Source organism: Callionymus lyra, chromosome 14 (assembly GCF_982586985.1).
Source record: "Callionymus lyra chromosome 14, fCalLyr1.hap1.1, whole genome shotgun sequence".
Lineage (NCBI taxonomy): Eukaryota > Metazoa > Chordata > Actinopteri > Syngnathiformes > Callionymidae > Callionymus > Callionymus lyra.
Genome location: NC_141831.1, coordinates 14,978,575 through 15,555,290, shown reverse-complemented (window position 1 = coordinate 15,555,290; position 576,716 = coordinate 14,978,575). Strand labels below are relative to the sequence as shown.

At 37.3% G+C, this 576,716-nt stretch overlaps 31 protein-coding genes across 57 annotated transcripts; 17 read left to right on the top strand and 14 right to left on the bottom strand.

Moving 5' to 3' along the window:
- Positions 1-5,487: 5,487 nt before the first annotated feature.
- Positions 5,488-33,662, bottom strand: cxxc5a (CXXC finger protein 5a). 5 transcript variants are annotated; one of them, XM_087807770.1, is made up of 4 exons: positions 33,332-33,662; positions 20,963-21,056; positions 20,021-20,833; positions 5,488-6,435 (listed from the first exon to the last, which is right to left on the bottom strand). In XM_087807770.1, the coding sequence occupies exons 3-4, from the start codon at positions 20,813-20,815 to the stop codon at positions 6,391-6,393; spliced, it is 840 nt and encodes a 279-aa protein (XP_087663896.1). In that variant the 5' UTR covers positions 20,816-20,833; positions 20,963-21,056; positions 33,332-33,662; the 3' UTR covers positions 5,488-6,390. The 5 variants fall into 5 exon arrangements, with proteins under 5 accessions (XP_087663896.1, XP_087663895.1, XP_087663892.1 ...); XM_087807769.1 differs by having other exon boundaries at positions 20,021-21,056; positions 33,328-33,662; XM_087807766.1 differs by having other exon boundaries at positions 20,021-21,056.
- A 23,506-nt stretch (positions 33,663-57,168) lies between these two features.
- On the top strand, positions 57,169-93,626 carry ppp3ca (protein phosphatase 3, catalytic subunit, alpha isozyme). 2 transcript variants are annotated; one of them, XM_087806701.1, is made up of 14 exons: positions 57,170-57,355; positions 68,522-68,722; positions 75,588-75,712; positions 75,812-75,923; positions 76,011-76,156; positions 76,274-76,413; positions 83,946-84,023; positions 84,085-84,179; positions 85,486-85,611; positions 85,691-85,768; positions 86,517-86,601; positions 86,748-86,845; positions 88,312-88,362; positions 93,356-93,625. In XM_087806701.1, the coding sequence occupies exons 1-14, from the start codon at positions 57,307-57,309 to the stop codon at positions 93,532-93,534; spliced, it is 1,563 nt and encodes a 520-aa protein (XP_087662827.1). In that variant the 5' UTR covers positions 57,170-57,306; the 3' UTR covers positions 93,535-93,625. The 2 variants fall into 2 exon arrangements, with proteins under 2 accessions (XP_087662829.1, XP_087662827.1); XM_087806703.1 differs by lacking the exon at positions 88,312-88,362 and having other exon boundaries at positions 57,169-57,355; positions 93,356-93,626.
- Positions 93,627-96,988: 3,362 nt separating this feature from the next.
- dnajc18 (DnaJ (Hsp40) homolog, subfamily C, member 18) lies at positions 96,989-103,822 on the top strand. The gene is made up of 8 exons (XM_087806704.1): positions 96,989-97,414; positions 98,560-98,728; positions 99,628-99,773; positions 99,894-100,097; positions 101,155-101,267; positions 101,483-101,592; positions 101,658-101,830; positions 102,767-103,822. Exons 1-8 carry the CDS (start codon positions 97,288-97,290, stop codon positions 102,889-102,891), a joined length of 1,167 nt encoding a protein of 388 aa, XP_087662830.1. The 5' UTR covers positions 96,989-97,287; the 3' UTR covers positions 102,892-103,822.
- Positions 103,823-105,018: 1,196 nt separating this feature from the next.
- Positions 105,019-117,392, bottom strand: LOC148066128 (bromodomain-containing protein 8-like). 2 transcript variants are annotated; one of them, XM_087808238.1, is made up of 20 exons: positions 116,985-117,391; positions 116,599-116,695; positions 115,449-115,518; positions 115,328-115,377; positions 115,137-115,259; positions 114,993-115,073; positions 113,690-113,754; positions 113,372-113,511; positions 113,106-113,297; positions 111,920-112,013; positions 111,650-111,772; positions 111,365-111,525; positions 109,826-110,237; positions 109,728-109,765; positions 109,414-109,664; positions 107,807-107,899; positions 107,648-107,716; positions 107,293-107,575; positions 105,910-105,954; positions 105,019-105,654 (listed from the first exon to the last, which is right to left on the bottom strand). In XM_087808238.1, exons 1-20 carry the CDS (start codon positions 117,001-117,003, stop codon positions 105,595-105,597), a joined length of 2,466 nt encoding a protein of 821 aa, XP_087664364.1. In that variant the 5' UTR covers positions 117,004-117,391; the 3' UTR covers positions 105,019-105,594. The 2 variants fall into 2 exon arrangements, with proteins under 2 accessions (XP_087664364.1, XP_087664365.1); XM_087808239.1 differs by lacking the exon at positions 105,910-105,954 and having other exon boundaries at positions 116,985-117,392.
- A 4,611-nt stretch (positions 117,393-122,003) lies between these two features.
- Positions 122,004-124,417, top strand: gng8 (guanine nucleotide binding protein (G protein), gamma 8). Of its 2 annotated transcripts, XM_087808243.1 has the most exons (3): positions 122,004-122,115; positions 122,914-123,019; positions 124,285-124,417. In XM_087808243.1, exons 2-3 carry the CDS (start codon positions 122,936-122,938, stop codon positions 124,411-124,413), a joined length of 213 nt encoding a protein of 70 aa, XP_087664369.1. In that variant the 5' UTR covers positions 122,004-122,115; positions 122,914-122,935; the 3' UTR covers positions 124,414-124,417. The 2 variants fall into 2 exon arrangements, with proteins under 2 accessions (XP_087664369.1, XP_087664370.1); XM_087808244.1 differs by lacking the exon at positions 122,004-122,115 and having other exon boundaries at positions 122,909-123,019.
- A 241-nt stretch (positions 124,418-124,658) lies between these two features.
- tmem45b (transmembrane protein 45B) lies at positions 124,659-128,704 on the top strand. 2 transcript variants are annotated; one of them, XM_087808240.1, is made up of 6 exons: positions 124,659-124,797; positions 126,566-126,761; positions 126,840-127,052; positions 127,118-127,302; positions 127,372-127,514; positions 128,459-128,704. In XM_087808240.1, the coding sequence occupies exons 2-6, from the start codon at positions 126,581-126,583 to the stop codon at positions 128,562-128,564; spliced, it is 828 nt and encodes a 275-aa protein (XP_087664366.1). In that variant the 5' UTR covers positions 124,659-124,797; positions 126,566-126,580; the 3' UTR covers positions 128,565-128,704. The 2 variants fall into 2 exon arrangements, with proteins under 2 accessions (XP_087664366.1, XP_087664367.1); XM_087808241.1 differs by lacking the exon at positions 124,659-124,797 and adding an exon at positions 124,820-125,017.
- A 47-nt stretch (positions 128,705-128,751) lies between these two features.
- nfrkb (nuclear factor related to kappaB binding protein) lies at positions 128,752-137,324 on the bottom strand. The gene is made up of 26 exons (XM_087808237.1): positions 137,245-137,324; positions 136,861-136,992; positions 136,570-136,771; positions 136,353-136,480; positions 136,113-136,284; positions 135,936-136,040; positions 135,794-135,867; positions 135,307-135,388; positions 135,031-135,226; positions 134,858-134,969; positions 134,667-134,793; positions 134,522-134,599; positions 134,377-134,453; positions 134,264-134,310; positions 134,142-134,202; positions 133,901-134,075; positions 133,731-133,837; positions 133,498-133,621; positions 132,851-132,930; positions 132,592-132,785; positions 132,257-132,524; positions 132,011-132,190; positions 130,744-131,460; positions 129,273-129,379; positions 129,065-129,200; positions 128,752-128,990 (listed from the first exon to the last, which is right to left on the bottom strand). Exons 1-26 carry the CDS (start codon positions 137,245-137,247, stop codon positions 128,853-128,855), a joined length of 3,822 nt encoding a protein of 1,273 aa, XP_087664363.1. The 5' UTR covers positions 137,248-137,324; the 3' UTR covers positions 128,752-128,852.
- Positions 137,325-138,631: 1,307 nt separating this feature from the next.
- LOC148066124 (ryanodine receptor 1-like) lies at positions 138,632-199,764 on the top strand. 4 transcript variants are annotated; one of them, XM_087807554.1, is made up of 106 exons: positions 138,632-138,761; positions 143,593-143,712; positions 143,782-143,880; positions 144,020-144,040; positions 144,640-144,714; positions 145,134-145,212; positions 145,275-145,387; positions 145,457-145,556; positions 145,630-145,726; positions 146,594-146,668; positions 146,744-146,900; positions 146,967-147,131; positions 147,203-147,324; positions 147,403-147,589; positions 147,658-147,793; positions 147,868-147,963; positions 148,695-148,813; positions 148,894-149,027; positions 149,164-149,405; positions 149,468-149,660; positions 150,523-150,739; positions 150,822-150,926; positions 151,006-151,109; positions 151,831-151,914; positions 151,974-152,133; positions 152,195-152,342; positions 152,430-152,635; positions 153,372-153,546; positions 153,609-154,176; positions 154,240-154,369; positions 155,004-155,164; positions 155,232-155,394; positions 155,962-156,048; positions 156,161-156,387; positions 157,312-157,750; positions 157,816-158,355; positions 159,226-159,426; positions 160,477-160,588; positions 160,697-160,840; positions 160,921-161,194; positions 161,267-161,381; positions 162,483-162,615; positions 162,708-162,802; positions 162,867-163,002; positions 163,084-163,270; positions 163,869-163,980; positions 164,055-164,175; positions 164,238-164,407; positions 164,471-164,691; positions 164,761-164,851; positions 165,506-165,646; positions 165,721-165,884; positions 165,955-166,033; positions 167,142-167,231; positions 167,291-167,431; positions 167,496-167,573; positions 167,634-167,709; positions 167,768-167,891; positions 167,957-168,072; positions 168,170-168,237; positions 168,294-168,415; positions 168,492-168,541; positions 168,646-168,706; positions 168,782-168,908; positions 170,094-170,205; positions 170,288-170,369; positions 170,432-170,562; positions 170,629-170,949; positions 171,791-172,031; positions 172,106-172,193; positions 172,347-172,439; positions 173,939-173,953; positions 177,624-177,794; positions 177,877-177,936; positions 178,022-178,156; positions 179,425-179,537; positions 179,609-179,705; positions 179,764-179,873; positions 180,658-180,709; positions 180,780-180,869; positions 184,270-184,369; positions 184,426-184,505; positions 184,581-184,657; positions 184,727-184,800; positions 185,607-185,624; positions 187,190-187,270; positions 187,346-187,434; positions 188,473-188,601; positions 188,677-188,781; positions 191,592-191,673; positions 192,506-193,824; positions 194,487-194,569; positions 194,639-194,795; positions 194,861-194,947; positions 195,011-195,280; positions 196,386-196,516; positions 196,605-196,647; positions 197,161-197,294; positions 197,356-197,416; positions 197,490-197,636; positions 197,706-197,840; positions 198,798-198,954; positions 199,013-199,077; positions 199,150-199,250; positions 199,318-199,369; positions 199,445-199,764. In XM_087807554.1, the coding sequence occupies exons 1-106, from the start codon at positions 138,717-138,719 to the stop codon at positions 199,538-199,540; spliced, it is 15,222 nt and encodes a 5,073-aa protein (XP_087663680.1). In that variant the 5' UTR covers positions 138,632-138,716; the 3' UTR covers positions 199,541-199,764. The 4 variants fall into 4 exon arrangements, with proteins under 4 accessions (XP_087663680.1, XP_087663682.1, XP_087663681.1 ...); XM_087807556.1 differs by lacking the exon at positions 185,607-185,624 and having other exon boundaries at positions 180,780-180,851; XM_087807555.1 differs by lacking the exon at positions 185,607-185,624.
- A 991-nt stretch (positions 199,765-200,755) lies between these two features.
- On the top strand, positions 200,756-208,050 carry fam222ba (family with sequence similarity 222 member Ba). Its single transcript, XM_087806876.1, has 3 exons — positions 200,756-200,870; positions 204,636-204,763; positions 206,486-208,050. The coding sequence occupies exons 2-3, from the start codon at positions 204,682-204,684 to the stop codon at positions 208,045-208,047; spliced, it is 1,644 nt and encodes a 547-aa protein (XP_087663002.1). The 5' UTR covers positions 200,756-200,870; positions 204,636-204,681; the 3' UTR covers positions 208,048-208,050.
- A 1,767-nt stretch (positions 208,051-209,817) lies between these two features.
- On the bottom strand, positions 209,818-225,278 carry trpv1 (transient receptor potential cation channel, subfamily V, member 1). 2 transcript variants are annotated; one of them, XM_087806874.1, is made up of 17 exons: positions 225,207-225,278; positions 222,749-222,845; positions 220,247-220,441; positions 220,035-220,189; positions 219,823-219,975; positions 219,624-219,761; positions 217,782-218,074; positions 216,602-216,778; positions 216,375-216,530; positions 216,174-216,269; positions 215,450-215,520; positions 214,460-214,625; positions 214,328-214,394; positions 211,809-212,140; positions 211,610-211,731; positions 210,027-210,148; positions 209,818-209,956 (listed from the first exon to the last, which is right to left on the bottom strand). In XM_087806874.1, the coding sequence occupies exons 2-17, from the start codon at positions 222,835-222,837 to the stop codon at positions 209,868-209,870; spliced, it is 2,421 nt and encodes an 806-aa protein (XP_087663000.1). In that variant the 5' UTR covers positions 222,838-222,845; positions 225,207-225,278; the 3' UTR covers positions 209,818-209,867. The 2 variants fall into 2 exon arrangements, with proteins under 2 accessions (XP_087663000.1, XP_087663001.1); XM_087806875.1 differs by lacking the exons at positions 220,247-220,441; positions 222,749-222,845; positions 225,207-225,278 and having other exon boundaries at positions 219,823-219,970; positions 220,035-220,145.
- Positions 225,279-226,284: 1,006 nt separating this feature from the next.
- Positions 226,285-232,209, bottom strand: shpk (sedoheptulokinase). The gene is made up of 7 exons (XM_087807182.1): positions 231,980-232,209; positions 231,773-231,905; positions 230,369-230,543; positions 229,500-229,652; positions 229,224-229,399; positions 228,901-229,101; positions 226,285-227,093 (listed from the first exon to the last, which is right to left on the bottom strand). The coding sequence occupies exons 1-7, from the start codon at positions 232,118-232,120 to the stop codon at positions 226,684-226,686; spliced, it is 1,389 nt and encodes a 462-aa protein (XP_087663308.1). The 5' UTR covers positions 232,121-232,209; the 3' UTR covers positions 226,285-226,683.
- Positions 232,210-232,436: 227 nt separating this feature from the next.
- emc6 (ER membrane protein complex subunit 6) lies at positions 232,437-233,704 on the top strand. The gene is made up of 2 exons (XM_087807389.1): positions 232,437-232,588; positions 233,071-233,704. Exon 2 carries the CDS (start codon positions 233,099-233,101, stop codon positions 233,429-233,431), a length of 333 nt encoding a protein of 110 aa, XP_087663515.1. The 5' UTR covers positions 232,437-232,588; positions 233,071-233,098; the 3' UTR covers positions 233,432-233,704.
- A 666-nt stretch (positions 233,705-234,370) lies between these two features.
- Positions 234,371-243,384, bottom strand: p2rx5 (purinergic receptor P2X, ligand-gated ion channel, 5). 2 transcript variants are annotated; one of them, XM_087807582.1, is made up of 14 exons: positions 243,319-243,384; positions 241,279-241,523; positions 240,575-240,725; positions 240,392-240,463; positions 239,352-239,427; positions 238,423-238,507; positions 238,075-238,155; positions 237,434-237,575; positions 235,577-235,710; positions 235,420-235,513; positions 235,289-235,354; positions 235,122-235,210; positions 234,820-235,043; positions 234,371-234,727 (listed from the first exon to the last, which is right to left on the bottom strand). In XM_087807582.1, exons 2-14 carry the CDS (start codon positions 241,404-241,406, stop codon positions 234,681-234,683), a joined length of 1,389 nt encoding a protein of 462 aa, XP_087663708.1. In that variant the 5' UTR covers positions 241,407-241,523; positions 243,319-243,384; the 3' UTR covers positions 234,371-234,680. The 2 variants fall into 2 exon arrangements, with proteins under 2 accessions (XP_087663708.1, XP_087663709.1); XM_087807583.1 differs by lacking the exon at positions 243,319-243,384 and adding an exon at positions 241,730-241,808.
- A 258-nt stretch (positions 243,385-243,642) lies between these two features.
- On the bottom strand, positions 243,643-253,223 carry LOC148066118 (polyubiquitin-C). Of its 5 annotated transcripts, XM_087806641.1 has the most exons (4): positions 253,147-253,223; positions 252,184-252,695; positions 250,816-251,955; positions 243,643-245,086 (listed from the first exon to the last, which is right to left on the bottom strand). In XM_087806641.1, exons 2-4 carry the CDS (start codon positions 252,685-252,687, stop codon positions 243,761-243,763), a joined length of 2,970 nt encoding a protein of 989 aa, XP_087662767.1. In that variant the 5' UTR covers positions 252,688-252,695; positions 253,147-253,223; the 3' UTR covers positions 243,643-243,760. The 5 variants fall into 5 exon arrangements, with proteins under 5 accessions (XP_087662767.1, XP_087662770.1, XP_087662765.1 ...); XM_087806644.1 differs by having other exon boundaries at positions 243,643-245,141; positions 250,634-252,695; XM_087806639.1 differs by having other exon boundaries at positions 250,816-252,695.
- Positions 253,224-253,484: 261 nt separating this feature from the next.
- On the top strand, positions 253,485-258,025 carry cenpv (centromere protein V). 3 transcript variants are annotated; one of them, XM_087806647.1, is made up of 5 exons: positions 253,485-253,582; positions 255,488-255,580; positions 257,416-257,485; positions 257,559-257,673; positions 257,854-258,025. In XM_087806647.1, exons 2-5 carry the CDS (start codon positions 255,489-255,491, stop codon positions 257,982-257,984), a joined length of 408 nt encoding a protein of 135 aa, XP_087662773.1. In that variant the 5' UTR covers positions 253,485-253,582; position 255,488; the 3' UTR covers positions 257,985-258,025. The 3 variants fall into 3 exon arrangements, with proteins under 3 accessions (XP_087662773.1, XP_087662772.1, XP_087662774.1); XM_087806646.1 differs by lacking the exon at positions 253,485-253,582 and adding an exon at positions 255,146-255,349; XM_087806648.1 differs by lacking the exons at positions 253,485-253,582; positions 255,488-255,580 and adding an exon at positions 255,633-255,857.
- A 7-nt stretch (positions 258,026-258,032) lies between these two features.
- pigl (phosphatidylinositol glycan anchor biosynthesis, class L) lies at positions 258,033-264,610 on the bottom strand. Its single transcript, XM_087806645.1, has 7 exons — positions 264,360-264,610; positions 263,983-264,082; positions 261,997-262,087; positions 260,863-260,930; positions 260,082-260,113; positions 259,115-259,248; positions 258,033-258,170 (listed from the first exon to the last, which is right to left on the bottom strand). The coding sequence occupies exons 1-7, from the start codon at positions 264,598-264,600 to the stop codon at positions 258,048-258,050; spliced, it is 789 nt and encodes a 262-aa protein (XP_087662771.1). The 5' UTR covers positions 264,601-264,610; the 3' UTR covers positions 258,033-258,047.
- Positions 264,611-265,369: 759 nt separating this feature from the next.
- ncor1 (nuclear receptor corepressor 1) lies at positions 265,370-301,433 on the top strand. Of its 4 annotated transcripts, none has more exons than XM_087808314.1 (45): positions 265,370-265,535; positions 267,776-267,956; positions 269,662-269,756; positions 269,878-270,085; positions 270,153-270,335; positions 270,917-271,030; positions 272,005-272,061; positions 272,133-272,185; positions 272,608-272,674; positions 273,983-274,155; positions 274,723-274,813; positions 274,932-275,110; positions 275,178-275,232; positions 275,310-275,411; positions 280,593-280,723; positions 281,107-281,399; positions 283,337-283,402; positions 284,042-284,178; positions 284,265-284,361; positions 284,943-285,378; positions 285,454-285,577; positions 285,682-285,853; positions 286,104-286,273; positions 286,736-286,850; positions 287,152-287,237; positions 287,327-287,492; positions 287,553-287,675; positions 288,312-288,395; positions 288,472-288,722; positions 288,789-289,086; positions 289,499-289,720; positions 290,193-290,393; positions 290,721-290,870; positions 292,329-292,496; positions 293,606-293,747; positions 293,815-294,281; positions 294,351-294,458; positions 295,257-295,405; positions 296,305-296,519; positions 296,601-296,720; positions 297,393-297,538; positions 297,693-297,746; positions 297,822-297,983; positions 298,042-298,218; positions 299,378-301,433. In XM_087808314.1, the coding sequence occupies exons 2-45, from the start codon at positions 267,846-267,848 to the stop codon at positions 299,611-299,613; spliced, it is 6,954 nt and encodes a 2,317-aa protein (XP_087664440.1). In that variant the 5' UTR covers positions 265,370-265,535; positions 267,776-267,845; the 3' UTR covers positions 299,614-301,433. The 4 variants fall into 4 exon arrangements, with proteins under 4 accessions (XP_087664440.1, XP_087664441.1, XP_087664439.1 ...); XM_087808315.1 differs by having other exon boundaries at positions 285,451-285,577; positions 297,393-297,496; XM_087808313.1 differs by having other exon boundaries at positions 285,451-285,577.
- Positions 301,434-302,336: 903 nt separating this feature from the next.
- zswim7 (zinc finger, SWIM-type containing 7) lies at positions 302,337-321,735 on the top strand. The gene is made up of 6 exons (XM_087807611.1): positions 302,337-302,409; positions 303,878-303,899; positions 306,569-306,671; positions 308,666-308,770; positions 311,049-311,182; positions 320,650-321,735. The coding sequence occupies exons 1-5, from the start codon at positions 302,337-302,339 to the stop codon at positions 311,163-311,165; spliced, it is 420 nt and encodes a 139-aa protein (XP_087663737.1). The 3' UTR covers positions 311,166-311,182; positions 320,650-321,735.
- On the bottom strand, positions 312,659-323,697 carry adora2b (adenosine A2b receptor). The gene is made up of 2 exons (XM_087807610.1): positions 322,384-323,697; positions 312,659-316,089 (listed from the first exon to the last, which is right to left on the bottom strand). Exons 1-2 carry the CDS (start codon positions 323,010-323,012, stop codon positions 315,384-315,386), a joined length of 1,335 nt encoding a protein of 444 aa, XP_087663736.1. The 5' UTR covers positions 323,013-323,697; the 3' UTR covers positions 312,659-315,383.
- Positions 323,698-325,558: 1,861 nt separating this feature from the next.
- Positions 325,559-358,541, bottom strand: specc1 (sperm antigen with calponin homology and coiled-coil domains 1). 2 transcript variants are annotated; one of them, XM_087807608.1, is made up of 15 exons: positions 358,447-358,541; positions 351,644-351,827; positions 351,430-351,574; positions 343,827-345,166; positions 343,015-343,222; positions 342,356-342,429; positions 342,116-342,291; positions 339,431-339,552; positions 338,261-338,340; positions 338,105-338,180; positions 336,958-337,102; positions 335,161-335,263; positions 329,789-329,905; positions 327,384-327,443; positions 325,559-325,897 (listed from the first exon to the last, which is right to left on the bottom strand). In XM_087807608.1, the coding sequence occupies exons 2-15, from the start codon at positions 351,803-351,805 to the stop codon at positions 325,808-325,810; spliced, it is 2,898 nt and encodes a 965-aa protein (XP_087663734.1). In that variant the 5' UTR covers positions 351,806-351,827; positions 358,447-358,541; the 3' UTR covers positions 325,559-325,807. The 2 variants fall into 2 exon arrangements, with proteins under 2 accessions (XP_087663734.1, XP_087663735.1); XM_087807609.1 differs by lacking the exons at positions 351,430-351,574; positions 351,644-351,827; positions 358,447-358,541 and adding an exon at positions 347,646-347,926.
- Positions 358,542-359,463: 922 nt separating this feature from the next.
- Positions 359,464-361,559, top strand: timm22 (translocase of inner mitochondrial membrane 22 homolog (yeast)). The gene is made up of 4 exons (XM_087807409.1): positions 359,464-359,707; positions 359,792-359,988; positions 361,100-361,172; positions 361,256-361,559. The coding sequence occupies exons 1-4, from the start codon at positions 359,464-359,466 to the stop codon at positions 361,330-361,332; spliced, it is 591 nt and encodes a 196-aa protein (XP_087663535.1). The 3' UTR covers positions 361,333-361,559.
- A 1,459-nt stretch (positions 361,560-363,018) lies between these two features.
- On the bottom strand, positions 363,019-415,388 carry abr (ABR activator of RhoGEF and GTPase). 2 transcript variants are annotated; one of them, XM_087807605.1, is made up of 23 exons: positions 414,497-415,388; positions 392,517-392,698; positions 388,369-388,467; positions 386,229-386,414; positions 385,738-385,845; positions 385,516-385,576; positions 383,702-383,754; positions 383,200-383,340; positions 382,905-383,026; positions 382,607-382,775; positions 381,803-381,922; positions 381,536-381,611; positions 381,359-381,463; positions 381,050-381,124; positions 379,907-380,004; positions 379,696-379,827; positions 368,067-368,126; positions 367,875-367,984; positions 367,661-367,800; positions 367,385-367,519; positions 366,422-366,527; positions 365,754-365,907; positions 363,019-363,990 (listed from the first exon to the last, which is right to left on the bottom strand). In XM_087807605.1, the coding sequence occupies exons 1-23, from the start codon at positions 415,227-415,229 to the stop codon at positions 363,901-363,903; spliced, it is 3,255 nt and encodes a 1,084-aa protein (XP_087663731.1). In that variant the 5' UTR covers positions 415,230-415,388; the 3' UTR covers positions 363,019-363,900. The 2 variants fall into 2 exon arrangements, with proteins under 2 accessions (XP_087663731.1, XP_087663732.1); XM_087807606.1 differs by lacking the exon at positions 414,497-415,388 and adding an exon at positions 404,437-404,708.
- A 1,941-nt stretch (positions 415,389-417,329) lies between these two features.
- On the bottom strand, positions 417,330-429,199 carry aspa (aspartoacylase). The gene is made up of 6 exons (XM_087807971.1): positions 428,747-429,199; positions 424,282-424,477; positions 423,072-423,165; positions 421,575-421,682; positions 419,876-419,985; positions 417,330-418,473 (listed from the first exon to the last, which is right to left on the bottom strand). The coding sequence occupies exons 1-6, from the start codon at positions 428,983-428,985 to the stop codon at positions 418,282-418,284; spliced, it is 939 nt and encodes a 312-aa protein (XP_087664097.1). The 5' UTR covers positions 428,986-429,199; the 3' UTR covers positions 417,330-418,281.
- A 1,646-nt stretch (positions 429,200-430,845) lies between these two features.
- LOC148066108 (uncharacterized) lies at positions 430,846-436,044 on the bottom strand. Its single transcript, XM_087807722.1, has 7 exons — positions 436,000-436,044; positions 435,448-435,767; positions 435,019-435,373; positions 434,832-434,944; positions 433,611-433,644; positions 433,394-433,531; positions 430,846-433,252 (listed from the first exon to the last, which is right to left on the bottom strand). Exons 1-7 carry the CDS (start codon positions 436,039-436,041, stop codon positions 431,354-431,356), a joined length of 2,901 nt encoding a protein of 966 aa, XP_087663848.1. The 5' UTR covers positions 436,042-436,044; the 3' UTR covers positions 430,846-431,353.
- Positions 436,045-436,168: 124 nt separating this feature from the next.
- Positions 436,169-439,386, top strand: bkgd (beta-keto-L-gulonate decarboxylase). Its single transcript, XM_087807721.1, has 8 exons — positions 436,169-436,485; positions 436,599-436,697; positions 436,967-437,040; positions 437,124-437,225; positions 437,510-437,680; positions 437,866-438,015; positions 438,838-438,954; positions 439,025-439,386. Exons 1-8 carry the CDS (start codon positions 436,419-436,421, stop codon positions 439,196-439,198), a joined length of 954 nt encoding a protein of 317 aa, XP_087663847.1. The 5' UTR covers positions 436,169-436,418; the 3' UTR covers positions 439,199-439,386.
- Positions 439,387-441,421: 2,035 nt separating this feature from the next.
- akap10 (A-kinase anchoring protein 10) lies at positions 441,422-454,820 on the top strand. 2 transcript variants are annotated; one of them, XM_087807471.1, is made up of 15 exons: positions 441,422-441,614; positions 443,894-443,941; positions 444,667-444,852; positions 446,731-447,204; positions 448,112-448,210; positions 448,311-448,395; positions 449,270-449,393; positions 450,473-450,609; positions 450,690-450,834; positions 451,692-451,853; positions 451,972-452,081; positions 452,635-452,714; positions 452,804-452,856; positions 453,752-453,844; positions 453,989-454,820. In XM_087807471.1, exons 1-15 carry the CDS (start codon positions 441,593-441,595, stop codon positions 453,992-453,994), a joined length of 1,824 nt encoding a protein of 607 aa, XP_087663597.1. In that variant the 5' UTR covers positions 441,422-441,592; the 3' UTR covers positions 453,995-454,820. The 2 variants fall into 2 exon arrangements, with proteins under 2 accessions (XP_087663597.1, XP_087663596.1); XM_087807470.1 differs by having other exon boundaries at positions 452,632-452,714.
- A 1,167-nt stretch (positions 454,821-455,987) lies between these two features.
- lhfpl7 (LHFPL tetraspan subfamily member 7) lies at positions 455,988-494,452 on the top strand. Its single transcript, XM_087807475.1, has 3 exons — positions 455,988-456,555; positions 466,175-466,313; positions 492,762-494,452. The coding sequence occupies exons 1-3, from the start codon at positions 456,145-456,147 to the stop codon at positions 492,986-492,988; spliced, it is 777 nt and encodes a 258-aa protein (XP_087663601.1). The 5' UTR covers positions 455,988-456,144; the 3' UTR covers positions 492,989-494,452.
- On the bottom strand, positions 494,447-496,914 carry spata22 (spermatogenesis associated 22). Of its 2 annotated transcripts, none has more exons than XM_087807472.1 (8): positions 496,719-496,914; positions 496,538-496,582; positions 496,156-496,281; positions 495,678-495,861; positions 495,291-495,588; positions 495,104-495,224; positions 494,937-495,034; positions 494,447-494,758 (listed from the first exon to the last, which is right to left on the bottom strand). In XM_087807472.1, the coding sequence occupies exons 2-8, from the start codon at positions 496,575-496,577 to the stop codon at positions 494,567-494,569; spliced, it is 1,059 nt and encodes a 352-aa protein (XP_087663598.1). In that variant the 5' UTR covers positions 496,578-496,582; positions 496,719-496,914; the 3' UTR covers positions 494,447-494,566. The 2 variants fall into 2 exon arrangements, with proteins under 2 accessions (XP_087663598.1, XP_087663599.1); XM_087807473.1 differs by having other exon boundaries at positions 496,804-496,914.
- An 88-nt stretch (positions 496,915-497,002) lies between these two features.
- stip1 (stress-induced phosphoprotein 1) lies at positions 497,003-503,882 on the top strand. Its single transcript, XM_087808268.1, has 14 exons — positions 497,003-497,089; positions 499,336-499,545; positions 499,617-499,758; positions 499,849-499,990; positions 500,070-500,235; positions 500,307-500,433; positions 501,262-501,364; positions 501,644-501,764; positions 502,503-502,599; positions 502,682-502,806; positions 502,879-502,915; positions 502,986-503,089; positions 503,153-503,325; positions 503,405-503,882. The coding sequence occupies exons 1-14, from the start codon at positions 497,081-497,083 to the stop codon at positions 503,475-503,477; spliced, it is 1,629 nt and encodes a 542-aa protein (XP_087664394.1). The 5' UTR covers positions 497,003-497,080; the 3' UTR covers positions 503,478-503,882.
- A 415-nt stretch (positions 503,883-504,297) lies between these two features.
- rps6ka4 (ribosomal protein S6 kinase A4) lies at positions 504,298-514,661 on the top strand. The gene is made up of 18 exons (XM_087808267.1): positions 504,298-505,120; positions 506,027-506,098; positions 506,692-506,759; positions 506,825-506,975; positions 507,058-507,173; positions 507,338-507,445; positions 507,528-507,608; positions 507,691-507,794; positions 508,029-508,179; positions 508,252-508,413; positions 508,553-508,678; positions 509,358-509,491; positions 509,645-509,738; positions 509,827-509,997; positions 510,063-510,254; positions 510,335-510,494; positions 512,147-512,310; positions 512,384-514,661. The coding sequence occupies exons 1-18, from the start codon at positions 505,033-505,035 to the stop codon at positions 512,588-512,590; spliced, it is 2,349 nt and encodes a 782-aa protein (XP_087664393.1). The 5' UTR covers positions 504,298-505,032; the 3' UTR covers positions 512,591-514,661.
- A 23,904-nt stretch (positions 514,662-538,565) lies between these two features.
- Positions 538,566-576,447, top strand: flrt1a (fibronectin leucine rich transmembrane protein 1a). The gene is made up of 3 exons (XM_087807662.1): positions 538,566-538,840; positions 565,521-565,658; positions 572,499-576,447. The coding sequence occupies exon 3, from the start codon at positions 572,558-572,560 to the stop codon at positions 574,607-574,609; it is 2,052 nt and encodes a 683-aa protein (XP_087663788.1). The 5' UTR covers positions 538,566-538,840; positions 565,521-565,658; positions 572,499-572,557; the 3' UTR covers positions 574,610-576,447.
- Positions 576,448-576,716: the final 269 nt, after the last annotated feature.

The following is a 576,716-nucleotide window of genomic DNA, read 5'->3' as shown; positions in this document are numbered from 1 at the left end:
TTTGTGTTATATCAGGGTCACTTTTTTTTATTTTATTTGGATGTTAAGCTCACATTAGCTAGCAACTAAGCTTATGCCTGCGATAAAAGTTTTGTGATGTTAACTTGTATTTCTTTAGCCAGAATCTTTTTTTTTTTAGTATGATCATTCAAAATGAAACTGAAAACAGAAAGCTACCAAAATGACGGATCATCTTGACTGAGCTAATGGCTACATGCTTCTCAATCATGCTATTATCTGGATTATTTAGGTACCTTAATACAATTTAGATAGAATCCAATTTATTTCCCATAGTCAAGGATTTAATTCCAATTTTATTCCGAACAAATTGAATTCAGTAAAGCTTATAAATAAACAAAAAAAATGGCTTATTGTCTTTATTCTCTTAATCCAAACAACTCTATAATGCGCAGTGTTTTGTCACCTCTTGTTTAAAGTAAGTAACAGACATTATTTGTTGTCAATAAAACAAGCGTATCAACATCAATGTCAATCTTCATTCTAAAGCCCCTTCAGGGCTGGAATTATTGTAGTGATGGAAGGGGTTGAGCTAATGACGTCTAACAAAACATAACTACTTTTTCGATTTATACTTAACGCGCACGTCATGGGATGCTGGTTATAATTTTCCACTCTGCTTAAAACTTAATGCATCCCTGACAAGCGCAGGCACCTCCTGCTGCTCTAATGAAGTAATAGAACCTTTGCGAGCTCTTAGATGTGTCCAGAGTCTTTATTTGCGCCCGAAGCACCGTCAGCCTTATTACCAGCATTTCTCAGGAACCTTTTTTTGTCTCCAGCTTACGACGCAGATTTCGCTCGTCGATTCCTGCCATCGAGCCCGATGTCACGCACTTTTTCTCCGAAGGTTGAATCAAAGTTGGTCAACATTCGTTTGTACCTGAGGAAGGATTGAGAAGCATCTGGGAGGAGCTAGGAGTAGAAGTGTTGGGATGGCTTCAGGGAAGACCCTGGAGATGCTGGAGAGATTATATGACAGCGTTGGGAATGTCTCTGTGGATGTGGTGTCTCGTTTCTCCAGCTTTTTTTGACCTGACCTTGAATGGAATTTTGGTTGTTAGTGTTTTTTAGCCTATAAATACTCTCTCTCTCTATGTGCATAAATAAAAGCATTTTTTTATATATAATAATTGTATTATATTATCATATATTTTGTCATAGATTTCTAATAAAAGTTAAAAAAAAATTTTAAACATAAGACATTTTGACAAGGAAAAAAACAATTAAGTACCAAACTCCATTATTTGATGCATTTTTGCAGTGCATTGTGGGTGTTTATTTTGAACCAAATTTTGTAATTACTGAAATATCAACAAGTTTCTTTTATAGATATTAACACTTGTTTTCCACACACTGTCAAGTAGAGATCGATTATTACAGTTGGGGAGAATTGCTTTGCCGCCCAGTTAAACGTATTTTTATCAATGAATAACTATAATTACCTGACTCACTAGAATGACTTGTGTTACAATATTTGAGTAGCAACACTTAACCCTTGTGTTATCTCAGGGTCAAGATGACCCGAATGCCCGAAAACAAATGTGTTTGAGTTATCCCTTGTGTTGCCTCCAGGTCGAGGTGAACGATGGCCTTTGGGTCACCTTGACCCTGCGTTCACACAAGGGTTAAACAACGTATTAGTCGACGATTTTGGTTGATTTTTAAATCTATTTATTTCGGAAAAAAAATGAAAACAACTGAAGTTATAACAAGTTATTATTATAGATATCAACACTTTGTTCTCTACCCACTATCAATTAGAGATAGATTATTACAGGGGGATGCTTTGCCGCCCAGTTAAATGTTTTTTTTTTGATGATGAATAATTCCCTGCCACATTAGAATGAGCATTTATTATGAAAGTTTTTTTTTCCTTCCACAAATTTCTTATTGCAACCCCTAGCGCTCGTTTTATCTCAGGGTCAAGTTGACCCGAAGCCTCAAACATGTGTGTTTGAGGTATCCTTTGTTATATCAGGGTCAAAGTGACCCAAAGGCTTAAAAACAAATATGTTTGAGGTATCCCTTGTGTTCTATCAGGGTCAAGGTGACCCGAAGGCTCGAAAACAAATGTGTTTGAGTTATCCCTTCTGTTATATCAGGGTCAAGGTGACCCGAAGGCTCGAAAAAAAAAAGTGTTTGAGGTATCCCTTGTGTTATATCATGGTCAAGGTGACCCGAACCCTCAAAAACAAATGTGTTTGAATTATCCCTTGTGTTATATCAGGGTCAAGGTGACCCAAAGTCTCGAAAACAAATGTGTTAGAGGTATCCTTTGTGTTATATCAGGGTCAAGGTGACCGGAGGCTGGAAAACAAATGTGTTTGAAGTATCCTTTATGTTATGACAGGGTCAAGGTGACCCGAAGGCTGGAAAACAAATGTGTTTGAGGTATCCCTTGTGATATATCAGGGTCAAGGTGACCCGAAGGCTTGAAAACAAATGTGTTTGAGGTATCCCTTGTGTCATATCAGGGTCAAGGTGACCTGAAGGCTCGAAAACAAATGTGTTTGAGGTATCCCTTGTGTCATATCAGGGTCAAGGTGAATGGTGGCATTCGGGTCACCATGACCCTGAGATAACACAATGTTTAAACAGCGAATTGATTTTTAAATGTTCTTCTTCAACAACTGCTGCATCCAATGTTGAGCTCAGAGAACGTCACATGATTAAAAAAAAAAAAGGCGGCCATTTTTAAATGCTACTTTCGTGAATTTCTTTAGTTTTATCTATTAAGTCCTCTGTGCGTGAAGGATATTTACATCCTCAAGTTTGTTCTCCTGTACGTCAGGATGGTCGCCGAAGTTTCTCCACTTTCATTGCCTTGAAGTTCCTGGTGTGTCGTCAACACTCCTGTTGTTTTCCTCTTCACAAGTCCCTTTTTTTTTTTCTTCCTTTCTTCCCCCCTTTACAAGCCACATTCCTCGCCGCTCAATAATTGGACGACGTGGGTTCGTGCTATCTGAAGGTGGTGAGCGAGTTAGGGAGAGGGGCCGGCCTGCTCCAGGGCATCGGGATTGTGGTGGGGGCCCGGGTGTGGGGGGGTAGGGGGGGCATGTCTGCTGGCAACCAGGGGTGAGTAGATCAGTGTAGCTCAGTGTCTGTGAGGCACTGATAAGATTCCAGGATTTTCCCAGTGTGACAGGCCTGCTCACTGAGCCGAACACTCTTCCGCATGAAGACGACCACCTGACACCCCCCCTTTTTTTTTCTCTCCCCCCACCCAACCCCCCGACCCCATAAACCCCCCCGAGGCTGACGGGATCCACCTTCACCTGCAACCACACCCGGAATCTCGCCACTTATTTCTTTATCTTAAATCTTTTCTTCTTTTTTTTTTTTAACTCGGCAGCGAGCTCCAGCTGCAGATTGCCGTCTTCCTCTTCCTTTATCTGTGCTTCCTCAGACCCCCACCGCCGCCCCCCAGCCAGTCGCCCCCCTTCCCCGATCCCTCTCTCTTGGATGGCAGGTCAGGCAGTGAGCTGTGCGGCTCAGAGGAGGTAAGGACGCCGCGGTGCACATTAATAATGAAAGGCCTCAGCCTCCCTGAGACACACACACACACACACACACACACACACACACACACACACACACACACACACACACACACACACACACACACTGCCCCCATCGCCATGGCGATGGCACTAGCCCAGCACTGTCACCGGGGGGGTAGTGAGGTGGGAATATAGCGACTCTTTCTCTGCTCGCGAACCAGATCACGAGCTCAAACGCAACGAAAAAAAAAAAAAAAAAAAAAGCTCTGGACCCTCCGCCGCCGCCCGAAAAAAAAAAGAAAAGAGTGTCTAATTAAAAACACTCGACACAACAACGGCTGCGGCAGAAAATCGGCTTCCACCTGGATACAAGAGAATCGTTACCTGTCAGGAAATAGAAATTCATACTGGTGAGCCGAGAACCGCAGGCTTTTTCAGAGAGTCGCTAATAACTCCGGCGCCGGACGTTGTTTTGAAAGTTTTTTCGCTAAAAAATGATTGTTGAGGTCACACGAGCCAACGAAGAAACTTTTTCAAAAAATTGTTTTATCGGAACTTTTACTTCTGCCAAAGCTAATTTTCCGATCGACGTTTGAAAGTCTTAAAAACTATTTGAGAATCCGTATCCGTTTGAAAGGGTTAATCTTTGACTTGTATGGCTTCTCACTGCTGCTGCTCACACCCAGAGCTAGCAAAACAAACACTATGAATCTCTTAATAATGTGAAGTGCTGCTGAGTAGTAAAGTATCATGATACAGTGCCTTCATTTTAAAGGCCACTAGATGGCATTCTAACTTTTGAAAATGGTCCTAGTGCTAAGTCTCAAATCGCGCACTTCTCTAAGTGCACTGCTTTACAGTACACTGTATGACAGGGCTCAAATTCGGACAGGGTAGTACTGCCTCAAATCAAACTCTGTCGCTACAAACTTAGCTGAACTGCCAGCTTCTTCTTTTACTACTTTTTAACGCTGTTCGCAACCGGACGTTTTTCGCCAATCAAAACAAGTTGTGTTTCATTGTGTTATTATTGTTGTTGTTGTGTTGTTTTGTGGTAAAATCTGTGTTTTCTCGAGACATTTACGCTGGTATCTGCTCCGAAGACGCGTCGTCAGTGACGTAGCTTCGGTTTAGCAACATCTACGTCACTAAGATGGCGGCAATTGAGGGTGGAAAGTGTTCATCGATCCACACTCCATTTTCTGGCCGTTTGAGTGTGCAAATTGAGTGCTCATTGTGCACTACGTTTTCGCACTCATCGGGACGCACTTCATATCATACAGAATGAAGTCTTGATTTTTGAGGTTATTATTCAAAATAGTAAAAGTTACCATAAAGGTGTTTAATCTGGTATAATATCGGAATTATCGCTTTAGAACAGTGGTGGGCTCTTACGTTTCCTCAGGGGCCACATTTTTAAACATGTGTTCTGAGGGGCCATCAAGCACAAATGAAGGAAGTTGAAATTAAATTAATAAAATCCATATAAATATGGTAAAATTATTATTACTTTATTCCCAAATAGTATTGTAAATTAAAATATAACTAAGGGACATTAAATACTCACATAAATTACAAAAAGTCAGAAAACAAAACCCTAAAGTAATCGATAATAGAAATGAATAGAAAAGTATAATTATTAGTTTCTACACGATCCTTGGCCCTAGTTTTGTCCAAATGAATATAGTTGTTTGGATACATGTCCCACAATGCAGTGCAACAGTTCAAGTTCTTAAAATCAAATACTAAAAAAAAGTGTTGGCGAATTAGCAGTTTATACGGTCGTTAAAAATCAATTTGACTTCAGCAATAATAATAAAAAAAGTATATATTATAAAGTCTTTATGAGTGTCAGAATGAAACAAAAGTGTTTATATTTGTATTTCTTTTCATCAAGCCAGTTTTTTTTTTTTAGTTTTTTTTTTAACAAAACGTGCAAATTGACAAGTAGACAAACATCAAAATGTTACATTTTGACACAATACATGCATTTGCTTTTTATTCACAAAAAACAGTCCAATTTTTTCTAATACAAAGATCGGTTTCTCCTTAAAGGCTGTAGCTACCCAGCAACATAACCAAACAATGAAAATATAACCAATAAAAAAAAAAAAAGTGATCTTGTCTCAGTGCGTTCAGTAGAGTAGACTCGGAGCAAGTGCTGCTTCTTAGTGCTTTAGCCTGGAGCGCGTCTGCACATGCTCAGTAGGGCCACAGTAACGTAAGGCTGCAAGTTTCACTCAAGCACAAGTTTGGAAAATGCAGTAGGAGGAACACGATACCGTCGGAAGAGCAGCTGTAAAACACAACTCTCCCACTTTCTCCGCCGTCTCCACGGCTTCAAAACCTTCTCGAGGGGGCAAAAAATCAAATGGTGAATAAAAAAACGAAAAAAAAAAGGGACGTGGATCGCAGTAATTGTAGCCACTAGTTTTAAAATATAGCTTTACATTCTCTACACAAGTACTGTATCTTTCCACACATGAACAACATTAACACCAAACACAGAGATCAGTTGATTGTCCACAGTCGGTCCGTCATGTCTGTTTCTGCCAATGAACAGTTCCCAGCGACAGGAAAGAAAACAAAAAAAAAAAAAAGAAAAAGAATTGTACCAAAAATGGAAACATAGAAAAGGGAATGAAAATTGATGCATTTCTTCATTTTTGGTTCAAGGAATAAGTATGTGCATCCATTACCCGATTGTTTTTTTTTTTGTTGTTTTTTTTTCTTCTATTTTCTATCGTTTTGTTGCGTGTTTGTTTGTTAGCCAGCGTCTGTTCTGGAGACAATCCGAGAGTTGGCATTGCACTTGATGGCAGAGCTTTGGGTCGGGATTGGAGGAGGAGGAGGAGAAGGAGGAGGAATCCTATTGGAACCACCGGAACGCCGCTCCTGTAGGAAGCATCACCTTCTTGGAGAAACGGACGAGAAGAAAGGGAGGGAGTGGAGAGAGAAGAGGTTTGTTAATGAAAAGTATGTACATTTGAATCACAAGCAAAGTGAAAAAATAAAGACAAAATGTTAATTATAAAGGATTTTTTAAATGGGATTTTTTTTTTTAAAGAGCTGAGCCAGAAGGCAAAGAATTTAATTTTTCAATCTATATTTAAATCAAGGAATGAAAAAGTAATGTAGCTCGGTCAACTGTCAGAGACGTGAAGTAGATTGATGCTGGATTTGGATTATTTAGTTTTGGTTTAATTAAAAAAAACATTTTTTTACATGGATCCAAAGATATTTTCTAGTTAATAATAAGGACATTTTTATTTATTTACTACATTTATAATTTTTAACAATATTAATCCATATTTATTTAAACTTAAATGTAAACACCTCAAACTAGTTTTAGATCAACTTTTTATTATTTTTATATTTAAGTTATATTTACTTATTTGGGTTACTGGTTCTTTCAAACAAATAATATAATATAATTGTCATGTATTGTGATTTAGTTTGAAGCACTTCCTATTTGTTTTACTTGTTTTCAGAACCCTTGGCGCCTGTTGCTGCAACAGCTGCAGCTCTTTAGCAATCAATCTACATCAGCTGGAGAGTTTAAAAGCCACGCCTTTCCCAGCAGCAGGCGCCAGATTATAATCTACGCTGCACGGTATGTAGCATTTATATTCCCTTCTCGTTTGACTATTTGGTCTTTTTGTTGTTCTTAGTTTGACTAGTGCATGTACCTGCTTTTTTGTGTTTATTAATGATTGTGTTTTTCCCTGAACACCGCTCGCTTTGTTTTCCAGTCTTTCTAAATTTGCTCTCCGTCTGGTTTTTGGTGAACTTTACGTTATCTTGGACTGTGATATGAACGCTGACGATTCTGGACAATTCTTCGTTGTTCTATTGTTTATTTTGTTGCAGTTGTTCTCTTGATACACATGTGTTTAAAATCTGTTTTATAAACATAAAGTTAGCAAGTAAATGGAAGTAGTACTGGCTACTGCTACGAATGTTACTTATTATAAATATCAGGAATATGTGTTTATATATATATTTCTAATGTATTTTATGTACAACTTCTATTCAAAGTAAAAAAAAAAACATGATTTTTTTTTTAAATGTAGCCATTAGCTAACCTAAAGAACTGATCGATAACCATTAGATAATATTAATTAAACAATAAATATGTGCAAAAAGTATCGGTTTCAAAATAAAATCCATCAACAAAACCTAAGGATCTAAATAACTATAGACTTAAAATGAATTATTTTTCAACAGGAACCTGATTTACTGAGACATTGATTAAAAAAAATAATAATTTCACAAAAAATATGAAAGCAACATTTCTGATACATTTTCTATTGGCTTAAACGTTAGGTCCGTATCTTGCTCACTCATCCAGGATTTTTCAAATGCTTAAAAAAGGAAATTGATGAAATAAATGAAGTGCAACACTATTGAGTAGTCTTGGCAGAGGTCTGCGCTCTCAGTGCGTTTATCAATTACCTTCATTACACCTTGTGTTGTGCTCAAGAGTGAGAGGGGTTTTGAACCCTCCTTATCTTCCATGTGTAGTACTTAAAGCAAATTAAAGACACCAAGTACTTTCTTTGTCCTAACAGTGGAGGTGATGTCACTCCCGGTTTTTCAAGGGCAACAAAGGACACGATGAATTCTGTAAATATTTATTTTCGGGGGGTCAAATGTCACCAAAATAAACAGGAAGTTTCAAGTGCTATTTTTTTTTTTTGTTCAACTGACGAACTGTGGAAGGGTTGTTTATCTGTGCTGTGGTTTGAATCTTCTGGTGTGTGACAGCTCTCCACCTTCATCATCTGTCTCGGCGTCTCTCTCAGCATTAGCACAGGAAAAGAAGGCGCTTCGGCAACGTTTTCGCACAAAAACCCGATATACCACATTTATTATTTAAGCACCACACGCGTCGCCTACCTCCCCCCCCCCCCCCCCCGAACCCCCCTCTCTCTTGCACATCATCAATGATGATACCGCTCTGCGTCCCACACCCGTCTCCCAGCGAGGTGATTTGTGTGCGCGACCACGCCGAGGACGACACACACATCCACACACACACACACACACACACGTTTAAGCTGCGGGGCTGAGCGAAGGCCTGCCAGCCGGCAGATAGACGCTCTCCTGCTCCCTGGAGCTGCAGCCGCCTTCCTGCAAGTGCAGCTCAATTCTGCAGCACAGATTCTCTTTCCCCGGCTTCGGGGCCCCGGAGTCAGAAAACGGAGGAACATTTATGCACCCACACACTCTCACGCACACACCGAACCAATATGTATTCAAGTGCCGTCGCACACCTCCACACGACCGTGGCATGTCAACCAACACCAAAAAAAAAAATCACACCGAACCACGAGACCCGATTTCTCACTGGATCCACTTTTTTTTTTTTTTTGTTGGTGTGCGACAGAAGGTTTTGGGGACGTAGTGTGGGCAAACATGGACCGCTCCGAAAACACCTACATGATACGTCGCAGGATACAACAGATGCACCCGAAGAAGAGCCAAACACATTCTTTTATATGTTGCAAAATATGTGGTTAATGGTGTTTTTTCTAAAAAGAAAATGTGGATTTTTCTGCTCAAGAAAAGACACTAAGGGTAGGGATGGCTAAATACCAGTTTGGATTTTGTATTTATCATTTTTAATTTCAACATAAAGCAACACTATAGCTTGTTTGTTTGTTGTTTTACTTTTTTATTAAGCCTTTTTTTGTGAGTAAAATATTTAAAATAAAGTTGAATTAAATTGTATAAAAATAATCAAAAAATAGATTTAAATAATGTATATCAACATATTTTTGCATTTTTACATTTATATTTTAATTTCTATAAATAAAAACTAAATCAATAGCAATTTAGTATTTAGCTCTGTTATAAAATTTCATGTCATCGATTTTTCTTTTGCTTGACGGCCCCTAACAGTCAGTATGTATGTTTAATGTTTAATTTGAAAACTGTTCAAACAATAGTTTATAGTAGGTTAACTCAATGTGTGATGTAATTATTTTAGACCTTATTCAATATAATACAAGTCTCAAGTGGTGAAGACGAAACTAAAAAATAGGTCATTTTATTATTATAGAATTTTGGACTCTATGTTTGTAAAACGTCAGATGGTAAATAAATGACTATCATCACATCAGGTGTTATCATTTCTATAGCTTTGGTAGCTTTGAAACCACATAGAAATCTTCATTAAACATTAATGAAATATCCCTGGATATTATCATTAAAATATTTTCTAAATATAATTTTTATGTTCCATTTCCAATCATTTAAAAAAAATATTGATTCTTCATTTCCTCATATCCCTCCCCAGGAAACATGTTATTTTTAATCCACCTTCTCTGTGATGAAAGTGCGTCAGAATATTTTCTTCTTCTCTGAAACATGATCCATTATTGTTGTTATCTGTGTCACAACAGTCGTTACTGAACTTAATCAACACAATCGGTCGTTCGAATGAGACGCGATAAACACAAATATGGCAAAAAATAAAATAAGTAACCAAGATTACTTTGGTCAAAAGTAAATTCATATTTTGGAATATTTTTGTACCAAATTTAGCAAGTTTTTCTTCCTGTTTTTCTTGTTGTCTTTTTACAGCCGTCAAACTCAATATTTATTAAAAAACAGACCTACAATTGTGCTTGATTATTTATATTTTCAGTTGTATATTTTAACTTAAAAAAAAAAAAAAGAAAGGAAAACGATAAATAGAAATACATGATTTTTTTCTTTAAATTTTTCGTCAATAGCATTTTCATGCAAATTTATGGTAGATAAAAAATTGGACCTGATTCAACCAAAGCTGCACATTTATATGTGTTTAATCAAGAAATCTTTGTATTATTTTACAAAGATTAGAGGTAAGGATTCATGATTTTTTTTTTTTCTCGTCAATATTGAGTTATACATTGAATTATAGTTTGGTGATAAATGTCGAGTGACAAATATTCGTCAACATTTTTTACTTGACCTTATTTGTGGAAACTGTTCAATAGCACTATTGCTGATAAAAGCAATGATCCTGAGATCGACCCTTGAGGAACACCATTCATGAGCAAACGCAGTTAGAGATCAAAATGAAGATAAGAAATACATTTAAAACCGTGTTTTGAATCGTATTTTTTAGGTTTCCAAAAGGACGGAAAGTCTTAGAAAAAGATTGAGACGTTTTAGATTAGTGGGCGAGCGTCATCAACCGCCTGCCCTCGCGTTTATTCCTTCACAGACGGACCTAAATCTCCGGTTTGAAGTTAACAGCCCTCACCCATATTTAATCTGTATTAACCCCTCGTCCGTCTCCGGGTCTGACCTTTTCCACAGCAGCACTCAGCTGCGCCGAAGACAGACGGCTGGAGGCGCAGCAACATCTGGCGCCACAGAGGTCACCAACGTGGCGAGAGCGGGATTGACCGTGACGTCATGAGCGGGAAGGAAAAAAAAAAACACACCCCTCCCTCCGTTGCTCCGGAGTGACTTTTTTTTTTTTTTTTTTTTTACTGATTTTCTTGAGCGTCAATCAATGAGAAAATACTCCCTGATTGCACGAGAGTCGAAGAGTGTGAAGCGACAATCACTGGAATCAATGATTTCTCAATGGGTCACGTTTGTGTACGACTTAAAAATAAAAAATCTCACTTCAAATCTGTTTTTTTTTTAATAAGTCTGACTCTAAAGGGTCATGTTTGGAGACGGTTTATCTCCCACGACAAGCAGGAGAAATGCAGCGGTGCATGTGGGAAGTCTCACTTTCTGCAATTCAAGCAAAAGACAAAAACAGCGATGAATGAAAACAAGAGTGACCTCCAGCTGGCACTAACACACCCGCCGCTTGTCTCTCTGACGGAGTTAAGTCCCGAATCTTCGCTCGCTGCCAAATGTCACTAGTGTCGGAAATAAAAAAAACAAAAACACATTTAGGGTCAGCACTTACTTTTTTCATTGAAACATCTGATCGCTGTTATGTTTCACTTTCAATTATGGTAGTTCCTCTCTGATATTTTTGAAAAGATATAGCCAGCTGAAAGAATTATAACACTTTTAAAGGTCCTTTTAACCCTTGTGTTAGCAAAGGGTCAAGGTGACCCAGTGGCCTAAAAAAACTATTTGGTATCCCTTGTTTTTGCCCTTGGGTAAAGATGAACGACCTCCACCACTGCATGTGTATTTCTGGAAGCCAGGGAGGTCGTTCACCTTGACCCAGAGGCAACACAAGGGATACCACAAACATTTTCGGATCACCTTGACCCTGAGCAAACAAAAGGGTTAAACAATTGATTATTAAAGTAAAGTAAAAGTATTTAGATAAAATGACTGATCAAAGTAAATACATCATGTAAGGTAATAGTTCCACACTAGCAGAGATAAAGAGTAACTAACGTGTATAGAACGATTTTATATCCTTTTTTTGTACTCATTGATGCAACAATATTGACGTCATTGAGATTGAAATGATGAACTAAAATAATTTATTTTGAACCATAAAATGTTGACTTTTAACTGAAAGGAACTTTTTTTTTATTTTAAATGAAATTTACAAATTCTAGTCTTTTTTAAATTGCATTAAACAACATATGTATTCCTGATCTGATAAAATAAATAATAAATAGTATTTGTTTGTTTTATAATGCAACAGATTTTAAACCAACAAACTCCATCAATCTTCTCCTTTTACACTCCCTTTATTAACTTCACATACATCATAGTTGTTTTCCTTTTCACCTTTCACCTAATATCAATCCAACACGTTAGATTTGATCTATTCTCATCTGATGAGAGCTGTTATTAGAGCTAACAAAAAGAACTCACTATATTTCAGAAGAAGGTGGAATAGGTTTCATTTATGTGTTCTTGTTGTATATAAAAGTACAGGATAAAATGTACTAATGTATGTGTTTTTGTTTTTATATCTTTTTATTTAGTCTTATAAAAAAGTGTCAATGCAATAAAACAACGAACAAACAATGTTTGTACTGTCGACAGCTTTCTAGTTTAGATAGTAAATAACATTTGAATGCATACGTTAAAAGAAAATGAAGATACATGTGTTGTGTGGATGAAGTGAATGAAAGAATGAATGAATGAAGAAGAAGAAATTAGCAATGATGCGTAAACATACAAACAGTGGCCATTATTACTATTTTTTGTTTTTTTGTCTTTTATTATTATTTATATTTAGTATTGTTTAATTGTATTATTTGGTTCTTTATTATAAAATTGTCTTTGTTGTTGTTTTTTCATAGTTTTTTTTAATAATCTTTATTAAGCATTTGCCATTGTGGTAAGAATAAAGGTAAAGCTTATGGTATAACTTCTGTATAAATAAAGTATTTTTTTACTTGTTTGATTCACTTGTTGATCAATATTTCTGATATCAAACAGTAGCTACACTGAATATTCTAGATAAAAGACTGACATCTGATTTGAATCGCCACTTTTCAACAGGTTTAATTGTTTATAAAGCTTCAAAATAAGAGCTTGACTCTTGCTTTCATGGCGTTATCTTCAACACAAAGATCCGAAAAGTCACGACAGGAAAAAAAAAAAGCACATGTAAATAACTGTAATCAATAATCTCCGTGGTGCGTTCAACCATTTCTACTCCATCTCATCAGAAGAAGACGTTCCAGGAATACATCCAGACGTCTTCAGCCAGCGAGGCGTGAGGTGGCGAAGGCCTCGGCGCTCTAACTCCCCCTCACTCGCCAATTTTACGCTCCTCTTTGAGCTGCCATGAGCCGTCAACACCCTTAAAATAATCACGTTGCCGCCGCCGCCGGACGGCTCTTGTGTACCGACTCGTGTGTTTACTCCTTTTTTTTTTTCAAACGTGCACAGCGAGGAGAACCGGACGTTCCTTTTAACAATCGGAGAATGAGAGGAAAAAGATCCGGCCTCACGCTGACCGACAGGCATGTGTGCAGGGATGACCTCATCGCTCGCCGCTCCGGCGGCAGAGATGTGTCACGCCGTCTTTTGATTGGCGGGGAATTTGACACTCCGGCTCGACGAGCCGCGGCTCCGGCCGTTCGCTCTGGACTCTGTGAACCGGCGAGAGAATCCTGACGCCACCTGGAATTTACGCCTCGAAACTCGAATGCATGAGAAGTTATTGTGCGACTCGAGCGTTGCCGTTGACGACGTGGGTTCGAATGTGGTGTCGTCACTTTTTAACACGACGAATACAACGACGACGCATGTTTTCGACGGAGATAATTTAACCCTCTGCACGTTTAAAGTCATAATTATGAGTGTGAGAAATGATCAATACACCGATGTATCGCAATGTTTGTTTATCACGATGCTGTCTCAATATTCAACAGCACTGTATGGACAAAATGTTTTTGTGTGGTTTTTATTTCAATAAAAGTGTGTACAAAATAAAATAATTCGAATTTCTTTTTTAATTTACAATTAACATGCAAATATTCACTGTCTTTGTTAATTTTTGTGTCGCATTTAAACTTCTATCCACTAGATGGCCTCACTAATTACGTCCTCTGCAGCGAAGGGAACCATAAAATCCAGTGAGATGCCGTCGATGACTGAGTACAAGAGGATACAGTAGCCACTTCTAAAGCTGATGTTTCGACTTGTTTTTTTTTGTATCAAAACAAATGAAAGCGACTTCGTCAAGAGTCATGTGGTCTGAAAATTCTGCAACACCACAGTCAAGTACTCGACAATACTACACTAATATATTGTAATATATCGTATCATTATCCCTGTATCACGATATGTATCGTTGCTTTACATTTTTTGCCAATTCACACCCCTGGTCGTCATAGTTTAACCTTTTAAGATACAACAAACTTTGGAAATTAAAACCATTTAGATATTTCAGTGTTTTTTCAATTATTTGAAACGTTGAGATTATCCAAAGATTTTTTTTCAATTTTATTTAAATGTTTATCTGAACAGCTATTGCGTACGAAAGACAAACAAGCGCGCGAACACACAAACACCAAAACTAATCACGACTTTTAAACTTCCTTTATAGGATAAGATTGAGTTTATCAATCCCTCTGGAGAGATTTATTTATATTAATGTAAATGGTTATTGGTGAAATCGAGGACCACGAACGAATTGTGAAACTTTTGTCAACGACTACAAAAAGCCAACTCACAAATGACCCATCGTTACTGGTTTTTTACAGCGTCAAATGCAAAACATGTTTCTTTATCTCTCAAAGGTTAAACTTATTTCATTCATTCCTTTTGAATCACTTATCGGGGTCATGGGGGGTCGGGGGGGGGCTGCAGCCTATCCTATCAATTACCTCTGTGTGTCTCTTTGGAATGTTGGAGGAAACACGAGTCCCTGGAGTAAACCTTCGCCGGCAGGAGGAGGAACATACGAGGACACGCGTCGACTGAACCTGAACTGGGTTTAACTTTTGACAGTTGAACTTTCTGAGGAGAAGATCTGGTCGATCGCTTCACAGACCAACGTGTTAGTCTGTGCATTCAAAGATCCTTATTATTGCCTGAGTGAGCTTTTGACACAGTAACATCTTATTTTAACCTTTATGATGCAACTGTGAGAGTAATTCTAGTAAAGTATTTATAATTATGACCAGAAGAGTCCGTTAAATTTGAATCTTTGTTGACGGTTTTTAATAAACTAGGTGAGAACTTGATGTCTTCATCCCAACTAAGTATCCATAGATTAAGTGAAATATTTCATAATTAAGCTCATTATTGTTTTGCTAAAGTAGTTTAGCAAAGTAATAACTAAAGTAGTTACAAATGTCAAGTTTAATTGACAGAAAAGGTACTTGTCTAGTATTTTACGACATTCACAGCCCATAAATGGAAATACTATCATTTACTATCTAGGAATATCTTTAAAAAGGTCATGAAGTTTTTATAATAATCACCAGAAAATGCTTTTGAATTGACAGTTTTTGATATATTATATCAGAACTTGATGTCTTCACTTGACATGAGCCGAAAAGTACTGAAAATAATAAGCCTAATATTGCAAAATAAAGCTCATTTTTATGTTTGTCCAAAGTACTTCAGCACAGTAACAACTAAAGTAGCTGCAAAAGTCTAGTTAAATTGACAGAAAGGATACTTGTCTAGTACTTTAAGACATCAATAGCCTATACATGTAAATACTATCATTTACTATCCAGGAATATCTTCAAAAACGCCATGAAGTATTCCTAGTAATGACCAGAAAATGCTGTTGAATTGACAGTTTTTGATCAATAATATACCGGAACGTGATGTCTTCACCTAACACAAGCCTAAACATACTGAAAATATTAAGACTAATATTGCAAAATGAAGCTCATTATTATGTTTGTCCAAAATACTTCAGCACAGTAACAACTAAAGTAGCTGCAAAAGTCTAGTTAAATTGACAGAAAGGGTACATGTCTAGTACTTTACGACATCAATAGCCCATTCATATAAATACTACCATTAACTATCCAGGAATATCTTCAAAAACATGAAGTATTCATAGTAATGACCAGAAAACGCTGTTGAATTGACAGTTTTTGATTATTTAAATCAGAACTTGATGTCTTCACCTAACACAAGCCTAAAAGTACTGAAAATATTAAGCCTTATATTGCAAAATTAGGCTCATTATTGTGATTTTCCCAAAGTACTTTAGCACAATAATGACTTAAGTAGTTTCAAATATAATCTTAAATTGACAGAAAAAGGTACTTGTTTAGTACTTTATGACTTCAAGAGCTCATATGTATACATATAACCACAAGTTGAATTCAAGAAATATCGTTAAAAACATCAAGTCCAACCTTTACATTAAAATAACTATAACGTTAGCGTATCAACAAGCTAACTGTTAGCTGAAGACATGCTTGTCGTCGATCCTTCGCGTGTCCTCCTCAAAGGTTTTTTCCGTGTCCACGAGCCGAGCCGACATCCGCGAGAAAAACGCTAACACTGCAACATTAAATGTCACGTTACTTCCAGCGTTCAGCCGTTTTAATAATTGATCATAGATCAGCCGTCGTTTTCATCTCATCATTTTTATATTTGCCATCAATCCGAGCGGCGTACTTGTCACGCCATCCCACAATTAACTAGCAAAGCAGGAACAGGAGTTGAAAAGTCAACTATTTTTAAAACTTGCGTATGAAGAGAGGGAGAGATGGAAAGATGGGACTAGAGGAGAGACCGGAGTGAACTCATCGACCTGAAGGTGTCGCAGCAATCAAACATGGCGATGGGAACAGTTTTGTGGAGCGCCGGAGTTCTGGAAAAATGATCCCTATTAGGGAAGAATGGAATCTGTTTTGTCCGATGTGTGTTTATGATGATGTGGTCGGCCATGTTGTCGTGGGAATACTCACGACCCGCATCAGCGTTCATGAATATTCAAAATCAAATTGGACTGAGCTGAGCTACACAACTGTGTGTGAGGCTCGCTGGCACAACAGAGGAAAATTAAGAATTAAAAAGGAAACTTTTGTTGGGGTTAATTGAGACGTCGCACCACCGACATACTGTATTTAGGGGGATCATAACATGAGACGAGCGTTACATTGTCACTAGGATTCATCACATAACAAAAGTGCTATTAAGTTAAATTAAATAAGGAAAACTTTAGTTCTTTGCTCCATAAAATGAACTGGTCCCTTAAAGTTTCCCCCAAAGGAGATGTTCAAAAATGATGTCACAAGCTTCAACTTAAACTAGATAAAATATGTTTGGATTCATATTCATTTGGCAAAAATATTAAGTTATCTGAACACAAAATAATGAGTTAATATGATTTGATTTGATTTTAAAAGCAAAATAATGTGACTTAATATGAGGAATTCGATTGTATTGTAATGTTTTTTTAGGGTAAGAGTTCACAGGATAACATTTTGTGTTTTATACATGCATGAGCATTGTCAAAAACTTTTATTGACCAGGATAATAAAAAAGTTTTTTTTTATTATTATTTAAATAAAAACAAAAGGAATATAATTGTCTTCTTAAAGTTTTCCTGAACATTTGCGACATCACTTATTTAATGTATTTTTTTTATTCACATTTTTACCTCATGTTTATTGTTTAATTAAATGTAATGTATTTTATTTGTATTCATTATTTATTTATATGCTATTGGGTTTTTTTTTTTTTTTCCAATTATTGTGTTTAATTGTAATCTTTTTTTATTGTTTTATTGTATTATTTCCTTTTTATATTCTGTAATACCACCACAAATTCCTGTGTTCGATTATCTCAAGACACTTTAAATTTTTAATACGTCTATATTGGAGAAAAGAAAAAACAGAAAAAATGTGTTCGGTTTACAACAAAAGAAATTTTCTGACTCTGATTTATTTAGTTTTTTCGGTTTTTAGAAGTCATAAAGGAGGACATGGAGAGAATTGGTTGTGGTGGAGTCAGGACTGCAGACTGTTATATACTCGATATATTTTTGTTTGTTTTATTATCTTAAGTATATTATAGTATCAAACATAACTTTAAAATCTTCTGGGATTTCTCTTTTCACCTCATTGTCAGCTCCATCGTTTTATTCCAGTAAACAATGACTTAACATCGTCTTTACATCGTCCCACTTAGTGGTCGATCAATGGATTCCCGATCCTGCCAATCGTTTGATCTTCTCCGCTCACTTTTGAAGATCACATCTGAGAAAAAAACAGCTTCTCCAGTCGCTACTTCACTTTTCTCCAGCCAACCATATCGGGGTTTTTTCTTTTTACCCCAAAAAATCATTTAATGTACGCATCATCGAAGTCGTATCAAGCAGTAAAACGTCTGCACCTTTTCATTAAACGCTTCTAAAAAACTGCAGCATAATCCAAAAAAAAAAGTGCTTGATGTTTGTAAAGAAAGCGTCGAATATCGTGTTCCTTCATAGATCGTGGATTTGTCGATCTCCAACTCCGGCGAAGTCTGATTGAACAACAAGCATCGGGTTTTCAAACAAAAGGCCAAGCTGTCAACTTCAATCAACGTTGGGGGAAAGAGAAAATAAGGCCATTAGGAGTTTGAAGCACAAATCCAGTTTTAATGAGACCGACGGCCTTCTGGTCCGCGTCGACGGCGTTCACACTTCCGCGGGTTGCGTAATACCGTGGAGTGGCTCCATTATCCATTGATCGCACAACTTTATTTCCTTTTGAGACGACACATCTGCTGCAATTGATTTCTGCTGATTGATCGCTCGATCACAGCAGCTGCGAGATATTTGTGCCGCCGACGGACAGAAGTGGATGAGCCGGAGTGTCGGGACGCTGGCGGTTAAAGGGGTCAGAGGTGTGTGTGGGGGGGGGTGTGTTGTCGGGGGTTACGATCTCACCTGGTGCTTCAGATGGACACGGATACATATATATTTATGGTATAGTCTATGCTTGAGATCAACACAAATAAAGATAACAGTAGATAATTTTGACCCGAAGAAAAGGGATGAGCGAATGTTGGGCGTGGATTAGGACCCCATGGTGACCCCTCCCCGGAACGCCACCTGTCACTTTCTCCGAGATTGAATTAAGCTACACAAGTATCAGTACTGTAATGTCATCACAAAACATAATACTACTACTACTACTAACAGTAATACTAGAGGATAATTAAGGTTATTCAACACAGTCCAATAACATACAGAGGTTGATGGGAATTTTTACGTAGGTATGAGTGCGTGTGCGAATGGTTGTGTGTCTTTGTGTGCCTGGTGTCCTGTCCAGGGTGTCCCCTGCCTCTCGCCCGAAGAATCTGGGATAGGCTCCACCCCCCCGTAACCCCCATAAGTAAATACGCTGCAGAAAATGAATGGATGGTTGTCTAAATGACTATATTTAAAAATAAATAAAAACATAATACCCACTAACAACCTACCCTGAAGTCATCTTAAACTTCCTTTTAAAGTACAGCAGTCTCAACTGAATACTCTTAAGTACTGATGAAGTTTCTTGCTCAATGAACGTGGTAAAGTTAGCATCGCAGTCATCAAAGTTCGCTAGAAAAATTGTATACATCTTGAATTACACTTGGTGAGGTTTGGGCTATTTTTCTGTATATTTAACTTTCGTTGATGGATCTTGTTTCAATAGAAATGAGAAGATACTGAGTGACAAATATGTCTTAAAATACACTGTTTAATAAAATGTTTATACTATTTTTTTTTATGTTTTACTTGTGTTACGAAAGTTTTGAAATTATTAGTAGTATATCGATTGAATAATTACTAGGGATTCATTTAGTCAGAATATGAAGACGTTCCAATGGAAATGACACTCGTTTTTCTAAGGGTTGTCATGCGATAGCCTGTTGCCATGGTTACCAATTGAGAATCCTATCGAGAGCGTGATGGCGTCCAATTCGTCTGACCATCCCGGTTGGAAACTGTTAATCCCTCCGTGTTATCAGCGTGCACTACATGAACACCTAGCTGTCTCCGGCAAGATTACCGAAAATTGTGGTAGAGTCTGGGTTTAGTAGATGTAAATAGTACCGCCACTGAATTCAAGTCAGATTTTTACCGATATTTAATTTCACCGACTGATTCTTACCTCCAGAGCCGCGGAAGGCTTCTTCTTCAGTTCCTCGCATTTGCGAAACTTGCAGATTTGGTGGCCCGTCTTGCGATTTCGGCAGCTGCTGCACTGCTCGCAGTTAATCCGCCTCCGACAAGGTGGGCACATCCCGCAACGTTTCCGCTTCTTCTTCCCGGAGTTGATGGCCGAGGCCAGCTCGCTCTGCGCCGGGTACTCGCCGAGGCCCGCCATGTGTAGCGCGCTGTCCGCCAAAAACACCCCGGCCGGCGTCATGATGAAAAGCCCGGGGTTGAAGGGGAAGCCGCCCCCTACTCCATATGGGAAGTCGACGGGACCACCTACGGCGTCCGTGACAGACGTACCCTCTAAGTCGCTGGCCCCCGAGCCGGCGTCTCCGCTGCCAACTCCTACTCCCATTCCCCCAGGCAGAAGCATGTGCTCCATACCGGCTCGCTTCAACAGTGCCGCTGCCTGGGCAAAGTGCAGCAGACCATTCTGTCCCTCCAGAACCTGCTCCAGGGTCCGATCCAACTTGGCGGCCGTTATCGCGGAGACCGTGGGCTGGGGCGGCGGAGGCGGCTGCGATTTGGCCGCGTGGCTCTTGGTCTCGCTGCCGTCCTTGTGTCCATTGGTAGTGGCCGAAGACACCGCCGTGTACTGCAAGAGCGTGCGCGAGTTCTTAAGGCTCCGGTTCAGGGGCGCGCTGATGATGCCGCAGCGGTTCCTGCGCTCCGCCACGGGGGAGTCCGGTTTACAGCTGCCCCGGTCCTGGTCCTCTGTCCGTCCCCCCTCCAGCAGTCCACTAGACATGATCCAGAGCGTATGTGCCTAGGTTTTGGGGGGGGCGGGGAGGGGGTGAGGGCGGAAAAAGGGGGGGCCGGGGGTAAGCGAGGAGGGGGATGCAAGCAAAGTCCTTCTCCGGGTCCGTTCTGCACCCTGGCCAGAGGGATGCCTCACCTTGACGGACTAATCAGCCAAGACAGGCCCCCGAGCCTTCTGCCTGCTCTACAGCTCTGCCCTCATCCACCTTCTTCACTGCGCCATCTGGAAACTTCACACACGAGAGAAGAGAAAAAAAAGAGTGTAAATGACGCATCGGCTTCAAGAAGACTTTGTTAAAACACCGATACACCATTTAAAACCAGATTTACAAGTCCACCCCCCCGAACCCCAAGCTCTGCTGCGTCAACTCCAAAAAAAAAAAAAAACCTTCATCCCTGAGCTTCACTCATCCTACATGTCGTAGAAACTCTTCCCTGCATAATATCTTCCCCTAAACGACCGAGATGACAAACGCTGACTAGACTCGCTTTGTTTTTTTTCCGGGCTGCGTCTTCTTTCAAATTCTGATCAGCTTCTCTATTAGTTCCACATCTGTGGGTCCCGAAATGAAAACCGGGGTACGACTAAACGAAAAGCGTTTGTCGGCGGGAAATATATACAAGACATTAGATGTTACCATACAGGACGAGGAGAGTTTGACACGAAGACTAAATGATCCGTTTAAGGTGGACGTGAAGGTGAGGAGGAGCCAGAAATATAGTGCAATTAATAAAGGCGGCGTCACAGTGTTCAAGGGGAACTCGGTTCTGTGTGAGTTTCTTTCACGCACTCTGGTTTCCTCCCTAAAACATACATGTTAATGAGTGACTTTTAAAAGTCTTAAGGTGGGAATTGGATTTGGTGATTTAACCGTACCTCTTGCTCTAGTTCACCATGTTCCTGTTGAAGGTTTTTAGCTATTAAGTTTTAATTAAAAACAAGAAATTTAAAAAATATTAATTTAAAAGTTTAGTAAAACAGTTTAAAAAGGTAATCAGACCAAATTAATTTCTTTAGTTAAAAGTAATAAGGACTAAAACCTCATTAAGCTTATTCTAATGTCAAAGGAAGTTTGAAAAAGAAATGGTATAACATTGAAAATGTCTTTAATATGAACATAAAACCACTTCAAAGTTAAAGTGGATTTGTATTAAATGGTAATGGAAAAATAATGTTTATTTAATTCATAAAATGTGGTCAAAAAAGACCAATGTTCACGTTAGTGACCACTAAAGATGTCGGTGTTTTAAGATAAGGGACAGAGATCATGGGCGTCATCCATATAATTGAAAAACTAATGTTAAAAGAATGTTTTATAATGTAAAGTCGAAGAATTGAAAAACACAGAGATAATAAATGAAAGTTAATCAAACTTATACTTCCTGGTCGGATAAGATACTTCTTTTTGTTTGGCCGAGGACAGCTCAGAGATTTATGTCTCTTGTTTGATTAAGTTTGACAACCCCTGTGATTTATATCATAGGATGGTTGTAGCAACATTTGTTTGGAAGCAGAACCACTTCTACCAGCTGGTTCATAACTAGGACTCTACCTAGACAGCAAACACTTTTACTTAGAGTGTAGAAAATAACCAAAACACCTAAATAAAATATCAATAACAACACAAAATTACTGAAAATATTACTGCATTTAGGTTCTATTGGTGGAACCGTAGCATTTTATATTAGACAATAGTATTATACGTTTAAGATATGTGATGAAATAAAAATAATATACAGTAAGTGAAATGACGTTACTGGTGATTTACAAGAACAGATTGTACTGGTGAGGTTAGGATATATGGTGATATAGTTATTTTATAGTAAGTGTTTTGAGTAAAATAATTCTATTTACAATAACATGCAAATATTCAGAGTTTATTTTCGTTTCAAATCCTGCAAGATCCCGGAGATGGGTGAGCTGAGGATGAGAGGATACAGTCACTTAAAAGTTGATGTTTTGGAAGTATTTTGATTTGAAAACAAATTAAAAGCAGTTACGACTTCATCAAGAGTCACATGGTCTGTAAATCCTGCAACACCAGAGTCAAGTACTCGGACAATACTACAAATATAACCCTGATCCTATGACCCTACAGTACTTGAATATATTGACGTTTATCGAATCGTTTCCCGTGTATCGTGATACATATCGTCATATCGATTCATGTTTAAGTGGATGACGTGATCTGTAAAGATGCCAGTTTTAAGATAAGATAAGGGACAGAGATGATGGATGTCAACAGTAAAAGCAAAACAAACACAGAGATAATTAAGATAAATTGAGCCTCAAGGGTGAAAAGTCAATATCAACAGAGTAGTGTTCGGTAAAGTATACATTGTTAAAAGGCTAAAAAGGTGTTTGGCCCCTTTGACCCCTGATCTATGACTTTTAAGAATGATTTTTACTTGGTTTAAGTGATGAACTGACCAAAAGTTTAAAAGTATAGCATTGTTTTTCTTTAATAAACTTTTAAAAAAAATGTGATCCATATCCAGAAAAACGTTCTCATTTTTTTTAATTTTATTTTTCCACTGACATATTTCGAGTTGCCAAAGAGCCGGGGTCGGACCGAGCGAGTGTGAGACCGCAGGGAGACGGATCCATCAGCAGAGTCTTAGCGCGAGATTCCTGTGGCTGCTCATCTATGAAAAGCAAACTATGCTGGTGTTCTCCTGACCTGTCCGTGTTCACAAACAAGCGCTCGCCGCCTCCCACAGAAGAAAAGCCCAGGAAATGGCCGGGCCGATCCTTATAAGGAAAACAAAAGGAAAAGGAGGGGACGCGGATAAGGGGGGGGGGGTGGTGGTGGTGGTGGTCTGTGCAGCGTGTGGAAATTGGAAGGCCAGAATTAGTGGGAGGTAAAGCTTCAAAGGCAAGAACACAGCCCCCACATTCTCACCAGCTCAAGGGGATGTGGCGCCAGCGAACCAGAGCCAGCGCCGCGGCCGCTCAGCCTCGTAAGTTTCAGTTTCTCCCACTCGTCCGCTGACCGGGGTCCAGTTTCTCGCCGACATCTCAACACCAGCATCGCTGACTCGTGAATATCAAGCAGCCCTTCCAGTCATTTATGAGTAATTCATCGGGGGGGTTAGGTAACGCGTTTTTAAGGGTCTGGCGACTCACAATTCTGGATAAATGTATTAATGTGTTTCACAACCACCTGATTAGCAATGTTTCATTATATATAATAACTTGGAAATGTAAATTATTGTAGTGACTATTTGTTGATGTCTTTTCATGCACCGTGACAACTTTCACCTACACCATGGCTGCAATCTCTTTTTCGCCTCCTTTTTTTTTTCACTCTCCCTTCTTCTCATTCATGACAATACAGTTATTTTCTTATATCTATAGAAGTATATCAGTGTCATCAGTGTATTGGCAGAATTTAACACATTTAAAATGTTGAAACATGGTATTAAAAAATGTCTATATTGAATGGTTTCATTAGTTTTTATTGAAGAATAGAATTCAATATTTTTCGACTTAAAGGTTAAAAATGTTTTAAATTTATAATTACATTTAATCATTGTTTTATTCGAAGTTTTAAAATGTTTAATTGAATAATTCAACTTAATCATTTCTATAGTCAAAGGTTGAAATTGATTTTATTTAATAACTAAATTCAATCATTGAAACATTAAAAATGTTTTATTGAATAATAAAAATTTAATAATTTATATATTCGAAGTCTGAAAAGTTTGTTTTATTGAATAATTAAATTAAATATTAAATAAATAAATATAAATTAAATATCTTATTATTGAAAGGTTGACAAACGTTTTTTTAATAAATAATGTAATATTTTTTCTATTTACAAAGGTTTAAACTTTTGAATAACTAAATTTAGTAATTTCTACATTCAAAGGTTAAAAAGGTTTTTATTGAACAATTAAATTAAATCAAATCAATAACTTTTTATTGAATAATTGTATTCAGTTATAATAGTAACAATATAATAACAGTATAATTAATTAAATAATTGAATCTACTTCCATATATATAAATATATATATATTTATATATATATTAATCCCTTCAACGAAACTACAATACTACAATATAAGACATGTCATGTACTGTAACTACATGCACTTCTCACTTAACATTCTATGAAAAATAAATGATCATATCAGCTGAAATATTATTGACAAATGATCGTAACAAACGTAAGAAATATTCTCGTTCCTCAAAGATTCACGCCGGCTATAACCCGCAAATGTTTTCAACGCCGCAAATGTGTTTAAGGAGTTATGTATATAACTCCGGGGCCGGCATATCGTCGATAGGTTGAATGAACGATTCCGCCGTTCCTGCACCTTATCAATGGAGGCTGATGAAATCTGTTTAAAATATATCTGCAATTAACTGTAATGACTCAATCCTGCCGGGGCGCCTCTGTCGGACCGACCCGCCCGGGTCCGGCGTTGGATTTATTATCATCCATTAAACTTGTGTTGTTCATGCGCTATCGCTAAGATGACATGAGGCACTTAAACGCTCATTCAGCTGTCCTCCATATGCCTGATACGTTATTGCGGAATATTCTCCATTAAAAATGAATAAAACAAAGTATTATCTTGAGTTTTGTCTGAAAATGTTTATTTTAATTCGTGACTCAAGTGTCTAGAAGTGGATGGACGAATGAGGGACAACCTTTCCAGGGTGTCCCCTACCTCAGACCCGTAGTAGCTGGGATAAGTGTGGTATATTTCTATGAAGAATGTTTTTCTTTCTTAATAATCACTTAAATCTTCTTGTATTTTCAATGAATACTTCATCTATAAATGTATCATTTAAAATAGTTTGACCTGAACTTAAAATCTTTACATCTCAAAATATTTAACAATGTTTCAAGACTCAACTTCTCTAATTGTGATTTTTTAAAACTAGTTTAAACTTTCGTTCTGGTGGATGTTTTTGGACCGTGGGAGGAAATCGGAGTACCCAGAAGAAAACCTCAGATAACTCGCCAGAGTCGCCTGAAGCTGGGGTCAGGAAACCTTCTCGCACGACTGAACGCTTCCTTCGCCAAAAGTTCAAAAACGAAGCTCCTTATCTCTGAAAAAGTCATTTTTGTTTCAATCATCTGCCAAACTTCGTCGTTCCTCACGCTCCGTGAAGATGGTTCTATTTCCAGGAAGAAGGAGAAGAAGATAATAGTAAATTGCTTCAAGACGCGCTCAAGTCAACCGCGGTCATGATGATCCGAAGAAAAACTTGCGATACAATAATTCATAACAGATGAATTCAGTGTTTAGTTCAGTGATTTGAACACTTTAAGTCTATTGGAATTAACTACACTGTCGTGTTAGCACAATGCTAACATTCAGCGCCTGTTGCTAGTTATCATCTGTAAACTGATTACTTTAGAGCTAATTTAGTTATTAGTTTATCATTTTAAACACGTTAGCAACCAAAATATGTTAACCTACCCTCCAACCATCAGAAAGATAACCACTTTACTGCTTAACTTGTGGCTAACATGCTAAAAAAAATCATGTTAGCGACATAATCTTCTTTTTGGTTTGTCGTCATTTTATCGTTTATCTTTTTTCACAAACCTCAAAACTCAGGTTGACACACTGAAAGTGACTTTTAACATATTTTTTTTATAAACTATTAAGCTAAAGCAATGCATTATGGGATTTATTTTCGTAGAAATTGTTTGAGATCTTATTAGATGGATATTTACGAAAGACAATATGATACTTTTTGACTCAAACTCACGACCTTAAGGTAATATTTACAGAAGATACTAGTTATTCAAATTATTTATGGATTAGAGATTATTGTGTTAGCGATAAAAGGACTCCCATGATAAAAGAAAAACTTGGGCTTGAGTTGTTTTTTGAAAACAAACTTGAAATATTTATGCTAGTTTTAACCCCCAAGAACTAATAAATAATGTATATAAAATATATCAAGACTTTTCTGCCACTTTTTCTTAGTATTAATACTTTTGTTTGTTGCTCAGACTGGTTTCTTTATATTGAATATATCTTCATCTTCATTATCCTCATCTTCTACTTCATTCTGCTTCTACTTCAACTTGTACTGCTAATTATAATACTTCTTCTACTTCTACTGTAACTAATAATATTTCTAATTATTCTACTTTAACTTATAATTCTTATCGACTTCTACTTTTTCTCCTACTTCTACTTGTACTACTTATTATACTACTTCTTCTACTACTACTTCTACTATGACTTCTACTGTAACTAATACTACTTTTAATTCTTCTACTTCTTCTACTACTACTACTTCTACTTGTACTACTAATTATACTACTACTTCTACTTGTACCACTTGATCTACATATTGTTCTACTTCTACTACTACCTTTACTACGTATTCTACTGTAACTAATACTACTTCTAATTCTTCTACTTTAATTTATAATTCTTCTACGTCTACTACTTATTTTCCTACTTCTACTTGTAATATTAATTATACTACTTCTCCTACTTCTACTTGTACTACTGATTATACTACTTCTTCTACTTCTACTCTAACTACTACGTCTACTATCACTTCTACCACTACTTCTACATCTACTTCTACTACTTTTACAACTTTTACTTCTACTAATTTACTTCTTCTTCTGCTACTACTTGTTCATATTTTCCTTTTTCTCTCCTTTTTTGTTTTCTTCTTCTTCTCCTTCTTTTTCCTACTTCTTCCTTTTTTCAGTTTATTTAAGGTTTTCTACATCTGCCTTTCCCATTGCCGTCAATTCAAATGTATCACTTATTTTGAATTTCTAGATTAAACTTGCTTGTGTGAACTGAACCACATCTGTGTTAAAATCAATCCAATCTCAAATCTATATTCACAAGAGAATAAACAACAACAACAATAATCAAAACCCGGTCATAGAATCTGCTCTAAACATGCAACTTTATTTGTATCTAAACACTTTTTCTACTCTTTCTAAAGTTGTACAGTAAAAGACGGCAGCAGTTGTTGGTCCATGACGGGAATAAAAGTGCATCTACTTATTCCAACTCACACTCACACACACTCACACACACACTCTCTGCTGTGTGTCAGCGCACTGATCAATCACACACTTTTCCCTCATCATCAACTTGGAACGTCGTACGGAGTCTTTGAATAATCGTCCTCTTCCCGTGCCAGCATCGGGGCTCCTCAGATCCCGTCACCACATCGCACTCACGGGAGGTTCACGTCCTCATGTGAACTCTCTCCAGAACCTCGACCGTCTGTTTGGGGCTCCTGTGAGCGAGGATCCCACGGCACCCAAACCAAGGTAATTAGTCTTGTTTTTCCTCTTCAAGCCTATTTACTCAATTCCCTCAAACGATTTTTGGGACTTAATAATATGAGTGCTGGTAAATCTTTACACCTCACTTTGCTCGACGGCCGCTCTGTAATTAATCGTCACCTATTATACTCAATTATAGCTTTTGTAATGTAGTGGTGATTTTGAGTCAATTATCAGGATTAAAAACACATATAAATACCTTGTGTACTTCTAAGCATTGCTTTCTGCAAACATACAAGTAGATTGATTATAGTTCTTCAATAATTTTGGAAGAGATTTAATATCTCAAAGCAGCATTTAGTAAGTTTTAAATTATTAAAAAGAGTTTTATCGTTATAAGCACCACCAAACGACGAGGCAGACAAAACTTTGACAAAGTGGCATTATCTTCATCATCATCAACATCATCTTCATCATCTTCATCATCCTCATCATCCTCGTCATTATCATCTTAATCTTTATCATCATCATCATCATCTTCATCATCCTAATAATTTCTATACCTTCTATACTCATCCTCATCCTCATCTTGATCTTCCTCATCATCATCATCATCATCATTGTCCTCATCCTCGTCATCATCATCATCTTCATCATTATCATCTCCATCATCATCATCATCATCATCATTCTGTTCATCATTATCATCTTCATCATCCTCCTAATTCCCATATCCTAATCATCCTCATCATCATCATCATCATCATCTTCATCTTCCTCCTAATTCCCATATCCTAATCATCATCATCATCATTCTCTTCATCATCATCATCACTCTTCATCTTCATCTTCCTCATCATCCTTGTCATCTTCACCATCATCTTCCTCATCAATATCTTCATCTTTAGCATCCTCATCTTGTATTTTATCCTACTTTTACTACTCCTACTTGTACAACTAATTATACTACCTCTTCTACTTCTACTACTACTTCTCCTACTTCTTGTGCTTTAACTACTACAACTTCTACTTCTTCTACTTCTACTTCAACTTCTACCACTACTTTTTGAGTATTTATTGCCCCTTAAAAATATGAGTGAAGTTTATTATTTTGCCATTTAAGCTTGATTTTATTACTTGTTTCTTCTACTTTATCCTCCTTTATTGTTGCTTGACGGCCCCTAAACACAGGGACTGTATAAAATGTGGCCACTGAGGAAATTGATCTGCCCACCACTGATCAATATGAAATACTTCATCAATTTAAAATGTATTATGTGTTAGAGATTTAAAATATTACAACTTTCGATCATTTTCTTGTTTTCGTAAGAGTGACAGATTTATTTTTCTCTGCTCGTTTTACTTTTTTTGTATAAGAAATGTTACTTGAAGACACTCTGAGGCTGAATTCATGAGCAGCACCTTGTGAATTAAACCTAAAACAACCATCTTTCCATAAAGAAGTAGAAGCAGCAGGAAAATCTTTAAGACGCCAGGTGTAAAAGGGATGTTTTCAGACGTAAAAGTAGAATCCACAATCGTACCGTGAGCATTGTGAACCTGCGTGTTAACCAAGGCCTGCTCCTGACCTCACACAACGCTGACACATCATTCTGCATCATTAGTACCCGGGCAGTAAATTCCGTACGACCACGATGGTCATGAATCCCACTCAGAGGATGAAGCGCTCATTTGATCAACTATGAAAGTCCTCGCGGAGCCGAGCTGACACGAGAGCAGTCATAACACATAAAACGTCATTAGTATTGTTATTTATGAACGAGCCCACGAGACCCTCGGAGCGATAACTCCTGACCAGGAGCGCCGGGACTGAAGGAAACATAAGTGACTTTTGTGGACAGAGGAAGAACTGTTCGCGCGCCGCAGACGCCGACCAACGATCCATCTCCGATATCGGATAAATCGGACACAACGCGCTCGATCGATTTTCTGGATTTGGAGATATTTATTGATCGTCTACTCGCACAACACTCGTTCGTGTGAGTGGTGCTGGTCAATGAGGCCACTTGTGACTGTCGATAATGGCGTCGATATCATAGCCAACTTTGCATGTGTCGCGATAACAAAATGAATGTGAAATTCAAATGAAAAAGTGCAGGCAATTAACTAGTGACTTATACTGCCATTAATGTCCACTTAGCAGCAGATTAGCCAGTTATTACTTTTGATAAAGCACTTTTTCAGCGAGACTTTATTCTACCCTTGATAGTTAATAAGGATGTAATTACTCAATTACTGGTTAATATGTGGTAATAACAATTGGAAGCTGGAAAATCCAGAAAGACAAATAGTATTTCACTATATAAGGTAGTATAAGTAGAAATAAAGCATGTAAATGTAAGTTGTGGGGAATTAAGTGTACTTAGGGGCCACATTTCATACAGAGGCTCATGTGCGGGGCCAAAAATAAAGGAAAACAAAGATAAAATCAAGTAATGAAGTCAAGTTAATATGCTAAACTATTTTATTGAATTTTATTTATTTTAAAATGTCCTATAAAACCCCCTTTTTTTTCCCTAAATCATTTTTATATTCACTGAAAATCCACTTAAAAACTGTGAAAAAAAAGTACTTGAATAAAAACCCTCCCAATTTATTAAGGTACTAGTAATGAAAAATAGAAATAAACACAAAATAACATAGTTATTTTCTACATTCGGCTAAATCCGACCCGTCAGGAAATTTTACGCGGCCTACGAACGCTTTAAATACCTCTTGTTGTTTTAAAACAAGATATAAAACGAGACATAATCGAAAATTTCCATCTACCAAGAGACAAAGTCGCTCCCGTGTGTCCTGGGTGTTCCCCCCAAAGGCATCTAGGAGGACTTTAACTTACTTCTGTGACGGTCAGAGAGAAAGTAAGCTCTACTCTGAGCCTCTAACCAATAGCTAAGCTTTCTCCAAGGTGATGAGCAGGAATCAAGGGCTTTGCCTTTTGGCTCAGCTCACTCTTCACCGCTACAACACTGACAGGTGTAAGAGAAAATAAGAAAGAAAATTAAGACTTAATCTGTTCAAACACTCCCAACATTTGCTCCTTGTGAAGGAAGTGATTTTATTTGACGACACTTAAGAAACAAAATAATGTTCATTGTCCTTGAACTTTACTAGCAAAACACCAGGATTCTCTGTCCAGATAATTCAGTTTAAGTTTACCTCACAGGTCATGTGTTCAGTGACCTCCCGACCTTTGTTATAAAATACAGTCAAGATGTTTACTTTGAGGGGCAAAAGGACAAAGTACAAGATCAAGACGGTAAAGGCGCTCATGTCTATTTGTATAAATGAATTAAATAAAGGTTTTTTCCATCAATATAAATGTGTAAAAAAGCCTCATAAAATATGGGGAAAACATTATTTTCATTGGCAGTTAAATCACAAATTAACCTTAAAATAGAGTCAAATCCAAGCTTAATATCTACACAACCACTTAAGAACAACAATAATTATATTAACAGAAGAAAAGTAAATTGTGCTTTTTATTTATTTAAGTAGTCAACTTCATTCTTTGACCTCTTGTTACCTTAAATTAAGCTATAAAATAATAATATATATATAATAATATATACATTAATTAATATACTGTATAAGTGAAAGAAGTAACCATGATATTAAAACATCTATTGTACAATAGACATGCATTTTCATGTTGTGCTTCAAGACTCAAAGTGAGTTTTATGTTTTTAGACTTGTTGTGTGTTGCTAATATCAACATAAAAATAAAATTAAAATCCTTATACGTGATGAAAATCTCTGGAGAAAAGGAGTGTAGTTGAAAAATTCTCCTCAATATAATTGTCATTTGTCCAGAAAATAACTTGAATTTTTAATTAAATACATTAAATGCGAACTACTAGTGGATTCAAGCATTCTCTCTACTCGTACCTGACCTCTTTATGTACTTGTTTACCACATCTATTTCACCCGGTCGTCCTCCCTACCCGCACTATCTTCATCGCCACCCTTGATATCGGTGTATACAGACCCCAGATGCACTTCCTCACACCACAAATCGAAATTATCAGCAAACAAATACATAACATAAACATATTTATATAAATATATATTAACCACCAACTAAAGTTGAAATAAAATACAACTTTTATACATGTAACGTGTATTTTAAATGTATTTATTCCGGAGAGATTTTTACTTATTGTGAATCTTAAATGTATCTGAAAAACTTTTTCTAGTTTTCTCCTCAGGTGACACACAAAAGGTGCCAACCCGCCGTCAGTGACGTCATCGCGTGCGCAGGTGCCAGGTAATCGCTTTATCAATGGAGGTGGAGAAAATGTGGGATCTAATTTCCTGCATGGTTCCGAAGATATTCGGCCTCCTCTCCCCCCCCTATAAAAAAAAAGACTCTGGAGCAGCTGACTCTGGCTGCTGGAGGAGACGAGAGGACGAACCAGAACCAATGGATTTGTTCTGGAGATGCGCAATGCCCCTGCAGACTCGCTGTCTGCGCACTCGTCTCCGGTGAGACGCACATTCTCTATTCCTCCCACCTCCTGCCGTCTCACACACACACACACACACACACACACACACACGAGGAAGTTAAAAAAGAAGAAGGGAAGAAAAAAAAAAGCCCATGGTAACCACTATAACAGAGGGTCGTCTGAGACCTGGTGCGTCTTTTTTTATTCCAAGAATCACCGGAGAAGTTAAAAAACAAACACAAAACCCATCAAGCGATGAACTTTTAAGAGGATTTTTTTTGTGTGTGTTCAGTGTGTTGTTGTTTCGACACATCCTGCCTTGGAAAAAAAAATCACGTGAAGACATTCGTTTGTATGTTAGTGTCAATAAAACTAATCCTAGTGGAGGTTTTTATGTCAATTTCTGTTGCTTTATTTAAGAAAAACTGTGAAATTTTAATTGGAAAATGTGATTTATGAGGTCAATATTCAGAGTATTATTTGTCATCGATAAATATCTATTAGGATTTGAAAAAAATCAAGTTGTTTTTCTTGTCGTTTACGAAGTGTTTTTTTTTTTTTCTTCTTTCCTGGAGCTGGTGATCTCATCTCGAGGTCCGCAGCGCGACCACCCGTGGAAATAACTTGGTCCTAACACCCGAGAACTGACTGACATCCCATAACTTTGAGCAACAAAAAAAAAGTATGATCTCTCTCTCTCTCTCTCTCCCCTCTTTCTCTCTCTCACTTTCTCCCACCTCTCCCTCCCCTTACAATCTATCTTCATATTTGGTTGTTTTTTTTTTATTTATTCGCACCTACCGCCGGGTCGGAGGGGTGGGCTTCCACAGCCCGAGCGGTCCGTGGCTCAGATCTCACCAAGAAGGAAGGAAGGAAGAAAAAAAATAAAAAATAAAAAATAAAAGCCAAGGAGGAGAAGAAAAAAACTGTATATTCTCCGGGAACACAATCCTAGGCAGTGTCTGTCTCGTGGATGTTAGTAGAGTGCGGGGAAAAAAATGTTGAGCGTCTAGTAAAATGTAGGGGAAAAAAAGCGCACTTTCTCGCAGGCTGAACGCGTGGGTTCCCCCACAGCTCTCTCGGTCCTCGCGATCCCACCTCTACATCCCCTCGTTCGCTGAGGAACATGCAAACACATTTCATAGATTTTTGGGGCATCGTGGAAAAACCGAACTGGATTTCGCTCCGCCACTCGCCGCGAGAACCAGAGTACTTTTGAAAAGAATACAAGTACTTCAAATAAAGCGCGTATCACTTTAATAGTGTTGATGCTTTTCTTTTTTTATATATATATTCGTGGGAAAATTAAAGATAATCTTATGATCCCAATGCCGAGGGGTTTCATTCAAAAATTTCAATATTGTGATCCTTGTCAGTATATACACGTGGTGGTGTGACGTATTCAGATCAATATTGTACGATAAATGTATATTTTTTATTGATTTATAATATTTTATTATTTCCCCATTAGGGGGGATTAGAATTGTGTCAGCAGGAATTATTATATTATATATATAATATTTTATATAATATAAAGAAAGTAAAAATAAAAAATAAAAAAGTAAAAGTAAAAATAAATAGCGCAATAAAGAAAGTAAAAATACATAAATAATATTAATATGTATTGATGTGAGAATATACATTTTTTTTTAAAACAAGCAAAACTTATTCTCTCCACTACTGTATTAATGTTGTTTGTTATAATTAGAATTATTTCATTTATTGCTGTTTTTGTTATTGTTTTATATAATACGTGTACTGTTTATTCTACCTTATCATTATATATATATTATACTATATTATTATACATATAAGGTAAAATAAACAGTACACGTATTATATAAAACAATAACAAAAACAGCAATAAATGAAAAAAATCTAATAACCAACAACTTTAATACAGTAGTGGAGAGAATGAGTTTTGCTTGTGTTTTTTTAATGTATATTCTCACATCAATACATATTATTATTATTATTTATGTATTTTAACTTTCTTTATTGTGTTATGTATGTATTTTTACTTTCTTTATTGCGTTATTTATTTATTTATTTCGTTTGTTTACTTCTGTAAAATTCCTTCTTCATAAATTGTTATTATTGTTGTAACTTCTTTGTGACTAATATGTCTGTAGGTTCGAAAAATCATTATAAAAAAAAAAATCTTGGAATTATTTTTGGGAGATGTTGCAAAAACCAAACAAGGAACAGATGAAAACATTTTTTGGGGGGTTTTCCAGATTTCCATCTGAAAATATTTGATTTTTTCACAATTTCTTCTTTGCTCCTGCTCAGTGTTTGTCTGACTGAGTTCCAAATGTTAGCGCCACCTTCTGTCCCATGACGTAACTGTTATTGAAAGATATTTACAAAGTTTGCTTTACTTTTATGTTTTTATGGTGATGTCGACATTTAAATGGATTTATTTCATGATTTGACTAAACCACTTATATATGTTTTTATTTTATGTATTTATTAATTTAAACTATCAGATATAGACTGATGAAAAAAAAACATTGATATACAGTAGCTCTATAAAATCATGTGTATTACCTGCTGATGATCGAACATAAGTCAAGGTATGTGTGAAATATGTATTTTATCACATAAACATCAATCATGTTACATTTTATTATGATGGACACACCTGTTGGCTTCTCACACATAATGGTACCAAATAAATCCCATTAGGATGTTTTCATGTTTTACTTTAAATAAGATTTGATTGGTTGTCTGACTTACAGGCTGAGTGATTGATTGATTGATTGATTGATTGATTGTTTCGTATACATTAATTCTTCGTACATCAGGAAAATGTGTGTTGTTTCATCAGTTCAAAAGAAAAAGATCAAACATACGAACACATTATAACAGAACATACACTACTCATATTACAAATAATAACAAAACCAAGTAACATTTAAAAAAATTAATTAAATCAATATTAAGAAAATAATAAATATAATCACAATCAAATAAAATACATCTAATAAAAGTATGTTATCTTTGGGTTATCAAAATAGTAAATAGTTATTAAATGCATCAACAACATGATAGAAAATGTTTTATTACTTCTTTAATTTTAAGTAAGCAAATATATATACTGAATACTAGACCCGGCAAAGTGTATTTATGTGGCCCTCAGCATTCATATGAATTTGTATTTCCTCATAATGATTAAAGTGAATATAAAAATGAAAATTGAATTTTTCAGAATGAAAAATTGCTGTATTGCTGTGGCTAATTGGAAAAAAACAATTTCCCGAGGAGACCTCCTGAGGGATCAATAAAGTTCTACCTACCTACCTATAAAAATATATATATTTGGGAGAAAATGTGCTTTTATAACATTTTTTTATTGTTTTAAGTGTTTAATGTCTGTTGTTAAGTATTGCATGATGTTTTGCAAATAATATAAATTAAAAATAACTTCATGTGTAATTATCTTGAATTTTATAGATACTTAAGTTTGTCCAATAAATATGTCCAAACATCAGCTTTAAAAACTGTATCCTCTTGTCCTCAGTCATCGCTGAGATCTCACAGGATCTCACAGATACCTTAAATTGTGGAGGACGTAATGACTGCTGCCTAGAGGCCTGGAGTTTACTTGCAACACAAAAATTAACAAACGCAGTGAATATTTGCATTTTAATTGTCAATAAAAACACGTTATTCCAGTCCAGGTCATAACAGAACTATGAAAAAAAAATTGAAAGCCAAATAAAAGTTAAAATGTTTGAATCAATACTAGGCTGTTGAATATCGATAGTAAGTAAGTAATTTTTATTTGTATAGCGCTTTTCTAGACAAAAAAACATTGCAGTATATTAGTGTATATTTCCTTACAGCCATTTTCAATAGTGATAAAAAAGACCATAAATACCTGAAACCACATTCTGTCAGAAGAAGAAACTTATTTTTAAGTAGTATAGTTATAAATAGTTTTATTTATGATTCTTTTTATTAATTGTGGGATCTAAAAAAAATGTGATGTTTACATGATAAATTAAAAATAACTTCATGTGTGATTATCGTGAATTTTATAGATACTTCAGTTCGTCAAATAAATCAAACATCAGCTTTAAAAGGTGCCGGAAATAACTGTATCCTCTTGTCCTCAGTCATCACTGAGACCTTAAGTTGTGGAGGACGTAATGACTGCTGCCTAGAGGCCTGAAGTTTACTTGCAACATAAAAATGAACAAACGCAGTGAATATTTGCATCTTAGTTGTCACTAAAAATTGAATTATTTGATTTCAAACACACGTTATTTAAGTACAGACCATAAGAGAACTATGGGAAAAAAATGATTTGAAAGCCAAATAAAAGTTAAAATGTTTTAATCAATACTAGGCTGTTGAATATCAATCGCGAAAAAAACACAAAAAAAAGAATTGCAGTATATTAGTGTATATATTTCCTTACACACATTTTCAATAGTGATAAAAAAAAAAGACCATAAATACATTCTGAGACGACATTCTGGCAGAAGATTAAACTTATTTTTAAATAGTTTATTTATTTTTATTAATTGTGGTAGTCAAAAAAAACTGGATGTTTACATGATACATTAAAAATAACTTCATTTGTGATTATCGTGAATTTTATAGATACTTCAGTTTGTCCAATAAATATGTCCAAACATCACCTTTAAAAGATGCTGCAAATAACTGTATCCTCTTGTCCTCAGTCATCACTGAGATCTCACAGGTACCTTAAGTTGTGGAGGATGTAATGACTGCTAAAAAACTTTTCTACCATCACCATTCAACTGTCATGTACTACACAACAACATAACTGCTGTGTACTACACAACAACACAACCGCGAAAAATACACAAAAAAACATTGCAGCATATTAGTGTATATTTCCTTACACCCATTTTCATAAAAGACCCTAAATACCTGAGACGACATTTTGTCAGAAGATGAAACTTATTTTTAAATAGTTTATTTATGATTCTTTTTTAATAAATGTGGTATAAAAATAAAATGTGATGTTTACATGATAAATAAAAAAATACTTATTATCTTGAATTTTATAGATACTTCAGTTTGTCCAATAAATATGTCCAAACATCAGCTTTAAAAGATGCTGCAAATAACTGTATCCTCTTGTCCTCAGTCATCGCTGAGATCTCACAGGTACCTTAAGTTGTGGAGGATGTAATGACTGCTAAAAAACTTTTCTACCATCACCATTCAACTGTCATGTACTACACAACAACATAACTGCTGTGTACTACACAACAACACAACCGCGAAAAATACACAAAAAAACATTGCAGCATATTAGTGTATATTTCCTTACACCCATTTTCATAAAAGACCCTAAATACCTGAGACGACATTTTGTCAGAAGATGAAACTTATTTTTAAATAGTTTATTTATGATTCTTTTTTAATAAATGTGGTATAAAAATAAAATGTGATGTTTACATGATAAATAAAAAATTACTTATTATCTTGAATTTTATAGATACTTCAGTTTGTCCAATAAATATGTCCAAACATCAGCTTTAAAAGATGCTGCAAATAACTGTATCCTCTTGTCCTCAGTCATCGCTGAGATCTCACAGGTACCTTAAGTTGTGGAGGATGTAATGACTGCTAAAAAACTTTTCTACCATCACCATTCAACTGTCATGTACTACACAACAACATAACTGCTGTGTACTACACAACAACACAACCCTGAAAAATACACAAAAAAACATTGCAGCATATTAGTGTATATTTCCTTACACCCATTTTCATAAAAGACCCTAAATACCTGAGACGACATTTTGTCAGAAGATGAAACTTATTTTTAAATAGTTTATTTATGATTCTTTTTTAATAAATGTGGTATAAAAATAAAATGTGATGTTTACATGATAAATAAAAAAATACTTATTATCTTGAATTTTATAGATACTTCAGTTTGTCCAATAAATATGTCCAAACATCAGCTTTAAAAGATGCTGCAAATAACTGTATCCTCTTGTCCTCAGTCATCGCTGAGATCTCACAGGTACCTTAAGTTGTGGAGGATGTAATGACTGCTAAAAAACTTTTCTACCATCACCATTCAACTGTCATGTACTACACAACAACATAACTGCTGTGTACTACACAACAACACAACCGCGAAAAATACACAAAAAAACATTGCAGCATATTAGTGTATATTTCCTTACACCCATTTTCATAAAAGACCCTAAATATTTGTCAGAAGATGAAACTTATTTTTAAATAGTTTATTTATGATTCTTTTTTAATAAATGTGGTATAAAAATAAAATGTGATGTTTACATGATAAATTAAAAATAACTTATTATCTTGAATTTTATAGATACTTCAGTTTGTATTAAGTGTTCAATGGTATTCAGGTCAGAAGATTATCCGTCGACACTCCAGCCTGATCCCCGGCGGATCCACGGAAAAATAAAAACTCCAGGCCGTGTCTTGCCGCCGCCCCTGCGCGCCTGGCAGGCGTCCAGCGCAAGTGTGTGGAAATGACACCGCCAGGGCGGCAGAGATTTTCCTTCATTTCTCTCCTTCCCGATCGCAGACTGGCTGACATTGGCTAGAAAGTGGAGCAGCTCGTCAGGGACAATCAATGCGAATCGATCGAGCTTGTGCGGTGGAGGCTCCAGAGCTGGAAAAATATCGCGGCGGCTGAAGAGAGAGAGAGAGAGGGGGGGGGAGAGTGAGGTGGTGAGGGGGGTGTAGTTGAACCAACTCTGCCAGGAGCCAAACAACCTCCATGCAAACAAATAAGCTCTGACACTCATAAACATGACACTCACTTAGTCAATACTGACGCCACTGAGCCAACATATGCGTAGTTACGCATCGTTTCCTAAACGTTTTTTCTTTTAGCGACACGCAGGGGAGACGCCAAACATTAGAGGGCCCTGGGAGGATACACAAGGAGGGGCCCCTCAGTCACTTGACACTTTATATTGACACCTTTTTATTTTATTAAATACAACAAAAAAAAAACGTTAAAACATGTTATATACATTTTAAATATTAAGACTGATATTTGATTAAAAAAAAATGAACTTTCAAAATCTTGTTGACCCAACTTTTAGTCTGGAAAGTTTTTATTGAGCAGAGGAAGTTATCAGTATCAAGGCCAGGAAATGTTTTATTTAAAAAATCAAAAATCCATTCAAACTGTTTTAAACTAATATTATCGATGTCGTCAGGGGGGTTCGCGGCTTCAAATACTCGTTGATATATATGTGTATATATGTGTTTATACCTCGTATTACCCCTAAATGTTTGTGTACCAGGTGTGTACTGTACATATATGGTTGAGTTGTTTACACAATTAAAAACAAATATTTTTTGGAAAGCGAAACGTATCCGAAATAAGGACTTAGTAATCACGGGTTAAACTTCAGTATCAAGGTATAATACTATGTAAGAAACAATTCCATAAAGATATATATGATAAAATATAAAAAATGTATAATTATACTTGTTGTAAAAAAAAAAATCAAAAATTACAAATGGCAAAAACACTTTAAAATGACTTCTGTTTGTAATATATTTTATCCATTAAAAAAAAAAAAGACCAAAAGACTATATCTACCTCTTTTTAGTTTCTTGGAAGAGGAAAATCCAGGCTTCTTTGCTGCAGCTGCTGCCCTCACGATCCAACCTTGGAGAAGCAGCAGGAGATGGATGACTGGATGAAGATGTAAACCAGGAGGTACTAAATCAATCACACAAGGGGCCAAAATATTTTAGAAATATAAGTTCAGAGCCCAAAAATTAATGTATATTTATAAGTCATCATATCAACATAAAGTTGTATTTATTTTGGCGGAACACATGACAGAAACACAAGCAGGAGGAATCTTTCAGTCACAAAACTTTTGGAATAAATGATCTTCAGTTACACAATGAGGGCCCGATTAAAAACAGGTAAAAAGCCACGCATGGCCCCCAGTCCACACTTTTAACGTCTGGTGTATCTGATTGAATACTTTCTGTTACTAATGTTTTTCACGGGTTTATTTATCATGACTATTGTGGTCAAGACCATGAAATGTCTGTTAAATTTCATTTTATCAAGCTTTTTATTTGTGTCAAGATCAGTCACTGAGAGGATCCAGTGATGTGTTGAAAGGTGTTTGAATGTCTGCTCTACTCCACGTATATAATGGATGACAGAGCTGGACAGGGACTGGCTATAGTTGCCAGTTTGACTTTTATTTAAATATATGTAATTACGCATTGATGATGAAATGGTCATGTTTTTATCATTTTTCTATTTAGTATTTTTGATTTTATTTTATGATTTGTATTTTATTATTATTCTATAAGAAATATTATTGATTTTGTTTATTTTTTATTATTGTTTTAATCATATTTATTTGATTATTGTTTTACTTATTATTTTAATTATACATGTGTATGTCTTGTCTTTGCGAACTGCTGTGTCAGCTAAAATGTCCCTAATATGCAAAGAATAAACCAATCAATCGATCATCAATTAATCAATTATGTAGAAAGTTAACTTGTAGTTTTAATTCATTCGTTTAAATTGTATTTATTTAATTTTCTGATTTTATTTATTTTACTATTATTCTATTATGCTCATTATGTAGGATTTTATATATTTATTATTTATTTTAGAATTTCTTTATTAATATTTATTTATTTATTTATTTACTGTTTTGTTATTATTTTTAATTTGTGTATCACTTAATATAATGTTTTTTTTTTGTTATTTATTATTTTGAATGTATTTATTGTATGTTTTAATATAATGTGTATCTATGTTTTATTTTTATTTTATTATCTCTTTTGTCTCTATTATTCAATATTTTTTGTAATTAGTTTTATTGTTGTTTTTGTTATTATTTGTTATTTATTTTGTTATTATAATTTATCATTTTATTAATGTTTTTTTTATATTTTAAATATGTTTACTGTATGTTTTAATTTAATCTGTATGTTTGTTTAACCCTTTTCTGAACTGCTGTGACTACTCTAATAATAATTTTTCCCAATCGATCAATTATTTAGGAAATTAACTTAATTAACATAGCTTTTATGAACATGAACATGATTTTTTGTTATTATCATTCTATTATCGCTATTGTTCTTAAAAAAAAGTGTTTTCTGTACTTAGTTTTGTTGTTGTTTTTAATAATTGTGTTATTATTTTTGTTTTGTTATTATTTTGAAATATGTGTATTTGCATGTCTTAATATTATATGTATATTTAATATTTTTCTGAACTGCCTTGACTACTTAAATCTTCCCGATAAGGGAAGAATAAAAGTACATCAATCGAATATTTAGGAAATGAATTTATAGTTTTTATGAATTTGTTAAATTTCATTTAATGATTTTATATATTTTTTTGGTTATCATCGTTCTATTGTCACTATTGTTCTTATAAAAAACTATTTTCTGTTCTTAGTTTTGCTTGTTATTATTTTTTAATTATTTATAATATTATATGTATGTTAAATATTTTTTTCTGAACTGCTGAGACTAATCAAATTTTCCCAATTAATCAATTATTCAGGAATTTAACTAATAGTTTCAATGAATTTGTTAAATGTGTTTATTTTATGATTGTATTGTTTTTATTAATGAGTATTCTTGTATTTAGTTGTATAGTTGTTTTTATGACACGTCTACTACTGCAAAATATCCCAATGAGGGAAGGATGAAAGTACATCAATCGAATATTTAGTAAATTAAATGATAGTTTTTATGAATTTGTTGAATTTGATTTAATGATTTTACATGATTTTTTGTTATTATCATTCTATTGTCGCTATTTTCCTTATTATAACATATTTTCTTCTCATAGTTTTGCTTGTTATAATTGTGATTTATTTATAATATCATATGTTTGTTTAATATTTTTTCTGTACTGCTGAGACTACTCAAATTCTTCCAATTAATCAATTATTCAGGAATTTAACAAATATTTGTTGAATGGGTTTCTTTTATGATTTTCATGTTTTTATTAATGAGTATTTTTGTATTTAGTTGTAATGTTGTTTTCATTACTATTTTTATTTATTTTATTATTATTCATTCATTTTATTACTGTTTTTTTTTTTTTAATTATTTTAAACATTTCTACTACTGTAAAATATCCCAATGAGGGAAGAATAAAAGTACATCAATCGAATATCTAGTAAATTAATTGATAGTTTTTTATGATTTTTTTTTAACTTGATTTAATGATTTTATATTATTTTTTGTTATTATCATTCTATCATCGCTATTTTCCTTATTATAATGTATTTTCTGTTCTTAGTTTTCCTCGTTATTATTTTTGATTTATTTATAATATTATATATATGTTTAGTATTTTTCTGTACTGCTGAGACTACTCAAATGTTCCCAATTAATCAATTATTCAGGAATATAACTAATATTTGTTGAATGTGTTTCTTTTATGATTGTATTGTTTTTATTAATGAGTATTTTTGTATTTAGTTGTAATGTTGTTTTTATTATTATTCATTCATTTTATTACTTTTTTTTTAAATTATTTTAAACACGTCTACTACTACAAAATATCCCAATGAGGGAAGAATAAAAGTACATCAATCGAATATTTAGGAAATGAATTGATATTATTCGCTATTTTCCTTATTATAACGTATTTTCTGCTCATAGTTTTGCTTGTTATAATTTTGATTTATTTATAATATTATATATATGTTTAGTATTTTTCTGTACTGCTGAGACTACTCAAATGTTCCCAATTAATCAATTATTCAGGGATATAACTAATATTTGTTGAATGTGTTTCTTTTATGATTTTATTGTTTTTATTAATGAGTATTTTTGTATTTAGTTGTAATGTTGTTTTTATTACTATTTTTATTTTATTTTATTTTATTATTATTAGTTTGTTTTACTACTGTTTTTTTTAATATTTTAAACACGTCCACTACAAAATATCCCAATGAGGGAAGAATAAAAGTACATTATCAAATATTTAGAAGTCTTTATTAATTTGTTAAATCGTATTATCACGATGAAGAAAGTAGTTTCTTCATCAACTGCATTTGCTTTAGTTTCTAAAAGTCAACTCGTCGTTCATCACATGTTCATCTGCGAGTCCGACGCTCACCAAACGAAGTCTGTCACGGATTAGAATTGGGTTTCTTTCCGACTTTTTTCTCCTACGATTTCCCAGAACTCATTCTTTATCTGTTTGGTAATCATGCGTGTTTGTCACTGCGGGCCTCTCTATCCTCTTCCCTGAAACGAAGGGAGTGTTCCAAGCGTCGTCTGCGGCGCTTCCATGAGAAGGAAAAAAAAAAAACAGGGCCAAAAGAGGGAGAAGCATGAAAGGGAAGAGGGGTGTCACGCATGGATAGATGTGAGGAGGGAGCAGCAAGCTGTGACTCTCGGACATGTTCTGGTGGGAGCGCTGAACCCCGGAGGCTGCAGCCACACTCGACTCTTTGTTGTTCTGCGGGCTCCAAACGCAAGGGAGGCCGGTACTTTCCCTGAGCCGGGGAAGAAGGAGGAGGATCAGCGTTTGTGTGTTGCCTCCATCCCCAGCTGCACACATGACCGGCACCGCAGGAAAAGCCCCCCCGAAGAACGCCCGGAGAGAAGCTTATGAGCCGCCGAGGAGGAGGAGGAGGAGGAGGAGGAGGAGGAGGAGGAGGAGGAGGAGGAGGAAGAGACGTGATCGTCGGCTTTGGCCGGATCCGAGGAATGTTGTTAATGATCCGAGCGAACACGTCGTCGACTGACTCGAGGGATGACGTTCCGTTGTTTGGCGTTAGAGAATCTCACGGAGGAGACTTTCTCCCGAGATTCTTGCCTTGAGTCGGACCTTAACCTTTGACCTCTTCACATGTCTCAACACGTGCTGCGACATTTTGTTTTTTTTCGCCCTCCTCCACATGTTGACTGTGATCAATAATATTTCATCTTATTTGAATTTAATAATATATATATTTATATACAGGCTGTGTATTGGCAAGAATCAGGCGATAAAATACAGGCAACGATAAGATATACTGCGATACTGTAAGATCAAGAATATATGTGTAGTATCATCAATTACTTGACTCTGACCACATGACTCTTGATGAAGTCGTAACTGCTTTCATTTGTTTTCAAACCAAAATATGTACAAACATCGGCTTTAAAAGCTGCTGGAGTCAACTGTATCCTCTCGTCCTCAGTCATCGCCGAGATCTGACAGGATTTCATTGTAGCTTAAGTTGTGGAGGATGTAAAGACTGCTGCTTAGAGGCCTGATGTTTATTGGCAAAACAAAAATAAACAAACGCAGTGAATATTTGCATCTTAGTTGTCAATAAAAATTGTGTACTACACTACAACACAACTGTCATGTACTACACAACAACATTACTGCTGTATACTACACAAAAACACAACTGGCATGTACTACACAAAAACATAACTGGCAAGTACAACACAACAACACAACTGTCATGTACAACACAACCACATAACTGCTGTGTACTACACAACAACACAACTGTCATGTACTACCCAACAACACAATTGTCATGTACTACACTAAAACACAACTGTCATGTACTACACAACAACACAACTGTCATGTACTACACAACTACACAACAAAAACGGCTTGTACTACACAACGACACAGAGAACATGTACAACATAACAACACAGATGTTATATACTACACAACAACATAACTGCTGTGTACTACACAACAAAAAAATTGTTATGTACTACACAACAACATTACTGCTGTGTACTACACAAAAACACAACGGTCATGTACTACACAACAACATAACTGCTGTGTTCTACACAACAACACAACTGTCATGTACTACACAACAATACAACTGTCATTTATTACACAACAACACAACTGTCATGTACAACACAAGAATACAACTGTCATGTATTACACAGAAACACAACTGTCATGTACTACACAACAATACAACTGTCATGTATTACACAAAAACACAACTGTCATGTACTACACAACAACTTAACTGTCATGTACTACACAACAATACAACTGACATGTACTACACAACAACACAACTGTCATGTACTACACAACAACTTAACTGGCATGTATTACACAACAACACAACTGACATGTACCACACAACAACACAACCGTCATTTAAGACATTTTTATTCGTGCAGGCTTTTCCCTGATTTTCTGGAACTCCTGTGTTCTTTCTCGATGTTATCTTGACCTTTTAGGTATATATTTTATTGAGTATTGTTTTGATTGTTTAAACGCTATTTGACCCTGGTCTGGAAAAGCGCTCTATAAATATAAATTACTTACTTACCAGGCAACAACACAACTGTCAGTAGTGATGACCTCCAACCACTAGATGGCAGTGTTTGCGCTTCAGTACGTAATGAGAGGTTTTCAACTAGTCCGTCAACAATGACTCCTAATGTCCTCATAGAGATGATTTCAGTGAAGCCTGTTAAGTTAAAAATGTCTATCATGGGTGGAAAACAACAAATAAATGTTAGACTATAAATTATTATCTTCCATGACTGATCCTGGGAACTTCCGAACATGTTCGCAGCTGCTTCAAAAGTCAGTCGTTCAAATGTATTTTTCCTCTTTCTGTGTGTTTTTCCTCATTAGAGCCAGAAGTCGTCCCTTTCCAAAAACATGTGAGATGATGTGAGAACATCTCATCGAACCTCATCCTGGGCGACGTCATGATTTATTAGCTGAGCGTTCGTTCAGTATTTCCAGCTTCTCTGGAGCCAAGTACAGTAGGAATGTTCTTCTTCTTTGATGATGTCACAGCCCTGGATCGAGGTTAGCACGGTAGCATTAGCATAGCAGGGTTTGAGTCGTGAACTTTAACCCCAAGCATTGAACAGATTAAATACAAGTTTAGTTTAAGTTTAAGTTTACTTAGGATTTATAACGTTAAAACAAGTTTAATTGAACCAAATTAATTGTTTTTTAATTTGTATATGTGTCTCTTGTAAGTGACAGGGTGTCAAAAATACAGCATGACAACTGTCATGTACTACACAACAACAAAACTTACATGTATTGCACAGCATGACAACTGTCATGTACTACACAACAACATACCTGCTGTGTACAACACAACAACACACCTGTCATTACTACACAACAACACAACTATTTCATGAACTAAGACCATCATCTTCATCATCTTCATCATCATCATCATCTTCATCATCATCATCATCATCTTCATCTTCATCATCATCGTCATCGTCATCGTCATCATCATCGTCATCGTCATCGTCATCATCATCATCATCATCATTATCATCATCATCATCATCTTCATCTTCATCTTCATCATCATCATCATCATCTTCATCATCATCATCATCTTCATCTTCATCATCTTCATCTTCATCCTCATCATCATCATCATCTTCATCTTCATCTTCATCATCCTCATAAAAATCATCATCATCATCTTCATCATCTTCATCATCATCATCATCATCATCATCCTCATCAAAATCATCATCTTCATCTTCATCCTCATCCTCTTCATCTTCATCTTCATCATCTTCATCATCATCATCATCATCATCATCATCATCCTCATCAAAATCATCATCTTCATCTTCATCTTCATCCTCTTCATCTTCATCTTCATCCTCATCATTAGCATCATCATCTTCATCATCATCTTCATCTTCATCCTCATCTTCATCCTCATCATTAGCATCATCATCTTCATCTTTATCATCTTCATCATCATCATCATCATCATCATCATCATCATCATTATCTTCATCTTCATCATAATTACCTTCATCTTCATCATAATTACCTTCATCATCATCATCATCATCATCATCTTCATCGTCATCATCTTCATCATCTTCATCATCTTCATCTTCATCATCTTCATCTTCATCTTCATCTTCATCATCATCTTCATCTTCATCATCTTCATCATCATCATCATCATCATCATCATCTTCATCTTCATCATCATCATCATCATCATCATCATCTTCATCTTCATCATCATCTTCATCATCTTCATCTTCATCATCTTCATCATCATCATCTTCATCATCATCATCATCATCATCATCATCATCATCATCATCATGTTGCAGGACTTTCCTCGAGGACCTGAAACTGTTCCTCCGTCAGAGGTGGACCTGTGAGCCGCAGAGACCTTCAGTGAGATGATCCTCCAGGTCTCCTCAGATCTACTTCCTGCTGCTGATCGCACACACAAGTCAGCGGTCGTGTGTTGACACGGTGACAGTATGAGGACAAATAAAGAGCACATCCACTAACAACTGTCTAACATGCACCATTAAACAAGTAGGCGAGTGTCATGGCGTCTCCAGAGATCACGCTAATGAACGAGATCATCTCCTCAGGACTGATCGCAGACCAGCTGTTGCTGCTGCAGCTCAAAACCATAGTGCGGGCGCCATCTAGTGGCTCAAACTTCAATTGAAGACCAAAAGAAATGCATGATCTCATCTTAAATTAGATAAAATACAGCACTAGTGATTCTTTCTGGTTAATTTAGTGCTTCTTTCTAAACGTAATACAAAAAAGGGGAGATAATCGAAGATTCATATTTAAGAAATGATTAATAATTTGTGATTATAAACAGAATAATGCTAATATTCACTGACCTATAAGAACAGTTATCTTCTGAAATATGAGTAGGTTGACATAATAAAGTGTAAGTGACCCACAACAGATATGTTTATAATGTGACCCGAAAAACACAATACAACTGTCATGTACTACACGACAACACAATTTTCATGTACTACACGACAACACAACTGTCATGTACAACACGACAACACAACTGTCATGTATTACACGACAACACAACTGTCATGTACTACACGACAACACAACTGTCATGTACAACACGACAACACAACTGTCATGTATTACACGACAACACAAATGTCATGTACAACACAACAACACAACTGTCATGTACAACACGACAACACAACTGTCATGTATTACACGACAACACAAATGTCATGTACTATACGACAACACAACTGTCATGTATTACACGACAACACAACTGTCATGTACTACACGACAACACAACTGTCCTGTACAACACGACAACACAACTGTCATGTATTACACGACAACACAACTGTCATGTATTATGCGACAACACAATTTTCATGTATTACACGACAACACAACTGTCATGTATTACACAACAACACAACGGTCATGTACTACACGACAACACAACTGCAATGTACTACACAAGAAAACAACACATTAAGACAACTGTAATGTACCACACAACAAGACAACTGGAATGTACCACACAACTGTCATGTACCACATAAAAATGTACTAAACGACAACACGACTGCAATGTACTTCACAGAAACACACATGTATTACACGACAACACAACTGCCATGTACTTCACAGAAACAGAACTAGCATCTACTACACAACAACACAACTGTCATGAACTACACGACAACACAATTGGCATGTAATACACAACAACACAACACAACAAGACAACTGTAATGTACTACACAACAACACAATTGGCATGTACTACACAACAACACATTAAGACAACTGTAATGTACCACACAACAACACAACAGTCATGTACTACATAAGAAGACAACTGTCATGTACTACACAACAACACAACAAGACAACTGGCATGTATTATATAGCATCACAATATAACAACAAAGGTTTTATGTACCACACAACAAAACAACTGTCATGTACTACACAACAACACAACCTCCATGTACTACACAACAACACAACCGTCATGTATTACACGACAATATAACTGTCATGTACTACACAACAATACAACTTTCATGTACTATATAACAACACACCTGTCATTTACTACACAACAACTCAACTGTCATGTACTAAACAGCAACACACCTGTCATGTACTATACAACAACTCAACTGTCATGTACTACACCACAACTCAACTGTCATGTACTATACAACAACACAACAGTCATGTACTACACAACAACCCAACTGTCATGTACAACACAACAACTCACGTCCTCCGCCTCTTACCCTTTCTAGCTTGGACAGACCGCATCTCACAGCGGACCCGTTGTGGAAAAAGGGAAGCAGACGATTTTCACTTATATGTTATATGCAAATATTGTATGTTTTAGATTTTATATATAACATATTGTTTGCAGGTCATCTTTTATTTATTTGAGGAACACATGATTCTATTATGTTGTCTTTTCTCTTCTACTACATGTGTAAATGCGTACGTAACTGTCATGTACTATATAGCAACACAAGACAACTATCATGTAGTACACAACAACACAACTGTTATGTACTAAACAACAACACAACTGTTATGTACAAGAAAACAAGACGACTGTCATGTACTACACAACAACACAACTGTTATGTACCACACAACTGTTATGTACTACACAACAACACAACAGCCATGTACCACACAACAACACAACTGTCATGTACTACACAACAACTCAACTTTCATGTACTACACAAAAACACAACAGTCATGTACTACACAAGAATACAACAGTCATGTACTACACAACAACACAACAGTCATGTACTACACAACAACAAAACGGTCATGTACTACACAACAATTCAACCCTCATGTACTACACAACAATACAACAGTCATGTACTACACAACAGCACAACAGTCATGTGCTACACAACAACACAACAGTCATGTACTACACAACAACAAAACTGTCATGTACTACACAACAACACAACTGTCATGTACTAAACAACAATTCAACCCTCATGTACTACACAACTGTCATGTACTACACAACAACTCAACCCTCATGTACTACACAACAACACAACAGTCATGTACTACACAACAACACAACAGTCATGTACTACACAACATCACAACTGCCATGTACTACACAACAACACAACAGTCATGTACTACACAACAAAAGAACAGCCATGTACTACACAACAAAACAACAGCCATGTACTACACAACAACTAAACTTTGCATGTACTACACAACAACACAACTGTCGTTACGTTTGCATTTTATTACTATAAATCCATGTGTGTAGGTGAAAATGTGTCTTTGTTCATCTATTCTTTGATTAACTGTCCAGTGTGTCCTCCGCCTCTTACCCTTTCTAGCTTGGACAGACTGCATCTCACAGCGGACACGTTGTGGAAAAAGGGAAGCAGACGATTCTCACTTATATGTTATATGCAAATATTCTATGTTTTACATTTTAGTTTTTATATATAACAAGTGGTTTGCAGGTCATCTTGTATTTATTTGGTAAACACATGTACTACACAACAACACAACTGTCATGTACTACACAACACAACTGTCATGTACTACACAACAATACAACAACCATGAACTACACAACAACACAACAGTCATGTGCTACACAACAACACAACAGTCATGTACTACACAACAACAAAACTGTCATGTACTACACAACAACACAACTGTCATGTACTAAACAACAATTCAACCCTCATGTACTACACAACTGTCATGTACTACACAACAACTCAACCCTCATGTACTACACAACAACACAACAGTCATGTACTACACAACAACACAACAGTCATGTACTACACAACATCACAACTGCCATGTACTACACAACAACACAACAGTCATGTACTACACAACAACACAACTGTCATGTACTACACAACAACACAACTGTCATGTACTACACAACAACACAACAGTCATGTACTACACAACAACACAACTGTCATGTACTACAAAACAACTCAACTGTCATGTACAACACAACAACACAACTGTCATGTACTACACAACAACAAAACAGTCATGTACTACACAACAAAACAACAGTCATGTACTACACAACAACACAACAGTCATGTACTACACAACAACACAACTGTCATGTACTACACAACAACTCAACTGTCATGTACAACACAACAACACAACTGTTATGTACTACACAACAACACAACTGTCATGTACTACACGACAACACAACTGTTATGTACTACACAACAGTCATGTACTACACAACAAAAGAACAGCCATGTACTACACAACAAAACAACAGCCATGTACTACACAACAACTAAACTTTGCATGTACTACACAACAACACAACTGTCGTTACGTTTGCATTTTATTACTATAAATCCATGTGTGTAGGTGAAAATGTGTCTTTGTTCATCTATTCTTTGATTAACTGTCCAGTGTGTCCTCCGCCTCTTACCCTTTCTAGCTTGGACAGACTGCATCTCACAGCGGACACGTTGTGGAAAAAGGGAAGCAGACGATTCTCACTTATATGTTATATGCAAATATTCTATGTTTTACATTTTAGTTTTTATATATAACAAGTGGTTTGCAGGTCATCTTGTATTTATTTGGTAAACACATGTACTACACAACAGCACAACTGTTATGTACTACACAACAACACAACTGTCATGTACTACACAACACAACTGTCATGTACTACACAACACAACTGTCATGTACTACACAAAAACATAACACAACAACTAAACTTTCATGTACTACACAACAACACAACAGTCATGTACTACACAACAACACAACAGTCATGTACTACACAACAACACAACAGTCATGTACTACACAACACATTTTTTTAAACTATTTGTTTAAAGTTACGTTTGTATTTTATTACTATAAATCCATTTGTGTGGGTAATAATGTGTCTGTGTTCATCTATTCTTTGATTAACTGTCCAGTGTGTCCCCCGCCTCTTACCCTTTCTAGCTTGGACAGACTGCATCTCACAGCGGACCCGTTCTGGAAAAAGGGAAGCAGACGATTTTCACTTATATGTTATATGCAAATATTGTATGTTTTACATTTTAGTTTTTATATATAACAAGTGGTTTGCAGGTCATCTTGTATTTATTTGGTAAACACATGTACTACACAACAACACAACTGTCATGTACTACACAACACAACTGTCATGTACTACACAACAACTCATCTGCTGTGTACTACACAACACAACTGTCATGTACTACACAAAAACATAACACAACAACTCAACTTTCATGTACTACACAACAACTCAACTGTCATGTCCTACACAACACAACTGTCATGTACTACACAAAAGCATAACACAACAACACAACAGTCATGTACTACACAACACATTTTTTTAAACTATTTGTTTAAAGTTATGTTCGCATTTTATTACTATAAATCCATTTGTGTGGGTAATAATGTGTCTTTGTTAATCTATTCTTTGATTTACTGTCCAGTGTGTCCTCCGCCTCTTACCCTTTCTAGCTTGGACAGACTGCATCTCACAGCGGACCCGTTGCGACGATTTTAACTTACAGTAATATGCAAATATTGTATGTTTTAATTGTACTAATAGTATTAATATTTTATTTTATATCTTTTATTTTTTATATATAACATATTGTTTGAAGCTTGTTTGTATTTCTTTAGTAAACACATGATTTTCTTCTTCTTCTACTACATGTGTAAAAACGTACGTAAACCCGCTTCAAGAATACGGGAACATGGCGTGGACGTGTGCGTGTGCGTGGGGGTGTCAGGGGCAACCCCTTCCACATCCTCCATCTGATGGCAGCATCTGCACAACAACACAACTGTCATGTACTACACAACGACACAACAGTCATGTACTACACAACAACAAAACAGTCATGTACTACACAACAAAACAACAGTCATGTACTACACAACAAAACAACAGTCATGTACTACACAACAACACAACAGTCTTGTACTACACAACAACACAACAGCCATGTACTACACAACAACACAACAGCCATGTACTACACAACAAAACAACAGTCATGTACTACACAACAACACAACAATCATGTACTACACAACAACACAACAATCATCTACTACACAACAACACAACAGTCATGTACTACACAACAACCCAACTGTCATGTACTACACAACAACATAACACAACATTTCAACTGTCATGTACTCCACAACACAACTCTCATGTACTACAAAAAAACATAACACAACAATTCAACTGTCATGTACTACACAACACAACTGTCATGTACTACACAAAAACATAACACAACAGCTAAACTGTCATGTACTACACGACACAATTGTCATGTACTACACAACACAACTGTCATGTACTACACAAAAACATAACACAACAACACAACAGTCATGTACTACACAACACATTTTTTTTAACTACTTCTTTAAAATTACGTTTTTTATTTTATTACTATAAATCCATTTGTGTGGGTAATAATGTGTCTTTGTTCATCCATTCTTTGATTTACTGTCCAGTGTGTCCTCCGCCTCTTACCCTGTGTAGCTTGGACAGACTGCATCTCACAGCGGACCCGTTGCGGAAAAGGGGAAGCAGACGATTTTGACTTATATTTGATATGCAAATATTGTATGTTTTAATTGTATTAATCATTTTAGTTTGTATATATAACATATTGTTTGCAGGTCATCTTGTATTTCTTCAGTAAACACATGATTTTCTTCTTCTTCTACTACATGTGTAAAAACGTACGTAAACCCGCTTCAAGAATACGGGAACATGGCGTGGACGTGTGCGTGTGCGTGGGGGTGTCAGGGGCAACCCCTTCCACATCCTCCATCTGATGGCAGCATCTGCACAACAACACAACTGTCATGTACTACACAACAACACAACAGTCATGTACTACACAACAACACAACAGTCATGTACTACACAACAACACAACAGTCATGTACTTCACAACAACACAACAGTCATGTACTACACAACAACAAAACAGTCATGTACTACACAACAAAACAACAGTCATGTACTACACAACAACACAACTATCATGTACTACACAACAGTCATGTACTACACAACAACAAAACTGTCATGTACTACACAACAACACAACAGTCATGTACTACACAACAACACAACAGTCATGTACCACACAACAACAAAACTGTCATGTACTACACAACAACACAACAGTCATGTACTACACAACAACACAACAGTCATGTACTACACAACAACAAAACAGTCATGTACTACACAACAAAACAACAGTCATGTACTACACAACTACACAACAAAACAACAGTCATGTACTACACAACAACACAACAGTCTTGTACTACACAACAACACAACAGCCACGTACTACACAACAACACAACAGCCATGTACTACTTAACAAAACAACAGTCATGTACTACACAACAACACAACAATCATGTACTACACAACAACACAACAGTCATGTACTACACAACAACCCAACTGTCATTTACTACACAGCAACACAACTGTCATGTACTACACAACAACATAACACAACAATTCAACTGTCATGTACTACACAACACAACTGTCATGTACTACAAAAAACATAACACAACAATTCAACTGTCATGTACTACACAAAAACATAACACAACAGCTAAACTGTCATGTACTACACGACACAATTGTCATGTACTACACAACACAACTGTCATGTACTACACAAAAACATAACACAACACAACAGTCATGTACTACACAACACATTTAACTACTTCTTTAAAATTACGTTTTTTATTTTATTACTATAAATCCATTTGTGTGGGTAATAATGTGTCTTTGTTCATCTATTCTTTGATTGACTGTCCAGTGTGTCCTCCGCCTCTTACCCTGTGTAGCTTGGACAGACTGCATCTCACAGCGGACCCGTTGCGGAAAAGGGGAAGCAGACGATTTTGACTTATATTTGATATGCAAATATTGTATGTTTTAATTGTATTAATCATTTTAGTTTGTATATATAACATATTGTTTGCAGGTCATCTTGTATTTCTTCAGTAAACACATGATTTTCTTCTTCTTCTACTACATGTGTAAAAACGTACGTAAACCCGCTTCAAGAATACGGGAACATGGCGTGGACGTGTGCGTGTGCGTGGGGGTGTCAGGGGCAACCCCTTCCACATCCTCCATCTGATGGCAGCATCAGCACAACAACACAACTGTCATGTACTACACAACAACAGAACTGTCATGTACTACACAAAAACACAACAGTCATAAACCACACAACAACAAAACTGTCATGAACTACACAACAACACAACAGTCATGTACTACACAACAACAAAACAGTCATGTACTACACAACAAAACAACAGTCATGTACTACACAACAACACAACTATCATGTACTACACAACAGTCATGTACTACACAACAACACAACAGTCATGTTCCACACAACAACAAAACTGTCATGTACTACACAACAACACAACAGTCATGTACTACACAACAACACAACAGTCATGTACCACACAACAACAAAACTGTCATGTACTACACAACAACACAACAGTCATGTACTACACAACAACACAACAGTCATGTACTACACAACAACAGAACAGTCATGTACTACACAACAACACAACAGTCTTGTACTACACAACAACACAACAGCCATGTACTACACAACAACACAACAGCCATGTACTACACAACAAAACAACAGTCATGTACTACACAACAACACAACAATCATGTACTACACAACAACACAACAGTCATGTACTACACAACAACCCAACTGTCATGTACTACACAGCAACACAACTGTCATGTACTACACAACAACATAACACAACAATTCAACTGTCATGTACTACACAAAACAACTGTCATGTACTACAAAAAAACATAACACAACAATTCAACTGTCATGTACTACACAACACAACTGTCATGTACTACACAAAAACATAACACAACAGCTAAACTGTCATGTACTACACGACACAATTGTCATGTACTACACAACACAACTGTCATGTACTACACAAAAACATAACACAACAACACAACTGTCATGTACTACACAAAAACATAACACAACAGTCATGTACTACACAACACATTTTTTTAACTACTTCTTTAAAATTACGTTTTTTATTTTATTACTATAAATCCATTTGTGTTGGTAATAATGTGTCTTTGTTCATCCATTCTTTGATTTACTGTCCAGTGTGTCCTCCGCCTCTTACCCTGTGTAGCTTGGACAGACTGCATCTCACAGCGGACCCGTTGCGGAAAAGGGGAAGCAGACGATTTTGACTTATATTTGATATGCAAATATTGTATGTTTTAATTGTATTAATCATTTTAGTTTGTATATATAACATATTGTTTGCAGGTCATCTTGTATTTCTTGAGTAAACACATGATTTTCTTCTTCTTCTACTACATGTGTAAAAACGTACGTAAACCCGCTTCAAGAATACGGGAACATGGCGTGGACGTGTGCGTGTGCGTGGGGGTGTCAGGGGCAACCCCTTCCACATCCTCCATCTGATGGCAGCATCAGGCAGTCCCGGGAAGAAGAGATTGCGTGGGAGTTCCCTTCACCTTCTCTCTCTCTCTCTCTCTCTCTCTCTCTCTCTCCCTCTCTCTCTCTCTCTCTCTCTCTCTCTCTCTCTCCCTCTCTCTCTCTCTCTCTCTCTCTCTCTCTCTCTCTCTCTCTCTCTCCTCCCCCACAGCAGCAGCAGCAGCTTAAGCAGCGGCAGCAGCGGCTTCATCCTCCCCGCCTGGGAAGCATCGTTTCCCCGGCGCTCGTCCGAGTGATGCCCGCGCGCTCGTCTCGTCTCCAGCACTGAAAGTTGATCTTTTCGAAAAAAAAAAAACGACAGAATCTTCTTTTTTTTTTTGCGACTGTCCGTGAAGATGTCGAACGCGGACGTCGTCCAGAGCGCCACCGACCGGATGGTGAAATGTAAGTCAACCGACATTTTTTTTATTATTATTATGATTATTATTATATTATTATTATTACATAACAAGTGCTTTCATTTTCTCTCCTCCCTGTCGAGCATTAATGGTGAATATGCGGCCATGTGTTGACAAACAACCCATGGTTTCTCAGATGCTGCGTTCACGTTCATTTTTTTTTTCTCCCTCTCTCTCTCCCTCTAAACCCTACATTTTATATCTTTGGCTTGACGGCAGCAGAGAAGTGCTGAGCTCGTGGTAGAAGCAGTGATGCAGCAGGATTTTTTGAAACTGACATTTAATGGGGAGTATTTCCAAACCACACTGACTCATGCCTTTTAACGTGATTAGAAAAGATCCCCCCCCCACCCCCCAAAAAAAAGAGAGGCTGTTGTTGCTGTGATGGAGGCGGCGAGAGACACAATAATAAAGTAATAATAATAATATTTAGTCGTTATCATCTGAGAGCATCAGCAACTTTGTCTTCCAGCAGCAGAGAAGCTGCATTTAAACGTTTAAAAACTATTATACAGTCATAGATTCACAGCTAAGAACGACCTGATCTTTACTGACATCGCTCTACAGTCTCCACTACGATTTATATTTTAAGTATATGTCGTTCTAAGCATGTAAAACTGATCATTGAAGTGTCATAAAAGAAGCATATTCTTTTACAGATTTGTCCCATAATAGTATGATTTGTTTAACCAGATTACTATTCATTTTAATCTTGAAAAGTGGGGCCCAGGGGCCGCATAGGGCCCTGCCGGTTGTGTTATTGTGGCCCCCGTGAGGTGAAAAGATCATGATGAAGCTAACAAATTAATTTTCTATTCATTTCCAATATAGATAGATGGATCAACTTTATTGATCCCTCTGGGGGTCTCCTTTCGGGAAATTGTTTATTTAATTATTAATTTACTAGTCCCTCAATATGACTATAGGGTTCTTGTTTTAGGGCTTTTCTCATTTTTGTGAGTATGAATATAAAATAAAAAGTGAATATAAAAAAAGATTTGGGTGCTAATATGTGAGATTTGGTTAAATAAAATACTATTAAAAAAACATTTATTTAGCTTGATTTCATTTATGATTTTACAATTTTTTCGCTCCTTTAATATTTGCTTGATGGCCCCTACTTTAAAGATGACTCTTAATTCTTAACCTTACATTTTTGTTTGTTTTAAAAAAAAAAGAAGGTAACATTTATTTTATGAATACCAGGACCTACTACTCTCTTACAGTTGTATCTACCAACCTGTGCTGCTTATCCTGGCTATTACAAAGACGCTGTTTCTTTGAGTGACATCACAACAATTCTTGCTCATTTTTTCTTGTAAGCAGGACATTTTAAACTGAATGACGACCCCTAGGAAAGTCATTTTTATCTTTGTATATATTGAAGATTAGTGTGAATATTTGATTTAGTATAAAATAATTAATACTTATGACAAAATATTGATTTTAATGACAGGAACACATTCGATACTGTATAATAATATAATAATATTTTAGTTTCCCCCACTACATAAAACATGCCCGAGTTTTTTTCGATTTCTGTATCTCCTATTAATTCCTCCATTGATCTTCTTGCTTCAGTTTGTCTTTCTTTTCTTTCTTTTTATTGTGTCGCTCCATCACAGTCTGTCCTCTATAACCATCAGAACCATTTAAACTTTCTCTCCAAACTTCTCCACGAGTAAAGTCGTGTCTGTTTCTTTAACAAGTGATTTTAAGGTCATTTCGTCTACTTTTTCTGAGAAATCTCTACCTCTTTTCTTCCGTAATCAATTTTATTCTTTTCTTCTCTGGAGTAGAATTCAGATGAAGATATTTCTGTTGGCAAATATTCTGTCCTTCTGTTCCGCGCGAGACCAACGACGACGAAAAGAGGATTCTTGTCTTGTTCCTCAAATCTCTTTCTTAAAAACCTTGAGTCTTTGTTTACTTTTGACTTTTCCGAACAGGACGGTACTTTAACGAGCTGCATTTTTAATGGCGTCCTTGTTCACATTTGTCTGTCGTAAATGACCGTTTTAATATTTAATAACACGGGTCTGAATGAAATTGGAAGCTAGTTTATTCTAGCTTTGACCTGCAAATGAAATTAAAAAAAAATCAGCGTTTATCTATTTAACTAACAAGTTGATTGTTGTTATCATTTAATTCCCAGTTGCCTTCATGGAGGGAATAGTTAAAATATCTGAGGTGCTTTTCACACGTTTTTTTTGTCTTTGATGCTCTTACTACACAGTACTCTTTACTACAACCTTATTGTTTTTGTTTGTCGCTGTTTTAATAGTGGATTTATTCACGTTAAATTCTACATTTTCTTGTTGTTACTATCACGGCTGATATGGCGCGACAGTCTTTACACAGATACTGTCTTTTAAACTGACAGCTTAGATACTCAAAGTTATTTTTTTGCAAACACATCTCAGGGCTGCAGATTTCTCTGCAGGTTGCTTTTTTTTTTCTTCTTTTTTTTGTTTGTTTCAACCTGACAGAACACATAGTAATAGCTGCGTTGTGCATCTTTAGTAGGGAAGACATTGTCACCCCCCTTTAGGGAGGAAAACCACGAAGAGAAGAATGGTAGATTTGTAGTCAGCGTTTTTGAAGACGAATTCATCACAGTAGCTCATTTATCTACATTTTTAAATAGATTTTTTTTGTAGTTGGACTTCAAATAAAGCAAACCTGATGCAAGCAGAACATGATTTATAGTTGCTCTCTCGTGCATTATAAGCTAAAATCTTCAAAATGGTTTCAAAATATATCGCTTTCCCCTTCATGTTAATTGGATCTCTTGATCAATGCACACCATCCTGTTCGTCCAATCAGGTGTAGCCGTCTTTTGTCTCCTGATTTTAACCAAGTGGCGTTCATTAGCAACGCAAATCTTCCACAATTCGGACGGTAAAAGTGGTTCAGTTGAAAAAAAAACAACCCAAAAAACACAAGGCTCTAGCCGAGGCTCTTCACCGTGATCTAAGAAATCTGACATCTCTACTGTGGGAGCGTTTATGTGAACCCGAGATGCAAAATGCAGTTTTCTGTGGCAGCACAGTCTGTACTCCAGCAGTCAGCTGCTGCTGCTGCTGCTGCTGCTGTTGCCCGGCAACATACAGTATTTCATAGTTTAACTCTGCTCGGGTGCTGAGCAGAAGTCAGCTCTCATTTCCCCGCCATACATCCATCGTATCGACGCAGTGTTTGTCTTGTTTACCGTGGACTCTTCAGGATTTATTGTTATTGTCAGGCCCTAATGAAATTTATATTGCAATATAACGTAATGCTGTAGTAACAAGGATGTATTTGTAGTATTGTGGAGTACTTGACTCTGGTGTTGCAGAATTTACAGACCACATGACTCTTGACGAAGTCGTAACTGGTTGTATTTGTTTTGAAACCAAAATATGTCCAAACATCAACTTTAAATGCTGCTGGAGTCGACTGCATCCTCTCATCCTCAGGCATCGCCCGGGTCTCTCGGGATTTCATAGTTCCTTTAGCTGTCGATTAATGACTGCTGCCATCTGATGGTTGAAAGTTTAATTGTAACACAAAAATGACCAAATGACTTGTATATTCGCTAATGAAAAAAATAAAAATAAAAAATACTAATATTTCAAACACACTTTATTGAAACGAAACCTTGAAATAACTATGATAAAAAATAAAGTATGATTTGAAAGCCAAACAAAAAATGGCCAAAGTGCTGTTAAATAGCGATGCAGTATTGTGAAAGAAAATATCGCAATATATTTTTGTATCGATATTATCTCACACCCCTAATTAAAATCATTTCTCTGGCAGTTCGACTCTTAAATATACATATTTTACAAATGTATACATGGTTAGACAACTTCTACCAGCTACACAATTCCATGTAGGCCCTAATGAAATGAATTTTCCCTTTATTTTCAAATATAAAGGTTTAATAGATAGATTCTTATAATACATCTAAATGTGAGACTTTTTATATTTCACTTACACAGTTTTATTTTATTTATTAATAAAAAAATCAGTTAAAAATGTTTACGTGGACTAAAATACACAGATATTAAAACATGTTTTACCTTCGATTTATATTCATTCATAAGTGGGAAAAAGGTATGAATCATAACATCAGTAAAACATAAACCAAAAAGAATATTTACGTTTTCTAGAAAATGTGATTTAATGGGAGACTTTAATTATAAAAAGGTTGTATAAAAAATATATAAAATAAACAGTATTTAAAGTAGTAGTAAAAGTAAATTGAATAAATACATTGAAAAGAAAATGCCTTACATCATATTTTGTATATTCTATTTTAAATTTAAACATGTTTTTATCTTATTTAGAGTTGCTATTAAATGTATTTATTTATTATGTTTTGTTCCTTCTTGAATTTCTAAATGAGATAACTCATTACGTAGATTATATAATGTGGCCTCTGAGGAAATTAAATTCCCCACATCTGACCTTAAAGATTGAAAAACAAAGATATCTATTATAGCATTCGGCAGTTGCTTGAAGAAACAAAATGATGTTATTCAAAGCTAGTTGCACAACATGCACCTTCGTACGAGGCTTAATATAGTGTGTGTGTGCAGAAGAAAAGTTTCAAACAATGTCACGCAGTTCATCGAAAAGAGGGCATCTGGGTTTGTCCTGGTTTTTGCCAGGACAGTTAATAATAGCCTTCCAGGACAATAACTTGAAGAGTTCTCACATGTACCAGCACCGTGTGATACAGACAGCTAGCCTGCTAGTTAGCTTAATAGGAAACCATAAAAATACCAAAGTTGGAGGACAAAGGGCCATAAAAGTGTAAGAATTGTCTTTTGATTTCATTAAAAGTGGTGTGACATTTTTTTAATTTATATTTGAAATGTGTAGAAGCGTCAACATATGTTACTTTAATGCTAGCTCGCTATCCATAGCATATCTAGGCTAATGTTTATTTTCTTCACATATGTGATACACGTTTAATTTATATAAGTTAATGTTATTAGATAGTTATGTTGGTGAAATTTGAAATGTATAATCAATAATTCTACATTTTAATTTATATTGGGAACCTTTTTAAGTGTCAACATATATGTGTTTATTTAATGCTAGCTCGCTAGCCATAGCATATGCAGGCTAATTCCTCTTTCTTCACATACATGATACACGTTTATTTTATAAAAGTTAATGTTGTTAGAAACTTATGTTGGTGAAATGTAAAATGTATAATCAAGAATTCTACGTTTTCATTTATATTGGGAACCTGTTGAAACATCCACATATATTTGTTTAATGCTAGCTCGCTAGCCATAGCATATTTAAGCTAATGTTTTTTTCTTCACAATGATATATGTTAAATTAATAAGTAATGCTATTAGATATATTAGATTGTGTTACTGAAATTTGAAGTGTATAATTAGTAAATCTACATTTCTATTTCTATTGAAAACATGTTAAAGTGTCAAAAATATATAAGGTAAGGTAAGGTAAGGTAAGACTTTATTGTTTTTTTCCAATAGCCAATACATACAGCAATTTTTTATGAAAAATAAAAAATAAATCAATCAATCAATATTCATTTTTTAAATGCTAGCTCGCTAGCCATAGCATATTTAAGCAGTGTTTTTCTCTTCACAATGATATATTTGAAATTAATAAGTAAATAAGTAAGTAAGTAAGTAAGTAATATTTATTTATATAGCGCTTTTCGAGACCCGGGTCACAAAGCGCTTAAACAATCAAAACAATACCCAAAAAAGTACATACTTTAAAGATCAAGATAACACTGAGAACAACACAGGAGTTCGAGAAATTCAAGGAAAAGCCTGAACAAATAGAAACGTCTTAAGATGTTTCTTAAAGGAGTCAGTAGATCCATCAAGCGCAAAGAGAGAGGAAGATCGTTCCAAAGCTTAGGAGCAACAGCCTGAAAAGATTTCTCTCCTCTGGTCCTGAACCGTGTGCGTGGAACCATAAGTAGATTTTGATCCACAGACCTCAGAGCCCGAGCTGGGGTGTAAGGCTGGATCAGATCAGTGATGTAAGGAGGAGCCTGACCATGAATAGCTCTGAAAGTAAGAACCAGAATTTTAAAGTTGATCCTGAAAGAAACTGGAAGCCAGTGAAGAGTTTTAAGGACCGGAGAGATGTGAGTTCTTCTACTTGAGCGGGTCAGAATTCTCGCTGCAGAGTTCTGAATCAACTGCAGACGAGACAGATCCTTCTTGTTAAGACATGAAAACAAACTGTTGCAATAGTCCAGACGAGAAGAAACAAACGCATGGATTACAAGCTCCAGATCATGTTCCGACAACATTTTCCTAAGTTTAGAGATTTTTCTCAGTTGAAGAAAACAGTTTCTGGTCAGTTTTCTGCAATGTCGAACTAGAGACATGTCTCTATCAAATACAACACCCAGGTTTCTCAGGCTCAGTTTGACAGACTGACCTAAGTCACCCAAGTACTGACTCAACCCTGGAATCTTATCATCAGGAGCAATCACCAGTGTTTCAGTTTTGTTCACATTTAGCTGTAGAGTGTTTTCACTCAGCCATTGTTTGATTTCTAGCAAACAATTGACCGAGCTGTTCAGCCTCTGGGGCTCAGTTGGATCAAAAGAGCAGTAGAGCTGGATGTCATCAGCAAAAATGTGATAAGAAACATCTGGAAATCTCTGAATGATTTTACCGAGGGGAATCAAGTACAGCAAAAACAATAAAGGACCCAGAACAGAACCTTGAGGGACTCCACACAACAGATCTGCCGATTCAGACCTCATTTGATTGGCAGATACACTAAAACTGCGCCCAGAAAGGTAAGATGAGAACCATTCTAACACAGACCCAGACAGTCCCACTTCATCCCTCAGTCTTCTCAGCAGGATCTGGTGATCAACTGTGTCAAAGGCTGAGGACAGATCCAAGAGAACCAGAACAGTGAATTTACCAGAGTCAGCCGACATCATGATGTCACTGGACACTTTCAATAAAGCTGTCTCCGTAGAGTGATGTTTACGGAAGCCAGACTGAAACTTCTCATGGATGTCGCTCTCATCCAGGAACAAAGACAGCTGCTCAGACACCACCTTCTCCAAGATCTTGGACAAGAAAGGGAGCTTAGAAATAGGCCTGAAATTACTGAGGTCAGTTGGGTCTAAGCCTGGTTTTTTGAGCAGAGGCTCCACAATGGCATGTTTAAATGCATTGGGAAAAACCCCTGTGGAAAGGGAGAGGTTCACCATATTGGTAACCCAGGGGCCAATTACATCAAATACTTTGATAAAAAGCCTACATGGAAGGACGTCATCTGAGCAAGAGGAGGGTTTCATCTTGTTCACTAGTGCCGAAATATCACCCAAAGATACAGCAGTGAAGGAGGACCAAGAGGAGGAGAGGGGCTCAGAGACAGTAGGGGTTCCAAACCAAGGGGGAGAGATTTTCTCTTTGATCAATTTAATTTTGTCAATGAAAAATCTCAACAATGCATTGCTGTCAGCTTCACAGAAGACAGGCGTGATTTGAGGAGCAGGAGACACAAGAGAATGAATCGTGTCAAACAAAACTTTGGGGTTTTTCCTATTTGCTGCTACCAGTTTTCTGATGTAATCAGATCTAGCAGTTTCTACCATCTCATTGTAAGAAGTCATCAGATCCCTGAGGTGAAGTCTATGCACCTCAAGTTTAGTGGACTTCCAGAGACAAAGTCAAAGTCTCTTCAGACTCAGGAGATCTTCATTTGTCCAAGGGCACCGTTTTTTCTGAATTTTCAAGTTCGATTTAACAGGTGCCACTTGATCCAGTATTTCAACACAATGATCAGTGAAACAGTGAATCAAACTGTCCACGTCTGGGCAGTCATCAAAGGAAAGACGGTCAAACATAGCAGAAAAACTGTCAGCAGTATCGGCTGAGATGACACGCCTCTGAGACCTAACTTTCAAAGGTTTAGGTTCAGGGATGAAGTCCAGGTTAAACAATACAAGAGAATGATCACTCAGATGGACATCATGTACAGATACATTAGAAATGTCCAGGCCAAGAGTAAAAACTAAGTCTAAAATGTGGCCTTTTTGATGAGTGGGTTCAGAAACATGTTGCTCAAAATTAAAGGCTTCTGTTAAAGTTAAAAGTTCTTTAGCAGAACAAGATGTGACGTCATCAACATGAAGATTAAAGTCTCCAAGAATAAGGACAGATTCCATTTGAATAATGGGAGATAAGAAGTCACTAAAGTCTTTCAAGAACATCGCCGCAGGACCAGGTAAAAAAAAAAGTAATGCTATTAGATGTATTAGATTGTGTTACTGAAAGTGTATATTTAATAATTCTACATTTTTATTTTCATTGAGAACATGTTAAAGTGTCAAAATATATTGGGTTTTTTTTTTAATACTAGCTTGCTAGCCATAGCATATTTTGTCTTAAAGAAAATTAGACATGTTTAACTTACAATAAAATGTCATTATACAGTAATGTCACTGAAACTTGAATCATTAATTATACATTTGTATTCATATTAGGCACATGTTGGAGTGTCAACATACATTATTTATTGCAAATTTACGCATATTGATTTTCTCTTCAGGTAACAAATACTTGTTCATTTATATGAGTTAATATAAATACTTGTGTCACAACATTTTGAAACAACTAGATGTTTTACTTTTCTATTTATGAATACATTTACAATATATTTAGTCTTATAAATCGATATAATGTTTTGGGTTGAGCCACATTTTGTATAATTTTCTGCCTTTGCACCGATTATATTTAGTTTGCCCTATAAAACGTTCTAATAAAACGATGGAGCCAAACCTCGCGTGTGCGGTGACTGTGCAGTTAGTCGGAGCCACTAACGTGTGAAAAGCAACAATCGCAGATACACACTGAGAAATATTCTAGTCCAATTAAAAGCACTGGTCGGGGCCGCGGCTCATTATCTCAGGAGAAGCAACTTTGAGATTTTTTTTCTCCAGTCAAGCATTTATTATTAAACAGCATGTTGATTATGTTGAGTTTAAGCCGCAGCCCTTCTTCTTTCTGACTTATTTTTCTTTCTTGGCTCAGTGTTTGCTATTCAGCGCACAACGCCCCGTCCTCACTACTGATTCCACAGCTGACAGCTTGTATAATGCAGAATATATATGTGTCACTCCACTCTTTCTGAGGGTTTTTTTTTTGTTGCAAGATGGGTTCATCATCGACTTATTTTTTTCCTTTTAATCTGTATTATTTACAGCCCTGACGTGTAGCAAGAGTTTTCCCAGCTAAGCCAGATGATCTATAGATTAACGTCAGCATGTGGACCCTGAAAGCTCGCAGTCACAGCACAGAGATCAAGTCCAGATCTAATAAATAACCTTTGCTGCCACAGAGATAATGATCCGCTCTTGGATTTCACAGTTTCACAGTCAGTCTGCTGGGTAGGTGACTGGCGCATTTTAATGGCCAAGGGCTTCAGAAATCCTCAGAGCCTGCCAGATGAAGCGAGTACTTTAGATGTTCCCTGAGTTTTTATCCAGCACTCGGATATTTCATGGCAAACAGACACACACAAGTACTAAGAACTGGGTTAGCAGACTTGCTCTCGGTGTTAATAACACTTTGATATGTCGATGCCTTCTCTCTCACAAATGATAGTATTAATATAAATTTCTTTTTTCTCTATCCATCCCTGATTCACAGATATAAAAAACCAATATTATGTAAATAAATAAACTTTGAAAAATAAATTAATATAATCAATATTCCTAGATGTTCCCAAAAAAGAGTGTATGGATCACTATTAACATTAAATGTTGCCTGGTCACATGTTTCCCAAGATCTTACATAATAGTATTTCCTGGAGATTAAAGATTTATTTTTCTTGTTTTAGAATGTATTTTTTATCTAACCCTTTAAAACATAATGTACTCACAAAGGTTGTGTCAAAATATTGATATGATATCTTCCCATATTTCTTTTAACAATACTGTATCAATATTTAGCAGCAGTTAACGCATTCAAATATATATATATATTTATATAAATAGTTGTTTTTTTTGTTTATATTTCAATAAGGTATGCATAAAATAAAATAATAATAAAAAAATGTTTAATTTTCATAACAATGCAAATTTTCAAAGAGTTAAATTTTTTGTCGCAACTAACCATCCGTAGGCTAGATGGCAGCAGTCATTTATGCCTTTGCATCAAAAGGAAAAATTAAATCCTGGCGATGACTGAGGATGAGAGGATACAGTCGACAGCAGCAGCTTTTAAAGCTAAAGTTTGGATATATTTTGTTTTTTAAAACAAAGGAAAGCAGTAAGAGCTCGTCAAAAGTCATTTGGTCTCCAAATTCTGCAACACCAGAGTCAAGTACTCGACAATACTACAAATATATCCTTGTTCGTACAGTATGGCGATACATTGCAATAAACGGGTCGTTGCCCCTGTTTTGTTACGTGTATCTTATTAACAGATTTTTGCCAAAACAAACCAATACTGTCCTTACATTACAAATAAAAAAGTTTAAAAAAAAAATGACACATCAGTATTTATTATATTCCTACAGATAAATTAGGTTGTTTTCAAGTACCAACCCGTAGAACTTAATCAAATGAATTAATGGATATAAAATAATTATTATATCATCTGAAAGCCCACATGCACATATGCCTACTTATATTATTATACTATTATATTATTGCTAAGCAATCTATCTCCTAGTTTTCTAGTTTAGGGCTGAGTACCAATCTAAAATCTACGATACTAGTACCAATACCGATACCTTCACTTTGATACCGGTTCCTGAGCGATACTTTTTTCTATACCAATTTTATAAGATCAATTCTTAATATCGATATCATCAAAATGGAAAAAAATATTTCTTGTTATCTATGTAATTTAAGCTTAATTGCAATTCAGGTCAAAGTTGGTCGTTTATTTAAATGTAATTTTATTAAATACTAAAGAATGTGTGTATTTTCCTGCATTAGGGAAATCATTAAAAAACCAGCCAATCACTGGCAAGTCTTCATTTAATTTCAACCATCTCATTTGATTTGAGGTCATTTCTCAGATTTTTCCTGGAATGCAAGGATGTTGGATTTTTACGCTCGCATGAACACTGATACAAAGATGTATTTAGCTGTGATTTCGCTCTTCCTAATTGGTCTGTCTTCTGCCTCCAGCTGTCCCCTTTCCCCTGAGCCACCGGCTCACGTTGAAGGAAGTCTTCGACTGTGAAGGAAAACCTCGTGTGGATCTTCTGAAGGCCCATCTCACCAAGGAGGGCAGAGTAGAGGAGGCTGTGGCTCTTCGAATTATCAGCGAGGGAGCCAGCATTCTGAGACAGGAGAAAACTATCCTGGACATTGATGCACCTGTGACAGGTATTTATATATATAAATATATATATATATATTCATTTTTGAAAATATTTATAAACACTTATTTAAAGTAAAAACTCAGACTGCTGCTCCTAAATAAACGTTATCACCAGTTTAATACAAATAAACTAATATAAGTTTTTTATTTTTATGCATTTTAAGATCATTTTATTATGTGACCTTAATCCCAAAATCTGAATCTGAATTTTTATATAAAGTCTTTGTGTATATTGAAGATTAGTGTGAATATCAAATATAGATAATATATGTAATAAATGTTAAAATGAATAATTTAAAATAATTACTTTTACATTAATGAACTGACCTGTTCCTTATTCAAACTGCAGAACGGTTCAATGCTTAACAAATTCAAGAGGTTAATCATTTGAAAAGCTTGAGCAAAATTGAAAATAACTTCATGCTCGGAAAATGTTAAATAGTTTATTAATAATTAATATGAACGTTGTATAGATTAACCTTTGGAAACTTTTTTAATTTCCCACATGAGGATGCTATTTAATGTATTTTAAATTGTTTGTTTGACAAAATTGCATGAATATAGATAATAAGCAGAAAGAGGTGCTTGCAATGGAAACTCGGGCAAAGGTGATGCATCAAATAAAACTGTGTAAACACAACTCTTTATTTACTGTTGAAACTCAAAGTCATTTTTGTACACAAGCTCAGAACCTTACGATTTCTGTCACTACAGGAAAAACCACTTCTGAGACCAACAGTTATGAATAAGAAACTACACCAGAAAAAAAACAACTAAAGTAACTAAATGTACTTGGAATTTAAGTTACAGAGCCCTGCAGAAGTGTAAAACTCAAACAAATTTTGTCAAATCAGAGGTTTATTCCAATGATATGATGTCAAGTTTAGAGATCAGATGATGGTTTATAATCCAGGATGTTGTTGCAAAAATGATGTAACAACTTCATTTCAGACGGCAACATGCGTTACAGTAAATGAGGCGGGCGGGGCGGGTGGTGGGGGGGTAGATCTCTTACCTGCCAGTCTTTCTCTCTGATCATTCTAGCGTGTCCTACTTCTGTTCCAAACTGCCTAAACCAGACACAGATCATTTCCATCCTGTGTATTCAACCATCAAGAGACACGTTTCCTCAAGCTGACATTGCTGCATCTTCAAAGCCTGACCAAAAATATATTTAGCCACTCGCTGTATTAATAAACCGGTAAAAAAAAAAATCAAACTAAAAGGTGCTACGAGCTCATCTTGAGGGACTGACAAAAATACATTGCCGGCATTAAAGGAAGACAGACTTTGACACATTTTCCACTACTTGCCACACTTGTCTTGAGCCCTAATGAAATATCCCTGACATACTTTAGTGAAAAGGCCAAAGTGGATGAGGGACTACATCATTATGCTCAATCATGTCTATATAAAAGTCTTCTGAGGCGTCTTATGAGACTGAAGCGTTTCATAATGAGGAGAAGTGTTCCATACTTGTCTTTGTTAATGTCTATGTCCACCGACTCATTGCCTTGTGATGAAATTAGCATTTGATATGATGCTAGGTACAACGACCGCAGTCTTGGTGAATTTTTTTCAATAGTTGTGGTGTTAATTGGCAAGAATTTGGGGATACGATACATACATTATGTGATACTGTAAGAACAAGGATATATTCTTGTAGTTTTGTCCAAGTACTTGTCTTGACTTGGTGTTGCAGAATTTACAGACCACATGACTCCTGACAAAGTCGTAACTGCTTCTATTTGTTTTGAAACCAAAATATGTCTAATCATCAACTTTAAAAGCTGCTGGAGTGAACTGTATCCTCTTGTCCTCAGTCATCACCGGGATCTTGCAGGATTTTATTGTTCCTTTAGGGGCGGAGCACATAATTACTGCTGGCATTTAGTGGCCGTAAGTTTAATTGTAACACAAAAATGAACACTGTGTATATTTTCATTTTAATTGTTAATAAAAAACAATTAATTGTATATATAAACCATAAAAGAAATATGATAAAATATAAAAGCCAAATTTGAAAGCCAAACATATATATATTTTTAATCTTACTGATACAGTATCATGAAATAATATTGTAATATATCATTGTTTAAATATTTTCTCACACGCATATTCAGTATTGTTATCTTTGAGCTATTTCATTGCAACAGATTATTTCCTTGTGTAAAGAAAACGACTGTAACAAGCAATTTTACCAAGAGTCTTGGGTTTATTACTCATTCCATTAACACTAAGAAAGTGTCCTGTTAGCTCACAGTTTGTTAGTTTGGTTAAGTGACTTTGTCTTTGGCTGAAAATCAACTTTAAAATGAGAGTAAATTTCACTCTATTACACTTCTGAGCAAACAAACTTTGATACCGATGAGCGTATTTCATTGACTCTGGAAATGTTAATAATAGGACAAGCAAGATTATTCAATCTTGGTTTTATTTCCAATCATCGTTCGGATTCATCTTGCCTCCTGCTACTGGTTTTCTTGTAATTTTATGTAAAAATCCAAGAGTTTTAAAAACGTACATGTCAAACTCATGGATGGCTGGATGGTTGGCTACAAGTTGATATTTTTGACCTTTTCAGATGTCATAGATTAGGATAAGATAAGATAAGATACATTAGGGATTTGTTTAGTGAAGCAAGACAAACGCGGAGATAATTAAGATAAAATAATGGACAATATTAAAATCATACTTCCTATAAGGTGGTATGAAATATACATTAGTTTGGTCAGAAACTTAGACTGCTAAAGGATTTTGACCCCTTGTGAGATTGAATTGATTAAGAATTTGTAACAATATATATATAGAAACATTTAAAGGCAATAATATTTGTTACAAAAAACACAAAATAGGTGTAAATGGGGAGCTTGGTTGAAGGATGCGCTCTCTGATTGTTTTTTGTCGTTTAAAAATGTTGGGGTACTTCATATGTGAACACATTTATTGGCTAGCATCCTAGAGATGAAGAAGTGACTCTCTCAGTCACCTAAGAAAGGCTGTTGACATTAATCATAGTGGGGTGTATTGGAAAAGATTATGGTGTTTCGATACGTATCAGGATACATAGGCAACAATACGACATATTGTGATACTGTAGGAACAAGAAAATATTTGTTTATCACCTGAGTAGTTGACTTTGGTGTTGCAGAATTTAAAGACCACATTACTTTTTTTGTAACTGCTTTCATTTGTTTTGAAACCAAAATATGTCCAAACATCAGCTTTCAAATCAGCTGGAGTCGACTTTATCCTCTCGTCCTCAGTCATTGCTGGGATCATGTAGAATTTCAATCATTCCTTTAGCTAGGTGTACAAGATGTAATGAATGCTGCCATCTAGCGGCCGGAATAACAATTGCAACACAAAAATGAACACTAAAGAATACTTGCATGTTAATTTAAATAATTAATATTGAGCTACATACATTTAGAAGACTTCATTTAAAAATAACCATGAATACACTATGATGAAAATAAAACATGTTTTTGAAATATTAAAAAAAAAATGCTATTGCTATTCAGTGCTATTGTAAATCAACATTGGATTCAGTTCAATTCAATTTTATTTAAAGTGTCTTATCATAACAAAGTTATCTCAAGACACTTTACAGTTTAAGTAAGCTGTATGGGGGGGTAGACAGATGGATGGAGAGAAGCTTGTAGGAAAAGAGGACAGTATAGAGTAGGGCAGAAGAATCCATGGAGGGTGGTGGAGAGAAATTTGGTTCCCTTGAAGTAGTGGAGATCCTGGATCCAGGAGCAGCTCTGGAAGTGGAGCCCTGGAGCTCCAGGAGAGAAGAAAAGTGTTGGTTTATACTGCACAGGTGATAAATATAATGCAGAAAAAGAAGGATATACAGAGACAGAGCTCGGTGTCTAAAACTTAAATATAACCTAAGCCTATAGCAGCTTAGAAAAAACAAAAAGGGTTAGTCAATCCTAACTATAGGCTTTATTGAAAAGTAAAGTTTTAAGATTACTCTTTAACAAAGAGAGGGTGTCTGCCCTCGGGACTGAAGCCATAGTTGGTTCCATAGCAGAGGGGCTTAAAAACTGAAGGCCCTGGCTCCAAATCTACATTTAGAGATTTGTGGTATAACTAATAGATCATAGTTTAGGGATCGTATCGTCCTAGAAGGTTGATAAGTTTGGATTAGATCTGTGATGTATGTTGGTGCTAGACCATGTAAAGCTTTGTGGGTTAAAAGAAAGGATTTTAAATTGCATTCTAAATTCTACTGGAAGCCAATGTAAAGAAGACAGCACTGGGGAAATGTGATCGCGCCTCTTAGTCTTAGTCAGGACAAGAGCTTCAGAGTTCTGAGAGACTTTTTTTGAGCTTCCTGATAGAAGAAAGTTATAGTAGTCCAGCCTGGAGGTAAAAAAAAAAGCATGTATGAACTTCTCAGCAGCGTCCAAAGGACAGACGAAAATGCCTGATTTTTTAAATGTTACGAAGACGAAAGAAGGCAGTCTGTGTGATTTGTTTTATGTGTGAGTTAAATGATTAGTCCTTGTCAAAGCAAGCGCCAAGATTCTTTACAGTGGAAGCAAGTCCATTTTGGAAAGCTAGATCATGAGTTAGGGAATGTCTGATACATTGAGGACCAACTGGTAGTAGAACCTCAATTTTGTCTGAGTTCAGTAAAAGGAAGTTTTGGATCATACCGGACTTGATATCTGTAATACAGGACAGTAGTTGTGTTAGCTTTCATCTGGCTTCATTGACGAATACAGTCGAGCATAACAGTGAAAGTTTATAGAGTGTCTTTTAATAAAGTTGCCTAGTGGAAGCACATAGATGAAGTCAATAGGATTAAACCAATTTTACAGACTTACTTGAAAGACAATTAAAAGAAAAGATTCCAAAAATGTTAGTCCCAGAAGTGGATCGGTAGTCGAGAGGAACCACCAGCATCTCACATGGGGGACACGTTAAATGCCATTGCTTTGGCAATTTGTTTACTCTTGCCGTCTTACTTAAGCATGTAATTAGCAGCCATTAGCTTAATTGTTTCAGCTAAAAAGCGAGAATAAACATGAACACAGTGGCACTCAAAGTTCTGACTTTGTTGATGTGTTAAAGCATGGAGAAGAAGAAAGAAAATGGACCCATGAACTTGAGTGTTGCTGTCTGAGTGTATATTAGGGGGCAGTTGTGTTCTGGCATATCCATGGATGTGCGTGGTCGTGTGTGCATGGTCGTGTCATGTGTGTGTGTGTGTGTGTGTGTGTTTGATTGCTTTAGTCACACAAGCAAGTCTCCCACTCACATTGCTCTAAGCTTGGAGTGGGCGAAGGCCACTGTGGAGCTGATAGTGGAGACAGAAGAGAGAGGAGATGGAGGATGAGTAGGAGAGCAGGAGACAGGGAGAAAGAAGATAATGAAAAATTGAAGGCAGTTGGAAAATGAGATGTAGGTTTGTTGCTCCGGAGTCGTACTCGCTTCAACATGAAAGGAGTATATTTGTTCCTGCGGGGGTCTTTTTTGGTTTTCCACAACAAGAAAATGTTCTTCTTTGAATCTTGACCTGTCAGGAGGCACCTTCTATTTTCATGTCTTCTAATATTAAACAAGACGTTCGTTCAAGCCGTTTGTGAGACTGTGTGCACAAAACACATGGTTAAAGATTTGAATTTTAAAACATCTGATAGTGGAGAAAATGAGTGATGAGTGTGAAGCAGGGGTGGGCAATTAAATTTCCCAAGGTGGCCACAAGTTATACAGTAGATGTTGTAAGGGGCCATCAATAAATGAACAAAAGGTAGAAAATCAAGAAATAAAATCAAGCTAAATGTGCTAAAATATTATTAAATTGTATTGTTTGTGTAAATTGTGTTTTAATATTAAATCAATTAATCCCTTTTTTTTATTACTCACATCCATTTCAGGGATAATAAATATTCTGGTCAAAAATAACCCTATAGTCATATTCAGTAACAAATGATACAAATAAAAACGAAATAAAACTGCTATTCTCTGCGTGATCTTCGACCTTGTCAATCAAGCAAAAGTAAATGAATGAAAAGTAGAAAATCAAGAAATAAATCAAGCTAAATATGCTAAAATTAAGATTTATATCTTTTTTTGTATACAACATTTTTAGAATCAGATATAAATTATTTATTTATTTAATTATTATTATTATTTGAATATTTATATTCAACCTTTTGAGGGTCAATACATACTAACAAAAATTCCCAAAGTCCTAAAACAAAAAACTATCTAGTAATAAATGGTCAAAAAAGTGTTTAATAACTAAATACAAATTGTTTAAATGATCTCAAAAATGACAAAAGTCCTAAAACAAATACCTATCTAGAAATAAATGGTCAAAAAGTGTTTAATAACTAAATTAAAATTGTTTAAATGATCTTTGACTTTATGAATCAAGCAAAAGTATACAGACAAAGTATAAAATCAAGCAATTAAATCAAGCAAAATATGCTAAAATTAGGATTTTATTGTATTTTATATAACTTGTTTATATGATTTTTTTTCGAATTAACATTCACTCACACCCTAGAGTCATATTTAAAGACATATTTATTTGTACATGGTCTTCGACCTCATAAGGGCCAAATGAAAACAGTCAAAGGGCTTCATGTGCCAGGTCTGGTCCAAAATTATAGTGAAGAAATTTGCCAACAAAAGTGATTTATTCTATAAAATATAAGCAGTTATTCTCTTTAACTGTGATTATAGTCGAATAAAAGGCCTTCAAAACAAATACTTGGAAATATTTCTTTGACGAAATGCTGTGTCAGGGTCGTTTTACTGAATTTAATACAGCAGGAATCTGTTTTTTTTTCTACCTTTGACGGTCTCCACGTGTACTAAATATATCTTGTTGTATCCATTCCTCAGTGTGCGGCGACATTCACGGCCAGTTCTTTGACCTTATGAAGTTGTTTGAGGTGGGAGGATCGCCAGCCACAACACGATACCTGTTCCTCGGGGACTACGTGGACCGTGGCTACTTCAGTATCGAGGTGAGAGGAAACGCCAAATATTCAAGCGAAGAAGGCTTCAGTCTTAAACACACTCTTGACGATTCCTTTTTTTTTTAAATCTTTCTCTTCTTTCAACAGTGTGTTTTATATCTGTGGTCGCTGAAAATCCTCTATCCAAAGACTCTATTTTTACTTCGTGGAAATCATGAATGTAGACATTTGACAGAATATTTCACTTTCAAACAAGAATGTGAGTATTTCGTTCCTGTTGAATGCATACATCGTGTTGAGTGAACATATTTGTACTGAACATCCTGGTTTTTTATGTATTCTTCAGGTAAAATCAAGTACTCAGAGCAAGTTTACGACTCGTGTATGGATTCGTTCGACTGCCTTCCTCTGGCTGCACTCATGAACCAACAGTTTTTGTGTGTCCACGGAGGACTCTCACCTGAAATACACACCTTAGACGATATTAAAAAGGTACAAAAAAAACAACAACATTTCTTTTTAAAAGCCCTGCAGCGTCACCGACAATATATGCATCCGTGTGCGGAGGTGTGTGTTTTTTTTTTTCTAAACGTGCCTCTTTATGTTAAGTTGGATCGATTCAAGGAGCCGCCGGCTTTCGGCCCGATGTGTGACCTCTTGTGGTCGGATCCTCTGGAGGACTTCGGCAACGAGAAAACCCAGGAATATTTCAGCCACAACTCGGTTCGAGGGTGCTCCTACTTCTACAGGTGAGTGGTTCACCGCGGCAGCGAGAGGTTTGTTTCTGGATGAGCTCTTTAAAATTCAGTTGGAAACTCTTGAGGAGGTTACTAGAGTTCAGGCTTCTGTTGTTGGGATCTCTCAGTGTCTGTTGCGCTTGTGTCGATACTGCACTATTATGTAACGCATTTCTTTTCTTCTTGCAAAAAGTACATTTTACTTTGTACTGTCAATATTGTGTTATAGTTATGTATGTTCATCTCTAGCATTTCAGCATTTTGTTTCATAGGTTTTCTTAGCATTCCACTAAAATTGCTTTTGTCTGACATCAGCCATTTTTTTTTCAAATGGAGGCAGCATCTTAAGACCTCCTCTGATATGTTCTTCACGTCTTTACTGGTTATACTTTAAGCGTCTCCTCAGGGTGTGTTCCACCACTTAGCGGTGACGACTAATCGCGGTCGTTTTTTTTACTAGCGATCCTGTTTATTTTTCTTCTCTTTCACTGACATTTATGCATCGGTTGAGGTTCTTGTGCCGCAGTATCTGTCATTAGTTCCGTGGATGCGGGAACGTTTAGAAGATGTCAGTGGAGTTATTGATTTAGCAGAGCAGCAGTGTTGACATCTTAGAAAACATCCCTGTGAGAGCGGTGTAAACATTTGAGGAAGCTGTGAGTAAGAGCCATAAGAGACAATGTTAGCGTTGATTTTTTTTTGTTGCTTTATTTACATTTTTTCACACCTAAAATGAAATAAAAATAGTTGGAGTATTATGTACTGTTTTGAGAAATAAGTAAGTCTTCATTCATTTTGCCAGAACGGAGCCTAAAATGTGGAAGAAAGAAAATTGGGGCAACAAAATGACAGTTAAGACAGTTCAAAATGCTGAATCAGAGGGAGTAACAAGATTATATAATGTGTGTTTCACTTATTTTTGGCTACTTTACAGCCTCCTTTTTTGGAGTAAATGTGACCAAAAGAAGCATCATGACATGTGCAGCTTGAGTCACAGGCTAATGTTACTTTGGGAAAAATCTGATTTTTTTTTCAAAATAAAACTCAGACAGAAATAATCACAATAGAAATAAATTCATTTGTATTTTTGTGTGGCTAGTAATGAATGCCTCACGGCCGGGTGGTCTATATACCTTTGAGTCTATATCAGTAGCTGACAATTCAATTTCTTAACTTTTGTGCTTATCTCTGTGTCAAGACGACCCAAAGGCCCCAAAACAAATGTGTTTATAGTATCCCTTTTGTTGTCTCTAGGTCAAGATTAACTTGAGCTTCTATAAATACATATGCAGTAGTGGAAGTCGTTCACCTTGACCTGGAGACAACACAAAGGATACCACAAACACATTTGTTTTTTTTCTGGACAACACAAGAGTTAAGGAGTCAGCTCATAAACAATGATTGTCTGAACAAAAATGTTTAAAACTTGTTGATCCTAACACTTAATTTATTAAATAGACTTTTCATATTAAAGGAATACAGGGTTGTTGTTTGGTGGATTAAAGGTTAAGATTTTCTTTTTCTTTGTGTTGAGTGACTCGACATACAATGATTTCTTTTTAAACTAACATAACTTTATTTACATATAATTGAGAAACCTTTTTTTAAAATCACTCTTTAAACAAGTTATTTTCACACTTTATATTAGGATTTTTTAATATAAAAAATCTAAAACTATAAATACAAATATAATATAAATACCGAAACAATTCTAGAGCATCAGAGTTATAGTTTCACCTTGAATTCTTGAGGGCCACATTATAACTAGCAAAGGGCCCTGGGCATCTCTTTCCCCACCTCTGTCTCCACTGTATATAGAAAAATAGAATGATTTAGTTTGAGTTGTTCAAGTCCAAAAACAATGATTTGTAATTAAAAACCAATGAGCGAAAACATTCTCCATGTCATTATTTTGCATAAAATAGAGATTAAACACAGAAAGCTAATGGAGCTAAACGCCCCGTTTCATTGTTTTTAGATGTTCAACAATAACAAAGCGTCCCCTCGCAGCAAGAGCATCTCAGTGTGGATTATTCTGTGTAGTGTGGAGGATGCTGCTATAATAATCATTTATCTCCCAATGGCTTTTTCCTGCCTGCTCTCTCAAACTCTCCTCTCCATCATCATGACTCACAGCAGCAGTATGTACACAGCACCAGGCTGCTACATTCTCCATAATCTTCTTCTGAAATAGAAACCTAAATCAATTCTGCTGCTCTGTCCCGATTTCAATTAAGATACACTCTCTGGCAATTGTTGTGCTACACGTACACAACACGCCGTTCGTCCTGCCACATATTTACACAAAGATCTTTGTGCCGTTTTTCATACTCACACTTTCATATAGAGGCTGAAGAGACTCTTCCTGGTGCAGCACCTGCTGGAAATACCTTCAGCTCTCAATGAGAGAATCAATATACTGTATATAATCCTTACAAGGTGAAACAATGAAATGCTTTTTACTCAAGCATTTCAAAACTTGTCAAAGTCAGTGTCTGATTGTTTAAAGCTTCTCAAATGCATGTTGGTATCATGATTCCTTACAAGCTTCGTCATTTCAAGAGAGCACATCATCTTTTAGTAAAACTTAAAATGGGAATATCGGACAAAAACAATAGTATCTTGTGTACTTTGTGTATTTTTAAACGACTAAAAGTCACTTCCTTCGCCATTGGTTTGAGTTTAAAAAATGACGTGACAGGTGTGTGTCCCGACACTAAATAAACCTTGAAAAAAAAGCATTTTATTTGCTATATTTATTTTATTATTTTTCAAAATAAGTAAGTAAGTAAGTAATTTTTATTTGTATAGCGCTTTTCCAGACCAGGGTCACAAAGCGCTTAAACAATCAAAACAATATTCAATAAAGTATATACTTTAAAGTTAAAAAATAAGTCATTATAGGAAAAGTTACTTTGTGGTCCCATGTATTGTTGAAACATGTGTACTGATAATTTAAGTATTATTAATACTTTCTTGTGTAATATAGGTCATAAGAGACAAGAAATATATTATTCATTGCCATGAATGCTTATTTATTATATATACTATGCATTTATATGGATATTGTTTTAGAAATTTGCTACAAACTGAGGTATAAATAATTAAATTTGGGTAGGAAATTTAAAATAGTATTTTTAATTTGTATTTATTTTTCTTTGGCTTTAATTTTATTTATCTATCTGTACATATAATTAAATTTATAAATTTATAAATTTGAAATCATTCATACTTTCTCCACCTTGTTTTTGTTTCTATTATAATAACACATTTCCTTAAAAAGTCAGTTTTGCTAACAAATTCATGGACAAAGAAAAGAAGAAAATAATCCCAGCATTTATTTTGTATTTCCCTCTAAAATCCGTCTTATAAATGAGTGAATCTTACACACACAGAATGAAGCAAACATGATATAATGGCGAAACATAATACTTCAAATAAATGAATATTTTCATGTCAGTGCAGCATCACAAATCTCGTCTAATTGAGAAATGATTTAAACACTGTCATTCAATTTTGGTTTAAAGGGAAACATTGTTAAACGCTGTCACTTCACCCAGAGAATCTTGTCACATTTTGCAAGTGAGCACATCCAGATCTGGCAGCGCCGATCTTCTGCGCTTGTCACATTTCGCACTCCCTCCCTCACTCACACATACGAGATGTTTTGGGGGCGAGGAAAATGTGAGCTCCACTTATTTGGACGAGTTTCACGTGGTAATCAATCAAAAATACCTCTGGAGAGAAAAGTCATTAGTTGGTAATAACTTCTTTTTTTTTAACAGGCACTGAAGTTGCAGCTGTGAAAATGTGATGCAAACGGTTCCCAATTTTTTTTTTTCTTCTAAGTTGTACAAGTGTTTGGAACAGAAGCGTTATATAACACACTGGTTGTGTCGGAGAGTCAAAGTAGAGTGTTTTTTTTTTCCTTTTGAAGTACAACGCATCATATCAGGTGATATATTTATATAGACTGGTCACCGTGGAGATGTTTCCACGTGTGACCCAGATGTATGAGAACGGCACAGTTACACCAGGTGATCGGGGCACAAAGCCTTCTTGTTTCTCCTTCCGGCGAAAACCTTTGAGTTTTAAATATTTTAAGTCTTCTGAAAGTTTGATGTCTCCGTTGATGGCAGTGGGGTTGGGGTGGGGGGGGGAACAATGTGCTTCTGCGTGTTGCACCAGACCTGCAGAGAGTAACGTCACTACTGCTTAAAACATCTCACATTTAGCTGATCAACCACTGAATATTCCATGTGTTTGGATTGTGCCTTACATTTGAATAAACACCTATTCAGGAGACAATATCACCACCTTTAAAGAACAACTATAGAGTATATATATATAAGGTCATACTAGACTACGCATTCTCGTTTTAGGTGTTTATTTTATTGTTAATTGGTTATTTTAATTGTTTATTTATTTACCCTTGAAAAGTATCATATTCAAATGCGACTTTATTTAAAAAACACAAAATCAATGTGTTTATAATGAAGAAATAATGTCCTATTCATATGCATTTCTTGATATTTTATTGATTATTTTGCAATATTTTGCTACTTGCTAATAACAATATATAATGTATAACATATGATCAACACTGGAGCAGCATCTTCCATCAAAAAATCTTAAGCTGAATTTTAAAGCTCAAACCATTTTTAAAAAATCTTAAAACCAACCTTTTAAAAATACATGAATTGACTTTACTTTGTGGAAAAAAAGCCTCTGAATGATATATATATATATATATATATATATATATATATATATATATATAAACACATATATACATATATACTTCTTTTTTTATATATAAGAAAAACGTTTATTTCTGTCTTTCAAAATGAATGCATTAAGCCTACTCCCATCAGTATGTGTGAATGGCTGTCAAAGCGCTTTGTGACCCTGGTCTAGAAAGGCGCTATATAAATAGAGATTATTATTATTATTATTATTATTAATAATTTGTATTTTGTTTTATATATTGACTTATTATTTTAAATATTTAAAACGTGAAATATATCGCATATTTTGTCTTTATCGCCAGTTAAATAATAATATTATTGGGATGATTATCATCAGCTGTAAAAGCTGTCAACTTTATCCTCTCGTCATTTTAGCTTTAGCTGCGGATGACGCAAGGACTTCTGCCATCTAGCTGCCGGATGTGTAATTGCAACACAATAATTAACAAACCCTGTGAATATTTGCATGGTAATTGTAAATATAACATTTAAATATTTGATTTTATACACCCTTTATTGAACTTTAAACAATGAAATAACTTACTTTAATTGTGTAAGTGTCTTTATCGCCAGTTAAACAATAATACTAGTGGGACGATTATTCGTCATATTTAATATTCTATTTCAAATAAATTACAGTATAATTTCTTTGGGATTTATAGTTTTATTTTGTGTCAAAAATAGTGATTATTTAAGTTACCACGTGGGTAAATACAGTAAATAAAACTAGTTAAAAAATACATTTTGTTTTACTAAAGATTTTGCAAATCATGAAATAACATTTACTTTTTCCTTTTCATAAACATTTTTATATAAATATGATGGATTGACGCAGTTATTTTTTGGAAGTGGAATTTACAGTTTTATTTGTGTTTTAGTGTTTTATTCATTTATTTTTAAATATAGAGTATATCATGTGTCACAATATGAAATTTAAATGAGTTCTTGATAGAGTGTTATTTATAATAAATTAAATAAAAACTGGTAGAATCTATTTTTTTAATAAACAAGATAAAAAATAAAATAAAAATAAATACAATTACATTTTACATTTGTTGTATTCAATATTTTCCAGCATTAACATATGTCTGCAAGGGCATTTCTTACAAGTGTTATTTTTACATATTTTAAAGCTTTAATGTATAAATATGATGTCATTTGTGGAGGTTTTTTTTGCTTACATTAAAAAGTTAAGCTTATTCAAAGGCTATATTCAGACTTGATGGAAATAAATCTAAAGCGTACATTTTATGGAATCACTATTGAGGTTTTTGTTGTTTAATTGATGAATAAAAAGGAAATTAATTGATATTTAAAATTGTATTTTTAGCTACATTTGTGTCACAATTAAAGCATTGTTAAAAAAACAGCTTTATACAAAGCTCCACTTTCAATTTATTATTAATAACATTTTTATCAAGATATTGATAAGGCAACCAGGCATTTTGAATATGTTCAGTTATATTTTCTCCTTTATTTATTGACGTTGCATCAAAAGTGCAAAAATAAAAGAGAGGGAACAAGCCTTTTCATGTTTCATGAAAGGGAATCAAACCCTGATATATAATGTATTTTCCAGCCCTGGAGACCGAGTTTGAAGGAACGACGCGGCTCCAGAATGACATAACACTTCCTTCTAGGTATTACATAACTACTGTGGTGCGAGTTGTTAAACAGTAACTGCAGCTGGAAGCGTCCCAATTCTCAATATCCACCCCCGACCACATCCACACCCCCCACCCCCACCACCGACCATCCTTAAGACCACCTCTGATGTGTTCGTCCCTTCATCTGACAAGAGGTTGTTAAATCCATATCTTAGTTAATCGGCAAGAGTTATTGGAAATAAATTAAATGAATGACATTGACCTTACTTAGTTCGCAAAATTGGACGGCAAGGATGGTCGGCATGGTTTTGTTTGTATGTTCTCCCTCCGGGGAACTCTGGTTTCCTCCCACGGTGCAAATACATACACTTTACGTTGTCTGTTTTCTTTTTTATTCCTTGTCCCTTTAATTGTGTCATGTGTTGGACTTACTTACCCATGATGCTTGAGAAGCTGGGAAAGGCTTTGATCTTAAAAATAAAAAAAAGATTATTGGTAAGTAAGTAAGTAAGTAATTTTTATTTATATAGCGCTTTTCCAGACCAGGGTCACAAAGCGCTTAAACAATCAAAACAATAATCAATAAAATATATACTTTAAAGGTCAATATAAAACTGATAATACAACAGGAGTTCCAGAAAATCAAGGAAAAGCCTGAACAAATAAAAACGTCTTAAGATGTTTCTTAAAGGAGTCAGTAGACTCCATTGAGTGCAAAGGTATAAAGAAATATAGCTGAACTTACCTGGTCATCCGATGGTAAAAATATATTTGTATATAGAAAAAAAAAGTCTCAGTTCGGTGACAAAATTAAAACAATATTTCTAAACGCTTTTATACGTGTTTTATGTGACGATATCTGTGATAAATGGCGAGAATATTTAGAGCAGCTGGAGGTGTTTTGACACTTCAGAGTCTCGGTTGGTGCCCGAGGGGCAGAAAAGCTCTGCCTGTTGTTCACCATCCTGGTTTCTTTTGTTTCACCACAGGAAGGATTTTTTTGTTTTTCCACCTAGTTGCATCAACCTCACTGTGGGGTTCATTCATGTATTCATGAGCGACGCATCTTCTGCCTTTTTTCCTGGGGATCCTGTTTCATTTAAAATTTGTGTTTTGTTTTTTATCATCATCAACATGTCGTAGAATCGGCTTTCATAGTGATCTATTGTTCCATCTGTTCCTCTTCCAGTTATCCAGCCGTGTGTGAGTTCCTACAGAGCAATAATCTATTATCAATCATCCGAGCGCACGAGGCCCAGGACGCAGGGTAGGTCCACGTTTATTCTCGCTTTGAAACACTTGACGACGACAAACTCTTCTCGCTGAAGGTATCGGATGTATCGTAAGAGTCAGACAACTGGATTCCCGTCGCTCATCACCATCTTCTCAGCACCGAACTACCTGGATGTGTACAACAATAAAGGTAAGATTGTTTGAATAGGTGTAATCTGTGGCTCTTTATAACATGATTGTTAGGGTATTTTTCTCGTTTTGAGAGAAACACATGTTCCTACAAGAATATTTCACAGTGTGTGCATCAAAGTATGCACTAGGTATCGATATCATATATTGTGATACTGTAGTAACAAGGATATATTTCTAGTATTGTCGAGTACTTGACTCTGGTGTTTCAGAATCTACAGACCACAGGACTTGTGAAAACGTCGTCGCTGTTTTTACTTGTTTCCAAACTAAAATATGTCCAAACGTCAGCTTTAAAAGCTGTAGTCAACTGTATCCTCTCATCCTCAGTCATCGCTGGGGTTTAATTCTAGCTTTAGCTGCGGATGACGCAATGGCTGCTGCCATCTAGCTGCTGGAAGTTAAATTGCAACACAAAAAATCAAGAAACGCTGTAAATATTTGCATGGCAATTGTAAATATAACATTTAATTGTTTGATTTTATACGCACTTTATTGAAATTTAAACCATAAAGTAACTTAATTTAATTGTGTTTTTTTTTTATTAATCGATACAGTGCTCGTGATATTGATGAAGTACCAATAAGTGTATCAATATCTTCTTACACCTCTGTATGGAGCAGTTGTTTAGCTTAACTATAACTTTTTTGCTTTGATGTCTTTTTGACTCTTTTATTGCTACTTTTTGAGCTGCTTTCCCACACCTCGGCAACATTTATTAATGGTTGTTAGCAAAATTCACTGAAAATGGATGAACTGATATTTTAATTCGTCTCAAATTCTTGATAATGGAAAAAATGGATGATTACAGTAGCATTCTAAGCAAAAGTTTAGCTAGCATGCTCGAGCTAGCGTGCTAATATCTGGGTCAAACACTCATTTTAGGTTTCATTATTATTTTTCAATGGTATTTCAAAAACTACAAAAAAGTATTAAATGACAATCCGTGGCCGGAGTTAGATCATGTGTTCATCTGTTTTTACCAGGTACTGACCACTGCAGATCAGAAACATTAGCTTCACTATCAGTGGCAAAAGAGAAACCCACGTGATTTCCTCCTGTTATCTTGGATCATTTGACTCAAACTCTGAATTGGTTTCAAGGAGCCTTTTCTTCTGCTATTGCTATTATTTGTATCGATCTTCTGCCTCAGCGCGATCATCTAGTGTCAGTCGTTACTTGAAAATACCTTCAAGTGGTCAATTGAGAACGATCTAATAGACGACGTTACAAAGACGGTTCTTCAAGACACCTTCAGGAAGCACCGAAGAGGACATAATCACTCAGCAATGGATCTCTGTCTGCAGCTGCCGTGCTGAAATATGAAAACAACGTGATGAACATCCGACAGTTCAACTGCTCCCCTCACCCGTACTGGCTCCCCAACTTCATGGACGTCTTCACTTGGTCGCTGCCGTTCGTCGGGGAGAAAGGTAAGAGGTTAAACCAAGTTAACCTAGTTTTTAAACATCAGTTCTTACAGTCATTTATGGGTTTTTTTTTTGTTCCCAGTCACGGAAATGTTGGTGAACGTGTTGAGCATCTGCTCCGATGATGAGCTCATGAACGATGAAGATGAGATATTTGACGGTGAGTTTGTTTAACCCTTTGTGTTGTCTCTGGGTCAAGGTGACCCGGAGGAGGCACGAAAACAAATGTGTCTGTGGTCCACCTTGACTCGGAAGAAACACAAGGGATACCACAAACACCTTTTTCTTTCAGTCACACATTTTTTGGAAATTTTAAAAGATATTAAAGACTTAATAAGACTTAATAATTACAGATTAATTTAATTTTTCTATTAATTAATTGGTAAAAGTATGTAATATTTTTTTGTAATTACCTATTTGTTTGGTTTTATTTCAAAGCCTTATTTTAAAATATAAAATTAAAAATTAAATTGTGATTTTTTTTTTTTCTGCATTTTGTCCCTCATATTTATTAAATTTAAATATATACTGAATATATATATTTAAGCAATACATTGACATTGTGTCAAACTATTTGATAATTTTAAAACCATTTTTCCTTGGATTATTGTATTTACAATATTAATAATAAATTGTATTTTTCCTAAATTAATATTTCATTAATTTAGAACATCTTGAAACTGAATATTGAAATCATTTATTTAACTGTATTTTATTTTAATAGCAATAGAAAACGAAACTCCTCGAGTCGAAGCCTTTTTACTTGATTCATTGCCAACGGCTTCACAGTGACAGGATGGCGGCGCTATTTCAAGAATGCACTTAGCGGAACAAAATATTCTAAAGGTTTAACACGAGTCCATCTATTACTTCAATTCACTCTTCTCTGTATCTTATCGCTTTCGCAGCCAACGCCGCCGCCGCCCGCAAGGAGGTGATCAAGAACAAGATCCGCGCCATCGGGAAAATGGCCAAAATGTTCTCGGTCCTCAGGTATATCTGTTTACATGAATCTGTGATCCGCTGAGAGGAAATGAGGCTAAACTGCTGCCAGCGTGAGATGTCGCTGCTTTTTTTTTTTCGCCCCGATCCGGGTTCAGGTGAGTCGTCTGACCCGTTTGCCACTGTGATTCCTGCAGAGAGGAGAGCGAAAATGTGTTGACGCTGAAGGGCCTGACGCCCACTGGCATGCTGCCGAGCGGGGTTCTCTCTGGAGGGAAACAGACACTGCAGAGTGGTATGTAGCAGGCTCGCTGCAACAACTCCTCTCTCTGTCCTCTTCCCTTCCTCTGGTTTGATGCATCATCATCATCATTGTCATCATCATCATCATCCCTTCTTTCCTCTCCTTTTCTTCAGACTCGCAATGTAGAGCAGCGAGGAAACACTTCTTATATAAGGTCATACTAGACTACGCATTCACGCTTTAAGTGTTTATTTTAGTGTTAATCTTTGTTTTAATTGTTTATTCCTTTACCCTTCATATTGAAATGCAATTTTATTTAAAAAAAACACAAAATCAATGTGTTTATAATGAAGAAATAATGTCCTATTCATATGCATTTCTTGATATTTTATTGATTATTTTGTAATATTTTGCTACTTGCTAATAACAATAGGAAACATTATTGGATATATAACATATGATCAACACTGGAGCAGAATCTTCCATCATAAAAAATGAAGCTGGATTTTAAAGATCAAACCATTTTTTAAAAAATCTTAAAACCAACCTTTTAAAAATAAATTAATTGACTTTACTTTGTGGGAAAAAAAGCCTCTGAATGATATATATATAAATATATATATATATATCTATACATATATTCATTTTATATATATATACAGTTTATATATATATATATATATATATATATATATATATATATACAGTATATATATATATAGTTATCTCTTAAATGTAATTATTAAGAACATTGAAATGATTCATCATATACTTTATTATTATACTTTAATGAACTTTTACTGTTTATTTGATTCATATTTAGATACTATTAATACTAAGTGCATTAATTAAAAGAAAATCTATCAAAAACATTTCAGATCAAAAATATGTGACATATAAGTTGACATAAAGTACATTATCGATGAATATTAATTATACCAGTAATTATAAATAATAATACCAGTGATTTTTCTATATATTCTATTTTCTAAATCGTGCACACGTCATGTAATATACTATTAAAGTAGTAAATTCATAACTTCATTCACAAACATTTTAAGTGTTTATCGATTTATCTGTTCAGTCTGTTTACATGTGATAAATATTACAAACTTTAATGTTAGTTTCCACTTGTGTATGTTTAGATTCCCCCCCCAAAAAAAACATTTTGATTTGCTTCAATAATGAAGCTGTTTAAGAAAAAAGGAGGTTCAACAGACGCATTCATTTGAATAACATATTCCAGTCATCTCAGTCCTGGCTGTCTCGACCTCTTTCCGTCTTCATCTCCTGCCCTCGCTGTCTCCTATTATCATTTCAATATGAATTCTTTTAACCTCTGATTGCCACTAATTCTCTCGGTGTGGATGCATGGCACTGCTCCAAGTTTGGCTCCACCGGCACCGAACGTATCTGGTTTCATCCGGCCTAACATGCCTCTTTATTCCGCGGCTGCACTTTGCATTTGCATGGCTTGATCAGGAGTAACCTGCTCCTCCTCCTCCTCCTCCCTCCAGCTACCATTGAAGCCATTGAAGCCATCGAGACGCATGATGAGGACGGAGAAGGTAACGCTGTGCCCCCCCCACCACCCTTCTCCTCATGCATATCACAGATGTTCTCTCCAGACCTGGCTCTCTTCAAAACTACTTGCTTGGTTTGGTGTTGAGTACCAGACGTAGAACATCTTCATACGGGTTTAGTTAATACAGGTTTTTGTACAGCAGTATTATTTGTAAAAAATAGCGATAAAAAAATGATAAAGGATAAAAAAAATGATACTATGGAAATTATTATTCTCAAGCATATTATGCCCATTTTTAGTTTTTTTTTTTTGTGTTATTTAATAACAAAAGAGACTAGTAAAGCAACATAATTTGAAATGATTACCCGGTAACACGACGGTAAGAAGCTTCGGTTACACGTGTCAATTCTTCTTTATATCTACCTAGATAATCACACAGGTAAGAATGATATTAATTATATATTTTAAAATAGAAAAAGGAGTCAAATAATTATCAAATAATCACATATTTTACATTTATACATTTGCTACAATGGGATTAAGTATGAAGGGTTTTTTTTAATTGAGACCTGACCCTCTAGTGGTTATATAGCGCAACTGCGATATAATTATATCGGAGATCAAAAATCTGGTTACCAGTTACACAACGGTAAGAAGCTTCGGTTACATATGTCAAAAATAGTTGGACTTGTTGACAGACATGCTGTATATCTAGCAGCATCATTTGAAAACAGGCAGTGAAAATGTATTTTCTAATCTTGAGTTTAATCTTGATTAGAAACTATGAAAACATTATCATTAATTTAAAAAAAATCAATAAATATAATGGATAAAACCATTACTGACCTCTAACAACGAAGAGGAATCAGCCAGAAGAGACACACTTGTGTTCAGTCATCTTGTGAAGAAAACACAGAAGTGTGTCCCTTTAATAGCGGCCTCAAACGGCGACGACGGTGCCAAAGGTTCCACCTGCTGCACTCGATACCTTTGAAGGTCACCTTAAGTATTAGTTTATATTACCGAAAAATGTTATGAATATCTTGTTTAAATGTTACTGAATAAAATCAAAGCGATTAACATTCGTGGTGAGGTACAAATATGTGGGTGTTTAAGATACTATAAAGATCAGCAATAAGAGTAAAACCGTGATGTAAATGTTGGTGGAAAATTGATTTGTTTTCTGAAAGACTACAAACACAGAGATAATAAGGATAAATTGAGACTCAAAAATAGAAAATAACAAACTCCTACTTCCTGTTTGGATGAATAGACATTTAGTTTTTCCCGTTACTTACACTTATTAAATATATTAGCCCCTCGTTTAATTTGATAACACATTTTAACACCCCTGGGATAAACTTTTTACAAATAAAGCATTTAAAATGTACACGGATTTGCTATTAGAAAAATAAAAAGTTATGTGTTTAAGCTTAAAAGAATAAATATCACAACATAATTATGTATATAAGACGTACGTTGAAATTAAAAAAAACTACGTAAAATGAATTTATTAGAAATCAATTAAACTATAATTTCCACATTATCTGTTTTATAGTTTGACTCTAACCCCCATGAGGGCCTAATTAGGATGAACAAAGGACCAAATGAGGCCCACGGGCCACAATACACCAAGAGTCTTTTCCAAGGATATATGAATTAACATCTGTTATTAAATCATGCAGACGCTGCAGAATGTTAAAAGTCGAGCAGCTGAGTTGACAAATAATTTCTATTTTCAGTCCCACGTCTAAACAACTGGTTGGTTGATTAAACTATTCATACACAACATTTAAGTGATTAATTTAAATAAATAAATCTTCTGCATTATAAACCAGTTTAATTCAATGGTTTCTCCAAATTAATTATTAATAAATAAATAAATTATAATAATATTAGATTTTAATAAATTAAAGATATATTTTGATGTTATATTTTGAAAGTTTTTGTAGAAATATATATTTTTTTAGTAGAGTTTTAAAATATATATATATAAATCATAATATTTTCATTTAGCAAAAGTAGATATTGTCTCTGATTTATTTATTTATTTTATTTATTAGGTTTGTGTTTTTTAAATTGATAATTGTTTAAGTGAAGTAGATATAGAAGTGAACCATCAAATAGAAAGATATGATGTCATTAAGGCAACAAGAAGGTATAATATTACATTATTCTGAACCACACACACAAGAATAATCTGACGCTGTCATAAACCCGTGACCCTCTAACCCTCCTAAAACCTTCAGAACCAAATGTTCTACAACACCATAATGTTTTTTTTTATTATTCTCTTGTCTCCAATTACGGTCGACCCTGTTATATTTGTACGGCCGCGAGAGAAAGCAATATTTATTTTCAGGTCATCTCCGACGAGTTCATTATAAATTTAAACTTCAAGCACAGCGCAGGACGCATGACTAGTACCTTCGACTCCGTCGGACCCGGCTTTTATAAATGCTCCCCATCTGGATCTGAAAATGTTGCATGCATAAGAACAAGAAGGAAATGCGAGCAGCGACATAAAATATGCATCTGGAAGCCGCGGATCCTCGTGATCTGTCGGAGATAATCATCGCTCACCAGCACAGAAGCTCTCAGATGGAAACGAACAACTCTGTGTTTTCATCTGCATCTTATTGCATGAAAATACATTTTTATAAACGTAGATGTGGATGTTTTAAACATAAATACATGAAAAGCCTCTTTTTTAAGAAGCTGGTTGATAAAAGGAACAACTTATCTTAACTTTTCTTACGATCAAATGGTTAACGAAGCTAAAAAATAGTATTGAATAAGAGAATAATTTAAAAAAACACTCAGGGAGTGAAGACCTCCGCTGATCTTCCCTGCTGATGTTCTTTAACTTGCTGCTGCTCCTTCTGCGCTACAGAGAGTAAGGAATCTTCAAATTATTCATGAGCCCAGATGGTTATTCCAAACACTACCATTAAAAAAAAAAAACTTTTCTAATTATTAGCACATCCTGAGAGTATAATTTCAATCTGTTCTTCCGTTTTTGAGTTATTGTATGAACCGACAGATATCTAAACACCAGGGTTGTGAACGTCTACACAAGTAAACGGTTACACAAATCATAACCGTTTAGAAAAATCAATAACACTTTCTTTTTTTTTTTCTTCTCCTGCTGTTGACCAATGAGGCGTGTGTGTTTCGATCATGTGATATAGGACCCCAGACTGGACACTGTAGTTCCCATAATGTTCTGACACTTTGAAAATTTGTGCATATTCTGAAAAATACGGTAAATGAAGATCTGTGATTCATGTTATGTTGGCTATAATTTAGCAGATTCTTTTTGGAAGGGTTTTGCTGTAATGGGATTAAGGTTTTTTCAATTGAGACGGAACCCTATAGTGGTTATAAAGTGCAATAACTATAGAATGATGGGATATCTGGGATGACACATCTGTAACACGACGGTAAGAAGCTTCGGTTATACGTGACAAAAACTTTCTTCTTTATATCTACCTAGATAATCACACAGGTAAGAATGATATTAATTATTTATTGTAAAATAGAAAGAATAGTCTAGGAAGAATTCTCAGATAATTACATATTTTACATTTATGAATTTACTACAATGGGATTAGGTGTGAAGGTTTTTTTAATTGAGACCAGACCCTCTAGTGGTTATATTGTGCAACTGTGATTTAATGATATAGAAGATCAACAATCTGGTTACCAGTTACACGACGGTAAGAAGCTTCGGTTACACGTGTCAAAAATAATTGTACACATTGACACACCTACTGTATATCTAGCAAGATAATCACATGACCTCCTTGGCAGTGGTAAGAATGATATTAATGATATATCGTAAAATAAAAGAAAATTAGTCTTAGGAAATTATCAGATAATTACAGATTTTGCATTCATGCATTTGCTGCAATGGAATTAGGAAAGTAAGTAGGTAGTATTTATTTCTAAAGTGCCTTTCCAGACCAGGGTCACAAAGCACACAAACGTTTTTTTAGTTGAGACCGAAGGCTCTAGTGGTTATAATATATAATGATATCGAATATCAACAATCTGGTTACCAGTTACACGATGGTAAGAAGCTTCGGTTACACGTGTCAAAAATAATTGTACCCATTGACACACCTACTGTATATCTAGCAAGATAATCACATGACCTCCTTGTTAGTGGTAAGAATGATATTAATAATATATTGTAAAATGGAAAAATTAGTCTTAGGAAATTATCAGATAATTACAGATTTTGCATTTATGCATTTGCTGCAATGGAATTAGGAAAGTAAGTAGGTAGTAGTTATTTCTAAAGCGCCTTTCCAGACCAGGGTCACAAAGCGCACAAACTTTTTTTAAATTGAGACCGAAGGCTCTAGTGGTTATATTGTGCAACTGCGATATAATGATATCGAATATCAACAATCTGGTTACCAGTTACACGACGGTAAGAAGCATCGGTTACACGTGTCAAAAATAATTGTACATGTTGACACACCTACTGTATATCTAGCAACATAATTTGAACCAGTGAAAATGTATATTCTAATCTTGAGTTTAATCTTGTTTAGAAACTATGAAAACAATATCATGTAAATGGAAAAATATTTATTTATTTGTACACGTTGACACACCTACTGTATATCTAGCAAGATAATCACATGACCTCCTTGTTAGTGGTAAGAATGATATTAATGATAGATTGTAAAAAAAATGCAAAAAGGAGTCATAGTGAAAATATTGAGATAATCACATTTATAATATGCTTTTCTCCAAAGTGTCTTACAACATTTTTACTAATTCACACAGTGATGGGAGTAGGCTGCAACCCAGCCAGCTCACCATTAGTTAAACAGATGTGGTCTTTATTAGAGGATGATTATTATCACGTTATTATGTGTAATTATAGGGAAAATGGATATTATTTGATCCACAAATTCAATTTACAACCATCTGGTAATGTATTTCAGAATAAAATAAAAACCAAATCTTAACTCCTGAACCATTACAAGTGCACTGAAGTGGTCTCTCCTCTCCCCCTCCAGCGATCCGCGGCTTCTCCCCGCAGCACAAGATCACCAGCTTCGCGGAGGCGAAGGGTCTGGACCGCATCAACGAGCGCATGCCGCCCCGCAAGGACGGGGTGAACCACGTGGGTCACTCCATGGGGAAGATGAACATGTCAGAGGCCAACGGCACGGACGACAACAGCAATCTCCAGTGATGCCTGCGCGAGCCTCCCCAATACACGCCGGTGTTGCGCTGTGCAGCCAGACATTGCCAAAATCTGACAGAGGATCTGCCACGAATCTTACGACGAGCAGGAACGCGGTCATTTATTTTATGACAACATGTCATCGCACCGTCGGGGGGGGGGGGGGATAGAGGGGGTGGGAAGGGGGTTGACATCACCAGGGCGGCAGATCGAAGGTGGGGAAAGCGCGATTTGGGGAAAATGCCTGTTGTTTCCCTTTTTCCGCTGCGATTTCCACGGCAGTCGTGTTGTTGTGGGTGCTGACTCATGTCTGCTGCGTCGTGACATAACCACAGCATCTTCGCTACACAGAGAACTTTACTGTTTTATAAAGTGTTTATTATCACTCACGGACTCACCACCTTTGTTTTTTCAAAAAGTATTTTCACGTCACAGCACTTTGTGAGGGAGAAAGAAAGAAAGAAAGAAAGGAACAAGAAAGAATTATCAGTTTCACATTCGAGGTACTTTTTTTTTTTTTTGCCATAGAGCCGGGAATTCTGGGAGAAGATTAAAAGGGGGCGTCGAAGATGAAACGTCCCTAAAAATGAAGGCACCGTGAAATTTTCCGAGTGTTTAAAAATGGGTTTAATTAATTTAACGCCGCGGTAATCGATCGTCACCCGTCAACCTCTGAGAAACACTCAGCATTTTGTTGAGAAAATGTTTGAGAAGTTCGTGAGAAACAAGTTGATCTAATCAGACACTTAAATGGAATCAAGCCTAATCAGATTCATAAGCTGCCAACTAATGGATTTAGTTGCCACTAAACGGTTTGATATAGTGACGTATGAAGATGCCAGAGTTTAAGATAAGATAAGGAAAATATACCATAGATTAAAAAAAAAAATTCAAATTAAAGTTAATAATGAATTAAGATAGATTTAACCTCCAAGAAAGAAATGACGGTATCACACTAGTACTTCAGGTTATAGACGGTTTTGTTCGGCCCCTGACGAAGATTTTGGCCCCTTGTACGATTGAGTTTGACCCCCTGGGGCCCCTTAGCACATGCTTACTATAAAAAGAAACTTTTAATTAAAAAATAATAATAGTCAAGTCACAAGATAAGAATGCTAAGATAAGCTACAACTCCCTTCATTTTTTTTTTCAAGTGATTGATTTTTAGTTTGTAGTTCTTGATTTTTAGAGACTGTTAAGTCATTGATTCTCTTCTGCCCACAATTGAGATTAGTTTCAATTTTTTTGAACCATTTTTCGATTTTTTTTTTTCCCTTTGTCCATTCAGCGTTTGCTTCTGTCCAATACTGTGAAATTGTTTACAAATTAATTATGGTGGTTCACCACTTTTCTATACTAATCTTGCCATTTTATTTTTTAAATTAATGTTTAATTAATCTTCAGAATCGAGCCCTGCAGCCAGATTGTGCCGTAGACTCCCGTTCTTATGCGTTTTGTAACACGTTTTTAAAGTGAAAATAATTCAAAAGATGATATATTTAATTAAGAATATTGGTTAAAAAAAACACCAAAATCCTTAAGTCAACCCTTAACTTTAATATTTTTCTTTTTTTTTCTTCTTCCATCTTTCTATTCCACAGCGAAGGTTGGACAGGAAGTGATTTTTTAACACAGCATCTATGGTACGGAACGCATCAATGCATGCAAATAAGTTCCTAATTGTTACGTGAGATTATAATTGTGATACTGTAGTTGTGTTTTAAATAGTAAATCTTGGATGGATTTATTTTTGGAGTACGTTTGTAGTTTCATTTTGTCTTGTTTTATACATTTTATAAATAGGCTTCCTCTGTTTGGTCACTTCTTTTTTCTTTTCTTTTTTCATTCTGTTATTTATTACCACTGCTTTTAATTTTCTACTTATTTATTGTATGCAGACCTTCTAAGGTGTGGAGCCTTGTGTTTATTTTCCGTTGTACTGATGTACAGAGTGTGAATGAATATAATCTCGGTACAAAAAAAGCTACTTTTAGGCTGCCAAAAGCATGATAGCATGGTCTTCAGATGTAAAGGAAATGGGACACACAGAGAATCATGTGTCACACTTGCGTTTTACAGGAAACATTATACTCTGGTTATTGCAGATGTTATTGTTACAAATATGGTTATTTCCCTTCCTCTCTTTCTGGGTCTTGTATGGTCTACTGTACATGCATAAATCAACAAACGAATATAATGGACTTGATCTTGCAACGTTTCTCTTTTTTCTTTTTTTTTAAATTATCTCTTGAGTTACGTTTCTGGCATTCCTCAATGATACACATATTGTAAGCATGCCCTATGGGACAAATCACATTTTTTACTCTTGAATAAAATATGCATGATCAAAAAAAAAGTGTGTTGCATTATTGAAAACTCCTTTTAAAAAGTCAAAATAAAGTAAAATATCATTTATATTTTATGTTATAATACTCAACAGCATTTATGTGAAGATTCTTGAGCTGATTTTTTTGTCAGCGTAACGAAGACCAGGACTGGAAGCTAAACAAATCCACATAAACAAAAGTGCCGTGATAGTCTGGATAGAGATTTATTTATTAATCTATTTGAAAAAGGTTGCTCAGACAAAAATGTTGCTCCAATCACAGAAAAACAACTTTAAAACAATTTTAACTTTAAAATACGAAAGAAAATACGACTTCAAAACTCTGCAGAATGCAGAATTTGTTTTTTAATAACATGACGCAAACCCAGAATTACTTCAATTAATGAAAACAGTTTTAAGTGTTTAAACTTTTTAAAGAAACTTTTTTAAATTAAAATTATTTATTTTATTGAAGTTGTTTTTATACATATTTTATTGAATGACTCAAACTTTTTTTTTTTTTTTTTAATTTTTAATTTTTTTTTTTACTTTTTTTAATTTATTTATTTATTTTATTTTATTAAAATAAATGTATTTTTTAATCATTCTTTTATTTTTTATTAAATCTATTTTTACTTTAATTTTTTTTTTTTTGATTTAAGCAAATCTTTTTTTTTTCATTTTATTTGAAGATAAAAATTGATCTCCATACAAATATACCACTTATGATAATATGGCCCAAACTTAAAAAAAAAAAAAAACTTTAATCAGATTAAACAGTTTACATAATTTTTAATTTAATTGAATTTTATTATTATTTATTTTATTTATTTATTTTATTTTTAAAGCCACTTTTTCTTTTTTTTAATGAAGCTACGTTTTTGTTTAGATTTTTATTTTTTATTTTTTTATTTGATTTGCATTTTATTGAGGCAACTTTTCTTCGAATTGAATGATGAATGAACAATTCTACCTTCATACTATAGCGATTGATTTAATTTATATATTTATATATACATGTATATGTATATGAAAAAACGCAATTTTGACTGGGCAGCTCGTCAGGCCCTCCTCCAACCCTGTAGGTGGCGGTAATGCGCCATTAAGCCTTTACGCGTCACCTCCCCGACATACAGAGAAGAAGTGGTAGCAGCTGTGCGTCCAGCAGGATCGCCACTACGATAATATTAAAAAGATAAACGGCAAATATTCGCTTCTTTTTTAAAAAAAACAATGGCCCGGTTCGGGGTCTTCTTGCTTCCTGACAGCCTCTTCCGTCGCATTCCGGTCGCAGAGTGACCGGAGCTAGCATGCTAGCTGGCTGTAGCTCGACCTGCCATATGATATTGACGCACCTTGCTCTGGACTAACAGCTCCGTGCTCTGATTTATTTCTATTTATATCCTCGCAACAACCGGTGAACACTTTTTTTAAAAATGGAGAAAGAAGACGCGGACCGGCTTATAGAAAAGGCCAAGCTGTGTTTACGATGTGGACAGAACAGTCGAGCCTTGCAACTGCTGTATGAAGCGCAGAACATCTACCCGAGCACCAGGGCCAGAGGTAAATATAGACCTTCTCAGTCCAGTAACACCCCAGAGATCCTGGTGTCAGCAGGTTTGTGTAGAACACAGTTGTGTAGAACACAGTTGTGTGCATGACAACGCATTAATACCACTTTAAAGTGCAATATCCTGTTGCTCACTTATCAATTATTAATATTCTAGTGGAGGAAATGCAGTTTATATTAGTTGCATTAAAAGTTTGTTTTGTTTTACAGAAAGTTTTTACTGTTATTCTATTATTACATGTTTAAAGATCTGTAGAGGCTTTAAGTTGTCAGTAGGTGTGAGTCTGTTTACATGTCAAACATTGACGTCTTTAATTCATTGGTAAGAATCTGTCTATAAGATACGTATTAAGATTATGGATACACCAATAATGTACAGTATATATCGTTATTTTTTCTCTTAATTGCTGTTTATATACTCAATAGCATGGCATTTATGTATTTTTATTATAGTTTTATGTTTTATATGTGAATAAAGTGTGGAGAGTGTGATCCTGGTGATGACTGAGGACAAGAGGATACAGCTCGCTCAAGCTGCTTTTAGTGATGTCTACTTATAACCAAAATTCAGTGTCCCCTGAAATCTTTTTTGAAGTGAAACGTATATAATCGTATTGTGAGCGGAATATATCGTGTCGATTGCGATACTTTAGGAACAAGGATATATTTGTAGGGTTGCTCGAGTACTTGACTCTGGTGTTGCAGAATTTACAGACCACAAGACTCTTGACAGCTTTTTCTTATTTTTTTCAAAGCAAATATGTCCACAAACATTATCTTTAAAAGCTGCTATAGTCGTTTGTATCTTCTCGTCCTCAGTCATCGCCAGTATATTGTGGGACTTTATAGTTTCTTTAGTGGCGTAGGACGTCATGACTGCTGCCATCTAGTGGCCGGAAGTTTAATTGCAACACAAAAAGAACAAATGCTGTGAATATTTCCATGTTAATTCTAAATTTACATTTATTTTTAACACACTTTATTGAAACTTAAACCATAAGAGATCTATTATAAAAATAAAACTTGCATTAAAGCCAATACAAAAGTAAATCATAAAGTGCTGTTGAATGTTGATACAGTATTCAGGAAAAAACATATATATACTAAAAACAATATTTTTTGTATTTTTTTTTCTTAGTGCTCATCGACGCCATAGTCCGCGATGCAGGTGCAGCTCCTCCAGAAGCGGATCACGTCCCTCCACCAGCAGGCTGGAGAGACGAGGACATGCCGAATAATGAGTCGAGTCATATGAATGGACACGAAAACAAAAGCTACACAGAAGACCAACGCCAGGGTGTTCTCAGGTAAACGATTGATTCTGATTCTGGCAGCTCCTGAATATATAATGTGTAAAAAAAAAAAGTTTTTCTAGTGACGACTGCGATTCCAATTTTTACATTTAAGAAATGGCATTCATCAATAATTCATACAATTTTATGAAGGCTGCCTGTCGGATCCTTTTTAGTAGATACAAATATCTATTCAGTCCTGTTTAATCCCAAATTAATATTGTAAAATAATTGTTAAAAATTCTCTAGTCTGTTGTTGTCATTATAATATTGCTGTATTTAAAGCAACACCTGGTTTATTCTGCAAATGGTAAGGTTTTTATTTTTTTTATTTTTTTTTTAAACTATTAAACAGCCTTTTATGGCCAATTAGTCTTTTAAAAAATGTTCCTAACAACTGTGATGTTGTTTTCTTATTTGAGTGGATCGTCTGTTTTTAATTTTTGTTTTGGGGCTTCTTCCAAACATCATTGGCTCATGGACTGCAGACGTTTAAAGTCATGCAAGTCAATGATGAGTCTGTAAAAACCTTTGTGTATTTAGAAAGTCAGCATAATGAAAAACTTAATTTTTTCATTTTTTATTTAATATTTATACAATTTTAATATTGAAATAAAGAGTCATTAATATATGTTTTACTTTCATTTAGCATCAAAATCGCTTGTTTTTCATTCTTAAATCACTTTTAAACCCTTGTGTTATCTCAGAATCAAGTTGAGCCTTCGGGTCATCTTGACCCTGAGATAACAAAAGGGTTAATCACAGTGTGTTCACTTTGTTTAGTACCAAATGAAGCCTGGCTCATGGGCTGCAGCAGCTAGAAGCCATGCAAGATAACACGTGTTAAAACTCTTTATGTGTCGAGAAAGTCTGTGGAGTTGATTTGAGTTTATTGATCTGTGGTTTTCTTGCAGAATAAAGAAATGCAAGGACTTCTACGAGATCCTGGGAGTTACTAAAAACGCCGGCGAGGAGGATTTGAAGAAGTCTTATAGAAAGTTGGCGCTGAAGTTCCACCCTGACAAGAACTTTGCTCCTGGAGCCACGGATGCATTTAAAGGTCAGACCAGTTTTATCACATCCCGGTATTAGTTCAAGTAGTTACGAGAAGACGGTGTCCATATACTAGAGACATTATTTATAGCTGTAACCTTTACATTGTCTCGCTCTGATCTCACAGCAATTGGCAACGCGTACGCCGTGCTGAGCAATCCAGAGAAGAGGCAGCAGTACGATCAATACGGGGATCAGGCGGCCACCAACGCCTCTCAACCCTCGGCCCACAGTCGCCACGGACACTACCGGACCTTCCACAGAGACTTCGAGGCGGACATTTCCCCGGAGGAGCTTTTTAACATCTTCTTTGGAGGGCGCTTTCCTACAGGTGAGACTTCAATCTTCCGTCCCTTTTTTCCTCCACTGTTTAAAAGTTCATCCGATAATAATGTGGAGGAGCAGAAGCTCTGCTTTGAGTCGCTCCTGGACGACCAAGCTTCTCACCATATATATAGAAGCCACATGCTTTTTAAGGCCTGGTAAGACCATAGTTCTCAGTCGAAAAAGGGACTTTTTTACCCACGATTGTTTCCTCTGAAACTCAACTTTGAATTTCTGAAGCTACGATTTATGTTGTTGTTAGTTGTGGGAATAATGATTCCGACGTAGACGAATGTAAACGGACCAAAAAGCAAAGTATAATTCTTTGATTTGATTCATTTTACATGTGGTTTAATTTTTTGCACTGATTTGATATATTTAAAATCAAGACTTTTGTTAATAAAGATTAAAGAATTGTTGAATAAAGAGATATTTAAATAATCATTTAGAAATCTTTTTTTTTAGCAAAAAAAAAGCATGTGTTTTTCCTTTTTTTTTACCCCCCAGTTAGGCCCTTAAATCCATATATGTTAAAACCTAAATGATACCCATGCCTAATACAACATACGACTTCGACTTCATTATGAGGTCAGAGTGAAAATATTATTGGTAGAAATATATTTCTCATACCCAACAGAAAGTTTTATTTTGGACTTTTTTGGTATTTAAGTCTCAATATAATTATAAAAATATATTTTGTTCTTTAATTTAGCACATACCTTTTTAATTCCCTTAATTATTTCTTGTACCAACACATCAATAAAAATTAAATTTGCACTTTATGCATATATAAACCATGTCCATAGTTTAGCTTTACAGTACATTATTTTATTTTTATTTTGAAGTAATCATTTTAATGTTAATAATGTTATAGCTACTTATATTTTATATACATACGTGTGTGTATATATTTTATATTTGTGCTCACAGCATTTGAAAAAATATATATTTCTCATTATGCGTTTAAAGTTTTCAAAAAAATGTAACGGTGTACATAGCATTCATCATTCAAAATTGAAAAATAGAATCTTCAGCTGACGTAATGGAACTCTTTCCCTGCGCAGGAAACATCCACGTGTACACCAACCAGGGCGCCTCCTACTCCCAGTTCTACCAGCCTCGTCGCCGACGTCCTTTTGAGAGACGTGAGGAGGTGGTGGAGGAGAACCAGAGTCAAGTCAGTGACTCACAGAACTTCAATTAACGTTCTTTAAAGAATCCACAGCTTTAATGTTGGATCATCCGTATGAAAGCGTTCAGTGAAGCCAGTGATGAATATTTATCACTGGAGTTGTTTTGTCTGCTTTATAAACTTGATTCTTCGCCGGCGTTTTTCTGACAAGAGCTCGTCATCTCAGCCTACGTCTCCAATGTTCTCCACTCTGCCCACAGAACACCTTCACAGCTCTGCTGCAGCTTCTCCCCGTGCTGGTGCTCATCCTCATCTCAGTGTTCACCCAGATGATGGCCACCAACCCCTCCTACAGCCTCTTCTACAAGCCGTGAGTGACCCCGGGTTCTCGCCCCCCCACCTCGACACCCATGAACACGTGTGTTTGGTCTTCAGGGCCATGGGGCTGGTGGTGTCCAGGGAGACGCAGCACATGGGGGTGCCGTACTACGTGGACAAAGGTTTCGAGAAGGAGTACCAGGGAGCGGCGCTGGACGAGCTGGAGAAGACGATCGAGAGCGACTACATCGAGCACTTGCAGAGCAGCTGCTGGAAGGAGAAGCAGCAAAGTAAGAACACGTTAGACACATCTGCCGCATCAGCGATTCCAACGTCTCAAAAGTTTCACAGTCGCAGGTGATGCATTCAGTGGCACTGCAAGTGTGAGGGAAGTTTGGACTCTTCCGTCAGCCTCCACCCCCTGTAGGAACAAGGATATATTTGCAGTATTGTCGAGTACTTGACTCTGGTGAATTTACAGACCACTCTTGACGAAGTCGTAACTGCTTTCATTTGTTTTTAAACCTATAAATGTCCAAACATCAGCTTGACAAGCTGCTGGAGTCGACTGTATCCTCTCGTCCTCAGTTATTGCCAGGATCTCGCTTGATTTTATTGCACCTTTAGCTGCAACTTAAGTTCCTGTAATGAATGCTGCCATCTAGCGGTCAGGAGCTTAATTGCAACACGAAAACCAACAATTAACATGAACATTTTATAACCAACTTATTGAAAAATGAACCTTAAATAACCTTTAAATAATTAAAAAAGTTTTTTTTCCATACTGTGCTGTTTAATATACTATTTTTAAGTTTTTAAGTGTATTGATATTTAACTATTGATAAGTTCACGTTATTTAGCAGAGATGGCAGCGAGAAACGGCAACAGTCTGTTGGACATTTTCTTCTAAAGACTGTAGGTTAGAGACGTGTATTCAATTTATTTCCTTTTGTAAAATTAAGTTTTCTAAACATTTGGATCCTCTTGTTTTATCCCCAAGTTTCAGCAGGTCTTTGTGCCAACATCCTCGATCAACTGAAAGTTGTTGTCGAGATGTTCACTTTAAAATAAAAAAAGATGGAGGTGGAAACAGGTCTTGCTCGATGTAAAGAAATATATTTCAGAAATATGTCAGTTTTAACTCTTTCGTTGTATCGTAGGTTTTTTATTTGACATATCAAAGAGTGACGTTGTTTCGATTCTTCTTCCTCTTCGTGTCTCTCCAGAGTCAGATTTGGCAAATCTGGGTCAGCTGTACCGAGACGAACGCTTGAAGCAGAAGGCCGAGTCCATGAGGCTGGACAACTGTGACAAACTGCAGCGACTTGTCGCGCGTCAGAGAGGGAACTGAGAGGTGGATTCTTTTTTTCTTTTATAGACTGCTCCTGAACCACACATTCAAACTCACGGTGGGATTTTTTCAAAAAAAAGGTAAAAAGTTCCAGGTTCTGGAAAACGATGTGCCTTTTTTTTCTCCTCTCCCGTCAGTAGAAGCCCGAGCTGCTCTAAACCGGACACGAAGCGCGAACGTCCCCGTATTTAAACTTTCTTATAGAAATGACGAATCAAAAATGCGACTCTGGATCCAGGGGTCCGTCATGTTCAAGCTGTTTAATATTGAGTTTTGTGTTTCGATTCTAGACGTTTTTATTTATTATTATTAGACTGAATGTTCAGTTTTATTCTTCATCTCAAAACCATTATTTAACTGAGAGAATAAACTTATTTAATTTAATATGTTTAACTTATTTTTTAGTTTCTGTGCTCGGAGGTGGAAGAAAGTTTCTGCTGTTGAAACAGGAACACTTGGTTTGCACTTGTAACCCTTTTGTATCTTTTAAAATATTCAATTTCTTAACATTTTCTTTCTAAAAGTGAAAAATTTCACAACACAAACAAACTAGACATTGACTTCCACTTGTAATATTAATAAGAGTCATGTTTTAACTCCAGTTTTACGACTTTTTGTCAGTATTATTCAAACTCTAATTCGATCCGGAGGTTCAAATTGTTTGTTTTTTTCTTGTAACAGTTGAATTTAGTAAACATGTGTTGTCTCTGCGATGCGTTCAGGGTCATCATGAGCACTTTTTTTTATGTTGTGATCCAAACATTTGGTTTGTCATGTTGTCATTGTTGCATGCGCCCCCGACGACCCACTGAGTTAGTTTTCCACTCGACATGAAGAAGCGATGGACGACAGAACCATGGTTTTGGGAAAAATAAGTCACATGACCTGCTGTTTCAAGCCAAAAATGAGCGAATAAAAGATGTAACCAGAATGATGCTGGTGTCGGACTCTTTTTATTTTGTTGTCATGGGAACCAGAAACCGGGTTCCATTTCTATTTGAATGAAATTTAAATTAATTTCAAAATCTACCAAGAAAAAAGTTGTGCTTCTCTTTTGCAGTCACCTGCCTTATCTGATACTGAGGATGTTCCCGAGCCAGAGTGAAGATATAATCTCTTCATCCCGGGTCATCAATCCATTTCCTTCCTGTAACTTGGAGAGGGTTTTTTTTACAGGAATGATTTGTCGTCGGATGCTTGAATCACGTCGTCTCTATATGAAGCACCAAAGATAACAAGAGTTCAGGTCAGTTGAAGAAGTGAAGCTCCAGCTCGACTCTTTTGCTTAGTTTGCCTTTTTTATATACCCGTACTTTTGATCTTTTCTTTTGCTCAAAGAACATTAAATAATAAGTGGGTTATTAATCAAAAAACCTTTTGATTTAAAAATACATTACCCAAAGTAAAAATATTGATCAAAATATATTAAGTGGATGTTGAAGGAAATTAACCAAAGTTGTGGCTGGAGAAAAATAATTATATTTACTTTCTTTAACAGGAAATACAAGCGTGATTTATTGTGATTTTCATTCTCCGAAACGATTCTAACTGGAATTATCGCTATAGTTGTTGACAAGGATCATATGTGTTCTTCATCTTAAACAAAAGCATCTTTATTGTTCACAATATTAATATGAACGTGAATCTACTTTTGATTTTATTCAACTATTTCACTGGCCACATACAATCACTTTGTTTTTTTTGTTTGTATTTGCAAAAAGAAATGTGTGCATTGAATCTACCATCAGTAGATTCTGATCCACAGACCTCAGAGCCCGAGCTGGGGTGTAAGGCTGGATCAGATCACTGATGTAAGGAGGAGTCTGACCATGAATAGATCTGAAAGTAAGAACCAGAATTTTAAAATTGATCCTGAAAGAAACTGGTAGCCAGTGAAGAGTTTTAAGGATCAGAGAAATGTGAGTTCTTCTACTAGAGCGGGTCAGAATTCTTGCTGCAGTTTTGTATTTACTGTAGGCGAGACAACTCCTTCTCGTTTAGACACTAAAATAAGATGTTACAATAGTCCAACCAAGAAGACACAAACGCATGGATTATAAACTCCAGATCGTGTTGTGACATCATTTTCCTAAGAGGTGTTTAAAAGTGAAGTCACCTGACGACACGTACGTTTATAAAGGTTTATTGTTATAACACTTAAAAGATCACAAAACAAATCGTCGATTGTTTTTACCACAAAGAACACAACATTCACATACTGCAAGAAGTACTGTTTCACTGAAAATGCAGCGCAACCATAAAAAAAAACAAAAACAAAAAAAACAATACTGTTAGGAGTCGTTAAAGTAACATTAAAAAAAACAAACACTGAAATGAGCGTCACTCATTGATTGTTAATGGAGTCAGTATGCGATCAATAATCAAACTCTTTGGCCTGTACATGTTCGTGTCGCACTAACCTGAAGTTCCACCTGTGAAGTTAATTTCAGCCTGAATGTCTCTTCAACTAGAGAATCTGTGCGGGCGAAGAGTAATCTACAGCCAAGGAAGCTCCCACCTCGTCCGTCCTGAATGTCTTTCTTTTTGATTTTTTTTTTTTTTTTTTTTTTTTAGGGATTACTTGTAATCCGGTTCTGCTTCTTTAGTAACAGAAGTGCAAATAAAGAACAACACTGCACGAGTGTAGAGTGCAACTGACAGGAAATACGTTTCACAGCATACAGTCGTGATGCTGACCACCGGTCACTTCTTCATCTTCTGGTCGGCCTCTATGGCACAACGGCGCCCCCTGGTGCCTCCGTCCTGGAAACGACAACAAATACTCACTTAATATGTTTTTTATTTATAAAGACCAACAATCAAATTAAATCGCTGGAGAAATATAATTGGAATGTGTGTGTTCATCACAAGGTTAATTCAATTTATTTTAGGGCCCATGAAATCTGTGTCTTCTCTGTGAAATATATTGATTTTTAATTCAGATTTTCGTCTGTTTTCTTTTTTTTTTTAAAGGAAAACACGAGACAAAGATGGCGGTGCGGTCAGAAAGGTACTTACAAAGAGAGAGAGGAGAAAGGCAGGAGAGGACATGGAGACAGAGTCCTGTGAGAGGAAGTAATAACCGTCATAACCAGGTTTTAAAAGAAAAGCCTCTGACGACAAGACAGAATAAGATTTATCGCCTCACGTTAAAACTAAGAATCTCCAGGTTTACACGCCGAATAGTCTCTGAACAATCATGTGATCATGTTAGTTATTAGCATGTTTAGCTTGAGGGTGAAATCACGTTATGAAATGTGTATTCTGTGTTTTTATATATATATTTTGTTTGACCCAGAAAAGAAAAGAAAAGCAAAACAAATATATTTCTATATTACAATAATCCAAACCTTAAGATTTTATGACATATTTGTTATTTAGTATTTTAGGTAAAAACCAAGTGATGATGGTTAATCGTTAGCATGTTTAGCTAGCTAGAAAGTTAAATAAAATAATGTATTCTATGTTTTTATATTCAATTTTCACACAGTTAAAATAAGCAAAATCAATCTGTTTCTGTATTAAAAAAAAAAACAATTGTACTTTAAATTGTAATGAAATATTTGTTTAGCATTTTAGCTAAACAAGTAATAATGAGTTACTGTTAGTATGTTTAGCTAGCTAGAGAGTTTAATTAAATAATGTGTATTCTATGATTTTATATTCCATTTTCACATGGTTAAAATAAGCAAAATGAATCTATTTCTGTAAAAACAAAAAAAATCAAACGAATTTTAATATATTATGGTATAATTGTTATATTTAGTATTTTATCTTAACAAGTAATAATGAGTAACTATTAGCATGTGTAGCTAGAGCGTGAAATTACTTAATATGAATTATATGTTTTTATATATGAATTTTATAGAAAACATTAGGCAAATAAAAAAATATAATCAGTCCAACATTAATATGATATGACATTTTGTTAATTTTAGCATAACTATCAAACAACAATGTGTGACTGTTAGCATGTTTGGCTAGCTAGAGAGTTAAATGACATAATTTGTATTCTGTGTTTTTAGTTTAATTCACACAGAAAAGAGAACAAAAACAAATATGTTACTGTATAAAAATCACACATCAAACTTTAAGATATTATGAAACATTTGTTATGTAGTTTTTTATCTTTACAGTTGACCGTTAATGAGTAACCATTAGCACCGTAGCATGTTAAGCTAGCTAGAGTGAAATACATAATGAAATAATGTGTATTCTGTGTTTTTATCATTTATTTTAGCACAGAAAGTAAAGAAGCAAATCAAATCTGTATATAAATAATAATCCCAACTTTAAGATTTTATGAAATTTTTATTATTTAGCATTTTAGCGTTTATTTCTTTTAGCGTAATTTCCACTACATTGACTCGTATGAACATCTGTCAGGACCCAAAACAGCACCTTGTCCGTGGAGTCCTGCCTCCGCACGCCGTCGCGACCCCTCAGGCTCTTGGCGCTGATGCCGGACTCCGACGTCTCCATGATGAGCTGCGTGGCCAGGAACTGCTGGATCTGCTCCATGACGTCGCGCTGCATCTCCAGCGCCATCAGGTACACGTCGTGGTCCAGACTGTTGTACATGACGGCGTTCTGGAACATCAGCATGATGTCTCTCTGGAACTCCGCCGTGGTCCGGATCAGACCGTTCTCGATGTTCTTCTTGATAGTGGCTAAATCCATGGGCCTGTCGGGGCGAGAGATCTGGTCAAGATATAGTCTTCGTGGGGAAAAAACAAACGTGATCTACTGATGGTACCGGTGCACGATGCTGTGGTAACCGGGGGCGATGTCGTCCGTCACCGGCTGCAGGAAGACGTTTGCATATCTGCGACGGCATCACAGCGATTGGGATCAAGGAACAAAAAAAGGAACAAAAAAACCTCAAAGCGTCTCTTTTCAAGTTGGAGTTCCTGACCTGTGGTTGGCTGCGGCACGCCACACCAGCATGATGGCTTTCTTCCAGATCTTCTGCGCCTGCAGAGCCTCCAGGTCCTCGCTGCACATGGAGCTGCGAAACACACACCAGGGAAATCACTTGAAACACGAGGAAGGAATGTTGTGGGGAAAAAAAAAAAAACTGTCGAAATCCAGCTGAACTTGTTAAACTCTTGCTCGTGTTGCTGCAGGACATAAAAGATGTTGGACCGGTTTCCACAACTAAATAATGATCTTGACCGATCCTTGTTGTCATGGCAACACACGAGGGGGTAGTAGAGGTCGTGAAGAAGAGAATGAAGTCAGGGTGGAACAGGACCTGCATCAATGCATGTTTGAGTGATGGTGGCAGGAAGTGGCAGAGATGACGTAGGAAGTGTAGGATGAGTAACTTCAGAGAGGGAGATATAGCAGGAAGAAGCAGGAGAGGAAGTCGACCAATCAGCTTCATGGATCAGGTCAATGAGGAAGTGTGGAAGAATATCAGAGCCTTCAGAATATTTCTTACTTTTAATTTGTTTATTGAAATGTTTTTTTAGCATTGCAATATATGTATGGGAATATTTGTGTTAAATATATATATATATATAAATTAAATAGATTTTTTTAAATATATTTTTAATCAATAAAAATAAATTGCACAGAGTTTGATATTTTAATTCCAATACTTTAAGAAATAAATGTTCTAAATTCAACAATTTTATTCTCTAGCCTTTTAAATTCAATAAAAAAATGCTTGTGTAACAGTGCCAATTGAAAAGGCCAAGAATTTAAAAATAATTATAACATTTATATATATATATATATATATATATATATATATATATAAAAATAAACATTTTTTATATATTTTTAATTAATAAAAATAAATTGCACAGAGTTTGATATTTTAATTCCAATACTTTAAGAAATAAATGTTCTAAATTCAACAATTTTAATCTGTAGCCTTTTAAATTAAATAAAAAATTATGGTGTAACTAATTGAAAAGGCTAAGAATTTAAAATAATTATATTTAGAAGAAGTATTCTATAATAATTATAATATATATATATAAATATATATATATATATATTTATATTTATATATATGTAAAACTATTGAAATAGGAAAATATTCATATTTTTTATTTGATTACTAGGAGAAAAACTAATCCAACATTTTAGTATCGAAATTATTCAATTCAGTTATTTGATAAAAACGAGTTCAATAATAATTAAGAAATGAAGGAATTGAATTTAAAAAATACATATATTTTTCAAATGTTTTCTAAAGTCAATATTATACATTTGTAGCTTTTTTGTTTTGAATATAAAAATGTTGGTCTAATAGTGCCAATTTTTTTTATATAAAAACTCGAATATCAAACTATATGTGCAAATTAAAAGTTTTACCTTTCATTATACAAATGATTAAATTCAATTGTCTAAAAAAAAATAATTAAATGCTTGACAAAGACGAAATCTCAATAATAAAAAATAAAAAAAACTTTTGAAATGTTAAACCGTTGAATGTTCTGATGTCACTGATGTATTTCCATAGATCTGTGGACGAACAAACAGTCAAAACCCTCCCGAGCAGAGACTCACAACTGTGAGGATGCAGGGCTGCTGGGGATGGAGTCGGCGGTCGTGTGCAGCTGCAGGGACGAGGACGCCGTGTGGAGACTGTATCCGTCCTCGCTCTCGCTCGCCGCCGGCTCCATCTCCGGCTCGGACGAGGAGTCGTCGGCGGCGTCTCCGTCGTCGTCTCCTCCGCACGCGTCCGGACCGTTGGCCTCGCCGTCGGCTTGAAGCCCGGAACCTTCTCCGGCCAGACTCCTGACCTCATCCTTCGCTTCCTGGGTGAGAGATCGAGAGATTGAACGTCTTCTTTCACAAACAGATATTGAAGGAATATTTACCACGACGTCCAGTTTTTCCAAGGGGCTGTGTTTAAGTGCTGATGAGGAGAAATAAAAATAAGTTATGAATCCAGACATGTCTCAACTCCCACAGATACCTTCATCCCGAGGCGTCCATTTCTCACTGGGACACTCGAAGGGAAGTTTCCCCAGAGCTCCGGAGACGCTCTCGGGCTGCAGAGTTCCTCCGTTGTGGCATCGATCTAAGCTCCGGGAACCGGCAAGACTCCGGAATCCCGTCGCCGTCAGCGATGTCAGACCGTTATCTTGACCGCCGTACGGCGGGTCGGAAGTCCCGTTCCGGACTTCGGATCCGTCCGTCTTCATGGCGAGGCCGCCGGGGAAAGGCTGCTGGGCCGTCGGGGGGGCAGCGACGACTGGGGGGTGAGAGCCGTGAGGCTGGAAGGAGTCGGCCTCCCAGGTGGACGGCAGGGCGTGACCGTTCTCCTCGCACAACGACAGAGCGGCTTCCACCGCGGCGGCGTCCAGAGCTTCAGCGCTTTCATCCACCTGTTCAGGTAAAAATACATCTTAGAATAATATTGCTGACTCGGACCTCCGGATGAACCATATTCAAGTCCAACTTTAACACTTAAACACTTTAACAACTTTAAAACACATTGTGTAAACATCAGAAAAACATTAAAAAACTACTAAAATGCAATACCACAAAAGTTATGTAATTAAAAATAATGGAAAAAGTTATATAGGAAATAAAGATAATAAAAAAAACATTAATAACAAGCCAAAAAAGTACTGTATACACAAATTCAAATATTCTGTATATACATATATTCAATATTAATACCTCTATGAACTCCAATCCCATTCCTCCTGTATCGACTAAATACACACTCGAATAATCCTGTATTTATTTGTTTATTCATTTTTTATTTCCTGTTTCACTCAAGTAAGACTTTTAAGTATGACATAAAAAGCTGCTGTTTAAGAAACGAGTCTCTGTAAAACCCTTCAATTTGTAATTTTCTATAAATATTTTCTATTTTTTTATATATATAAAATATAGTTCAATCATTATTTTTAGCATGAATGATAGCATCGAGTGAACAGGGTTGACTGTTGGCTAACTAGTTAAGTTTAACACGTATTTGTTTTATTGTGTGTCGTAAAATGAAACTGTAAAATGTATTAGTTTCTATTTTAAGTAAATAAAAATACAGTGGTACCTCTTTTATTGCTGGGGTTACTTTCTGAGCCCCCCTCCCCTCCCCCCCACGCATTAAACAAACCTGACTTTTGACTTGACATTTATTTGAACTTGTCGGTGACCTGAATGCTTTGCCGCCCAGCCAACCAGTGACAGCTGTCGAACTCTTTTGACATCGCAACAGACGTGACGTTTAAATACAGCATTGGATCGACCAATCAGCCGTCGCTAACTAGAGCAGTGTGTAGAAATGCATCATGGGAGTTCACTGGCACCATAAGTAAGGTTGGTGCGATACTTAAGTTACAGTTAAAGTAAATCCCCTGTTTAAATAAGTTGAACAAGGAGTTTTGCTATTCCTGACTGCAGTACTTTGTGCCAAAAAACTATAGTTTATCAAATCAACTGTTTGATGGTGATTTAATAAAATACTCAAACCGTTCAAGACTGTCAACACGATAGGTTTCACCTTGTCCTCGATGATGGCGATGATGTCTCCCACCGTCTTCAGGTCCAGCTCGTCTCCCATGTAGGACACGGAGACGTCGTCCTCGCTGAGCTCCGACACCTTCAAGCCCCCCGAGGCGGCCTGACATCCACGAGGAACCGCAGGAATCATCAGGTCCACGTCTGCTCGGGGAAAACAGGTCGTTGTTACGAACTCATCTTCTCGACACTTTGTTCTTTAAAGTTCTGAAGCTGTGAATAAAACTTGATCAGGTTTGAGTTTCGTGTGTTTTTGTTTTGGACGGACCGGACATGGCCGTGTTGACGGGAGTCGAGGCGGAGGTGGAGGAGTTTGAGACCGGCTCGGTGCCGACCATGAACCCTAACTGGGAGGGACGAGCCTCCAGGAGGCGAGACAGCATCGGGGCACCTGCACAGGTAAAAAGAATTTTACATTTTTTATAAATTGTTGTTATGTCTAGATATGTAGATGATTTGATTGGCAGTGAAACATCCCTGAATCAGATCATTAAATGTGGATGAGAAACTGTAAGAGAAACCAAACACTCGTCTTCACCTGTTGCCTGAGAAAGAGGTTGACACGGCGAAACCAGCTGCAGATCGTGGACGCCTGTCATGTTACCAGCAGTCAGCAAGTCACCGTCACCGAGCTAGAGACGAAAACAAGGATAAGATTTGATAAAAAATAAGACTTATTGTTCTCTCTTCTAACTTAATCATCTCTAAGCTGCTGAAGTCCTACACAACTATAATGTGTGGGTCTTGTGTTGTACATCACTGGACACCAAAGAATAATTGATATCATATTCATTTTTACTGTCTAAAAAACGTTTTATTTTTTTTGAAGTAACATTAGTCTGTGACACTAATAGACTCAGGGATCCTTCCTCGTGCTATTAGACTTTATAATTCTCAATTTGGGTGCTTTTAATCTTTGTAGCGTTTTCTTTGTGTTATTTAATTTCATCGATGTTCTTTTAAGCGTTTTTATTTGTTCAGGCTTTTCCTTGATTTTCTGGAACTCAGCATTATCTTGACCTTTAAAGTATATACTTAATTGAATATTTTTTTGATTGTTTAAGCGCTTTGTGACCCTGGTCTGGAAAAGCACTTTATAAATACAAAATACTTACTTACTTACTTTATATTTGCACTTTGACATCCCTTGCACTTTGTTCTTTTATTTGCACTTTGTTCTTGTTCTTGTTCTTATGAAACTATCGTCTGCTGTGTACTGGACTTTTTTTTTTTCAGTCAAGTTTTCTCAAATAAGAAACTTGTAAACTAGTGAAAATTGGTAAAACACAAGCTCTTTATGATCATCTATATATATTATATATATATATATATTATAATAATAATATTTTTTATTGCTCTGAAGGTCAATGAAAAAATGTTGGTATATAACTGATAAGATGAAATTTTAATGTTCAACCAATCTGGAAAAAAAAAACGTATATCTCCCTTGTTATGACACATACAAGTATGCAAAATACTTTAAAATAATTATTATCAACAGATGAATGAATATTAAATATTTGATGAATTATTTGTTTATTTTTATGTAATCTCCGCTATTTTATTTATTTTAAATCGATTTTTTTTCTGCACTGTCTTCACCACAAAAGTTGCGATAAACATGATCTTATTCTGCTTCTATATATTAGTGTTAAATGTTTAAATGAAGCATTAAACACAAACTAATCCCATAATAACACGATCATTATGGGCTAACGCCTCACCAGCCTGGCGTTGGAGGCGAGAAGATTCCCTTTCTTCAGCAGCTCGGACAGCAGCGGCGACGGCGGCGGCGTTCCCTTCTGGACCAGGAGCTTCTTCTGGGTCGACTCGTCCATCAGCGACACGTGAGTCACGTCCTCGCCGACGGATCCGGCCGAGTCGGCGAATAACATCAGCCTGGTGGAACCTTGAGTCTGCGGACGGAAGGAAGCTAAATATATTTTCAACTTTTCATTACTTCTAACTTGATTTTTGTTTCACAACTCACGTTTCTGGAGGACGCGAAATCCATCGCCATGGTTTCCAGCGGGTCGTCGTGCGAGAACTCCTGGCCGGGAGAGTTAGCGGCGGGCGAATGTAGCGTGACGCCGGCCACTCGCTTCGGCGCCATCTTTGCTACCTGTCTGGCTGAAGGAGGAGAAATGTCGCCTATAAATTCTGATCGAGTTAAAAGAAAACCTCTCTTTCTTTAAACGATAACAAACAAAACAGATGAAATTATTACAATAAATAATTTTCTTTAATTATACAAATGTTTTCATGATCGCAAACACTTCTTTTCTTGGATGAAGACGGACAGAAATACCCCGAAATGCGGCGTCTGTGGTCTTTCTTTTGATTTCCACGTCTTCCTCTTCCTGTTTCTTCTTCCTAAGAGACACGAGGGATCTTTGATTAAACGTCTGCTGACAAGCTTCTTATTGGTCCCTCTGGGAGGACATGAGGCGCAAGATGAAGAAAGATCAGAAGTTTGAAAATGATGACATTATATGATCCTACGTGAAGCTCAATGGAGCTTCAGAATACTTGTGTTTTCACAATATAATATTTATATTAAATTAAGACAACAAACTAGATTAAACTGGTTTTATAAGAACCTATCAATACACTTGAATATAATAATTTAAAAAAAAAGAATGTCCACAGTTTTCGACAGCACAATCCATATTTTGGAGGTTCTTTCAATATATTTTAATTAAATTTACGTATAATACAATTTTGAGAGATTTCTTTTAATTTACTTTTAACATGCAAATGTTCACTCCAGCCACTAGATGGCAGCAGTCATTATGTCTCCTGGCCGCTAAATAATAATAATATCCCTTGCGTTATCTCAGGTTCAGGGTGACCCAAAGGCCCAAAAACAAATGTGTTTGTGGTATCCTAAGTGTTATCTCAGGGTCAAGGTGACCCGAAGACCAAAAAACAAATGTGTTCTTGGTATCCCTTGTGTTATTTCAGGTTCAAGGTGACCGGAGGCCCAAAAACAAATGTGTTTGTCGTATCCCTTGTGTTATCTCAGGTTCAAGGTGACCCAAAGACATCAAAAACTAAAGTGTTTGTGGTATCCCTTGTGTTATCTCATGGTCAAGGTGACCCTTGGCCTAAAAACAAATGTGTTTGTGGTATCCCTCGTGTTATCTCAGGGTCAAGGTGACCCAAGGCCTAAATCAAATGTGTTTGTGGTATCCCTTGTGTTATATCAGGGTCAAGGTGACCCGAAGACCCAAAAACAAATGTGTTTGTGGTATCCCTTGTGTTATCTCAGGTTTAACGTTGAGCCACAAAAACAATATTTGTGGTATCCCTTGTGTTATCTCAGGGTCAAGGTGACCCGAAGGCCCAAAAACAAATGTGTTTGTGGTATCCCTTGTGCCATCTCAGGGTCAAGGTGACCCGAAGAACCAAAAACAAATGTGTTTGTGCTATCCCTTGTGTTATCTCAGGGTCACGGTGAATGACCTCCCTGGCGTCCGTAAATACATACGCAGAGGTGGAGGTCGTACACCTTGATAACCCAAGGGTTAAAGCTGATTTATGGACATTTTTTGGTTTCAAAACAAATAGTAGCAGTTACGACTTCGTAAGTTAGCTTTTGAGTAACTCACTGTAAGATCTCCTGCCATAACTCCTCCAGCTTGGAGTCCAGATGACCTGCTTGAATGAGCTCCGACTCTCTCTTCAGGGCCCTGCACAGGCAGATGCACCAGCGTCACTTCACGGTGGTCACACCTGGAGGTGCCGGGGTCTACCTGTGTCTCTCCTGAGTCTCCTTGATCAACTTCTTCAGCTCGTCGATCCTCTCGGCGGTGAGTCTTCGCACGATCACGTCCTCCACCGTCTCCACCACTTCACCTTTCTCTCCTCGCTTTCTCCTGCGGGTCACAACGTTTCTATTTACTGCCTTCAGAGGAGGATGGTTGAGTCGAGAGCTGCTTCTCACTTTGGGGCGTCTGTGTTTTCCAGCAGCTCTGAGTATTTTGAGGCACAGTGCTGGAGGGAAGGAAACGAGAAGTGAAAGATGAATCCGAGTGGGATTTAAAATCTTCAGGTTGTTTGTTTACCTTTTGGGAGAACCAGTCAGGTGGTCGACCCGGTTCTGCGAACGGTTTGATTGCTCGACTCACAGAAACCCTGATTCAAAAGGAGGAAATAAAATATAAAACACGGGTTCTTTACTTTAGGGTAACAATAATCCATTTACAAATGTATGTATCAGTTGCAGGGTTATCTTGCCCTTTGAAGTATATACTTTATTGAATATTGTTTTGATTGTTTAAGCGCTTTGTGACCCTGGTCTGGAAAAGCGCTATACATGTATAAATCACTTAATTACTTACGTTAAAGAGTTTCAAAATAAAAGCACACATTTTATTTCAACAAAACAATAAATAAACCTTCAAAATTATTTTAAAACTTATTCAGCAACTTGTTTTTTAGCTTGAGTAGCTCTATGTTCAGAATACAAATATTAATATAATGTATTACTGCATGAGTAGATAAAGAATTGAAATCATTTATTTCGAATTGATTAGTGAAAAGTGGTTTACTTTTTATTTATTTATTTGATATTCTCCAAAGTAACATTGGTTAGATGAGTTAGTGCGGTTTTAGAAAGCATTCTTTTCCACTGGAATTTATTTGCTATTTATTTTTTTCTGTAATCAAACGGCTCAAAGTGGAAATTTACGGAAGCAGAAAATGTAAACTCAAGATATGTACGTGTGTGTGATGTCATTTAACATTACCTTGTATTTTTCTTTCACCAATGTTTATGTTTAGGTTATATTTTTGCTCTTTTTTTCTAAAGTTTGTGATAATAATAACCACATTTAACCGACCCTTGATGCAAAAAAAAACTTAGAAGACAGTAAGATAAGAGTGGGATTATGTGACTAAGATATAACATCTATTTATTACCTAAACCAAACTTTATCAACGTTTATTAAAATGATATTGTTTCTTAAAGCTGGTCTTCTTAAAGAAGTCGGGCTAACTTTCCGTAAATTACGTAAGTATATCGTTCTAATGGAAGGCAGAGACACATACAGCAGTGATTAAAATTCCTCTAGAGGTGCGAGTGGTTGTTCGTGTCCCTGCAAAAACCCCCTGGCGACCTGTCCAGGGTGTCCCTCGCCTCTTTGCCCCTATGTAGGATCTAGCACTCAAAGGATATTAAAAGAAAAAAACAGATGTTTTAAAGATGATAAATACCAGTTCTGGTCGCCACTCTTCATGACAGATGTGGCCAAACACAGCTTCTCCCGCACCGACCATGGTTCCGGTGGTCCAAAGACCAGCAGCTTGTGTTCTGGTAATGACATGATAATAACCTGGTTGTTACATCACAAATAATAATAATAATAATATTAATAATCATAAGGAAAGAAGCAGGAACCACCAGCAGGCCTGGCATTGTTACTTCAGTCTAGACTTTGATTTATTTATTTTTATATATAAATCTAGTCAGTGGGTCTCTGCAGCTGAAAAAAAGGACGATGAAAGTAGCAGGCGTGTGTTGACAGTTAGCATGATAGCATCAACACACGCCTGCTAACGACTAGCATGTCCTGACGTTCCTCATGCGGACGGTTACTCACTTCCAACCCCGTTTGCCATCTTCCTGTCATCCCGACATCCCACACATCCCTGTCGGCGGCGGCTGTCGAAGGAACGCCGGGCATAAAAAAAAAACAAAACCCCCCAAAAAACGATCCACCTCAGCGACACTTAAAAAAAATAAGAATAAGAATAGATAGTGACGTTAGCTTGGATTCCACCTTATTGTCTTTTTTTTTTTAAGCTAGCCTTTAAATTCTAAGTTGAATAACTCCCTTTGTCCGGAGCTGTCTTGATCGTCTCGGGTGGGCTCGGCTCTGACTCGGGGGGTCGCTCGTCTACTCGAGTCCAGAGACAGAGAAAGAATATTTTCGCCTTTTTTTTTTACTCAAGTCACCACCATTTATCGTTGGAGCCCCAGCTAAGCTAGTGCACGCCCACCACTGTAAAGATGGCTCTCAGTGGTGGCACTGTTCTGTCTTGGCATCCACACCCCCCCCCAACCCCAACCCCCCCCCCAAAAAAATAAAAACGTGGTCGGTTAATGTCACTTCTGGGGATGTTTCTCTGACGAGTCGGTGTTTGGTGCAAAACGTCAAGAAAGTATCGGTTAAAAATGGGAAAAATGTCACGTAAATGCCTTTAAATACCACCTGTATGGCGGGTGATTTATGCCACGTTCGTAATTACGCTTTGCTTAACAGTTGTTCATGTGCAACAAAGAATTAAGATCATTTAAATTGACTATTATAAAAAAAATGAATGAAAAACTAAAATAGTTCATGACAAGAAGGTTATTTAAATCCAGGTTTAATCAAATCTGGGGTTGGATCTGGAGTCTACTGACTCCTTTAAAAAACATCTTAAGACGTTTCTATTTGTTCAGGCTTTTCCTTGATTTTCTGGAACTCCTGTTGTATTATCAGTTTTATCTTGATCTTTAAAATATATACTTTATTGAATATTGTTTTGATTGTTTAAGCGCTTTGTGACCCTGGTCTGGAAAAACGCTATATAAATAAAAATTACTTACTTACTTACTGTATTTACGCGGCCCCCCCATGAAGTAAAATGAAATCAACACAGGATTTATTTTTTAATGGTGATGACGGTAAAATAAAAAGAATGTTATAAATATAGATAAATAATCTGGCGTCCTTTCCAGGGTGTCCCCTGCCCCTCGCCCTGTGATACTGGGATAGGCTCCAGTCTCCCCGCGACCCCCGGTAAAGGGATAAAGTGGTAGAAAATGAATGAATGAATATATAAAATGTAAAATATAATTCATAAAATACAGTCATAGAATATAAATTAGAGGCATTACATTAAAGGGGAATATTAAATTAAATAATTAGTAATTAAAATGCATTAAATAAATAAAATAAAGTAGAATTCATTATCTGGAAAAAAAAAAGATTAACCAGTCCGCCTGGATCATGTAGAAATTCCTGTGATGGCTAACAATTTTTTTTATTATTATTATTTATTTCGACATATATGACATATATGACCATAACATGTTTTAATTCCTTTTTCCTCTTCTGTCATTTTTTATTTGTCCACTTTGTAAGTATTTCTTTACCCGCAAAATAATTGAGAAGTCAATTGAAGAAATGTTTTGAAAAAAAAAACCATGCATATTTTGTTTTACTTTTATTGTAGCATATTCAGCTTTGTTATAATACAACAGTCACACTGTATAAAACGTGGTTCCTCATGGTACTCCAGGTTCCTCCATCTTCCTTATAAACATGAAGACATTTAATGATTTGAATCCTTAAAATTGAACAGCGACAAATCAAATGTACCTTCAGAATGTTTCATGTCACTGATTCTCTTGATGGGAGTCTGTCCCAGCTACTCTGGGAAAAGAGGCGGGGGAAACTCTGAACAGGAACAGAAACAGACAACCATTCATACACAAACTCACACCTACTGGCAATTTTAAAGAGTTCAATCAACCCATGTATGCAGGAGTACCCGGAGTGAAACCCACACCATAAAAAATCATTAAAATAATTAGTTTTTAATAAGAAACTCACATTTCTGGAGCTTGTAATCCATGCGTTTGTTTCTTCTCGTCTGGACTACTGCAACAGTTTGTTTTCATGTCTAAACAAGAAGGATCTGTCTCGCCTGCAGTTAATACAAAACTCTGCAGCGAGAATTCTGACCTGCTCTAGTAGAAGAACTCACATTTCTCCGATCCTTAAAACTCTTCACTGGCTTCCAATTTCTTTCAGGATCAATTTTAAAATTCTGGTTCTTACTTTCAGATCTATTCATTGTCAGGCTCCTCCTTACATCAGTGATCTGATCCAGCCTTACACCCCAGCTCGGGCTCTGAGGTCTGTGGATCAGAATCTACTGATGGTTCCACGCACACGGTTCAGGACCAGAGGAGAGAAATCTTTTCAGGCTGTTGCTCCTAAGCTTTGAAACGATCTTCCTCTCTCTTTGCGCTTGATGGAGTCTACTGACTCCTTTAAGAAACATCTTAAGACGTTTCTATTTGTTCAGGCTTTTCCTTGATTTTCTGGAACTCCTGTGTTGTTCTCAGTATTATCTTGATTTTTAAAGTGTATACTTTTTTGACTATTGTTTTGATTGTTTAAGCGCTTTGTGACCCTGGTCTCGAAAAGCGCTATATAAATAAATATTACTTACTTACTTACTTAAATTTGTATTTATATAAATATATCATAATTAGATCTTTATTCTACTTTAATCTAATCACAAACATGTATTTTGTTTTTGACGACCTTTTTTTTTTACACGTCAGCACATTTTTGTCTTCGAAACATTTCAACAGTTACTCGTGCACACCTGGAGAATTCATGACATTTTGAAAAAAATGCTGGAACAAAAGCTGCAGAACCGGTTTGTGATCGACTGAGTCTGAAGCTGATGTGATTTATTAACACGCGTGTTTGCTTCAGATTTTTAAAAATTACAACAAGAGATCATTTCACTCACTAACATGTTTATGTTGGACCTTCAAATGAAGGAAGAGAAAACCGGAGGGTTTTGCCGCACCTGCCCAGGTCCACAGAGAGAGACCAATTACTTGAGGGAAACAAATGTTAATGAGGATCCTGACATTTAACTACATAACAGAACCTCTTTGCCTCCTGCTGCTCGGCAGAGAAGATCGTTGCTGTTATTCTGTCGCTTCTGACAGTGTAAATAAAAGTCTTTTACTCGCGGCTTCATCAGCCGGATTATTATTCCTGTGAGAATCAATGAATCGTCGTTGAAACAAGATGATTTCATCTGTATTTTAAAAAATGTTAGGGATTAAAAATATTTCATTTCATGGCTTTAAAAGACAAACATTGAAGCAGAAACCTTCAGAGAACCAGACTGAGAACAGAACTGTAAGACAGTTGTAAATACTAATATGTATCTATTACGACTAATTTAGAACCATTTACTTTAATGGTTTAAACATATTTTTTATGTTGTAAAAACGTATTTTTTATACGGATTCATAAAATTATATATATAAACTAAATAATATCAGATGAATACAATAATGAAAAAAATAGGAGACATTTTACTTAATAATAGTTTAAAACTGATAAAATAATAGTGATTAAAATATTTTATTTTATGGCTTTAAAAGACAAACATTGAAGCAGAAACCTTCAGAGAACCAGACTGAGAACAGGATTGTGAGACAGTTGTGTGGAAATACTACTATGTAGCTATTATTTACTTGCTCGACTTATTTAGAACCTTTTTACTTTTATGGTTTAAACATATTTCTTATGTTGTTAAAATCGTCCTTTTTTATATGGATTCTTAAAATTATGTAAATAAACTAAATAAATTAGATGAATATAATACAATAATGAAAAAAAATAGGAGACATTTTATTTAATAAAAGAGTTAAAACTGATCAAAATAATAGTGATTAAAATATTTTATTTTATGGCTTTAAAAGACAAACATTGAAGCAGAAACCTTTAGATAACCAGACTAGGAACAGGGTTGTAAGACAGTTGTGTGGAAATACAAATATTTATCTATTATTTACTTGTTCGACTAATTTAAAACCCTTTACTTTTATGGTTTAAACATATTTTTTATGTTGTAAAATCATCTTTTTTATACGGATTCTTAAAATTATATATATAAACTAAATAAAATCAGATGAATAAATAGATAAATAAAATAAAGGGAAAGAACAAGATGATACAATCTAAGTCTAAAGATAAATAACATAGATCAAAGAAAAATAACAAAGACAAATGATACAAAAATTAACATAGAATAGAATGTCAAGATACTTCCGCTCTACTCCTGCCCCCAAACTCAGAATTGTACAGAATTGTAATCTAATAGCCCAAGGAATGAATGAGTACCTGAGTCTCTTAGTGTTGCATCATGGGAGGAGCATCTATCACTTACTCGTTCAACATGTGTGAATCTAATTTAGAATCATTTACTTTTATAGTTTAAACATATTTTTCATGTGATAAAATCGTCTTTTTTATATGGATTCTTCAAATAATAAATATAAACAAAATAAAATACGATTAATATATTACAAAAATAAAATAAATATATCAAAATAATACATTAAAACAGATAAAATAAAATACATTAAATTAACTCTTAACACATTTATTTTGTACTTATTTTTATTAAATATTTCAACATGTAATGTTTTAACATGTTTGAGTGTTTAGGCTTTTTCTCTTTATATAATTAAATATATATATATATATATATATATATATATATATATATATATATATATGTAGTAAGGACGTATAGATGATATAATTTCAGATGTTTTCGACTCAATGATTTCATTGTTTTAAAGCCAATATATCAGACGATAAAGCAGGAAAATACTAAAACCAGAAACGGATCTCGTGTCCATCCTCATCCAGATACAGTATTGTCTACTGTCATCTACTCACCATCTTCCCCGGGTAGCCTGAAGGTCACACCACATGTTGTCGTCTCTCAGCCCTGTAGGGGGGGCCGAGGAGGAGGAGGAGGAGGAGGAGGATGGCGGGGGGACCACGGCTAATTATTTGAAGGAGGATCCGATCCGTTCTCCATCACCGTCTTCGGTCTCAATATCTCCTCTTTCATTCGCGGTTTGGAAGTTGGAGGAGAAGTCCCTGTTGAGGACATTTTTCTGCTGCTCAGCCTGTGGTGAGTGAATTTATTTTGTATCGTCTGAATTTTACTTGGAATGTTTAATAATGTCTCACATTATTAAACATGTTCTTGTTCTTATTTTATTTTGATTTGATTTTTTATTTTTCATGAAAAATTGCTGTATTTTCTGTGGCTATTGGAAAAAAACAATTTCCCGAAGGAGACCTCCTGAGGGATCAATAAAGTTTTTACCTTACCTTACCTTACCTTACCTTACATGCATGACCCCTAACAGTGGTCCCCAATACCTGCTACAGGCATTTGTTACGGGGCCAAACAAAAAGAAAAAAAGATTTATATAATTTTAGTGATTTATTTTGGGGAAAAAAAAAGTCATTTTCGAATTAGCCTTTGAGTTTTAAGACGTCAAGATGCGCTTTTTCAGTGAAGTTAACTCAAGTAAGAAACTGTACACTTGTCGAAAACCAGCTGTATATGATTTATTTGTAGTGTTTCTAACTGAAGGTCCTTGAATATATGGCGACGATCAAAGGGTCGAGAACCCTGAGTTAAAACCAGTAACTATAGTTTATTTACACCGGCAGCCTGTGGAGGTGTGATGCCTTCAGGGACGCCGCTCCGCCTCGTCCGTGGAGACCCTCCTGGGCACCACCTGCAGCTGAGACCCAGGGCGAGGGACTTAACTAGCAAAATTGAAACGTGTAACAAAAAAACTGACGCAAGAGCGTTTTGGGACTTTTGGGCCTCAGAACGTCTTGGTTTGAACGGCAGAAACGGAGCAACAGGTCTTCGTGTCGAATGACTTTAAAAAAACAGGTGATGTTTTTGCAGCAGGTGGAGGTGAAAGGTCAGGATGTCCAACAACATGGCGAAGATCGCAGACGCACGAAAGACCGTGGAACAGTTGAAGCTGGAGGTCAACATAGAGAGGATGATGGTGAGTTCGGGACCAGGTGTCAATCATTTACACTTTTATTTGACATATTATTGTTTATTATGTGGCCATTTTTAATTAATTAATTTTTCTTTCTTAATCTACTAGCTGTCTTTAATTCATCCTTTTAAATGTATATTTCTAAACAAAAATTCTGTTTATTACGTAAACGACAACGAAAACCAAAAGAACGAAAAGAAAATATATCACTCTGACGAAAAAAAAGGGTATTTTTTTTTTTTATTGTTGCTGGTAGTATCATAGTTTTAAGAAGATAAAATGTAGATATTCTGTTTTAAAATACATCACAATCCTTTTTTTTAAATAGATGGTAAACAAGATGCTAATAATGTTGACATAGAATATGTTTTTTTTTTTGTTTCTTTCCATGCAAATATACAGAAAAGGTGAAGGAACATAGATGAGCACTGAGACACCACATATCTCTGCCAAGGAGCTCACTTGCCAGGACAAACGGACTACGATCAAATAAAATAAAATAAACAACTTTCTTAGGAGAATTCACAAGAGATTAGGTTAGTTTACCAAAATATTTTTTTTCAAAGTCAAACCATCACAACCGGCATACCTTAAAATATGTTTTCAAATTTCCGACATTATTTCGTTACTACACTCACATGACATTAGAACTTTGTTTGTTTGCATTTTCTGACGCGCCAGCAGCAGCAGTTATGAGCCATACAAGTCAATAACAATATCCTTCAAAACCTTCCTGAATCCAGATGGAACTCTCCATCTTTAATCAGCAATTTCTGATAGTTTTAGTCGAACTAATTTAGTTTTTTTATTTTTTATTAATTCATTTTCTATTCCATTCATTCTCTGTCAGTTCCATGAGGATGTTCCTTAGCCAGATTGTGGTGAATTATTTGCAAACTAATCTCTTTTTTTTGTTATGTTTGGTTTTAAACGGTTTTTGTTTCTTAAACATTGTGTTATCTCGGGGTCAACGTGACCTGGAGGCCCAAAAACAAAATGTGTTTAAAGTATCCCTTGTGTTGTCTCAGGCTCAAGGTCAACCTCCACCACTGCATAAATACTGTATATTTTTAGAAGCCAGGAAGGTCGTTCACCTTGACCCAGATACTACACAAGGGATACCACAAAACATTTGTTTTTGGGCCTCCGGGTCACCTTGACCCTGAGATAACACGTTAAGGAACACTAACCAAAAGTCGTCGTCATGACGATCAACAGTTTAACAGTCCATTTCCTTACGTTTCCTCCTTCGCCGTCTGGACCCACAGGTATCTAAAGCAGCCGCCGACCTCATGACCTACTGTGAATCTCACGCCAAAGACGACCCCCTGGTGGCGCCGGTGCCCTCCTCAGAGAACCCCTTCAGGGAGAAAAAGATTTTCTGCGTCGTCCTGTGAACATCACGACGTCTCTGTGCGACGATGTACGCGTTATAGGAGAATAAATGTGTGTCCATCGTAAAGATAGCAATAAAGTTTTTATCAAAGAAAGAGCAAAGGTCGTTGGAATCGGCACATCCTGCTCATCATAATAATCCAGAGCCTTAAAAGAAAAGTTGTCGATCAGGCAGTGGGTTTTTTTTTTTTTTTACTCAGAGGACTCGCCATGGTAACCGATACCATGCAAATACTGGGCGGGGCTTTGATGGTTCATACCTGAGCAGGTAGGTAAGCACCAGCAGGTGTGTAGTTTCCACAGCCTGCCGTCCTCTCGCAAGGGATCCAGATGAGCAGATCCTAGGAAAGAGAAAAGGTCGCTGTGGAGTGAAATCGGCGGATCAGGTTTGTGGTTTTTTTACCTTTGTTGTTGTTGCGTAAACGACAAGTCGAACAGGGCAGGACGAGAAAAACCGAACCAACGAGCCTCCGGGGAGCGAAAGATGTTTAGTGTCATAGCAGCGAGTGGCGTGGAGACACCTGTTTGGAATTAGATTTTTTTTTTTTTACCTGAAACTATTGTGCAGCTGGATTAAAAAAGAAGGTTGATCTCAACAGAAGTCGGGTAAGAGAAAATAAGGAAGTATTTCTGAGCTACTTTCATTTAAGGAAATAAATGGAGGCTGCGGCTTTTGTTTTGTTTTAGCTTCTGCAAACTTGTGTGACAACTTTTTATTCCGAACACACTTTAAGTCTTCAGTCACTGTAAGCAAATGAAGTTTTTATTTTAATTTTTTATTAAAAAAAATGGCATGAACGATCAATATTTTTGCTTTATTTCTGACTTTAAAATTATTATACTCATTTTAAAAGTTGTATACAGCCGTCTGTGTGTATTTAAACTGGATTAAATTAAATTAAAGTGCATTTGAATACAGTTCAATTTAAACATAAGACTTGTGTGTTAAACACGCATTTCTTTAAATTTTGAGACGATATGAAAATAAGTCTTAACTGGCATGTTTGGGACAGGTTCCGTCAGTATTTATGAATACAAATTATAACAACAGTGAGTCACGCAATTACCTTTCTCAGCGGAATAAGTATCATAAAAGGAGCATTGATTCCCTGCAGCCATACCCCATGATTCCACAATACACAGTGACAGTTGCAACCTTTGAAAGACTTTACAGGCAATAATTTTTTTTTTTTTAAACAATTGCGTCATGTAAGAAATCTTCACCCGTCGATACCGATGACGTTTCATGAAACAATGTCTCCGTTTTCAAAGGCCACCAGATGGCAGTGTCTGCTCTATAGTGTTCGGATCATTTTTTAACTGATCGCACCAGAGAGTTGAACTTAAGTTGTCTTTAGAGTTTAAAGTGCATATTTTTCTATTTGTTAACAATTGAAACCAAAATGAAACAGAAAGTTTCTTTGTTTTTGTCTGTTTGTTTTTTTGCGGGATCTAGCTTAGCATGAATCAAAATAGTATCGTGGATAGGCCCCGCCCACTTCTGGTAGTTTCACTTCATTTGATATTCTTTTGTAATTCGCTTTTCGGCCATTAATCATTTTGAAAGGGCCACATTTGGCCCCAAGCTAAACTTTTGTTTCAAAAGTTATTTTAGTAAAGACATTTTTTTTAAGTATCTTCCTCCAAAACAAGAAACTGTTAATTTCAGTGTAGAAACCTGTTACGGGAGTCAGCCCTGGCTTGTTGGTTTCACTCTGCTAAGGTTAGGGACTGTCAACAAGGTCAAGATAATAAAAGTTAAACTTTAACCACTCGTCAGACAAACGAGGGAAAGATAACTTATTGAGTCACACCTTTTTGTGTTGCCGTAAGGTGGGTTAAAGTTAAGACTACACACTTGTTTTTGTTAGTTAAAGCAAAAAAATAAATAAAAAATCGATCTTGAGGGAGAAAAAAAACGCAGACTCAGCTGAAACGTCAGATAAGGGACTGTTTACAAATTACTTGCACAGAAAAAAACGAAACGTAATCGTGTTTAACAAATTGATTTTTATATATATATAAAAGTCTAAATTCAATTAAGTATAAATACTTAACCTGTTAATGAGCAAACATATCTTTTAAAGCAGATGTCAAATGCAAGTTATTTTTAACAGATAAGAATATGTATAACTCTTTTCTTTACTGGTTCAGATTTAAAGCAGGAACATGGCCAACTTCGGAGGACATGCCATCCCAGGCTCCTTCTTCCTCCTGTTTGGTGTGTGGCTGACGGTCAAACATGTCCTCCGTCAACACTGGAGGACCAAAGAACGACAGATGACGCCTTCTCTCAAGAGGAAGATGGACTTCTGCGAAGGAGGGATCCAAGTGTTTGCTTCTTTCGTCGGTCAGTGTTCTCACCAGTGAATTAGAAAAGAAAAAGATTATAAAGGGGAACAGAATCAACATTTTAATTTGATTCCAGGTATAATGGTGGAGCAGTTCGTGGTGGACGGACCTCACGCTCGTCTGTACAACAGCGAGTCCAACGCTTGGGTGAAGCTGATGAACTGGCAACACAGCACCATGTACTTGTTTTACGGAATAGCGGGCGTGGCTGTGCTCGTCAGCACCGCCACTAAGCTGCTGCCGGTCGGGGTGGACCGCCTGGGTCTGTCCTTGGCCCTTTTTGTTGAAGGTAAGATCTTATTTTTTTCTCCTTGACGAACGAAAGTTTTGATTCGTGGTTGATGATCCCACCAGGGTTTCTGTTCTACTACCACATCCACAACCGACCGCCGCTCGACGCCCACATCCACTCGATGCTGCTGGTGGCCGTGTTCGCCGGATGCGCCAGCAAGATGTTGGAAGTCTTCGTGAGATCCAACATCCTCCTGGAGCTCCTCGGCGCCGGCTTGTTCATCCTACAAGGCTCGTGGTTCTACCAGGTGACGTCGAAAAAAAAAGGGAAAATGTCTCGAGAGTTGAGTTTGACGCGTCTCTCGCTTGGCTTTCAGATCGGGTTCGTACTTTACCCGCTGAGTGGACCCCAGTGGGATTTAACGTTGCACAACAACATCATGTTCGTCACCATGTGCTTCTGCTGGCATCTGGCCGTGGCGATCCTCCTCGTCGCGGGCATCTCAGCAGTGGTTTGGTGGTGAGTGTTTAATTCATAAAACGGTTAAGAATAGAAAAGCACAAAGAGAGCGCAGACCCCTGACAAGCAGCTCAGAAATGTTTGTAACTTTTGGTTAGCATTCTGTGACATTTATGTCAAAATCTCAATGAGAAACTCGCTTGCACAACACACAATAGAAGCAACAGAACCCAAAAAAAAAGCTTTTTTTTGGGGTAGCAGATAACGACACATTCTTGAAATGATTATTGGATCCGGATGGTAATCTAGAAAACGACCAATCACTTGTACTTCCCTCCCCCATTATCAAGCATTTTATTTGAATTTATTTGGCTAAAATTCATCCAAACATAATCTCCTTATGGGGAGTAATAAGAGCGGTTGAAACTACCTTTCGTGAATTTCTCTGTGAGATGAATAAAGTATCTATCTATCTATCTATCTATCTATCTATCTATCTATCTATCTATCTATCTATCTTAATCTGATTAAAGTATTCAAGGTAAATATTTAAAGAAGTCATTTGTTTCTCCTTCAATTAATTAAATCAATTTGTTTTCGATTAATTACTCATGACAAATGAACATGATCGCCCCCCCCCCCGTCACCTTCTATAATATATTATTATTTATGTAATTTTTTGATGGAAAATTTGACAAAAAAAAAGTGGAATTTGACTTTCAATCAAAGCATTTTTGCTCTCTTGAGGCCAAAAAAGAATTATTGAATCCAAATCAAACAGCAGTATAAATTAGGTATAAAAAAGTGAGGTGATATTTTTTATTATGTGAGAAATAAATAATACAGAATTGCTTTATAGAATATTGACTGAGATCCTGGTGTTTTAAAATTCTTAATCGCCACATTTAAAAAGTCATCCCAGAGTAAACACAGAGCTGTTTACATTCAACACGTCTGTGGACGTCAGACTTGATGAGTCATCAGTTTTATTTCCTTCTCACCAGCACTGCCAAGAACTACTCGCCACGAGGAAGAGACATCGAGATCGGAATGAGAAAAACTTCCTCGGAGTCAAGGAAGGCTCTGCTGGACGCCTCTGAAGAAGAGTGAAGGTTCTTGCTGCGACATTTTCATCCCTTTGTATTTATTGTGTTTTAGAAAAAAAATGTTGAAGTTCTACTGAGATGTTTTCAGTTCTCATGTCAAAATTTCTCTTGTACATTTTAAAATAAAACCAGTTTCTTAAAGTTCTCAATAGAATGTGTTGAGCGCAGAAAAAGAAGCTTCCAGTCGAGATCAGCAGTTTAATCTTGCCATGAATGAGATTTGTACACTTTAAATCGTATTAAGATCGACAAGAACGGTTTTTAATTTAATCCTCAACTCTCTGGACATCGCTCATTGTTGGGGTGCCGGCGGCGGGGGGTCTGGCGGCGGGCACTTCGGGGACGTGACCACGACCGTGGAGACGGACTTGGGGGATCCCGTGGCTATGTGCTGCTGGATCTGCTGAGCGGGGACGGTCTGGATGCGAACCTGAGAAAGCAAACAAAACAAAACTCTTTGTAAATTCACTTTAAAAAAACATCCTCGAGATTATTTGCACAAACCTGTGTGGCCTGTCCCTGCTGCTGCAGCTGCTGGAACTGTTGAGCTGTGACAAAACTAACCGGTTTGTTGCCTGCAATTAACTTGGTGCCTGCAGGCATGGTGGTCAGGATGATGTTCCTCCCCAGGCTGCTGATGCTGATCCACGACACAAAATCGTTTTTTTTTAAAAACGATCCATTTCCTCGAAATCAAAAGCAAGGAACTCACTTGGTGTTGAGACTTCCTTTGACGATGGGCGACGTCACAACGCTTTTGTTCTTCAGCGGCTGGTTGAGGACTGACAGAGGAACAGTAATGCGAGCAGGTAACTTTCCCTGCAACGACAACGAGGAGGAGGAAGTCAGCTAAAATAGGAACTTGTCAAAAATTCAGCCGACTAAACAACATATTTTCTTGCACACAGACGTGAGATAAATGACACTAGGTTCATGCAGCCCCTTGACTGTATTAATGAGGTCAAAGATCATGTAAAACTAATAATTATTTATTTCTATTATTCATAACTCGTTTCTATAAACTATACATTGTGTATTTATTAGCCCCTCAAAAGATTTCTTTTAAACAAAGTTCTTAAACTACAATCAAATACTTTTCACCTCTTTATTTTTGCTTAATCCCCTTATGACAGTCTCTGTCTAAAATGTGGCGCCGGAGGAATTTTAATTTCCCACCTCTGATCTAGATGAAAGTTTTTCTCCAAACCTCTCAATTTGATCTAATCTTTTGATAGAAAACTATAGTGACGCACTCGTGGGGTTTCATGAAACAATGTTCTTATTTCCAGAGGCCACTAGGTGGCACCTTTTTCTCCAACCTTTCCGTTTCCACCAATTCATTTTTTACGCAGCTTAATCCCTTATCCCCTTGTCTCACTGAAGTTGTACATACATTCAAAATCCCACAATAAGCTCGGAAATTTAACATGTTTGTTTTTAGCACCCCCTACTGTAAACACGGAGTAATTGCAACACACTTAAAGTGCCGCTTACAGTCGCACAATACAAGTATCAAAATACTAGAAAAAAGGTTATTTTTAGACTAATATCTTTAACTCACCTCTGCTTTCTATAGCTATTATGGAAATAAATTAAACTACCATCACTGGCTCACTGTTGTATAGGAGTTTGGTGGATAGTAAAGAGCCCAGTAAAAATAACAACTTGAGAATTTTAATTGTTAAGAATGAAACAGATTTTCACAGAAAATATTTAAAAAAATAAAATAAAATAATGGAAAAAAAACAACAAAAGTTGTTCATATTCATTTCAGAGGTTCTTGAGCAGGCGGTTAAATTTCCTCGGGGACCACATTTTATACTGAGGCAGTATTTAGGGCCCATAAAGCAAAACTATAAGGAGCGAAAAGTGTACAATCAAGCTAATTATGCTCAAATTATTATTTTAGTGTATTTATATATATATTTTTAAACTCGTCTTTTATCCATCTAATCACATACATTTTCTCAAGGGCCAATAAATACAAAAGTCCTAAAACAAAAACCTTACAGTCAAAGTTAGAGACCAGTAATAAATAATAAACACAAAATAATTGTTCGTTTTTACATGATCTTTGACTGTATTATTTTCGCCCATGTGAAGTCAAAGGGCCGCATGTGGCCCCTGGTCTTCACTTTCTCCATGTCTGATCTTGACTGAAGTAACAAACTCCATGTACTCACCGCTTGTGTGGTGACGGAGGCGGGCATCTGCCTCACGGTGGCGGTGGCGGTCCCTAGCGTCAGTGGAGAGCCTGAAGCTCCGGACGCCACGGTGATCGCTTTGGCCGCCGCCACGACGTTGGCAGCCATGGTCATCACGTTGGCGCACGTGGTCACGTTGGTGGGTTTCCCCGGACTCATCGTGATGGTCTGGCCCTGCTTCTGCGGGATGACGCCGAGTCCCGGCATGATCCGGATGGTGGCGCCGCTCTTGTCGGACGCGGTCGAGAAAGTCCTGGACTTCTGGTCCGCCATGGAGACGGCCAGCGTGGGCATCAGTCGTATGGCGGTGTCTCCGGTGGTTTTCAGCAGAGTGGAGCCGATGGTCGCCGGCTTGGAGGTGGCGAGCTCGGCCTGGCAGGTGGTCACGGTGGCTATGGAGGACGTGGAAGGATGCGACGGCGTCACATGGAGGGTGGCGGATATGCTCTTGCTCCCGCCGGCCGCCGCCGTTCCCAGGAAGTCCGGGGTGAGTTTGACGGTCGCCACCGGGGACTTGGTGAGCGTGGCCATCATGTCTGGGGTGATCCGCAGCACCGTCTGGCCTTTGGCGTCCGTGGTGATGGACGACGGTGGCAGACGAAGGATGTCTTTGCCCTGGATGCGAAGGTTTGTGGCGGTTATCGGGATCCCAGCTGCTCCGGGGGTCTTCATTCCCAGTTGACCGGTGATGGAAACCTTCATGGTAAAAAAATCTTTTGTAATATCGTCTTGTTTTTTTTAACCCACCATACGATATATTGCCAAACTGTAGTAACTCAATAAAGTGTTACCTTACCTTACCTTACCGTAACAAGGATATATTTGTAGTATTGTCAAGTACTCTTGTGTTGCAGAATTTACAGACCACATGATTCTTGATGAAGTCGTAACTACTTTTATTCGATTTGAAACCAAAATATGTCCAAATATCAACTTTAAAAGCTGCTGTATCCTCTCATCCTCAGTCAACGCTGCACAGTATTTTATTGTGTATTTAGCTGTGGAGGATGTAATGAATGCTGTCATCTAGCGGCCGGAAGTTAAATTGCAACGTAAAAATAAACAAACGCCGTAAATATTTGTATCCTATACGTCTTTAATATCTTTTAAATTGAATATATAATTTATTGAAATAGGAACCATGAATAAACTGTGATATGATCAATCAATTTAAGTCAATATTTCCTTACACACCAACAACCTCTTTATTTGAATCCAAGGTTACAGGGAAGAAACCGCAGCTCACCTGTTTAATGCTTTGGTTGGCCACGCCCTGCAGAACCGCCTGAGCTGCTGAGCTCGCAGCCAAGTTACCCGGTGACCCAGTTTGAGCTTTAGCCACCGGAATCGCCGACACCGACAGGGTGGTGGCGACCTGTACGGGGGAGCCACCGGACTGGGTCCTCAATGGTACCGACATCACCGCCTAGGAAGTACATTAAAAAAAAGTACATTTATTGAGGAAATATTCCAGCGAATATTTACAGTTTACCTGTGAGATTCCTTTGGTCGACACCGATACCGGCATTCGGATCTGGTGAGGGCTCTGGTGCACCAGAGTGGCCTGTGGACCCGCCGACGAAACCAGACCCGTTTGTGCGGAGACGACTCGCACCTGGGGGAGCGAGCTCGCCGCCAGGTGGCTGACCAGCCGGGCCGTGTGCTGCGACGTGACCGCCTGTGAAGCCGGTGCGGCAGCTTGACTTGTGGGTAATATGGTGCCCAGCTGAGGTAAGGACGGAGGTGAAACAAGAAGGACCCTGGAATAGACAGAAACCTCATAATGAAAACCTATGAACCCCTTTATTCATGTTTAATAATACAAACCCTGGACTGGATTTGATGGAATCTGGAATTGCAGACTTTGTCGGTGTTGTGGTCCCAATGGTCAAAGGTGACTTTGGTGTTCCTGGTGTGTTGTGGGTCGGTGTCGAAGGTGTCGGAGACATGGGATTGGAGCAGATATCTCCCAGTTCCTGGCCTCCAGATGTTTTGTTGCCGCCCTCTTTGCTGCCAGACTTCTAAATACAAAAATATATTTTTATAGGAAATAACAGCATTGAAGGAAAGTAGTTTGAGATCTTACAGGCTTGGATGCTGGTTTTGGCTTCTGCTGAAGAGCCTTCCTTGCTTTGGCTGCAGCAGCTTGAGCCTGATGGATCCTCTCTGATAGAAAGATGGTTCAACACATCAATATTCATTGCAATTCAAATTAGGATTAGGATTAAATACCGACCAATTTTTTTTTTCTTAATATACTGTATCGATTCCATTTTTGGATTTCAAATCATCATCATCATTTCAATTTTCTCATAGTTATTTTATGTTTTTTATTTCAATAAAGTGTTTGTAAAATACAATAATTTGTTTTTTTTATTATTATTATTATTCTTCACAGTTAACAGCAAATATTCAGTTGATTTTTGTGTTGCAATTAAACCTCTAGCCGCTAGATGGCAGCAGTCAACATCGTTTTGTTTGACCTTCTTCAGCAAACACTATGAAATGTCTTTCCTTTCATGTCAGTTTTACTTTTAATTTTTGTTATTTTAATCATTGAGCTCCATATCTCTGTTCAATATCTTATCATTAACATTGGCATATCTAATATATATATATATATATGAACATTGATTTAGAGCCAAACATCAGGTGGCCCGCATAAAATAACACACTTGTTTAAACAATATTATTTAAAGTTTTCTGGGAATTATTTGAACATCTGACACCTACCGAACTCCTCTTGACTGCGACTGCGATGCAGGTAAATCCAAAGTTTGCGTCCAATATCGTACTTCACACAAGGGTCTTTCTCGTAGTGCAGTCGGTCCAGAGCTCCGCTGACAACCGTGTTCACCTAAAGGTTGTAAAAAAAAAAATGTCAAGACTTTTATTCTTTCGTATTTCTGCCGGGGAAAGAGAGTTAAATTCAACAACAGATGACTGACAACATTCAAATACTTCACCTGTGCACTCGTGACGTCTGGAGCCAGAAACTGTGAATCTTTTAGAAGCTCGCATATTTCTGCTCTGGTGCCTTCGCCGTTGGGTAATCTGGCAGCTGCGTCGCGCACTGATCGGTCAAAAACACACCGTCAATCATTGCACTGTAGTCCTGAAGGCTTTGTCATCTTACCCAGAGACAGGATGGTCACGTATGGAGGCCGGTCTGATCGGAGCAGGGTGTGTTCTCTGGCTTTGTTTAGCGACATCTCTTTGTCAAACACGCCTTTGACGGGTCCCACCACCGACTCGAAGCCGTGCATTCTGAAGGTGAACGCTTTATGTGGCTGATTGTATCGTTGCTGCTCCTGATGAGGAAGTTTAAGTTTCAGCTTTGTTGATCAAATAAAATGGTAAAACTGTTCAAAACAAACCTGTATTTGAAAGACTTGTCTTTCATCACCAGTGCTCGGCCGCACCACATAATCAGTGGACCTGTTGAACGTTTACTTTTAATACTTTATCTTTTAAGAATCTTTTGAATCATAACTCTTACACTCTCGGCGTGGGCGGCGTCATCTCAGAGGGTTCTTCACTTTCAGTCTATGAGGAAAAGTTTCATCCGTTATTCAAACACACCAGCAGTAAGTTATACTTTTTTTTTACTACCTTGACAACTAAATCTTTTGAGTCCAGCCACAGCTGACAAAGGGCGCTGAGATCTTTTTCTGTGTCGTGAGTGGGACCTGAAATGAAAAGCGTGATCTTTTAAATGGACAATCATGCAACTGGAAAAAACTAAAATCTCATTTACCAATCCATCTCCACTGCTTAGAATCATCACAAAATTCCACAAATGGAGTGAAGCCACTTGGTAAAGCCATCATGCCATCTGTCAAGAAATAAATGTTTTTTTAAAAATAAAGCCAGACTTTTTTTTAAATCTTATATTTTCCAACCTTTTGTCTCTCCAGCAAGAAACTGAAGAGCTTGAAGTACCAACTCCGACCAACAGGGGGAAGACGAAAACCACACATTGAGGGAACTGGCAGGACAGGACTGCCATATTTGAACTTTCTCCTCCAACTGTGAGAGCACAAATGGTTACAAGGAAGTCTATATTTATCCATTTTCCACACTTGTTGAATACCTGTGTAGTGCTGGAGAGGTTTTCAGCTCTCAGGATCATCTCCAGCAGGTTGAAGAAACTAACTGAGAATTCTTCTACCATCATGGGACTGGTTTCTGGCTCGTCTACCACTCTGCAAAAAAAATAAAATGAATAAAAGGTTTTACAGGAACCTAAAAAACAAGCCAACGTACTCTTCCTTTATGTTGTGTAGTGGAGCAGTGGATGTGTCAGGCAATGAGTTGATAATATTTGCAGGCAAAGCTGATGCAGTGTCTGATGATACAAGAGCTTCCCCAGGTTCTTCTGCCTCCATTTTAATCAGCCTCATCTTCTTTTTTCTTCTCTCCTCTTTGATTTTCTTCTTAGGCAAGGACAGATCGAAAAGGGCTGTCAAGGGAAAAAGAAGGAAGAGTCAGGAAGGCCATGCTTTTTATTTTTTATACTCACTTTAACGTTAAATTACTCACGCAAAGTTCCTTTTCTGCCGATATTGGCTCTTGAAAGTACGTCTCCAAGTTGAATATCTGATGTCACCAAATCTGGATGATCCTTTAGAGACAAGACTTGATAAATATACTTTTAAGAACTTGTTGTTTCTCAGTCAAGAGCAGTGGTCAGCAATTACATTTTATCAGGGAACAGTGAAAAATAAAGAAGTGAAAAGCCAAAACATAATGGAAAAAATAAAATAATAATTACTTTGAAATTTAATAAAATCAAGGTAAATTTGCTCAAATGTTTGTTTTTTTATTGTACAATTTATTTATTTTAAAAATATTGCTTTTTATTTGCTTAAATCTATTTGAGAGGAAAACAAACGGAGAACAAAGATCATAAAACTAGTTTTGAATAATAAAAAACACAAAATTATATTGTTAGTTTCTATGTGATCTTAACCTCATGAGGGCCACATGTGGGCCCTACATTTCCAGGTCTGGTCAGGACTCTACTTACTGGTTGATGTTTTCTCTTCTCACAATGGTTTTGCAACATGATTTTCAAGTCCTGCTCTCCAAGTTCCATTTTCTCTGTAGTAGAATCATCACAAAACTTTAGTTTGTTAAATATTGATTGATTTGGCTCAACAACGACTTACCCGTAGTCTTCATGTCCTGAGTAGTCAGGGTGGGGAGAACTTTCCGTGAGACGGTGGGTGATGGAGAAGAGGGGGATTGTGGTCTTGAAGTCCACAGCGATAAGTCTAAAAGTAAGAGTTTTTTTGCAACACATTAGAAAATAGTTCTATTAAGTCATTGCATCAAGCGACACTGACCTTCATCGTCTGACGAGGGGCTACTGTCTCCACACTCTGCTTTAACTTCCCTCAAAATGCGGCTCACTCGTCTCCTGGCTCTCGGTTCAAGCTTTTCAGCTCGACTTTTAGTTGGCGATTTACGTTTGGGGGGGGAATCCAAACCATTGTGAGCAGCAAACTTCAGCAAATCCTGAGAAGTTAAAAAAAAACATCAGACCACAGGAAAAAAAGATTTGAATGCAAGTTTTCCTCAAGTACCTTTCGAGAGACGAGGATTTGTTTTAACAGTCTGTGGTAATACTGCTGAAGAGAATATAACTGTCTCCTCCGCTGGGATTTAGCACAGAGCTGTCTGTATTTGACCACCTCTGGATTGAAAAACCCATCTGGATTGGAATGAAGTAAACAATTATCAACAAATGAGAAAATAAAGAAACATATAGCAGTCCTGGTACAGGTAGTAAAGAGTGCTCACCCCGGAATAGTCTTTGGGCAAGATGAAGCGGGTTTCCAAAGTTAAAATTCACATTGTTGAACAGATCCTTGATGGTGTGGTCCTGCTCTGCAACATTGTTATCAGGGAATTGAGGCAAAAATTGTCTCAGATGCTGTCGCTGGGACTCTGTGAGGACTTCGGTCCAGGTGCTTTGACTCATCACAGAGAAGAAGATCTCAGGCTGTGGAAGAAAAATAAACAGTTCGATGTTTGTCAATTTGCAAATGAATACTTCTGCACTTACTCCAACAGTTAATAAGAGAAACTTACATCTTCCAGAAGGTCCTCAGACAGGCTGACCCTGCAGTTTCCCAACATGCACTCTTCAGTGATATGATCATCTTCTTCTTTAATATCCAACTGGCTCGTAAGCAAACGTGGGACAGTGTTCATTTTCCTATTCTATTAAACAAAATACATTACGGTTAAGTTCCATTGAAAGACTTTTACAAGTTCGTGACGAAGCAAATGTTTTGTTGACATCAACATTATCACAACACCAGACAGATGATCGGCTAATAGCTACTTCCAGCTAAGTTAGCTTGACGACATTAACTTTGTAATGTTTCTCTTTTTTTTTTCTAAAACAAATTATTAAAAACTGACTGTGTAATAACATGATGTATAAATAGAAAGCACGATGATTTATATTACCATTTACGCAAAAGCGTCCATAGCTCTAGAAACGAAGAGGGGACACTTTATCCGGTGCACACAGCCCTTCTTCTTCGTCGGTTGAATTAGAATGCGTTTGTGACTTTTGGTGCCCCCTACTGGCAGAGAACGGAAATTGGTAGAAAACGGGTAAAAAATGAATTTTCAGCGATTCTTGCTTAAATGTTTACTAAACTATTTTTTAAGTAAAGGTAAGAAACTTTAACATTTAAAGAAGTCTGATGCTATGCTAAAGCAACTCAAGCATTTTAATTTAAGGCATTTATTATTTACGTATGAGCTACAAAAGAATCATTTCCTCACCTTGGTAATGAAAAAGTTTAAATACCGTCATTTTGCACTTATTTTAGGATAATAAACAATGCAATTGTATACTTAACTTTTATAACAATTTCCTTAACTTGATATGAGACAGTGCATGTCTGTTATTTATATAACAGAATTTCGATTATAGTCTTTAAAACATGTAAACTCCCTGTTAGTTAGCTAACCTAGCAAGTATAGCATTCACTTTAAAAATCCATCTTATTTTACTGTTGAAAAATAAAACTTCAACTGTTTCCTTTATTAATAAATGTAAAACAAAAATAATAATAATTAATAAACATTAAACAAAAAAAAACTTATAACCCAAAACAGCAAATAAATAATAACTTTAGGAACTTGGCTTGAAGGCTTGAGTACACTTAAAGGAAACAGAGTCTTTGTAATCGCCAGAACTTTTAAATATCACAGGTTTGACCAAAACTGGTAGATTGAAATAAATCATGATATAAAAAATAAATTACATATATATGTATAGTTATAGTATTTTTATATATGTTTTGTTTTTTTAATTGATTTAGTGTCAAAGCCATCATTTCAATAATTCCATTATTGAAGATTTGGTTTAAGCAAGAACTTTAAGTAAATTATTTGGTGCTAGAATGTTCTCGATCTGTCTATGTTCTTATTTAAAAATGACAAATAAAAAGTAGATTTATGTCTACAAGGACATTTAGTCTTAATGTATGTATTTTAGAATAATTAATTGAAAATTTTCATCACATTTAGAGAGCTCTTGAAATGGTCCAAATCAAAGTAGCATAACAAATATAGAATACAAATACAGATATCTGGAATAATGTAAGTATGTATATAATACATAAAAAGTATTATACGTGTTGTCTGGGTTTAGTAAACACTTAAAACACACCACAAATAGATAGTTAGTTACGGAGGATTTATTGTAAGCTTTGCTCCTCCTCTTTATGATGCTGTTACGAGCTGGAATGGACAGTCAATCCTCAGCCAGAGGGAGTGAGAAAGAGAGAGAGAGGGAGAAAGAGAGAGAGAGAGGACGCCTTGCCCTTCAAACACCTTGGCATTGGTTTTCTGTTTGTGGCACACAGCAACCCAAGGCTCCCTTTCTGAGACCTTAAGCAAGTTTGGGCTTTTAATGGTGACGGACGATGGCGGAAGGGGCAGATGAGGAAGAGATTCAGTTCTTGCGAACTGTAAGTGATGCTCCGACTAACATGATGAACTTTTCTGAAAGTTCTGAGATGCGTTTTTTGAAGCCTTTTCACTAACACACAACAGAGAGACATTTAACAGAGAGGCTGAAATTGACAACAACAGTTGGCAAGTTGTGTTGGCATTGTCGTCTATTTATACCCTGAGGGCTATTTAGTTTATTAGTGTTGGTCACTGAGACAAAATATCTGGTTCCTGGTGATACAGATCCCTGAACAGTTGTTACTACATAGTAAAAGCATCACATTTGCATACTTGGTTGACTTTCATTTCATTTAAACCTTTAAATAATTCGATACATTTATTTTTCACTGCATTACTTTGCGATAACTGGTAGTAAATATCACAATTTTTGTTTCAATGTTGTAATAGTAAAATGTTTTCTGATATGTGGGGCAATATAATTGCTGCGATGTATAGGCCATAATATTGTTTAGTCTACAAATAATATAATATATACTTGTATAATTACGTGTAAGTGTTCATGTATAATTAGGCAATTTCTGTTTTTTTTCATAATTTGCTAAAATCTCCTATAATGTGTCTTTATCTCAGTATTGTTGACGATCTTAGTCTCTTAATTTTTAAAAATTACATCTTTATATTGCTAAATAAAATGACTACTGTTCTCTGAAAATAACTATACGAAATTATTTTGAATTTGTCTTTTGACTATATATATGTGTATATATATATATATATATATATATATATATATATATATATATATATATATATATATATATATATATATATATATATATATTCGGACATGGGTTTTGTATGTACTTACTATACTTTTAATTTATTAAACTGATTATTAATAATGAAAATCTTGTAAGTAAAGTCTGTCTATTTATTTATTACATTAAAATTTTTATTTAAAATCTTTAAATTCTCTAATCAGATGAAAACAACAAGCACAACAAACTCCAAAAAAAACAAATCTATTGTATTTAATACAATATTTCTTTGTGCCATTTAAGGAACTTTTATAGTACTAAAATATATATTTTTTTCATGTGAAATTTGAATTATCACATGATTGTCCCTTTGATTCCAAAAAAGCATTTACTAAAATAATTTCGCTTTAGTTTCTTTAAAGCGAAAGATGGATATTACATGTTACATGACCTTTAAACTGTATTATTTTTAAGCTCTTTGTTTATGTTGAATCAAAACATCTTTGAATCTGTTATCCTTGTAAGAAGATGATGGCTATAACCAGACCTGCAAGTCAGATGGTTTTATCTTCAAAACATGTTATTTATACTTGTCAACTTGTTGATTAAATGAGGAAAAGTATTTATTATTTTCCTGTGCCAGTTGCCGTCTAAATGAGCTGAATCTGTCATTTGCTTCCTCATCCCGCCGAACTAGCAGAAAAGTTACAGACGGACGTCTTTCTGTCATGTCGTAAAACACAATGAGGTTCTGTGTGTCAACAGTCTTTTTCGCTGTTGGCCCTGAACCCGCCGAGGTCTATATTTACTGTGTGAGGATTAACAGGTTCAAAGCGCCGCCCAATTCGGCAGCTGTTTCCTTCAGTCCATGTGAGAACTGTGTTCTACTACCACCAGTGTCTGATATGAGATGATGCTTTTAATAACAATGGAGGAATTTTTTGGGGGAAAACAATGTTTAAGGTGTAAGCGTTTAGTTTAAAACTCAAGTAAAAATCATCCTAAATTATGGTCATAGCTTTCTAAGCTTGGTGTTGTAATTATTAAATGATTTTGGCGAGTCTAAGATGAATATCTTTGGCCCCATTGGGTTGACGTATATCTGTCTTTGCCAAGTATAAATTGCACTCTTCTACTGCAAGACACAGGTAATCAATATATTAAAGTATAAAAGGAATCCAAAAATAAATAGCTTTTTGTTTCATAACACAAGGGAGTCAAACTCAACCACACAAGGGGCCAAATTAATTTAGAAATCAAAGTTATTGCCGAACAAAATGTTAGAAAATTAGATTAAACATGTCAAATTATTTACAATATTTCCTTTTTCTAGTTTCTACTTCACCTTAAACTCCTGAGGGCCAAATGAATGCAGTCAAAGGGCCACATGTACCTGGGAGTTTGACATACGTACCACATCAGACCTTCGTCCCTTCAAGCCATTTTTCTCCTCAAATTAACTATTTTTACAAAGTAGAAACTCAGTTATTTTTTAATTTAATGCACATTTGTTTACATCAATGTACCTGTATTGTGGATGAGCGTTCCAATAATGTTGTTCCTTCACATGATGAAATCAAATATATGTTTTCAGTGGCCGGGGCCTCAACAACGGGCCAAGCTGTATTAATAGATCCAACCTGATAACATCACAAGCTATTTGATATTAAAAGAAACACTGCGTTGTTTTAGTTTATTCAGCCGAGATGACCGTCCATCAAATTTAGTTTAGATGTATTTCAAAATCCTGGTCAAAACACCGAACGACCGACTGCAACACTATCCGCACCCCTGAGGTCTATGTTGGGGTCGGTGCTGGCAGCGTGTCTTTGTGTTCTCGGGGGACTCTGGGTGAAACATGGGATGTTGTCGCTGCCCTGAAACCTGACTAATTGCATTATTTAAGCAATGTGGGCCAATCTATCCTGGCAGCCAAATACTAAATATCTGGTGCTCTCCATGTGGGGATGTGTGAACAGCAGGTGCAGTGGCCTGAAATAGAGAGCAGCCGAGGGGAGAGGCCGCTTTTATGGAGCCAGTGAGGCCTGGAGATTAGTGCCTGGTCGGGGACGGACGTGTCAGTGGACGTGTGGTAACGGGGAACTCCAAGGTTATGAGGAACAGGCGTTTTTTTTTGCATAGTCTTCACAAATATACCTTCAATTTTTACTCAAACCAGTGGTTGACATAAGAATAATTCTTTACATTCATCCTTCATTAACTGTTCCATAATTCATTTCACGTTTGATCAGTTTGACTGAGTCATGAAAAGCTGACGTAATATGCTGAGTCATGAAATGAGTCGTGGATTTTTCTTTGGTGATTGAAAAACGAGAAGAGAGGGTTGTGAGAAAATTCCAATACATGGATATATTGCTCTGTTTTCTTTCGGAACGTTATAGAAGGTCCTTCATCCCAACTGGTGTCAGGATATTTAACTCTCTACTTTAAATATCCTGATGCTAATCCATAGTGTGTTTTCTTCTCGTGTGTTTTATTTTATTTTTTGTTTTTATTTTATTCTATTTTATTTTGTTAATAGTGTTAAATGTCTAATATTGTAAATAATCTGTATATTTTTAAGATCGTTTTATTTTTATTTTTTTTATTATTTATTTTTTCCTTGCACTTTATTTTTCAACTGTGCTGTTGTAAAAGTGTGTTTCCCCTCTGGGGATGAATAAACATTTTCTATTCTATTCTATTCTATTCACGATACTGTAGCGACATTTAAAATTACTTTTAATCAAAACTATTTTTTGAAACTTAAATTCATAATAAATTAATACATTTCATTTTTATGATAGTACTAATGCCCTCCGCAGCTAAAGAAAATAAAGGGTTGAGTCAGTACTTGGGTGACTTAGGCCAGTCCGTCAAACTGAGCCTGAGAAACCTGGGTGTTGTATTCGTCTCTAGTTCAACACTGACCGGAAACTGTTTCTTTCAACTGAGAAAAAAGTTTCCTAATAAACTTAGAAAAATGATGTCACGATCTGGAGCTTGTAATCCATTCGTTTGTGTCTTCTTGTTGAGACTATTTTAACATTTTATTCTTGTGTCTAAACAAGAAGGAGCTGTCTCTCCTGCTGTTAATACGAAACTCTAGTTTAGTCTAGTAGAAGAACTCACATTTCTCCCTGATCCTTAAAACTCTTCACTGGCTGCCAGTTTTTCAGGATCAACTTTAAAATTCTGGCTCTTACTTTCAAAAGCTATTCATGGTCAATCTTCACCTTACATCAGTGATCTGATCCAGTCTTACACCCCAGCTTGGGCTCTGAGGTCTGTGGATCAGAATCTACTGATGGTTCCTGAACACGGTTCAGGACCAGAGGAGAGAAATCCTTCCAAGCTGTTGCTCCTAAGCTTTGGAACGATCTTCCTCTCCCTCTGTGTTTGATGATCTACTGACTCCTTCGAGAAACGTTTTAAGACATTTTTATTTGTGATTTTTCCCTCATTTTCTTGTTCTCCTGTGTTTGTCTTATGTGTCTTTAAAGTATATATTTTAACTGTATGTTGTTTTTGATTGTTAAAGCGCTTTGTGACCCTGGTCTAGAAAGGCTTACTTACTTACTTACTAAAGTAACAAGGAAATTCAGCGAAATCCCAACAATTACTGAGGACGAGAGGATACAGTCAACTGTTTTTGTTGTTGTTTGAACATATTTTGGTTTCAAAACAAGAGTTATGAGGTCTGTAATTTCTGCATCACCAGAATCAAGTACTCAGACAAATCCAGCCCACCAGGTCATTTTATGTGGCCCTCTGGTTGGCTCAGATCAGAGTAGAATAATTTTCTTGATGATTATAAAGGAGAAACAGAGTTAATTACGATAATAGAATAGAAAGCCAGTTTCAGAATTTCTGACAATAGACTAATATATTTTGGACTTTGACAGCCCTGATTAACAGTACATGTATCCTGTCAACAATATGTGTATTATGTTTTTTTATTAATTGATGTTTCAAATAATTGTAAAATCTGCTGTTTTTTGTTATTGTGACTTCTGTTAGGTAAGTAGTTCCAAAGGAGAAAGATGTAAAATAACACTCAAGTGAATTAAAAAAAAAATTAAAAATTTTGAGTTTTATTCTAAATAATCAAACGCAACTTTTTTTCCAGGACGACCAAGTGGTTCTTCAGTGCACTGCCTCCATTTTGAAAGAGCAGATCAAACTCTGTCTGTCCTGCGAGGGATTCGGGAACCGTCTCTGTTTCCTAGAGACCACCTCGAACGCTCAGGTGACTTAAACAACATTTAGATTTGAACCTCTGTAGTTACCGACATCCCTGGAACTCTCTATATTTCAGAATGTTCCTCCTGACTTGGCAATCTGCTGCTTCATCTTGGAGCAGTCGCTGTCCGTGCGAGCCCTTCAAGAGATGCTGTCCAACACCTCCGTGGATGAAGTAAGAGGAACATTCACACAAAAGTGTTGAAAGGTTAACATGTAAAATGTAAAATGTTTTGTCATTGCACAATGACGAAACATTTTACAACAAAAGTGGGTCTCGTACAGTTTTATTACAAACTTCCTGTCAATTACAGGCAGTTGATTTGGACAAATGGGTAAGTTGGGATCGGCCTTCTGCATCTCCCACCGTCTTGGGACAAGTTTCTGTAACAATTAGTGCTAGACAGCATCCTATAATCAGATTTATACCGTGTTCAAGATGTTCTATGAACCCTTTAGCATGAAATGTTTGTGAATTTATCCGGTACAAATAAACTAACAATAAACTATATTATGATTGAAAAAAGATCACTACAAGGAATTTACTTTGTTGATGATGATTTTATGAATTTGATATATTGACATTTTAACTGGGATGTCTTTGTCGAAAACATAAACTAAAACCGTTACATAATTATCTTTTAATAATAAATATTGAATGCCTTATTCATTTGTTTAAATGTTGTCTTTAAAATATGTCAAAGCCGTCCCAAACAATGTCAATAATAAACGTGGTTATGACATGAGTGACAACATGTCATGACGGCTCCCTCCAACTAAGCCGTTTTGTACCATATTTGTTGTTTGATTTACTTACTCAATAACAGCGGATTTAAAATTTTAAATTGTTTTTATTCATGAAATCTTCAAGTGTGCCTTTGAAGCATTGGAGTTTCTTGCTTTTTTGGTTTATTGATTTTTCCACTATTACAAGTCGTCACAAGGGGGCGGTCACCGCACACTGCTCTACGGACATGCCATCCTCCTGAAACACACTCATTCTAGCATGGTAAGTAAACTTACTTCTAAATCTCACCTCAGTTTTATATTCATTCTCCTCTTATCAAATAAGGTCTTAATTAGCAGTCTGTTGTGCGGAGTTCCTCAAGGTTCTGTTTTGGGTTCTTTATTATTTTTGCTGTACTTGATTCCTTTGGGTAAAATCATTCTGGGATTTCCTGATGTTTCTTATCACACTTTTGCTAATGACATTGAATAGTTTTCTCTAGTACAACATTGCAAAAATCTTGAGCTTATAACTATGCTTTTATGTCTTTTTTAGTCTCATTTAGACTATTGTAACAGTTTATTTTGTTGCCTAAACAAGAAGGAACTGTTTCTCCTGCAGTTAATACAAAACTCTGCAGCGAGAATTCTGACCCGCTCTAGTAGGAGAACTCACATTTCTTACTTACTCTTATGTTTCAGTACTTGTGCTGTTTGACGACGTCACGCTCGCTAACCGACAAATTAGCCTTTGATGTAGGTTTGCAGGAGGATTCCACGGGTAAGAACCTTTTTTTTTGAGAGACAGAAATGCCAAATTTAGACGATACAACTGCCTCACAGGTGAGGCCTGCTGGTGGACCATCCATCCTGCATCCAAGCAGAGATCTGAAGGAGAGAAAGTGAGGGTCGGAGACGATCTTATTCTAGTCAGCGTGTCGTCAGAGCGATACCTGGTAAGAACAGCATCTTGTTCTAACGTGCGATGTCTTGATGCCGTCACTCATATGCGATCTCTCTTCAAGCATCTCTCGTATGCCAGCGGTGACCTGATGGTGGACGCGTCCTTCATGCAAACTCTGTGGACCATGACGCCCGTCATGTCCGGGTGTGAGCTCGCTGAAGGTAGGAAAATGTTTCGTGATTTACTAGGACAAATTATTTTGGACGAACAAACAGATGCCCTTCTCTCATTCAGGCTTTCTGACTGGCGGTTATGTGCTCCGACTGTTCCACGGTCATATGGACGAGTGTTTGGCGATACCAGGTGCTGACCAAGGAGATGACCAGCGCAGGTATGTTGGACAACTCTAATCTAATTTTCTTTATCATTGATTGCAGAGTCACCAGGTCGCAGCACAACTCATTTACCCTTTTTTTGTTAATTTTATTATATTATTCAGTGTTATTATTGCCCTACATGTATTTAAGGTATATATTAAAAGCTTTATAAAAAGTCTTAATATTTAGTAGTTAAATTGGAGAGCAGGTGGTTTTCCAGGAACTAGATTGGAAAATAATCTAATTTGTATGATCTTTTTTCTTTTTAATTTGATTTAAACACAACACCATTTTACTTTAAGTTATAATTTGTAAATATTTTCATTCTAAATTGTATAATGTAAAGAAATTGAAGAGGGTAGTGGTGTGAGAAAATATCAATACACAGATATATAGGTATATTTTAATACTTTATCAATGTTCAATAGCACTATATTGCGTTTTTTTTTTTTTAATAACAGTTTATTTCTGCTTTATATTATTATATATTATAAAATCATAGTTCTTGGGGTTTCTATTTCAATAATAATTTTATAAAATAAAATGACTATCTTTTTTAAATGTATAATTTCAACAAAAATGTTCACACCGTTTGTTTAATTTTGTGTTGCAATTAAACTTCCGGTAGCCTTTACATAGTGTAAGAAACAATTAAATACCGTGAGATCTGACTGAGGACGAGAGGATACAGAGTAATCCAGCAGCTTTTAAAGCTGGTGTTTGGACATATTTTGGTTTCAAAACAAATGAAATCAGTTAGAACTCAACAGTCATGTTAAGGTCTCTAAATTGTAATACAGAATCACTTAACCTGCTTGGCAGAAGTAATTATAAATAATCTATATGTCTGATCAAAATGTATTTGAAATATCTGTTGTCAGGGTTGCTCATTATGAAGGGGGAGCTGTGTGCAGTCATGCCAGATCCTTGTGGAGACTTGAACCTCTGCGCATCGGGTAATTATTTTGGAAGTGAGGATTTAAAAAAAGATTTAATAACCTGGATTCACAGCTCAAATACCTTTGTTTTAGGTGGAGCGGGGGTCACATCAAATGGGGCCAATCGTTTAGAATACGCCACATAACGACCGGCAGATATCTGTACCTGGATGAAGAAAAAGGACTTCTGCTGGTCGATGCCGAGAAAGCCAATTCAAAAATGTCTGCGTTTTGCTTCAGGATTTCTAAGGTTATTAATATTCACTCAGTTTAACGATTACAGACTTTTATTAAAACGGTGTAACTATCATCTCAGGAAAAAATTGAAGTCACCCAGAAGCGCGATGTGGAAGGAATGGGAATCCCCGAGATCAAGTACGGAGAGTCCATGTGCTTCGTTCAGCACGTCTGCACTGGTCTGTGGCTCACGTACGCAGCTGTTGATGCCAAATCTGCACGCCTCGGGCCTTTGAAGAGAAAGGTGAGGTTTGACTTTACACCTTCGTTTCAAAAAAAAAAGTTGGATAAAGGTGTTTTTCTTTTTTTAAACAGGCAATTCTTCACAAAGAAGGTCACATGGATGATGCGTTGACGGTCGCACGTTCTCAAACTGAAGAGTCTCAAGCTGGAAGAATGATCTACAGCACGACTGGACTCTTCAACCAGTTCATCAAGTAGAGGATTTCTCTCCAACCTTTTGCTCTTCTTTATATTTTGGTGGTTTAACTTTTTTTCTGTGTGTGTGTATCCAGAGGTCTAGATGCCTTGAGTGGGAAAAACAAATCAGCAAATCCTCCATCCTTACCCATGGACACAGTCGTGCTCTCGCTGCAGGATCTTATTTTCTACTTCAGACCACCAGAGGAGGAGCTCGAGCACGAAGACAAACAGTTTAAGCTGCGTTCACTGAAGAACAGACAGAACCTTTTTCAGGAAGAGGTCAGTTTGTCTTTATAGTTTTCAAGATTTGCGCTGAATTTTAACATATATTTCATGTTCCTCCACAGGGGATGATCACTTTGGTCTTGGACTGTGTTGATAGGCTGAATGTCTATAATACCGCCGCTCACTTCTCAGAGTATGCGGGAGAAGAAGCAGCCGAGTCATGGAAGGAAATAGTGAATCTGCTCTATGAACTTCTGGGTATTTGAAACCTATTCATCCTAACTCAATATTATCTGATCAGAATAAATACTTAACTCCTTTTTGTCTTAAAGCATCGTTAATAAGAGGCAATCGAGCCAACTGTGCCTTGTTCTGTGACAACCTGGACTGGCTGGTCAGTAAGCTGGACCGGTTGGAAGCATCCTCTGGTATGTTCAACCATTTGCGATGAATTAATCTACATAAAAAAAAGCCAATGTTTAAGATAAGGTAAGGTACAGAGATCATGGATGTCAACAATTATACAGAGACCTCAAATAAAAGTAATGTTGAGGTGGACAGAAATGTTATATCCCAGTTTAAAACAATGTGGTAAACAAACAAATTTTAGGCTTGCAACCAAGAGTGCTAATCTTCACACTTCAATTTACTAAGGGGTCACATTATTTCAGTGAATGTTGAACAGGACAACCAAAATAAAGCTGGGATAAAGTAAAGAAGATCAATTTGATTGAGAAAAATTGTTTTATAAAATGAAAAAATACAACAATGTGAAAAATAAAAAGATAAAATGTCTTGAGTAAGTGTTATTATGACATTACATCATAAACAAAGATTATATCTTTCATTAACATGTACATTTTATCCTAATTAAATTAAATATCAGTGGATGAGAAAATAAAGTATAAGAAAAGATAACTTAGTTTAAAAACATTTTAAAAAGGACAAAGAGACTCACAAAAAAGTCTGATAAACAGATAAAAACGTAATAAAAACCAGGAGAACTTTGCTTAGAATAAGCAATTTTCAAAATTGTTAGAAAAATGTATACGATCATCATTTTTATAGTTTTACTCTGACCTCACTGGTGTCACATTAGTATGGTAAAAGGTTCCCACAGTGTCGAGGTCTGATCTTGCAAAAAATATTCTCCTTGCAGGAATCTTAGAGGTGCTGTACTGCGTTCTGATCGAGAGTCCAGAGGTGCTGAATATCATCAAGGAAAATCACATTAAATCAATAATATCACTTCTCGACAAGCACGGCCGCAATCACAAGGTCAGGAGCTTCAATCGCTGCACTCAAGACTCAAGCGTTTATCTAGACCTGTGAAGCTAAAACAGTTTTTCTTCCACCAGGTCTTGGACGTTCTCTGTTCCCTATGTGTGTGTAATGGAGTCGCCGTGAGGTCCAATCAGAACCTCATCACAGAAAACTTGCTGCCGGGTCGAGATCTCCTACTTCAAACGAACATAATAAACTATGTAACCAGGTGAGGCTGAAAAGTCTGCGACCATTTCTGATTACTTTTTGGGGGATTTTCTAAAAATGATAAACCTTTAAGAAGTCACAGCATCAATTTCCACAGCACAGGATATTTCTGAAGTTTCTGTATTTCTCTCTTTCAGCATGAGGCCCAACATTTTCCTCGGGACGTGTGAAGGCTCCACCCAGTATAAGAAGTGGTATTTCGAGGTGATGGTGGACAGCGTGGAGCCCTTCCTCTCAGCCCAGCCATATCACCTGCGAGTGGGTTGGGCCCTGACAGAAGGCTACAGCCCATATCCCGGTGGAGGAGAGGGATGGGGGGGCAACGGTGTCGGGGACGACCTCTACTCTTACGGTTTTGACGGGCTCCACCTGTGGTCAGGTACATTAAGGTCATTTTAAGAAACGGCTGAACATATTTGACATGAATCTTTTGTGGGGCAGGTCGTGTACCGCGCCATGTCGCCACACCCAACCAGCACGTCCTGGCAGCGGAAGATGTGGTCAGCTGCTGCTTGGATCTGAACGTGCCCAGTATCTCCTTCAGGATCAACGGACATCCTGTGCAGGGCATGTTTGAGAACTTCAATCTGGATGGATTGTTCTTCCCAGTGGTCAGCTTCTCCGCTGGTGTCAAGTAGGTTCCAGGCTCTGAAGAAGAGACTCAAGAAAATGAATGAAATCCAATTTCAATCAATTTAAACCATATGTATTAAATTCTTTGTAGGGGATATTTGCTTAATTTAGGCCTGTATTCTCACATATTTAATACAAACTTACACTCTCTTTAGAGTTTAGGTTGAGTGTTTATCAAATAACTGTTCATTTATATATTTGTCTTTTTATTCTATTTTGAATTTCTATTTTTTTCACTTTAATTAAGGGTGTCAAACTTGGCTATTTGAGACGTGATATTCTGCTGCCATTCATTTACTATCTTGGTTTTCATGAGTGCAAAGCAAGCAAAAGGATCTATTTTGTGTTAACGTCATTTAAGGATTAACAATCATCACATTTTGTCATTTACACAGCTTTGATTAAATTGTCATGATGGATAAGATTTATAAAATGTGACGTTCTCCTTAATAGTCCAAATACACAGTTAAACCACACAAATTAAGCCATGAAACATCAAACAAAAAATATTAATCCAATTGGCAAAGAAGTTTAGAAAATAATTATTAAAATACCCAGCCTGAGGCCCAGTCTTCTCACGAGTAGACCTCTGGTTGCCCCCCAGGACAGTTGAGTTTGAGACCTCTGATTTTGACCCTTAAAAAAGCAAACCTATGTTCCCTTCAGCTAGTTCCTTATACAAACACTTTTTCCCCCAAGTTATAATCCCTTCTGTGTGTATTTCGAGAGACAAAAGTGCGAGTCCTCGACACAAAGTGACCTCATGAAGGCAGCATGAACATAGTCAGAGGGCCACATGTAACCTTGAGCCTTCGCCCTAATCCTGGACGAGGCATACAACTTGTTTCTATTTTCATTTAAAGGTTGCGGTTTCTTCTGGGGGGACGCCACGGGGACTTCAAGTTCCTGCCTCCCCCGGGCTACGCGCCATGCTACGAAGCAGTGCTACCACGAGACCGCTTGCGTATCGAACCCATCAAGGAGTACAAACACGACTTTGACGGCGTTCGTAACTTGCTCGGTCCGACCCACTCGCTCTCCCACACCTCCTTCACGCCATGCCCTGTAGACACTATACAGGTAGATCCTCCTTCTAAACCTTTTGATTTAAAATAAACGTTCACGCTCATTGTGTTGTTCTATTAAATGTGTCATCTGTCAGATTGTACTTCCTCCCCACTTGGAGCGAATTCGTGAGAAGCTGGCGGAGAACAGCCACGAGTTATGGGCAGTAACGCGCATCGAACAAGGGTGGACTTTCGGAGCTGTACGTTTTTAATCACGTGGTGGATAAATGGTTACTCATCTGTGGGGTGGAAAATTACATCTTTCTTTTTATAATCAAGTTTCGTGATGACAACAAGAAGCTGCACCCCTGCCTGGTGGATTTTCAGAGTTTGCCTGAACCGGAGAAAAACTACAATCTAGCGATGTCAGGAGAAACCCTGAAGTAAGAGGTTCCTTCTTTTGCTTTTTGTCATCATTCAAATTTACTTATACTATGTACTTGAGTGTATGGCTTTCTATATACAGTATATTATATTCTTGCACATACTGTATATATTACATATTACCTGGTCCTTTGCCCTATCGTGGCTCACCTTGCATAGTTTATATGTTTCACAGATTTTTTTTTACAGTACTGCATCTTTAAATATATTGTAAAAAGTCGCAGTCAGGAATGGCAACTCTCCTTGTTGTTAAACAAACTGTTACAAACAGGCAATGTAGTTGAACAGCAGAGTAGCTTGAACTTAACCACATAACTTAATGGCAGGCACTAATTTGTTTAAAAACAAACGGTAAACTCCCATGATGCCTTTTTTCAATACACTGCTCTGATAAGTGATGGCTGATAAGTCTCTAAATTCTACATATGATGCTCTGTCAAAAATGGCCGGCTGGGCGGAAAAGCATTACAGTAGCTGTTTAAGTCACCGTTACAGAGAAGGTTGTTGAAAGCGATGGCATCTCATATGCAATGTTGTGTTTGCAAGTTCAAATAGATGTTGTTAAATTCAACAAGTTTCAAATCAAATGGTCACTACTTTTCAGTTTGTGGATTCTTTTCCATTTCATTTTTTCATTTTTTTCAAGAGACACCAACATTGTATATTGTTGATATACTTGGCGAATAAAGCTGTTTCTGATTCCGATGTTGTAATATTCAGGACTCTGCTTGCACTGGGATGTCATGTTGGAATGGGAGATGAAAAAGCCGAGGAGAATTTAAAACGGAACAAGCTCCCCAAAACGTAAGTAATTAAACAAATCTATCTCGCGCATCTGTAAACTAACCGTGTCCAACAATTAGATTCATGCAGAGCAGCGGTTATAAACCAGCTCCGCTCGACCTCAACTACGTCAAACTTACCCCGAATCAAAACACTCTGGTCGAGCGACTCGCAGAAAACGGACACAACGTGTGGGCGAGAGATCGTGTTCGTCAGGGTTGGACTTACAGCATCGTTCAGGTAGAGTTTTTATTGACATTTATTGAAGTAATTTAGCGACAAATACATTTTTCTTTGATAGGATATCGTGAACAAACGCAACCCTCGACTAGTTCCTTACAACTTACTGGACGAAAAGACCAAGAAGACGAACAGAGACACAGTGTGCGCAGCCGTCCGCACTCTGCTCGGCTACGGTTACAACATCGAGCCCCCCGACCAGGAGAGCAGTACGTTGAATTCATCCTCATTGTGTGTGTGTGTGTGTGTGTGTGTGTGTGTGTGATCTCGTCTGTAACATCTCTTCGCTCCCGCAGGCGGGCATGGTTCCGGAGGTTCCCGCGGAGATAAGATCAGAGTGTTCAGAGCAGAGAAATCGTACGGGGTGACGCAGGGGAAGTGGTACTTCGAGTTTGAGGCGGTGACCGTGGGGGAGATGAGGGTGGGATGGGCCAGGCCCAGTGTAAGGGCGGACACTGAACTCGGCGCGGATGAGTTGGCCTACGTCTTCAACGGGTTTAAGGTCAGTTCAAGTTCTTTTGTTTACCTTTTAAATAGTATTTGACAACATGTGAAAACAATAACTTTACTCCATTTTCTGTATCTGAAAACTCTGTATACTTTTGGTGGTCTAAGGTTTTCAGCATACAAAGACTCATACACATATATTTAGTAGGGGTGTTAGAAAATATCATTTTATCAAGAGTTTTCTTTTACTATATCATAATTATATTTGACAACAATGCATTCATTCAAATAAAAAACGTTTTTCGTTTGGGCTTTATTTTTTTATGGTAGTTATTTTGTGATTTGTAATTAAATTAATTGTGAACAAAATAAAATTATTCAATTTATTTATTTACAATTAACATGCAAATATTCACCACTTTTAAAATTCTGGCCACTAGTTGGTCATTGTAACTGTGTCAGTAACAATTAAATCCTGCGAGGTCTAGGCGGGGACTGAGAACGAGAGGATACAGTTGATTCCAGCAGCTTTTTAAGCTGACGTTTGAATGAATTAAAGGTATCATGCGGTCTGTAAATTCTGCAACACCAGAGTCAAGTACTCGACAGTGGTACAAATATATTCTTGTTCGTCCAGTATCGCAATATATTGCTACGTATGCTATTGTTACCTGTATTGTATCTCCAGATTCTTGCCAACACACCACGTATTTTTAAAGGATTTAACCTGCTTTTTTTTTAAATGCTTGTGGAAACTTCTAGCACTGAGGTTCTTATATCTTTTATCTCAGGCCCAACGTTGGCATGTTGGCAACGAGTCGTTCGGGCGTCAGTGGCAGTCCGGTGATGTGGTCGGCTGCATGATCGACCTCACCGAGTCGAACATCATGTTCACGCTGAACGGAGAAATGTTGATCAGCGACTCTGGCTCTGAGATGGCCTTCAAGGACATTGAAATAGGCGAAGGTAAGTTTAAATATATTTTGTTTGTTTTTCCATTTTGTTATAGCATGTTTTACTCTGTCCAGGCTTCATACCCGTCTGCAGTCTCGGATTGTCCCAAGTGGGCCGGATTAATTTAGGTCAGAACGTCAGCAGTCTTCGCTATTTCACCATCTGCGGCCTGCAGGAGGGATTTGAACCATTCGCCATCAACATGAAGAGAGATATCACCATGTGGTTCAGCAAGAGTCTTCCACAATACATCAACGCACCGACCGACCACCCTCACGTCGAGATCTCTCGCGTCGACGGGACGGTGGAGTCGGCCCCTTGTCTCAAAGTCCACCACAAGACGTTCGGATCCCAGAACGCCAACACGGACCTCCTGTTTTTCAGACTGAGCATGCCGGTGGAGTTTCACGAGACTTTCAAAGTTCCAGCAGGGACCACCCTCTTGACCCGGACCCTGACTATTCCTGAGGACGAGGTAGTCGAGGTAGACCCCGACTCCGACTTTGAAATCCTCAAGAAGTCCGCCACACGCAAAGAGCAGGAGGAGGATAAGAAAGAACCGTCGGTGGCGAAAGAGTTGCCGCTGAACAAAAATGGAGAAAACGAGAAAGATGCCGCTACGGAGAAGAGCAAGAAAAAAGGGTATTGCTTTTCTGATGTGTGTTTTTTCAGGACAAGGTTTTGATCCAATTGTCTTTTTTTCAGGTTTCTTTTCAAAGCCAAAAAAGCTGCCCTGATAACTCCACCTCCTGTTGTTCCCACAATGCCCCGCTTAGTCGAGGATGTGGTGCCGGACGACAGGGACGACGTGGACATCATCCTCAACACCACAACGGTATTTCCAAAATAAAATACGATAAAAGCTCTGTTATATTATTTTTGAGCAGTTATTATACATTGAAGGTTTCTTTAAGCTTCCCTTTCTTTTACTTTTATGTACTATTGAAGTAAATAATATTTTCAGAAAAAGTAAAAAATTATAATTAAATAAATAAAAATCTAGCTTCAATCAAAACATGTTTTCAATAAAAAAAGGAGCTTTAATAGAGAAAAAGTAAAAGTTATTTTAATCCAATTCAATTCAATTCAATTTTTAAAAAATTGCCTCATTAAAAAAAAAAGTCAAACAAAATCATATTTATATTTAAACAAAAGTTGCTTCAATCAAAATAACCGTTGTCAATCAAAAGAAAATTGCTCCAATCCCCCAAAATACCACGACAACAAAAAGAAAATTCAATTAAATGAAAATATTTTTCAGGAATATTCTGGTATTTCGGGTAAGATATTCTGGTTAAAAAGTTGCTTCAATCAAAACAAATATGTCCTGTGTTTGATCACATTTTCTTTATTTAAAATTGTTTTTTGAAGTATTATGGGTAGGATGTTTGTGTTTTGTATGAGCCATTTCTTTTTTTTATTAATTATAATTTTTTATTGAATAATAATACAAATGTTTCTCCATACAGTACTACTACTCGGTGCGGGTGTTTGCGGGCCAAGAGCCAGGTGGCATTTGGGTGGGCTGGATCACGCCCGACTATCACCAGTACGACCCTCATTTCGACCTGAGCAAAGTGCGAAACGTGACGGTCACTGTTGGTGACGATAAAGGAAACATTCATGACAGGTACAAAGATATTCTTCTGAAGCACTGAACATCAAATGTCCTCTAAGCACGACTTCTACCTCCACAGCATCAAGCGTAGTAACTGCTACATGGTGTGGGGAGGCGAGTTCAGCAGCTCACAGCAAACCCGAGTGAGTCAGGAGGATTTTATTATTGGTTGTCTCATCGACCTGGACACTGGACTGATGACCTTTACCGCAAATGGAAACGAGATAAACACATTTTACCAGGTCAGTGAATAAAATGTCAATCTTTTATTTGTTATTGCATTTAATGTAATTTAATGTCTTTTAATGTAAAAAAAAAGAAGATTTAATTGTTAATATTTATATGAAATTTCAATGTAATGTATTTTCTGCTCCTCCTTTTTATTCTTTAATGTCTTTGTCACACAAAAAACGAATTTGTTGTGTTTGACTTCATTTAGATTAAGAGTAAACTAGTTAGAATATATATTCCCAATAATAAACGCTGGAATCAGATTATTTAAATAATTGGAGTAATAAATGTAATAATAATGAATGAAATAACTGTTATTTACTTGTATACAAGTGAGAAAGTAGAACAGAGTTTACATGTCTGTCTTAATTATTTCTGAAGCACAGAGCTGTTAGTTTGCTTTTTAAATCTATTTTTCAATTTAACAAGCTGTTAATTCGAATAATATCAAACATAGTAAGAGAATATCCATATATGCAATTAGGTCAATTTGATAAACATATATAGCTCAGGACTTTCTTATCAAAAAGTTTTGCTTTTGTGATTTGCTTTCAGTAAATGTATTTTTCTGCGTATAGGTGGAGCCCAACACAAAATTATTTCCCGCCGCCTTCGCTCTGCCTTCTAGTCAGAATATGTTCCAGTTCGAGCTCGGAAAGCTCAAGGTCAGCATTCATCTGTTTTTTTTACTTCCTTTGCTCAACACCATGATGTTCTTTGTATGTTCTAACCTAAACATGATAATAAATAGTTTCATTAAATCGTCTGTCATTGTAGAACATCATGCCGATCTCAGCCGCCATGTTCCGGAGCGAACGTAAGAACCCGGTCCCTCAATGTCCCCCGAGATTAGATATCCAGATGCTAACGCCCGTCATCTGGAGTCGGATGCCGAACCACTTCCTGGCACCAGAGACGGGTCGTGTTAGTGAGAGACTGGGTTGGATGGTTGAGTGCCAGGAACCACTAACCATGATGGCGCTTCACATCCCAGAGGAGAACAGGTTTGACCCGCGTTACTCAACAGGTCATATGATTATGGAAGTATATCAGTGCCATCAGAATATTGAATAGTTTGATTTAACATTTTAAATGTTGAAACGTTTTTTTATTGAAATGTTTAAATGTATTTTCTATATTGAAGGTTTTATTTGTTTCGATTGAATAATTGAATTCAATATTTAAATCTTTATTTAATTAAAAAAATAAATGAATAAAAAAAAAGTTATATATATATATATATATATATATTTATTTTTTTCAGAGTAAATGAATGTTGGTATAATTGTGCCATAATAAGTGCCATGTGAATTAAATGTGGTTTTACTCATAAAGTATGTTACTCATGATGTTCTAATTCCTATTATTTAAAAATATATTTTCCAAATACATTTTTTTATTTGTAGCCTTTTTAAATGAATTTTTTTTACGCATAGTTTTATAATTTAATTCCTTTAAAAATATATATTTTAACTCAATTTAATATTTTTTATTGTTAACCTTTTAATTTTCAATATAAATTGGTACCATAATGCCTCCAATCTATTCTATTGTATTTAAAAAGCCTTAAAATGCAAAAAATGATGAATTTTGAAAATCTTATTTACATTTTTTGCAATTAGAAAACCAAACTTTTTTTTTTTAAACATTCATTTTGAGAAGGTTCAACAGATTTATTTGGTTATTAAAAACAAACTAAAGCTTTCAATTTGTGTGTTTCAATAAGAACAAATTCATATATCAATACCTTTTAATAAAGAAATTATTTTATTTTATTTTATAATTTAAATGTTTAAGGATCAAATTACTTTTGGAAAAAAAATGAAAGTTTCAACATTTGAAATGTTAAATTCAACTATTCAATATAATGATAGCACCGATGTACTGACGTGATCTGGTCATTGACCCTCTCTCTCTCTAACTCCCAGGTGCATCGACATCCTGGAGTTGTCTGAACGAATGGATTTGTTGAAGTTCCACTATCACACGCTGAAGCTGTACGGCTCGGTGTGCGCTCTGGGAAACAACCGTGTGGCTCACGCCCTGTGCAGCCACGTGGACGAGTCCCAACTCTTCTACGCCATCAAGAACACGTACCTGCCCGGCCCGATGAGGAGCGGCTTCTACGACCTGCTGATCAGCATGCACCTGGAGTCCGCCAAGAGGAACCGACTCGGCACCAACAAGGAGTTCATAGTCCCGATGACGGACGAAACGAGGAGCATCACTTTGTACTCGGACAAGTCGCACGCTCTCCCCGGGGTCGGCCTCACCACCTGTCTGCGCCCCAAATTGCACTTCTCATCTGTCGGTTTCGTTGGAACCGATCCTGATATTTACACCCTGAGCCCCTTCATCCCCCTAGTGGTGAGACTGAAGATACATTTTTGTGATCTTGAACCACTCTTATGTTTATGTTTATGTTATTCCAGGTGCTTAAGACGAGAGCTCTGAACATGTTGATCGAGGCTGTGCAAGATGGCGGTCAAGCCATGAGAGATCCAGTCGGAGGAAGCGTTGAGTTTCATTTCGTTCCCATCCTGAAGCTCATCAGCACTCTCCTCATCATGGGCGTGTTCGACGACGAGGACGTCACACACATCCTGGAAATGATCGAACCCACCGTTTTCAGTGGGAAGAAAGTGGAGGAAGCTGCAGAGGAGGTTTTGAATGCGAAGGACGAGAACGAACAGCAGCTGAAAGCGAAGGACGCAGAGCAGGAATCTCTGTATGAAGAGGATGAAGAAGAGTACGAGGATGACGGCCTCGGTGAAGAAGAGGAAATGGAAGAAGAAGAGACAGAAGCTATTTTGCATAAGGAGGAAGTTGTGGATGAAACAGGGCCTGTCAATGGTGAGAAAGGAGCAGAAGAAACGGAGAAAGAAGCGAAACCTGGAGATACTACTGGAGAGAAAGAACACTTTGAGCAAGGACTGTTCCAGATGAAGCTACCAGAGTCTGTTAAACTTCAGGTATAGTTTCATTTGATTTTCATTATTTATTGTCTTTTGGAAGAAAACAAACAAGCATAAAACAAAGGGTAACACAAAAAACTTTTTATTTCTTAATTTCAATATCTTGACACTCATTCACATTCAAAATATTTATTTATAAACTGAATTTAACCTGTTATGTGAAATTCAATATAAACATGCCAGTCATATATGTTTTATATTCAACGTTTTTTAATTCGTAGCCTTTTTAACCCCTTATTTTATCTCAGGGTCAAGGTGAACAACCCCCCTGGCTTCCAGATATACATATGTAGTGATGAAGGGTGTTATATTAAAATTAAAAATATAATCAGAAAATGTATTTTTGAATTATTGGATTTAAAATATCAAACTATGTATAAAAAAGTAATTAATTTTGCAAATGTTCAATAAAAAAAACCTTTCAAGAGGGAAAAAAAAAAGTATAATGCTTTGAAAAGAAAAGAAAAAAGTATGTTTTATTTATTTTTCTTGTGTGTGTTTTTACAGTTAAATTTTTTTAAATATAAAAACCCCTTCTATTCTATGGTTAGAAAAAACTGACATAATTAAGGGGAAAAAATAGTAAGAAGAGAAAACAGTGCGCTTGTTTAACAGCCAGAGAGTAAAAGTCTGTTTCAAGATTTGTTTTAAAAAATGAACAATAAAGAAACTTGTCTAATATGTAGAACAATGACGTTCCTCAAACATGGGCAACAAACCGAGAAGTCCCTGTCCTCTCTTATCCTTCTTTTGGTCGTAGGGACCTCTGGTCAGCTGACCTGTTGTCTTCCAATAAAAAAAAAAGAGTTACCTTTGATTTCAAGGCTCCATCATATCATGTGGATTAGCTTTTCTGTCTTTTTTCAGATGTGTACTTTACTGCAATACTTCTGCGACTGCGAGCTGCGACACCGAGTGGAGGCCATCACCGCCTTCTCCGACAATTTCGTCAGCCACATCCAGTCGAACCAGAGGCAGCGGTACAACGAGCTGATGCTGGCCTTCACCATGAGTGCTGCTGAAACAGCCCGCAAGACCCGCGAGTTCCGGTCACCGCCTCAAGAGCAGGTACGAGATTTTTTTCCGAAGGTTTGTTTGGCAAACTTTTCTTTTTATTAGTGGTGTCTTCATGTGTGGACTGTTACACAGAGAGGAAAACTGTTCAATAACCTCCTGCTTCGCATTCATTTCTGTCTATTATATACATGCCTGCAAGTGACGATGAGCTGCTGTTGACCAATGAAGGATATGTGTTTGGGTCATGTGACATGGGGCTAAGAAGGGAGACTATGGTGTCAATAAAATTTTGAGACAGCATTGATTCAAAAGCTTTTATGAAAGATTGTTAGGGGATACGACAATGTTTAACAATTGTATTCATACATAAGAATTGTTGTGCTTGATGGAGTCTACTGACTCCTTTAAGAAACATCTTAAGACGTTTCTATTTGTTCAGGCTTTTCCTTGATTTTCTGGAACTCCTGTGTTGTTCTCAGTATTATCTTGATCTTTAAAGTATATACTTCTTTGAGTATTGTTTTGATTGTTAAAGCGCTTTGTGACCCTGGTCTGGAAAAGCGCTATATAAATAAATATTACTTACTTACTTACTTACTAAGGCAGGGTTTAAAATGTTGCAGCTTTGTAGTTAACTAATTTTTGACAGATCTTCAAGCACCATGTACTATATAAAAGTTGGAGTTCGGGGTCAGAAAGTAAAACATAAATTAAAAGATAAGCCTTATAAGGCGCACTGTTGATTTCTTAATTTTTCAAGAATTTTAAGTTCCCCTTATAGTCTGAAAATTACAATAAATAAGGCAATCCACTATATTGGCCATCATTTAGTATTATAATTATAGAGCACTTTTCCAGACCTATTAGCAGCATTTCATTCTGATAGCTACTGGGAGGGCTTTGCTGTAATGGGATTGGGAGGTGTTTGAATGGAGACACACAGTGGTTATTTAGCACAACTGCACATATCCGGTTACAAGCCTCGTCTACACGCGTAGAAAAAAAATTGTAAACGTTTACACCAATACTTTGTGCAGTATTATGACCTGTTTGTTATTCTATCGTTACTAAAATCTGGTTGTTTTCCTTGGTGTATCCTAGGTCAACATGTTGATGAATTTCAAGAACTGTTCCGAGGATGAAGACTGTCCTATTCCAGATGAAGTCCGGGATTCTTTGCAGCTTTTCCACAATGTTCTTCTTTCCCACTGTGGTCAGATTTTACTTTTTTTTTTCTCCGTATAATTTATCTATTGAGGCCATTTTAACAATTAGCATTTAGCAGTCTGTCTATTTAAAATGCATTTATGATTTTGAGCAGGTGTGCACATTGAAGAAGAGGAGCAGGAGGAGGCGGTCGATAACTCCCTCCGTGGTCGGCTTGTCCGTCTGGTGGATAGAGTGAAGAAGTTCCGCCACAAGAAAGTAGAAGTCGAACCTGAGCCGCAGGAAGATACTAAGCCAAGTAAATTCCGCTCGGTTCCTTTAAAGTAACTCAAGTTTCTTGATCTCAAAACTAACATTTCTCGGTGTTCCCTCATCAAGGCACGTTGCAGGAACTGATTTCCCACACCATGATCCACTGGGCCCAGGAGTCTTTTATCCAAAATCCAGAGCTAGTTCGCATGATGTTCAGCCTCCTGCACAGGCAGTATGATGGTCTGGGTGAACTGATGCGAGCCCTGCCAAAGGTCTACACCATCAGCGCCGTCTCCATCCAGGACACCATGGACCTCCTGGAGTGCTTGGGTCAAATCCGCTCACTGTTGATTGTCCAGATGGGTCCAGAAGAAGAAAGACTCATGATTCAGAGCATCGGGTACTAACGATTATTCATGATATGTTCATATTGTTTTTTCTTATGATCTTATGTTCATTCTATTCTATTCAGGAACATCATGAGTAACAAAGTTTTCTACCAGCATCCAAACCTGATGAGAGCCCTGGGCATGCATGAAACTGTCATGGAGGTCATGGTTAATGTCCTGGGGGGAGGAGACTCAAAGGTACAATCAAGTCAATTCCTACAGGGTTTAGTAGAGCTTTATTAGATGGATGGATGGATGGATGGATGGATGGATGGATGGATAGAAATTGTTTTTCCAACTCACATCAACACATACAATAATTATTTAAATAAAATATAAATATTTTATCATATGTGCTGACGAACAAAAAAAAGTTATTCTAAAATTGATTTATGTAAATGTGAAACGCATCTTAAGTGTAAAATAACGTGAAAGTATATCGGTGCCATCAGAATATTGCATACATTTCAAATATTGAGACCTTTTTGTTCACCAGTTAAAAAAAAAAAAAAATAAATTCAATCATTTCTATATTCAAATGTTGATTTTATTTTTTTTAAAGAATAATTTAATTTATAAATTCGAATAATTTTAAAGGAAATGTTACACAGTTTGATAATGTAGTCCAAATCAATTTTCTTAATTCTATATTTTTAATTTTTAGCCATTAAAATTCAATTTTAAAATATTATACCAAATATAATAATTCCATTTTACCAGACTAATCCAATTGCATACTGAACTATTCACTTTAACTATTATATTCACAACAAGCTGTACAACTAATATACTGCATGTACTGGCACCACAAAAAAAGTCCTATGTTGTGTTTACAAAACTGGTAATAAAAGATTCTCATTCTGAAATAACTGAAATCTTACCGTTTATTTGGAATCAGCAATGAAAATAAATGCACCAGTGCTTCTATGTCGTCAAAGATTCACCCGTGTGTCGCATTATTGGATGGAAGTTCATATCAAGTAGCTCATTATTCTTTTGGTATCGTCTGGTGTCACTATTGTACCAACGTTTTTATTTGAATTAAAAGGCTAATAATTGAAAAATATAGAATTCAAAACATTTATTATTGAATTATTGTAATTAGAATATCAAACGTTATGTGTAAAAATGCATTCATTGGGAAAAAAATGGTATATTCTTTTTCAAAATGCTTAGAAATAACATTCCAATAAAGTTTAATGTTTAACAAAGTTAAAGACACTGATAATCTTCAATAAAATAAGTTTCTATTTTAATTCACTAACTTTTTATTTGTTCTTTTTCTGTTTCGTGTTGAAGGAAATCCGATTTCCCCGCGTGGTCACCAACTGTTGTCGTTTCCTCTGCTACTTCTGTCGCATCAGTCGACAGAACCAGCGATCCATGTTCGATCATCTCAGCTATCTGCTGCAGAACAGCGGGATTGGCCTCGGTGATTGATTTAAGTTATTCTATCCTCCATAAACATGAAACAAAAAACAAGAATAAAAGTGTTAATTGAATCAAATGTTCCGTCCCTGACAGGAATGCGTGGCTCCACCCCACTGGACGTAGCAGCCGCGTCCTGCATCGACAACAATGAGCTCGCATTAGCGCTGCAGGAGCAAGATTTGGAGATGGTAAATATTTTAGAAATTTGTTTATATTTTTCTGATTAACCAACTTATCATCTTCATGTTGTAGGTGGTGAAGTATTTAGCAGGATGTGGACTTCAAAGCTGCCCAATGCTGCTGTCCAAAGGATACCCCGACATCGGCTGGAACCCCTGCGGTGGCGAGAAATACCTCGACTTTCTAAGATTTGCCGTTTTCGTCAACGGTCAGGCTTTTTTTTTTTTAATTTGGCTTGTGTTCTTTCTTAGAACCAGGGTTATTTATTTTCTCTCTCTTCTCAACCCAGGAGAGAGCGTGGAAGAGAACGCCAACGTCGTGGTACGACTCCTCATCCGCAGGCCCGAGTGCTTCGGTCCGGCCCTCAGAGGAGAGGGCGGCAACGGTCTGCTCGCCGCGATTGAGGAAGCCATTAAAATATCAGAAGACCCGGCGAGGGATGGTCCGAGTGTCAAGAAAGACAGAAGATTCCCAATGTAAGCTCTTTAGACAAACAAAATACATTCACCAGAGTTTCACTTAAACGGCTCCTCAGCAGAAAGAAATATATTCAAGTGTACTATGAGTATACTTATTAAAATTTAATTAAAATTATATTCAAATTGAAGCAGAAAAATCCAAGTTTATTTTCATACATGTAGACTGATAAACATAGATATATACTTGTACACTAGTGTATTTTATAAAATGTACTTCAAATTTAGTCTTCTTTATTAGGGGAACTGTATTATTGTTTAAATATAATATTTTACATAGTATTATTGCATATATATATTTATTGTTATTATTGGTGGTGAAGACAGATCGTAAAAATCGTTTTGTGACAAAAATAATGTAACGATAGTCAAAACGCTGGAATTCACAGTTGAAATTCCGTGGCTTAATGGTCAAATATATAATAATGATTGTAATAATTAATTTCCTTCATTAAAATATTGGGAATACGTGGCAAAACATGAAGAGTGAAGAAGCTGTAACCTTATGCAATTATATTCTTTTTATGTATTTCATCATAATTATGAATTGTAATCATTTGAGTTCTGGACTTCATGACGTCATTATTCTCACGCTCAGGTTTGGTGGGGAAGAGCAGCACGAAGAGAACAGAGTTCATCTGGGAAACGCCATCATGTCGTTTTATTCCGCGCTCATCGACCTGCTGGGACGCTGCGCCCCCGAGATGCACGTACGTATCAACCTTGAGTTTCTTTTCTTCAAATATAACCTAAGAAGTCAAACTTAAAAAAACTCTTCTCATAGTTGATCCAAGCCGGAAAAGGAGAAGCTCTAAGAATCCGAGCGATTCTTCGGTCCCTCGTCCCACTGGAGGATTTAGTTGGCGTCATAAGTCTGCCTGTGCAGATTCCCTCATTCGGAAAAGGTCAACTAAAGACGTTTAATCATTTGTACGATATCTATTTTAAATGTTAATTTGTTTTGTAGACAATAGCATCATAGAGCCAAAGATGTCTGCCAGTTTTGTACCGGACCACAAGGCGCCGATGGTTCTGTTTCTGGACAGAGTGTATGGTATCGACAATCAGGATTTCTTGCTCCACGTGCTGGAGGTGGGATTCCTGCCTGACATGAGGGCGGCTGCGTCTCTCGATACGGTGAGGATTTGATCATAAAACAAACTTTAAAATCATGAGTGAAAACATTTTTTCCTCCACCAGGCGGCCTTCGGCACCACAGAGATGGCCCTGGCTCTGAACCGCTACCTGTGTTCCGCTGTGCTGCCACTCATCACCAAATGTGCGCCTCTCTTCGCCGGCAGCGACCACAGAGCCATTATGATCGACTCCATGCTGCACACCATTTACAGGCTGTCTCGTGGACGCGCCTTCACAAAGGCCCAAAGAGACATCATTGAAGAATGTCTGATGGCCCTGTGCAAGTCGGTGAAACATCCTCCGAAAATGTAATAAAATCAGTTTTGTAGTTAAAAGTCAAAACTGTTTTTCAGGCACCTTCGTCCCTCAATGCTTCAGCACCTGCTCAGACGACTGGTGTTTGATGTTCCTATTCTGAATGAATATGCCAAGATGCCACTGAAGGTAGAAGAATATAAAAGTATAGAATAGTTTAGAATATTGAATGGTGGAAACAGTTGGATTTATTTTTACATTTTATTGTTTGTTAAGCAGTGAATCTTTTTTTTTTCCAATAATCAAATTTAAAAATGTCTCTATTCAAAGATTGAATTTGTTTATTATTAAATATTGAATTTAATCGTGTGTATATGGAAATGTTGAATATTTCAAGATTCAAATATTTTTTAAATGAATACAAAGAAATGTACTTGTGTTTGATATTAATTAATTCCAACGTTTTATGGCCTTTAAATTCAATAAAAAAATTACTTTCAGCCAATTATGCGACACACGTGCGATCATGTGACTCAAACTCTATGTGTAATATGAAAATGAATTTAATTTGAAATTATTACAATTATTTTATTCAACTATTTAAAAAAATCAACCTTTCAATAAACAAATGATTGGATACAGTTATTAAAAACACATAATAATGAAATGCTTAAAAACAACATTTCAATAAAAAATATTTAAAATACAAAATTCAACCATTAAATATTCTGATGTCATTCATATACTTCAATATAAGAACATGTTAAACTTGACTAGATTTTTTTGCAATAATCATAATAACACATTTTTCTTTAAGATGTAATCATCCCTCTCCTCCCGCAGCTTTTAACCAATCACTACGAGCGTTGTTGGAAATACTACTGCCTCCCGAACGGATGGGCCAACTTTGGAGTATCCTCAGAAGAAGAGCTGCATTTGACCCGCAAACTTTTCTGGGGCATTTTTGAGTCTCTTGCACACAAGGTAGTGCTGCTGAAGACGTGTATCATAACCCAAAGATTTGTCTCTGTTAAAAATGTTGTTGTTTTTTTAAATAGAAATTCGACGCAGAGATTTTTAAGATCTCTATGCCCTGCATCTGCGCCATTGCTGGAGCCATCCCCCCCGACTACGTTGACGCCAGCTACTCCTCCAAAACGGAGAAAAAGGCGTCAGTAGATGCTGAAGGAAACTTTGACCCAAAACCGGTTGAGACAACAAAGTAAGATTAGCTCCATTGATGCTAAAACTTGTTGGTACTCAAATTATTAACATGTGTTTCTTCAATGCAGCACCATCATCCCTGAAAGACTGGATCCCTTCATCAACAGATATGCTGAATACACACATGATAGATGGGCTTTTGAAAAGGTAGATCTGCCTTGATGGAGTGAAATACTAATTGCTAAATACATTAACTTGACTTGAAAATCAAAAAAAAAACTTTTTTGGGTGGTACAAGTTCTTGTTATTGAAATGTTTTGTTTTGTTCTTTCCAAAATAGAAGGAATAAGGTTGATAATAATACTCTTAATAATGATATTTAATCTTTTTTGTTAGTGACATGATCATTTGTATTTTAAATAAATTGTTTAAAGTAACAGTACAAATGTTCTGTGGTCTTGCTTTAGCAGCAACACTAATAATGGAGGCTAGTTCTGTAAGATAGGCTTATAAATTGGGGAGTGTATTGGCAAGAATGTTGCGACACAATACTTCATATCGCGTTACAGGTTCAACGATTTTCCGATGCTGTAGAAACGGGGATATATTTGTAGTACGACAAAGTTGTAACTGCTTTCACTTGTTTTGAAACCAAAATATGTCCAAACATCAGCTTTAAATGCTGCTGGAGTCGACTGTATCCTCTTGTCCTCAGTCACCGCTGGTATCTTGTCAGATTTCATTGTTCTTTTGGCTGCCGAGGAAGTGATGAGATTCAATTACAACACAATAAGATTTAATTACAAAACAAAAGGCATTGAATATTTGATATTTTTGTAAATGAAAAAAAAAAAAAAAAGTTTTATTTTATACACACTTGAAAAAATAAATATGAACCATAAAAGAGCGTTAATAATGTGATTTGAAAGCCCAAAAAAAGACTTAAAATAAAAAAAAAATGTAAATGGTACTGTTGAATATTGATAACATAAGTGTAAGTAAGAAAAGTAAGTGTACTGATATTTTCTTACACCCTTATTTATAAACACACAAAAATCATTACATAATAATGTAGAATGAAGATAATAGCAATGTTTTCAAATAGATTTCATTGTGAAACGTAGCATAATGTTTTCACCCATTCAATTAAGTTGATCAGTAGCTAATAATAAGGAATCACTGAGGTTGATAAAACTTATCCAAGCTGCTTCAAGTATGATTCTACAAACTTAACCTGAAACTTTTTTTTTATGTTGTGACATTACCTTAATTCATCTTCAAGTCTTTCACTTATTTGTCATTATTCCTTTTCCAGATCCAGAACAACTGGTCGTACGGGGAGGTGCTCGACGAAAACGCAAAAACACATCCTATGCTGAGGCCGTACAAAACCTTCTCTGAAAAAGTAAGATTTTGTGTCCGTTTTTAAAGTGCATGGCCTCTGATCACACTTTTGTCCGGCAGGATAAAGAGATCTACCGCTGGCCCATCAAGGAGTCAATAAAGGCCATGTTGGCCTGGGAGTGGACGATGGATAAAGCCAGAGAGGAGGAGGAGTCTGAGAAAAAGAAGGTGACATCAAGGAAAATCTCTCAGACTGCTCAGGTAAACTCTTCAACATTTCTCCTGAGTCGAAAGTGGATTTAAACTTTGTTGTTATCGGACTCAGGCAACATACGATCCGAGTCAAGGCTACAGTCCTCAGCCCATGGACATAACTCACATGGCTTTATCCAGAGATCTGCAGGTAAGTTCTTGTGTTTTTTATTGTTGAAAATATACGTACTTATACAAAAATGAATGGCAGTCAATGGCAGAGCAACTGGCTGAGAATTACCACAACACATGGGGACGGAAAAAGAAGATGGAGCTGCAGTCTAAAGGTCACATTGTTGATGAATTGTTAAATGTTTTAGTTAACACAAAACATACCTTGTGCAGGTGGCGGAACACACCCTCTACTTGTGCCCTACGACACACTCACCGCCAAGGAGAAGGCAAGGGATCGAGAAAAAGCTTACGAGCTGCTGAAATTCCTGCAGCTGAATGGATATGCAGTCACAAGGTGAGGATTTTTTAAACCTTTTTTTTCAGAATAGCACAAATAATAATGAATGTTTGGATGTTTAGGGGTCTGAAAGACATGGAGTCTGATATTTCCTCCATCGAGAAGAGATTTGCTTACGGTTTCCTGCAGAAGCTGTTGAAGTGGATGGAAATCGCACAGGAGTTCATCGCTCATCTTGGTACTGTGGACAAATATTTCCGTCACATCAAAATTTGTAAACTATTGGGACGAACCCTCACAAGAATGATGGACTTGACTTGCTTTTCATCTCACAGAGGCCGTGGTGAGCAGCGGAAGGGTTGAAAAATCTCCTCACGAGCAGGAAATCAAATTTTTCGCAAAGGTATTTAACTTGATTTACATTTGAAAATACATGTATTAATGTGATAATCTCTTTAGATCCTGATGCCACTGATCAACCAGTACTTCAAAAACCACTGCCTCTACTTCCTGTCAACGCCTGCCAAGGTTCTGGGCAGCGGAGGACATTCGTCCAACAAGGAGAAAGAGATGATCGCGAGGTGAGATCTCAAAGATTTAGTCAGCCAAATATGTTTTTCATGCTTTCCCCTTTTCCAACTTTCTGTTCCATCATAGTATCTTCTGTAAAATGTCTGCTCTGGTGAGACACAGAGTCTCTCTCTTTGGTAAGCCTCTTCTCCGCCTTCTCTTCTTCTTTTTCATCACCTGTTTAGTTTTAATGAATGTCCAAGTTATTCACTTTTCAACTTAAACTTGTTTTTTTCTCCAGGAACTGATGCTTCAGCCATCGTTAACTGTCTTCACATTCTGGCCAGATCATTGGATGCAAGGTTGAGTCTTGAAATGGAAAAACTAAGATGATATATGATATGAAATGTTTGCGTAATCCTTCCTCCTGTCTTTAGGACGGTGATGAAGTCCGGACCAGAGATAGTTAAAGCTGGACTGCGCTCCTTCTTCGAGAGCGCAGCAGATGACATTGAGAAAATGGTAGAAAATCTTAAATTGGGAAAAGTATCAAAAGGAAATCAGGTAATAAACAATCGAATACATTTTTCTAAATATGAATAAATCAAAGTAAAGTGTGTTGGAAAATATATAAAAAAGCTATCATATGTTTTATTAGGTTTGTTTTGATTGTTAGGCGCTTTGTGACCCTGGTCTAGAAAAGCGCTATATAAATTCAAATTATTTACTTACTTACTTTGACTCATCATGTAACAAATCATCTGGACATTTCTATACCGACTAGCTGGTGCACATGTGTCAAACTCAAAAGATTGTTTAAGATAAGGTAAGGGACAGAGATGATGGATTTTAACAATTAAACTGTTGATGTCAAAGGAAAGAAATAAGTTTGATAAACAAACAAAAACCTAATTAAGATAAATTCAGCCAAAAGACAATATCAAAGATCACTGTCCTACAAGTTTGGCCCCTGACTTTAAATGCTAACGGACTTTTGGCCCCTTGTATTACTGAGTTTAGTACAGTGGTGGGCAAGATTTCCACAAGCCACAGTATAAACTCAATCAGAAAGAATAAAAGTATATAAAAGTAGTTTCAATAAGATGGGTAAACTAAAAATAAGAATTAAAAAAAGGACATTTTAAAATAAGATTAAGATGTAATTTTATTGCAGATTATAACATTTTACATTCAGTTTATTGAATAATAATCAGGAGAAAGAACAACATTTTATATTTTATATATTTTATTACAAAAATCTAAATTCTAATTCAAAATATGAGATAAATAAGCTGAGGTTATTAGTTTTGATTTTTGAAATATTTCATTTTTAATACATTTCATTTAGAAATATCCTATAAAAGCATACATTTAAAATATATTCCCAAAAAACATAAAAAACCTTTATCATTTATAATTTAATCTTTGAATAATACAATTTTTAGCCATCAGAAAATATAATAAATCATCTTTGACCTCACAAGGGCCACGTAAATACAGTCCAATGGCCCTCGTCGATGTCTGTTTTAGACACAGATTAGAGTCACTTAAGGTAACTCCTCAAATATTTGCAGCCTTGAGACCGACAAGTTGCCCTTTAAAAACCTGATCAAGAATAGCTTCTGGGAATATGCGTCTGTCTCTATTTAGTCTGCTGCCCCCTTAATAAAATGTCTAGGATGCCGTTACTGTTGAGATCTTAAGTGTCATATTTGTGCGACTCAATTCTCTATATTCTTCCTCTCATAGCAAGTGAAAGGTGTGTCCCAGAACATCAACTACACAACCATCGCGTTGCTGCCGGTTCTGACGTCCCTGTTCGATCACATCGCTCAGCACCAGTTCGGAGATGACGTCATCTGTGAGTTTTCTCTCCCGTCATCTTCGTCCTAAAACGATTGTTTTATCCTCCCTGATGTTCTGATCGTATCGCACACATTCAGTGGACGATCTCCAGATGTCCTGCTATCGCATCATGTGCAGCATCTACTCTTTAGGGACCGTCAAGAACCCACATGTTGAGAGGTATCCCTTGATCTTCAGGAGTATGAAGATTGTTTTTTTTAAAACTTTTAACTTGTTTACAGGCAAAGACCAGCACTGGGAGAGTGTTTAGCTCATCTCGCCGCCGCGATGCCGGTCGCCTACTTAGAGCCTCATCTCAATGAATATAATGCCTTTTCTGTCTACACAACGAAGACGCCTAGAGAGAGAGCCAGTGAGTTTCTCTGTCTGCGTTGATCCCTCCAGGTTTAAATAACGACCGTCGTCTTTCCCTCTTAAGTCCTGGGTCTCCCCAATGAGGTCCAGGAGCTTTGTCCGGATATTCCAGAGCTAGACGTTCTGCTGAAGGAGATCGGGGATTTGGCGGAGTCGGGAGCTCGCTACACAGAAATGCCTCATGTTATAGAAATCACTTTACCCATGCTGTGCAACTACCTGCCGCGCTGGTGGGAGTCCGGGTCCGAGAATTTCCCCGATTTGGAAGGTCAGATCTGCACGGAAGTGACATCGGAACACCTGAACCAGCTTCTGGGAAGCATCATGAAAATTGTAGTGAACAACCTGGGCATCGATGAGGCGTCGTGGATGAAGAGGTTGGCTGGTGAGTCGGATCGATCAATTTTATTTATTTAATTTATTCTCATTTTTTTAATATAGTCTTAATATTCTTTGAGGCTCAATTTATCGAAATGATCTCCGTGTTTGTTCTCCTGCTCCAACAAATCTGAATTTTACTCATATTGTTGACATGTAATAATTTCTTTATCTTATCTTAAACACTGATAACTTTATATGTCATCAACATAAACATACAATAAATTAATTAATTTAAGATTAAGTTTTAATTAATTATGTGTTCGTGCAAAATAAATAAATAAAAATAAAGCCAAATAAAACATTACAAAACGCTGTAGTTTGAGGAGTTGGGACAAGTTAAGTTAAAATGTTCTACCTCTTTTTACTTATTCTTAAGTTTGTAGCCAATAACCACATATTTCTACACAGATAGCCATAAAAAATACACAATATATAACTACTCATAGAAATATATTAAATATATCTCGTCCATACTTTCTTATGATATACTATAATAAATATGCATATACTAACAGATCCATATAAATATAAATATATACACATATATAGTACATTATTAATAATTTAACCATCAAAACTATTCTTTATCTAGATTTATCCTCATCCTTCGTTATTAGTTGTTTTCTTTAACCTTTTTTTAAACAAATTTATTTGAACATGAGTTTGAATTATCAATAACAATCTAACATTTTTCTGCTGAGGTCAATTTTAATCAAGCAAACACTTCATTCATACTTAATTTTGTTTTGAATACACGCAGAGTCGCATCATTTTCTACTGCAATAAAAGTGTTTAGTTGAAAATATGCTTAAGAACTCATGAGTAAAAAAAAAAATGTTCTGCAGTTTTCTCGCAGCCAATTGTCAGCAGAGCAAAGCCTGAAATGCTGAAATCTCACTTCATCCCGACGATGGAGAAGCTCAAGAAACGAACCTCCAAGGTGGTGGCTGAGGAGGATCATCTACGTATGGAGGGAAAATCTGAGGGCGACGAGGAGGACGGAACCATACGTGACGAGTTTGCTGTGCTGTGTCGAGATCTCTACGCCCTCTACCCTCTTCTGATCCGATACGTGGACAATAACAGGTCGGAATACAAGAACAAGAACCATGGAATATTTGCTCAATAAAGGCTTTATTAATATATGTATTCACTAACAGAGCAAGATGGCTGACATGTCCAGACCCAGATGCTGAGGAACTTTTTAGAATGGTTGGAGAAGTGTTTATTTTTTGGTCAAAATCCCATGTGAGTATTGAAATATGTCTAAATAACATTATTATGTTCATTTCAAACTTACCATTATCTGAGATATTTGACAATTAACATTATTAAATTACTTTTTTTTTGCAGCTGTATTTTGCTAAATAAAATTGTGTGTCGTCTCTTCTCTTGACGCAGAACTTCAAACGGGAAGAACAGAACTTTGTGGTGATCAACGAGATCAACAACATGTCGTTCCTCACAGCCGACAGCAAGAGCAAGATGAGCAAGGTGAGAGGAGCGCGACTACGGCGGCACTTCTCAACTGAAATAGCAAAAACTTTGCTAACCGAAAAACTTCTCTACTACAATAAGATGGATTTAACACAACATTTGACCAGTCATATTAAAAAAAATAGACATATTCAGGCTACACAAGTAAGATTGATAATTCAATAACTGAAGGTTTAAACGTAGTACCTGGACTTTGGTTGAACCTTTTTTCTGTATGATAACATTTAAGAGATTCTTTCCTTCTTTTTTTAAGGGCAACTAATGTGTTGATTTAAGAGTCTCTTGTATAGATCTTGGACTCTATTTTATCATCAGTATGTCTGTTTGTACAAAACTCTCTTTTCATGGAAATATTTACAGTAGCCCACTGAAAACACTTTTTCTGGAGCTGAAATGGTGTTTACCATAACCACGCCCACTCTGCTGTGATTGGTCAAACATCAAGGTTTGTCACCTGAAAAGTTAACTTATGAGTTTACTTTGGCTACAACCAGGTCCAGTACTTTGTTTAAACATTTACTTTATTACTTCTTAAATGATTTAATGCTGTCATGTTTGCTTCATGTGCACCTTGAATTATTGTTAATATTTGTTTTACTTTAATAATTTAATTAAATGTCAATGTAACGCCTGTTAGAGGGTCAAGATAGAAGAAACGTTTAATGTATTTATTTTTTAAACATGTATTTATTTGAAAATAATCGGATCAATTGATTCATAAGGATTCAAAGATATTTTTTTATTCTGAATGAAATATCCTTGAATCTTTTTAAATCATGTACCAAACTCGAGGATCGGCCCGATTTTTTTCTCATGTTCATGTTGACATTATGACTGATAAAGATGAAAATGTTTACCATAAGATAAATAAATGAGCTTATCACAATATTTTTATAGAGACTTCCAATAAAAATAAGAAAAGTTATACTGAAAGAAAGGAATTTGATGTGTTTGTTGTTGGACAAACATTTTGAAAATTAGGAAAAAGCTTCCAGAAATATATATATATATATCGTAATCGGACTCATACTTCATGGTCAATTTACATTTTGTTCGCCCCATAATGTTTTCGGCTAAAGGCCCCTTATTGCATTCAGTTGAACTCCCCTTATGCCCTAGTATTGCTATTTAAATACAATTAATATAAGTTACTTAAAACCTGTTAAATTAAAAATGTTTCATTTAATTTTAATTCAATTAGGTTGTTATGAGGATATAAGCAGAATATAATGATATATAATTTAACAAAATCAAAACTAGTCAACCAGATTATCTTCAGTGTTCAAAAAGCTCATGAACACACGTTTATATGTGTATCCTTCTAAGAGAATATGCCAGTACTTGAACGCAGACTTGTGTTTATTTTTTAATACCCTGTTTATCAGGCTTAGGCGAGCGGCGATGAGCCTGACCTGCTTTGATTCGCCAGCAGAGCCAGTTGTCTTAACAATATTCTTTCTTTGGCTCTTCTTTTGGGTTGCTGCTGGGTTTTCCAGGGCGGGGACTCAGAGGTTAGACCTTGTTTCTGCACGACCGCTGTGCTGATCGCATGGCACCTCACTCTAAAGGGGAGCTTTTCATCAACCTCTCCAGCACACTGGCACATCTGAGCTCTGACAGTGACGCGTTTATATCTCCTGACGTTTGCAAACAGCTGTAGCCAAGCATCCATAAAAGCTTAAGAGTGTACGGACGGCGCTATAAATACAAAGATATTCACATGAATAACGCACGACAATCCTCGTCAGGCTGTTAAAAAAAGGTGGAGTTTGTGTCGTATTTCACCGTCATCCAGCCTGGTGACGCGTTTTTTTATAAGCGTATTAGATCATAATTACACTTCCGGACAACCGGGTCAAGCTGGTCCAAGTCCTGCCAGTGTGTTAGGGGGGAGTCTGGAGGCGCTTGATGAAAGTACTCGGCTGTAGACTTGGGCTCATGACACTGGACTTTACACCAAGCCGAAGGCGACCGTGAGAGCACAGTGCCATCATCCTGTTTTTTTTTTCTTTCTTTTGATGGTAGTTGAGTTGAGTCCAGTATGACTTTTGTGTCTTCTTCTACACAACTTGTGCGCTATTGCAATGCAGCTTTTTTTTATGTTTTAGTGCTAGGGGATGGGGATGAGTCTTCTCTGTGCTCTTTCTTCTCTCCTCCCTGGATGTGCTGTTACATGTACATCATGGTTTCCATCACACCTCATGGTCACCAAACCCACTAACAAATGACCTTGTGCTTTAACATCATGAGGCAGATTTTTTGCAGATCCTATGCAAAGCTTGACCATTGATTTAACAGCAACATGAATTCACAATTTAAATCCCCAAATCTATCATCTATCAAAACACTATATATTTTTTCTAAACACAGTTACAGTTAACATTGGCGTCAACAAATCGATGTGAAAATCAAGTGGATAAAGCAAAAGGAAACAAAAGGAGGAATTCATAATAATAATAAAAATAATTGAGTGATTTATTATTGAAAATTCCTTTGATTCATCTGATTAAAAAGAGGTGACAGTAATAAAATGGAATGAAAAAGCTTAAAAAATAAATACAACAATTAAAATAATATATTGTTTTTATGGTTTAGGGTTAACATTGAGGTTAGGTTTAGGAAATGATTAAGAATAATATTTAATAAATTAAATGATTATTTAAAATGTAGAGAAGATATTAAAATGAAAACAATATTGAAAAAATGTAGAGACAACAAATCATTTAATTTGTTGTGGTTTGGAAAATGACATTTAGAAATAAAATAAATAATGAATAAATGAAATAAATTATACAAATGTAAAGAAAAGACTAACATTTAAAAAGAAAATATGCAAAGGTTTAAAGAGATTTTTTTAAAGGAATAAACTGGTAATGGTTTAGTTTTGGTTACTTATCTTAAATTGTGAAGATTCAAGTACAACTACACAAGAAAAACGCATTTCCCTCAACAACAAAAAAACGAATTTATTTTATAGACAAACATTTTTATGTCACAAGACAAATAAGAAAAGACAAGTTTCTTTGAGATAATTTGTTATGATTTGACACTTAAATAAGGTTTAATTGAATTAAGAAAAAAAGGCTTAAACATTGTTAAATGTTATCATCAATTAAGGCATCAAGATAGTTCATCACAAATATCACAAACAAATAGTTTGACGTACCAAGAGAACAATCAACAAAACTATTCTGTCAATGCCACTAAATTAAGAATTTCTTCTTATTGAATCTTTTATTTGATGACAAAGATGTTGTCGCTTTAATATTGTGAGTCAATAACTGTATGTGGAACATACGTGTGCACATCTGGGGAGACCCGGAAAGAGCAGAAGGACTAGAGTTGAGCGCTAGAGTTAAGAACAGGGACTAACCTAATGACCTCGACACAGAATTTGCATCTAACAGTTTTTCACTAACACCTTTAACTCCAACTTCAATCCCCTGTAGCTCCATCTGAGACCTCAGTCTTTCATCTAGTGGCCGCTTTCTAGCTGTAATGTTTATGACTGAGGATTAATTTTTTTTATTCATGGAATGCTAAATGCACCATTTGATCGATATTTTTAAATTTTACTTTTATGTGCATGATTTATCGAAGCAGTTCCACAGTTTATGTTTTCACAAAGACCCCTTCCTTTCAGCTTTCCAGTGTTTCCCCCACATTTTCACGACACCCTCCACTCACCTGTCCGAGCAAGTTAGTCACAAGTCAAGTCACAAAGATTTTGGGGGAATAAAGCTCAGTTTAAAGTAGGATAGGAATCAGGAAAGTATTTGATGGCGGCTTAATCATTATTTCTTTCTACTGGTTTAAGTCAAGGTCATGGAAGGTCGATGACATACTTTCACATGCTCATCCCCACAGCTGACAATTCCCACAATGCACTGCAGAAGAGACAAAGATTTTGATCAAAGGCCATTGGAGGGAAAACAAGTGAATTGCATAACACATAATATTTTCAAATGTACAATTAGTGTATTTTTATCCACTTTAGGTTAGGTTAGCTTAGGTTAGGTTAGGTTAGCTTAGGTTAGGTAGAACTTTATTGAAATTTTTTTTTTTTAATTAGCCACAGCAAATACAGCAATTTTTCATAAAAAAAAAAAAATATTATATATATATATATATATATATATATATATATATATATATATATATATATAAGATTTTGTATAAGATTATACTTACTATATATACTAAGTAAGTTTATAGTAAGTAAGTAAAGTATAAGTAAGTATAAGTAAGTATAGTATATATACTTGATATAAGATTTACATTACAAATAAATTCATTTTTTACAATAAATGTTGTAAAAGATCAATTAATAAGCTTAAAATGTAATGCAAAAATAGTTTTCCTTTATTTTAAAAAATAAAAATAAGTATTTATAACGTTTTTCACTTCATTTTTTAAACTTTTTTACCCTTGAGGCAACACAAAGGATACTACAAACACATCTTTTTTAGGGCTTCTGGGTCATCTTGACCCCAGGGTTGATGATGCAACTTTTTTGGCTGGAAGCTAAACAGACAGATCTACTTCCCACATTTTATGTTAAAACATTGAAAATACATTTTAATTTTTAACCGAGCAGATCTTTTTGGTTAGCTGCAAAATCCACAGTTTCACTCTGTGCCGCAGACATTAAGGGAAAGGGATGGATCTTTTATAATCACATGACGGATTGCACTAGTTTGTCAGATTAAGTATTTTTTGGCGACCTCTGACTCAGGTGTTGATGATCATCACATTGTCACATCTTCCGAGTATTTGATTTAAAGGTTATTTATTTGTTTTTTTTCTGCATATATGCTGCAGTCAGTTGAATTAATGCTCCATTTATTAAGTCTTTACATGTTTGGAGAAAAACGTATAGGATTTTTTGGGATTAAGAAGATGAATGTCTACCTTCATCTAGAGTAGTGCTTGTGTTATTACCCTATTATTCAACTAATGGTTGGATAATAGTACTTGAATTCTTATTAAATTGATGTTGTATGAAGACACACAATAATCTATTTGAATTATTGGTACATTAGCATGTTGATAGTGTAGAATTCATTCAATTCTGCTCTTTGTTTTTCAGTCATTTGCTGGCCAATGACTCAAGTGGTCATTTGTCATTTGTCGAGCAGTATTGTGAGATACTGCGAATACTTTTGGTTCCCTCTCTCATAGGGCGGAGGCTCAGATACGGAGCGCACAAAGAAGAAGAAACGTGGCGATCGATACTCGGTTCAAACGTCCCTCATCGTGGCCGCCTTGAAAAAAATGCTGCCCATCGGACTGAACATGTGCTCTCCTGCTGACCAGGAGCTCATCAACGTGGCCAAGATGAGATACTCTTTGGTAGTTTTCTCACAGATAATAGTCATGTGTATTGGGCTTCTGACGTGTGATAGGTCGGTTAAATAATGTTTCAAACTCACAGAGAGACACCGATGAAGAAGTGAGAGAGTTTCTGCAGAACAATCTTCATCTTCAAGGAAAGGTATCTTTCGACCTTCACACTGAAAAGATCTAGACCAGAACGTAATGCTGTTGTAAAACCATATTTATCATGTGTTTGTGTGAAGGTGGACAATCCCTCCATGCGCTGGCAGATGGCGCTCTACAAAGAAATGGCGGGGAATGCTGACGATGCAGATGCACCGATTAGAGTTGTCAAAAGAGTGCAGGAGGTTTCTGCAGTCCTCTATCACCTGGAGGTGGTGAGTCAACTTAGCTAGTCGACAAAGTTCACGACTCGAGTGTGATTTACTCCGTTTTTTGGCATTTAAAATAGTTAAAATCACTACAAAAGCCTCGTCTTAACTAACACAGACGGCGATGTCAGCTGTTCGGGGGCTTAAATAGAAGAACAGTTTGGTCTCCACTCCAGCCAGTTGTTGTTTAAGGTTAAAAAGGGTCACAGACGACACCTGACAGCAGAATGAATGGTCCCTGTCAAGGCTGGTGTCACTTTAAATATCAAGGATGTCTCTTGACAACCAAGCCAAACGTTTAAGAAGGTTTTCAAAAAACTTTATTTACATTTTTATTTATCAATGGACGGTTCAGCCAGTTTGAAAGGAAATTCCTCTCGAGAAAAAAAACTATATATTTAAACATTTAAAAATGTAAATATAATGTAGAATGAGGTGTTGGAATGAGCTCTATGTATTGATGGGCATGTGAGGTTTTATCTATAATATGTTTGGCTGCAGACGACTTATTTAGTTAAATTGATTACTGATCATTCTTCCGATTAATCCTTTTTTTTTTTTTAAGAAATTCATATATAAATAAAAATATTTCCAAAATACAAATAATTCAATTTATTAATAATTGAATTTGTTTTGCTTTAGGGTTGGCGTTGAGATCAGGGCTAGTGTTTGGTTTAGAAAATTATTTAAACATTTAGAAAAATTAAAATAATGGATACAATTAAAAAAAGATGTAAAGAAAATAAAAATAAGAATAATTTAATTTCCATCTGGGTTAGGATTAGGTTTAGAAAATAAATATAACAATAAAAGAAAACTTTAACGGGTTAAAGAAATTAAAAACACAAGTTAGGGTTTTTGGAAATATTGAGTTGTGAAGACATGCGACTACGCAAAAGAAAATACACATAAAAATTAAACAGATTTACTTTTACAAACTTTATTTTACAGAAACATGAAATACAAATAAACAAAAAACTTTGAAGTATCTACATACATAGAGCATTAGTTAAGCCAGTCACAGCAGGAGGCCGTTCCCACCGTGTCTGGTTCTGTTCGAGGTTTTAGCCCAATAGTTTATACTCTGACCTGTTTCTCTCTTCTATGATTCAATGTTTCGTGAAGCCTCATCAACCCATAACTACTTTAATGCATTTCAAGATTCACAAGTTTAGATATTTGTAGCCCTCTTAGACCCAAAAGGCTCCTGAGACACTTAGATGTTCTTCTTTGACAATTTAACCTCCATGATCTCTCACTGTATGGATTTCCAGACGGAACACCCGTTCAAATCCAAGAAGATGGTTTGGCACAAACTGTTGTCCAAGCAGAGACGCAGGGCAGTGGTGGCTTGTTTCAGGATGACGCCGCTGTACAACATTCCGAGGTAAGGAGCGACATCAGAAGTTATTCTTCTAAAAAAAAAAAGTGTGTTCACATGTGACATGTTCCTCACAGACACAGGGCTTCAAACATGTTCCTGGAGGGATACAAACGCAACTGGCTGATTTCCGAGGGATATTCGTTTGAGGACAGAATGATCGATGACTTGTCTGTGAGTCTCGTCTCCGTCTGTTCGCCTGTGAGGTTTCGTAACTTTTGTTGTCGTACAGAAAGCAATGGAGCAGGAGGAACTAGAAGAAGAGGAGGAGAAAGAGACCAAACCAGATCCCCTTCATCAGCTTATTCTGCATTTCAGTCGCACCGCACTCACTGAGAAAAGGTCATTATTCACATATGATTATGTTTAGGGCTGTATATTGGTAATAAGATGGCGATACGATATGTATCACCATGTGACGTTATATTGTTTCTTTTAAAGAAACAACTGATTTTTTTCTGGCTTTTACAACAAAAAAATTAGCAAATACTTTCTCTTATCTAATGTGAAAGTGCTTGTAGTAAAGTGCCTTTCAAAATATTATATATATATATATATATATATATATATATACAGTATATATATATAAAATATAAACTTTTATTAAAAGTGCACAATAAAGTGCAAGGAGGAAAAGACGAATGTTGCCAACTAGTGGCCCGCGATTTAATTGCACCACACCAATGAATAAACACCGCGAATATTAGAGTGTTAATTGTAAAATAAACATCTAATTATTGTCTGTTTAACACACACTATTGAAATGTAAACCATAAAATAACTTTGAATTAAAACACAAAAAAAACAGTATCAGGAATAGAAATATAATTATATCGATGTTTTCTTACGCCACTAATTATATTTGTTCATTTTTTTTAAACTTATTTATCATCCTCAACTTTAATTTAATTAATTTTTCACTCTCAAACTTATTTTTTAATTATATTATTTATCCTGTTTTTCCCCTTAATTTTTCCCATGTTAACAGTGTACTCTTTAAAAAATAAAACAACATTTGTTTTTGTTGACATTAAACCATTATTTTCTCACCCCAAGGGTATAAAATAAATAATGCTTAGCAGCAAAAATGCAATAATATTTCTCTCTTCTTGTTCATTTTCAGCAGCAATCTAGATACAGATCATCTATATATGGCATATGCAGATATTATGGCAAAGGTAAGTAAATGCAGATATTCTTGGATCAGTGGCTTCAGATGTTGATTTTCTCATCTCCCGCTCTCGGCAGAGTTGTCATATTGGTGAGGAGGACGAAGAGGGAGAGGATTTGGAAGATGCTGAGGATGAGATGTCCTTTGAGGTGCGACAGTCAGAACTGGTAATGGGCAGCCGGGGGCTAGGGACGAGGAACACACGGAGCGGTAGCTCTCAACGCATCGAGTGGCCTCATCATCAGAACATTTCGTCACATCCATATTTCTCTCATCGTCGTCACACACACCTCCTTCTGTCTCCTCTGTTTGTTTGTGCTGAACATTGTTGTTGTTTTGTTGTTTTTATCCCAAATTGAAAACAATAGTCCAATCCAGATTTGTATTAACCTTTCCAATTCTTTTTCATTCCTGACCGTCATTTTCTATCTGGATTGGGTCTATTGTTGTTAGTTTAATTCAAATGATTTAACAGCCGTAATCCAACTACTTTTCATCCTAATTATTTCACAGTAAATTGATCTCATAGATTACAATTCATGGCATTGTTTTCAAAGAACCAAAATTGCAGCATAGAATAACAAAATGTGACTTTAAAAATATCCCTTTCAATTTTAAATTAGTCAACATAACTGTTTCCAGAAGAGATCTGTCAGTCAATAACAATTAGGGGTGTGTACTGGAAAGAATCTGGTGATACGATATGTATCACAATGCAGACGTAACAATACAATTCATTGTGAAACTAGTTTAAATTTGAGTACTTGACTCTGGTGTTGCAGAATTTACAGACGAGTCAACATGACTCTCGACGAAGTCGTAACTTCTTTTATTTGGTTTGAAACTAAAATATGTCCGAACCTCAGCTTTAAAAGCTGCTGGATGTCGACTGTATCCTCTCGTCCACAGTCATCGCCAGGATCTCAATGAACTTAATTGTTCCTTTAGCTGCGGAGGACTGCTGCCATGTAGTGGCGGGAGGTTTAATTGCAACACAAAAATAAACAAACACTCCATATTATTTAAATGTTAATTGTACATTTAAAACTATTTTGTTTTACACAGACTTATTGAAATATAGATCATAAAAAACTATGGTGTAAATATAATATTATTTTAAAGCAACAAAAAAAAGGACATCGCTGTTGTTTGTTGATACAACAGAAATATGTGTAAATTAATATATGTCAGTTTATAGCCTGGCTGACATGTCAGTGATGAGACCGACCTGAGTTCCACTATTGACACTCCTTGATAAATGTCTTCAATTATTATTGTTTTTTTTATTTTGAGATTATATTTGAACTTCTAAATAATTTGAAAAGTTACTAAAGTTCCAGAACTCTTTATTACCTCATGTGTTTCTGTTGCATTTATTATAATGTATTCGCTATTTTATTATTAATATCAATCATTGACTTGCTAAATTGTTATTTGTTTATTTAGCCATAACAGTTAAACATCTTTAGAAAATCAACATTTGAAAAACAATGGAATTGATACCCACGGTGAAGCAAAAATGATATTAAAATAAAATATATATCTTTGTAAGCCTAAAGCTAAGGTTCTTAAAGAATTTTTAGTAATACAATTTATTTTTAGGTTTTAACAAACACTTGTTCTGTCCCTCCTCGATGTCAATGTCAGTGTTCCATTTGTCTTTCTCTATGTCTCTTTCCCCATATCGTACCACGTAATCCTTCTCACCATCGCTTTTATTAAGTGAATGCTACTGATCAGTGTCCCCCCTCCTCACTCACATAGACCACTGACAGACTACAGAGAAAGCCGGTGCAGAGCAGGAAGCGTTAAACGTGTTCCGACACATAAAAGACACACTAGAAAAATAGAGACATACATTTCAGCCTTTTTAATTCGAGGTTCTACTTCATGACACATAAGGACGGAGGTGTTGATAGGCATACGTGGGAGGGTTAGGGGGAGGGTCGCATGGGTGGGGGGGTCGATGTTTTCAACAGTTGATTTTGTTTGTCTGAGCAGATAATTGCTACTTTCGTTGCATAAAGTGAGCTACTGTAACCCTCAGGCACCAGCTACACGTTCTCCTCTGAGTCATCAACACAAAAATGTTCACTTCCAAAAAAAGAACTCTATAAATAGTGATTTGATTTTATTTTAAAATGTGTTTTGTACTTTTAAAATTTGATAAGTTAGCAAGAATGTTGCAAATATGCAACAATATGAAACATTTAACTCTAATAAGTGTCAAGTTTACCCCCATTTGACTCAAGATGGTGAGTGAAGACCTTCAACTTCACGTCACGACTCTGAGAAGCTGTTTATAGTTTCAATTTCCGCAATTGTTCCACGATCTAACGTGAAATGATCTCTGAACATATTAATTCAAAGTTATCGTTTCGTTATTTAAATGAAGCCCTTGATACCAAACCTTGTGTTTTTCTTTAGATAAAAATCTATTTGTTATATAAAAATGAAACTTTATTTATTTCCATCCTGCAGTTTTACATACAACACCATTACAATTACATTATATTAGGAAGACTCTGTTTCTTTAAGAAGCATCAACGACAGATCACATCACTCAAACATTTGCAGGAGCCGAGGTCTAATGCAGACACTTTCAAAGAAACTGTTCAAAAGAAGATTTTCTAACTGTACCAAACATCACTTTCCTAAATATATATTTATAATTTTAATTCTAGTCTAGGATTGTATTATAAAGTTAAAATACTTGTGTAATTACATTTTAATTAAAAAAAATAGTTTCTTTCTGATCTATTTGAGTAGAAAATAGCGATAAATGCAAAATCTTTTTTTTCTAAGTGGACATTTTTGAAGCCAATGACGACAGAGGGAGGTGCATTTATTTCAGTTCTGCTTGTCAGCCTGAAAAAAATAAACTGAAGTGAGAAAGTCTAGAGGTAGACTTTGCTACCAAGAGGACAAAATACGTCCAGCTGAAGAGAGAAAACTGAACAAAATGGACATCAACCTCCATTGTGATGCATGAGGGTTTGAAAAAAAAAATTCCTATTTTATGAATCAGTTTTCCATTTTGTCTAAAGACAAACTCATGATCGGCTCTGACTGTGAGCCATCTGGGCTTCGTTCTGTAGTCTAACGCTTGCTTCAGCCAGCAAACGTAGAGTCCAACCTCCACGACTAATCAACTGGTGTGAAAGAGCGAGTGTTTATACACGCTTAACCAAATGTAATAATGTATTATGTATGTATTTACACGTGGAAAGGGGTGAATTTTAAGGTAAGTGGGTGAGTGAGTGAGGTTTGTTCGGAACATACAGTAAATGGATGGAATGGACATGATTATTGAATAAATTAAGTTGTAAAGAATCTATGAAACAATCTGTTGAATCTATTGGTGTAAATAAAAGATAAAGATTAGTCAAATAAATGGATAAAAATCGCACCAAAAACAATTTCATAAAATCTCACAAGAGATCAGCACTTTTTAATAATCAATTTAAAAAAACATTTATCAACTTTAATGTCCAATCTCTCCATTTCAATTCTATTTCAGGTTATTTTTTTATAGTCCTATACTCATACTATGTGTGTGGATGGCAGGAAAAAGAGATGGAGAAACAGAGGCTGCTGTACCAACAGTCTCGACTACACAACCGCGGCGCTGCAGAGATGGTGCTGCAGATGATCAGCGCCTGCAAAGGTACTTTTGATAAAAGACTCCATGAGTTCAGCGGTTCATCTCGTGTCTGTGTGCAGGCGAAACTGGACCCATGGTGTCCACGACGCTCAAGTTGGGTATTTCCATCCTCAACGGCGGCAACACGGAAGTTCAACGGGTATATTTACTGAATTATTTTCAAAATAAAAGTTTATGTTTACAACATTTAAAAAAAACTTTCTGACCGCCAAAGAAAATGCTGGAGTATCTGAAGGACAAGAAGGACGTCGGCTTCTTTTTGAGTATTCAAGCTCTGATGCAAACCTGCAGGTCAGTTCTGCGAACAATCAAGTGGATCATCATCAGAGTTCTTAATGGAAACGTTTATTTTCTCCACAGTGTGTTGGATCTCAACGCTTTCGAGAGGCAGAACAAGGCAGAGGGACTGGGCATGGTGTCGGAGGAGGGCACCAGTAAGTACTTGCCTTTTATTTATACGCTTAAAAAAGCATGGACGTAAAACCACATCGACCTCCTTTCATGTTCTACTTACTGTATGTTCCATCAAATAAAGTCTGTTCAATGACATTATTACATTACAGGAGTTTTTTTCGAATAATAGCAAAGTTAATATCAACAGTCATGTTATAATTTAGACAAAAATCAACCTTTATTTTCTTTTTTTTGTATAATCTTTTTGTTGTTATTTCATTTTTTTATAACAAAAATATATATTTGCATTATTGTTGTCAATATTTGTTTCTCTTTTTTTTATGTTTACTTTTTATTTTGTCATGGGAAAATTTATATATTTTCCTTCTAATGTTTACTTAGCAGCAGGTTTATTTCTGGCTCTAAATCTAGAGTTTTCCCCCTCAAGAGTCCCATGTTCCCAAGAAAAAAACCCTGATCTCTCTTTGCTCCACTTGTGTTTGTCCTTAATCTCTTGACACTTGTACGGGTTTAATATTTTAACATCTACTGACAAGTGTCCAACAGTGACCGCTTTGTTTATCTCAAAATAATGTTTTATTTACCCATCAAAGTCTCACTTCTGTTCTTACAGTTCAACTGTGTGAGTGGTTGATTGATTTCCCCCCTAATTTGGTCCTCGAGAGTTCACCGAGAGAAAAGTCCCGCCAGGATGATTTGCTATGGAATGTTGTTAATCTCCCCCTCCTCATCTCTTAGTCCTCTACTGTTGTCCACACACTGATCCTCTCTCCCTTCCCCACCATCACTGCCTCCTCTCCCTTCTCCCTCCTTTCATGGTCCTCAGAGTTGAACCTAGATCGGGGTAAATCATGGTGTCTGTCTCATCTGGCTCTCTGTCCGCTTAAGTCTTTCTTCTTCTTCCCCCTCTGTCTCTCTTCGCTCCCGCGGCACTAACTTCGATTCACCACCAGGAGGAGTCGAAGCCCCTGCTTGTTATCTAATAACTTGGGTCCGTGAACACGGCGGCCGTACGACTTTTATTTTGAAAACAGTTAAGTTTAGCAAAAAAAAAGCATAGACAGTGTATTTGTGCAATAACGTATTTATACAACATGTAAACTACTGTTGTTTTTTTTAAGATGTAGTGCCTAAAATACTGTGTTTCAGAAACTTTCATTCTACACCAACAACTCTCATGTTAGACTTTTTAATTTTTCACTTGTTTATTTTATCTAAAATATTAACCAACATTTATTACAAATAGAAACTCAAAAATTGCACATTAATGGTTCATTCCTGTGATTGAAACTGTGAGCTCAACAGCTCCCGTAATGCTTTGCCGCCCAGCCAACCAATCACAACTGCCGATCACAGACATAGAGCTTAAATACATTGTTGTAGCGACCAATCAGCTGTCACTAAATAGAGCAGTGTGTCATGGGAGTTCATGGTTTTGTTGGTACCATAAGTAAGGTGGCTGCAGTAATAAGTCCCTGCCAATAGGTTATGTGGTTGGCTATCCTCTGTAAAAATAAATAACACGTTTGCAACTATGTGAACAATAACAAAGAGCTTCGTGTTACGACAACATCTTGCTAGAATATTTGAATATTGAAATACTTTTTAAAAATGAAGGATTCATTTAAGAATTTAGGGAATATCCGTTTGTGGTCATTTTATATGAGCTTATACGTTTATTGTAAGTCAGTAATAAGTAATGATTATTTGTAGTTTAACCCCCCCCCCCCCCCCCAAAAAAAGACAAAAGAAAACAAGTTTTTTAAGAGGATTTCAAAATAAAAGTTGTTTAGCCGACGTGTACACGTGTCAATTTGCATCCCTCTTTGCCTTCAGTAACTGGAATGCTCATTGCAGTCACTCAGTGGTGCCTGGTTTCATTGTGTCGCCCATATAACTGTATGTCAGCGACATTATCTTTATATTATCTTCATCACTAAACACAAGAAGGCACCACTGGGTCGGACACGTTCTGCTTCATATTGACTTTCATCATCGAACCGTCTTCCATCTGTAACCATTTCACTGAAACACATCTCATGTCCGAGTCTGTATGTTCTATATATGTGTGTATGTTCCTTTTGTGAACAGGTGTCATCAAGTTTTTGAGGAATAAATGTTTAATGAGAGATTACAACAGTCACAAAAGTCATTAATTAGGTTGAAAATAGTCTCTTTGCTTCTGAAATGAACATACGTTTCATCTGTTTCCATCCCATGTTTGTGCGCATGTATTTTTTTTTTTGTGTGTATGTTGCACAAAGGCAATGAACAAACTGCTTCATGTTGAGGCTAAAGTGTAGCTTTGAGAGGGTGAGTAGTAAAAGAGTGTTAAAAGCTCCATTGATGGGTTTTTTAATCGCCTCCGACAAGTGTCGCCGACTTAACGTTCCTTCCTCTTGTGTTCAGACGAGAAGGTCATGGCGGACGATGAGTTCACTTGCGACCTGTTTCGATTCTTGCAGCTGCTCTGCGAGGGCCACAACAACGGTGAGTTTCCGAGGATATTCGGTTTGAAGTGATCGGACCTTCGGGCCTGTGACGGAAAATTTTGTTTTGGTGTAGATTTCCAGAACTATTTGAGGACTCAGACGGGAAGCACCACAACTATAAACATCATCATCTGCACGGTGGATTATCTGCTGCGCCTGCAGGTACGAAACTCACTGGTGAACACAAGACGCTTCGTTTGTCGTGTAGTTTTATCGCCTTTGACTTCCACTAAATACATGGATTATTTTATCGTGCAAATAAAAAAACTGTAGAGAGAGAATGAAACCAACTTGGACGGAATAAATACAAAATAAACTTCTTTTTTTTTCAGGATTAAACCAGTTAATTGAAGGGAAATTACCTTTTCTTATAAAACTATAAAACTGACACCTAGAAGTTTTTTGTACTTGCTTATTTATTTATAAACCTTTCTTATAGAATGTTCTTACATATTTATAAGTGTATCCAACATTAAGACGAAAACAGCCACATCAAAAAATAAATTAAAAAAATTTACAAAAATTACAAAATAAAAGGAAATGTTAAAAGCGAAGATAAACATAAAATAATAATGACAATACAATCATACACTTGTGATAATAATAAAAACAATAAGTCTATGGTCAAACTCATTTGGCTCTTTGTCTCATTACCCCATGAAAGAGAAGGTACATTTTTTTATTTTGTAAAATATAATTTTCTTCAGATATTTCGAGAAGAGTCTCTGTATTTTATTTATTTTCTTCTAAATTTTCAGGGTTTGTATTTCAGCATGTACTGTATATGATTTTGTTCCGTTAGTAAAAGTTCTGTCAGTTTATACTTACTTTAATAAATATTACTGGTTCCTTTAGAACTGGTTCCTTTGAACAAATTGAACTACAACATCTTTAAAATGGAAATTTTAAAACATGATGGAATTACTAAACATATAAATTCTCCTTACTTACAATAGTTATTTGAATGACTCTTATTAAAACTATTTTTCTTCATCCTTAGTTTCTTTTAACCCTTGTTGCCCAAAAACAAATGTGTTTGTGGCATCCCTTGTGTTATCTCTGGTTCAAGGTTTCACGGGATACCACAAACACGTTTGTTTTCGGGCCTTCGGGTCACCTTGACCCTCTGATAACACAATAGTTAAAAGGTCACAACCATCACCAAAGTTAACCTAATTTCCAACAATGTTTTCTCTCCAGGAGTCGATCAGCGACTTCTACTGGTATTACTCCGGCAAGGACGTGATCGACGAGCCGGGGAAGAAGAACTTTTCCAAAGCCATGACGGTCGCGAAACAGATTTTCAACAGCTTGACCGAGTATATTCAGGTCAGACGTGAACATTTCACAGTATTCTTTTTTCGCGTGACCTGAACACCTGGTGGTGTGTGTGTGTGTGTGCAGGGCCCGTGCACGGGGAACCAGCAGTCGCTCGCTCACAGCAGGCTGTGGGACGCCATCGTCGGTTTCCTTCACGTCTTCGCTCACATGATGATGAAGCTGGCTCAGGTACACCAAATTAAAACAACAATAATAGCATTTTAAGTATTTAATCATGATTTTATGTGTCTGTACAGATCAGTAAATATACTTTTAAGTTAATCTCGTTCTTTTACTCCTGAATTTATTCAAATAATTCTACTTTTACTTCTTTATTTGAGTCTTTTCCACCATCATGACATATCACCGAGGGAAAAGCACATGTGTTCATAAGACATCAAAATAACTGCTTGAGTTCCAGAATGCCGCTGTCACGCATGTCGCCTCATTCTCATGCTTCCATGGATATCATTGATCACTGGAATAGAATGAAGTCATTTGTATTTCGATCCGCCCGTCACCAAGAATTGGCTCTTTCGTTTCAACGTATTTTTAAAGCAAACTCAAACTAAAGTTTGTCCAAAAGAAGCCAGGCTCACATGACTTTCTCGATCTATTCAGTGCTGTATTCCTTTTGAATGACGCTGGCGAATGGCAGGTCTTTTCAGCGCATATTTTGCATGGGTAACCATTGATCGAACATCCTCCAGATAAGACACAGTCGTAAATCAGATTTTAAAATATATATTTTTATGTTAGATTAACTCACATTTTCCAACCTTTTATCCCCACAAATACTTATGCGATCTACAGTAGCTTGTTAAATACTTTACAATTGTGTGTGTATGTGAGTTGTTTACCTTGTCAAACTTAGTGTTTTAAAAAAATGTTTATTTTTTTATTGATTGAACTCTTTAATGATTATCCAAACTGTCTTCCACATGGTCAATGCAGGGTAAAGTATGTATCCACTTTATTCATCTATTGATGTGACATTGTCTTTTAATAGTTTGTTTATTTATTTTCCATGTTGTTTTCCCCTGATCAGGTTGTTTTGTGCTCACCTGCTTTTCTAAACACAACACAAAAAATATTACTGGATTTTGAAAAGATCTTTAAAGTCTACATTTTGTATTAATGTTGCATTAAAATCAGTGGTGGCTGAAAACCTATGTTGATTTTTGATTATTAAAAATTATAAATAACTTAAAAATATATTATTTAATACATTTTATAATACAATATATTACAAATATAAGACCAGTTTTAATATAAAATGCATATTTTAGTTTGGAATTAAAAATCTTATATTATAAACAATATTTTTCAAAATTATGTTTCTCAAAAAGCAGTTGGTTGCAAAACCTCCTGAGGGACTATTTGACCTTTAACCTCCACTGTTGGAGTAAACATTTCAATATTATTCATAATATTATTTTGTGTTGGAAATTTTTTTATTTCCTCCCCTTTTTCTTTCCCCCACCTTTACTTCATTGTTCACACATTTGACAGTGTTTGTGATCTGGTTGCCATTTTCATGGACTAACTCTTTAACCTGCTGCTGTTTCTCTTGTGGTGTGTTTTCTGCTGCTTTGGCTCTAACTCTTCAGGAGAATATTTTCTAATAGGTGAGGGACGTTTGAACAGGTTCTTCCTGTTCAACTCGATTTAATCAACGCTTATTGTGTTGCTTTTTTAAGGATAGATTTACTAAAAAATTGGATGTTGCAGGATCAGGTAGGAAATTAAAAACTGGCAACCTTTACACCTGGCATTAAATGTGATGCAACGATTATAATTATTATAATAATCAAGTTTAAAAGGATTTTAAAAAGTTGATTTAAGTAAGTAAGTAAGTCATTTTTATTTATATAGCGCTTTTCCAGACCAGGGTCACAAAGCGCTTAAACAATCAAAACAATATTCAATAAAGTATATACTTTAAAGGTCAAGAGAGTGTTGATTATGCAAATTTAATATTGATATAAATATAAAACTATAAAAACTATTATTATCGAGAACAAGGACAATTTTCCCATCTGGATAGTCCCACAAAAGTTAGGGACCAAAAATACTCCTTCTAAATAAATTATTTAACAATAATATTATATAACATAATTACAATTACGCCTTGTATATTAATATTTAATGTATTTATCTTTAATAGCAATCATTTATAGTATAAATAAATACTATCATTTGTGATAAAGTGGTTAGTATGACCTAGCAAGAAAGAAACCCTGCAGACTTATAGAGTTTGTGTTTTATCCACGTTCAGGTGTGGGTTTACTCCGGGTACTCCAGTTCCCTCCCACAGTCCATAAACATACGGAGATGAATTGGAAAAACTCAGAATTGTCAGTAGATGTGCGTACAAGTGGTTGTGCGTCTATATTTGCCCGACGACTGACTGGCAAACTTTTCAGAGTCTACCCCGCCTCTCACCCTAAATAGCTGGGACAGGCTTCAGCCCCTTGTGAACTTGATAAGGGATAGATAAGTGATAGAAAATAAATTGAATAATATTTATTTTCAGGTCCAATAATTCTACAGACCAGCCAGTAATTGTTTAAGTGGCATTTGCAGGATACCGAGGTCTCAAGCAGGTGCAAACTTGCTATTATTTATTAGAAGGTTAGGATAATGTCAGGTGTGAAGGTGGTCGTGCATGATCCGATGAGCATCAGATCTCCAAAAACTCATCACATTAAGTAGATATTAACATTAAGTAAGATTCAGTCGAGTCTTATACACAAAAAATGTGATCAAATTAATGAAGAACAAGAGGATATGGGTTTAGTTGCTATAGTTTTCTGAGCATGCTGGGTAATTAACGTCTTTCTTCTCACCTTTTTTTTTGTCGTGGACTATTTGAATGGACATGTATTTCTGAGTGATATTTGTCAACGTTTTATTAAAAGAGGCTTTAATCATTAAATTTTAAAAGTTCTAGATCATGTGTGTCTTTGAGGGGTTTGTCTATCTTCGTGTCCTCGCAGGATTCAAGTCAGATCGGTCTGTTGAAGGAGCTCCTGGACCTGCAGAAGGACATGGTTGTGATGCTGCTCTCGTTACTGGAGGGTAAAAGGAAAAATCATGAAGTTGTGTTTTTGTATCTTTTTTTTATGGAAGTATATCAGTGACATCAGAATATTGACTGAATTTAACATTTAAAACGTTGAAGCTTGAATTAATTATTGAAATGTTGTGATTTCTTGAATAATTAAATTCAATATTTAGTATATTGAAAGGTTAAATATGCTTTTTTCATATATAATATGACATGTTTCAATGAAATACTTTTTACACATAGAGTTCAATATACCGATTCCAATAAATGTAATATTCCTTCATTCATAGCCTTTTAAATTCAATTTAAAACATGTTCTATGTCAATTTTTGAGAGTTTGATTAAGTATCTCTGGTCACACTATTATACCAACATTTTTTCATGAATTTAAAGGCTACAAATGTTGATATATTCAATTTAGATTTCTTTTTTAATAATTGGAATTTGAATATAGGTAAGGTAAGGTAGAACTGTATTGATCCCTCAGGAGGTCTCCTTCGGGAAATTGTTTTTTTCCAATAGCCACAGCAAATACAGCAATTTTTCATAAAAAATAAATCCAAAATAAAATAAGAACAAGAACAAAGAGAAATATCAATATATGCGTGAAAACAATTGCAAATTTTTAAATATTCAGATTATTTATTCAATTATTTAACAAAAAAAGAAGAAAAAAAGATTCAACATTTTACTATACAAATTATGAATTCAATTATTCAAAAAAGGAATAAAAAGAAAGAAAAGTTTCAACATTTGAAAAGTTAAATTCGACCCTTCATTAATCTGATAAAACTGACAGACTTCCATATTCATCTCTTTCACGACGACTCCTTGTCATTGCAGGCAACATCGTGAACGGCACGATCGCTCGTCAGATGGTGGACATGTTGGTGGAGTCCTCCAGCAACGTGGAGATGATCCTCAAGTTCTTCGACATGTTCCTGAAGCTCAAAGACATCGTGGCGTCCGACGCGTTCCAGGATTACATCAGCGACCCGCGCGGGCTGATCTCCAAGAAGGACTTCCAGAAAGCCATGGACAGCCAGAAGCAGTACACTCCCTCGGAAATCCAGTTCCTGCTGTCTTGCTCGGAGGCGGACGAGAACGACATGATCAACTACGAAGAGTTCGCCAATCGGTTCCAAGAACCCGCCAAGGACATCGGGTTCAACATCGCCGTGTTGCTCACCAACCTGTCCGAGCACGTGCCACACGACACTCGCCTCAAGAACTTTTTAGAGCAGGCCGAGAGCGTGTTGAATTATTTCCGGCCCTTCCTGGGTCGCATCGAGATAATGGGGGCGAGCAGGAAGATCGAGCGCATCTACTTCGAGATCAGCGAGGTCAACAGGCGACAGTGGGAGATGCCGCAGGTCCGGGAGTCCAAGCGACAGTTCATCTTCGACGTGGTCAACGAGGGCGGCGAGTCGGAGAAGATGGAGATGTTCGTCAACTTCTGCGAGGACACCATCTTTGAGATGAACATCGCCTCGCAGATCTCCGAGCAGGAGGAGGAGGAGAAGGGCGAGGAGGACGACGAAGTCGAGGAAGCTGGTGCCGAGGGAGCCCAAGGAGCGGGCGGAGGCGCAGGTGACGACGAAGGTAACGGAGAGGAGGCGCCGCCAGAATCTAGCTCGGCGTTCGCGGACTTCATAAACAGCGTGTTCAGCTTCTTCAGCATCTTCACCTTCAGGAACCTTCGCCGTCAGTATCGCAGGGTGAGGAAGATGACGGTGAAGGAGATCATAGTAGCGCTTTGGACCTTCTTCTGGACCATTTTCATCAGCATTCTGCACTTTATCTACAACATATGCAAAGGGGTCTTCATGATCATCTGGCAAACTCTGTTTGGAGGGGGTCTGGTGGAGGGAGCTAAGAACATCACGGTGACCGAGATCCTCGCCAGCATGCCAGACCCAACACAAGACGACGTCCACGAAGGTGGACCCGGAGAGCCTCGAGCCGGAGAAGAACAAGACACTGGGGGGGTCATGGACACGGGGGAGACCGGCAGTGGCGAGGAAGAAGAGGAGGACACACAGGAGAAAGAGGGAGGGAGGGTTCCAGGTATGGATGCGCCTGGAGGACTTGGAGACATGGGAATCGAGGCGACGGTTGAACCTCCAACACCTGAAGGAACACCCATCACCAAGAGGAAAACGGTGAGTTATCCTCGCTTGGATTTGAGATGAAACTACGACACAAGCTACAAGTTTGATGTTTGGATTTGAGGCGTCATCTATGGAAGTATATCAGAGCCATCAGAATATTGAATTGTTGATTTAACATTTTAAATGTTGAAACTTTTTAGGTATGACATTTATTCTATAAAGTAATTTAATAATGTGTATATTTTAAGGTTTTGTTTTTCTTAAATAATTGCATTTTAAAAGTTAAATATTTTGGAAATTAATTTAAAAATGTTTTAGACATAGAATTTGGTATTTTAATCCTAATAAAAATTCATTTCTAAGGTAAATATATATTTAATTCGTCTTTTAAATTCATATAAAATGTTCGTAAAATAGTGCCACCAGAAAATACCAGTACCCAGATACTTTATCAAACTTCGAGCCAATCAACTATTATACCAGCATTTATATATATATTATATTGAATAAAACAGTATAACATTTGTTTTTTTAATATGTGAAATGGGAATGTCAAACTCCATGTGTGTAGAAGAAACATTCATTTTTAAAATATCCATTTTTTGTTTTAATATTTAAAAAATACTAATAATTGAAATTATCAATTGCACATATTACTGGGAAGCGAATGAACTGCTTTATACTGATTTGCTTCCATATCCATCTTTCTTCAGCAACCAGAAGAGGCTGATGCGAGCCAGAAACCTCCAGAACCAGTTCCTGTAGTGGAACCTCCTACTGAGCCGGAAAAGGCTGAGTATGAATCAGAATGTTTTTTATACAAAATCAGCACTATTTTCACTGGTGTATGTTTCTTTTTTCTCAGCGTTGAAAGCGGTGAGAAAGCAGAGAAAGAGCAGGAGCCTGAGGAGAAAACCAGGGAAGAGCAACCGAAAAAATCGGCGGCAAAGAAAGAGAAGAAGCACAGAAGTGGAGGATTTCAGATTTGGACAGAACTGGAGACACAGAGAAATAAATTCATGGTGACCCCTTAAATACTTGATAAAATCAGATTTCCTGTTGTTAACCTGTATCTCTGGTTGTGCAGAACTACCTCTCCAGAAACTTCTACAACCTGCGTTTTCTGGCTCTGTTCCTGGCGTTTGCCCTCAACTTCATCCTCCTCTTTTACCGGGTAAACAAAAACGGATGATGAGAAATGTCGAATCAAGCCGACTCACTTCTTCGCCACATGCAGGTCTCCGACTCCCCGCCTGACGCAGAGGACATGGAAGGATCGGGGATGGAAGACGGAAGCGGATGGTTCGAAGGTTCCGGTTTGTTCGAAGGATCCGGAGAAGAAGAGGACGGGTCCGGGATGAGCGAGGGCGACGAGGATGAGGAAGATGTTCCGCTGTATTTCTATCTGGAGGAGAGCACCGGGTACATGCAGCCCACGCTGTCCTTCCTCGCCATCCTGCACACGGTCATCTCCTTCATCTGCATCATCGGCTACAACTGCCTCAAGGTTTGGCACAAGCAGAGACTGATTCATTATTGTCGTCGAACCAGTACGGATTCTGTCTGACGTCATGCCAGGATTTTCATTCCTAAGAGATTAACAAGGAGACCCAGGAGTCGTAGACAATAAACAAAACATGGTTAAAGATACTAAAATACAATTTAATTTATAGAAAAGTCCAAAAGATATACATCAAGCTATATAAAAAATGTCCACAAGATGGCGGCTGAGGCCTTTAACAGTGTCAGAGACCTATGCTGTGTCTCAAATCGCATACTTCTCTTAGTATACTAGTAGTTAGTATGCATCAGGATAGTGTACATACTAACTATACATGTGTACATACTCCATAGATAGTATGTCTCAAATCAAACACTGTCACTACGCAATAACCTGAAATGACGCGACAGCTTCTTCTTCTACTACTATTTAACGATGGTTGCAATCAGCTGTTTGAACGCTATCGACACCTGCTGGCAGCACGTTTTGAAAGTTTGGAAAAAAAATAAAGAAAAAATATGAGAATCGAAATATTCTCAAGATATTTAAGCTGGTATCAGCACCGAAGACATGTCACCCTCCTACTGCTGCTGAAAATGCACCTGTAAGTATATGAATATATGTGCATATATATACAGTATATATGACGTTACTTCCATTTACAACGTCACTAAGATGGCAGTTGTTTAGGGTAGATGGTGTACATCAAACCATACTCAGTTTTGTGGGCTTTTTAGTACTTTTAGAGAATTGAGATGCACTTACGCACTAAAAATACAAAATTTGAGTACGCAAGTATGCGATTTGAGATACAGCGCTAATTTCTAACTCCAAATAATAACAAAAATGAGGAAGTGCAAAGACACACGATTAACTAATGAACAAAATAAATCCAATTATCCAATAGACGCAAGGACTTTTATGTAAGACGAGCCGACGCCGGTCTGTGGAAAGTCTGGCGTGTATGAAGGGCAGGAAGTTTGCAGGTCAGCGGGCAGCCGTGCGTCGTTAGAATGTCCAGCCAACACCGACTCGCAACTCAAGAGACAGAACAGGAAGAGTCGATTCAGAATAAGATGTAACTAATTCTGAGTTGTTTATTTCATTTTAGATTCCATTGGTCATCTTCAAGCGAGAGAAGGAACTCGCCAGAAAGTTGGAGTTCGACGGTCTGTACATCACCGAGCAGCCGGAGGATGACGACATCAAAGGCCAGTGGGATCGACTCGTTCTGAATACGCCGTACGTACATTATAAAACTGTATAAGCAAATAAAACACTTATATTAAAAAATATATATGAATGACTTTTATATCCTTTTTTTCTGCAGATCTTTTCCAAATAACTACTGGGATAAATTTGTGAAACGAAAGGTGAGTTTTATTTTCCTTCTAGAAAAGTTGTGGTCATTTCCTCAAGGGCCATATTTTATAAACATTTTGTTAGGGGCCATATAGCAAAAAAAAATACAGAGAAAAGTATTAAAAAAAACAAGCTAAATAGAAAATCATAATTTTAGAATGATAGTTTTATTTTATACAACCTTTATTTTAAAAAGACTGACGTAAAAAATATATATATATATTCGCTTAAATCTGTTTGAGGGGCAATAAATAGTCCTAAAACAAACACCCAATTGTCACAGTTATAGACTAGTAAAACATAATAGAAGTAAATACCAAATAAAATGGTTAGTTTCTACATGATCTTTGACCTCTTGAGAGCCACATAAATACAGTCAAGGACCCGCATGAGGCCCCCGGGGCCACACTTTTCCTATTTTTTTGTTCTAGAATAAACTCAATCACAAACTTAAGTGGGACAGATTTCTTTGACGCGTGTTTTTGATGCTTTTCTATCTTAAAAAATCTCTTTGTTCCCTCAAGGTTTTGGACAAGTACGGAGATATTTACGGCAGAGAGAGAATCGCCGAGTTGTTGGGCGTGGACTTGGCCTCGCTGGACGTGAGTCAGCAGCACGAGAAGAAACAGGAGGAACCAGACAACTCCATGTTCTCCTGGTAGGTCCTACTCTAAAACCCGTAAATGATGAGTCAGCGAAAATATTATCGCTTCTCTCAGGGCGACGACCATCGACATGAAGTACCAGGTCTGGAAGTTCGGTGTCGTGTTCACCGACGGTGTAAGTTTCTTATTTTACCATTTGACTGAAAGTGAAAATCCAGAAGATCTTAATTTCATAACCTCTGGTCCAGACCTTCCTGTACCTGTGCTGGTACACCATCATGTCCCTGCTCGGCCACTACAACAACTTCTTCTACGCCTGCCACCTGCTCGACATCGCCATGGGAGTGAAGACCCTGCGCACCATCCTGTCGTCGGTCACGCACAACGGCAAACAGGCAAGAACCAAACCGCGAGTGTGAGTCGAGAACATGACGATGATGAAGATGCTGCTCCTGCTGCCGCAGCTGATGATGACGGTGGGGCTGCTGGCCGTGGTGGTCTATCTCTACACCGTGGTGGCCTTCAACTTCTTCCGCAAGTTCTACAACAAGAGCGAAGACGAGGACGAGCCGGACATGAAGTGTGACGACATGATGACGGTGAGTTTCTCTTTCTCGGTTTTATTACCAAAAAATGAATAAACAATTGAATTTAACAAGTATTAAGAGGCTAAATACTTGAGCGCCAAAGTACAAGAATAGAGGATAAGTCGAGTATAAATACTCCCTTAGTTACAAAAGTAATCTAGTAAAACATGCGTAAGTAAAAAAAAAAAGGTCATCATATAGAAAAGAGTAAAACTTTCTAGTACAAAAACGTACTCAGATTCAATACGAATAAAGTGAAAATACTGTAGTACAAAAGTAAACCAATGTAGACCAATGAAAATGCTCAAATGCAAAAAGTACTTGGATTCAAAAGTAATTTACTAAAAATACTGGCGTTCAAAACTACTCCATTATGAAAATCACAGAATAAAAGTACTTTAGTACACAAAGTAATCAGATAATAGAAGTATAGTGTCAAATATTTTATTACAAAGACATACTTACAATTAATACAAAAAGTATTCAGATAAAAAGTAAAGATATTGTAATACAAAAAGTACTCAGACACCATGTAGTGGCGTCAAAAAAATCAAGTTGAAAAAGTACTTGGATTCAAAAGTACTCGTTTTATGTAATCAAGTAATAAAGTAATCAAGTATATTATATTTACTGGAGTATAAAAAAGTACTTAGACATCAATGTGGCCAAATAAATACTTAAGTACAAAAAGTACTCATTCATAACTAATCCAGTATAAATACAAGATAAAGTACTAGGTTACAAAAGTAATCAAGTAAAAATAATGTATTGCAAAAAAGGTGTGGATACAAAAACATAATATAATGAGCTACGAAAGTTCACGGGTATAAAATAGTATAAATAGTACAAAAGCGACTTGGATGCAAAAGTAATCAAGTAAAAATCCTCAAATATAAAAAGTATTCATATATAATTAAATCAAAAAACGAAATAAAACTTCTCATCCAAAGTGATCCTATGTTCCTCCAGTGTTACTTGTTCCACATGTATGTGGGAGTTCGCGCTGGAGGAGGCATCGGAGACGAGATCGAAGATCCTGCCGGAGACGAATACGAGTTGTATCGCGTCGTGTTCGACATCACCTTCTTCTTCTTCGTCATCGTCATCCTGCTGGCCATCATTCAAGGTACAGAAGAACACGTGTGTGAAGGAAAATCATAAATATTCTGTTTTCTCGGCTGCAGGTTTGATCATCGACGCCTTCGGAGAACTCAGAGATCAGCAGGAGCAGGTCAAAGAAGACATGGAGGTAAAACTAACACTCGATGAGGATAAAAACTTTTAATTCTCTCCGTGTTGATTCTTCTGCTTCGTTCTTCAGACCAAATGCTTCATATGTGGCATCGGGAGCGACTACTTCGACACGACTCCGCACGGATTCGAGACTCACACACTGGACGAACACAATCTTGCCAATTACATGTGAGTGTGTTGCTTCTTTGTCGCTCTCTCTGTGTGTTTTTACTTCATGTTGACTCGTGTCCCGCAGGTTTTTCTTAATGTACTTAATCAACAAGGATGAGACGGAACACACCGGACAGGTCAGAGTTGTTTTTTTTATTCAAGCGTGAACGACTTTCATCTCCATCTTTCTCTGACTGTGTTCTCGACCGCAGGAGTCGTACGTGTGGAAGATGTACCAGGAACGCTGCTGGGACTTCTTCCCTGCCGGAGACTGTTTTAGGAAGCAGTACGAAGACCTGCTTTCTTAACACATCTTCATTTAAGTCTCATTTATCTTCATGTCGAGTATCAGTTTAAGAAGCTCGTACTTTAATTTCTTCTACTCAGTTTTATTATTTCTTTTAACTACAACTTTATTCTTCTACACCTTGACCTGTGAAGTTGACGATATATGTGACGAGGAGTTTGAAACCATGTTAATAATCTAATTATCATTTACCCGGTTACACCAATAAACTGCTGGTTTATTGAAGTTGTTGGGTGTTTATTTTGTATGTTTTTTTTGGGAAGTACTGCAATATAAAATAAATAAATTATATCATAATGAATAAATAATGTGAAGAAAATAATTATATATATATACATATATGAATATTATAACAAACAATAGTATAAAAAAGAATACAATTGAAAATGTTTACATTTAAAAACATACATGAAAACAAAATAATGTATTTAATTGTGTTTCATGTGTTCTTTCATTTTTTTTATACTATTGTTATTTATTTTAATATTGTTTTTATTTCTTCGTGTATTTAAAAAAATATATTTTCATACTAGTATAATACTAGTACAAGTATGATTACTATTTTCTACGCTATTATTATTTGTTTTAATTTATTTTTTTTACATTTCTTAACTGCATTTTTTTCAAGTTTTAGTATTTATTATTACTGTACTACTTTGTTTGTACTGTTGATTTATGTTATTTGTATGAATGTAAATATATTATATTTATTCACAAAACTTTTTATTTAGATTTATTGTTATTAACCTGCTTTTATTCTCAAATATGTTTACTTGTTTTATATTTTTACACTATTATCATTTGCTTAAAAAAGAAAAATCTTCTCTTTATTTTATATTGAATTATTTGTATTCATCTTTTTTTTAGATTCACCTATTTTTACTTCAGTATTATCTTTCGAATTCATTAATTTAGTCACTTATTTTTAATATTATTACTCTTTTGTTTAATGTTAAATTCAATTCAAATTCGGCAAATCTTCTACTTGCCCTCATGTCGACTAAGGGTTGGGATTATTTTCACAGTAATCTGTTCTTTTGCTCAACCCCTGAGTGGATTTGATGGAAAACCAAATAAATAATAATCATAATAATAATAAACTTCATCCTCAATTGGTTCCAACATCTTCGGCGGAAATCCGGGATGTGTCTTTAAGGAAGTGGGCGGGGCCAGCGACGCTTCTGACAGGCGCTTACCTTTCCATCGCGCATGCGCCGGAAGTTGCTGCCGCAGACAGCGGCATTAGTGACAAGACAGCGCCGGGAGAAAATGTCTGTTTCTGTCGCGATGGCCTCCGCCTGAACGATGCCTCGCACGGAGGAACACGGAGGGTGAGTGTCCGCGTCCTTCCGCCTCCTCGCCGGGGTGAATCCGAGCGTGTTTTCCGCTCATACGGAGGCAACAATGGCAAGTGTGTTTTATGCGTGCGTGCGCGGGCACGTTCGCTTCCGCGTCCGTGCGCGTGAGACAACAAAATTGAGATGGAGAGAGAGAAAAACAAATGAAGATGGAGAGAGAGAGAAAAACAAATTGAGATGAAGAGAGGAAGAGAGAGACGGAGACAGGCGCCTGGGCAGCTAAAACTGGAACACTTGTCTGCTAAGAGTCGCAGGTTCGATTTCTAGTCTCACAAACACAGCATCTGTGTCAAATATGAGGTTAAAAAAAATGATGCTAAACGTGTTATTAATGTCAGGAAGATTTCAAATGATCACCAAAAAATACGATAAATAATAAAACTGCGTTAATAAATCATTATTATGAGGTTTTGTTGTTGTGTCAATAAAGGTTGGTGTCAATAAAGGTTGGTGTCTAAAGTTTTTACAATCATCTGTCTGCCATTCCCTAGCTAGTTAGCTTTAGCTAACGTTAACTTACCTTCCATCAAACTTGCTCGTTAGACACGTATGATAATAATACATTTTCAATTCTAGAACCTTTACCGAGAGGTTAGTCACCATTTTATCGAGCTAGCGAGGGGGGAAAAGATGAGTATTTGCAGCTACACTTAGGTGATAAAAGGTGATAACAAAAGGTTGACGTCACTAGCTTCACCCGGGCTGATCCTGCACCTTCTGCGACCACAGTTGGTTGTTTATGTCCAGAAGGATCTGTTCAAGATGTCTGCTCTCTTGAGGGTAGGACTCTTTTTTCTAAGTTACACCATCATGAGTCGTGTGACCTGAGATTTGTGTAATAATATTTGACCTTTATTAAGGGTTTGACACGTTTAAAAATATATATATTACTGTGGTGTTTCAGTATTTTATTTATTTAACAGGCCATATCTCTGGACTAGAGGTGTGAGGAAAATATTGATACGTGAATATATAACGATATTGTTTTTACGATACTGTATCAATATTCAACAGTACTGTCTTTTTTTTAGTTTTCCCATCCATTTAAAGCGCTGCAGAATGGCAGCCTTGGTTCTGTTTTTCTATCGCTTGTTTTGTGTGTTTTCTTATTTCATTCTTTTATTATTTACTGTACCACACAAACAAATCCTATGTTGTGTTTACAACAATGGCAATAAAAGTTTTTGATTATGAGATTTATATATATATATATATATATAGATGTATTCTTTTTTTAAACAATCCTGCAAATGTTCCAGTGTTTGTTACTTTTTCACAATCAGAAACTTTTATTGAAAGTGTTTCATCTCCAGCTAAAGGAACAATAACATCCTGACTGAGGACGAGAGGATACAGTCGACTCCCGCCGCTTTTAAAGCTGATGTTTGGACATATTTTGGTTTCAAAACAAATGAAAGCAGTTATGACCTCATCAAGAGTCATGTGGTCTGTAAATTCTACAAAACAAGAGTCTAGTACTAGACAATACTACAAATATATCTTTGTACATGTAGTATCACAATATATGGTATCGTTGCTCCTGTATCTTGATGTGTATTGTATCACCAGGTTCTTGCATCTTCTCTGGACTCGAGGTTGGATTATTTTAGCATTTTTTTAGTTGTGCAACTTCATTATTGCAACCATTTTTTAGGACAGTGTTGTTCATCTTGATATTAGAGGCACATCTGTGTGGCAAGAGTGGGAGTGGCTGGATGTCTGGTGTGTTTTATCTCCTGGTGTAAAGCTGAGTGTCAGCCGGATCATTATCATGGACTGACCTTTGCTGCTGTGCTGCCTACTGCAACTTTCTGACATTCAGGGGCGCTGTGGGGGAGACAAAATGGGGTGAGGGCTGATGGCCTGTTGTGTGTGGTTTTTCTTTTTCTCCAGGTTTGTTGGTCTGTCTACCTTATTTTCAATCGTCAATCATGAATTTTCGTTTGTGCCTTCAGCAGATGGTTTGCTCAAAGTAGATGCATTTGAATGTTGTGACCTATGAGGATGTTGTTTAACTCATGATGAGGAACGGAGATTAGTGACTACAATGAGGGTTTGTTTTGCCATGAATACACATCACGATACCGGGGGCAACGATACCAAATATCGCAATCTATTCCCATACTGTAGGAACAAGGATATATTCGTAGTATTGTCGAGAACTTGACTCTGGTGTTGCAGGATTTACAGACCACATGACTCTTGACAAAGTCGTAACTGCTTTAAATTTTTTTGAAACCGAAATATGTCCAAACATACCAAACGGTTGTAGTCGACTGTATCCTCTCGTCCTCAGTCATTGCCAGGATAGGAACAAGAGGAAACAAAGGTTTTGTGGGAGGAGAGAAGAAGACAGAAGTTAGAAATGGAATAAGTGACTTGTATACACGGGGTTGAAAGTATTTATATGAGACGGCAGATTAAAAAAAAGACAGAAAAGATGACTCAGCCTTTAGCCTTTTTAATACTCTTGATAAAAAGTTTACACGATGATTGTCCTGTGATTGATCGGTCCATTACACAAGCTCAACCTTTGCTTTAGAGCACACTTGCATTATGAGAACCAGATAATCTTTATATATAGATCATGTACTACCTGAAAAAGCTTCAAAGTATCTTTTTATATCAGTTGTCTTCAACACCATTCCGTGAGGAATTAGGTATTTTAAGCGGCACAAAAAGAAAAGATGATTTATAAAAGCTTTTGTTGTAATGAATATTATTAGTGGTGAGAGAAAATATTGATGCACTTAAATATCGCAATTTATTTCTTAACAATACCATAGTGATATTCAACAGCACTCTATATTTTTATTTTTTATTAAAAATGCTTTCAAATCATATTTTAATTGTGTCATGGTTATTTTATGGTTTATATTTCCATAAAGTGTCTATAAAATAAATAAAGAAAAGATTTAAAACTAACATGCAAATATTCACACTGTTTGTTTATTTTTGTGTGTTGCAATTACATTTCCGGCCACTAGCAGTCATTATGTCTGCAGCAGTTAAAGGAACAATGAAATCCTGCGAAATTCCAGTGATGACTGAGGACGAGAGGATACATTGGACTCCATATTTGGACATATTTTGGTTTCAAAACAAATGGAAGCAGTTACCACTTCGTCAAGAGTCATGTGGTCTGTGAATTCTACATCTCCAGAGTCAAGTACTCGACAATACTGCATGTTAATATTTGCAATATTGTAAACAAAAATGCTATTATTTTATTAAATACATATTTTGTTGGAGAAGAAACCCATAAAAGAACATATAATAAAATTAACTTTGATGTGATCAATACAATGCTGTTGAATATCGATACAGTATTTATCCATATTTCTTCACATACCAGATTTTTGTATCAGCGCAACCGGAACATTTAGATCTTGAAACGCCAAAGTGGATGTTTTTTAACATCTGGCTGATCCAACTCTCTCAGCATCTCTCAACAAAAGGGTCTTCGAGCCGATCCAGATCATCTAAGGCTACAGGCACCTCAGGCAGCATCGCTCCATTTTACTTAAGCTCCTTCTGATGTTTAACGGAAGCTATTACCGTCGCCTTCCGTATGCTGCAGGTGGAAATTAGGTCCAAATGAAAAGGTCAGCTTCCCTGAGCTGACACCGACGAGACTCCCATTAGTCAAGACCCGGCTCCTCCTCGGCATAATGTGTCGTCCAGATGACCAACGCCCTCCTTTTCTTTTCTTTTTTCCCTCCTGCTTTTCATCCGCAGTGTGAGGAGGAACGAGTGTTCCATGTTGCATTGATGGAGTTGTGAAATGCTGGCCTGTCTGCCAAGGCCAGGTGACCTCCCCCTCCAGCTTCTCCCCCACACGCAGATGAACGCTGGACCTCAGAAATGTAAGTCAAGTCTTCATACACACACACACACACACACACACACATGCGCACTCACACATAAATCAAGATCCGGATCCAGACTTGACATCACGACAGAAGTACATCATCAGTGCATCAGAATATTTAATGGTTGAATTTCAATCTTGAAACCTTTTCATTTCGTTTATTGTAATAATATATTATATGTTTGAGTGTATTATTTAATTTGAGTTTTGTTTTAATTTGATCATTTTTAAAATTAATATACATAATTTTATTTTGCACGTATAGTTTAATAATCCACTTTTTTTTTTTATTCTAGGCCTTTAAAATTCCATATAAAAATATTGGCACTATTATACCAAAATTAATTATTGAATTTAAATCTCTACGGTTTGAAAATATTGAATTAGAAATTATAATCAGGTTTACTTAAGTATTGTAATTAGAATAATAAACTCTATGTGTAAAAAAACAACAACTATCGATTTAAAATGTATATTTAAAAAAAAAGGAAAAAGTAATCTACCTTTTTTATGTGCAAATTATTCAATTCTATTATAAAAAAAATAAAAAAAATTCACCTTTTGATGTATAAATTATTGAATAAAATTATTATTTTAAAAATGTGGCTAAAAAAAACTACATTTCAATTATAATTCAAAAATCAATTTTCTGAATTCAATACGTGTTATTTAATATGTAATATGTAATATAATTTGTATCATTTAAAATTAAATATAAATATATTGGTATTATGGTGCCAAAATGTTCTGTTTAATTATTTGAAATGTAATTGTTATATTTAATAGTCTGTTATATGTATTCTAAATTCAATATTATGTAAAAAAAAAAATTAAAAAAAAAAAACCTTTCAAAAGTCATGTAAAAATGTCAACCTTTCAATATAAAAATTAAAAGTTAGATTTAGACAAACAACATTTCAATTAAAACAATGTAAAGCATGTAACATTTTAAATGTTAAAGTTAACCGTTCAATACTGTTTGACTTCCACACGTGTTGCAGTTGAATCATATGTTCTTGTATCTGATGATGTAATAACAGCCAAAAGACGCCTGAGTCACTTCAGCTGTTTTACCATCATCAAGCTCTTGTTTTTATATTTCCTTCGGTGCCAGCAGAATAAACAGAGCTTGACCTATTTTTCTCTACGTTTTTTTAAAACCCCAGCTCATCAAAATTTTCATTTTTAGATTCACAGTTCTCAGCAAGACCCCCAAGCCAAGACGTTAGCTTGTCTTTTCTAAGGCACCGATTACCGCGCCCACTTTCCTTAAGATGGCAACAAACTCCCATGATGCCTTTCTACGCACTGTTTCATGTAGTGACGCCTGATTTGAATACTATGTCAAATTCGACAGTTGTGATCTGTCAGCTGGGCGGCAAAGCATTATGTGTGCTGTTCAGGTCACCGTTACTGAGAGGGTTGTTGACAGGGATGTAAGCATATATGCAATGTTGAGTTGAGTTTAAATAAATGTTGTGAATTGAACCCTTGTGTTACCGCACGAAAACAAACGTGTTTGTGGTATCCCTTGTGTGGTCTCTGGATCAAGGTGAACGACCTCCAGCGCTGCATATGTATTTCTGGTTCACCTTGTTTTCCAGGGCGACTGGGTCACCTTGACCCCGAGATAACACAAGGGTTACACAGGATTTCTAACGTGACATCTTGCAATAACAACTTTAACGCCATCCATCGACTACTTCTGTCCTTCCAGGGGACACTACACAGAGGATGAGTTCTTCTCCATTCCCAACACCAGCAGAATTGGATGCTTACGCTCACAAAGTGGCCAACAATCCCCTCACCATTAAAATATTTCCCAACAGCATCAAGGTTCCCCAACGGAACCATGTGCGACGCACCGTGAACGGGCTGGACACGTCGGGCCCTCGCTACAGCCCGTATCCCCCAAACCCACTCGGTGCCAAAACCGGCCTCCTCGCCGTCGTCAAGGCGCCGGCGGCGAAGAGCATCGTCAAAGATTTCGCCGGAGGCCGGACTTGTTTGCACCCTGAAGTCATGAGCACCGTCACCGGAGCTTACCAAGTGGCTTCGACAAGCACTTTAAACCATCGCCCGACTTTGCCAAACCTTCCCCGAGCGCAGCAGAGCTCCCGGCGAGAGCCTCCTCAGACTTTGCTGATGCCTCTCCATCCACATACGAAGAACCTCAGACACCCGTCTTTAGTCGCTCCGCACCCCCAAGGCCCGACCGGACCCAAGACTGTTTCTCATCAACCCGCCCATAGCCACCGAGAGGGTCCCTCCACTGTTACGCAGCAACACCTCCAGCCACGCCCGCCGCCTGGACTCCAGGTCCACGGGAAGCTGCCAGATAATGTATCCGTGTCTACCTCAACTTTTCCACGCTCCATGTTCACCGGCCTTCTCCAGAACCACCAGGCAGACCTAAGCATCATCGTCCACCAGATCAACCAGTTGTGCCAAGTACAGGCCCACGGTGGGGAAACCACCTCCACCTGTGCGGGCCAGATCGCCAATCAGGTTCCTACAGGTCACAACTTGCTGCTTGCCACCTGCCCACGATGGTCCGCCCACAACGACCCCGCCTCCCCCGGGTTCCCCCTAAACAAATATGTCGTAGGTCCGACAGACGCCGCCCCTTCACGTGTGAACCGCTTGCCTTCGAACCATAGTGATGTCAAACCACAGCAGTGTCGCCAGAATCAACCGCCGCCGCTCACTGAACAGCACGTGCGCTCCTGGAATCAGAACCATTTGGTCCATTTACCCAACCTTCAGAATAACGGGGTGTATCCCTGCAAGCAGCCCTCTCTGGACTCCGCCTTCCAGTTCAAAAGCTCGGCCTACCCCGCGGACGTGTGCGTGGGCCACCCTTTCGCCCTCAAGCCTCCAGTCGAGAGACCCACCCCGTCTCCCCCCGTCAACGCCGGCTTCCCCGCCCACATGACCCACTACCCAGTCAACGGTCAGTACTTCCAGTCCCAGATTTGGAACAGCGGCATCCTTCCCACGCCCAACAGCGACAGCTCCGGCTCCCAGGACATAGCCATGCCCTACCACGGCCTGGGCGGCTGCACAAGCCTGGACTGCGGCGCCCCCGGGGCTCCCCATTACAGGCTCGGCTCCGGCTCCTCGTCCGCCCAGAGTCACCCGATGCAAACGTCAGATTACATGGGTGGGGATTTCCAGACGCCCTACTTCCGCGATCAGAATCTCGGGTTAATGGGGAATAAACACAGGCCTCCTCTGAGCCGGGTCGGTCCAGAGGTCGGGCAGCCAGGGTATAGATAAGCTACAGCTTTGACTGCGACACCCGTTTTAACCAGGGTTTCAGTTCATATATCCAATGACGAAAAGTAGCTTTTTTTGTTTCTACTAAATCTTGCAAGTGATCTATTTGGTTTTCTTTTTTATCTAATAAGTGATTTCGAAGGATTTTTTTTTGGGGGGGGGGTTGTTGAATAGTCAGGGTACGACTAGCGTCACTTATCTTGTATGTTTTTATCCAATAACGGTGCCAACCGGTACTTTTGCAACGGTGCCGGTGCTCAAGCGGTACTTAAAGAATCAACGCGAAAGTTGTGGAAAAGTCATTTTTTTCCAAAAATTTTCCAGTTTTATTTTGAGGTGAAATGAGGTCAATTGTAACAGACTTCTTGTGTTCTGTCAGTATAATTTGGAGGCTAAGTCGTGTGCATCAGAGGGGCTTTGCCAGGCGACTTCTGATGCAACGCCATCATTATACTTTTAAATTCATCAATCAAAACAGGAAAAAGTCACCGAAATCTGCGTATATTTTCGGTTGGAACGATAACATTTTCTAAAAAAAAGAAGAAAAACTATAAAGGGATCACTTGCAAGATGGATCAGCACGTTTTATTACATTGTACACTGGATTAACAACTACTGTGTAATCTTCAACGGTTGTGTGTCGATGTTGCACTGGATTGTGTAGAGTTTAATGGTGTTTTCAAAGACGCCCTCTTTGATCGACCCCTGCTGCTCCTGAGAAGCCTTAAATGTTCTTTCCTTGAGCATGATCGAATGAAGAACCCAAATACAGCGACGAGTGGAGTCGAAAGTTTGAATCGTATAAATCGTGTTTTTATTTGAATCCCATATTTTAACTTTAATTCCATTTTTTTTTAAATTCTCTATTCATTTTTTGTTTCATCAATTCAACGTTTTAATTAAAGTTTGTTATTATTTTCAATAGAAAACCTTTTTGTTTGTTAGTTTTCTAGTTGTCACTCTGGCAGAAAGAAGTGGGGAAAAGTTTGTGCTACTCTTTTTGTAATATTGTAATAATAAAATAAACTAATTTATGCTTTAAATTGATTCGGACACATTTTTTGATCATTCGCTCGCACCTCGTGAAAAATATGCACCAACTTTTTTATTTATTTATTTTACTTTAAATGAATGATTGAGACTTTTTCTTTCCATTAAATAAAAACACCCACACGTTTTAAAGTGGCACTATGTAAGATTTATTGGATTTGTTTCTGGCTCCCCCCAGTGGTGAAGAAAGTGTAACTGCAATGAATTTTTTTTTTTTTTCTGAATAATTGCTCAGATTAGATGCTAAATGCTAAGACGTAGGATATGGACACTTATGACTTGAACTCTTAGTGTCGTAACACACAAAACTACCGACATTATAACAACCCATTAGCTTTATTTCCACCTGCTACGATCACTCGCTCACGTTTCCTCTCAAGGTCCCTCGTTTAATCTCGGTTCTGGTACTGAAGAGTTCTGTGTACAGCTGCTTTAGTGAAAGTAAAAATAGACATTCAGTGTATAATGCACTAATAGAGGTAGACAAAATGTGCAATTCACTTATCTGCAGCTGTGTGCTGAGCCCCCTCCTCTTCACCCAGCCCAGTTTTGATTATACTTTTGTTGAATTTGATTATATAACTTATTTATTTTTGATTATGTCATGACATATCCTTCACTCATCATGGCACTAAAGAGTCGATAACCATGGGATAGTGAACTTATTATTAGGTTTTTGTAAAGTATTTTGTACAAGAGGAAAAAAAAAACTCTGAAATAGTCAACGTTTCAATCCAATGATGGAGAATAAAACAGTCGGTTCAGCGTCTTCAGACGTCGAGTAGATTCATCTCCGTGGAGTCCAGTTGTTTCCTCGGTTCCCTGCGACTCCTGCTGAAGACGCTTCTCCGGCTCCTCCCTGTGGACACGTGAGAAAGCGTTGACTCGTTTGTCGAAGTGAAGCTCGAGAGACTCATCGAAGTAAGAACCTCGGTTTCCTGAGATCAGCAGGTTCTCTGCAGACAGTTGTCGGGCGGCGTCCCAGTAGCCCGGCTCGTCGTCGATCTTCCCCAGACCGGTGTTCCACTTGTCCCAGTTGGTCTCCTCGACTCTGAGAGGACGGATGCTCGAGTGAATGTGTGCGAGGAAATCAATTCTAGTGTAATGAGTAAATTAAACATTCAAAACACAACCTGTTGCGCCGTAACCTGTTTCGCTCAATTTCTAGAGACTTCTAGGGGATTTTGGCAAATCTTTGAGACTTCAGAAAATAACAATTTTTGAAATTTCTGTGAGATTAATTTATGTTTTCATGATCCACAGGAACATGAACTTTGGTTTTGCAGCATTTTTTTTTTTTTTTTCATTTTTAAAGATCTACACTTTTGTCTGTTTTTTTCAACTTTTTCAATTGAAAGATGTTTTTTGGGGGGAGATATTTTTAATATCTTTGAGAACTAATACTTCTACTACTACTTCTACCTTTACTACTAATTCTCCTACTACTTTTACGTTTCTACTACTTCTAATTATACTACTAATTCTACTTCTTCTTTTACGTTTCTTCTACTTCTAAATTTACTACTAATTCCACGTCTTCTACTTTAAATACTAATTTCACTAATACGTCCACTAGTACCTCTTCTACTGGTACTACTACTACTTCTACTTTTACTACTAATTCTACTACTATTACTTTTCTACTACTTCTAATTTTACCACTAATTCCATTTTTACCTTGACTATTAATTCCACTTATACTTCCACTAATGCTGCTACTACTAATACTACTTCCACTACTACTTCTACTACTACTACTTCTACTTTTACTGCTAATTCTGCTACTACTTTTAAGTTTCTACTACTTCTAATTTTACTACTATTTCCACTTCTTCTACTAATTCCACTAATACTTCCACTACTACTTCTACTACTAATACTACTACTACTTCTACTTTTACTACTAATTCTGCTACTACTTTTAAGTTTCTGCTACTTCTAATTTTACTACTATTTCCACTTCTTCTACTAATTCCACTAATACTTCCACTACTACTTCTACTACTAATACTAGTACTACTTCTACTTTTACTACTTATTCTACTACTACTTTTACATTTCTACTAATTCTAATTTTACTACTAATTCCACTTCTTCTACTAATTCCACTAATACTTCCACTACTTCTAATACTACTAATACTACTACTACTTCTACTTTTACTACCAATTCTGCTACTACTTTTAAGTTTCTGCTACTTCTAATTTTACTACTAGTTCCACTTCTTCTACTAATTCCACTAATACTTCCACTACTTATACTACTACTAATACTACTACTAATTCTACAACTACTTTTACTTTTCTACTACTTCTACTTTACTACTAATTCCACTCGTTCTACTTGTAATACTGATTCCACTAATACTTCAACAGCCCAGCATTCACACTCCATTTTCTTCTGGAAATGACGTCTTTCTAGTGGCCTAACCTTGTCCCTCGTGTCCACACACGAGTATAAACGGCGTTAAACGTCTTCTAAAGACATAAAGACATGGTTGTGTGAGTCGAACCTGAAGCAGCGCCGCACGTCTGGTCTGGACACGGAGCCCAGATCCTTGTCCACGCCGCTGTGGAACCTCCTGAGCAGACACGAGGGGATCTTCCTCTCGATGTCCAGGATAGTGATGGCCCTCTGTGGAGGACCAGAGTTAGACCCAGAAACACAGAAGTAACCGCGGATGTTCCTCAAGGAGGTGCAGGAGAACCGACCTGGAGCTTCCAGATGCAGGCGCTGTCCTCGGTGATCTTCTCCACCGTGCGGTTCATGAGCGCGATGAGCATGTTGAGCAGCAGGATGTAGGTGAGGATGATGTAGCAGATGAGGAGGACGTAGAAGATCTCCTTGTACTGGTAGCCCTCCGTGAACTCCATGTCACCCATGCCGATGGTGAACTTGAAGAGCTGCAGCGTGGTGTAGGAGATGTTCCTGAAGGTGGGCTTCACGCACTCGTAGTCCGGCGTCTGGGGGCCGAACATCCGAGTCTTCCCCACGGCTTTGGTGACGTTCCTCACCGGAGGTTCGATGAGCAGCGTGACCACGGCTGGAGAAGATCATCCATTTATTGACATTGATCAGAGCAAAGAAGACAAACCGGCTCAAGATGGGAGAACAAGAACAAAGTACTTAAAAGAAATATTGTGTTGTTGTTTTTTATTGAAATGTAGCTTTTCTAAGCATTTCATTATTTATTCGGATAATTTATTTTAATAATTTGTTTTGTAAGGTTGAATTTATTTTATTGAATTTAATTATTTATATATATACAGTATATATATATATATATATATATATATATATATATATATATATATATATATTTTAACATAGAATTAAGATATTTTTACTTTAATTATTAAATCGTAAATTGTCTTAATTCATTTGTAGCCTTTGAAATAATATTAAATGACTACAAATGTAAAAACATTGAATTTAGTTCATTTTTGAGTTTTTGGAATAAGAATATCAAATTCTATGTGAAAATAAATTTGATTCAAAAATGCACATTTTTCAATGATTCAAATGAAATAAATAAAAGATTAAATAAGTCATTATATATTTATTGAAATCAGTTATTAAAAAAAATAATTAAATGCTTTAAAAAAAAACATTTCAATGAGAAAATGTTCTTTTATTTTGACCTACGTTCTTTTATTTTGATCTATATTCTTTTTTTTTTGACCTACGTTCTTTTATTTTGATCGATGTTCTTTTATTGTGATCTATATTCTTTTATTTTGACCTACGTTCTTTTATTTTGATCTATATTCTTTTATTTTGACCTACGTTCTTTTATTTTGATCTATATTCTTTTATTTTGACCTACGTTCTTTTATTTTGATCTATATTCTTTTATTTTGACCTACGTTCTTTTATTTTGATCTATATTCTTTTATTTTGACCTACGTTCTTTTATTTTGAACTACGTTCTTTTATTTTGATCTATATTCTTTTATTTTAATCTGTATTCTTTTATTTTGATCTACGTTCTTCTATTTTGAGCTAGGTTCTTTTTATTTTTACCTATATTCTTTTATTTTTATCTATATTCTTTTATTTTGACCTACGTTCTTTTATTTTGATCTATATTCTTTTATTTTGACCTATGTTCTTTTATTTTGATCTATATTCTTTTATTTGAATCTGTATTCTTTTATTTTGACCTATATTCTTTTATTTTTATCTACATTCTTTTATTTTAAACCTACGTTCTTTTATTTTGCCCTACGTTCTTTTATTTTGATCTATATTCTTTTATTTTGCCCTACGTTCTTTTATTTTGGTCTATATTCTTTTATTTTGACCTACGTTCTTTTATTTTGATCTATATTCTTTTATTTTGACCTACGTTCTTTTATTTTGATCTATATTCTTTTATTTTAATCTGTATTCTTTTATTTTGATCTACGTTCTTCTATTTTGAGCTATGTTCTTTTTATTTTGACCTATATTCTTTTATTTTTATCTACATTCTTTTATTTTGACCTACGTTCTTTTATTTTTATCTATATTCTTTTATTTTTGATCTATGTTCTTTTATTTTGACCTACGTTCTTTTATTTTGATCTATATTCTTTTATTTTGACCTACGTTCTTTTATTTTGATCTATGTTCTTTTATTTTGATCTATATTCTTTTTTTTTTACCTACATTCTTTTATTTTGATCTATGTTCTTTTATTTTGATCTATGTTCTTTTATTTTGACCTACATTCTTTTATTTTGATCTATGTTCTTTTATTATGACCTACCTTCTTTTATTGTGATCTATATTCTTTTATTTTTACCTACGTTCTTTTATTTTGATCTATGTTCTTTTATTTTGATCTATATTCTTTTATTTTTGATCTATGTTCTTTTATTTTGACCTACCTTCTTTTATTGTGATCTATATTCTTTAATTTTGACCTACGTTCTTTTATTTTGATCTATGTTCTTTTATTTTGATCTATATTCTTTTATTTTGACCTACGTTCTTTTATTTTGATCTATATTCTTTTATTTTGACCTACGTTATTTTATTTTGATCTATATTCTTTTATTTTGACCTACGTTTTTTTAAATTTCACCTATGTTCTTTTATTTTGAGCTATATTCTTATATTTCCACCTCTGTTCTTTTCTTTTGATCTACGTTCTTCTATTTTGACCTACTATGTTCTACTGTGAACTGGAACCCGATTTCCCGAGAGAAGATCTCCAGATGTGATGAACAAAGTCAATCCAAAATACCTGCTGAAAACCCGAACAGGAAGACGACATAGACGAACAGGAAGCGCAGGATGTCACCGAGGATCATCTACAAATGAAAGCAAAAACGTCATCAATCTATAGACGTTCTTCGGACCGAACTCTTGAGAGAACCTTCTGGATCATGATGCTGTAGATGCCCATGTGTTTGTCTCCTCGGGAGTAATAGAGCAGGTTGACCCAGCTGAGGGCCAGACACAGCACCTGGAAGCCCAGGTACTCCTGCCGACCCGACAGGTACAGACCGGCTGAGACCAGGAAGAGCACGGACTGGAAGCAACTGTCAACACAAACAAGTTATCGACAACTTTAAGAGCATTTGTAGAACTTTTGGTGAGTTAAACTAATGTTATACTTGTGGCCCCTCACTGTAACCACAGTATATATTGTGGCCCTCACTGTAACAACAGTATATATTGTGGCCCCTCACTGTAACCACAGTTTATTTTGTGCCCCCCCACTATAAACACAGTATATATTGTGGCCCCTCACTGTAACGACAGAATATATTGTGGCCCCTCACTGTAACCACAGAATATATTGTGGCCCCTCACTGTAACCACAGTATATATGGTGGCTATTCACTGTAACCACAGTATATATAGTGCCCCCTCACTGTAACCACAGTATTTATTGTGGCCCCTCACAGTAACCACAATTGATATTGTGGCCCCTTACTGTAAACACAGTATATATTGTGGCCCCTCACTGTAACCACAGTATATATGGTGGCCCTTCACAGTAACCACAGTATATATAGTGGCCCCTCACTGAAACCACAGTATTTATTGTGGCCCCTCACAGTAACCACAATTTATATTGTGGCCCCTTACTGTAAACACAGTATATATTGTGGCCCCTCACTGTAACCACAGTATATATGCTGTCCCCTCACAATAACTATAATGTATATTGGGGCCCCTGAGGACATTTGATTTCACACCTATAGTGTCTCCAACACTGATATCTTTAAAGGTCAAACTATCAACATGAACAAGATGCTCTGAAGCCATTATAGTGTAAAAACTACAATCAAATGTACAAAATTCTCACAAAGGCGTAAAAGCAGTTATTTTTCCCAATGATGTAACGATCTTTACTCACAAGAGTATTTCATAATATCCGTCGATCAGCAGAGTCATCAGTTTCGGCCGCTTCCTCTTCATGTCTATGAGCTTACAGGAAAAAAATATGTTATCATTGAGCGTTTAATAAAGTTTACAAACCAATATAAAGGTCTTAAATTTAACAATTCAAATGTTGAAACTTTGCATTTTTTTTACTCAATTTAATTTATTTAACAATTTAATTCAATAATTTCCATATATATAGTATTAATTTGTTTTTTTTTATTGATGATTTAAATGTAATAATTTAACGTATTACTTAAAATTATTGAATAAAAGTTGAATATTTTCTTGAAAACTAAAATGTTCTAAATAAATAAAATAATAAATAAAAAAATGTTTTATTCTTAGCTACTTGATCGACATTTTTGAATTGAATTCGAAATGCTACAAATTGAAAAGCAATAAATTTAGAAAATCTATTTCTCAACTATTGGAATTAAAATATCAAACTCTATGTATAAAATAATTGTTTTAATTTTTTTTAATATTGAATATTTTTAAAATTAAAATAAAATAAAAACGTATTATACGAACAAATGAGTGATTTTTACTTAATAAAAATAAAGTCAACATTTTCATATTAAAATGATTCCATTATTCAATAAAAACGAATCCAATGCTTAAAAAAAATAATTTCAACAAATAGAATTAAAGTTTAAAAATGTTAAAAATGTCCCTGAAGTACTTCACATACTCACCCCACTAACGAAGAAGTAACAGTTCGCTAGCGTCACAAATATCTGTCCGGAGAGGAAAAGATGGCCGTGATAGTCGTTCTCCAGAGCGAACGGTACCTGCCGCCAAAAAAAACAAAATCTTAAACTGTTGTTTTGTACCTTATTTACTTAAAAACAGACTTATATTTTAACAGTTTCCCGGAGAAAGCGACGTCCTCTCACCTCGCCGTCCATCTTGTTGTAGGACACGATGGTGAAGACGCTCAGGTACACCATGTAGACCAGGAAGTTGAAAAAGAACATTTTGCTCGCGAAGCTTTTCCACTTGTGATCCAGCAGTCGACTCAGCGGCTCCGTCTGGAGCATCTCGTGCCGGTTCTGGAGGGAAACATGGAGAACCGTCGAGACATGGTCTGAGGTTTTTTGACTGAACCGTGCCGAGGACCTACTGGGATGTCGCTGCCGTAGACCAGTATCTCCAGGACCGAGTTCTTCTCGTAGGACTCTAAAGAGGCCAAGTCGTACAGGGAGCACTGGACCGGCCCGTAGACCCACTCGGTGAATTTACGAGACAGATGTTTGGAGTCCGGATCGTGGAACTCTCGCTGTAAAATGTGCGAGAAAATCTGTGGAAGATTCCAGGACAAGGTTGAAATAGAAATAAAGTTGGTCCTGGTAGCAGTTACAATAATATAGTTAGTAATAATAATATATACACATCAGAGTGAAGAACATTCAAAAGGTACAGTGAGTGTGCTTGGGTTAGGGTTAGAGTTGGAGTTAGGGTTATAGTTAGGGTTTGAGTTTTAGTTGGGTTTGGGTTACGTTAGGGTTGGAGTTAGGGTTATAGTTAGGGTTTGAGTTTTAGTTGGGTTTGGGTTAGGTTAGGGTTGGAGTTAGGTTAAGGGTTAGAGTTATAGTTAGGGTTATAGTAACTAACACTAACCCTAGGGTTAGAGGGTTAGGGTTATAGTAAGGTTTAGTTTAGGGTTAGAGTTAGAGTTAGGGGTTACAGTAAGGGTTGGGTTAGGGTTAGAGTTCTAGTTAGTGTTAGAGTTATAGGTAGGATTATAGTATGGGTTGGGTTAGGGTTATAATTAGTGTTAGGGTTAGAGTTATAGTTAGTGTTAGGTTTAGAGTTATAGTTACTGTTATAGTAAGGGTTAGGTTTAGAGTTGAAATTAGGGTTAGTTTAGGGTTGGCTCAGGGTTAAGCATAGAGTTATAGTGAGGGTTACAGTTATAGTTAGGGTTGGGGTTAGGGTTAGGGTTAGGGTTAGAGTTATAGTTATAGTTTGGGTTAGGGTAAGAGTTAGAGTTAGGGTAATGTTAGGGTTGGGGTTAGGTTAGGGTTGTTTAGGGTAAGGATTAGAGTCATAGTTAAGGTTATTGTCAAACTAATTCTATATTTACCAAACTGTCTTTAACAGGAAGTATTAAACACCCACTGACCTCAGTTTAACTGTTATTAGAATTTTCTTGATTACCATCAAATTAGTTTATTATCTTAACTTAAACACTTCCTAGGCCACCATATCAACATCAACATTAATCTCATTTTCTGTTAGACAACAACAATAAATTAAGGGGCCATGAGTTTGAGGAACATGATCTAGGCGACTAATCTCACCCCGTCCTTCCCCGTCTTGGTCGCCAGCTTGAGGGGAGTCAGACCCTTGGAGTTCTCCATGTCTTCCACCTTTTGGTCCGGGTCCAGCTCGGAGACAATCTTCAGGATGTGGTCGTACATATGGCTGACGAACTTGGTGTTCTTCTTGTTGGACACCATCACCAGGGCGTGGAACACCGTGTTCCCGTGCGAGTCCGTGGTGTGAGCGGCGGCGCGCTGGTGTCGGTTGGTCAACAGGAAGTCAACGATGTCCTGCTGGTTGGTGCAGGCGGCCAGAGACAGAGGCAGCTCACCTGGGCAGGTGCAGCAAATCAAAGGTTTTTATTATAAATTAAATATATTTATGTATTTACTAGTGAAGGTTTCATGGTAGAGTTTCAATTATTTATATTTCAATAAAGTGTCTGTAAATATCAAATTCTTTTTTTTTAAATGTACTATTAACATGCAGCAAGTCAGTCACGTTGTTTGTTCATTTTTGTCTAAAAAATGAAACTTTCAGCTGCAGCAGTTGTTACAATGAAATCCTGCCAGATCACTGAGGATGAGAGGATACGGTTGACTTCAGCAGCTTTAAATGCTGATGTTTTCACATATTTTAAAACTTAAAACAAATAAAAGCAGTTACGACTTCGTCAAGAGTCATGTGGTCTGTCAATTCTGCAACACCAGAGTCAAGTACTTGAACAATACTACAAATATATGCTTGTTATTACAGTATCAAATATACTGATATGTATCGTATTGTATTCTGACGCCTCTGGTATTTATACTTTGACCCAATTTTAAAAATACTGTTTGTTGAAATCAATTTGAACTAAAGACAACAAGTAATGCGATTCCTACCTGGTTTCTTTTATTTTGTTATTGTGTTTCCGGTTTCCGGTCGCCTTCTCTTGACTCATGCTGTTTGTGGAATTATTTCACTGGACATTTGTCGCCATCTCTTGGACGATTATTGTACTACACGTTTTGTTTTTTGGGAACATTAAATTATTATTGAAATGATTATATTAAATTGACTTTGGCATACCTTGATCTTATTATCTACCTTGAACTCACGACCTTAACAACTTTTTACGACAGTGACAAGACTATATTCATTCTACTGCTAATCTTGGCTCTGAATTTTCCTGAATAAAAAGTTATTTGAATTAACTCATAAAAGGACAATTGAACCTATGGAAGAATCCCTTTAAACCTGAAAAATTATAACAATTAAGTTTATATTTCCAGGTGTACTATGGTATTAAAAAAAAAACAAATTTACTGAAATTGAAAAAAACTGTCCAATGAAGAGACTCACGTTTCTTCCCATTATTGAAGTTTTTCAAGTGTCAGCTAAAGGCTTTTGCCTCTTTGCGAGGATTTTTGATCGATATATGGATCGAAAGATAAAGTTTTTATTGTTTTTGTACGAAGATATACGACGAAACTGAAGCAGCTAAAAAAGTTGTGTATTTGAAACACGTTTTAAAAGTGCAAAAGTACATGTATAACAGTAAATAATAATAGTAAATGACTTCTTAAATGTTTTTTCAAAGGTTAAAAAATTGTATTATGAAGTTTTATTTTATTTTATTCTATTTATTATTTTAGTATATTAGTCCTGAGAGAGCACAACAATTAGTTCAGCATATTTTTACTCATCTATACCTTTAGTAAAATAATTAAATGCAGAGTGTGGCTTGTTTTTTTTAATGTTTAAACTTTTCTTTTAAGTTGTTTTCATTTTTCTTTTGTGTTTATTGACTTTTCTTCTTGATACACATGAGATAATAAGAAGATTTAAATGCACATTGTCGTCCAACGGCGGCGTAACGCGGCCTGTCGTCTTCTCACCGAAGTAGAAGTGCGGTCCATCGTGGGGCTTGAAGAACTTTCCACTGGCTTTAGCGTGAACATCTGCACCTTCGCTGACCAGCAGCTGGACGTAGTGGAGGCTCCTCCTCTCGACTGCGATGTGGAGAGCGGTCTGACCTGATCATCGGAGACAAACGGGTTCAATAAATGCCACATCTTGGATGGTTTTAACGCAAACCTCTGTAGTAGCTGTTGGTATACGCCGTGTTCACAAACTCTTTGGTGTCTCCCATGTTCTTGGAGATCTTCATCAGCGACTCCACCGTCTCGTTGCGGCCGTCGCGGAGGTGCAGCAGGGCCTTCATCAGGGAGGTCTTCCCGAAGGACTGATCTGGAACGTCAGGGTGAAGATCTTCTTCTTCTTTCTGCTCTGTTGTCGTAGATACTCACAGGTTGGGCTCGTGAGCTTCTTGGACTGCGACAGCAGATACTCCTCCAGCCCGTCCAGCTGCTTGACGTCCCCGCTGGCTACAGCCTGGAACAATCTCTCGATGGTGAAACACTTGCTGTCCCTCTTGGGGTCCGGATCCTCTCCTCGGATCAGCCTGTCAGAGAGAAGATGAATTCAAGTCGAGAAGAACTGATCCAAACTTCTTACTCACTTGTCGAAGTTCGAGTTGAATCTGAGTTGAGGTCGAGGAGCTTCCATTCTCTCCTGGAAGTCGGTGTCCATGGTGGTTTCCTGAGCACCCGAGCCCGGGCGTTTTTGACTCTCCTCGCTGCCGTGAGCTCCGTCGTCCTTCTCCATGTGGATGCCGAACATCTCCTTCTTATCCCTGTCATTCTGTTCTTGTGTTCTGCACGATGAACACAGTTTTAGGTGCAGAACGTGAGCTGGAGAGTATTTCTCACATCGGGCCGGTACCGGCTTGTGAGGTATTTGATACCGGGTCGCATAGACAGAAAGATATCCGTATTTTTCAGACCATAACGTTCCCCGGATACCAAAGCTATATTTGTTCTTCTCCAAAACTGTAAACTTGAGTTCCTGCTTCTTACAGTACAGTACCCGTTAGTACTCTGTAGTACTACTGCAACACTCTGGATCATGGTAATATCGCAGAGTAATCGTAAAAAAGCCTCTCGGAGTAATACTATGGAGCATTGTGGAGTAATACTACGAAACCTTGTGGACTAATACTAAGATGTCTTGCAAAGTAATACTAATAAGGCTTGCAGAGTAATACTACAGAACCGTGCAAAGTAATACTACAAAGCCTTGCGGAGTAATACTACTGAGCCTTGCAGAGTAATACTACGAAGCCTTGCAGAGTAATACTACAAAGCCTTGCAGATTAATACTACAAAGCCTTGCGGAGTAATACTACGAAGCCTTGCGGAGTAATACTACAAAGCCTTGCAGAGTAATACTACGAAGCCTTGCAGATTAATACTACAAAGCCTTGCGGAGTAATACTACGAAGCCTTGCAGAATTACACTACAAAGCCTTGCGGAGTAATACTACGGAGCCTTGCAGAGTAATACTACGAAGCCTTGCAGAGTAATACTACAAAGCCTTGCAGAGTAATACTTCAAAGCCTTGCGGAGTAATACTACGAAGCCTTGCGGAGTAATACTACAAAGCCTTGCAGAGTAATACTATGAAGCCTTGCAGAGTATTACTACGAAGCCTTGCAGAGTAAAACTACGAAGCCTTGCAGAGTTACAATACGAAGCCTTGCGGATGAATACTAAGAAGCCTTGCAGAGTAATACTACAAAGCCTTGCAGAGTAATACTACAAAACCTTGCAGGGTAATACTACGAAGCCTTGCAGAGTAATACTACGAAGCCTTGCAGAGTAATACTACAAAGCCTTACAGAGTAATACTACAAAGCCTAGCAGAGTAATACTACGAAGCCTTGCAGAGTAATACTACAAAGCCTTGCAGAGTTACTACTTAGCCCTGCAGAGAAATACTACGAAGCCTTGCAGAGAAATACTACGAAGCCTTGCAGAGTAATACTACAAAACCTTGCAGAGTAATACTACTAAGCCCTAAAGAGAAATACTACTGAGCCTTGCAGACTAATACTACAAAGCCTTGCGGAGTATTCCTGCTAAGCTTCGTGGAGTAATACTACGAAACCTTGTGGAGTTATACTACGAAACCTTGTCGACTAATACTTGGAAGTCTTGCAAAGTAATACTACTAAGGCTTGCAGAGTAATACTACGAAGCCCTGCAGAGTAATACTATGTAGCCTTGCAGAGTAATACTACTAAGCCCTAAAGAAAAATACCACTGAGCCTTGCAGATTAATACTACAAAGCCTTGCAGAGTATTCCTGCTAAGCTTTGTGGAGTAATACTACGAAACCTTGTGGAGTTATTCTACGAAACCTTGTGGACTAATACTTGGAAGTCTTGCAAGGAATACTACTAAGGCTTGCAGCGTAATACTACAGAACCTTGCAGAGTAATACTACAAAGCCTTGCAGAGTAATACTTAACTTGAGATGATTCATTTTTATCATGCATTTGTTTTGTATCTTCTGGTATCAGCTGGCTTCAGTAACGTGTGTATATATATATACATACATTTATGTTTATACATATATTAAAGCCATTTCTGAATGTCTTTTAATCTCTTCTGTTACAAATCTGTCACTGATGTGCGTTAATACATATGAACTCTGACCATAGGAAAGAGGAACTGGAATAACAAGTTCTTCTTTCGTTTTCCTAATTCTATTCTACAGACGTTTTCAGGCCGACAGATGCTTTTTTTTCTGATACACTGAGTTCGGTGGCTTCACTTTGACAACTTCAAAATCATGATATTATATTAAATGTGAGTCTAAATATTTCCCTCTTTTTTTTTTCTCTTTTTTTTTAATCAAGGAGGTCCACAGTGTATATATTTAACTTTAAGACGAACAAAGCAGCAGCAAGCCCATTCAATTAAAACTGCCCTTGAATGTTGTTTTTTTCTGATTTTTAATATGATTTCTGACATTAACGGTAAATTACAGGCAGTGAGTAAATAAGTAAATAATCAAAACACAACCATTTCATCGCTTGCTTGGATGTTTATGAAAGAAAAATTTAATTTTTTTTAAAAACATTCACGTAGAACAACCTGAACGATATCTCAGACTCACCTTCTAAGAAAATCAATCTTTGTTTCCCCTCGATACGTTTCCCTGGCCTCCTTAGACCCTCCATCCTGGGCCCGTCCTCGGTTCTCCATTCTTCTCTCTGGATAAACAAGACAACAAGACATTTAAGAGGCACCGCAGTTATAGATCTGATCAATGAAGACGTAATGGATCAAGAAAAGGTTTGTGTTTACTTAGTAATATATAATTTATTATTCATACGTTCATTGTCTGGCACTAGAAATGATGGTTGGTTCATGAAGTGATTCTTCATCCTGGTCTTCTCTAACGAGGAGTTTAGTTACTATTCAGTAATATTTATTTATTTGTCTCACAGCTACTCATCTAGCTCATCCCCTCTGGGGATGAATAAACATTTTCTATTCTATTCTATTCTATCTCTTCATTAACAGTCTGCAGGGAGAGTTCAACAAGAGCATCAATTGATGCACTTGAAACCAGTGGTAACTTTACGATCCAGAGTTGTGATTATTTCTTGCTTTTCTATCCATCACCAAAACTAAATTACTACTAAACAAAAGTATGAAGGAGATGCATTCAGTAAAAAAATGGATAAATAGATTTCTGTCTTTATTATTCTTTTGTTTTTTTTAACTTAAAAGTTTAAATGATAATATTAAAATTAAAAAAAAAAGGTTTCTTCAAGTAAAATATATATAATTTTCATTTTTTTTAAAAGGGTTTGAATACAAATAATATAGTTGAGATAAAGGAATTAAACATTTAATATTTGAAGCAATTGAAATTAAAATTAAAATTTGAGGTCTAACCTATAATTGACCCCAAACCAATATGAGATTTTAACGGAAATAAAAGAAACTAATTTAAAGAAGAGAAGAGGGTTCAATTGCAGTTTTTCATTTTTATTTCATTACATTGTTTACATTCTTTTTACATTCTTTTTGTTTTTAATTGTTCTTTTTTATTAAAGCAACTGTTTTTTTAAAGCAACTTTTATTTTTATTATTAGATAATAAAGAAAACTAATCTCAACTGCTTTAAAAGCAAAATAACATAATCAATCATACGTTTATTATCCATATATTTTTGTAGTAGTATAAGCAGTAGCAGCAGGTATTGACTTTACAATACTATCTATTGGAATTGAAGAGGTTTACAAGAAACTAACGGCTGAATTTAAGTGTGACTCCTGTGACAAAAGGATGACAAGGATGAAGAATGTGGTAAAAAACATTGGATGGTCAGCTGTGGATCCACAGGCAGCGTTGAGTGATCACATGTTCAGCATAATGTTGCCGTGACAAAGAACAATGTGACCATCTCATCTAAACATGTGAGTCACAGGTGTTAGGGTAGCACACATTTTACAGCTTTTTAAAACATTCCTCGTCCAATGAAGGCCTTTTATTTTAGGCATTTAATCGATAGTAGTATAATAAACTAAAAAAAATACAAACTACAAAAAGTGCATTTTCCCTTCATAATAAATAATTTCCTTTGACAGATAAACAGTTTAAGTTGAATAACTTTACTATATTTATGAGCAGAAATAACAAATTAATAATAAAAAAAGAAACTTAACTGTTTTGTTTTTATTTAGAATAGAATAGAATAGAATAGAAAGGCTTTATTCATCCCCAGAGGGGAAACACACTTTCACAACAGCGCAGTTGGAAGAAAATAAAGTGCAAGGAGAAAGAAATAGTACAAATTTCATAGCATTTTAACGAATTTATGAAGAGAATTATATAAAAGTGTATCTACGGTTCCTTACATTGACAACAGTAATTTAAAGTAATTTAATGATCACGTAAATGTTGTTTTATGTAATTGACTATTTGTATAATTTGAGTTTTTCTTTTCAATCAATCGGAGAAACTCTTGGTATTAAGATTCAAACGATAGAAATTATATTTGTTAGACACTAATATCTTATCCTTCATGTAAACAATGTTGTTTTAATGGAGGTTGTTTTTGTTTCCAGTCAGAAAAAGTCATATTTCTCCAGATTGTTCATAAGTAAAGCCTTGTTGATCACGATGTTCAATGTATTTTTTAGTTAAATCTGAATAAAGAAAAGAGGAAGTGAGGCTTCTCTCCAAAATCAGAAGATGTTCATTTTTTAAATCTCCACTATCAGTTTTCTATCATCCTTTCAGCTGCTTTTAAGACATTTATGCAGACATGTGATGTTGTTTCCCTGCAGGGTCTGACAATAGAGGTTATTTATAAGAGGGATTCCATTACAGCCGCGCTCACAAACACACATTTATCCTGCTCCCTTCGGCGCTTGCAATCCAAATGTTGACACTTTTTAAAACCAAAACGTAATTGAAAGGCTGTTGAGATTTTTCCCCCTTAAATCACCAGAATTATCATTTACTCTTTAAAGTTACATTAGTTTTAAAATGATCATTGAGACACACAATATAAAGGGAAATACATTCAATGGTGAAATTTAAAATAATAATTTACTCACCAGGATTAAAGCTGATTTCTGTTTAAGAAGAGAGCATAGCAGGACATCTGGGTGTGTCTTTGTATGACGACAGATGCTTTAGCTGGAGAGAAGGAGGGAGGAGGGAAGGGAGGAGGGAAGGGTGGGAGGCCTGAGTGCTAAAGAGGTTGGTGTATTGATCATCTACACCATTGGCCAAGACAGGAAATCTAACCACCATCTTTAATTCACATTCCGAGACTAGCATGGTTGAGGCTTTATCAGCATTTTCACGTCATTTATCTTTAAAAAAAAAAAAAGGCGTTTACATTTGTTCATTTAATAGTTTTTTTTACATATAAAATTGAGAAAAAAAACAACCTTATCAGGTGTGTCATCTTCCTTAAGTCTAGTTTCACTTCATCAAAGTGGCGTCTAAAGTGTTTTTTCTACCCACAGTTTCTGTTCCTCATGGAATTGTGGCCAGTATTTGTGAAGGTTGAATGTTCTCCCCCCAGTGAAGGCACTCCGATTTCCTCCCAGTCCAAAAACATACGCAGGTTAATTCAATGTCCATATGTGTGTGTTAATGGTGAGTTAATTTGTTTATATGTGGGGTTTATGAATATATTTATTGAGCAGAAGTCAGTCAGGTTTTCTAACTGCAGGACAGGATGTGTCCTGCAGGGTGGCGCTGCAGGGCAGTACACATGCCTGGACTGGATCACCAGAGTCTCTAATATAATCCATTTTCATTAAGCTTAAGGGTTCATCAGTCACTCGACCTGACTGCCCCCCCTAGCGGTGCAGTCAGGTTCTGCAGCCTCCTTCAGGACAACAAGGAGACATTATATGAGGATATGATGTCCTATTTAACGTCAGTTTATTTCAAATCATTTTAAATAGTGGATTAAAATTCTGCTTTAGAGAGGTTTGTGTTTACCTTTGAATGTTGTTTTATGCTATGTACTTTTTAACTTAAAATCTGCACGTTTATTTACACTAAATAAAGTACTTTATTTATTATGGATTAAAGAAAATATCTGTTTTTTACAACAATACCATATTAAAATTCAACAGCTTTTTAGTTTTTTCCAAATCATATTTTATTTTTCTCATACTTTATATTCCAATGAAGTTTCTATATAATAACATGCATCAGTAATTACGTCCTCCGTGGCTGAAAGAACAATGAGATCCCATGAGAACCAGGCGATCACTGAGGACGAGAGGATACAGTCGACATCAGCAGCTTTTAATGCCGATGCTTTGGACTAAATCAGTTACGATCTTATATCTGTAAATCCTCCAACACCAGAGTCAAATACTCGGACACTACTGCAAATTTATCCTTGTTACTACAGTATCGCAACGTATCATTTTCACAGCATCGTGATACGTATCGTGTCGCCAAAGTCTTGCCAATACACACTCAGTATTTATGAATAAAAACAAGTGCTCTCATCTACAAAAAGCTGCTTTAAAACTGTGTTATTTCCATTCGTATTTCAACACATTGTTAAAGCAGTCGGTCACAGAGGACCATGGCCACGCCCACGGCGGCGTCCGAGTCACGCCCGTACACCACCGGCAGCGAGCAAGCCTTCTCCACTTCCTGCCTCAGCACCGGGTTGCGAGTGACTGCACTCCCGCTGCACACGATCATGCGGACCCCCGCCCGCCTCAGTCGCCCCGCGGGCATCATGCAGACCAGGTTGTCGGCGACCCCGCGGCACAACGCCCTGAACACGTGTCCCAGAGACAGGTTGGAGGCGGAGATGTTGGTGACCCGGCCCAGGCTCAGAGGGTCGTGTCTCTCCCCGAGGAGGGTCGGGGTCACCCTGAGGTCGCCGTCGCCGTCCTCGTCGTCCTGGTTCATGGCACATAAGTTCAGCTGCTCGTACACGGAGTGATCGTGTAGATCCAGCCCTGCATCAGAAGAACCATCAGACATTTAAAAAACAAACACTCGTTTTACTTTTTAAATCATTCCACTGCAGTAGAAGATGCAACAAAACCTTTCAAATGGCTCTTTCTTTATTATTCTTTCATTTAAATTGACTTGATTCCTAAAAAAACTCCCTTAAATTACAACTTAAACACTCATTTTTGGGTTCACCTGGGCAATTTATTAATCCCCACACAAGTAAGCTTGACAAAAAAAATGGTTAATTCATATTATTTTATAATTAGAAATTACAAAAGACTCATTCAAGCAAACTTTCTGTAAGCCGGTGGTGATCCTTACACATTATTTATTACTAGTATTTTTTATTTTATTGTGAACCTCCTTTAGGAGGCAATACATCCTATTTAATATGTATTAAATATAGCATACATTTTGCCAAAATTGGACTCATATTAATTTTCATGGGAACTTCTGTCCTGCTACACCTTGACGTGATAGAGATAACCTTCTTCAAAAACAACCAATGAGAGGCCCGTAGTCTGCAATTTACAAGCCATTTTTGTCTGCAATAAAATTGTATGTATTTTAACTTCTGGCCCCCTTTCGCCTCCTTCTAATTAAAGGACAAACTTTCCTGACTCACTCACATGTTTCAAATGTTGAAGTCTTCTTCTCGTAGATGCAGTAAGTCCCTCATCATGACCATGTTCTGAACTTATTACTTTATGAAGGTCTCCCCCGTTTGAAATATCAGCGAACGAGAGGTTACGAGAGCGGAGTCCATTATGACGTTATAATGGCTTCACTCCTCCTTCAACCAGCTGTAATCACGCCCGCTTTGTTTATACGACGAGTCCCTGATGGCGCAAGGTGAGAAAAGCACCGTACAAATAAAACTTTTTTTAAAAATCGATGTTTGACCAATCACAGCAGAGTGGGTGTGGTTATGGTAAACGTGATTGAAAAGAAAGTGTTTTCAGTGGGCGGGGCTTAAGTGCATTTGCAATATTAACATGTAAATATTTCAATGAAGAGAGAGTTTTGTACAAACTTGTCAAACAGTTTTTCGGTCTATTTAAAAAATTAAGATAATGTGGTCACAGACGCACACTTATATTAATCATAACTATTGTTTTTTCCTTTACGTATAGAGGGAAGGAATATATATATATATATATATATATATATATATATAAATATATAATATAAATGTTTTTATATTCTCTTAAGTAATGAATACTTGCAAAAACATAATACTAGCGTAAGACAAAGGTACTTAAAAAAAACAATATTCATATTAAGAGACTAGTAATGAATAAAATAATACAAATAATTGTATTATTATAAATAATAATCTCACATAAATACAGTCAATGGACCAAACTCTGCTCAAGAGGAGCATCTAGAGCAGACCTGGGCAAAGGTACGATCTTGTATAACAATTCTAATGCATTACAAAATGTATTTTGTATTTATTATTCATTTAGATTTCAACTTAACACTTATTTACTTTTTGTTTGTTATTTTTCGAGTATATATTATTCCCTCAAGACATTTTTTATAAGTTAGTTGAAGAAATGTTTTGAAAAAAAACTCATCTATACAAGAATAAAATTGCTGCTTATTTAGCTTAATAACAGTCACAGCCTAATGACAAATGTCCTTTTTTTTTTTTAAGGGTTTTTTTCGTCTTTCTGTTTGCTTGACGGCCCCTAACCACATTCAAAGAATTTAATTCGGCCCTTGAAGAATTATAATTGCTCACCCCTGACCTAGTAAAGCAAAGTAAGTGGAAGATACTTGAGACACGAATCCATCAGATCCTACCCAAGTCTTTAATCCAGGAGGAGAGCATCCCCGTGAAGGTGGCCAGAACGTTCCCGCCATTCAGCGACGCGGCGACTGCCAGGTAGGACGAGTTAAAGTAGGGAAAGTAGGAGACGGGAGAGTCCGGCTCGGGGGACTCCGGGGGACTGAAGTCGGCGGGCATGGAGAACGAGAGCTGAGCCGAGGTGCTTATGTTGAGAACTGAAGGGAGAACAAAAACTCAAAATGACTCTCTTATATTTAACTGAAGAGAGTCGGACATTATTAATCCATGCAGCAAATTGTGAAAAAATTAATTTTAGTTAAATGTCGCTGTGGTTAACCTGCATCGGTCTGCGAGCGCAGGCAAGAATAGACGGCGCACTGCAGGTCACCCATCGCCGCGGCCACCGGCGTGCCCGGGGGGACGCCATGCCAGTTAAAGCGAGTCTCTCCCGCAAGACCACCGGACGGCAGGCACCGGGGAAGCAGGTGCAAAGGGAAGCCGGCCGCAATCAGACTACAACGTGCGCACACACACACACACACACACACACACACACACACACACGTGTTAGCTCAGGCGACAACATGGAGTTAACATCAGCTTCAACACGCACATGTCAGTGTTCCACTGGTTGGAGGACGTGTTGAAGAAGCCCCAGCTGGCAGCGTTCTGAGGAGTCATGCGACAGTCGTCGAGGCCACATAACATGGACACCACGTAGTCCTGGATGGTGCCTGCGACTTTGAAGTCCTTCAGGGACTCTGGTCTGTAAAGTAAACACATGTTTATCAGTCATTAAGAGACAGTAGCATTAGAATGTTGAAACTTTAAAAACATTTTTAAATATTGTGAATGGGGGAATGCATGACTGTCAAAGCGCTTTGTGACCCTGGTCTAGACATGCGCTATACAAATAGACATTATTATTATTATTAGCTTTTTTTTTAATTCAATATTTTCTCTATTAAGCGAGACACTTGGTGGAGCGCAGTCATGTGATCATTTGCGCCTCGCATGATTGGCTGAAAGTTCCATAAAGTAGCTCGGCCGTCTTTTGATATTGTCTGGACCATTATACCAACTTTTTTATATTGAATTTAAACGTCTAGGAATTTAAAAAATATTGAATTTAGAACATTGTTTTAATTATTGGAATTAGAATCTCAAATTCTATATCTAGATGAAATATTTGTTAACATTATTTTTTTTTTTTAATGTTTTACTAAAATGAACCTTTATATATACACACACAAGTAATTGAATTGAATTATTTAAATACAAACAAATTAAAACTTTCAATTTCGAAATTATTTAATTCAAATTGAAAAAAAAACACCATTTTAATAAGTAAATTAATAATTAAATTTGAAACTTAAAATGCAAGCATTCACTATTCCGTCGGCACTGATACTAATACTAATACTAATACTGGTACTTTAATAGTGAAAAGCAAATACAGTTAAGCGACAGGTATTTCCTTACCTGTGTTGTTTTAACCAGAAGAGCGTCGCACAACCGAAGCCCGTGGCCACGCTCAGGTGCGAGTCTGGTTTGGGGAGAGAAGACAGGAAGCTGCTGCTGCAGCGGCCATCTTGCCAAGTCACCAGTGGACTACAGTCTTTGGTGTTAAAATAATCTTCAGAAGATTGGTCACGACCTGTCGGGCAGAAAATGGTTAATATGAGCAACATGGTGAATGTAAACAACATGAAACATGAGTAAATCTATTTTTTTGAGTGTGAAATTATATCTCCTGCTATACGTAGCGTACGCCAGTAGATAGACGTACAAGATGGACTTTCTACTGATGGTTCCTCGCACACGGTTCAGGACCAGAGGAGAGAAATCCTTCCAGGCTGTTGCTCATAAGCTTTGGAACAATCTTCCTCTCTCTTTGTGTTTGATGATCTACTGACTCCTTCAAGAAACATCTTAAGACGTTTTTATTTGTTCAGGCTTTTCCTTGATTTTCTGGAACTCCTGTTGTGTTATCAGTTTTATCTTGATCTTTAAAGTATATACTTTATTGATTATTGTTTTGATTGTTTAAGCGCTTTGTGACCCTGGTCTGGATGAGCGCTATACAAATAAAAATGACTTACTTACTTACTTTATTAATGTTATGCTCTTGTTCTGTCTCCTCTTCCTTTTCAAAATAAAAGCATAGTATACAGTATAGGAGTATAATAAATAAATGAACACAGTGCTAGCACAGTGGTTATACATTTAAGGTAAAAAAAAACAACTTGATTTCAGTTGTTTTGTTGTAATAAATAAAATGTATTATTTATGCCAACTGAAAAGTTAAAGTTAAAGTGGACTTGGGTGGGAAATACATGGCTGGAAAGAAATATTGGATGTGACTTTATTGTATTAACTTTGACAACCACACACTAATTGAATATTGTTTTGATTGTTTAAGGGCTTTGTGACCCTGGTCTGGAAAAGCGCTATACAAATAAAAATTACTTACTTACTTACTTACTAATTGATACATACATTAAAATGAAAATAAATATATTTATTGATGAGTTTTTCCATTTCAACCGATATTTTAAATTTCAATTCCACTATTCTTTTTTCAGTTAGTATAGCTTTATATTAAATATGACATTTGTAACATAGTTTACAACAAACCTTTGAGCCTAATTAAGGTTTATTAATAATTAGGATGTGTGTTTTGTAGCATTATTTACGTGAAAAAGGATTTGTTAACATTCGGTCAAACTCCACATGCTGTTACTGTTACTGTTAGTGTCCAGAAGCTCGATATTAAAATACTAAATATTAGGATTTATACTGCATGTCATGTTATGCATTCTCTTAAAATTAGTTCGTTATAAAAAATAAAAAATACATTTAATTTAATACTCATTTAGAGAGTACCTTTCCAGAGTAGAACTCCATGCATCTGGCCACACACACCGACGCCGCTCACACGCTGCAGTTTCTCCACAGACAAGAGACTCATGCATCGCTTCAGCGCGTCCATGATCCGAACCGGATCTTGTTCTCTCACCTGCGAAGGTGCCACAGAACATTCAAGAACTCGCTCACCCGGTGACACCGAGCTGCTGCTGTGTTTGGACTCACATTGTCCGACCCGGTGTTGTCGATGACGTCAGCTTCAGTGGGTAGAACTTGACTCTCAACTATGACTCTGGAACTTTTTTCTAGCAGAACCACTTTGACGGAGGTGGTCCCGACATCGACCCCGAGGATGAACGAACACATGAGGGACGGAACGAGAAGCTTCGACTTCGGACAACAGCATGGCAGGTCAAAGTCTTGTTATGATGACGAGCTCCGGGTGAGACCAGCTGGTCGCTACTACTCGGAAGGAACAATCGCTACCGCGCATGTGCGGAAGCGTCAAAAACTTGATAAACGCCGCTGAATTTATTTTTTATTTTTATTTTGTCAAACTTGCTGACACAATCATAATGTCGCGTTGAGAGCTGGATTAAAAGTAAATAAAAAATAACTAAATCGAAAAGACTACGCCGTCTTCGCCCCCATTAGTTTCCCACAATGCACTTCGACAAGCGGTGGTTTCACGGTAGTGCGAACCAGAAATAAATCTCCCGTTGAATCGAGGATTTGTGTGGTTTTGTTGTAACACTGACTCAAATCTATTCATCTTAAAAACAACTTTCATGTTTTGTATTCGCGCAGTGGACAAGTGACGAGCCTTTCTTTCTGGTGAGACATGGCGTCAATGGCAGTGAAAGGGGGGGGTTTTCGGGAAGCTACTTGTGTTAGCATGCTAGCATTCGAACGTAAATTGTAGGAAATATTTAACTTTTTTGGAAATACGGAGTTGTATCTGCACGTTTTTTAGGTCATTGTCTGTATATTATCTGCGATGGAATGACTGAAGCTGGATGGTAATGTTCATTTTGAGTAAAATATGGAGGATAAAGGGTTTAGTAATATTTTGTTCATTCATTGTTGTTCTGTTGTATTTAAAGTAGGATTTGTTACATAAAAAGTGGAGCATCATAAGAAAAACTAGCAATATTATCGTCAATTTGAAGTAATATTGAAATATTCTTTGGGTTTAATCATCTTTTGACATTGTCAATATCTATACAACAATTATTTAAAACAGTATTTTTGAGATTACATAGAAATTGTAAACATTTGATATATCATTTTATAATAATTTCCTTTTTTCGCTGCAGCACCTTCCCGTGAAGACAAGTCACCATCATGGCAGCGATCGTGGCCAAGCATGAGGGACCGCAGTTTATCAGCGAGATCTCCGTGAGGGGAAACGCCGCCGTGCTGGACTACTGCCGCACATCCGTCTCGGCGCTGTCCGGAGCCACGGCTGGAATACTGGGCCTGTCTGGACTGTACGGCTTCGTTTTCTACTTCTTGGCCTCATTTCTCCTGTCTGTGTTGCTCATCCTGAAAGCTGGGCGGCGATGGAACAAGTGTTTTAAATCCAGACGACTGCTCTTCACAGGAGGCCTGGTCGGCGGTCTCTTCACCTACGTTCTCTTCTGGACTTTCCTTTACGGCATGGTGCACGTGTACTGAGGCCCTGCAAATGTAACAACCCTGCTAGAGTTATTCATCAACCTGTTGTACGTCCTGCTGTTTGTAGATAACATTAGTAAAATATTACTTTTAAGGTCATTTGGGGCGATATGTCTTCTCTTGTAATTCCTTAATTTAAAATTAATAATGATCATTAACTTGTTGGACCTGTCACTCATGAGAGTTTCTTGTCAGATGTTTTATAAGAAATCTGTTGGCCGGTTCATGTATTGAGAAGTTTTAATAACGATAATTAAATCACAAGACAAAGTGTTGTTGTTGTTAATCCTTGAAATAAATTCAACAGCATCTTGAATAATTTGACCTTCTTTCCTCATCAGACAAAAAAAAAAAGAGGTTGACTCGTGAGAACGGGGCAGCAAAAGTAACTCCTTTGATTTTATTTTGAAAAAGTCCAGCACACTGTACATGCAGATTTCACGCTGCCCTTGCTCTCTGTTACAAAATATTTAATGTAACTGTAAAAATAAAACAAAGGCTAAATCTCATGAGGCAAATTAACTTTTTTTTTTCTCAAATTTGTGTTGAACTGCTCAGGTTAGGTAGAACTTTATTGATCCCTCAAGAGGTCTCCTTCGAAAAATTGTTTTGCATATTATTGGTTACATATATTTGAGCTTTTATTTTTCTTCTGAGTGTATTAACTCTGGGAATGAAGTCACTTCACACATATGAGCCCCGCTCATCTTCACGACAACCGTGTCCCTCCTTGAAAAACGTTTGGACGTCCCTGGACGAGAGAATACATTATATTTTAATTACCGTTTTAAACACAATTAAAAGCTTTTTGATGTATATTTGTAGCATAATTGAAGCTAAAGCATTTTTTCTAAATTTAAAACAACAGTTTTTCCTACTGACAATATAAACAAATTTTAAGAGAGCATCAGCTGTGAGTCAACATGTATAATTATCCTCATGGCAAACGGAGTCTTCAAACATGAAAAAATGTTTTATTTCGAAATGCAGGAACAAAGCTGTCTTTTAAAAAAAAAAACGATTGTGAGAAATGAGTGTTTCGTGGCCATCTTGAAGCATTAGAATCAGTCGTTTTGATCATGTTATCAGTGATTTGAAGTTGAGAAGATTATCAACAGCTGTAGAAATCACATGTTTAATTTCCAAGTGAGAATCATTTCGTCATTCCGTGTACTTGCACCAGCTTCCAGGCTCAGTGAAGGAATAGATGTCGAGTTCTCTCCCTCGGTCAAGAGTGGTGCACCGGTATTTATGCCAGTAGGTGAGACGTGGACGTTATCCGAGTTCTGGTTTCACCTGAAAAAATAACCGAGACCACTGATGGTTCCGCTCTGGTTTCACACCTTAACGGTGAGGGGCGAAAGAGATGTGATTTTTCTGTGTTGCACCTTGTGGAGGGAGTGAAGAGTATCGCTGTCCGGCGTTTCTGGGGATCGTTGGCCCTCGTTTGTCCACGGGTTTGCTCTCCGGGCTGGAAGATAATTCCCCGGTGCCTTCGGAGTCCTCCGGCTGCTTGTTGGAAGTAATGGCTTCCCTGTCTTCGGCTGAACGCTTATGTCTTCTTTCTCTGGTCCTGACCTTCCCCCCTTCCTTATTTTTGACTTTATCTTTACTGTTAAAGATCACAAGTAAAATAATTAGTCTCATGATGATCAATTTTCAAAAGCTTCCCTTGAAGATTGAGTCCTACTTGAAGTCGATGATTTCAAACTTCCTCTCGCGATAATAGGAGCTGGTGTTCATCATGTACAGTAGAATCATGTCACAAACAAACGCTCCCTGATGGAAATCATGATAGAAATAAATCAAATCTACATCTTTAAGCAAGAACTAAAGCGAAAATAAAAAAAGACTCACGAGTCCCAGCAGGGCAACACCTGAACCAATGGCAATGACTGTGGGAACAATATTAAACTGCCCCGCCTACGAGCAACAACAACAGTGTTATTAAAATATTCCTACTTCAAACACTGTGATTACTGACGTACCTGTCCATTGACAATGATGTCGAAGCGAATCCCGTACACCTTATAAAGTGTACGGTATGTTTCACCATAAGCATCCTTAAAATACCGGGCATACCTGGAAAATACAGAAGTCGGCATGAGTACGGAGACGTCTCCAAACACGGGAGTCGAGAGGTACCTGAAGTTGTATCCTGATGTGATGGAGTTGTTCTCGTTCGTGTCCAAACTGTTGAAAGTGTATTGTGGATTACAGTGAGAAGAGTCTTTATCCAGATCACAGATCCATTCAATAAGAATACCAACAGATCCTCCCTGTAGAACAAAATACATGTTTGTGGCAGAAATTGTTTTTTTTAAAAACTTTATTTACGACAAGCGTGTGTTAGCAACAAACATGATAGAAATCACAATACAGATATATAGAGATACTGTATAGACAAGGATATATTTGTAGTATTGCCAGAGTGCTTGAATAACTGCTTTCATTTGTTTAAAGGTAAAGGTAAGGTAAGGTAAGGTAAAACTTTATTGATCCCTCAGGAGGTCTCCTTCGGGAAATTGTTTTTTACCAATAGCCAGCAATTTTTCATAAACAATAAAAAATAATACATAAAAAATAAAATAAGAAGAAGAACATAAAGAGGAAGAACAAGATGACACAATCTAAGTCTAAAGATAAAGACAAAGAACATAGGTCAAGAAAAAAACAACAAAGACAAAGGATACAAAGACTAACATAGAACAGAACATCCAGATACTCTCACTCCACTCCTGCCCCCGAACTCAGAATTGTACAATTTAATAGCCCGAGGAATGAATGAGTCCCTGAGTCTATTTGTTTTGCACCTGGGTAGGAGCATTCATGCACTCATTCTGCTTCTCTGCTCACTGATGACAGTGTTCAGAGGATGACTGTCATCATCCATAGTTTGTTCAATGATCTCCTCTCAGCAACTCTCACCAGTGAGTCCAGCTTCATTCCAACCACAGAGCCAGCCCTCCTGATCAACCTGTCCAACCTGTTGACACTCCTCTTGGACACATTTCCACCCCAACACACCACAGCATAGAACATGACACTGGCCACCACAGACTGGTAGAACATGTAGAGGATCTTCTTGCAGATGTTAAATGATCGAAGCCTCCTCAGAAAGTACAGTCTAATCTGAACCTTCTTATATACATGGTCTGTATTGCAGGACCAGTCCAGTTTACTGTCCATCCACACACCGAGGTATTTTGAAACCAAAATATGTCCAAAGATAATTTTTTTAAAAGCTGCTGGAGTCGACTGTATCCTCTCGTCCTCAGTCATCGCCAGGATGTTACTGGATTTTATTGTTTCCTTAAGCTGCTGCGGAGGTAATAACTGCTGCCATCTAGCGGCTCGAAGTTTAATTGAAACACAAAAATGAACAAACGTTCAGTGAATTTATTATTTTTTATATATATATATATATATATATATATATATATATATATATATATTACTTTTTTACATTGTATACGCTGTTTATCTAAATGTAAACCCTAAAATAATTATGATAAAAAGAAAATGTGATTTGAAAAAACACATGTTTTTTTGTTTTTTTATTGATACAGTACTGTTGAATGTTAATACAGTATAGAAGAAAAAAATTGTAAAAATGTATGTGAATCAATATTTTCTTGCAACCCTAGCCTTAATAAGCAGAGGACGTAATGACTGATGCCATCTAGTGGCTAGAAGTTTAATCACAGCACAAAAATTAACAAACCCAGTGAATTTTGCACGTTAATTGTAAATTTAAAAAAAACAACCTTAAAAATAACTTCTGAGAAAATCTGAGTAAAAGAAAAAACATTTCCTTTTGAATCGAAAAAAGTGCTGTTGTTGTTATTACCGTATCATAGAAACAAATATAGTGTATTGATATTTTCTTACACCCATAGTCCTTACTGAACTACGACTCCGAATCCAGCATTAAAACTCAACATTGTTAGGCTTTAACCAGAGCGAAAAACATAATAGACGTTACACAAATGTATCATTTACCTTTCCCGCTAATTCCTGGAAGTCCTTCCCTGCCCAGCTGACCACGTCTCCGAGGCGGAAAATGGGACAGTATGGGTGGTTGTCTTTCTCGTAAGTACATCCTTTGAGGTAGCTGTCGTTGCTTGTGCCCAGAACATTGGACCTAAAAGTATCAAAATAGTCGCTGGATCAAAACTTACTCCTATCCATCTTCCAGGAAATCTATTTATTTACGTGTCTTAAGGACAATATCTCTTGCTAGGGTTTTATCACCTGCTACAGGGGGGTAAAGGTCGTGTTCTGCGGGGAATCAAAGGAACCAACCTGGCAACATGGTTCTGAAATGAGGGAACTTGTCCTTAAATTTTGGTGTAAGCTAAATGATATTCTTTTAAGGGGAGAGAATCCGTTTTTTATGTCCGTGTCAACGTGGCTCTTCTGGACTGACACCTGTCCAAAATCGAGTCCTGCCGTCAAGGACGTCTCAGATGACTGTGTTGGTGTCTATCTGGGTTGCACATGCCGTTATAAATAGTGGACTCTTTTCACCCCCCCACAGCTATTTAAAGCAGGGCCGCAGGACTCGTATGACGGCCCGGCTCATGCACCGTGTCATGATGGCTTGAAACTCTACTCTCGCCGCCAATCAGTGTTTCACTCACTTGAAGAATTCAAACTTGGGGAACCTGATGAAGTTCTTGATGTAAAGGGTGAAGTTGGCGGCTTCGCTCAGCAGCGGTTCCCTGAGGAGACAAAGAGAGGAGCCACGAGCGTTCATTATAGATAGACGTGTCAAGAGCAGAAAGCAGGTCCGGGTCTAGACGGGCATGTATGAGGGGGCAGCCACAAATCTTGAGGGGGCATTGTGCTGTTACTTACTTACTTACATGTAAGTTTGAGGGGGCACAACATTTATTTGAGGGGGCCAGGCCCCCTCTTGCCCCTGCCTAGACCCGGCCCTGACAGAAAGAATGACTCGCTTCGCCCCCGGACCTTCTACAAATACTCACGTCGGCCTCTTGCTGTGCTCGACGGGACACCAGGCGTGGATCTCGCAGGTCCCGGTGCTGTTCACACACACACCCGTTTTGATTCCTGATGGAGAGAGCAAAGAGTCTTGGCTGGATGCTAAAAGAGAGTTCATTTAAACATCAGATTGATTGTTCCGATCGTACAATTCTATCCTGAATTTACCAATGATTTGAACGGCATAAATTGGATAGAGTATGCAATGCATTGTGGATGACCACCTCACTTAGTGAAGCCTCATTTTCTGTTTTAATATTCCCGTTTTCAGGTCTAAGCCAACTTTTATATTCGTTTATTTCAAGTTGCATTATTTAATTTGGCAACATACTTTCTAATCTTAGTGATTCTGCCTTGTTTTGCAAATATTTTCTGTTCCGTTCCAAGTGTAATATTTGAAGAATGAAAGGTTTTCTTCAGGTGCACATTTTGTTTGGCCCCCCGAGGGTTTCAAGCTAATACAGACAAAGTCAAGGCTCACACGACAGTTTAAACAGAAGCTCCGACAAAGACAAGAAGCAGAGTTAGAAGAGTCAGAGTTGAAGGAGCTCAGGTTCTCACTGGGGCGTGAGCTTAGAGAGAGGAAAGAGAATATCAGACGGCGACTCGGAACGACTGGACACGTGACGAGGAGAGACGGGGAAATGTAGGGAAATTAATGCAAAAAACATGGACTTGTAGAAGATCAGAGGGAGACGAGAGATGTTTAAAAATGTGTTAAAAGAGAACATTAACGAGTAAGTGGAAAGAAGAACGAGAGAGGCGTCAATAGGAAATGTTTAGAGACGAGATAAAGGTCGAGAACTTATATAATCCCCTTGTATAAAGACTTTTAACTCCATTTTAATTATTAACCAAACATTTTTATAACAACACACGGACAAACTTCCTCACAGCAGAAGCACAAACTCACCGTTTCCTGCTATCACCGGATTTCCCTCCTTGCAGTCAGCGTCGCTCTGACAAAGTCCATCTGGAATTTTAGGACTCTGTGAGGAAATTAGGACGTCAGGGTATGTTTCATGAAGCGAACTTGAGTCATCTCGGTTTCACTTCTTACGGTTGTTACAAGGTTCCTACAGAGCTCTTCTTGGACAGAAAATGGCCGCCATGAACTTCTCTGTTTCTGGACTAAACATGATCCTTCGTTTTTTGGCCTTATTTGTCCACAAAGGCCATAAAAGGCTGAAACAGGTTGTGTGCTAACGACTACCTTTTAGTATTGTATTTTATTTTTCTCATTCCAAAGAAGATTTTAAACTAAATTAGCAAAAAAAAAGAAAGCAACTTTTGCCATGTTTTTTTGGCTTCTTTTAGACGTTTTTCTTGACATTTTTCGAGATCCGAAAAATATATTGACCCTTTTTAAGTCCATGCAAACAAGTTAAAGGGACACTAAAATTTGCCAAATGGAATGATTTTCTCTTTGCAATTTTTCATTTGAAATCATGTTTTGAAGTTTAGCATTTTATGAAAATATCCGGGAAATGGCAGGTACTTCAGCTAGTATCTTATGTTTCTCTTTATGTTTTTAGACGGAAAAAGCTGATAATTAACATTAATACACTCTCTTTAATTTAATTTAGTTTTATCTTGCCCTTTAAAGTATATACTTTATTGAATATTGTTTTGATTGTTTAAGCGCTTTGTGACCCTGGTCTAGAAAAGCGCTATACAAATAAAAATGACTTACTTACTTACTTAATAATATATAGTTTCTATCAAATAACAGAAGTTGATTGGAGGCCAACAGGAAAGGTTCAGACTGAAGTGCAACTGTGTGATTGGTCGATTGCCTTCTCTCTTCTATTGGATTGGTCGGCACAATAATGCACTGTGTGTATCAATAAAACAGCACATATGGTTTGCGCGGACACACAGAATTAGCACATGCATGATTCTACTGTGTCTAAATTTTCTATTGAAAAGTGTCAAATCCTTCCGTAGCCTCACCTCGGGACAGAAGCTCAGCGTTTGATTGGGCGTCTCTATAAAGTTGGTGACGATGAAGAACACCTGCTCGCCCTGCAAAACACAATTAAGACAGGGATCTCTTTTGATCGCAAGCAAAGCAGGACGTGTCCAATACTCGACCCCACCATGCGCAACCAATCACCTCTCTATTAGCATATATACATTTGGGGGGATGACGTAGTCCTCCGGACTCCACAGGTGAAGACCCGTTTCTGACGAGTTGGTCAGTGTCACTCCTTTCAGTTTGGTGATGACCGACGACTGAATGGCCTCTTCTCGCTCCTGGTAGCCCTTCTTCACCACGAACACCCACCTAGAAAAAATGTAATCGTTGTCTTTTTTAATCTTTATCTAATACAGTGGAATCATTCAATCGGTCGAGGAAAAGTTTGAGAATTCTACAAACTAAACCTCACATTAAATGAACATTAGATATGAAGCTCAAACCTGCTAATACTGTTATTATATTGAAAATAATTCACAAAAAGAACAAATAAAACAGGCAACACTACACTATAAAGTATGTATATTTTACTACTGCATTACTGGTCGCTTGATATTTGTTTTCCACATACCATACAGAGGATTATTTTTATTTAATCTCAATTGTCAATATTGTGCATTTGTCTATGGAAACTTAACAAGCCTGTTCTCATAACTTCAATAAGTTTAATGATGTATTTTTTGAAAAAAATGGAAATCGAATCCTATGAATAACACATTTATCTTTTAAGCTCTTATAATATGTGATCTGTCATTCAATTTATTTTACGCATCGTAACACAAGCCTCTCACAAACTCCGAAAGTAGGGAGAGCTATTTTTAACTTTCTGAATCACTTTGTAAAGGATATGAGTGTCTCTCACCCTATTATGTATCCCAGGACGGCCAGTTGATAGAGTCTGAAGAGTATTCCAATTTTTCGGTTTTCAGCGATGACATACTTTTCCGTCTTGTAATTGAGAAGGGAGAGAAAGAAGCCACCGCTGGCCATGGTGCCCCTGCAGAGTGAGCCGGAGTGAGACAGGAGCTTCTAGCTTTAGGGTCCACAGCTGGTCCACTTGGCATGTGAAGGGCTGTACTGACAGAAGGGGCTGGACGGACAGAGGACCTACAATGACAGTGGATTTACAAGAGTCACACTTTACTAGAAGGAGATACAAAGTAAGTTAAACAATAATAAATTAGCTGAATTCAGTTTATATTTATTTATTATTATCATGCATCCCCAACATTTTTTTCTAAAGGACTAGAAATTGAAATATAAACAAAGTTTCTTCTACACAATATGACTTTGAAAATATTACCCTATCTTACCCAAAATGATTCTTATTTTGTGCGGTTCCGATCCCTCCAAGAACCCAAATTCCAAGGATACCCTACGTCACATATCCCGATCGAACAACCTTAGAGAAGTTCACTTTTTATTTTCCGCTTGTGCAAATAAACTAAAAAAAAACGAGCTCAACGAGTCTGACCTTTGATACTTTCGAAGCATGTGATTCAAACGGTTGGCGTTCAACAACACTTTCCCTAAAATGTAAAATAATAATATTCTTAAGATATTCCACAAACACCAAAAAAAATAAATGTGCATGTTGAGTGTAAATATTTACAAGTATTCTCAGCAAAGTGGAGAAGTCAGTAAGCCATTAACGTGTTTAAATAAAAATAATAAAAAGTAAGTTGGTCAATTTTAACTTTCTATCCAATCACAAGTGCACGTTATTCGGTTTCGAACTTCAGTAAAAGTTGGCCCAATATTGTCAGATTCGATCTTTGCGGGTTAGTAACTCGGGAACCCTAAGGTGTTGAATAACAAATCGTACTTCTTTCTCGTCAGAGTTACCTGCTGTATTGACTATAAGCGCGTTTGAACCATAATATTCCGTCGTATAGTCCTGACAAAACACACGGATCTTTATGCAGGTGGAAAGTGACGCGACGGTTAAGGGACCGTCCGCCAATAGGTGAACACTGGAAAAGCGTTGACTTCTTTTGATACGTGTAAACTTTATTAACTACCAAAAAGATTTTAGAGGAACATTTTTAAACCGAATGAGTGTAGTAACATAATATGAAACTACTCCATACGTGACAAGAATTTGGTGACCATCAGAGTTGTAATAAGGAAGTCATTTCATAATATTTGAGAAATTGCATCTAAATATTGGTATGAAAGAATTAAGGGCATTTAAAAAAAAGGAATTCGTTTAGTAACATGACATGAAACTACTCCGTACGTGACATGAATTTGGTGACCATTAGAGTTGTAATAAGGAAGTTATTACACAATAAATATTGATATGAAACCATTTGGGGTGGATTTTTTAAAAGGAATGAGTTTAGTGACATGATATGAATGATTGTTATAAGTGACATGTGTTGCCCATCAAAGTTGTCACTAGTAAAAGTTATTACAAAATGGGTAATGAATATTGCTTGAAAGTACTTATCACTAAAACAGACTAAAATGTTAAAACAAAATAACTTCAGACTTGAAGTGATTTGAGTGACAATATATGAAGTTTAGTTATTTGTGAAAGAAAAAAGTTTACATTCTAGTTAAAATCAGTCAATATTACATTTTTTTCATTAGAAGTAATTTATTCGAATCTGTCAATACCGAGCCAACTTAACGTGAGTTTGGTTAAATACGTGGAGATGAAAGACAAGTTCTGAATAACGTTTTTTAAATGAAAATAAGTCAAGTAGCCGAGTGAAAAACGAAACCAAAATCTATCCCATTGTTCATCCTGTCACCACTGACCGTCTGCCGTTATTTGCGCAAAAGAAAGTAAGTTGTACAAAGACACGGATACGTGTAACGCGTATAAAATACACACTTTTCCAAGACACCCTTTAAATATAAAAGTGTAAAGGTTAGTGTAAAACTTGAGTCTTACCGGTGAACAGATGTTTGCGACTCACGCATAAGGAATGACGGGCAGAGAATTCCACTTCCTTGTTTATACTTTTGGAATATTTAGTGGCGTTTCATGTGTCGGGCGTTCAGTTGTTGTTGCACAATGAGACACAAGGGGTCGCTGTTAGCCAAGTAACCTGAATCGAGTCAAGGTTCAGTGGAGCTCTCGCGGTATTTTGTTGTGGGATTCAAGATGGTTGACTAAACAGTAAAGGGCAGTATATTTACAATTGACTAAAAATAAAAAGTAATTACAGCCCACTTGAATTCATGGAATACAAAAAAGGGAAGTACACATGTTAGATAGTCTGTAAATGTAACTTTATTGACCCTCAAAATACATTTAACGTTGAGCGTGAAGCCTTAAGAATTTGCTTAAAATGTGGTCATGCAAACAAATATTAATGCGGTGAACTTTGTTCTTACATCCCACCCCGGAGACGGAGGACAAGATGGAGGGTGGACTCTTTCTGGATGTTGTAGTCGGACAGGGTGCGACCATCTTCCAGCTGTTTGCCGGCGAAGATCAACCTCTGCTGATCTGGGGGAATGCCTTCCTTGTCCTGGATCTTGGCCTTGACATTTTCAATGGTGTCACTGGGCTCAACCTCGAGGGTGATGGTTTTGCCAGTGAGGGTCTTGACGAAGATCTGCATCCCGCCCCTGAGACGGAGGACAAGATGGAGGGTGGACTCTTTCTGGATGTTGTAGTCGGACAGGGTGCGACCATCTTCCAGTTGTTTGCCGGCGAAGATCAACCTCTGCTGATCTGGGGGAATGCCTTCCTTGTCCTGGATCTTGGCCTTGACATTTTCAATGGTGTCACTGGGCTCAACCTCAAGGGTGATGGTCTTTCCAGTGAGGGTCTTGACGAAGATCTGCATACCACCCCTGAGACGGAGGACGAGATGGAGGGTGGATTCTTTCTGGATGTTGTAGTCGGACAGGGTGCGACCATCTTCCAGCTGTTTGCCGGCGAAGATCAACCTCTGCTGATCTGGGGGAATGCCTTCCTTGTCCTGGATCTTGGCCTTGACATTTTCAATGGTATCACTTGGCTCCACCTCCAGGGTGATGGTCTTTCCTGTAAGGGTCTTGACGAAGATCTGCATACCACCCCTGAGACGGAGGACGAGATGGAGGGTGGACTCTTTCTGGATGTTGTAGTCGGACAGGGTGCGACCATCTTCCAGCTGCTTGCCGGCGAAGATCAACCTCTGTTGATCTGGGGGAATGCCTTCCTTGTCCTGGATCTTGGCCTTGACATTTTCAATGGTGTCACTGGGCTCAACCTCGAGGGTGATGGTTTTGCCGGTGAGGGTCTTGACGAAGATCTGCATCCCACCCCTGAGACGGAGGACAAGATGGAGGGTGGACTCTTTCTGGATGTTGTAGTCGGACAGGGTGCGACCATCTTCCAGCTGTTTGCCGGCGAAGATCAACCTCTGCTGATCTGGGGGAATGCCTTCCTTGTCCTGGATCTTGGCCTTGACATTTTCAATGGTGTCACTTGGCTCAACCTCAAGGGTGATGGTCTTTCCAGTGAGGGTCTTGACGAAGATCTGCATACCACCCCTGAGACGGAGGACGAGATGGAGGGTGGATTCTTTCTGGATGTTGTAGTCGGACAGGGTGCGACCATCTTCCAGCTGTTTGCCGGCGAAGATCAACCTCTGCTGATCTGGGGGAATGCCTTCCTTGTCCTGGATCTTGGCCTTCACATTTTCAATGGTGTCACTGGGCTCAACCTCGAGGGTGATGGTCTTTCCAGTGAGGGTTTTGACGAAAATCTGCATTTTGAGACTGAAACGGAAACACAAATTTACCTACAGATATACCATGTTCCAAGGTGAGGCACTTAAATTGTCATCCTTCTCTTGATAAAATGTTAGACTGGAATGTTATCATAAACACATGAACAAACACAACGTTTGTGGTTTAAACAACCGGCTGCTTCAAGCAACACCGCCATTTTACAACAGCGTATGTTCCGACTGTTTTTAGATGGGCGAACCTTAACAGCTTGTCAATGTCACGACGTAACTATTGCCTCGTTATTTACTAGTAAAAGAAAAAAACACTTAACAGCTGTAAAACAAAAATACTATATAGTGAAAGTACCCAAAAGCTAAGGAACGATTCATGTCCGGCCGGTTAAGCAGTACATTATCTGTCAAATGGCGGACATTAACAGCTAAAAAGCGACATGGAATCATGAATTAAAGATATACAGATTGCTGTAAAATTGCTCTATAAAAGATAAAAACGTGAATATTTTGTACTCTTCCTAAAAGAGAATTATACTTACAATTCAACGTATCCTTGAGGATTCAACACAGCAGTAAACAACAGCTTCCGCAATTGACTCGTCGCAGTGTGATGAGGTGATTTATACCAAACGAACGCAGTTGAATGGAATACATCCGCCGCAGAAAACAGTTCCCTTTCTCTGTTCATGTAAACACGGGTGCGTGTCCCAGCAAAACTTAATATACCTGTTTAATAAATGTAATTTATTAATATAGATTCCTGTCATATTTACCAAATGTGGGACCAATTAATATGTATTTTTAACAACTGATTATATCTTATTTTAATTAATTACATTTGATAAACATACTGTAACGCATGCATTACTTATGTTTTATTCAATTTAATTCATTTTATTTTACAATGTGGCCTCACCACAAAAAAAACAATCAGAGTTTACAATACTGGCTATAAATGTTTTGTGATAACATGACCTTCCTGTAATTTGACACTTGTTGGGATATTATCATTGACAGTTTCAGATACAACTTTTGGTTGCACATTGATACATGCACCCTTTGACAAGAGGTACATTTAATATTAATATTATGCTTCCTAGCTACAATTTTATGATTTAATTATCAATTTCTCTAAATTCTACATTCAAATGATATAATATTTTGTGGAATAGTCCACATCTTCAAGAAGAGATCAATGTCAGTCCATGATTGTTACCCATGGAAAGTATTTATTTATCATCTTAAATTGTTCATTTAAATGATCTAAAACAGGGGTGCCCACACTTTTTCGGTTTGCGAGCTACTTTTATAATGATCAAGTTCAAAAGATCTACCTTCATCAAACTTGCTCAACGTAAGTAAGTACATACTTGAGATCATACTTGCCTGTGAGAAGATCCACACAATGACAGCTTGACTTCAGAATCAACATCCTGACGCGTTTATCATCATCTCTGGAGACTTTAATCATGCCAACCTGGACTCTACTCTGCCTACTTTCCATCAGGCTGTGGATTGTCCCACCAGGAATAACAGGACAATTGACCTTCTTTATTCCAACTTGAAGGACGCCTACAGAGCCAAACCTCTTCCTCCACCTGGAAGGTCCGATCATAACCTGGTCCACCTTAAGTCACAGCACATTCCTCTGGTGCAGAGACAGACTGTGACCACTAAGACAATCAGAAAGTGGACACCAGCTGTGGAGGACGCCATCAGAGACTGCTTTGAAACAACAGACTGGGATGTGCTGCTGAGGTCTCATGGTGAGGACATCAAGGGTCAGACACATTGTCTAACAGATTATTTAAATTTCTGCTTGGACGTTGTCGCCCCTACTAAGACTGTCCGCTGTTACCCTAATAATAAACCGTGGGTAACAAAGGAGGTCAAGGATGTCCTTAACAGGAAGAAAGTGGCATTCATGAGCAGAGACAGGGACGCCATGAGATCAGCTCAGCAGGAGGTGAAGCGATGCTTGAGGGAGGCAAAGGACACGTACAGGAGGAGGTTGGAGGAGAAGCTGAGCCGAGAAGAAATAAGAGAGGTCTGGGATGGTGTTAAAACCATCACTGGACACAAGACCAAGGCCTCTCTGACTGCAGTGGACACGGTGGAGGAGGCAAATGGACTGAACAACTTTTTCAACAGGTTTGAGCAGGTCACCTCACCCTCACTGCTGCCCGCCTCAGGACCTGCCCCACCTTCTTGTGCCCCCCCCAGCTCCACACAACCACTTCCCAGCTTCACCTCACTCCAGGTACAGGATGTACTTCGGAGGATTCGTCCAGGGAAGGCTGCTGGTCCTGATAAGGTGTCTGCTCGACTGCTAAAGACCTGCGCTGCTGAACTAGCTGAGCCGCTCCAGCATGTCTTCAACCTCCAGTCCACGGCTGGGGAAAGTACCAACTCTGTGGAAGACTTCCTGTATCGTTCTAGTCCCTAAAAATATCAGACCGAGCGAGCTGAACGATTACAGACCGGTGGCACTGACTTCGCAGCTGATGAAGACACTGGAGCGGCTGGTCCTCAAACATCTCAGGCCACAAGTCCAGCACGCACAAGACCCCCTGCAGTTTGCCTACCAGCCAGCAGTTGGTGTGGAAGATGCCATCCTTCACCTCCTGCATCGGACCTACCTATCCACCTGGATAAAGGAAGCGGTTCAGTGAGAATCCTGTTCCTGGACTTTTCTAGTGCCTTCAACACTATCCAACCCACTCTGCTGCAGGACAAACTGACTAAGATGCATGTGGACCCTGGTCTGGTCTCCTGGATTACGGACTATCTTACTGATCGACCACAGTATGTCAGGCTGAAGGACATCAAGTCTGACACTGTGGTGTGCAGTACAGGAGCACCTCAGGGGACAGTACTGGCCCCTCTCCTCTTCACCATCTACACTTCAGACTTCTGCTACAACTCAGAGCTGAGTCTCGTCCAGAAGTATGCTGACGACACCGCCATTGTTGGATGCATCAGGGACAACAGCGAAGACGAGTATAGGAGTCTGATACATGACTTTGCGGACTGGAGTGAGAGGAACCACTTGCAGCTGAACACCTCAAAGACCAAGGAGCTGGTCTTGGACTTCGGGAGGTCCAGGACAAAGCCAAGTCCAGTGTCCATCAGAGCCGACGAGGTGGAGATAGTTGACAACTATAAGTACCTCGGTGTGTGGATGGACAGTAAACTGGACTGGTCCTGCAATACAGACCATGTATATAAGAAGGTTCAGATTAGACTGTACTTTCTGAGGAGGCTTCGATCATTTAACATCTGCAAGAAGCTCCCCTGCATGTTCTACCAGTCTGTGGTGGCCAGTGTCATGTTCTATGCTGTGGTGTGTTGGGGTGGAAATGTGTCCAAGGGGAGTGTCAACAGGTTGGACAGGTTGATCAGGAGGGCTGGCTCTGTGGTTGGAATGAAGCTGGACTCACTGGTGAGAGTTGCTGAGAGGAGATCATTGAACAAACTACTGTCCATCATGGATGATGACAGTCATCCTCTGAACACTGTCATCAGTGAGCAGAGAAGCAGAATGAGTGCACGAATGCTCCTACCCAGGTGCAAAACAAATAGACTCAGGGACTCATTCATCCCTCGGGCTATTAAATTGTATAATTCTGAGTTCGAGGGCAGGAGTGGAGTGAGAGTATCTGGATGTTCTGTTCTATGTTAGTCTTTGTATCCTTTGTCTTTGTTGTTTTTCTTTGACCTATGTTCTTTGTCTTTATCTTTAGACTTAGATTGTGTCATCTTGTTCTTTCTCTTTATGTTCTTCTTATTTTATTTTTTATTTATTATTTTTTATTGTTTATGAAAAATTGCTTGCTATTGGTAAAAAACAATTTCCCGAAGGAGACCTCCTGAGGGATCAATAAAGTTTTACCTTACCTTACCTTTACCTTACTTCACTCAGATGACTTGCACTGAATGAAATGAATGGACTGATAATCAGTCATGATGGAAGGATGTGTGGATTTAATCATCTTCATATAAATGCTGACTTACATAAATAACTAGATTCAAATAGTTCAGTCCGTGAGGAGCATATTTCCTCATAAGAAGATACTTTTCCTCTGAGAGTAACTTCCAAAAATGTACATGAGACCTGGTGTTAAGCTCAGTGTCAGCCTGTGTTGAATCTCATCCTCCACTGCAGACAAGTTCAGACTCATATGTACTAAGAACTGCATTGATTTTAAAAATGGTCATTCATTTGAACCCAAATGGTGCACAAAAAAATATTCATGTGTAAGAATCTGTGCTTGATACGAATTCGAGCCTTTTTCCTTTGTTCATCAAAATCAACAAAGAATTCAGACGGGTTCATCCCTTTCCATGCCTCCATTTCAATATGTCGATCCTATTTAAATGAAGCACAAGACTTAAATCTCTCCATGTCTGTGATCATCATAAAACATATGAAAACATGAATTCAAACTAACAGTTTATATTTGTTAATTTTGAACATGTCTGACATGAATCACACTATTATGAATGAGTTCAGATGTGCTCCAGTGTAAATGTTTATATTTTACATACACGGTTATTAACAAGAATACTGCATTAACAGAGGCAACCAGTGGATAATTTAAATTTTAATAAAACGTGCATTATTTTGTTCGATACATTATTAAAAAAACAAAGCTTATAATTCTATATCGTTTTTCTGAACTGCGTAAAATGACTGTCGAGAAGTCTGCATGTTTTGCTCTTTTTATTCTCGATTTATATTAACTTTGCCCTGCGTTCACTGGAAGAGGCGGGAGCTCAGATTGGCTGCTGTTCATGTCAATCAAATTAACAACCAATCGGAGCAAACTGTATCGTATCATGGGCTGGACACCTGTCACTCACTGAGGTGCGCAGCAGATGTTCTTGTGCGCTGAGTATGTTCGAGCGGTGCGCCATTGCGCAGGCGCGCCGCTTAGAGGGACCATTGGTCGGCAGTTCCATTTCCTATTTAGCTGAGCTTCAAAAGTATTTCCAACTTTGTCAGTGGACAAGATTAAACAAACCCAATATCAATTCCAATGATGCCTAATTTTTTTAGTTTATGGTAACATTTCATCTTATCTCCTGTACTAAAGCCAGACGACTTTTCCAACTATATTTCTGTCATGTTTATTGCCGGTGTAGTAAAGAAGGTTATGTTAAATATTTTTAGACCAATGTGTCCAGTTCTGACTCATTGAGCCTTATATGGATTAACAATAACTATTGTTATAGTATAGCCTGATGTGACAAGTTACCATCAAGTCAATATGGTCACAATAAAAAAACAACAAAAAATTCTTCATTCCAACCTTTATTAATAATGCTTTAAATAAGGAAAGTACACAGGTTAGATAGACGGGTAGTTTTACTTTATTGATCCACCCATGACAATGAACTTTTCAAATGTTTATGTATGGAAAAATAAAAAACAATAGAGGTAACCCTTAATAGTTTGCTTTAAATTTGGTCATGCAAACAAGTTGTGATGGAGTTATGTCAATCTTTTAAAATGATGGTTCTCACATCCCACCCCTGAGACGGAGGACAAGATGGAGCGTGGATTCTTTCTGGATGTTGTAGTCGGACAGGGTGCGACCGTCTTCCAGCTGCTTGCCGGCGAAGATCAACCTCTGCTGATCTGGGGGAATGCCTTCCTTGTCTTGGATCTTGGCCTTGACATTTTCAATTGTGTCACTGGGCTCCACCTCCAGGGTGATTGTTTTGCCGGTGAGGGTCTTGACGAAGATCTGCATACCACCCCTGAGACGGAGGACGAGATGGAGCGTGGATTCTTTCTGGATGTTGTAGTCGGACAGGGTGCGACCATCTTCAAGCTGCTTGCCTGCGAAGATCAACCTCTGCTGATCTGGGGGAATGCCTTCCTTGTCCTGGATCTTGGCCTTGACATTTTCAATTGTGTCACTTGGCTCCACCTCCAGGGTGATGGTCTTTCCTGTAAGGGTCTTGACGAAGATCTGCATACCACCCCTGAGACGGAGGACGAGATGGAGCGTGGATTCTTTCTGGATGTTGTAGTCTGACAGGGTGCGTCCATCTTCCAGCTGCTTGCCGGCGAAGATCAACCTCTGCTGATCTGGGGGAATGCCTTCCTTGTCCTGGATCTTGGCCTTGACATTTTCAATGGTGTCACTTGGCTCCACCTCCAGGGTGATGGTCTTTCCTGTAAGGGTCTTGACGAAGATCTGCATACCACCCCTGAGACGGAGGACGAGATGGAGCGTGGATTCTTTCTGGATGTTGTAGTCGGACAGGGTGCGTCCATCTTCCAGCTGCTTGCCGGCGAAGATCAACCTCTGCTGATCTGGGGGAATGCCTTCCTTGTCCTGGATCTTGGCCTTGACATTTTCAATTGTGTCACTGGGCTCAACCTCGAGGGTGATGGTTTTGCCTGTGAGGGTCTTGACGAAGATCTGCATACCACCCCTGAGACGGAGGACGAGATGGAGGGTGGACTCTTTCTGGATGTTGTAGTCGGACAGGGTGCGACCATCTTCCAGCTGTTTGCCGGCGAAGATCAACCTCTGCTGATCTGGGGGAATGCCTTCCTTGTCCTGGATCTTGGCCTTGACATTTTCAATGGTGTCACTGGGCTCAACCTCAAGGGTGATGGTCTTTCCAGTGAGGGTCTTGACGAAGATCTGCATACCACCCCTGAGACGGAGGACGAGATGGAGGGTGGATTCTTTCTGGATGTTGTAGTCGGACAGGGTGCGACCATCTTCCAGCTGTTTGCCGGCGAAGATCAACCTCTGCTGATCTGGGGGAATGCCTTCCTTGTCCTGGATCTTGGCCTTGACATTTTCAATGGTGTCACTGGGCTCAACCTCGAGGGTGATGGTTTTGCCTGTGAGGGTCTTGACGAAGATCTGCATACCACCCCTGAGACGGAGGACGAGATGGAGGGTGGACTCTTTCTGGATGTTGTAGTCGGACAGGGTGCGACCGTCTTCCAGCTGCTTGCCTGCGAAGATCAACCTCTGCTGATCTGGGGGAATGCCTTCCTTGTCCTGGATCTTGGCCTTGACATTTTCAATTGTGTCACTTGGCTCCACCTCCAGGGTGATGGTCTTTCCTGTAAGGGTCTTGACGAAGATCTGCATACCACCCCTGAGACGGAGGACGAGATGGAGCGTGGATTCTTTCTGGATGTTGTAGTCGGACAGGGTGCGTCCATCTTCCAGCTGCTTGCCGGCGAAGATCAACCTCTGCTGATCTGGGGGAATGCCTTCCTTGTCCTGGATCTTGGCCTTGACATTTTCAATTGTGTCACTGGGCTCAACCTCGAGGGTGATGGTTTTGCCTGTGAGGGTCTTGACGAAGATCTGCATACCACCCCTGAGACGGAGGACAAGATGGAGGGTGGACTCTTTCTGGATGTTGTAGTCGGACAGGGTGCGACCATCTTCCAGCTGCTTGCCAGCGAAGATCAACCTCTGCTGATCTGGGGGAATGCCTTCCTTGTCCTGGATCTTTGCCTTGACATTTTCAATGGTGTCACTGGGCTCAACCTCGAGAGTGATGGTCTTTCCAGTGAGGGTTTTGACGAAAATCTGCATGGTGAAACCTAAGGGAAAATATTAGAACCGATTAAATAAATGGTCTCAAAACGGCTGTTATTGAAATTAAATCTCTTGAAATACAGTATTAATTATACGGAAGTCGTTCATATTGAACCGTTTTAGTCGTCTTTGAGCGCCATTTTGAGTTCATTCTTCACTGCCCTTTGTTCGGTCGCGTCTAATGGAGGACTCAGGAAACGTCGAGTCATCGCTACAGACGCCATTAGACTCATAACTAAAGCTCACAAAACCTGAAAAAACTTTAAAAGAACCTAAATTTTACATGTACATTTTAGAAACGCTATTAGACAAATTAAAACATTTTTTTTTAAATCAATTACACAATGGTCGCCTTGACAACCGTGTCAAAAACGTCAGTCGTGTGACATCAAGTTTTAGTTAAAATTAGTTTCTTTACGCATCACATCAGATTGAAAGAAAATAGAAGAAACTTACAATTCTAAGACGCTTCAACGACAAATACGACTTCCGGACTCTTCTGTGTCTTCGTGTGAGCGAACTGCCTGTTGTCCGCCAGCGCAGTACTATATAGAGGAGTCTGCCTACGTCATTCCTGACGATCCTCCTCCGCGCCCAAATATAGTCCCAGGTGGTTACCGTGCTTTATTCACTCATTGTTCGCTATATTATTATTTGTCTTTGTTCGCCAGTCATTTTTAAATAATAAAATACCCGTATGGATATTAAAGAAGCGTTATTCCCGCTTTTTTACGTGATAGTCAACATTTCCGCGGAATAATATTTCCAGGGGTGTGCTCTGCCGCAGAATCTTCTGGAACCGCAGCACCAGAACCTTCCCGAAACGATGGGATTGGTTCGTGAGCTTGTTTGTTTGACTTGTGATTGGCTGAGCGCCTTCTGTTTGTTCACAGTAAGTAAACTCGCTTGAAGTCTCTTAGCAACATGACCTGTTTTTTATTCTTATACAACTGGAAATTAGGCACAACGTTTACCGTGTTCACGTTTCCCACTGGAGGAGTGGCCGTAAAAAATAGGAATAGTTATTCAATAACTAGGTCGAATGTAACGTGTTCCTTAATTTCCTTTAAATGAATCAGAAGTGACAAGAAAGGTCGTCAGAACATGCATCAACATGTTCTGACGACTCATCACTGATCACAAAGTGTTTCCTTGTATCATTTTTTTAACTTTAAGGAATAGTCGTGCAACGTTTAATTTCACTTATTTGGAATCGAACAAAAACGTATCTCATATATTATGTCCCAAATAAATCCGATTAAATATATCCAAATAAATATATTAAATATATATATATTTCTGGTGATCATCTCAAATCGACGTTCTCCACCAATTCTTGGGGGACAACCTATTTTTCATTGATATTATTAGGACGTTAGTTCGCCATCAATGAATTTAAAGATTACATTTTATATATTTATATATAACATTTTATATGTTTAGTTATGAAACCACCACAAACGTTTTCAACTTTTCTTTTTATTTGAACAAGAATGATTGTTACATTAACTTTTTTTCATTGTCTTTGGATATTCTTTCTTTATACAGCAACTTTTTTTTAATTAAGCTTTTGTACAACTTATTTACCTCGACATAAAATGTTTTAATCAATTCCTTCAAATATAATAATATAAATAATATAATAGTATTTCACCTACAAACAAAGGAAGCATTTATTTTTTACTTATTTAGAATCGAATGAAAACGTATATTATTTATAATGTCCAAAATAAATCAGATTAAATATATAATTTCTGGTGATCATCTCAAATCATTCTTTGGGGACAACCTATTTTAATTGATATTATTAGGATGTTTGTTCGCCATCAACGAATTTAACGATTACATTTATATATATATATATATATATATAACAAACAAAGGTAGCATTTATTTTTTTACAGCGAAGTATATATCTGTATACAAATACTGAAGTGCTGAAAATAAACACGTGTTTTAGTTAAACATAGAGAGGGAGATAATACAGTGGATTTTTTATATTAAATATCTACCACAGTTTTATTTAGAAATATTATTTGATGAAATTCCCAAGTTAAACAATACCATGGTTATGGTCTACTAGTTCTTATACACTTAATATAAACCTTTTAAACTCTTTTAACCATGATTTTTTCTTTTAATATCTGTTCCAAAATGTGGTGATGCGTTGACTACCTAACTGATACGAGATCTACTTTTTTCTGCTAAATTAGATCCAGGTCGTGACCTCAATTATCTTTTTGTAGGTCGACAAGTGTAAAAGTTCTGACCTAAATCCACCGGCATATGTTTTATTAATGTACTATTCGGGGGTCTTTGATATGACTCTGCTGGGCTGCCTTCCCTATGTTTTAATATATGTATTTGGGTCACACGCCTCCCTCAGCCCTTGTCATATGACACCGAACTCGTGATCTGATGCATCACGGTCTTCATTTCCCAACTCTCGTGTATACGGCTGAACTCTGTTGACCCGGAAGAAATTGTTTGTGCAAGTCATGGTTCTTTGCCCTGCCCACCTGGTTTAATCATCGGGTTGAATGAGAAACAATGCAAGCAGGAACCAGCCTCGATTCTGACCACGAGACGTCTTGAGTGATCGGGTCAGAAGCTCTGAGTGGAGCAAACAAGGCAAAAATCTAAGATAATCAAAGGCAAGGTAGGTTTTTTCGAGGTGGGGTTGGAATTCCTCACGGAAAAGGTTTTTCAATAAACACGTCAAACCCGTTTCTCAAGATTCACCCAAGACTTGAATCAGCATCTGAATGAACTACAGATGTTTTCTTTGTGTTTCTAGGATGGAGCTGGTCAAACACTCGGGCGGGTGTCACTGTGGGGCGGTGAGGTTCGAAGTGTGTGCGTCGGCCGACCTCCACGTCTTCCACTGCAAGTATGACTTCGAATAAAAGTTATTCTCGAATAACATCGAGTCATTCGTCGACTAGGGAAGGAGCCTTGAAACTTTTCCTCAATAGTAAAATAAAAATTTCCTGATAATAATCATAAAGTTTTATCTAGTTAAAGTGACGTTATAGTCATTACTTTTTATTTTTTAAACCCGCCACGTCATATCAGATGTGTTGTTTTTTCAAAATGGTTTCCTCCTTCCGTGAAGCAGATGACTCGAGACACTCCCAGGGCAAAGTGTAGATGTACCAGTTCAACCGGTTAGTACCTCAGCAGAAAGTCCCTAAAGCCTGTATCTGACTCCTTCCCGTACAGAGATATGATCGTCAATGATTCCCCGAAATGACTTACACGATGTTACTATAATTCTTTATGATACGTTTCCTCATTTTTTTTGCCTTAAGTGTCAGATACGGAATATAGTTTTGCCAACTAATAAACATACTTACATCTCATTCAGTTTGCGGCCATTTTGGATCGCATTTTGCATTGAAGTTACTGATATGGTTTGATGTGATCATCTGACATTATTCATTACCTTCATCGGACCGTACAAATGTAGTCTAATAGCACAATTACAGATACTGGAATTCAAAATGTGTGTTAAATCCAGCTAATATAGGGCTGTTGTCCAGTTTTAATGGCAATATCAGGACCAGAGGAGAGAAATCTTTTCAGGCTGTTGCTCCTAAGCTTTGGAACGATCTTCCTCTCTCTTTGCGTTTGATGATCTACTGACTCCTTTAAGAAACATCTTAAGACGTTTTTATTTGTTCAGGCTTTTCCTTGATTTTCTGGAACTCCTGTTGTGTTATCAGTTCTATCTTGATCTTTAAAGTATGTACTTTTTTGAGTATTGTTTTGATTGTTTAAGCGCTTTGTGACTATATTTGCGCTATATAAATAAATATTACTTACTTACTTACTTACTTACAATATTTTCTAATACATCTCACCATAATGCTGAGTCAGCAGTAGCTGTTCTATCACCCCAAGGGTGACATGCTAATATGACTTTAAAGAAAATATTTTTCGGCCAAATAAATACTTTTTAGGACAGTAATAATCAATGCAAAAGTAAGTAATTTATATTTATAGAGCCTTTTTCCAGACCAGGGTCATAAAGCGCTTAAACAATCAATACAATACCCAATAAAAGATATGCTTAAAAGGTCAGGACAACACAGAGACAAACACAGGCGTCCCAGATAATACTTTTTTCTCTTTTTGTGTGGGGCTTGGTATTCATTTTCATGTGGACCAGTACCATTCCCTGGCCCGATGGTTGGGGAGGACTGAGTGTTTCTTTTTCAGGGGTTGACTACACATATGGAAAGTAAACCAGTAACATCATAATATTAAATATGAATTTTTCAACAATAGAATTCAATAATTTCTATATTTAAAGGTTACATTTAAATTAAAAAACAAAACATTTTGGGCAATATTATACCAGCATTTTTATATTTAATTTAAAAGGCCACCATTAAAAAAATATTAAATTTACAAAATGTATGAAATATTGGAAATAGAATGTCAATCATGTGTCAACAAAATAATTCATATGAACACATTTTTTTTTCATTTAAATTATAAAGATTAAAAAAACAATTCAATCTTTCAATATAGTTATTAATATGAAGATGTAAATGTTTTAATTGTATGACAAAAAAAAGGTTGAAAAATATAAACCACATTTCAATTAAATTCAATTGAAATGTTCAATTCAATATTCTGATGGCGTCAGTATAGTTCCATATCAGTAAGAAAGAAGGAAGATATTTTAAAATATCTCTAATAACCTTCTTGTTTCTCTAGTTGCAGTATTTGTACCAAGAAGCAAAACCATCATTTCATAGTTCCCAAAAAGAACTTCACTCTCCTTCAGGTAAAAAAAACATCAAAATAGGGAACTGCAGGACATTTTTAAAATCCCACTTTGTTTCCTCTTTCTCTCCCAGGGCTCAGAACATCTGACCACGTACACGTTCAACACTCGCGCTGCCAAACACACCTTCTGTAGTATCTGTGGCGTCCAGAGTTTCTACACGCCTCGGTCCAACCCGGACGGCTTCGGTACGTCTGTCGACACTCGACACTTGACACCAGTGTTGTGTAAACATATTTCACATCAGGTTGTCAAGCTCTTTTCTTTAGTGTATGTTGTAATAACAACGAGAACGTGTGAAATAGGTTGATTGGAAAATGACTTTATTCTGTATTTTCAAGCCATGATTGACACAAGATTATCTCCAGGTGTCGCCCCTCACTGTCTGGACCCCGGAACTGTTCGCAGTGTCACGGTGGAGAACTTTGGTGGGGACAAGTGGAAAGAGAGCATGGATGCACACAAGACCATCAGAGACATGTCTAAACCAGCAAATTAGAGTTTAGAAAATAAATACAAAAATATATATTTTAATTCACATTCTTTGTTTAATTGTTGGAATTCATTTCAGTTTTCTTGGGTCTCGACTGATGATGTGGAACGTGTTGATGAACATGTATCGTGAGAAGGTGATGTATAAATAACGAAACCACAGGAGTTGACTCTGATGACACAACATGGCCTCCTGCAGAAGAAGACACAAGAAGAATCATGGGATTAGCAGGAGTTCGAAATAGATTGTTTTGATCATCTAACAAAACATGCTACACGCCAGTTATCATGTTCTAGGGATATATGACTAAGACTGAAACTCTAGAACTGGTTTGGGTGCAACCGAGTGCAAACAATGTACAAGTTAGACACCGTGAATTAAAGATTGAATAAAAAGAACACACACAAAATTCACAATTAATTTAATTGTTTTCTCATCCTAGTCTTTAAAAACCATCAAATTCAGATTAAAATACCTCTTTAACTATATGATATCGTAGATAAATTTCCAACAAAAATAGCAAACCTTTTTTTAAATTAAATTAAATTAAAATTAAACAATTTTATTTAGATTCCAAAATCATAACACAATTATATCAAAAGCTTTAAAGTTTCAAAAACACTATAAACCAGAGAATTAACAGCTACACTATTCTTCGTATGAGGTGAATATGAATGATATATAGTTTAAAAAATAGTTTTCCAGTCAAATATCATAAAAAAACCCTCTAAAAACATGAAATAATATCCCGAATTCCTTGTGTATCATCTGTTGAGTGCTCATAAAAAGGTTGCTGCCGCTGCTTGGCAGGGGTCTGCGCTCTCCATGTGCTTTTCTAGTCTGAAATATCGAGTATCATTAAAGGACTAATTCGCTCCACATAGCACGATATCATTTCAAATTCTGGGAAGTCAGCAGGAGAGAAGAGAAGCCTCTCAGGCCATCCAAGAGAACATTCTTTTTTTTTTTTTAAAGCTCCTCTTTGGTAAACATGTGTTGCAATGTCCAGACGGTTAAGGTTAGTGGGGGGAAGTATGACCAGACACAGCAAAGGTCCAATACAAACAGTAATGTCAGAGAGTAGTTCGTGGGCTATTCTAGGACGGAGAATTCAAGGAATGAGAAGCAGGTCTTACTCTGGCCTGTCTGTAGCCGTCGGAGTCCATGACGCAGCAGAGGGAAGAGGGCAGGATCCAGCTGAAGGGAAGGTCCAGCAGGGAGATGTACTTCCTAAGGAGCCCGACAGTTGTCAAGGACAGCAGGCAGCAGTCTGAGAGAGGACAGGCACCAGGAGGCAACTGACATATTAGCAGCACACTTTGATTTAATGTTTTCTTTAGGAGGATCCCCCGACAGGGAAATCCACCAATAAAATAAATCGAAATGTATTATTTTTACGATACTATAATAATACAACTTTTTTTATTTGTATTCAATTTTGGTTTCAGATAATATTTCTAATGTTTCATAGTTATTTTACAGTTTAAATCTCAATAAAGTGGGTATAAAATAAAATAATCAATTGAATATACAATTAACCTGCAACTAATTATGGTGTTTGTACATTTTTGTGTCGCACATAAACATCCATTTGCTAGATGGCAGCAGTCACTCAGTCCTTCCGCAGCCAAAGGAACCATTTAATCCGGCTAGAAGTCGACTGAGGACGAGAGGATACAGTCGACTCAAGCAGCTTTTAAAGCTGACGTTTGGAAATACTTTGGTCTCAGACCAAATGAAAGCAGTTACGACTTTGTCAAGAGTCACGTGGGATGTATATTCTTCAACACCAGAGTCAAGTACTCGACATTACTACAAATATATCTTTGTTCCTACAGTATCACAATATATATCGTACCGTTGCCCCTGTAATGCGACAGCATCATGTAGCCAGATTCTTGCAAATACACATTATTAAACAGGAGACGTTTATTTGCAAAATAACATTTTTATAACCTTTTAACCAGAATAACGGAATAAATAGTTAATTTAACCTTAGAGAAATTAAATACACAACCCACCTATCACACCCAATCAAACTTGTCACAATGTATGTATGTATGTAAAGATGAAAGATGAATGAAAAGTTCAACAAAAAATTACCGTTGGGTACTTGTCCAGTAGATGCTAGATGTCTGTGGAAGACAAAAAAATGCTACCTTATCAATATGTTTGCTTTATTTTACGATACCAGTTTAATATTATAAAGATTTATAAAGTACATACAAATGATTCCTGTCTTCAGCAAATCCATATTTCTTATGTTTTTAACATTTTCTTGGACCGTACAAGTCAAGGGTGTCAAACTCAATAACACAAGGTGCTAAAATCTTTTAACAGCAGAACGAAATGTACATTTTTCATAACTGTAACAGGAAGTATGAGTCGGAATATTTGCTTTTCGTTTGTCCTAATTAATCAAACATCAAAAAATCCTTTTCCTCAAGATTACCTTCTACTGCTTTTGGAAATCTCTGAGTCATTGAAATCCATAATCTCTGTGACTCTTATTTGACATATTTATGGGTCAACACATCAACATGAATCTTTCTTTCTTTCTCTCTACTTTAACCATTTGATGAGCTACATAGAACGACATGGCACAAGATTTTAAAGTTCAAATGTGATAAATAAATGATGATTGGTTCAAAGGGCTTAAAGGATTCTGAGCCGTGCACGGGGCGGAGAGTAATCTCCTCTTTAGACGAGAGCTCACATGTGTTGACAGGAATGACTGAGGCTCTCCCCGTCTCTAATGACCGTCTCATGATGACCGTCTCGTGATGACCCCTCTGCTATGTGGCACACTAACACCGAAAACCCAGTGCAGAAATGCTCTGGTAAAAACATCGCCATCACACAAGTATTTCATCAAGACAGTTACCTGACGGCTTTAAAAATAGCCGTGTGATTAGCGTGTCCGCTCACTCCTCTGCCATCGAAGGTCAGCACCTGGAGCGACAGAACGTCTCACTGTAAACTTGTGAGGCAGCGTGAGAGGAGAGAATATTGCTGTGTCAGACACTTGGCAGACAAGTGTGTCTCATGCAGGCGCAGAAGGAAGTGGAGTTTAAAAAGGAGGTCACTTGGAAAAACAAAGAATTCCTACAAAAGCCTGAAGAATTGCTCATAATGCCAGGTTTCAAAAAGTCCCTTTTGTCACATAGAATAGCATCAATTCATTCATTTTTAATAAGTTAAACCTTGCAAAATGGTTAGGTTACATTCTTTGTAAAGAGATTAGGGTAGTTTAATAACTTTTTTTTTATTTAAATGAGGTTTGTCTTATCTAGAACCTTGTGATTTGTAGTTCAGATTTAAAATTCAATACAAATAAAAGACATTATACCTTTTGGGATTGAATATTAGATAATTTAATTCAATGATTCTTTTTATATTGAAAGTTTGAATGTGTTTTTTTGAATAACACTTTCAATATTTTCAAAATCAATTATTCAATGTTTTTACATGTAGAGTTGGATCTTTGAATTCCAACAATTCAATAATAAATGTTTTAAATCCAAAATATAATAGTTCCACCAGGCAATACCAAAAGAGTACCAAGCTACTAGATCAAACTTTTACCCAAAAATACGATGCACATACAATCATGTGACATCTTGGAGTCACACAAACGTGTAGATCAGTCCTCTTTTGGTCTTGACTGGAGCTAACATTTTTTTATAGAAATAAAAAGCATACAAAATAAAAAATATTGCATTTAGAAAATGTATTTAAATATATAAATGATTGAATTCAAATATATAAAAAAATCCCCCCAAAAAATCACTATACTATTCAATATTCTGGTCAATTAAATACGTTCATACTTGAGAACTGTATGTTTCCCAAGCATAGCAAAACATGTTTTGTCATCACTAAGGTGATTTATTAATTTCAAAAGTCCAATTCTTTGGGTATAAAAACAATCTCCAAAATCAAGCTAAGGGCAGTTTCCTGATCAGACAGGAAATGATGCGAACAAAGCGACAAAAATGCAGCAGTGAGTGGAGCGTACCATGTTTATGGAGTGTGCTTTGATGTGCTCCACAATTATAGAGGAAACGAGGGAAACGTTCCATTCTGCTCTGGGGTCGTCTGGCAGGGACCTGGACGGCAGAACAAAACAGTCCTTCGATGTGAATCAGATTCTCTTTTCACAGTTTAAACATGAAGCAGTGACCAAATATCTTAAGAAACAAACGTAATGGAAGCAGATTACTTCGAAAGCACTTCTTACTGGATAAAACCGGATCTAAATCATAAATGTGTCTTTGTTCATTTGTTTAAAGCTTCTACATTTGTTTACATTTCATTTAGAAATTAGTTTTCTTACATATTTTTTGAGAGATGTTTTTAAGAAGAAATTAAATAACTTTCTTAAAGAATTTAAACAGCCAAATGTATGGTTTTTCCACTGTAACTGGGTTGAAAAGTGCCCTAAAATAACCTTCACATCCCCTTCCTAGCTGTGCACGTGGACTCCTAATTGCTTCCAGGCAACTGTATACAGTGGTTGAACTTTGGCCTACAAGCGGTGTGTGCCAGAGTATGCGTGTCTCACTGCACGCTTGTTTAGTCTCGTCACATAGGAGGACCGCGGCCCCCCTTTACACGTGGCTTTAAATCAAGGCAGCAAAATCTGAACCACCAGAGTAGAGGAAGATTCAAGCCTCATTTTTGTCTTATGCTTTTGAATAGTTATTTGATTAAACAACATGTGAAAAGATGCCTGAAGCCACACTAAAAACTTTAAATATCCCATTAAAAAAAAAAATTAACCCCAACCCTACATTAAAGCTCAATATTCCAGGTATTCTCAGAGTCAAAGTGACCCGAAGGCCGAAACAAATACATTTCTTTTATCCCTTGTGTTAGCTCAGGGTCAAGGTGTACAACCTCCACCACTGCATATGTATTTCTGAAAGCCAGGAACGTCGTCCACCTTGACCCAGAGACAACACAAGGAATACAAAAAACACATTTGTTCTCGGGCCTCTGGGTCACCTTGACCATGAGATAACACAAGGGTTAAAAAGAGTTCCCACTTTTTTTCCTTTTTTTTTTTACATCGCAAAGTCCTGTTGATAAACCTGGTTTTAATCTAACACAATCAGAACCAGAAATATATATAAATATAAATACTATTAAATTAAATTTGAGAAATAAAACACCATAAAATAAAATAAAATGAGATTAACAAAATAAAATACCAAGTGTCCGATAAACTAAAATGAGCTAAAGTGAAACGTTGAGGTGCTAATTTGTCAATATTTTGCATTGAACACTGAATAACAATGAATTGGTCTTGCTATATTTGGTTAATTAAAAAGGTTCAAGGTGCAAATGAATGACATATCAAGAGAACACTGACTGACCTAAATTCAGACATCTGTGTGGGCCAGAGAGAAAACACAGCACATGTCCAGACAGATCAAAGGGCAAAGTTCTTAGTAAATCGGTTTAAAAAAAAAGTTGTTGGAACTGAAATTTTTTGTGTGTGCGTCACATGAGCACATACTGATAATATTAAAGTGAGGCAACATCTCCACTCACTTTGGCATTTTTGTAGCCTGGAGATTTTAAGAAGACAAAAACATTTCCAGAGAACCTCAAAGGTGGTTTCACACACACACACACAAACATATATATATATATATTTTTTCATATCCTTTTGCTCCTTAACAAGACTTGTTGCCGATAGTCCAGCTGCATCCCAATATCATAGGGTATTGACGACAAAAAGCTTGTGTGTTTTAACATCAATATACTGCATGTGACTGCATCTATCTATCTATCTATGATGTTAAAAAAACAACATTCAACAGGTGTAAAAAGAATGTTCAATGCAAATTGTTTTCCGTCTATGCATGTCCTGTGATCGTTTTTCTTCTTCTTTATTGCTTGGAAAGAATTAATATTTGCTGAATGGAGGTATTAATTGTGTTAAAACAAAAGGAGGATCATAGATTATAGACCTTATGTGGGTAGAAGTGTTGCTTACTTGTCATTTAAAACGGTGACTCTTGAGGCAGGTATCCCCAAAACAGCACAGCTGTTGAAAAGTTCTTGTCTTCTCTGGGTCCCCTGATCATAGAAGTTTCCTATGTTGTTGACATTGAAAAAAAAAATATATATATATAACACAAAGACTTCATAGTGATATTAATACAATGCAGACATTGCACAAAATGGATTTATAGCTAAAATTAAATGTACTTTAAAATAAATGTATTATAAAGTGGTCTTTTGAGAGAAACAAATGTATATTTGTTCATTTGCTGAAATCATGTTAAAGTACACGATGGTAGCAATTTTACTAGCATGACTTGTTAATGACAAGTATTTCGGTTTTTTTATGTAAGAAAAGTTGACATTTACCCTCAGATAAGCAGAGCAAGTGGACACAATGTTGAGCTCGTCGTAGCTCAATGATCGCTGGCGCAAAGAACATACATTCATCGTCAGGATGTGCAGTTATTATCATGGCGCGGACTTTAATTTCACCGCTTGATAAAAGTTGTTGTAACGTGCCAACAAAACTTTGTCGACCTCGATGATAAATCCATCTTAAAATTACAAAACAAAAAAATGTAAAAAGAGCAACCAGGAAAAGCCACATTATTGTTGTCCTGTTCTCTAAATCCTCCGTGTCACAGTCATATTGGTTCCACATTCCAAGGATGCCGCCTGGAGGACGCACTGCATTTAAACACCCAATAAAATTAATATTTAATGCATAATATTTAATCGCACGGTTGGTTCGTCTATTTTATGTTCGTAAATGTTGTCACGAAGACCAAGTGGTGATTAAACTCTTATTTTACTAATAATAATGATAATAAAAATCTAAAGGGCAGAAATTGTTAAAGTTTAAAAAGCCAAAGGCTCAGATAATATAAAAAGCATCTGCGTGGAGGGACTTTGTGGAGCCACAAAAAAGTTTATATATACATCTATAAGTAAAAAGAGGTAAGATCCTTATTAAACAAAAAAAGGTATTACGATTCTCATTTTAAATGTTTTTTTAAATTTGACTTGTTTTTTTTTTTATTTCTTGTGTCAGTGCAAGTCATTTCATATTTCAAACATGTTCAAAAAATAAAATCCATTCAAGAGAACATAATGAAAAAAAATGTAATACCAAAGTATTTGCATTAAAAATAATACAAAACGTAAAAAAAACAACATTGTCGAGTCTTAAGGGGAAGACTTTACTGTTACACGTTAGTGTCCTTGCAGGTATATAAAAGTCGCCACGCAGATAACCCTCTGTTTTAGATAAACTGTTATGGAAGTGTATTTTAATACATTAAATAGATAATATGAGGTATATAAATTATTGAATGAGGTCAAATTCCGTCTAATATCATATATAGTTCTAATTTTATTTTTTACCCTGCCATGACATCGAGCGACAAATGCGGCGCAGCCATCAGTGTGTGCATAGTCGTCCACAGCCCGTTACCCGCGGATTTCTACTCAACAATTGCCCGATTTTTCCCCCGGCTTGGGATACTATTCTCCCCTCCTTTATCCCTGTGTTCTGCTCATGCGGTAAGAACCATTCGCTCATACGCAGTATCTCACGCTATGAGGAATTATACGCAGTTTAAAGCACTGGGTCTACGCTTTAAATCTGTCTGCCTTGCAAGATGGCGACGTGGTTGAGAAGGTGAAATGCAGGCTAAGTTAGCCTGTTAGCTACAACAACATCCACAACAGTTTAGACAAGTTTTGAACAGCGTCGTGTCGTCGTGGCTGCTTTTTTCGAGTCAAGTTCATTAGTTCGAGTCGTTCTGACAGCATTTCCGGAGTGGCTGTGTGTCGTGGAAGTGGACCCATCCCCCCAAGATATGATACAAATCCTGCAGTCTTGTGTTATTGGACAACAATAACAACAAAAAAACAGCAGCGTGATGCTAACCTACTGTTTCCAGTTATGCTGTGAGAGCTTTAACTGTAAATGACTTCATGAATCTTCTAACCATTAGATGGAGGATTTTCAAGAATGTTTTGTTAGATTTCAACTTGAACGTAGAAGTGATGAAAGCCAAGTACAGCATTGTTTGCAGCGCAATACGACATCCTGTTACAGAATAGTTGGTTTGATAGAGAAAACCAAACCTTGTTTATGTATTTAATCTCATGCTTTTTTACAAAGAGGTTGCTTCTGCAGTGGGACCATGTTATTATATAACTATTGCATTTCGCCATCGCCCAAACATATTGGTTTCCATTAAATATTTAGTTTTTTTTAGTTTTACCTTTATTGTATATTATATTACACACTTAAACCAACCTTACTGTTACTGCCTGTGTATGTATGACTACCTTCTTTGTTGTAAGTAAGTAATTTTTATTTATATAGCGCTTTTCCAGACCAGGGTCACAAAGCGCTTAAACAATATTCAATAAAGTATATACTTTAAAGGTCAAGATAGAACTGAGAACACAACAGGAGTTCCAGAAAATCAAGGAAAAGCCTGAACAAATAAAAACGTCTTAAGATGTTTCTTGTACAATCTAACTTGACTGCTTCTTTTTTTTTTTTAAGTAAAAGGAAGAGAGTCCAGCACTCGTATGTTATACTGTATATTTCTATTTTTTAGGAACACTGAATCATAACAGCAATGATTCAACACGGTCAACTCCTGTAACTGGTTGATTTTATAGTTTAATATCAAGTGACATAAAATTAAAATTATGTTGACCCTCATGTTGACTAAGGGTTGGGATTCTTTTCAGAGAACTCAATTACTTTTGGACGTTATTGGCTAGAATGTATGCCTTATTTTAATGCAGCGTCTGCCGCTCAGTTGTCGTCGTCTTCATTGTCGTCCAAAGAAACACTTTAAAACATCAAATTACCTCCATTCTGCTCGTCTGTAACATCCCTTTTGACAAGAGGAATCAAAAGAAGAAAAAAATGGAACACGTCTAGCACAGGCTTAAAGGCTAACATACTACACAGATGCAATACACTCCAGGTAAATATTGTGAGAGCCCCCAGTGTAGACAGTAGACGGGAAGCTCTCGCAATATGTACCTGGAGTGAAACAAGAATTTAAAAATTTCACTTTAATTTCTGGAACATTCTATTAACGCAAAAAAATAAGTCCATTTTACCTTTTGCAGTTCATTCATCAACATTCAAGCACATATCAAACACTTGGATTGGATATATCCGCTGCTTTATTAACGCTGAAGGTTGTCCTTGGTGAAAGAACTTGATCTTTCAGGACGTTTGTGTACAGCAGGGGTGTCGAACTCCTATATGATCCAAGGGCTGGAATCTTTTAGAAGACTTGGTAGCGGGTCTAACAATGTATATTTACCAAAAGAAAGTATGAGCCTTATTGTCATATTAGAGGCTGAATCTATCCTTATTTTCTCTGTGTTTCTCCTACATATAACATATTAAAATCCTTTCTTTGAACATCAGTTTTACATTATAATTCTCTGAATAGGTATTGGCATTGATAATATCTGTTTCTCAGTATGTTTGGCCAGATTTGACGCCAAGGTCTTGCGTTTCACAAAGTGATGTAGAGGATCATTCGTAGGCCTAAATGGATTTCTGAAAAAGTTGAGGAAGAAGTGTAGTAGCATGTGGGCTAAATGCTTCAGTACTATTGCATGGTCGGTAGTAAACAGAAGTTCTGGCGCCACCAGAAGTTTCCTATTTGAGATTCATGAAAACAACTGACCAGGTGCTAGATAAAATGGTTTCTGAAAAGCTAAATACAAGATCCAATTTTTGCATGGATAACAATTGCATGTTTTTTTTCCAACAGGGGGTTGTGAGACCAAACATGGTGTAGCAGTTACTTTCTCTGGTCCTTGAAAAGCTTGGACTCAGCCAGGATGTCGAGTAGCTCTGGCTACCCCCCCAGTCAGGGGAGCTTTAGTAGCGAACAGAGCCGATTCCCATCCCATTCTGTCCAGTACTCCTTCGGCAACGCACGCCATCAGCAGGTACAGTCTTTTATCACTTTTAATAGTTACGTTTTCTACCTTTTGAATATCATAAACCCCAGATAGGGTTTGAGATAGTTTTTCTTGCTGGTTGTTTAACTTCCTGATAATAGCATCGGAAAAATGTCAAACATGCACCCTTGAATGGATTTGACTGAAATGTCCCCCCAAAAAAGGTTTATTTTTATGACTGATATATTTGGGTTATTTTCCTCATGTCTCCTATGTAGACATTTTACTTTTATACAAGAAGGTTTACTATTAAAGATGCAATATTATTAATTTGAGTAGAAGAACAGAAATTTGCAAATAATTTCAGCGGCGTTTGAATTTTTAGGGTCTTTGTGGAGAATTATACTTTGTTTCTTTTAATACAATGTTTTAATAGAATGTAATGTAATTATTCCATTACACTTTATGTGAGAATACACTTCATTAAACGGTTTATAGAAATGTTTGTGTTAGTGTTGTGTTTATCCTATTATTGTGGTTGATTTATTGATAAAGCTTTAGCTTCTCATTGAAACCAAAAAGATGGAACGTTGCCAGTGACCATTGGGTTTGGCATAACTTCAATCCTAAGACTCTAATTCGGCTCAATCAATTTCATCGCTTCACTCTATGAGTTGAATAGTTTGTAGTCAAACATTACCCACAACATGGTTTTTAATTGTGTTCTTATTCAAACAAACTCTCAAGGGCACCCTCTTTTATTGTTTCTCACCCGCTTCCCTGAAAAAACGATTCTTCGAATTGTAGTTGCACAGAAAATTGTCCACAGGGCATCTGGTTTCTTTGCTTACGTCAGGAGCAAAAATGTTTCCTGTAACTCCATGTGCCTGCCTGGGTTCATTGGAGGGGCAATCTTTGCTGATAAACCTTATTTACTAAATGATAAAGCACCTATAAATGTATTAAATCCCCGAAAAAGTGTTAATCAGCAATCCTGGAAACGATCTTTGTCTGTGTATCTCGGATACTATGAAGACATGTAGATAATTGGATTGTATTCAGCCTCTTTGCTTCTGCCATAAAATGTTCGTCACTTGAAAGTCACTCATTTTCCTTGGATTTATTTATTTATCTTGGAAAGAAAATGGATGCAAATTTCCAAAATGTGAAACCATTGACAAATGTCTGCTCACACAGTAGCTTCTCTATCTCGTCTATACAAAAAAGGTATTGCACAAAAACATCCTGTGGTTAAAAATTAAACCTTGAATGCATGTAGCAAATAACAAGGATCTGGCAAATACATTTCCTCCTGAAGCCAAATTATATACTGTGTGTGTTAAAATGTGTTGTCAAGCCAACAGAATGAAGGAACAAAAACTTAAAAACAAAAAGTACAAAAAAGGAACATTGCTATCGTTATTGTAAAAGAAAATTCATAAAATTTTAAGGTTTTATTATGCCATATAATAATTGAATCTAAATTATATATTACATTTTTTACTTGCCCATTAAAAGGCTAAATAAAAGGTAGAAAAGAGGATAAATTAACAAGTTAAATGTGGACTTAAGCTAGTAATAAAACTGCTGGATAACCATCGGAATCATTTCTACATGTTCGGTTTCATAGTATTATATTGACCTCATGTGGGCCAGCTGGAGTCGAGCGTTTGGCCCCTGAGCCGCACTTTGCCCAGGTCTGAAAGAACCAAATCTCGCATCATGTTTTTTTTTATGCCTTTTTTTTCTGTAGGATTTCTCAGTCCCAGACTACAGGAATCACATGCAGGATCCACAGGGCAGGAGAAGACCATCCTTACTGTCCGAGTTTCACCCTGGAACAGAAAGGTAGAAACATGACCTAAATTGAAGGATGACATATTTTATAGACTGAAGTGGAGCTTAAACACAACATTGTATTTGGTTTGAAAATCGCTTCTTGTATTGTTGATGTTTACGTCTCTTTAAGGCCACCGGAGAGACGCCATGGCTACGATCAGCAGTTTCACTCGGTCACATCGTTGGCAGAACATGAGGCCATGGAAGCCAAACGTCCACGAATAGAGACCATTGCCGAGTCTCACATCAGCCGGACACCAGCGACAGGCGGAGGAATCATTATGCCCATACCCCATTCAGTACAGGACAGCCTCAGAGCTTCTGTAGAGGGGAAGAAGGTAGGGTTACAGGTTGTGAATTAGGAGCGAAGGGCCATCATTGTTATTGTCTTTGTCTTTGTTCCAGGAGTCTCAATACACGGTGAAAGTGGAATGCACGTCTCCAGGAGGGCATGCTCTCCATTTGATGGATGATCAGGATAATTCACCTTCTAAGTTATCGAAAGAAGAGCTGATCCAGAGCATGGACCGGGTGGACCGGGAGATCGCTAAAGTGGAGCAACAGATATTTAAGCTAAAGAAAAAACAGGTCCGAACTTTCCCTCCTTCTTTATCTGGACTTAACAAGATAATATATTACTTACTATATAAAAAAAATTGTCCGAGGGGGGGAAAAAAGAAAAGATAAAAATGTCAACGTCTCAGCAAATGGATTAAAAATGTTTTGAATTTGGTTTTTGATGAGATCTGCCAATTCATGTTGAACTAACTTTGTTTTAGTTTGGGGAATTTAAATTTAATTTGTTGCTCCATTACATTGTTGGAATTCATTCAAAAGGTGAAGCTGGGATTTACTCCAAGCATTTCAGGAACTCCTTATCTCGTCCACACAAAGTGATGGTGTACATAACCCTTTGTCTTGCAAATATTTACAAACCAAACGGTTGCGGGTTCAACGCTGCTGAGTCGTCAGCACCAGAATGGCATAGGGTGGCAAATACCTCTCCCTGCGTTCAGCAGAGCGCGTAGAAAATAATTGGATCAAGTGCCTTCCTAAAGTTTAAAAACGTTTGGTGGTTGAGTTTCACACTGATAAAAGAAGAATGCGTTTGCTTTGGAAACATGTCAATTGTGTCATTGGCCGTAACCATCTGTCATGGTGTTTCTTAGCAACAACTTGAGGTAGAGGCAGCGAAGCCAGTGGAGCCAGAAAAGCCTGTGACGCCTCCCCCAGTGGAACACAAGCACCGCAGCATAGTCCAAATCATCTATGACGAGAACCGGGTGAGTCTTCTGCTGCAAGCATCGAGACGCGTCCTCTTGCATTCGAGCGATTCCCTTTCTCAGCTCGACTTGAGCGAGTTAGCTTGTTATCATTCGGCCAAACTCTGACACGGCATCAGATGGAGCCATATTCACAGAACCCTCACTCTGTCATCAACAAATACCAACTGCTCTTTTGTATTTCAAAGCTTCAATGCAGCATTTTTAAAACACATTATTAACAGATTCTGAAGATTGTTTTTCTTATCCAATCTTTCATTTTATTGGGTAAATGGCGTCCTCTTAATATCGTATTGTCTCGACGTTCATGTAACGTGACACGGAGACGCCAGACTCATTTGTTTGTTGTAGGAGTAGAACAAAAGGGGAGTGTCTGTGTGTATGCATTCATGGAGGCAACTAGAGGTCAGCTCTGTCAGACTATATTATGGCTGCAGGGAAATGAATTCCCTCTCTCTTCACAGAACATGGACAAATTATCCAAATTGAGATTTTGCCTTTTGCCTTCTCCAGGATATTATTTTCAGAAATACATTTTTAATCCATATTTTTTTGTTGTTTTAACCTATACTTAAGAAAATTAACCACCAACTCTGTGAAGCATTAGTCTCTTTGAGAAAATCAGATGTGTTTGCTCAAGTTAAATATATTCTGTTGAATAACTAAACTTCTTACATGATCAAATTAAAGGCGATATTAATTTTAATTTTTTTTGATTATCATTTCAAATTTGATTTTAGCCTTCTGATCGTGTTATATGTCCTTAATCCAAATGCAATTACAGAACATTATTAACATGAAATCAGTTCCAAGTGAGGCATTTCTAACTAATCCTCCGAATTGTATCACAACTTTTTACATTTTTTGTGTACAAACTTTTTATCTCATGACTTCTGACAATTGTACATTAATACTATTGTTTGGCTGTAAAAACCTTATGGGGTGATGATCTTTTTGTTGTCTCATTTAAACAGAAAAAAGCGGAAGAAGCGCATAAAGTCCTGGAAGGTCTCGGTCCAAGAGTAGAGCTGGTATGTTTTCTTTTTTCTTTTTGTTCTTGTGTCAATTAAATATTAATTTGTTCTTCTTACTTCACCCGTAGCCTCTGTATAATCAACCGTCAGACACCAAGGTGTACCATGACAACATTAAAACGTGAGTATTTGGTGCAAGATATTTTGGCTTGGAATAGTTGAGCTCAAGTTGATCAGGCCCTGTTGATGGTTCCGTTTATTGGATTCCTTTTATTCTGGTACAAAAAGTAACTTAGACTCTGGTTTTGTCTTTATCAATATAGTCAATGAGGGAGGGTTTCTATGAACGTTTGGTCTAAAAATAGTCTTTTGTTACTGCTTTGTGTTGACGTAAAGTTCCTTGTGCCAGCTGCCGGCTGTCGCGGTTCCACTTCCAAAGAGAAAGAGATGGATATTCTCTTACACACAGTTTTCATATACATATATTGTTGGTGGTAAATCTGTTAAATAATGAGGCCGTTAGAAATTGAACAACTATTTCAAATACGCCAATAAAAGGATTATGGACATGATAATATCTCACACTGTATTCTCTTCTTTCAGTAACCAAGTAATGAGGAAGAAGTTAATTTTGTTTTTCAAGAGGAGGAACCATGCACGCAAACAAAGAGTAAGTTTTATCTATTTTTTAACAACAACTTTGTGATACGCCATGTAGAACATTTTGCATCTGAGCAGTGTTTTGAATACGTTTGAGTCCACTAATGGTTATGTGTATAAATTGTACCAATCGTTTGACCTCTTTAAGTGTCTTTGACATCTGCATTAACCCAAAGCCAGAGGGTTGAAGTTGGCTTCACCAGTTTTATTGGCAGAGAGTTTAGCCCCTGTGATGTCAATGCTAATTGTGCTTGGTTTACTCTCTTATTTGTACTCCTCTAATGTTGCTTTGAGTTTCTCCAGCAAGTGCATTTGGATGTTACAGGCATCCTGTCCATCCATCAACTACCAGAAATATATTCAGTTGGAATGAATCCTATCACCATTACTCAGCTTTGGAATCTGAAAAAACAATGTTTATTTAGAAATAATTTGATTTGAAAAATAAGCCTATATAAAGCCCCTCATTTTTACGAATCTGCTATTAACCTATTGATTGTTAACAGTACCAGGGGTGTTAATGTAAAAAGTACTGGATCAATTCCAAACCACCCTGGATAGTTTGCTGTAGCTCCAGCCACTGGTATTGAAGTATTTTGAAGAATGAATTCCACGTTAAATTTCTCCAATCTTTTGACCTATAAAGGTATATATATTAATCAATTTTCTTCTTATAAATGTTATGTTGAAAAATTAAAGTGGTTGTGGTTGTCATTTCTTGTCACATCTTTAATATGACTTAATATCTTTTAAGATGACAGTCATCCTCTGAACACTGTCATCAGTGAGCAGAGAAGCAGAATGAGTGCACGAATGCTCCTACCCAGGTGCAAAACAAATAGACTCAGGGACTCATTCATCCCTCGGGCTATTAAATTGTACAATTCTGAGTTCGGGGGCAGGAGTGGAGTGAGAGTATCTGGATGTTCTGTTCTATGTTAGTCTTTGTATCCTTTGTCTTTGTTGTTTTTCTTTGACCTATGTTCTTTGTCTTTACCTTTAGACTTAGATTGTTTCATCTTGTTCTTCCTCTTTGTGTTCTTCTTCTTATTTTATTTTTTATGTATTTTTTTTTTTATTGTTTATGAAAAATTGCTTGCTATTGGTAAAAAACAATTTCCCAAAGGAGACCTCCTGAGGGATCAATAAAGTTTTACCTTACCTTACCTTAAGAGGAAATACACAATTGGCATGAACAAGCTGCTGTTGTCATATTGTTCAACAACAACTCAAGGAAGACTTGAAATGTTAATATAAATCTTGTGTCATACATGTATATTGTTTTATTTCGAGAGTTGTAACCATACTGTTGACACAGGAACAGAAGATTTGCCAGCGCTATGACCAACTGATGGAAGCTTGGGAGAAGAAGGTCGAGCGCCTGGAGAACAACCCCAAGCGTAAAGCCAAAGAGACCAGAACAAGGGAGTACTATGAAAGGCAATTCCCTGAAATCCGCAAACAGAGGGAACAACAGGAACGCTTTCAGAGGTAGACGGTCTTCCATAAAGTATCACTGAGCAAACCTGTTTTCTTGCAAAGGCTTTGTTGGTGCTGGTTTAAAAAAAAGAAATTTCAGTTAAAGCTGTGATTTATTTGAGACAAAAATAATTATCTCACAGATGTATGTAAGAACTTTACTCAAATTTATCGGAAGATTATTAAAAGCTTTGTCAGTTTATACACAAGTCCAATAACCAGTAGTAACCTGTGGGGAAAAAACTTTTTATGGGGATTTGTCACAGATGCACAAGAAAGTCTTGTGAAGCACTGCAACCCTTCAATTACAGTAAACTAAATGCATGTATAAACTATTAGTAAAAAAAAAAGTTGTTGTTTTTAAGAGAGGTTGGCCTTTCATTATTGGTCCCGAACATGAACATCATGTGAGTGTGGTCCAAAAGGTCAGATCTGGTCTCAGCGAATTAGAATCCAGGATATTACATTAGGCTTTATCCAAGACATCTTTTTGTAGCTTTGCATCGCCTGCTAACATTAATTACCTGAACTAACAGTACAATCTTTTAACATCCATAACATGTTATGTCTGTGTCTTAGGGTCGGACAGAGAGGAACTGGTCTCTCTGCAACTATTGCAAGGAGCGAGCATGAGATTTCTGAAATCATCGATGGCCTGTCTGAGCAGGAGGTTGGTGTCCAATATGTCCTCCTACCTTTAATATCATTCAGATTTACTAAAAAATCCATGTATGTTACCTTTTTGCTTGCATTAACTCTCTCTTTTTTTTCTTTTTTTAAATGCACAGAACAACGAGAAGCAAATGCGACAGCTGTCCGTCATCCCTCCAATGATGTACGACTCCGAGCAAAGGAGAGTGAAGTTCATCAACATGAACGGCTTGATGGACGATTCAATGAAGGTGTACAAGTCCCGGCAGTTCATGAACGTCTGGACTGAACACGAAAAGGAAATCTTTAAAGAAAAGTAAGTGTGTTCTGCATCAAAAAGTCATCTCCCGAACAAATTCAATAACCTGGACATGTGCTTCCAGGTTTGTCCAACACCCCAAAAACTTTGGCCTGATTGCCTCTTACCTGGAGCGAAAGGTAATGAGCTTTTCTCTATTTTCTAACTTCATGAAGACATGATTATTGATGTGGACTACTCCATCGTCCTGTTTCAGTGTGTTTCCGACTGTGTCTTGTACTACTACTTGACCAAAAAGAACCACAACTACAAGACACTAGTCAGGAGGAACTATGGAAGACGAAGAGGAAGAAACCAGGTAACTTTAACACTCAAGTATAATCCAGCTGGACTTGATCAGACCATGTTTGTTCTGTCTTCACAAACCAATGGATACATCTTTGATGTTCAGATCCAAGTCTACGGTTATAGACTTCTCAGGAGGCCTGTCCACATTTAGGATTTTAGGATGATTCTCATATTTGCACAATGTGATTCTTGTTGTTGCTCTCATCTGGTCAAAACAATCTATGATATGGAATTCTATATGTGAAGTTCAGCTTAGTGCTACATAAACCCTGAGTAAAGTGCAGACGGAGGAGTTGTGGGCTGTGACCGGGTCATTATTCTGTGAAATGGAGTGTGAGATTGATGTTACATCCGTGTGAAAGAACTTGACCTTTTTTTGAACTTTAATCTGCACTACTTACATGTTTTACTATTTATTTATTTGTATTAATTCGATCAACACGATTCGATACATTTTTCTTTTTTATTTGAAATATTTTTGCTAGCAATTAACTCAAAACTACAGTAGATGGCAGATGAATTTCACTCTATTTACAAATTTGATTGATGCACTAATAATTTTGTTGTGGCATTTCACCTTTTTAGCAGATATTTATGTTTGTTGGTTTTCCAAACCAGTGTGTTATTATTGTTAGGGGTGTGTGTAAGCAAGGATCTGGCAATACGATTACAGTCCGGCTCAATGATGCCATTTTTTTTAATTTTTCAAATTAAATCATTAATTTATTTCTTATGATACTGTAGGAATAAGGATATATTTGTATTGTTGCCTGAGTACTTGACTCTGGCGTTGCAGTATGATTTTTTTTTTAACCAAAATGTGCCCAATCATAATATTAAAGCTGCTTGAGTCGACTGTATCCTCTTGTCCTCAGTCATCGCCTGGTCCTTTAGCAGGGGACGTGATCATTGCTGCCATCTAGTGGCTGTTTATTACAACCTAAAAATGTTGATTGTAAATAGATAAATAAATGTATACACAATTTTTTTTAAAATGTAAAACCGTAAAAGAAATATGATAACAAAAAAATTAAAAATGATCTGAAGCCAAACAAAAAGAATGATACTTAAGTAAATTGATTGTTTGTTTTTTTCCCTTACACTCCTAATTGTGCTAAACACAGGAGGGATCCACCATCAGTGATATTCACTTTAATCTAAGTAAACAGGGGTTTTTACTGAGGAACATGTTTGCTCTGAAGTCGAACAGATTTGTGGAAGAAGATTCTAAGACTGATGCTGTGACATGACAAGCGTAGTCAGAGGATGACTAGGCAACAGTAAAAGCAGTGGAATGTAAGGCAGGACCAAAACATTCCTCATTTAACATCCGCTGAGTAACTCTCTTTATGAAATTCCCGGTTTATTTTATTTTAGGGAAAAAAAGCCCCCCCCCCCTCTCTTTTGAATCAGCTGAGTTGGTTCAGTCCACTCATCGGACGAAGCCAAAAAACTCCCTGTGCTGCTGTGAGTGCCAATCAAAGAGGAGTGCTCGACAGGGATTACCTTGTGTGACCCTGCATAGATTAGTGCGTGCATGTGAGATGGACAATTCTTTGGGCAGCTTAAGCAGCCCGATGACACGCTTTCCCGGAATATGTACAGCAGTACGGTGGGCCGGCAGCCCTTCTAAGGAGCTCTGCAATGGTGCTTTCCTGCCCCCGTCCTACTATCACTGCCCCAGCTATGGAGGCGCCGGAGAGTACGCTCGGCTTTGCACTATCAGTTAGCTGTGACTTGTAGTGGAAAAATGTTTGTTTGACCAGCAAATGAGCTTGCAGGTTAGTTTTTTTTAACTTCTTATTCTTTTATATTTCAGTAAATGTGTAGGATCTGTGAGGTTTGTTGTTGCTGGTAAAGGGCAATGTTTCTTCACTGTGTTGCAACACCTGTTTTTTGCATTCATAAATATCCCATAAATAAAAGACAGAAGGTGGTTGATCAATTCTATATTGGTATTGGATGTAAAATGGTGCTGTGAGAGCAAAGACGAATAGCTCTGTTTGCCTTCTTCAATTTGTGAGTTACTATGTTCGTTGGCTGACTAGGACTCTGAAAAGACAACACAGGGGTTTTCCTCTGCAGGTTACTAGACGCTGACGCTTAAAATGCTTGTTGACAAAAGTAAACAACAATACCATAGGAATAAGATGATTCCTGTTCAACTTGCAACTTTGAACTGAAATATTTATTGATTATAGGCGGTTGTCATGCAAGACAAATTGCTTGGATTTGCTCCTTTTATTGCAAATTATTTTGTGGCACACTTCATGTTGTGTATGATGTCTTGCCAACATGTGGACTACATGGCTAATTTGGTCCGCTAGCTCTCTTCAATAGCCTGCACAGAACAAAAACAAATAGCAACATACCCAGCAGCCATCTTTGTTTTTTTGACTGTTTCCAAGGAAATGTTCAATCAATTAATCACCCTGGTGCTTAATATCCGGATTAAATGTGAAATCAAGTAATGTGACAATTTCAATCACATTTGATCTTTAATATTATTTTGTCCCCTCCTTTGCATTTGTATGACTAACATTTAAGCTGAATTGTCTTCATAGCATCTTTGTTACAAACTTTAGAAACTTCCAATAATCTTTCCAGACACTGAGATGATGAAAAAGGGACGTTATGAAAGTTGAAGTGAATAATAATTGGAAGTTCCCTTTATTTAACAACAAACGATACTGTATGTCCCGTCAAATGCTTATTTTCTGTAAATGTACACAATATTTTAATTGGTTAAATACTGAAAAAGCAGGATCGCAGTAGAGAATCTGTGATGAATCAAAATGAATGCTTTCTTCTTAATTTTCTGGAAGATACTCCATTGACTGCATCAAAAGCATCTTTGACTTGTTGTTGACAAATGCAGGCACTGGCAAGTAAGAGAATCTGCAGGGTCTTTGCTGATTCAACACGGTTTTATTTGTCTATATGAGAATTCAACCCCTAGTTTGTCTAAAAATGTGCACTTACAAGGTTCAAATCAAATAATAATATAATACACAGCTTTAGATAGTAAATTAAACATGCATGTAGCTGCTAAATAAAGAAAAAAAAATGTGATTATGCATTTTTGTAGTTGGTTAAACTAAGGTTTTTTTCCAAGGCTTTTGAGGGATTTTGGCTGGCTCCTCTTTTCATCAAGGTCTTCTAATCAGGCGTTCCAAACTCTGGCCTGATATCAGAGTTTCCAAATGGTGATGTGTGGGTGGGTGGGGGGGTGCATGCAGCCCTGTCCCCCAGTACAGCGTCAGCTGGCCATGGATCTAGAGTTGTGACCTTTTGCAAATGAGTCGAGTCCTCTGAGTGAAGGGTGAAAACCGATTCACAGTTCTGTGCCAATTGTCTGAGCTGCTTTCTCACGTTGAACTATTGACATGTCTGCCTTTCATTTGTCCACTACGCAGCTAGACAAGGCATCTATCAATAAGTGACTCCTGGCTGGACTCATTACATGCATTTCTGCTGTGTCCGCAAAAAAGGGTGAAGAAATATTGAGGCTGAAAAAAACAATATGAACCGATCACTTCCTTACAGAGGCTAACATTGCAGATTGGTGGTGATTGGCATGTTTTAGCAAAACTTTTGACTACTCTAGAGTTGTCTTTCAAGTCTATTTACATTGTTCTGATTTGATAGAAGGAGCTGTTGTATTTAATGTAGTGTAGCAGGCAGACAGGAGAGTTATTCTGCATTCACGTTTTTAAAGACATGACATTTTTTTGATCTATGAAGTAGTCTTTGGTTGAAAATGTTGTTGTTTTGAATCTGTATCTTGGTTAGTTTCAATGCCTTTAGGTGAAGGACATTTTTAAATGATCGCTGACCAGATAAACATGGGAATCTGGCACCACCTAATGGAATGTTTATAAAGACACAAGCTGAATGAACATCTCTAAATTCATGATTTTATTTGTGAAGATTTATCGTTGTACTCACACACATGCAAATTTAAATAATACAAACACAAAAAGTTATCTTATGAAGCGGGACCTTTGACTGAAGGTGCAAGAACACTATCGTCATATTGTAGTATCTGTACTAGTTGTTTGTACTTTGTTTCATTTGTATTCACTTTATTTGTTCGATAAACAAACATGCTTAAAGTATGTTACGTAAAAAAAAAGAACAAAATGGTTGATGTTATTGTTTACGTGATCAAAAGGCAAAAGCCATTAAAAAAAAAACTTTGGTCCTGCCTAAATCTTGAACCATTGAGTGAGGAACATTCCTCGGCCCCATCTGGTACCAGCATGGGATGTTTGACTTGGCATAGGCAGACTTGTTCCAGCACAGTGCTTTCATGGAACAGGCTGGAGGAAGCTGTGTTCCTGCCAGCCTTCTAGAAAGAATGTTTCTCTGTCTCAGCAGTGTCAGGCTTTTTTAAATGAAATTCCACATTTGAATTGCGTATTCACGCTTAATTTTCTCTGCAATGTGACATTGAATGTTGCCTCATGTTGAGTGCTCATTATTGAAAAACTAGTGTCATTATTACAAATAGTTCTCTTTACTTACTTACTTACTTACATGTTTGTGTGTGTTTACATAATGTTTTCTTTACTAAATCTTCGGATTTTACAACAGTCAGCAGAAAATTATTATATAATGGTACAATTTCAGTGGCTTATTTTGTTAGTTCTGAGGGCTTAACCAGGGATTGCTGACTTTGAAACGCTCTTGAGTCTAGGCCATATGTGTCAAAGTCAAGGCCTGTTGGCCAAATCCCACCGGCCAAGTCATTTCAAACGGCCTGTTAGCGCATTTAATAATGGTTGAGAGCAAACAATAAACTAGACGACCTCCAATAAATATTGAAATATTGACCTAAAAAGACTGCAGCATTGGAGATTCCAGTGGTAAATTGTTTGACTTGCAAAAACTGATCTAGATAGAACAGAATTCAATGAAAGAGGAGAAAACCAAAGTACTCAAACTATAAACACTGAGGCTGTGATTCAGTTTTTGTGTGTTTTCACCACAAACATTGGGATAATTGATACTAAAATGACCCTTTAGCTGGCTGATAATGTACACTGTTTTAGACTTGTATGGCCTTTCAAGCAAGTGATGGTAATTAAAATTATTTGCATTAATTCCATACAACTCCCTTTTGGTCTCTGTCTGGGGTAAACATCCCAGTCCACCACTTAACAACTTTTTTTTTCATGTTTGTCTGAAGCAAATAACACGTCCATCACAAGAAGAAAAGTCGGAGGAAAAAAACGAAGAGGAAAAGTCTGAGAAGTCAGAGAAAAAAGAGGACGAGGAAAAGAAAGACGAGGAGGAAAAAGATGAAAAAGAGGATCCTAGGTAATGCATTTGAAGTTATTGTCATTGTCCTATAGAAGATACTTGAATTGCTTCTCATTTTCTGTGGGTCATGTATACATTAGAAGTTAAAAATGTTTTATTTTTTATTTTCATCAACTGCTTAATAATATGAAACATGTGCATCAGTTCGGTAGAAATTCTCTTTGAAAGACATATTTACTACTATGTTGATTAAATGATAATGAGGTGTTAAAGTACCATTTATTGAAGACATTTTTTTAATATAAGATAAAATAATGTGAGCTTCATATCGATGTTAGCTACATATCAACACGACATAATGTTAAAAATGATTTTACTGAGTCATTACGCACCAGAGATTAAACTCACACCTTACGCCTCATGGTTTGATGTACTCACAGGGACATCGGCAAGGACAAAGACAAATGTGAAGGTGGCGAGGACGAGGACGGAAAGGAGCAAAACGCGCCTCGTGGCAGAAAGACCGCTAACAGCCAGGGCCACAGGAAAGGAAGGATCACCACACGCTCCATGGCCAACGAGGCTGCATCTGTGGTGGCCGAGGACCCACCAAACTCTGTCCCAGAAGCTGTTCCAGAGCCTCCTCAGGCGCAAAAATCGGACATTGTACAGAAATCTGTGAAGGAGCCTGCCAAACCACAGACACCTGTGTCTTCTATAGATGCTTCTAAAGGTACACTTCTGGATAATATTTACTATAAACATGTACAAGCACCTATTTCTCACTCCAGCATTTGAGAAATAATTATTTTCTTTCGGACGATGCCATTTAACGTCAATGCTTGATCATCAGTTTGTTGTTAATGTGCCGAAAAGTGAAATTATACTTAAAGACGTTGCAGTTCTTGTACTAAAAGAGTAAGGAAAAGGGAAATGGTATGATCGGAATGATCTAACTTAGAGGGAGTGTTTTGGTTCTGAAAGCAGAAACTATTTTTTTCAAACTCATGATTTGCTTCTTGCTCTAGTCTCTTGAAAATGAGACATATTCCCAAACTAATTATGAGCCTTATATCCTAGACTAGTGCTGCTGAATAAGTGGGTATAAGGGTCCAAAATTGGGATCTGGGAATGTAGTTGGTGAGTTGAAATGAAATGGAAATTGTTCAATTTGGACCTGGGCATGACTTTGTCCACCAACAGTTAACCCGTTTGGGTTTCTAATCCCTGGAATGACACTTTTTCTTAAGTCTCTGAAAGCCTTGCCCTCTGACAATAAACGTACAGCTTGCAGCATATATCGCGTTATTTCCGGTTTAAACCGCTTTAATATGTTTCGTATTTCTCGGTTTGGAACGAAGCTTGTCATAAGGAGCGATGACGGGTCCTAAAGACAGACTAGTTGTGCACTACTGTGTAAGACCCAAAGACCTTAATATTGATTCCAGAGCAGGAAACTTTAACCTCATTCTGTGACTACATTTCGTTCTTTTTTCTGTGTCTGTTTACTTGCTGTGACCTGCTAGTCTCCACTGATTCTGAGAATTAAATGGGTGGAGGTGTTGCCGGGGTTACTCTCTGTCAGGCTTGGCTTATTGCAATAAGGTCGTTCAAGGTAAAGGATGGCAGGAAGTGTGGTGGGCACCACCGGGTAAATTTTTATCGGTGGGTGTGTGTATCGACAAGAATGATACCTGAACAACTTTAGTACTTGACTCTAGCATTGCAAAATCTACCATGTGACTTTTGACGAAGTCGTAACTGCTGTAATTTGGTTTGAAACCAAAATATGTCCAAACATCAGCTTTAAAATTGGCTAGAGTAGACTGTATCCTCTCATCCTCAGTCATTGCTGGGATCTTACTGGTCCATTGGCATAACACAAAAATAGTTTGTTGTGAATTATTGATTGTAAATAAATAATCGATACAGTATTGTGGAGAAACGTATATGAGATGTATGTGATATAATATATTTAAGTTTATTGATATTGTATTACAATCCTACATTTTCATGGCTTGTACATTAATTACGTCCAGTACAGAGTCGTAGAAGAAAAGTGTATAGAAGAGCCAGTAGATGTTTTTGGAGACATGTTCAATGGAGAATAGAGTCTCAATGGCTTGTTATTTGCATTTATATACGAATGCTTGCACTTCTATAGGCAGAAAATCTATTTTTCTTGGCACTCGTCACACTGACCATTGGCTACTGTATATGTGTGTGTGAGGAGGTGAAGGGGTTAATGGCAACATGCACTGTACAGTAGCCCGGGGTGGGAGTGTATGGGTCTTGGGTTTGACCATGCAATCGCTCTGTGTGTTTGTCTCCATCCAAGGCCGTTTGCCAAAAAGGGAGGCCCACTGTCTGGCCCTACATCAGCAGACTGTGGCCCTCCCCTGCTAGACGGACTAGTAGGAGGGCTTGCTCCGATGGTAGAGGAGAGAGAGGGGGAGTGAGGGAGCAAGAGTCTGAGTGAGGTTGCAGGTCTTGGAGTGTAAACAGATTATTAGATTAGTTGCCATGAGAAGTAGACGAGGAACAAAAAGACAGTCTGTCTGTATCACGCCCTCTTTCATTCTTTTCTCTCTCAGGCTCTAAATCAACCCCTAGTTTATCTCTTTTTTTTCGGTCTCATTTGACCTTCTCTCTCTTTTCCTTGTGATTTAGCTGGTGCTAGCGAAACTGGAGAAACTTCCCGCTGGACCGAGGAAGAGATGGAGGTTGCCAAAAAAGGTATTTTGGGATTATTCTTTCTTACCTTTCATTTATACAACCAACGTGTCTGTTTTTTTATTGTGTCCACGAATGTGTTATTCTTTGTGCCAATGAGTTCCCCATGACCGTGATACAGAGTGTTCCCAACTGTGCCATGTTCTGGAGTTCAACTGCATTGCTCCGCGGGATTCTGAGAAATGATCTTTTGCTGCCATGTATGAAGCAACACGGCTCGTGCTGCAGTTTCCCTCAAACATCCACTTGTTACTCTGACTTAATTTCTACTTCCAAATCCACAGTCGGGTTTATCATTTGCTATCCTAGTATTTTTTAGCCTCAGTTTAGCTAAACGGAGATTTGGAAATAATTGAGGAAAAGAAACCAGCAGGCTAGTCTTTAACAAAACTAATGCTAATCATTCTGTGCATGGTTTGTGGAAAATATCATTGAATGGATGAAACAAATTTACTTTCTATGGAACCATTCTTTGGAAAATCATTACAATTTTATTTGATTCTACATAGTTTTTCTGAGATTTTAATGAGCTATTTTGTGAACTGAGCTAAGAAAGACAACCAGTTCTGGTTGTTGTAAATGTAGAATACCTGTACCACAACACAGAGATACTCTTTAATGCTTGTGCGTTATCTTAAACAGGTTTGGTTGCACATGGGCGAAACTGGACCGCCATCGCCAAAATGGTGGGGACGAAGAGCGAGGCTCAGTGCAAGAACTTTTATTTCAATTATAAAAGACGACACAATCTCGACAACCTACTCCAGCAACACAAACAGGTAAAGTACATCCTCTACTGTCGTGTTTAAACCTGCAAGTAATTCAGGGAAAAAGGTTGACTTTATCCTCTCAACGTGTTCCTCAGGACACACGGCGGGCTCGTGCTGATAGATCTCAGGGTGAAGGACCTGCCACAGCATCCCCTGATGATGACGATGAAGACAATGTAGATGACAGCGATGGTAAGATGCTGGATTCGTGCTGTCGTGTAATCTTTTTGGGTTGTTATAGGTCGAACAGGCTTGTTTTTTGGGTCAATAATTCCCTGTTGAAAAGAGTGTGGTCATCACTGGCTCTAAAATCTTATGACCTCACTGACAAATTGGATTGTACCTGAACAACTATTTGTTTATAGATTTTAAATTCAAATGCTATGTGGTGTGTTTGTAATTCCACGTCATTGTAGTTACACTGATGTGCCACGTGTGGGAGCCAAAAATTACAAAAAATGCTGCTTTCATATAGTCCAGAATATTTGTACTTGATAAAAGAAAACATTGGCTTGGATCCGATATAGATCTACGTTTACTTTATTGATCTCACAAAGGAAATTCACATTTCTAACAGCATTCCTTTTCAAATAGAAATGGTAAGTTTAAAGATATGTTCTTGATAGAATGCAAACATATAACCTTGTGCAATTTAGTAATACAATTTGATTGTAAAAAAAAAAAAAGAAAATGGGGAAACATTTGCCTTGTTTTATTTGCATATTTAAGTTGAAAGTTCTGGTTTATGTATTTCCTGGTTTTATATTGCTCAGGTGGTGAGAACAGCTCTGACACGGAGAGCGCACCCTCGCCCTCTCAAGCCGACTCGTTGAAGTCTGGCGTCCTAAAACGACCAGACGGCGCTGCAGGAGAAGCTCACAGACCAGACTCGGAAAAGGGTCAAGTCAGCAGTGGAAAAGGTCCCGAAGCATCGTACGGGGAACTCCGTGTGAAAGAGGAGAAAAGCCCGGAGAGCGTGACCGGATCTCAGGAAGAAAAGTCCCGGCCGGCTCCATTCACGGATCAAGTTCATCCAAAGACTGAACCTCAGGATTTGGACATGAGGTCCGGGGAAGTTCAAGTCAAGACCGAGCCAGAGGTCAAGGAAAAAGGAGGTCTGGGGGAGAAGCACAGAGAAGCTCATTCAGATGACTCCAGCGCCACCTGCAGTGCTGATGAAGATGTGGAGGCAGACCCTGAGAGACAGAGGTGCTTCACTAACCTTTTTTTTCACAGGAGAAATTGTTCAACTCTACTAAAATGTTTTTTCTTTGTTACTAGTAGAATGTTCTCCATGGACAAGCCTTCGCTGCTCAATCCTCCAGGAACGGTGCTGGTGTCGTCTCCAAAACAATCCCAGTTGAGCATTCAGCAGCTTCACCAGAGAGCTGCGTCAATCCCACCAATGGCAAGTCCAAGTTTGAGGCTCCTTGATGATGTTTTTTCTAGCGAACCAATGACTGTTGCCTTCAGTTTACTATCCAGATTAATGAGATTTATTATCCATCCTAGATTCCCTTTGGACCTGGTGGCGTGCCCATCAGCGGCTACGCCATGTTGCAGCACCAGATCAAAGCCGCACATGCATCTGCACACCTGGAGGAGAAGCAAAGGCAAGATCAGGGAGAGCCAGATCACAGAATGGCCTACAGAACCCGAAGCCCAAATATTATGGACCGAGAGGGTAAGATGGATCAAGATGGCTGAAACTTTTGATTTAAGAATTAAGCTCACTCTTAAAATATAAAAAAAATATTAATTTACTCAAATCTTTCTTAATGGACCTTTTTTAAAAGCGAAATAGTTGCTAAAAATTATTTCTATAACCAAGGACACATGTAAAGTCACATTGGATGCAGTGTGACGCAGTCGGAAACAATGTTTCTTCTTGAAGTGAATATTCATTCATCTGCTTTATTGTGTCTTGCCTTCAGCTGTTCTTCACCACGCTTCCAGCCAACTGGGCCAGAGTATGCAAGATGGAGTCAGAGTGACATTCAGTAGATCCAATCGACCTCCGAACATTCCATCTCCTCCTCCCCTCATTCCAACAAGCAAGCCCAGTGATAAGCCCTCCTTCATTCATGGTGGCTCCATATCCCAGGTAAGGCCCTTCTGTTGCTGCTGGTTGTGTTGGATATTTGAGATTAAAAAAAAGTATATACGAGTTGTCGTGTCATCACAACCCTCGGGTATCGTCTAATGTCAATATCCAGGGAAATATTTAATGTCGGATTATACCATATAAAACATTAAGAAAACTTAACTGAAAGCATTAGAGTTACATTGTTTTGTCGTCATGTAATAATATTGTTTAAAATTAGTTCAAATGACAAAATTCAATATGTCAAGTGACTGTTATGGGTGAATCAAAAACAATTCTTTGCAACCACAACAAAAATAATATTTTTAATAAAAATGTATATCAAATAAAACTAAATGTATTTTGTTATTTAAATGTAAACTTATTTCAAAACTCCCAAGTGAAACAGTATCATGATCTTGGATAAATGTCTGGTGTTGTCGTTTATTTTCCCATTTTAACTTTTATTTGATTTCTTTAAAGGGAACTCCTGGAACATACTTGCCTTCTCACGCTTTATATGGGCCAGAAGGGACTAAGAGCTCAGTGGGCTCCATCTCTCTAGGACTTCCCCGGCAGCAGGATCCTAATAAGCCGGGTAGGGAAGCAGAAAAACTTTATTTTAGTCTCAGTACCTGTCAATCATCAGCCAATCATGAATTTCTCCCACCATAAATTACTCTTAGGGGTTTAGTCATACCATCCAAGAAGCTGATTCAACCAGTGTCTTCTCATTTGAAGAAAATCCCATTTTCTTCTGCCCAATGAAGACTTGCTTTAGCTAAAACTCATCATTTAAGTGTAATGTGTTGCACATAAATCTGGTGTTAACTTTGGAAGTTGATGAACGTCTTAACATACTCAAAATACTTGCCATTTTAACTCTGATTTCCTCCTAGGAGCATCCATGTCATCCATGCAAGATGCTAGAGGAAGTTTATCAAAGGTGGGTGAAGGTCTAGCTTTCCGAGGATCAATCACTCAGGTAATTATTAACGTCTTTAAGCCCGGATGTTCTATACGTTTGTCTTTAAGGCCTTATTTCTTACTGTTCTACACGATTTTCTTGCACAGGGAACCCCGGCACTTACTCAGTCAAGCATCGCAGCAGATCTCCTGAAGGGCACAATCACCAAGCTGGCCACAGAGGAACTGTCGAACTCGGACAAGGCCAGAGAACAGATGGCTAAAGGTCACGTGATCTATGAGGGCAAGAGCGGACACATCCTCTCATATGATGGTAACTAGACAACGTCTATTTAAAAATGAGGATAAATTCTAAGTCCATTGTGCTCATTAGCCATCAAGAACACGAGGGAAAACACCCGCAGCCCCAGAACTGGCCATGAGATGAAACGCAATTACGACATGATAGAAGGACCCATGAGGGGTCACCTCAGCAGAGAAGGAGCACCGTTCGAGGGTAAAAAATATCCCCATGTGTCGAAGAATAATAATGCCATCAGAATATTGAATTGTTGAAATTAACGTTTTAGAAGTTGAAACATTGAATTTCTTTAATTGAAATATATTTAATAATAATTTGATTTGTTTTTTAAAATCATTTAATAAAATAAATTAAATTAAATATAAAAATGTTTGTAAAAAAAGTCGCTTAGGCTATCAATTTCAAAATAGTGAATTTAGAACGGATTTAGAATTTAGTTTCTTTTGGAATTGGAATATTAAAATGTATGATGTATATCTTAAGTAAAATATATTTAAAAGCAATTATTTTATTAAAAGCAAATTCAACCAATAAAAAAAGGACATTTCAACCTTTCACAGGAATTATTAGATTATTTAAAAAAGAAAACAATGACTAAAAAACAACAATATCTCAATAAAGAAATTCAAAGTGTCAACATTTAAAATGTTCTATTCAACTATTCAATATTCTGATGGCACTGATGTACTTTAATATAAATGTCTTCTTTTTTTAGAACCACCACCTGAAACTATTGAACTTGTTTTATTTATTAAAAAAAAGCTTTATCGACTCAATTTTTATGGCGCAAATGATTAAAAGGATTTTTATTTATTTTTGTATTTCTTTCAGGACTTATTAGCAGAGCTTTACCCAGAGAAGGTATGCATGGTGAGTCTAAGGAAAGGCCTTTAATCTCTGGATCTATCATGCAAGGTAAAGGAGTCAATTCTAGTAGCACTATAAACTGCAAGAAAATAAAAATATAACTTTATCTTTTTTCCTCCCTCAGGGACTCCTAGAACTGCAGCAGAGACCTATGAGGATGCTATGAAGTATGGAAAGCAGATAAAGAGAGAGAGCCCCCCTATCCGTTCCTTTGAAGGGGGCATTGGGAAGGGAAAACCCTACGAGGGAGTGAATACAATCAAGGAAACCGGTCGCTCCATTCATGAAATCCCACGACAGGAGCAGCCGGGACAAGACAGCTGCAAAACTCCAGACCTGTCAGACAGGAAGAGTGTAGAGGGACCCATGTCCCAGGTGAGGCGACGGAAAAGCGGTTATGTATTTATTTCTAAAAGTAAATGAATGATCTTTATTTACTAGATGCACTCCTTGAACCAGCCTGCTCTCAAGCACAACGTCAAGTCCCTGATCACCAGTCCCAGTAAACTCCAACATGGCCTCCAGCAGCTCGAGGCCATGGAACGGGCCAAATACGAGGAAATCAAAGCGGTTCGCCATACGGTGGTCAACTCCACCTCTGTGCTCCGCTCCACGCATCAGGAGGCGAACAAGTCCCAGCTCAGCCCAAGCATGTATGAAGACCCCAACGCCCGCAGGACCCCCGTCAATTACAGCACCAACCCTGCATCCAGAGGCTCGCCCATGCTCCGCGGAGAAGGTGTGTTGCTCAAGTGTTGATTATCTTTGAGATTAATATTTTATTAGAGTTGGCATAAACCAGGACATGTGCAGGTGCCTGGTTGTCAAACTTGATCACACAAGGGGCCACATTATTTGGCTGAACAAAATGCTGTTTACTGTTAGAAGTCTCTGTATATTTGTTGACGTCTCTGTTTCTTATGTTTTCTTAAACACTGTATGAATCACAATATCTTTATAAGAATTAATCTACTTTGATTTAATACCATCCATTTAGCAGGCCACATAAATTGATGTGGTGAGCTTGATTTGGCCCCCCAAGCGGCAAGTTTGACAGACATGAATTAGACTATCATGTCATTTTTAACTGCAACAGTAACCGCTGCTCAATGGTTGGCTTTGACATAACATGGCTTCTATTTTTCCTAAAGGTGGAATGAACTCGTCCAAGTCTGCAGCCCATGAAAGAAAGAACGCCATGACCCCGAATCAGAGGGAAAGCATCACATCCAAGTCCCCCGTGACAGACCCCGTTACGTCTCACAGCCCTTTCGACCCCCATCATCAGCAACTTATTCACGGGGACATGTACAGAGCCCACCTGCCTCCACGCCTTGACCCCACACTTGCCTTCCACAGAGTGATGGACCCTGGTACTTTATTTCATATTTATTCAACTTGGAATTGTATTTTATTCTTCTAGATGAGGGGTCTCAACCTCCATTACATAAGGGGTCCAAACCTTTTTAATCAGCGAACAAACAAAATAATTTACCTTTTAAGGCTCAAATGCTTTTAATTATATCTGTGTATTACCTTCTTCACCAAACAAATTAATTTAACTTTATTTTTACTTGTACTTTTAACATCTATCATCTCTGCCCATTATTTTATCTTGAAGACTAACATTCATAGAAATGTTTCGGGGTTTAACACATGAGTCATGGACCCATAAAAGCTATAAAATGTTTGGCTATAAATATATATTTAAATCATTTTGATGTCTGAAAAGGTTTTGTGTTACAGCTTAATTTGCTTTAAAAAAAAAAAAAAGCACTTAGTTTTAAAATGTAAATAGTTCACTTTATGTCTATTTTAAGTTTTTTCTTTCGTCCTCTCTTTCAGCGTTCATGTTCCCCAGGCAGCCGTCCCCGACCGGTTACCCCAACACCTACCAGCTGTACACCATGGAGAACACACGGCAGACCATCCTCAACGATTACATCACTTCACAGCAGATGCAAGTCATCCCTCGCCCAGACTTGGTACGGGGTCTGTCACCGAGGGAACAACAAGTCCAACTTCCTTACGTGCCCGGTGCCCGAGGTGAGCTTCAACCTGGTGCTGGTGGGTTACCTGCTGCGCGGCTGTGGTCAGCAGAGTGTTTGTTTATGATGTAGTGGCTACCTTTTTCCAGACGCCCAGAAGCAAATGACCTTGACAAATTTTCAACAATTTCTTCTCCGGCTGTAATTTAATTGGGCACTTTTCAATTTTATAGTCGGTAATGGTGTTTTATCTTCCATTTGCTAAGTGGTTGCCTCTTTGAAGTTGACCACTAATCCAGCTAAGTGTATATGATGTTCACACGTTGAGAAATTCTTGGATCACTTTTGTTGTTTACCATCGGCCCTTTGCTTCTGTCTGTAAAAGGGATTATAGATCTAGCCCAGATGCCTCCAACTATCCTGTTGCCTCACCCTGGGGGTCCAGGTACCCCCACTTTGGAGCGCATCGCCTACCTCCCTGGAGCTCAGCCCCCTTTTCATACTAGGGCTTTCAACCCAACCTCCATATCACCAGGTGAGGCCCCCCCCCCCCTCCCACATCCTTTCCTGTTCCCTTATCCTGTCGGCCCGATCTCCAGCGCCCCCTGGGTACCAGTATCACACAGCTGTGTGTAATAGGGATGTGTATTGTGGCAAAATGTGGTGATACAATACATATCACGATATATATTGTGATACTGCTTTTAACAAGGATATATTTGTAGTATTGTCGAGTACTTTGGTGTTGCAGACCACATGACTCTTGACGAAGTCGTTTGAAACCAAAATGCATCAAAACATTTTCTTTAAAATCTACTGGAGTCGACTGTATCCTCTTGTCCTCAGACATTGCTGCCATTTATTTGTTCCTTATTGCTGCAGAGGACGAGAGAATGTAATGACAGCAGGAAGTTTAATTGCAAAACAAAAATTAACAAACACTAAGTATTTGAAAGTTAACTGTGAATAAAATAAAAATGGGGAAAACATATTTTATGCAAACTTTATTGCAATGTAAACCATAAAACATCTATTATAAGATAAAATATGATTTGAAAGCAAAAATAAATAAATGAAATCGGAACTGTGCTGTAGAATAATAATACAATGTAGTGTGTATCGATTTGACCTCTAAGTCATCAAAGGCTCATCCTGTCACGTGATGAGACGCATTTTATTCTATCATTAACTCTGTTCTTTTTTCACCTAAAAAATGGTTATTTAATTAATGAAAGGCCGACAACATTTGCAAAGTATCTATCAACTATGTATAAAGTTCCAACCAGACATCGGAAAGGAAATTAAAGTGACTTTTATATTGCATTGTTGTCGGTACTTGGGTCAAGTGTTGACAGAATTTAATCATGTACTAGGATTTCCTTGTGAAACCCTCTCTGGTGATGGGGAAGAAATGTTTTGTTTAATGTCAAAGGTGAAAAGCAGAACTGATCCGATAAAAGAAAGGCGACAATACAATCTCTTTAATATGTCAAACCCTGAAGCAGCAGATGATCACACCTGACTGAGTTTCAAGAGAAAGAATTTGGGGCTAGTGACATGATTTCATGAATATAACCGTCTACGTTTCAAGGTTTCAGGCCAGCTGTGTAATGCAGGGTTCTCTCTTGAAAACATTCTTTGTAGTAATAAACAGAGGGCCATTGTTAACGGTCTACTTGAGTGGCCTCAACAGTCAGCAGATCCAATAAATAAACTTTCAGATGTGGTGGAACATTGGATTTGTATCATGGATGTTGACAAATGTGCATCTAAAATCATAACTATCTTTGTCGTGTCAAGATGGACCAAAACCTCAATGGTATCACAAAGTTGAGAAAGTTCGACAAAACAGGGTTTAACATGGTCCTAACAACGTGTATCTCATCTTAATTTTGAAACATGAATAAAATAAAATGTTTTATTTAATGAAATAACTTGTAAAGCACTTGTATTTCCAACACTGTTGTGTAACGGTCATGGACGGTGTTCTCAGGTCATCAGGCTCACCTCGCCGCGGCTGCTGCTGCCAGTGCGGAGCGCGAGCGCGACAGAGAGAAGCAGGAGAAAGAGAGGGAGAAGGAGATGCGAGATAGAGAGCGGGAGCGAGACCGAGAAATGAGGGAAAGAGACCGAGAGCGAACCAACGAATACATCCGTGCTGGTGAGTTTTTTCCTGTAACGTATGATTCAAAATCTAGTGTCACCTCAACTCGATTTCAATTCCCAAATATATCATTAAGCACTAAGATGGAATAAAAAACTTTAACATCAATGTTTCATTATGCTCTTAACTGTGTAAATGTAATTAAGAAACATTAATACATAGGTTCTAAAATTTTGACACTTAATAGAAGAAGGTGTCCTCAATACAATTCAGTTAATTCAATGCAGAGAAGCAGAATGAGTGCACGAATGCTCCTACCCAGGTGCAAAACAAATAGACTCAGGGACTCATTCATTCCTCGGGCTATTAAATTGCACAATTCTGAGTTCGGGGGCAGGAGTGGAGTGAGAGTATCTGGATGTTCTGTTCTATGTTAGTCTTTATATCCTTTGTCTTTGTTGTTTTCTTTGACCTATGTTCTTTGTCTTTATCTTTAGACTTAGATTGTGTCATCTTGTTCTTTCTCTTTATGTTCTTCTTCTTATTTTATTTTTTATTGTTTATGAAAAATTGCTGGCTATTGGAAAAAAACAATTTCCCGAAGGAGACCTCCTGAGGGATCAATAAAGTTTTACCTTACCTTATCTTAATACAATGATGCATTCTCTAAATTTCAGAAGAAAAAAATGACATGCACGGGCCATACTTGTCTTTAAACCACAGATGGATAGATGTAGTGAAATAGAAATTTGATGATCCCTTGGGAGAATTTCTTTTGGGAACTTAGGGTTCCAGTCACTACATATCAGCGGATAGAAGATCAACGTGCACACAGTTTAATAAATACAATAAAAAAGAAATCAAATAATATAATAAAAAAGTGTCCGTGAAGTAACGTATATAAACATCAAGCCTTTTTTTTTTTAAAGTTTCCCCTGCATGTTTAAGCCACTAAATTAGCCTTTTCTAATCGGTTGAAAAAGCCTATGAAGTACTTTGAGCGACAAAAAAATAGAAACCAAGAAACTGTGTCCTTGAGTCACATGACCGTGTGGAAAAGTAGAAAAGGTAATGACCCTTCAGAGAGCCCTGAACATGGCTTAATTGTTCATGAATCTTCTTTTGGCATAAACAAACATTGCTTTCTTTGTTTCCGTGTGAACCAGGTGCTGCAGAGCAACAGGGTCGACCAGGTAGTCAAGGTTACATGCATTCTCCGTCTCCTTCCCATCGGACGCAGGAAGTGGTGACCCAGCAGCAGCAGCGACCGAGCATCTTTCAGGGCAAAAGTGTCATCACGTCTCTAATGTAGGTCAAGCTTAGTCATTTACAGAAAGTTTATTGGTGCTTATAACTTTTTTTCTTCTTTCTTCAGCCCTCATACTGCGGCAACCACAGCCGCATCCCAGAGCAACTCTCGCTACAACACGGCCGCAGACGCTCTGGCGGCTCTCGTAGATGCTGCAGCCTCCGCCCCGCAGATGGATGTGACCAAGGTCAAAGAAAACAAACACGATGACGATGTACCCGTCCAGCGGCGGGCAGCCAGTCACTCTGAGGCGCAGCAGCAGCAGCAGGAGGTGGACAGGCAGTCCATGCACTTACCCTACAGTGCCATATCGCTGCCGGGGGGCAAATCTCATCAAGGGTACGCCGAGGGCATGGGCGGCAAAGACAAGGGACCTCAAACCTCCAAGTCTCGTATCGAAGAAGAGCTGCGAACTCGCGGGAAGACGACAATCACGGCCGCCAACTTCATCGACGTCATCATCACGCGGCAGATCGCACCCGAGAAGGACTCGCGAGAACGAGGTTCTCAGGGCTCAGACTCCTCCAGCAACAGTGAGTGTGTTTGCGTAAACACATTTTTGGAGGTTACATTGTGACTCACTTTTTATAAATGTCTTCCAGTACCATCCAATCGATATGAGAGTGCTGGTGGGGAAGCAATTGAAGTCATAAGTCCTGCCAGTTCTCCTGTCCAACAACAAGACAAACCAGACGACAATCAACAACAAGGTTTTTATTTAATCCCATCATGTCGAGTTTTGCGCTACTATGTTTTTTTTTTTTACTATTATTAGCATAACATCCCAAAGTTGTTTTTTAATCGAATACACATTTAATTTTTCTGTTTTTGTTCGACACAATCCCTTTCCTCAAAATGGAAAAAAAAACAGAAGTAGAAGGAAAAAACACTGAACCATAAAATATCTTTTAGTCACAGACTCTTGCAATAATCCATTCCTGAGCAATAATTCTGTAGCATAATGCACTTTTTCCCTGTAACTTCATACCACTTAAATTATCGTATTGTTGGTCAGTGTGTCGGTGATGCATGTAGTTGATGGTATTCTTACTTTCACTCTTCTCCCATGTCTCTTTTACTGGGTACTGGCTCCGTTTCTGTCCCCATTAAATGTTTTTTCTACTGCACAAGTGAATTTCCCCCACTGTGGGATCAATAAAGTCTAATCTAATCTAATACAATACTGGGATTTGGAAAAACAATTAATTCAAATTAAAAATAATTAAATCATAAAGAATGAAACGATAGATACGATAGTAACTTGACACACAGTAATGACATAAGCAGTTATAACAATATTCATATTGATATAGAAGATATCGTTGCTAGTTTTCTCCAAAAATAATAATCTTGGCTTCCATATCATATAAAAAAGTGCTTGTGTCAGGGTTAGGGTTCTCTTGTGGCATTATTGAGTTTTCTCTAAATAGATTTCTGATTTCCTATCTTATTAACAAATCAACGATTGGGATCGTAAATGATGATTATTGTGTTGTTTCTGTGTCCAGCTGGTGTGCGAGCCTACGACATGAGTCGTTACCGGTCAGCAGTAGAGACGCCACACACCACCTCCCAGCCGACACCCACGTCCCAAGCCGACGCTTACGCCCCGCCACCCAAGACACACAGGGTCATGACCTTGGCAGACCATATATCGGTAAGAAATATTCAAATCGGGTTTTAAGAACTGTTGAAAGTTTATTAGTATCGAAGAGTATCAGTGACATCTGTTTATTTAATGGTTGAATTGATCATTTTAAATGATGAAAGTGAATCATTTTATTTAATCATTTCTATATTAAACGGTTGATAATTCAATTATTTGTATGTCTTCCAGGTTTGTTTTATTTTTTAAATAATTTAATAAAAAATGTAATATTAACAAGTCTAATGGATTTTTGTTACACTTGGTTAAATAAGGTAAGGTAAGGTAAAACTTTTATTGTTTAAAAAATTAAATTTAAATTAAATTTAAATTTAAATTAAAAATTAAAAATATTGTTTGAAATATTCTAATTCCAAGAATTCTAAATATTTCTTAATTCATAGCCTTCCAAATTCAATTTAAACATTTTGGTAAAACGGTTCCATTAAAAAATACAGAACAAGTACAGAGCTACTTGGTTGGACTTTTAGCCAATCATGGGACACACAGTAGATCATGTGACGAAGTCGACGGACACAGTCAAGTTGCTCCGTACTCTTGGTATCATCCGAGGGCACTGAGCATATATTGGTATAATGTGAGCCACATTATACCAATATTTTATAATGAATTTAAAAGACTACAAATAAAAACATATTTTATTTAGTTTTTTTTGTAATTAGTATATCAAACTATTAACATCAAATAAATAATAATCATTCTTTGTAAAATATTCCAACTATTAAATTCAATTATTCAGAAAAATAATTAAATGGCAAAAAAATAATTAAAATTTCTACATTTGGAATTTTAAATTCAACCCTTCAACATTCTGATGGCACTGATATATGTCCAAACTCGTGTCTCGCTCTGTGATACGTGACTTAAAAACCTCTTCTTTGACTCCTCAGCAAATCATAACGCAAGACTTCGCCCGCAATCAAGACCCTCCTCCGGTCTCTTCGGCTTCCTCCATATTCCAAAGCGTGGCACCCTCGGTGTCGTCTTCAGGTCGACCCAAGATGTCCAACCGCTACAGTCCGGAGAACCAGGTCCACCCTCCGCATCAGCACAGACCATCCAGCAGAGTTTCACCGGAAAATGCCCCCGACAAACCCAGATCCAGGTGAGCGCGTCAGCCGCTTGAAGGTGTTTAAAAGTCTCTACAATTCTATATTAATGTTCCCTTTTTCACAAAACCGTTCAGACCCGGGAAGTCTCCAGAGCGGCGGCCGATGGAGAACTACGAACCCATCTCTCCTCCACAGAGCTACCAAGGCATGGAGAAGCAAGACGGCGGACCTTCAACACAAAACTCTGAAATGAGGTGATTTCTTGTTCATTCTTCATTGAATAAGTGATGCACGACCCGGTGTTATATTAAAGGGAATGGATCCTCAAAAGGAATTATATTCAAGAATCTCAAAACGAGGCCTTAATTGGAATTAAAATGTCTGATCCCTTGTGTTGTCATTGGGTCAAGGTTGCCTGAGAAGAAATGTGTTTGTGGTATCCCTCGTGTTACCACTGGGTCACCTTGACCCTGAGATAACATAAGGGTCAAACACATTTTCGAAAGTCTTAAGATGAGAACAAAAAAGTAAGATTGTATGTTTGTTTCATACCTCAAAATATCTGGTAACATTTATTTATTTTTATTAATTAAGTGGTTGCAATGGGTATGAAATACTATCAACTTTTTTTAAAATCAGCTTGACAGGAGTCCAAAGGTTTGGACTAAAAACTCATATTCATTCAATGTTAAAATAAACATTTGGGTTGTAATCTCTCTAAAACTCTCTTTTTTTTTGTTGATGATGGAGTTGGTCTTGAATTTAATTTGAAATTCAATTTAAAAAATCTTTTAAAACGTGTTGAATTCAACTTGCCTTAAGCTGTTGGATCAGGTGGATTAAAACATGTTTATTCATAGACGGAAGCACTTTAAGTAAATTAAGGAAATGTTTCTGAACGAGTGTTTTTGATTGGTCCTCTCCAGGGTGGACTCTCGGTCGCCCGGAAGTGTCGCTTACCTGCCCGCCTTCTTCACTAAACTGGAGAGCACTTCTCCTATGGTGAAATCCAAGAAGCAGGAGATCTTTCGTAAGTTGAAAACCACTTCTGGTGTCGGGGATTCTGATGTTGGTAAGTGGGTCCTTTCGGTCTTTCCTCTCAAACTGTTGATTTCTTTTTTTTTACGTAACTTGTTTTCTTCCTGCCGTCTGTGTGTGTTGTGTTAACGAGTCGTTCAGGTGATTAAAACTATCATATTTGTAATTTGCAACAATCATTTTTGCAGGTAATGCACAACCAGGGACAGAAATTTTCAATCTACCAGCTGTGACCACCTCGAGTAAGTGAAGGACATACAGGTCGTAGCAAAGAACACATTTTCTAATTGAATGTTTTGTGATTTTTTTATTTTTAGGTAGCATCAATCCTAGAAATCACTCCTTCGGTGACCCAGCTAGTAACCTGGGCTTGGAGGACATCATCCGCAAGGCCCTGATGGGCAACCTGGAGGAGAGGCAGGAGGAGCATCAAGGGGGCAGCGACGGTCGCCACGAGTCCAACCGATCGCCAGGCATCGGTAAAACATTTAGACTCGTCTCAGCGTTTACAGCTCATTCACTCTGTTCTTTCTACAGCCAAGCAGAAGCAGAGCAAAGCCAGCAGTCGCAAGACCAAGTCTCCCAACGTGGCTCAGGCGTACGCCTCAGCAGACCGGCCGTCGTCGGTGTCGTCCGTCCACTCGGACGGAGACTATCACAGACAAGCGCAGGCTCAGGCGCAGTGGAGCTGGGACGAACGACCGTCGTCAGCAGGTGATTGTTGTCGTCGTCTGCTGCTGCTTAGAAGTGTGTTCACAACAAACACAACTTTGTTTTGGGTTCGTCAGTATTTTCCGGACTATAAGTCGCTCTGGAGTACAAGTAGCACCAGCCATAAAATGCGTAATAAAGAAGGAAAAAACATATAAAAGTCGCACTGGAGTATAAGTCGCATTTTGGGGGGAAATTTATTTGATAAAATCCAACACCAAGAACAGACATGTCATCTTGAAAGACAATTTAAAATAAAAATAGAATAGAGACAACAACAGGCTGAATAATTGTACGGTATGTTACGTTACACGACACAACTGAGAACGTGCCTGGTATGTTAACGTAACATATTAAGAGTTATTCAGATAACTACAGCATAAATAACATGCTAAGAAGTTTACCAAACCATCCGTGTAAATCCAAATAACTAAAATCCAATGAAATCTTCATCCTCGGCGTCACTTCTAAACAACTAACTAACTCCGGAGGTAGAAGATGCGGCGCTTCCTCTTCTACGTCGAAACTATCAACACAGGCCTAGAGCGCCCTCTTGCGGTTTAGTGTGAAAATAACATGTGAAATGATATACTGGTAATAATGTGTTAATAATTTCACACATAAGTCGCTCCAGAGTATAAGGCCAAACTTTTAAAAAAAAAACTGCGACTTATAGTCCGGAAAATACGGTACGTCCTGTCCGTGTCTGGTGGCGGCAACGGAGAGTAAAAATTGAGGATTGGTGAAATATGATCGTTTACAGAAGTTTGACTTTTTTTGAAATACAACCAAATACCTTCTTTTTTTTTTTTTTGCACATTCTCTCTCGCTGGTGGTGCGTTGGAGGCGACTGTATCCTCTCGCCCTCAGTAATCGGCAGGATCTCACCGGATTTCATTGTTCCTTTGCAAAGGACGTATTGGATTGGATTGCAACTCGAAAATTAACAAACGCTGTGGATATTTGCACGTTAATTGAAAATGAATTTTTTTTTTTAATCACACTTTCTTCACATATAAACCATAAAAGAACTATAAATGATTCGACGATGCTGTTATATATGGATACAAAATCATTCAAGTATTGCGATATATTGATGCTTCATTCTCTCACACCGCTAACCAGAATTAATGTTTCATGTCCTTTTTATTCTTCCCATCAGGCTCCATGCAGTTTCCCTACAACCCTCTGACCATGCGAATATTAAGCGGCACACCTCCCACCTCCATGGCGTCACCCTCCATACAGCAGCAGCAGCAGCAGCAGCAGCAGCAGCAGCAGCTGCAGCAGCAACAGCAACAGGGGCCCCAACAGGCAGCCGGAGCCCCTGGACAGCAGCGCGTGTGGCAGTCGCTGCTGTCAGAGCAGTACGAGACACTGTCGGACAGCGACGACTGAAGATCCGTAACCAGGAAGAAGAAGTCGAAGCCTGCAGCTGGATCACCGTCTCCCCCCCAAGAAGAGTCTTTGCTCAGGGGCCAGTTGATCAAGGAAATGGGTGGTGTTTTATTTTTTTAATGGTGCTATGGGCACCCCCTGACTTGTCACACGAGCGTCAGTCTGAGGCCGGGCTGTCCGACGAGTGTTGGAAACTGAAGCAGAAAACTAAGAGCCTGTGAAAAGGGGAGAACGTGTGGAAAAAAAATGTAATAAAGTTACAGAAGTGTAAAAAGATGACAAATTTTTTAGAAATTTGTTGGGTTTTTGTGTAAAGATTATACCGTGTCTTTAAGAAAATCATTTTATGTAAATAGGGTAACCTTTTGCAGTGTTTTCTTAACTTGATTATTTCTTATTTTATTGACGCTTTTTAAAACGATCCACTTTAAGCAGGAAGAGATTGTGTGTGTGTGTGTGACCTTTGAACTTCTTCCAGCCTTCTGCGTGCGCCACCCTTACTTGACATCAACGCTGCCTCTGTCCTCCACCTGTCACTCACCACAACATCATCGCACAGTCGACAATAACCACATTATTTCAGCATTAAAAAGAAAAAAAAAAGCAAAAATTCCACCACTATGGACCAGGGCTGGTCTCGCAGGGTAGTGGGTGAAAAATCACTTATTGACAGAAAACACTGTTGTGATGTCGTGAAGGTTGAAAGGTCAGAACCGATGACTACTCCTGGACCGACTTACCAGTTTCAGAAAGTGAGCCATTTTTTTTTTTTTTTTTTTTACCACACAGGCTGACACGCCTCGTCACATGTAGCCATCTCTGTCGTTCGTGTCCAACCAGATTAATGTGCGCTGCAATGTTGTCATGGTGACGAAGAAGAAAAAAAGAAAATCAGCACGTCAGGAAAAATGTTTTGTGATGTTTTTCTTTTTTTTTTAGCCATGCCTTGTGACTCGCGTGAAAAGGCAGCTTTAACTCATTTTCTCAGAGATATACTTTTGGTGTTTGATGTGCGTATTTGTTTCCCATCTTTTTTTTTTTTTTAATTTAATTTTCTTTTATACTTCCCTGAATATTAAATAAATTCCCTGTGACATCCTGGACGACCTCACCAAACAAAGAATGGTCTGCACCATTTTTGCACTTTTTTTTTTTTTTTTTTTTTTGCTTTGTGACTCGTAACGTGTGATCAGAAGCATACTACCTGCTGTGTAACTTATTTAGGAGTATTCAGTGATGTGCTTCAACATTTCTCACCAACAACAGAAGTGATGGTACCGTTCAATATTTAGGGGATTTTTCTTTTCTATTCTCAACCGTATAATCTTTGCTTTCAATATACCGATAAACAGGCAAGTCGCTCTCTAAACATTTTTTAAGAACTTTTTCCAAATCATTAAAGGAAGTTAAGTTCTTTTTAGACATGTTTCTTTTTTTTTCTTTCTTGTATATTTTTTTCTTTGCTCTTCATTTGTCGTCATCCATCTTTAAATAATCTCTTGTCATTTTTCTAACATGTCATTTTCCCTGTGCCCCAAATTATGAAAGGGGGAGGTTGATTTGTTTACAAAGGCAATGACAACAAACGTTTACAAACTCAAACCCCTGACATGAAGCTGATAAGAAATTGGAAAATCTTTTTGGACCTTTTTTTTTTCTTTATTGTTTTTTTTTTGTTGTCCTCCTTTGGAACTGAGACTTGAAAACGCTTGTATACTATGATATTGACTTGCCATGTATGTATCGCACAATGTCTCTTGGTTAGGATATTACAGGAGTTCAGACCAATCAAATAAAGTGGATCGGTTTTAAACCACTGACACGAGTTCATGTTTTTTCTTTTTAAATATCTGCTTTCATGATTGTTTTGATTTAGTTTTTTCGTAGACCTTTAGTCGGATAGTTTACCGCACGATCAGGACCATCAGTGGCTCAGACAGGATCAAAGCATAAGTAAATAAGAACAATTTGTCACCATAACACTGACACGAAAGCACCAGATACTCCACTTTTATTTCCATCTGGTCTACAATTTACTAATGTCACTTAATAAGACTTACTTTTCCTCATTTATTGCAATAAAAAAAAAGAATTTATCACCGAAAAAATGAAGATGATAATAAAAAATAAAAAAAACATGATGTGAATGCGAATATTAACATTTAAAAGACCTATATAGTTTATGTAGTTTATTGTTGTTGCAGTTTGTGGTATCCAAAACTAGAAGGTCACATGAAAAAAGATAATAGTCTACATTTATTTTCAAATGAATCGTCTTAAGTCGTTTATTGTTCTCCGATTTAGGAAAATTTAAAGTTCAGAAAAATGTAAAATATACAGTACATCTTAAAAATAAAAGATAATTAATAAAACACTGATGAATATAAATACAACCTATGGAAATCTCATTTTAGATAATTAGAACAAAATGTATTTTATCCATTATACACATAATCTGAGAATTTCTTTGGCTTTATTCGTATAACTTATAATTATTATTAGATTGAGGGATACCCAGTATTTTTTTGATCTTAAGTTTTAACAAAACAATTGGAATATTCTTGTAGTGATACTAGTTTCCTAATGTGCTTGTTGCTACTCATTCAATTATGTGAATCGCATTTCTTTATTTTTGTCACTCTCGATTTGCCATACAAACATGGCGAGCCGATGCTGCAGGCTATTGCGCATGCGTGCTACAGTAGTACGCGGGAACATGAAAGATGTCAGTCCTCCCCGCCATAGCAGAACAACTCTTCACTGACATTCACAAAACATTCCAGGAAACCTCTCAAAGTAAGAACTATTTAGAAAAGACTCCATTTAACTTCTCGAAGAGTTGCTTTAAGCAGAACTTAAGCCTCTTTTCTGAGGTTCTTCTAAGAAAGTGTCGATAAATCCCCAAGAATATATAAATATGATATAAATTCTGCTTCTCTATGATGCCAGAGGTTTTATACACCCTCCAAAATTACAACTATATTTTCTAGTACCTCTGTTCTGGCATGGAGGAGTAGTATTGTTTTAATTTAATTATTATTATTGCTAATATATATATTTTTTAAAGAAATACTAACATAAAAGAAGATGCACTTGAATTCCCTACAGGAAAAATAAAAAATCCACAGAAAATAAAGTAATATGTTATATACATATATATAAATTACACATTTCTTTAGGTAAACAATGTATTATTTGCTTTTTTACTTTGAATTTATTTAATACTTTCCTTTCGCAAAGGAAAACAATTTATATTTGAAATGCATTTCTTAATTTAGATTTGTGAGTGTATTTGCTGAGGATGATGGTTTATAACAGAAGCAGGAAATTACATTTCCTCAGGGGCCACTTTATATATACTGTGACGAAAGGAACAACGCTTGTCATTATGCCACGACCTTTGAATAAGTTAAATTAGCTACAATTGATATTTTCATTTATATATAATTATTTGACTTTCTTTTATTGTCATGGCACAGAAAACACAGCAGTGAAACTGGCAACAAAATTTCCTTGCTTGGCAAGCGTTAAAAACACAGCAGAGTGAATGTTTATTTAAAAAGTATAAATATAAATATTAATAAGTTAAAAATAGTGCAATATAATATAAACAGAATTAATAAATAACGTTTTAAATATTGCATATAATAATTAATGTATATAAAAGTATGAATAAGTTACAAATAGTGCAATATATTTAAATAGAATAAATACATAATATTTTAAATAGTGCTAGCTAGCTAAGGCAGGTTTTTATATGAATTAAAAATAAATAAATATATTTAATTTACTTTGAAATTATTGTGACATTTTATAGTTTTTAATGTTTAGATAAATAATAATAACAATAAATGTTATTTAGCTATCTATGCTCATTATTTTTATCGTTGTGTTGATTGTACAGGATATGTCTTTTAATTTGAAATGTACAGGTCAATGAATTATTCCTATTAATAAAAACTTGTAAATCTAATACATTTTGGATTATTTTATCTTCAACAAATCGAAATATATAGATATAAGTTGGATAAATGTTTTGATATATTTAATTCCATTTTGTTCAAAATAATAAATGTATTTGTATTCGGTTTTTTCCTTCTATTTATATATTTCATAGTAAGCATAAGTGGAGGTCTCACAGGAGTATAATATTCTTTTTCTTCCTCTGATGTTAAACTTGTTTTTTTTCCAATATATAGCCACAATTGGAGTGAATGTATTGTGTTAATGTACAACTTTCTAATTATAATAATTTCTCTTTCAGTCCCCGATGAGCTCCTGATCGCGTAAGTTCTGCTCGACGATCATCGATTCTATCCTCATGTTTCTCTGTGTTGTTCCTGAACTTCTCCTGACCCCCGACACTCGCTCGCACAATAGCATGAGGTTGATACGATTACGAGACGACACCCTGCTTTCTATTTTTACCGTCCCAAGTTATTGCATCACGGCCCTGAATTATTATGGTCTTGGCACCGCATCCTGCCTGCCCCGAGGTCGGGAACTTTATCTAACATGTCTAATGCTAATGGGGGAGCGGGCGATACTTGGACAGAATAAATATATGTTCTTTCAAACTGTCAATCATGCCTGTGCTTTGGGAACCGGCAGGCAAACCAAAGGGGAATAATATATATCATGGGAACGGAATCATGGCTGCACAATAATATACGAACGAATGATGGACATTTCTAGATAATACCAATGTTTCAGACGGGAGAGAGATTATTAATCCACATGGAGTCTACTGACTCCTTCAAGAAACATCTTAAGACATTTTTATTTGTTCAGGCTTTTTCATTGATTTTCTGGAACTCCTGTTGTGTTATCAGTTTTATCTTTACCTTTAAAGTATATATTTTATTGAGTATTGTTTTGATTGTTTAAGCGCTTTGTGACCCTGGTCTGGAAAAGCGCTATATAAATAAAAATTACTTACTTACTTACTTACATTAAGGCAAATTTAAATGTAAACTGATTGAACTGGACACTTGGTTGTAACTTTATATCCCACAATGAACTTTAATATTGTTGTTCTCTATAATCCACCTTCTCATAATGTGTCCTTTTATGATAAATGGAGTCAGACAGTCAAACAGTTTGAGGTTTATAAAGAGACTCTATGGTATGATTACTTCAATATCGACTGGTCGGAAAAAGTATGAAGACAAAAATTACAACAATAATTTAACAGTCAATTAAACTATGAACAAAATATTAAAGGATCTACTAGGATCACCAGGCAGAGACAAAGACCTGAGCACATTACAAGGACTTACAATCTCGTCACAGGACTCTCTGACCACCACGGTTAGAAAACTGACTAAAAAGAGATTAAAATATTGTGGATGATGACATTAAAAAATTGGTTATTCACAGATCCCAAACTTTCCAGTTTGAAAAAGAGATAAAGAACGTAAATTGGGAACACATCACAGCCATACAGGATGTAGATGAATTCTGTAATTCACCGACAGCAGTGATTACAGGGTTAATAGAACAATTTATGAAGCAAATAAAATGCAAACAAAATGAAAATATTCTTCCACGGCTAAATAATGACTTAAAAAAACGAATCAAGATGCGAGACAAGAAATCATTAAAGTTAAAAATAACCGCTGACTTCTTAACTCATAAAAGTTTAATAAATAAAGTGGTACAAGAAAAGCAAAAACATCCTATTATACACAACTTATTGGAAATGCAAGAGGCAACAATAATTCCCTTTGGGAAAATATTTAGATCATTTGACGAATAAAAAAACTAAACACAAACGTATTGTAGATAAAAACTACTGACAGCACCACTATGGCAAACAAGTTCAATTCGTATTTTGTACTCTTGGTAGAAGAATTGACAAAGGATTTTGTGATAAGCCTAATTTATCCAGTAATTCCAGCCTCTGCTGATGCTTTCCGTATCAAAACAGTTGATGAAACAGAAGTGGGACGAATCATTGCAAAATGATCTAATTAAAAATCAAATGACATGTATAACATTAATAGTTATTTTCTTTAAAACTATAGTAGTTTGCTGGTTAAACCACTAACACATGTTGTCAATCTGTCCATAAGAACAAGTACATTTCCCTCTGATTGGAAAAAGAGGCCAATATTTAAAGCAGGACCAAAGGATTCCATGTGTAATTATTGGCACATATCAGTTCTGGCTCTACTATCAAAAGTGATCGACAAGGCTACACATCTGGTTGAACATCTGGAAGCTAATCAGCTTCTCCACGCGCAGTAATTTTGGTTTTCTATCCGGGTACTCGACGGAAATGGCAAACCGCCGCTTCCTTGAGAACACGAAAAAAGGCCCTGGATCGGGGTCAGGTGGTTGAAGCGGTATTTTTAGATCTAAAAATTCGATACAGAAAGTCACAGCCTGCTTTTATCAAAATGACCATCTTTCAACATCTCCACTGAGGCCTTGGGCTGGTTTGCTTCATATCTTCATCACAGAGAACAGTGAGTTAGAATTTCACAAGTCAAATCCCCTTAAGAACTTAAGACTGTATCTGAGTTTAAAATGTTTACCTCAGGGTTAAAGGCCTGGTTGAAAACAAATCAAATATGTACCCAGTTGTAGCACTGTGTATGTAAATAATTTTTGATTGTGCTGTAAATATTTTACAATAGTTTTGTACTATAGACTTTTATTGTGTATTTGTAAATATTGTAAAAAGTTCCAACCAGGGGCAGGAGTTGAAAATGACCACAAGCTATAAATTCTTTATGCATCGAATCAACTGCAAACTTGTATTATAACTATGTCGACTGCATCGTCCCTGATGAATAAATGAATGATTAAATAAATAAACGTTGTGATGAAGTTCCTACAGTGTCGTCAAAAGATACATGTTGTAAAAGCGATGAACCGTAGCTACATTATAGTTCTGTCGTAGCTGCCACTGAACTTTAAATGTCTTACATTCTCCTTCATGTGTTCCAAGGCTCAAGTTTATTTTCGGTCCTTGTGCCCTCCAAGCTCTGGACCTGGTGGACCACAGCTCGGTCACATGTCTGTCGTCACCGAGTGGACGTAGAGCTTTTCAGGTTCGTTTTCTCTCCATTCTCAACCCTTTTTTATTTTTTATTTTTTTTACACTGCAGACTGGTTTAATGCGAGCCTTACTTTCCTGGACATCTCCTACTAATAAAAACAAACAAAAATACTTGCAAAAACAAGAACTGTAATAATGAAGTTTAATGCTGAATCAGCAGGATTCTTGGGCTTGTGTCTCTGCAACAAGATGATCCAATATATCAATAACACTCTTCTCTACTTTACTTGTGTTTGGATTAAACTTGAATCATTTGTTTATTTCAAACATTAAATAAAATTCAAAAATAATTATATAGAAGTAAAACGTATGTGATCACTTTCTTATTTGTCTACTAATAAGTATATCATTTGAATTGTATTTACAATTAGTATTATCAAGTATTTGGTTATTATGTATAATTATTAGTGACACAATAGATACTATGATAATCAACACTTTAAACAAGAAAAATCATTCCTTTCAACGCAACGTAATAACTTGACGGAAATAACGTGTGAAGAGTCGCATGATAACATTAATTTGGAGAAATTTGTGTCTTAAAAAAAAGTTTTAATCAATAGAACAGAAAGTTAAATCATGTATTTTCTCTTTCTGTACCACAAACCATATTTCCACAGAAATGTTGATACATAAAGAGACAATTTAACTTTTTAATCATTCATCATGTGTTGGTTGAAAAGGTTTCTGTCGGGTCTGCTTGACGTTGATCAGGAAATTCTGCTGATTTATTGGATGTATCACTTATTGGTGTAACCTTTCCAGCTGTGTGTGTGTGTGTGTGTGTGTGTGTGTGTGTGTGTGTGTGATCCTGCCTTTCAAAGTCATGTGACTTCTGATGTTGCCACATGCCGTGTTCACAAGAGTTGCACCATGAGCTGTGGTCATAATGTACATTCCATGGACGCTAGTACAGGAAAAAACACTATTCTTCTTCTTTCTCTGTCAACTTCTCTCTGCCTCATCCCCGATGGTTTCTCCATGAAGACAGAGTTCCTTTGTCTCGTAGATTATTGATCACATTAACACATTAGATGTCTTCCCTTCTGTAGGTCACTGGTCTGGATGTTCATTTTTTAAAGCTGCTAATGGAACTTGTTCTGCTCTTCAGGAGTCATTAGTTCAGGTGTCAGAGACTTCCTGGGCTAATGTTCTAGTGTGTGGCAAACTAAGTTCTGCTCGGACAAATCATTCACAGTCACCGCGTTTCTTTTCTTTCGCCGAGCCTGGTGGGTTCTATCAACGGGAGTAATGATGGATAATAACTCACTCAGATGGAGTCTATATAAAATGATCCGGCTTGCAAATTTATATTTGTTTATTTCAATCTGGTCTTTTTCATCAGTTTTCAGTTTATCTGCAATTAATATATATTTGCAACATACACAGTTCATTGTTTGTATACATCTTGCACTTGGAATTGTATTATTTTCGTGTTTAATCAAACAAGATTTGTGTAGATAATTGAAAGAAGAAGAAGAACAACAATCCCCCTTTCTCCCCCTTTTTTTTATAGAATGTAATTAAATTCTATTTAAAGCGTCAAATCATAACAAAGTTATCTCAAGACACTTAACAATTGAAATACCATTATATATGACAAAAGAAAAGCAGGTCCTAGTGAATTACAATGATTGACAGGAGAGGAAAAAATGGCAGAAACCTCAAGCAGAACCAGACTCGGTGTGAATGAAATTTCGCTGAACAGAATATTTACTTCCCAATTTATTTAAGATATATATATATATATTTTTAATAATGCTACTCAATACTGACTTTGTTTGTGTCATGTGATCATGGTTGTGTCATGTGATCAATAACAGTGGTTGTGTTGTGTTGTGTTGTGCTGTAATGTGTGTGTATATAAAACTAGAAATCAAGCAAATGTGATTTCCGGTGGGACTTCCATCCCGTGTGCGAGCGGTCATGATGATGTTTGCCTTTTAACAACCCGTTTTGTATCTAAACAAACATCACCTTCCACAGGTAACTGGAGCGTCTGGACATCTGTACACCTGCTTCGTCTCCTGCCACTATTGTCCGTGTCCAGCCTTCGCTTACACTGTGCTGCGCAGGAATCAGAATCTTTTGGTGAGTCTGGAATACATGGAATCTTCTTAAGAAAAACTTAAGGAGAAGATTCCCTTTTTAGTTGAATGTTTCAGTTTTTGAATCTAAGAATTCATTTTATTTTTATGGTTTTTTAAGCATTTTAAGCATTTTACAATTATTTTCACTGCTTTATATTTCACTCATAACATTTTTATAGTTGCCTTAGAAAGTTAGAAGCAGCTCTGGAGACATATTTCTTATTTAACTTTTTTCAATTAATCAATTTAATTTTTTTATTCCAAGTTTCACTTTTCGTATTGCGTATTGTATAGTATTTTAATTTAATTTGTTTAAAAAAAAACTGTTTGAAAAGAACTTCCCCAAAGTTTAGACAATTTCCAGCCCATTTGTTTGTCCTTTTTAATATATATAACCAATATGTACCTTCTTTTAGCCTTAAGTAAAGTCTTACTAGCTCGAGGGAAGTTGGAGTATCTCAAATCATGATTTCTTGTGTTTGGTCATTTCCAAATCTTAATTATTTCATGTCCAAAGAGTAGTTTCCCTAAAACTACACTTGTTTATAGATACATTTAAAAGTCTGCTAGTTAAGTTTTTATCTTTACACACGTTGGCTCATGTTTCTTGTTCACCTTCTAACAAGGAGGACATTTGATATCTGCAGTGTACAGATGCCCTGTAGGGGGAGCCACTTTGCTTTCGCCCCTACTCTAAATTCCTGGAGTTACCCTTGTCGTGTGACCTCATTTCCTCTGCCTATCAATACAACCAAAATTCTCATCAAGCTTCCTTCCGACAAATCCTCGAGATAAAACTTCAACCACAGAGACGATAATGTCGTCTACACTTCCTGCAACAACTGATCATGCAAAACCCCAAAAACGAGCATCAGCTTAAGAAAGCACTATTGAAAAATATAATCTAGATTTGTGACAGAACCAGATACTTACCTTATTCCTCCAGGAAACCCAAAGCTAACTTAAAAATAGGTCCTAACCAAAAATCCCAAACTAAAAAAAATCTATGTAAGAAATAAGAAAAAATCTTTTTCAACTGATTCCTGAAGTAAGGTATAGTGGGATCGCAGGTTGCCTGGAGAACAATCAGCTCAGACTTTGTCTCGGAATCAAATAGACCTTCAAACCACCAGTCCACGCCAAGGACTATTAACAACTGTTAGGGTCTTTGTTCTGATGAACCGACCCCCCCCCAGATCGATACCATGCGGTGGTAGAGAAGGACACAGACACATGAGTTTAAGGGAAAATGCCTGTTTAGTGAAATATGCAAAAGTCAGAGAAACGACTCACATGATCACGGATGCTTAGCAAGACAAAATCTATCGCAGAGATGTCTTCGAGTGCCAAGTGCAAAGTTTTTACGAAATGGCGGGTCTTTTTTAGTATGAATATTCAGGTAAAGGCCTCTAGTCATTTGTATTATTGGTCAGATACTCTAAACACTTGTCTTCTAAGATTTTTTTTGAGTTAAATAATGTAAGAATTATGGTTTATTAACAAGAATCCAACGATACGCATCACGATACAGGGGCAAAAAAACGATAAATTGTGATACTGTAGGAAAAAGAATGTATTTCTAGAATTGTCCGAGACTCCAAACTCCCTTCGTTTCGAAGCCAAAATCAATTCTAAAGGCTGCTGGAGTCGACTGTATCCTCTCGTCCTCAGTCATTCATCTGCTGTGGACGTAATCACCGCTGCCATCTAGCAGAAGTTTAACACTTTAAATATTTTCATGTTGATTGTAAATTGGAATTATTTGATTTGAAATACACTTAATCGAAATAAAAATCATTAAAATGATGAAAAAATAAAACGTGTTTTGAAACAGCCAGAAATAAAGTGCTATTGAATAAGCAATACATGATCTTCTCTGTTGTCTCTGACGGGGTTTTTATCTATTGCTGTTTGTTTGTTTTTGGAAGATTAATTCGAAGCTCTTGGGAGGAAGTTCTTTTTCATCAAAGACATGCAATCGTCTTGTGTCAAGCATCATGGGTCAGGTGATATTTGTGACCCGGCCTTGTGTTTTTACTCAAGCTCATGTTCAGCACTCTGGCCTCTTGCCTGGTCAGATAGTCTCTCCCTGGAGGATGATGCTAAATCGGTGTGAGAAACAGATCTGCAACAGACCGTGGAGACAGGAGATAGATGCGTCTCCACCAGAGAAAACAAACAACAAAAAACCTTGTTCAATCCCTGAAACCTGATAACATTTCTGCATTTAAAATATCTGGATTATCGTCACTCTTAAACCAGAGTCTGGTCTGTTGCAGTGCAAACACATCCTGGCGGTCTACCTGTGTCAGGCCATGGGAACGTGTCAGCAGGACAGCGTGTCAGACCAGCAGATGTCGGAGCTGCTCAGTCGTACCACGTGTGGACCTCCGTGACTACACGCCTCCAGGAGGTAAGTGAATATTTATATGTCTCCTCTCCTAGTAGAGATTGGAATTCGCTTGTAGAATTTGCAATCCTCCACTATCTGTACTAGTAAGATCTGGAATTCCAATCTGTACTAGTATGATCTTGTATTCCAATCTGTACTAGTAGGATCTGGAATTCCAATCTATACTAGTAGGATCTTGTATTCCAATCTGTACAAGTAGGATCTGGAATTCCAATCTATACTAGTAGGATCTTGTATTCCAATCTGTACTTGTAGGATCTGTAATTCCAATCTGTACTAGTAGGATCTGGAATTCCAATCTATACTAGTAGGATCTTGTATTCCAATCTGTACTAGTAGGATCTGGAATTCCAATCTGTACTTGTAGGATCTGGAATTCCAATCTGTACTAATAGGATCTGGAATTCCAATCTGTACTAGTAGGATCTGGAATTCCAATCTGTACTTGTAGGATCTGGAATTCCAATCTGTACTAGTAGGATCTGGAATTCCAATCTGTACTAGTAGGATCTGGAATTCCAATCTGTACTAGTAGGATCTGGAATTCCAATCTGTACTAGAAGGTTCTGGAATTCCAATCTGTTCTTGTAGGATCTGGAATTCCAATCTGTACTAGTAGGATGTGGAATTCCAATCTGTACTAGTAGGATCTGGAATTCCAATCTGTACTAGTAGGATCTGGAATTCCAATCTGTACTAATAGGATCTGGAATTCCAATCTGTACTAGTATGATCTGGAATTCCAATCTGTACTAGTAGGATCTGGAATTCCAATCTGTACTAGTAGGATCTGGAATTCCAATCTGTACTAGAAGGTTCTGGAATTCCAATCTGTACTTGTAGGATCTGGAATTCCAATCTGTACTAGTAGGATGTGGAATTCCAATCTGTACTAGTAGGATCTGGAATTCCAATCTGTACTAGTAGGATCTGGAATTCCAATCTGTACTAGTAGGATCTGGAATTCCAATCTGTACTAGAAGGTTCTGGAATTCCAATCTGTACTTGTAGGATCTGGAATTCCAATCTGTACTAGTAGGATGTGGAATTCCAATCTGTACTAGTAGGATCTGGAATTCCAATCTGTACTAGTAGGATCTGGAATTCCAATCTGTACTAATAGGATCTGGAATTCCAATCTGTACTAGTAGGATCTGGAATTCCAATCTGTACTAGTAGGATCTGGAATTCCAATCTGTACTAGTAGGATCTGGAATTCCAATCTGTACTAGAAGGTTCTGGAATTCCAATCTGTACTTGTAGGATCTGGAATTCCAATCTGTACTAGTAGGATGTGGAATTCCAATCTGTACTAGTAGGATCTGGAATCCTACTATTGGATCTGGAGTTCCAATCTGTACTAGTAGGATCTGGAATTACAATTTGTACTAGTAGGATTCCAGATCTTTCCATGACGTGATTCATGTGTGTCTGCTGCAGTCGCATCTTTAAACACATCCACAAAGACCGTTAATGTTGATGGAAACTTTTTTTTTTTATTGACAAAAACATTTCAGTCAAAATACACATTTTATCGATTTAAATAACAGTTAGTTTGTAGTCTGTGTTTACAGGCGAAAAAAAAAAAAGCAACTTGAGGAAGTTGGATTGATTAGTAGTGGCAGGAAAAGCACACAGGTGGACACCAGAGTACTTTAAAAATTGTAATACTTTGTTGGTTAACTCAACTTTATTCAAGAATATTTTACTTTTGATATTCTACCTGTCTGCAGTCTCAGACTCTTCAGTTATTGAATTATTTTAAACTTTTTTTTAAATGTAATTGTTATACTGCAATTTTGATGTCCTGGTAACTTATTTAATTTTAATATATTTATTGTATTTTATTTAATGATTTACATTTTATAATGTATCTACTCCACAAACACAAAGAACGCCTTTGTTGTTTTTACAATACTTCCAATTGATTTCATGTGGCCAAGAGCTTTCAACAACTAGTAAATTGTAGCTTTACTTAACCTTAACCACCAGTTATTCCTCAATCAAGCTGTTTTGTCTCGAGTCAGTGTCGACACATTTACTTTTCCTTCCTTTTTTCAGCCTCAGATGCAAAGATACTGACGTTTGGACCTGAAGTTTTTATGTCAAAACTAAACCATTGATTGTTACAACAGAGACTGACGTGGACATTCTTTCGAAACCATTTGAACTTTATGCAACAAAACACTTTTTTTCACGAGCTATGACATCAAGGCTAACACTCGTGTTGACACAAAACCAAGATGTAACCACTAACAAGGTTGGGAGCGACATCGAGATTTATCGATGGTACGTTTGTGTCTCGTGATCAACCTGAGATATCTTGGGAGGCTGAGATCCACCAGTTCGGGCTCCACAGATGCATCTTTGTGGATGATTTAAAAACGCCAACAATACATATCGTTTCTCTTTTTCGTTTCTACGTCTTAAAAAACGCCAAAACTTGATTGTTAACAACAGTATTTTAAACTATAACCGCCAGACAGACCGCTATATAGCATTTTTTTTGAAAAGACAAATATATTAGTATTTGACATGACGGTAACATTCTAGTGTACTACAATACTGACACAGTCATAGTAGTAGCAGCCCTTGAGGTGAGGCAAGTAGAACTAGGCACGTGAAAGAGGAAAAGACCCTTGAGTACGAAACAAAGATTTTCAAAGAGTAACATCAGTGCAACATACATGTTGACACCAGCACACGGCTAATACATGTACTCATAATAAATCGTTGTACTTATAAAGCAGGTTTATGACGATCGGTAATCACAAGGTGCTTTATATGACAATCAGAAATTAAACGTTTGTCCACATTTAAAGTTCTTTATCCAAAGCACGAGACTAAAGTGATAAACAACCAGAGAGAGATTTTCTTCACTTGTTTCACGCTCGATTGCAGAAGGAATGTTGATGATGTGTGACTCAGAAGTGTCTTTCTTACAGAAGATTGAAGATGTTATTACATTTTTAACTCGATTCAAATGACACACGATACAAAAACATAATCTTTTCAGACAAACACAAGCACAGGACTCATGATGTGTTGCTATTAGGGCTGCACGATAATATGTGCGATATTCGATATTGGTGTTTTTCCACCTAAAAATGTGGCAGCTGTGCGCAAGGTCGAGTACTGGAGGGAAGGTCCGGGGGTGTAGATAAGGAAAACAAGGCGATATTTCCCTTCTATGCCAATGATCGGAGAAAAATATCACTTATAACGCTCAGTTTCGCGGGACTTGCATCGGTTTCCCGCGAAACCGAGCGACATCAGAGAGGAGCCGCCGGCGCATCGCGATATCACCAAATCAATAATAAATCCATCTCTTTGTACACGCACACATAACAGTTTATAAATGACCTGATGCTAACAACTTAGCTCATTAGCATACGGCGAAGACGGACAGGTTTACACTTGTTTGGAAGTTCCACGATCTTATAAAAAGGCTGAAAACAACTGAAACGAGGTGAAAAGTTCTTACAAGATGTTGCTTTAACAAAGGGGGTTGAAACGGATGCGTGACTGGATCACTCGTGTTTGAGTAGTAAGTTACTAAGTTAATAAGTTAGCCTTACTTCCGTGTATATACTGAGCCACGCTAAGTCAGCGCGCCGGCAAGGCGCGTCGCCATAGCAACCGAGGTCTTGCAAGCTGCGCCGCACAGCTCACAGACAGACAAAACGTAAACAACAACAAGACATAGAAGTATAAATTGACAACTTTACAGAACGTGACACTGATTGGTCAAAGTGCACATTTAAGAAATGCTTCATTTATACAATAAAATATGATAAATTATCGCACACGTTTTCGATATGGATACGCACGTGCCAATATTATATATATATATATCTACATTTTTCCGATATATCGTGCAGCCCTAGTTGTTAGTATTCTTGGAGGGAGGATGCTTTACTCAAGTGTCCGATTAGGCTTTTTTTTTCTGTTTGTTTAGTTTTTTTGCATCAAACGCAGCTGAAAAAAAAAAACGCGAGTAACTTTTCCTCCTGCTGTTGAGTTTCAAAATAAATGTTTTGACTTGAAGCAGGATTAAACAAACCCTCGGTTCTCGACTCCAAATCCTTCCAGATCCAAAGAGAGACTCTCGCTGCTCACTGTCAATAAATAAAGATCTGGCGAAAAAGGTTTCTCATAAATACTCGGTAAACATCAGTGAATCCAGACGCGAGCTCCGGCTCTACAGCAGCGGGTCGACGGTCGTGTGAATGCTGTCCTTCTTCCGCTGGCTGCCGCCGGAGCTCAGGTACCACTCGTCCCGGCGGCACGTGAAGTTCTGGGCCAGGATCTTGCGGAAGGTGTTCCTGAAGTCCTGGATGCGGTAGGCGTAGATGACGGGGTTGACGGCGGAGTTGGCGTGCGACAGCAGGATGGCCACATACATGACCACGTCCGGCGTGCACAGCTGGTAGAAGAGCGTCAGGCAGTTGATGATGTGGACGGGGAGCCAGCACACGGCGAAGAGGCCCACGATGATGGAGAGCGACTTGGCGGCGCGGATCTCTCGCTGCAGGGTGCCGTGGTGGCTGTCGGAGCCGTGGCCCCCGCACTTGAGCTCGATCTGCCGCAGCTGCTTCCGGGCCACGGTGAAGATCTTCAGGTAGATGCCCAGCATGATGAGCAGCGGCAGCAGCACGCACACGAAGAAGTTAAAGTAGACCATGTAGTGCATGTCCACCACCTTCTCGAAGAAGCAGCCAAGCACGCAGCTGGGCGCCGGGGCGGTGTCGGTGCCGTTGTTGTCGTCCGCCTCGGAGCGGTTGCCCCGGCACGCCTCGTACTTCCTGTTCCAGCCGAAGAAGGGGATGAGCCCGATGACGAAAGATAAGATCCATAACGCGGCGATGATCTCTCGGGCCGTTTTCTCCCGCATCAGCTCTTTGTACCTGCAGAGAGCAAACCGGAATAATCAGGATGAGTCGGCAGGTGTTTGGACGTCTTCAAAATATAAAAAATTGATTGATTTGATTGATTTAAGCATTGAATTCCATTTAAATAATTGAATTCATTTTTTTTTTATATATATATATTGAAAGGTTCAATAATTGAATTGTTAAACAATTTAATATTTTCTAAATTCATCTTGTTTGATATTCTTATTTCAATGATTCAAACTTTTATTTTCTAAATTCAATACATTTCCCACGGATTCTTAAAATGTTAAAAAGTTAAAGGCTTTGAAATTATGAATCTAAAAATATGGCTTTTGACTGGTATTGAAAAATATAAAAATAGTTTCATGCCATTTCTTAAAAAAATGTTTTTAAAGATTGTCTTAATGACTTAAACTCTGGAAAGTGTTTTTCTCTGAACCAAAAAGTCATGTTTGACTTTATGTAATGAATGCAAAAAGTCTTGATTTTAACTGAACTATTTAAATTCCATATAAAATGTACAATAGAGTCACCAGACGGTACTGAACGAGTACGGAGTTGAGTCACGTGATCGTCTGAACTACAATACATTACTTGATTAAAAGACATTGAGTTAAGAATGTATTTTTGAGTTATTGGAATATCAAAAATGTTAAAATTGTTATTGGAAAATATAGATTTATTTCAATGATTCAATAAAAACAAATTCAAACTTTTAACATAGAAAATGATTAAATTCAATCATTCAATAATAAAATAAAAATGCTTAATGCACTGATGTTACTTTCCTCACTGCTGAGAACAAAGCTACACGAGCACAGACACAGGAAACATCTTCAACAGACGTGTGAAGAGCTTCAGACGCTCGTGTCGACCAACGATCACAATAATGTCGTCTGTCGCGTGACGAGAGCCTCGGGCGGAATCACACTTTTGACTTTGACACTTGATTCACACACGCTGACTACACACACACACTGACTACACACACATACTGACTACACACACACGCTGACTACACACACACACTGACTACACACACACACTGACTACACACACACACTGACTACACACACACGCTGACTACACACACACGCTGACTACACACACACACTGACTACACACACACGCTGACTACACACACACACTGACTACACACACACACTGACTACACACACACACTGACTACACACACACACTGACTACACACCCATGCTGACTACACACACACACTGACTACACACACACACTGACTACACACACACGCTGACTACACACACACACTGACTACACACACACACTGACTACACACACACACTGACTACACACACACACTGACTACACACCCATGCTGACTACACACACACACTGACTACACACACACTGACTACACACACACACTGACTACACACACACACTGACTACACACACACACTGACTACACACACACACTGACTACACACACACGCTGACTACACACACACTGACTACACACACACACTGACTACACACACACACTGACTACACACACACACTGACTACACACCCATGCTGACTACACACACACACTGACTACACACACACTGACTACACACACACACTGACTACACACACACACTGACTACACACACACGCTGACTACACACACACACTGACTACACACACACACTGACTACACACACACGCTGACTACACACACACTGACTACACACACACACTGACTACACACACACACTGACTACACACACACACTGACTACACACCCATACTGACTACACACACACTGACTACACACACACTGACTACACACACACACTGACTACACACCCAGTGACTACACACACACACACACTGACTACACACCCACACTGACTACACACCCACACTGACTACACACATACACTGACTACACACCCACACTGACTACACACATACACTGACTACACACACACACTCAAACACAGATGAAGGTGACAGACAGCTTTCATCTCTGCTCCTCACTTAATATATTATATTACATTATTTGTTCCTGTCACAGCTTTTCACACGAACAATCAGTAGAACCAGAACCAGAACCACGAAATGTTCTTATAACTCGACATGTCTTTTTTAAGAAAAAGTGAATCATTTTTTTTATTGTGACCTTGATCACGATGCAGATTCAGGTTCTTCCAAAAACTCACTTTTAAACGCACCCGGCAGTGATTCTCGACGGACGGTCATGACTTTTACTTTGGCAAGGAAATAATCTGCTTTTATTTTGAAGGTACAGCACTTAATGTAAATAGAAGGGTGTGCAGACTATTTTCACTCAGTAGGTGGAGATGATGCTCATTTTACCAGTTAGTTTGTGGATCTATTGTCGAGTTTGAATGATGAAAATGTACTAAATAAAATCCGAATTAAAAACAAGAATTAGAAAAAAATAAGGCACCTTTATTTTTTTCCTTGAATATAATGTAATATTCTAAATGTGTTATTTATCTTGGTTGTCAACACAAAAAACAAACCAAGGACGTCTAAGTTATTTTTTCAGATGAAAGTAAAGGTTTATTTTTTTCGTCTCTAGCGCTAGAGAAAAATGGTCGTGTAACTATAAACAAAAAAGGGAACTAGGTGATGGTTCATATTTACCTAGTTATATTTCAACATGTGAGCAAATATGTTCATCTTTTTAATATAGTGAGTTGTGTTTGCTTAACGTTACACACTCTCTCAACACACTCTCCATGCTGCTTGATATCGTTCACGCTAGTTTGTCAACAATGTGAGATGTTTTGATAATATCACCGAAAAACATCAAGTGGATTTTCCTCTTTAAAATGAAACTGCATTGTTCATGACATTTAAAAAATTCTCCTGATAAATATGTTAAAATCTTGACGTTTTTTTAAAATTTATATTAGCTAAAAAAAAGAGCTAGCCTAGAGCTAGCAAAACATCAACGACAGATAAGAATTGAGTTTATGAATAGTCTACGAACAAAGAGAACGGCTTAAAAAGCTGATATTTCAGCGTCAAAGCGTAAGAAAATAATGCAAATTGTGTTTGTCTTTGTTCTTGACACTTACGTTGTCATTGTTAGAGGAGAGACAGCAATGCTAACGATGCTAAGCTAACGACAACAGCAACGTATCAAGTTTTTCTTTCATTAAATGTATTTAATATTGTATTTGTTTTCTACTAGAGACAGACTTCAGTTCTACTATTCAGTTTGCTGTTGCTCTCACTGTGCGTCCTCGCACAATAAACACTGATCCGTTATTGTGTTGTTTAATTGATTATCGTAACACAAAACCCTCGATTCCTCGCTAATCTAATCGCAGATGCCTCACAGGAAGTGTTTGCCCGTGGGTTCGCTCATGAAGCCCGTGAGCGTCCGTGAGTGAGTCCAGGTCTGCGCCGCAATAATGACAATAATCCAAACAGTCGTGTGTCCTTGATCACCGTCCACTGCCGCACGCCAAATATTTCACGTGGGTCGCGCCACACACGCAGGCGAGCTGCCTCGTGGATTAGGAGTGACATGAGTACATTGTCCTGGCATCCATCTTTGTTTTCCTTTTCTTTTTTTTTCCACCCCATCCATCCGTTCTTTTTCTCTCTGTGTGCGGGTGCACAACTCAACCATAACACACACAAACACACAAAGCGCTGACGGCAGCCTCTCAAATGTCCGACACCGTCACAGCGGCTCCGCTTTAACGGACGGACAAACTGAGGGTGTCGGTACGATTCCGCTTCTGACTTAGATTATATACACAATTTATCGTTACAAAACTTTAATAAACTTGGCAACTGAGGGTTTGTATCGATACGTTTGTATCATGATACAGAACCAAATATACAATATATTTTGATTCTGTAGTAACAAGGTACACAACATGTATAGTATTGTCGACTACTTGACTCTGGTATTGTAGTATTTACAGACCACACGATTCCTGACGAAGTCGTAACTGCTTTCATTTGGTTTGAAACCAAAATATGTCCAAACATCAGCTTTAAAAGCTGCTGGAGTCAAGTGTATCCTCTCGTCCTCAGTCATCCCCTTATTGACTGCTGCTATCTAGTGGCCGGAAGTTTAATTGCAACACAAAAAAAATGATAAACGCTGTGAATATTTGCACGTACATTGTGTTTTTTTTCTTAAAAGATTATTAATTTAAATTTTATACAAAAAAAATATTGCGAAATCGAAGTGGATCAACACTTTCTTACACTTTAATGGCAACACAAAGAACAAACCTCTATCGTGCCCACACATACTACACAACTGTTCAAGTGTGTAACAGTTGTTTTAAACCCCGGGCAGCGGCGGCAGAGCGGGGGGTTGAGTTACGGGGTGAAAACACAAACATGGTGGCGAGCGTTGCCTCTTCCTCTCGGGGGAATTTCAAACATCTGCCTGTGGTCTTTCACTTTTAACTGAAACCATCTGGGGAAACACTTTTATCACAAATACTATATGTGTGGGTGTCATTTACAGAAAGACAGGTATGTGTGTGTGTATGTGTGTGTGTGTGTGTGTGTGTGCCTCCTCTCACTCTCGCTTTATCTCCACTTTCACAGATCCATCAGTTGTGGTTGCGTCTCTGCTGACGTACGATGACGACAACCCTGCCTGACGCTCACCGCCGCGACCTTTTCGTCTAATGGACACACAGCCGGTATCGATCGGAGGCTTCGTGGTTCTTTCATGACCTGTTGCTGGAGATTCTCAAGTGCCTCGTGATTAACGTTCTTCAAGGAACTTAGAAAGTCCCTTGATATACCGCGGTGGACTTTCCGTGGTCTTGTAGTTTTTATTTCATTCTAGTACCACATAAAATATAAATATATATATATATATATATATATATATATATATATATATATAGTTCACTTAGTTACAAACAGTTAATTAAAACAGTAAATAAATTCATTATTATTTCATTATAATAATGGGAGGCACTAGTAACCACAGCCACTTTACTTATGGTGCCACCAAAACGATGAACTCCCATGATGCACATTTCTACAAACTACTCTATTTAGTGATGGCTGATGACAATACTGATTTTTTTCTATGTATGTGTTGCTATGTCAAGTTGTGATTGGTCTGCTGGGCGGCAAAGCATTACAAGAGCTGTTCAAGTCACCATGACTGAGAGGGATAGTGCACTGTTGAGTTTGCAATTTAAAATAAATGCTGTAAATTAAAAAATCTGACTTGAATTATTCATAATTTCATTATAATTATGTAGGTTATTAAGAGTGTGTTTATGGTGTGTGAAAGTGGAAAATGTGACAATTTGGGGAAGGTTTATAAAGAGCGCACGGAAGGAATTATAAGGCATTAAATTTAATTGTGGGAAAGAAAACGCGATGAACGAGGGACCGTATACCTCTGCCAAGGACGTCATGTATCTGTCATTAAAATAAAAAATGACGTTCTCAGGTGAAGGAACAAAGGGTGAAAGTTTCAAAACTCACTTGTATGGCCTCTACGCTGTTCTATGCTGTGGTGTGTTGGGGTGGGAATGTGTCCAAGAGGAGTGTCAACAGGTTGGACAGAAGCTCTGTGGTTGGCATGAAGCTGGACTCACTGGTGACAGTTGCTGAGAGGAGATCACTGGACAAACTACTGTCCATCATGGATGATGACAGTCATCCTCTCAGCACTGTCATCAGTGAGCAGAGAAGCAGATGGAGAACGAATGCTCCTCCCATGATGCAACACTAATAGACTAATGGACTCATTCATTCCTCGGGCTATTGAATTGTACGAGTTTGGGGGCAGGAGTGGAGTAAAAGTATCATGATGTTCTGTTCTATGTTAATCTTTGTATCCTTTGTCTTTGTTATTTTTCTTTGATCTACGTTCTTTATTTTTAGACTAAGATTGTATCATCTTGTTCTTTATCTTTGTTCTTGTTCTTATTTTTATTTATTTTTTTATGAAAAATTGCTGTATTGCCGTGGCTAATTGGAAAAAAACAAACTATTTCCCGAAAGAAGACCTCCTGAGGGATGAATAAAGTTCTACCTAACCTACGCGCTGCTGGTAAGAAACTCTGAAGTGCAATAAAAGTGGAAGATTTTTAAAACAACGCGTCATGAAATGTAACGACTAAAATAAAACTGTGGTGACTCCGGTGTGTTGTGGTTGCTGGTTCCACTCTGGAATGCGGGAACAACTTCTGCTGGTGCAGATGTTTAGACCAGTAGGTCACAAGTTCACTTTCCTTGTGAAAGGAACCTCATGCAGAAGAACAGGAAGGGTCTGGTCTCAAGTTACCAAGACTGAGGAGGTTCAGGTCTTACCTCAGGGGGATCTTGATGGCCAAGTATCTGTCGATGGCGATGGCCAGCAGGCTGAAGATGGAGCTCTGGGTGAGGACCAGGACGAAGCAGCAGAGGAAGAGACACCCATAGAAGTCCAGCTCGATGCCCACGCTGATGGTGATGGCGAAGGGGATGGCGAGACACCCCACCAGGACGTCCGCCACGGCCAGGGACACCAGGAAGTAGTTGGTGGCGTTCTTCAGGGTGCTGTTGATGGCCACGGACCAGCAGACCAGGACGTTCCCGGAGATGGAGAGGACCGCGATCACCACCTCGACCACGATGTAGGCGGTCTGCAGCTCCGTGTAGCGGGACGCGGACCCCCGAGGGTCGACCCCCGCCGCCGCGGCGGACAGACTCTCCAGTCGAGACCTGTCCCCGCACGTGTTCATCTGGAGGGGGTTCAGTAGACCAGCCCGTCTACGCTGGAGGTGAAGATCCAACTTCCACTCATGGCTGAGGTTCGGCTGCGGAGCGTCAGCTTCAGACCCACATGTTGGGGGGGAAAGAAAAAAAACGTCTTTCACGCCGAGACCACGCCCCGAACACACACACACACTCGCGCGCACACACTTTTTTTTTTCCCACGCCCGGACACTCGCACACATTTGTCCGATCGATCACGAGTCCAAAGTGGTCGAACTCGCACGAGTTTTTCCTGAGCGCGCCGCGCGTAAATACGCGTCACAGAGACACGCGCGCCTCCATCTTTCCAAACTTTTTGACCAACTGTGAATGTTTTTCAAATGTGTTTATTTAACATTTAAATATGTAGATGTTCTTGTTAATAAATAAATAAACACATCATTACCCCTCGAACAACTTTTCTTTTTTTAAGCCATTTTCTCGGACATTTTACATCTTACTTACGTTATAAACATTTAAAAATGTGCCTCAAATGATCTAAAACGCGTTTTATTTCTGTTAAGAAACATGTTTTATTTGATCCACAGATTCAAAGACGAATTTCTTTCTTTTTAATGCTTGAATTTCTTCCTATTCAACCCCGTACGCGGGCCATCTGCGGACCCTTTTCTGTATTTATGTGGCCCTCATAAGGTCAAAGATCATGTAGAAACTAACAATTGTATCTAGTTATTTGTTTCCTGTTATTCTTTACTAGTCTTTTAATATAATTATTAGGTTTTTTGTTTGAGGACTTTAGTCATTTTTGTCACTAAATATTGCCCAATAAATATAAAATATCAAACCATAAATATATTTGAATATCAAACCATGTAGGTAAGGTAAGGTAGAACTTAACTGATCTCTCAGGAGGTCTCCTTCGGGAAATTGTTTTTTTTTCCAATTAGCCACAGCAATACAGCAATTTTTCATAAAAAAATTAATCAAAAATAAAATAAGAACAAGAACAAAGAGTAATAAAGAGAAAGAACAAGATGATGAAATCTAAGTCTAAAAATAAAGAACGTTGATCAAAGAAAAACAACAAAGACAAAGGATAAAGAAGATTAACATAGAACAGAACATCCAGATACTTTCACTGCACTCCTGCCCCCGAACTCAGAATTATACAAACTTATAGCCCGAGGCATGAATGAGTCCCTGAGTCTATTAGTGTTGCATCATGGGAGGAGCATTCGTGCTCCATCTGCTTCTCTGTTCACTGATGACAGTGTTGAGACACACTGTCATCAGTGAGTCCAGCTTCATGCCAAGCCTTTCTGATCAGTCTGTTCAACCTGTTGACACTCCTCTTGGACACATTCCCACCCCAACACACCACAGCATAGAACAGGACACTGGCCACCACAGACTGGTAGAACATGCAGAGGAGTTTCCTGTCTACTCTGAACTTTCTTATATACATGGTCTGTGTTGCAGGACCAGTTTACTGTCCATCCACACACCGAGGTACTTATAGTTGTCAACTATCTCCACCTCGTCGGCTCTGATGGACACTGGATGTGGCTTTGTCCTGGACCTCCTGAAGTCCAAGACCAGCTCCTTGGTCTTTGAGGTGTTCAGCTGCAAGTGGTTCCTCTCACTCCAGTCCACAAAGTCACGTATCAGACTCCTATACTCGTCTTCGCTGTTGTCCCTGATGCATCCAACAATAGCAGTGTCGTCAGCAGAACTTCTGGACGAGACTCAGCTCTGAGTTGTAGCAGAAGTCTGAAGTGTAGATGGTGAAGAGGAGAGGGGCCAGTACTGTCAGCCTGACATACTGTGGTCGATCAGTGAGATAATCCGTAAACCAGGAGACCAGACCAGGGTCCACATGCATCTTAGTCAGTTTGTCCTGCAGCAGAGTGGGCTGGATAGTGTTGAAGGCACTAGAAAAGTCCAGGAACAGGATCCTCACTGAACCGCTTACTTTATCCAGGTGGATAGGTAGGTCCGATGCACTGCTGGCTGGTAGGCAAACTGCAGGGGGTCTTGCGCGTGCTGGACTTGTGGCCTGAGATGTTTGAGGACCAGCCGCTCCAGTGTCTTCATCAGCTGCGAAGTCAGTGCCACCGGTCTGTCATCGTTCAGCTCGCTCGGTCGGATCTTTTTCGGGACTGGAACGATACAGGAAGTCTTCCACGGGGTTGGTACTTTCCCCAGCCGTGGACTGGAGGTTGAAGACATGCTGGAGCGGCTTTGTATTTATATTTATATGTATTTATTTATGTATTTAGAAAGGGAGAAAAGGGGGCTTTTATTGAAACAAATAGAAAACGAATAAAAGTTTTAACCTGACGGCCCCTCACATCAGACACTGAATGAACTGTGGCCCCTGATGAAAATGTCATTGTTGTCCAAACTTGTACATTTTAAACAGTTATATTGATTAAAAAATGAGACTATATCATTAATGTCATATATCACATATACAACATATCACAAGTATGTATTTTTACAGTACATTTTCAAGATTTGTTTCAAGAAAATTCTGTATCAATAAAGTTTTTTCTAAATGTTCTATGAGGAAATCTGAAACTTCCAGTTCTGTTCTGGCATCTGTTTCCTTCGTGCTGCGACATGTTTCTCCGGCAGAGGAAGCAACATCATCATCAACCGTGGAAAAATGAACCCAAACTTTTTTTCTTTTTTTTCAAAAGCTTTATTTAGAAAACAGTTATGACAAGAGACGACACTTCAAAACATCATCAAAAAGATTTTTTGGTCCAGTGCTACCAGAGTTTGTTGGCACTTGTTGCCGATAGCAACCGTTTTCGTTTGTGTGTCTATGAATAAAGTTTGACTTCTCGTTGCCATCTGTACAGATGTAAACAAACATAGACATGTGTGTATTTTTGTAGGAAGATGCTGAGGAGTGTGTTTTGGCGCAGACACAGTTATTTACAGAGTCTCTCACGTCGAAACCAGGGCTCGGTCCAGGTCATCTCCAGAGCCGTGGGTCAATATTTGTCTATCCGGGTTCCTCGGAATCTCCTCAGGTCTCGAAGTATCTGTAGATCTGTGACACGTAGAGCATCACGCTCTGCCAGTCCGGTCGGTCCGTCCTCGTCAGCTCCTCCATGTTCTGCGGAAGAGGAAGACACAACCATCGTCATCTTCAGCGATGAGTCACGCTCGACGGCCGGCGGCCGCGACGCGGCTCCAGTCGGATGAGTTAGAGGAGGGAGGCGGCACCAGACCGAGGGGGTCCGGCTCATGTTGCCTCCATCTGACGCCCCCCTGACAGATTTACACGTTGAACTACTTTGTTCGTTTATTGACCAAATATTCCATCGTGGGAGAAGACGAGAGTCATTTTTGGGAAACTGTGCTTCAGTGAAACTTAATCTGTTGATGATCACCTCATAAGAATGTTAGTAATAACATGTATTACTCAAAATATGAGGTTAAAACATCAAGAACTACGTGAGTCACTGTGACAGATTCTTTCCAAGCCCTTGTTTTAAGAGGTTTATTTTGCAATCTTAATGATTCACAAATACACTTAAAAACCAATAATAATATTTCACAAGTTCGTCGTGTCACAGGGTAGATGAGGCGATGATTTTGACCTATTTAGTGTCTACGTTTTCGGGAAACGAAACCAACTTAGTAGCTGATCCTGTTACTTTTGCTAGCGCCAAACATGCTAACACGTTGCTAATTAAACCTGCATATAACTTTCAACAATACAAATAAAACAAACAATTATTCATTCATTCACAAGGGGGCTGGGAGCAGTGTCATTGGGAGAGAGGCGGGGGACACCCTGGACAGGAAGCCAGTCTGTCACAGGGCACACAAAGTCACACAACCATTCGCACACACACTCATACCTATGGAAAATTTCCCCTAAGTTTCCAATCAACCTCTGTATGTTTTTGGAGTGTGGGAAACCGGAGTGCCCGGAGTAAACCCACGTAACACGGGGAGAACAATTAATAAAATAAAAAAAAGTTTAGAGAAATTCTTCACCTACAAAAGCATATTTATACAATCAAAGGTGTGTACGCGTTTCTTAACGAAACACATCCTTCTTCTCCCAAATTTAAAGTCATTAAAGTGGTCACAGTGCCACCTAGTGTCAGGGAGGAGACATGACTCAGTGATTATTACAGAATAATTAGAAGATGTGGGATGGATCACAACATTTTGGTTTTTCTGTTATTTTATATACATCTCAGCCATGATACAAAGGTTGTTGGTTCAAAACCCAGCTCCAGATGTTGTAAATGTCTGAATTTAAGTAAAAAATATATATTATTGAGTATGTTTTTCATAAAAAAGTAGACGCTTTCAAGTGAATTGAAGAAAATCTCTGGTTGTAAATGAAGAAGAAAACCTCTCACATGTATTAGTCACAGCGAGAACAGCGAGGAGGCAGGAGAGAGAAAAGTCTAATTACTGTGATTAATTCTCTGCACCGTCTTTAACTTTGACGTCCTATTATTCACCGTCGGGAAAAAAAACAGCTCAACAGGCTCCGGCCGTAAATATTCCGAGGTGAAGCTTCTCGCTGCAGATGAACTTACGAGACGCGAAGATCGGTTTCACGTGTGTTTGGATCTTACCAGGGAAGCTTTGATGCCGACGCTCTCGGCCGCCTGGAAAGCCAGGGTTAGATTCCGGACCTGAGGTGGATAAGAAAATAAAAGGAACATTTTTCAATCAAAAAGAAAAATGTTTTATCACAGAATTCTTCTTCTTGAGCGTAAATTACATTTTTTTTTAACACTAACATGACATTAAAAATGTGGGGAATGTCAGCAAAAGACTTCTACAGCAGCTGCCAAATAAAAAGGTAGCGTTGGCCAAACTATTTATTGTGAGTTCAACTATTCTTTTTTGCTCATAGTTTTCCTCTTCCTTTGTATTCTTGTCTCTAAATGTAAATAAAATTGAAAAATATGTTTTAAAAATTCATTTTTAAATGTCCAATATGTACCAGATTCATATTTGAACAAATATATAAATAAAAATGTGTTGATTTGACTTCATTTAAAAATAGTTTTCTCGTCATAAGAATGACTTTTTCTTCTACTTCTATGTCCTACTTTTGTCGTGATGGTCCCTCAGACCTGTCCCTTATGTGGCCCCTTGATCTAGATCAGACCCTTTGACTGTATTTATGCCAGCCCTCATGTAAATTCAATTTATTTTGTATTTATTTTTTGTAACAACAGCATAAAATTTATTTTTCGTTTCAGAACATTTAGAAAAAAATCTTTTTTTATCATTTTTTTTGTCCTTTTTGTGATTATTTTCTTAAATTCATTAAATATTTAGAGTTTACATGCCTTTTATCATATTTTATATTTTTTAGCTTTTTAATAAAGGGTCATGGTATGATCACATCTTTTTTTTTCAGGTTTTGCACTTCTCTCTCTGGGGTTGACGGCCCCTAACTCAAGTATCTACTGTGGCCCCTGTGGAAGATTTTAAAGCTCATTTCACTAACTCTTCCTGAAAACGGGTTCAATTTCTTCATCAAAAGAAAAAAAAAGGAAAAGTGATGCTGACGGGAAAAAGGTCGGCGGGTGACGGTAATGGGATTACAGGGGGGGGAGGACGAGGGTCTGTTTGGGCCTCGGGGGGGGAGTCACTCAGCGAGAGTTATTAAAGACAACATGGACTCTATTGAATTATTCACAGGGTGTCGGTGACGCCGGCTTCATGCTACGAGCGAAGACACACGTCCACGCGTGACGCTTTCTGTCGGTCCGTGTTTACACGAGCGCGGCGTCACGTGTTATTGTTTCCCCGAAGACGTAGAACCCACAACTCAACCGTGGTTTACGTCCGCAGTCGTGATTAACATTATTCTTCGCGACCTTTTGTTTATCAGGTGAACGCTCGCAGTTTCCATCAACAACTGTCTCTCTTTACTGCCTTTACTGGAACTAAACTAGAGACAAATATTAACACTTGAATTCATAAATAAAAACAATCATTTAATTTATTATTGACGCAGATTAAAATGGATACAAAACAAGTGTTTTCATAATGTTTTTGTAACTGTTTGTAAAAGAAAAAGACTGTATTTCAGTGTACTTAGTTTCCACCAGCAGGGGCGCTATTTTTCTGAATAAATAAATAAATGAAAAACAAAAAAAACATTTGGCCTATGTAAAGTTCTGTAAATTAACAAGTATTATAAGATTAACCAGACAAATCAATGTCAACTTCAGAGAGGGACGGACTTTTGTTTTCACACCAACAACTCAAGAACAAGATGAACCCCCTTCCCCCAATAAAAAACAAACAAACAAAAAAATGTATTAAATAAGGAAGGGTTATAGATTAAAAATTAGATTATCTTGATAAAAAATGAATAAATCCCTACTTTTGACTATAATTAATTAAGCGTGATTAATCGCATAATTTAAAACCCCTAATAAAACGTGTAGAAAAAAGTTTTAATGGTGATTTTTGTCCCTTTTTATTTAATGGTTGCTGTGATGTTTTTGTCACAAAATAAACGAGAAGCAACAGTATGAATTATTTGTTGAGTAAAGAGATTCATTTTTCATTTTTTTTATAATAATAATTGTGAAAACACAATCAATACAATATTTATGACGGAATAAAGACAAGTTATTAATAAAAGATTACATTGAAAATAAGAATTAAAGAACAATAATAATATTAAAACAACAATAATAATAATAAAAAGGGAATTTGGGAACAAAAAAAACATGAAAAAAAAAAGATTTGAAATGAAACATTTTAAGAATAAATGTGGAATAAAAAGGGGAATAAAAATACAAGCATAGATTCAGATAAAAAAATGTATCCAAAGTTGGCAAAAAGCCCCACAAATCCTGCATTTAAAGCGTTGCACCGTGAGCGTATATTTTCTCTCTCTAAAACGTTTACACACATAATCCTTCATATAGAGACGCCACAATCTACACATGAATAAGTGACTGTGGTGCAGAGATAAAAGTGTGTCTTGAAGCGTGTGTGTGAGTCCAACCTTATCTTGAGCGATGAGCTCCTGATAGGGGATGTGTGCGGGCAGATACGTGTGCAGGAGGGCGCACAGGGCCAGGCCGTCGCTCCAGCTGCTGCTGAAGTTAGTCACGTCAATATTCTGCAGAGATCACAAACACACACGGTCAGAACTTCATGTCCGTCAACAGCTTCTCATATCCTGCCTTCGAGCAGAAGCAGGTGCTCGGGGCGAGTGTGTGGATGAAGAGAAAATGAGATTTTCTACACACAAGATGTTGAAGTTTAACTGCGAGATCTTCAAGTGTCACGAAAAGTCATCGTTACACACCAACCATCTTCAAGTGTGTAACTGCTGCTCACGTCAAAGTGTAATTGACTTAAACATCCTTTCCTTCCGTGATTCCCTGGACGGTGACCTGCTGATGCTGCGACACAAACGTGCACCGCAGCACGTCCACACAACACAAACGCACAAACAAGAGGAAGCAACAAGCAGGTGGAGGAGGTCGAGAGGATCGAGGCCGAAGAAGGATCTGCTCTCGTCTGATCTCAACTCAGGGTGAAGAATGTGAGACAGTGTGTGTTGGTGTGTGTATATGTGTGTGTGTCTGATATTGTTGCCCAGAGAAAACACAACATCTGGAATATATAGCGTCAGGATGTACAGCTACACACTTGAGTGTAGACATCATGAAAGTCATCATCATTATTGGTTTGAAATTAAAAAAACTCCTTAAAACTGAAACTTTTTCAGCTGTTGTGAGGTTTGTATATTAAAATAATGTCAAATTAAATAAATATTATCTTGTATTAATAAATGCATTTGCCCCAAAAGTACATTTCTTCTTACGTTTTCATTATTTGATTTCACAAATTGTTGATCCGTCATGATACCTGATAATAATGTTAATAAAAATGTTTTTTCTTGCGTCACAAAATACTTATAAATCTTGTACACCGGAGTCAAAAATGGCAACATTGTCGTGATAAAACTGTCATGTTTTTTAAGTAGTATTAGAGCACGTGTAAGGTTCAATAATATGTTATAATGTTAACAAATTATATTAGTTCTATAAGTGGTTCTCACTTTACTTAACCACTTTTAGAGACATTATATATATTGTTCATTTTTTGGTTCTATAAATTTGAAAATGTGAATGTCAAATCAAAAAGGTGGCACGAGGGCAAATTTTATTGAAATCTAAACAATATTTGATAAATATTAAATAAGGATGATTTCATTCATTTCAGCTCCTTTCGACTGAACTTGGGTTCTTTGGTTTTCAATTTTTTTATTTTATTTATTCCCTTCTTTTTATCATTTCGACTACTCTTAATGTATGTATGTAATGTTGACAATATTAAAATCAGTTACAATTTATACTTTTTTGTTATTAAGTGTGAATTTATTTGGTTGAAGAAAGTTAATGATTTTCTTTCTTAGTATTTATTTTTAATTGTCCTAAAAAGAGACTTATTATTTCGTCAGGGTCAAAAAACACGTGCACTTTCTTTTGTAAACAGTGAAGTTATACTAATATTAGGGTTTATTGAAGATTTCAATGAAACTTACATCATATTTAATACGTGTTGAATACGGAGGATTCCCATCATTTCAGATACTTTCGGCATTTGTTTTTCCTATTATTGTCTTTTAGAGTTTTATTTGCTTTTTAAAATGTATTTCTATCATTCATTTTGTCATTTTTATTGAAGTAATTTCCATTTTCTTCAGACACTTACTTAAGCAAACATACCTGAGTTGCTCGACCAACACTTTGCATTTCAACTATGACTTTGTAAACTTGGTAAAAGTTTTCATTCGTGACAATAAACCATCATAACATCATATATAACTTGATAAATGCATCATAAAGTCTCTGACTGAGCTCCTGCAGCATGTTCACCTTCATCAAATATTTAATATAAAAGCTTTCCTGCAGAGAAAACACAGGCATGTTGTCGTAAATGAAGATTTAAATTAACTTTTAACCATATCTAAAGCTTCTCTCTGAGCCGTTTAGTTTCCTCTGAAGCATTTAAAATCTGTGTGTGTGTGTGTGTGTGTGTGTGTGTCTGCTGCGACCCGAGGGCAGACCTGTGTCATCATGTCGACTCACATTCCTCAACCTCTCGCCCATCGTCCCTCGACTTGTATCTTTGTGCTTCACGTAACACTAAGCACTCAGAGGTCAATCAAAGGTCAACTGAACTTAGTTATAAACGATGACTAAAAGAAGGGAGTGAATGAGTCGGTAAAGAGTGGATCCCCGGTGATGAAACAGTGTGTGTGTGTGTGTGTGTGTGTGTGTGTGTGTGAGTGTGAGTGTGTGTGTGTGTGTGGTGGGGTTCAGGAGGGAGGAGAGAGACATGAATGCTAAACCAGGAGCGACAACAACAGCTCTCTGGGAGCCGCTTCAGAAAAGCAAACACAGCACACAGCGACAGGATGTGTCTCACTCCACACAAAAGCCAGATCCCTCGCTTTTTAGGGATTCAGGGAAGTGCACAAAAGAGAGAGAGGAAAAAAAAAAAGTTATGCAGATCTACGTTGGTATGAAAAGATCAAAGTCATCTCAAGTTTTAAGCATTAAAATCAAGTATTGAGAAGTAAAATTAGATCCAGTAGATCATTCACAAGATCATGTGACTTAAAGAAAAAGAAAAAAAATCTGTGTTTTCATGAACTTTCTCCGGCTTCACTCCAGACTTCAAAGTCTCTGAACCAGACCAGCTTCCCTGCACCGTCAACACAAACAAACAAGGCTTATCTTGGTCTGGATTCAACTGAAGCCAGGTCTGCTCAGTGTCTCCAAGAAACCCTTTTTTTTTTCTTTATCCCCAAAAATACTCACTTTGAAAGCCGGGACAGGAAGTTGACACGTGAGTCTGAAAATGACGGGTCAGAAAAGAAATGAACAAATACCAAAAAGTGACTAATAAGGTGAATAAACCCTTGATTTATAAACATTCACTGTATCAAAAGAAAGTGCTTCAGCTTCTTATGCTTATTGTCATTTTGATTTCAGCACTTATTTGTCTTTTTATTCTTTCTATTCAAAGAGTATTTGTTCTCACTCAATATAAATTCAATCAAAGTACATTTAATTTAACTACTTTTATATCATATTTACATGTTTTTATCATCATTTTTTATTTTATTAAAAAGCTTTATTTAAATTGCAATTAAAATACTATTAAACTAAAAAGTGAAACAAGTCAGTATTTAAACAGTCAAATGTGTTTTTAAAGAAGATATTTGGATTATTTAGACAGTAGACTTGTAGACTCCTGACCTCTCTGTGACCTCTGAGGGTTAAGGGAGCAGGGACGGCGACGGGCATGAATAACGAAAATTCACAATTTAGATTAAATTCAAACTTTATCAAACATATATTAAATAAGAACTGTTTCCATAAAGCCCATAATCCAGCCTAATCAATTAAAAAAATATATATTATTAATGTGTCATTTTTATTTAAGTGATTTCGATCTATTTTTACACTTAACAAACGCAACTGACTAAATAATAATAAATAAAAAAATATATATATTTGTATGATAATTGGATTATTAATATTTTTCTTTTTCTTTCTATTTGGTCTTTTTTAAAACATCTCATATACGCCTGGAGCAAGTGACAGGTTTGTTTAATAATAAACTCCTTTTTAATCATAATTATCGTTAACAACAATATAAATTGTTCTTCAAACTCGATGTTTGCTTCAGTCTGAAGGTCACAGCCACCGACCTCTACCTGCTCCTGAAACAATGCACCGACCGTGACTGAGGTCGAGAGGAAGCCGACAGGACAGAGATTTACAGGATCCTCCCAAAAACAACTGTCGCTATTTTTGCACACAAACGTCAACGTCTGGTTTATTTATGGTTTCTGGTTCCTTATCTGGCGTTGAACCTCCGAGCAAAACGTGTCAAAACTTCTAGTTTTTTCCCCAAATTCCTGACATTCTGCTCGTCATTGGCTCGACCGTGAATCCTGAGCATCACTGACAGGATGATGAGCAGACGACAGATCTTTAAACGACATTTTGAATGAATAAAAAACGTTCTTTGTCTTCCAAACATCAACAAAGCAATTAGCTTTTCGCCAAATTAAAATTCCAAATCCTTTCTCAACGCTTCCTTTTCTACTTCCCAAACTCACTCAAACTGAGCCCAAGTTTCCTGCTACTATGGCGGAGGAATGTCACGGGAACGACCTCCGTAAATAGAAAGTAATCTATATTCAGGTCAGGTGTGGAGAAAACGCAGGAACACGACGGGAGGTGATTATTAACAAACTCACTCGCTAATCTTCTTACAGCATTCTTTAAACACACTTGACCCTCGACGGAGAGAGAGAGAGAGAGAGAGAGAGAGAGGATCATGGGTAAACCAGCTCAAATGAAAAAACACGTGTCACAAATCGAAGGTCTGAAAACAAATGTCTTTGTGGTATCCCTTGTGTAGACTCTGGGTCAAGGTGAACAGCCTCCCTGGCTTCCAGAAAAAAAAAATATACAGTGAAGGAGGTCGTTCATCTTCATCCAGAGTCAACACAAGGGATACCATAAACACATTTTTTTGGGGGTCATCTGGGTCACCTTGACCCTGAGATAACAAAAAGATTAAATCTCATTATAATTAAAAAAGATGGTGAGAAGATTCTTAAAGCAAAACAATTGTAGTTATATTTAAAAGACTAGGTATAAAATAGAAATTAATTCAAAATAAATATTGAAAAAATGTGTTAGTTTCTTGACCTTTGACCTCACGAGGGCCACATTTTTCTTATGGTTATTATAACTCTTAACGGAGTGACAGTTACCGGTGGTTAACGTTTATGTTAGTTCAGTTATAAAGGAACTAACCAGTGTTTGCAGCAGGCGCGTCAATCGTTTAAACATTTACCTTTGCGGCTGTAAGATTATATTCTGCAGCCTTTTGTTCCCCGTCCAAGATTTTGAGTGCGGGGCCAAACTAGGGACCCAATCTTTGATCATTTATATAGCTGTGATTAAATGGAAACGAAAAAAACAACAAAAATCAACTTAAATTTAAACAAGTAAATAAGAATGAAATAGCCAGAAAAAAAAGGATTACAAGTATTGTAAAAGTATTGTTCTGGGGGTCCTTGTAGTTTCTGTGTTGAGCAATCGGCATGTTGGCTCACAAACATGATTACACGAGAAAATCTCTAATCCCGCAGCTCAACTCAAATATATTAACCGGGATTTGTGTAGCAAGCGGAGCAGGTGCTTGTGTGCGCTGGACTCCGTGGACGACAACATTAGAACAAGGTTGAGTTAATCCGTCACTTAGAGTCGACGTGTCGATGATGTGACGACGACAAGCGAAACATGGACGTAAGAGCGAAGAGTGTCTTCGTCTCACCGGGTAACCTTCTGTCTTCTTCTGGCACCACTTGAGGAGAGCGTTTCGTTTGGATCCTCCGTACTCTTGGGCGAGAGCAGCCAACGGGTCTTTCCTTTCCACACTGTGAGCAGAAACACACGAGCCGCAGAATCAACGACTGTTCTTTGGTGATAATAACCTAAACAAAGTGGCCCTTGGATTGTAGTGAAGTGGGTTTAAAACACTGGCGATACAAGTTTCTGATTCTGATTTAATGAGGTCAGACTAAAACTACAAAACTGATATTTATTTTGATTTACATTTACTTTATTTTTGTCTTTTGTGTGCCTTTTTGTAGTAAAAAGAAAGTTTAAACAATACATATATTCATTTATTTTAAAAGATAAAATAAATTACATTTACATACTGTAAAATAAAATGAATAGTGGATATTTCTGTTGCCATTGTATTAGATTATTACGAGTGTAAACTTTATTAAATTTGTTCAATCGTGTTCAATTTTTCCCTTTTTTTTAAGTTGATTTTAAAAGTCACTGAGACAATATAACAAAATACTAGCCTTGGATCGTTTCACATACAGTACACTTTAATAAGAAGTCCTATCTTCCAACTCATGTTTAAACTATTTTTTTGTATTTTGTTAAATCACTTTGCGCTTCTCGTTTCTACTATTGTAATTTTCGTGTCTAAACAAGAAGGATCTGTCTCGCCTGCAGTTAATACAAAACTCTGCAGCGAGAATTCTGACCTGCTCTAGTAGAAGAACTCACATTTCCACGATCCTTAAAACTCTTCACTGGCTGCCAGTTACTTTCAGGATCAACTTCAAAATTTTGGTTCTTACTTTCAGATCTATTCATGGTCAGGCTCCTCCTTACATCAGTGATCTGATCCAGCCTTATACCCCAGCTCGGGCTCTGAGGTCTGTGGATCAGAATCTACTGATGGTTCCTGAACACGCTTCAGGACCAGAGAAGAGAAATCCCTCCAGACTGTTGCTCCTAATCTTTGGAACGATCTTCTTCTCCCTCTGTGTTTGATGATCTACTGACTCCTTAAGAAACATCTTAAGACGTTTCTATTTGTGCTTTCCCTTGATTTTCTGGGACTCCTGTGTTTGTCTTATGTGTCTTGACCTTATGATGTATATTTTAACTGCGTTGTTTTTTATTGTTTAAGCGCTTTGTGACCCTGGTCTAGAAAGATCTTTACAAATGACCTTTACTTACTTACTTAAGATTGTATAGGTCAATAGAGCACATGACAAGAGTTTGACCCTTAAAGTGCTTGAGTTTAAAACCCCAAATATTGACTCGAAGTACTTTTCCAGAGTGACGTCACATTCTTTAATCATCCCTTATCTTAACTCTACAAACAAAACATCGTCAGCGACTATGAAAAAACGTGTCGTCAGCGACTGTGAAAAAACGTGTCGTCCGAGTCTGTGGCCCCTGTTCCGAGGGTCTTCTCCCCGGAGCTTTCGTCAATGTCCGGGGCCATGGGAAGACCATGAGACACGGCCGTGTGTCTGCGGACCATAAACTTTTCACACGTCACAGCAACACATCTGCCACGATCATCAGGGTTTTCAAAGCTCTTCTGGGCCACTGGGAGGAAAAAATGTCCCGCAAAACAAACCCTTACGGTTCTGGTAGGTCCGTCGTGTTTTCTTAAGAGGGGGCCCCCGAGAACAAAGCATCGACTCCATTTATTTACGGAGGGTAAAAGGAGGAAGTAGGAGCTTTTGTGTTGATTTTGTGGGGAAATGACTTTAACATAATGATCAGTGAATGATGTTATTCACGTCACGTTAACCTGAGTCTGCTGCTGGTTCTGCTGTACTTCAGCGACGCCGGACGAGTGCCGAGGGAGAACGGAGCTTTGATCACGGACTCCAGGGACGGACTCTTCCTCATCAGGCCCGAGATCTTCACGTCGTCCCCACAGCCGGAGAGTTTCCCTGAAGGATCAGGAGAATTTGACCGTTGAGGTGATGTTTAGATAACAGATCTCAACCAACCGTGCAGTATAAGCATGAACTCAGTGTTTGTGTACATATTATGAGCTCGTATGATGGACGGAAACACATAACATTGTAAAATCATGTTTAAAAATATATATGTAATTTTTTTGATTAGTCATTTTCTCCCAATTTCTGTACCTCTGTATTACACATTATAGTACTATTAGTACTCTACTACTAATGTTTTATTTATTATTCTGACTGTATTTATTTTTATTTATTTCTATGTATTATTATTTAACGTTATTGTTGTTGTTTTATTTATTATTATCATGATAAATTGATTGATTATGATCAAAATTATTTTAGTTTTTTATATTATTATCTTTATTTATTATTGTTTTTAAATCCGTTTTGAATCAAGGTATATCAATCAATCAAACAGCATCTAGCTACACTTTTCACTTTCAACGTGTTTTGTAAGACATTCTACTCTGGTTCCAAATTCATCGCTATTTAAAGTGTTTTATTGTTGTATAAAGCAAGTAATTTATCCCCAGAAAGGATAATAGTTCAAATATTTAACTTAAGGCTTCATGTATTGAACATAATGTATAATAAAAACCATTATTTTTAACATTATTACAAATATATGTGTGTATTAGGATGTTTCCCTTTAATGGTGCATATAAAATAATTGTTTTTCTACTTCATTTCATGATGAGTATTTTAGAAGTATATATGTTGTATTTCAAATACATACTACATACATTAAGAATTATAATTTAAAAGAGACTTCTAAAGTTCAGACGCTGCATTAGTTGTTATAAATGTTGTTTTACTGATAGAATGAATCTGAATATAGAACAAAAGATTACTGCCCTACAGATCCTTCAAAAGTTGGTGGATCCAGATGGTACTCCAGAACATTCCATTTTTAAGATGAACATTCTAACAAACAGAAAGATGAACCGTGACGATCTCCGAGTGGTTTCCCACCATGATGGTTCAGGACGTTGCTCAGTCTCATCGGTCTTTCTAGTGACCTCGGCACTGATCCCGCCTGCGTCAGCCTCTGAAAGTTGTAAAGAAATAAAGCTTTTAAAGGTGATTTTTATTGACATTAAGTGGGTGACAAAAGTTTCGTGTGTTGACCTGCATCGGAGCGACGGCAGCAGCAGGTGACGATCGGACGGGAATCCCACTCAGAGGAATTCTGGGAGAAGAAATTCCATCTGGAAGACAAACATGTTTTTATTTTAACATTGAACATATTGAAAACAGACATCAATGCTACCTTAAGTGTTAAACACAGAGCTGAGTTTGGAGTCAAATGAGAAACCAAAAGTGGAATTTCCATGTAAATTTGTGTTTGCACATTTCAAAGGGTTTATGCAAAACACATTTGAACTATTACGTCTGATTCTTCCGTTGGCAAAAGAGATTGTACTGAATAATATTGTTCCTTTCGTTTAAGAAGGCCGTTTGAAGTATATCAAATATTCCTGTTTTGGTTTGTCTATCGTGACTTCCTGTTTTACTTTGAAATCCCCGCACTTGGACAATACACGCGTCCACCAGCAGGGGGTCCGTTAAGTTTGAGCCACTAGATCAGGCTTCATTGGATGTATGTCAGCGCATTATATTGACATCTAAAATGTTTTATTTATTTTTAAGCATTTACTTATTTTATTTTTTGAATTATTGAATTACATTTATGTTTTATAGGTCATAAAAAAAATGTAATAATTAAATGTAATATTCTGTTTTGAAAGGTGGAATTTATTTTTGAATTAATTAAAGAAAAATGAACATTTTCCAAATAAATTGTTTTAGTGACAAATATTATTTAATTTTTGGTATATTATTACTTATTACTTATTATAGTAATTAAACAATACATTTTCTATATGCAATATTTTGATCGGTATTCTTTTAAATTCATAATCATTCAGCCAATCAGCATCGTTTTATTTTGATTTCAAAGGAAATAAATAACAAAGTATATACACATATCTCTTTTTTTTAATATATTATTTAATTTTAACCATATTTAATTATTCAAATTAGAATATCGAAATCAATACGTTTTTCAGATTTAATTATATATACAGTATATAAAATAATAATTCAACCTTGAATTAAAACATTTAACATAAAACAAAGTCAACCTTTTAATTTCAAAGGGATTGAAATCAATTAAATACTTCAAATTGAAATAAAACAAATTCACAGGTTAATCATAAGGTTATAAATGATAAGGTGTTTTTTCTAACATTCTTTTCTAGCCTCCTCCTTCGTAATAATGGCCGCTCAAACCCTCACCTGTGTCAAAGGACTTAATGATGGATTTGACTCCAGGTTGCAGGTCAGCGTCCGGGCCGGAGGTCTGGGTCGTGGTCCTGCTACAGCAGCGATGGTTCCCGTCCTGGTTCTGAGCCTCAGACCTGCTGGACACAGTGAACAGGGTTGCAGTGCAGAGAATCAACATGTATTCCACACTGGAGTCAGTTTTTTTAACACACAAAACTCAGCTTTTAGTGATTTATTTCAATTAATTCCATTGACAGACACATTTATTTTCCTACGTTTAAACTTGACACAACTTTATAACCGAGGAAATCTTTCCCTGGAACAACAACAAGGCTTTTGGTGCAAATGGAGAAATACCAACATACCTGGTTAATACCTGAGATCCTATTATAGTCTGTGAAGTAAAACATGTGTCAGCCATTTATGAATGAATTTAAAATCTTCTTTTTGAGTGTTGAAATATTACTATCGTGTTTGGATTGAAAACCATGTTGTATTTATTTCACCTGAGATTGAAAAATAAATAAAGCAAACATCGTCACAATTGAAATATTGCACAGTCCGCAGAATAACGTCGAGCACACGAGCGGATTCAGTCCAACAGCGCCGCCATGTGGCACTATTTGAGATTGTTCTGCTGTATTTTCTTTTTTGTTTGTTTAAAGGACGTGTATTGATTTAATTTAAGTTATATTTTTTAATTATGTTCAGCAGTTTAAATGCAAAAGTTAGTATTGGTTGTTGTAATCACTTGATTAAAATGGACGTAGTAAAAAAATAAAAAATAATTTTGATCACTAAAAATGTGTGGTAGTGTGAGCACAGTTTCATGGAGTTGGTGTTTATTTTTCTTCAGACTTTACTTCCTTCAAGGTAAACATCGTCAAAGGCACAAACAAACTTTGAACATTCTTTCATTTGGAGTCTTTCATTCTTTCTTTCTCTCTCTCTCGTGGATACGTCACATGTACAAATACACATAAAAATGACAGAACAACGATTCAGCCGCAGGTACACAGTGTCGTCGGTTGCCACGACAACGTCCGACGTGGCGCTGGGATGGATCTAGTGTCCTTCCACGGCGGTCTTGGTGTCGAAGGTGGCGCTGTTGATTCTGGAGAGAGAAAATGAACGTGTAAATGTTTCTGACTTGTATATTCCGGATGATTATTTTATTTGAACAACGATCATCGTGCATTAAAATACAAAAGTCTATACATAGGTTACTCATGTCTGTTTTAGTGGTTAACATACATTTGAACAGCAGGGGGCAGCAAACACACAAAAAGCAAAGCCAATCGTAAAGTAAAGCAGTTTCAGGCTCAGCCAATGAGACAGTTTCAAAGTGAAGCCAGACAGAAGCAGTCGCACACAGAGACAGGCTGGCGGGGCAGGGAACTCACCTGGACAACACACAGGGAGACTGGACAGTGGGACATCTTTGACAGGGTCCTATGAGAGGAGGCTGGACGGCCAGTCCTTAAATCCTAAATATTCCGGTAATGAACGTTGAATGTGTCGATGTTGTACGAGAGGAGGAACTGCTGTGTGATGGCTGCACGGTGAGAATAGAAGAAACTCAAGCGTTTGGTTTGTGAGTTTTATTTTCTATAGTTGTTTGACCGTTGATAGTTAAACCCTCAACTCTAAGTCATAATATCTCATTTATGAAGTCAGGAAACAGTCAAATTAACATGTTTGTGAATAAACGTGAGCGTGTTTGCAGTTATATTGTAGTTTCTTTAAATTTACAACAAAATTAGATACTAAAAATCCCAAATATATAAAATACTATAAATCAAATGAATAGCAATTTTGTTACAGAAATAGTTCAGACAGACATCAAGAATCGAGCAAAGATATAAATCAACTCGATTAATATTCATACTTAAACATAACTTTAAAAGTGCTTAAATCTTTCTGAATACACATTTCTTGCCTGATGTTTGCTTGTTTTTTTATATTATTATTTTACTTCTGTATTTTCTTATGTATGTTAATCAGCATATCTTGGCTCGATACATAATGTCTGTGCGCCTTAAATATTTTTGAGAATTATTTCTCAAGTCTGAGCGGCGTCAGGCTTCCAACAATCTATTTCTTTTTTTGTTTTTATGTATTTAATCTCTTGTTTTGTCGATGACAAATCTATAAAACCCACAACATGAAAAAAATGTTTTTATTATTATTTTGGCTACACTGTTGACACTTTATTTTCTTCTGGACTTTTGGTCAGTTGTCCTCGTCAGGTACCTCCCACGATTAAAGTTGCGACGAACATTATTTAATATATTAAGAAAGACAAGACAAGATCTACGACAAGAAGTAAATAAAAACATCCTCAATTGTGTGCAACATTTTTTTCCATGTGTGTTGTCAGTTTACTGTATATTTATTTTTAAAGATTTCTTATTAAAGTCAGTTCAAACACAGACAGGTGAGCAGCATCAAAGCTTGAGTAGAACCAGAAGCACCACACCACTCAAAGCACAAACAGATTTAGGGGAATCAGGACTTGATTTAGAGGGCGGGGCTTATATATGGGCGGGGCTTATATATAGGGGAGGTCAATAGTAAGAAAACTAGGCTACTGCGATGGTACAGACGGACTCGTACAGGTGTTTACAGGAGGGAGTGAAGGAGTCTGGGGCACAGTGGGGGGAGAAAAGGGAGTTAAGAAATAAATAGAGCTCGTACCTGACTCCCTGCAGAGCCTCGAGGTCCGACGAAAGCTTGGCGTTATGATCCTGCTCCTCCTGGAGTTGCCTCCTGAGAGTCCGCAGCTCGTGCTGAGCTTCTACCTTGATGTCGTTGGCGACGACGACGGCGGTCTGGAGATCGGCCTGAAACCTTCGCCACTCGTCTTTCTCTTCCTGAAAAGTGTCTTCGTTGAAGAAACTGACGTAGAAATGAACGAGTGTGTTGTTGATGTCGTACCTTTATTTGACGAGTGAAAAGCTTCAGTTGTTGTTCGGATTCAGCTTTATGTTCCTCCAGCCTTTTCACCAGATCTGCAGTGAATAAATTTATATTTTTTTAAATGTTTTTTTAAACTAAAATATTTGCAAAGATTTCATTGTTTGTTGAATGTTTGATTTAAATTTTTATACTCCATTTTTTAATTATAAATTAATAATTAAATACTTTCTAATGTAGGTCATTAAAACACTGTGTTTAATCACTTTTTATTTTATAATTTTTTAAAGCCTTTTAAATTTAATATAAAAATGTTGCGTTAACAGATTAAACATAAAGGATTTTTTTTACACATAAAATCAATCGTCAAATTTAAAATTTGATTATATACAAGCGCTATACAAATAAAAATGACTTACTTACTTACTTTAAATATAGAAACTATTGAACTAAATTATTTCCAAAAATAATTCAGTGCTTAAAAAAACAGCAACATGTGAAGAAAAAAAAAAAATCCAAATTTTCAGCATTTGAAATGTTAAATCCAACCACTCAATATTCTGACTGTTATGTCATGATTCTGTTCAGTTCCTGTTTCACTCTTTAGTTCCCTTCATGCTCAGCTCCTCACACACCGACTAAGATTAAAACAAACTGAACACTAAAATAAAACGACTCACTCTCCAAGTCGATGACGTTTTGGTTGGTGTGGAGGTTGACGGCTCTTTGCTGCTCCACCTGATCCTCCAGTTCAAAGATGGTTTCCTTCATGTCCTTCACCTGCTGGTCGGTCTGCAGGTGGGTCTGCTCCAGGGAGGTCAGTCTGCAGAAGAGCTCCACCTCCCTCCTCTCGGCCTCTCCCTGGATCTGTCGGCACTTAGCCTCCACCTGGAGACGTTTCAACAGTATGTATTAGAAGTGTGAATCTGGCGATACGTATCACGATACAGGGGCAACGATACGATATATTGCAATACTGTAGAAACAAGGATATATTTGTAGTATTGTCGAGTATTTCACTCTAGTGTTGCAGAATTTACAGACCACTTGACTCTTGATGAAGTTGTATTCATTTGTTTTAAAAACCAAAATATGTCCAAACATGAGCTTTAAAAGTGTCTGTTTGTCAACTGTATCTTCTTGTCCTCAGCCGGGATATAATCGTTGCTTTAGGTGCAGAGGACGTAAGGACTGCCCGAAGTTTAATTGCGGCACATATATGAACAAACGTTGAAAATTAGTTCATGTTAAATAAAAAAAAAAAAGTATTTATATTTTATTCTACACACACTTTATAGAAATATTAACCTTAAAATAATTATGATAAAATATAAAACATGATTTGAAAGTGTTGAATATCGACAGTATCATGTTAAATTATCACAATATTTATATTATAAAATATAAGCGTATCAATATACCTCTGTAATATATTCATGTATAAAGCAACATCAAACCAATGCTAGCATGTGAGGTCGTTCTAGCCTCTGACCTTTGACATCGCAGCCTGAACCTGCTGGTCCTCGACCTGGAGGAGACCCTCCCTGAGCTCGCTCAGTTCCGCCTCCAGGCTGCCTCTCTCCGTGTGGGCGGTCTTCAGCAGAAGTTCTGCTCCGTCACCGGAACTCTGCACGGACAGTAACTCCAGCACCTTCTGCCTCTCGGCGTCCACCTCGGCTCTCAAGCGGCTGTTTTCCACCCTGAGCGAATCGGAGGATTCTCGCTCCTGCAGCTTCTCCTTCTCCTCCTGGAGGACCAGGACTCTGCTCTGGGCCTCCTGATGCTCCTTCTCCAGCACCCGGAGGCTCCCGGTCAACTGTTGCTGGATGTCCACCAGCTTCTCGCGTTCAAAGAGCGAGTTCTCCACCAGTTCTGCGTACTTCTGCTCCAGCTCTTGCAACCTCCTGGACTCCTCCTGCTCCTCCTTCCCCGCCTGCTCCTGGATCCTGCCGGTCAAGGCCTCGTTCTTCTGCGCCAGCACCTCCACGCGCTCCCTGTGCTGCTGGAGCGACGTCTGCAGGAGGCGCTTCTCCTCCGCCAGGCGTTCGTTCTCGGAGGTCAGCTCCTGCAGCACCTGCTGCTGGTCGGACAGCTCCTGCAGGGTGGCCTGGAGCTCCTCGGAGGTGCTGTGGTGGCTCTCCTCCATCTTGTGGATCTGCTCCTCGAGTTTCTTCACCGACTCCCCACCGCTGCTGAGGGACTCCGAGCAGGAGGGGATCTTCTCGAACTCCGAAGAGTCCGGCGACGGCGATCCTTTGGTGATGTCCGAGCTGTAGGACACGGAGGTCTGGACCGGGCTGGACGGATCGTTGGACTCTAGGGTGAGTCCACTCTGTGGCGACTCCTCCAGGTTGATGAGCTTCTCCTTGAGGCCCTGGTTCTCCTCCCTCAGGGCAGCCAGTTCTCTTTGAAACTTTGCGTTCTTTTCCCTCAACTCGCCGACCAGAATAAACGCCTCCTCCACCTCCTCCTCCTCCTCCTGGTCCTCGACAGCATGAGGAGAAGAGGAGGCGAGCGAGGCAACCTTCTCCCTGCAGCGATCCAACTCCTCCTTGAGATTTCCGATCTCCACGTCCTTCAGCTTCGCCTCGGCCAGCAGCTCTTTCATCTGGACCTCCAGAAGACTCTTTTCCTGGCTGTCCTGGCGTTGAGACTTGGCGGTGCCTCGCGTCGGCTTCGTCGCCGTCGAGAGACCGGACGCACTCACGGAAGAAACCAGCCTCTTGGTGGAGGAGGTCTTCAGCTGCTCCCGGAGAGAGAGACGATCCCTGGTTGTAGTTGAGGGGCCGTCTCTTGGAGAGGGAATCCCGGACTTCCTGAGTCCCGGAACACCTGAAACACAGTGAGAAAAAGACAGTTTAGAATTTAAAAATGTAGAGTTTAAAGGTCCGAACTGTAGGATGTAGTGTTTCTGTATGGAGTAGATCAGTGCCACACAGTGGTGTACACTGAAGTTTGAACCTGTACCCCATGATTTTAAGTGTCTGCTGATGTGATTCTGTCGAGATATATTTACCATCAACACAATAGTCTGTGAAGGTCAAACGCTTCAGGACTTTTAAAAATAGTTTTCTTCACACAAGTCGTTTTTTTCCACGTAAGACGTAAGACGCCCCAAAACATTCTGGTAGTTTCCGCTGCCAGTGGTGCCACCAGAATATTAAATATTTGAATCAACAGTTGACATTTTTAAAGCATTGAATTCTTAATTTATGGAATAATTAAATATTGAAACATTTTCAAAAATCATTAAATTAAACAAAGAATATTTAAAAATGAATTATTGTTTTTATTCCACGTAGATTTTTATTATCTAACTTTGACAATTGAAAATGTATTTTCTAAATTCCATAATTTTTAATTCTTAGGATTGTAAATTCAATATAAAATGTCGGTATAAAAGTGCCACCAGACAATACCAAAGGAGTACTGAGCTACTTGATCGCGAGCTTCTACGTCGTCACATGATCGTCTGTGAGTCGCACGATTGGCTTAAAGTTCTATCAAGTAGCTCGTTACTCTTCATTTGTTTAGAAAATACTCAATTTTCTACATTTATTTATTATTTTTCAATATTTTGAGTACACAAGTGCATTCATGCTTAAGCAGTGTGCGAAACTGTAATGCGCACTAAATTGTCACACTCAAACGGACAAAAAATCAAGTGTGGATCGATGGACACTTTCCACCCTCAAAGGCCGCCATCTTAGTGAAGTAGATGATGCTAATCGGACGCTACGTCACTGACGACGCATCTTTGGAGCAGATACCGGCGTAAATGTCTCGAGAAACACCAATTTTACCACAAAACAACAGTTATAACACAATGAATCACAACTTAATAAAAAAGAACAACTAGCAAATGTAACTATCTATATACAAATTATTGAATTAAATACAAACGATTCAACCTTACAATATAGAAATGATAAATTCAATAGTTTTATTTAAAAAAACAACAACATTTAAGTACCCAAAACATTACAAAAGGTTCCAAAAATAATCCAAAATGTCAACATTGGAGATTAAATTAAATTAAACCTTTCAATTTTCTGCTGGCACTGATTTACTTTCATGTTTCGAACTCACGGCAATGTCGTAGAATTCTCTCTTCCCTCGTTTCCACATTTTTGTGTAAATAATCTGAACAAAACAAGATTGTTTGATGTTAAGAGTGAATAAATTGTATGTCAGTATTCTGGATCCGCGATAAAAACATCTTTAATTAAGTGTAATTACATTAACACTAATGAAAACTTCTTTAGCACAAATGTGACAATAATCCTGTTTTGTTGTTTTTTAAATGATATACAAGAGAAACGTTGATCAACTCCAGCAAACATCACTATCATCTGCTGGGAGAGAACAGTATCTCCAGAAACACTTGCTGCTGCAGTCGAGCAGCTCAACACCCACCACAGTTGAAGACTCACTGCTGCCCGTATTACTGGAGGGTATTTAAAAACCAGAACACACTCAACAAGAACATGTTTATTCTAGTCCGAGTGTAATAAAAATGACAAATTTTAAAACATTTTAGGGCCTTAAAATTATATACAGTATGTTTTAGTTACTTACAGAACAATAGGCTGTGACTGAGACTTACTGAGACTAAAATAAATGATCTTCTAACAATGATACTGGCAACTTTATTTATTTCACCTCATCTGGTGTGTACTATGTTAAACACACACAAGCACATAAATAAATTAAATTGTAGCTTTAAGTTCTAATATAAAGAAAATTGCTATTTATTTTTACAAAATGTATGTAATTCTTTTATTAGAGATTAGATTAGAGTTTGTTTTCCTCGTGACAATAATGTTAAATTGGTTGTAAACACAATTGTGTGTTTTCATGATTAAAAAATACAAACTAAGAACTCAAAAGATTGTCATGGTCAAGGTGGCGTGAAAAACTCTTGACACTTAGAACATATGAATTATTATGGTGTTCCAGGTCCATTATACTAAGATAAACAAAACATAAGCTGAATAAAAATAAAGTTACAATATTCATTAACCTGCTGAAATGAAGTTATAAAACAATAAATCATAATTTAAATAGAAAATGTGTTTACAGAGCAGAGAAAAAAGAAAGACTTTACTAAAATTACAGAATAAAAGTTTCTCTTAAACAAAAATCCAACTCAATATTAAAGATTTGATTGACATGTCGTGTTGAGCTGAACAACTCCAGACACGATGAATCAACTGTCATCAGTGGATTTACTTGTTTGCTCAGAAGTCGGACAAAAGACGCATCGACTCGATCACATCACGTCACACGTGAGGCAGAAACAGACGCACACCTGACTGAGTTTCCTCCTCGCGACCCGCCTGGTTCCCCATGTCGGCTCCTGCACACTTAAATCCCTCTCCGGTGGGAACCCTGGTCCTCCTTCCTCTTCAGCGCCCGGCGAGGAGTGAGCGTGAAAGCATGTTGATGGTGGAGTGAGTCGTGTGCGTTATCATCGCGATGCTGGCGAGCAGGTCGGGGGGAGGAGGAGGAGGAGGAGGAGGAGGAGGAGGAGGAGGAGGAGGAGGAGGAAGAGGAGGAGGAGGAGGAGGAGGAGGAGGAGGAGGAGGAGGAGGAGGAGGTGACTGTGTTGGCAACACACTCAGCAACACCTCCTCCCACTGATGCTGGTCAACACCGGTTGAGAAATTTGTGATTGTAGCGAATGTGTGGACGCAACAAAGACGGCAAATTCTTCTGGCTGAGAGTGAGACTATGAGGAATTCTAATCAAGAGGGGGTTTGGGGGGTTGGATGGTGTGGGGGGCATGAGGGGCCGCTGCAGGAATTCCAGGCGGGAAACAATAGCTTGAGCACACATTTGTACAAAAGGGTCATGGGACAAGAACGTGTCGCAACTTTTCCAGTTTTTTTTTATCATAAATCTCTGTTCATGTAAATCACATTTAGATGTTTTATCTATTTATATTGTTCTGATACAACTACCCCCCCCCCCCACACACACACACACAAAAAAAATCCAGTCGATTATTTACAAGCTTGATGAATAATTGTTGCGTTTCTAGGAGCAGCAGCTTTTTATTTATTTATGTTTGTTCCAAGTTTTCAATTATTGTCAAGTTCACGTCAAAAAATACACTTGGTTGTCAAATACATCATAAATTATGAAACGTGATGTCATATTATTTGGTGTATTTGTACCAGCGATTTAATTTATTTAGTTTGTTTTTTTATTACCATCTCGAAAAAAAAGTTTATCAAATACAAATGACATTTTTTTTACTTAAACAAAAACTCCCTTCCCTAAGAAACAAAAAACCCCACTGCCCCACAAAATACAATTACATATACAATACTATACATTCTGTGACTTAGAAAATAATTAAATAAAGTCAAGGTGAATTTTTTTTTAAATAAATCAGTTATTGTGTGTGATGTCATATATCATTTGATGTATTTGTAACAGCTTTTAAATTATGTATTATTGTTCCAATATATTTATAAAATAAACACAAACATTTTTTTTAATCAAATATAAACAAATTATATATATATATATATATATATATATATATATATATATATGTATATATTATTATTATCAAGAAGCGTAATGTCATGTATTATTTCATGTATTTGTATCTTTACCAGCTTTACCAACAATATAAAATAAAATCAATAAAAACATTTCACCAAAAAATGTAATTTTGTGATTTGAAAAATGATTAAATGAAGCTAAAGAGATTTTTAAATGTATTTCCGTGCATACTCTTTATTCTGGATAGTTTCATTTATTCATGATCTACTGCTTGAACATATTCCTCTGTTTATCTTTTAACTTTTAGAGATTATTGTTTTCATGTAAGATTTTCTTCATTCCTCATCAGTTGACGAAGAAAGAATATTTTGACTATCTAGTTGTGTAAATGAATTACGATGATTCATGAACACCCTTCAAGGGTCACACATTTCTGCACAATTAAAGTCACCAGTTGAAGTTTTATTCTTCAAGTGCTGATATTTATAGCCTCATCCACTGGTGTTGCATAAGCTCAGTACTGCGCGTGAACACGATAACAAAAGGTTTAAAAATAGATGCTAAACAAGTGGATGTTGCAGCCCAAAAAAATTCCACCTACATCAGACCATACATGTGACACTTTAATCTGCACAGACATTGAAATAAAAGTGATGTGAAGATCATCAGAACAAACTCATGGACCTCTGGTCCGGCTCGACTCAATAATGGATGAGCGACTTAAATAAGTGATCGAGACAAGGGCGGGTCCGCTCGCCGTCTGACACGTTGACAGGAGCTAGACTCCATTAGCAAAATCAACATTTTATTTCCACTTCAGCCGACACGCATGTGCTCGCTCTGGTGCCGGTGTCATGACAAAGAAACGTCAAAGGGTTTTTAAATAAAAGGAACCTCTCGGCAAGAGGCGAGCGTCCTCAACTGTGTTCGTGCCAACGTGATGAACAGGAGGAGCTAATTTGAGCGGATAATTATAAAGTATAATATAATGTTAAGATAAAATACCTAGGGCGACGTTTCAATAAAATTGATAAAATTCACTTAAAAAAAAAGAGATGACTAAGAAATGTTCATATTAAATAATACATAAGTAAGTAAGTAAGTAATTTTTATTTGTATAGCGCTTTTCTAGACCAGGGTCACAAAGCGCTTCAACAATCAAAACAATATTCAATAAAGTATATACTTTAAAGGTCAAGATAAAACTGATAACACAACAGGAGTTCCAGAATATCAAGGAAAATGATAAAAATAATTGAGGAAAAACTCCCAAAACACACCAGAAAATTGCATTTTATCAATTTTTAAATGTTATTTCCTTTTTATAAAATTGATGGGGGGGTTGACTCCGACTTGTCAAGTACTATTCTCTGCCATATGCTGAGATGTGAAGAGATGGTACAAATTAACAACAATATTAATTATGCTTTTGTGGCATTGATAAAGCTATAGAAGCAATAAAAAAACATAATTAATTTTTTTCAAAGATTTATACTGGGGTACTTCTTTCTAAATGTCACATTTTTACGTGAACGTAACTACAAATTCTATTTTTGAAAATAATAAAACAACTTGCGCTTCATGTCCAAGAGGGAAATTGGTATACATTTAAGTTTTTTCATTTAAGAAATTATTGTCACTCATTTGTATACACCGTTTACTTAAAACTTCCGAAGAAAATAAGAAATTGAGATTTTATTTTTCGCCAGGCTTTAAACGAATAATTACAATAAGGTTTAATAAGATAATACTGTAGTATCAATCCCCCTGTTCTCCAGCATGTATTCCAGGTCCTTTGGAACCTTCCCTTGTGTGTCACTGGGACGCATATGTGACATTTTAAACTCTTTTTCAATTTAATCTAATAGAAGTAAATCTGACTCCCCCTCAATCTACAAACCACACCTGCTGACCCACGAGATAAATGGAAGACACAGTCTTAGCTCATCCCAGTGTTGATGCTTCTCTAGCCTCATGATTTAGTCTGGTGCGCTGGAGGAAAATTGGCGAGCAGAAGTAGGCCACGCGAGTGTGAGGAGACTGGTAAATTTATCATGAAGCCAGCAGCACAAAGCAGGAATCTGTTCTTCTCCCCGGGTGTGAAATCTTCGGAGCAAATGTCGGTTAATGAGCATGGCTTCGGCAAAATAAACAGGATGAAAGAGAAGCTCCGCTCTCACAAACTCCTTTACATATGTTGAAAAGATCGTCGTTTCTCTTGATGTTTAAAAACACTTTCTGCCGACTCAACATGTTTTATATCAACATGAAGAAATCACTATAGTGAAGCAGACAAAACGCAAACAAAGAAGAATGACTCAGATGTCTATTGCATGATGTCTATTGCAGGGTTGTTTGGCATGATTTGATTTATGACTTGAAATTGCGGGGTTTACCTTCTTAAAATGGTAGTTTTGCTGCAGATTATCCATCTGGAAAAATGTGACCGAGTGACAAATATAAAGAAGACTACAGCTGAAAGCTCTCAAGACACACTGCCTCCCTCTAGTGGCCAGATCGCGCAACTGCCTAATGAACTTTTCTGACAACATTGTAACATCACAGGTGTTTTCACCTACCACTGAGACTGCGAGGGCGGTTCTCGGCGAGGTCAGAAATCGCTCCTATCGTTACAGTTTTCTTCATCCTGGAGCCTGCAGCAGCAGCAGCGGCAACTCCGGGCCCCGGCTTTGTCAGAGCGTCGTCGCTGTTGGACCTCTTGAGCTGAAGATAAAAGCGAAAGATTCATTATTCGCGACACACAAACATAATATCGCTCACTCCACCTCACACCTTGCTCTGTCGCTGGTCCGATGACAGCGTGTGCGAAGATCTGGAGGTCCTCATGGTGGTGGAAGTGTTCGGAGAAGAACCCGGGCTCAGTGGAGACTGCTTCGACCGTTCTTGATGTCCTGGTTTGGGCAGACCGGCCTTCGTGGATCCTGTTTTGATCATGATGCTGCTTCAGCACACACACCTGGGGTCGACAAACACAAGTGTTCTTACACTTTTGTCCGCTTGTAAATGTGTTTGTGTGCGTGTGTGTGCATATAGGTGTGTGTGTGTACATGTCTGTGTGTGTTTGTACATGGTTGTGTTTGCATGTATTTATTTGTATTTGTCCATGTATTTGTGTGTATGTGTGTACGTGTGTGTGCTTGTATTTGTGTGTGAATTTATTTGTTCGTGTGAGTGCATGTATTTATTTGTAATTGTGCATGTATTTTTTGTGTGTGTACGTGTGTGTGCTTGTGTTTGTGCACATTTGTGCATGTATTTGTGTTTGTACGTGTATTTTTGTGTGTATGCATCTTTTTATGTGTGTGCGTGTGTGTCTGCGTGCATGTATTTGTGTGTGTACGTGTGTGTGCATGTTTTTGTGCGCATGTGTGCATGTATTTATTTGTGCATGTATTTTTGTGTCTGTATTTGTTTGTGTGTGTGTACGTGTCTATATGCATGTATTTGTGTGTGTGTACGTGTGTGTGCATGTATTTATTTGTGTTTGTGCATGTATTTTTGTGTGTGTATGCATCTTTTTATGTGTGTGCGTGCGTGTCATGCAGGTATTTGTTTGTTTGTGTGTACGTGTGTGTGCATGTATATGTGTGCATGATTGCATGTATTTATTTGTGTTTGTGCATGAATTTTTGTGTGTGCGTAGGGGTCATGTGTCTGTATGCATGTATTTGTTTGTGTGTGTATGTATTTGTGTGTATGCATGTATATGTGTGTTCATGTATTTATGTGTATGCATGTATATGTCTGTGTATGTATTTGTGTGTGTGTATGTATTTGTGTGTGTGTGTATGTATTTGTGTGTGTTCATGTAACATCCTGTAAACCTGCACAACACAGCACTTCTCCACCTCAACAGTTGCCACTTCCTCTCGTTCAGTCGACCACAAAAAGCTCTGGTTACCAAAAAAGAAAAAACACATTTCCCGACATGTTTCTAGCAAAAGGAAGCGAAAAGGGAAATGAAAATGTTTTCTGAGTTCAAGAAAATGAATGAGATGAGTTAGTTCTATAGCTACACACTTCAGTCGCCGACTTCTTCGTTCATTTGTTTTTAAAGGTGAGTCTGAAAGTTATTTTTATTTTGAAACATTCTTCTCAGAGGCAACAACGGCAGTGAAGCTGCCAACACTAACATCACAGAGGATGAGGAAGAAGCACATGCTGCGCTTCATATAGTGAAGGAGGAAGTCCTGCTCTATCATCATCCTATTACGCATTATTTTTAAATAATATTAATAACAATCCTTGTAATTCATCGTGATACTATGAAGGACATGAACAATTGAATAATAAACACAATAAAACTACACTCAAGTTGCACAAAAGCTGCTTGTGTTCGTAGCAGAATGCGAGGGCGAGTCACTCCCGCGAGCCACGATATGTGGCGCACCAGGGCTGTAGAATATGTGGGCAGAGGAAGTCGACCCAGCATGCATCAGGCTTTTGATGGAGGCCAGCGGCAATCTGCTCTGTGGCCACACCCATGCTCGACCGCAAACTCAGCAGCCGCAGGACGACTCGACTGGAGGAATAACTGCTGCTGCTGCTGCTGACACATTGTTTCTTCATTTTATGGACATAATCACGAGGTTAAAATTACAACTTGAAGCTCCACTTTTAGGTAGAAATGAGGTCAACTCAGGTCATGTAAATATATATATTTTAAGCTCTGTATATTGGTGGTATTTTCATCAAAACATCTGAGTAAAAAAGTAATTTAAAGTATTATAGATTAGTAAAAAAAAAAACATTTTTCTTTGTCAATAAAGTTACTTCTAAATGCTTCCGTAGACGTGAGTCGAAGAGGATCCCTGACGACAGGAAACGGCTCCATTTAATAATAACAACGGAAACGAGTGACATCGGGTTTCAAGGAGGATGAATAGTTAATGGTGGAACATGTGTTTGGGTGAGAGGAGGCTCCTCGGGGACACGAGGGCCCGAGCGGAGCCACAGAGACACCGACCGGAAAGGGAACACACTGGGGAGCGAAGGGGTCTCCTTTCTCCTTTGAGAACCTCATAAAAGATGCTTTTAAAACAAACGTAAATAGTGTATGAGAACAACTGTTTTTTTAATGTATAAAAACGAGTCAATTGTTAAAGTTCTACTTGTCAAAAGGTGTTATTACTGTTTTAAATATTGTTTTAGGGTTGCTACATTAGCTTGGGACTTCCAATAATTCTGCATTTCTTGATCAGTAAAGTCATATTATTGATTTCCAGCTCCATTATATAAAAATCAATATAAACAATTAGCTCCTTGGCTGAGTTATGTTTCATTTGAGTGCTTTTCTAGTGATGTAGTGTGTAATGTATGATTTAATGTAAGAGTAAATTGTGCTTAGAAAGCGTCTCACTTCAAATGCGTCGATCAAACATTTTCGAAACCGGTACTGATACCTTTGATACCGGTTCCTACTTCTTCTTTTTTTTTTTCTTATACCATTTTCATAAAACTACAATTAGAATTACAAGTAGTCCAAATTTTTGAGTTACATTTTTTCAAATAAATGAAAAATAGTTTTCAGTGCAAAAAAAAAACTTGCTAACAAGTGACAAAATCCATGTGTTTGTGTCTTATCGTTTAAACTATTGTAATAGTGTCTCGCCTGCACTTAATACAAAACTCTGCAAACAAGAATTCTGACCCGCTCTAGTAGAAGAACTCACATTTCCCCGATCTTTAAAACTCTTCACTGGCTGCCAGTTTCTTCAGGATCAATTTTAGAATTCTGGTTTTTAATTTCAGAGTTCATGGTCAGACTCCTCCTTACATCTGAGGTCTGTGGATCAGAATCTACTGATGGTTCCTTCTGGACCAGAGGAGAGAAATCCTTCCAGGCTGTTGCTCCTAAGCTTTGGAATGATCTTCCTCTCCCTCTGTGTTTGATGGATCTACTGACTCCTTCGAGAAACATCTTAAGACATTCTTATTTAATCAGGCTTTCCCATGACTTTCTGGGACTCCTGTGTTTGTCTTATGTGTCTTGATCTTTTAAAGTATATATTTTATTGAGTATTGTTTGTGATTGTTAAAGCGCTTTGTGACCCTGGTCTAGACAAGGGACTTTAACAATAACCTTTACTTTACTTAATTAACAAATCTTTCTGACATTCACTACCTTTGTTACTAAGCAGTTTTTGCTACAGAAAAATACACACATTATCCAGTTTTTATCAGGCGTTGGTTATGAAAATCGGCACCAAAAAAAAAACAAGCATTTTTCGATACACGGTTCTACGAAAGCATTTCAGTCGTTGCCACAAAAACTAAGGTATCCCAGGTAGTACATGACATTTAAACAACAAAATATATATATTTTTTTTAATGTCCAATCTTGGATTTAAGTTATTCTTTCAGTAAAAAACTTAGTATTCGTAACCCCTGAGAAAAAAACAACAATTTGTTGTCGAACCTGCCCCGAGTTTGCATCGGTACACAAATGTTTGGCATGAGAAGTATTTGCTGTTCACCGAGGGTGTGTTCACTTGTATAAGCAGAGACCAAAGGGAGACTTCAGAAGGCCTGACTGGGTTCAGCTACTGAGCAAATATGCTAACCACACAGCTCTACTCTTGACAACGTCACACTTTTCAAACCCACTTGTCCTGTTCACCTGGATTTCATTCCCTGACGACACAGAATCACCTGTCGTGATCTGAGGCCTCGACCGGAGATATATCGCTCTTTTAAGCGAGACGCACATTCCGACGGGCAGCTGACTTGAGATGCGAGTCGAGCATGTGTTGGTTTCCGAGACTTCCGGAGATTTAAATGAAAACAGATGAAGATTAAAGTCGTGATTTCTAAAGCTGATGATCCACAAACCGTCTCGTGGACGATAGCTTTCAAAGTAAAGGGATCTTGTCTTCATATGGAGTCAAAACTTCAATACTAAAAACACCTTAAATAAACGTACAATGACAATCTATACTGGAATGCTATTTATTATTTAGTAACAACTCCTTTACTCTGAGAACAACCAGTTTGAACCAATCAGAAAGCAGCTCATCTACAAATGAAACCTGTCAGTCTTGTGTTGTCACAATGCAAAAGTCTTACATTGAAAGTGTCTATTTTTAAGAATCTTTACATCCTTTAAGGTGCACCTGAGTTCTTCTGATGGATAAACCTTATCATAAAAGGTATTTATTGTATTACATAGGTAAGGGCAAAAATATTTGATATTTATTGACATTATCTATGTTGTCATTTATAAAAGTGTCTGATTAAAATTAACCCCTCACAGCTCAAGAGTATTTATTCTCCAAACAAGAAGAAGCTGTCTCGCCTGCAGTTAATACTCTGCAGGGAGAATTCTATCCTGCTCTAGTAGAAGAACTCACATTTCCCCTGATCCTTAAAACTCATTGCACCGGCTGCCTGTTTCTTTTAGGATCCATTTTAAAATTCTGGTTCTTACTTTCAAAAGCTATTCATGGTCAAGCTTCACCTTACATCACTGATCTGATCCAGCCTTACACCCCAGCTTGGGCTCTTAGGTCTGTGGATCAGAATCCTGGCTGTTGCTCCTAAGCTTTGGAACGATCTATCTCTCCCTCTGTGTTTGATGATCTACTGACTCCTTCAAGAAACATCTAAGACCTTTTTTTTATTTGTGCAGCTATTTTCCTCATTTCTGGAACAAAACTGTGTTTGTCTTATGTGTTCTGAGTTTTTTTTTAAATGCGTATGTATTTTTAACTATGGACCCTGGTCTAGAAAGGTACTTTACAAATAACCATGACTTACTTACTTCTCCATCTGTATATTGACAGTCAGAATATTGAATTTATATATTTGTTTAGATTTGTCGGATCATTTCCTGGTTCCTGTTAATCTCCTTCGCCAACTCCTTGTCGCTACGAGCAACGGGAAGCATGTTTTTCAGGAGCAGACATTCATGCTCCTGCTGAGTCACTGTTCATCCTGTAGGATATGACGTCTTATTCAAAGACTTACATTAAAAATATTACGTTTTTCTTCAATAAATTTGTCAAAACAAAACAAAACAGTGTCATACCAAGAAGAGATGTATAACATGTATAACTGGGTAGTCACAATATGATTCATCGTAGCAAAACATTTCTGACAATAATGGAGGCAAGAATTAAACAAAGACGTTTAATTAGAATGAAACTTAAATGAGTCATTTATTATGCAGCAGATCAACCATTTTCAAAAGCCTTTAGTCTGTTCATTGTAATAGAAAAAGGATGAATGAGAGGCAGAAATAATAGGAAGGCTTCTCCTCTCGACTCCTTTTCAATCTCTAAAAAATATCTTGTCTGATCAGAACTGTTTAATTACGGTTGTATCTGCGTGAACACAGAGGGAAGAATGTTGTATTTATATTTATAAACCGGATAAATACAGGTAAAAAGGTTTCATCGTAGTCGAAAACTCAATTATATGGAATTCCAGGAGCGCCACGATTGAGTAATGAAAAAAAAAACGATTGTAATTATAGAAATCGACAGGAAAAGAAGGAACAATAAATAGAAATATGTTTAAATGGAATTATTTGATTAGTCTATGGGGAAATTAATACAACTAAACTACTGTATTAGATTTAGAGGTAACAAGTTACACAGCGGTTTCTGGCATTTGGCGAAAAGATTGTGCTTTTTCCCTTTATTCCTTTATTATTGATGTAAATTTATTACAATATTTATTAATTCCTCACGTTATCTTGTGATTTTGTTGATTAAACTCCAATATTATTACTATTATTATAAGGTGGAGGCTTCAGATAAGACTTTTTCTACACTGTTTCAATATCTATTGTGTTTATAGTTGTATTCTTTTCAATTGTGCAAAAATATAAAAAGGTTAAATACACACATAAATGGATATCCAACTGATTTTCAGCAAGTATTATACGCGTCAAGAGGAGATATTGTTTTCATCAGGTGACACAATGTAACATCATATGATCTCGATCTCTAAATAAAACTATCAAAGAACTCTTCTAAGATCTCGCCTTCAGGGATAAAGTGTAACCTGTGAGTCAACATGTGATTTTCTTTTTTTACATAAGAATTCAGAAGAAGAATAACATATCTTCAAAGAAAGCTGGTTAACAACAATGTTGTTATGACACAAAATACAGAAAAATATACTTTATAATTATTGCCAATGATAAATGCAAAGTATTCATTCATTATTGTGTTATATGTGTATAATATCTGACTGTTAAAGACGAGATATAAGTGGATTTATATTCGATGACAGGTGATGAAGTCACACGTGGCACCGCGTAAACACGTAAACACACATTTGCAAAACACAACCGGAAGCTGCAGAATATTGTACAAATACACATATTTGTCAACAACAAACAACCTTAAACTGGAAACCGCGAATTGTTCCTGTATCTACCGTCGAGTTGTCAACACATATTTGCATTGATAGCGACGGTCAGTGGAGAAAAGGCTGGTCCAGCGCCACCGACCAATGACCGACAAGGCGCGTTTTAACATGACGTTAAAATGAAAAACATCAAAAATGACCTTTAAAAAAAAAATGATAGTCTAGATATAACAACGTTTGAAAGTGTGTTCGTCGCTCACCTCAGGTCTCGCGCTGGTTTCTGTGGCTGTTGGTTTTTTGGAGGAGGATGATGCGCCGACTCACGCACGAGACTCATATGTCACCGTCCTGCGCGCGAGCCAGTAGGTGGAGCACGTGGTGCGTGTTTGGCGCAGTACGCGAACGGCACTGTGGGTAGTGTAGTTTTCTTTAAACGCGAAGGTTGAATCATTCACTTTAAAAAACTGAAATATTGTATTTATTTCAACAATGGTATCATGTGTTATTATTATTATTTTTTATTATTATTAGTAAGTAAGTAAGTCATTTTTATTTGTATAGCGCTTTTCCAGACAAGGGTCACAAAACGCTTAAACAATCAAAACAATATTCAATAAAGTATATACATTAAAGATCAAGATAAAAACTGATAACACAACAGGAGTTCCAGAAAATCAAGGAAAAGCCTGAACAAATAAAAACGTCTTTAGATGTTTCTTAAAGGAGTCAGTAGACTACATCAAGCGCAAAGAGAGAGGAAGATTATTATTATTATTATTGTTGTTATTATTTATTTCTAGTTTTTTAATAGGGTGTACAATGTTTGTAAGTACGTTGTATTCTTGAAATGTAATGAAATTTATGGATTAAGTGTAATGGCGATTATCAGAAATTCTGAATAAATAAATAAAGAAATTATGTTTCTTTTTTAAAATGGTAAAATGTTGCGATATTTTTTTAATATTCTTTGTAGTTTTTTCGAGAATTATCTTAATAGTGTTTGAATTTTAACGATTATGTCTGTTTGTATTGTTGTTAAATGCGTGACGAAAGTGCCGCCACAAAAAGAGGTAAAAACGGCAGCCTCAATAGTTAGGGCCAATTCAATTGTATGGAAGGTCCAACTGAAATGTTACATATATAAATGCACTTTAAATATGATAATGATTTGCGGGACAATCAGTAAAAAAACTGTGATAAATAATAAAAAATAACGAATCGAATCTGCGAAACCCTACACTAGACTGAATTTACTCGACGCGCTGTCATTGAGAAAAATGGCCGCTTCCTCGGGAGACGCAAGCATGTCCGTCTCACCGCCTGAAGAGACGAATATGGACAACCAACCGCTTCAGTACAGCATGATTCTGGATCATCTGATCGGGGACAAGAGAACCGTGAAGGATCTGAACCCCACCGTGATGGGGGGGCTCCCTGTTCCGTTCAAAAGTGAGGAGCAGAAGATGATCGAGAGAGGGATGGAGAGCTGCACCTTCAAGACGGTCCTGGCCTGTGTTGGAGGTTAGAAATACTCGTGCATTTCAGAGATAATACATGATATTACATGGTATTACATGTCAATAAAGTCCTCTTGTTCTCCCACAGGGTTCGTGCTGGGGGGAGCGTTCGGTGTTTTCACGGCAGGTATCGACACTAATGTGGGCTTCGACCCCAAAGACCCCATGAAGACCCCCTCAGCTCGAGAGGTCCTCAAAGACATGGGCCAGAGAGGGATGTCTTACGCCAAGAACTTCGCCGTGATCGGTGCCATGTTCTCCTGCACAGAGTGTATCATCGAGTCGGTGAGTTTGACCCGTTGATCCTCACTAAACAAACACTAGTTACTTAAGAATAAAATACATCAAAACTATTGAAAAATGATCTGTAAATATGTCAAGATCATAGTTTGAGGACTAGAATACTTTTGGTGGAGTGATGTTGTGTATATTTCTAAATAAAATGTATATAGAGTGAAATATAACACGGTTGCCTTGGTGCTCTGTTGTGTTTTTCTATTGCTTTTTTTGTGTGTTTACTTATTTCATTCCTTTTTTCTGTACTGACACCACAAACAAGTTTTTACAACACTTGCAAAAAAGTTTCTGATTCTGAAAAATAGTTTTACAGATTAAATCTGTCATGACTACAGTACATTTCATCTTTTGCATTCTTTTTTTTGTAGCTGTTAAAAAAAATTGAATATATAATGCGTAAATATAGAATATTTATTTACAAAAATATATATTTTGGATGTAATCAAATGACAGCTTGAGCTTCTTTTATAATGTCCTTTTTATTTTATTTCCCCATCATATTAAAGCATCTTTTATTCGCCAATTCTTTATTTTGTCCGCAACAATTTCGGTATATATTGAGGATATTTAATTTCCCTACACTTTTTTAGATAATGAATAAAAAACAAACAAACGAGCTTCTGCAAAAAGTTGTGCTCTACCGCCCTCTGGTGATTGGTTTTAAAATAACAAATCTCTTTAATACTTAATCGATTCTTCTTTTAAACATCTCTTTATTCATTTATATGTTACATGATTCAATTAAATAAAGTTATGCTTGCATGATGTAGATTAAAAAACAATTCAAAACACACACGCAAGTTCAAATTAACAAACACAAATAAAGCAACCAAAATACTATATATTAAAAAAAGGTTAAGAGGAAACAATAATAAATAACAAACTAAAGAAAAGCAAACCTCTGTATTGAACCTATTTATAAAATCATATTCTCCATTTTAACATGTTCCAGAAAGTCGTCAAACATTGTCAATTTCTTTGTCTTGTTCCCTTTTAATACAAAAGATCAATTTCTCCAAGGATTCATTTAAGCCATTGAGAGATTCTTCAATAAACCAAATAATTAATTCATGATATTATCATTTATTTTCATCCACAGCACAGAGGCAAGTCTGACTGGAAGAACGCCGTATACAGTGGATGTGTTACAGGAGGAGCCATCGGACTTCGTGGTACGTTCACGTCGCAGCCGATCAATTTAAAACGTGTGAAACTATTTATTTCCTCTCATCGACTCTCACCGTTTCTTCTGCAGCTGGTCTGAAGGCTGGAGTTCTAGGATGCGGAGGCTTCGCCGCGTTTTCTGCTGCTATAGAATATTATCTTCGGTGACGAGACTGGAGTTTGGACCGGAATACATGAGAGACATTTGTGTCGCTTCAATCATGAACTCTTGCTACGATGCTGAGGCGAACCATGTGACCAAGTGGACTTAAAAAAGAAAAGTTTTTATTTCACCAACTATTGTTTATCTTACTGTTGGGTTTCTGTAAATATGTAAGCTATATTGTGTTGACATGAACTTGTCCTACATCAGGCAATAAATATTTCTATTCAAGTGATCGGATGTTCATTGACGGATGTTGAAAACATGGAAACTATTGTGGTGATGACTTACTTACTTACTATATACAGAATAAAATTACAGGCTAATTACGGTACAAAAACAAAGTTAAAGTTATGTTATTTACAAAGCCGTATCTTATTTCATTATCCACAATTTGATTCATTACCTCATCGGTATCCAGCCTTCATTCAGCCAATGGAAGTCTGGAAACAGAATATTCTTCCAACATGGCAACTATTGTGACGTTTAGCGAGTGCAGTACCACTTTATTCCACTGGCGGTCACTCGTCTAAAAATCGCATAGAGCTGCTTTAAATTTACCTTTACAAATCGAATCCTTTAATAATACATTAAATACATTAAATATTAATGATCTGACTGAAGCAAATATAGATGACAACTGTAAAAAAGTTTAGGTTATTTTATTTAATCCTGAAATGTGTTAGATTAACTAAAGTGTAAAATCTGAGCCTGTGGATTATAGAAGATCAACCGCGACATATTGAGATTTTACTTAGTTTTTTTCTTAACTATAACTTTTGAACTCACAATGAAGAAGAAAATATGGTGCGGTTTTATTGTTTTTTTGTGATTTTATATTTTTCATTGGTATTTGTAGAGCGACCTTGAGGAGATTATAAATACAACGATTATTATTAGTATTTAAATGAGTGGATATATTGCATTATTTTCAGATACAACAAAAACATTTTCTGCTTATTTCAGGAGAGTTTTTTTACAACGACCCAAATCTGTCAGCGTTCAAGCTCCTTCTATTTTTAGTCTTGAATCACGAGACAATTGCTGCCTGTGTAGCTTCAGTATATTTTTAATAAATAATTACATTAATTCACAATGACATTAAGAAATGGAAATATATCAGTAACTTTAACATTTAAAATGTAGAAACTTGACCTTTAAATTTGCTTATTTTAAAGCATAGGATATATATATTTTATATTATATATATATATATATTATAACTAAATAATGAGTATATTGAAAGGTTGAATTTGTTTCTATTGAATCATTCAATTCATTTATTTTTCAACTATTAACTTAACATTTGTATTGAATTTATTTTACACATAGTTTTATATTATAATTCCAATATTTAAAACAATGAATTTTCTAAATACTATAGTCTGAAATTTGTATCAATATAAATTCAATATAAAATGAAAAGAAAAAAGGAAAAGAAAGTACCAAGAGAGGACTGAGCGACTTCCAACTTTTAACCAATCACGTGACGCGCAGACGATCACATGACGACATCAACAAGTAGCTCTTTCAATAATAATAATAATAATAATAATAATAATAATCTCTATTTATATAGCGCCTTTCTAGACCAGGGTCACAAATGTCACTGAAACACTTCCATACAGTCCTGAACGACTCGTCTTCTATTACAAATAACGGTGCAAAAAAAGGCGAAGCGACAAATGAAAGAAAGTGTTTTAGAAACTTTTATTTTACTTTAAAAAAAGAGAAAGTTCACATTAACATTGAGCCTCATTATAACAGCATTCTGGAATGAAGCGAATACAACATCTGCGTTTTTTAGTTGTTTTTTTTTCCATCATATATTAAAAATATCAAATGGTTCTGGTCTAGCAGTGATTACAGTATCTGGAAGGATGTCGTGTGTGTGTGTGTGTGTGTGTGTGTGTGTGTGTGTGTGTGACACTGGCCTGCTCTGAAGCTGAACATGCAATGAGGGCAACTACACGAGAGTAAATCGGTGGAACTTGCAACGAGAAGAAGAAGAAAAACAAAAGTTAAACGTTCCATTTAACGGTGTGTTTCCTCGTCAAGTGCCTTCTGATCTACGGAGTGATTCTCTGCTCAGTCTGGCCTCGAACTGAGCAGAAACAGACTAAAAACAACTACCTGACGACAGCATCTCTACTGGCAAACAACTGTACAGGCACGACTGATACAAACTTTTAAATAAATAGGGGCTTGATTTTGGCCGAGACTGCTGGAGGAGGAAGAGTTTTCTCCTGGTAGAAAAAAAAAAAAATCACCTGCTCAGTATCAAGACGATCGAACCCTCGACACAAATCTGTCGTGAACATGTCGATGTCTCTCACTCTGGTCCAGATAAAAAGACTCTCGGAGACATCGACTCGTCACGAATCCTGAGCTCTCATTGGTCGCGCGCCCTCCGAGCACGTGACCCCTTAAACACTGTGGGGGGGTGTGATGGTGGTGGTGGTGGTGTGGGGTGGAGGGGGGGGCTGTACATGTCGAAACGAGGTAGGAGGTTTCAGGGCGACCGGGGAGACGAAGACACGTTGACCCCCTTCTGGCCCCGGAAGGTTTTGGTCTCAGACGTCCGTGGAGATGTAGAGCGTGTTGCGTTTGAGTTCAGCGAAGGAGATGGGAGGATGCTGCAGGTAGTAGAGCAACACCTGCACCTGAGGAGCACGTGAGGGAGACAGAACCAGGGTTTTACTGCGTGAACTTTCACTGTTAGGATTTTAAAACGATGTCTTCGAGACAAAAACCAAAGAAACATCAAATCGAAGACATAAACTACACAACTATGGAAGTTTATCAGCGTCTCGGAATATTGAAAGGTTGAATTTAACATTTTTAATTTAAAATGAAGCTGTTGTTTTACTTCAAATTTTTTTTTTTTTTTACATTTAATAACCTAATCAATTGTATATTGAAAGTTTTAGTATTTTTTCTAAATAATTAAATAGATAATTAAAGTAAATAAACATTTTAACGTTGAATTTTAAATTTAAAAAGTGAACATTTTGTCGAGAAATTGTATTTTTTTTATCATTAATATCATATAAAAAAATAAATAATTCATTTTGAAAATATTGTTAGCCTTTTAAATTCAATATAAAAATGGTGCCACTATTATACCAACATTTTCTATTTTGAATTAAAATGACTAAAAAAGACTGAATAAATAGTGAAAAACTTTTTTGAAATATTTAATTGGAATTTTAACTTTTTGTATATATAAGAAATAATCGTATAAAAATATGCAGAAATTTACAATTCAATTATTTAATAAAAAAATAAAACTTTTTATTATTAAACTATTGAATTACATTTTTACAAATATCGTTAAGTACATCAACATCTCAATCAAAAATAATCTAAATTTTATCATTTGAAATTTAACACTATAATATACTGATGATCTAAATAAACCCTCAAAAAGCAACAATGAAACAGAATCTGAGGTGTTAGTCTTGAATATAAATAATTGTATGGTGTATAAAATCAGAATACTTGGCAAGTATATGACTAAAAACTAAAGTAATGCCAGTAAATTCATTCAAAGTCATTTTAGGAAAAGAAAAACGTGTCCTTATTATGGCGAATATAACTTAAAGGCATAAATAAAATGAAACGGGTCATTTATAATAATATTTTAAAACGGGTATTATTTAAATAATAGCATCGTTGACTGTTTAAATCAACATTAACTCTGTCATACAGGGACGTGGAAAAGATGTTGATGCTGGACTCGCTCCAACACAAACACAGCTGGGACGACGACTGGACTTGTTGGTGGTTGAAGTAGGCGAGACATTTTTATGTGACGTCCACGACTAGTGTCATGTCAGCCCTTGTGTAACTTCTCAGAGTTACTGCTCTGTACGCATTATGAATTTAGAAAATGACCTTTAACATAAATAAAAACTAATATACTCTGTATACTGTGATATAAATACAAGAAAATACGTGTTTTTTTGATGGATCTACTGACTCCTTCAAGAAACAGTTTTTATTTGTTCAGGCATTTCCTTGATTTTCTGGAACTCCTGTTGTGTTATCAGTTTTATCTTTATCTTTAAAGTATATACTTTATAGAATATTGTTTTGATTGTTTAAGCGCTTTGTGGTCTGGAAAACCGCTATATAAATAAAAATGACTTACTTACTTACTCTTAGGTGACCAAGAGGGGGCGCCAACGCACCTCGATTACAAATTATTTTGTGTCGTTTATAATTAATTAATTAATTATAGTTAAAACAGTAGCTTTTGTCAGCTTAAGTATTAATATTACATTCTACATAAATATTATTTAAAGCCATATGTTTTCATAGGCAACTTTTAAATAGCTCATCAATCTACAGATGCAAATAACCCAAATCTTAATAAAACTAGTAACAATGATAACATTAGTCAAGATAAAAAAGACGAGCTCACCTGTGCCATGACGTCATGTGACCAGATGTCGGAGGCGGACGTGATGTGCTGACTCTTGCTGGTCTCGGTCTCAGAGGGTCTGAGCAGAGTGGGGCCGAAGACGGTGGCCAGGTTGTGAAGGGACATCTTGTTGATGGGCTCCTTCTCCGCGACCCTGCAACACAAACTCAGTATTGTACTCTGAAGGAGTAGAATGGTGGAGGAGGAGGAGGAGGAGGAGGAGGAGGAGGAGGAGGAGGAGAAGGAGGAGGAGGAGGAGGAGGAGGAGGACGAGGAGGAGGTGGAGAAGGAGGAGGATGAGGAGGAGGATGAAGAGGAGGAGGATGGAAGAGGAGGAGGAGGAGGAGGAGGAGGAGGAGGAGGAGGAGGAGGAGGAGGAGGAGGAGGAGGAGGTGGAGGAGGACGAGGAGGAGGTGGAGAAGGAGGAGGATGAGGAGGAGGATGAAGAGGAGGAGGATGGAGGAGGATGGTGGACGAAGGAGGAAGATGAGGGGGAGGAGGATGAAGGAGGAGGAGGTGGAGGAGGAGGATGAAGGAGGAGGAGGACGACGAGGATGAAGGAGGCGGAGGAGGACGACAAGGACAAGGAGGAGGAGGAGGACGACAAGGAGGAGGTGGAGAAGGAGGAGGAGGAGGTGGAGAAGGAGGAGGAGGAGGAGGAGTCGAACCGTTTGAGGTGCTCCAGCAGAGTGAGGAAGGTCATGAGGTTGGGGTCCGGCAGAGAGCGCAGCAGGTGCATCATGCAGTTCTCTTTAGCTGCCGGGTCTGAGAGAGCTGTGGACAGATGGAGAGTCTCAGAGTCCAGATAATTAGGGATTACATTGAATATACAAATATAACAAGACAATATGGAAAAATGTAGAACAGCTAAAAGATAATAAAGTGTATTTCTAAGAAAATATGGACTTAAATGGTTTATCAATAACAAAATAATGTAATAATAAATTCATATATTTTTAAAATGTACAATTGACATGTTTGTTCCTTTTGCTAATCATTTTCCATTTGCTAATATTGTGATACTATAGTAACAAGGATATATTTGTAGTATTGTCCACGTACTTGACTCTTGTTTTTCATAATTTACAGACCACATAACTCTCGACGAAGACGTAACTGATCTTTTTTTTTTTTTTTTAAACCAAAATATGTCCAAACATCAACTTTAAAATCTGCTGAAGGCGAATGTATTTTCTCGTCCTCAGTCATCGCCGGAATCTTGCGGGATTTCAATGTTCATTAAGTAACGACGGCCAGAAGTATAATTGCAAAAAAACAAAAACAAACGGTGTATATATTTACATATGAATTGTACAAAAATATTTTATTGTACACACAAATTATGTAACTATAAACCCAAACTATGAGGACACAAATATGATTTGCAAGAAGAACATTTTAAATATAAAATGTTTAATAAATAAAATGAAAAATAATAAGCGGTATCAATACAGCATCGTGGAAAAGAAAATTAAATTAAATTAAAGCAGTTACGACAGTTAAGAGTCGTGTGCTCTGTAAATTCTGCGAAACCAGAGTCAAGTACTCGGGTATTGTGATCGCGTCGCCAGATTATTGCCAACAACCCCCGAGCCCTAATATCTCCGACAAGACGGCGTGAATCGCGTCACCTATTCCCTCCATGAAGGCGGGGTAGAGGCGGTCGGTGAGCAGCGGCTCAGGCAGCTCCCTGAAGTAGAGCTTGAGTGTCCCAGCGATAGCATTGATGTCCATGTCACTCAACATCACCAGGATGTCTTTGGTATCTGAAAGAAAAAGAAGTTGATCAGTATCATGCGATTAACGACCACATTGTCATGCTAGCAAAAAAAATGGCCGTGGTAATTGTCTTAACCAGAAAGAAGAGATTTTAGAGGCGAAAAGGAAGAATAAGAAGTTGGTCTTACTGGTGTCGAAAGCTAATTTCAGAGCTTGAATATCTGTGGCGACCCCTGAGATCCGGTAGATTCCCACCTCGTCTATCCCCCTCTTCTCCACCTCCTCAATGCACTGGCGGACGATGTAAGGCACTTTGGAGCGTTCTCGCCTGCGGGGGTTGAATCACAAGTAAATAATAATAATAATAATAATAATTAAACGCTCCTGACGATCAACACTGACTTTGTCACCACGTTGATTTTGACCCCGAACACGCCCGTCTGTTTTTTGGAGGGCGTCCTCTTCAAGCTCAGATCCCTGCTTGTAAACTTCATGGAGAATTCCACTTTGATCTAAGGACAGCAACAAGAAATATATAAATTAAAAATATATAAATAATAACAGTAAAAATATATATTTATATATGACGCTCACCCCGTTCATCTCTATCACGTCCATGTGCCAGTTTTTGGACTGAACCGTCTGAGGATCCAACTGAAAGAGAGAAAAACAGTTAAAGATTAATTGATTAAAATAATCATTAATAAAAAACCCTTTTAAATCTGAGGCACAATTTGACAATATTTGGTGACTTGCCAAAACTGGCAAACCATTTTTAATGGTCCAGAACCCATTTAAAAAAAAAGGATTTATTCCTTTGTAGCCAACAAATTAAACAGAAGCATAATAATAATAATAATGCTTTTTTTTTTTTTTTTTAACTATATAGAGCTTAATGTGCTTGTATAGAAACATACTGGCAAATACGTTTTGCTGATTTTAGAGGTCGCCAAGAATAGATCGTCATGGAGAATTTTTTTTATCTATATGTGGAATTGGTGTCAAATATCAAGGGGTCTAACCTAAAAATAAGAGCTTTAAAAATAGGTCAGTTTGGGGCTTATTTATGATTTGCACTTACTAAAAAAAAGTGCAAACTGGTTTGCACAGAACATACAAAGACAGCACACGACTAGAATGTGCGTCTTTTAAAAGGATAAAATGGTGTTTTTCACTGTAGAATTGTGAGCCTTTACATGCTATGCTACATAGCACCTGCTATCCAAGCTAACACACGTTAGCACGTACAAGCTACAACCACAAGTAAGTAAGTAAGTAATTTTTATTTGTATAGCGCTTTTCTAGACCAGGGTCACAAAGCGCTTAAACAATCAAAACAATATTCAATAAAGTATATACTTTAAAGGGCAAGATAAAACTGATGCTCGTGATTAACTAGACCTGCAGCTTCCACACCGGACAAAATGGCCGCTCCGATTCTGTCAAGATAGATACTGACGTGGATGGAGGTCTCAGTGGGGGGCCCACGAATACTACTACAGTGTTTTTAACAACCTTCTCTCCACGCTCGTGTCATTAGCACTTAGCTGCGACACACACAGGCGTGTGAGGCTAACGTGTGCATTAGACTTGAAATTCATCTGGTCGTAAAAACTCCATTTACCGTTCAAGTCTATTATCGTTAAATCCAAGTTTTCCCGGCAGAGTTTGGTTTTGGGGTACGACTGATCACAGGAGCCACAGAATTTATCTGTTGAAAGGTTGAATTTTTTTTTGGATAATTTAATTAAAAAATTAAAATGAATGATTTCTGGGTTGTTGTTTTTTTTAAACACATAGTTTGATATTTTACTTGCAAAAACTCCCCCCAAAAAAGTCCAAATTATTATTTTATTTCATTTCGTAGCACTTTAAATTCAATATAAATATGTTGCCACCAGAAAATACGATTGCCACGATGGATTGATGCGCCACGATCTTTTTTTTTATGCTTTTACGACGTTGTGTTAAAAAGTTATATAAAGACTCTTTTGGTAGCGTTTGGTGGCAACAAATTTATATTGAATTTAAAAGGCTACCTTTAAAAAAAATCATGTTATTGAGAATATTTATTTTGGAATGATTGAAATTAGACAAGTGGGGAAAATAGATAATTCATTTTGACAAATATTGCATATTATATTCAAAAATACAATACAACCCTTCAATATCTTAATTATTGTATTAAATTATGCAATAAAAACAAATTCATCCTTTTAATATAGAGAGTTTTGAATACAATTATTTCAAAATATTTCAAAATATCCAAGGATATTTTATTTTATTTCAACATTAAAAAGCATTTAAGTTCTTCTGTAATAAACGACCTGCCTTCACCAACAGCTCCTTTATGAGCCACACTGGCTGATGGGAGATGTTAGCAAACTGGTAATGACCTCTCGTGAGGCAAGATGGAAAACGAATGCGACCCCTATAAGGGCACCAGGCCTGACATTTGGGTCCAGAGGACAGCATGTTAATACAGTATCTCATCTGCACTAATGTGAGAACAAAAGGTAAACGGAGGTCGGACAGAAATAGTCGCTCTGCCGTCATCAGCTGCTTGTTCTGCATTAATCTGTCTGAAAGTGCACCAAGATAGAACACAGACTGGAAGCAGTGACGCGGGTCAAACAGCATTTTCGACTTCATTTCCTGTCCTGAGAACATTTGTTCCATCCGACCAGTTTCTCTTCTCCATTATCAATCCACCGTCTACAGCTTATCAGGGTCGTGGAGGCAGCGGCCACAGTAAAGAGGTCCAAAACTTCCGAGAAACCTCTTCTTAGACAGTGAGCTTTCATTTGTTTTCAAAGCAAAATATGTCGAAACGTCAACTTCAAAAGCTGCTAGAGTCGACTGTATCCTCTCGTCCTCAGTCATCGCCGGGTTCTCGCAGGGTTTCCTTGTTCCTTTAGCAGTGGAGGACGTAATGTCCGCTGCCATCTAGCGGCCGGGAAGTTAATTGCAACACAAAAATGAACAAACGCTCTAAAGATTTGCAAGTTTATCGTAAAAAAAAAAAAAAATTAATTGAATTATATTATGTAACGAATTGTATTAAAATATAAACCGTAAAATGGCATTAATAAAATATTATCTGAAAGCAAAAAAACAACAAAAAAAAACAACAACAATCGATACTGTGCAGTTAAATATCAATTATATAGTAAAAATCACAGTTTATTTTCTTACATCCCTGATATCATGGATTGTATCATAGGTTTTCATTAGTTTCTAGCTCAACATGAAGTCATGATCAATAGTTGTTGAAAGCACTTGCGGGTCAGTTAAAGTGACTTTTCGGGCCAGATTTGATTCATACTGTTTACTTTAACAAAATGTAGCTTTAGATTTGGCACCAGAAGCAGAGAGACGCCGAACAGCCGGGAAGAAAAAGAAGAATTGTGTTCTGAACTAATGGGGTCACGAGACAAACACATCAACGGAAGTCATAGAAACATGACAGTGAAGCCTGCAGTGGATGCATGAGACTCACAGGCAGACATTTGGGTTTGAGGGGAGGTTGGAGTTGATGGGATGGTTGAATTTACCAACTTATATCTTAACATTTAAATTACGTTTTCTAAAAATAATGTATTTATCAAAAGGTCGAATTTTTTTTAATAAACATTTTAAATCAATACCTTTTCTATTGAATGGTTACATATATTTTTTTAATAATTATATTTTAAATATGGAATATTTTCCAATTCTATTAACTAAAGAAATAAATGTTCTAAATGCAATTTTTTTTATATATTTTATTCTTTTAAAATAAAAATGTTGGTATAAACGTGGTATCTGAACATCAATCTAACTAATACTTAATAATAAATGTAATCATTCAACAAAATCATTAAATGCTAAAAGAAACATTAGAAATGTAAAATTCAACCATTAAATATTAATATACTCATTTAATATTTATTAAATATACATTAAATAATGGCACTTCTATAGAATACTAACCGTATTTTAATCTTACCATAGGAATATATTTAAACATAGTTCATTCCTGATTTAAATGTGCTGAACGATTTTTTTGTATACATTTTCTATATATATATTTAACATATTTTTAGTTCATTAATAACGTGTTAAATCCTCCATTCAGTGAATTGAAGTGCAAATATTAGTCCAAGAAGGAGTTAAAATACCAGCGTGTTCCCACATCTTGAACGACCAGAACCGTCAGAAGAGGTTAAGCAGACGGAGACGACAATGACAAGCAAAGCTAAGAAAAACATGTGTCAATCAAAGACCTTCTGTCGGAGCAGCTTGCTGCGGACGCGTCCCCAGAGTTTGGCCCCGGTGTTGCTGTGCCTCTTGAGCAAAGGGCTCTGGCGAGTCTGGTTCTGGTCTATGCAGCAGTGCTCCTCCAGACACTCCACCACAGAGTTCAAGTTCACATCTAGAATCTCCGTCATGTCGACTCTGAACCTTCTTCAGGCGGAGGAAGTAAGACTTTTTGAGCAGGTGAGGAAAAACCTCTCAGAGAAAATAGAATCCAAAGATAATCTGGTCGCGTTAGATAATCTCAAGATCAGAAAAAGCCGTCATGATCGTCCTGGTTATTATTCCGTTACGCTTCTTCTTCTTCTTCCCAGCGAGCTCCACTCAGATGCCAACATCTCCTGCTTCCTGCACGCTCTGACTTCCTCGCCACATACACCCGGAGAGAGTGAGGGAGAGAGAGAGATGGAGAGAGAGAAAGAAGGAGGAGGGAAAGTGAAGAGCTGCAGCCACTGAAAGATCTTGACCGTCCAGATGTTGTTTTGCCTCCAGAAGAAGGATTAAAAACTAAACAAAAATGCCGTTCACAAACAAAAACGTCTCAACGTTTCATGTTTTGTCCTCTGATGAGGTCCATTAGAAAAAAAACACAAAAAAAAACAGGTTTAAATGCAAAGTTTTTGACTTTTATACAACCTTGAGAAGTTACTCCTCATTTATTGGGACAATCATCCATTTAACTTTTGTTATTTGTTTAAAAAAAATGTTTTATCGTTACAAACAGAAATACATTCAAATTAAATGTTATCCAATTGTCAGAAACAAGTCGATACACTTAAATACAATTTTATTTTTATTATACTATAATGGATATTCAACAGCTAAAATATTTGTTGTGTTTTTTTCCTTTCAAAATAATATATTATTCATCATTGTTTTTAATGGTTTCTATTTCAATTAAATCTATCAAATAAAATATATATATATTTTTTTTCATTCACAATTGACTAAATATTAACTGTGTTTGTTTATTTTTGTTTTGCCATTACACTTCTGGCCGCTAGAAGGCAGCAGCTAAAGCAACAATGAAATCCTGTGAGATCTCGGCGACGACTGAGGACGAGAGGATACAGTCCAGCAGCTTTTATACCTGATGTTTGGACATATTTTGGTTTCAAAACAAATGAAAGCAGTTAGGACTTCGTCAAGAGTCATGTGGTCTGTAAATTCAGCAACACCAGAGTCAAGTACTCGACAATACTACAAATATATATTTGTTTCTTCAGTATCATATCTCCCCAGTACCATGATAGGTATAGTATCGCAACAATCTTGCCAATACACTCCCCTTGTTAGTGGTTAAATGTGTGACGATGCTACATGTCAACTTCATGTTCATCACATTATTCTAACTAGTTTCCATTGACATGTGATAAAATAGTTTTTTCAATACAATTTGCCCAATCATTTTAGCTTAAAATTGTGTAAATGAATTAAATATTGTTGTCATGTTATCAGTTAAACTTTCACTTAAACAAGCAGAATGTTAAAACAGCTGCTTGGTCAAAAGGACGGCCTGCACCACAACTACTACTCCCAGTTCATGCGTCACTTTGGGAAAGAATGTCTGAGAAACTTGTTTTGGCAAATGAAGGAAAAAAAAAAAAACCCTCAAGGGAGATATTTTGGGAGACGAAACTAAATCCATGACGCGTCAGTGATGAACGTAGTAATCTTCTTGTCAAATTGTAAAAGAAAGCTTTGCAGATTAAAACTAGAGCTTTGACAACATCAGCATTTCTGAAGGATATTTTAAAACATTCATTGAGTATCTTCGAGGAACCTTCGTGCAACATTTTTTTCTCCGTCTATAGGTCATACAGAGTGTAACCTACATTCAACGTCTACATACTGTACGTGCTCTACTTCCACTGGTACTCACTTGTGTCTTATTCATGAGCGGACACACACTCGGGCTTCACACCCAGACGCACACACATCCCTCAGTTGGTGCGTTTAACATCATGTGAAGCTGCTTTTTTTTTTAGGCAAAACAGCTATTATTAGGCCAAAATGTGTACACGAATAAAGCAAAAAACATTTATGAGAAGTGACTTCTTGACAAATACTGCTAGGATACATCATTAAATAACATAAAATGGTTGAATTTAACATTTAAAATGTTAAAACTTGGATATTTTAATTAAAATGGGAGAATTATTCCAAGTATTAGATTATTTTTGGAATTATTAAAAGTAATAATGTGTACCTATAAAGGTTTAATTTGTTTTTATTGAGTAATACAATTCAATAATTCCTACATTGAAAGGTTTTGTTTTAGTGCCAGCACCAAGCTACTCCATCAAACTTTTCAGCCAATCATGCGCCTCGCAGATGATCACGTGACGGATGAAATCTAAGCTTCGTTTATATTGAATCTAAAGATTATTTTTGAATTATTGAAATTACAATATCAAGTAAAATATAATTTTGGATTTTTCATGAATTAAATTATAAATTAAGGTCTAAATTCAAACATATCAATATGCAAATGATTTAATTTGATTATAAAAAAAATCCCATTTAACATTCCAATAAAATAATCCATGTATTAACATTTTAAACGTTAAATTCCACCATATTCCATCCCATATTCCTGTGGCACTAACATACTTCCATGTAACATGGCGTCAACGACTCGCTCGCCTCCTGACTAGGTTTTTTAACTCGCTGAACTTCAAAGACGAGGGAAAAAAACATGAAAATGTGAAGCAGCAGATGGTTGGGCCGGGAGTGCTGATTCTTTGACATCAGAGCGGGTCGTGGTCTTAATTATAGATGGGTTGGCACGACCCTTCACAAAGCCCTTTTTTTTTTTTTGCCTATGAGCAAGTGGGAGGGGGAGGGCAGACTAAAACAAGTGCTTCACAATCTTTCTGTACATTCTGACATCCTTATCCATGTGGCTTATCTTATCTTAAACTACGACATCTTCATAGGTCACCATAGCAACATCAATCTACTTTGATTTTAAAGGATGGATCTACTAACCCGTGCCGCGTCCGAGTACAGTCGTCTTACAACAACAAACAAGTCCATCTTAATAATCCAGAAGTCGACATGACCCTGAAAAAAACGGACCAAACAGGAAACGGACGGCAGCCTCCCCTGCCCTGAGACAGGAAGTCATAAAGACGGATCAAACGCTTGCTATTGCCTGCAGTGCTGACGTAAGAAGATCTTACGAAGTTTATATACGGTGAAAAATCGATAAGGTAATGACATTTTCCTACCCTCACAGTAGTCGTGGAGGAAAGAATAGGCGTCTCTGGGTATATATAAGAATTATAGGACAAACTTTTTATTTAATTTGGTGTACATCTTATTGAAAGATACTTCATATTTACGTGTATTTATGGATAACCCACGTATTTCTAACATCACTCCATATTAATTCTGATTATGTCACCATCAGTCAGTGGTTCTCAAAGCCGTTTATAACTAAGGGCAACCCATTTTAAAAGTGTCTCCACGACCCACTTCTGGGTCCCGGCCCACCAGTTCACAGCCACACGGCAGCTGAGAACCAATATGTTGATTCTTCTGGGCTTAAAGCAATAACAGAAGCCGACCAATAAAAGACGCAGCTACAGATGATTAACATCTGTTCCAGTGGATGCATCAGTGTGTAGTTTTTCCTCGGCTAGCATCGTAGAACGTTGTTTTAATCTGAGCTGAACATTTTGTTTGTGCATTTTCTCTCCTTCGATTTTAAACTGAAGATATTACGAAAGAGAAAAGGAAAGTGTTCAGTACAGTTAAGTACATGTAACTGTGGGGGAAACAATGGTCCAAACATGGATACACTTAAGGCTGGAATAGAAAACTGTCGGTTGTGTGAAGTAACAAACCGCATCTCGTAGGCAGTTGAATTCCGAGAAGAAACCGATCCTATGTACGGCCCCATGGAGATCAATCATGACGTAATGAGGTGCAGAACCGCGGTGGGCAAATTCTTGTTGGACCTCGGAGCCTGAGCAGGAACCTCAATGGTTTCCACATGACTGGAATCAATCACTTTGTCTAAACAAAACAATGACGATGTACGGATTCAAACCACACTGGCATTTTCAAGAAAACAACAAAAACGTGTTCATGCTAAGCTAACTCTCCTTTGACCTGCATTAAGGCAGGATTTTTAAGTGCAAAAACAAAAGTGCAAAGTGGAAAAACAAACCTTTAGCAATAGTTAACTGATGCCATTTAATGATTTATGTCAATCAAATTTTCCTCATGGGCCAAACTTATACAGTAGCTATTGTGGTAGGCCATTGAAAAAAAAAATAAAGGAACGAAAAGTATAGAATCAAGTTATAAAGTACTTAGAAGGGCAATAAATATGTACAAATATTTACAATAAATATAGATAAAAGGTGTAGCACAAAAGTCCTAAATGAAAAAAACGAAACTATAGTCATTTTAGAGACTAGAAATGAATAAAATAAATAAATACAAAATGAAATGTTAGTTTTTACATGTTATTTTTTTAACCTAAATACAGACAAAGGGACACACTTTTCCCAGGTCTAGCCTTTTAACTGAAGACAGATGGCGTGCTAATGGGTACAGAAAAAAAAATGCAGATTTTCCCCAACTAATGTTTTGTGATGTTTTACCTCAAAATATTACATGAAACAAAAACACTTGCTGCTTCAAGCGGCTTCTGCTCTGGTCCATCAGGATTATTTTATGATCCATTTTGTCCGAACACCTCCCAGCACTAGAACAATACGACAGGTCAGAGCTTCGGGGCAACACTCTCCGGGAGGCAGCTCGGCTATTAGTCCAAATATGTGATCATACACCAATAAAACCATCATGTCGAAAGATCGCTAACATTCCACACAGGAGAAGATTTGGGCTCTTAAGTGGCGGCGAGAGTGCAGCGAGAGACGCTCTTCTCAAACTTTACAACCCTCTTGTAGCAACTGTTTTATGATAATGCAGGGCTAATGCCTGGACATCTTCTCGGGATCCTCCACCACAGAGAGAAGACATAAAAGCTGCCAGGAAACATGTTGTTACTCCTTTTCTCTTTATGTGCCCAACCTGTGTGCCAGTGTGTATCTACACAAGGGGTGAGCAAACTTTTTTACGAGGATGAATATTTGATAAAGCGGAAAAAAAAAGCAGAAGCCAAACGTGAACTGTGACTTCATACAAAGAGTTCTCTTGTGCAGGATTTCTCATTAAAAAACGACTTTAGCTTTAATCGGTTCCACAAAAAAATGGACAAATTGTTAGATGTTTTCGGTTTGTAGAAATAAGTAGTGACAATTAGAAATTTCTTTTTGTGGCCTTTTTTGTTTGAATTATTAAAACTTGCCATTAAAAGGTTATAGATATAATATTATAATATGGATATAAATATTTATACACTGATTTATCGTGTTGTTGTTTTCTCACAATACCGTATCAATATTTAACAGAACTGAATCTATTAAATTTACAAGGTTTCTTTACTTTAAATAATATTCAATATTTTTCATATTACAATTTTGAGTGTGCGTAAAATAAAACAATAAAATTTAAAATGTACGATTAAAATGAAAACATTTACAGTGTTTGTTAATTTACATATTGAAATGAAACATCCAGCCATTAGATGGCAGCAGTCATCAACAGCTAAAGAAAAAAGAATGAAATCCCACAAAATTCCAGCGATGACTGAGGACGAGAGGATACACTTGACATGACAGCAGCTTTTAAAGCTGACGTTTGGACATATTTTGGTTTCAAAACAAATGTCGAAAGTCATGTGGTCTGTAAATTCTGCAACACCAGAGTCAAGTACTTAAGTACTACAAATGTATCCTTATTCCTACAGTATCGCAATATAGTAAGTAAGTAAGTAAGTCATTTTTATTTGTATAGCGCTTTTCCAGACCAGGGTCACAAAGCGCTTAAACAATCAAAACAATATTCAATAAAGTTTATACTTTAAAGATCAAGATAAAACTGATAACATAACAGGAGTTCCAGAAAATCAAGGAAAAGCCTGTATTGTATCGTTGACCCTGTGTCTGATACATACTGTATCACAAGATTCTCGCCAATACACACCCCAGTGTATATCGGAAACTGTGGGCCGCATGAAATTTGCTTGAGGGCCACACTTTGGACCTGCCTGAGCTACAACAACATTTCCAGAAATCACAGCAGCGAAAGTCGACATGAAAAACCACTAAAGGTCTGCCATCAGTGACCACAACAAGCCACATTTATTCACCCTGATCTCTTCAGAGAGAATAATGATAGAAATCTATACGAACGATGGAGAAAGTTACATTACAAAGAGTGAACTTCTGTGAAGTCTAAAGCTCCCGGGGAAACTGGTATGAAGGACATGAAGAGATTAAAGGACTGTGTGGTGAGTCTCAGTTTCACGGAGCACTGTGACCTAAACAGTTACGCAACTGGTCCTCGGAGGCACAATGGTGGAGCAGGAAGGCGAAGCAGAGCAGGCTGGAGGCTCGTCCACACATACTTGAGTCACACAGAGATGTTGTGAAGGCTTTAGATCACGATGGAAATCTCTCGTGTGGATCCGAGCACTGAACTACGACAACAATTTTAATGATATCGCTACAGTTGCTAACCCTCTAGAAACTACAATAGCAACAAAATATAGTTGTTTTAATCAAGGCCGTGTGTAAAAAACATCTCTTCACGACAGAAACTTCTCGCCAGGGAAGTCTAAAGAACCTACTTGTGGAGGAAGTGAAGAAAACAATACTTCCAGCCCAACATGCCCATGTACGGTCACTCTCTATCCCACCAGCTTGTTAAATAAATCAGGGTCTCCGGAGGGGAAAGAAAAACACTGACGGCTCCCGCTAAACTCTGACTGAAGGTTGAACAGATAAAGTTCATGAAAATCAGGATTTGATGAACAAAAATAGCTCTGTGTTATGTTTAGATGTTTACCGGAGCAGGCTCCACATCAACAGTAATCGGTTTTTTTTTCTCTCTGACCTCAGGACAGAGACACAGATGTGGTTCCCACCGACTCCGGCCAGTAACAGAACATTCTTTCCTCTCTCGCTCTCTCCCAGCAAAACCAGCAATGGGCGGCACTATTTTAGTCCCTTTTTTTTTTTGTTTCTTACTGGCTGGAAAGGGATATTCCCAGAAGAGCCAGTCTCTCTAGGGGGCGCCGCACAGGACAGGGTGGACTTTTCCTTTTCACGTTGAATGGTTATCAAACAAAAAAGGTTAGATAAGTACATTATTAAGACACAAAATTGCCGTTATTGTTGGACAAATGGTCTGTTTGATGCTATTTTCTCTTCTCGAGACGAACCGATGCCTTTTTTATTGTAAAATAAACAGGATCAGGTGTTTTATTTTCACCTCATCAACTCACTGGATGAGCTTTTTGACTTTTTCTGCATCCATAACAAAGAATACTACTGTAGGAATGGTGATGAAAAAACATCAACTTCAAGCATAATTGCCTCGACTTACAAATCAACGTAGATCAAACTCTTTCCTTTACAACGTTATTCATCCGCCTGTCAAGAGACGAGTCTTGTCTTTCATAGCATGGCTTGAAACATGAACTACTTCTGCAGCAGCAACAATTGCATCACAGTGATCTATGCTCAGCTGACAGATGCTTGATGACTTGACCTGATTCTTGAGTTCCATCAAAAATAAAAGAAGATGGAGAAGAGAAACCAAATTAGGAATCGGAAAGACTTGAAAACAATGTCAGGGAGAATGACAGGAGTCAAGCTTCACTTGACCCGGAATATATTCAAAAGAGTTTCTGGGGAAAACGGAAACTCCAAATTAAATAGCAGAGTCTAAACACTAGTGCGAGAAAAACAACATCTCGCCTCATTAGATTCTGGACCAGCGTTTTTCCTTTACTTTTCGTCAGATTTCTAAAACTTTATTCTCCACAGGAACACGCAGCTCTTACCTGCACCTGCCCCTTCCCCATGATCTTGTCCACGATCTCATTGTTGTCCTTGTTGAGCATGCTTTTGTCGTAACAGTTCTCATAACACAAGATTCTGAGGAACTGAGATCCCTCCAGCTCAATCTCGAACTCCTGGAAGAGACGGAAGCGGATCAAGAAATGAACCGTGATGATGATGATATAAGAGTTTTTTTTTTTTTAATTTACTAACCTCGTTCCACTGTGGCTCTGTAGTGTCTCTGAAGACTCGGGTCTTGGCTTTACTGACAAAGTATCCAAATGAGTCCACTTCCAGAGTGCAGTAAAGATCTAGAGGAACAAAACAATTTTTTTTAAAGTTGTCCTGAGTTTAGTCTGAGCTACCTTTTCTGGTCCGGGGACCAGTACCAGTCAGGAATTTATTACAGGGCAGCACAGAAAAAACATTTCTGTTCTAAAGACTTGCCAAGGCCCCACAAATACCATTAGCCTATCGTCAGGGACCGTCTTTTCAAAATATATGAAGAAACGTAGATTTTTTTAACTGCATTTCATTACTTTTATTCACTTTTCAATATTTATTGTTTGTCAAACATAGGAAATTAGTTTGTTGGACTTTATATTCCCAATGAAAACAAATTTAACAAAGCCATGTTGACATTTTCACAGGTGGTGTGTTTAGGTACAATAAGAAAATTGAGAATCTGAAGAACAAGGTAGTTTGTGCGTGTGTTCTGGGCAAACAGCTAAAACAAATATATATATTTTATATTATGTTAAATTATATTCTTCCATTTTCTCCAATTTTCTGAGGCCCCTCTAGACGGCCCCCACATTGAAATCCATTGCTATAGATTATTAATTTCTTTAAAATATCCTATTTATGAGCCTGTGAATCTTGACAAATCACTTTTTAATCCAAAGTTCTAAAAAAAAGAAACCTGTAAAGTAATGAAAATAAGATAAAAAAAAGAAAAAAAAGATGATTTTTTTTAAACTAGTTTGTTTATCTGAAGGTCAGTCCGTGAATATGATGTCGGCATTGTCCGCAGTGCAAAATAGGTAAGAGACCCATGCTTTATGTCAGTCAATCACGTGGTTATAATGTTATTATACTTTTATATCTTAGGACGAGCCTCAGTGTAACACATTGTCTACAGCAGAGGCAGACACGTCAACAACGCACACCATTAGCCAACATTTTATAGGAAGAAATTATTCTTTCAGCTCCAGCTTCAAATTTGCACAGTTGTCATGGCAACAGAGCAACTCATATTTTGGTATTTAAACGGATGGTTATGTAAGAGATGCAACAGCTGTGCAAACCTACTGACACACAACCTCTGCGGAAGGAAGACGACGCAATATGACTCACTGGCTGACTCCGTGAATCCTTTGGCAGAATGGACCATAACGTGCAGGAAACCGTACAAGCCGGGAGTCTCTTCATCTACGAGGCAAGCGTAGAGTCATTATTTAATTATTACAAACATGCATCATAATGTCCCAGAGTTCAGTAAAAAAAAAAGTGCCGATGGTCGTGCGTGCCACCGAGTGTAGGAAGCAGGATGAGGAGTTCTCGCTGTAATTATGCAGCTGTTGTGTATTCTCAATATGATTCAAAGCAGATTTAAACGGGGTTGATGTGAACTCACAAGAAGAGAAAGAGCCATTGTTTACTTACCGTCCTTGTTACTGGTGACTGGAATGTTGTGGACGGTTCGGAGTTTGAAACAGGAGCTGGTTAAGACTTGAAGCTCCACGGAGCTTAATAAACACGTGTGAGGGTCTAAAATGACATGATTCGAAGAGAGATTATGAGAAATTGCAGTTAAAAGAAAGATTATCAGTGCAAATGTACCTTTCTTTTGTAGTTTCTGGATGCTTTCTCTCCACTCTGATCGCTCATAATCAGACGAGATTAGAAACAGGTAGCTCTAGGTAGTCAGAAAAAAAGAATAAAAATCAGATTTGATCCCTTTCTGTAAAACCATTGTTTTGTTCAAATAATTTAGACTCTTCATAAATGCATGCATAAGTACAGCCCGGTCACTTCTATGGTGGGATTCCTCCCTCTAGTGGTAAAAGTTTAAAAATGCATTTATAATTAAAAAGAAAAAGCCACTACCTTGCCGTGTTTGTTGTGAATGCGGAAAGGAATTGTGGGAGAATGCAGGAGCAGCCAGGACTCCTGTTCATTCATCTTCTTCCTCAGACGCTCCACACGACTCTGACCCTTCGGTGCTTTCTGAAAAACATTAAAAAAAAATCTTACGATTAAAACATGATTAAACAACCTTTACTGCAGAGAAAAACTGAAAATAAGTGCTAATCCTGACAATATAGTTTATAAAATTACACAATCATGTTTAAATGTTTAGAGTAAGGTTGCTTTTTTCTCTTTTTAACAACCAACTGAATAAAACTAAAATACAAGTTATAAGTTATAAAACTACATATTGATAGTAAAAATAACAATTATAGGGATACATAATAATAATAAAATTAAAAAAACAAACAACAAGCAAACCCCGGAGTAAAGAAAGTAATGAAATGATTAGTAAAAGTATATTTAAAGTCAAATATTTATATTCTCAAACACCATTTTTAAATTTTGTTTATAGTTTTACAAAGCTTTCTATTTTTATACTTGCAATGTTAAGGTGTTAAAAAAACCCAAATTCTGTTATAGTAGCATTTCAAACTATTTGACTCACAATAATTGTAAAGAGAATCTTTAAGAATCAAAGTCAATAATTAGAAGAGAAGATGAACAGTAAACCAAAAATATTAAAAGGCTTCTAGAATATATATTTGCATCTATAAATTCTACTAAAAATACATGCTACAAATGCTAACAGTTGCTTATCAATACAATACAAACTAAACGTACCAGCTAACGAAAAATGTCCGTCTCTTAGGTCATGTTTACCTTTTCTTTTTGGATCTCGTTCTTCAAGATCGATATTTTAATCTTCATCTCTTCAATCTCGTACTCGGGGAGGACTTGGATGGTGGGACAGGAGTCGGACTCATCCAGGGTCTGAAAGGTCAGGTCTGCCAGAGGGATGTACCACTTGCACTCGTACTGCTGGTGACGGCTGCAGAAACGGATCAGAACGCAACATTGGTTTCCTTTTTCATGCATTTATTTTCTTCTGCTCATGCAAGATCACAAATATCAGGTTTGATTTTTCTTCCCACAGGGTTTATAAGCGCGGCAGACTCACCCCGCTGACGTCTTCTTCATTTTGGCACAGAGCAGCAGGTCAGTGAAGAGGAAGACATGCCGCAGCTTCCTGGAACTTTCTGACACTTCCACCAAGAAACCGTCTTTCACCAGCTGACGAGCCTAAACCAGAAACCTACAGTCAGACTATGAGAACTCTGAGATGCGTTTTACATTAAATCAAGTAATAAATAGATATCACAAATATTAAACAACCCTCCAAAGAAGAACCTCTTAAACTCTGACTCTTCTAACTCGGCTTATTTTCTTAAAAAACTGTCGATCCTCACACCCACCTCTCCCTTGGGTGTCGTGACCGCCGTCCTCCGAGGGTCGATCTCCTCGTTGATGGAGGAGAGGAAGTTCTGAGATATTCTCAGAGCGTCCTGCAGGAGAGGGAAGTCCTGGTGGTCCTTAGAAGTGTGCTTCAGCAAGTCCTGCAACGAGAATGTGACACCGTGTTTACGTTTGATTTCACTTCCTGAAGAAAACACATCATTATTAAAAAAAAGGATGGATATAAACTAGGCCTATATTTGGCACTTTTTAGACATTCAGATTCACAAAATTCCTTACATAAACACAAGAATACCTTCCTCTACTTACACATCCATGATCTACTTCTCTTTCTACAAAGTATTTCCATCTATTACAGTTTACAACAATGTGATTTACTTCCTGTTCCTGACAGTTTCTACCTCAGACTTTCATGGTCCAGGTCTCACTTGTGTTTTGAAGCCGATGTTCATGTTCTATAATATAATCTTGCTTTAAGTGACATGAAAGAGGAACACTCACGTGGAGGACAAGAGTGCTTCTGGTGACTCTGTCGATGGGTTTATAGAGGAGAGCTGAGAGGAGAACGAATGTCATGATTATAAAGAATTTTAAAAAAGGTCACACGTGTCATAAATGTGCCGTGAAATAACTATGTAATGACAGAATTACAGAAGGAATGATACAAGTTCAAAGCTTATTTCTACCATATGACTGAAATATACATGTGTACGACTAAACATACAACTTTTGAGAGAGAAACAAACTGACAGGGAAGCAGAAAGAGTGAGACAGAGAGAGAGAGACAGGACAGAAAAAGTGAGATGGACAGAGGCAGAAATGGAGAAACACAGATACATATGAACAGATAGAAAGAGAATCAGAGGAAGTAAGCGACAGACGGAGACAGGAGAGAAAGACAAACACATGGAGAGAAAGACAAACATGTAAAGAAAAATACAGACACATATAAAGCGAGATAGAGAGAGACAGTCAAACAAACAGATGGACAGAGACAGGGAGGGAAAGATACAGAAACAAAATAGGGAGAGAAAGACAGAAAGTGAGAGAGAGGGGAGAGACATAGACAGAAACAAAATAGGGCGAGAAAGACAGAAAGTGCAAGAGAGGGGAGACAGACAGAAAGTGAGAGAGAGGGGAGAGACACCCACATAGAAAGAGGGAGAGAAAGACAGAAAGAAAATAGGGAGAGAAAGACAGAAAGTATGAGAGAGAGAGAGAGACAGACACAGACACACAGACAGAGGGAGAGAAAGACAGAAAGTGAGAGAGAGGGGAGAGACATAGACAAAAACAAAATAGGGAGAGAAAGACAGAAAGTAGGAGAGGGGAGAGACAGCAACAGAGACAGAGGGAGGGAAAGACAGAAAGTGAGAGAGAGGGGGGAGACATAGAGAGAAACAAAATAGGGAGAGAAAGACAGAAAGTAGGAGAGGGGAGAGACAGCAACAGAGGGAGAGGGAGAGAAAGACAGAAAGTGAGAGAGAGGGGAGAGACAGAGACAGAAAGACAGAACGTGAGAGAGGGGGAGAGACATAGACAGAAACAAAATAGGGAAAGAAAGACAGAAAGTGAGAGAGAGGGGAGAGACATAGACAGAAACAAAATAGGGAGAGAAAGACAGAAAGTGAGAGAGAGGGGAGAGACAGACACGCAGACAGGGGGAGAGAAAGACAGAAAGTGAGAGAGAGGGGAGAGACATAGACAGAAACAAAATAGGGAGAGAAAGACAGAAAGTGAGAGAGAGGGGAGAGACATAGACAGAAACAAAATAGGGAGAGAAAGACAGAAAGTGAGAGAGAGGGGAGAGACATAGACAGAAACAAAATAGGGAGAGAAAGACAGAAAGTGAGAGAGAGGGGAGAGACAGACACGCAGACAGGGGGAGAGAAAGATAGAAAGTGAGAGAGAGGGGAGAGACAGACACACAGACAGAGGGAGAGAAAGACAGAAAGTGAGAGAGAGAAGAGAGGGAGACAGACAGACACACAGACAGAAAGCAACATAGAGAGGGGAGAGACAGACACACAGACGGAGGGAGAGAAAGACAGAAAGTGAGAGAGAGAGGGACAGACACAGGCACACAGACAGAAAGAGGGGAGAGACAGAGACAGACGGGGAGAGACTGCATCATGGAGACTACCACTGCTGCATAACAAGCAGAAGAGGAAGTGAGCGTTTGATATATTCAACATATCCGTCATTAAAAACTATTAGTTCTTTTTTAGTTCCGAGGATAAAGAGGATATGAAACGATAACAACAAGCAAAACACACACATACACTTCGGAAAAGCTATTTTAAAAACAGTCTTACCTTCCATTGACACTGTTGACGTACAATCTTTTGAATCTTTTGGACCTTTTACTTTCAGATTCTACGTTAGAAAAACAGAACTTTACTTAATAAACATGAATCTAGACATCATTGTAATCATCGAATTAATGTTTTATTTAATACATTTTATTTTTATTAAAACATGTTTGTATGCAGGAAGTCCTGTCTGCGCCATGAGTCAACATCTCCACGCCAACAAACCTCGGAGATCTTCTGGAACTGGATGTTGGCCTGGCTGCACTTCTCCGCCGTCTCCAGAGCGACTTTGTAGTTGTCCACGAAGGCCTTGTAAACACCCAGCTGACTGGCCTGAGGGCAGAAGACAGACAATGCTTCGGTGACCCTGAACTCATCGCTCATGCTGTGAGCAGGATAAAAAAAAACAAAACTGTTCTTTCAACTCTTGTGGTGCTCCTCGTCATAAAAGTCTCACTTGCACCATGTTGCATCAGACGCGTGAACCGCGGCCGACCACACGAGTTTGATGTTAATGTTAGGACAGAAGCTCAAGCTGTGGCAACAGAAGGACTCCACAGAGTTCATTTTAAAGGCTCCATTCATGTCATTTTTAAAGTAGCTAAACCTCAAATAAACACGGTGACGACGGTGAACCCACGGAGCAGACAGCGAGTGGGCGGACGTGACTCACCGGGCTTCGTAAAGAAAAAGAGGAATGTTGACATTTTACTCACCAGTTTCTGGAAGAGATGACCGACCGTGACCTTCTCGTCCCAGTGTTGGATGTTGGGTAAAAGCGCGTCGTAGAACTCCTTGTGGATCTCGAAAATGTCCTGGATTTTGTAAAATATGGTTTCTATCTGTTTGAGGCTGAGGACGGGCTGCGAGGTGGTGGCGGTGGCCTTTAAAGGACGCATGGGCTGGAAGAACATCGTGGAGTAAACATCAGACGCGTTCGTAAACAACATGTCAAAAGTAATTATATACTGCAACCACTGAAATCAAAGGGTTTATGTTATATTTTAGGGACACATTTTCTTATTTTTAGTGGGTTTTTAGGGGTGTGTATTGGCAAGAATCTGGCGATACGATACGTATCACGACACAGGGATCGATACATTGCGATATTGTAGAAACAAGGATTGATTTTTAGTATTGCCCAAGTACCAGAACGTCTTTTTGAGAATTTTTAAACTCGTTTTATTCATAAATATTGGTGTATTGGAAAGAATCTGGCGATACGATACGTATCACGATACAGGGATCGATACATTGCGATACTGTAGAAACAAGGATTGATTTTTAGTATTGCCCAAGTACCAGAATGTCTTTTTGAGAATTTTTAAACTCGTTTTATTCATAAATATTGGTGTATTGGAAAGAATCTGGTGATACGATGGGTATCACGATACAGGGATCGATACAATACAATACTGTAGAAACAAGGATGATTTTTAGTATTGCCCAAGTACCAGAATGTCTTTTTGAGAATTTTTAAACTCGTTTTATTCATAAATATTGGTGTATAGGCAAGAATCTGCTGATACGGTAGATATGACAAACAGGCAACAACTGCAATACAGTATATTGTGATACTGTAGTAACAAGGATATATTTGTAGTATTGTCTAGTACTTTACTCTGGTGTTACGGAATTTACAGACCACATGTCTCTTGCCAGAGTTGTCAGTGTTTTAATTTGTTTTTTAACCAAAATATGTCCAAACATTAACTTTAAAAGCTACAGGAGTCAACTTTATCCTCTCATCCTCGGTCAACGCAGGGATCTCGCATCTAACTATTTTATTTTATACACACTTCATTGAAATATAAACCATCAATGAACTGTTATTTATAAACAAAAATAACACCTACATATCTTGTGAACGGGCTAAAAACAAGAAAAAAGTATTAAGAAACTAAACTAAAATGTTTTTCTTACCCTTTTGTTGTATTGGAAAATGTTTACAAGCAATACAAGTCAGATTTTTGTCCTAAAAATAGCTTATAATATCTCAAAATAAGACATTTATTGTCTTGTCAGGTATATTTCACCTGAACCAAGTCTAATCAGACCATCTTTACTTCAAACAAGACTTCAATACCTGCTTAGATTTAATTTTTCTCTGTGTATTTTTAATAATTTTTTAATTAATCTTAACGACACTATTTGCTCGTTACCGAGAGCTTGTTGTTGTCGAGGCCCTTGAGCAACGCACTCCTTAAATCTCAAAGATTAATTTAGAAACAACATTGAATAATTTATGTCTTTTATGGCGTGTTAATTACACACTTGGACTACAGTGGTGTCTTTCATCTCTAATTGACCTACATTACAAACGCTCCTGCTAAGGACTGGTTGCGAGTGAAGCTCCCTCCTGCATCAGCGCCGCTCGTCCAGAAATATGAGATGAGCGAGAGACAACAGATGATGTCAACATTGATCGAGGGCTGGCGAGTCCAGCAGAGTAAATGTTGGTGGCCGCTTCAGGCCCCAATAGAAATCTGAAACCAGTTTCTGGATATATTTCACAAAACCATGTTTCCATGGAGAGCTTGGACTCTTGTATTTATATATTTTTTAAAGCCCCCTTGCAGTAGCTCGCTGCTTCCAAAATGTCGGTGACCCCTGATGTTCAGTTTATTGTACATAGAGTTGTTATAATGGTTAAAAACTCTTGCAAGATATCTTTCGGGTCATCCTTTTTCTGTACTATAAAGTCCCTGCGGCCGTTTTCAGACACATCGGTTGAGTTTTATAGATGATTTTAAGAAAATAAACCGATGACTAAAGTGCTCTTCTTGAGTGAATAAGCATCAATTGAAAGTGTAAATCTAACACATGGCTGAGAGGAAGTGTCCACGCATGTCTCACCAGTAGTAAAGCCTCCAGCTGGTTTATGTAAATCTCCTCACTGGCCAGGAAGCCTGAAAGGACCAGTTTCTTCATTTCCAGTCCTTTTTCGACATCTCCCTGCAGAATGAAAAGAAAAACAAAACGTTAGAAAATCAGATCATCCGTTTCAAAGCGCGCACAAGTTCTGCTCAAAATGTTAAGAGTCATTGCACACGATACACTTAAACCCAACTCATCTAAAGACATTCATATTCAGTATAAGTTGAGAAACAAGTTAATTTTTCTAAACTAAAATTCATGGAAATATAGTAATTATACACCCACGCTGCAAGAAGGTGAGATTCCGCTGCTCTTTCCTTCTCACTGCAGCTATTTAATAAAAGTATATAATGTTAAATTAAATTAAACACATACTAATGATTATTGATGTTGATATATTTATCATTTCTTGTGTTTATTTCATTTGATTTTCATTTAATTATTATTCTTAAATCATTACTATTTATTGGTTATTTTTAATATGTTTACTGGATGTTTTAATATAATTGTGTATCTATGTTTTGTTGAGTCTTGCACTGTTCTTACAAACTGTCTGAAAACCTCACAGCACAAGTTACACATCATTACAATAGACTCAGCAACAGGTAAACAACAGAGGTGTAAATAAATGAAAAGTTCATTACAAATCAGAGTTGATCTCAGGATTATGACGTCATCACAATCGACCAATAAAATTCACAATAATACCCCAATAAAATCTGCTGTTTATTTATAAATTGTGGGTAAAACTGTTACTCCTTTAAATGACAAACGGCCAAAAAGTTATGAGCATTTATCTGAAAAAATATATCTTTATTTAATATATAAACATTTTATATAGCGCCATTTGTTGTGATTTAATATATTTGTTAAATCTAAAAACTTTTATATCCCGTTTGGGTTTTGATTATAATAATGAACAAGTAAATATCCAAGCAAAACAAGGAAGAGAGATGAGGCAGGCGGTATAAAAATCCCCAAAAATACTCAAAAAACTCAAACATTTTAGGGAGTAGTGGATCTAAAGTTCATTTTGCTGCAATAATTCCTGCTGATGAAGTCAGAAAAATGATGTGAATTCTCTTTTATAGCCATCAATATACCTATATTGTCAGAATTTCTTCATACATACTTTTTTTTACATGCATATGCAAACATCAAGTGTTCAATGACCATTAAAAGCAGAGATTGAAGATCATTCTCAGGAAAGAAATAGTTCTGCTGAATCCTGCAGCCAATCTTGTAGCACATTCACAGTGTTTTAAACAATTTTCCCATGAATATTCCAATAAAAAACAAAAAAAAACATCATAAACAGAGCAGGGAAAACATTACAACCTGGATTGTACTATATTATGTACTATAAATGTACTTATTGTATGCTCTGTAATAATATCATTTAACATCTGAAAAATAAATCCTTGACACTCTTAAGTTGAGTATGTAAGGTCAAAGGTCAGTCAAGTAAATGAAAGGTTAAAAATTAACACAGACAGATGGTGACAGTGATAGGACTGTCATCTACACGACACAGTGAGAGACACCATGAGACGCCTGACACGTCTTCTAACCTGAAGCAGATGTGAAAATGGGGGGGATAAAAAAAATGTGCGAATCAGCAAAATGACGCGTTCATCTACGAAGAACCTACAAGTCATCAAGTCCTCCAGACGGACGCTTGCATGTCAGATTAAAGTGTATTCATGCGTCACTTGTCAAAGGGGGAAAGAGGAAAATCCGGCAAAACTTTTTTTTTTTCCCCCCTCAGTGGCATTTTCCCTTCAGGGAGACAAAGACCTTCTGTGTGAGGAGCAGGACGGACTTTTCCACTTTCTTCACGCAATGTTGTCGCCGGCGAAAGTTGTGTAGTTGTGCGATAAGGAAGCGGTCATTAAAAAGCCCGAGCAGGAACAACGGAAGCTGTCGTTGCGTCAAACACACTCAGAAGTTTTGTTGTTGAAACAAGTGTTAAAACGCAGGAGCTGTAGCTGCAGCTTCACTTCTGATGACTCATAAGAACCAGTCATGAAACGTGTACAGTTCTGATCCCACCAACGGGTCCAGGTTTGTGTTTTCTCTCCCGGCGTCTACACATCTAAAGCTGCTGTCTCACCTTGAACCGCCTGATGGGATCCTGCTCCCCATCTTCATATCCAAACACCTCCTCCTCCTCCTCCAGCACCCTGTCCAAGTAGCACAGAGCCTCCTCTTCTTCCTCCTCCATTGTTACTCCTTTATAACCTTGTTTCCACCTGCTTTGGCTCCCCCCTCCTTCACTCCTCTCTTTCAACCATCATCCCCTGTTTTCAAGGCTAGTCTCGGCACACAGTTTTATTTCAGAGATTCGTCAGCACGCTGTGAGAAAAAAAAAATGACTGAGGACCCTCCTACATAACCCCACCCCCTTCCTGTTCCAGGCTTCCTGGTGTGTGTGTGTGTGTGTGTGTGTGTGTAGTCTTTGTGTGTGTGTGGGTGTTGCTGCCGTTACACCGCGGTCGATGAGGACCGCCCACATTCACCCCAACCCCTCCCCGCATCACAAACCCTCTTTTACTGGTGGCCGTCTGACACACTTCTCAACATTATTTGCTTTATTTAGCGCCACCGTCTCCTCAAGCAAGAGCCACTTCCTTATTTTCATACCAAGTTCTCACACACTCACCACATGCAAACACACACACCCGGGGGACAAGAAAATAAATCTTTCTTTATCTTTTTTTTCCGTGAATTTACAAGACTTTTGTTGAACCCCAATGGATGAGGGGTGTGAAATTAAATTTCCTCAGGGGCCACTGTGAGTGTTGTGAGGAGCAGTCAAGCCAAAAGAAAGAGGGGATGAATTAAAGAAGGGAATATAAAGGGAACACTAAAATAATTAATTAAAAAAGGAAATAATACAATTAGTTTGAGGTGTAATTTAATTGCACTGTCTATTTTTTTTTTAATTTAAAAATAAAACCTTTTTATTTTTAATATTTTATAACAACAAATATATTGAAGTCTAGTAATGCCATGACAACATGAAAAACTAAATATGTTTTTATTTTACTGGGGAATATTTCATTTTAAACACATTTATCGTAGAATAATAAAAAAATTACTTGAACCTAAAAAATATTCCCCCAAAAAAGGACAAATATAAACATAAAATATTTGTTTTTAATCCTCAAACAACTCTTTAATTAGTTGAATAATACAATTTTTAGCCTTCCGAAATATTTATGATCTGTGACCTCATGAGGGCAGCATCAGTACAGGGCAGTCTGCCCTAGGAACAGGTACCAAAAAAATCTAAGCAAATATTGTTCTCAAGTCAATAAAATTGGTTTTTCACTGTTTGTACAATTAATTATATGTAATAATGGACACAGTTAATCCTAATAATCATAATTTTTATTGTTATTGTTATTGTTATTATTATTATTATTAGTGTTCTTGTGATTATTAGTCCCAGTCATCCAGTTTGTCGTGTAAACTCTATACATTTAAATGATACATCTGGATTTTAAACTTCTTTTAATGAGACCGACTATGAACTCTTTTTATATATATATATATATATATATATATATATATATATATATATATATATATATATATATATATATGTAGTGTTTATTTGTCATCTCTTTTTTTTAAGCAAAACCTTGACCGTTGGGAAGCAGACACATTTACATTATCATTCAAATCTTTGCTAGCTGTACTACTTTGAAAGTCCACTAGATGGAAACATTTCTCAAAGATCAAGAGAACGTATGAAATGAAATGTATTCTTGTCCGCCATGCTTCAGCTACATGTTTACAGACATGGGGTAAATAAAAATGATCATAGGCTCAACAAAAGAAGCATATGTTTCTAATGTTACTATTATAAATGAATATATATATATATATATATATATATATATATATATATATATATATATTTCAGGATGTTTTTAGAAAATTGCATTATTTCAATGGTTTAAATGGTTTGCTGACCCTTTAACTCATCAACTTAAAACAACATTAAAAGACGTTTAACGCTGCGCATTACTCGACAGCGCCATTTGTCGCAACATTGTTGTGTCATAAAAGTGTGTAAGTGGAGGACACACTAGAGTGGATTTCCATATGTGCACTCTCACCCCAGGCAGCAGGCCCTCCGGTGGAGTCGGGGACACCATATCTCCCCCGGGCCCCTGAGGCAGACACAGCTGGGGCGACATCGTGGGGGATTCGTCTATATAGGGCAGGGTCTCCGAGCCGTCCTGAGACTTGCCTTCCTCCGCTCCGTCTCCCTCGAAGCCATCTGTGTTGTAATTGAAATCTGGGAAGAGAAAAAACAAGAATAAATCATCAAAAGGAAAACAGAAGATCAATCCATCACATGATTTTACTTATTGTTTGGTCTTGGCATATTTTATTAAGTAAGTAAGTAAATTATTTATATTTGTAGAGCGCTTTACCAGACCAGGGTCACAAAGCACTTAAACAATCAAAACAATACCCAATAAAATATATACTTAAAAGGTCAAGATAACACAGAGAACAACACAGGACTCTCAGAGAATCAAGGAAATCCTGCAAGAATAAAAATGTCTTAAGTAGATTTACATTAATATTATCATAAAAAATGAATTGATTATGGTTTAACGGAATTACTAACACATTTATTAGAGATAAATCATCAATTAGGATTGCACGATTGATGTTTTCACATCTGACACCACTGAGTTGTCTTTTGTTCTTTTGAGGAACCCAGATAAATACAGATTATTTCTTGTACTTGAATATACAAAGTAAATTTACTGTACATATTATTATTATTGATAAAGAAGTCATTAGGTTATATTGAATAAATATTAAGATTGTATTTAAATGATAAAGAAAGAAAAGAAAAACGAATAATAAATGCACAAGGACAGGAACCAGGAAAAAAGCTAAATTATTTTTTTAATTGAACAAAAGATGTGAAAGAAGCTCAAATATAATATAATTATAATAAAAGGAAGGAGAGAAGTTTTTTGTTGTGAGAGTGTACGACCGAGTTTGGTTCTGCTCGAGGTTTCTTCCTTCTAAAAGGAAGTTTACTCTTGCCAAGCTAGCCTCCTTTTAATATAATATATACTTTATTGTGTAGTTTGTATTCAAGGCTCTCTTCATGCTTTGTGTATTTTGTTTCCTCCACAGATTTCACCTTGAAGGTTTTTGTGAATTTTTATCAAGTAATTTTGTAAAAATTAATCACAAATTGACTGATTTGTCGATTTTACATTTTCAGGTTTCATTTCTAAAGAAAAGTCTATCACCGTTTCTTTTGTTGCAAATGTGGAATAAACAGTACAAGAATGATATGAAACAAAGAAAAAAAACCTGCATTGTTTTGAGATGTTGTCATGATATCAATGCATTCCTAGTATCAAGCAGCAATAGTTCAATGTGCTTGCATTACAACACACGATCCCAGATGAGCTCAAATAGCAAAAAATAATTCCCGGCGTCATCCCCACCGGGCACAAAAACACGCGCCATTAAGCTCTGTTTTTCTACCATCTGTCCTCACGGGCAGCCCACCTGTCAATCAACAGCGTTAAAATACTTCCTCCATCTGTTTGTTGTGTGTTAGAATCCCTTCAACCACCACGTGCTCACATGAAGATCTGACACATGCTGCATGTTAACTGATGCTTAACACGGATGAGAAGAGGGATGAAGTGACAGATCCAACAAGAGTGATGGATTCAGCGTCTTATCTTTAATCCACACTGAGAGGTGTCTTTTTTTTGATGCTACGAAAAACAGTGCTGTGTAAAAAAACATCCACTCATTTAATATGTCATGGTTCAGGTAAACGTTGACAGGAATATAGTAATCGAGCTAAAGTGTATTTTCCTTTCAGCAACAACAACATACAAGTCAAACTCAAGGCCTGGGGGCCAAATCTGGGCCTTCAAGTCATTGTATGCGGCCCGGGGAATAGTTGTCTTACATTGTTCATGTTGATATCTTGCCCTATAAAGATGCTAGTGTTTAAAATACGACTAGGAAAGGAGATTATCTATGTCAACAATCATACGGAGATTTCCAATAAAAGTCATGATAAGGATATAATATTCATTATATAATGTTAAGAGTGATTATGAAGGAATTTTAGGAGATTGTTTCGTGAAAAAGGAATGCTGTAATCAGACATTCTGTTAAATATAAAATTTTGTTAAACCCATGACCTTGACTGCTCGAACATTTTGGCCCTTTTCAAAAGGTCACGATAATAATAATATATAATAATAAAGGTGTAAATGATCAGCCATAACTTAAAGGGGAGTAAGAAAATAGTGATACAATTGAATTGATCGGTTATTTTAAAGACTCTATATTGATATTCAAAAGCACTATATCTTTAATTTACTCTTGTTTTCTTGGCTTTCAAATCATATTTAATTTTTTACATAGTTTATATAAATATATATAAATATATATATATATATATATATATATTTTTCTTAAGAATTACCATCAAATATTCACACGGTTTGTTCACTTTGGGCCCTCATTGCGCCCTCAGGAGCTAAAGGAACAATGAAATCCTTTGAGATCCTGGAGATGACTGAGGACGAGAGGATACAGTTGACTCCAGCACCTGATGTTTGGACATATTTTGGTTTCAAAACAAAAATTAAATCTGTTACAACTTCATTAAGAGTCATGTGGTCTGTAAAATTCTGCAAACGTCAGGTACTCGACAATACTACAAATATATCCTTGTTTATACAGTATCACAATATATCTGAATATATCATAGCCCCCCTGTTTCAAGTTAGACATTATATTGCCAGATTCTTACAAAACCCAAGCCAGCGAAGAAAAACAAATCATTATTCCTTTGGATTAATTTTAAACAAGGTTACTGGACTCTGATCTTAAGGGTTAACTTCAGAAGATTAACAATTAAATCCAAATACATTTTTAAACCTACTATTAAAAAAATCACAGAGCGCTGCGAGAGAAAACACTGCCCAGTGGGCTTCTCAAAAGTGACAGAAGCATTCATCACGCCAGATCGAACGCTGCAGCAAACATGGAGGCCAGAAACAAACAAACACGTCTGAAAGAAATGACTCATAACACGCCTCAGAGGAGAAGCAATAAAAGCTTCTATTATGGTCTGCAGAGTGGTACTACAGAAGCTCCGCTCGGCATAGTTACACACAGTTTTTTTTAGGGGTCAAGCACTGATTCTACTCGGTGTCTTCATCGTTGCTCTTCAATCAATGTTACTCTTATCACTGCTGTTAATGTTATTGATGATATTGCCAATGTTCACTATTATTGATCTGATCATTACAGCAAATTCAATTACACCCCTTCATCTCAATAAAAATGGCTGCTAGTTTGTTTTCTCAGTTTTTTAATTTTTATTATTATTATAAATATTTATTAACCACTTAGGGGCCAGCAGCCAAAGTCCAGACTTCCCTTTCCCCTGAAGCCTGACCCAGCTCTTCTGGGAGGTCTTGCTAGGTCAAGTGGGATACATGGACTCTACAACAGTTCCTGGGTCCGCCCCGAGGTCTCCTCCCAACGGGACATGCCTGGAGAATGAACTGACAAGGGGGCTGAATCTTTTCGCAGTGAAGGCCACGGGTCAAAAAAAACATTTGTCTTCAGAAGTTCTTAATCTTAAAATTACTTTCTTTTAACATCAGCTTCACTTTGATTTTTGATATGTACAATAAAGATTCTCTGTTCATTATCCAAGATTAAAACGCAAATAATGTGAAACATCAACTCTCCTGACTCATCACATGTTTCAAAAGTTGTAGTTTTCCTCTCCAAGATACACTAAGTCCCTCATCATGACCATGTTTTGAAGTTATTACTTTATAAATATCAAACGAGAGGTTATGACAGCTGTAATCACGCCCGCTTTGTTTGTACAACGAGACTTTTGGGATTAATGACTAGGGGTGACAAACCTCTGTGTTTGACCAATCACAGCAGAGTTGGTGTGGTAAAGAAGATAAATAAACAAGATTAAATCCATAGAAAAACGAAGAGTTTTCAGTGAGTGGGGCTTAAGTACATTTTCTAATGTATACTTTTCAATTAGTTTTTAAAAAACGGGGCCCACTGTATATTCATGTGCTGCCTATTCTATCTATAAGTAGTTTATTTTAAGGATATTAATAGTGATATTCAGCTAAAACGTATTAGACTATTATTACAATTATTGATATTAAAGTATTATTACCCATACTAGTGTCATTTTCTATCAAATTAAATAAGTTGACGTATAGAAGTCATTGAATAATTGATTCATAAAGTGCAAACTAAGAACGTATAGTGAATGTTGGAGTGGGAGGGGTAAAATATTCTGCTGCAGTGGCAGCAAATGTTCATTCAGAGAGAAGCTCTGGCTTGCTCAGCAGGATTACATCACCTCCCTGCAGCTGAAAGTTTGTGTTTTGAATATTTTTTTGCCGTCAAATCCAGCCGAAGGAAAAGGTCCAGAAAAATCGTGGCCCCCTGAAATGATTGTCGTTTTCCAAAGCTCCATATCGGCGTGAGTCACCTGCTTAAAGGCATCGAAAAGATAAGAGAAATGCATTTGAGTCGATGCATGATTCAACTTCTCATCCCTCAGATCCCTGAACGCCTCAACGAGGCAGCGTTACCGTGGCAACCGGCCACTATGCATTATAATTATCTAAATCTCCAGGCTGAACTGTTTGATACTGCTTCCATTTACCACTTCTTTTTTTCCACACATGTTAGTTCAAGTGTGTGGCTCTCCACTCTGGAACACTCGGGTACAGCCACTTTTTTTTTTTTAAGTATCTTTAAACTTTTATTCTCCGGCTTTTGTTCAGGAAACTGCTGATCCTAGTTATTTCACAGTTTTTGGGCTTTTTAACTGAGCTCTCAATCCTGTTTTTTTCATGTCAAACTCAATGTCGGTCCAAAATCTTTGGTGCGTTTTAGTTGAAGGCTGAACAATTTGTATATTTACTGTAACTGTGACAGGAAGTGTAAATCTGATAACAATGTCGTCAATCTGAGAGAGTTAATCTTAAATATTTGAGTTTTCTTTTAGTTTCTGTTGACAGTCAGTTGACTTCTCTGGATAATCTCTGGAATATTTATTGGTCAGCATATCAAGATTAGTATTAAAAGTACTTTCAATTGAGCCAACCATCCAGACGGCCATATTAAATAACTTTAAAATGTTCAGTGCTTTGTTTTCAGTGTATATTTCCATTAGTTTATCAATAAAGTTGGTATGTACATTTGTTTATTTTGTGAATATTATTCTATTTTATAATCTTTGTGAATAAAATACAAATTCACTAACAGCCGAAGACAAATTCCATGTATTTTTTCAATATATATTGTGACTGACAGACACAAGTATGGGACATTAATGAAGATCTTTATAATCACAGTACAAACGCCCACCAAACACTCATCGAGAAGTGATTCTCTGCCCACTCACGCCCACCTCCATTAAAAAATTAAAATCCCACAGAAACGTATGTCCTTACAGGAACTGAATTAAAGATCAAATTAATACAATTCTTGAAGAATCTTTTTAAATCCCATCCATATCAGCTCAAACTCCAAAACCACTTAAATCTTAAGCACTATTTTTTGTTCCCTCTTGGATTCAATAAATTCTTTGTGAGTTTATGAACCAATATTCCTAGAGATCCATTTAAAATCCCTCATTTCGCGATAAAACACCAGCACGAGACCTCCTCGGTCGTCAACTCTCTGAACTCATAATGGCCTCATCCCTCTCTCCACCTATCACTTCCCCTCATCTCTCTTCTGCTTCAGAGACCTGCATGTGTAATAAGGGTCCTGCCTTCAGGGGAGGACGTAAACACGCCAGCAGTGCCATTGGACGGCCGCGTCGAGATGCCGCCCGCCGATTGGCTGACGGCAGCGGGACAAGGTTAGCGTCGTGAGACGGGGTTGGTGGTTACCAGACGTAACCCCCCGAAGACGACTGCCAACCCTAGTAACACACACGGACCCCGAGGGCACGGTGAAGGTCCCCGCAGACTCGCTTAACACAAACACACCAGGACACATGACACACCCCCTCACGTCAAGAGCAACAAAGCATTCTCATGGTTTAAGATTAACATCTGATTTACGCTTGTAATGATATTATATATTATTTATATTGTATCCGTTTTTTTTTGTCGTTATATGTTTTCGTCATAACCATACATATTCATTTATTACTTTTTAATATTGGGCATTTATTGTCATGACACCGTTTTAGCAGATAGTTTTGTGGCAAAATATGTAAAAAAAAGTATTTGAATTTTACATTTCAAATGTTGAAACTTTAAATTAGTTTTGGGATAATTTAATTTAATAATTAATATTAGAAGGTTGAAATTGTTTTTATTAATTTATGGAATTTAATTTTTTTTTTGTTGAGAAGTTGTATTGGTTTGTTTATTATCCCCCGTGTTGCCTGTGGGTCAAGGTGACCCGGAGGCCAAAGACAAATGTGTTTGGGGTCGACATGCGCCACTGCATATGTATTTCACCTTGACACAAGGGATACCACAAATACATTTGTTTTCGTGCCAGTGGGTCACATTGACCCAGAGGCTGCAAGGGTTAGTAATTGGATTAAAATTGGATTTAACATTGATCTTCTTACTTCAATAATAACTGAATACATTTTCCAAATTATTATTTTATTTTTTAGCCTTTTAAATTCAATATAAAAACGTTGCTATAAAATAACCACTAATACTGAATTTGTAACACACAGAAAGAAAAAAATAATATTTATACAACTTCCGTTTTATTGCTTTAGTCCAGTTTACTAGTAGTTTTTATTGTTCTCATCTAAAAGTCGGCACATATTTGCAAAACACTGCAAAATAAATGACCAAAAACTTTAGAGAAAAATCTCTACATTTATGAAAATGGTGTCACAAAACAATCTGGAGTTTATAATCCATGCATTTGTTTCTTCTCGTTTGGACTATTGTTACAATTTATTTTCCTGTCTAAACAAGAAGGATCTGTCTCGCCTGCAGTTAATACAAAACTCTGCAGCGAGAATTCTGACCCGCTCTAGTAGAAGAACTCACATTTCCACGATCCTTAAAACTCTTCACTGGCTGCCAGTTTCTTTCAGGATCAACTTTAAAATTCTGGTTCTTACTTTCAGAACTATTCATGGTCAGGCTCCTCCTTACATCACTGATCTGATCCAGCCTTACACCCCAGCTCGGGCTCTGAGGTCTGTGGATCAGAATCTACTGATGGTTCCTGAACACGCTTCAGGACCAGAGGAGAGAAATCCTTCCAGGCTGTTGCTCCTAAGCTTTGGAACTACCCTCTGTGTTTGATGAATCTACTGACTCCTTCAAGTAACATCTTAAGACATTTTTATTTGTGCAGGCTTTAACCTGACTTTCTGGGACTCCCTCTGGGACCACTGACTAAACTGGTGAGCAAATGTTCGAAACAAACAATCACATTCCATCTCTCTGTCTCTCACCTGCTTCATGGCGATCGAGGAGATCATGAAGCCGGTTACATAAATCTCTTACCAGGCAGAAGATGCTTCAACACAAGCAGAGAATGCACGACACTGAGGAGGCAGCAGACAAGAGCCCATTGCATAACATCAGTGTTTGGCCAATACCAGAGCTCCTTCAGATTTGACTGTCTATTTTTAAAGCTACAAAGTCAAATGTAGAAAAGCAGAAACATGTAAGGATCTGGTTAACGGAAGAGAATGTAAAGCCAACTACGATATTTGCTAGTTGCTAGGCAACCTGATAAAAAAAGGTTTTTTTTTTTTTTTTTTTAGTTCTCCACAAGCATAATGGACATTTTCGTGATATTAAAAAAGTATAATTACAATTTACCACTTTTTAACTATATATTTTAAACCACGTTTTGTTCATCATGTATATCAGTTTTAAATGCTTTGATTTAAAGTTGGGTTCTTAGAGTAAATTGTGAAGTAATACAAAAATATATATATATATATATATATATATATATATATATATATATATATATATATATATATATATGTTCTGTTACAGAGAATGCGAAGGTCAGACAGGATGTTGACGTTGTTTCGTTGATAAAGTCACAATGAATGTAGTCAGAGCCGACATGTTGCGCAATCTCCAGACGGAGAGAGTATCACAAATATGTTTTTTTAAATTTAAGTTTAAGATTGGATTTTTCATGTTTAATGTTCCAACACTGTATCAAAGCACATCCATAGATCCAGGATCCCTTCACTGACAATGGCCAATAAAAAGAATACAGATTCTGATTCTGAACAAAGAACACATACAGCTGCCGGGAACACATACTTCCAAGGAAGGGGAGTTAAACCCTGGACTCGTCATGGTCCAAAGATCTACCAGACAAAAACGAGGGAAAAAACGAGAGAGAGATGGTGGGTGAAAAGAGGAAGAGTGGCCCAGATAACTCCCCGGTCGAGGTGTGCAAGAGTTTTGTCAAGCGAGCAGTGGACTTTTGACACAATCTTTAGGAATCAGTGGAGATCTGAAGATCTATTCTGGCACCTTTTTTTTTTAGGAAATAACTATAGTGGACACAGAATGTCAGACCGTGACAATTCAGGAAAGAGGTCAAAAACTGAAAAAAGAATGTCTTACAAATATAACAAGTGCTTGAGCACTTGTACGTTTTCTTTGTGTGTGTTTTTTTGTAGAATTGCAAAAAAATATATAGAGGGATTAGTGAGGTAACATTAAGAGACGGAGACAATTAGATCCAGAATCTCATGGGAAACACAGAAAGAACCTTTAAAGTAAGTTTGCCAGGATCAGTTCTGATTATAATCCGACGCGACTGTGAGCTTCTAAAAATTCTGCTCGCAGGATTTACAAAGTCATTCTGATTCTTTATATATCTAAAAGGTTTTGATTAATTTACACCAAATATCATACTTTTAGAGATGGTTTGGGTTTTTATAATCCTCTCATCGTCAGCTTTTCTCACATCTATTCAACAGAGATTATTCCTCTCGTGAAATACAACCAAAATATTAAACTCAAGGTAAGGGAAAGGGAAAAGTTAAGTCTATAAATCAAGTAAAACAGGAAGAATAGGAGATAACTGAAGATTTACAAGAAGTGAAAGTGACTTTCTTTTAATACCAGGTGTTGTGTGTTGCAGAAAGACGTCTTAATCTAAATATTTTTGGATGTTCTCCTAATAAATGTACTTAAAAAAAAGAGGAATTTCCCTTAGGGAGTGTAAACCAAGGCCACATACAGCATAAAGAAATATGGTTTCGAGAAAAACAACCCTGACATTTTTACGGGAGGATATGAAGGAACACATACCAGCTTCTAATCAATCATTAAATGTCTCATCATTTGCTGGTTTACCCATAAGCACCAGCTGCGTTCATGCAGGATCATTAGAGATGTGCATGAGTAATGAATTCCCTCGCACACCGCCGGCAGGATTACAGACATCGGTCGTACACATGCGTCTCTCTCTGCCTCTCGACTGTGACATCCCGAATTCCAACGCCTATAAAACGGCTTTGCTTTTGTGTCAAGAATTGTGGACGTGTGCGACACAAACGTTGTACACTCGAGTGGTTACTTGGCAACAAATTCAGAGAAGAAGTCGTGTTTCTATAACTCGCATCAAGGCCCGGGGGCGAAATCTGGCCTGCCAAGTCATTTAATTTGGCCCACAAATGTTTATGTTGATACAAAGACCGTACGAAGATGCTAGTGATTAAAAATAAACAAACAAACAGAGATCGCTGATGAATTATAACGTACCTTGCAGCATTTAAAATGCAATTAAAATGTTGCAATGTTACTTATATTTACCAAAAATAAAGCAGGTTATAGATGGAAAACCTTGGGAAAGATTTTGAAAATACTACAACTGCGTATACTTTTTTTCAAGTCACATAAAAAGACAATTTAAAATTCAGCCATAGATACAACAATGTGACGACACACATAAACCCAGGATACCAGGATGAATATTTGGGATATAAGGAAGAAAATAGGAAAGTAATTCATATAAAGGGAGGAAGATGGCAGAAAAAAAGGTGAAATTGTGCAGAAGAAAAGGTGAAGAAATGTTAATATTGTACTTCAAACAAACCTCTGTTGTCATAGGATTACAAGATTACAAGGAATCTTTAAAGATGGACAGACATTGTGGGCGATAGTGTTTGAAACTGGAGAGAAGATGAAGTTCCATTTTTACCATGTCATAAAGAATATATCATATTTAAACACAGTAAAAGAAAATAAAGTGAAATAAATTGGCCTTATTACGCTGTTTGGCCATATTGACCAACCTCATTAACATCATCTATTTCCTGCAATACATCTGTGTGTGTGTGTGTGTGTGTGTGTGTGTGTGTGTGTGTGTGTGTGTGTGTCAGCAACTTCTCCCGTCAGAGGCTGCTCTCTAATCCGATGCACTTCAGTCCTGAACACTTTCTTCAGACTCACGGCTGGAGAAAGTTTGTTTCTCAAGTACGACTGGACGAGACGTGCAGCGACAGCGAGTCACAACAGTGGCTTGAGTCATCGACCAGAAGCTCCTTCGTGTGATAAAGTGTGTGGATGTTCAAGGTCTTTCAGCACCACATCAACTTTAACAGTGGGATACGAACTCAGGGTGCCTGACACTACCCTCTTGCAGCTTTTGAAAAACCTTTAAAATAAATGTAATGAAATATTCAGGAATATGGAGGAGGAGGTAATTACTACTGTGATCAACTAAACACTAAGTGATTTGGGAAATGTGGCCAAAGATTGCACTGAACACAACAAACATTCCGGCACTTTTTTCTCCCAGAGGCGATACGATGTACATCAAGATACATGTACAGAAATACGGTACAAGAATACATTTGTAATATTGTCTGAGTACTTGACTCTGGTGTTGCAGAATTTAAAGACGATCCGACTCTTGACGAAGTCGTAACTGCTTTCATTTGTTTTTAAAACCAAAATGGGTCCAAATATCAGCTTTAAAAGCTGCTTGAAATCAAATGTATCCTCTTGTCCTCAGTCTTCACCAGGATTTAGCGGCAATGACTGCTGCCATCTAGCTGTTGTAAGTTGAAGTGCAACACAAAAATTAACAAACCAGGTTTATACAAGTAAATAAGTAAGTAAGTAATTTTTATTTATATAGCGCTTTTCCAGACCAGGGTCACAAAGCGCTTAAACAATCAAAACAATACCCAATAAAGTATATACTTTAAAGGGCAAGATAACACTGATAACTCAACCGGAGTTCCAGAAAATCTATGCATGTTAATTGCAAATTTAAAAAATGTTTAAAAGAAATCAAATAATTGTTCTTTTAATACATTGAATTTTAATTTAAGCACGTTTTTTTTAAATACATACTACTAAAGAACTATGATAAAAATTAAATATGATTTAAAATCCGAAAATATTTTTTTTAAGAATCGGGAAAAAAAATAAGAAATATTGATGTAGTGCTGCTGCATTACAATATGATGTCTTGATATTTAGGTGTATCGATAATTTTTGGCAACATTTTCGTGCAAAGTGATAAACAAAAAATTCCAAATGATAACGGCAACCCATATGAAGGCCAATCTGACATTTTCTCTTTCAGATTATCTTCGAGATTTCACTGTCTTTACCTTCACAGTTGTTTAACTTCATTAACAGTCTTATTTCTTATATATGTATTATTTTTCAGGGAATCAATTTTAACATTTCAACGGGGTCGGGAATTATGTAAAGCCAACAAACGTGATCAGATGTCAGGCAACACAGCATGAAGCGGATTAAAAATTTAACATCACGCGACTTGTGTCCTGGATATGATGGAGAGAATCTCTCGTCCATGTGTACATTCAAGACTCTGCCTTTTCTAAACATGCACAACAACAGTAGAAAAGAGTCCAGGCGAGGAAGTACGTACCGATGGACACACCAATGCACATTAAGAGCACGTCGAACAAGTCACACGAGATGAAAACGAAAGTAAACACAGAAAGAGACGTAGAAAGAGACGTACTGCTGTAGAGGGTGTCAATCCAGGACAGTCGAGGCAACCCGTGAGCACTGAGGGGCTCCATCCTGCCGTCCTCTCCCTCACTTTATCCTCCCGGAATATTTTTTTCTTCTTCTTCTGCTTCTTCTTGTGGCTGTGATTTGAGTTACCTTTTCATCCTCATAAAGACGCCTCCATCTCCACGGAGGGAGGAGGAATCTCGGGCCGTAGATCCGAGAGAAAAAAAGGACCGTGCGAGCGAGAGGGAGATCAGACCCAAAACAAGAGGCTGGAGAACCACAGCCGATGGTTGCTAGGGGAAGGTGAAGCACTCCGCCTGTCAGAGCTCGCTTGGATACACCCCTCTCTCTCTCTCTCTCTCTTCATCCCTCCCTCCCCCCTCACTCTGTTTTGAATCTGCGGCTCATCATCCTCTTTTTATTTTTGGATGGATAATCTCTTAAATGATAGACGATCTTATCGGTATTTTTAATCTACAGTCATAATATCACAATTTTTTTCCTGGTCATGAAATAATTTAACTATTTAATATTAAATAAATAATAATTATAAAGCATCTTTACAAACCTATGAAGCCAATGAACGCCAATAAACAAGGCCCTGAAGTTATTATTTTTTTTTTTTTGTTTTTATCCATTTGAAATATACTTCAGAAAATCACAATTTCAAAGTCTACTTATATTTCTTTGTGTTTACATGATTCACAAGGGGACGGAATAATGGTTTTGGGGGCATTTTTGTCACTTTTTATACATTTTAGAAAACATGTATTTAAAAGATTTGGTTGTTTTTTCCTTATTTTTACTAAGAAACATTTGTTTTTCAAACATTTCAACCCATTTCATCTTGTTCACATGGTCCACTGGAACCTTTGCTTTAGTGCCATTTAAATATATATATTTTTATTTTAATGATTTAATGAAAGAGTGGCACACAATAAAAATGATCTAAAACAGATTTGTAAAATTTAAGGGGCCGAATACAGCCCACCAAGTTTTTTTATGTGGCCCGCCAAGTGCTTGGTCCAAAATAAAATTAACATTAACCTACTTTGCGACCTAAAGATGATAAAGGAATAGAGATGACCGATGTCGTCCGGATACGTATAGAACATAAACACAAGTTCGTAAGCATCCGTCAACAATTTCAGCTTCAATTGTGTGTCGGGGGGGAAATGTGTGACGACCACAGAGATGCACAACTTCCTTCCACTGCTTATGAACGCTAATGTGCTTCATCGGATTAGGATTGATTTGCAGCAGACGCAGCACACGATAAAGAAAAATAAAAATTTTTAATTCGTTATTTTTTAGTTCTGTCAAACTGGAATTTCCTTGAACTTAAATATGTTTAAATGTAAAATAAATTAATTTTCTGAATACTGAGGTCATTTTTTTTGGGAAATAATGATGCATTAATGAACCAAACCTCTTTAATCTTTCCACTTTAATGACGAGAGATGAACATTTGCAGACCGGCCCAGACCACCAGCACCCCCCTCCTCCTCTCATCCCTCAACCTCCTCTCCTCCCCCCTCCATCCTATCAGGCATGTTGGGGGGGTGCAAAACTTCAATTAGGACACAAAGGCTGACAGCAGACCCCCCCTTTTTTCCCCAGAAAATAGACTCACTGTGCCCTGAGAGCATCACTCTTTTGTCTGGGCACGACAGAGGTTTTTGGTACCAGCTAAAGGTGAGGAACCGTCTTCACCAGGACAACATTTACTTGCTAAAAATGGACTAACAAGGCTGCCGTACAAAAATCACTCAATAAAATGAAAACAAACGCTTTGTAATTTATCATTTCCTTCTCGTATTTTATCCACCAGAGGATAAAAACAAACATTAACAGTGGCCTTGCGCTCATTGTGTGGCGTGATCCCGCAGCTTCACTAACCTACTTCCATCAAATATTAATAGGCTGTCAATCTGTGTAGTACGAGTCCCTCACTAGCACCGGCGCACAGGAGCAGAAAAACAGGATTTGGTTCAGTGGGAAAAAAAAAGAAAAAGGAGTGTATCAGTCTGGAGGGAGGAACAAGGAGCCTCAGCAACAGTCCTGAAGAAGGTCATCAACAAAGTGTGTGTGTGTGTGTGTGTGTGTGTGTTGACATGAATGATGGAAAGACTGGAGCTGGTCTCTGGATCATTTCTGAAGAGTCTCCGGAGTAAAAACTATTTCTCGATTATAAACGCGAGAGAGAAAAACAAGCTTTTTCCGGGCAGGTTTTTTTTTTATTCATGCGTGTGCGACTCCAGGCGCAGTATTTGAACAAAGGGGATCCGCTGAACTGCGACTGCTCAGAGGCATCATTAGAAAACTCACAACATGACTTTTCTAGGTCATATTTCCATGATTTCTGCATCACCTTGTGCCACAGACAACCAGGTTACCAAGTGTGTGTTGAAGGGGAACATGGATGCTCAAGACTAGAGGAATGACTTGTGTCAAATCTAACCAAAGAAAATCCATTATTTAGATTTTATTTATATTATTATTATAGCTCGCAGTCATAGATGATTAATTCAACATTATTAGAGAGAAGTGAGAAGTATAATTTCCTCTTTGTTTTCACTTGGTCTATGATTTTGAGGATTTTCTTTTGTTTCAAAAAAGATTTTAGAATGTATTTGATTCTTCTTTTGGTTGATTTATCCAGATTTTTTTTAAGGTTTAATAAAATACAATCTCTTTGTTTTGACATGTTCCACAGCGGATTGAACTTTTGAATTTGTATTATTTATTTGAAACTTTACAATATTTATTTTAATTATTTTGCCCCCCCCCACAGATTTCTGAGATTTATTTAAATCCAATTTCTGTCTTCATATGGTCGACCAGGGAATGAAATTTGGTTTTGTGACATTTAAATCCATTTTTAATCATTTGTAAAAAATAAAAAAAACAGATTTTTTAAGATTTCGGAGAAGAAAAATAATAATAAAAAAATAATAATAAAATCACATTTTCAATATTTCGCTTGTTTTAATGTAATCAAAAGGTCGACTGGAACACAAACTTTAAACAACAATATCTGTATAATGAGATACTACTGATTGTTTGAATGAAATAATGAAAATATCCAGCGTTCTATCCAAAAGATTAAACACATGTCTACGAACTTTTTATATTTTTCAATCACTACCGACTCCCTGCCTGCAGGACTACAGAGAACCTCTCTCTACACACACAGTCGATTGAATAAAAAAACAAAAACAAGTAAAGGCCTGATTTGACCTCTATTATTCCAATAAGCCCTACATATATTCAGTAAACACTGCACTAGCAAAATTAAGCAGGATTACCAAAACAAAAAACATCAGCTTCAGAGACAAAAAACAATAATCATTCTAAACCAATAGGAGCTTGAGAGGAGACTGAACCTGGTATCATCGTATCAACAACATAATCGGATAATAAAAAAGAACGTATGTCAGTTCCTACGACATATTTGGATGAAAGATCTTGTGATGGACTCATTTCTTCTTTAGATGATCTGCAGGGTTATAATCTCAGAAGGTGAGACAAAAGGTAGCTCACTTGATAAACCTTTTTTTTGGGGGGGGGGGGGGGGGGGGGGGGGGGTAGAAGACGGTGAGAATGAGCAATGACTATGCATTATTGAAAAGAGGGGAGTGCACCACAGATGAACGTCTGCTTGTTAAAAGGAAATTCTTGAAATCATCTTGAATTGATTTTTTAAAAGTAAAGTGGCCTCATCCTGGCTTTTTTTTTATTAAGAAAATAGAATTTCTTTCCTGTGGATGTGATGATCATCACTTCACAGTTGGCCCCCTGGAGATGCAACTGTCAAGGACAAAGAATTCTTCAGTACTGCCAACCTTCAATTTCTCCACCCAGGAATATGTTGACACGGGCCCAGGACCCATTAAGAAAACAAGTGGATGAAAAGGGATAAGTATCTAAACTTAAAGAAAAATTTAGCAATTATTCTAAACCATTTCTGTTTGCTCTTTGTTGCTTCCTTAGCTTCCAAATACCAACTTGACCTTTAGTTCCCAGTTAATGGAATGACAGTAAATCGTTGAATAGGTCAGACGAACCTAGTCTGAATGTACTATTGCCCTCTGGCGGTAGTTCAGAGATACTACCTTTTAAAGATTTTTTTTCGACATAGAAAGTGTATTTAAATATTACATGATATAGTATTAAAATAGTTGAGTTAACAAATTAGAAAAATAAGACTCTTGTATTTTTTTCAAGTTCCAAAATTGTATTCATCACAACATAACTAATATTTCAGGGATTATCCAGAGAAAGGCGAAGAAATTACTATTAAGGGGGAAATGTACACAAAAAATATAACAGCAAATTAAGTTGAACGAATGATTGACCAAAGATTTTGAAAATATAAATAAGAATAAATAAATAAAAACAATTTATAAATATAAACCAAATACATTCTGTAAAAATAAATACGAAAGTGAAAATATTAAACGAAGATTTAGTTCAATAATAAAAACTGTAATTAAAAAAAGGCATTTGACTAGAATCTTAATAAATAAAGGTATATATATATATATATATATATATATATATACTGAGAGTATTAATGAATTACTGGTGTATGCGTGAAGATAATGATTATTTCAGGTGGAAAAAAAACAATTAAAACAAGGAAATAGATGTGATAAAAGACTGCTTCAAAGGCAAATTGTAAGAGCCAAATGTTTTTCCAAAGCATGTATTTAACGCAAGTTGTTTTGTTATTTTTTGTTTTAAAAAAGACGCAAGAAACATTTAAATCACGGTTTTTCTTTAAAAAATATAAAATAAACTGCACCTATTGCCCACGCGGAGGCGCTGTTTCATCGTTCTCAACTCTCTGGCTGACTACAGCCTATAAACTTTTCAGGGTTGAAGCCTCCACACACTCACACACAGAAGGGCAAATAGAAACACTGTGACAATATGGAGAGAATATTATCAAATGTCATTTTTCTGTGACAAGAAGCAAGCGTGGCTCTTCCCATCACAACACCCGATACCCCAGAGAGTCTCTCCCGTTACCCGAAACTTTCACAACTACTCTCCCTGTATCAACTGTGTCAACACGCTTCCTCCAGACCGAGAAACTCAATACTGTTCACGTGTAAGTGATGGGTTTTGTTGGTGTTTTGTTCACGAACAAGACGACAGGAGACGCTTGCCTGGGTCACTTTCAAGTGAAGGAACATCTACCACACCCTTCAGAGCCAGAGCTGCTGAACCGTGACGTGACTTCCTACCATCCGGTTTCAATGGCTTATTAACCAACTTCTTAGTCACACAGATACGGACAGGATATGAAACCAAGATGACACAAAAAATAATCAAGAGCGACTTCCTTGTGTATGTGAGCCTAGGTGGGCTATACATACATTTAAAAACGACATTGTTTGTAAAAGAAATTCACCCATATTCCGAATAAAATTGGATTTCAACAGAACTAAATGAGTGGCTGCTTACTTTCTCAAGAGGTGTCAAGTCAAGACATGTGGTTAGGCGACAGGAAATAGGGCGAGAAATTGAAACTTTAACAGGAAACGCGATGCCATAGGATTTATACTAGTAAAATCTTGATTCTAATATGGAATTGATTCTTCTTCCCCATTGTTAAGTACAGCATAGTCAATAGTAAGGGTGTGTTTTTGCAAGAATATGGTGTTATGATACGTATCATGATACAGGGGCAATGATACTTATATATTACTACAAGGATATGTTTATAGTAGTAGTATTATCTCGGGTTTCCTCACGACTTTGTCATGACTCTTGACAAAGTCGTAACTGTTTTCATTTGTTTTGAAACCAAAATATGTCCAAACATCAGCTTTAAAAGATGCTGGAGTCATTGTATCCTTTTATCCTCAGTTGTCACCAGGATCTTTCGGGATAGCATTGATCCTTAGGCTATTACCACAAGTTAAGTTGCAACATATAATGAACAAACGCCGTGAATTTGAATGTTATTGTACTATCATTTAAAATATTTATTATTATCGTTTTACTCAAACTAAAATATAAAATGAAATGTGATTTTAATGCAACAAATAAATAATGATTTGTTTGAAGGAAGAAAACAGTTACAGTGCCGTCGAATATTGATACAGTATCACAAAAAAAAAATCCCCGTTTATTCTCGTAGCGATATTTTCTCACACCCGTAGTCAATATGGCTAGAAAATGTACTCTCGGTTAGGTTCTTCATTACCCATTTTTAAGAGCTGCCGGAATGACAAGGCTCAACTTTTGGGCTGTACTTCATTGACCTGACGCTCCTAACTCTAAATAAAATGTAACATCAGTAAATTAACTAGTTTAAAAGTGAAGTTCAGGTCAGAGAAACCCAGCTAGCATATCAACTAGCTAGCATAAACCATTTTTTCCGTCCATTTTAATGGGAGAAAACTTTACTCATAAACCTTTAAATAAAATGTCATCTTCTTCTGCTGGTGTTTGAGTCGAATGTTGGGATAAATCAACTTAATCCTTGTATACTGTTTGCCTTTAAGTTTGGTGGTTTGCAGCTGCAAGACGGTTCTTCTGTGGTATTTCACACTTTTTTATTCAAATTTTATTCACCTGCACACGTCGCAAAGAGGAACCGATTCTAGAAAACTAAATAAAAAACCTACACCATGACATCCTGTCTCCTTCCCAGTATAACCACAACATGTTTAACACCTTGGTAACGCTATTATTTGTATTTTTATTACTCGTTTAAAATCAACGAAAACTCATTTTATCTTTAAACATCAATACAATTGTACTGGATATAACCTTTGAATAATAGTCTGAGACAAGACAACATCAGAGTTTCAGCGTCAAGTTTGGGTAAGTGTTACTCTTAAGCTGAAATGTTTGTCGCTGGTAAACGCTGATTAAACACAGGTGAGAATCAAGCAAACACATCAAGGTGTAACCGACTAAGTCCCACAAGAGAAGGGTTTACAATGAGATCAACGGACTAACCAAACAGCACCCTAGCACCACAATAACATGGTCATTTTTGTGCTACATTCTGCTAAATGACAGATGTGGGTTCCTTGCTGGAGATAGTGTTTTTTGGGCAGGCCTGGACAGGCTTGGAGTGTCTCGTTGAGAATGAAGTGGCCCAGTGCTGCGAGGTATGCAAGTCAAACACAAGATCTCAAAGGTTAAGAACAGGTTTGTCCTCTTGTGTCAACACAACACTTTTTTTTTCAAAATTAAAAAGTTAAAGCAGGATGTAACAGTTTGAAGAAGCGGTAGTAATATGTAATGTGCAGGAAATACTAAAACCCTAAACACCAAGAGAAAAAGATGAAAAGATTTACTAAAAAAAAAGTCTACCTGGAGTCTGAAAGATATAAATATGTTCATCTTGAAATAGATGAAAGTGTGATAAATATAGCCAGAGACGCTCCATCACATTTCTTTTTTTTTACTGTTATTTGAACTGAATTAAAATCAAGAACATTTTGAAACAAATTATGAATAGAAAGTTATAGAAGCATCTGATCTTCCATCGTTAAACTTCTTAATGATGTTTAACATTTAAATGATTGGTTGATGTTATTTTTATTACATTTATTTCAGAATTAACTCTGGTATTACTTTTTATTTTTATTTAGGATTCTCAATTTATTCGTTTTTTATTAGCGTCCCGCTAACAGGTGCTAACAGCCTGGAAGGATTTCTCTCATCTGGTCCTGAACCGTGTGCGAGGAACCATTAGTAGATTCTGATCCACAGACCTAAGAGCCCGAGCTGGGGTGTAAGGCTGGATCAGATCACTGATGAAAGGAGGAGTCTGACCATGAATAGATCTGAAAGTAAGAACCAGAATTTTAAAATTGATCCTGAAAGAAACTGTTAGCCAGTGAAGAGTTTTAAGGGATCGGGGAAATGTGAGTTCTTCTACTTGAGCGGGTCAGAGTTCTTACTGCAGAGTTTTCTACTAACAGCAGGCGAGACAGATCCTTCTTCTTTAGACATGAAAATAAACTTACAATAGTCCAAACGTGAAGACACAAAGGCAAGGGTTACAAGCTCCAGATCGTGTTGTGACATCATCTTCCTGAGTATTGAGATTTTTCTCAGTTGAAGGAAACAGTTTCTGGTCAGTTTTCTGCAGTTTTGTAATAGAGACATGTCTTTGTCAAATACAACACCCAGGTTTCTCAGGCTCAGTTTAACAGACTGGCCTAAGTCACCCAAGTACTTAAGTGTTTTCACTCAGCCATTGTTTGATAAAACAAAAGTTATATAATTATTATGTATACAATTATACAGAGTCTTTCAACGACAATAAAACTGAGGTTGATAAGAATTTGACACTCCCTGTTAAAGACAGTTTGCGCTTAAATATGTTTTCCCCCATGTGTGACTAAGTTTAACGCCCCCATCTTAAATAAATAATCCTGGTTCTATTTACAAATCCATGACATTTAGTCATCAACATACCACAGGAATTATTTGTTTTTGCAGCTCAAATCGAGTTCTATTTTAAAGTCTTCCTCAATTTCTGATCACGCTGAAGTCCGACATCCTAGACAAGACTATTGCAAAACTTTCTGAAGGAAGTATTTCACTTCTGCATCAGTATTTGTTCAACCCATGCTTCCCGGATAATATAACCACACGACTTGAAAATCTGTGTGATTTAGAAAATGAAGAACTATGACTTTTTAATGGTCAAATATTGGTCATTCTAATCCCAATGTCATTGAAGAGATTGATAGATTGGTATAGAATGCACTGGATTTCAAGTAAACTAAAAGTTTGAACGTAGTAGAGAATGGATGTAAAGGAAAATTTGAGACATTTTCAATAATAAATATAGAACAAACCAAGAGGGGTGTAAAATAGAAAAGCTCACAAACTGCACCAAATATCTACTGTGATAACAATTTGATCAGATCAAATCAGTTGAATTCCTGGTAGCGAAATAAAAATAAAAATATACCATAGCTATAATAGGGATGTGAAAATATATCCATATATATATAAATATTGTTTTTTTTTTCTTCTTTATTGTACCAAGTAAAATTCAATAGCACTGTTTCGTTGTTTTTTGGCTTTCAAATCACAAGTGATTTTTATTTCAATAACGTGCGTATTAAATAAACTAATTAGTTTTACCATTTAAAAAAAAAAAGTACAATCAACATTCAAGTATTCATGGTGTTTGTTCACATACGTGTTGCAATTGAAGAACTGAACCTTCTAGATGGCAGCGATCATTCCACTCCTCTGTAGCTAAAGAACTAATGAAATCCTGAGAGATCCCAGTGGCGACTGAGGACAAGAGGATACAGTCGACTTCGGCGGCTTCTAAATCCGATGTTTTGGACGCATTTTGGTTGGGAAACAAACGGAAGCAGTTACGACTTTGTCAACAGTCATTGGGTCAAGTACGACAGTACCTAGTATTTTATTCGTGTTCCTATACAGTAACGCAATAAATGGTATCGCAACACTAGATTATTGGTAATACACACCCATATAATACATTATAAATTTGGACATATTTTGGTTGCGAAACAAATGGAAGCAGTTACGACTTTGTCAACAGTCATTGGTTCAAGTACGACTGAGGACGAGAGGATACAGTCGACTTCAGCGGCTTCTAAACCTGATGTTTTGGACATATTTTGGTTGCCAGATTATTGGTAATACACACCCATATAATACATTATAAGTTAATAAATTATACCATTACATTATATGATATAAGTATCATGATGTTCTGTTCTATGTTAATCTTTGTCTTTGTTATTTTTCTCTGATCTACTGTATGTTCTTTATCTTTATCTTTAGACTTAGATTGTATCATCTTGTTCTTTCTCTTTATTTCTCTTTGTTCTTGTTCTTATTTTATTTTTGATTAATTGTTATGAAAAATTGCTGTGTTTGCTGTAGCTAATTGGAAAAAAACAATTTCCCGAAGGAGACCTCCTTAGGGATCAATAAAGTTCTACCTAACCTAACCTAAAATTATATTGTTTTTGTTTTCAAGATGTCTTCCTTTGAGGGTCATTCTAAAAAAAAATAATCGGATATTGTGTCGACCATACCTGTGGAAGAGGAGTCATCATGGTCGGAGCTGAGGTACCCATCACTCCTCCTGTCCGGGGTGCTGCACCCGGAGCTGCGGGAAAGCCTGCGAGGAATCTGCGGGAAGGACGGAGACAACCGGCCGTCGTCCCCGGAGTCAAAGTCCCTGCTGTGGCGAAAGGGACGCCGGGGGTGGACGCCGCCGTGGGGCTTCTGGTTCTCCCTGGTCGGTGCCAACAAGTTATTCCTGACAAAATTCTGATTCAGCTCCACGTCCTCGTACTCCTTGTCGCTGTCGTTGTCGTTGGTGGTCCGGGAGCTGGCGGGCGTCAGGTCCCCCCTCTGGAAGCTCGGGATCCGCGGGGGGACGCGCACAGGCTTCCCGCTGAACCTGCCTCGTTCGCGGCAAAAGGAGGCGCTGAACTCCGCGGGGTTACCTGTCGCCTTGACGGCCTCGGTCCTCCCTTCCCCGTCGTTGACGTCCTGGTGGGGCTTCTTGACGGCGTCGGGGAAGGCGTTGAAGTTGACGTCTTTGGTCCCGAGGTCCGCGCCCCTCTGGCGGGTCATGGTGGTCTGCAGGTAGATCACCTTGAATTTCTCCTCGGCCAGCGCCTTCTGGAGCTTCTTCAGGTTGGCTTTACACGCCGCCAGCTCGGCCTGGATGTCTCGCGCGGAGTTGAGGTTCATGAGCGGGACGTCGCCATCCGGGAACTCATTCCTCCAGTGTTTGGCGAATTCTTCTTGTTCCCACATTATGGACGTCCTTGTTTGTAGTTCACTGTCCTCGGTCTCTCTGTCACATAAATGTCAGGGGAAGAAAAAAAACAAACACAAAAAAAACTTGTATCTACGCAGAAGTTGATGTTGAAACTCGTCGCTGTCTTGTCATCCTCGCCCACGGACGCGAAGCTCGTGCGTGACAAGTTACGTCAAAAAAAAAAAAAAAAAAAAAAAAACTTTCACGACTTCCTCAGTGGACCCCGTGATACCTTCAGGTGCAAATGGGAAAGCAGCAGGTTCACCGCGTCTACTGAGACTGACTAAGGTAAATAGTAAAGAGGAAATATACAAATAGAAAGTAAATATGCGTTACGATATTTGTATTTGAGATTAAAGTTAAAGTATTTCCGCATCGGTGAATAAATTAACAGTGAAATGAATATATATATATATTTTAAAACGTCTCAGATCGCAAATTAATAAAAAAAAAAAATACATTTAAATTACCCTTTAGAAAACCTAGAAAAAAACAGCGTAACTTAAAAATATATATATTTTAAAAAATAATGGATTTTTACATACTTTATTTTCCTGAGCCAAAAGAGTTTAATTTTTCCTATAGTACTTAAACGCATCATTTCTCTTTAAGCACTATACAGGTAAAATCTTCTTCCGGTTTGAGAGTAAACAAATCGACAAATCCAAAGTGTATATTTAAGCTATAATTTATATATTTCTATTAAAAAACAATACGATAAAGAGAGTGTCAAGTTCATAAAAAATAGTATATCAGTAAAAATAGGTTGAAAAAAAATAAAGAAACACATTTTTTTCAAATAGCAAAAACACAACGCAATGACTGCACAGACGTACTTATATTTTAGGGTAAATGTTTTGAATTAAGAAGTGATTAAATAAATACTATTACCTCATATAACATAACTAGTTCAAGAGACAAACCTTTATAGACATTTATAATAAAATATCCACTGCTCTAACAAACCATAAAGAAAAGACAAACACACATTTTAGTGGACAAGGACGACATTGATGGTAAACTGCAGACTAATAAAACCTAGATGCGATGAGGCAAAGTCATCCCTGCAGAGAGGCGGGAGAGGATGTGTGGGCAGTGTTGGGTGCTGCTATAATTTCCACTGCCTGCTTTGGAATCCATCCCAGAACTGAAAGATTGCCCTGCTAAAAGCTTTCTGTTGCCAGGGAAAAAGAATTGATCGAGCCTCGTCACCATCATGGGAGCTATGTATAGGTCTGTGCAGTGAGTCGTGGACGTTGCCCATATAATGACAATAAATGAGAGGAATAAAATGTAAGAATATTTAAAGATTCCTTCTCCAGACTATCCTAGTCTTTTGAGTCACCCAGAACTAGACAATCACTAGTTTTAAATTGATGCAGACATTAACTTGATATAGATATAAAATCCCTTTTAAATACATTAATGAATGAATGAATAAATCGAATAAATATTAGTTGAAATAATTGGAAGCAGAGGCCTTTGAAAAGAGAGCTATTGTATCGCGCCCTCTATTGGTCAGTCACCGCAAGCAAAGGCATTTTGAACTTACATTTTTGAATAAAAACAACCCAGAATTTACAAGATGTAGAAACACAGTTCCAGGGAAATTAATTTCTTATTGTTTATATAATTTTTTCACCCTCACTACATCAAAAACTCAATGATTTCGAGTGTTAATTTCACCAAAAGGGGGCGCCAGACCCAGCCTTTTTGAAAGCATAAAAACAGTCTATTCCAATCCACAAGGTGGCGTCTCGCAGCCCCTTTTGCCCAGAAAAAGAAATTAAAATGATTCAGAGTGTAGAGTAAATAGATTAATTTATGAGCTCAACAAATATAAATGGTGACATACTTTCCCAACGTCGTCAACTGCTTCATTTATCAATATATACCATTGTTTTTATCAATAATTATAAGACTAGACCTCAAATTCTTACTGTGTTTATAATGTAAACAATATCACTAAATAACTCAAAATGCATTTTCCTCTCTGCTGTTGTGTTAGATTTAACATACCACCAAACAAGCAGTTTATTTTCTCCACTTAAGGATCTGTAAAATGCAGAATTTCACATGAAAGTCAAACACATAAATAGAGCCATTTTGTGTTTATTTCTTGGATCCCACATAACTGCAAACACAGTGAATTTTCCTAATTTGATCAATGGTTCTACTCGAAAAATAGATTATTATTAGCTTTTATGACAGTCAAGACAAAGATACACAGAATACATAAGACATGACAAAGACTTCGAATGGCAGAAGGTACAGAGGTTATTGTTTTTTTTTAACTTGACACTTTGTACACGTCACTTCAAACCAAACACACAGTACGAGTATATCAAAATCAACACACACAAAAATATAGATTACTATAAAAACATTTGTTTTTTTCTTTTACGAAGGAACGGAAGAGACGCTATATATCTTATCAAAATAAAATTGTGTTATCGTACACAAAAAATCTACATCTTCAAGTTTGTTGTGCAATTTTTCACTTGAATCTTTCTTTTAAGGCAACGGTAGGACAGCACCACGGATGCAACCACTGGAGTTACAGGCAGGTTGAATGGAAGGCCACGGACTTGTCCCGAGGAGTGCACACATATATTCTTCAAGAAGGACAGTTTGGGGTCAAAGGTTGCAGGGTCATCGATATATATATTTCCTGAGCAATTAAATCAAAAATGTACCGACAGTGGTATAGAAATTCAAAACATGACATAGTTAAGCCTAAAATGATAAAATAGATTTAATGATCTTTTTAAATAACAGCAGTGTCATAAATATATACCACAACAACGTACCAGTCTGTAAATCAAAGACTTTTCACAGTGACTTTGTTTTGCAAAAACTGCTTGTGTCCTTTGCATAGTTGATCGTCTAAAAATTAAACACGTATAGACTGAATCAAGAGTGGAAAATATGGGTTCGCTATGTGAGGTCACATATGTCATATGCTGAAAAATGTGCGTCGTCTGTACAGCGGGGGTTCTATACCTAACAGATATTGTTGATCACAGCTAGACCCCAGAGGACATGTGGTTATGCTTTTCTGATGGCGCTGGCCATCAACGCTTCCCGTCTGGTGGTGACGAACGCCTGTTGTTTCTCATAATAGGCCGCCTCGTTGATGAACGTGGGGTAGACGGTGCCAGAGCCCTGGTAGTGGATCGTCTTTCCGTCGAAGGTTTGGAACATGGGGTCTCCGGGGTTCAGTGGTTCCCAGTCGCAGTCCTGAAACAAAAGAAAAAAACACCAAGTTGGGCAACTTAATCTCCTTCTCTCGATCAATTAAAGTAAGATTTACTTAATGTGCAGAGATGAACTAGGGACTTGGTAATAAGTGCAACAGTGGAGTAGGGACAATGAAAGGTGTGCATTTATTACCAAAGAAATCAACAATACTCAGTTTTCGAATGAATAGAAAGTCTTGTAAGATCACCAAGTTTTAAAAGTAGGGGTGTGAAAAAATGTCGATACACCAATATGTCTCAATAACATTTTTAACGATACTGTATTGATATTCAACATCACTGTATCTATTTTTTTTTTGCTTTCAAATCACGTTTTAATTTCATTTATTGTTCTTTTATGGTTTATATTTCAATAAAGTGTGAGTGAAATAATTAATTTAAATCTTTTTGGTTTCTAATAATCATGCAAATATATTCACTTTTTGTGTTGCAATTAAACTTCCAGCCGCAGCTGAAGGAACAATAAATTCCTTCAAGATTCCGGTGATGACTGAGGACGAGAGGATACAGTCGACTCCAGCAGCTTTTAAAGCTGACGTTTGGAGATATTTTGGTTTCAAAACAGATGAAAGCAGTTACGACTTCGCCAAGAGTCATGTGGTCTGTAAATTCTGAAACACCAGAGTCAAGTACTCGGACAATACTACAAATATATCCTTGTTCCTGTAGTATCGAAATATATCGCAATATAACGTATTGTTGCCCCTGTGTCGTGATATGTATCCCCAGATTCTTGACAATACACACCTCTGGTTAGAAGGCCAACAATCTTGCCAGAACCAACAATACATTGTTAGGAACTCATGGAGTTATGCAGCAGTATCTCCATGAAGAGAGATGGCTTCTCTCACAAGGTCAGTGGTTTCATTGCTCATAGGCACAGAAGTAAACGCTTTTATTGAAGCTATCTGTCACAAGGAAAGACGAGTTTCATCCTCGTCAAACAGGATGACCCACCAAGAATCTGCCTGAAGCATTACGATATGTCAAGTTTATTTATGCATGTGGTGAAGTTATAAAAATGATTTAAACATGGGGGTCAATGTTGGAAAACACTGACACAAAACTAGGATTGAGGTTTTGGAGCTTGAACACAAATGTGTCAAATACAGGTCTGAGACATGGTTTCTTTATATCTCTAAAAATAGCCTACTCAGGTGACTCTTGATTTGAGTGTGTTCTTTAAATAGAGATCATCCGAGAACAAATTGTACAAGTGATCTAGTGAAGCATTTCTTCTGAATGAGGCAACCTCCAATCAGAGGTGAAGCATGACGGTATGAAGTCACATGCTGGTGATTTTTTTCTTACCCTGTAACACTTTAATCATACTAAAGAACCAAATTAGTTTCTCATTTCTGGAAAACAAAAGTGTTTGTTACCTGCAGGTTGGGGTGCACCATAGCAATGATGTTCCCATTAGCATCCCTGGGGTAGTCGACCCGTTCCAGCACCCTGTAGACTTCAACTGTACAGGAAGGAAACTCCATACCTACAGAAACAGAGGTGGCGTCATCACCATTAAAATCAATCATTTAATTGATTCACTTTGGTACTTTGATACCCAGTTTCTTAAGATATACTTAAAGAAGCTCCACACATTAATGATAACTGTATTGACTACCATATTTAGGTACAGTATGTCTATGAGATCCTCACATACCTGCCGCAGTTCTTTGATCCAGCAGCAGGTGTTGGAAATTCTAGATCTACTGTACAGTACAACCTGTGTACATTCATTTTACATTATATATTTTATACAGGTGGAACAATACGAGTTATTGCGATACGCTTAGAACAACGAAACAATGGTAGTGTATTGGCTGAAAACTTTCCTCTGGTGTCTCAGTATGTACAGACAACATAACTCTCTAACTGTATCCTCTCGTCCTCAGTCATTGCTGGGATCTAGGATTTCATCGTTCCTTTTATTCTTTCCTAATTTTTTTTTTACCGAATTCTGTATCATAACCAGTTGTTTAATATTTCCCTAATTAATGCATTACCTTTTCTTTCACAAAATATAGTTCAAATTATGACCCCCCCCCCCCCCCACACTTCCTTCCCCTTACTTCAGCTATGACAGCCTGAGCCATCATAGGACAAAGATCAGTAGGAAAAAGATGAAAGAATACACAGGTATCTCTTGAAAGATCTGATTTGTCAGTATTAAAAATATTTGCAATAACATTCATTCATTGTCTACCACTTTATCGCGGGTTCGGGTCTACTGCTTTATCCCGAGGTTGGGGTCGCAGGGAGACTGGAGCCTATCCCAATATCATAGGGCGAGAGGCAGGGGACACCCTGGACAGGATGCCAGTCTGTCGCAGGGCACACAAAGATAGACAACCATTCACACACGCTCTCATACCTATCGACAATTTCCCAAAGTTCTCAATCAACCTCTGTATGTTTTTGGACTGTGGGAGGAAACCGGAGTGCCCGGAGTAAACCCATGCAACACAGGGAGAACATACAAACTCAACCCAGAAAGGTTGTCTCAACCGGGACTCGAACCAGCAACCTTCTTACTGTGCCACCGTGCGCCCCCTTAACATGCAAGTTAAAATTTTGATTTGTGTTTCAACTCTCAAATCAGATTTTCTAAACGTGTTTGGACTAAAAACTACACATAACTGAAGCTTCACAACACAATGATCGTCAGTGTAATCCAGTCCGACCTCAAACGCGTCCTCTGAGAGTCACAACAAGCGTTCATTGCCATGCAAAACCATCCTCTGAGTGCGGTTCGGTCCGACCACAGTCCTGGCACCAGAACGACGTGGAGGCCGACCAACTCGTAACAAGCAGGTCCATTCAAATGCATACGCTTCAGAGGAGCAGCGACAGCCTGAAACCTTGGCACCGGCTCTTGTTCACATTAAAAAGGAGGGAACGTGCGACTCGTGCTAATAGCCACGAGTGAACCGGAGATGTAGCTTTCATTTCTCAACTGGCTTTCAGGCGAGAGAGAGGACATCACACGCATCAGAGGGTTTGTTGTTGCGTAACACACCATGAATCAACCATAGAACGTCAGAATATAATGTTTTAAAAAACAGTTTTCATATTTCTCACCTGCATTAAACAGATCAATGAAGTCCAGCGCATGTTTCAGGATCACTCTCATTGCTTCAAAGATGTTGCTCCTCAACACACCCTGTGGTTGGGGTCCCACTTCCAGACCTGTGCAAAGAACATGAATTAAACCTTCAACACACACACACACACACACACAACAAGATTGTTGCGTTCACATAATTGTACACGAATAATAGCACCAAATGTTTCCAAACTTCTAAACCAAGCCCCAGTGCCTGAACAATCCCTGTGTTAGACTTAGCAGGTCTGAAATGTACCAACATTGAATGTGTATTTGTGAACACATGGCTGCAGTGATTGGTTCAGGATACTGGTTGTGGAGGATGTGTCGCCGCTCTTAACATATTTATTACTTTAATATGTTATGTATATGTTTGTAACGTTACTCTATATTGATGTTTATTAGCGGTGTGTCCATACGTGTCACGATACAGGGGAAACAAAGCGATGTATTGTGATACTGTAGGAACAAGTAGTGTTGAATATTGTCGAGTACTTGACTCTGGTGTTGCACTATTTTCAGGCCACATGACTCTTGACGAAGTTGAAACTACTTTCATTTTTTTTTTTTTTAAATCAGTCCAAACAAATTTCCAAACGTCAGTTTTAAAGCTGACGGAGTCGACTGCATCCTCTCGTCCTCAGTCATCGCTGGGATCTCGCAGAATTTTATTGTTCCTTTTGTGGCAAAGGAGGTAATGGTCGGAAGTTTGTTTGTAACACAAAAATGAACATAATGCCATGAATATTTGAATGTTGATAGTATTTTTTTTTTATGAATCATCTTATTTATTGCTCACTTTATTGAAATATAAAACACAAAATAACTAAGTAAAAAAAAAAGGATTTAAAAGTCAAGGAAAAGAATAATATATAAATAATATAAAATATATAAATATATATAATACCATTGATGTCAAATATTGTATATATATTGATATGTCGTGAATAACAATTATAGTTGTATATAAGTGTATTAAAACGTTTTTAGACCCCTAATGTTTATATATTTCATATTTATGCTAATCTATTTCAAGTTTTCTGTGGTGGTAAAACATTTAACCACATATTTGTACGTTAAGAAAAAAGTTTCAATGAATAATCTTCTTGTCACTCAATAAATGTTGTCCTTGTTACCCCCGAAAACGTTTGTTCAGAAGCCGAGAAGGAACAGTGGCTGAATGTTCTTCTCACAGTGAGAGACTCTGGCAGAACATCCAGTCAAACCAGGAACTTCCCACTAAACTGTTGTTGCCATTGAAGAAGAAGGAAGTCTGCGATCGACCACACACACTGCTGGTCAACAACTCTCCACGAGAAGAACTCACAGCAGGATCACACTCACACATCTCACTCCACTTGAATTCTTCCACAGTCTTGAATCACAAAAGAATGTCTGGAGACAGATCTCTGAAGGACGACCATGTTCTCCAGCAGGATTCTCACCAGACTGACCGAGGACGAGTGACTCACCGACAGGATGCTTGGCTATGGAGCGTGAGGTGGAATATTTCAGAAGAGGATGCTCGTTGAGCAGAACGATGCAGCTGGCCGGAGCAATGGCTTTCTGCAACACAAACAGGCGATGACTCACATTTTTGTGCACATCGCTCGACATTAAGAAAGACTGGCAGGTTGAAGCGTCACTCGAACATTAGGCCAGTTAAAGGTAAAAGGGATTAAATATTAAGAAAAGCCGATTATCTGCATAAATGCATATTCATTTTTTAAGTAGCAGCTCCTTTTAAACGACGAGTAGTTCCACAGTGTATTCCTGGTTGTAAATAAATGTGAGAAATTCACGTTATTTATCAACACATACCATAGTCCCGCTAATCCTGAAGCATGAGGATCAGAGAGTATTGTTCGTTTTTTACGTTTTGATTTTTGACTTAGATGAATTACAAAAAAAATTAAATTAAATCTGTGTTTAAATAACTTTTTTAACTTGATTGAGAATTTTTGGTTTATAATTTCTATAATGAAAGGTTGAATTAATTCAAAATTGAAACGATGGGATTTTTAAGCTTGTTTATAATACAATAATAATAATAAATGTTCTACATTTTTCTTTATTCATAGCCTTTTAAATTCAATGGAAAATGTTGGTTTAATTGTATCTACATGTTTCTATAGGATTTTAGAGGCTAAAAATATTTGCTAAATTAATGCAATTTTTTTTAAACATAGTGTTCGATATTCTTATTCCAATCATTAAAAAACAAACGTTCTAAATTCCATCATTTTTCATTCGGAGCCTTTAAAATTCAATGGAAAATGCTGGTTTAATAGTGACAACATTTATTATATAGAATTAAAGAGGCTAAGAATATTTATTAAATAAAATGTTTTATTTTTTTCTTATAGAGTTTGATTTTCTAATTAATTATTAAAAAATAACTGTTCCAATTAAACTTTTTTATTTGAATTCCTAGTCTTATAATTACAATATCAAAATATTGGTAACATTTTTATAATGAATTTAAAACGCCATGCATTTTTTTGAAGGATGATTTTTTTTCAAATATAGATTTTAATAGTCAAATTCTAATAATTCAACATTTTCAAGTCAATATTGATTAAGTAGTAGCTTTTCTAAATGAAAATACAAATGTCGTCCTAGTATAAACAATTGTATTTGTTGTTTAAATGCTTTAAACACAGACTGGACTCTCGTCGTCACCTTGACGTAGTTCATCATCTGCAGGTTGAAGTGGTCTTTGGAGCTCTCCAGGATCAGAGTGGAGCCCATGTTGGACGTGGTGTTGTGGAGGTCGAATATCACGTCGTACGCCTCCGGACTCCCTTTGGGTCCGAATAAGCGGTTGATCTCTTGAGCCCTCTGCACCTCGTAGGGCAGGTCGTCGCCGCCAGGGGCGCTGCAGGGCAGCAAGACATCATTAACAACATGAGTTAATGTGTTCAGCTAAATACCACAAACATTCACAGACCATATACTCATCCAGGAGGCCTGGTTAAAACTGGTTTACTAACATATTACCTTAGTACTAGATTATGTTTGGAGCAACAAGTTCCTTTTACTGGGTTTTTTTTTTTATTTTGCCAAAGAAGAAAATATAATATTTGAATATTTCAGCTTGAGGCAACCTGTAGACAATTATTATTTATATAAATAAAACTTAGTTCAATTATCCAATCTGATATTTGGGATACTATATTTAAATACATGACAAAAAAAAGTTAAAGAGCCTGTTTCTTAATACTCTTGTTCCTTGTGTCTTTTTTTTTTAATTTGTCCCCGAATTCCCCTAAAGTTAATTTTAAAGTTAATTTTAAAAAACATACAGTATACAAGTATACACGGAGAATAATGTTGATCGTATATATATAATGAATATATATTAAATATATTGTGAGTGTTATAAGGGGCCGCAAGGAGAAAAAATACTGGATAAACGCTTGAAAAAGTAATAAATAAAAGGACATTCTTAAATAAAATGAAGTCTTATTATTTCAAGTATTTTTATTTAAATATTAATATTATTTTATTTAAATATTATGAAGAAATGAATAAGCATGTATCATATATTAAAAAAATGGAATATAAAATAAAATGAGAAAAAGTGTAATTATGCCATAAAATAAGTTGTGTTATATTTCATTTCATTTTAATTACATTTGTGATACAAAAGCACTTTAATTTAAAAAACATATATATATAAAAAAAGAAAAAAATGAAATGAAGAAAATATGAGAAAAGGGTCAATAAACAAATTATATGTGGAGTTGAACTAGTGTTAAAATAACAGACGGCCATGAGACAAACATCTTTTCTTCTCATGGGGGCCGTATGGATAGATTCAAAAGGGCCACATGTCGTGCTGTCAAACGATTTACATTCGTAATCACATCTTAATCTGTATTTATTTTTGATCAATCGTGATTTAATGTCATTCACTTTAAATCGTGTTTCATTCTGTACAGATAAACAGATTCAAGACAGAACAGTTCCCAAAAATAGATGTCTAAAAACATTTTAAGCACATGTGTGGTTTTTTTTAACAGTCACTCACTCGTGAATGACGCCTCATGCGTTTTACTTGACTTTCTCAAGAGCCTCCTCCCAGGATCCTACTGTATAAAACCGTTACTAACAACAGCAGCTCAACCGCCTCGTCTCGTCACCACTTTCCAACAGACCCTTGAACACTAAAACCACGCAGCATTTCTCTGTGTATTTCATTAGTGTTTGTTTTCGAGACTCCAGTTAAGCTCCTTATGTTACACCGCAGACTTTTACAGGCTTAAGTCATCGAGCAGGTGACGAGATTATTGAAATGCAAGAACGTGAGTCACATTTACACTTTAGGAAAACGTACAAGGTCTCAGAAAGAAAACGCTTTCTCCTATGAAAGGTAAATGGATTCCGGGGCGAAGACTAAAAGCAACATTAATCTGGTTCATCCATTACTGCTGAAAAAAAACGAGCCCGATATGGTAGACGTCGAACCGTGGACGATGGTTCAAGGGGTCGATCATTTACGATCTGAGGCGGTAGAAAGTGAACCCGATGAAGGACAATTAGATAAGATAAGGAGATATTTTATACGAGCCAACGAGAAACTGTCGAAGGCGACCATTTTTTGGTGTGTGTAAAAAAAATAGTTTTAACAAGTACTACTCCTCCAAGCAACTCCTTAATGTTGCAGGCCTCTACTTTTTGTGTGTAGCAGTAAACTAAACTAATAATATTGTATACTTTTACCTGTAGAAAAAAAAATATTTTGAGTGTTACCAGACACGACTATAGGCGTACGAGATTTGAGGTCATCTTGAAGGTTCTCTCTATGTCATTAGTGGAGTATTATAGTGATATATCAACCAACATTTTCACCCATTTTCTACTCATTTTCATGTCGACTAAGGGTTGGAATTATTTTCAGAGTAATCTGTTCCTTTTTAGACATATAGACAAAGATGTTTGTTCATTTTAATGTAGCGACTGGAGCTCAGTCGTCTTTATCTTTGTCCAAAAAAGACACATAAAAACATCCAAACACCTCCATACTGCTCGTCTGTGACGTCCATCTTGTATTGAAGCCTCGACTCAAGTATTTTTCAGGTGTACTTACCATTTCCTACGTGATGACGTCGAGCGCCACCGAGGCTCTTTTTAAAAGCTTTTTTCGGCGTGAACGAAACTTCAATTGAGAGATTAAACGACGCTTCGGAACATTTGACTGAGGACATTCAAGTGACCAACAGGGATCACCAAATAAAAAGATGTAATAATTTTAAAACGAAAAACATTAAAATGTATTGATTACTCTTAGGTTAGAATTTGTGACGCGTGAGGTCATCATGTAGGAAGTTCCTAGACTGAACTAGTAGGCCAGACAGAAAAAAATAAGTCTATATTTTAAGCATGTTTGTAGTTTTTAGTGGGGTTTTTTTGCGAAATAATTCCTCTTTTCGAGGCTTCAATACAAGATGGACGTCACAGACGAGCAGTATGGAGGTATTTGGATGTTTTTAATGTGTATTCTTTAGACGAAGATGAAGCTGACCTCGAAGCTAGCCTAGTAGCTAACATAGCAGCGTCTGCTAAAAACAACCTTAAAATATAGACTTGTTTAATGTTTTTTTTTCGGAACAATTCCTCTTGTCGAGGCTTCAATACAAGATGGACGTCACAGACGAGCAGTATGGAGGTATTTGGATGTTTTTAATGTGTATTTTTTAGACGAAGATGAAGCTGACCTCGAAGCTAGCCTAGTAGCTAACATAGCAGCGTCTGCTAAAAACAACCTTAAAATATAGACTTGTTTAATGTGTTTTTTTCAGAACAATTCCACTTGTCGAGGCTTCAATACAAGATGGACGTCACAGACGAGCAGTATGGAGGTATTTGGACGTTTTTAATGTGTATTTTTAGGATGAAGATGACCTCGCAGCTAGCCTAGTAGCTAACCTAGCAGCATCTGCTAAAAACAACCTTAAATATAGACTTTTTTAATGGTTCTTTTTGGAACAATTCCTCTTGTCAAGACTTTAATACAAGATGGACGTCACAGACGAGCAGTATGGAGGTATTTGGATGTTTTAAAGTGTCTTTTTTGGACGAAGACAACTGAGCTCCAGTCGCTACATTAAAATGAACAAACTTTTTTGTCAATATCTCTAAAAAGGAACAGATTACAGTTCGGAAAAAAATAAATAATCCCAACCATTAGACGACACAATGGTGAGTAGAAAATGGGTGAAATTTGGGATGAACTATCACTTTAAATTTGCTCAGGGGCCACATTTTGTACAGCGGCTTTTTGGGGGAGTCATCAAGCAAAAATAAATAAATAGGAAGGAAAAAAAGTTTAAAATCAAGTATTAAAATCAAGCTAAATATCAGAATATTTTATTTCCAGTATTGTCAACATATTACAGGATTTTCTGTGGTGTCAGTACAGAATCCTATTTTTTTCCAATTTATTTAAAAAAACAACAACAATTTTTTTTACTTCATATAACTTTTCTAAATGTTAAATCTATTTAAAAATATTTTTTTTAACCAAATATATTTTTTATATTAACCTAAATAATAAATATTACACAAGTAATCATATAATTAATCATATTTATAGATAATAAATACAGATTAAAAAAAAAAGAAAAACGAGGTTTAGTTCCTACATGAACTTTGACCTCACGAGGACCCCTGTGAACCCAGGGCCAAAACTCCGAGGTCTGGTCCATAGATAGTCTTGACAGGATTTAAAACTGGGAATCATTACGTAAACAAGAACCTCTTTGACATTTTGTTATTATGGGATATGATTGACACTGACGAGGGGGAGGAGCCTCGTGATCCAACCACACGACACGAATATTTCTGCGTGTTTTTTAGCGACACTTTCCGCTTAAAGAAGGGGGGATGATGATGATGAGGAGGAGGAGGAGGAGGAGGAGGAGGAGGAAGGGGAGGCGACCCGACAGATGATAAACACACCAGCACCACCATCAAAACAGCGTGCTGGAAAAATGACACGTGACTGTTGTAGTCCGGATTCTTTCTAGTCCCTGTTGTCTGCTGACATTGACATAATCGTGACACAAATCCACCCCAAAATATGTATATTTCCACGTGGATCCATTTTTAACAGCGGGGGACGTGTTTGTTTGTTTTCGTGTACCTGAGGTTCTCTGAGGTGAAGGCTCGGTTCAGGTCCGTGTCCACGTATCTGGCGCACTTCTCCACGGCTCGCGGGTTGGTGATGAAGGCTCTGGTCTGGACCCCCTTCCTCTGGATCTCGGCGCCGTTCTTCATCCACAGGTTGACCAGCGTCACGCCGGACATCTCGTTCCCGTGGGTGCCGCCGAAAATCGCGACCCTCCTGGCCTCGCTGAAGCACAGGCTGCCGGAGTAAGACATGGTTCCGGAGGGGCTCGCGGGGTGGAAACAACAACAGTCTTCACGGTGGAAGTTTCCAGCGTGAGCTTCACTGTCTCACTGTTTAAAGAGCGAGGCTCGCTGTGCGCTTGCGTAACGTGTCCGCCATGAAGCAGCAGCAGCAGCAGCCACTGGGAGAGAGAGAGAGAGGAGCAGCTGCACCTGCTGGCGGTCAGCGAGGAGGGACCAGAGGGGAGGAAGGAAAAATACAAAAAGATTAACAAATGATCACGTGACGAGAATAAAATGATTAATAATTAACAAAATTCTGTATATATTTTTTAAAAATTGTTTTTCAATCTAATATATTATTTTTTAAACTTGTATATATATATGAATTTTATATTTCATTTAAAAGGTTACGAATTAAAAAGAATATTGGACATTTTAGAAGATTTATTTCTGAATTATAGGGATAAGAATGTCATAATAATAGTGTCATCTTGTTCTTTCTCTTTATGTTCTTGTTCTTATTTTATTTTTATTTATTTTTTATGAAAAAATGCTGTATTTTCTGTGGCTTTTGGAAAAAAACAATTTATAAAGTTTTACTTTACCTTATAAGAATGTCAAAGTCTATCTGTGGAAAATAATTTATTATCAAAATATTCGATTTTCAAATTTGGTTCTCTCAAATTGAATCTTACGAAATTGAAATTATTGAATTCAATTATTTAAGAAATGTATTTATTTAATGGTTAAACAACCAACAACATATCGAATGTGTTTATTTTTAACGTTCGATTTGTTTTTAAATTCAAGGTCAACCTTATGAAAGTGAAATGATTGAATTCAATTATTTAAAAAATGTATTTATTTAATGGTTAAACAACCAACAACATATTGAATGTGTTTATTTTTAACGTTCTATTTGTTTTTAAATTCAAGGTCAACCTTATGAAACTGAAATGATTTAATTCAATTATTCAGAAAGTTATATTAAAAAAAGAACCCCAAAAAATTCAAATATTTGAAAAAACATAGAAAACAAAATTCGATTATTTAAATCTGAAAATATTATGGTGTATATATTTTAAAATAATTTCTTAAAAGATATATTAACATTTCAATACAAAAACTATTCAAACAAATGATTAAACATTAATCAAAATCAACGCTTAAGAAACCCTCCAACAACAATTAAATTTGAAAAAATAATTAAAAATTCAACCATTAAATATTCTGATAGAACTTATATACCTTAATAATTATTTGTCTTGCGTAAACATAACATTGTCTTATGCAACATGATACAAAAAATATATAATGTACAGAGCAACGCACTTTAAATTTATCAACAAGTTCTATATTATCTGCAAGTATATTTATATCAATATCAATAGCAAACGCCGTTTTTCTCTCCCTAAGTTTTTTTAAACAAAGATTTTGAAGTAATATTATACTTTTATAAATGCATATGCAAAGGATAGAAATTCAGAATTTAGTGAATCGAGGTCCTTGTTGTCTCAAATATGGCTGAGCATTAACTAAGAGTTGCGAGGGTCTTAGAAAAACATTAATATTGGAAACGCAAAGACAAACCTATGACTAATGATGCACTAGGGTTAAAGACAACATGTCACTCAGAAACTACCAAGTCAACAAACCTTAACCAAGTTAATGTTTATCTACCTGAAGTTTAGTCCGGAGATAAGTTGGTTACATAATACTATATGTTTTTCAAGGCAAATTTCAAAAGACCAATTTATCCTTTTAAATTAATGAAAAATGAGTAAACACATGACTGAATGATTCTATTGGGTTGGTTAGCGCCACCAAGCGGTAGATCTGCAACATAAAAAATGTTAAAGAACACAATTATTCCTTTTTTTTTTTGCATCTTTTATTATCAGTTTTATCCTCAAGTTCAACTCGATCCTCGCTTGTGTGTGAAAAGTAAAATATTGACTTGTGTCTCAGGAGAAATTCATAGTAATTAAGTGAGATCAATGGATGTTTAGTAAATTGTGGTAATCTGTTCACAAAACATCCACAACTTTGTCATATTGAGGAACAAACATGAATGTCCAGAACGATAAACACCATTTTTCTTTTTCCAAGTGACACAAAAGAGCCATTTTTTTTTTAGAAAAAGAGATCAATCGTAAAAATGATAAATAACATTTCAGTTTCATCATTTATCATGAGTATAGTAAAAATAAATCTAATAGGGATCGTCTTTGTTCAGTATGAAGCTGCAGTTTACAATAGTAAAGAAAATACACTTCAAGATTAAAAACCGTATAAAGAAAATTACAAATAATAAAATAAAACACTTTTTTTCAAGTAATAAGTCCGTTTCTTTACAAAAATCGCTGCATGTTGATGCTTAAGAACAAAAACCACAGCCCTAGTCCTGACTTTCACAAGTCGATTTTTTTCTCTTCTTCCGTTTCTTCATCAGCGACTGATCACCAGTTTCATCAAAGGCTTCGAGTTGCTTTTCTTGCTCTTTTTCACAATTTTTTCTCTCCGTGGCATCTTTTGGTTCTGCAAACTCATTCGTACTGAACTCTTCCTCTCTCTCTTCTGCAGACGCTTTCTTTTTCTTAGACTTCTTCTTAACGCCGCTGTTGGTTAATTCTGCCGACTCGGCAAATGTCCTAGTTTTCGGAGCGACAGGCGACTGGCTCGGTTGAGTCTCACCTGCGACCGCATCAGACGAACTGACGGATTTCTTCCTCTTTTTCTTAGACGTGCTTCCTGTAGCAACAGCTATGTTGTCATCAACCTTCTCTTCCTTTCTTTTCCTCTTCTTCTTTTGGTGCGTCTCTGCAGAATCATCAGGCACTGACTCAGCTGTTCCCTCCTTTATCTTTCTCTTCTTTTTGACACTGCTGCACATCTCCATGTTAGAATCCTCTACTCTTTCATTTTCTTCTCCAACTTTCATCTTCTTTTTCTTCCTCACAGAGGTTTCCTTCTCAGGAACTTCTTCCTGGTTCAAACTCCCAGAATCCTCTTCCCTGACATCCCTTTCTACAACTTCTTCTCCATCTCGCCTCTTTTTCTTCTTCTTCTTTTTCAAAGATGTTTCATCCGTAAGAATGTCTTCCTGGCTTAATCCGTCCAAAACCTCTTCTGTGACGTCACTTCCGACAACTTCTTCTAAATATTTCTTTGTTTTCTTCTTCTTCTTCTTCTTTTTCTTCACAGAGGTTTCATCTTCAGGAACTTCTTCCTGGTTCAATTGGCCTGAATCCTCTTCTATGACATCACTTCCTACAACATCTTCTAGACCTCTATTCTTTGCCTTCTTCTTTTTCTTCTTCACCGGGGTTTCCTCTGTAAGAACTTCTTGCTGGTTTAATCTGTCCAAACCATCATCTATGACATCACTTCCTACAACTTCTTCCAGATCTCTATTCTTTTTCTTATTCTTTTTCTTCCTCACAGAGGTTCCATTCTCATCAACCGTTTCCTGGTTACAAATCCCAGAACTCTCTTCTCCCTTTCCAATCTTTTCTTTTCTAAAAGAGGTTTCATCTTCGGGAACTTCTTCCTGTTTCCCCTCGCCTAAATCCTCTTCTCTGACATCACTTCCTACATCTTCTTCTAGATCTCTATTCTTTGATTTCTTCTTTTTCTTCTTCACAGACGTTTCATCCTCAGGAACTTCTGTGACATCACTTCCTACAACTTCTTCCCCGACTCCACTCTTTTTCTTCTTCTTTTTGTTCTTTACAAAGCTTTCATCTTCAAGAACTTTTTCCTGGTTCAACCCGCCGAGATCCTCTTTGATGACATCACTTCCTACAACTAGATCCATTTTCTTTGATTTCCTCTTTTTCTTCTTCACAGATGTTTCATTCGCATGGACCTTATCCTGGTTTAAACTCCCAGAACCCTCTACCTCATCCTCTCCTACAGCTTCTTCTCCGTCTCCATCCTTTTCTGCCCTCACAGAGGTTTCATCTTTAAGAACTTCTTCCTGGTTCAACCCGCCTGAAACCTCTTTGATGACATCACTTCCTACAACTAGATCCATTTTCTTTGATTTCCGCTTTTTTTTCCCCACAAAGATTTCATCTTCAGGAACTTCTTCCTGGTTACGAGGGCCTGAACTCTGTTCTCTGACATCACTTCCTACAGCTTCTCTCCTACCACTACTCCTTTTTTTCTTTGCAAAGTCCTCAGTTCCAGCCATGATTAAAGAGTCTTTTGTCAGTTCTGTTCCGACGACTGAACCAGCAACCTCATCCTCTGTGGGTTCACTGGGTTCCCCCTTCGCTGACGAGCCATTATTCTCCTGCAGGATTAAAAACAAGCACCAACAAGATCATCTACTTTCACTAAACATTCAGATTTGAGACATTTATTAACATGAATCTGTCGACTCTTTAGTGAACTTGGAACCTTAGAAAGGAAACGTTTCGTCGTCATTACTGACCATGATTTGCTCAGTCGAACGTGGTCGCGCAGGAAGAAGTTCGAGGTGTTGATCCGTCTTCCCGTTCACAGATTCGGCTGCTTTCTCTGAAGCGTTTGTGGCTTTCGCCTTCGTGAACACCGTCAAGCAACTTTTCCTCTGCGGGAAGAGACATGTACCTCAGGAGAATTCATACATGGCCCTAAATGATGCGTCGTATCAGAGATGATCTGCTCACCACCACTTGTATCTCTTCGTCACCTTCTGAATTTCTGAAAAAGACAAAACATCACTTTAAAGACCAAAACATTGACACACAACAGACATAAAATTGCTACAATCAAGTGACCCAAGGATAAAACACTGAATTTATAAAAAATGTTGGAAAACCTTTTAAAATTTCTAAACATGGCAGACATCACATTCAATCAGAAGTAAAAAATACCGTATCGACATTGAACAGCTTATTTAATTTTTTAATCATGGTTCTTTTTAAGGATGACATTTCGGTAAAGTGTGTTTAATACATGTTATTTTTATTCACATTTACAACAAAAATGTGTTGCTTAAGACCATAAACATATGAACTAGTTTTGTGCGTTTACAAGATAAATACTGTGGCTCTCAAGGTTGTTATATATAATGAATACTTTGGATAAAATTGGATAGAGTTTCATAAACACCGCTGATGACATCCATCCATCTATATAGGATTTTGCAAAGAAGTAGCCCTGAAGGTTTGGCTCCTCCCACAAGAACTTAATTATCTTGTTCAACACAATGAAAATATAAAAAATACTTTCCAAATTTAGTTAAAGTGATAGTTCAGCCAAATTTACTAATTTTCTACTCACCATTATGTCGACTAAGGGTTGGGATTATTTTCAGAATAATCTGGTGTCTTTTTAGAGTTATAGACAAAAATGTTCGTTTATTTTAATGTAGTGACTGGAGCTCAGTTGTCTTCAACCTTGTTTAAAAAGACACTTCAAAACATCCAAATACCTCCATACTGCTCGTCTGTAACGTCCATCTTGTACTGAAGCCTCGACAAGAGGAATTGTTCAGGGAAAAAACTTAAATAATTCTACATATTTTAAGTTTGTAGCAGAAGTTATCAGTCTCTCAGCTCCTGCCTTATTTCTTTCCTCATTAAACTACATTGCAAGCTTCAGTGTGCAAGATTAAGGAATCTGCGAAAACCAAGATTAAAATAAAGAATAATTTAAGTTTCCTAGAACTGTCGAGGCTTCAAATCAAGATGGACATCACAGACGAGCAGTATAAAGGTATTTTGATGTTTTTAAGTGTGTCTTTTTTTGTGTTAAACAATGTTGTTCATGTGAGAAAATAGGATGCTGAACTACCGACTAAGATTTACAGGTTGTATTAAAGATTATGTTTTCTGTAAACCAAAAAAAACAAACTAAAAGAGGGAAAAAACAATCTTTAAACTTACTCCCCAAGTGGCGTCACATCCCCTTCCAAATATGACAACTTTTGTTTCTCCCCTCCCAAGTTCTTGACAACCAACGATCGCAAAGAGTTGAAAAACCCTTCCATCAAAGAACTCTGTAAACGACAGACCATCAGGCTTGTGTAGAACAACATTTTATCGACAACCAGCATTTGACGTTCATACTTACATTGAGGCTGACGTACTGAGAAGATGAAAACTGGAGGTTTTGTGCATTATTTCCTTTTTTTAGGAAAGGGAAGTTGAACTTGTGTGTTTTGATGGTAAATTTCTTTTTTTCCCCTTTTTTACTCTTTACTGTGGATTTAGATGATGATTTTTTGTTTGTTTCTTTCGAAGTTTGAGATACAGATTTCTGGGTGATAAACAGTGAATCATCATCATCATCGTCATCATTATAATCTGTAAAATCCGAGGCGCTCAAAGGGCGACAGTGTTCACTGACTCGTCTACCATAGTTTCGGAGGTTATTGGTGGTAAATGAGATACTGTCACTAGTTTCATCCTCCCAGGCGAACGAGGGACTGCAGGGACACAAAAGAATTTGAAATGTTAATCATCTCATTAATTTCCTGAAATGAAAAACAACAATGTTTACCTCTGAGACGTTTTGTCCGAAGACAAGCCGGACCCAGGTTTTAACCTTCTTCGTGGTTTGGAAACGGTCTTCTGTGCAGATGGAAGATCATCTTCTGATGAAGAGGACGTTTTTTGCGTTAATCTAAGGGAAGTTCTTGTCTTCTGACGCGTTTCCTTTGACTTCACATGGCCAGGTTCCGACTGGGCCGTCACAGGATTTAAGGTCTTTGAGTTACTGTTTCTTGTCTTCCGAACTGGACTTCCAAACTTCTCCACATCCTCCAAGATGTTCCCACGTAGATTGGGTTTTGTCCTCAGTGACATGTTCCAAGTTGATAACTGCGGGTACAAACAAGTAGATATGTTGCTATAAATACGGATAATTAATATCATATATATATATATATATATATATACATTAAGTCTTCGTTACAGTAAGTTTTGCCTTTAAGGACATTTGATTTAGAAAGAAAAATACCCTCAAAGTACAAAAGATTATCTACTAGATGCATACTGGGAACAAATCTTGATACATAGCAACACCGGAATGTTTACAACGATTTTAACTTACAGTCACATGTATTCTCAGGTAAACACGGTTCCCTCCGTACATGCGTCTTAATCGCGACGGAAGTACTTCTACGTCATCACCACGCGCTTCAAAAACAACAAGATTGCTCCCTTTTTGTTGTTTCCGGTTTCGCCCCGCTTATAATTTTCAGACTTACCGATAACATTAATGGTTATTTAATAACGTTTGGACATATTTGTTTTTCAATAATGGTTTTATATGTATCCTTGTTGAAATATTTTGTTTTTCGCTTAATTTCTGTCGGTCTTCACTGCTCAGAGATAAAATAAACTTGACATCTGAACCAGTTTTTGTTTTTTATCATCTTTGTTTGAACTTTCAACTGTACTTTTTTTTTGCTGTCGCTTGTTTTATTTTCAGCTGATGTCCAGATTGTTTTACTCTCTTTCTTCATCATAATGGCCAACACTTGCATGACAGAGAAGACTCAACTGCATACTCCAGAATTGGACGAACTAAGTTCTGGTAAGAAGCTAAAAACAACGACCAAAAACAAAACACCCTCTAGTTTAGTATGTTATGATCATTTTTTTTAAGGCTAAAAGAAAATGTTCTCACTCATGTGTTTCTGATCGTAGTTTTACAAGCTGGACTTCAAAAGAACTTTGCTGAGGTAAAAGTTAGTGTTATCGAGTGTCCAGATCTGACCACTGAGCCCTTCAACTTTCCTGTCAGAGGTAAGAGAACTTTATCAGTTCGACCATTATTTAAAAGAATTACATTTGAGGCATTATATTGAGAAATAAAAGGATGATCGGAGCAACAATCCCATTTTAAATTAATCATGTACAAATAAAACATTACACATGTTTTATTTGCTTTCTTTTTGCTAAAACCATTGAATGCGTAATTACTAACCTATATGTAACAACATGTACATACAGTTTACTTACTGACAGAATATATAATAATTGTTGAGACTGAAGTCTTGTGATTTTCATCATAGGTTTATGTGGAAATCCACGCATCACTGATGTCGGCGGCGTTCCCTACCTCGTCCCTGTGGTTCAGCAGCACAAGGTGCATTTTTCACAAGACCTTACACTAAAAACGGTGCAGCTTCATCGATTCCAGAATAACTCCAGGTTGATGTGATTATCCAGGAATACGACATGAATATGATTTCAAAGGAGCTCGAGCTGCCAGGAGCGTTCATGATCGGTGCAGCCGCTGTGTCTTCTAGAGTGGTGGGCATGAATGCAGAGGTATGTGACGAAGCAGACGTTCTCATGACAGAGATGATCTATTATTGGGAATAAAACTGCAAATAACTAATATATAACAACATTATTCCACGTGCAAAGAAACCGAACACTTTTAAAAATGTTTAATAAAAGTTAATGTTCAGTTTTTTCCCAGTGTTCTCCATGAATGTCTTTCCATAAAATGAAATCTATTCTGTTTTTTCAAAATGGTTGTTTAAATAATGGGATCTTGATCTTGACCTTGAGATGAAGCTAACATTTGCTGCACTGATCTGTCGCCACAGCTGATGCCACAGGTTCTCACAGAATGTAAAGGAGAACCTGCTGTCAACAGCAGCTACTTTGCCTCCATCAACCCGACCGATGGCCAGTGTCTGCTGGAAAAATACAAATTCTCTGACTGCAACTTTGGACTGTTGGGTAATCTGTACGCCTGCGAGGGGAGACCAGGGAAGGTAAATATCATGTTGTTTTTCACAGATATTTAAAAGATTTTACTCTTGATATAATTGCTAATATGTTGTTGAACCAAAGTAACTCTTCAATTGTGTACAATGTTGAGACATTTTCACTCTAAACATTAACAAAGTGGCTTTAAATGCTGATTGGACGTTTTCCGCTTGGCCACTGAACCATGAAGGTCATTGAGGTCCGAGCCAAGAAGAGAACCGGACAGGACAGCCTCGTGACGGCACTGCGGAAGACACTCGACGGCCATTACCCCGAACACTGCCTGGCTCTGGGCGGCGTTTTCGTCATCCAGAAAGGAAAAGCAAAAATCCACATTATGGTATGCTGTCATCCTCATCTATTTAGTTTAAAAAAAAATCACATTCAACTAGATTATCACTCTAGAGTGGAGACCTAAACCAATCAGCTTATTTAGTGGGTTTTTTTTTTAACAACTTCCTTTTTGCTTATATAAATAACAATTACTTACTTACTTACTTACTTATATATAGTCATAGCAATGATCTCAACGGGCCGGCAGGTGGCAGTAGTGAGGCTGTTATCCATTCTTGTGACTGGAGACTAGAAAAGGTTGTTGTGATTATGTGTTACGCAGAAATGAACTAGATAGTTAAAAAGAAATACATTCTAACGATATTGTTTTTTATTTTAGTCTTGAGTAAATAAAAAACATGGGCATTAAAACATTAATCCAAAGTAAACAACCTACTTTCTAAAAAGCGATAAGATTTATACGTTTTTAAAATAGTATTGATGGAAATTGGCTCAATGGTACAGAAGGTGTCAGTAGTGTTTTTGAACTCACTTGTACCACTTCCAGTAGGTGAGGAAAAGTTGTTTGAGCTCTATTGACCGAGTGACAAAGCCTTCCTTTATCTTCTTGAAACTCAACAATTCCTTGTTTTTCCATTATCTAAATTAAACTCCAATTTGTATTCAAATCTGCTCATCAATTGTTTTGTTGTCAGACAGAAAAAAAACCATAACCTCCTTGGCAGAAGTAATACAATACATGGACGATAGTGAAAATAAAAGAATAGATGATTTTTGTTACTTCAATAATACACAACACAATCATTGAGTTGTTTCTTGAGTCATGTTTATTCATGCCCCCCTCTTTTTATTTTCTGCCCCTTTGAAGCCAAGAGAGTTCTCCGCCTGTCCTCTCGACACAGATGATGATGTCAACAATTGGTTGAAACACTTTGAGGTCAGCGCTCCACTTGTCTGCCAGTCAGTTCTGGTGTCCAGGGACCCCGTAAGTGTCGTCTTATGTCACTAACGCTTAAATGTCCGTGCAAATTGTGATCATATTTTCTTCATTTTAGGGTCTGGACCTGAGAGTTGAGCACACCCACTGCTACAGCCACCACGGAGAAGGGGGTCACTACTACATCGACACCACGCCGGACACCGTGGAGTATCTTGGCTACTTCCTGCCGGCTGAGTTTGTTTATCGCATTGACAGGCCAAAGGAAACACACAGAGTAGGCAGAGAGTGACTAGCAGGAAATGATGTCATCGATGATGTTACTTGTAAACAATATAGATCAAGATAAATGTTCATGAAATCAGGAAACAGCAGTGAGTGCAACTATGTTATTAACATTGTCTTTTACTATGTCATATTGCACAAATTAATCAACTCATCTTTATGCTTGTAATGACTAATAAATTGTAAATAATACAATGTTGATTGATGGATTTTTGCATAATTTCCATGAATTAAATGATGTTTAAATTATATTTTTTCATTTGATATTTCTCTCAGAAATAGTGTTTTATCAAGACAAATCAAAACAATATTGAAGAAAAAATATATATTGCCACATTTTATTCAAGCTAAAATATAGTGAAGGACTGTTTAAATATTTAACAAAGTTACTCTTTAGTACTATGGAGAATTGCCACTAAATTTTTATCATACGGTTTAAGTAATTTTTATATATTTATATGAAAATCACTGAAAAATAAGCAGATTTGAATAAAATTTATATTCCATTTAATGGTAACGTCTCTTACTTTATTTTAATTAATTGCATTTTATCAATCTCTTTTTAGTTAATTCATATTATTTCATTCTTATTATTATATTATTTATTATTTCATTTCTCTCTAATGGTCCAACATCACAGTTTAAGAACTGGTTCTAATCGTCTGCTGTCTGGTCATGATTGTTTTTTAATTCAATTGAATTTATGCCATTTTTTATTATTATTATTATTATTCAAAATTAAGTAAGTAATTTGTAATTATATACCGCTTTTCCAGACCAAGGTCACAAAGCGCTTAAACAATCAAAACAATACTCAATACAATATAAACTTCAAGGTCAAGAAAAACACCGAGACAAAACAAAGGAGTCTCCGAAAATCAAGGATAAGCCTGTACAAATTAAAATAAAATAAAATAAATAATTTATATGGCATTTGTAATTTCTCATATTTCATTTGATTGTAGTTTATTAACCTCATTTTATTTTATTCAACATTATATATTACATAAATTACAAAATTCAAGTCATTTATTTTACATTAATTGCAAAATTAAAGTGACATATAGTGCATTTACTACAAGATTAATTCCGGAAAAGAAATTGGTAAATGAAATCTAAAAAATGAATAAAACAAACAAACGTATAAAAGAGAACTTACTGTACTCATAAATAATGAGTACAGAAAACAATGCAACACAATTGGCTGTGTGGACAAAATGTGCCAAATCAGCTAAATGTGAACAAAACTGAAACACTGTTGATTGCTCCTGATGATAAGATTCCAGGGTTGAGTCAGTACTTGGGTGACTTAGGTCAGTCTGTCAAACTGAGCCTGAGAAACCTGGGTGTTGTATTTGATAAAGACATGTCTCTTGTTCAACACTGCAGAAAACTGACCAGAAACTGTTTCCTTCAACTGAGAAAAATCTCTAAATTTAGGAAAATGTTGTCACAACACGATCTGGAGTTTATAATCCATGCGTTTGTGTCTTCTCGCCTGGACTATTGCAACAGTTTATTTTCATGTCTAAACAAGAAGGAGTTGTCTCGCCTGCAGTTAATACAAAACTCTGCAGCGAGAATTCTGAGCTGCTCTAGTAGAAGAACTCACATCTCTCCGATCCTTAAAACTCTTCACTGGCTGCCAGTTTCTTTCAGGATCAATTTTAATATTCTGGTTCTTACTTTCAGATCTATTCATGTTCAGGCTCCTCCTTACGTCACTGATCTGATCCAGCCTTACACCCCAGCTCGGGCTCTGAGGTCTGTGGATCAGAATCTACTGATGGTTCCTGAACACGGTTTAGGACCAGAGGAGAGAAATCCTTCCAGGCTGTTGCTACTAAGCTTTCGAACAATTTTCCTCTCTCCATGCGCTTGATGGAGTCTACTGACTCCTTCAAGAAACATCTTAAGACGTTTTTATTTGTTCAGGCTTTTCCTTGATTTTCTGGAACTCCTCTTGTGTTATCAGTTTTATCTTGACCTTTAAAGTATATACTTTATTGAGTATGTTTTTGATTGTTTAAGCGCTTTGTGACCCTGGTCAGGAAAATCGCGATACAAATAACCATTTCTTACTTACTAACTTACTGTACTCATTAAAAAAACGCAAAACAATATCCGTTACATAATTAGATCTGGCGAAACAGCGCCCTCTTCCGGCCGCCTCCCGCAACGTCATTTCCCACAATGCTGCTGCCGCATGAGCCAGGAAGTGAGACGTTTATTGACAACATGGCCGCTTTTCATCCGGAGACGTTTTGAATCTGATTCAAGTCGCCGGGTCAGCAACTCGCTGCTCGCTGCTCGCAACAGATGCTGTTTGGATGAAGGCAGCCGTGGAGCCGGGGGATGGTGACAGCGAGCCGACGGAACGTCCACAGAGTCCAGCCCCGTCATGTCGTTCTTCAAGAGGAAAGGTGAGGAGGCTCTGGAGCCTTCACCGTCCGCGGGGGGTCCAGGGTGACAGGGGCGAGGAGACCAGGGTCCAGGATGTCTGGGGGACACCATTGGAAGATGTCATAGGTCGTTAGCTTAGCTTGTGGCTACTGTGCTCCCTGCTCTGACCTGCACTGGCCTGCTGAGCTACAGCAGCTAACAGATGCTACTGTCATGGATGAGCCTTCGATAATGTCATTTAAATGCTATTTAAACCACCTTAAAAATGAGATTAATCTCTTCCAGACAACAGTTAGCGCCTCAACGTGTCGTTTAGTTAGTTAGTCATTCAAAGTGGATTAAAATACAAGTTGTTATTGGTCGATTTTGTTCGGTGTTATCCAAAAATATACAAGATTTATGGGGGAAATATGTAAAATTCCACTCATGGCAACACTATTTTATGGGTAGCAGTTCACTAGAGTATTAAAAAACATAACGATAACTATTCCTGGCCTAAATGCCAAGTTTCAATTTGTCTCTCGTTTCTTTCAAATTAAAAAACCCAATATAACCTTTTTTTAAATTCAATAAAATGTTATTTAAAAGGCAACTAATGTGAACTCCAACTCTCTTGACTCACTCACATGTTTCAAATGTTGAGTCTTCCTCTCCAAGATGCAGTAAGTCTCTCATCATGACCATGTTATTACTTTATAAAGTTCTTCCCCTTTAGAAATCTCCGCGAACGAGAGGTTACGAGAGCGGAGTCCATATTATGACGTAACAACGGCTTCACTCCTCTTCCAGTCAGCTGTAATCGAGCCCCGCTTTGTTTATACAACGAGTTCCTTTGAGGTGGAGACTTCCTGGATTTATGACATGCAGTGACGGACCTTGATGCTCGACCAATCACAGTATATTTTAACCGATCGTTTTTAAAGTGTTTTCAGTGGACATTATACATGGTAATAAAACAAGAGGCATTACAATAAAATTACATCTAAATACATTATGAATAATTCATAAAAATGCATTTAATTAAACAATATTCATGTTCTGGGGCAGCAGACATGCTTTTAACCCTGATGTTCTGGTCCGTATCCATCTGAGTCTCCCAATATTTCAAATATTTATAATAAAAATAACAGTTGATAACAAAAAATGTCAGGTCTGAGCTCATGCAAAATTCTAATAAATGAAATAAACAAGAACAATTCGGACCATATTTTGAGGTTCCATCTTGTGCACATCTAAATTATTGAGGGTAGTATTGCTACAGATACAACATTTAAGTATCAATACTTTCATTTCAGTTTCAATACTTAACCCTATGAGCAACAGTGGTGAGTAAATGTGTCCTTTTATCAGGCAGAAACCTGTAGCAGAACCAGACCCACTTTTAAGAATCAGCCGTTTAAACCAGGCTCGGCTCAAGTGTGTCAAAGTGCATTTTGCTGGATTTTTTTTTTGCTGACCAGTGTGTTTATGTGAATCTTGAATGAAAGTTTTTATGTGAAGCCAGATATTTACCAATAAAATCAACAGATGAGTCCTTAGGTGTGGAGGTTTGAATCACCATCTAGGAAAACTGCAATCATAATCATCCCTTTTGTTTGTGTTTTTTATAAATAAAGATCTGGAAAATCTTGCTGGTTCTCAGTGAGGAAAGTGCAGTATGTTGAGATCATTTTAAAAACTTTAGTTTTAAATATAACAGACTTAATCACTTTCTGTTCTTCTACTCAGGGGAAAAAATGAAGCTGTAGGTTAAAACTGTGTAAAATGATGTTTAAAAGTTTTATTAGTATATTTTAGAAGTGGAAATGTACACAGCTACTAAAAATTGTGAGTGAATGTTCTCATGGAATTTCCTCAGAAGTCGGATTAGTCTTTGACGGGATTTTTCTTTTCCACTTTTATATTCATTGTTCTGGTTTCAAACTCAACGGTTTCAAAAGGAACACTTTTCAAGGAGTTGGCTGGGTTGTGAAATAGTCGTGTGTGTGTGTGTGCATGCGTGTGTGTGTGTGTGTAAGACAGGAAGATGACTGTGGTCTGTTCATGTCATGGAGGAGACGGGTTACGTTTGTGCTGAACAAGCAGATTTGCAAGATCAGAACATTTCAAAATGGAACCTTTCAAAATCGATTGCCCTTTTTTTTTTTTTTTAATCCACTGTTTCTAAAGGTTCTTGAATTACATCAGAAGTTCACTTCAGCATGAATGGGGGAAAAGATGGATTAAGAGATTATCGGTCAGACTTTGTTGTTATTATTATAACTATAAACTCATATTTCTTCATTGATCTGCTTCTCAGCCAAAAGCAAAGAACCAGAGAGGTTAACAGAGGTCAAGGTCAATAAAGGTGAGTTCAATCATTCATAAAACGTTCAAGTTTGGTTTATAAATAGATTTGTAAAACATTTTTTCACTTATATTGTGATTTTACTAAAGTGAATCCTTTTTTAATCATATATTAATCCGTTGATAATTATTATTATTGTTAATTATAACCTGAAATATGAAAGGTTTCCTCTGAAATAAATAATTAAAACAACGGCTGATTTATTTATTTTATTTTTATTATTTATTTTCATTAGATTTGTATTTAATAAACATCTTTTTTTAGTAGCACTGTGACACATGATCACTTTTTTGCATCACATCACTACTGCTAAATAATAACTATCTAAAATGAATAAAATAACATGTTTTTTTTATTAGTAAAACCTCTTATGTTTCACGATAACATTTAAAATAATATAATGATTGTCTTAGTTTTCTTGTACTGGCGTGTTTAACCCTCGTGTTAGCTCAGGGTCAAGGTGGCCCGAATACAAATGTGTTTGAGGTATCCCTTGTGTGGCCTCTTGAGTCAAGGTGAACGACCTCCCTGGCTTCCATAAATACATATGCAGTGGTGGAGGTCGCTCATCTTGACCCAGAGACCACACAAGGGATACCAAAAAACACATTATCATTTTTCAGGCCACGCAAGGGATACCACAAACACATTTGTTTGTTGTTTAAAAATATATATTTTAGCTCAAACCTTGTTGTTGACGATCATCCTCCACATCCTTCTCTCAGCTCCGGCCAGTCCTCCCTCGCCAGCCGTGGCCCTGCGGAACCATCACGCCATCCAGGAGGCGTCGGGTCCGAGTCATGTGGCAATCAACGCCATCTCCGCCAACATGGACTCGTTCGCGCGCGGACGCACCGCCATCCTCAAGAAGCAGCCAAGTCACATGGAGGCGGCGCACTTCGGCGATCTCGGTAAATTCCACAATTTCTTCTGATCAAACCCTCCGGTCAACCTCACACAAGTGATGTTTTCATGGTCCTCCATTGTTGCATATGTTACATTCCACTGTATAATGTTATTTAATGGTCATTTATTCATTAAAAAACACTTACTTTTGTGTGTATTTTTAGTTGCCATAGAAACAATCTTTACAAATTTGTATTGTCCTGTTTTAGTCTATAAAAAATGGATGATACTTTTTAGGTTTAGTTTTTGGAAGGTTTGAAATCTTTCATCTTTTATCTGTGTTAGTCCCTCTAGTTTTGAATTAAGTGTGTGTTGTTGTCAATAATTGTGCGATTGGTAGAACATCTCTCGAACAAAACAGTTTATTGTCTCACCTGAAGCTGCTCCTCCCTCCATTCTGAGGTCACAGACGAGTGTGTGACTGTTGGGCGGTAAATATAAACTTCAGGACTGGACCGACCGGATCGGCCGAAGCGGTGACTCACCTGGAGCAGGAAGAACCAGGGCCGCGAGTCCTCCTGACACACAATGAGGGGGATCAGACTGTATATGACAGAAGGGAGAACATCGTTACTGATCGTTGTGTCATGTCTAGAATTCCACACTTTAATTGAGTTGCAGTCCATGTACTAGTTTGACACGTGATCTAGAATCTCCTTTAATCCTTCACTCGTTTACTAATGATTTTTAAAGTCAAATCTGCCTTAACCTCCAGAATGTTTTCATGTGTTTTATTCATTATCATGTTATTATCTTTTTTCTTATTTTTTTATTATCGTGTTATTATTACGTGTTTTATTTATTATCATGTTATTATCATGTGTTTTATTTATTCTCACGTTATTATCATGCGTTTTATTTATTATCATTTTATTATTGTGTGTTTATTTATTATTATGTCTTTTATTTATTGTCGCGTTATTATGTGGTTTATTTATTATGCGTTTTATTTATTATAATTCTATTATCGTGTGTTTATTTATTATCATGTCTTTTAATTATTATCATTTATTATTGTGTGTTTATTTACTATCATGCGTTTTATTTATTATCATGTTATTATAATGTGTTTTATCTATTATCGTGTTATTATCATGTGTTGTTTGTGTTATCGTGTTATTATCATTTGTTTTATTTATTGTTGCGTTTCTCTCATGTTTTATTGTTATTTTATTATCGTGTGTTTATTAATTATCATGTGTTTTATTTATTATCGCGTTATTATCATGTGTTTTAGGTGAGGTAGAACTTTATTGTTTATTATTGTGTGTTTATTTATTATGTGTTTTATTTATTATAATTTTTTTTATCGTGTGTTTATTTATTATCATGTGTTTTATTTATTATCATTTTATTATAGTGTGTTTATTTATCATAATTTTATTATCGTGTGTTTTATTTATTATAATGCGTTTTATTTATTATCATGTTATTGTCTTATGTTTTGTTAATTATCGTCTTTTTATCATGTGTTTTATGTATTATAATTTTGTTGTGTGTTTATTTATTATCATGTTATTATCATGTGTTTTATTTATTATCATGGGTTTATTTATTATGTGTTTTATTTATTATCATTTTATTATCGTGTGTTTTTTTAATTATTGTCATGTTGTTATCATGTGTTTTATTTATATTAATGTGTTTTATTTATTATGTTGTCATGTTTTTTATTTATTATCATGTGTTTTATTTATTATCATTTTATTATCGTGTGTTTATTTATTATCATGTTTTACTTATCATCATTTTATTATCGTGTGTTTATTTATTATCATGTTTTATTTATCATCATTTTATTATCGTGTGTTTTTTTATTATCATGTTTTATTTGTTATCTTATCTTGTGCTTTAATTATGTGTTTTTTGTTTGTTTGTTGCAGGTCACTCTTGTGTGAACTATCAGCCGCAGCAGACTCGCTGTCGTCTTTCTAAGTCGGTGGAGCAAGTTCTGCGGGACAACGTGGCCATCCCGCACTACATGCATTTCATGGAACTGCACGGCGCCGAGCACCTGGTCCGGTTCTGGCTGGAGGCGGAGAGTTTCCGCTCCACCAGCTGGTCGAGGGTCCGAGCCCACAGCCTCAACTCGGTCAAACACAGCTCTCTGGCCGAGCCCGTCCCGGCCGGTGCAGAAGGGCAGGACACGACGGAACTCGCCACAGACGCGCCAAACTCCAGCAGAGAGCGCCCTCTAGCGGAGCTGCGGGACTCTTCGCTCGCGGAATCAAACCCCAGACCCAGCTCCTCGCCTCGAGCGGAGACTCCCACCAGACAAACGCCGTCCAGGACCGGGACCCCGATCAAGATGCAGCCGAACAACACCCTTGGAGAACTGTCCGACAAACTCATGAAAAGTGAGTCAAACAAACGATCAGTCACACACAGCTCTGGAGAATCAGGGGGTTAGAAGTTCAACCTCTGTGTTTGTGGAACCCTTTGAAACCAGGCTGGACTATTGGATTACTGTATTGTTATGAGGGGACATTTAAGCCAAAAGAAAAAGGGACAATAGGAAAATCTAAAGTAAAAATTATGAAAAATACTAACAGACACAGTAATTTTTCATAGATTTTATTGAAATATATATATATATATATATATATATATATATAATATAATGCAAAAGATGAAGTGAAGTGACATCATTTTATAATAAACAATTTTAAATAAAATATATTCCCCTCTAAAAACACAGCAATAAAACAAAGACAAATTAACAAAAATCCTCAAACAAAGCTCTTTATTGAGGTAAATAATACAATTGTTTACCATCAGAGACATTTATACATAATCTGCAACATAGATTAAATGACACAGAAAGAAACTTGAGGACACTCTGAGTTGACCAGATAAGAATACTTTGTTTTCGTTCCGGCTTAAACACTGTTTTCTTATTTGTTTGTTTATTAGGTACATTTTAATTTTACGTGAATTCTATATGTCAAACATTGAACGCACCATAACAGTTCCTTTGTTATTGAACGCATCACGCCTGCCTGTTTAAATCTGATGCAATGAAAGCATATTCAAATGTTTAAAAAGTAAAAAATAAATTATCTTTTTTAAAACAACGTAAATATATTAGATCTTTTTAGATGATTTTTATGAAATACTTTTAGTCTCGTTTTGATTAATCTCCATCTTTAGCTTTATATCTGCTTTTTCCAACATGATAATGAATCGGAATATTTTGTTATCAGTTCAAACACCTCAACAAATGTATTGACCAGAAAGTTTGAATTCCATATTTCTTGTTTCCAGGTATAGAGAAAGACGCCGTCACCATTTTCACCAAGTATATCTCTCCAGACGCCTTAAATCCCATCCCCATCACTGAGCAGTATAGGACCGACATAGTTGGTGAGTTGCACGGACAAAACAGTGGCTGCATGTTTTAAAAAACTCTCTGTGAAGATCATGAGTGCTAATAATACAGGAAACTCTTTTTATTTCCTCAAAGCGAAAATATGTGGCGAGGACGGGATGGTCGACCCGAACTGCTTTGTCGTCGCACAGGCCGTCGTCTCCAGCATCCTGGAAGAACAGTGAGTTGATGGTTATGACGTCACTTTTAAGAATGTTAAAAATGTTGCTCCGCAAGGCCTGCATGTCCGACACGCTGTTTTAAAGACTATTTCGTTCACAAAAGCAATCGTTTAGTTAGTAATGCTATATATTTTGAGTACATTTTTGTTGGCTTTCAGAGAAAATTCAACTTAAAAATAGGAATAAATTATAATTAAAAAATTTAAATTTACCAAAGACTGACTGAAATAATATTAAATTAAATGTCTTATTCACTGTAAATGACTACTTAGATCAGGGGGGTCAAACTCAATCACTACAGGGGCCATAAATCTCTAGCACTCTCGGTCGGGGTTCAAACTAATTTAATATTTACCAAACTGTTTTTAATAATATCTAATTACCATCTTATTCCTTTTTCTTTTTCTGAAAGTAATTACGAGAATTTTAAAATGTATCATGAAAGAAACTGGAAGCCAGTGAAGAGTTTTAAGGATCGGGGACAATGTGAGTTCTTCTACTAGAGCGGGTCAGAATTCTTGCTCGAGTGTACAGTAGGTGATGCCACTCTGTAGTGATCGTTGTGTAACCAGCGTTGTGGTTCTTTTTGGGTGCATTACTCTTTTGTGTCAAATATATTTCAGCTAAAAAAACGAACCTCTACTTTGCATCATGTTGCATCACTCTCCACTCTCTGAATATAGGAAAAAATGAAGTTGTGTCCGACCAAGTGCTCTTTCTTCTCCTCTAACAAGCTTCTTTCTGCTTGATATTCCCTGCTGAGCCTCAAGATGGTGTTAATTTAACATGTAAAACAGGAATGAAAGGAGAAGACGTGCAAGTGTGTGTGTGTGGAGTTGTCGTCATCCACCATCTGCTCTCTTGTGTCTCCAGGCACTTTAGTGAGTTCCTGCGGAGCCATCATTTCTGTAAATACCAGATCGAAGTGTTGACGAGTGGCTCGGTGTTCCTGGCGGACATCCTGTTCTGCGAGTCGGCGCTCTTCTACTTCTCGGAGGTGAGTGAGGACGAGCTCGCTCGGACGTTTGACCCTCAACTGTGGTGTTGTTAGGAACCGTATCTGGACACGCCTTCACTCGAGACTGCCGGGCTCTTTCGAAATGTGTTTGATTAAAATGGAATTTGACACCTGCAGATGAAATGATAAAGTTATTTTTGACTTCCTCTTACCAACCCCGCACTTTACTTATCATTCCTCAATGTCTTTTATCTGCTGCATTCCTTTTTTAAATATTAATTTAATGACATAACTTCATCAGTGACCGAGAGCATGTGTCGGACGATTTGCTTAAATAAAAGTAAATTAAGTTGATATCATTACCTTATAAAGATGCCAATGTTTAAGATTAGAAAATAAACATTGGTTATTGATGTCACAAATACACAGACTTTTATTAACAGTAAAAAATGATGTCGAAGGAAAGAAAGGAGTGTTTGATAGAAGACGTCAAATATAGTTTTGATTAAGATATATTAGGCCTTTAAGTATAATTATCATTTCCCCGGGTGTTTTTTGCATTGATTTTTCACATTCTGATAAAAAATATTTACATTAACAGTAGACAAACAATAACATTAATTTATTGAAAATAAATTGCTGATAAAATAATAGCAAATAAAAAGACATATTCCACATTAAACAACTCTTCATTTGTATTATTTTTAACTGGCAGCTCTGCACCCCATTGTTTAACACATTTTAATAAAGGTTTCCTCTTTTATTCAAACTTCTCCTTCTAATATCACTGATTTAATTTAGTTAATCTTCCAGTTCTTTCTCTTCACAAGCAGTGCAGATCTAGTGCCCCATATAGAGCGAGTTATGTGCCAAGGAAAAACTGCTTCTAGCCAGGCAGAAACCTCAAAAGAACCAGGCCCGACAGTCCTTTCTAACGTATTAGGACAACTGCAAATGTTAAGAATATACTTTGAGGAAGTTAAAAGAAGGAAAGGGAAGGTTGAGTTTGTTCATCACATGTTAAATACTAATACACATTGAATAAATGAGATATTTATTGGCTCGTTTTGAATAAAAACAGCTTTATTAATTATTTATGTTTCAATGCGTGTTTCCAGTACATGGAGAAGGAGGAGGCCATGAATGTGCTGCAGTTCTGGCTGGCGGCCGATAATTTCCAGAACCAGCTGGCTGCTAAGAAGGGCCAGTACGATGGTCAGGAGGCCCAGAACGATGCCATGATTCTCTATGACAAGTGAGTCTTCGTCGTTGAAGTCGTCGACTCTCCTGAAGGTTTATCTTGAGTCTGACTGTTTTCTTTTTTTTTTTTTTCAGGTATTTTTCTCTCCAGGCCACAAACCCTCTTGGATTCGGCGACTCGGTCCGGATGGAGATCGAGTCCAACATTTGCAGAGAAGGTGGTCCTCTCCCGGACTGCTTCACCACTCCACTCAGACAGGCCTGGACCACCATGGAGAAGGTCAGAGTCACGTGTTACTCACAAAGACTAATAGAAACCTTCGCTGTGGGTGAAAATAAAAACACATTATAGTTTAAAAACATATTGAGGATCCAGTATTTGCTTTAGGAATGTTGGTAGAGAAACACAGAGAAGGTCAGAGGGAGCTGCATCGGGTCTTTGTAGATCTGGAAAAAGCCTATGACAGTTACAGAGAGAAGAACTATGGTACTGTATGAGGAAGTCTTGAGTGACAGAGAAGTTGGAGGTGGAGGTGGGACTACATCAGGGACGATGATGTTTGCAGATGACATTGTGATCTGTGGTGAGAGCAGAGCAGAGATATCATCCATTAACTGTTGCTGATTAAATAGACCTTTTTATATTGTTATAAGTAGTTTTGACCTGAGAAGTTGAAGCATATTTCTACATTTAGATAATTAAAAAAACAAAGTTTTTGCGTATTGAGCCAGGCAGGGTACAAGTACAGGGTACAAGGGTACATTAGTTACTAACAGGAATTTGATGTAGTACACATGCCAGGCCTGTAGTGGGCGTGTGCACATGACTCGCACTGTTGACCACCAGATAATTTTGTTTGACAATTAAAATGATGAGATTTCTGATTGATCTATGTTTGTCCACATCATAACAACAGTTGATAGTTGTTGATTTCTGTGTGCCTCCTCTAGTACTCAGTCACTTGACCAATTATGTTTATTTTGACGCTCAAAACAATCTTGAGCTTTATTCAGACTTAATATGTCAACAGAGCAGAGTTGTGCGTCTCTGTAATCAAGTGGAATAAACTATGTTTTCATGTGTGTAGTTCTGTCCACCAACAGAAGCCGTTGTATTAATATGAAGTATTTTTCCAGGTGTACATGCCGGGCTTCTTGTCCAGTAACCTTTACTACAAATACCTAAGTGACCTCATCAACTCTGTACGGGCGGACGAGTTCGTGAACGTCAACTCCGCCGGAGGACCTGCGGACGGCGACCGCTCCAACTCAAATGTCAGCGACGGCCCTCAGACGCAGGTGACCTCTGACCCCTGCGCCTCGTGACATTTCGAAGGGCATTTGTCGTATCAAATGGTCGTCACGCTCCCCGGTGCACGGTGCAGAGTTTTTAAAAAAAAAACATTTTCTCTTCAAGGCCGGAGCCAGAAAGACGCTCATAAAGATATTGAAGAACTTTGATGAGGCGATAACGGTGGACGCCACCAGTCTGGACCCGGAATCTTTGTACCAGCGGCCGTATGCTGGGTGAGTGACGGGTCACATGACCACACCACACATGCAATCGGAGAATTTGATTGGTTCTTACAAACGACAGTTCCCATTTTTTAATTGACAGCTGTTTTAAGGGAAATAAAGGTTATTATTTGGATTTTTTAATTGTATAAAAGTTCCTCGACTGACTCGGGTCTAATCACAACATTCGAGACTTTCCTTTAATCTAGAAAATTGGGACAAAGGTCGACCTTTATGGTCTTATATCGGGTTATTCATTACATAAATGAGTGCACTTGGAAGTACACATCGTCCCAGACAGTTTTTAACTTTTAAAATTTTAGCCTTTTTCCATGTTTTCCATTTGAAAAAGCTGCTGTTCTTCTCATCAACACTTGAATTATTTAGATATTTTCTTGTTTTGGGAAATAATTGATGGTTAAATCTTTAAAAATATATTAACTTTTGGGTGTGTTTTCTAGTCAGCATGTCGGATTGATTTATTGACAAACTAAAGTGACATAAATCCAGGCTCTGACTCGTCAACTCGTATCTTCTTCTCTCTCCTGCACTCTCTGCTCAGAAGGATGACTTTTGGAAGAGTCAACGAGCTCGGCCAGTTTATCAGGGAAGCAGAGCCAGAACCGGACGTGAAGAAGTCCAAAGGTACGACTCCCTCCCTTTTTTATTTATCTATTCATTTTCCTACCTCAGAGAGGTTTGATCTTCTGGTCTGTCTTTTTACAATTTGTTAGGCTCCATGTTTTCTCAAGCCATGAAGAAATGGGTTCAAGGCAACTCTAATGAGGTGAGTCTGATCCATGAACTGGGCTCAGATGTTGGTCCTTTTGTACGATTCATTCACCAACCGTTTAACTGATGGTTTAAGGAATATTGAATTGGTTATTGCATTAATAATTTTATTAAAACCAAACTTTAAGTTGTTTTATTATTTTCTGAATTAATGATGTTGTTACTTTATGGAGTATTTTATTACTTTTGGTATTAATTATATTGGTAAAAAATGATTTAGTATTTTATTGGATTTGGCATGAATAACATTTTTACAAAAGCAGCAGTAGCAATAAAATAACTTGAAAACAGCATTTTATTATTTTTAACATTAATAGTAATAATGTTTAAAATATCAACTTTATAGAGTTTTGTTTTTTTTCCGAATGAATGATATAAAAAAAATAAATTAAAAAAAAACTTTATGTAGTATTTTAATATTTTCGGCATGAATGATGTGTGTGTGCATATATATATATATATATATATATATAAAATAAAAAAAACTTTACAGAGTATTTTTTATTTTCAGAATGAATTATATAAAAAAAACGCCATGAAGTATTTAGTTCGTTTTTGCATAAATTAGATTGTAAAAATTTTTTTTTTTATATATCTTTAGCATGAATTATAATTTTCACTTTATGGAGTATTTTATTATTTTTGACATGAATTGTTTTCCATGAATGATAACAATAATAATAATAAACTTTATTGGGTAGTTTTTATATTTTTGTCATGAATAATCTCTAAAATAATGTAGTATTTAATTAGTTTTGCTAAAAATAATATTGTAGTAAAACATGCTCCAAACAACGTGAACATTTACACTTTTCTTCAGTTTAAAAAAGAGTAACTCACGGTCAAAAGGCCACTTTTGTGAGATTTTAAACGTGACTTTGGTCCACCAGGCCCAGGAGGAAATGGCCTGGCAGATCGCAAAGATGATCGTCAACGACGTGGTTCACCAGTCCAGCCACGACAGCCCCGTCAAATCCACCAAGGTAGGAAAACCATCACGCGTGTGCGTCTCCTCCTCCTCCTCCTCGTCCTCCTCCTCCTCCTCCTCCTCCTCCTCCTCCTCCTCCTCCTCCTCCTCCTCCTCCTCCTCCTCCTCCTCCTCCTCACTCCCGGTCTCTATGTTGCAGTTGTGACGATGAGATTCACTCCACGAAGGTTACAGGACCAAACGCGCTGAAAGGTTTTCGCAGCAACACGGCACCGACTCCACCGAACCACGGCGACTGTTTTGGATCTGTGATGCATTTGAACACTCGAAGGTTACCATGGTTACATTATTTTCTCTCCATCAAGTTCTTACTTTGCGAAGGTACATCTATGGCTGCCTGACTAAAGAAAACACTCCCGAAGAACAAAACCCGCTGCTGAAGTGTCGTATCTGGAAGTAGCAAAAAAAAAACAACCTCTCGTCGTGGCAGCATCCGCTTGATCAAGCATTCCTAGTTTTAGAAGAAAGAAGTGATTCTTCCTTTAGCTCGGCTGGACTTCTCTGTCGCTGGTTCATTTACTGTAGAATAGGGTGTGAATGTTCCGGATCCAGCAGAACTCCTGGCAAGAACCTTTTTTTTTTTTTTTTTGTCACCTTTACTCAAATTGAAAACCATTAAAAACTCCTTTGTTTATATGAACTGATCCAGCTGTGTTGGAGAAGATGTTTTAAATGTTTAAATATATAAATATATATATATAAATATGGCTCCTTGTTTACCCCACATGATTTTTTTTTTTTATTATTATTATTGTCGGCCATAGCTTTTACAGTTTATAAGAATCAGGAGGGTCTGGAGAACTCGACGAATTAAAACCTTTTTAATATAAATTTCTGTTCATCCTTCTGTCGGTGTGGATAAGAACCAGGAAAGACTCTTGGTACCATGTACCACTAATGTTTTCTGACATGTACGTGTAATCTACAGTATATTTAAATTGTGTTTGAATAAAATGCATAAATTGTAAAAACATCTTTTGGTTCTTCCAATGTTTTCATGAGATACGCTGAACCTATCTGTGTTATATTTATCCACCGAGAGGGGGCAGTGTTGTACAACTGGATATATACTCGACATGAAATCATACATAAACCATAAATTAACGTTTTATTTCAAGAGTTATTTTATCGACTTTGGCAAACAAAACTAATCGAAAATTGGAAATTTTATAAATAACGTAAGTTAAGGTCAGTGGTCGTAATATTTATCAGCGGCTAGTAATACTATTTATGCGCAGTTTTATTTAGATTTATTTAACTTATTAATAATTTAATAATATTATTATTAGTACTTATTTATGGCATCCTCGTAGTTGACGTCACGTCCGCTAGAAAAGTGTTCACTTCCCTTTTCATCCACGTGTGAATACTTACCGAATACAATTTATACAATATATAAATTGAATAATAATAAATAAAATACGTGTGTATTTTCAAATAAAAAATAAGAAAATACAGTTTTAAATACTCATAACTGAAACAATCAAAACAAATCAAAACATATATTAATATTACTCTAAATTGTTTAATCCAAAGAACTGGTGTTGTATTATCAACATCAAGATAAAAAATAATGTAATAATCTTATAAATATTTTCATTACGCTCGACTAATATATTTGAGTATATACACTCAACCTACATTTCAAAATAAAGAACGATTTTAATTGGCGTATTGAAAGTATTAAATTCAAAGGTTAATAAAAGCAAGTTATTTATTCGGTGAATTCGTGTTCATCTGTTCAATTGCTGCGTATTTTAACAGTTGTTTTATTATAAATATTTGATGTGATTTGATTTGATGACCTTTGTCACGTGATTCAAACTTTATTATTTATTTATTTTAATTAAACAAGGGCGAACAGAAACACAGGTTCCTTCTTTTTGAAGCTACTTTAGTTTAATGCATTTTCATTATTTAAAAAAAAAAGTTATTTTTGTAAAAATACAAACTTTAGTGCATTATTTTGAAACGACTTGCCGGAAGTTTGCAGCTTGTTGCTGCCTGTCAGCAGCACAAAGTGCAGTTGGAGATGAAGAGAGAGAGAGAGAGAGAGAGAGAGAGAGAGAGAGAGAGAGAGAGAAAGAGGGAGGAAGAGAGAGAGAGAAAGCGCACACGTGAGAGGAGTGACTCTCCCGGCTTCTGTGGACTCTCTCTCAGATCCACGCGCGCACGGGCGGCCACACACCGAGCACGCAGGTGAGTGTCTACGTCATCCCTGCTCATCCCTCACCTGCTCACGCGCCTCCGCGTCCCCTCGCGCGGACACACCTGGAGCCGCTGCTGAGGCTCCAGATGCCGTCGCTGCTGGGACGCCAGAGAAAAGCGAAAAAAGAGGAGGAAGAGGAAGAGGAGGAAGAGTTCGGGGTGGTCGTGGGTGTGGAAGTGGGCTCTCTGCCCCACGACACCATGTTCAGCTGCGTGGGCTGCTTCTGGGTGCTGCTGTCCACGGCGCTCGTGGCCGTGTGTGGCTTCAGCTTCATGTCTCCTGCCTGGATCGTGGCGGAGCAGCTGAGGACCAGCAGCCACCATCATCATCATCATCTTCATCATCTTCATCCTCAGCATCATCTTCATCATCACAGCAGAGACTCGGTCAGCTTCGGCTTGTTGTGGCACTGCTCAGAGTCCACGGACCTCATGTACCGCTGCTACACCTTTGGAGGACTCAAGACCTTCACCGACATCCCGTCCAGCTCCTGGCAGGTACACACACACACACACACACACACACACACACACACACACACACACACACACACACACACACACACACACACACACACACACACACCCACACACACTAGTGTGTCACGTCAAGTGCACTTTAATATTTGTGTTCTTTGAAAGTGGTTTAAAAATACTTGTTATGTTTAATATATACTTGAGGTTCTACTCTGAGTGTCTCCTGGATGAAGGAGCTCCTCAAATAATCTCTTAGTCCAGAGAAATGGAACTTTTTTTTTAGATGATCTTGTTATTTGAGCTTCATCTTTTGGCTCAGCTCTTTTCTCCACCACTGACGCTACAGAGAGACATCGTCCAGTTAAACAATCGTGTTGTCATCACTGCTGTTGAATTCATTTTGTGTGTCTGTGTTTGTCTTGATCCGTTGTCAGTGTGTGGGTCTGCACTTGTATTGTAGGTGTGTGTCAATGTGTTTTTGTCTGTTGATGTGTATCTGTTTGTGTGTGTCTCTCTGTGTGTGTTGTGAGGCGTGTTGTATTTGCGTTTGTGTGTGTGTGTTGTATTGTCTGTATGCATGTGTTGTGTATGTTTCTGTGTGTTTGTCTTTTTGTGTGGCTGTATGTGTCTGTGTTTTGTATATTTTTGTGTTTGTGTGTGTGTCTGTGTGTATGTGTTGTGGATGTCTCTGTGTGTTTGCCTTTTGTGTGACTTTGTGTGTCTGTGTTTTGTATATTTTGATGTTTGTGTGTGTATGTGGGTGTTTTGTGTGTGTTTTGTACATCTGTGTGTGTTGGTCTGTTGTATATGTGTGTTTTATGGGTTAGTGTGTGTCTGTCTGTGTCTTTGTTGGCATTCGTGTTGTGTGTGTGTTGTGTACATCTGTGTATTGTGTGTGTGTGTGTGTCATGTATGTCTTTGTGCATGTGTATTTTCGGCTGTCTGTTTGTGTTGGTGTGTAGTTTATGTGTGTTTTATGGGTTGGTGTGTGTCTGTCTGAATGAGTTTCTGTATCTGTGATCTTGTGATTTGAGCTTCATCTTTTGGCTCAGCTCTTTCTCCAGACACACACCTCATTATAAACAGTTGTGTTTTGTTTATTAAATTAACAATTAAAAAATATATAATAATTGTTATATAGTTGCTCAAGTGCGCCCCCCTGTGTCCACGTAACGAAACTGCATTTATATCCCAAACATCTTCACTATTAAATCAACAATACTGTCGCTCCATCAATTATATATTAGGGCCACATAAGAGACCTGGAGTGGCCAGATTTGGCCCACAGACCTGGATTTAGCTATTAAAACCAACCAAGTTGTGAGACTGTGTGCAGCTCCAACGTGTGTGTGTGTGACTCGACAGAGGTTGTGTGTTGTTGTGAGACGATGACATTAGTATCTGCTGTGAGAAGATGTTTGATTCCAGGAGTTTGTTTTTCCATCTGTTTGTTCAATGATGCTGTTGAGATGAAAGAGTTTCTAGAATCCAAACATAACACACTGTGTGTGTGTGTGTGTGTGTTGATTTTTGTGTGTGTATGTTGTGTGTCTGTGTGTGTATGTCTGTATGCCTCTGTGCATGTTTGTGCGTCTCTGTGTGTGGCTGGTTGTGCGTCTGTACGTGCATGCATGTGTGTGTGTGTTTCTGTTAGTGTATGTATATGTATGTCTGTGTGTGTTTGTGCATGAGTGTGTCTGTGTGTGTTGTGTATGTCTGTGTGTTGGAGTGTATGCACATGTGTGTGTTTGTGCATACGTGTGTATTGGGAATGTTTGGGAATTTGTGTGTGTGTGTGTTAGTTTGTCTGTTGTGTGCGTGTGTTCGTCTATTAGTGTGACTGTGTATCTTTGTGTTTGTCTATTCGGTGTGTTGTGTTTGTATGTGAGTACATGTCTGCATGTGTGTCTGTGTATGCATGTTTGTGTATTTCTGTTGTGTGTGTACCTTTTTGTTGTATGCATGTTTCTCTGTGCGTGTGAGTGTCAGTGTGCGTTTTTGTGTTAAGAGTGTTCACATTTGTGTGTATGTGTTAGTGCGTGTATGTGTGTTCATGCTTGTGTGCATAAATAAATGGGTTTGTGTGTGTGTGTGTACATGTGTGTGTCCCTCTATAATGTACACAAAACATCCTTCAACTGCGCGTCTAAAGGCAAATGAACGACGTTCGCGCTGAAGTTCACTCTCACATTAATTGCCGACACGGACGAACAAATGACGCATAAACTCATCAAGAAATGTCATTTCACCAGTCAGTGAAGCCAGAAATACTTTCAAGTCATTCAACGAGAAGTCGTTTATCAAATTCTGTGTCTGGCTGCACTTTTGTCCTCGCTCGCTCCCGTTAATTAGTCCATTCATTAAAGTTTCCTCTCGTCAAACTTAACTGGATGAACGTCTCATTTACGGTTAACGTGTCGGGACATGATTTTCTACAAGAACCATGACTTTGTTTTCATCCTATGTTGACAAATGAAATCAATACAATTAAATGATCATTTGTTTTATGACCTGATAAGATGCTTGGCAGGGGTCTGCTCCGTCACAGTGCTTTGTTGCATATAATTCTATCTATTTATATGTTCTAACTGTGTTATTGGGTCTGTGTGTGTTTGTGTGTGTTGTGTATGTCTGTTTGTGTCTGTTGTTTATGTCTGTCTGTGTCTGTGTGTTTTGTGTGTCTGTTGTGTATGTCTATGAATGTCTGTGTATCTTGTTTATGTCTGCGTATGTCTTTGTTTGTCCGTGTGTTGTGTATGTCTGTGTGTGTTAGTGGGTCCGTTGTGCCTGGGTGTGTCCATGTGTGATATGGGTGTCGTATGTTGTGTACGTCTGTGTGTGTTGAGTGTGTTTGTGCATGGGCGTGTGTCTGTCTATGTGTGTGTAATACGTGTGCTTGGTGGTTTGTTTTCATGTTTGTGTATGTGTGTGTTGTTTGTGTCTGTGTGGGCGTGTGTCTGTGCATGTGTTTATGTGTGTGCGTTTATGCACATGTGTTTGTCTGTGTGGGTTGTGTAGGTCTGTGTGTGTTAAGTGTGTTTGTGCATGGGCGTGTGTGTTGTATGTGTGTGTGTGTATATGTGTTCCTGGTTGTTTTTTTGCATATGTGTGTGTGCGTGAGTGTATGCACGTGTATGTGTTGTGTGTGTCTGTTTGTGTTCGTGACTGTGTCTTTGTGTGTGCATGTGTATGTGCACACACACACACACACACACACACACACACACACACACTCTTGCACAAATGTATCACATTCTTTTGTCTCGGGTCAATAAAGTGTTTCCATTAAAAGCTTTTTTTCATTATAACCTTGAATTTTAATTGAGTTGAACTTGTCGACTTATAAACTCATTATTTCAATTCATTATTTTCTAATTCTATTGGGAATTAAATGATTTTTTTTTTTTTACACCATTTCCACTTTTGCAATTACTCGGTTCGAACAGTGGGGGGAGCCAGAAACAAATCTGTTCAATATCCAATAGTAAAAAGTGCCACTTTAATGAAGTACCTTCACCATGAAAAGAAAACACGTGTTAGTATTTTCAGGAAGTAGAAAGTACGAGGAAAACAACGCGATGAAATGATGACCGACGGATAAATGCTGCGTCGTCAGTGTTGTGTCTGACGGGAGGTCGTGGAGGTCGTCGTACTGTGTTTAACACGCGTCTGACTCGCTGATGGAATGAAGCAGATACGGAGCAGCAGCAGCTACGCTACAGTGTGATGAATTATGGAAGCTGCTCTCTGGAGCGACGCCATCATACATTAATGCAGGAGCAGGTTGTGAGCGAGAAGACGGAGCCACAGGGTTCGTACTTTGATACCGTAAAGAGTTTTCACTTTCATGTCCACACTTCAGGTGCAGGAGATCATGTTAAGATGATTTGTTAAACTTCTTTATGACGGAGTGATGAAGATGATGATGAAGATGAAGATGAAGATGAAGATGAAGATGAAGATGAAGATGAAGATGAAGATGAAGATGATGATGGTGAAGATGATGATGATGATGAAGATGAAGATGAAGATGATGATGAAGATGAAGATGATCATGATGATGATGGTGAAGATGAAGATGATGAAGATGATGTTGATGATGATGAAGATAAGGATGAAGATGATGATGATGATGATGATCATGATGAAGATGTAGATGATTAAAATGAAGATGAAGATGGTGAAGATGAAGATGAAGATGAAGATAATGATGAAGAGGAAGATGATGATGATGATGAAGATAATGATGATGAAGATGAAGATGAAGATGAAGATGAAGATGAAGATGAAGAAGAAGAAGAAGAAGAAGAAGATAATGATGATGATGATTAAGATAATGATGATGAAGATGAAGATAATGATGCTGATGAAGATGATGAAGATAATGATGAAGATAATGAAGATAATGATGAAGATGATGATGAAGATGATCGTGATGATTATAAAAAATGTAATCAAATTATAAAACAAATAAAATATACACTACATACAGTGATGTTTAATATCTATATTGACAATTTAGCCATTGTAGTTATGTTGTTTTTGTTAGCTTAGCATCGCTAGCATTGTAACTTGCCTAGCTGCGGAGGACGTAATGACTGCTGACTGACTACTGTTGTTATTTCACTTACAAGTTGTCGCTTCACTTACAAGTTGTCGCTTAACTTACAAGTTGTTGCTTAACTTACAAGTTGTCGCTTCACTTACAAGTTGTCGCTTCACTTACAAATTGTCGCTTCACTTACAAATTGTCGCTTCACTTAAGAGTTGTCGCTTCACTTAAGAGTTGTCGCTTCACTCACAAGTTGTCGCTTCACTTACAAGTTGTTGATTCACTTACAAGTTGTCTCTTCACTTACAAGTTGTCGCTTCACTTACAAGTTGTCGCTTCACTTACAAGTTGTTGCTTCACTTACAAGTTGTCGCTTCTCTTACAAGTTGTCGCTTCACTTGCAAGTTGTCGCTTTACTTGCAAGTTGTAACTTCACTTACAAGTTGTCACTTCACTTACAAGTTGTCACTTCACTTACAAGTTGTCGCTTCACCTACAAGTTGTCGCTTCACTTACAAGTTGTCGCTTCACTTTCAAGTTGTCGCTTCACTTACAAGTTGTCACCTCACTTTCAAGTTGTCGCTTCACTTACAAGTTGTCACCTCACTTGCAAGTTGTCGCTTCACTTGCAAGTTGTCGCTTTACCTGCAAGTTGTCGCTTCACTTACAAGTTATCGCTTCACTTACAACTTGTCGCTTCACTTAAAAGTTGTCGCTTCACTTACAACTTGTCGCTTCACTTACAACTTGTTGCTTCACTTACAAGTTGTCACCTCACTTTCAAGTTGTCGCTTCACTTACAAGTTGTCGCTTCACTTGCAAGTTGTCGCTTTACTTGCAAGTTGTAACTTCACTTACAAGTTGTCACTTCACTTACAAGTTGTCACTTCACTTACAAGTTGTCGCTTCACCTACAAGTTGTCGCTTCACTTACAAGTTGTCGCTTCACTTTCAAGTTGTCGCTTCACTTACAAGTTGTCACCTCACTTTCAAGTTGTCGCTTCACTTACAAGTTGTCACCTCACTTGCAAGTTGTCGCTTCACTTGCAAGTTGTCGCTTTACCTGCAAGTTGTCGCTTCACTTACAAGTTGTCGCTTCACTTACAACTTGTCGCTTCACTTAAAAGTTGTCGCTTCACTTACAACTTGTCGCTTCACTTACAACTTGTTGCTTCACTTACAAGTTGTCACCTCACTTTCAAGTTGTCGCTTCACTTACAAGTTGTCGCTTCACTTACAAGTTGTCGCTTCACTTACAAGTTGTCACCTCACTTACAAGTTGTCGCTTCACGTACAAGTTGTCACCTCACTTACAAGTTGTCGCTTCACTTACAAGTTTTCACCTCACTTACAAGTTGTCGCTTCACTTACAAGTTGTCACCTCACTTACAAGTTGTCGCTTCACTTACAAGTTGTCACCTCACTTACAAGTTGTCGCTTCACTTACAAGTTGTCACCTCACTTACAAGTTGTCGCTTCACTTACAAGTTGTCACCTCACTTACAAGTTGTCGCTTCACTTACAAGTTGTCACCTCACTTACAAGTTGTCGCTTCACTTACAAGTTGTCACCTCACTTACAAGTTGTCGCTTCACTTACAAGTTGTCACCTCACTTACAAGTTGTCGCTTCACTTACAAGTTGTGGCAAGTTGTGTAAAGAGGGAGGAGTTTAGGAGTGATTGACAGATCCAATCATCTTAAGCGAACCAATATTTAGATGTGTTGTCTTGATTCATGCGTTGGTGACGGTCGGAGGTGGTTGTTGATAAATCCCGGAGCAGCAGCAGCAGCAGCAGCAGGAAGTCGCAGGAGATTCATCTCTCGTTGGCCTGAATACGTCGTGCAATTATCCAATAACAGCCTCTCGCCTCTCACTGTTCCTGGGTGGAAACACAAGAAGAGATTGTTTCTTAACAGAGGTTTTTTTTTTTTTTAGAAAAATCAGCTTGTTTACTTTGTGTTCACCTGCTGACAGACCAAGCGCCGGATAACAAACGACACCAACTTCTTTTTGGCTTAAAGGCTTTTTTTCAGCTCATTATTTCCAACACAAGGAACGACATCTGCTCACCTCAACCCGCTCCGTCTCCTCACTGATGCAAAACGATCGATTTATCTTCTACTTCTGCGTTTGTTTTCTCTGCCAAACTACCCTTTATTCTAGCTTTCAGTCTCTCCAGCGCTCTTGTTGGTCCGCCCTGAATTTCAATTGAGTTCTTTTTGTTTTTGTGTGTTCAAAGCCCCAAAAACAAGACAAATTCCACTCCTGCTTTTCTTGTGAAAGAATAATAGAAGATGGAGGAGGAGGGGGGGAAGATGGCGAGACTGAAAAGTATCAGTTGCTCTATAATTCAATCACTTTGTGAGGAGGAGAGAAAGCAGAAACTTCGCCGGCGGCTTCCATCGCCTCGACCACAGCCTATTATGAGGGATGAATAATCGGACCAGGATCTCACGCGGAGGTCTTCAGGACCATCCGTCTGATCTTCTCGTCTCAGGGAAGATCTGTTGATCTCACTGAACGAGAGGAAAGAATTTCAAATGCATATTCATTCGTGGATGACGACGTTGTTCGTGATCTTCAGCTTCATCATCGGGGAATTATTATTTTCTCAGCGGCTGCTCCTCGCATGAGACTCTTCGTAATGGAGATATTTTCTCGCAGAACAAAGTTACAAAAATAGACTTTTTTTTTTCCTTCCTCCTGAGTCAGTCTCTGTCTTCACCTGAGGCTTCAACGCTCACCTGGGATAACACTGGTGTCGTCTTCCTGCAGCTGTGGATCGTCTTTCATTTAGCAGGTGTTTGAGACACTTCTGTTCTTCACCTGAATATTGTTGTTAGTACATACACTTATACATATGCATATGCATATACATTTTATATATATAAATATGTTTATGTATATGTCACAGCAGAGACTGGAATCCAGTAGAGTCCATAACTCTACTGGATTCCAGTCTCTACTGTGACATATACATAAACATAAACGAAATTTAATATATTATAATATATATATATATGTAAATACATATGTATATTTAAATATATATATAAATATATATATATATATACGCTATTACGAAATGTAATAATTGCTATACTGAAACGTTACATTTGGGGTTTTTATATACAAATTTATACAGCACAAATTTTCATCAGATATTTTATTTTAAATAGTAATTGTCGCTTTACTTTAATAGTAAAAAAATATTGGTACGATAATGACGACATTTCTATATTGAATATATATTAATATATATATACAAAGAGTTTGATATTCTAATTCCCTTAAAAAAATAAAAAAGTTTTTTGTGGAAAATTTCTATATAAAATTTTAAAGGCTACAAGTATTTTACAAATTAATAACCTTTTTTATACCAACAGTTTACTTTTCTTATTTCAATAATAAAAAAATTATTAAAATGGCAAAATTAAATGTTCTTTTTTTCTTAAATAAGTAGCCATTTTTAATTCAATATAACGCTACTATTTTACCCACATTTTTTTTCTTTACAGAATATATACGTGTATACATATATATAAGTCTCTTCAAAATGAATGATTATTTTACACATAGAGTTCGATAGAATAATTCCAATAATTCAAAAATAAATTTCCAAAACCAAATATTTCTTAATTTGTTGCCTTTTAAATTAAATCTAAAATATTTTTATAATAGAGCCAAAAAAATGTTATAGTGAATTAAAAAAACTATGAATATTTTCAAAATAAATGTTATTATTTACACATAGAGTTTGATATTCTAATCCCATTTATTTTAAAATATATTTATCTCAAAAGTTCCACTCTTTAACTCGGGTGTTCAAGGTCAACCAGGTCCTAAACCAGACGTGTCTCCACCTCGTAGCTGCAATATAAGAGACAATTAAACTTGGTGGGTCTGCTGAGCATCATCTCCTCCTGCTTAATGTGATCGGAAGTAATGGCGACTGCGGCCGACGCTCCCTTTATCACTCGCAGCAGCTGCAGGGTTTCTGAGCGACTGGATTTCCAGACATGTATCATCCCTTATAATGCCGTTAATTTAATGAAAATAATCATTTCATATGGACCAGTAGCTCCTACTGTACCACCTAGTCGGTATTCTTCAAGTTAAATACCGAGACCAAGAGTACACGATAAGTACATACAAATACATCTCGTCATAACAATGATTAAACCCCGGGCTGGTTTTTCTGCAACACGATGGATACATGTGGAGTTTGTGTTTTACTCTTTTTATGTTTTTTACTTATATTTTTAGTAAACTAGTAAAACTAGTCATGCATCACTAGGAGTGTAAGATAATATTTATACTCTTTAATATCGCAGTACCTCTTTTTCAAGATACTGTATCGCAATCTTTTTTTAATTCATAATATATATCTATAAATATATCTATATCTATATATAAGTAAAATTAACATGTAAATTAAAGCTAAAGCTAAAGTATTATTGAAATCCGGTGAGATCCTGGCGATGACTGAGGATGAGAGGATACAGTCGACTCCAGCAACTTTTTAAAGCTGATAGTTTGGTTTCGAAACAAATAAAAGCAGTTACGACTTCGTCGAGAGTCTTTGGTAATTATACTGTAATTAAATTTAACAATACATAATCAAATATGTTCTGAAATAAAGTAATTCAATGTAAGAAATATAAACATACGTTCCTGCTCACGGAATTAATATTGATATATAAATATCTTTATTTTCTGATGGTGTGATTCCAAATGTTATTAGTAAATACATTGTAATTACTTGTAATATATACATTATTGGAATCAATTGAAATAAAGTAATTAAATGTAAGAAATGTATACGTACTTCCTGCTCATGGAATAAAAAATGATGTTAAAAAAATCTTTATTTTCTGATGGTGTGTTTCCAAATGTAATTAGTAATTACATTATAATTACATGTAATGTAATTTACAATTTTGAAATTGTGGTTGAATAATCCCCAACGAGAGCGTCCATCTTTTTACTTTTATCATGTAATGCCAGCATGTTGAAGTTGAATTTATGACAATATTTATTTGGTCTCTCCGATGCCTGATCACATTTATGTTTGTGTTCCTCTCAGGCCAGTGCCGTGCTCTGCTCAGGAGGCTGTGCTCTGCTGGCCGTCAGCTCAGTGTTGGCCATTATCACCATCTTCCTGCCCAGTGGAGGATGTGAGCGCAGGATCTGCACCTTGGCTGGTTACATGCAGATGGCTTCAGGTAGGGAGAAAAACACTGACTGCACAACCGTTAGCATTAGCTGGTGACTAATGAACACAATCAATCATTAACATTAGCTAGTGGCTAATGAACACAGTCAATTGTTAGCATTAGCTGTTGGATGATAAACACAGTCAATGTTTAGCATTACCTGGTGGCTAATGGACACCGCCATCGTTAGCATTAGCTGTTGGCTAATAAACACAGTCAATCGTTAACATTAGCTGTTGACTAATGAACACAGTCAATGGTTAGCATTACCTGGTGGCTAATGGACACAGCCATCGTTAGCATTAGCTGGTGGCTAATGAACACAGTCAATGGGTAGCATTACCTGGTGGCTAATGAACACAGTCAATCATTAGCATTAGCTGGTGGCTAAAGAACACAGTCAATGGTTACCATTAGCTGGTGGCTAATGAACACAGTCAATATTATCATTAACTGGTGGCTAATGAACGCAGTCAATTGTTAGCATTAACTGGTGGCTAATAAACACAGTCAATGGTTAGCATTAGCTGGTGGCTAATGAACACAGTCAATGGTAAGCATTAGCTGGTGGCTAATGAACAGAGTCAATGGTAAGCATTAGCTGGTGGCTAATGAACAGAGTTCATTGTTAGCATTAGCTGGTGGCTAATGAACACAGTCAATGGTTAGCATTGCCTGGTGGCTAATGAACACAGTCAATCATTAGCATTAGCTGGTGGCTAAAGAACACAGTCAATGTTTAGCATTACCTGGTGGCTTATGAACACAGTCAATGGTTAGCATTACCTGGTGGCTAATGAACACAGTCAATCGTTAACATTAGCTGGTGACTAATGAACACAGTCAATCGTTAATATTAGCTGGTGACTAATGAACACAGTCAATGGTTAGCATTACCTGGTGGCTAATGGACACAGCCATCGTTAGCATTAGCTGGTGGCTAATGAACACAGTCAATGGTTAGCATTACCTGGTGGCTAATGAACACAGTCAATCATTAGCATTAGCTGGTGGCTAAAGAACACAGTCAATGGTTACCATTAGCTGGTGGCTAACGAACACAGTCAATATTATCATTAACTGGTGGCTAATGAACGCAGTCAATTGTTAGCATTAACTGGTGGCTAATAAACACAATCAATGGTTAGCATTAGCTGGTGGCTAATGAACACAGTCAATGGTAAGCATTAGCTGGTGGCTAATGAACAGAGTCAATGGTAAGCATTAGCTGGTGGCTAATGAACAGAGTTCATTGTTAGCATTAGCTGGTGGCTAATGAACGCAGTCAATGGTTAGCATTAGCTGGTGACTAATGAACAAAGTAAATGGTTAGCATTAGCTAATGAGTAATGAACACATCAATGGTTAGCATTAGCTGGTGGCTAATGAACTCAGTCAATCGTTAGCATTAGCTGTTGGCTAATAAACACAGTCAATCTTTATCATTAGCTGGTGGCTAATTAACACAGTCAATGTTTAGCATTACCTGGTGGCTTATGAACGCAGTCAATGGTTAGCATTACCTGGTGGCTAATGAACACAGTCAATTGTTAGCATTAACTGGTGGCTAATAAACACAGTCAATTGTTAGCATTAGCTGGTGGCTAATGAACACAGACTGTGAATCCCTCTGGATGTAGGAAAACATCTATGGTGAAGAGACGAGTGTTCACCTGAGAGTCGGGTCGAACCCGTAGAAGAGTAAAAACAAGGTCTTCTGGGTAAAGTCCGGAATTAGACATGAAGTTGCTGGAGTAGTTTCACTCGGAGCTGCTGCCTTCATCAATGATTTAAATCCAAAGAGAGCGAGAGAGAGTTTGTAGAAGCTGAAGTGAGGAGCTTTCTTTTTTCTTCTCATTAATGTTTCATCGACTTGTTCTTCTTCCTGGACGGACCTGTGATTAGAGACGAGTTTGAGTCACTGTTGTGAGTCGACTACACAACACATGGTAATATTGTGCAGGAAATGTGTTTTTCATGCCTTTCCATGTCATACATATTTAATTCATTATGGGATTTAAATGGTATAATTGCATTAATTACTAGATTAAATTGTATGTATTACGTTTATTACAAGATTAAAGTCATACATATTAATTTAATTATTGGATTAAAGACGTATATATTGCGTTAATAACTAGATCAAAGTCGTATATATAACGTTCATTATGATATTAAAATATCATTTGCCAGATTAATGTCGTATGCGTTACATTTATTACAGGATTAAAGTTTTATATCTATTAATAGATTATAATGGTATAGATTACATTTATTAACAAATTAAAGTCTTATATTTCGCAGTGATAACCAGATTAAAGTCGTATATTTTGCATTGATTACAAGATTAAAGTTGTATGAACCGCATTTATTACGATATCAAAGTGGTATATTTCGCATTGATTACCAGATTGAAGTTGTATTAATCTAATTTATTACAAGATTAAAGTAGCATATTTTGCATTTATTACGAGATTTTTGTTGTACATTTCGCATTTATTACAAGATTAAAGTTGTATAAATCGCATTTATTACAAGATTAAAGTCGTAAAAATCGCATTTATTACGAGATTTTTGTAGTACATTTCTCATTGATTACAAGATTAAAGTCGTAAAAATCGCATTTATTGCGAGATTAAAGTCGTAAAAATCGCATTTATTATTAGATTAAAGTCGTAAAAATCGCATTTATTATTAGATTAAAGTCTTATAAAATGCATTATTACGAGATTTACGTTGTATATTTTGCATTTATTACGAGATTAAAGTCATATATTTCGCATTTATTAAAGGTTAAAGTTGTATAAATCGCATTATTAGGAGATTAAAGTCGTATATTTCGCATTTATTACAAGATTAAAGTCGTATAAATCGCATTTATTACGAGATAAAAGTCGTATAAATTGCATTATTATGAGAATCAAGCTGTATATTTTGCATTTATTACGAGATTAATGTTGTATATTTTGCATTTATTACATGATTAAAGTCGTATATTTTGCTTTTATTACAAGATTAAAGTTGTATATTTTGCATTTATTACAAGATTAAAGTCGTATATTTCGCATTTATTATAAGATTAAAGTCGTATAAATCGCATTATTACGAGATTAAAGTCATATATGACACATTTTTAAACATTTATCACAAGATTAAAGTAGCATTGCATGTATCACGAGATTAAACTTGTGTAAATGATTTATATCAAAAGTAGCCACTAGTTCATCAGTTGTTCCAGAAGCCACGCCTTAAAAGCTTCGAGGACAGCGACTGATGCTAACATCACACTGTTATCACAAGTTAAAAACAATGCATTCATATGAACTTTTCCAGCGTCTGCAACAAGTCTTTGTCTGAATCCGATTCCTTTGACGTTGTCTGTGACTTCATCTTTGGTTTGAGTGACACCTGTGCTGCCGAGCGAACACCTGACGACGTGTTTCATCATCACTCGCTCACTGGTTCCACGTTACAACATTTTCTCATTTGCAGCTCGACTACATCCAACTCCAGTCGAACCCCTTGAATATTTCTTCTTGAAGATTCTTCTGGAGCTGCTGCTGCATCTCTGTGGAAGTGGGGAAGGAGTGTGTACTTTGTGTGTACTTGGTGTGTGTGTACTTGGTGTGTGTGTCCCACCAACACGTGTGTTTCTTTGTGCTGATGCTGAGGAAGCCCAGCCCTGCAGCGTCAGCGTTCCCTTGAGCAATGCAAATGTCCTCCGAAGCACGGTGATGAAAATAAGCGCTTGCTTTTCATGGAAGCACCTGCTGTGTTCCTTCAGAACCGGTGCTGCTCGGGTCCAGATGGTACCAGTGCCAGCTGCCAATCATTTCCCTGATATGGAGGATTAAGATGTTCTTTATGAAAACAGAGGAGGCTGTTAGATAAACCGTCACTCATGTCGCGTTTGAACTGTTCAGGTAACTATGGAGGCGTTTTTGTAACACTTTAAAACATAAAAACACTTTCATTTATGTAAAATTCTTGCTTCCATTGTACACTTGTGAATCAAATAAATACTTTTTTTTAATATTCACTCTAGTAAGTTTTGAGGTTATTTAGACTTCAACTTAGATAACGATAAATAATACAAATAAAGTAAAACATTTCTGATTAGATTTTTGATAGATGATGGATGGATGGATGGATGGATGGATGGATGGATGGATGGATGGATAGATAGATAAACATCATACAGAAACACAGACGATATATATTTCTGTCATTTGTCTTTTTGTTCTTTTACTGCACTTTGTTCTTGTTTTATGAATCTAAGTATAAAGAACACATAGACAAATAAAATAAAACAAAGAAAAGGATACAAAGATTAACATAGAATAGAATCATCTTTTCACTCTGCTTCTGCCCCCAAAACTCAAAATTATACAATCTAATAACACGAGGAATGAATTAGTCCCTGAGTCTATTGGTGTTTCATCTGGGGAGGAGCTTATAAGTATAAGCAGATGGAGTATAATATAAGAAGTATAATATAAGTGTTCATTTTAATATTTCTTCCTTAACAATTTCAATTTGTCCACTTGTGAATCAAATTAATACACCAAAATTATTTTAGGTGCAAGAAAAAAGTCCAGAAGACAAAGGGCTTCAGGCATATATTTGACTTCAATTTTTTATAAAAAAAAACAAAAAAAAAACTTATAGGGACCCATGAATACAGTCAAAAGTCCACCCCTGGCCCACGGGCTGCACTTTGCCCAGGCATGAAAATGCTATATTCGATGATTCTGGTATTAATTTTTTTACTTTAACCAAATTAAAGATTTTTGAGTGGGTTGGGGATATTTTTTTGTTTACATCAAAATATTTACATTTATAACTTCATATTTTTTTTTGTACTTGCAAATAAAAACATATATATTTTCAATGTTCACTAAAATAATTTTGAGGAGCAAGGACATTTCACAAAACAGGAAAAATAACAATAATAAATAAATCAATAAAAATCCAGTAAGTCTAACAATTAATTACACTTCAACTTGTAATATTTAATACAAACTAAATTAAAACATTTCTACATGATCAGTTTGTTTTATGGGTAAAATTTTACAAAAAAAATAGAACAAATTAAACTTAAACGAGATATATTTAAACTACAACTTGTGGTAATGCAAATAAAATGTGTTTACATGATCAGTCAGATCAGTTTTACTCCGGGCTCTCGGGGGTCCCATTAATCTGCAAAGGGGCCACAGAGGTGCAAGAAAAACTCTCAAAAAGAACAGAAATTGCGAGGAAAAATGAAAAATAATAAATTTAGCAACTTCTACAACAAATAAAACACAATATTTCTACACGTTCAACGTTATTAGTTTTTCACTTTATTTAATGTTCTGAAGGAATTTAGTTTCTTTTTATGAAATGAAAGACCAGAGTTTTTTTTATTTTGTCATGAAGGTTCCTTTAAATATTAACTTCCTTTACAACCTGCTCTCACACAATGCTAGCACACACACACACACACACACAAACACACACACACACACACACACACACACACACACACACACACACACATATGCCCCATTTCCAGCATCAGAGCGACTAATGAAGGGTGTTGTGAGAGTCATTCCACCAAAAGAGCTTGTGAACGTTCCCGCACGAGCACGAGTGGTCATGCATTTTACATGAGTCCTCCTTCCTATCCCGTTTTTTTTTCACTTCGATCATACGAGCGGACGTGACCAGAGTCCTGCACTTCGGGGCTGACTCTTAGAGAAAAGCTGTTGTTTTATGAGATATCTGAGATAAAAGCTGTTCCAGGTCTGGGGCTGTTTTTCCGTCAGGATTCAGAAAAAGGGTTGTTATGGTTCACATGTGTCAGCTACAGGAGAATCAACTGGTCTGGGTGAAAACAATCAGGAAGTTTCTATTTAAAAGGGATTTACAAGTTAATTTATATCATAAGTGCTGTTTGTATTTTCAAGAATCTGATGATACGGTACGTATCACGATACAGGGGCAACAATACGATACATTGTGATACTGTAGTAACAAATATATTTGTAGTATTGTCGAGTACTTGACTCTAGTGTTGCATAATTTTAAAGACCACATGACTCTTGACGAAGTTGTAACTGCTTTCTCTTTAAAAAGCTTTAAAAGCTGCCTTTAGTCGACTGTATCCTCTCGTCCTCAGTCATTGCTGGGATCGCAGAGGATTTCATTGTTCCTATTGCTGCCACCTAGCATTAATTTGCAACACAAAAATTAACAAATGTTGTGAATAATGTTACTGGTAAATAAAAAAAATCAATAAAAAAAATCATTTTTTAAATTTTTTATAAACACTTTATTGAAATATAAACTAAAAGAACTATGACAAAAAAATAAAGCATTATTTAAAACCCCCGTCCCCCAATCGGTACAGTTTTGTGTGAAAAAATATTGCGATGTTTAAGTGTATTAATACACTTTCCTCAAAGTTCTGTCAGTATTTTCCCAGTATTGGTAGTTTTCAAGACTCTATGTTGATTTCTGTCAGTATAGTTTTGTGGCAAAATTTTCAGTTGAAGCAGACTTTGTGTCGCGTTCTGCCAGTATTATTTTTGGTGCTACATACTGCTTTTGGTCAGTTGCAACAGACTTTAAGCGTATCGATATTTTCTCAAACGGCTATCACCAACATTCATTTGTACTTTTTTTTTTAGGTGTCTTTGAACGCAGCACAGTTTTCTTTCTCAGTCTGAGTGAGAAACACAAAATTCCTACTTTGTTGATTCTATATTTTGTTGCTGTCTCTGAATTTATAAAAACACACAGAGGATTTAAGTCTATTAATAGATAATAAATCCATAAAATATATTGATTATTAATCAAAATAACACGTTTCCAATTATAAAAAACAGTGTTTACATCGAATTATTGACTGTAGTAACATTTAAGCGACAGCCACATTGAAACAAAGATTTAAGCCAAAAAGTCAAAGACGTCAGTTTCTCTTCTCCTCGCTGGAGTTTGCGGTTCAATTCCCGCAGTCCTGCGAAGCATCAAAATTCTGGGTATGTTCCGTTATCTGGTTTTGGTTCGGCTAGAATTGCTTTTAAGTCTGTAAATGTTTTATATCAGCCTTTATAAATTCTTGATCAGATGGAGAGACCAAAGCCAGCTTCGGATCCAGATGTACCAACAAAGAAGTTCTGCCGTACCTGGATACTTTTCTTCTTTTTTTATGATACTTCCCTGCCGGTTTTTATGAACTTTGTTTCCAACTGTGGAGCCTCTAGGCAAGAGTTTCAAACCACAGATTAAGATTTATAACCAGCTGAGGAGTTGAATATTTAATCTGGGAAAGAAACAGGAATATTTGATGGAATAATTCTGAGGCGTTCCTCAGACTCTCCAGAGTGACTTGTCCAGAAAGAACGCTACACAGAAATTTTGTTTTAAATTAAAAAATAAATAGTTGGATTAAATATGAGTCAGATTCATGTGAAAATTGGTTATTTTCAAGATATTAAAAGACACAAAATTACAACTGAAGGAGCAAAAAACCCAAATCATACTTGTTTAGTTTCTTGTATTTACACATAACTCTTGAAACATTAAAAAAAAAAAAGTTTCTTAAGCCAATTTTCTTTTCTAAATATCTTAAAATAACACCATTTTCTTAACTTGGTGAATCTAGATCTTTATTCTATCAAATAAGTAAGTAAGTAAGTAAGTAATTTGTATTTATATAGCGCTTTTCCAGACCAGGGTCACAAAGCGCTTAAACAAACAAAACAAAATTCAATAAAGTATATACTTTAAAGGTCAAGATAAAATGATAAAAGATATAATAAAAAATAACAATGTTCTATACTAAGGTTTAAGTAACAGTGAAGATGCTTCATGAAGCACTGTCATATTGTTAAGATGTCAGTAGGTGGCGCCATCAGTTTAAAAATGATGTAATGTTTCATTATGACAAAGGAAAATATTGCCTAGACGCCATCTAGTGGACTCCTAAAATAATGACACTGCTTCATGAAGCTTCATCAGACCATCACTATAAAATACGACTCAAACACTACAACTTTCGCAGTATATTGAGTAGTAGTTTCTTAGAAGTGCCGGAGCAGAAGTTCTACTTCGAGTATCTCCCGTATGCCTGAGCTGAAGGAGAGCGTATGTATTTTAATTGGTATACAATGTATCTGAGTTTACTAATAAAAAGGTGGTTGTTTGCTTTATAAATAGAGAACAGGATTAGTTTCCTTGTTGATGTTTGTCTCTATAACTTAATGTTAAACTATAGATTTGTATCAAGTGTAAGAATTTCATTTGCAACATGGCGAGACTGTAGAGGACGGACAGGAAATCCGTCTTTCCTCCCGACCAGCTGGCTGACGCCGAGAGAAAAAAAAGACAGATGAGGTCAGGAAGACAGACTGCGACTGATTCATGGAGCAGCTTTATCATCTGTGGCCGTCGTCTTGAGAAGAGGGTCTCATGAATATGTCACTTCCTGTGGTGTAAGAGGCAGACAGGAAGTTATGTAGATGTATGTTAATCAGATTAATCACATGGTTACTGTCGTTTAGGTTTTATATATACATATATATAATACACAGTATTGTGTTAAGAAATGTTGCGATATATTGAAGATTTTATATATTCATTTTACATTATTCAAGTAAATAATACTTTCAAGTATATATATATATACACAGTATTTACACAATACACAGTATTGTGTTAAGAAATGTTGCGATATATTGAAGATTTTTTATATATTTATTTTACATTATTCAAGTAAATAATACTTTCAAGTATATATTTATATACAGTATTTACACAATACACAATATTGTGTAATGAAATGTTGTGATATATTGAAGATTTTATATATTCATTTTACATTATTCAAGTAAATAATACTTTCAAGTATATATATATATATATATATATATTTAAACAATAAACAGTATTGTGTTAAGAAATGTTGTGATATATTGAAGATTTTTATATATTCATTTTACATTATTCAAGTTAATAATACTTTCAAGTATATATATACAGTATACTGTATATATACAGTATATATACACAATACACAGTATTGTGTAATGAAATTTTGTGATATATTGAAGATTTTATATATTCATTTTATATTATTCAGTATATACAGTATTGTGTTAAGAAATGTTCATTCATTTTACATTATTTAAGTAAATAATACTTTCAAGTATATATATATATATATATATATATATATATATATATATACAATACACAGTTTTGTGTTAATAAATGTTGCGATATGTTGCCATATTAACATTTTCTAACATTCCTTAAGTTCTATGACTACGTTGCTATGTTAAGAGTGATTGGTTTGCTGGGCGGCAAAGCAGTATTGGAATTGTTCAGGTCACCCTTTTTTAAGGGGGTTGTCGAGTGGGATGGCATCTCAGGAGGAATGTTGAGATTTTGCGAGTTGAAATAAATGTCATTGAATAAAAGTGAATAAGTCGAACATCCCCAGAAGACGAGGTTCCATGTCTGTAGTCCCCGACTGTGTGTTTGTTTGTTGTGGAGGTAAACTCCCATGGTCCTCTTCTCCAGCCCGAGCCTGTCAGATTGTGTGTATTTTTGGCAACGTTTGAGAAACTTTCGGTCTCTTGTCAACAGAAGGGATTCAACAAAAGCTCCACCGCGGAGTCTCTTGAAAGTTCAATCATGTCAGGAACACAAAGACTCTTCACTCTTCTGCAGCGTGGAACTGCTGGTTGTTGCTCCAGTGTGTCATCAGCAGATGAAGATATTAACTTACTTGACCTTGATATATATCCTTTTTTTAAAAACTCATCTCCGTGGAATCTTCAACAGACGCTGGTTGAAACGGATTATTCGATGAATGAGGGACATTAATAAGGAATCCAACCAAGATGAAAAGTAGTCAAATTCCAGGGCAGCTCTGCTGAGAAAGAAACTTTAGCATAATTGATTTTTACGTTCGAGCTTTTATTTCAGTGCGTAGATGAGAGTTAACCACGAAATATGAATGGATTTTGATGTATTTTTCAATCATCTAAATGAACTATGAGCCTGTTTTCGTATTAACATACTTTTGTCCGAGTCAAGTTTTGTCAGTATTTCTTTGAAGTGCTTTGAGTTGTAAAAGATTCGGTGTTATGTTCTGTCAGTATACATTTGGGTTAAATGTCGCTAGTTTTAAAGACTCTATGTTGATTTCTGTTAGTATAATTTTGCGGCTAAATTCTGTCAGTTGTAACCGACTCTACGTAAGGCTTTCTCAGTATTTTTGGGCAACATTTTTGTCAGTTGTCTTTGTTGATTTCTGTATTATTCAGTATATATAGATTCAGTATTATTTTGGGGCTACATTTTGTTAAATTAATATACTTTGTGTTGCGTTCAGTCAGTAATACTTTGGGACAAAACTTGTTTACCAGTTGCAACCATGTGTTGCACTCTGTCAGTATTATTTTGGGGCCAAATTTTGTCAGTTTTAACAGACTCAGTGTTGCGTTCTCTCATTATAATTTTGGGGCTACGTTTGGTCAGTTGAAGCAGACTTTGTGTTGCGTTCTGGCAGTATTATTTTGGTGCTACATTTTGTCACGTACGATACACACTCTGTGTCGTGTTCTGTCAGTATTATTTTGGGCCTACATTTTGTTAGTTTAGAAGAATGTGTTGCATTCTATCAGTATTATAATGTGGTTCCTTTTTTTCAGATTATGTGTTGCTTTCAGTCAGTTTATATTTTGGGGCCACTTTTTGTCAGTTGTAACAGACTGAGTTGCGTTCTTTCAGTATTCATTTGGGGCTACATTTTGTCAGTTGTAACAGATTCTGAGTATATTCTTTCCGAAAAATGTTTTGGCTACATTTTGTTAGATTTAACTGACTGTGTTGTCTTCTGTCAGTATATTTTGGGGTCAAAAACGAGTTGTAAGTGACTCTGTGTTGTGTTCTGCCAGTATTATTTTCGGGCTACATTTTCTCAGTCGTAACAGACTCATGTTCTGTCGGTATAGTTTGGGGGTTATGTTTAATAGACTCTGTGCTGCCTTCTGACAGTTTTATTTGGTGGTAAATTATGTCAGTGGTAACAGACTATATGTTTAATCTTTGTATTTAGCCGAAACATTTCTCTGGAAATTGTCACCAGAAATAAGGCACTGAAACAACGTTGCTTTTTTCTCTGGTTCCTACTGTTTATTTCAGAACGGGTGCCATTATGGTACCACCAGGTATCGTACCCATCCCTCTCAAGTTCTATTCGCTCTTCTTTTCTTTTTTTTGCACATTTCCAAATGTTCACTCCAGGAAAACGTTTCCAAGGCGTAACTCCGTGTGCAGTTTATTAATGTCTGTTGTCTCATATGCAGATACACACATAAATAACGACAACGACAATAAAGCTCTGACAGCAGAAGATTGCGTCTCCCTGGCATCTCATTGTTGCAACAGACTTTGATTAACCGCCGACCGCGACTCTCACCCCAGAGTTTAACCATATTAAGAAACACACACACACACACCTACACACACACACACACACGAGTCATAATCGTGCTCCAGATCGTCTGAGAACAGACGAGGCTGCTCGCTGAGATACACAGCTGTACAATCAACAACCAGTAAAGAAGTATCACAACAATAAACACCTGGAGGCGACAGTGTGTTCGTCTGTTTGTGTCTGTGTGTGTCTGTTCGTACGAGAACTGTGTGATATCTTCTCCGTTGACATCCATTATAACCACACGAGCGCAGATATAATTTCTTCATTTGCACAATTAAATTCACAACAAGAAACATGTGAGTATAAATGAGGTCGTTGAGGTGAGTTCACTAATACGGCTGTAGCTCATAAACGAGAGGATGTTACTGACGTAGAAACCCTCTATATTCTATATGTCACACTTCATTTAAGCAAGTATTTTAACTCCTGTTTATTGTGATACTTAAATTGTGATTATACTTTATGTAAAGTGTCTTTTTTTAGGTTTTTAAAAACAAAAATGAAACTTGAATTCCTTGTAAACAATAACAAAAACAAAGATGGGGCGAGTAAAAAACAATTGATTAGTTTTTAGTTTAAAAAAAGCTTGTTTTTGGATATATTTTTTTGTCAATTCAATCTACAGAACATGTTATTTTGTAGGTATGTTTTTTATTTAGGTTTTGTAGGCGTATTTTTTGAATTAATATCTAATAATTATCAACTTTTCTACACTTATCTGAATTTAGTTAGTTGCTGACACATTTATTTCACTAAATTAAGACATAATCTCTTGCTTGGATTTCAGTTTTTATAGTTTATGCATTTAATTATTCAACCAGAGATTGTAAAATACATTTACAAGTTTAAGTTTAAAAATCACAGAACCTTTTTAAATGTAAGGATATAAGAAAAAAAAACACAACGGTGAATATTTTTTTACTGTGTGTTCATTAAGATATTAAGAAGCTTTTATTTCTAGATGAGATTATATTATAAATATAATATAAAGTATAATAAATAAAGAATATTGAATGCTGAACTTTTTTTGGAATTGTTTTTCTAATTCCAATATGTATTAATTGTAAATTTGTAGCCTTTTAAATCAAATATAAAAATGTTGGTATTGTATTACCAGTAGACAGTATCAAACTACTTGATCATGTGCTTCTACATCATCGTGTGATTGGCTGAAAGTAGCCAAGATTCTTATATTGAATTGAGAAGGATACAAAAATAAATATTGAATTCTTAAAATTAATTTTCTAATAGTTGGAATTAGAATTTCAAACGTAATGTGTAAATTAAATTTCATCCACTTTAAATATATATGTTTTTAATACAAGAAAAGAGAATTTAACCGTTTAATTAATAGTGATTCGCTTCAATTAATAAAAAGGCAACACTTGAATATATATTTCAACATTTTAATTGTTAAATTAAATCTAATGGGGCTGATTTGCTTCCATATTCTGGGATTAAGAAAATAACAAAACCCTTTTGAGTTAATCAAAGTTCAAACACTGTTTCCGAGTGTCTGACGCTCTTTGTCTCGGTACGATGGGCCCGCCATAAATGTTCTGACAGTCGAGAGCTATGAATTGTGGGTAGCGGCGGGGAACTGAAGAAGTTGACTCCGTCAGCGGCGTCTTCGTCAGCGGCTGATCCGCTCCGATGTGTGTGTGTGTGTGAGAAGTCTTCTCTGATCCGAGCCTCCGATGGCAGATTCATTTTTCTAATGACGGGGCCACAGATCTCCAGAGCTCACACCAGGACAACAACAAAAACATGGAGCGTTGGAAAAGGGTTTTTTCGCGGGAGCAGATGTTCACGTCTGATTGAAGCGTATGAAAGTGTGTGTCGTGGGGACGGACAAAGAGGCAAACATCTGGACGCCGCACACACACACACACACAATAATAATCCAACCTGCTGTCGGTGTCATTGACTGTGAGGTTCGGTAACACATCACGAGTCGGTCCTGGCTCCACACCTAGTCATCTGGGGAGGGTCCGGTGGTGCATGGAGGTGGAGAAGTGGCAGGATAAATCAATACGCTGAGTCGGGTTGATGGCCGCGGTCAATATCGGAGCCATTGGTGGTTATAAGAGAAGCCGACATGATGTGTTGTTGAACCCTTTTAGGCCCCTCAGAGAATACCACTATCAGCTTCTGTTACACACTCAACCGTCTGACTTTCACAGTGCAAGTGCTCTTTTTATTCTGCTCGCCTGAAAGTTTATCTTTATTTCTGATATTTTATCCTTTGTTCGTGTTTTATTTGTGTGTTTGTGTGGCCGTCCCACCCTTTTCTCTCTTAGCCACGCATGCTAGCGTCAGATGCTAACTCAACTTCTTCTGATCTCTACTCTAAAAGCAAAAAAATTAATACAAATGTTAAGAATTTTCTTCCATTTTAAGCAAACTTGTTTTAATCTGACTGTTCATCATTGTTTTTTGTTTAACCAGCTAATGTTAGCTTGTACTTGCTAGCAACAATATAAGCATCTGCTTAGCGAGCGCGACCTAACATCAACAGATATGCTTTTGTTTTTTTATGTATGAAGTTCAAAGTTCATGCTGACCCGACCAGGGTGACAAGCGCTCTACAAATATTACCTACTTACTATCTTACTTACTTTCCTATATATGTTGCGATTTTAAATAAAAGAGTAAAAGAACATTAATAATTTGCTGCATCTGAAAATTACAACTTTCATGTATATTTGCTAGTATAACAATGTATAATATAAATGTAAAATATTTAATTAAGCCCTTTTTTAATAGTAAAATTAACAGTATTAAAACCTTTTTACTGTAAATTATGAAAATAATACTTTAGCCCAAATTAACGACAACAGTTGCCGGTAATTTAAATATTAAAAAAACACTTTATTTTCCAGTCTGTCATTAATCTTCAACGTCTTTGAAACAGAAACATTAGCTGAGAGTCATTTGTCTAAACTAAGAAACACGAGCATCTTCATTTTGTAATTTTCCCTCCACTCCACAAAAATTCCATTTGTCAATGTGATGAATTTCTGTGTGAATTGTTTGGCTCAGCAGAAAATCCCAGCATTAGATGTAGTTTTTTCCGGTAGAAACCTGGATTTAATGTTCATGGGAAAGTGTGACGTTCAGCATTTATTCCCTTTTCATATCTCTGAAAAAAAATCCTCTACTTTTTCCTGTTAACAAGACGGTCGTGTAGCTCCAGATAGGATTTCTGTCGGGACAATTTGCATTAAACTGAACTTTAAATTGGATTTTCAAACTCAACATTGTATGATCATATGAGGTGCCATCACTCTCAACAACCTTCCTAGTAACGATGACCTTAACAGCTCCTGCAATGCTTTGCCGCCCAGCCAACCAAGATGAGAGATGGTTATCCCTTATAACATAGCAAGAATTTTTGATTATTTATTATTTAATATACAAATTATATATATATAAATAGGTTTAGTTTATGGTTCAAACTTTCGGACGTCAAATGGCAGTTATTACGCAGCTAAATGAACATTGAAATCTTGCGCGATGACTGAGGATGAGAGGATACAGTCGACTCCAGCGGCTTTTAAAGCTGTCGTTTGGACATATTTCGGTTTCAAAACATATGAAAGCAGTTACGACTTCGTCAAGAGTCATGTGGTCTGTAAATTCTGCAACACCAGAGTCAATACTACAAATATATCCTTGTTCCTACAGTATCGCAAAATATCGTATTGTTGACCCTGTATCATGATTGCACAGCTTAAGCAGAAAGGCATCATGGGAGTTCCCTGTTTTAAATATATTTAACCTAGCAGTAGTGCTTGGATCTAAGAACTACTTTAAAATTAATATTAGCAGGACCTGACCTTCTAATGAACTCCTCATTAGTGACATCATCGATGACAACCTCACGTGGTCGGAGTCGTACCTCGGGGACCCGGGTCTAGATCACCTTAAATCACCACCGAACGGCCCCCGAGACCCGCACTCCTAATGGATATTAATGTGCGCGATTCACTTCCTTCTCCCATCCCCGGCTCGTCCCTTCACACCGAGTTGACCCGGCTCAGGCTGCGATTACGTGTCAAGCGAGCGGCCATTTATTTCAGATGAATTTATTCATCCTGAAGCTCCGGCCAGCGGGGATGGATGCGGCGATACATCCGCAAGAGGGGAGGAGAGCTTGTCTCGGGGAGGTGTCAACACTTGTACCCTCAGCAGGAAAGTGAGGGAAGGATCGGGAGTCTTCATGATGAATATTTATACAGCATTTCATCATAAAACCCTTTAATGAGACGAGAGCAATCGTGTTACCAAACCCCCAATAAAAAGATGAATGAAAGATAATCGAGGCGGTCATGATGAGATCTTAATGTGAGCACCGAAAAAAATACATTTCAACTGCAGGTTTAATGGCTTTTCAAAGTCAGAACAAGCTTCCCTCCGTGTCCTCCTAGACGTGCCGCATTAATTCCACAGCTGCCGTCGCCATTAATGTTCGTCGTCATGCTCGCACACACACTCATCTTCTGTCACCACTTCAGTGTGTGTTCTGGTGGACTGGGCAGCAGATGTTAGATCTCCACTCGTGACCAAATGTAGGGCGACAGAGGTGTGGAACGCTGGGTGTCATCAACAGTTCCCATTGAAATGCTGAAGATGATTAAATATTCCAGATCCACTGAGGTGACTATTTGTCTCTGTTATCGGCTTGTAGTGGTGGCAACAACAAGTGGAACTGGTTTCAACATTAACGCTTCAAAATAAATGTTATGGTCGCCAACATGTAGCATTGACTGGACCCACAAAGGTGACATTTGTATATTTTGTTACTTTGCCTTTTCGCCCTTTTTGTTTGTCCATTTATTTATTTTATTAATCTAACAGGTAATTACAGGTTGAAAGGCTTAGTTAAGTAATATTCTTTTAAAAAATTTAATTTTTCTACATGGAAGTAATAAAAAATTGGATTAAATTAAATTTATTATTTATTAATTAATGTAATACAATGGATTAAGATATAATTTGCATTTTTGGATTATTAATAATTATTTTACACTCAACTATCCTAATACAAACCTTTTGGAGAATATTAATTCATCAAAATGTCATTACTAAAAAATGACACCCACACAAAACTAAAGACTAAAGACCAGCCTGTTTTTGACTGTTTCAATGCGGCCTTCGTGAGGTAAGACGACTGATCATGTAGAAATGATTTACACGTCCAATTTGTGCTTTATGATTCAATCATTTCAAATATAACTTGTTAAAGATCTTCTTTAATGACTCTATTAAGTATTTTCCCGACTTTAATTCTTACCTTTAGATCATTTATTTAATCCCTTAAAAATAAAAAGCTTTAATAGCATTTTTTTTTATCAACATTTTATATAATCTTTGTAATACACTTGATATTTTGCACTATTTAGTCCTCAGCTATTCAGTATATTTTGGTGCCACAGATATAGTTGCCTCTGTGATTGACTTTTTTCCTACTTCACCACAATAAAAGTAATACTGGCAATAAAATATGATTCTATATTCCTTTGTGTCTTTTCTCTTTTAACTCACAACAGTCACTCTATATTTCACGGCCCCTTAGGAATATTAATTGCCCACCTTTGCTATAGACCAAAGATTCACTGAAAATAATTGTATAAATTATCTTTATATTTTTAATTAAAAGGACTTTAGTAAACATACAGTTCAGACGAATGAATAAGGTCAACTCGTATCTGCTCATTCCTTGTTTGTGACAGGATCTCAGCTCTGGGGAATAAATGCTTTGCTCGAGGGGGGGGGGGGGGGGATCCCCATGTATGATCGCGAACTGGCGCAAAAGCAATTGAGTGTTTTTCACACACACAAGCACAGCCGTCACAGCAGCGAACCATCAGACAGAGGTTGAATGTTGAACTCGGGGACTAAGAAGCTTTGGTCGGACCTGTCGGCGCCAGATAAAAGTATTACTGCAAATTGAACACAAAGGTTTTCCATCGCAATTTAAGATTCGCAGGAAAATGTTGGCTCGGTCTGAGCGACTGGCGTAAGGTGAAGGTTCAGGAGACGGACACGGAGAGACGGGGGAGAAGATGCTTGACTTTAAAGGTGAGACGTCGATGTTCAATGAACACTATGTCATTAGCGAAGAACCTAAATCAAAATAAAGTACAATCTTAAGGCAACAGATTGACAGTCAAAGTCAAATAAATGATACTTTTCAGAGAAACTGCTCTGATGTTAAATATGTTTTCAGCAATTTTATTTTATATTTTTATTCAAACTACATGTTACTTTTCGTCTAAATGATTTGCCGGAATATCAAAACTATATATTTGATTAATAAAAACGTTGATTCATATTATAATTTTTGAATTGAGTACAAAAAAAAGACATTTATTCTTTTTTCTATTGTTCTGCTTGTTACTCTGTCATTTTTGTTTTCCTTTTATATTAAGGCTATTTTGCTTAATCCCTTCTTTCTTTTGGCTAAGGGGCCCCACACAACATAACATGGCCCCTGAATGAATTGAATTGCACAGCCCTGGCATACATGCTTTTTCGTGCTTTTAAAAATATGCAATTCTTTGTATGCTCTTGAGATAGATAGATGGATAGATAGATAGATAGATAGATAAATAGATAGATAGATAGATAGATAGATAGATAGATAGATAGATAGATAGATAGATAGATAGATAGATAGATAGATAGATAGATAGATAGATAGATAGATAGATAGATAGATAGATAGATAGATAGATAGATAGATAGATAGATAGATAGATAGATAGATAGATAGATAGATAGATAGATAGATAGATAGATAGATAGATAGATAGATAGATAGATAGATAGATAGATAGATAGATAGATAGATAGATAGATAGATAGATAGATAGATATAGATAGATAGATAGAAATCAGTTTTCCAGCACACAGCAACACAGACGATAGATTCATAAAACAAGAACAAAGTGCAATAAACTCGGAATTAAACAGCCTAATAGCACGAGGAATGAATGAGTCCCTGAGTCTGTTAGTGTTGGATCTGCTGCATGACTTTTTTTTGTTGTTTCTGCTAAGAATAAACTTCATTCTTGTTCATTGTTGTTTAAGGGTTAAGCTCTTGATGCACCACGTTGTGGATTCGTATTAAAAGAAGAAGTGATCTTGGGTGAAAACAGTTTAAAAAATATTTCCATGACTTTATTTAAGTGGAATTCCGTGACCTCTTACAATTGAATGTGTGCAGACAGGTTTTGTAGCTAAACCACCAGATTTTTTTGACGGATCATAATTCATCATTGAATAAAAATAAAAAATAAATCCGAAAAACCGGGGTGGGACTAGTCCTTGAGATTTTGACAGCAGGCTGCACAGACAAAGAAAAAACAATTGATATAATTTGTTTTTTATTGATTTTTACTCCCTGGGAGATGTTTTAATTAAAAAACCTGACACATTAGGACACTTGTTTACTCAAATAATGAGTCTGTTAACCAGCGTCAGTGGTGCAAATAAAGGTTGGGGACCCTTGCTTTAGAATATACTTCTTGGAGCCTCTTCCTTTTTCTTTTTATGACTTTGTGGCCAAAATCGTTCATCTCACAGTTTACAAATGAGTCCTTCCCACTGCTCCTTCAGTCGACCACAATAACAAAATATTCCTCCCGACACTCAGGCTAAATGACTTGATGACGCAAACTAAAGATGTGTTTGCTAACAACCTTGTTTCCTCGTTGACAGCCAAATTGCACGCATAAGTGGCCGAGCAACAAAGGAAGGGTCTCCTTTTCAGTCTGGAGAAGAAGCTGCTTTGCATGGCAATGGCTTGATGAAGTCATGGAGCCGGCCGACCGTCAATCGTGAATGCAGGAGTGGGTTTGCCCGTCGCTGCACGATCAATTGTGTCGCCCAGAGAAAGCCTGGACTGGTCTGTTCTCACCCATTGAGTTTTAACTCCTTTCAGAAGGAGGTAGAATAATCTCAGTTGGTGAATGGACGACACCGAGTGAACCCCGGAACGAGGAAGGATGTAGGAATGTGATTATTGGTTCTGTTGTCAAATAGTGGCGCCGCTTCTGAGGAACTGATACTTTTTTGGGGAAAAGTTGGGGACACTCTAGACCATTTGTTTCAAAAACTTAACCATACCCAGGCACCCCAAACACCATTAGACAATGGCCGTAGACCCCCTTCGTGAAACACAGAAAAAACTCCAAAAAAAAAAACAAGCATTAACTTTTAGGGTGTAAGTCCTTACTTTTATTCATGTTTTATATGTATTATTTGTTAAGTATTTTGAGGAAATTAACCATAACCCTATTTTAAATGTTCTTGAGTTCTTAGCTTTTTGGTAACAGAATCTTCAACGGCAGGATGCTTTGGTATTTTACCAGTCAGAAACCTATTAATTTTCTGCTTACTAGCTAGCAACAAGCTACTTGGTAACGGGTCCAAATCAGGTATAAAAAGAATGGGACATCATCATGGGTGATTATTGGTGATGGTTAAGTTAAATCGAAAATTGAGAATCTGAAGATCAAGGATGTTTGTGTGTTGTATGTTATTATTATTTTTTTTAATATATATAGCATATCATTGAATTACGTTCTTCCCTTCCATCCAATTTTCTGAGACACCCTAGCGCTCCCTGGCGGCCCCTCCTGGCATTAAAAACTACTGCATCAGACAATAATTTATGCATACATACTGATGGACAGTTAAACTAGCTAAATTAATCTCTCCATGATTTTGCACTGTGGAGTGTAGTGCGAGCTAGTTATCACATACAAACACCTAAGATTGTGTCGGACTAACAGCTACTCCACTGAGATTCTATTGACAATACAACTGTAAAAAATGAATTTGTTGCTTCTTGTTTTCAGCTTCATATTAGGAAGTATTGTCTTAAAAATGTAGCTGGGGAAAAAAAAATAGGCCGGTGAGGCACCACAGTGACTTGCCTCACCTCTCTCTATCTATCCATCGATCCTTTTAAAAAAACCCTATTCAGGACGAAGTTGTGTAGCTGTGGGTAACGTTGTGAAGAAAAGGCTGTTGAAATTTGAATCATTTAAGAGGCGATCCAACTTGTGACAGCGAGATCCAATACAAACTGGGTCAGGTAAAGTCTGTCCGTTGCCAACATGAACTTTAAAGATTTATTTGTTATACGGCGTGACTGACTACAACCTGTTTAATGTCCTTAAATGCTTCCTGTGAAGACAAATCAGCCGGTGATCTTGAGCAACCTACATTTTCGAGAAGGTCTACCTACAGTACTGTACGTTTCATTTAAATTGTTGTTTAATCGTTTGGTTACAATCAGAGCTTGTAAGTGGAACATTTCCACTTCATCCATCACTGTCGGCCCTGCTAACCAGCTCAGAAGACAGAATCTGATTGTAGTGATTGAGAAGAAAACAGCTTCGGTCTCAGCGTGAGAAGCCTGTAACCAGGTTTAGAGGGAAGCAATACATTTATCAAGTGTCGCTCCACTGATATGGACATGGGCTCCTCTCCTGCCGCTGGAATCCATCAAAAGGTTGGGGGAGGTGTCTGATTTCATGGATGTCGACTTCATCTTAAGTCAAAAATAATCGTACATATAGATTGGCTGCAGTCAAGGAAGCCGGCAGATGCTACTGCAACAGTTCAAGAGTCGTTACGTGTCTCTCTGAAGGAACTGATGGCTTTAGGTGGACCGACATATGGACACGGCGTCCTAATAAACCTCTGGCTCGTCGATCACGGAAATGTGCGGCGGGTTTTCATTTCGAAAGGTGTTTGCTCTAGAAATGAAAAATAAGTATCCGACAGCAGGCAATGTCTCATTATGACCGTTCTCCGAAGACGGAAAGATATGAAGTAAAAAAAACATGGTTATTCCCGGGAAACAGATGATGAGAAATAGTCTTTATATTCGCACGAGTCAGGATGATATGAGTAATTAAAGTGCAGGTCCTGAAGCAAGATGCTGTTTGAAGGTTTGTGTTCGTGTCTGAGGAGTGATCAGCAATCACTCAGAAGTATGGAAAAACATGGCGCCTCATCAATCATATGGTGTTCTTGAAAGGTTACGTTGTCACATTTGACTGAATACGTTGGGTCTCTCCGAGAGGGATAAATAAAAAAAAAAACACACCCAGAAGTAATTATCCTTTATCGTCAGCCAGAGGAGACTTGACATTATAAGTTAGGTTGAACTTGATCCAGACCTTCCTGTCCTTGGCGGAGAGAAGATGTGAGGATTTATCGCTAAACACCAGGCCACAAATGATCTGTGTGCGTCAATGTCAAATCCATGTTTCAACTCAATCAATCAGCTTTAAAGATTCATTTAAAGTCTACACGTGTGCAATGCATTTCTGTGTACAGTGAAATGAGTGTAGGAATAGTAAGATGGTGCTTTATTCTTCCCACAGTGGGAACATTTAAGACACAGCGGGGGACTTTCTTTTTTAATCATAGTCGCAATAAAGTCTTAATAAATCAAAATAACAGCAAAAAATATGATTGCTTGGATCTAAAAATACAAAGTAATTTATTGCAATTGAGACTCATAATTACAGCGTCATTATCATTAATACATTCTATGCGGGCGACACCTGGGCAAAGGTGTTTTCTCCTCGCCGACTTCAAAGCTCCAAACGCCACTGTTTCAGGGCTTCACGCTGCGGCATGTGGTGAGAGCGAAATGAGTAGTGGAATGATAGAGGGGTTGGAAATGAAGGCAGGAGGTTGAAGGACTGCGAGAGTGAAAATCCATATACATGATTTATACCAGTGCGACTGTGTGCAGCAGGCAGGATTTATCTTTTATTTATGAGGGCATCATCAGCAAAGCTTCCAGATGTTAAGCTGTGTGGGGATCTCAGGGTTGGGAGTTTCTCTGTAGGTTTGTTTGTAGTTTGAAGGAAATTTTGTAGGAGAAAAAGGTTGTTTTTTTATCGATTGTATAGACACAGGGTCACGAGTGGATCAGCATCAATCCAACGTTTCATTACTTCCATGGAACTGATAAATTGAAATGACTCATTCTCTTGAATGAGTCATACTCTTACTCTCTAGCTGCCAACACACCACCATTATTTTGTTCATACCTATTCACGCAATGTAAAGTAGGTGAGGTTGCTTAAGGACAATATGCTGCTAACAAGCTAGCTGATTGCATCTGCAGAGACAACTTTATTAGTTTGAAGGTGAGTATCTCATTTTGTTGAACAGAAAATGACATTAGACAATGATATCAAGCTGACTATGGTGGAAAGACGTGTATGTACGTGTTGCTCATCCAACTAGCGCTTGATGCATCCATTGAGCACTAGTCCCAAAAACAGTCCACAGACCATGGTACAACATTTCTTACAGACATACTACTGAGATTGTTGGATTGAAATTATTATATACGTACACGCCATACTTAAATGAATGCTAATAGATAATCAAAATATAAAGTATAAATTACTCGCTATATCTAAGAGCGGGAACGTTTGACTACACATTCACAATCAACATTCCACTCCAGACTGATTCAGTTTTAAGACAAGCTTGGAACAGAATTAGAGCTATGACACCGGAATATTAAAAAATCTGTTTATCTGCACACCTTAAATTGTATATCAAAGAATGAAGAAAGACACACCCGAGAAAGGGTGTGCGAAAGACGGAAGAGAAGATGACCCCGCCGGAGAACATTTGAATGATTAGATTACAGGAAGACAAATTAGGATGTCTATCAGCGGATGATCGGTGACGCAGGGAACTTGAAAGAACAATTTGGCCGAAAAGAGACGACCTCCCGGACAGGAAATTTCGGCTACCGATCTGTAAAGTCGCCGGAAGGGTTGGGTCCGGTCCGATCGTTATTGAAAGCTTGTATTTTCTTTGGCTTGAAGCGGCGAATAAACGACCCGTTACACACTGGATTGTTCATCTTTCTCCACGAAGCGAAGTATAAGACTTGGGACGGAATTGACGTCGTGTTTGAGCGACGGAAGCAAGTGTTTTGATCCTTTAGATTCTTCTTAAAGTGTTTTTCAAGATAGCAGGTTTGTTGTTTGTGTAGTTCTGAGCCCCTCCTGAGTGATGTCACTCTTTGGACCAATCAGTGGCCAGCAGTCAATCAACATCACATTTTAGGATTATTTCCGCTGGCTTAGAACAACAGCAAAGCAGGTACTAACACATTTCATGTTTCGAAGGTGCCCTGCTAGTAGAAAAAACATTTTAACCGGGTAGAGTTTGAGGCGAGTTAAGCTAAAGTGGGCTAGCGGAGAAGGGCCTAATGTCAGCAATGGGAAGAAGCAGAATCTGAACCACCAACCCTCCTGATTATTGGATACCCCCCTTAACAACCTAATTGTTTAATGATGCCCACTCATGCCTGGTTTATCTTCAGGGTTGTTTCCTTTAGAAACATTTCACGACAACAAAGCAGGTCAGCTAATGCCCATTACTTTCGTCCTAAAACCCTGACCTACATTTAAAATTTTAATTCTATTACTTGATTTGTTATTCCCAAAGGTTTCTCCTCTTATTCTTGTCATTTCACTGCCATTTCTAAGATAGATTATTGTTAAATAACATTAGATTCAGCCTTTCTGTCTCACTGTCAACTTTTCAACCAGGACATTGTCCATATTTAAAGGGATGGTTCACAATTCCAACTTCACTCATTTTCTACTCACTCTAATGTCGATCATTTGAACTATAGACCTATAAAGGGTGTGGTATTATTATTATGAACTGTTACTGTGGTTAGATAGAACTTTATTGATTTGAAATTGTTTTTTTTTCCAATTAGACACAGCAATACAACAATTATTCATAAAAACAAAAATAAAAATGAGAACAAGAACAAAGAGAAATAAAGAGAAAGAACAAGATGATACAATCTAAGTCTAAAGATAAACATAAAGAAAATAGATCAAAAAAAAATAACAAAGACAAAGGATACAAAGACCAACATAGAACAGAACATCATGATACTTTTACTCCACTCCTGCCCCAAAACTCGGAATTGTACAATTTAATAGCCCGAGGAATGAATGAGTCCTTGATTCTATTAGTCTTGCACCTGGGTAGGAGCATTCATGCACTCATTCTGCTTTTCTGCTCACTGATGACATTGTTCAGGTTGTAGTACTAATATCGCTATGTGATTATTATTACTAATAAGTTGTCTGAACCATGTTCAGGAACCATCAGTAGATTCTGATCCACAGACCTCAGAGCCCGAGCTGGGGCGTAAGGCTGGATCAGATCACTGAAAAATCAATCCTGACAGAAACTGGCAGCCAGTGAAGAGTTTTAAGGATCGGAGAAATGTGAGTTCTTCTACTAGAGCGGCTCAGAATTCTCACTGCAGAGTTTGGTATTTACTGCAGACAAGACAGCTCCTTCTTGTTTAGACACGAAAATAAACTGTTACAATAGTCTAAACAAGAAGACACAAACGCATGGCCAGAAAATAGCTGTGTCTGTTGGTGGAAGGCTCTCCCACAAATACTGCATTCAGAATGTTTTTTTAATAACACACCTGGGCAAACACATTAATGCACACTTTTAAAAATCAATCAATTCGCCTGTATTAAAGGTTTTAGAGGAGAAAATATCTTCATGTTTGTCTCCGTGGTGGCATTAAGGTATGCAAGGACCTCTGTTAGAAGCAGAGGTGCAATCCAGATCAAGCCACCTGTCACCGAACCTGCTTTGTGGTTAATGAACGTGCCAGCACACTTTATGGAGGAAGAAAGGTGCTGGCAAAGGGATCACACACGAACGCGTTTGCAGATGTGAATATTTGAATGGTTGCCCGCTGCTAAAGAACCCCATCGATCAGTTAGAGTGTGTGGCATTTTGACTTAAACCGTGCATGGATAATGGTCTTGGCAGGCGCAGGACATATAGCAGCGATCCAAGGAGCGGACAGGGGGGGCTCATTAATCCGGCGGTCTGCTGAAGTGCTGTGACATGGCCAACACACAGCAGCTGAACCTCCGAGCATCTGAATCACTGTACTGGACCTGTGCATGGTTAGGGTACTGAAATGTTTATTGCCAAGGCAGATGGTACGTCGGGCGGACAAACACTGGATGACGATCGGTCTTGTGTGACGGAGGTTCAGGGGGGTTGGATTGGTCTTCATATGCTCATATCATATTTACATACTGAGTGAGTGTAAAGTGATTGGTTGCTGGAAACAATTAACAAAATTCCTTATCTGCCACTAACTCACATCAACAAGGTTGCTGGTTTGCTTCCATCCTAAAGGCAATCCTTCTGACTTTCTGTTTGGAGATGGAACGTTCTCCCCGTGCTCCAAGTGTTTCCATTTACTCATGCACACACACTGATGGGAGTAGGCAGCGCCGCAGCGCTCCAGCTCACCATCAGTAGCAATTATGGTTAAGTCGACAAAATCTGGGATCGAACCAGCAACTTTTTAGGCCACGAGCCAACCACTCCACCATCTTGGCTACGGTACCTCCCAGTGCTCCTTTATTTCTACAACAATCCCAAAACATGCAGAGGTTCATTTTAAAACTGATTTAAGTTTAAAAAAAACACTTTGGCAATGAGAAAGGAATTCAACTTTCTTTAAATCATACCAAGATAATCCTGTTAATAGCTTCACTAAGTAAGTAAGTAAGTAAGTAAGTAAGTAATTTTTATTTGTATAGCGCTTTTCTAGACCAGGGTCACAAAGCACTTAAACAATCAAAACAAAATTCAATAAAGTATATACTTTAAAGATCAAGATAAAACTGGTAACACAACAGGAGTTCCAGAAAATCAAGGAAAATCATGAACAAATACAAACGTCATAACATGTTTCTTAAAGGAGTCAGAAGACTCCATCAAGCGCAAAGAGAGAGGAAGATTGTTCTAAGAATGAATTATCGAAGGACTTCAACATTAATATACAGTATGTGAAACATGTATCTCACGGTTCCTATGTTCTGTCTTCTCTACAGTGTTCATCATGGCTGCCGGACTGCTGGTCTACCCCTTCGGGCTCAACTCACCGGTGGTCAAGTCTTTTTGCGGAGACTCCGACATCTACTATGGTGGAGAGTGTCAGATCGGCTGGGGATACATGCTCGCCATTGTTGGGGTCATGCTCACCATCTTTTTGCCCTTTTTCGCCAAATATGCACCCAAGGAGCACCTGTCCCCCACCCCTTTACCCACTTTGTTATAGGAGCTCTATCCTCTCTTGGACTTCATGGATTAACTTTTTTAAGGAAGCTCAAGCTTCAAGTCTTCCGTCCGTCATATGATGGATCCATGTTCCTCTGAATTTTTGATTTTATTTTTATACCTTTTTGTTTCCGTTGTCGGTTTGTAATTCAAGAATGAGTTTGTTTAAGTTGAATTCTGACGCATAAGTGACTCAAGGACACTAAATATATTGTAATAGGAAGACACTTTTGAATCAGAGTGAATCATATATAAATGTAGATAAAATCATGCTTAAAGCTTTGGAAGTGCATTGTCACTGCTAACAGAATTCTGCAGATGTAAAAGCTTTGTTTTAAAAATAGTCACATTTCCTTTGGCTCATCAAAGGCAGAAAGAAAAAATAATACATTGTTTTTTTCACATTTAGTTTGAATAAATCATCTTAAATCATGTTGTTAGGAGGACAATCAGGCCCACTTAAGTGAGTGAAAACAAAACAAAACAATATGCAATATGATATAACCTTGTTTTGTTTTTCATCACTAAGTGGATTTTTCTTCCTTCAAAGAATATTTCAATTTTCAAACTTTACTCAATCGACCCCCGTTAAATAGACTCCAAAAACGAGTCACTTTTTTTGTCAACAACGAACCTATGAAACTAAATTCAGGGCTAAAAAATGGTTGATGAAAAACAAAAAACGGCAAGAAAAGGTGGACTGTTTATGGATGAAGAAAAAATGTGACATGACCAGCTTGTGCCTTTCAATTTGAATAATACAAATGTTAAATGTGATTTTCAGGTTCTCATCCTTTTCATCTGAAATGATGTGGATTATGTTGTGTGATGTGTTTTGATTGAGGTAAAAATCCCTTAAAAGGAAAATGTGATTTTATAGAGGGAATTGAGAGAAGGCTATACATGTTTTGTTTATAATAACTTAGGTATTTTGATTTTGCCTCAATGTAAAATGTATTATTATTATTTTAATGGATATATAAAATAAAAATAAGTAGTCTGTACGAGCTGCCATCTTTCAAATCTGTACAATGTGACTAAACTTAATTTGTCTAAGTACGTTTTTTGCTTAATTCAGTTAAGGTTACCTTCGTACGTAATCCCATGCTTTGTTAATGAACACTGCCAACTTCTCCAAACATTTTTGTGAACGTTTGATGTTTACGTGATGAATAAGAGAGTTACTATTGAATTTCAAAGTCCCATTCGTTCAAGTGTGAAGTTGTCATTTGAAAAAAGGTCCAGGAGATAAAAAAGTTGCAGAAGAGGTGAACGTATATCAGTAGAGTAGACAGGTTTTTTTTTTCATAGTGAAGTTTGACTGTAAATAAACAACTTGTACTTGATATTGAACATTTCTGAACTGCCTGTTTTTCAAAGAAACATTTTGATATTACCTCATTGTGTCTGTTCTATCTGATTTAACCATCAACTCTGTTTGCTGTTTTGTGAACTTTATTCTTAATAAAATATTTCATGGAACATAGAGCGTTTTTTTTCTTCTATAAGATAACGTGGTTTTTAACAAAAAATGGCGAACAGCTTTTTAGAACTTTAGAACGACAATACCTGGAGCTGCCTACTCTTCTCTGAAAGACTTCACTAGTTTCCTCATCTCGCCATCGCAGGCTTTGACGGCATCATGGAAGTTCTTCTGCTTGGTTTGTTCGGCCGGTCTGACAGACACGCACGTCAGGATATCTCTGCTGTGGTCGTAGTTACCGACACAGCGGTGAACTTGGCCGCGGATGAGGCGTGGAAGCTCCTTCTCCTGTAGTACAATAATTCAAAATAGTAATAAAAAACAACAATTTAAAGTAAGATTAGATAGTTTGAACACATGCAAGCTGTTTGGACTGAGAATGTTGTAAATTAGGTTTTTGTTCAATTTGATAAAGTATAACAAACATTTTATAAGAAGTAGAGAAAATGTATTATTTGTAACTTACATTTTCATAGTAGACACATTGCACTACATCTTTTCCGGTCCTAATCATGAAGTTCTTTGCTCCATGACGGTTGACAGTCACAGCAGAGTCCAGAGTAGCTAAGGAGAGAAAAATTGTATTACATTGCGAAGAAATGAATGTGTAAAAGTGACTTTAAACCCACTGACCGAAGATCTCAAATAATAATGAAAATCTATCTTTAAATTGGCTCCAGTGTCTCATGCCGTCGATAACAGAAGTCAAGATCCTGAGAGAAATGTCAGCTCCTGGTTTCTTTGGAGATTCAGCCTTTAATAAAATTTAAAAGATGGTAAAACACAGAACGTATAATGATTTTTTAAACAACTCTACGACCTTATTTTCATTTGGTCGTGGAGTCTGGGATTTTTGGGGGCTTTTTCTTTTCTCAAAAAAGCTGCTCTGTGAGCAAAAACTGTTTCTGGGCTGTGTAGACGGAGGCGCTGAAATAGACTTCTGAGGATACTTGACAGGGGGATGTTGCGGGTACGGCAACCGCTGGCCCAGGGGGTGGAAAACCCTTTCAGGTACAGGCTTGTGCTGATCCCTCATGTTTCTGTAGGTGTGTTGTGAGTTTGTGTCGGCCTTGTTGGGTTGCGTTGGGCGTTGTTGTCTAGGCTGTCCCATCGTTGAACTAGATGTGGATGATATAAAAACAAAACAAAGAGTTAATATCAAAGAATGAGTCGATTTTATTTATGAGTTGTTACAGATGGAACCAACCTTGTGGTCCCTGCTTTGTAGGGATGTGGAATGGGTGCGTGAGGTCTCCACGTAGATAAAGGCTTAAAGCTGCTATATTGTCGACCCTGTGGTGCCAACGCGGGCCCGCTTGATCTATCACATGGGTAATTTTGAGGGGCAGCAGAAGATGGACCGTCATTTGGGTAGTAATCTCCGAATGTATCTGGAGAAATAGAGAAGCATGTTGACACTAGACAACCCTATTTTTTTTAAATGGCGCTTATATTTATATACTGTGATGGTTCACAAGTGGAAAATAATAATAATGTAATTATAATGTAAATTTCGTATCCCAGGTTAAATATAATAGAAGTCTCATTGTGCATAGTCTTGTTGAAAAGTTGTAATGTGTGGCCATCTTGTGGCTGTGTTTATAGTCGACCATGGCTTTTTTTTTTGAATGACCTCACTCATTAAATGTTTACTTGTCAAGATATCAACTGATCGAATACTGTACTTGTAGGGATGTAAGGTGAGCCTTCACTGTATCCACTGTTCGAAAACAAGTCGATCTCAGATGGAGCTGAAGTCAAAGGTAGTCTGTTTCTTTTCCTCGGGTTGAACAGTGGCACAGACACATTGCCTGGTTGAGAAGGAGGAGAAAATAAATAAATAAATAAAACAGATTCAAGAAAATATTATTTACGTAAATCATTAGCAGATAGTAAATAATTTTAAATGTATAAACTAACATTTTGTCACAAACTTATTATTAGTAGAAATGTGTTACTTTCGAGACAGCTAGCTAGCTAGCTTTTATCGTATTGAACTAGTACTGAAATGCACCTTTGAAAAAAATGTATTATTATTATTATTAATGTAGTCTGTCTTTTACAAACCTAATGGTGGTCTTGTCGGTGCGTTTTCGTTTCTTCTCATTGCTGCTGCGGAGAAAAGATATAAATAAATAAAATAATATTTGATATTATATTATGTTGTACCACAAAAATAATTCATATACAGACACTTCACTTTAGCTAGGCGTGTATGAGGATATTGTTAAGATAAATAAGCGTTTACCTCCGACGTATTTCTCCAAAAATGTGATTAAAACAACAGGTTTATACGTATATTTACACGGAAATAAGAAGTCAAAGTTCAGCACCTTGGAAAGCAGCCCGCGCAAACTATGATGACTTCAGGTGCAGTAAAAAAAGCTCGAAATTTATGAACTCGCAAAAATCTTTATATCATTCTAACAAATATACACATATATATTTTTAAAATCTTGTATATGGAGTTGTTGATGTGTACAAACTTTACTTCTAGATCTTTCTGACGTCTCACTGGGCGGGTCTTGTCAATTGCAAGTGTAAAGCCAGGCGCTAGGGGGCGCTCCTTTTTTCCGCAGTAGTTTCTGGAAGCTACCTCATGCTTGCACCATGGAGAAAGTGAGTGTCCTGCTCGTCTCTTCTTCCAACTTGAATTCCCGACATTTTATTCTTATATTATCGACTTTATTTCTCGAGATGGCTTTAGTTACGAATGTTTTCCGGTAGTTTATCTCAAACACGGGCGTCGAGGGATGTACAGTTAAAATGTGCCACCTAGCTAGCATGTTAGCATACACCCTGGTAGTATTGTGCTGTAACCCTTTAGCCGATTTGTTTATAGGGATTAAAAATAATCGCCGATTAATTGTTTTTATATCGGATATTTGTAAGATATGTATCGGTTTTTAAATATTAAGTTTAGGTTTGTGTGTTTTACGCAACGGCGTCTTCGTTGCTTGTTCACGACAAGGTTAGCGCTGTTGAGAAAATACTTTTAATTCTGTTGCTACCATGAAAGTAATGTGAATTATATCAGATATAACATTGTTGTATATCTTAGACGAATAAATAAATAGTGGCTACTTCCGTCTCTTGCCGGTAAATCACTTCTAAGTCATTCCGGAGTTTAACAAATAAGCCATTCTAGTCAGAATACTTGGAATAAAGTACAAGGTCAAATGCTATATTTCTAAATATTTATGACAGTGGTGGTTGGTGTTTGGTTGTTTGTAAATACGACGACAACATGGTAAGGTTAGCAAGTGTCGCTCGCACATGCTGGAGAGTTATTTTTGGTTCCGGAAGATCTTTCTAGATGCACAAAGCGCTGCTGTCATGGCTACAACTGCTTGACGGCAACTCGGGACCCTGAACGCCTCATCAAAAATAAACACGGAACCAATGTAGTTTAAATGTATATTTATATATAAAGGGATGGAAAGGAAACGAAGCACATGTGTAAATCTGTTAAAAATATATACAGAATAATGTTTATAAATTAGTATACGGAAGAGGAAGTGTGACAACTAAGTATGTGGAGGGATACATTTATATAAAAAGAACAGCGTTGATGGCTTTATTGAATTGAATCTGATCTACAGGGATGATAATAATGTATGTGTATGAATACCAGAATCAGAACTTTTAATAGCAGTGTGGTAAACACAATAAAGGATCTTTTTTGTTGTTGTTGTTAAACAGAAAGTGAAACAAGATAACACAAAAAATGAGCAAAAGAAAACAAAACCAAGCATCAATATGATGTAATTAAATGGATATCTGCTTAGTATTAACATATGTATCCTGTATATATTGATTAATATGGATAGTGAGATGAGATATATGTTATGTATTGCTAAGAGGGATTATATAACGTTTTTTTATGGATATTTGTATCAATTTGCTACAAGATTAAGATTTTCATTTTACAATGTTTTGTTGTCTTTATTTGGCTTTAGTTTGTTCTTTTTGTATGTACAAATAAATACTCGTTTTATAAAGGTTTCAAAATTACATAAAATTGATTCATTCATATGTACATTTTAGGAAAAAATGATAAGTAGTAGCAGAAATAGTAGTAGCAAATTGTTTCACCATTTCTTCACAATTTTTGACAAGAGTACTTAACATTTCAATAACTCAAATCATGTCACTTTGAAACACTGTTTAAGTTTAGATAAAAAATATTATTTTAAAAACAAGATTTTTTATTTATGCCTGCAGTCATAAGAGAATTTTCACATCTATAAATAAAAATCTAATTTCTGTTTTTTTGGGGGCAATCCAATGCAAAAAAGGGTGTTTAAATCAATACATATTGCTTTTGGTTTTGTGAATGAATAGACTTTGACATTTCTGTTAACGTAGCAATGTTTTCATAGAGATACAGACTTAATTTAACATATACAGATGATCTTTGGATTGTATAGCTGTTATGGAATGATTATAAAGCTTGTGTTGTTAGGACATAGAACTTTCTGTGTGTTACAAATCGACCTGTATTAATATTCTTATATGTAGCTCTGTAAAATACCTGTCATCGAAGTAAAGGTAAACATTTAATACATATTCAGGGCACGCGCAATAGTAGCATTCCCATTTGTTCATTATCTGTAAATAAAGTTGATGTTACCAAGGGTTAACCTACTATTGGACACTGTCAGCTATGTGAAGGTCAGAGTGATCACAAGAGCTTGTTGAGTGTTGACTGTAAAAGTTTAAAAGCATCCATTTTAAATACAAGTTTAAATGCTCACTTCATCACAAAACCTTTTTTCATTGACATTGTTTAGCCCATATTATGTTAACGGAAGAAAAGTGGCTTTTTTTTTTATTATTTACAAATGTCTCTTTGTGGCCTGCAGGTCTCAGCTTTGAAAGATCAAGGCAACAAAGCTTTGAGCGCTGGAAATATTGAAGAGGCTGTGCGCTGCTACACTGAAGCACTGGCACTCGACCCTTCAAACCATGTCCTTTACAGTAACCGCTCAGCTGCCTATGCCAAGAAAGGCAATTATGAAAATGCTCTGGAGGATGCCTGCCAGACCATCAAGATAAAGCCGGACTGGGGCAAGGTAAGAAAGGCTTTTTGTTTTTATTATGTCAAAAAGTCGTGTTGTTTAATATTCAGGGATCTTTTTATCAGGGTTATTCCCGTAAAGCCGCTGCATTGGAATTCCTTGGCCGTCTAGAGGATGCTAAATCTACATACCATGAGGGCATTCGACAAGAGCCGACCAATCAGCAACTAAAGGAGGGTTTACAGAACATAGAGGCCCGACTTGCAGGTATAGTTTGGCTAATAATTGTCTTTTTGTGCTGTCACACCCAAATGAATGTTTAGTTTTATATCATTCTTGTATTTTTTTTCCTTCCAGAGAAGTCCATGATGAACCCCTTTGCTGTGCCCAATCTGCTTCAAAAGCTAGAAGGTGATTCTCGAACTCGCAAGTACTTGTCCGATCCAAGCTACTTGGAACTGCTGGAACAGCTCAAAAACAGACCCTCGGAGCTGGGCATGTAGGTTCTAATCCATCTGTACTTTATCTCGTTGGTTTGTTAATGCGATTGATCATTAAAAATGGTGTTTATATGGCAGGAGGTTGCAGGATCCCAGAGTAAAGGACACTCTCTCTGTGGTGCTGGGACTGAACTTTTCTGACATGGAGGACGATGATGAGCCGACACCCCCTCCACCTCCTAAACCTAAAGAAACTCAGCCCCCACCGCCGAAAGAGGAAGATCTACCAGAGAACAAGAGAAAGGTTACCTTTCTAAATAAGTCCACGAAAATATATTTTTGATCTTGAGTGCTGATTTTATTTCATTTTTAAAGGCCCTGAAGGAAAAGGAACTCGGCAATGCCGCATATAAGAATAAGGACTTCGAGGTGGCGCTAAAACATTATGAAGAGGCACTTAAACATGAGCCTACCAACATGACCTACATTTCTAATCAAGCAGGTATGTATTCATGCATTGTTTGGCCAAATTATGGCAATAATACTTTTAAAGGGGAACATTTCTGAGTGCAATTATGGGCCAAAGGGCAGCACAGAGCACTCGCCTTTCTTGTAAATCCTTGGTGGATCCCTGCTGAGGATTCCATTGGGGAACTTTAATGCACATGTGGGCAATGATTGAGACATTTGGTGATTGTTATGGTTTAACCATAACAAACTCAATGATGCTTATAAGTACATGTGGTACCAGATCAGCCCAGGTCGAAGGTCACTTACTGATTTTGGTCTTGTATCATCTTACCTGAGGCCGTATGTTCACAAGTTGAAGAGCAGGGTCGAACTGAATAGTGATCACCATCTGGTGGTGAATTGGTTCCAATGACACGAGATCCCCCTGGATCTCGGGGAAACCAACACGTATTGAACTGGGCTCATCTCTGGGGGATCCCACTTACACCTCCCGTGGGGCTTTTTCTTGCCCCGCTTTGCAAGTGTGGGACATTGGACCAGAATAGTGGATGATCAAAGAACAAGGTTGTTGTCTGGAGGTCAACAGTGTCTCTAGAGGCCGCAACTCATGCCCACCCTTGACCACAGATCATAGAACAGGGTTCCTGTAGATCTTTTAAATACAAGTATAATATTATGTCTAAATTGGCATTTTCAAAAGTCAAAAATGTGTAAAATGCATGAAAAGTAGAACTGACTCAACTATACAGCGGTTCATGCAACAACAGAAAGGAACGTTTTCTTTGGGAAACATGAGGAAGGTGTAAATTCAACAGAAAATGCACTGTTTAATGAACAATTAAAATGTGTGTCTATACAGCTGTCTACTTTGAGAAGGCAGAGTTTGACAAGTGCCGAGAACTCTGCGAGAAGGCGATCGTAGTTGGCAGAGAGAACCGTGAAGACTACAGACAAATTGCAAAGTAAGTCTATCAATGTTGTATGCAGTATTGAGGCTTTCCTGTGAATACTTGATCTATTTCATTGAATTGAGTCTATAATAAATGACAACCCTAAATAAAATGGATATAAAATAAAAGTAATATATTTTATGTACAAATGTGTACTGCAGTTTTTTTGTTTTATGTTTCAACCTTTATATATATAAATTATTACTAACTAAAAAAAAATTAATCAGTACAGTAAGCACTGTTAGATAAAAGATCATGTTTTTTCTCAACAAAGTCGTGCTCCTTCTCCAGGGCTTTAGCTAGGATCGGTAACGCCTACTTCAAAGAGGGAAAAAACAAAGAGGCAGTCCAGTATTTCAACAAGAGTTTGACCGAGCATCGCACACCAGATGTCCTGAAGAAGTGTCAGCAGGTATGTGTGCATCTTCTATGTTCCGTGCATTGTTCTGGTCTGCAACTACAACATCTGCAAGAAGCTCCTCTGCATGTTCTACCAGTCTGTGGTGGCCAGTGTCCTGTTTTATGCTGTGGAAATGTGTCCAAGAGGAGTGTCAACGGGTTGGACAGGTTGATCAGAAAGGCTGGCTGTGTGGTTGGAATGAAGCTGGACTCACTGGTGACAGTTGCTGAGAGGAGATCACTGAACAAACTACTGTCCATCATGGATGATGACAGTCATCCTCTGAACACTGTCATCAGTGAGCAGAGAAGCAGATGGAGCATAAATGCTCCTCCCATGATGCAACACTAATAGACTCAGGGACTCATTCATTCCTCGTGCTATTAGATTGTATAATTCTAAGTTTGGGGGCAGGAGTGGAGTGAAAGTATCATGATGTTTTATGTTAATCTTTGTATCCTTTGTCTTTGTTATTTTTCTTTGATCTATGTTCTTTATCTTTAGACTTGGATTGTATCATCTTGTTCTTTCTCTTTATTTCTCTTAGTTCTTGTTATTATTTTATTTTTATTTTGTTTATGAATAATTGCTGTATTGTTGTAGCAAATTGGAAAAAATAAAGTTCTACCTACCTATACAAACATTTTTAATGCATCAGCAGAAATGTGTAGAAAAAAAGGACACTTGAAATGTACAAGTTTCCCATAAGTCTCGTATAATGATTTTAATGACAACTGTTCTCTCCTTCAGGCGGAGAAGATTCTGAAAGAGCAAGAGAAAATTGCCTATATCAACCCGGACTTGGCTCTGGAGGAGAAGAGCAAAGGCAACGATTCTTTCCAAATGGGTAGATGTTCAGTTTATTTCATTCAGAATTTGATTTCAAAACTTGTAAATGTAATATTAACTGAGTTTTTCGCTCCATGCAGGAGACTACCCGTCAGCCATGAGACATTACAGTGAAGCCATCAAGAGAAACCCACGTGACGCCAAACTCTTCAGTAACAGAGCAGCTTGCTACACAAAGCTGTTGGAGTTTCAACTTGCGCTGAAGGTTACACTCTTTCAGTTTCCTACGATTAATATATTATTCTAGCTGCTCTAAATTGATGCTGTTTGTTTGCAGGATTGTGAAGAGTGCATTCAACTTGAACCCACGTTCAGTGAGTCCAGCATTTTGTTTCCAGTTTGTGCATTATAAAGCTAATGATGTGTTCTCTGATCTGTTCACAGTCAAAGGATATACGCGCAAAGGAGCCGCTTTGGAGGCCATGAAGGACTTTACGAAAGCCATGGATGTGTACCAGAAGGCATTGGAGCTCGATTCCAATTCAAAGGTATTAAACATTTATACAAAATTCGTGGAATGTAGGATTTAAAACGACATTTGTGTCTTCCAGGAAGCAACAGAAGGCTTGCAGCGCTGCATGGTCAGTCAGACCATGAGGAACGACACCCCAGAGGAGGTGAAGCAGCGGGCCATGGGGGACCTAGAGGTGCAGCAGATCATGTCCGACCCTGCCATGCGCATGATCCTCGAGCAGATGCAGAAGGATCCTCAGGCTCTAAGCGAGTATGTCACACCTTTTTAATGTTGAATGCATTACTTGAGTTGAATTCAATTCTAACCATTTCTTACCTTTGATCCTCAGCCACCTGAAGAATCCTGTGATTGCCCAGAAGATTCAAAAACTCATCGATGTGGGACTGATAGCTATTCGTTGATGACACACAAGACTTGTGGAAAAAATACGAAAACAAATCAACAGTGGAACAAATAAGAAATACCCTCCAAATTGTTCCACGTATCATTCTTGCCTTCAGATTCAAAGTTTAAATGTTCTACATTTCTTAGATTCACATAGACTTTGTATGTTTTTTTTTTTCTATTACTTTCCTTCTGACTGTAATGTAAGTGAACTGGGGTTATTTCTGAATGAACATGTATTAAACAAAACTGCAGCAAATCGACCCACTTTTGAGGTGAGAGAGATATATAATGGGTTCATTGTCTGGTTTACATCAAAGACGTCTGGCGGGAGGTAATGGAAAATAATTTACACGCATTGTATTAAAATTATCCGGCCCATCTCTTTAAAGCTCGACTAAAACACATGGTGCTTAAAAACAGTCTTATTTGTGTTTTTTTTTTTATAAATGTGAAATGGTGTGTAGAAGTCCCTGGAGTGCATTTGCATCTGAAATGTGAACAATATAGAAATTGGGATCATTTTAATCTGAAAATAAGATTTTTTTTTTTTTCTTCATATTTCACTACTCGGAACCATCATAAATAAAAGATCTGCTGGTCTTTCCTAAGGTAAACAAACATTTGAGGTGACAGATAAATAAATGAAAGCTTTTCACATCGATTTCCCATCAGGTTAATTCAACCAACCGATAAAATGATTTATTGATTTATATTTGTCAATGTTATAAATAAAGTTCTATCCATCCATATCAATATTAGAACCCGGACGATTATTTTTACAGAACAAGCCCCGCCTACTATGCTTGCTCACGTGACTTACCCGTCGCCCAGGCTGTTGAAATAGCATCCTGGTGCTAGCACTTTGCTAACAACGGTCAAAAGTACCGTTTTTTTTTTACATTTTAAAGGAAACGATTCACCTGCTACACTCAAGTCGAGACGAACGAGATAAGGGACCCTTTGTACTCGCATTTTGCGGCACGACCGAGGGACTGAATTTGGGGGAAAACCAGCAATATATTGACAACTTGTGCGCTAACTAGCATAACAAAGTTTGACGCTATACCATACGGTAGCTTGTTGGTAAATCGTAAATCTTTTCACGGCATCCTTCCGTGGAAGTCATTTATCTGGTTGAAATGTTGGTTTCGATGTCAGCTGTGTAGTTAGTGCCATGGCTTCTGTTAACATGCGACAATAACGTTTACAACGATTTAGCGGCTAATGCTAACAGTCTCAACAACTCCAGTCAAACTCATCGCGTTGTCACTATTTGGCATCTTCTTATTTTAATCCAAAAAAAACGGGCGACTTTAAATAAATAACAGTGTTTTTAATTTCGAGATTTGTAGATGTGTTATTCGGTGCCATGAATAATGTAAACACGAGATTAAAAACGGGGATTAATGCTGGTGTATTGTTTTTAGCGAGCACATCTGTCTGCTTGGTTTCATTGTCCCTGATGATGCACCTACTATAGATTTTTTTAAACGGATATCATATTGGAAAACACATAAGACATTTGGGTACTTGTTGATCGAGGACGAAGTGAAATAATAGATAGAAAAAATGCCGGGTGACACGTCTGATAGCAGCGATGATTCCGACTCGAGATCCAGTGAAAGAGCCCGGACCGTCGAACACCAGATCACCGATGGTAAGTCATGTCATCAGAACACATGAAAACGTATATACTTGTTCCATAAAACGATTGTATTGTCCAGATTTGGGCGAGATGTTGAACGTATGTATTAGTCATCTAATGACACATTGACCATTAGATTTAGAAGACGTTTCACTTGGATCTCATTTATAGAACTAGAGGTAAAGTCTGCAATTCTACTCTCCATGAACATCCTTATAGTCTGGAAGAGTAACATTTAGGTGAGCAACTACCTGTGGACACCACTTGGCAGTGCACTTGAGTTAGCTAGCTGCTAAATAATAGTTCTACCAGTCTGTGGTGGCCAGTGTTCTGTTTTATGCTGTGGTGTGTTGGGGTGGGAATGTGTCCAAGAGGAGTGTCAACAGGTTGGACAGATTGATCAGAAAGGCTTGGCATGAAGCTGGACTCACTGGTGACAGTTGCTAAGAGGAGATCATTGAACAAACTACTGTCCATCATGGATGATGACAGTCATCCTCTCAACACTGTCATCAGTGAGCAGAGAAGCAGAATGAGTGCATGAATATTCGCTCCTTCCCAGGTACAAAACAAATAGACTCAAGGACTCATTCATTCCTCGGGCTATTGAATTGTAGGGGGTGGAGTAAAAGTATCATGATGTTCTGTTCTATGGTAGTCTTTGTATCCTTTGTCTTTGTTCTTTTTCTTTGATCTATGTTCTTTATCTTTATCTTTAGACTTAGATTGTATCATCTTGGCTGTGGCTAATTGGAAAAAAACAATTATCAATAAAGTTCTACCTAACCTATAATAAATTAAAATGTTTTGCTAGATTGGCCTTCACTCAAGCAGCATATCTCACTAGACATATCTGTTTATAGTTAATTAATTCACGCAAGTATTCCTTTAACTATGGTCATTTTCCTCCCACTCTAGCCAACTTTACAGGTCACACAGAGAAAGTTGGCATGGAAAACTTCGAGCTGCTGAAAGTCCTGGGCACTGGAGGTAATTTAGTATTGAGCAATGCATTACTGGACAATATGTATCCTGTCCTGGCCAACAGGCCGGTTTAAGAAAATCTAATAACCATCTTATATATTTTTTAATGTTCCTTTGTTCATTTATTTGATTTATTTTGTTCAAAACAACATGTCAGCAAGGTTAAACCATGGCACTTTTGCAGTTTAAAGTGTATAATATAATGTTTTATAGCTCAGGAATACATCTTCTAATCACTATCTTTATCTTTTTCTCTAAAAAGATAAAGATATCTTTGTTGATATTGTGTTTATTAGTTAATTATTTACGTATTGTTGATTATATTTTTTTTTTGTTGATTATTAATCTTTTTTTATGTTTTGCATCGTGGGTCTGAGATGACTAAAATTTAATCTATGCTGTATGTCTTGCATACATGTATATTTGACAAATAAAAGAACTTAAACTTGAACTTAAAAATAGTATGCGAATTCTCCCAGAAAATAACACAATTGACACAAAGTGTTTCTATTATATTCAGTTGATTCACACCTTTTCTCACTTGTCCTTTTGTCTGCATCTGTCCTTTTGCTTATCCTAACTTAAATCCTTTTTTATAGCTTATGGAAAAGTGTTTTTGGTGAGAAAAACAAGCGGCCATGATGCAGGTCAACTATATGCCATGAAGGTAAAAATGAATAAATGGTTTGTGTGAAATGGATGACTATGAAAAAAAAATGCTCTACACTTCAGGTTTTGAAAAAAGCCGCGATTGTCCAAAAGGCGAAAACTACAGAGCACACTCGCACTGAAAGGCAGGTGCTGGAGCACATACGCCAATCACCCTTTCTGGTCACACTCCATTATGCGTTCCAGACTCAGAGCAAGCTGCATCTCATCCTCGGTGAGTAGTTCGACTCCTGTACTTTCAGTCTGTGCCTGCTAATGGCATATGTCATGTTGTGGTTGCGTTTGTGTAAATGCAGACTATGTGAGTGGAGGGGAGATGTTCACACATTTGTACCAGCGGGATCACTTTCCAGAAGAAGCGGTGCGGATATATATTGGGGAAATAATCCTCGCCCTGGAGCATCTGCACAAAGTGAGTGAAGCCAATATTTCAAAAAGAGATTCATTCTGTATTGTATTTACAGTAAACTCACGCTTGTCAATCTTTCTGATTCTGTGGTAACTTGAATGGTTTTTTTTAGATTCTTTAATGAATGCCGAAAAGTACGAGTGATTTCTTTGACCTCTTCTCCACAGCTTGGGATTGTTTACAGAGACATCAAGTTGGAAAACATTCTTCTCGACAGTGAAGGACATATCGTTTTGACAGACTTTGGGCTCAGCAAAGAGTTTCTGGAGGAGGAGGTTCGTATCGTTTGTGCTTAAAGACATTTGGGTCCTTTGTCAACACAGACTTGGATTACATGTCCTTATCTTCTTTTCTCAGAAGGAAAGAACATACTCGTTTTGCGGAACTATTGAGTACATGGCGCCTGAAATCATCAGGGGGAAGACGGGACATGGCAAGGTAAACCATGACGTGAAAAGTTTATTCTTTTAACCCAATCTTTTTATATATAAAGTCAATCTTTGACTTTTTTGTTTCCTAGTCTGTAGATTGGTGGAGTCTGGGGATCTTGATGTTTGAGCTGCTGACAGGAGCATCTCCTTTTACCTTGGAGGGAGAGAGAAACTCCCAGAGCGAGGTGTCAAAGTGAGTTTTCATCTCTCCACTGTGTTTACAATATGTCTAAGTCAGAAAGCAAGTTTTATTCTTTGCATTTGTTTTGGGGGTCAAGTTCCTTTACCCAATTATAAAACCGTATTAATTAAGAAGGTTGTAAAGTATATGGATTTTCGAAAGCCGTATATTTTGGACAAGAATTTCCTTTTTGTATCTTGGCAGGTCAATAAAATTAAATATCTTGTCTCCATCAATCTTTCTCAGACGTATTTTACGTTGTGATCCACCATTTCCATCCATGATCGGGCATACTGCTCAGGACCTGCTGAAGAGACTGCTGGTGAAGGATCCTCACAGGAGGCTTGGCTCTGGACCCAGAGGAGCAGAGGACATAAAGAAACATCTGTTTTTCAAGGTGACTATAAACAACCGTTTGTCTCTCTTTTGATAGGAAATAATTCTATGTTCTCTCCCCTCCTCCCACCAGGGTTTAAACTGGGAAGATCTGGCCAAGAAGAAAGTTTCCTCTCCATTCAAGCCGGAGTTGAAGAGTGAACTCGACACGGGCAACTTCGCAGAGGAGTTCACTGGGATGGATCCGGTCTATTCTCCAGCCAGCACACCCCCAAGCACTGACAGATTATTTCAGGTAATTAGAACCTGCTGGAAAACAAGTTCATCTGTTGACTTAAACAGGCACTTTTTAATCTCTGCTCTTATTTATTATAGATCTTATAAGTTGCCAAGTTCTATTCTCAATTCATTTAATTATTTTTCATTGTATTCAGGGCTACTCTTTCATTGCCCCCTCGATACTGTTTAATAAAAATGCTGTGATGGGAGACTTCGTGGAGTCGCAGGTTCGTGCCGATCGACCCGGATCAGCTTCTGTCCGACGCAGTGCAATGTTACAGGTATGATTGCAACAACATGAACATTGTGGTGTAAAAATAATGTAGTCCCAGGAAATCGAGGTATATATTACAATTTGGGATTTTTATTTTGTAATTAAAATGACATCCTTTCGCTTATGTGAGATTGGGTCGCAGGGGCAGCACATAAAGTGACTAGGCCCGGACTCTCTCTCTTTCCACAAACCCTAATTACTTTATTGTCAACTGAGATAAATAATTTCTTCAAGATGTCCATCATTTAAGTTTACTGAAATAATGCAGAAAACATGCAAACTTTCCGGAGATGTTGACAATTGTAAGAATTTTGCACAAGTGTGCTTTTAGGGGGTTTCCTATGGATGTATATCAGTGCCATCAGTATGTTGGAGTGGTGAATTTTAAATGTGTTTATTTCAATAAAAAAAAAGGATTATTTCAAAATTGAAAGATTTTTTCTAATTAAAAAAATTTAACAACTTCAAAAAACGATGAATACAAATGTTGGTACTATTATATCAACATTTATATATTTAATTAAAAAGGCTACACATTCAATGTGAATACGATGTTGAATTCAGGGGAAAAAAATAAACCTTTTTAAATTATTATAATAAGAATATAAAAAAAATCTATGATTAATATTCCGCCTTTCCAAAGCATTTTATTTGTCCCTAACTTCGTTTATTTCATATCTTTGCAGGAATCACAGTTTTTCCAACACTACGAGCTTTGTCTCCAGGGGGCGCCATTGGGCGAGGGTAGTTTCTCCGTGTGCAGGAAGTGCAAACACAAGCAAAGTGGGAGCGAATATGCTGTCAAGATCGTCAGCCGCAGGTTAGTGTGTAGATCTAAATTGATGCCATATATATATATATATATATATATATATTTATATATATATATAATAAATAAATAAATAATTTGGATGTTTGTCAGTATTTTAAAATGTTTATTAAAAGTTATGTAACAATAATCTGACTCTTGTAGGATGGAGGCGAACACACAGAGGGAGATTGCTGCACTGAGGCAGTGTGAGTCTCATCCAAATATCGTCAAGTTGCACGACGTCTACACTGATCAGGTACGACCGACGAGTGTCCTCACAGAGTATATTCAATACATTATAGTTTGAAAAAAAACAACAACCCAGTTTCTGTTTCTTTCTTCAGTTTCACACGTACCTGGTGATGGAGCTCCTTCGTGGAGGCGAGCTGCTCGAGCGGATCAAGAAGAAGAAATTGTTTGGTGAAGCAGAGGCCAGTCAGCTGTTACAAAGTCTCGTCTCCGCCGTCAGCTTCATGCACGAAGCAGGAGTGGTTCATCGGGACCTCAAACCCGAGGTGCGAAGATTTTTCTTTTGTGTTCAGGGGGCATGAAAAATAAAAGCTGTTTTTTAATCTTTCAGAATGTGCTTTTTGCGGATGAGGGCGAGGGCGCGGTGCTGAAAGTCATCGATTTCGGGTTCGCCCGGCTCTGTCCAGCTGGCAGCGCCCCTCTCCAGACGCCTTGCTTCACATTACAGTACGCCGCGCCCGAACTGTTCGAGAGCGCGGGGTACGATAAAGCTTGCGACCTCTGGAGCCTCGGGGTCATCCTGGTAATTAAAAAGCGCAGATTCCGCAACATCCGCACTCCCTGTACTGCTGCACTAATCACGGGAAACTTTGCTGGCGCCAGTACACCATGCTGTCGGGACAGGTGCCGTTCCTGAGCGAGCAGTTGGGGATGACCTCGTCGTACGCCGCCGACATCATGCAGAAGATTAAAGAGGGAGATTTCTCATTGGAAGGGGAGGCTTGGAAGGGCGTGTCCGAGGACGCAAAGGAGCTCGTCAAAGGTTTGATATTTTAAGTTACATGAGACCCTCCATGAATGTAGATGTATTTAACTACACAAGATGTTGTTGTTAATGTGTGAGAAGATGTGTCTTATAATCCAGTACGAGTGTTCGCCATATCGCAGTTTACCTTCTGCGATCTCGTTATTTTGTTGATTTTCTATTTGCATTTTTCATTCATTATAGGATTCCCAAAAGACAAGGCTACAAGACGATTGGTAGTTTTATTACTTAATTTAGAAACTGATGTACAAACAACGCCAAAACACAGACACGCTGTCCTTGTCTCAGCTTCATGACACCTTCACTTACCTACTGATGTAAAACCCTGAACCTAAGCACTAAGTCAGGGGTCCCCTATCCTTTTTTTTCCACCACAGACCTGTTTAATGTCAGACAAGATTGTGCAGACCACAAGTACCATTTCAGTCAGGGCACTTCCTACATGATGACAACACACGCCACAAACGCTTACGTCTCTTCAAAAGCGTTTTTTATGAGTAAAAACATATAAAACATATAGAAAGTGTCCTTCAATCGCACAATTGAAGTTTCACTAATCAAAAGTTTTTTTAAAGACGTTAGCATTTGCAACGTGTGATCTCACCACGTAGGAAGTGTCCGGACCAAAATAGTGGGCTGGAAAATGGCGGTGCGACCAGAGCTGGGCGATGAGGCGTGTGGTGGATAAATACAAAAATGATAAGACCAGCGTAAAACTGTTCATTGTATGTTCAGTATAATAACAATACACCTGAACCCACTGTGAACTCTTTATCAACTTTATTTACAGCGTACTCGTAACAAAACCCAGAAAGTAACATTCACTCTTCCCCTCTGTTGTCTTTATCATGCTCTCTGGTCGCTCTGGTAACGTGTAAACATACCTTCAAAATAAAATGATAAAGGTAAAATACCGATGCACCATGAAACGAGTATAAAGTGCATGTTTTACTCACCATAACACCGCTAACATATCACAGGACCCAGATGTGAGAAGAGAATACGGTAACTTTTCAAAATAAAACATAGAGACTCGGATAAAAAAAACAAAAAAACATTTTTTAAATCCTTTCCTTGCGGCCTGGTACCTATGGACCCACGGACCGGTACTGTATGGTTGGGGGCCCCTGCACTAAGTGATAAATTAATGTTCAGTCTGGTATGTACAAAAAGAGGAAAACGTATTATAAAGGTGGGGACGCAGCACTATCCGAGGAGCTGTAATAGATTTTATAGAGCGAGGGATCATTAAGCGTTTCATATTATTTAAATCGTAATCAGAATATATTATTGCCAGTGTTTTAAACACAACTTTTAGGCAGTGTCAGTACAGAATAAAGGACTGAAAAAAGATAACACAGAACCAAGCACAAAATGATGTAGGTTTGGTGAGAAGGTTAAAAAATGTTAATGACGGTTTGAATATTTTTGATTGAAGTCTTGTTTTCAATAATCTAAATTAAATTAAAAACAAATCAATCTGACATTTAAATCTCCAATTCCCTTCATTATTCTGATGTCACTGACATAAATGAGGTTAACTAGATCCACGGTCGCTATTTTGTCTCTTTAAGAAAGTGGCTCCATCATCTTCTTATTACTAAGACTGTGAAGTCAGCGATCACTTATCTCTTTCTTTAAAAACACAGGCTTGCTGACCGTGGATCCGGAGCGGCGTCTCAAGCTCTCGGATCTGAAAGAGAACAGTTGGCTGCAGGGCGGCGCCTCCATGTCCACCACTCCCCTGTGCACTCCAGACGTCCTCGAGTCCAGCGGGCCGACCGTGCGCACCTACGTCAACGCCACCTACAAGGTACGACTTCGGAACCAGCGAGTCCGAAGGATCGCGGCTAAACCCAACGACTTGTTTTTTTTTCCTCCTCCAGGCGTTCAACCGCGGGAAGAGAGAGGGATTCTTCCTGAAGAGCGTCGACAACGCGCCGCTGGCCAAACGACGGAAGCTGAAGATGACGAGCACAGGTGTCGAGAACCGCTGGAGTTCCTCCTCTTCCTCCTCCTCCTCTTCCTCCTCCGCTTCTGCGACGCCCTCCAAAGTGCAGACGAAACAAACTGTGACTCCAAAGGAAAGTTAGCGTCAATGTCGTGGAAAAGAAGGGAACACAAAAAAAAAAAAGAAAAACAGTATTCGTCTGAATCACAGTCACAAAAAAAAAATATTCCGACTAAAACCGACTCCGGTTCGGTTGAGAGTCGCGGGAACTCCTGCCTCCTCTCTCAAGGCCCTGTAAATATTACAAAAAGTGCAACAAATATCCAGTATTTTCTTATTTTCGCGAGAGAGGAGCTTAATGAACGAAACATTTCGATGTTAAACGGAAGGGACAGATAGAGCCATACATTAACAGAAGCCATACACGCAGTGAGCCGACAAATCAACAAACATAAACCCACGGATGAAGTTGTTTCTCTTATAACCATCGATCATGTTGACGCAAGTGTACATTTGTGCATATTAAGGATAATGAAAAAGAAAGTATTTAGATATGTACGATTAAACAGAAGAGTCACGTTTGATGTTGACTAGTCAGCATTTTAATATGAGGGTATGAACAGTGATTTCTGCTGAGGCGCCAAGCACGTAGTAGGTCAATCAGATGGGGACGAGTCTAATGTTAGTGGAGAGTCAAAATGGCGGATGGGAGCGGAAGGATCATTGTATAAAAAAAAAGAAGTGTTGGACCATCAGATCCTTCAGTGGATCCACTTAGATTTTCTTGGTCGTCGTCTTGTTCAAAGTCTCCTCAGTTTAAGATCTGGGCTCTGATTGGTTAACCAGGATTTTTCTTGTCAAACTTGAGTGTTCTACTACTGATTGTAAAGTCGTGAGAAACACATGGGAGATTCAAACCAGGTTACACCAAATGTTTTTTAAATATGCATTGCCTTCACACGTAAACGGGTCGCAACTCTATCGTTTATCTGGAGGCAAAACAAACTTTCACGAGGCGCGTTCGTCGTTCGTGCTTCTGAACCCCGAGCTCGCTTTAAATCAACCGCGAGCGACTCGACGTCATTCCATGATTGCTACGGTAATTGCCCATAAATAATCATTCATTCTTTACCATTTTTTTTTTTTAAACGTCCTAATTCCAAGGAGTAAACGTAAGAAAATGACAAAAGCTTCAGCTTTTTTTAAAAAAAAGAAAAGTTTTTGTATTGTTTTGTCTACACAATATACTTTTATATTACTCCATGAATAAGCATGAAAATCTAAACATATCAGGAATAACTTCACATATCAGACGATGGATGAGATAAAAGCAGTTTGTAGAAAAAAAAAAGGATGAACTGTTTCTCCTCGCAGTAACCGCGCAGGCTTGATGTGTTCTCTACTGCCACCTCCTGGATGCGACCTGTCGGGTTGACCAATAACGATTACAGTCCAAAAAAAATGTACATTTCTTGTTACTTTCTCTTTTTCCATTCGAGCAGTTTTTTCTGAACGCACATCTGTCATTGAATCTAAGAACCGCTCAAATATTTACTCGCTTGTCGAGAAAGACGGCGACGAGACGTTGAACCCGTTTTGTCGCGGTCAAAGTATCGTCAAACGGCGTTGCAGAAGGATGTCGTCACACCGATGTAACGTTCACTGACAACACTAAGTGTGCTTCTCCGGGTGGCGTCCTGTCAAATGTCTTGTCCGCGGTAAAAGCTGTAAATGATTTCACTGCATTTTAAACAATTCTCTTACTGCAATGATGTCTCAATATATTTTTTACGTTTGTGTTGCACACTTTGTCGAAATCCATTTTAGCTTTAAAAAGGTGCTTTTCTTGTATTTATTACACATGATTGCTTTTGATTATGTGGTTCGTTTTTGGGAAACTTATTGAAATTTTTTCGCACGTGTTCCGACAAAACCACCCGCGAGTGTTGGACGTTTGTTTACCTTATGATTCTGCACCAATTGAAAGTGTAATTACTGTATGTTTTGTTTTTCTCTTTGTCCTCGTTTTGACGGTCGCCATTTTGTTTGTGCTTTGAAACTTCAAGTGCTTTAATCTTGTGTTTTGTTGGTTTTTTTTCTTAAGGATTTTACTATTTTTAATGAGATGCACTGTCACTGATCTCGGAAGTGAGATGTTCTTTTTAGGGGTTGGTGCAAAAAGAATAATAATAAAAAAAAAAGGATAAAGCGGCTCTTTCTTTCTTTCTTGTCCTTTTTTTTTTTAATTCGAGAGCTTCCAGAGCTCTCATTAGTGCTGACATTTATCAAGGGTAAAGCGTCACGGCTGGATTATTTATATTTATATCCTTTTTGTTTATCACATCGCGGCAGCAATAAACCGCCTCATCAATATTAATAGTGGAGGATGATCTGAAACTCGATTTAAATATATTGTTTCCTTAAATAAACAGCATTGATAATAAAGACAACAGACAGGTTTATTTCCTGGAGAAATAAATGTGACAAATGTTTCAGAAAACCACCACAAATAAACAAGACAAATGATTTTTGGTGGCTCGAGACGTTATTGTCGTCGAATATTTTCTTACTCTCTGTATGTAATGCGTTCTTTGTACCGATAGGGGGACTGTGGTCAAGTTCCTGCATGATCTCAGTTCCCAGTTTGATTAATTCCCACTTGCTAACATGACATCATGTCATTATTCTCCGAAACGACTCGTGAAGCTGTATTGTGCGAGACTGTGTTCGGAATTTAATGTCACGCGTTCTCGACAAAGACAGCGTCGGGAAGAGACGGAACAGGGACAGTGAAGGACATTTGTGGTCAACGACCTTCATTAAGCTGGACATGTCACTTATTTGCTCTTTTTTTACTGGTTTAAAACCTTGTTCCGAGAACAAACAAAACACGGAAGTTAATTTATTCTCTGCTTGTATTAATAATTAATATATTAACTCTAATTTTTTGATTGTATTTCTGGAAGTTTCGGTTTCAGGTTTGTCTTTGTCAAGATGATGCTAGTGCCTTATTTTGGACACGCCCACTTCACCTTTGAACTCGTCCCGGTGACCGAAGTCAGGAGAAGACAAGATGGCGACCAAAACAAGAGAAGCAACACTCGCGCTTTGCTTCCTTCTAACACACACACAAAAAAATAGATAAATATATGAAACTTTGTTGCTGTGTCTCAAATTGCATACTAGTGTACACAAAGTTAGTATTTTTAGTGCGTAAGTGCGTCTCAATTCTTAGTATGCGAAATTTAGTGCGCCATGCACACTAAATTGGCGTACTTAAACGCCCACAAAACTGAGTATGGTTCGATGTACACTATCTACCCTAAACATCCGCCATCTTAATGACATTTTAAACGGAAGTTATGTCATATATATATATATGCATATATATTCATATACTTACAGGTGTATTTTCAGCAGCAGTAGAAGGATGAGACGTCTTCGGTGCTGATACCAGCTTAAATATCTTGCGAATATTTCGATTCTCATATTTTTTCTTTATTTCTTTTTCCAAACCTGCAAAACGTGCTGCCAGCAGGTGGCGATAGCGTTCAAACAGCTGATTGCAACCATCGTTAAATAGAAGTAGAAGAAGAAGCTGTTGCGTCATTTCCGGTTAGTGCGTAGTGACAGTGTTTGATTTTGAGACATACTATCTGTGGAGAATTAGTTACTAGTTAGTACGTACACTATCCTGATGCATACTAACTTCTAGTATACTAAGAGAAGTATGCGATTTGAGACACAGCATTTGTGTCCCGTGGTGCGTTCAATGTCAACTCGGAAATTCCGAGTAACTCTCGTCCAACCCTGAACTAGGAGAACTGACAGTGACGCTGAGTTCACAATTTAAGATGGCAAATAAAGTACATTTTTTCCAACTCCCTGTAATAAAATACAACGAAAAAGATATATTATATTTAACTTTTTCCAAAAAAGAGTTATGAAAAATTGATACATGTTCTGTACACAAAACCCACAGAGCTGCTCATCAACCACCGATCTCAAGATTGATGGAAACGACGGCTAAGTAGCCTGACTGATGGCCGAGCCTAATGAAATATTTAACAGGCTATTAAAACATGTAGCCGAAGATGATCTATGTATATATATCCGTGGAAAAAGTTGCCTGTCAAAGAGCCCTCGACGCTCGATGAGCCGAGTCTTTAAGTGCCGGCGTAGACCGCATCATAAACCGTAGCACCGGCCCGGGTCAGCGGGGGTCTCGGCTCGGGCGGCGACGGAAACGGCTGCAGGAAAACGACAAAAAGAGGAAATATATGAATTTCCATAGGGTCGTTAATCCAGTTCCGGGGGACATGAATCAGATGTACTTAAAAGTATATCGAGCATGGAGAGGCACAGATGTTAAGACGTCCTCGATATTCAAGTATTCATGAACGTTAGGCTCAAGATACCACACACTGAGACACAACTTTAATACAACGAATATATGAAAATGTAATAATTATTTTTAAAGATTGAAATATAGTTCATTTTTTTCACCTTTCTTTGTATGTTTCTTATTATATAATTCATCAAATGTACATTGAAGATTATGAAATTAATTTAGATGTATATATTTTTTAACAGAAATATGTCAATGTGTAGATTTTTTATGAATCGCCAGTCCATGGTATGTACCTTTTCTATTCTCTCTTCATGGATTACATTAGTGTTTTTGTCCTCCTTGTGCCTGAGCCTACTTTTTGTCTTTTTATCCAGCGTTTGTTTTTCTAATCACTCCTCTCTTTGTTCAGTCTCTTTGAGTCTTTGTTTTCCGCCCAACTTATGGTGTGATTTAAGTTTCCTTTGGACTGTGACTTTGTTGAACATTTTAGATTCATTTTGCTTTTGTCTGTTGTTTGGTTGTCAGCTCCAGTCTATCTGTCCACCTCACATTATACTTTTTATTAAATTTTTTCTTGTGTGTAGTTTTTAACTTATTGTTTAAAATAGTTTAAAAAAAATCTTACTCACCTTTTTTTTGGGAAACCTTCCAATACTCTGCTTTTTCTTTTAAATGATCAATCTAAAAAAGATTAATACATAATAATTAAATAGAAGTAACTTCATATTGTGTATAATAAAATTGAACTTGAGTTTAAAATATCAATTTCATTTTTTTGACTTTGACTCTGCTTTATTACATAATCAATCTAAAAAAATGTTGTATTATTTATAAATATGGTCATATTTTGTGTCGTAACAGATATAGCATAATTTAGTTTTTTTTTTCCAATAACATTTTTTTACGCACAATAGGTGTCAAATCTGTTTACAATAGTTATGTATTTACTTACATTTTAACTTGTTTTTCTATATAGTTAATCAAATTTTAGGTTAGGTACAACTTTATTGATCTTGAAATTTTCATGAAATATGTTTTTCATTAAAAAAGGAAATTCTGAATCTTTTTTTATAAAGATAGTATGTTCATATTGTGCAGCTTTTCTTTTATTTAATGTTACTTACAATAGTCACAAATATAATTACAACATGAAATTGAATCCAATTTATTAACATATATTTTAAACGTATTTTTCCTTAAAAGATAATAATAATGATAATGATGAATGTGAACGATTATTTTCATACATTTCCAGCCAAGATGTTTTCCTATTCGAGAATGAGCCAAAAACACGATCAGGAGGAAAAAGATAATTAAAAAAAAGAATATTTAATTTATTTAAAGTTGTGAAATGCATTCAGTTTCAGATAAACTGTCCGAAAAGTTTGTATTTTCTATTGAATTCGTTTTTACATGTAATTTTATTGGGTTAATTCAACGTAAATCCCATATTTATTATGTTCAATTATTAGTGATGGTCTGATGAAGCTTCATGAAGCAGTGTCATTATTTTCAGAGTCCACTAGATGGCGTCTCTGCACTATTTTCCAACTGTCATACTGAAACATCACATCATTTTAAAACTGATGGCGCCACCTACTGACCTCTAAACAACATGACACTGCTTCATCAGACCATCACTAATTATAATAATCAAAGATATATATATTTTTTTCGAGGCGACACGATGACACTGAGCCCCGGAGATGTTTCTGTGAGCGACCGTTTGAAAGTGACCGCAGACTCGACCAACAGAGCTCCACAAACTGACCTCAGAACTGTATTGATCCTGCAGCTAAAAGGCCTTCTCGCTCCTCGTATCATTTAAAAAAAAGGCGGCTGCACATTCTCTTTTTGCTCCAATTCCATTAACCTCTCCCTCCCCTCCCATCACCCTTCTTCTCACTGTCCGTCATCCCCCCCTTTTTTTTCTCTCTCTCTCTCTTCTGGCATCGTTTCTGCTTCAGCTGCTTCATTATCATGACATTTCCAGGCACGTGCAGGAATCACATTCACGAGGAATCCAACCAGAGCTGTAAAGGAAGGTTGTTGGTTAAATCCTCACATCTTGAGCCTGAAGAGTCAGATGTTAAAAACCATGTAAACACAGTTGAGTCGTTGAATAAACAACAAATGAGTTGATGGCGAAGAATGAAAATGGTTGAGAACATTTTTTTTTGTTCATTATGAACGACGAGACTGTGGTCAAGTGCTTTTCCTCCTCCTCCTCCAGATCTCATCCGCAGATCTGGGAGCAGTTTATTAAAAAAAGGACGTCCATCCCGATGACACTCACCCCTTTAAGGAAGTCTTCGTAGATATCAGGGTATCTTTGACAAGGTCGACGCTGCAGGATATGGAGGCGAGAGGTTCAAAGAGATGCTGAGGCAGGTGTTTTTTTAACCTGCGGGTTTTAATCGACGTCTGATAAATAGTTATCGATTGAGTTTTGACTGATGATTGTGTTCAGTTTCTGTTGCGTCGTTCGCTTCTTGTCTGTTACAGCTGAACTTTGACCTCACAACTTTGACCGGACAGAAACGTACTGTGACATGGAAGAAAAAAATAATTTAGATAAATTAGAAAAATATATTGAAGTTAAAATTGATCTTGAGAAGTTACAAAAAAATCTGGAAAATTAATAAAAAAATTAATTGAAAAACATCTTGAGACTTGATTTTGAATAGTTAAAAAAAATCTGGAAAATTAATAAAGATCTCGAGAAGTTTAAAAATCACTTGAGAAATTGAAAAGATCTGGAAAATTTCTGAAGATTATTAAAAAGAAAAATATCAGCTATCAGAAATAAATAAAAAACTGGAAAATTAATTAAAAAAAAGAATTGAAAAACATCTTGAGACTTGATTTTGAATAGTTAAAAAAAATCTGGAAAATGAATAAAGATCTCGAGAAGTTAAAAATCACTTGATAAATTAAATAGATCTGGAAAATGTCTGAAGATTATTAAAAAGAAAAAGATCAGCTATCAGAAATTAAAAAACATCTTGAGAAATTAAAAAGATTTAAAGAACTGGAAAAAATATGTAAAATTGATAAAGATCTTGAAGTTAGAAATCAGTTGAGAAATTTAAAAGGTCTGAATAATTTAGAAAGTTTATTAAAAAAAAAAAAAATCAGAAATTAAAAAGATTTTGAGAAATTAAAAAGATGTCAAAGTTAAAAAGATATCGGGAGATTAAAAAGACCTTGAGAAGTCAAAAAAAAAAACATCCCAATATATTAAAAAGATCTAAAGAAGTAGAAAACATTTTGAGAGGTAAAAAAAAATCTGGAAAATTATAAAAGATCTTGATAAGTTAATAAAGTTAAAAGTAAAAAAAAAGGACTATCAAGAATGTAAAAATATCTTGAAAAATGTAAAAGATCTGGAAAATTGAGAAAGATCATTAGAAAAATAAAAGAAACTTCATGTATGAAGAAATTAAAAAAATCTACTGAAGTTAAAAAAGATCTTGTCACAATCCAATTCTGTTTGGTTTTATTTTGTCATTGTACTTCCTGCTTCGCCATTTTCTTTTCCCTTTTACAGTTGACGGGTCCGGTTCCTGACAGTTGGCAAGTCGCACAGCTGCTGTTGATCTGCCAATCAGCCCTGAGGGATTTAAGGGGCTGAGCCCCAGCCAGCAGTTGTCAGCTCGTTTCCAGTCCCACCTGGTAAACTTTTGACTCTGCTATGCTCTACCTGCTCGCGGTTCCAACTTTTTTCCTTGGACGTTGTTGTTCCTGACAGTTTCCTAGACAGCGTTTTTTGTTGAGTCTTTGTTTTGACTCGTATTCTTTCCTCCCTCAGTGGATTGTGCGCCTTTGCCGCCCTGTCGGAATCTACCCACTTGTCTTCCCTGGACTATCTTTTGAGAGAAAGGACTCTGGAATTGTTTGCTTTTTGTATTATTCCGTTTCGGACCTTGTTGCCATCCTGTGGGAGCCTCCGTAGACTGTACAATTAACGCACAAAATCCGACTTGACAATGGAGAAATTTCTTGAAGAGGAAATATCATGTGTGAAAAAGTTAAATATTTTACTTGGATTTTAGCGCTGTTGATTGTGGAGGGTTTCAATGACTTGTACTTCAAGCTTTGCCTCAAGCAAATACGATGGTTCTTGGAGAAGATATAACTATTGCATGATGATAATAAGAGAGACACACTTGGTAGATAATAGCTGGAAGAGGACATCGTAAAGTCACGTGGTACTTCTACAATCTATGGAGGCTAGGAGCAGCTAAAAAGACCTCAGTAAAACTTCTTGAAGTATAACTTCTTCTCTTCCATGTGTCTCTCGCGGCTCTGTAGAAACACTCAGTTCGTTGTTAAAAAAAAAGATAGATAAACATGAATTGAGTTAACTATGAATTGAATTATTTTTACTCAGAATATTTATCTCAATTGTGTCCGACTGTCTCTTTGACCCCGGGTTGACCCCTGCAAAGACGCCTTTGGCTTCACTATGCGGTAACATCTCTTCGCTAAACTGACACTGAATAATAAATCATCTTTGTTTGTTGCTCTTGAGACGATGCATCTTTCATGCGATGCTCTCACGTCTCCATGTATAATGAAGCATCTGAAGCGGCTTCCAGATGTTGTGGAAACTAAGAGGCCAGTATTTTTAGATCTGCGGCAGCTTCACATGGACGTGTTGATCTGTGCGCAAACGAGCACCGGGTCTGAGCGAGGACGTCTTTTTCCGGTGAAGTGCAGCTTCAGCAGCACGGACTGATGTCTGCACTTTATACTACACTGATAAGAAACGCTGAGTCTGGAAGTATTCAAAGACGGAAGCGACTTTCTCGCGACATTGAGCTTCTACTCAAATGTGTTCGACTCATTCAAGCGGAAACGTCTCGTTTGTTGTGACGTAAAATAAATATTACAATCAAAATAATGAAGAAGAAAACACAAAACGCTGGAAAGTCTAATTGTAAAAATGATTTAAACGACACATTTTGCTTTTATCTAAATGTTTATTTTCTATGTTTTCACATTTTTAGTACAATAAAACTCCGAAATTAAAGTGATCTTTAATTTAAAAAATATATGTTTAATGTCTATGTATATGTTAATGTCTCACAGTTGTATAGTTAGTTTGACAAAAACGCATTAGAACGACGTCAGGCAAACACAAAATAATCATGTCTGCTTGGAGAATAATACATTGATTAAAAAAACAATTACTATAAAAAAAACACATACATTTCTACCTCAATTAAGTAAAAATCCATTTTAGTTAAAAAAAAAGAGGGAGAAAATACAAATTGGAAAAATTCATTTTAAAACCCTACATAACTATTTGCTTTACAAACATTATTTAAAATACTTTTTTTTTCTTCTGTTTGAAACCTTTTGTTTGTTTACATAGTTTTAACACTATAAACCTTCTAAGTAAAATAAGACATTAAAGTGATTTAGAAAAAATTGTGTTCAATATTTATCGTAAACATTTTATCGAAAGCAATACTCAAATCTGTGCACAATTAAATCACAGTTTTATATCATCATTACCCCTCATTAAAAGAGAACAAAGCAATTAAAATCACAGACTTATTCAATAAAAGGCTTAAACGTTTTTTTTGGGGGGGGAATTCGGACATACATTTTGTACTTTAAAAATAAACAAAGTTTGTAGATCATTACATCCTATGCAGGTAAAGGACCAATATATTCATGCAAGATCCGAAAGGTTACTAAGGATGAGAGGATACAGTCGACTTTAATTTTTTTTTTTTTTAAATCTTTGCAAACATAATTTAAACGACAATTCTTTCTATTGTTTGAAACTTTTTCCACATTTTTTCATTTGTTTACATAGTTTCTACACTTTAAAGTCACTGAGTTAATTCTTACATCAAAGTGATTTTAAATAATAATACAAACAAACTGTACCATTTTATCACAGTTTTATAGTTCATTGGGCCACTACACTTAAACCCAAAAGTGACACATTAGACCGATTTAAGGCAAATTTCAAGTTTTTAAATATTTTTAACACCATAAACATACTGCCTTAACTTAACAACACTAAGACTATTTTGAGGAAAGAAAAAACATCATGTTTGTTTTCATAAATATAATGTAAATTTAGTAGAAATCAACTTGAATAACTTCCTACTATACATAGTTTAAACACAATAAACTCAGAAATTAAAGTGATTTTGATGCTGCTACTCATTTGATCTCAGATTAATAGTTCATTGGGACACTGGACAAAAAAAAAAAAAAAAACGACCTCTGAACTCGACCGAACCCACGACCTTCCTCGTCGTCACTTACTAGCAACAAAGCAGGAAATGGCCAACTGCTCTTTCAAAAGGACAACCTGTCACGTGTTATTATGTCCGTCTGTGATCTGGGTCAAGCCCTTGTAATGCATGAGTGCACGAACAGACACACAAGACTCACACACAGACCCCCGGACCACCGATCCAGTGGACCCACAATGACTATTGTTGTGTGTGTGTGTGTGTGTGTGTGTGTGTGTGTGTGTGTTGTCCTTCTAATCCATGCCACTTAGATGTGTACGCAAGCGAGCGCAGCGCCCGCGGCTTCGCTCGCGAACCGCCACATGTGCTGCAGAGAACCGCGGACACGCTAATGTGTGTGTTTGTGTGTCTGAGGTGGCAGATAATGCACAGAGAAGGACAAAAAAGTCTGTTGTTGTGCCTCGTTAATAATTCAGTTCCTGTGGAATCATTTACGTTTTTTTTCTCAAACTCGCTCCCGTGAAGACGACCAGATACATGTCGCTGTGTTTTGATCAATAAAGTTGTGATCAATGTAAATACGATTTGCTGGTAAATCTTGATCGGACGTCTGTGATATCAGATATGAAACTGAATTACATTTTCTAGTCATTCATAATTTTCCTTAAATCAGCAATACGTAACATTTTGACATGATTTCCATCGGTGCCAAACGTTAGCAAAAAATGCAAAATTAATTGTATTATAACTTCAAAACAACAAACTCTTTTTGACGTAGAAATACTGGGTCAATAAGTGAGTAATTGCACTTGTTTAAAGTGGAATTTCTAATTAATAGCGCGGGCAAAACATAAAACAGTTTGTCGGTACAGGATCCTGGATATCAGCGTAATGATACGTCTCGATTTTTTTTTACCTATTGAATGGCAAACTGATTTGGAAAAAAACGGTATATCAGGTGAAAGATCAAGGAAATAAGAAATCCCTGTGCACATTTGTGTTGCATTCAAAAACACAATTTATGAAACTGAAAATGAAGCGTCTTTTCAGGTCTCAAATCATCAGTTTTTAATGAAACACGAAAAGGGAAAAAAATCTTTGTGTAGATTTACTGTAAACTTTCCACGACTATTTGAAACATGACATAATTATTTACCATGTGATATAATACGATACGCTACTGCACCTTTCATTGGATGTAAAAGCAGTTTATTTTATCCGAAAATCGCAGCTTATTTCTGCACTTTACAAAATCATCTTGCGGGACAGATCGAACCAGTTCGGCCTACGTTTGATGCCATCGCTTTAACAATGCTCTTGTTGTATTTTAAAGTAGTGCGAGACTTTCTGAAGTTACCAGGAAGATAAAGTGAGCGGTAAGTATTAATTGCGCATCCAAGATTTTACCGCATTGTAGTAACACTTTTCTGACACATGGGGTCGCCAGAAACGATATAAGGAACCCTGTGTATTTTGACTTTAATAGTTTTTGAAGTGAACTTGATGAATTTTTGGCCCGTCATATGTATTAATGTATTAATGTTCATGCTGATATTGTGACCTTTAAATATGTCAGTGTTTGACATAAGATAAGGGACAGATAATACGTATGTCAACAATCATAAGAACTTTTAGAAAGAGTTAAACTCACGTCATAGGACGGGAATTTGACGAGAGAGTTTTTTATTGAACATAAAGATTAGTACGATTGATTGAGACTCAAAGAATGAAAACACATTATCGTAATCACACTTTCTATTAAAGACAGTAAGGTAAATATTAGGGGTGTGTATTGGCAAGAATTTGGTGATACGTATCACAATACTGGGGCAACAATACGATATGTTGCGATACTGAAGTATCAAGGACACATTTGTAGTATTGTCAATACTTGACTCTGGTCTTGCAGAATTTACAGACCACATGAATCTTGACTTAACTGCTTTATTTGTTTTGAAACCAAAATATATGACGTGAACTCTAAAAGCTGATGGAGTCGACTGTATCCTCTCGTCCTCAGTCATCCCTTGGTTTGTGCGGTATTATATTGTTGCTTTACTTGCGCAGGACGTAGTGATCTACGGCCGGAAGTTTAATGGCAACACAAAACTAGTCAAACACCAGGAATATTAATCTATAATAATATAGTAATATTTAATATAATCCACACAAATGTATTTAATAAATACATCTAAAACGATCAATACAGTATCAATTGCAAGAATATTTTCTCACACCTGGTAAATATACCTTTTTTTTGAGCCTGTGACTTACATCGTTTAAAGATTTTCGCCTCTAGTGTTATTGGGTTTGACTCCCGTGGTTTAAGGTCATCAGCTCCATTCCCAGGTCTAGTATCTGCTCAGGAAGCGAAGATGATGGAGGTGTGGCGGAAAATCAAAAAGCAGCGCCAGGTCCGCGGCTGCTGTCTTCTCTTGGCTCCGGTCCACGTCTTGCACCAGAGATCTGAACCTCCTTCGAAGAGCTCTAACGCTTTTCTGTCCTCCCTGCCATTAAATCCTTATAGGTGAGCGGGAATAAAAGGGTGAAAATACGCGCGAGCAGCTGCTTTTCGATCGATATTTCACTTTCTCCCGTCGAGAGGTCACAGCGGGGGAAACGTTCAGGTGCAGCAGATTCATAAAGTCGTTGCTGGACGATGCACGAGCGTCGCACATGCTTCCATGTTCTTGATCCTCACCTCACGGTTCTCGATCAAGCAGAGACATCTGTGGGACATGGTTCCACCTGAAGAGTCTAATCCTCGCCGCTGATCGTCACCGGTGTCGCCTGCATATTTCATGATGTGGTCGTTTTCTTGGGTTGTGTAATGTTTAACGTTGTGTGTACAGGACGCACAGGAATAGTGTGGGCTAGTCACACACTACTAGAAAATATCGATACACATAAATATCGCAATATTTTTTTCACAATACTGTAACGATATTCAACAGCACTGTATCATTTTCCCTTTTATTTAAATCAAATTTTATTTTTCAAAGTTATTATATGAATATATGATTATACAATAAAGTGTGTTTGTTCATTTCTGTGTGTCAATTAAAATTCTGTCCACTAGGTGACAGCAGTCATTACGTCCCCTGCCTTTAAAAGGAACAATGAAATCCAGAGAGATCCCGGCGATGACTGAGGACGAGAGGATACAGTCGACTCCAATATCGTTTAAAGCTGATTTTTGGACATATTTTGGTTTAAAAACAGTTCAAAAGCAGTTACGTCAGTAAGAGTCATGTGGTCTGTAAATTCGGCAACACCAGAGTCAAGTACTCGACAATACTACATATATATTCTTTCTACTACAGTATTATAATAAATCATATCACTGCCTCTGTATCATATCACCAGATTCGTATCAATACACAACTCTACACATTACTGTCTTTGTTTGTTGATTTAAGAAAGAATTATTATTATTTTAGATTTTACTTACTACTAAATTTACTCTGTATACTTTGGACTGTACAAAAATTCAATGCATGCAAAACACAATTTGCAAATAGCAGTAGAAATTCCTTTTCTCTCACTAACACTTGCTATTTTGGGATTGAAAACAAATGTGTTTGTGGTATCCCTTGTCCGTCTCTGGATGAAGGTGGATCGACCTCCACCACATGTATTTCCGTAAGTCGTGAACGGAAGGAAATAAAAGAGTAAATACGGAATATAAAACTCGCTAAATTCCAATTCCAATGGTGCACTAGTTATTTTAATAAATCATATCAATTAAATATTATATTGAGTTGCTTCGTCCTCTTCATTCCTGTCACGCTCATCCGATCCTTTAACCCGGGCGTGTCGGATTTAATCACACAAGGAGAGAAAAACTTTTCACGGTGAAGGTCGCGGGCCGAACAAAGTGTGTATTTTAAAACTGTCAAGTATGAGGAAGTGTGATTGTGATATTGTCCTTCCCTTCTTCAATCCCTGTTCATTATCTCTACTCAACATTAATTACATCTGACATCTTTTGTTAGCTTTACTCATATTGAAAGCTGGATAATCTAATCCCTTATCTTATCTTAAACACTGGCAATTGTGTAGGTTCTAAATATCAGTGTTTTAAGCAGTTTTCCGTCAAGTCAAACAAACTTCACTTGATGTAGTAAAACAAAAAATGATTTGAAAGACCTAATATGGTGGGAAAACGTGTGTGGATATTAGGTCTTATGCTGAAATATAATTGTACTTTATTTCATTTCATATTTTCTTTTTATTTAAATATCGTAAAGGACTGTGAACAAAAGTTGATTTAAAATGAATCTCTGTTTAATCTTTAAAATCAATAATAATTTCTCTCAAAAGAGGAGAAGTCATCGAACAAAGATCTTTAAAAACTTTTTGTTGAGTTGAACAAGTAATGGATGATAAAAACCTTCTCTAACATCATTAGGTCCATTTAAGAAATCAGTGGATGGGCCACACGTGGCCCACGAGCCGTACTTTTTCCGAGGTCTGCTCTAAGGTGTCTCACTTTCAAACTTGAGGTTGTGTTATTGTTTATTTGACACGTGGCACCAAAATAAAATTCCAGTTAAAGTGAGTTTTTCCATCATATGAAACTATCCATTAATTATTTATGTCCACAAAGGCGGTCATTGCACACCACGAGATGCTTGACTGGACGATCGATCCACTTATGGAGTAACACCGGGAGTATTGTGTTGCTGTCTTTCAATGTTCATTATGATTAAACATCCACTCATTCATTTACTGCAGCTTAATACCTAATAAGGTTTGAGTGGAGGGGGGGGGGGGGCTGGAGCCTATCCCAGCTACCCCGGGCGATACATTAATGAGTTGGTTTAAGTGTTTTTTAAATTGATTTTTCTACATTTTTCCACTTTCGTTTCTGAGCAATTACTTGATCAAGATTTTATAAATTCACATCTGGACATCGTGCATGAGAGAGTCGTCGGTCCGCCCATGACACCTCCCCGACACTCTGCCCTCCTCCCCCCTCTGGTTCGTCCCGTATGCTGCAGGACGGACAGAGTCAGCGGCTCGCTGGTGTGGAAAATTAGATCATTAATGTGAAAACATCAACAAGGATCTTTGATGATAATTCAACAAGCAGTGATGGCGAGGAGGCGTGATAGCTCGGTGCAGAGAATCATTTCATTGTTGTGTTGTATTGTGTTGTGTTGTGTTGTGTTGTGTTGTGTTGTGTTGTGTTGTGTTGTGTTGTGCTGTGTTGTGTTGTGTTGTGTTGTGTGCATGTGATTTTTGTCAATTTTACTGTAGGATCTCAGGGTTCCTTTATGTCGTGCAAAACAACTTTAGAAACTCATAGAAAAATAAAAACATTTAAGGAAATGTTTGTAGATTTGTTTCAAATTTAGTTAATTTGGAGTTTCAATTTTGTACAACATTTGTCTTTTCTTTTTTTTTAGGAAATTGTAAATTTGTTTCATAATTTTTAACTTTGTTTCAGAGTTCTGTGCATTTGTTTCTGAGTTTGTAAATGTATTTGCTTCAGAGTTTCTTCATTTGTTTCATAGTTTTTACATTTGTTTCAGCAAATTGTAATTTTGTTTCAGAGTTTGTGAATTTGTTTTAGGAAAATTAAAAAAGAAAATTCAACGAAATTATAATTTTCTTTCAGTTTCTCTTCTTTTTTTTAGGCAATGTCATTTTGACTTTCCAGATTGGTTTCAGAGTTGGTAAATTTGTTTCACAAAATTTTGAATTTGTTTTACGAAAATTAAAAAAGAAAATTCAACGAAGTTCTGAAAATCTTTCAGTTTCTCTTTATATTTCGAAAATGAAATAAGAAATTTCATGGAAATTGTAATTTTGTTTCAGAGTTTCTTTATTTTTTGGGGGAGGCTATGTCATTTGTATCCGAGTTTGCAGCTTGGTTTCGGAGGTTTGTAAATTTTTTTCACAAAATTATAATTTTGTTTCACAGTTTGTAATCATTTTTAAGAGCAATTGCATTTTGTTTTGAGTTTAAATATTCTGGGCCACCGTAGGTTTCATCCCACAGTCCAAAAACAAACAGTTGTTGATTGAGAACTCAAACTTTTTTAGTTGGTGTGTGTAAATAAATATTTTATTGTGTCCCTGTGTGCCTTGTAAGGTTTGTTACACCTGTTCGGGGTGTCCTCCGGCTTTGCCCCAAAGTAGCTAAGATAGGCTGCACAAATCAAAAAGGACAAAAATAACATGTTTAATACATCATTATTTGTTAAGTCAATAAAAACACACAGTTGTTGTCTCTCCATGTTTCAGTGTGAGTCGCCTCCCTGCATTGATCCAGAGCTTCTTCACCTCTTCAGCCCGGATTTTTCTCTCACCCTCTCCCTCTAACTTCTCCTCCCTCGCCGTGCTTTGCCAAGAAAGCTTCACATCTTCTCTCCGCGGGAAACAAACGATTGCTGCAGCGTTTGTGTCTTAATTTATATTCAGTCGTGTCATCATCACGTTGACTGTCCGGCACAAGAACACACAAATGACTCGTGAAAATCTCAGGTTAATATATTTATGATATAGAATGTTTAATTACCCCTGTCACCCTCAACGAGGCAGGATTTACACCCACCTGGCCCTCAGAGTCTCCAGGAACGGCGAGCAGGAGCTAATAAATAAGCTAGCATAAATACAAAGAAACAAGGAGACACAGCGCGTTGAATTTATTAGCTCTCCGGTCATTTGGTTTTAGTTGAGTTTGACAGCTGCTCTGGGTTCAGTTGAGTGCCTCCATGTTGCTCAGAATGACTGTAATCTGGCTGACATGGGCCACTAACCATCGCAGTGCAGTTAAACTCTTTGTTGATTGCATGAAAAGGAAAAGAGGATATTAAAGTGCAGAGAGAAATCTTTCGCTCTTCATTCCCCCCGATTATTCTCCAGAGAGCTGCTGGACGTCCGTGGTTTCTTGTGCGTCATTAGGGGCTTTTGATTGTCGAGTTGATCCGGGAGTTTATCTCCATGATGCGACATTTACGCTACATTTTTATTTCAGTATTTTACAACTACAACCTAGTATGTTTTTCTGTGATTATTACAGGTTCTGTCTATATTTTTTGTTCGCCTTGTTAACCAGTTATGCTCATGAATTGTGATCAGTGTTGGACTACAAAAACCTTTAGACCATGGCCCGAGGGCCAAATCCGGTCCAACGAGTCATTTAACGTGGTCCGCTGGATAGTTGGCTCCAAAAAAAGATAATCTAAACATTCGTCTCGATATCGTGACTAATAAAGATATCAGCGTTGAAGATAAGATAAGAAACTGTGATAATGGGAGTTGTCTGTTGGAAAAAGTGAATTTTTACTGAAGGAGAAAAAACACAGGGATAATTCAAGGGCAACTAATGTTAAAACCCAACTCTCTTACGTAAGTCTTCCTCTCCAAGATGCAGTAAAACTCCCTCATCATGACCATGTTTTGAAGATATTACTTTATAAAGTTCTCCTCCGTCAGCGAACGAGAGGTTACGAGAGCTCATTATGACATAATAATGGCTTCACTCCTCCTCCAGCTATAATCACGCCCTGCTTTGTTTATACAACGAGTGCCTTGGAGGTGGAGACTTCCTGGATTGATGACTCGCGGTGATAAACCTCGATGTTTGACCATTCACAACAGAGTGGCTGTGGTTATGGTAAACTAGATTTCAGCTCCAGAAAAAGAAAGTGTTTTCAGTGGGTGGGGCTTAAGCACATACTTGTAATGTAAATATTTCAATGAAAAGAGAGTTTTGTACAAACGGAAACATACTGATGAGTACAATAGAGTATAAGATCAACTTAAGACACACTTAAGTCAACACATTAGTTGACCTTTAATTCAACTAAAATAATAGAGCTTTAAATAAAAAAAAAAAAAACCATGAAATTGAAGTTGATAAAAACCCAAAAGAATAGTCTATTCTGTCTTTTTTTTCAACTTAAAACATCAATAAAGTTTAAAGAGCTAAAGATCAATATTTTTTGTGAGTATAAAAACAATTCTGTGTTTTGATCTTCGAGTTTAAACACGTGATGCTTCTTCTGTTCGTAGCCCAGAGTTCTTCACGCTGAGTGTGTGATTTCTCCCGCCTCGCCACAGCTCAGCAGGTTGTTTACTCATGACCATCTTTTTGGACTTTGCTGCAGTCATTAGAGTTCGACACCTCCGCTCACATGCTCGGAGAGTCAATAAGAACCGGAGGTGAAGAGAGATGTGGATCTGTGCTGAGGAAAGAAAGAGTCTGACATGAATCCACAAATCCTGCTGCTGATCATTGGTATTTTGAAACAGGGTAAAACCAGATTATTATTTGATTTTTACATATTGTAAAATACTATTTATTTAGTTTTGATGCTGTCTTTTGTATTAAAAGTGATTCAACATCTGTTTATTCTGTTTTATTATACATTTTCACAGGAGGTTCTACTTTTATTTTGGTTTTATTTTGTTCTTTCACGTCCTGTTGCTTTTCTATTCCCCTGAGCTTGACTAAAGCCACAGCTGTGACTTATCTGTAATCAAGACATTCAGACATGTTTTCTTGTGTCGTTAAAGTTGTTGCTTCTTCTCTCTCTGACCTTCTGTTTGGACTTTTGAAGGAATATTTGTTTCTTTGTTCAAGCTTCTTGTTTTTTCTGTAACTGTTTTAACCTCTGTGTTCTCTGTTGTGTTTGAAGGTTTGTTTCTTTTTGTTTCCTGTTTAAACCTCTGTTGTGTGGGTGTTTTGGTTTTGGGCTTTTGAGAAATGGGACTTCTTACTATTGCAGATGTTGTATTCATATTAATAGGGATATTTTACTCGTACTATTGGAGATTTTGGACTTGTGCTATTTGAGATATTGGACTTGTACTGTTGGAGAGATCCAACTTGTACTATTTGAAATCTTGCACTCATACTATTTGAGATCTTACACTCGTGCTATTTGCGATCTTGCACTCGTACTACTTGCGATATTGGACTCGTACTATTGGAAATATTGGACTCGTACTATTGTTGATCTTGCACTCGTACTATTTGAGATCGTGCACTCGTACTATTGGCGATATTGGACTCGTACTATTGGAGATATTGCACTCGTACTATTGGCGATCTTGCACTCGTACTATTGGAGATATTGCACTCGTACTATTGGCGATCTTGCACTCATACTATTGGCGATCTTGCACTCGTACTATTGCCGATCTTGCGCTCGTACTATTGGTGATATTGCACTCGTACTATTGGCGATGATGCACTCGTACTATTGGCGATCTTTGACTCGTACTATTGGCGATCTTTGACTCGTACTATTGGCGATGATGCACTCGTACTATTGGTGATATTGGACTCGTACTATTGGCGATCTTGCACTCGTACTATTGGCGATCTTGCACTCGTAAAATTGGAGATATTGGACTTGTACTATTGGTGATATTGGACTCGTACTATTGGCGATATTGCACGCATACTATTGGCGATCTTGCACTCGTACTATTGGTGATCTTGCACTCATACTATTGGCGATATTGGACTCGTACTATTGGCGATATTGGACTCGTACTATTGGAGATATTGCACTCGTACTATTGGCGATCTTGCACTCGTACTATTGCCGATCTTGCGCTCGTACTATTGGTGATATTGCACTCGTACTATTGGCGATGATGCACTCGTACTATTGGCGATCTTTGACTCGTACTATTGGCGATCTTTGACTCGTACTATTGGCGATGATGCACTCGTACTATTGGTGATATTGGACTCGTACTATTGGCGATCTTGCACTCGTACTATTGGCAATCTTGCACTCGTACTATTGGCAATACTGGACTCGTACTATTGGAGATATTGGACTCGTACTATTGGCGATATTGCACGCATACTATTGGCGATATTGCACGCATACTATTGGCGATCTTGCACTCTTACTATTGGTGATCTTGCACTCATACTATTGGCAATACTGGACTCGTACTATTGGAGATATTGCACACGTACTATTGGTGATATTGGACTCGTACTATTGGCGATCTTGAACACGTACTATTGGCGATCTTGCACACGTACTATTGGCGATCTTGCACTCGTACTATTGGCGATCTTGCACTCGTACTATTGGCGATCTTGCACTCATACTATTGGCGATCTTGCACACGTACTATTGGCGATCTTGCACTCGTACTATTGGCGATCTTTCACTCGTACTATTTGCGATCTTGCACTCGTACTATTGGCGATCTTGCACTCGTACTATTGGCGATCTTGCACTCGTACTATTGGCGATCTTGCACTCGTACTATTGGCGATGATGCACTCGTACTATTGGCGATCTTGCACTCGTACTATTGGTGATCTTGCACTCGTACTATTGGCGATATTGGACTCGTACTATTGGAGATATTGCACTCGTACTATTGGCGATCTTGCACTCATACTATTGGCGATCTTGCACTCGTACTATTGCCGATCTTGCGCTCGTACTATTGGTGATATTGCACTCGTACTATTGGCGATGATGCACTCGTACTATTGGCGATCTTTGACTCGTACTATTGGCGATCTTTGACTCGTACTATTGGCGATGATGCACTCGTACTATTGGTGATATTGGACTCGTACTATTGGCGATCTTGCACTCGTACTATTGGCAATCTTGCACTCGTACTATTGGCAATACTGGACTCGTACTATTGGAGATATTGGACTTGTACTATTGGTGATATTGGACTCGTACTATTGGCGATATTGCACGCATACTATTGGCGATCTTGCACTCTTACTATTGGTGATCTTGCACTCATACTATTGGCAATACTGGACTCATACTATTGGCAATACTGGACTCGTACTATTGGAGATATTGCACACGTACTATTGGTGATATTGGACTCGTACTATTGGCGATCTTGAACACGTACTATTGGCGATCTTGCACACGTACTATTGGCGATCTTGCACTCGTACTATTGGCGATCTTGCACTCGTACTATTGGCGATCTTGCACTCGTACTATTGGCGATCTTGCACACGTACTATTGGCGATCTTGCACTCGTACTATTGGCGATCCTGCACTCGTACTATTGGCGATCTTGCACTCGTACTATTGGCGATCTTGCACTCGTACTATTGGCGATCTTGCACTCGTACTATTGGCGATCCTGCACTCGTACTATTGGCGATCTTGCACTCGTACTATTGGCAATCTTGCACTCGTACTATTGGCGATCTTGCACTCGTACTATTGGCGATGATGCACTCGTACTATTGGCGATCTTGCACTCGTACTATTGGCGATCTTGCACTCGTACTATTGGCGATCTTTGACTCGTACTATTGGTGATATTGGACTTGTACTATTGGCGATCTTGCACTCGTACTATTGGTGATCTTGCACTCGTACTATTGGCAATACTGGACTCGTACTATTGGAGATATTGCACTCGTACTATTGGTGATATTGGACTCGTACTATTGGCGATCTTGCACTCGTACTATTGGTGATCTTGCACTCGTACTATTGGCGATCTTGCACTCGTACTATTGGTGATCTTGCACTCGTACTATTGGTGATCTTGCACTCGTACTATTGGCGATCTTGCACACGTACTATTGGCGATCTTGCACTCGTACTATTGGTGATCTTGCACTCGTACTATTGGCGATCTTTAAACTCGTACTATTGGCAATCTTGCACTCGTACTATTGGCGATCTTTAAACTTGTACTATTGGCGATCTTGCACACGTACTATTGGCGATCTTGCACTCGTACTATTGGCGATCTTGCACTCGTACTATTGGCGATCTTGCACACGTACTATTGGCGATCTTGCAATCGTACTATTGGCGATCTTGCACTCGTACTATTGGCGATCTTGCACTCGTACTATTGGCGATCTTGCACTCGTACTATTGGCGATCTTGCACTCGTACTATTGGCGATCTTGCACTCGTACTATTGGCGATCTTGCACTCGTACTATTGGCGATCTTGCACTCGTACTATTGGCGATCTTGCACTCGTACTATTGGCGATCTTGCACTCGTACTATTAGCGATCTTGCACTCGTACTATTGGCGATCTTGCACTCGTACTATTGGCGATCTTGCACTCGTACTATTGGCGATCTTGCACTCATACTATTGGTGATCTTGCACTCGTACTATTGGCGATCTTGCACTCCTACTATTTGCGATCTTGCACTCGTACTATTGGCGATCTTGCACTCGTACAATTGGCGTTCTTGCACTCGTACTATTTGAGATCTTGCACTCGTACTATTTGCGATCTTGCACTTGTACTATTGGCGATCTTGCACTTGTACTATTTGAGATCTTGCACTCGTACTATTGCCGATATTGGACTCGTACTATTGCCGGTATTGGACTCGTACTATTGGCGGTATTGGACTCGTACTATTGGCGATATTGGACTCGTACTATTGGCGATATTGGACTCGTACTATTGCCGGTATTGGACTCGTACTATTGGCGATATTGGACTCGTACTATTGGCGATATTGGAATCGTACTATTGCCGGTATTGGACTCGTACTATTGCCGGTATTGGACTCGTACTATTGGTGATATTGGACTCGTACTATTGCCGATATTGGACTCGTACTATTGCCGGTATTGGACTCGTACTATTGGCGATATTGGACTCGTACTATTGGCGATCTTGCACTCGTACTATTGGCGATCTTGGACATGTTCTATTGTAGATATTGGAATCTTACTACTTCAGATATTAGACCCGTATGATGGGATATATTCCAACTATTTTATTGCAGATATTGAACTCTTACTATTGGAATTGTTGGACCTGTACTATTAGAGATATGGACTCCATTGTTTATGTAAAATTGTGTACTATTGCTGCTCACTTTGTCGCCTGCTAGTTTCTCTCAGCTACATTCCGCATTCATCGTAACACCTTGCAATGGAATCTCCGAGCTCACCTGTTTTAATGCCTCATACTTGACTGTGATGAAGCTTTTTCTTGTGTGTGGGACTGGTTTGTTCCACACAAAATACCATGTAAGAGGTGACCATTTGTCATGCAGAGCTTCTGAATAAAATTCAAATGGTTGCATGGACCTAACGGCACATGACTCTCTCTCACACTCTGTATATCATCTCAGCTGATACAGCTGGCGCATATTTGTTCACGCACCTTGTTGTGCGACTCCACATCAAATGAAATTTAAATAAGTCATATTTGGCTTCAGGGATCTCGCACACCAACACAACTCAAGCTGGTGGAACTAACAGGTTTTCCCTGTGACCCCTAAACTCCAGAACCATGTTTTCATTTATGTATTTTTTTATATCCATAAATGTCTTTACTACTTAAACCTACATTTGGGTTTTATACGCATTTGTTTCAACCTGAATCAAGTCCCCAGACAGTTGGTGAGCAGTTTCCCACAAAATAATGTTTCATGTCCTTTTTCAAACGTGTGTTTGTATTGAGTCAACTAAGCCAAACTACCAATTCAGGAATAATCTGCCAGACAAGTGTTGGACTTTGATGCAGAGCTGAAGCGAAGGCATCTGGTGTGGATTCGCGCTCACCAATGGGAACCTCTTCACAGTGGGCCATGTTCCAAATCACACTGGGGACTGAAGCAGATGTCCGTCCAAATTGAGGGGCCACAACATCCTGTTGAACATGAGCAAACAACCCTGCGATTGGACAATAATATCAGCGCGATGCTGGCACTGGAGACGCTCACAGTGCAGGAGAGTATCAAACCTGCTGTTGGAAGGTATGAAAACACAAAAATCAAGAAACATTTAAGTCCTTTTTAACTGAACCGAACGTCATGTATAAGTTTTCAATCACAATCTATTTGAATTGCTGGGTCAAAAAGATCTTAATAAGACAATTTATCAAACGGATACCCTAATAAACCCTTTAAAACTCCTGATGAAACTTTGCTGTTAAAAATATTAAAATGTATTTCTGCTTATATTAAAAGGACCCACAAAATAAGGCGAATGTATAAAATGATAAACAGCAGGTTTTAACGATTCAAGATTGCATTTAGTAATATAGAACAAGAAATAGTTTTTAGTTAACCTAAAAAAAATACAATGAAACTATAATTTCAGTAAAAAAAAATACACTTCTTAATTCAACGCAATATATTATTGTAACTTTCTAACAAATAATGTAGGAATACAACTAGAAATAAGAAAATAACGTAATTTATTAGCAAAATACATTTTTACAAAAAGTTTTGTATTTGTTACAAATATATTGTGCTCATAATACCTACAAGCAAGCTGTAAAATATGAATAGTATAAAGACAATTTAACTTATTTTATTGTGGATGATCTGTCCAAATTAAAAAAAATACAAAGGAAAATAATAAATCAATTAAAAAATATCACAATTGTTAAACCATGAGTTCAGACTGTGGCTACATTTGCAGATATTGGACTTTAACTATTGCATAGATTCTCCTCCTATTGTTGGCGTGATTTGACATGTTGCATTGGAGATATTGGCCCTGTACTATTGGAAATATTGAACTAGTACTATTGAAGATGTTGGACCTGCACTTTATATTCTTCTCTTCAATTATTGGAGAAAGTGGACCTGAATGTTTTACTCTTCGAGCTTGAATGTGATTAAATGTTATGTGTTAAAGCTTGACAAAGGAGAAATGTCATGTTAACACTTGACACAATTATTAAACCATGAATTGGACCAAAACATGAAATTAATATGTGGCTACTATCGCAGATATTGGACTTGTACTATTGCAGATATTCTACTCTTACTATTGGAGATATTGGACATATATTATTATAGATAATAGGTTAGGTTAGGTAGAACTTTATTGATTATATATACTCATTTTCTACTCACCCTAATGTCGGTCATTTGAACTATAGACCTATAACAGGTGTGGTATTTTTATTATGAACTGTTACAATGGTTAGGTAGAACTTAATTGATCCCTCAGAAGGTCTTGTTGGGGAATTGTTGTTTTTCCAATTTGCCACAGCAATACAGCAATTTTTCATAAAAAAATAAATAAAATGAATAAAATAAAAATAAAATAAGAGAACAAAGAGAAATAAAGAGAAAGAACAAGATGATACAATCTAAGTCTAAAGATAAAGAACATAAATCAAAGAAAAATAACACATTTTGTATCAGTGTATTTGGAATTATTGGACCTGTAGCTTTAACTTCTCAAACTTGAATGTCATAAAACTATTTTTGGCGTCGGATTTGTTGTTGCCACACAAAACCTCGATGTAAGAGGTGATGAATTTATCATGTAGAGCTTGACAAAGGAGGGAAAAAAAGACATGTATCACAATTATTAAACCATGACTTATAAATAAAAAAGGTGAAATTCTACCATGGCTGTAAATGTTTCGGTCTTATGTATGTTTTAACTTGAGAGAAGTCACTGGAGAAAGTGTTAATGAAATGACGTAGAAGAGAAAGAAGCTTTGACAGCCTCCTCCTCTCATCCCTCTGTCCTCCCCACTCTTCTTCCTCCGCCTCGTCCTCACCCGCAACCCCTCCGATTTTTTTTTCTTTTTCAAAAAAAAAAGAAGGGAGCCACATCGGGGCGTATCTGAATCCAGCTGACGGGCTCCATATTGTCTCGGAAGGTGCGTCGGATCCGTCAAGTTGCCAGTCCTGTCCGTCGTGGAGTGACGCAGCGGGGAGAGCGAGCGCGTCCACGGAGGAGCTTCAACACATTTTTTTTTTTTTTTTTTGGAGGGTGGTGTGGGATTATATCGACATCTCACCTGGTTCTTTGGGGGGGGACACGACTGGGAACCTGCCGGGACACACAACAAAAAAAAAAGAAGACTCGCATCATCCTGGATGGAGGTGAGTCTTTGATTGATGTGCGCTTGTCTGTCAATATGTCGCTCATCGTCGCCGCTGCATCACGTCTCATTGACATTTAACACACACACACACTCTCACACACACACACACCAGTGTGCGTCCATGTTCGGCTGCGAGACAATACACTCGACTGTGCCATCACTGACTGGGAAATGCGGGTGCATGTTGGCGGATCTATACGTGCAGTCGGTGCTGGTTTGGAAGGCCCACTCAGGACGTGGGTTCGGAAAAAAAAACCGAAAAAAAACCCCGTGAAAATCTAACATTTCTCAAAAAAAAAAATACAAAAAATGCTGCTTTGTGTTCGATCGCGCGTAACAAGGCAGGAGAACAAAAGGGATCCACCGGGATCGGCTTCAGATTTGAATCTTTTAAGAGTTGATCTTAAGCCGTTACATCATTCAGGTAACATTTTTTTTTGGCGGGGGGGAAGCCACGCCCCCCTTCATCAGGTATGCGGATTGATTAAGATGATTGGATCAGCAGGAAGGTGCTCATGAATATTCATGAGGATCAATGGTCCTCAGTCGAGTCTCTCGACACGACAGTGTTCACGTAAAAAAAAAAAGTCGTATTTTTAAGACACTGGACTGGTCAGTGTGTTAGTTATTTTTTTTTTCTTCCTTATGAATTGACCTGAGAAGAGTCACGTTGTGCTTTGTCTCTTCTCAACCTGTCCTGGAATTTTTTGTATTGCATTGATTTATCTGTGCGTATCAGAAACGACCATTTATTTATTTATACCCGTGGTATTCATTATTCATTCTGGTTTAAAATCATGCTCCCGTTCTTACCATTGTTTAATTGGATTTATATGAAAGAAAAACATCCACATTGTATTCAGTTTACAAGCCTGTCTAGCAATATGTTTGGTTAAAATATGATATTGTCCTCTTATATCTGATTATATGTATTTTTTGGAATCATTTATACATCTATTATGTCATCGCTTGAATGTACATATAGCAAAAGAGAAGAAAATGTTTTCATGAATGAATAATAAGTGATGTAGATGACATGTTTTGTTGTCTTAAGTGTTTCAAACGCTGCAGTTTGTGACGTATTGATTGAACCACAGATGTAAACAAGCACAGCTGTGAAGTTGAACGTTTGTGGATCCTTTTTAAGTAAGAAGATGGAGTGATGAAGAAGAGCCAGTTGGTACTATCGAAGGAGTGACGTCATTTGTTTCACGGACAAAAATCAATCAAATGACAAATATACTGATGACAAAAAATACAGAAAATATATCCACCATTTGTTTCTTGGTTTGAACTTCCATTACATCAAAAAACATAAATATTGACCTTTTTTCCAGGGCGAGTTTTGACACTGTTGCTTCTGTTTTGTTGCTGTTATATTGACATCTTCTTGAGCTGTTGGTTGTTCACGTGGAAAGATTATTGTATAGAAGTGTCTCCCAAAAGTGAACTAATGGCTGATGATTAAAATTAAATGATGCCATTTGTGCCTTGTTCCCTAAACTTCCTTTTTATTATCCTAAAACATATATTTTGGGATTAAGAACAGGCTTTTACGTTCACAGATGCCACCAACTTGTCTCAGGAGCGCTCTAATTTAAATTTCTTTAATATACTTATTTGGACATAGGATTTACCATTTAGCTTGGTGGTAATCCCACTTTATCAAAAGATACATGAAGGTTTTATAAAGCCATATAATTATTATTATTTTAGATATGCGTGCAGGAGCAAATAAAGGCCATACAAGTGAAAGAAAATAATCCTTAAAACTTCCTAAATCAATGCATAAATACAGAAAACTAACATTTAATCATTTGTTTAAAGCCTCATTAAAAAAATATCCTGAAAATGAATTGAAATATATTGAATTTCGTGTGTTCATTATTTTTGACAGACAGGTAAACACAACGCACACAAATGACCTCCCTCGCCGAGGTAATCACGAGACATCATTACATTCTTGTCGCAAACATTCTGTGTGAAAAGGAGCTAACCACCTCCCCGAGAATCATGCAGCGCCTCCCTCATAAATATTAATCTTCTGCGCGTCTGATCCAATCTCACATTTAGTATTCACTCAGTCATGTGGCCACGCTAGTGGAATGAATGCATCTATCAGACTCGTGCCCACCGTGATCGCACATTTGTTTGTGATTGATAAATCTTGAGGATTTTTATAAAACCAGAAAAAGGAAATTAAGATTCTAAATAAATAAAACATTTGTTTCCCTCATTTTTATGCAACATAGATTGTAGAACCCGCATTTATCTTGAGAACAAAATGTTCATGCAACTGTCAGCACAATACATATACACAAAGATTGTGTTTATGATGCACAAATGAGACACAGTTCAGCATTCCAATGCACAATGGCTGTTTCTTTTTTTAAATAAAAGAAAAAAGTCAAAATCATTCCGGCAGCAACGCAGGTTTTTGTTAGCTTAGCATTATTAGCATTGCTGGTTGTGTTATTCATTTTATCCTTTAACAGGCCAAATACTTAAAATAAAATGAGATAAGACTAAAATGCATTCAAACGTCCACCAAATTTTTAGTCTATTCTATTTGACAAAATTGATTTTCTCTCTTATATATATTCAAAAAGTTGACTCCGAAGTGCTTTTGGTATCTGTTAACTGCTCAATTGCATTGGTAGATGTTTTATTTTGAATCGAGTTTTCACCAGGGTATAAATAAGTTTGTTTTTCAATAAAGTAAATATGTAATTTAATTAAAATAAAAAAGTTAGAGCATCATCTGACAAAAAACCTCCACAGTTGACGGACATTTTATAAATTGTAAACGTTTCATTTTTCTCTATTGAGTACGCAGCGTGTGAGAATTTTTCAATTTGACATTTGAAAAATGTGACATTTAGAAGTGTCATCGATGATTACGATGGTTTATTGTTAGACATGTTTTTCTGTCTGTGTCTTAAAGTCATTACTTCTCCCACAAAGGTTTAGTTTAATGACTTTTTTTTGTTTCTGGTATATTTGTTGCTTGGCAGAAGAAGAAGTAAAAAGAAAAACCTGTTGGATTTATGTGGTTGGAATAGTCACCATTCCTTGGTGTGCATTTGAACATTACTACAAGATGATGTACGTCGTTCATAGGCAGGGTAATGTAAATGAGCCAATCACCATCACGGCTTACTTTCAGTAATGACCTGCGAGTCTTACTTGGCAACCTGGACCAGATCTGCGAGCGTCACTGCCAGCGAAGAAACCTCGTCCAAACTCATTAGTGCTCATTGCAGTTGGCTGCGTAAAGTGAGATTACTTACCTGCGTTTGACGTATTGATGTTATTGACTCGTGACTGATGCTCAGATCATCTGATCGTGACCCCGCCGATTGATTTAAGCCTCCACATGTGACATCCGGGCTTGACCCCAGAGGAGGAATAGAGCAGTAAGCTCAAGGTTTAATGCTGGCGATATCAAATGTCGCAGCTTTTTCCCCTAATTGAAACACATTTTAAATGATGATAATTTGTATATTTCAACCCATGTATTCTGTTGTACACGCTGATATGTTGGACAGACGCAGCCGTTAGTATAGAACATTCTTCTTAGAACGCTCAAAATAGGTTTATTTCAGATTAAAAACATGACAAAATAAACACCTTGGGCTTGGAACAGTCGGACCTTGAATTGAAAAATGAATATATTGTATCCAAAATTGTATCTTTAGGCTTTTCATTTTAAGATGTTAACCTTTATTTTCTCTTTCAATATTGTCATTATTAAATTATAAATATTTATATTGAGTTTATATATATATTTCCAATGCTTTACTTTCAAGTCCATAAAGGAGAGAAAGAGAAGGGAAATAAATGGGAGTGTAAATATAATTACATAAAATATAAACACATATTACATTAGTAACACATTAACACATTAGAGTAAAAATGTAGCAGCAGATCATAAACCATGACCGTTATTCTACAACTAGATTTGCTGGTTAATCTACGACTGAACCTGATGTAATGGAAAATAAGATTAAAGATGTTCAACCATTTTTATCGGTTAATATTATAACTTTACACTGTTGAGTAATGATGTGTTAGAAAAAGAACCATTTCATTCCGAAACCTTTAAAACTTTAAATTGCTAATGTCTCTTATTTTATTTTAATGTATTTTATGAATCTCTTTTTATTTCATTCGTATTGGTTCATTTTTATATTCTGAATGTCACCACAACAACACTGGCAATACAAGTTTTCGGATTCTGATTCTTAATAAATATATAGTTCAATGAAGAATAGATATTTTTATTAGCGAAAGTGAAGAATCTGATCCTAGCCGACCAAAAAAAAAAAGGAAATAACATTTTACACAGTAAACAGCAAAGCTTAGTCCACTTGTGGACGTTTACTGCTGAAATGTTTACATTAATAAGCTGATACAATAAACGTTTTGGATAAACAACAAAAACAAGATGGCTTTACTTCTCTGCCCATAACTTAAAACCGCCATTACATTGATGAGAACGCACTCATCACACATGACAAGTTAACGTTCTCGCCGTTCCGGCAGAAATGGGCGGTTTGTGGAGCAGCAGACAGGAAAGAAAACCACTAATAATCCTGACAATCGTTGGCTAAATCTTGGATAAAACATTATGTGACGAGTAAAAGCTTCAGTTGTGTGAATATATGCGCTATTTGTGGTTGGTTACAAACCAAACATAAACCGAAATATCATGGGTTTTATATATTTCTAAGACCTTTCAGATCCTTCAGCTTCCTCTGGAGACCTCAGTGCAGCACTGGCTTCATCTCCGGCCACGGATTGATTAGTCGCACGTTTGGGTCGACGGCACCGTGAGCCACTGCAGACAAACTGCGAGGCCCACTAGGATCGGTCGGTCGGTTGGCTGACAAGAAGAAGAGCCGCTTGTGTCAAATCCTTTTGATCTGTGTCTACCTCAGCCTGATCAGAGCCGTCGCTACATCTCGCCAAAAAAAAAAATCATCATCTTGTAAATCCTTTCTCTCCCAGACGGTAAATGCCCATTATCATTTTATTCATATGCAAATCGGGCTGTTGGATCACGTGCGGCGTATTACTTCTCATGCAGCTATTAGTGTCTCTCATTGCAGCCCAGTTGGCAACAGCGACTTTCTTGGATTTATGCAGACATTTATTGTGACGTGGCTGTCTGTCCTTTGCATCAGATGCTTGAATTTTTATGATTCTCAGTCGTTTGGCAGAGCGGCGGCTGCGATAAAAGTCCGTACACTCCAAACCCACATCTTTTTCCGAAGGCAAATAAAAGAGGAAGACATGGAATGGGTTATTCCGGTTGTTCCTTAATTGCTGTAGACAGATGTAGCAAGTCTGATTTAGAATCAAGTTGATGTATGATTATAGTTACCGATTGAAATGTTGCTTCATCAACGTAATCAGTTCTTAGTTGATTCCTTTTTTTTTGGTTTAAACGATTCATCAATAGAAGTATTACTGTGTTTACTTACTGGGGCTGCGTCCCAATTCTACCCCTCAGCCCTTCATCCTACCCCTTGAAACGGAGTGTCAAGGTCCAGGGGTAGAAATGAGTGGTCTGATGAAGCCTCATTATAATCAGAGCCCACTAGATGTTGGTCAATTTTTCTTTGCTTTGAACAACTGTCATTATGAAAGATCACATCATTTTAAAACTAATGGCGCCACCTACTGACATGTAAACAACATGACACTGCTTCATGAAGCTTCACCAGCCCATCACTAGTATAAATATCCGACTAAGAATTGTGGAAAGCTCTACCCCGTATGAAAATATGTATTAAACAAACATAACAGTGTTAACTAGTAAAAAATGGTACATAAAATTGGTTTAAACATATACAGTATAAAAATGACGAACATAAACATATATGAAGCACACAGGCTTCAGAACACGAATGTAAACAATGTGTTCAAAAAGGTTTAAGATTTCTTCTATCCTTGCCTCACTTTCTTCATAGTGTTTTTCTTTTGCTCTCTTTTTTGGACTCCTACTCGAGGAAAATCAAATCTTTTTTTTGGTTAGTGAAGGATTTGCAGGGCTGGAGGCTCTGGATGCACTGGGTCGTGGGGACCATGAACTTTACTTGTTTACGCCGACAACGTTTTGTAGCGTAATAATTAAACCACTGACAAATTGGAGGAAGTTTTGATTGACATTAGTTAGAATTTAGCCATTTATGTAAAATTATTAATGTAGTACTGTGGGTGTATTTTTTTGAACCACAACCTTCAGGAAACCATGACGACTTTCACTTGACAGATGAACATGGATCGCTTCCGATTCTTCCTATTTTAAAAGATCTTTTGGGACTGAGTACATGCTTATACATTCACAGCTGCCAACGCATTTCTTGCCCGATATGGAAGATAAGATGTTGTTTACATTGACATGAATCGGCTACTTATGATGACATCATAACGGCGTCTCAGGATATCAGTGTTCGCACTCTGTGATGGCGCCTACATGTATATGAAACTCATGGTCAATTCATGCTAGCACACTTGCTCACGAGAGGAACATGTTAAGTTATTGTTACTTGAGATTCCTTTTCGTTTTTTGGAACTTGTCTAAAATCATCATTTTTGGATGTTTATGATGAAAGTGCTGGTAAACATTTCTAGAAAGAGGCAAATGGCCACGTGACGAATCAACCTTGCATTGGATGTTAGCCACACAGTTGTTTTAAATTCTGATTTATTGGTTTATTGTAAAAAGAAAAACATGTTTGTTTACTGTGTTGAAACGCTAATTCATCAGGAGACGCTTTAATCATCTCTTGAGCTTGTACCGTACTATTATTCGCATATACTGTATCTATACTGAATATTAGGTCGTCTGTGTAGTAAAAAACACGGTTATTGTCTTTTTGTTGTATGTGGGTTTCTGAAAAACACAAATAATAAGCACTTCGACCTGCTTCTGTCCATTCTAGCTATGCATTCTAGCATGTAATTGAACTTGCATACAAATACTAGTCTTTTCCGGCGATGATGCATGAAATGGACATTAAGAAAACGACATTTTCCCCACGTAACAGCCATGATGTAAAACATAATGGAGCCTCGTAATAACTTTGTAAGGCATGCAAATGGAGCACATGTGATTTTTGTTCATGATGCAGTGAATACCGACCTCTTTAGACTCAAATTTGACATCAAGATCATTTGGTTTGTGCAGCTGTTTCGTGTAAATGTACCAGAGACTGAGACGTATCGTGTCTCCAGTTCATATCGACTAAATTAAGGAGCAACTGTAGCATTGAAGTCAAACATCTGGTATTGCTCAAGTCTGCTGCTTCTCTGCCACGTAACACATTTATAAAATACATTCTCAACTTGGCTTGAATAGACAAGACCAGGTACCTGTTGAAGGACATTTGTTGACCTGAGTTGATTTTGGCATTCAAAATGTGACTCTATGCCTGATATGTTTTTTTTTGTTGTTGTTTTATTCATATTTTTGCAAGAGGAATATTTATTTGTCCTTATTCCCTTTTTTTGTGTATTGTGTGTGTTGATTGTGAGAATTTGAAAATGAATAAAATGCTAGTTAGTCGAATATTTTTCATCTGGAATACGGTTTTTCCCCATAACAGTCTCAGATTTGCTAAATGGTTTGCAGTATTGAGATTATTAAGGAGCGAATGAAGGTCTGAGACTGTTTGCACAAATGAATCAGGACCATGGACAGCAACAACAAACGCGCTTGTTTAATATAAAAATAACAAACAGTTACCACGGAAACGGTTTGAATTGACATCAAAAGACACCTGCTGTTACAAACGCACCAAGAGGTAATTTCTTGCTGTAGATTTAATGGTTCGGTGTGACAGATTGAATAGAAAATAAAATAACTTTTTTTTTTCTCTCCCATTACAATCAAAATGAAAATAAGAGGGCTTTGAAATGGCATATAAATAAACGCACAAGTGGCGTCAGCATGAACTCTTGTTAACCACAACATTTTCTTTTTAATGCGTGCAGTGTTTTTTTGTCCAGATAATTGAGTTTGAATGTCAGTCTGTGTCCGGCATCGGTTAATTGGCTTCAGCGGCTGATGACCCTGAACCGTCGGGAGGCGGAGATGAATTGGACGAGTCAAACGGGTCACATCAGCGGGAAAAACGTGGGATTTTAAAGACCTTTAATGGGATCAGGAAAACAATCTCTCAGCAGGCAGAGTGAAATTCTTGAGATGATAAACACAAACTGAGTCATCCTGGTCAAATTTTTCCTGTCACTGGATCTTTCCATCCTCTGTGTGTTTTTCTATTTCTACCTCTTCGGGCGCCGCCACAGCTGATCTGCCATCTGCTATTTTCATTCTCAGGCATTTGGCTTGATGCCCTTCCTGACACCTCCCTGACCTTGGCCCAGGACGATATTTATACTGATCTGTGCATCACTAATTTATTTAGACTCTGTCAAAAATAAACTTTTGGTTCGAGGGATCGTTTTCTTAACTGATGTACACTACGAAAACGTAATTTTGGAATCTGAGCAAACTTGAGTGAAACATCTAAAGCAACATGTGGTACGACATCATCTGACATTCCTATAAAAAAAAAAAAAATTTTTTCAATCATTTCTGAATTCATCCATCTATACATTTATTTAGAATACAAGGAAAGACACTTCCATTTTTGCGAAAGAAAATCTAGGAATACTGAGGTGTTTTCAGAACAAATACCCCAAGAATGTCCTGGATCTGTCCCAGGTACTCTACCTCAGTTGTGCATGTATCAAGAAAAATGTTATGGGTCAGGTTCAGGTTTAAATTCAGGTTAAGATTAAGGTTAAGCTTCTGATTTAAGTTTAGGTTTATGTTTAGGTTCAGTTCAGTTAAAGATTAAGGCTAAGATTCAGATTTAGGTTCAGGTTTATGTTCAGGTTGAAGTTCAGGTTAAGATTAAAGTTCAGCTTCTGATTTATGTTCAGGTCTAAGTTTATTTTTAGGTGAAGATTCAGGCTAAGATTCAGTTTTAAGTTAAGGGTTAGGTTTATATACAGGTTTAGGTTCGGGTTTAGTTTAACTTTAGGTTTAGGTCAACATCAGGTTTAGGTTTAGATTAATGTTTAGGTTTAGTTTAACTTCAAGTTAAGATTAACTTCAGGTTTATTTTTAATTTTGCATGCTTCTGTCTTGGCTACAATATAAATCAATGTATTTTCTATTTATGCACCAGGTCTTGTTTTCTTCAAGTACAAAATTCCTAAAATGCAAGTTTTTCATCAAAATGTTTGCTCTGTAAAAAACAACTGTGACATCATTCTTAGTTTATCTCTCCCTGATAACATCTCATGCTGATGTATGATCAACATCAAATTCCTCTCTGCCATGTTCTCACTCAGTTCGTCATAGCACTTAAAAAAAACACTATTTTTGGTGCATTTTAATATGATTCTGGTCTGAAGTGGGATTGATTGAGTGGTTCTGCTCGGATTGTTGCTGCCGAGTGCCGAGTTCATGCTCGGATGAAAGCTCGGTCGAGATGAAAGCTGGGCGAGGATGTGGGGTCATTATCAGTGATGACACTTTTCAATATCTGGCTCTCGACAGCTCACCAAGATTGTCTCCTGCAGAAGATGCTGGTGAAAAACCAGCTGAATTAAGTGTGTCTCTGACTGTGTTGATGTCTTTTAATTGTGTTGTGTCGTCATATTTGTCGTTCTGTAATACTGTCATCTATGAAGTTAAAATCCTGTTTTCATTCAAACTGCAACCAGAATGTTAACCAACACACACACACACACACGCAGAGAGGCAGTGAAAACAGTGTAACACACAGTTACACACTTACCTACACACACGCATGCATACATAAACACACACATGCACACAGAGACACCCTGAGTGGGACAGACACACACGCAAACCGACACATAGACGCATACACACACAGAAAGACAGACATATGCACATACCTTCGAACACACACACGGATAGACAGACAAACACACCTACCTGCACACACAAATACATACACAAACACTCGCATACACACACATACACAGAGATATGAGACACATACAGTGGGACAGACCAATGCACACAGACAAACCCACACACAGACAGATACACACACCTACAGACACACACATAGACAAACACACAGAAACGGACACCTACACACCCAGAGACAAACACACAAACCTACACTCGCAGACAGACACACACACTAGGACACAGGCTCACATGCCTACACACACACACATGCACACGCACGCTCACACACCTAAAAACACATACACAAAGACAAGCACACACACACTGAGAAACACTCGCGCATCTAAACACACACACACACAAAGACCCACACTCCTACATAAAGACACACACACATACATGCAAAGACACACACACACACACATACATACAAAGACACACAGACATACACAAAGACACACACACATACATACACAAAGACAGACACACACTCATACACAAAGACACACACACACACACATACATACACAAAGGCACACACACACTCATACACAAAGACACACACACACACACACACACACACACACACACACACACACACACACACACACACACACATACATACACAAAGACACACACACACAAGCAGCGCTGCAGTATGAAGAAAAGTAATCATGTGTAAATCTGCAGCAGCAAACACAATCCAGCAGCTTCACATTAAATCCACGTTGAGCTCACGTGCAGCTCTTTCACTGCAACAGCTCCGCCGACACTTTCCTCTCCGAGAAACAAGCAACTGTGACTCCATTGATTGATAGTCGAAAAGGGAGCGAGAAGTCGTGACATCACATCTTGTGTGCCTTGTTGTTCGCGCAGCTGGCTGCACTTTCACCAAACTCTGTATTCATCACAAAAAAAAGAGGATCCCTCTTTTTTTTTTTTTCTTTTCCTCTTTTCCCAAAAAGTGTTTGTTGTTCTGCTCTGCCATCATTTACCAGCCGTTGCATCAGTTGTAGTTGGACGGTGCAGAGAGATTCCTTGACGAAGATCATTCCTCGTCTTTCTAGAAAGAATCCTTCCTTCCTGAACTGTGAGCTCATTTTGAATCCCAGACTTGTATCTGGAATCTTTGGCTATTTTGGACATCAACTCGAGGAAATGGCTCTATTTATCCCCCTTGTTTATCTCCCTTCTTCTTTTTCCTCTCATGTGTTTTGGCATCATCAGGTAGAAAAGTGAGGAACAAGAAGTAAGAAAGCTTTGGTCTGGTCCTCGCGTCATCGCTGCTCCTTTAATCTGCTAACCACCCCCCCCCCCCCCTCCATCTTTCCTTCATTCTGAGTGACAGCTGGCAGTCAGTAGGGTACAGAGCGCACGCCAACCCAGTGTACACGTTTGCCAAGTCATTTGAGAAAAATACACATTTGACTGTGGCCGACTGTTTGTTTCCTTTTGCTGCTCTTTGTTCTTTTGCTGCAACACTCGCAGCACAGAACATGTAATAAGGACCCCCCCCCCCCACACACACACACACACCTCCTCTCTATGGTCATGGTCATCTTAACACGCAACATTACATACACATGCAGACAATACATGAACTCATACAATGACTTACAGCCAGATGATGATGAAGATAATGAGGGTGAGAATAATGAGGAGGATGACTATGAGGAGGATGATGATGAGGAGGAGAATAAAGAGGTTGATTATGATGATGATGATGAGGAGGAGAAAAAAGAGGGTGATGATGACGAGAAGGAATTGGAGGATATTAAAGATGATGGTGAGGATGAGGAGGAGGAAGATGATGTATAGGAGGAGGATGAGGAGGAGGAAGACTATAAAGCACAAGAAGAGTAGGAGGAGAATAAAGAGGGTGAGGATGATGAGAATAAAGAGGAGGATGATAGAGTTATGAGGAGGACTAGGAGGAGGATGAGGAAGAAGACTAAGAGCAGGGAAAAGAGGAAGATAATGATGCTGATGAGGATGAGAATGACGATGAGGATGATGATGAAGTGGATGATCAGGAGGAGAATGAAGAGGGTGATGATGATGAGAAGGAGGAAGATGATTTAAAGGAGGAGGAAGAGGAGGATTATAAACAGTTATGAGGAAGAAGAAGAGGACTGGGAGGAGGAGGAGGAGGTAGACTAACAGCAGGAAAAAGAGGAAGATAATGATGGTGATGAGGAGGAGAATGACACTGAGGATGCTGATGAAGTGGATGATCAGGAGGAGGAGAATGAAGAGGGTGATGATGATGAGAAGGAGGAAGATGATTTAAAGGAGGAGGATGAGGAGGAGGAAGATGATGAAGTACAGGAGGAGTAGGAGGAGAATTAAAGAGGGTGAGGATGATGAGAAGAAAGAGGAGGATGATAAGTTATGAGGAGAAGGAAGACTAGTAGGAGGAGGAGGAAGAAGACTAAGAGCAGGAAACGGAGGAAGATAATGATGTGATGAGGATGAGGAGGAGAATGACAATGAGGATGAAGTGGATGATCAGGAGGAGGAGAATGAAGAGGGTGATGATGATGAGAAAGAAGAGGAGGGTGATAAAGAGGATGATGAGAAAGAAAATAATGAAGCGCAGGAAGAGGAGGATGAGGAGGAAGATGATGAAGCAGAGGAGGAGTAGGAGGAGAATAAAGAGGGTGTGGATGATGAGAAGAAAGAGGAGGATGATAAAGAGTTATGAGGGGGAAGAGGAGGACTAGGAGGAGGATGAGGAAGAAGACTAAGAGCAGGAAAAAGAGGAAGATAATGATGGTGATGAGGATGAGGAGGAGAATGACAATGAGGATGAAGTGGATGATCAGGAGGAGGAGAATGAAGAGGGTGATGATGATGAGAAGGAAGAGGAGGATGATAAAGAGGATGATGAGGAAGAAAATAATGAAGCACAGGAAGAGGAGGAGGATAAGGAGGAGGAGGATGAGGAGGAGGAAGATGATGATGAAGCACAGGAAGAGTAGAAGGATAATAAAGAGGGTGAGGGTGATGAGAAGAAAGAGGAGGATGATAAACAGTTATGAGGAGGAAGAAGAGGACTAGGAGGAGGAGGAGGTAGATGATCTAGAGGAGGATGAGGAAGAAAGTGATGAAGTGCAGGAAGAGGATGAGGAGGAGGAGAATGAAGAGGGGGATGATGAGAAGGAAGAGGAGGATGATAAAGAGTATGATGATGAGGAGCAGGAAGATGATGTAGAGGAGGAGGATGAGGAAGAAAATAATGAAGCGCAGGAAGAGAAGGAGGAGGAGGAGAATAAAGAGGGTGGTGATGATGAGAAGGAAGAGGAGGATGATAAAGAGGATGGTGAGGATGAGGAGGAGGAAGATGATGAAGCACAGGAAGAGTAGAAGGATAATAAAGAGGGTGAGGGTGATGAGAAGAAAGAGGAGGATGATAAACAGTTATGAGGAGGAAGAATAGGACTAGGAGGAGGTAGATGATCTAGAGGAGGATGAGGAAGAAAGTGATGAAGCGCAGGAAGAGGAGGAGGATGAGGAGGAGGAGAATGAAGGGGGGGATGATGATAAGAAGAAAGAGGAGGATGGTGAGGAGGAGGAAGATGATGTAGAGGAGGAGGATGAGAAGGAGATGATGAAGCACAGGAGAAGGAGGCGGAGAATGAAGAGGGTTACATTGATGAGAAGAAAAGAGAAGGACGATAGGAGTAGCATGAGGAAGAAGATGAAAAATGATGAAGAGATTGAGGAGGAGGAAGATACTGAAGGGGATGATGAGGATGATAAAGATTCTAACAAAAGAATGACATCACACAACTTGATATATTAAATGACAAAATGGTTACGACTGGAGAAACATTTCACAAAGAGAGACCATGAAGGAAACAAAATGTCTTGTCTCGTGATTTTATTTTGACACTCCCTGTTGGTCCTACTTGGCCTTTGCTACGGAGATCTAAGCCACCTCAACAGCAACAGGCTCCAGATTGTATCATCCAGTTTTTCTATCATTAAGTAAGTAAGTAATATTTATTTATATAGTGCTTTTCCAGACCAGGGTCACAAAGCGCTTTAACAATCAAAACAATACTCAAAAAAGGATGACCTTTTAGTATTTCTTTAACTAGTCTTAGTCCAGAAAGTCAACTCAAAAACCACCACAGAAATCCGGCTGTTACCTAGTCATCACACGAAATTCTTAAGAAAACTTCCCAAAAGATTCATAATAGTACTTATTTTTATATCTAAAGGAACATTTCTCCATCCATTTTGTTTTTTTACCATCCCAGCAGGTGGAGGATCATGTTTCTCAGCCCTTGTTTTTGTCCATGTTTCATTAGTCTTGAGGCAACATTTCCACATCTTGGATCAACCCTTTGGTGTCTCCTTTTTGTTAGCAAGGCTGCTAACAAAAATATTTACACAAATATAGACACTTTATATGCGTAATTACATCACTTTAACAATGTTTATTTTTGTACCAACAGAAAAAACCCCATTAAAAAATCAATCAAATAATAGAAAATCACACAGTGAATTGTTATTTGTTGTTCTTCCAGTTGAGGAGGATTTCAAACCCTTGATTGCTCCTCCTGCTCCGCCCACTACTTGTTTAAGTCATTTTCAGGTTTAAGTAGTTATTGGAATACGTCTTTACGAGTCCAAGGATCAATGTTTACGTCCCGTCACTCAGACTCGACTTGAATCTCCCAATGACCCTTAAAGGAGGCCTGGAAAGAATGTGTGTACTCAGGGTAGTACACTTTCATTTGTGTTCAACTTCTCGTGAGAACGATATCTGGCTCAGAAGACAAACACAGATCAAAAAAAGGTTGAGTCTCCTTCCATGCGAGTCCAATGATTCTAATGCTAAGATTGTCCTTTTTTCACTTGTTTTCTAAGTGTCTACGTCAACGGAATAATTAGTTTCACCACCTGCGCTGCAAATCTGTGCCCTTGTGTTCGTCTTTCAACCCACGTCAGGTCTGCATTGAAGGAAGGTTCTTCACATCTGCTGATAAATGGTTATTTCGTAGTAGCTCCATTTTCTAGTACAAAAACTCATTTTACTGGGTAAAGTACAGTGTTGCGGAGCAACAGATGTTTTACCAGGAGAACCTCTGCACAAATGTTGTGACTCAGACCTGCAGAAAGCAAGATCCCAGCAATGACTGAGGATGAGAGGATAGCATCGACAGCCGGCTCCAGCTGCTTTTAAAGCTGATTTTTGAATATGAATATATCGTATCGCGAGCCCAATATATTGTATGATATCGTATTGTGAGCTGAAGTATTGTATCATGAGCTGAAAATATTGTATTGAATCGTATTGTGAGCTGAATATATCGTATTGAATCGTATCGTGAGCTGAATATATCGTATTGAATCGTATCGTGAGCTGAATATATCGTATTGAATCGTATCCTGTGCTGAATATATCGTATTGAATCGTATCGTGAGCTGAATATATCGTAGCGAATCGTATCGTGAGCTGAATATATCGTATCGAATCATATCGTGAGCTGAATATATCGTGAGCTGAATATATCGTAGCGAATCATATCGTGAGCTGAATATATCGTGAGCTGAATATATCGTAGCGAATCATATCGTGAGCTGAATATATCGTATCGAATCATTTCGTGAGCTGAATATATCGTGAGCTGAATATATCGTAGCGAATCGTATCGTGAGCTGAATATATCGTAGCGAATCATATCGTGAGCTGAATATATCGTGAGCTGAATATATCGTGAGCTGAATATATCGTGAGCTGAATATATCGTGAGCTGAATATATCGTAGCGAATCGTATCGTGAGCTGAATATATCGTAGCGAATCATATCGTGAGCTGAATATATCGTGAGCTGAATATATCGTAGCGAATCATATCGTGAGCTGAATATATCGTGAGCTGAATATATCGTAACGAATCATATCGTGAGCTGAATATATCGTATCGAATCATATCGTGAGCTGAATATATCGTGAGCTGAATATATCGTAGCGAATCATATCGTGAGCTGAATATATCGTAGCGAATCATATCGTGAGCTGAATATATCGTGAGCTGAATATATCGTAGCGAATCATATCGTGAGCTGAATATATCGTGAGCTGAATATATCGTAGCGAATCATATCGTGAGCTGAATATATCGTAGCGAATCATATCGTGAGCTGAATATATCGTAGCGAATCATATCGTGAGCTGAATATATCGTATCGAATCATATCGTGATCTGAATATATTGTTTTGAATCGTATCGTGATCTGAATATATCTTAGCGAATCGTATCCTGACCTGAATATACCGTATTGAATCGTATCGTAAGCCACATATATATCGTATTGAGTCATATCATAAGGCAAATATATATCATATTGAATCGTATCATAAGCCAAATATATCGTATTGAATCGTATCATAAGCCAAATATATATCGTATTGAATCATATCGCAAGCTGAATATATCATATCGAATCATATCATGTGCTCAATATATCGTATGATATTGTATTGTGAGCAGAATATAGCGCATCGAATCATATCGCAAGCTGAATATATCGTATTTTATCGGAAGCCAATTATATATCGTATTGAATCATATTCTGAGCTGAATATATTTTATTGCATCGTGAACCAAATATATCGTATGATATTGTGAGCCAAATATATCGTATAGTATCGTGAGCCAAATATATCATATTGAATCATATCATGAGCTGAATATATCGTATTAAATCAAATCTAGGCTGAATATATCGTATCGTAATCAATTGATGTGTTTGTTGATGTTGCAGTCGGCAAACATGTTGGGGTTTTTTGTCCATGTTTTGGATATTGTTACTGTATTGTTGCTTTAAAAAATATATTTATTTTTACTTCCTGTCTCGTGATTTTCCTTCTTTTGGCTTAATTGTATTTTCTTCAGTGAGTAGTTTTAATGACGGCTAAAGTCATTTTTATTTCGTGGTTCGGAACTTAATATTCCTTCAAGTTTGTGAAACCATGCGGTCGAAACCAAACCATTCAGTCAAAGATTGCGATCACATGATCAGGGTCCGTCCTGCCTCCCATGCGGGCGACACATCAGCGACGTACAATGTGGTCTTCGCACCAGGGTGCAACAACCAGCAGCCCACACAGATGGGGCGCAGATGGACTCTTTTTACACCCCCCCCTCCAGCCGACTCATCCTTTTTTTCCTCTAGCGTTCTAGCGTCTGATGTAGTTGATCAATTAGGCAAAAAAATATATCTTAAGGTTCCCCCTAGATGTCTTAGGATCAGCTCTATCCTGAGCACTAGAGCCGGAAGACTTCACTTTAGGGCAGCGAGTTGATTCCCGTCGCCTTAAATATTACACAAGATCGTTGCTGAATATATAAACACACTTTATTGTACTAGTGACGAACGACTGCTTTTGTTTCTGTGCTCGTTCAAGGCAGGAAGAGGACGATCGACCGCCTTAACAGTCGCTCTTACACTCTCACTTCCTCGTCTCTCCATCACACCGTCTCTGGGAAATGACAAAATGAGCAACAGAAACATAAAAAAGGCTGTTAGGTTTGAAAGCGGGGAGAAGTTTATGAGCTTCTTAGAGGAGTCGAAGGAAGCTAATTTGATTTTGAATGATAAAATCTGCCATCGAGCTAATGAAGTATTATACTGTGGTCAATGAGGTAGAGCAGCACTCGGTGTGAGTTCTCATAGCTTGTGTGTGTGTGTGTGTGTGTGTGTGTGTGTGTGTGTGTGTGTGTGTGTGTGTGTGTGTGTGTGTGTGTGTGTGTGTGTGTGTGTGTGTGTGTGTGTGTGTGTGTGTGTGTGTGTGTGTGTGTGTGTGTGTGTGTGTGTGTGTGTGTGTGTGTGTGTGTGTGTGTGTGGAAATTATCTGAGCAGAGGTTTGTTCGTCACACGGTGATAATGCCGCCATTAAGGAAGTGTTTGAAGAGAAAGTGAGACGAAAACGTTTTCAGGAAAATCCTCGACACAGATTTCTGACATTGTTGCTTCTCTTCTCTGTGTCAACAAACATTTATGTATCTTTTAACTTTGAAGGTCGTCAGATTGGGCTGTTTAGTGAACACCGAGTGAGGAGGCCGGATTGAATGTTCTCCCAAATTTGAGTGTTTAAAAAAAGCTTGAAAAACAACTAATTGATTCTGATAGGAGTGTGTATTGGCAAGAAACTGGCGATACCATCCATATCATGATACAGGGGCAATGATGCTATATTTTGTGATAGTGTAGGAACAAGTATATATTGTAGTATTGTCAAGTACTTGACTCTGGTGTTACAGAACACATGACTCTTGGCGAAGTCGTAACTGCTTTAATTTGTTTTGAAACCAAAACGTAGCCAAGCATCAGCTTTAAAAGCTGCTGGGAGTCACTTGTATCCTCTAGTCCTCAGTCAGCACTGTGATCTTGCAGTATTCAATTGTTCAATTAGCTGCAAATGACATAAAATTGAAACATAAAAATGATCACACGCTTTAAATATTTGCATGTTAAATATTATATATTATATATATTATATTTTATACTCAATTTAACCATAAAATAACAATGATGAAAATAAAATATGGCGAAAAAGAGGAAAACATTATCACTATTTATGTATTTATTTTATTTATTATTAAATGTTCTTACTGTGCTGTTGAATATCGATATGTAGCGTGGAAAGAAATATCACATTATTTTAGTGTATTAACTTTTTCTTCCATAGTCTCTGCGTCCAAACATTGTATTGGCGACGTATGAAGGATAAGCTCCGCCCACAAGCAGCATTGACTCCTGCCAGGATTAATTGACAACTGATGAATTAGCTAAACTCAGTTGGGAGTTTTAATCATCTATAGATCAAATTCCATTATTGAGTCTTCCCCCCTTTTTTCCTAAACGTAGACATTAACGCACTGATACATCGAAGGTGGTCCACGATGAGGGTCTGATTTTCGGTTGTTGACAACTGACATCTTGATCGTATGTGCTGCTCCACACATGTCAAGTTCCGATGTCATCATCAATACTGGGGGCCAGAACATGTATGGAATCATAAGCGGCCCATGCAGGCCATTAAGTTATTAGACTCCTTTCATTATTAATTTGTGGCCACACACACACACACACACACACACATCCAGCCTGTTATATATTCATGTCGCAGTCGAGGGTAGACCTGATGAATGTGGCTGCAGACGAGATGACGAGCGAGTCATGTGACTCCAGCTGTTGGGAATCAAAGAGGAGGAAAGACTTGTAATTACATTTTTAAATAACACGTAGAAGGAGTTAATATGATATGAACTGTCAGGAGATTAAAAAAAGAAGTACGGGTTAATTAATTATGATCTGTAATAATTGATCTATATTTAAATCTCAACTTCAACTTGAATTAATCTATTGTGGCAGATGAAAATATGAATATATTTATTACATTATGGCTTCATATAAAGTCATTAATGTTGATAAGAGTCTTGAACAGACATGGTTCTAGTCATTGACAAGATCTAACATTTATTTTCCACCACTAGGGGTAAAATAATCTTTTTTTTTAATCTAAATAATTAGTCAATAGAAATTAATCAAAATATCAGTTTATTAGTTAATGCATAAATAAATATTATTATTAAAACAAGACGATTCATTAGAGCAGCAACCTTTTTTTTAAATGTCTACTTGTTTAAAAAAAAAAAAAAGGAAGAGAAAATAACAATTTAAAAAGCAGAAATTATGACAATTAATCATGATTAATTAACCGTTTATCACAAATAATGTCATTAATCACTGCCACTAAAAACAATACCTAAATAACTGTTCAAGGAATTCAATTTTCCACATTTTTTTCCCTCCAAATAATTCCATATTTAGACACTTCTTTCATCATTGTTTACGTTCCGGTGGACAAAGCAGGCGCTCCAGTCAAGTCGATCTCTGGGCCTGAAGAGTCAATCAGACCCCGAGACAATCATCACATCTGATGGAAAAAAAAAAAAAGCAAGTGGAAAAAAAAGAGAGAGTGCTCGCCTCTTCCTCACGGGACACTAATTTGTCATTAAATAAGCCGATGAGACGTGAGTCATCTGTGAGATTAGTCACCGCTGTCACTCCCTTCCATCCCCGGCATCATCTCCTCTCGCATGGCCGCCGTCTCCCCCCAACCCAACCCAACCCCCTCGGCTTGTTGACCTTGTCGCGTTTTCTCCACCTCCTTCGATTACGGTGATGGTCGCCGATGTGTTTGTGTGTTGTGGAAGTAAATCCAAAAAGTGGACGGAAGCAGTGGAGAGGACGAGGAAATGGAGGGAGAGCAGTGAGGTGTCCAGCACTTAAATTGCCTGTTTATTTCCAGTCGTTGCTCTCGTTTAGGGGCGGCTCCCATGTTGGCGTGTTTGCATGAGATGAAGGTTGAAAAGATCTTTTTTTTTCATTCAAATCTGTCCTTAAACTGACCCACGAGCCACGCTCATCTGCTGCTGATGGTGAACGTGTACATCAGGAGTGCACGGTGGAGTGTGAAGGAGGCAACAGTGGTGTTTGTGAGCGGATCTTCTTCAGGGGGGGGGACGGTAGCATGTCTAAGACAGGCCTTATTGATTATCGGAGCAGGCAGGATTCATCATCCTGAGCCGTGAACCATTCCGGCTCACAAATCTGCAATTTGTCGTTGACTTCGACTGATGTTGTCGCATGTGCGGGGGATCGGATTGTTTTTCGGCAAATCTACCGCTGTTGAAATTTTGGACCATCATTGCCACATTTCTGGGGGAAAAAACAGCAACTTTTACTAGCATTTCTTTTTTTAAGTTCAATATATATTATTAAATATGTTTTTTTGACTTGTTTTTGTGCATAATATTGATGATGCTTATTATAATGATAATAAATAGAAGATAATGCAACACTAATAGACTCAGGGACTCATGAATTCCACGTGCTGTTAGGCTGTATAATTCTGAATATGGGGTCAGGAAAAAGAGTGAAGGTATGATGTATTATATTCCATGTTAATCTTTGTATCATTTTATTTTTGATATTTCTCTGTGTTATCTTGATCTTTTTAGTATATTTTTTTTAATTATTATTATTTTTGATTGTTTAAGCGATTTGTGACTATGGTCTAGAAATACGCTATATAAATATAAATTACTTACTTACTTACTTATACTTGCACTGAACTTTGTTCTTTTATTTGCCCTTTGTTCTTGTTCTTGTTTTTTTTAAACTTGCTGTGAACTGGAAACCCAATTTCCCGAAGGCGATCTCCAGAGGGATTTAAAAAGTCAATCTATCTAATTTTGAATCAATAACAGCCTTAATTTGTGGCATCAATCTGCAAAATGTCTTCTACTCATCTGTGTTTTGAGAGGTAAAACTCCTGGAAAACCATTTATTAGAGCATTTTGAAAGGCTTGAAAATATAAGATGATACTTAATATATGGTTTACTTCTTCCATTAGGGCCCGTATGTTAAATTCAATCACACAAGAGCAAATTTTCTTTTTTGCAATTTTGGTCTTTGGCACCACTTTTCCCTGCTAATTGCCTGGAGAGACCAAAGCTGAGATAAAGCAGCTTCTTACAGTTTGTCTGCTGAGAGAACAGATTCCCAAAAGGCGACACTCCTCGTTTGTACCCCGTGTTGGACTTAAAAAGTAATTATAGATCCTAAAATAACAGGGACACAGTAAAGGGATTTTTGCTTTTTTTTTTAACGTAAATTCAAGTCAACATTATGAGCTAAACCTAAATGATTGATATTAATATACTTACAATGGAACAAAGACAATGGGTCAGTGGCGGCTGGCCCATAGTGGGCGCTGGGGCGAAGCCCTCCCACTGATTTGGCTGTTTTATATTATCTTTTTTTAAATCTTTTTTAGTTTGAAAATCATCAACAGTGATGAGTGTGTATGTTCGTAGAATTCTTCACTCTAATAAACTATATCTGCATTGAGTCACGTTCTGCTAATAAACTTGCGTCGTCATTCGTCATGTCCTGTTTATTGGGGTCGCTTTGAGAATAGCCCATCAGTGAAATCACTTTTATGCATCTCAGCCAATCATACAATACCATATCAATGGATGGATGGATGGATGGATAGATCAACTTTCGTATTTACCAAACTGTACAAACATGGAGAATTACACGTCTCGGTTCTGTGTCTTAAACACCGACATATTTACTGCACACCATAACAACATGTAGTGCACGGTAACCTACTTTGATTTTGAGCCAAACATCCGACGGATCATATAAATTGACTTGGCGGTCACATCCCAGATGGCAAAAAATACATTGAATTAAAAACATCGAAACATTGTCGGACGCCATCCACGTCTCATGTTAAAACAACATTGAAAGTTCAGTACAGTGATTCCTCAATTGATTCCTCAGCGTAAAGCTACGTTAAGCTACATTGAAAGAGCGAGGTATAAACCGCGGCTGTTGTGATGCGATAAAAGAAAGAGGATTGTCACTTTTCCAAAGGGGTTGATGGGAGAAATTCCACAGTACACTTTCCTTTTGCTTTTGAACCCCTCGGATAACCATGACCTTGAATTATAAGAACCTTCACGCACGCGTTTTATGACTTTGAAAAGGAATATAAGTATACTATAGTTTAAGCTTGTTTTTAGCAGATGCTGCTAAGTTGGCTACTAGGCTGGCTGTGAGTTCAGCTTCATCTTCGTCCAAAAATACACATTTAAAAACATCCAAATACCTCCATACTGCTCGTCTGTAACGTCCATCTTGTATTGAAGCCTCGACATGAAGAATTGTTCCGAAAAACAAGTCTAAATTTAATCTTCTTTAAGCGGACTTTGCTAAGCTAGCAGCCTAAATAGTAGGCCTGCGCACTGACACTTGCAATTAGGAGAGATACTGATAACGTCTAAATAAACAGACTTCTTATTCTTTCTTCATGACAATTACACTTGTCTAGGCTTGTTTACTAGATGAATATACAGACACAAAAAAGGGGAAAGAACGAAAAAGTACTAAAGATGGACATTTTTTTTTAAAAGAGTTTCAAAAGAACATAAAGAATTTTATGTGACCCCCAGACCTGCCCATGTCTGCCCTATATTAGGTTTAAAAATGAATTTGTAATTACCATTTTACTTTTTTAAATAATATAAAAACTAGATTTCCTGTTCGTTGTGACTTTTTTTTTGTTGTTATTGAAAATGTGAGATCCATACATTTGCGTAATAACGTGTTTCTATCTAGCATGCAATAATAATCATATTACTGGTGACCGATCAGTCGATAGAATGTGTTTCTCCGATCCCAAACACGAACATTCTTTAATAACTCTTGGAAGAGAAAATGATCCAAGTTAATCTGCATATTAAAGGAGAGGCGTCTTAATCAGGCGTTTAATCAGTTGCCCACCTGTCAATCAAACCGACCGCGCTCGTTACTCTGGAAGAAGAAAAACATGGACGGCAGATTTATTGTTCCAGCTCCAGCGTTTTATGGAAAGAGACTCAATTCATTACAGAGTAATTCATCAGGAGATAACATTTAATCAATTTAGATATTTAAACTTTTTTCCTTTTTTTTGCGTCTCCGAGCAAAAAAAACATATCTTGGGCCACATGCTCCATCTTTTCCCTCATCTAGGGAATCATGGGGCCATATATGTTGCTTCTATCCCATCCACTCTTCTCGCCGAGGGCTTCTAAACTGTAACTGTTACGCAGTTAATGGATCAATCATCCATTCCCGCATCAGTCAAGATTGATCTGATAAAAAGTAGTTCCAGGCACAAATAAGTAAGTGGTTTGATTGGAGCATTTACATTTGGCATTAGATGTAAAATGATATTTATTAAATCATAATAGCTTTAAGGCTGCGTTCCAATTCTCGTCTTAGCCCTACATCTCAGCCCTACACCTCTGTTGCCGGCGTGCCTGTGAGACGCAGGGGTTTTCCCCCAATTCTCCATTGGATGAAGGGGGAGGGGTAAGACAAAGGGCCAGCTAGCGCTCGAAAACGAGGGAGGTCGGAGGCACACTTGAAACAGAGGGGTATGATGCATTTACCCAAAATGGTGCGGATTTGTGTCCATGGTGAAGCAAGTGAGCAACAAAGATCATAAGTGTGGTAGGGCTGTCCCATATAACCCTTGACACTCGTTTTTAAGGAAAGGGCTAAGGGGTAGGTGAAGGGGTAGGGCTAAGATGGAGAATTGGAACTCAGCCTAAATCAAAATTCTTCACAAAATAAACAATAAAATAAAAGTAAAAAACTTCATGACTCACTATTAGGACATAATAGCGACTACATTTTCCTCCTGCTGCACCTGCTCTATGGACAAGAATACACCGCTCACTGTCCCAAGTACCAAATACTCCCTTGTTTTCGAGCAGTTTTCCACTACATGTCTCGACGAATCACTCGCCCCATTTCCTGCTAATTGCCTGGAGAGACCAAAGCTGAGATAAAGCAGCTTCTTACAGTTTGTCTGCTGAGAAAACAGGCTCCCGAAGGGCGACACTCCTCGTGTATGAACTCCATGTTGAACTTAAAAAGCAATTATAGATCTTAAAATAACAGTGACACAGTAAGAACAGTAGGGAATTATTTTGTTTTTTAGTTTTTTTCATATATTGAAGTTACCAATATGAACAATTAATACACCGTTATTAACGATAATAATAATTACAATTCAACTAATACAAGAAGTCTCATTTCAAGGCCCTTGTGAACACAAGTGGAAAAAAAGCGTTAATAATATCCATTTAGGTGTCAAGTTACGTGCCTTTGAAATGATTGGTTTTAAAATTAAAGTAAGGTTTTTTACTTATTTTTATTCTGTCGAAAACAATGGTGTCAATAGACTTGGTAAGACTTTTAAAAGATGTTCATTCGTTTTTATCTTATTTATTTTTTATTTTTGGCAACAAAAAGATTTTAACAAGTTTTTAAAAATGTATTTAAGGAGTTATGAGGTATTTTAAAGGCTCGTCGGCATCCGATAATATGATTGATCAATGCATATTTCATGGTTTAATATTGAACAAATCCCTACATGTGCTAGTATGTAATTTTCAGGAGGAAATAATGAAAAAATAACTTTATTTGTTAATTTAAACACATTTATGCGTATTTATTTGTCCTTAGGCATATAAATGATTGTATTTACATCTATGTATGTATATTTCAATATACACTTTTACTTTTTTGGTCTATGTCTATATTTTTAATCACTTTTTTATCACCTAATTATGGCACTCTTGGCTTTCCATACTGTAGGTCAACACTGTGAGTGAATGTCTCAAGGAAAGCCAATCAGTGTCGACCGGTTCACTCGTCTGCATTCGCTTCCACCTCACTCAATATTCCTTCTCTGTGTTTACATTTTGTTTTTTTCCCTGGCAGGGCCGCTTTGCCGCTCACTCTGTGCCAATATTTGTGTTTACGGCGTGAGTCTAATTTCTGCGTTTTATCATTTCGACATCCGCTCGTTCGTTTCCCCGACGTCACTCTCCTCCATCTCCCGCCGTCGAGCAAAGCTATCAGTGCGGAGAACTCCAAGAAATGGCCGAGCTGAGAAGTGCAGGAGATGATAACGGTATCACAGAAATGGTTGAAAAAAGTTCAACTAAATATACGATAGAGAATGACATCGCAAATACTTAATGCGTCTGATTATTTAACAGCTTGCACCGAAGGGAACTGAACGTATTTCAATCTTTTCTCTCTCTCTCGCTATTATGTGTCATCTTTTTCCACCAGAGTCTGAACCGCCTTCAGCCTCGTCGCTCTCACTGAATGGACATAATGTGCTGCTGCATTCACAGTCTGATCACATCACAGGAGCTCGGTGTGTGTCGCAGGAGCTGCTGTGTGGACGAGACGTGTGTTTAAAAATCATGTTCTTTTCCTCTCGCCGTGCTGACCTCCCCAATGCAGGATAAATCATATTCCGTCTCTGCCTTTAACCGTCCACCGTTGTTGAACATTGACCACAGCTAAAGAAGGTTGGATTGTATGTGAGTGATGCACATGTACTGGTGTGCAAAACCTTTTATTGAAGCCGACGTTAAGGACAAAATGAGATTTAAACGAAACATACATTTTTTTGAAACCCGATCCACCGATCGTCTTTCAGAAACCGTGTGCTCGGGCGTCGATATCTGACTCAGCAGATTTCCCACACTGACACTTATCAAGTGATGTTGAAGAGCACAAGTTCACGTCAGTTGGAGCGTCAGTGTGATGATGGAGCCAAAAAGAAAAAAAAAAGATAGGAAAAGGGATGCAAAATGGTGCGACTGTATTGGTGGAGAGAAAGAAAAAGACCTGTGGTTGTAACTAGGCAACAACATACTTCCACTCAAAACACACAAGTCGACTGTCGGGGAAATAATAATATTAGACCATCCTTGTATTCATCAGTGGTTATCTAGTTCTAACTTCTGTGGATAATGTGACTAAGAAATCATGGAATCACTAAAAGCACTGTTTTTGTCAGTAAAATAAAGCTTATTATTAAGAAAACCATTGAAAAAACCAGCTCTTAAATTGAATTCTCAAGATTAATTGTTCTTCTGATCCACATATTTGTCCCAAAAAAACAGTAGCATATATTAAAACCCACAAAAAACTGAAGACACCAACGGGCTTCAATAATTTACTTCTGACCGTATATGATATCTAAAGCATCATCTGAGGTGATTGACATTGACAGATGATGATCTGTCATGTTTTCCCCCAACAGAGACCGGAAACCAGACCCTCGTGAAAACTCTTGTGTGAGTTTGAATCCAGCGCTCGACGGGTGACCAGGAGGATTTGATTGGCGTGTTAGAGAAACCATGCAAATGGAAGACCCTGTTTGTCAGTGTCACTCTCAAAGGTCAGTTGTGTTTTCATGTCGGTCCTTGATGACATAATAACCATAATAATCTTGTTTTCAGCATTTGGAATTTTTCTCGACGTCGTTCATACCGAAGAACGCGTTTTCGGGGGTTTTGAATGATGGAATACTTAACCTTTTCGTATGGTTTAATTAAATTGGATATATTATCGACAAGGGCACCACACTTCTGCTGATGGAGGAAAACACGTTCATCTTTCTTCTTCCTTTTACTGCCCAGAGAAATGAAATTAATGCATTTTTTGACCTTGACAGAGAAGGGCAGATGGAGGTGAGATGATAGCCGACAGATAAGTTCAGGGTTTAGGAGAGCGGGGGAAAAACGACTTAGACATGATTGTCAGGTGGTTTTCAGTTTATTGTATACTGTTTTTTATTTAATTTTACATAAGCATTTTTTTTTATTGACTCTCGATAATCTGATGGAATCTGCTAAAGTGAAAACTAAATAAAAAACGATCTAATCCTACCATTCATGGTAGATTTCCGATTTAATAAACAAACAAATATCATTGTTTGTTTGCTTTTAACTTGTGCACCATGTTGCAATGAATCGTGGGTAAACTAAGAAGAAGTGAATGACACAGGAACTCAAGATGTACACTTAGAAAACACCAGGATGGGATGAGATATAAAGAAGCACGAAAAGTGTAGTAAACATGAGTGAAAAAAAAAGTAAAGTTTCCATTAAGTGATAAGTCATCGAACTATATTAGCGCCTGACTCTGTACTTTTCTTTACACTTTTTCATGCACTTTTTTCATAATTAGTTTATAACGCAGTTATTACACATTTGGCACGAAAAAAAAGTATAAATAGAATGTAAGTTTCTTTACTTTTTTCATTATCTATGCTTACATTGTTCAGCAGGTAAAAGACAGAATCATACCTTTAATCCAGAGTAAAAACTAAATACATTTTAAAACCAGAAAAAAAAAGACCTTTTCTGTCATATTGAAGCATCAGTCCAATCAGATCTCTATCTGAACCGCGACAGGCACAAGATGGTCTTCACAAAGGCTTGTCAAATGTATTTCATCCTTGAAGAAACTCCCCATCTTCACATCTTCAAACTTCAGTGGGTAAAGCGAGCGGTGTGATTTTAGGGGCCTCGGCGTCGGAGATAAAAGTCCGTGGTATGACGGCTGTTGAAGTTGGATGCTTCTGTGGGTTGTTCCTGTGAAAACAACCTGTGGAATCTCAGTCATTTCTGAAGGACAAAAGACCAATAATGGGACAATTTAGAAGTGTCCGGCCAGAGAAAACATATTAATGAGAATATTTATCACCATTATTACATTGAGGAGGTAAAAACAGGTGGTGAGATGGTGAAAGAGAAACTTCTTAGAACTGAGTTGGAAGAGTCAGAGTTGAAAATGCTTAGGTTCTCATCGGGTAAAAACCAAGAGGGACAAGATTACAATGTGTAGCAGGGTTTGAGCTTCAGATCATCTAGAACAGTGGTCCCCAACCCACGATCAAGGGACCGGTCCATGAGACTTTTGTTACTGGGTCGCACGGAAAGATGAATGATTTGTATTATTGACTATTACTGTCTGAAATTTTGACATCCAGATTGTCTTTTCTCTAAAGTAAAATTTGCTTGTGGCTCTTGACATGTCAAAACACGTTGAAGTCTATTTTATTAATAAATAAATAAAATAATAATTAACTTGTAAACTAGTGAAAATGAGTGAAACACAAACTTTATATAATTTATTTTTTTTACTGTTTTTATACATAATACCAGTCTGTGGTGCAAAAAACTCCTGATCTAGTTCTGGAGACAATGTTAGTGAGACAGACGAGGACATTTCACAAGAAGAATCGTATGAAGTAAAAGAAGTAGGAAATAAAATCACTGGCGTTCCTGGATTATTTTGAAAGGGAACACGACGGAGTTACGACAAACAACTGGGTTATGATCAAAAGAAAGAGTCAAAATGGACGACTTCTCTGTGGCGTCTTTCCAAGAGTTGGAGTGACCCAACACATAGAGACCCAAGTTTGATTCTCAAAAATGAGACTTAACTTTTCTTAACTTCTATCAAAAAGTTGTTCTCAACTGCTAATGTCTTAACCAACAGCAAAATCTGTATATCTTGAATAATGAAACCGAAGGTGAAGATTCAGATTCAAACTCCGCACGTCGTTGGTTAAGACTGTAATCAGGATTCACGAGTGGCGTTTTAATCCAAACCTCACAAGTAATCTTCGCTTCATGTAAGACTCGTGTCCCATTGTTGGCAGCGGCGTCGTGTCGTTGCAGAGAAGCTGTTGTTCTTTTGTTAATGCTTAAAGGATTTACCTGTAATCTCTCACGCTCGTGGAAGAGCCGCGAACACGGGCCACAAAACTAGTACAGCGGTGCTGGAGAGAGACAAACAAAACAAGCAAGTGCATTATATTATTTAATCCCAAGAATACACTTCAAAGCCAGACTAAAAGATAAGCTGATGAAAAATGAAAGAACTGGTGAAGTTGTTTTCAGTGGAGCTTTAGAACAAGAAGGCGGTCGTCCTTGTGCTGATGAAATTGTGTTATATTTAAAATATATGAACATTAACAAATTGTTGTTTTTTTAAATATATTTAAACATCTATATACTGTATGTGTTATCAGTTTTATCTTGATCTTTAAAGTGTATACTTTATTGAATATTATTTTGATTGTTTGAGCACTTTGTGACCCTGGTCTGGAAAAGCGCTATATAAATAAAAATTACTTACTTACTTACTATATGGACAAAATATTTGAATAAGATCAAATTTATATTTATAACTTTAAATGTTGCATGGAAGGATGGATGGATGGATATAATGAAGTCTATCTATCTCAATGGATCGATAAAGTCTATCTAATCTAGATAGATTAAATGGATATAAAAAAGATAGATGGATTTCTAAATATAGAAATAAATTAATAAACAAAGAAGGATGGATAGAGAGATACTTGAGACTTGTTGGCCTCTTTAAATCGACTTAACAGCCAATCGTGGCCCCTCAACCAGACTTTTGAAATGGCCGTTTTAAGGCATTTCAGTCACTTCAGTTTTCCTGTCTTCGTAATTAAAGGATTGCGGCTCTTGTTAGGAATATTATTCTGTATCTAATCCATCAGAGGAGGCAACACACCCTGCAGACCCTTTTTTCATTTCAGCGTGAGAGCAAAGGAAACACAAATCTTTATAAAAGTCAGAGAGCCGAGGCCTTTGTGTCAGCGGCTGAGATGAGAAACGGCTGCAAAATAAATGAGTTTGTATTCTGGGAACTATTTCTTATTTATCTTTTAAAGTGTTGCTATTCAATCTGCCTCGATTCATGTGTTTCCGAAGCAAAAGGAATTATAGCGACTTCAAAGGCATTGTAATGGGCGTGTGTTGAGCGTTGTTTACTATGTTATGATGAATGCATCACCTGCAGATTATTTTTCACTTCATCTGAGGTGAATTAAATAGGACTGTCTGACTGTCAGTTAAGGTTCTAGAGGGGAGGGAAGTTCGATCAGGTCATCAGATATTTAATAGTGTTTTTATTGGAAGACTTGAAATGATACAAAACATATCTGGAAAAACACGCTGTCAGAAATGAATCGTATTCAAGGGAAAATAACATGCACAGGAAAAACAATTAGAAATAAAAAATAATAATAATGATATATACCTAAACTAAAATAAAGTAAAACAAAAGTGAAACGATAAAATGGTGGAGGGAGATTAGTTGCAGGCATATGAAGTTTTAGAAAAATACAATTAAATAAAAAGAGATATTGTACATGATGCGACAATATAAGTCTGAGAGAGATTCCAAATATTAAATACAACCATTTCTGTAACAAAACTTTTTCCGCATTACCCCTCATTGCGTACTTTATTCTTACTAGTATACCGAGTAAGTACCCCTTTCCTGAAAATTCAAATAGGTCAAATTCAAATTAAATTTATATCATATTTAGAAAATATCAAATAAGTACTATTTCTTTAATTTCAGCTTATTCCTCCACTAGTAAACCACCTCAATTTATGCATTCCCTTCTCTCTTGAGACATTTTTTGGATTTAGTTTTCAGATAAAATGTTTTATTTAATCCTTTTTTCCTTTATATTTTTCAATTCATTCATTTTTCTTCAGACCTTTACAAAGGCAAGGCTGACGTATTCTGTATCTTTTCATCTCTCTCTACCGTTCATTTAATTCTGCCACCATTATGAACCTCCTGCTTCTCTTTATCCTTTCAGCATGTCCTATCTCTAAATCTTAAAAGTGATCCATTGACATGGCGCGTAAGATAAGCAGGGTCACTATTATCTTTTCCCTGCTATCAGGGAAGCGGATTGTGATACAGCAGCCTCTGCGCTCATCAAAAATCCAGTCGTCCAGATTTCCCACTCTGAGCTCCCTCGGGGGGGTAAATGAAAATGGAAGGTCTTTTTTCACTGCCCCGTTCTGTCACTCTCGCTGTTTTTTCATGTTTGTAAACTGATCCGGTCCTGGGGTTCCATTGCCAGAGTGTGGGGGGTTGTTGTGGGTCCTGGATTCTCCCTGAGGCGACTGTCTGTCTGACAAACCCATTACCCCACATCCCTGAATGTGCAAGCCCCCCCTGACACAAGTGAAATGTAGACCACTACCAATGAGGACATATGGGTTAATTCTACAGATGCACACGCGTGAACATCTGTGGTTACACACATGTTCGAGTCACTCTCTAATAAAACTGCCCTAAGAACCCAAAAAAGTTTTTTCTGTAGTTCCTCGTGGCAAATGTTTAATCCTGAGAATGACTGCTCAATATGTCCTATTAATCCCTGGGAATCTGTGCCACTTCAATCTCATCCCATGTCTCTCGTTTTTCTAACATGTTGACCCAAATACTCCAGCACACCAAAAGAACCACAGCAGAAGCTCCTGGGAATCAGAAGTACTCTATTTTTCAGAATCTAAATGTTACTCTATATGGACCTGAACAATGTGGTCTTAGTCGAAAGAAGCCCATCAGGCCATCAGTACTTCTTCGTCTTCTTTTTGATATGCATGGGACACGATCTGCATGGCATGTTGATTTATTGATGATTTTTTTAATACTTAATACTTCACTATCACGATGCAATTATCAAAACCATCACTGTTATATAGTTTTACCCAGTGAGATGAATGGATGGATGGATGAATGATGAACGGTTGGTGGATGGGTGGATGGCGGAAGGACAGATGATGATGGATGGATGAACAATGATGGATATATTGACAAATTAAGGATGGATCAGTGTATGGACTGTATGGATGGACTGATCAATGTAAAGATGGATTAATGGATGGTTGGACTGATGGATAGATAGGCTGGACTGATGCATGGATGGATGGATATGCGGAAGGATGGACGATAGGTTAAATTGACGAATTCATGGTTAAATGGATGGATTTATTGATGGATAGGCGGATGGACAGACCATAGGTTAAATTGACAAATGAATGGATGGATGGATACATTGATGGATCAGGGACAAATTCATGGATAGATCACTGTATGGACTGAAAATGTAAAGATGGACTACTGGATGGTTGGACGGATTGATAGATGGATGGATAGGCGAACGGACAGACCATAGGTTAAATTGACAAATTCATTGATGGATGGATATATGGATGGACAGATTGTTGGTTAGGCGGATGGATGGACCATAGGTTAAATTGACAAATTCATGGATGGATGATGGATGGATGGATAGATAGGCTGACGAACAATAGGTTAGATTGACAAATGGATGGATGGATGGATAGGCGAACAGACAAGACCATAGGTTAAATTGACAAATTCATTGATGGATGGATGGATGGACAGATTGATGGTTAGGCAGATGGATGGACCATAGGTTAAATTGACAGATGGATGGATGGATGGGTGGATAGGCGGACGGACAATAGGTTGGATTGACAAATTGATGGATGGATGGGTGGAGTTAGGTTGATAGGATGTATTGTTGAATTCTTGGAGGGATGCTGGAGGATGGCTGGGCGGAAGGACAAATGTACAAAAGGATGGATGGACAAATGGATGGATGGATGGATGGATGGATGGATGGATGGACAGACATGTCAGCACCATTGATTACATAGTGCAGAATTCTAGTCATTGAACACAACAAATCTAAAGGATGTCCAAGAATTTCAGTAACGTGGAAATTATTTTTGTTAAATATAAATATATCTTTCTATCCTAATAAAGAAATCAAGATGTCGTCAAACATTACCCACAATAGCTGCTCTCATTCTCTCTGTGTATGTCGTCTGGTCTCAAAGGTCTTCTTCCCCAGCTCGCTATTTCCTTCTTCCATTAAATACATTTATTTGAGCCAGTGGAGAAATACTTGCTCATTCATATCTTGGACAACTCATATACCATGTGGACCTTCTCTTGACAGACAGTAATTGGATTTCCAAGATACAATTTAACCATATCGTGCTATGTGAAATGTAAATCGGAGTCATCCCAGAAGAGCTGACTTACATGTCGTTAATTATCTGGCTGTCTAGAGCAGACTCTTGTGACTTCTACATTCGGCATTTGAGAACATTATCTCTGTCAGATCACCTTGGATTTGTGTGGAAATCAATACTGCAGTCTGAATAGCCAACACTGCTGCGGGTTGGCAACTCGCTGACTAATTTCCTTAAATAGTCCAAGACATGATTGACTTAGTCAAAGTGTCAACATTTACCAGTGTTATTGACAGTTTTATTTAAGAGCTGACATGTAGACATTTTTCATGTCCTCGTTACTGATTAACTGAATTATTTGTTTTCTCTGTGTCTCTTTCTAGGTTGGAGGTCAAAGGATTCCCAAACCATTTAGGGGAAACGAGTTACCTGTGAGACTGAAATGATGCTCATCTTCAACATCATGGCTAAACTACTAGCTCGCCTCCAACTCCTGTTTCTCTGCTTGACTCTTTGTGCTGGAATACTTCAGTTCACTGCAGCCACGATACAGGGCTACGTCAGCGACAGGGACATCATTTGCCCGTCTGTTTGCAGATGCGATGAGGATTTTATTTACTGTAATGATCGCGGCCTGAGCTTTATTCCATCACTGCCTCCAACTGCGTCCATCCTATACCTGCAAAACAACCAGATCAACAACCCGGGCCTACCCACCTCATTGGAGCATCAGCTAACAGTCCGAGTTGTTTACCTGTATGACAATGAACTCGATGAATTCCCGGTTCACCTGCCTCCATCTATCCGTGAATTGCATTTACAGGATAACAATATCCGCACCATTCCTCGTAGCGCACTCGCTAGAATGCCTTTGCTAGAGAAACTACACCTGGATGACAATTCCATATCTACTGTCAGTATTGAGGATCAGGCTTTTGCTGATAATCCAAGATTACGTCTGCTTTTTCTATCGCGAAACCATCTGTCTAGTATACCATCAGGCTTACCTGCTTCGCTTGAAGAACTCCGCCTGGATGACAACAGAATCTCCACCATCCCAACTCACGCCTTCCGAGGCCTTGCTTCCCTAAGGTGTCTTGTACTCGATGGGAATCTTTTAGCAAATCAACGCATTGCAGATGACACCTTCTCCCGTCTCTCCAATTTGACTGAGCTGTCCCTTGTCCGTAACTCACTCCAGACTCCACCTGTTAACCTTCCCAAAGCACATCTACAGCGTCTATCACTTCAGGAAAACGCCCTTACTCACATGCCGCGTGGTTCTTTGGACGGAATGCACAGGCTACAGAGACTAGATTTATCAGGAAACAACCTTACCACCCTTCCGAGGGGGCTGTTTAAGGATCTGGATAATCTGGGTCAGCTGCTGGTGCGAGGCAACCCTTGGCACTGTGGATGTAACTTGCGATGGCTCTACGACTGGTTACATTCCCGTGGTAACGCTATAACTGTCAGGGGTCTCACTTGCCATGGACCTGAGAGGGTGAGAGATATGGCTTTGAAAGACCTGGGTAGTGAGATGGAGGATTGTGAACTTGTGAAGCCTGCGTCACCAAGAGAGAAAGTGGGGGGAAATGGATTCGACAGTTCTACTACCAACACACCTCCACAGGGCTCACTCTTTACTCTTCGCTCAAAAAAGCCAGGCTTTGGCCTCCCTGACTCTGGCCTTGACTACACTCTTAGCAGCAGTGGGGTAGGAAAAAGTCTAGCCCTCAATGTTAAGGCTCTCTCACACAACAGCGTCCGAGTTACCTGGAGTGTGGCTCAGCCCAGTTCCTCGTTCAGGTTGAGCTGGCTTCGTTTAGGTCCAGGAAATGCAATGGGGTCAATGACGGAAACATTAGTTCGTGGGGACAGGCGAGAATATCTGTTGACATCCCTGCAACCCCAATCCAGCTACATCATCTGCATGGTGCCCTTGGCCACAAGTACAGAAAACAAAGGAATGATTTCCTCAGAGTCGGATTCTGAGGAAGCTCTAGTATGTGCGAAAGCTGAGATATCAGATCCAAGCCCAGCTGAGGAGGAGGAAGATCGAGATTCACGACCAATGACTGTGCTGCCCCTGGCAGGGATTATTGGAGGAGCAACTGCCATTGTATCGCTTGCTCTTATTTTCGGCATCTTCTGCTGGTACGGACACAGAAGTGGCCATTTCTGTACTCGTGACCACTACACCCGGAATAGCTCAAGAAAAAGCAAAACTTACGATGACTATATCGAGTCTGGCACCAAAAAGGACAATACAATCCTAGAGATCCGAGGCCCAGGATTCCAGATGACACCAATGGTCGCTTGTCCACCGCTTCAGCCTAAACCCCTTCAGGAGGATTACATTATCCATACCATATTCCCCTCGAATGGCACTGGCCTTTATAAAGGGATCAACGAAGTTCCTAACCCAGCGCAAGGCACCAACCGAGGATACAGAGAAGGAGGAATCCCAGATGTAGACTACTGCTACACATGATGTACTGAACCACAATCTGTTCACAGTTGTTGGTAAACTGTATAGATGCACAATTCCCCTTCGCATGGACACAACTGGAGCACCCCTCTGTGCCTTCTTCTTCTGGTCTCCCATTCCAAAACGATCTGCTGTTCATTGCGAGAGAGTGTGATCAACTGGAAACTGTGGGAGAACAGGTCATTGCAGGATCAGCCAACGGTGCAGGAGTAAATGCACAGCTGACTGTTTCTTCACCATCTTAGTAATGGTAAAGTAATTCCTTTCTGCCCTGCCCCTGAGACCGTTGCGCATGGAATGTATACACCCTGGAAAGGTCATACAAAGAGCAAGTGCAGATGGAAATCCAAAATAAAGGGATGATAATTGATGACAAAAAAAACAAAAAACAAACGATGAAAATTTCCTGCTCGCAAATCATAATCGGTATGAAGCGTCGTCATTTCATCACTCCAAATGCCTCAACTATATTTACGTGCCCTACCAGTTATCAAGGAAAGGGCTCTGTGATGCTGTGAATTATTTTTATTTCCGATGACCCAATAACCACCTGTCTTAAGAGGAAATTATTCAAAAGTTGATTGAAGATTTTATGGCTGGACTACTTTGTTTATACCTCCTGAGAACATTGACCTGATTTCAGTATTGTAGTGACACATCGATGCAGCATAAGTGTGTAGATAATTTCCTTAGACGCCATCTGTTTAAATCAGCTTTGTGTTGTTTTTTTGTTTGTTTTTTACATCTTGCTTTGTTATTATGAAGTCATGCAGTTTTCATATTTATTTATTTATTTGCCAATGTTTTTGTTTTTTTCTCAATTGCAAAGCAGTATTTGTCATGACTGGTTAGACCCCGCTCTATTGAGACAATTTATTATCCCCGAAAAACAACAGAATAATGAGAAGTGAAGACGGTATAATGATCTCCAGGCTTGTGTTTGCTTAAAACCATTCAAGTGAATTCCTGCGTGAAACTGTTTTAATGTGTATTTTTTTTTTGTTGTTCAAACGAGATCCGTCCCAAAGACGAGCATGTGAGCCCACTGAGGCGGTTTATGTGACCTCAGTTCCCCCTTTTTTTCTTATTCTGTGCCTGTGTTGGCTAAAACCTGTGACTCCATCTGGTGACTCATGACCATGAATCAACAGCCAGAGCTGGGACAAAACTACCCGATGAACCTGCAATCAGGGAATGGACCTTGAAGAGACGGGAACCGCCACAAAATGTCGACGTGCAGTGTGTTGTGGCCACACTGTGGGAAGGTGGATGGACGGACAGGGGCGGGGTAGGATGGGGTTGTGAAGTTCCTCCTCCATGAGTGACATTTAATTGATGTTTGTTATAGCGACAGTAAAAAGACGCTATTTGTCCCTCCTCTTTTATTACTGGGCAGCAAAGGAAATGTAAATGTACTAGCACTTAACAGACCAGGGATAAACATAACCACATTCATGGGGGCGGGAACATCTTGGGACAAGGATGCGGAATTGATAGCTGTGCCCTGATGGAATTCACACATTCATAAATCTGGTTGTCATCCTTAGATTCTCCTCTTGGGTGTAATATTGTCCAGCGGTGGTTTACTACTGTGTTGCTTCCTGAAAGAGGGAAACCAATTGTGCTTCCTTGACTGTTCTGTCTGCCTGAGTTTCACAATGGTTCCAGATAATGAGTCAGTGGAATGTATATTTATTTTTGCAACCTGAATCACTGACTGAGACGACAAACAATACTGTCTTGAATCATTTTGTTTTTTTGGGAGGATCCTGACGTGAGTAGATACACGTATATTTCCTTGTCATTTGTATAAATAAAACCATGGCGACATTTTATTTTTATTTTTCCGAGTCAAATATTAAAAGTATTGTGCCATAACTTTGCATAAAACGATGTGGAATTGACATCTTTGTGAACCATGACTTTTTAATTTAAACTTCAGGAATCAAATAAAAGTTTTATAATCTTGTTATTACTGCAACATATCTATACAAATTATCATTATTATTGGGAAGTCAATTATTTAAAAGGTTGACAACTAAACATTGCCAGACAACAAAACCTCTAGTGAACCATGCGAAGGGTCTGGGTTAACTGGACTTATAAGTTA

What these genes read in the sequence shown, in the direction of transcription:
- cxxc5a (XM_087807769.1), bottom strand. Translation starts at nt 20,815, where the DNA reads ATGTCTAGTGGACTGCTGGAGGGGGGACGGACAGAGGACCAGGACCGG. An exon ending in AGCCTTCCGCGGCTCTGGAG is followed by an intron (nt 6,436 to 20,020) that starts GTAAGAATCAGT and finishes CGTTTCTCCAAG; the next exon opens with AAGGTGATGCTTCCTACAGG.
- ppp3ca (XM_087806701.1), top strand. Translation starts at nt 57,307, where the DNA reads ATGTCGAACGCGGACGTCGTCCAGAGCGCCACCGACCGGATGGTGAAA. An exon ending in TTTCACTTTCAAACAAGAAT is followed by an intron (nt 75,924 to 76,010) that starts GTGAGTATTTCG and finishes TGTATTCTTCAG; the next exon opens with GTAAAATCAAGTACTCAGAG. An exon ending in GGGTGCTCCTACTTCTACAG is followed by an intron (nt 76,414 to 83,945) that starts GTGAGTGGTTCA and finishes TTCCTCTTCCAG; the next exon opens with TTATCCAGCCGTGTGTGAGT.
- dnajc18 (XM_087806704.1), top strand. Translation starts at nt 97,288, where the DNA reads ATGGAGAAAGAAGACGCGGACCGGCTTATAGAAAAGGCCAAGCTGTGT. An exon ending in AGCCACGGATGCATTTAAAG is followed by an intron (nt 99,774 to 99,893) that starts GTCAGACCAGTT and finishes CTGATCTCACAG; the next exon opens with CAATTGGCAACGCGTACGCC. An exon ending in CTGGAAGGAGAAGCAGCAAA is followed by an intron (nt 101,831 to 102,766) that starts GTAAGAACACGT and finishes GTGTCTCTCCAG; the next exon opens with AGTCAGATTTGGCAAATCTG.
- LOC148066128 (XM_087808238.1), bottom strand. An exon ending in CGTGCCGCAGCCAACCACAG is followed by an intron (nt 107,717 to 107,806) that starts GTCAGGAACTCC and finishes ATGCCGTCGCAG; the next exon opens with ATATGCAAACGTCTTCCTGC. An exon ending in CCTTTCTCCTCTCTCTCTTT is followed by an intron (nt 105,655 to 105,909) that starts GTAAGTACCTTT and finishes TGTCGTTTCCAG; the next exon opens with GACGGAGGCACCAGGGGGCG.
- gng8 (XM_087808243.1), top strand. Translation starts at nt 122,936, where the DNA reads ATGTCCAACAACATGGCGAAGATCGCAGACGCACGAAAGACCGTGGAA. An exon ending in TCAACATAGAGAGGATGATG is followed by an intron (nt 123,020 to 124,284) that starts GTGAGTTCGGGA and finishes CTGGACCCACAG; the next exon opens with GTATCTAAAGCAGCCGCCGA.
- tmem45b (XM_087808240.1), top strand. Translation starts at nt 126,581, where the DNA reads ATGGCCAACTTCGGAGGACATGCCATCCCAGGCTCCTTCTTCCTCCTG. An exon ending in AGTGTTTGCTTCTTTCGTCG is followed by an intron (nt 126,762 to 126,839) that starts GTCAGTGTTCTC and finishes ATTTGATTCCAG; the next exon opens with GTATAATGGTGGAGCAGTTC. An exon ending in ATCTCAGCAGTGGTTTGGTG is followed by an intron (nt 127,515 to 128,458) that starts GTGAGTGTTTAA and finishes CCTTCTCACCAG; the next exon opens with CACTGCCAAGAACTACTCGC.
- nfrkb (XM_087808237.1), bottom strand. An exon ending in TGCCCAAAGACTATTCCGGG is followed by an intron (nt 136,481 to 136,569) that starts GTGAGCACTCTT and finishes ATTCCAATCCAG; the next exon opens with ATGGGTTTTTCAATCCAGAG. An exon ending in AGAAGAGAAAACATCAACCA is followed by an intron (nt 135,389 to 135,793) that starts GTAAGTAGAGTC and finishes TTGTCTCTAAAG; the next exon opens with GATCATCCAGATTTGGTGAC.
- LOC148066124 (XM_087807554.1), top strand. Translation starts at nt 138,717, where the DNA reads ATGGCGGAAGGGGCAGATGAGGAAGAGATTCAGTTCTTGCGAACT. An exon ending in ATAATAAACTATGTAACCAG is followed by an intron (nt 149,028 to 149,163) that starts GTGAGGCTGAAA and finishes TCTCTCTTTCAG; the next exon opens with CATGAGGCCCAACATTTTCC. An exon ending in GAATGATCGATGACTTGTCT is followed by an intron (nt 179,706 to 179,763) that starts GTGAGTCTCGTC and finishes GTTGTCGTACAG; the next exon opens with AAAGCAATGGAGCAGGAGGA.
- fam222ba (XM_087806876.1), top strand. Translation starts at nt 204,682, where the DNA reads ATGCTGGCCTGTCTGCCAAGGCCAGGTGACCTCCCCCTCCAGCTTCTC. An exon ending in GAACGCTGGACCTCAGAAAT is followed by an intron (nt 204,764 to 206,485) that starts GTAAGTCAAGTC and finishes CTGTCCTTCCAG; the next exon opens with GGGACACTACACAGAGGATG.
- trpv1 (XM_087806874.1), bottom strand. Translation starts at nt 222,837, where the DNA reads ATGGAGAACCGAGGACGGGCCCAGGATGGAGGGTCTAAGGAGGCCAGG. An exon ending in ACAACAAGATGGACGGCGAG is followed by an intron (nt 216,270 to 216,374) that starts GTGAGAGGACGT and finishes TTTTGGCGGCAG; the next exon opens with GTACCGTTCGCTCTGGAGAA. An exon ending in GGATATTATGAAATACTCTT is followed by an intron (nt 214,626 to 215,449) that starts GTGAGTAAAGAT and finishes TTGTGTTGACAG; the next exon opens with TTGCTTCCAGTCCGTGCTCT.
- shpk (XM_087807182.1), bottom strand. Translation starts at nt 232,120, where the DNA reads ATGTGTTCGTTCATCCTCGGGGTCGATGTCGGGACCACCTCCGTCAAA. An exon ending in TTCTGGTTAAAACAACACAG is followed by an intron (nt 229,653 to 230,368) that starts GTAAGGAAATAC and finishes TTTACTTTACAG; the next exon opens with ACCAGAGTCCCTGAAGGACT. An exon ending in GCGCTCGCAGACCGATGCAG is followed by an intron (nt 229,102 to 229,223) that starts GTTAACCACAGC and finishes TTCTCCCTTCAG; the next exon opens with TTCTCAACATAAGCACCTCG.
- emc6 (XM_087807389.1), top strand. Translation starts at nt 233,099, where the DNA reads ATGGCAGCGATCGTGGCCAAGCATGAGGGACCGCAGTTTATCAGCGAG.
- p2rx5 (XM_087807582.1), bottom strand. Translation starts at nt 241,406, where the DNA reads ATGGCCAGCGGTGGCTTCTTTCTCTCCCTTCTCAATTACAAGACGGAA. An exon ending in GAGCACAGCAAGAGGCCGAC is followed by an intron (nt 238,156 to 238,422) that starts GTGAGTATTTGT and finishes TTGTCTCCTCAG; the next exon opens with GGAACCGCTGCTGAGCGAAG. An exon ending in TTTGAAATCATCGACTTCAA is followed by an intron (nt 235,044 to 235,121) that starts GTAGGACTCAAT and finishes GATCTTTAACAG; the next exon opens with TAAAGATAAAGTCAAAAATA.
- LOC148066118 (XM_087806644.1), bottom strand. Translation starts at nt 252,687, where the DNA reads ATGCAGATTTTCGTCAAAACCCTCACTGGAAAGACCATCACTCTCGAG. An exon ending in CTCCGTCTCAGGGGTGGGAT is followed by an intron (nt 245,142 to 250,633) that starts GTGAGAACCATC and finishes TTTCCGTTTCAG; the next exon opens with TCTCAAAATGCAGATTTTCG.
- cenpv (XM_087806647.1), top strand. Translation starts at nt 255,489, where the DNA reads ATGGAGCTGGTCAAACACTCGGGCGGGTGTCACTGTGGGGCGGTGAGG. An exon ending in AGAACTTCACTCTCCTTCAG is followed by an intron (nt 257,486 to 257,558) that starts GTAAAAAAAACA and finishes TTTCTCTCCCAG; the next exon opens with GGCTCAGAACATCTGACCAC. An exon ending in GTCCAACCCGGACGGCTTCG is followed by an intron (nt 257,674 to 257,853) that starts GTACGTCTGTCG and finishes GATTATCTCCAG; the next exon opens with GTGTCGCCCCTCACTGTCTG.
- pigl (XM_087806645.1), bottom strand. Translation starts at nt 264,600, where the DNA reads ATGTGGCTTTTCCTGGTTGCTCTTTTTACATTTTTTTGTTTTGTAATT. An exon ending in AAGCACACTCCATAAACATG is followed by an intron (nt 260,931 to 261,996) that starts GTACGCTCCACT and finishes CTGTCGCTCCAG; the next exon opens with GTGCTGACCTTCGATGGCAG. An exon ending in ACGGCTACAGACAGGCCAGA is followed by an intron (nt 258,171 to 259,114) that starts GTAAGACCTGCT and finishes CTTCTTCTGCAG; the next exon opens with GAGGCCATGTTGTGTCATCA.
- ncor1 (XM_087808313.1), top strand. Translation starts at nt 267,846, where the DNA reads ATGTCGAGTAGCTCTGGCTACCCCCCCAGTCAGGGGAGCTTTAGTAGC. An exon ending in TAGAGGGACCCATGTCCCAG is followed by an intron (nt 288,723 to 288,788) that starts GTGAGGCGACGG and finishes TTTATTTACTAG; the next exon opens with ATGCACTCCTTGAACCAGCC. An exon ending in CTCAGACTCCTCCAGCAACA is followed by an intron (nt 294,282 to 294,350) that starts GTGAGTGTGTTT and finishes AATGTCTTCCAG; the next exon opens with TACCATCCAATCGATATGAG.
- zswim7 (XM_087807611.1), top strand. Translation starts at nt 302,337, where the DNA reads ATGTCAGTCCTCCCCGCCATAGCAGAACAACTCTTCACTGACATTCAC. An exon ending in CCCGATGAGCTCCTGATCGC is followed by an intron (nt 303,900 to 306,568) that starts GTAAGTTCTGCT and finishes ATGTGTTCCAAG; the next exon opens with GCTCAAGTTTATTTTCGGTC. An exon ending in GCAGGAATCAGAATCTTTTG is followed by an intron (nt 308,771 to 311,048) that starts GTGAGTCTGGAA and finishes GGTCTGTTGCAG; the next exon opens with TGCAAACACATCCTGGCGGT.
- adora2b (XM_087807610.1), bottom strand. Translation starts at nt 323,012, where the DNA reads ATGTGTGCGAGTGTCCGGGCGTGGGAAAAAAAAAAGTGTGTGCGCGCG. An exon ending in GCCATCAAGATCCCCCTGAG is followed by an intron (nt 316,090 to 322,383) that starts GTAAGACCTGAA and finishes TGCTCTCTGCAG; the next exon opens with GTACAAAGAGCTGATGCGGG.
- specc1 (XM_087807608.1), bottom strand. Translation starts at nt 351,805, where the DNA reads ATGATCAAAACAGGATCCACGAAGGCCGGTCTGCCCAAACCAGGACAT. An exon ending in TTTTCACTCGTCAAATAAAG is followed by an intron (nt 342,292 to 342,355) that starts GTACGACATCAA and finishes GACACTTTTCAG; the next exon opens with GAAGAGAAAGACGAGTGGCG. An exon ending in GAGGCTCTGCAGGGAGTCAG is followed by an intron (nt 339,553 to 342,115) that starts GTACGAGCTCTA and finishes TGTGTCCAGCAG; the next exon opens with GTCTGAGGCTCAGAACCAGG.
- timm22 (XM_087807409.1), top strand. Translation starts at nt 359,464, where the DNA reads ATGGCCGCTTCCTCGGGAGACGCAAGCATGTCCGTCTCACCGCCTGAA. An exon ending in GGTCCTGGCCTGTGTTGGAG is followed by an intron (nt 359,708 to 359,791) that starts GTTAGAAATACT and finishes GTTCTCCCACAG; the next exon opens with GGTTCGTGCTGGGGGGAGCG. An exon ending in AGGAGCCATCGGACTTCGTG is followed by an intron (nt 361,173 to 361,255) that starts GTACGTTCACGT and finishes TTTCTTCTGCAG; the next exon opens with CTGGTCTGAAGGCTGGAGTT.
- abr (XM_087807605.1), bottom strand. Translation starts at nt 415,229, where the DNA reads ATGTGGGAACAAGAAGAATTCGCCAAACACTGGAGGAATGAGTTCCCG. An exon ending in AGTTCCAGAAGATCTCCGAG is followed by an intron (nt 385,577 to 385,737) that starts GTTTGTTGGCGT and finishes TTTCTAACGTAG; the next exon opens with AATCTGAAAGTAAAAGGTCC. An exon ending in TGGGGAAGGGGCAGGTGCAG is followed by an intron (nt 368,127 to 379,695) that starts GTAAGAGCTGCG and finishes TCTCTCTTTCAG; the next exon opens with TTGGATCCTCAGACGGTTCA.
- aspa (XM_087807971.1), bottom strand. Translation starts at nt 428,985, where the DNA reads ATGTCTTACTCCGGCAGCCTGTGCTTCAGCGAGGCCAGGAGGGTCGCG. An exon ending in AGATGATGAACTACGTCAAG is followed by an intron (nt 423,166 to 424,281) that starts GTGACGACGAGA and finishes TTTGTGTTGCAG; the next exon opens with AAAGCCATTGCTCCGGCCAG. An exon ending in CATTGATCTGTTTAATGCAG is followed by an intron (nt 419,986 to 421,574) that starts GTGAGAAATATG and finishes CTGTTTCTGTAG; the next exon opens with GTATGGAGTTTCCTTCCTGT.
- LOC148066108 (XM_087807722.1), bottom strand. Translation starts at nt 436,041, where the DNA reads ATGTACGGAGGGAACCGTGTTTACCTGAGAATACATGTGACT. An exon ending in ACCTGAGAATACATGTGACT is followed by an intron (nt 435,768 to 435,999) that starts GTAAGTTAAAAT and finishes TTGTACCCGCAG; the next exon opens with TTATCAACTTGGAACATGTC. An exon ending in ACGAAGAGATACAAGTGGTG is followed by an intron (nt 433,532 to 433,610) that starts GTGAGCAGATCA and finishes CTCTTCCCGCAG; the next exon opens with AGGAAAAGTTGCTTGACGGT.
- bkgd (XM_087807721.1), top strand. Translation starts at nt 436,419, where the DNA reads ATGGCCAACACTTGCATGACAGAGAAGACTCAACTGCATACTCCAGAA. An exon ending in CTTCAACTTTCCTGTCAGAG is followed by an intron (nt 436,698 to 436,966) that starts GTAAGAGAACTT and finishes TTTTCATCATAG; the next exon opens with GTTTATGTGGAAATCCACGC. An exon ending in TTCTGGTGTCCAGGGACCCC is followed by an intron (nt 438,955 to 439,024) that starts GTAAGTGTCGTC and finishes TCTTCATTTTAG; the next exon opens with GGTCTGGACCTGAGAGTTGA.
- akap10 (XM_087807470.1), top strand. Translation starts at nt 441,593, where the DNA reads ATGTCGTTCTTCAAGAGGAAAG. An exon ending in GTCGTTCTTCAAGAGGAAAG is followed by an intron (nt 441,615 to 443,893) that starts GTGAGGAGGCTC and finishes TCTGCTTCTCAG; the next exon opens with CCAAAAGCAAAGAACCAGAG. An exon ending in CCTGGACCACCATGGAGAAG is followed by an intron (nt 450,835 to 451,691) that starts GTCAGAGTCACG and finishes GTATTTTTCCAG; the next exon opens with GTGTACATGCCGGGCTTCTT.
- lhfpl7 (XM_087807475.1), top strand. Translation starts at nt 456,145, where the DNA reads ATGCCGTCGCTGCTGGGACGCCAGAGAAAAGCGAAAAAAGAGGAGGAA. An exon ending in TCCCGTCCAGCTCCTGGCAG is followed by an intron (nt 456,556 to 466,174) that starts GTACACACACAC and finishes TGTTCCTCTCAG; the next exon opens with GCCAGTGCCGTGCTCTGCTC. An exon ending in TTACATGCAGATGGCTTCAG is followed by an intron (nt 466,314 to 492,761) that starts GTAGGGAGAAAA and finishes TCTTCTCTACAG; the next exon opens with TGTTCATCATGGCTGCCGGA.
- spata22 (XM_087807472.1), bottom strand. Translation starts at nt 496,577, where the DNA reads ATGAGAAGAAACGAAAACGCACCGACAAGACCACCATTAG. An exon ending in TACAAAGCAGGGACCACAAG is followed by an intron (nt 495,589 to 495,677) that starts GTTGGTTCCATC and finishes ATCCACATCTAG; the next exon opens with TTCAACGATGGGACAGCCTA. An exon ending in CACGACCAAATGAAAATAAG is followed by an intron (nt 495,225 to 495,290) that starts GTCGTAGAGTTG and finishes ATTTTATTAAAG; the next exon opens with GCTGAATCTCCAAAGAAACC.
- stip1 (XM_087808268.1), top strand. An exon ending in TACCAGAGAACAAGAGAAAG is followed by an intron (nt 500,236 to 500,306) that starts GTTACCTTTCTA and finishes TCATTTTTAAAG; the next exon opens with GCCCTGAAGGAAAAGGAACT. An exon ending in CTACATTTCTAATCAAGCAG is followed by an intron (nt 500,434 to 501,261) that starts GTATGTATTCAT and finishes GTGTCTATACAG; the next exon opens with CTGTCTACTTTGAGAAGGCA.
- rps6ka4 (XM_087808267.1), top strand. Translation starts at nt 505,033, where the DNA reads ATGCCGGGTGACACGTCTGATAGCAGCGATGATTCCGACTCGAGATCC. An exon ending in CGAACACCAGATCACCGATG is followed by an intron (nt 505,121 to 506,026) that starts GTAAGTCATGTC and finishes CTCCCACTCTAG; the next exon opens with CCAACTTTACAGGTCACACA. An exon ending in CCCTGGAGCATCTGCACAAA is followed by an intron (nt 507,174 to 507,337) that starts GTGAGTGAAGCC and finishes TCTTCTCCACAG; the next exon opens with CTTGGGATTGTTTACAGAGA.
- flrt1a (XM_087807662.1), top strand. Translation starts at nt 572,558, where the DNA reads ATGATGCTCATCTTCAACATCATGGCTAAACTACTAGCTCGCCTCCAA.